A 576,716-nucleotide genomic window follows, 5' to 3' on the forward strand; every position below is an offset into this window, starting at 1 on the left:
GGAAGGTAGGAAAGTATAGATTTTTTTAATATAAGAGTTAGGTAATTTTCCTGGATACAAAGAAAACTGTTTCAGGCTTTTGGTATTTTTGTTTGTTTGTTTGTTTTTTCCCCAGCCTTGATTTAATTAAAATTCTCTATTGCACACAAAATTTTATAAGCATAATTAATGTTCTGTCCAAGGCACTCAGCACTGGGCTTACCTGTGTTCCCATGGGAACCAATGAACATTGCATTGACCAAGTGGAAATAAAATAATGTTGCAAACTTTACTGAGATGCAGCACCCAGATATCCATCTCGTAACATTTGTAAGACGAGTCCTACAATTAAACCTGCAAAATAGCAAATAAAAGGGGCCAACAGTCTTCAGCCATCCACTGGGAGTGAGACCAAGCAGACACTGCTATATACATTAACCTCAGTGACCTGAGCATGAGAACTGCTGGGGAACAAAAATGCAGATTTATATAAAATGATGTAATGCTCACCACGATGGCAGAGCCCTCAGACCAGAGTTACAGTTAGGTCCAAAAGCTTCCCTGTGCCACAGCAGGGAGGCCCTTCCAGGACATGAGACATTTGTGTCTCTAAGGCTCACCCCAGGTTGCACTGGGACCAGTTTTGAGGTTGAAAGCACAACCCTGCTGTCACCTCCTGGTGACAGGAAAACATTTGGCTGCAGAGGAGCACATGTGGTCCTGCAGTCCACCAGTACAAGCTATGTCTTAGAACCACTGCTTTCCCAGTCACCTCCACTTATCCCAGTCCTTCAGATGAAGAGTTGCACTGGCAAATTCTTTTACGTTATTTTTGCTGTGAAGATGGTACATCCACATTGAATCCTTTCACGCAGGTTCCCTTGGGTATGACTTTGTAGAAGAATGTGCATAAGTGTATATTTCTATATCTAGGGATTTTAAAAAAAAGTGTAGCTTTGCACTGAAATTAGAAGAAATTAGGAATTATATCTACAAAAGTAAATTTTAGTTAACCTTGACCAGACTACTCGCTCTGCGAACCTGGAGCTAGATTTTATGAGATCCAATCTGTAGTCTATAAAATCCTCAAGGTTGATCAGTTTAAGATTTGTTTTTGAATACTTGAACATACAAAGTGCAAAAATGGTCAGATCCTGCCCTGCTGTTCCCAATTTTTAACACAAAGTAAAACTGAATGAAGTAGAGAGGGAAAAAGGCACCTGAGGACAAGTAGATTCAAATTAATGTGAAATAAAATCTATCCTCAAGCTCTCTGCAGTGAAGTAGCCAAGCATCCTCTCCTTTTTCCAAGAGAAAAAATGCTGGACTTCCATGTGCAGAACAGAATCCAAGCACCGTTGCTATCACAGCACACCTGCAGCACTTGACAACAGCTGATCAGGGGTTACAGACCTGGCTGGCAGTTACAGTGAGGTACTGAAGAAAAAATAAAAAAAAAAAAGAAAAAATATTTTTCTAAAAGGGAGGGGAAAAAAAAGGAGAAAGAAGAAAGCTTAGCTGTTATTAAGATATTATCACCTTTTAGGATTTTGTCTGTCAACAGCTTTCTGGAGATGTTATCACAAAACCTGTGCTGTGTAACAACCGCCAGGAAGGCACAGATGTGATCAGTGACAGAGCCTATCAGACACACGTTAAATTCTAAGTGAACCTCCAATATTTCACTGTAGCTACTTTTGGGTACATAACAGATGCAGAATGAAGCCTTTTCTCTATTCAACTTGTTCCATAAAACTTTCTCTCCCTCCACCAATCTAATGTATTGCATTGGCTTCTCTGATTCTTGTTGGTTGTTGAACTAAGTTCACACGCTACAACACACCCAACAGGCCACTGGCAGTAATTAAGTTTGTTATTAAATGACTGACAGCCACTGCCACAGGGAGGCAAATAGAGATAGATGAGAGGAGAACAGACAGGCAGCGGCTGATGGACTCCTCAGCACAGATCGTCTTTGCATTGCGCTCAGCTTTCAAAATGTGAGGTCTGTATGTTCTGCTGGCCCCTTACAAAATGCTTTCGGTACCAGGAGTGCACAGAACCAGGCACAAGCAGGGGATTACTTAAGATAGCTAATAGGAATCACCAAGGATGGGGCTTAAATTTAAATCCCGCCCTTAATCATGGAATGAAAGCCTAGCTGCAGGCAACCAGCAGGCACTTTCCTCAGAAAATAATTCAGTGCCTGAATTCCTCTTCTGAAGATTACATGCCTGAATTTCTGATTTCAAGAGGGTTGCTTATCTTTTCAGCTGGGTTAAAGCAGGCTCACCACATGTGTCGGGCATCTTTATTCCCTCCATCTTCCTCTGACCTTGCCCTCCCGGGAGTTCATCTATCTGATTTCGTAAGGTTGCTCTCTCAGTAAGGTTGCTCTCTCAGACGATGCCCAAGCTGGATCCTTTTAACACAGTCTTTAGCGACAAACACTTCCTAGATTTACTACTCATGTCCATCCCGGTTTTACAGTCTCTTCCCTTGTTCCTGCCAACCTGCAGCACGAAGCCATGCCTCTCTCCTGTCAGAACTATCAGAACTGCTTCTCTGCAAATTCCTCAGTTGCTCATCACCACACCATGTCCCCAGTGCCTGCAATGCTGGGCTCCTCAAGCTTCTTACAGACATCTTCCTCCTCACTCTCTCATCATTCCTCTCTCCATCAGTTTTTAGGTATGTTGCTCTCAGTGCAGCACAGCTCTAAAAGGTGCCCAGTCCTCAGCTGTCAGGTGTTTACTCTCTTGTCTTTCAAAACCCTTCTTAGCAGTCCCTGTTTCTCCAGGACCTCACACACACTTGTCGTAGGTCGAGTTTCATTTAAACTCCACAGGCTGGGGGATAAATCAGTATAGTGACATCTCACAGACTTGTGCTCTCTTGAAGCCACTACTTACTAGTATAAATTTAAAGACACATAATAGCATTTGGAAAGATAAGGGTCTGGTTGTAAAAATACTTTTGAATAACTAGGCACTAGTAATTCATTAGGTTTTTTACATATGAATTAACAGATAAGATACAAGTTTATAAAACAGCAATTATTTTAACTTGACATTTAATAACTAAGAAACTTTTTCAAAATCTCTCTGTGCTTGAAAACATGCAGTTACTTTTGATCATCCACAATAAACCTCATTAAGTGATTAAGAGAAGCTGACCAGTTAAAGCACTGGCTTCAATACAAACAGATGACACCACTTGATGATATGTCTGACACAGTCTGCATTCCAGACAAAAGCAAGTTTTGTGTTCACATCAAAGCACATATTTTAGACATCAGTAAACATAATAGATCTGACTGGGGGGATGTACAACAGGGGAGAAGGCCAATGCTTTTGCTTACATGTCTACACTGAAGTTTCAGGATTTTTCTTCTTCCTTCAAAGAGTGCAGAGAGCAGACTTTCACCAACTGGAGCAGTTGCACTGAACTGTAAACAGGCGATGCTTGAAAGCCTGTCACTGAGTCTCCTGATCAGAAATGAACAAACAGCAAGCGCTGAAGGACAGGCACGTACACACACTTAGTGCACACACCTTTGTGTTGTTTGGATTATTCAGCTACTAACTCAGAGATGGTAAAAATTCACAGCTCTGAGAGCCACTCTGCAGAGTACTTAGCAAACTGCTTCCGAAAGTACTTCTTGGCTTTTCAATAGCATGAGAAAACAAAGCCCCCCTGAAACTCCTTCCATTCTGTGTGTACGATCAGGGTGGGCAAGTGTCCTCAGTGCACCCCATAACAGGCAGGCTTCAGCAGCAGCATCATTGAATTGTCCAATAGCTTCGTATAACAAGGCTTGAAACATTCTGTCTCTGGCGCTTGCAGTGCCTGCAGGCTGATAACCTTTGGCCTCAGAGCCATGGCCTTATGGATCCAAGATAGGGTCACAAAGAGCCAAAGAACATTTCACAGCACTTTCTCTGTGCGGGTGAAATAGCAGCTTACAAACCAACTGGCAATTCCACGGAAAACAACTGATTTTCTCTTTAAGTGGCATACAGGGAAAGCACTTCTCTCTCGACCTGTGATCAAGGGAAGTGGAAGATGAGGGAAGCAAAACAAAATCGGTTTCTTTTCTATCAGGCTATTTCTCCATATGCAGCTCTAAACTTTCAGGCCAAATAAAGGAAAATTTCAGGCTAGCCTAAGGAAGAACAAAAAAATCCTGCAAAAAGTCTCCCTTTGGAAAGAGGTGGTGCAATCTGAGAATAAACCAGCAGACAAAAATGCCTTTCTTGCTCACTGCAGAAAAAGGCATCATGATTTTGAACTATGCACCGTGTGATAAATGTTTCATTGCCCATTGCAAATTTTCATGCATATTTTGTGTGGTGCTGCGCAGACACATATTAAGCAAGACTGAGGCACCAAAACTGTAGTTTGTGCTGCAAGCTCATTACTGCAAGGAGCAACAAAAGGTTTCATGCAGTATTTGGTGAGAGCCTGTGGAACATCACTTTCAGAAGAGGCCACATGAAGAAAAGACTCTGCTTCAGCAATGTTAATCTTTCCTCTTGATCTTCTAGAAATAAAAAAAGAAACTTTTATAAAATTACTATCTTGTCTATGAAAATGAGTCATACTGCTTTTTGATAAGAGTATCAGGTTGCTAAGGGACCCTCTGCAAGGTTTTGAGTACCTTGAAAAAACCATGTTTTTAAAGGTTTTGTACTACTTAGAAAGGACATGAGGAAGCAGATGAAAACAGATGAAAACTTGACTTAGCTGACTCTAAGACTGTGTCACCCAGGGAAATGTGAAGGAAATTATATAGCACGACTTTAATGATATGAAATTCATTTAAGTCAGTTTTTTGTTGTTTTGCATCCCCTTGCAGTCCTGCCCCTTCCAAAACCCCCAACCTGGATTTGTGCATGATTTGACTTCAGTATGTACAGTTTATGCCAGAAAATTTTACACACAGGAATTTGAGAAGCAGCAATAAGCACCACAGCACAGAAGGCTCCGTCTCCAGCGTAAACTCATTAGATTACAGCAAATAATTCAAGCCATTTTCTGCATTCATACTGAAAACTGCACTCGTTTCCTCAGCTGACTGTCTCTTCTGGGTCCTGCTCTAGTGCTCAAAGTTACTGCCATGAAAGGGAACATTAATTTAACTCCCAAATGAAATTATTCACAAGCAGTGATTTTTAATTCATCACGGGCAGTAAGTAGCTAGGTGTCACTGCAATCAAAGAAAGTAAGAATGTACCTCAGGTCTTCAGCATTCAAACAGAAATGAGTCCATGGCTCATCAACCATTCACACAGGTGGGACCCCATATGTAACAGCCTATTGGAATGAGGGAAGTGAGACAGAGAGAACTAGGATGTTATGATGCTGCTGGAAATCTTCCTTGTGATGCCCACTCCAGTTGGCAAATTCACACTTACCACACACACACTTCTGTAAAACCAGGGGAGGACATGCAAGGAGGAGTGCACCGACAGAATGGCTGGGGACTGAGCCAGTGTCATATCACACGTCTTTCAGGGTACTGCATGAGGTAAGTCAGCAGGCTGCAATTATTTAGAGACTATCAGTCCTAATGTACCCCTTTCCTACCTGATACCATAACTTGGCTGTACATACTCCTCAGGAAGAGCTGCCATCTGTCTATCTGTTTTGCTGCCACACTTCAGGAACAGCAGAATTGCACCAACTGAAATGAATTCTTTTTCTGGTGTGATAGCATTAAGGCTACGTGCAATCAACTTAAACTCCTCCCCCAGAGGAATTCCTCTCCCTTCCTCCATGCTGTCTCCAAAACCAGTAAATACTCAAGACCAAGGTCAACATTTATGCATCATTTTACAGCTGCTAAATGTCCTTAAGCATGTTATATAAATAAATCATACTACGCTATGCTACATGCTAAGGTGTGCAACAGAGCAGGGCAATTTGCTGCAGGTGAGAGATGCTCATTAAAGGCAATTAATAAGCACTACCTGTGCACTGAAGGGCACAGGAGCTAATTATGAGAAGACATTGTATACAAGTAATGCTTACAGTTAGGAAACCAAGGCATTCCTCACATGAAATCTCAAGGAGATGGGGGAATGACATAAATCAGGAGAATGATCGAAGCCAAGTGATAGCTACAGACACAGCACTGCTAAAATTAATGAACCCCACCAACTGTCCTCACTGTGGTTATTGGAATTCTCTATTAGCCAGACTTTATGAGGCACCCTAGGATGGGGCCAGCAATTTCCTTTAAATAGTAAGTAGTTGGCATCACAGGAGAGCCCTGTGTGCAGGGCTGGCATCAGCCTGCCAGTGCAAAACCTCTGGCTGGGGGTGTTGGGCTCACAGCTGCTGGGCATCGCGGAGGCAGGTGGGTTACACGGGTCAGACCCCCTCACAGTTTACATCCTGTTCAGTTTTCTTCCAATCATAGAATCATTAAGGTTGGAAAAGACCTCTAAGATCATCAAAGTCCTCCAGGACTTCCAGAATTCCATAAGGAAACACTAAGGAAGGCAGAATTTTTACATGCAAACTCTAGTCATCCCTTCAGTTTACCGGAATAATATTTGTTAAATGCTAACAGAATAAAAGACATTTTTCCACATGAAGTGAAAATGGTAAACAAAAATGGTTATTGGTCTCATATAATGACAGAGCAATGGTACGTAAAAGTATTGTATCTGAAGAGAAATAAACTCTCCCTGTTTATCATCAATGACTGCAATTATGTTGTCAAGTGATAGACGAGTGTTTTGATTTCCTCTTCCTGCTGTCTTTTTACTTTCAACTTATATTGTAAGCTTGACACTGTTTATTCATGTACTACTACAGAACCACTGAGAGGGGTTATTATTGAAGAGAATTCATTTTTCAGAGCAGTCATGCCATAAAGCCACAGGTACAGCTAAAGCTTAACCCTACATCCTCCTCCAAAGGATCATGTTAGTGATGTTAAAACCACCCCGCTAACCTGAACAAACAGAACAGCCTAAGGAGGGCGTACCGAGCTCCTGGACATGCAGACCCCAGCTCAGCACCTCACCCACACCACAAGAAGGACACAGAACTCACTGCTAGAGCGAGTCCAGAGAAAAGCCATAAAGATGCTTAGAGGGCTGGAGCACCGTGAAGCACTATGGAGATGGGCTGAGAGAGCTGGGGTTGTTCAGCCTGAAGATGAGAAGTCTCTGGGGAGACCTCATGGCAGTCTTCACAAGTTGAGGTAATAGAGCTTGCCAACAATTACTTCCTCAGCCAGACTGCAACATAGGATGTTGTCCTACAGGATTCAGACTTCTGGTTACACGTTCAGGTCCTTCTTCTTTAATAATCTACAGGTAATATGGAATAAGAACTTATTTTTATTGTTGCTGTTCTTGCTTGCCTGACGGCTCTAAACTTTCATTACTCAAGACACAGCAACAAAACACACAGGTATCTACTTGCAACAGAGCCCTTAGTTTGCCTTTTCAGTAAAGTTAACACATCCTTTTGCATGAGAAACTGCTGACTTATCTGAGACATGAGGACCTGATATTTGCCTACTTTTGTCTGCTTTTATATGACTCTTAAAAGCACATCTGCTCGATTAGCCACAACCTTCAGCCACATTGAAGAAGAATACTCAGCTCCAGCACCTTTGATAATGTCTAAAAATAGTTCATCAAGCACCCTTTTCTAAGAACAAATTTGTAGATGGGCTTAAAGCATTTGGTACCATTACACTTCTGAACAGTTTTGCTCCTTGAAATAAATTCAGCCTGCCTTTCTCTGGCTCCAAGTCCCTTCGTTAGTCAGGAAAGCAGTAAACAGAGATGGGGAGTATAAGGAAAATTAAATACAAAACACCATAAGCCTTTCAGCGCCTGATGGAAGAACAGGTCTAATGGATGTTTATGTTCCAATCTATATTGCACTACTCTGAACTCACATTGACAGATCTTATCCATCTCACTGCATTTGCTCTACTGAAAATACTTACCTTTGGGACATCAGTCTTTACTTGAGCTATGACAGCTCTTGTCTTTGGTGTTCAAGCACTCTTGATAAACTAAGATGGAAAACGTTTCACTTGCACACCTCAACAAAAAAAGAGACCTGCATAAGCAGCATCTGAAAAAATCATATGGCTCACACCCATCATGCATTTCAAAAGTAAAACTGAAAAGACTACTCTGACAGTATCTACGTTTCAACAGAAATTTTAAAACTGAACAAAGGGAAGGCAACATTAAGTACAGAATTCCCTGAATGACTGCAGTCATCTCCTGGACAATGAATCTAAAAAGTAACGTGAACAGATCATTGGAATGTCACTGTTTATGCCAAAAAGGGAGAAGTTATTCTCTTACTAAAGAAACTGGAATTGAAGTAGGTTGTCAATTTTCCCCTCACACTGAAATAATACCTGATACAGAGCTCACCTTAATTTACTTTTATAAACCTGTGGCTCCCTTTGAGCTCACAACTGATTCTTTGGACTTTGCAAGGCATACGCTGAAAGCAAACCCAAAATACAATTAGTCACAGGAGAGGATCCCACATCCAGGATATTCTGGCTGAGAAACCAAATAGGAAAAGATATCTCTCTGTATGGTCATCTCTGTCATAGTCCAGGATCAATTACCAAGTAAAACAAAAAACCAACAACAAAGCTCCTCAAGGAAAGCATGTGTGTGTCAGAATTATCCCCTAAACCTGAGCAGAACAGTGGGCTACATATCTGGACACTCCCTGATTTACGTGTGTTCCACAACAAGCAAACTTGAAAAGCTGCAACTTTAAAAATCTATTTTGCAATCAGGAGATTGAAAACCAATCTCCTCCCCAGGAAACAGCAACTATCTGAAACAGGTGAGAGGTGTCACTCACTACTGGTATCACAGCCAAAACACAACACCCCACTTGGTATTTGCTACCTGCTTTTTGCATCAGGTGTGCTGTGTGTGTGTGTCTGCACTTGCAGAACTGGTGTGACTGATGGGAAGGGGAAGCATGAAGGGGCTGCTGTTTCTTCAGCATTCTGGTGCACTTATTTGAATCACATTTTATATTCAACTGAATTGAGCAAAGAGGATAGCCTACAATGCAGATACACCAGTTCATATTTCCATACTACAGTCTCAAATGATCACTCTCAGTCTACTACAAGTCAGCAGCTATACAGAGCTCTTATAAGATGGTATGTGGTTTCTTCAAGCAATCACAAAAAAAAAATAAAACATCTTCAGTGATTGGAAGTCACCACAAAGGTACGGATGTCACCTTTTAAATTGGGTAGTATTAGTAAGGTCTTGAGAAATCTCATTTACTTTAGGTATTTGATGTCTTGTGTTGAAGCACTGCCACAGTATTAATGGTAATTTGTATGTAAATTCTTGAACTACTGTAGGACTTGTAAGTGCTCAGATGGTACAGACAGGCAGGTACTTACTGCTGTAGGTGAGAGGATTTACAGTGTTCAAAAGATCAAACTTATAAATAGTAAATCACACAAGATGAAAAATAAAAGGAGTGTAATGACTCCAGCTACTACTGAAAGGTCAGGTAGAAGAAAAATGAGCACTATCATTAAGACAAATCCCTCACATTTTACCTGCTTTCTTAATAATAGCTCTCCTGTAACAGCTTAAGAATCCAATACAGAGACAATGGTAGGCGTGGAGATATTTCTCCAGAGAGCATTCAAGGGACCCTCTGCGAAGTTCAGAACAAGCTGTTAGCAAAGATGACAAACAGGTGGCCCCTGCAGTCTTAGTGCTGCTTTGTTACTGAACGTTTCCCATCCGAACACCCCCTCACCCTACACATGGCCAGCATCATCCTCCCTCTAGAAAATTTGTTGGGTATCTGCTACCATTAACTCAACACAATGTTAAAGCAAAAGAAGAAAAGGAGCTCTGGTGAAAAGAAGGAAGCAAAACAAGCTTGTGCTGCTGCAGAGCAATGTGTTTTCTTGTTTTATTTTGGATTATTCTTCACAGATCTCCCCCGCCTTCTCTCCCCACACATCTCCTCCCCTAGATGCTAAGGCAGATTTGGAACGTTTTTTTGATTGATCAGAGTTGCCCAGAATACTTTACATAAGAAAGAAACAGAGTTTGTTAGCATTTAGAAAATGAACTGGAACCATCTCAAAACAACAGTTTTTCAGAAATGAGTAAGTTTTCACAGCCTGAGGCAAAGGACAAAAGCTCACTGAAGACATGCTATTTGGTGTGCTCTACAACCTGTCCCTCAGATTCACCGGTTGCTTTAAGTACAGGTTTGAAACTGACGGTGGGAAATCCAATTACCTGACCAAAATGGCAATATCTGAAGTGTTTAAGTCAGTTGGCCAGACTGCAATTCATAGGTTTTCTTTCATACAGAATTGCAAAGTTCATGAAAATAACGAAACTGTGTGTTTTCAAAGATGTGAAGAACATTATGTATACGTGACAGATGGATCCGTGAACTGGAAGATTTCCTCATCAAAAAGGTCTTCTGGTAGTTTTTCATCTCCATCAGCAAAAAACGTAGGGAACGGAGGGTTTTTATTGTATTCCTTGCAAGTAGGCAATTTGCTATCTCTGACCTAAAAAGCAGGAAAGGGAAGGGTAGAGTTAATAAATCTTACAGAAGACTTTCAGACTGTGATACACTAGAAATTAAAGAACTCAGCTTGCATGCATAAGAAAAAACCCAGGAGCATTCGCATTGCACTTGTTTAAAGAATTCCACGTATAATCATCATCTATTTTAACACCAACCACAGCTATTGAATTTAACATTCTGTACCCATCCTTACGGAGTTTGTTAAAAAACCAACAAAACTAAATAAAAACAAAACAAAGAGAATTCGTTGTAACAGTGAGAGAATCAAAACCTACTCTCATGAATTCATTGGTCAATATTTTAAAATGTTATTAAAATAAAAATATGGCTTGTTTAAACTGTGCTTGTATCCCACAGTACTTTCCTACGTGACATACCAAGTTATATTTATGCAGTGTAATCACCTCTTCAACAACCAAGACACGCATTTGTATGTATGATGCAAACTAATTACGGTAACTAATTTTGCAAAGATATGTGCATGTGCTGTATTCAATTCCTCTGGCTACCACAGAGCTGAATTAAGCATCTAAAATTCTTCACCCGGGAATCAGTACCCAAGTTTGTCAAACACGAGCCTTTAAGACAGTTCATTTCCAAGAACTGTGGTGCCACGGAGAAATTACTTTCCTTTACTGACCTCTCTACATGTGGAAAGATTTAAAATCTAGCCCCTGAAACTCCAATCTCTGAAGAAAATTAGTAGCTAGAATTATCAGCAAAAAGCAGTTTGTCTGCAGTAGCAGATAGAAAGCTGGTATCTCTGAAGAAAAAAAAGAGCTACAAATTCTTGAGCAATGAAATTTTACTTAAAATTAAATTCTTCGTTTCTATATTGTTACAAATGATCTTCCTTGCAAGCTGTAATAATCCCTTTCAGCCACTGTACTCAAGTGGATTAAAAAAAAAAGTACAAATAGATTAGACAAAAATTTTACTAGTTTTTTAGTGGTTTTTTTTACTTAGTTTTTTAGTGGGTTTTTAAAAAACAGGAAGCTTGTTTTTACTTGGTTGGACAAAAACCTCACATAGGACAATTATGATTTATGCCAAAAATTAAATAAAACAATTTTATGCCCACTGGAAGCTCTGTTTTGACAACACTCTATTTCCCAGATTCATATCTGCTATTACTTGAGCCTTTCTCACAGTCCATGAGGATTCCTGCAAATGAAGTGTACAATAAATTCAATGTTCCAACAGTTTTCTAAGTGCAGGCTTGATAAACAAAAGAAAACTTTTTGCTAAGAATGAGGAGATGAAGGGCTCAACATGTTGTACTGGTTAGCATGGCTAAGTAACTTTTCAAATAGATCATTCCTCTTCTACCAGACACCTCCCTATAAAAGTATTCTCTATTCACTTGTAAACTGCCACACAGAACTACTTAAGTACCTCCAGTTCCCAATTTACATTACATAGCTAGATGGAATAAACTTTGAAGTCCAAGTCCAAAGACCTTTACTACAACAGTTCCAGCAGCAGTGAGTTCAGAAGAAACACAGACAGCTTCAACAACGCCATCTGAAGGATGGCATCTTCAGAGATATCATCCTTCCCTTTCAAAAGTTGTGCCTGTTTCTTTTACTATATGAAAACATGTTTTAGTAACTTCACCAGTTATTACCCTTGCCCCTTTCTCTTTTACTCTCTAATCCTATGACACACCATAAGCCTTCTCTATCAACAGCAAACCGCCCCATGGTCTCTATGTTAGTAAGTACTAAGAAGACTAGAATAAATGATTTTATTTATGTTAACTTATTAATTTCATATAGCTAATGTATTAAAATGTTTTTCATGTCTACTTTTTGTTACTTTTGATGATTTTCATCATGAAATAAAATGTGTTGTTACATACAGGCTATCTCATTACAGGCAGTTTTGGACACCTGGAAAACGAAAGGAACTGAAATGTTTGTTTTCCTCCTTGTTTTTCCTCCCTTTCTTAAAATAATTTTTTATGACAGGATTTCGAAGCAAGACATCTGCTCTCAACTGAAGGCAAATCCAACAGTCTAATTTTAGTCCTGCATTAGTTTACCTAAATAAATGTAAGATTTCTGTGCAGACTTAACATTATATTAATGGCATATTAATGTCAAGGGACATTTTAGAGATAGTCCCTCTTGTGTGATAAGGAGAATTCTTAAAATAGTTTTAATATTCTCATGAAGCATTTTCAACAAACCGTTGTTGCTTTCACAGGAGTACAATACTATTGCATTTTACCCCTTCCAAACTCCTCAGAAGCTTGACAGATCCCAGAAGCACAGGCCATATCTGATGTTAAAATGGTTTCCTTTTCATATGCTCTTTCTTTTGACTAGTATAATTGACACAGTATTTCTTTTGACTGGTGAAAACTACTGCTCTTTTTCCATCTTCTTCTACATTCATTGCTTTCAAATGAAATTTAAAGCAAAAAAGCACCACCTTAGAGCATCACTACCAAACTGAATGAACATCCCTCTTTCTCCCTTGTAAATTTCGAGAATTAGGTATTATCAGATATTACCATTATTATTCCTATTAAAAGGAACAACTCAATTTCATTTTACATCTGAAAGTACCGATTTGCAACTTAAAACACAGTAGGAATTACGTGTCTTCTCAAGAGATTTACCGAATGATTCCCTTTACATTTATTGAAGGGTGCAGCATACCAAAGGTTACCTGTATCTAACACCTCAGATTCCTGCACAATAACTTCACAATAGTATAAAGGGGCCCAATGGCATGCAGCAGCAAGAGCTACACTTGTTTGCATAAGCATGTACACAGTAAAGAAGTACAGGTGACCCAGCACAGCTCTTCCTGTTCTCCTTGTAACCTCCAGAGAACAGCCCTAATAAAGGATTAAGTTTCCATGCTCCGTGTTACTAAAATCCAGTGAATTTAGCTCTCACTCACAGAAGGAATCAGGCTGGTAGTCCAACTGGTTATTACAATCCATAAAAGCATTCACTGTATAATTCAATATACCATAAATGCTTGGCTTACTCAACTGCTGTATTAATAGTACTATTATATTAGAGTATATTATAGAACACTATACTACAGACAGATGATACATAGTGTATAGTCTTTTTATTAATAAAATATTAGAGAAAGTTGAAATTGGAGCTGGTTGGGCTTTTGTAACTAAATCTCTGAACAGTCATAAAGGGTTTTGCAGATAAAATTAACAGACTGCACATATGCATGTCCCCTATACTGACAGCATAATGGGTAGTATAAACAAACGCAAATTCAGAAATCTATGACCACAAAAGACTCCATATTGTCTTAAACAAGCACCAAAAGTCGATGCTTAAGTCACAACTCACAGCTGTAGTTCAACAGGGCTTCAGGCTGTGTAAGCAACCATAGCAAAGAATTTAAGTTGTTTGCGAAACAGAAAAATGTGCTTAAATATAAAAAAAGATTAGAAATATTCTCCTCAGCTTCTCTATTATTTTTGAACCTAGACAGAAAATTTAATGCAAGAACTGTATCCATTTCAGACCAGCCTTATTTTGTCTTAAAAAACCCCCAACCAAACAAAAAACCCTCAAACCTCCACACAACTCTATCATGGAACACAAGGTATAGAACGGGGAAGATGAAAGAACTGAAGGTATCACGCTATTTCTGCGTGTCCTCAACCTGATCAGAGTATACCCAACTCAGGCATGAACAGCTAGAAACACAACACAGTAATATTGGAAATTGTGATACAAAATAAGTAGGATGCGAATCACTACAGACTTTTCTTAAAAAAAAAAAAAAGCTGAATGAAAAAGCAGTCTCAAGACTTAAGTTATTAGCTCAAGCAGAACATTATAAAGCAACTGTATACTTCAATTTAACTCAGGTCTAGCATACAAAAAGGCCAGTTCAGTATCTAACTTGCTAAGCAACTCCTATGGGTTACAAGATTTGCCAGAATTTCGGCTTTCACTACAAGTGATATACTCAAAGTGGTCAACACTGAATGTCCTAAGAAAACCAGTTGCCTTAAAATTAGGACAGTTATAAAACATTATCAAAGATAAACTGTAACATCCTGAGTTATAATATACCATACCACTGTACGCTCTCCATTATAAGGCAAAAAAAAAACTACTTAAAAAGGGAATTAAATCTTGTGCTTCTCTCTTGAATGACAGAAGAGAGAATTTTTGGTACTATACCTGGGAAATAAATCCAGAGCCATAAACTTTGGAAAGAAAAAACTATTACAGATGGGAACTATAGGCCCTGTGATCTAAGAAGATACACCAGAAGGAAACCGGTGTTACCTGAGGTAGGCTATCTTGATAGGCAAACCACACTAACTTACAAATGCTTTCTCTGCAATGTTACTCCTGTAACAGAAAAATTCCATGCATTCTAGCACACTGCTAAAATTTCTTAATTTTATTAGACCTTGAAATTGAGAAAGAAATCCAAACTTTTTTTATTAGTTCTCCAGTTGGCTAGAAATATTACTTATGTCAGTTATTTACCTGCATGTTTCAATGTGCAATATCAAATGAAAACTGACTTCTCATTAAACCAGAAATCCATCAATCCTAGTATTCTGCTGAAAATGAAACTTGAAAAATTTAAGTGCTTCATCTCTGTCTGAATACAGTGCTGATGCACTAAGTTTCCAAAAATACAACATACAAAATAAATATATGCTTTAAAGGTGCACTGTGGTTTTAATGGTTACCAAGCAACACAGAGTGGTTACTGAACACAAATGTTTTCCTCTTAGAGGCACATAAAGAGAGAAGTGTTACGCAATATTTCACTTCTTGTGAAAGACAGGCGGATTCAATTTCCCTAGACATTAGTCCTACTTAATTACAGGCAGGTATTTAGTGGAATGAATAGTAATTACAAATGCTAATATCCCATAATTCCTCTCCCCAGCTACAGATCTAAACAAATATACAGCAACATATTGAAGTCAATGTCTATAAGACAAATAAGAAAACATTCTGGAAGAAGGGCATAAGACAAGCTAAAAACACCACAGATAAATGCAGCAAGATTAAATGGAGAAAGAAAAACCAGAAATTAAAGAACAGATGTCAAATAGTATTGCTTTGCCTGATTTTATAATTAAAGTTTTTTCTACTCTTCAGCAATGTGTTTGAAAATATAAGGAAAAAAATTAATTAATACATGTAACTCATATGGCTTATGCAAGAAAAAACCCACACAATGGATTCACCAGCTCAAGGAACTGGAATAAACTGTTTCTGACTACATACTGCCTCCAATCTCCAAATATGTGAGTGGAGAAAATTTTTAGAAATCTATTTCTTAATAGCAGTAATACCTACTGCTGTGCCTTTATCTCAAACAGTGTTATTTATTATTAAATATCATGAAAGTTTGAGTCTGGAGCATTTTGGTCAAGATCTTTCAAATATTTTATTATTTTAATCAAGGAGCTCTAAGGGAAGAAAAGCTTCATTCTTCCCATGGATCCTTAACCCTCATTAATGGAATTAGCTGCAACTCTGAAATGCATTTGCCAAAATGTATACTCGAAGATACCTGGACTTCTAAATTGTAGATAACTATGACTTGAAACGTTTTCTATACCGGTAACTTACAGATAAAATTAATACAGATTCTGATATTGTAGACATCCTGTATAAGGATTAGGAAAGCAGTCAGAAAAGTGCCTTGTGCCACACTTAGTTAATACTAATGGACTAAGTTTACCTGAAAAAAAACAAATGAGCCATTTTAACTTTTGGTCTTAGGATAAAGTTCCAATCATCATCTGTGGTGAGTGAACTGAACAGAAATGACTTCTGGACATGGCAGGCACTTAAATGGTATGCAGCAGACTGCTACAGCAGTCCAAGCCCATTATCCTCTTGACATTGCAGATGTCAACATGGTAGTTTTACCGCTTATACTCGGGTGGCTTGGCCCAGCAATCTCCTGTTAACAGGGCTGTTGACTGTGGCAGCGCTGTTGCCTCAAGGATTTTTGTAAGCTAACAGCAGGACTGCTTTCAGAACAAAACCAGTAAATCCAGGGTGTTAACGGGGATGCTTCCCAGCCTAGACAAGAGTAACAACTGAATAAAGAAAAAGAAAAGGTTGAAGAAAAAGGTGAAAGTGACCCAATCGTGAGAGAAAGCACCCATGCTCTTCTCCAAGAAGTGAGCGCAATATCTGATCAGCAAGGGGACATCGATTTGTTTAAATGAGATCTTCACGGAGTACATAAGAATATGTGGTATTAACACACACAGTTTTGCTATTAAAAATAGTTTATATTACAGGTGTTTAATAAATGTTTGCTTTCTTAACTCACTGAAAATCAGAAATAAAAAAATAAATTTACTGAGTGTAGTTAGAATAAAAGTTATGATCTAGAAGAACTAGGTGCTGTATTCAGAGTGTTAGTGGCTTCATAAAGTGTTGTATTCTTACAGATAAAAATCTGAGATATTTACGTGCATTTGCCACCAAGCAGGGCCACTGTAAATGTGGATTTTAACAGCATGACTAGGATAACAAGATGCACAATCTTTTGCAACAATTAGCTCTTGCTTAAGAGTACTATTAAGAATTAAGAATACAGTTTGGGCATCAAATGTTTCTCAGTTTTTCAGCTACATTATTTTGTTTGTATACTTATAATTTAAAACTAACATCCTGCAACCGATTCCCACTTATTTAAACCTCAGACTAACAGGGTTCATGTCTTAGGACTTGAAAAATGGGACACAGTTGGAGAAGAGGTCATTTGGTCCAATACAAGGATGAAAAGCCAGCCAAGCTACAGTCTTAATTCTATATAATTGACGTAGTGCCCAGTAATTTTGCAGTTGTCCTGAAAACTACTTCTCTCATGGCCATCTGTTAACCAATTTTCACTATCTTGGGAGGGAAAAGGCTTGGGCTGGACCTTACAAGCAAAGCAGTTTAGAAATACTGCACTCAGAAAAAAGGCCTTATTTTCAATGAGAGAAAGAAGACTAAACTTCATTTTTCTGGGGGAAAAACACCTATTTGAAAGCTAGGGTTGCTGTACCTAAAGCCGAGTAACTGCAGAGTTCTGATTCACAACTAGGAAACACGGAACAGAAACTGGATGTCCACAGTAAAATATGACAGGAAGATAATAAACTAATTGAAAACATCTGAACTTGATGAACTCTGTAGCTTTTCAAAAACTGAATAATTTAAATGGCAATAATACTTCTGAGGATTTAAAACTGTGTATCAGATATACAGGTATATGTACATCAGAATCTTTATAATCATTCATAGCAAAGATGTTTGATAGCCTGTATTCTATTCAGTCTGAAAGGAAGCAACTTTCTCCAAGTAATTTGTGCTTGCAGATGTGTAGAATATACCTAATTAGAAAGAAAAATCTATTTTGAAAACAACCCTCAGAAGCGCTTTTCTTGCTTTGATGTGGATTATTTACACTGTAAGAACACTTATTAGACTCTTCATTGTTTCAATTTTTCACAGACAATCTTGAAACAACCTCCATAGAATTCGAAATTAATTCTGCAGACTGACACAGAAAACAACACTGACATATTTATATTGATTGCAAAGGGAACTCAGATCTTTATTGTGAATTCCTGCTGTCTCCTTCTGTACCTCAACTGCTCCTTGGAAAGGTAATTGCTATTGCATATGGGAATGCTTGGAATAACCTCTAAAGCAGTGCTTGCTGTGTATTTCTGTTCACAAATACAGCCCTTAAATAATATTCTGGAAATTTCACCACCATGCTACTGGCTTGAGTTAGCATTCAAAGGGGATGGATGTAGGCTGGAGACACTTACCAAAGGGTTTCAGCAACTGTGCTGGTTTATCATAAGCTACATGGGTGCACAGCCCCAGGGCAAAGCTAAGAATGAGCCATTCAGAGTGAGTGTGACACACTGCCCCTACTAATCACTCTCTTTCACAGAGCTGATTCTACTGCCCTTTAATTCAACAGTACTAGATGGCACTGAAGAAATGAAGATTGCATTCAACCAGTGTTTTTCTTTTTGTAAGAAGAGATTTGTAAAGAGTTCAGGAGTCACTAATATCAGTAAGTTGAAACCAGCAAACATACCTTCACCAGACAATTTGTGTGACCTGGAACAGAGCCATTTACATAAATAATGTCATGTATTGTGTTGATCCTCCACACCTAGGAGACAGAAAAAAAACCCAGACATTGAACCCTGTTTAGACTATTCCCACTTTTACAAACAGTAGTCCAGTAAAGCACAAAGTAATTAATTGGAGGTGGTACTCTGGGAAAGAACATTCTACAAAGGCCTAAACTGTCACAAAATTCGCTCACATGCCACTCTGAGTGCCAAACTTTCTCATGCAGGAGTCTGTAACAGTTTTGAAGGGCGGGTGATCAGGCTATATTTGGTAAGGCAGCTCTTTGTTCAGCAAACACCAACCAGAGCTCCTAAGCCTCTTTTTCCTCTAACAGCAACAGCTGTTGAACATCACAGGTGACAAAATAAAACAAATATCCTCATGAAAATGTTACTGTGAGCATTTGTTAATTTCTTAATTCAATGAGCTGCTCAACTGAACACAACATTTTCTGCTACAAAAAATTAGTTTCAGTTAACAGAGAACAGCAGCAGCACACGTTTTTGCAAACTAGAGGTCAATTTGCAGAGGTTGCCTTTGGAGACAGAGAAAAGCATCTTTAATAGCCCAGGAGCTGCTGTACAAATGTACCAATCAGAATCTGGACAGAAACTATAATCTCTTTTTTGTAAATGAAAGTGAAGGGTCATGATCAAGTTAGGACTTCAAACAACATCAACACAAGGCTACATGGCTGAGTCCATTGCTTGGCAATGCAATCACCCTATACACATTCTAGTATACTCAGAACTCACCTTTAATCCAAAACATGTCCTGTAGACGTTACCCATTTTACCTGGCATTTTCTTTCCGCGATAAACTTTGGAAGCTTTCTAGATAAAAACAAGGCCAAAAAAAGATCATGTTAACTGCAAGAGAAGCACTGGAGAAAATATGTTGATATTTCCAATGTTGAAAATATAATATTGAAAAAATCTAACACTGATGAGCATTTTAAATACCTCCTGCTGGAGGTTAGGTATTACTCTACATGTTATCTGAAATACTTGACCTCAATCATAAAATTGCTACATATACTGTTATATGAACAAAGAGATTCTAGCTTTGCTTAATACTTAATGTATATAGATTCAGAATAAAATCTGTACTCATTCATACTTGCACTTTGTGAAAAATCAAGAAAAGTTTTTTTCCCAAGATTCCTGTCAACACAAGTCTCTCACCTACATCACAGACTGCAGCAACTGGAAACCTGCCTGAACTATTGCCTGAATTACTTGTGGATGCTAACACAGAGCTCCAGAGCAGTCCTGCCCTAGAAGGCTGCTGAAATGAAGATACACTGTAGCTTCCCTCCTCCCCCTAATCCATGATTTTCACACTGATGTAAAGCAGATCTGTTTTAATGCATGTATTTTTGAGAACGAAATGTTAATTTAATTCCATTCACTGCTATTGCTTAGTTTCTGTATCCCATTTGTGACAGGCTGGGTATAAACTGGACTAAAAAGGTGGAAAAAAAAGGCAGGAATAAGTGCTATAATTTTCAATTCTACATTGTTATCAAGGGATTTGTATCCTGCACCTCTCTGTTATTCATTAATAATGTTTGGGCATTTTTTTAATTCTTGTGAAAATCGTGATTTCAGGAATCAGCTGCAATGCAGTTCTAGGGAAAGGATTCTGTACTGAAAAATCCTGGATTACAAAAACGTCTGAGATGGTCAACACTAGATAGGAAAAAACTAACAAGGCACTGTTTTTCCCCTATTGCATCTTTTCATCTTGTTTCTTTTTCATCTACCCATTTCCAATACTATTTTCCACTCTATACACTTTATGAAATTACATCCAGCATTACTGCTTATGAAATTCTAATTTAAATAAAAGAGAGGTTATTTTGTAATGGTGAAGAGCATCTATTAAAACAGTGTTCTGTGTTCAAATATTTACATTCTTCAGTGAAAACAAGTGCCAGGTGTAGAATTTTTTTCCAGCTGAAACTTAAGGCTATAAATCAGTAATGCATGCTTTTACACTCTCAATTACTCTAACTTCATTGCCTATTGCCCTTTTGCTTTTACTATTCTCTGAGCATTATTAATACTTTTCTAAATTTTAATTTCTCTAAGAAAATTATAGACAGCTCAGGTTCAGTACCGTGACTCAGTTGATCTTAATTAGTTTGCAAAAATTCCTCTTAGTTTGGTCTAAATATTGTACAGCCTTAACAGGACAAAGTTTAAATGTAATATGCTCAAAGAGCTTTTATACCAATTTTATTAATAGCTTGAAACGCAAAAATATGACTCTGTACTCTGCTTAAAAATGCTTAGAAGCTTTCAAAATTTTGGGAATTATTCCCTATAAGATTATGGGAATCAGTTCATCAAGCAGCTACACAAGCCAGGCAAGGTGACAAAAGCGAGTAGGGTTCCAAAGAATGGTACAATATCTGCAGTGTAAAATAACGGGCAAATCTTTTCTAATCTATAAATGGTCTGATAAAAGCTTCTTAGATCTCTCTTTGAAGTATTAAGACTATTCCTCTCAGCTATGCTACAAAATATGACAATTTGCTCAGTTGAAATAATGCGTATTCATAAACTGAGGCATAAGAGAACAGCTATCTGCATTGCTCATTATACAGGTTTCTGAACTTCCTTTGAAACTACTGGGATTCTCTGCTACCACAGAGTACATGTAGCAGCTAGATATTGTGAAATTGTTCATTTTTAGTATGCAGTTATAAAAACACTGAGAATGTTTAAACAGGAAATAAGAATCCTCACATTAGTAGATATTGCTCCCGGTCTTCTGTGAGTTTTTGTCTGGCCGTGGCTCGCAGGCTGACCTTTAAATCCCCACCTTTTCATGACACCTTGAAATCCTTTACCAATTCTGAAAACAAAAATAATTAAGAAAGAAACCTGGGTTAGTCAGACTTAAGGTTGTTATTTTAGCAATAACCAATAATTTCGGTCAGGCTCATGATCTTCTTACCTTTAGCAAAGCTCAGTAGAGAGGGGAACACACTTAAAATGAAAATCTGTATTTTATATCATAAACATATTGTAGCACAATGCTTCAAGAATAAGAAGCACTAGAAGAGAGTCAAATAGGCAAAAAGACTAACACAAAATGCTTCTTGCTGTGACCATCCTCAAGAAATGTTACTGCAATGAAGCTTTCATCGAGTGGACACCAGAACAAACACCCTCCCAAAAAAACCAAACCAAAAAACCAAAACCAAAACCAAATAAAAAGCAACTGTATAATAGCATACACCAAAACTTAATGACAGGTCCTAAGCATCAAGAGAGGAAAGAGATGACTTCTTAGACTATGATAAAAATAAATGAAGAAACATTTTCCATACTACAGTAAACTCATCTCTTGAAAACAGTTTTGTGTATAGTGAAAACATAACTCCCTTGATACATACTCAGCTAACAAATAAGGTCTACAGCACAGTAACAAATAAAACACATTTTCAGAGTCCATGCCCTTAATCTTTGAGGCACATGATACTATTACTGGCTTTGGAGTTCTCTATTTATTGCAGGAACAGACTCAACAGGAAAACCCACCTTATCACTGCACAAAGGAAAAGCCGATTAAAGTGTGTCTTTAAACTGGCATTGTCTGTTTCCAAAAGGAAAAATCTGACCACAGGGTTTACGGCTGCACTGATTATTTAATTCATTTACAAAGATGATCCTTTTCCTCCAATTTACAGAAATCTTTTCTCTGCTAATACACTTTGCAATGTCACAGTCCTATTAGTTCAAGCATTAGAACCTTCCAGCCAAACACAGAAGAATAAACCCATGTATGAGCATGCGTAGAGCACATTCTACAGAGCGACTGCATTTTGCTGACTCCCCTGCTCAGCACTACCATTAAAAGCTAGAGAAAATATACAAACATGGAATACAACAACATTCGTGAAAACTAGATTCTTTCCTCTTACCACTTGAGTAATTCTCCTCTAATTGCTGCCCTAGATGCCTTGAGCACGTCAAGCTACGGCCAGAATCAGCCACAAAGACTCTCTAAAGCCACAGAATCATAAGGAAACAAGAGCTGCTTAGAACCTAAGGATCAATCCCACTTAAATTTGGCAAAGAAAGACGTGTAATTGTTTGAATCGAGATTTATTGCATAGAAGCTCCTCAATTTTTTTTGCTCCTTACCTACAACTACGGAAATGCTAAAATACAATTTAAGTGGTGCTATGTTCCTTTGGCTTGCCAGCTGGCCAGTCATGCAAGTGGTTGTCACCAGAAAGACAGTCCTTCCAGGCCAGCAGACAGTGCTGGAACCTGAGGGTATGAAGAGGGTCAGGGCCATGAGAGGAAGCTAAAGGAAGGCACCTCCACAAAGGAGGACCTGAATTACCAGGAAACAGGAACACAAGACAGAAATCTAAAGGATGCAAGGCTTTTTAACACCAGTTTCCCATAGAATCAGCTTATTTTAAAAGCTCACATTAGTAAACAGCAATAGTTGTAAAAAAAGGTTTGAAAAATACATTTTAAGAGAGGCTCAAAACTTGTCTTTTCTATGTCTGCATATTGCTAGGGGATCAATAACTTTGAAATACATACAGAAACTAAGCCATAGGAAAACTCGTATCTGTTCTGCCAAAATGTTATTTTTTTCTTTTAAACTATCTATTACTGGCCATGTTTTCCACGTAGACTACTTCTGGCATCTCTAGCTGGAAGATGAACTTAACAAAGCCTCCAAAACCAACTGCAAGCAGGTTGCATAACAACAGCTTGCAGTTACTAGAGCGAGCAGATCGAGGGCATGATTAATTCTTTAGCTGCAAAAATGTCCTTGCAATTGAGAGAAAACCACACAACCTTAGAAAGCCATCAATTCAAAAGTAAACAGTACTGTCAACTTGAATCAAGAAGCATGATGTCATGAAACCACTTCAATATTTCATTCAGATTGCTCATTTTTAAACAATTTGGAATATTATAAATTGTACTTTAAAAAAATAAAATAAATACCTAATACTTACAAGAGATGTATTTTGAAAAAAAATGCTTAATACATCAACGTTTTAAGATATCTTCAGAAAGAAGTGATTACATCACAAGATAGAGTTGCTAGTGTTTAATGATTTATGTGATGGACTATGTTCATCTGCTTCTTGGTCCTTCCAATTACACACATATTTTCTGTGAACAAAGCCTCAGACTTTACAGTACCGAAGCTTTAGGAAATTTATAGGAAGTGTAACCAGCCTAAAAAAGAGCACTCTGGTAAAGCTGAAAATTCTCTTGGATCTGTTGATCGATCTGGAATATGAAAACAAATCTCCAACCTCTGAAATATTCTGCCTAAAGTCAAGGAAAGATATCACAATTCTGAAATTAAGAGTACTTCAAAATGTACAACATTTTACTATCTACCAAGGCTCTTTCATCATACTAGTTCAATAATGTTTCAGATTAGTTTCATTATTTATTTGTGAAAAACTGATTGAAAATCACTGAATAACCTACAAATACACTTTACCTTATGACTTAATTTACTTGGTTTCACTGAATGAAACATATTTACCTGAGTCCCAGAAAGGAATTGCAGGCAGCAATGATGAGATGAAAGACTAAGACACATAAATGTTAAATGAAAGTAATCCTTGTGCAGAATTAGAGTTTAATTGCATACAGTTATTCTACTCTCACCTGCAGGAAAGCAGGTGTTTAGGTCAACCGCCTAATTTTGTAGAAAACCTCATTTTCCAGGTTTGATACAAGTAAAATGCCAGTACCTAACGAGATAACTTTCATTTAGAAAGCTACTGGAATAAAGTACTCTAATGAAGTTTGCTGCTAACTCTTCATAGTTCATTTAAAAGACCATTATTTAGATGCCGTAAAGGAAGAAGGATTCCATCTACTTAGTCCAATAATTTCGGACAAATGTAGAACATACTTTCAGGCTCAGATTACACTGTTAACCTAGCAAAGCTTAAATAAACCATAAACACTCCAGAATCATCACTTAATACTGGTACATTTCAAATAAAACTACTGTTGATTTTTAATTTGGAGTGACAAAATTTCTCACGTTCCCAAGTTTTCCTGAAATGTTCACAGAACGGGTCATGAAGTGGCAGAAAAGGAGGTAAGATACAACTCCATGTCCACACAGCATTGGGCTACCATGGCAGGCATGGTCCCACCCCTCCCTATCACCATGTTCTGGTCACCTGTGTACTAGTGCAGAAGCTCACTCGGGTGATGAGCAAGCTGGGGCACACAACTGATCCCTCTGAAAACTAACCCAGAGAAGAATACAGGTATCTCGCACTGATCTTTTCCTTCATGCAACTGAGGACACAAGTACCAGCGACAGAAGGTCAATGGGGACTCTGGGAGAGAGCACCACCTTCCCTTTGGGCAGCAGCCTATGCCCTATGTCAGCTTAAGGAAGTCACCATACAAGCATCATAGATTGGCCTGGGTTGGTAGGGACCTTAAAGATCATCTAGTTCCAACCCCCCTGCCAAGGAAGGAACACCTTCCAATAGACCAGGTTGTTCAGAGCCCCATTCAACCTGGCCTTGAGCACTTTCAGGGATGGGGCACCCACCACTTCTGTGGGCAATTTCTCCCAATGCTTCACCACCCTCACAGTAATGAATTTCTTCCTAATATCTAATCTAAACCTACTCTCAGTTTGAAGTGATTTCCCCTTGTTCTGTCACTCCAGGCCCTTGTAAATAGTTTCTCTCCAGCTTTCTTGTAGGCTCCCTTCAGGTACTGGAAGGCTGCAATTAGGTCACCCCGAAGCCTTCTCTTCTCCAGGCTGAACAATTCCAATTCTCTTAGCCCTTCCTCATAGGAGAGGTGTTCCATCCCTCTAATCCTCTTGGTGACCCTCCTCTGGACAAGAGGTCAATGCCCTTCCTGTTCTGGAGATCCCAGAGCTGGATGCAGCACTCCAGGTGGGGTCACAGAAGTGCAACCTGTGAGAGAAGTGCTTCTGGACAGTGGTACAAATCTTAGCTCAAAGCATACCAGGGCTAAACTTAAGAATTGAGCTTTTTAATAGCTGAAAATAAGTACTAAGGAAAATATTTCAGCACTATAGAAGACTGACAGCATACAGACACACTGCCTAATGACAGTGCTCTAAAAGCTACTCATATTGTGCTGAACAAATTATGAGACTTCAAATAAAAACTAACTGCATACATCTTTAACTGAACCTTCTTGTTTCTGTGAAAGTGTTTTTCTGTACAGAGCTATAAATGAATAAAAGACTTTGACAAAAATATTTGTAGGGAAGATTAAAAGAAGACAACTAAAAAAAAAATACCCTACACTTTCGTAACAAAATGAAGATGCTAACCAAGACTTCTGAAATGTAGTGCAAATCCTTCATTCAGGCTATGATAACTAAGAAAAGCTTGCTCATTTTTAAGGACCATATTTTTGATTTATTTTGGTAGAAGGAAGCATCCAGAAAGATATCTTGCTCATCTGGATAATTAAGAGTTGGCAAAAAATTAAAATATCCTTTATATTATATTCCCCTACATTATCTCCTCATTGAGGTGACATTTTTTCTTTCTTTTTTAAAGGAATAATTAGAATTAATCATGCTCTTACCAACAGCACCACCATTTTCATGTACATGATTTCAAACATTGCACACACTTCGGTGTTTCCTCCATTAAAACAAAATTACTGTCAATCTTAAAAATGTAAAGTACATGTTCATGTAATATACATTTCTAAAAACTTTGCTACCAGTGATAGCAAGTTTTTAGGAATTACTCTCTTTTAAATCCACAGTGGTTTGAATTAGGAAGAACCAGGTCCCTTCCCCAGGTTGGATGGGGCTTTGAGTAAGCTGGCCTAGCAGAAGTGTTCTTGCCCATGGCAGGGGGGTTGGAACTAGATGATCCTTAAGGTTCCTTTCAACCTAAACCATTCTATATTCTATAAGACAGAAGTGGGAGGAAGGAAAGGAAGTCAAACTATGCTCCCTACTGTAACTCAGTGTTATTTTCTTTAAGTACCTTTCCAAAATGCCCCTATAGCTTAGGATCTTCCAAGTGCTTACAGCACTGCTAAAACTGGGGCTTTACAGAGTAATGTACAAAGGCTCACTTCGGCCTGTGGACCAAACCTCCCAAGGCCTTTGTTCAGCAGGGAGAAGCTGGCTTCTCTTGAGGTGGGTTCAGAACACAAACCTAACATAAAGCATGTTGTCATTTTTTCCCCTCACAGTGCAGCCCAAATGCTATAGGTCAAGGCTATAACCACTCCCAAGGTAACTTTTTTTTCCCTTCACTGAAGCATTTCTTGGATATTTTTGTGACATTGTGGAATCTGTACTTCCCGGTACAGTAACTACGAATCATGAATACACAGTATTCTGAAAAGTAAAAAAACCATGAACCTCAGGAAAGTATGAGACTAAGTAACACTGGATGAAATTCCATGGAATAAAGTAAAAGACCCAAAGAAAAACTGAAATATAGTAAAATAAATTAATTCTTACCCAAGAGTTAAGGGAATATGATAAATGAAGCATTCCAGAAAAGTGGAAATTAAGAAGAAAGTAACTTTAAAAGCAGAAATCAAAATGTGAGTAAGCCGCAGAAAAAGGTTAAAAAAATTTTGATACAGGAAGACTGGAATGATTAGACAATCATGTTGACAGAAAACCCAACTGATCTTTCTCTTTAGCAGAAAAATTTTTTCTTCACCTGTACAGAAGGATTACAAGTAATGTGCTACCAAACCAGCACAAACAAACAGCTAATTTCTGAAATGGGATCATACAAATACCTGGAGAAAACAGGTCAGAAATACTGAATTACAATTTAAGATGGATTCACTGAACGTGACCAAGAACTCAGTCTATTTTTAGCTTGCTAATATTTTCAAATACCAAGATACAAATATTCTGTGGCTGTTTACCAGTATCTTCTACATGGCAAAAAAAAAAATCCCTTTACTAGTTCTTGAAATACTTTTAGAAAAACAGAGCTTTTCTGCATTAACAAACAGTGACACTTAATCTTCATTAAAAAACTGTATTCCTAATGATCCTCTGTTTTGTTTTGCAAACAGGCCATTGTCTCTTACAGGCTGTTCACAGAATGCAATTTAGAAACAGAATGAACAACATGCCAGATCTAAGTATTATATAAGGAAGTTTGACATAAAAAAAATACTAATTTCAGTCAACTCCTTGACTTCCTTTTCTCAATAGGGTACCCTCATAAATGCAGTCAGGTGCTTGGTTTCCCCATATATACAAGACCCTGTGAATGATATTACACATTTATAGGTCATACACACATGTGAGACTATTACAGTTGGGTGTTACCTCCATTACACCTAAAAAAACTCCACAAAATGTTATCTTTGTATCACAACACAACAAAAATAACAGTTCACTGAAACACACAGATAGGAGTTCTCAGTGCTCTTGGTCAGTGGAAATCACAGATGTACCACAAGAGCCATGACTAGTCTTTGCCACAAGATGCCAATTTTTCTTTTGACACCCTCTACCACTTGAGCTCTAATTTGGCATTCACAGTGGTCTGAAAGGAAATCATTCCTCCCACATTAAAGTAAAAGATCATTAGCCACTGCTGGCAAGGACATGAGCTGGAATATGAGAGAAAACAGAAAAAAAAAGGAATTTGACAGCTCTGTTGTCCTGCTAAATGTATTCAATATCTTTTTGCTTTTTTTTCAGTCCACATGATACATCTCTCTTCACATCTCTTCACCAAATCAAAATCAAGCAGCCTTTTTGAGAACTGATGCCTTTCAGCATTCATTCCCCACTTCTACATACCACAGATGCTGCATTATAGATCTCTTTGCCCATGCTAAGCTTGAACAACATTTTCTCAAGCTGTTTGTCTAGCCCTTCCATGTACAAGTGACATATACAGGCAGAACCATCGCCCTAATAGTATTAATTATTCATCTTGTTCATAATCAAAAGTAAAGAAAAATAATTTTATATTGCTGATCCAATGAGTGGACATGTATTTCCTGTCACTACTCTTGCAATTGTATTTCAGCTTTTGTGATCCACGGGTTCAAGACAAAGTAGAGGGAAGAAAAAGAGAACCAGTCTCTTTGACAGATGAACCGCACGCGTTAAATCATTAGAAACCTACGTTTTTGCAGTAACATCCACGAACTGCCCTGGGCGGAAGTGAGCAGCATACAAAGGAGTACCTTCAAAAGAAGAGGAGAGATCATGTTCAACTAAGTGCTGAAGTCCTTAAATCACTATCCAGTCATTATCATACAGGGTAGATTACAGTCACAGCAAAGGAAAGAAAACTTATTCACATATTATTTATTCTTCTTTATGAACCTCACGGAGTAAGAGAGATGCTTTGTATTTACTACTGAAGCACATTTCTCAGGTCCCAGACCAATTTCAGATGAATAGGAAGGAAGGGCCAGGGCTCTACTGAGGTATGTTGTACTTCATACACAAAGCCCCAAACGTCTAATTAGTTAAGATTCATAATAAACACACTTAGCAAGAAAACAGAACATGCTGTACTTAGAACTACCAGAACTTTACAAGGTGGAGAGTTCTTAGAAAAACAAAACAAAAAACAATCAAGCCACAAAGAAAACCCACTTACTATAAAAAATGTGGTTAATAATAATAATAAAAAAAAGACAGTTTCGCAATGCTTTCTCTTTATTAAGACATGGTGTTTCCAAAGTAAAGACTATGGCAGAAGTACAGCCTCATCCACTGGGGGATTACCTATACATTAACTTTCAGCAGAAGTAGTGCTAATGTAGGTCAGTGACACCACTCACCTCACTGTAATTACACTAATTCCTTAAATACTTGCAGTATCAAAATATTACTTTTAGATTTATTTTGTCTTCAGTGATTTTTTTATCCAAGTGCAATATTCTTTTATTAGCAGTTTAAAAAAAAAACCCACAACAAACCAAAATTAATAACTTAGTTCGTAATAAATCTATATAGATCTATATAGCTGCATATTTCACAGTTTCCAACCTGTTTTACATCCATTAAAAAAGTGAAATTTTAGTTGCTCATGTCCACATCCATTCTCATGCTTTTTCAAATCTGTACAAATGCAAACTGAAATGATGTAAACCTCTCATAAATCTCAAGCATAAAAATTCTCATATTATGTCATGTTATATTTATATAATTCATACACACCTGGAATAAGATGCCTGTCAACTGACACAAAATCATGCATATAAAGGATGTTATGTACAAAATACATGCACTGCAAAACCAGTTTATTGAAAACCTGCAATTCTGCTTTATCTCAAGTTTTTGCTTCCATTTAGCATGTCAGATTTGATTTTTATCAGTTACCACACTGTCTTAAAAAGATCTTACAAAAAGCTTCACTAATGGCAAGGAAATACACAATATATTAGAATTTCCAACCCTACATCATTCTTCAGAAAATACCTATAATCGTCAAAAGTGAAAGCAACTTAAGTGCACTACCTAATAAAACCTTAGAAACTTAAAACTTTTTGTTAGATCTCCAAACTCCTAATACTGATTTTTAGTGAGAACATTAGTTATAAACACATTTTAGTGTGCTTTACTTTGCAAGCTGTCAGAAAAAACATCCTAAATGACAGTCATCAGTCCTACTTTTGAATGCAGCAAGAAGAAAAAAACCTCAAACTGCTCTTTTAGGTTCCTGAGAAACATTACCACAAAATTCTGTGTCCCTCTCATAAGGATAAAAACAGAACTTCCCATAACTGCATTCATATTTATTCCCAGACAGTGAGTCAAGGTTACAGACTTACTTCTTAATTCAATGTTCATATTAGTAAATTGGATTAGACTAACTTTCTAATCAATCGAAACATAGTACCCCAGAAAAAGGAAAAATCCTACTTCTCATCAACTAAACAATAAATTTCTAATTTTCCCTAAGAAAAAAGTATGTTTGTACTTAATGACAAAGAATAATTCAGCAACTTCCATACAAAACAAAAATTAAATACACGTCATAACTTTGTTTAGGTCTACAAGTGGCAGATGTTAAATGATTATGCATGTAATAATCAGCAACTCAAAAAATTACCTGGCTTAATTATGGCATCATCTGTTACATTAAATGTTGCAACTTTCTGCTTTCGTGGTACTCCAGCTTCTTTAAAAATCTGATGTGCAGACTCTGGTTTCTGTAACAAAAAGCAGCCGTAAAAAAGAAGTGATCTTAAAATACCCAAGATCAACCTAGCACAGAAAATGATTACAGACTGTCAACACCACTCAGAGGAACAGATATATCATACTAAAATTTTATCCTGAGAGTAGCATTTTATCTCTATATAAAATTTATTTAAAACTCCTGTCTCTGCATTTTATTTTCTGCCAACTAGTTACCCTACAGCTACATTATATAAATAAGATACATATGAAGATTTCCAAGATCAGAATCCTTTACAATATAAATAAAAGATACTACTGTTTTTGTCATGGCTTACAAAGAGTTTTGTAATAATTTAAAAATATGGTCTCTTTTTCAAAGCTACTGATGACTTAGTTCCACACCACCATAAATACAATTTATTTGATTTAACTAAGAAAACAATAGAAACAAAGTCTCATCTTGCAGAAAATTCTCAAAAGGTTTAACTTTTCCACAGAACAGAATTTTGAGTCTCTGGACAAAAAAAAAGAAAAATTAAGAACAACAAGTTTATGATTCATGTATTTTTAAGATATACCAAGTACACTCAGTGTCAAACCACTGCTGACTTAATAAAGTAGGATCTTCTTTTCAGAGGATTCTGACAAATTTAAAAGTACTTAATATTATTCTCAGCTGTTTTAAACAAGACAGCTCACAGAACTGTTGACCGTGAGATGAAACCAAGCAACAGAAACAGTAATGCAGGTAAATTGTAGCCATAGGAAAAAAGGAATGCCACTTAAATTTTCTTCAAATGAATTCTCCTAGAAAGCAATTTAAGTATCTAACAATACTGTCACACTAGGATAGTCACATCTCTGAGGTTCACTTCTCAAAACTTCAGCACAGTTCTCTCTCTCAAAATTTTTTTCTATGTTTTAAGACAAGATAATTTGGATAACTTAAAAAGGGTAACATAGTTTATTTGAAAACGCAGTTTTGAAAATTTGCATGATGTCCTTTCTCTTGTTTTCAAAAATTTGTTAAAAAGTGTTAGAACAAGAGAGGAAGTTTTATGAAGAATGAGGAAGCAAGATGATGAGAATCTCTTAGAAAAAACCCAGCAATTTTAAGTATAAAAATCTGTCTTTGTTTGAGGAGAAAGTGTGGATAGAAAGTCTTTGAGAGTGAAAAGTTTTTTCCTAGTGATTTGTTAACTTGAGTTCACAGTACAAAACACTTCAAATACCTTTAAAAAAAAAATCAGCTACATACAAAATCTCCCTAAGACCATGAATATTTGAGGCACCAATGGAGGACAACTGTTTTAATCTGTAGAACCATATGTGAGAATTAAAAATAAAGATATGGCCTTTCTACTAAGTGCCTGTATATGAATCCTTTACTTCCACTGTTATGTGAAACTGCTGCCTAAAGCTACAGCAAGGGGAGCCCTGTGCTACCACAGCTGAAGAAAAGCACAGTGAAGCCAAAGGGTAAAATTCACTTATATCTCAAGTCCTACTCAAGGCTTTAGCCTTGCACTGTTCTACTGCAACAACAGTTGAGTCAGAGAGATGTACTTTTACAAACAAAACACTGCAGTCTTTACAAAGCCTTCCTAAAAAGCAATATTGAGTGAATTCTCAGATGTTCTAAACTTTTAAAAACACCAATGATATCTTCCAGTATTATAGGAAAATGATCAATATGCCCTCACTTATGGGAAGCATATAAAATATTTTTGACCAAAAAATGTTAGAACACTGTCAGAACTGTACATTTGAAAAGTTTGCATTAAAAATCATGAAAAATCTCTTCACTTGTAGCAGAGTGACATATATCAAGCTAAAAACGAAAAAAAAAAATCTTGCTAAAAGTGCAATATTCCTTATCAGCTTTTAAGCAATTTGACACGCAAAAGAAATATAGAAAATTCTTTGTTAGTAAAATTACTGAGGGAATCTTTTGTTTGAACTCATTAAAAATCAGAAACTGTGAGGAATCTGAGGAAGACAGATGTTCCTATGAGGAACTAACAGAAGATAAATTGCTTATGCTAATACAATACAGTATCATTTACCCTTCTTTTAATTCTCATTTTCGACATTCCAAAGAGAAAAGACACACATAAAAAGGCTGATAAACATAGCAGAGCAGTGATTCAAACTTGCAGCTAAACCACAGAAATACCTCATTTGTTAGTACCTCAACAAGCAAAATTGCTCAGAATCAGCATGTCAAATTCTTCCTTAGGAATTATCTAGTTTATACTATGACAATGATGATAACAACAACAATAATACAGAGCTCAGTATAATCATAATACACAGTTCAGTCTCAGGCCAGGTCTTCACCACAGATCGGTCTAAGGATATTTAATTAATTTTTTATTAAAATGAATCTAAGTTCAATCAAATTAATTGAAGCTAACTTGGGAAAAGTTATGCCCAGAGAGAGTCATTAACATAACTCACACTACTAAAAAGTCCTTGACTTGACCTTTTAGGTAGTTTATCTTTGAAGAAATTTTCTTAGTTCATAGGAGCTATTTAAACAGAAATTTTCTTTATACCTCCTTACTTCCCACATGTTATGACTCTGACAACAGACTGAATTACTGCTAACATCATCTACTTGAGAAGAAGATCAACTGTAAGGAGTCTAATGTGCAAAATACAACTTGAAAATTTTTATTCACATAGTTCTTGCATGTCTTAGACCAAAGTAACATGAAAGAAAAAACAGAGCTGTCATTTTTCCAGGAAAAATGTCACATTTGGAAAGTGGAAATGGACTAAAGTGACAGGACAGACACCTGAAACTATAAGCAGCGATGGTGAAACATGGCATAAACCCACTGAATACCAGAGAGGTACCTTAAAGTATCAGCCTGCTCAAAATCAGTAGAATATACTATAAAGGTCAACAACTTCAGCAAATTAAAAGGCTCCTTCTTCCCTCACCTCTGGTAAAGCAGAAACAAGTACACAGATTAATTTTGAGGCTCTGGGACAACTGTCAGTTTGAAAAAGTGAAATCCATGTCCTCAAAAAGCCACAATCAGCTGAGATAATCTGCTTAGTGGTCATGAGCCCTGGATATTTTTTACTTGACTAAATCAGACAAATAAGTGTCAGGACACTGCAAGAAGCAAAAAATGGCATTTTACAGAAATAACGGATCACAGAAATTGCAATCCTTTGACAGAAAGCTTTGTTCCTACCTTGATCTATAACTCAGTTTTCCTCCTTAGAAATGACAGCTCTGCTAGACAACCTTAACCACTGAAGGTATCTGGGAATTCCACACCAGGAAACTGGAGTGTCTAAATGAGTGGTTTGATACAGCTCTTGATGAGCTATTACCATGAAGCTATCTTTTTGAAAATTTAAGTCTTAAACTTACTCATCAGTAAAACTATAGGCAAATTAAACAATGTCAACAGACATGTGGAAAAATTACAACTACACCTAATAAAACAGTATGGAAGAATAAGCTAGAGAACAAAATCTTCTAAACATCCAAAGAAGTTGGGTAAGTTTACAACAGGCCATTAAAGTGTGCATCTCGCAGTTCTCATCTTAATTGCACCTCCACAGACATGGTGAACATATGTTTCTACACTACTAATAGTCCTTCAGACCCTTTCACCAGCATAGGACACTGCACATCAAAGCAACTTCCTAAACCCACAGCTTTCCTAGAGAATCAAGAGGCAAAAGTTTCAAAAATTCTTCTTGCTATTCCCTTAACCAAGAATTTACAGTAGCGTTAGGAAATAAGCAAGGTGAATGTGACAAAAGATCTGTTCCAAAGCACAGGTGTCTGTCAATCTTTCAGAGAAGTCTACCTATGCTACTTTCATATTGCAAGGACAACAGAAACAACTATTCTAACAGTAACACCCAGAGTGGTTCACTTACAGAAAAAGGAGATACGTTTTTGCCTCCAACAAGCAGCTTAGCTGTTTTTCCACCCGAATCTTCCTTTGAAACGTATCTTAAAACATGACAATCTTGCACCTTAAGAAAAGGAAAAGTGTTTATTTGAGTATAAGCAGATGTGTGTGCTTTAAGACGATAGTAAGAGATTATTAAAACAAGTGAAATTAAGTCAGTCTCTGTTTTCATAACAGAAGATACAGTTTACAAATAGTAAGCTGTAGTGTTTATTACTTTTTTACTGTAGACATTCTTTTACCAATCAACTAAAGACTGATTTTAGGAAAAAAATATTAGTAGAATGCAAACTATTTTCATAAATGCTCTAGAAATCAAATAATCTTTTATAGCCATCTTTTGCATGCAATATCTGCAAAATCCCTTCTGTAAGCTTGCAAAGCATACAGTAAGAGCTGACATTTCAGACTCCTGCTCTTTTGCCCTGCAAACCTGATGTCCTTCACGGCACTGGTTCAACATACGGCAGCAACATGTGAGCAAAAGGCTTCATGACAATAGCAGCTGCCAGAGAATATGAAGAAGCAGCTTCAGGGCTACAAAGGCTCAGAAAACAAGGTGAAACTAATCCCAAAGTACCTGCAGGTGGCAAAATAAAAAAAGTTACGTGAGGTAGTTAACCTCAGCTTTATGTTGCCTCACCTAGGTAACACTGCTCACAGCTCTGCAGCACCTGAATAGCCGAAGCAGAAGGCAGACTGCTCCCAGAAAGTTCGGGATATAAACAGAGTGGGCATGATGTACTACCCACGACCAAAATCCTTTCTTTTGGGACTTCCTACTCTGTACAAGTAATAACTTTCACTTTTGACTGAAATGTCTGGCTAACGATCTGAATACAGGACAGGAGATGAAATTCATTATGATTTATTTCACCTTAAGTAATGTGACAGCATGTTTTTTTCCTGACTTGGTCCATATTGGCATCATTCCCAGTTTTACTGCAACAACACCAACTCTGATGGAATCTGTAGATTAAAACAGAACAGGAATGCAACTCCATACTTAATCTTTGAAAGGGTTCATTTCATAACTTGCAAAATCCCATTCATTAACTCTGATCTTTCCTAAGGAGGTGAAGGAGAGAAAACTTCACTGACTCCCCGCGAGTAGGCTGAGAATAACCTGTTAATTGTTTTTAATCCCACTAGCAGTGAAGTTCTATCTGTTCCAGTTGTGTTTGATAGAACACGCAACCAGTTCCCCATTAAAAGAACCAATACTTCAGACTCCCTTTTTTTTTAAATACAACACCCATGTTTTAGAGTCAAGCTAACTATTGAAAAGTTTACTGTAAGAGGTTCCTCCCACCCAATCTTTGCAAATCTGTATAGCAAAGGCAACATGTCAAGTCTGCCACCCAAATGATGTGACCCTTTTGGAGGCTCAAAAACTTAATACTGTGTTCCAGACCATAAAACTTTGGAATCACAGAAGTGGGATGTATTATATACCACACTTTTTCTTCAGAGTCCAGCAGTTTTTACAAGAACCTTTTCAAGGTCATATGCTTTATATTCTAAGGAGTCTTTTTTGACAAATTTTTACTTTATTATCTTGTCATTGTACAGCAGTCAGATAGGCCAAGTGCTGATACAGACTAAAAACTAAGAGTTCTTAACACCATGTAATATTTTGAATGCTTTTTAGAGAACTGATGTATTACATTTACTTATTTACTAAATGTATTGAATGATTGATGTAAAAGCAAAAAGGAGAATACTTTACAAGGCACAATCCTGATGTTACTGAATGCAACAACACAACAACAGTAATAATTTCAGCACGAGTTTGGTATTTCAGAAGAGATACTTTCTCACCTGGTGTCCACTCATTCAGTGGCCAAGGCTCATCTTTCAGAGGGCAGAGCTTGCTGGCTGTCTGAGCTTTGTATTCCTCCGCAGTTATCTTCTTCAGGAACTCCACATTCTCTTCAGAAAGATGCTCGTGCCACCACGTTGCACTATTAGTGTGCCTGACTAGAAAGCCCAGCTGTCCCCTTTCCAGTGGTGGGAAAAAAGTTTTAAGTGTCTTATCAGTTCAAATAATGTCTTGTGACACGTATGTTTGCAATGTAATGAATAACACAAATCATTACATGACACAGCATACAGTCATAAAGACCAAAATCATACTACCAAGGTAGTCAACCACCATCACTCAAACTGGCCACTCATGACCAAAACCACCTAATTCTTTGTCATGTTCTCATCTAACTTTTGAAGTATTCTAAAGTGCACCAAAAGGAAGCAAGCAACAACAAAAAAACCAACCACTCCTTATGATAAAAAAAAGCTAAGATTCATGAATGAGAAGATAGCAGTGGGTGTCTTTAACTTTAGCAAGGCTTTCTAACACCATCTCCTGTGGCATCTTTCTATCCAAGCTGGGATATTATGGCATGGATGGGTGGACTATCAGATGGGCAAAAACCTGGCTGGATCAGCTGACTGAAGGAGCCATGGCTAGTGGTTTGGACTCTATTAGAAGGCCAGTTACAAACAGAGTTTCTCAAGTGTCTATTCAGGGATTTGTCCTATTTAATATCTTTATCAATGACCTGTAAGAGGGGATGAGTGCACCCTTCTTAAGTTTGAAGGGAGCAGTGGATGATGCTCAAGGGTGTCCCTCTGCCAGTCAGAGAGACCAGCCAACGAGGAATCCAATGAAATTCATAAAGGAGAAATGCACAGTCCCATCCACATCTGGGATGGAATAACCTCTTGTGAGAGTACAGGCTGTGACTTTAGCAGAGCTGCTCCCCAGTTAGGCCAAGGACCTGGAAGGTCCTGGGGGCAAAAAGGTAAACAGGGAGCCAGCAGGCTCCTCACAGCAATGAAGACTAACAGCAGCCTGGACTTTATCAACAGAATCACAGTCAGGAGATCAAGGCAAGCACTTACCCTTTCCTCAGCACTCCAAATAGACCACATCTGCACTACTAAATCCAGTTTCAGGTCCCCAGTACAAATGGGATGTTTACAAATGAGTGAATCCAGCTGTGGTATACAAAAATACCAGGGGCTGGAGCACCTGCCCTACCAGAAGCAGTGAGGTAACTGGGTTTGGTTTAGTCTGGAAAAGAGGTGGCCTAGGGTGGACCTGACAGCAGCTTTCCAATGCCTGTGAGAAAGTCACTGACAAGACAAAAGCAGGTGATATTTACTGAGGTGCATGCAGAAGAATGAGAGAAGGGGTACAAACTGAAAAGGGGATTCTGATTTGACGTACGGAAAAAGTGTTTTGCCTGAAGACAATCAAACAGAGAGGCTGTGCAGTCTCTGTCCTTAGAGGCTCTCAAGGCCCCAAACCAGAAAGCCCTGTGCAACACGGTCTAACCTCAGAGCTGGCCACACTGTGAGAAGGAAGCTAGACCTCAGCTTTGAACTGAGCTGCTCAGCTCCCTTCCAGCCCCAACAATCTCTGGTTCTACACTCATCGCTAAACAGCTCAGGGTCCTGCCTTAATTTCTGTGAGGGCTCAGAAAAGCCAGAATGCTCCTCAGTTCTCTGCAAGGACAATGAGGTGGAGTGTTTAACGACACAAGCAGTGACCGCACAGGGCCAGGCCAAGGCGACCCAAAACACAGCAGGTCAAGTCGCTCACTATGCAGCAAAGATGCTCTGGATGTAAACATGCCTGTCCTGCCAGAACCCCCACACAGGCTGGGGGCATTTCTAAGGCTGAAAGGCTCCAGCAATAACCCGGAGCACCACCACTCGCAAAGCAGTGCCGGCAGGCTGCACAAAGAGGCCTCTCCAAGGGGTGGCGACCCAAGACGCCACCGAGGGCAAAGGGCCGCCGAGGAGCCCCTCACCTCTGGGCTGCGATAGGGGCCGAGCCACGCTCAGCCCCCGCTCCTCCCGCCGCTCCCGCCCCGCGCCCCACCTCCGCAGGAGCCCCTTCCCCTCCCAGCCCTGCCGCTACCTGTGGCCGGGAACCCTCGGCGCCGCCGCGGCCGCCCAGAGCCGCCCGCCGAGCCTCGCCAGCCTCCCCCAGCCCGCCATGCCGACACCGGGGCGGGGCCGCCGTCGCCTTCCGCGTACGGCGCTGCAAACCTTCCGTGCTGCCCCGAACAGAAGGTTCCGGCCCGCGCAGGCGGGGAGCTCGAGAATTAACATAAAAACTCCCGAAACAGCCCAAAGTCGTAGTCGTGCGTCATTCTCTCCCCCACAGGGCTGGCCCCAGCGGCTTCCCATAAGGGATGCAGCACCCGTGGCGGATGGGGCTGTTCTGACCCGGGGGGAACAGGTCACCCAAGAGGGTGACGGATGAAGACGTGCAGAAATAGCCATAGGCACCCTTTGCCCCCCGCCCCAACCTTTCCATCCCTACCATTGCTCCTGTCCCTGAATTCCTTCAGCGAGCCAGTGAAATCCAGCAAATAAGTGTCAATAAGGGGAAAGTGCCCGCGGCAGGTGGAGTTTCACTGCTGGTGAGCACCACTTGGCCACACAAGGTTGCAGGAACACAGACTCAAAACCTTCCTGCATTACACAGGTGTTGAGCAGATGTTTGGGGGTGTCTGGGAAAAAGCGTCTCTGCTTTGTCAAATATCTATGAGGTGTGGAGCTTAGCAGATTCGTGTGTTTTCTCCCAGGTAACAAGTGACAGGACAAGACGAAACGGGCCTCAGGCTGTGCCAGGGGAAGTTAAGGTTGGATATTGGGAAAAATTTCTTCATGGAAAGGGTGGTTAAGCCTGCCTAGAGAAGTGGTGGAATCACTATCCCTGGAAGTGTTCAAAAACCATGTAGATGTGGCACTTAAGGACATGGTTTAGTGGTGGACCTGTCAGTGCTGGGTTAACTCAATGATGTTGGAGGTCTTTCCCAAACTTAATGATTCTATGACTCAGTGATTCTCTGTGCTCCGTGCGAGTGGAGGCCACATAAGGGGGAGGGCCACATTTACAGAAGTAAATTTAATATTGTAGCCAGTGAAAGGTACTGGTAAAGTGGGTGGCTCAGGCAGCAGGTTTCTGGGCAGCCAGGCACAGCGACGACATGCTGGCTGGTAGGATAGTGAAGGGATATGAACACAAGATTCCCTTTCAGTTTCAGTAGAAGTCTCTTTTTTTAAAGACACATGAGTGTTCAGTGTGGTCAGCTGATATCTATTATGGTTTCTCTTTATCCTGTTACCTCCTCTTCTCCCCCGCTGTGCTCTGTGTGTGTGTATGTGTGCGTGTGTGTATGTGTGTGTTGCACTTGAGGCTTGTGGCCAGCTAACCAGATCCGAGAGAGGCTGTATGCACCTCTCAGTGGTTAACTGAGCAGAATTTTGCAGTTCACACCCAAAAATGTGATCCAGAAAACTACCAGCAGCCTACATAAACATCCCTTGTCCCATTTTTACTTCTTGTCCTTTTAAGACATAAACACATAGTGTGTTTAGAAATGCATCTCCCAAGTTCACAGTTCAATGGATATTTCCTCTCTGAGGTTGTCATCTCCACTATCACAGTGATCACTGCATCTTTTCACTCTCTCCTTGGCATTAAGAACAGCAACAGAGATGTTGCTAAATTTAATGCAGATGTGTTTTCTAATGGGGTTCATCAGTAGCTTATCCTGCCTCTCTGTATTCGGGGGGAAGAATGAACCTAAAAATTATTAAGGTGTTAACTCCCAATTTGTAAGCACTGTGACAACCTACAACAGTCCTTACCCCACCAAAGTCCCCAGGAAGTAGCAAAATGCTATTTGCTTCCATTTTAAAGATGTGGAACCAAGGCACACAACAAGATTAAGTGATTTGCCAAGCCATGACAGATGTTCCCAGCCAGAGAAGAGGGCTCCCTTGATGCTCTCACCTGAAGCTAGCCTTGTTGCCACAGCATAATGCTTTTCTCATGTAGCGTGCTGCACAGCTGAGGTGACACAGGATTTCATGCACCAGTAAGCTGGAAAGCAATACTGGGCAAACATACATTTTGGAGAAATAAGTTTTAGTGCTGTAGTTTTCTCCTTTTTAATATTATGTAAAATCAATTTTTTTTTTTTTTTTTTTTTTTTTTTTTTTTTTTTTTTTGGTGCATGCAGCTTTTCATGATGTTAAAGAGGCATGAACTTTGTGTGTGTAGGGGGAGTGGGTGTAGCAAGATGACTGCAACTCTGAATGCAATCAGATGGCAAACTGCTTGCTCTAATCAGTGGAACAAGAATTTAAGTGTCTCCTGAACACAACAGCAAAAGACTTTCTGCAAAGCAGTTGAGATGACTAGCACGTTTTTGGAAGGAAAGAAGAGAATGAAACATTAGAAAATAACCTTCCCCCCCAGTCTGCTGCCTTGGGTAGTCCTCATAATGGCAGGAATGAGGAAATGGAAACACTTTTGGACTGGCAGCCTTCCCAGGAGAGAGGTCACCTAGGTTTCACCTGATCAGTTTGGAGGATCTCCCCAGCTCTGCAAGGAAATTGGAAAAAAGAGAAAAGAGGGGGTGGGCATGCAGCCCATTGATGGTTTGCAGTGAATGCTGCAAGAAAATGTGCAGCTGGGCTGACTATTATCACTCATATAGCTCCAATTGCTGAAATTGCCTCTGGTATAGTTCAATTCTTCAGCCCAGGACTGCACATACAAGTAAGACCTATGAGTGAAGGATGAATGGTGATATTAACTCTATATTCCTTGGGGCAAAATGGCACTTCCCATAAATAAAGGAAAAAAACCAACCTGAAAAGTGTAAACCTGTGCTAGGAATCATCTGGCTTATCCTTCCTATTAAAAAAAAAAAGTTAATGTAAATGTACCAATGCTTTGTGACTGAAATGTCCATGCTACTTAGGAGTAAAGGGAGTTTGTCTAGTAACTCCTTCATGCCGGAAAGACTGGACATACGTTTAGATTTACATAGGAGTTATGACTGAAAGACCCATAATCCCAGGTGAGGAATATCAATCTGAATAACGAGTTCTTTCTGGGAGTTAGCCATGACTTGTTTGAGCAGCCAGAGAGCCAGACTGAAGGAGGTAGCTCTGTTTAACTCACCATCAAAGAACTTAGTGCAATAATGAAGCTCACAAACCACACGCTGTTCTATCAGAATATCTGGTGTGTGGGTAAACCTGAGGGATGCAGTTGAATACTGCAGAACTGCAGGGCCTATGTCACACAAATCTGCACAGAACTGGAGCCTTTCACCTGTGTGTTTGTTGGAATATCACCTCTGCAACCTGCAGCAAGACTTGGCTTAGACCACTGTTCTCCACTGCCTGCTGCAGGTCTCTAACAGATCAAACTTTAAACCTTTTAGCTGTCATCACTTATGTACTTTTGATATTTGGAGACTGTTTAAAAGATGTTTTAAAACAATACTAGTATTATAATTTTGTTTTTCTTTCATACTTGTAGACTCTTTCATCAAATTCTGTAGAACACTGTATTGCTTATGATGGTAAGAACTTCACATGGATAGATTTTTCCTTAGGGTAATAAGCGCTTGGCAGTGTATAACTGCTTTTTAAAAATTGTTGTAGACTTAGTTTCCCCTAAAAACCAAAGATACTACTCAGTTCAGTATCTGGCTCAAGAATAATAGATGTTAATGTATTTTGGGATAATAGGGTTTATGAATATCTTTGGGTTTTCTGGGACTTCTGGATTTTGAATTGGGTTTGAGAGACAGTAAAAAAGAAGACAGGATTACAGTTGGCAGAGAAGATATTTTAGATCATCAATTATCTCAAAAGGACAAGATACAATTTATTTTAAAGGAGTTTTCAGAATTTAAAACAATCCATCAAAAGGCAGTAGAAGTTTAAGTTTGCACTAAAAAATCTGCAGGAGAAACTGATGGCAGTTCAGCCTAAAGGCAGAATCGCCTTGCCAAAACCCTAAGTAGATAATACAGGAGAAAAATATGCTGTTTCAGAGATATATTCATACACTTAATGATATTACCCTGCAAAAAGTCCATACTATTTTATTGCACAGAGTAGCTTGGAGCAATGAAAATAACATTCAAAGCCTCATTAGAAAGCTTTTACCATATGGCTAGTTTTGTCTTCTGTGCATCCTATACCAACTCACCACACTATTACATGATTGTTTGACATGCTGAGATCTGTACAGATTGAAGGAGATTTCTAATTGATTTTTCAATATTGTGGAGGTTTCTCTTCAAATACCTGGAGGGCTGCTATGGAATTGCTGACCTATGTTAACCACTGATAATGATTTGTTTTTAAGTAGACAACATTTATAATCAGGATTGTGTGAAGTAAACAGAAAGATCTGCAGCAACTGGGATTCTCTTGAGGCACTTATAGAGACCAACTACACACATGAAAATGACTGATGGTTTATACAGCTCAGCATACAATAACCTGTTGATCTCTGTGTTTTATGTGATGCTACATTATAGAAGCACCTTGTAACACCTCTGCTAATGAAGAGCTGTAACTGCCCAATTCTGTGTAACCATAAACACTTCAAAAATCAGTTTAGTCAAAGATCATATGTACCAGAAGAACAATTTATCTGATTCCTAATTTTTCCTTGCTGAAAGCTTTCGTTTACTTTCACAGCCTGGCAAATAATAAAAAAGAGGCTTAACCCTTCTGTGGCTGTACATTACATCCCTAAATGCACATCCCAGGGTAAAGTAATACTCTTTAGATGGTGAGAGCACCATCATGCCTCTGAGGATCTCAAATCACTTTTCAAATATTGAAGTCCCCCAGTATTATTGTGAGATATTTATGAATACATGGCAGTGACCTTCATTTTACAGATGAGGAATCTGAGGTGCAGAATAGTTAAACAACTTGGCCAAGATTACAAAGTAATATATTGGAGGAGCAAAGAACATGGAGTCATTGATTTGTCAGTCATGTGCTTTAACGGCTCAGAAATGGTCCTTCTGAGAATAGGGAAGGAAAGAGAAGAAAGGGGGAAATGGGAGTAAGAAACTCGAGATGTTGTAGACCAGAACTCAGATTTGTTGACAGAGTGGTATACGAGATATAAAGGAAGATCACAGTAGCTTCCAGATGAAATACATCCACAGAGGGAGGGTAAGCTCTCAAATGAAGTGCCAGCCGTTACATGGAAGTGTGGATTTGAGATCTATCAGTAGGGACATCTCCAAACAACTTATACCCATGACTAAGAAATACTGGCTGCTGTTCAATATCTGGTCAGCTGAAGGAATCTTTACTAGCAAGCATGAGTGATTACACTGCAGGATATAGATGGAGCAGAACGGAATGTGCTGGGGAGACAGCCCCATGTATCTTGGCTATCCCACTGCCTTCATTTCATAGTACAAAACCTTCAATCAAAGCTGATCCCATGGAAGTTACTTCTAGAGGAGAATCAGGGAGCTAGAGTTCTACATTACCAGCAAACTCATTTAAAAATACGTATTTCTAAAAGAAAATCCCTTGCTCACAGGGGAGGTTTTCCAAAATATTCGGCACTGGCCCAAAACAGCTTCTTCTGGGACTAGCAACAGAATGTTTTCAGTTTGGTAGGAGCATAACTTGTCCAAAGCCATGCTCTTTGGACAGACCCACACAAATTATTTTTTGTCAAATTTTATCCTTAGCTTTTAACAAGTCACATTCTTCACTACTGATTTTCAGCAAAAGAAGAAGCCAAAATTCAAACACTAAAAATAACACTTATGTAATTTCTTCATTTATATACAGAAATATTTCAATTAAAAGATCAATCCACTACCAATTTGTTCTTGTATGTCCTCTTTTTCTTTAAAAAAAAAATGGTGGCTTAAATATTCTTTTGGTACAAAACCAGTTTTTCTCTCAAACACAAGTGATCTGTGTGAGGATGAAGTTACAAATCACCAGTTGTCACAAAATCAGGCTGTGCAAAATTTCTTTTGGAAAACATGTCACACAAAGTTGTATACTGGATGTGAGATTAAAAAATACAAATGAAACAAAATAAGAATTCTCAAACATAAGACATTATAAAGTAGCCAAAATACAACCCATTTGAAAGCCAGCCAGATAGTTTGGATTAAGTAGGCATATTCTAAGACATGCAATGCTGATGGATCATGCCCTCCAAGCCTGTTTACTGCTGTGGTCCAAACCCTCCATAAGTGCTGGATGTGTCACGCTTTTGAAAAATTACTACTCAGGCTCCAGGCTGAGCGGGCATGTTTGGTGTCCATAGTATAAGCTGCTAACATCAGAAATGCCCATGCTTCAGGTCAGGTATCTCTTGAAACACTTTATTAGCCTGTCTTTGGAATATGGAAGTTGAAAGCAGGCAGCCTTGTGTCAGAGAGAGAAATAAAGACAACTGCAAAACTGTGTTGTTTTTATTTTAAACATGCAAAATACAGTTCATGCATCTGCCATTTTGAAAAATCTCTCAGTTCTTAGCAGATTAAACCAAAGACATTTTGTCTATGACTCTCAATAAATATTTCAAAATGCTTTACAGTGTAAAGATAAGAAATATAGCAAAATTTCAACAAACCTGTATAAAAACCAGATACAGATAACTTTTTATTTCAAGGCGACATGCTGTAATGTAAAGAGTTCACTTTTTTTTCGGGATTTTTTTTCTCATAAAAAGTTTTCAACAATACAACCGCTTAACAGATTTAAGCCTTTAGGCTACACATGCAAAAAAAAAAAGGAAAAGGTTATTTTAGTTAAAAATCACCAAAACGTGCTATTTTTTTGTTTTGTTTCATTTTTAAGTACAGGAGTTGTAGACAGTAGCATTTTTCTTTTTTAATTTTGTAAAAGAGTGCAGGCAGGTTCATGGAGCTAGTGTCCTGGAAGACTCGTACTCTGACATACATTTTGGTTTTATCCCTTTGCCATTGTAATAATCCACGACTTGGTTTGGAACTTCAGCCAAAACGCTTTTTGCTAGAGCAGCTGGGGATGCCTGCAGGAAATGGTAGAAAACACAAACATTAACGTGGCTCTCTGATAGAAGTGCCATGGGTTTTAGAGGCGTGGGTGCCATGAGATCAAGGATTATGGTACAGAAATGGAAGGCCAAAAAGACTCAAAGTGAAAGGCACTATTGCTTGAAACTCATTTTATGAGTCAATTTAGGTATGCAGCTATGGCTGCCTGAAAGTGCACTACAGCTAAAAGTTCTCTGCATGTTTTTCAGGTCTGTTTGGATTATTTTAAGTTCAGCGTAACAGAACTTCCCTGCACTCTGAGAGAGCACTATTCACAACAAAAAGGGCTGCAAAGACTTCATCAGTGTTCAATGAGGAAATATGCAGAGCTTGAAGCTGAACATGAATGGACATCACAGTGAAAGGGAGGCCTTCATCACCATTCTGCTCTTCAGAGTCTGGCATGGTGTTTTAATGGCTGGGGAAATTTTTTAATTCAATGAAAATACTTTGTCTTTATTGGAATTAAACCATGGTTACAAGAAAGCTTCAATCCTAGGCTTTGTGGAGGCTTTAAAGCTCTTACTGCAACATATAAATGGCAAGTGACAACCAGAATTTAAGAACTGATAACCCTGAAAATGTAGAGATGGATACAGAGACGACCACTGACTTTCACTCCAGGCAGGGAGGAGGGTTCCCCCTCAGTGCAGTGAGAAACCATGCCCTCCATCGACAACACAGACTTGCTGCCTCACACCCCAGCAAGGCTTCATTTTTAGCAGAGGGGTCTGTGGATGTTTTGTGGGCAACCATTACCTGCATGTGATGCAGGGATTTTCCTCAGCCCCTGAATTCAGCAGTGACAAAACTGGACTCCTGTTCTCCCATGCACCCACTTGCCCCAGATTTTGGATTTGCTTGTTTACAAATGTTTGGGTTGAGCTGGTTCCAAGTCCTCTGGAGCCAGTCTGCTCAGCCATGTCCCCTCTGAGCCCACCACAAAAATGCAGTAAAAATGCAAATACTTAAACACATTAATTTAAACCTCTCAAACTGACATCTATCTCCAGACAGAGCACAGACTGCAGCTCAGACGATGTATGGGAACTCAACTGGTGGCTGGATGACATTTCTTCTGCACACCAAGTACTTTTTTCCAAATTAATGTACACTTTCCTCCTCACTGTTTTGTTATATTGCCAGCCAGGTTTCAAAACTACCCTCTCACAAAGCAGTTGTATTTACTGTTTATTGACCTATTCTGTTGGCTGGGGTGGGATTCTTATCCTTCCAGAGTCTTAAATTGAATCTAAACTATTCATAGACACACTAATCCAGGGGTGCAGAAAGCCCCAGGGCTATTAGAAATTCCAGTATCAAATGTTACAATACTACAAATCAAACAAAGATACTGCTAGCAAAATCAGAAACAGAAGTTTGTAGCTTTTTTTTTTTTTTTTTTTTTTTTTTTTTTTTTTTTTTTTTTTTTTTTTTTTTTTTTTGTAATTTGACTCATGTATGGTATTAGTAACAAATAAAATGAACTGCTATTTCCCTACTGTGACATTGATACCAAAATATTTGTGCAGGCAAAACAGTCTGGAACATTTCTGCATGAACAAACTGGCAAAGCATAGAGCATACTTTGTGTGACAGTGCAGCTGCTGCTCTCAGGTGTAACACAGTAACAGAACCCATTTGTGTTAATCCTGAAAAGTGAAATACACGGTTTTCCAGAGTTTCCCTATTCTTGCTTAAACCTGCTTTACAGAATCATAGAATGGTTTGGGTTGGAAGGGACCTTAAAGGTCATCTAATTCCAACTAAAATCATCAGAAAATACCCTTTGTAATCAGGCAAATGGCTTATTTCTACATTGCTATTGAAAATTACTGGGTTTTAAATCTCCTTTCTGGTATGTCATACCTTAGCCTGCATCTGTGCTATTTTACCAAAGATACAACAATACATAAAGGCTGGAACAGGGAGTGAGGGAAGAGCCCTGGACTATCCCTGCACACATAGGCTGTAGCAATCAGGAAACTTCACTCTGCTCTGTCTTTAAAAATGCTTGGAAGAAGCACTTGCCTGCCATCAGCTTCTCTAGTTCATATGTAGGGCCAGAAGTGGCTGTTGTTATGGGCACTCCCCTCTTTGTATCCTCCTCCCTTCACCACTTCTCTCTTCTGACGTCATATCCATTCTTCCCGAACAAAGGGTCAGCCCTTCAGAATAGGCTCTGTCAGGGCTCAGATGCACAGCTGAATCACTGCCACTCGAGGAGTCCTCAAGTAAAAAGCCTTTCACTGAGGTTTAAGCTAAAACATTTACTGTGCCCACTGGCTCACAGGCAATGTGTGGCCCCACGCAGAGTTGCCCTGCTGGCTTGTCTCCGGGCTTCAGTCTGAATATGGACAAGTGTTGCTTTACTGAATTTCCTTGTGCCAGTGATGTCTGTTGGTCCTGGAGCTCTTTTTATCAGGGAGCATCCCAAAACCAGGGTTAGGGGTGATTTCTTGTCTGACAATTTGGACCATTTGTACCTTACGTACTTTTGTGGTGGTAAAGCACTCTTATTTCTAGACCAGATGGTACAAAAACAAGATTTGTATAAGTAAGTAGACTCAGTAACTTCTGAGCTAAAATCCAGATCCAGTTCATCTGTGCTGTGTAAGGATTACCTTTGCTGGCTTTTTAATACAGATGGAGCATAAATGTTTTACTGTAACATTTTGTCCACTATTAAACTGCTAGAAGAGCATCCTAGCAATAAGCATCTCAAGGTGAATAGTTCTCAACTGATAGCTAATACACAACAATCAGATCAGTCAGCAGCAAGAAAATAATCCCCATGAGTCTATTATTGGTGTGTATTACAAACACAGCTGACTGTTGGTTCATTTCTGTAGCTTCACTATGCTTAATCTTTAATTACAATGCATAGTGCAAAACACTGTTCCTTGCAGTGGCTGAGAGCTGGGCTGCCCACATGCCTCTGTGATAGAGGTGTTATTAAGTCAAAGTTGTTAGCCTTTATGATTAAATACAATGCAGAATGGAATACAATCTATCTGTGGCATCAGATTTGTGCACAGTCAATCTATCATGCGTTACAAAGGCAGAGAAGTTGAGCTCTTAAAATATGACTGTGAGTGGATTGAGATAGGTGATTTTCTTCAACTGCCTTTCAGTGACTGTGAGCATCAATGTTCTACAGTTTCAGGTGAAGGACACTCACATTACTGGGATGGTGATGATTATAGAGACAAAAGTATCACTTAGGTTAAGGGAAAATATGTTCCCTTTGTTTGTTATGTTCTCCTTTAGCAAATTGCATGTTACCCACTATACAATAGGACATATATTTAAGTGTTAATGGTTACCTTGATTTTTATCAAGCCTTTACAACTACAGGATTTGCCAAGAGTCACTACAATTGTTATTATTATTTTGATGGCTTTAGAGATATTCTTTAAAGAGAGAGAAAAAAGACTAGATACTTTACTAAAGTGCTTCTGATACACTACATCACATAGGGCATTAAACCCCTATAATAAAACCTTCTGTCTACACTGAGTCTTAAGCCAGTAAAACATTGAAGTGAGTATGAGTTTTTAGGTATGTAAATAACCCTAACTAATTGAAATGTGTTAAATGCTTGTATGAGTGCTGTGCAGGATAAGAACGTTCTCTGAAGTCAACATTTATTTTTATAAAATAAAAGGAATTCACTCTACAGGTTATTTTTACGACTTCCTTCTTACCCCTTTCCATTTTCTCACGGGGGCAGCTTTTCCATAGATTATTTTTGATCCCTTTGGATAGATACGAGATTTTGAGTTCCAAGCTGTCATGAGAATTGAAGTAATGAAAAAAAATATTGTTTGGATTGACTCCAAATGAATTTTGGTTTACTCTTGCAGCAAAACAAAAAATAAATGTTCACACATAACATTTTCTTCTCTCCTTCTGTCAGTAATAGAAATAATATGGATTTAGGCATAAATAAATACTTGATTTAGCAGAAAAACCTATAAACCTTACACAACTTGATTTGTAATCTTTCTAAAAAGATCCTGCAACATTTTTTTTCTACTTAATAAACTAAACACAAGGTACATTGACAAAAGGGATGTGATTTTTAACTAAATATATATTTTGCTGAAAGCTGTCAAATATAATATACTGATGTATGTTAATTCTTGTGTTTGATCAGAATGGATCTCCCAAATGTGTTAAATCTTCATTTTTCTGTGGGGGAAAATAAGTTTGAATCAAAATATCATGCTCATTTCTCCCATGACAAATTATTTCACTAGTTGATGCAAGATACATGGCCTTTTGTTTGTGCTAAGTAAGTAAGATATCTGTGAATGTCACTTTGTTCAGAGGGAGATATTATTCGGGCTATGATAATAAAGAAATTCAACAAGAAATGGCTATTGTTACAGGCACTCATTCATTACACTGACATTTATCGAGAAGCTGAAAGATCACAATAAACAGACTAATATCAGGTTGCATAAGATATATTGACTTTTCTGATAGAGCAAATACAAATCTATCTCTCTCTATATATTATCTTTGCTACTGAAAGAAAGAGGGAGAAAAATATCACTATTTAACAAGAAAAATACATTAAGATTGCTATACTCTCTCAGTACTGAGGAAGTTAAGCATATATTCTTTTTAGCTGATTTAGATTGTTGTTTGACCAATTCTAGCAATAAAAAAAAAATCACATAGATTCACTCACAAGTTAACACCAGGGGCACAATATATTCAGAACCCAGAACTGCAGCTGTCAGCATGAATCTATTCAATCAGAGATGACTTGAGCTTTAGTATAAAATACAAAGCGAAACTAAAAGTAAAAAATGCAGCTGGCTTTGCCAGTTCCTTGCAGAAACACGTTTTCAACTAATTAAAAGTAGGTCTACCTACTAGCCCATAAATAACTCTGCTGTGGACACTTCTACAGTAGACTACAGTGCAGCACTATGCACTTGTGATTATCTGCTGAAGGAGTCACAAGCTATGAGCTCGTCGTGCTCATATTTGTTTCAGCACATAGGTGACTGTGTGCCACTGGCAGCATAGAAATATGTGTATCTATGATTCAGTAGCCAATCTGCAGTTGTTTGGCACGGTGTCACCAAACTAATAGCACACGGTGAGTTTTGCCTCCTGTGGGGATCCATTGTTTACATAAAGGTAGAAGGAAAAGAGGAACAAGTTTGTTTCTCTTACTCCTTACTAGAGTTTATGAAAGTAAGAAGTGCATCTACATCTAAGACAAATACAGCAAAATTGTATTTTGGAGTGAGAAAAAAGAACAACTCTTCAGAAGAGAAAAATAAAATGAAGGTATTTTGGAAATAGCAAAGAGAAAAAAAAATCTCCAATGGCAACAAAAAGCCTAGAAAACCTAAAGAAATGTAAGAAGTGTAAAGCCATATGCAGAGCAAAACCAGCCCAGAGCTGAGAACTTCTGATTAACATATCCAGATCTAAGGATCACTAGTGTATGGGAGCAGATTGGAAGAATCAATCTCATGAGCAGAGTGAGTCAGTTACACTGTGAGAAAAGAAATTCTCAAGTCAAATACTAAGGATATTCTTCCTAGACAAAGGTGAACAAGAAAAAACAGTCTGGAGAACCATATAAATGTAATAGAAGAAGTGAGGGGAAGGAAGGGAGAGAAAAACGGAAAAATGAAGGGAAAGAGATGTGATCAGCGTTGCAGAGGAACATAATGCATGCCTCCATATGGAGGAAAAGGGCTCTGAAAAACCCATCTGTGTGTGGGAAAACCCCTTCTGTGGGTGAACACTATCTCTACCCTGCTGCTGAAAAGTCCCTGGGGCAGATGCTGCAATGTAGGGCAGGTAACTGAGAAGTACATGACCAATGCATTATTTTAGATTTGGCAATTTAATGCTGTTCCTGTTCCTTTCTTTCCTAAAGAGTGTCTTCTGCACCACACTGGGCTCAGTCAGGAACAGCTGGCTGAGGGCACAAGAAAGCTCCTAGTAATGCCACTTTCTTGGTTGTGTTCTTGTACAGAATGTGGGAAAGGGTTTGGAGGCAACCAGGATATTGTGGGTGGATAGTCCTGGATTTGAGAACTTAGGGAACTAAATTTTAATGAGGGAACAGCCTCGTGGGGAACACTGTGAGAACAAATTCACAGCCATTTCATCTGCCTGTGGAAATGAAGGGAGATGGAAAGCAGAACACAGTAGTCCTAATAGAACAGGTGCAAAGAGAATGGAAAAGAGACACCAGAAGGATAACCAAACTAAAACCTGGGAGAAAGTGGAAGCAAGGATTGGGACCACAAAAAGCACATGGATTCTGCCTCATGTCTTCCTTCCCCACCCTCACTAACTCACTAATGGAGTACATTTCATTCTGATTCCTTCTTTTTTCTCTATTTCTGATACAATAATACCATAGACTTACTAAACATTGCATGCACATGCAAAGTTAAGCCCAGCCCTGGGGAACATGCACTATGTGTTATATACATTCACCCTTCTGTGGAATGGATGGGAAAATCAGCTTACATGTTTGAAGTTCCTAAATGGCACAAACTGGACAATGTCTCGAAGCACAGGCTCGCCCTTGGGAGACCTCAAGATCCCATCATCACCGTCCAGCATCTGCATGTCACTAAAATCAGCGTTCCCCACCCCGACAATGATGACTGACATGGGAAGGTGGGAGGCATGGACAATGGCCTCTCTGGTGTCGGCCATGTCTGTGATGACACCATCCGTCAGAATCAGCAAGATGAAGTATTGCTGAAGTTGTTGGACAAGAAGAGAAAAATTTTATCGTTAGTTACTGTCCCAAAGCTGTTTAACCTTGTGCAGTATAAAAATGTTTATGTTAACTCACTCATGTACCTTTGTGAATAGAAAAGAGCCTTTATAGTGACTATATAGCTCTTCCTACCCCAGCCTCCTCAGCTGCTAATTTCTTCTCTTCTGGAGTTTAGCTCTGGTGCAGGTAACTTCCAGAAGCTGGAGGCAACCAAAGGATGCTCAGTGTAGAAAAGGTGGTTTATAGCTGCTAGGGCTGGGAGAGTCAGATCTTTGGCTGGGAAATCTGGAATAGTCCTGACATCTTCACTAGCCCTGTTTTCCATCTGCTGCACAATCACTTCTGCTGACAGTTTCCCATTACATTTTTTTCCCTTTGGGAACCAGTGGGAGGCAGGGAAGAATGGGGTATTGAAGCGTTACAGGCCTGTAGCAGAGCTGTCAGGAAGGTTGTGACAGCACTTTGCAGAGGAGCTTTGCTAACAGGCGAGAGGGATGGGTGCAGCCATCTAGCTGACCCACTGCTGCCTGTGGGAGAAGCACCACGCCGTGGCAGGCCTGCTGCATACTGCAGAGTAATGGGGTCCCTGAGGAGAGCAGGGTGGGAATATATCCATTTTCAACCACTTCATATAGAGTCCCGAGGAGAGGTGTTCTCATTCTCTAAAGGAGAGCAAGCAATTTTGTGACCTTGTAATTTCTTTCCCTAAACTCCAAAGCCCACTGAACTGGGATCATGGGCTGTGACATATCTTCACTTGGTAATGGGGAAGAGTGACTATCACTTGGATACTTTATGAATTGTTAAGCAGGTGGAGTCTTTCATCAAATGTGCATTAATAGGAAAAATGAACAGGTCATAGAATTTAGTCACTCTGCATGAGCAATACCAACACAATAAACATCATTAATGTTTATGTATACACAGCTATACTATCTCATATTGGCCTTTTTAGCCACCAACGCGCTTGCAACAAATGGGGGTAGAGCTCTTCCCAAATCTTCGTTTGCGAAGCCCAGCCATGATACACAGCTATATAAACTCAGACTGTTCTGTTCATCTCATCCTGTCATGAATAAAGCAAAACATGCAGGGAGAAAACTTAATCTTTAACATTCATGTTATAAATTGGTCTTTAGACAGAAAGGGAGGAAGCTTAGGTATAGAAGAATAAAGGAACTTATTCAATATAACATATTAGTTCAGAGCAGCACTGGGAATGGAGTCAGCCACCTCAGGATTAGGTGGGTATGGAAATTCAAATGTAGCAATTTCTCATTTTAGGACTGGAACCCTAAGCACCATTAAGATCCTAGAAACAACAGTGGAGTAACAATCATAGAATCATAGAATGGTTTGGGTTGAAAGGGACCTTAAAGACCATTTAGTTCCAGCCTCCTTGCCATGGGCAGGGACACCTTCCACTAGATCAGGTTGCTCAGAGCTCCATCCAACCTTCCAGGGATGGGGTATCCACAGTTTCTCTGCGCAACCTGTTCCAGTGCCTCACAATATATAATTTTTTCCTAATATCTATTCTAAACCTACCCTCTTTCAGTTTGAAGCCATTATCCCATTTCCTGTCCCTACATGCTCTTGTAAATGTCAGTCAAAAGCCCACACTCATGAACAGAAATATTTGGGAACTCCTGCCTTAATAGGACTTAAAAAAGGCTCAGCACATAAAAAAAATTTTGGAGAGAGCTTTAGCCCTGGTGATGAGATGTATGCCAATGCACAGCTCTATTCTGTTCCTAGACATAGGCACTTTTCTTGCTGCAGTATACAAGGTCTCTCTTATATCCTTTGCTTCCACAGCACTGTTTTTATAAATGTTTCACACCTATTCACTCACATATTCTCTCCAATCATCTCATTCTCCCTTTCTCCCATGCATTTCAAAGACGTACATTTAAAACATGGTCTATGCTGAGTCTTTTAGCCCAAGAAATCTGTCCTGGCTTTTGTATCAGATGCAGGCTAATAGACTTGTCTTCTGATTTCTAAAAGGCACAAGATGCTCCAGCAGTAATAGCAAGTTGAAAACTGTATCATTACAGTTTTTAAATGAATGGTTGGAAAAATCCCCTAGGTGAACAGAAAAGTTTTATTACACCCTCTGCAAGAGACTTGAAATTGGATAGTTTGTGTAGGGAATCATTTGAACTCATCTCTTTGTATGATCAAGACTTCTAGGGCTTCTAGCCTCTAAATTTTTGTAACCTTAGTGGTGCCATTTACATTTCCATAGTGAAGAACTGGGTGTGTTACAGTAAAACAGTTCTAAAAGCAGGAAATAGAACTGTGGGGAAAGTTGTGACTATTGAAGCTATAAAGGCTCCAGCTACAGGGACAAACTGCCTTCTATGAAAACAGTTAGTAAAAACTGTGAAGGCATGATCTGCATACATGAAAAGGCCTTGTTTTGATGGCCTATAGGAGATCTATCATAAGACAAGAAAAAAGGCAAACACAGCATTCTTTCCTTACCGAGGCCTCCTTGGTGTTGGTCTCCTCTGATGCTGATTTTGCCACTTTCTGGATGATGGGAGCAATGTTTGTTGGCCCATACAGCTGCAGCTTGGGAAGGCAGCTCTGATAAGCCTCCACAACACCTTGTATTCCTGGCATGAAAAGCCACACAAAACAAAAGTAAATTTGGAGCACATTGCCAACTTCATGCTTGTTTAAAATGCAAATGAAAGGCAGGTTCTTAATGAATAAATAAAAAGTATCACATGATTAGCAAGGACTAGCAACTTCAGATAATTTCCAAGAAGCTGTCTCTAGCTGTCTTGAATCTAGTTTGTATTATAGAGTTCATTATACCATGCTTCTCTTTCCCAGTAGTTTTTAATGTCTGTTTTCAAGGTATCACCTTACAATACCATAGCTTCCACTCATTTCAGTTCAAGATGTGAGTGATCATTTTCTGATCACCAGCAAAGATTCATGCTGAAAAGTAGACAAAAATTAAAAAAACACTTCAACACTTCTCTCTCCTCTTCAGATAAGTATTTTTGTTTATCGTGATAGTTGCCAACAAATTTGCCCCTTGTACTTACACCCTAAATCTGTTAAGGAATTCAGACATAATTTCAAATACCCGACTCCCCTGTGCTAAGAAAATTTTTCAGGGTACATTTGCATAATTGCTCAGGTTGAATTTGACTATGACCAAAAGCTGTGAAATCTTGGAGGACACAGCAGGATGCTTTGCAGTCTACAAAAAATGAGCTTTAGTTGAGAAGTTTTGATGGAAAACTAGCTATTTTTGCCTTTATCATTTCACAATATAGTCAGATCAGGGAGCACAGACTCCTGCTGACACACTTGACAGATCACAGAATGAAAATTGGTGTTTTCAATCATTTGAGAAGAAGGGTTTCTTCAAGTGATGCGCGTCAGCCTCCACACTCAGAACTCACAGTTTACCAGACCTAACGGATTAGAGGTTTAAAGTTGGAAAGAAAGTGATAGACTGAAGAGCTTCATTGAGAATGCTGAAAAATGAAATGACTTTACTAAGATGCTTAGATAGTTTCAGTTTGCACTGAGACTAGCTCACTCATGAGATTTTACTCAGCCATGTTTCCAGGATATATGGCTGCAGATTGCTTACTGAGAACAGGGAGTTGTAATTGTTTTACAGGGATACACTTAAACCTCCCATGAAAAAATGGTGGAGAACACAGTCTTATCACTCTGTAGATAGCTACAGACATATTTTTGCATTGCAGTGCCAACAGACAAAAGAACTTGCTCCAGTTATAGCTGTGATTGGTTAAAATGTAAAGTAATGTTACAAAATTTCCCTTGGCAATTCCACCGACTAAATTACATATTGGAAAACTGACCTTTTGTTAACTCTCAATTTTAAACTTGCCAAGGATTTCTTTACATATACTTACTGACCTTGCATGAAGGCCTCATAAATCTTCCCTAAGTTGATGACAAGATACACCGTAGTTTTTTTCTAACACATTAAAATAGTACAAGATAAGCCTTACTCCCCGCATTCGACACAGACTTAGCATCGTTCATGTCAGAAAGTTGCTCTCATCTTAGAAAGAAACATGTTCTAGAAGTATAATTTCTTATTTGCTATCTCCGATTAATACATTTTAGAACTATCTACTGTCCATCCAATCCCAACCAAACAGGTTATTTGAGTGGATTACTTTGCAGCTTACTCCTCTTGTAGTCCTTTATTTTAGACACAGACAATATGCACAATTTTTTCACAATTCAACCCTCTACATTTTTATTTGGAATCCACTTTCAATAGCTCCAATGTAATACAGTGTATGCATATAATGACCAGTTTTAGATGGATGTGTGGAAGCATTCATTCAGATTAGAGGTTGTCACCTAATTTCTTCCTCAGACAATAAAGAAAATATTAATTATAAGACTATAAAAATAATATGCTATAAATGTACTAAATTTAAAGCTATAAATACCAAAATTTTCAAGAATGGAAGTGTTAATGGAGGAGAAAAGGTGAAGGTATCCATATTTTATGAATTCCAGTGATTTTCATATCAATACACAGTCCTTGTATGCAGAATGATGCTTCACACTACCTTATGCCAGCAAAAGCTCTACTTACACAAACAAAGGGACTTCATTTCTCAAAGACAAAATAGACACATACTTTTTATATTGCATTCAACTGCTTTTCTTGGTGTAAAACAAGATACTCTTCAGCAATTTTCCTTTGTTTTCTGGCAAATATGCCAGAATATCACAAGGATAGTCACTAAGCACTTTATCTCCCTCTCACTCTTGCATCGTTTTTCACATGCCATGCTGGTGTTACTGCTCCCTGTGTCACCTAATACGGTGAGAGCATCTAGAAAGCATCACAGAACAATTGGTGGTTGGAACTAATCAAGCATCCAAAACAGGCAGATGAGCAAGCTGCAGCAGATGATTAAACAACATATTTTCTGGTCTGTCTCCTTTTCTTGCTTTCACCCAGATGGATATTATTTAAAAACGTATCATTTATGACAAAGAAGTGCTTTTTATATCTTGCAGATAAATGCTGCAAAATTTCTTCCCTGGCCTTCTGGTTGTGCTGCAACCGTCTTTTTATGTTTTCTTAGGCCTAGAACCCCTTTCAGTCAATGGGTTAACTTATAACAGAATCTTATGCAAAAAACTAAATAAAGTTTAAATGTATAACAAATATTAAGTGACATAAGCCAAGCCTCACAGAGCAGCTCCTCCCTTTTCTTTAAATCCCTTTAATTTCCACTGTTACATTTTATTTTGCATACAGTGTGGTTTGGATAGTAAATGCTTAACTTGCAGAGGGTTTGTCTGTCCAAACTGATCTGCTGGTGGCACTACATAGATGTGACAGCCTTTTCAATCAATAAAAATCATTACATGATTTTTGATATGATTAATGATATGATATCATTAATGCCAGCGTGGTAAAAGAATTAGCCTTGGACTCAAAAGAGGCAGCAAAGGAGGGATTAAAAAAGTCTTCTCTGCATGGACTGCTAGAGCTTTTATCTGAAGTATGCAGAGGGTCACAAATAGCCCGCATTTAGATTGGGAAACAAAGCTGTGTTTGAACACTACCTGCATAAATATGTTATCATCTAATGCTGACCACTGTTAACTGTTTTAATAACACATTATTAAATATGGTGGTCCAGACAAAATTCTGAGGTCTGTTTTGCTTTCCCCACCCCATCTCCACACCGTCAGTGTGACTAAAGTCTCAACGTCAAGCTGGCTCACAAGCTTACAGGCACTTCTAGATGCATATATGTAATCTGCTTCTTTGAACTCCTTAAAAGCACTGTAAGAAGCAGTGTAAACACATCAAGCAGCTGTAGGACTTATGCCCAATTACATTTCAAGCACATGAACTGCAGAGGCTGGGGCAGTCCGACAATCCAAGTGCAACAACAAAGCAGGAATGCCCACTGAACCAAAAACAGAGGTCTTGCATTTAAGATGCATGAACTCTGAATTCTTTTAATGTATCTTTCCCTTGAATTGCTTGTCCTCTCTTCCTCACTTCATTTCTTTGCATCTTAATTCTGATCCTGAACATGTTCTGCTGACCATGCCTGAAAGAAAGACACTAGTAAGCCTGAGAATTTGAAAAGCAAGAGCATTTTGAAAGACCCATTCAGTATTCAGGTGGAAGCAGAAGGATAAGGGAGAATAACAAACTGAATTTTAGACAGCAATGATCATCCGACCAAGACTCTCAACTGTTATTCTGTTTGGAGATTATTGGAGATTTTACAAAAACAGCATCAGTCACTGCAGACCTCACAAATACAAGGCATACAGCAGCATCTTCTCCATGAATCTGGCCTCCGACTACTGAGGATTAGCGATTGTTGCTAAAATGTACAAATATCTTACACTGTGTTAAAACAGCCTCCTGCTGCATTTGCAGTATTTTTCCTTCTACCACAGTAGTCCTCACCTACTTCCCTGACCCTTTGGTGTTGGACACTGCTGGGCTGACAAGCAGCAGGCTACTGTTGCTATGGGTCTGGCCAAAGAACTGGCTCTAAACCAAGGGAATCTTTGATCACAGAGGTTCACAGCCTGCTTTTTCATGTCTTGCTCTTCTTAGCTGCATAACCTATGATGTTGATGTAGCTGAAGATCTTGAATGAATTCAGAAGACATAGCTTTAGTTTTCAGAAATGCTAGTGATTTTGCGAAATACAAGTGCTGAATGTCCACCACGGTGTACTTTCAAAGGGACCTACTTTTCAGGAAATTATTGTATGGCACTTTCTAAGGTTTCTAAAGCTAAGCTCGAAGGCTTGGAGCCTGTCAGGTCTGAAATCCTAGCTACTTTCTTTAAAAGACCGCCTTGAATAATACTCAGGTGATACAACAAAAAACATAGTCACATTTTGCACACAGCAAAAATATAGCAATCTGTCCTAATTTGAGCTTTACCTGCACATTCTGGGTTGTCTTCATTGAAATTGATTGCAAAGTCATGAGAGACCTGCAGATATATGGAAAGAAGAGAAGGAGACTGTATTCAGAAAAATTATTGCGTGAAGACTTGTGGTTAAACACCCTTTACATCTTTTCTGTGTTAAACCTGAGATCTTTCAAGCTTTCAGCCATTAAGTGTGAAATACAGTCCCAGCTGGTACTCCCTGCAGAAACAAAGTAGCAAAACTGGAAACAAACATGTCAATAATAACGAAAAAACCCCAAGAAAAAATAGCACAAAGAAAAACTGCCCAAGTACATGATAAATCACATGGTGTCAGGATTGGACTATCAATGCCAGGCACAGAAGAGGCATCTATTGCTGAGGCAATTTAAATGCCAGCTTTCCCTAGCTCAGCATCTCAAACTGTAGGAGAGACAAAGCAGGTTGTGATACAGCACTGACAGCAGAAACCCAGCTCACTTCTGCGTTCTGTCCTCACAGGTGCAAAGAGTTCCTCATTTAAGGCCACAGGAGTACTGGGAAGGTAATTCTCCAGAGATATCAAGGAAATCACCTAGATCCATTGTGAAATGATAGCATAAGAAATGCAAGGAGTCTAAGCTGGCTAAGAAATTAGATTATTTTGGGGGAAAATAAGTAAGAAAAAACCCTGAAGTCTCGTTTTCCCTCAAATTTTGTGAATATTCCAATCTCTCTCTCTCTCACTATGTCTATAATAAAACACGACAGAGCTGTTTTCTAAAAGAAATGACTGTGAATAAAAAAATTGCTTATTTTCTAATAAAGCAATGCCTTGTTTCTTTAGTGCTCTGGGAAAATAATACAAGACTTCTGTATGTCTCAATAATGCAAAGCCCTATAAGTCTCAGGTTACAGACTTCCTCTGTCTATCAGAGATCTGCACTCACAGCACAAATCTTTTGAGGCTGAAACTTTCTTCAGATGCTCTTTTCTGGTTTTAAAGTTTATTTTTGCCTGCATTTTTTTTCCAGATTCCTTTTTGCTTCTTTCTTTGATCACTGAGAAGGTTTGATTCCTTTTAATCTCTTGGGCTCTCAAGCCCAGTCTCTTTTCTGGTTGTCTTAAATTTTCTTGAATGAAGAAACCCAAATTTTGTCTTGCAATGCACAAGGTGTGAATGTGTGTGTGTATATATATACACACATATATATATTTGGCTTCCAAAAAGTGGATATGGCTAGGAGTTTAGCAGACGATTTGAATAATTTAAAATTGAAGTTAGGCATATCACCCCAGATTTAAAGAAGGCATTTATATAGCTAACGGGAATTACACATATTTAAAGCTTTATAGGTCTCTGTAGGACCTTCAAAAGTGCCAACAATCCTAGTGATATGGAAAGCAATTTTACTCCCTGTACGATGGAACCTGGATTATTGGAAGAAAGAGATTTATTTCTTGGATGTTGATATTTTATTTGCTAGTTTACATGACTTGACAACACAGTTTGGAAAGTGATCTATGACTAAGAGGCCTAAAGATCAAATATGTAATTACAGAGAAACTTCTGTGAAACTGAAGTGGTATAAGTTGGCTAATTACTGCCTAAGAGAGTTTCTCACAGAGAAAATGAGTTTCCCCATCATATCCTGGCCTTGCTCACCACAGTGATGCCTACCATTATTGAGAGGTTAAATAAGGCAGTACGTCTACCAAGATGGGAAAGGACTGAAGCAAAAACTAAGAAGTCTGCAGCCACCTCAGCCCAGCCAGGAATTCAGTATGCCTACACCAAGCATCAGTTGACTCTTTGAAGAGGATTTTACATGGGCCATTCAGGCTATCCTATTTGGTCATGGAAGATGAAAGTCACTATTTATGTTCTTCACTGAGCAGGCACAGATGATCAGGGCTGCCAGATACGCTACAGAGGTGCTCCAGAACCCTTCTATCTGGCTGCTCTGGATATCTCCTGGTACACTTTGCCCAGCTGGTATCTGCCAGTCTCATGACCAGCTGCAGGCCAAAGGTAATTGTAGCTGTCAAGAATTGTTATGTGAGTTTTCACTCATTGATATTTTTTGATGTCCAGTAGTCTTTCTTCTTCCTTTAGGCTTTCTGTATTTTGTATTAACTGCATCTCAAAAGCAAGAAAGATGGCAATGCACGTATGCAGGCTGATTCTTCCAACACTGTGCCTCTTCAGTGATTTTATTTTTTTAGTCCAAATACATTTGAAATTATACCTAAAGGAGAATCACAATTCTTTTCCAAACCTATGAATACAGTATTTTAATCTCACATGCAAGCATGGTTTGTATGCTTTTGTTGCCATACCTCTTTCAGGATCACATAATGCAAACAATTTATCTGGTTCAGAGCTATAGCACCCAGGCTGTTATTTAAGAAAAATGTAGACAATGGTTCAGGCCAACAAAGAAAGCCCAAGTCTAGTCAGTGAGTGCAATGATCCAAAAAATAATACTGTCTGAGCAATGGCTGCTATTGTCCTAAAGCAAGTGGCCCTCATTCATTGTCATTCGGAATCACCAAGAACACTGTTAGAAGGTACCTTGAAGGCAGGACAGAAAACACAACAAATGTGCAGAAGCATTAGCTTGTTTCCTATGCTATCTGAGCAATATATCACAATTTAAACAAGATTTAAGTATAATGGAAAGGATAGAAGTTCTTTGAGCAGCTCAGTGATGGCTCACAAACAGGAAATGATCACCCGAGGCAAGCCAACAGCAGATATTTTTAAAACAGAGTTTCTCCAAATGCTTAGAACTCATTCCAACTCTGTTAAGTAAAACCAACTGCGCTTCAACCTTCCCCCATGCTATCTCTCCTGTCGTGGCCAGAATTCAAGGGGGTCTAAACCAGCACAGACTTCAGGCACGTGATGTACTGAAAGCCTCACTGAACTCAGACTGCTACCTGATAGGACTCCATGTAAAGCTCACCCATGTAAGAAGGTGGTTTCTTTTATTAATTTTTTTTAATTAAACATGCAAGGGCTATGTGACTGAAAGGCAAACCATGTTTATGACAGAGGACCAAAAGCTGGTATATACTAAATGGCATCTTTCTGATATTGAATTACACAGCCCTTAGGCACTCCCAGAGCTGATAAACTAATGGGAAAAAGGAGGCAAAAGTGCGAACACCTAAGACACTGAAGACTGGGAAATCCTCGTGGGGAACAAGAAGACACTTGGTTGTTTAGAAGCAGGCATGTTTATATAATTTACTAGGGGGGTTTGTATTATGGATCAATCTAACAGTCAGGAAATCCTGGAATATGTCAAGTCACACAGATACAGAATGACTGTTTTATATTAGTACCTGGCAAGAGAACTTTGCAAACAACTGCAGACCATGGTTTGTGGTAGAAGTCAGCCTCACGATAACGAATATCCTCACAAAACCCTGAGTGTGTCACAAACCCCGGACTAAGTTTCAAGTATGTAGCTCATGCTCTGCTCAGCCCTCCTCCCTTAACATCAATCCATAAAATTAATCCATAAAAGGGAAGGAGAGAGAAATTCTGATGTGCAGAGGTGATTACATGTGATCAGCCTGGTGTTACCTGAGCTGCTGCACAAAACAGCACTCAAAACCTCTAACTAAAGCCATTTACTTGCACTTTGCTACGTATTAATCTTTTCCCTCTGCAGCGCTCCAGATACATTACTTAGCAGGTACCATCATGGATGTGGGATTATTAAACCACAGCTGTCCAGGAACTTCCTGCACCAAGAGCATATTAATTTCCAGATAATTTCTTCAAGGTTTTTAACGAGGAAAATAAGTAGCTCTACCATACATCAAGATGGAGATTACAGTGACAGCATTTCTGAGGATATGACAACTAAATAAACAGTCTAAAATATTTTTGCTAAGGCAGATTATAGAATTGTTCTTTTGCCACTGTATGATGCCTCCATTGTCTGTACCGACAAGCACCTGCAGATTTCCGTCAATGTGATGGCACCCATGAGACTCTTGGAAGAATCATAACCATAGTTCCACAGGCTTATGACCATTTTAGTAAAAAAATCACCTTGATTTAATGTAGCAAGTAACTCATTTCCCTCATAGTGGGATGCAATGAAATACATCCTCATAGCATGGCCCTTGCTAAAAAGCTTTCTAATTAAAGCTGAAAGGAAAGAAGAATTTCCCAATTAATAAGAATTTTTGAAATTTCTTAAAAAAAAAGTCTTCTGGACTCATGTAGAAACCTCAAACTCAAACAAAAACCCTACCTTTGAATCTGACAAATAATACACCTCCAATAATTCATAATGCAAATTGCTGTCAAGCTTTTTGACTACGCAAAATCATTTTATTTAAGTTTTCTTGAAACTTGTTATTCTGTTTTGTCCTCCATATTTTTATAAACCCCTTTACTCTAACTGAATTTCCATTTTTTAAGTAAAAAGCTCATTTTTCATTTATTTTCCAAGTGCTGAATATGGATGCCTGAATTCTGAAAATTAGTAATCCTTTTTCTCCCTCTCTAGATTGCTGAATTCATTTAAATTAACCTCCCTGTCCCAAATATCTCCAGCTTTCCAGAAACCTCTATGGTGATGGTACTAGAACTACTTGACAAACAATCTGACAAATTCAGACGCATTTAGGAATGCTTTCTTAATAATTTAAATAGAGATTGTCAAAAATCCATGAACAATAGATGCACACAAACGTAAATGGCAAGATGCACAATGTTGAACAGTTTTCTGTGAATAAACTGGACACTATTAAGACACTGCCCGTCTGAAAATTAAATATGGAATGCTTGCATATTTTGCAAAAGCTTAAGACACTAACAAATTTAAAGAACTGTTGCTCAAAAGCTATTATTTTCAGAATGCTCATTAATCAAATAGTTTGGGAACTGGACAGCTTCTGTCTCTTGCTAAGATCACATTGTAGAAATTTCTGCTTGGCAAAGCCGAGCCATTTATTTTCCTTTGTAATTGATTTTTGAGCATGCTGCCTAATTTCCATGTCCAAATCCAAGTTATGTGGATAAGGTGACAAACTGTGGTTTCCCCCTTGGTCTGTTACACATCCTTCTATTGTTTCTTTTTTTTGCATACATTTTTGCCCTCAGGCTCCTGAAAAGTTCAGGAATCACAAAGGCCACAGCACTTTTCAAGTCCCTTATCTGTCCAGCAAACCAGACAGTGCAGTTTACAGTTGTGAAGATGCTGTACTGTGTCTGTAACTGTAGTGAGCTTCTCTCCACCACACATTCACAGCACAAGCAGTGAATGAAGCTTTCAGTAAAAATGCAGAAATAATGAGGACTATCTTAAAACAAACTGCAAATTGTTTAGTACTTACTCAGGTGTCAGTCTGCAATACATCTTTAAGAAAGAGGCCAATATGCCAATCAGGGGGCTGACACAATTGGAACTTTCTTTTCATTTTAACAATAAGTTTTGTGATGCTGAGTGGTTTTTCAGCTCTTTTGAGTTCTGCCTGCTAAGAAGTTAGTGTGTGTGGTTAGCTTTCTTTCCTCCTCTTCACTGTGACCTTTCACAGCAGTGTCTGAGTCCATATTATCTACCACCTCTTCACTTTACATCAGACTTCTCAGGCGCTTCTTCTCATTGCAAAAAAAAAAAAACCCAAAATGGGATAGGTTATAGGCACTGCTGTGGAATAACTGGCATGTTCTGCAAGTTTTGTATGATAGAAACTTAAGAGGGGAATATTTCTCTCATGGGTTTACTTAAATCAAGGAGTTGGGTGATGTGTTTGTCAGGCCTTGGGGGAAAAAGATCATATTGCTGAATATTAGACAAAAGATCTCTAGACTGATGAGGAATGATATATATGGCATGTCTGGCTTCCTTCACTCCCACAGATTCCTTATGCCACTAAGAAACTGCTGGTTTTCTTCTAACAGCTGAAGTGTATCATTTGGAGCTCAAATGAGGGAAAATGAAGCCAACATAACAAAGCAGTATGCTCTTGAAATGAAAATTCTGTAGGAAATATATAAAAAACACGGTTTAAAGGTGTACAACCTCAAGAGATTTATGGATAGCCTCTAGAGGTGAATATTGACATTATTCACGAAGAAGTTTTGTTGTTTAGGTTGTATGGAGGTTCTCGTGGTTACTTAGGAACCCGTGGCAGTGGAAATATGTTCTTCTGCAGCCCTAGCAATTTGTTGTCTACTAGAAGAAATAAAAGACCAGATGCTGGAATGCAGAGATAAATGTGCTATGAGCACTAGGGCTGGAGGCTTAAAAGCAGACACATGGTGGGGTCAGAACTTAGAAATTCACATAATGATTCAATCTAAATTTGAAGATGTAAATTATTACAGTAATAACACTGCTCTCCTTTAATGAAATAAAACCTGTAACTGAAAATAGGAAAAGAACATTTGAATAGCACGAGATCTGCAGTGTTGCTGTGGTGTCTATAGTGTTATCATATTTTTGCAACAGAAGAAGCTAAGGAAGAAACTTGTGAGCACTTTTTTCTACAGTCTTTGTTACTTGTAATTATATCAGTTTCTTCTCTGTTTCCTATGCATCTTTGTTGTCTTCCACATCAAACACTAATCATTGGTGACTTTGAATTAACTTTATAACAGTGTAGACTAAATTACTAAAGGATTTTCAGGTTTATTGGTCTTGACTTATTAATGCATCATGATGAGGCTGATTCTTCACTCTTAAGAGGGTGTATTTTTCACTTCAGAAGTGCAGTCAAAGACAAGCAGGGACTCAAAAGTGCTGATATAGTTTATTTTAAGAAACTAGAATTTTATAGACTTTTATGAACTGAGTAGAGTATCACAAGGAGGGACTGAAAAATAGCACAGATAACTGTTAATTCCTCATCCAGTTCCAGTTGAATGTGCCCATGATAGACACCAAGCTGATTATTTGTCCCCATCTGTTGCACAGAAGGGCTAGTCCCCTGCAATGTGGTTCTTATCTTCTTCAAAGTTTTATTACGTTGGTAAGCTGATGTAATGTCATTTTATCTTTGTCATTTTCTGTCACAAGTTTCCATAGCAGAGATTAAAGATGTTCTGGCCTTCATTTGCATCTCCATTTTCTGTGGGACTCATATATGTAAACCATAAGTAAGCAGCCCCATCTTCTGAAGTTTACCCTTACTTTTCCTGAACTTCTCAAAATCTGAAGGGCCTTAGTCATCCATTTTCTTGCTTTGAGAGGTTAGTAACACAGAGACTCTTTAGGACAGCTTGTGCTGTGGGGTAAGACTCTTCATTCAGATGTGGACTACTAAGTTCAGTGCAAGTCTCTGACTTTCGTAAGGGTAGTTGTCAGGAAATTCTGCAAGCACCAATTCTGCCAAAGCAGAAAATCATTTGATGTTGGTGATTGCATGAATATCTGGTTACAGAGACTCCTGAAGTTACTTTCTAGCAAGACATCTGTTTTCCAGCTAACACCTGAGATATGCTCTCACAGTCAGGTGAGGAAGCTGTTGCTGGGGTCTAACAAAACTGGTATATTGCCAATATGCTTGTGTGACCTGAGGCATCAATGCCACCAGCTGATTATTTTGGCTGAGAAGGGCAATTTTGTGCTGTGAACTTTACTATACTTCCATCACGAGCAAAGCAGTGAAAAGACTTCTGCTGGCACAGTAACATCTTCCTCCAAGCAGTCCTTAGATAAGAACGTCTCTCTACAGATGAAAGAATTGTAAGTTTTCCCCCATGCAATGATGGTCACATCGCAGAGGATGGAAAAACCAGCCCCTGGCACACCACCAGGCTGGTATCTTTGTTAAGGACAAACACAATAGTACATATGGCATTGTCAGAGGAGGCCAGTACTGGGCTGAAAGGGCTGTGATGTTGTGACGCACGGTCCAACTCAGTCAACTCTGCTATTCAATCACAGGGAGGGTTGCACATATTCATGGCAAAGGGATGGCAGCTTGAGAAGTAGCTACCGTGTTTCACTAATGTGTCTGGTGGCCTGATCAAGTGTATTCTCCAAAACATTCTCCCTTATATAGCAGAGATGGTTGTCAGCTGCTGCAGTTGGAACAGACATACAACAGACACAGATGTTCTGTGCACATATACCGCATTAAAATCTATTTCAAGGTTCTGGAAGCTGTCTCTGCCTGGTGTTACTTTTGAAGAACACAACAAGGCAAAAGACCTTGTCAGGCACAAACAAGCTTAGAAAGCAATGTTGTAAAGAGATACGTTAACTTACCTTAGACATCTGTTTGCAAGACGTATCAGATTTGCTGCACATCACTGCTGTACTTCTTCTGCAGGTATCAAACCTACAAGCTGTGAGTACTTTTTGGTGCATTTTGTTTCATCTGCTGATTCATGCTGAATGACACAGGATCCCTCTCTGCACAAAAATTCTCATCTGACCAGTGTTTCACCTGCCTGCTCCAGCCACAGCTGAGACACAACTTAGAGCAGGGCACATGGGGATACCGGATGAAGTCTGCATGATCAGAAGTCTAATGCTTTTCTTTTCTAGAGAGGATATGAGTTACAGAACCTCCACCTAGTTTTTGCTTACTTATCTATGCAGAGCTATTCTTCTGCCCAACTACTGCATGTGCAACACAGGATTTGAACTTCTACCTGTTTCTTCTTAGGTCTTTCTCTTTTGGATGCTCCTTCTTTTACTTCACTGTCTTCACTCCAGCCCTACCAGACTGTATATTTATGCTCACAATTGCACCGTCACTGTGGATCACTCTCATTTTGTTTTGTTTACAAATAACACTTCTGTCCAGCATGGATACATGCTCTTGTATTTCTCTTTCTGGCATTGATGACATCCACCGTGACACAGAAACGTGCCACACAGCAAAACTCTTCTAAAGTCTTTATTTTCAGGAAGATGTTAAATGTATTCCTTACAAAGCATGAACACTAGGCTGCTCACTGAATCACATCTTCCAAAAATGGGTTCTGTCAAACCAGGGCTCACAAAGCTTCAAAATATGTTTGACAAGGGTTGTTCAAAAAAGAAGTTCTCCTCTTACTAGACTAGCATTGCCAATACCATGAAATATTTTGGGTGTTAAACAACTATTTTGAGCCTTGCCTTGATTTCTGGTTTCAGCGAGGTATCAATGAGTGAGAAAGCCAGATGAAAGAAAAGGATAGGAGATGCTTCCCCTTGTCCCTATCTTGCACTGAGCCATTTCTCCCTTATTTTGTGCCTCATAAACCAAGGAAACTAGAAAATTACATTTTTGCACCTACTTTGTATTCTGGGGGTATTCTTGCTCCAAATCCAAAGGCTGGGAACATTTTGTCACTGGAAAAGAATAAAAAAAATAGGGTACCGACAGAGAAATGCATATTGTTACAATAATCATTTATTCCTCTGCAAGCATTCATCAGAAATGCAAGTAGCACAACAGTACATAAACAGTTTTTAAGTCAAGAGATGGCAGACTGGAAGGATAATGGATTAGAGAAGTAGGATTGCGTGCTGAACAGATGGGGGAGTTATTTGGGAGATTTTTCAGGTGAACCCCTAGTATTTTTGGGAAGTTAAAATCATTTCAAGAATACCGAGGGATCAAGATATTTTGCACTTCTCCCACAAATGCAATAACAGGTCTTTATAACCCACTCTTTTGTATTACCTGGCTGCAGCAAGAGAGTCTGTTGTTTGAACAGCCTGTAAAAACATTTATTTCATATTAATATGGATGCGCTCCCTCAGCTCAGAAAACGGGTCTAGTGAAGAGATGACTCTGATTAAAAGTGTTTGCAAATTTGGGTTCTTACAGTTGTCCAGTTGACAAAAGAGACGTCCTAAAATGTCTGAAAGGGGCAATTTCATGCTCCCAAACCTGCAGGCTTTCACTTGTCTCTTACTGTTCCACTAAAACATAAGATTATTTTACTTAGGCATAGATTGACTAATAACCTAGCAGAATGCTGTGGCATGATCAGTTTTCTTTCAGACAGTACAGTGAGGTTATTCTACCCCAGTCAGATCTGCAGAGACAAAAATACCTTATTCAGAGAACCTGGAAACTTCAAGGCTGTTGTTAATACCCTTTCAGCAATGCAATGTCTCACACAGCCCACGTGCTGCCTCTTCCCAGATGGCAAAGTGGAAAACAACAAGCTGCAAGGGATGTCTGGTCCCTGAGTCAGCAAAGCACTTGATCACATACTTGAGGTTAACAATTCAAACATATGCTTAAATCCAGACACATCCTGAAGTCCCACTGAAGTCACCGAACTGTACTCCAGTGCTCTGATGAATCAAGCCCCTCAGAGTTTTATCCCAGTCTGCTTACTGGGTTTCAGGGCCCTTGGAAAAGTTGAGTTCCAACTGCCATTATTAGCACTTCTGAAAATTCTCAAGAGAGGCTAGCAGCTTCATTTTCTTTGTGTAGTTCAAGACAAGGGCACTCCAAGTATCAACTGAACAATTCACATCCCAGACATACTCAAAAAAGATAATAGAATGCGTTAAATTTGCTCGGTTATTCTGTCTGGCATAGGCTGTTGAAGGTACCATGGTATTTCTGATATAAGCTAAAGAAAAATGGAAGGGTTCAAAAGAAAGCAGAACTCAGTGTGTGTGTCTCCCCACTGAAGTTAGAGTAACCATGAGATACAGAAATATTCACCATCTCATTGGGAAACAGTGATGACAGTTATCTGATGGTTTAGCTCTCAAAATTGTTGTTCTTGTTACAAAATGTAGTTGCTGCATAAATTTTGGGAGCACAGTTCTGTGTACCATATGTTACACAGTGTGACAATGGATCTTGCAAAGGAAGACTAACATCATTTGCATGGTAATGAAACATTTTTTTCCCAAGAGATGTCAGAAAAGAAGTAGCTGCTGACATTTGATGCTAACCACCTGCTGATAGCATTCTCTCTGATTAAACACTCCTGGAAGTGGGGAAGCCCTTATAAATAGATGTGGAGAATTCAGCCACACACTTAGAGGGAAAAAAATAAGAAGCCATTAGAAAAGAATCTAAGGGGAGAAAAAAAAATCTTGGTTTACATCAATGATTGAGCATGGTTGGATTAGAAAATCAAACCCTGTGGAGCTGCAGTTAATTGATTCGGGGCAAAAGTAAACAAAGACTAAAAAGGAATTTCACTTAGGTATTCAATAAAGCAATCCAAAAAGCTAATGTTGGCAACAGTTACACAACTGCTGTAGGGGAGATGCCTAAACCCATACACTGCCTGCATTTTTACTGCAATGTTTCTCAAGTGTAAACGTGTATAGGCACTTGTATCTGCGGCTCCATCTCCTGCTCTGCAGCAATTCAGAGACAGTGATAAATGATATCTCCAAGCAGCTGGGATTCTCCTTCTGGTGGCGAGACTCCCACATTCCCAGTGACACGGTGGCACAGCCCCACTGTTATTCTGCAGCCAGAATACCTTACCTCCACAGTCAGGACACTTTATGTTTGAACCTCCCATATCTCCTTTTTGAACAAGTGCTAGTTATTGCAACCACTGCCTTGTGAAACAGTAAAGCTTGATCCTGCACACCATCAAAATTGGGTTCCACATAGCTGCTTTTCAGAGGGAAGTGCATGAACTCTGGAGAGGAGGGGTATCCTTGGGTCTACTCCTGTGCTTAGTACTTTCTGTTGCCTCACTTAGAATAGCTCCATGTTCTCCTTAGGAAGCTCCTAAATTTCCTGAATTTAGGTACATACCTCTGGTAATCTGATTCAAGCTGCTGGGACCAAGGAATTAACTTTCATGTGTTCCCAGAGCTTGATCTTTAAGGCAAGAAGGGGACCTTTTGACACCCATGACACCGCTTGCATAAAAAAGATCATAATGTTATTCCTGGACCACACCTCAAAATTTGCAGCTTTCAGAGTAAGAATAAAATTTTAGTGTATGCAAAACTTTTCCTTCTATCACCCAGAACAAAGTGTTTAGCTAATATAAAGGTCTCACTCTTTAGCAATTTAACAGTTTAAGGCTTAGTGATATTTTACAAAATAACCCCCTCTTAATCTTCCCATCCACCCCTAACCTTATCATAACCCAGCAGATGAGCCTGCTGCCCTCATCCTGCTTGTCCTGCACTGCTGAGACACAGCAGGGAAAAAGTGACCCAGAAGAGCAGACAAGGGCTCTTTCACTTCTAGAACAGTCTTTTATTCTAGAGGTGTGACAGAGCTGCTCTAACAGACCTTAGGCTATCATGGCAGTGTGCAGCAGAAAGCAAAGTAGTTGCCCAGCTTCTGGAAGCTGTGTCAAGGGTTAGGCCATCCAAGGACTGAAACTACAGTCAGAAAATGAAGAGAAGTTTTCCTCCTGTCTCAAGGGTGAATTGCATGCATCAGAGACTCCTAGCCTGGCATTTCAGTAGGAAAGGGATCTGCTCTAATGACTTTTCTTCCTTTGTAATTTAAACTAATTCAAAAGAAAAGTGAGAACCAGTTTTCTTTTTCCTTTGTATTGCTTGCTCAGGCATTTGGGCTTCATTTATAGTAGGAAATAGGCCTGGGACCCTGGCTGAAGTACTGTGAGGGCCATAGACATGGTCTGCTAGCACTCTCCCTGGTGCAGTGCTGGCTTCTGCCAACCAGCAGCCCCAGAGACTTCCCAGGGACAGCACTGGGTCCAGCTGTGCTTGAGACTGCTCTCAAATGCAGTTTGGGCACCACCAGTTTGTGCTGAGGGACGAAAGATGAGATACAAGGACATGGGCAGTGTCATGTCCTCGGCCTTAGGCCACCTCAGGATATTTGACTTGTTTTGTTTAAAGTTAGCCAGAGAGTCCTTGGCCCATGAAAGGAAACTGCCTGCACTGTCCTGCTGGAGGCAGACTGCTAAAGAGACAGAACAGGAGTGAAACACAGAAGTGAAAAAACAAGCTGGTTCTATAGAAGCTGAAAGTCACAAATTCAAGAAAGAAAAAGAGGATTGTGACTTGGCAGAATCTTTACAAAAATATTCTGTTACATCTACTTCACATTTTATATTGTTCTTTGTTTTACATAAGTTCCCTTGAAAATTTAAACCTGGCATAATTTTCAAAAAGATGAAGTGCTTGACATGAAGATCAAAAAAGAAAAAGCATCCAACTCTGACTTTTATACCTGGTTATATAAGAGCCATGAGTAGTCATGCAAGCACAGATGTATATGGCTTCTGGTACTTCTTCCAGTCAGACAGGCATATATTCCTGAAAGATACTTAAGAGTGAGCAGATCTATGTTATACCCTAAAGGAAAAATCAGGGAGAGAGTTCAGGTTCAGTATTCATATTGATAAATGTGAATTAATGCACACAGAAATGAATTGTCAGGACTCCAAGACTGCAGTCTTCTGAACAGAAATACGACCTGTTCGAAAAAAGTCCCTCAGTAACCTCAACTATAACTTAGCACATAGCAGAAAATGATTTCTGAAAATATCCCATATTATCCTTTTGGGACATTGCTTAGTTTTAGTCACCCATCCCTCAAGCTACCTAGTGGAAACAGAGGAAGCACAATGACAAATCAATACACTAATAGGCGCAGAGACAAGAGAGATTTCAGTGAGCTGTACTGCACATACAGGAAAAAAGATGAATAGAGGAAATACTAAGGTTTTGTAAATTGGTAAAAGTGATACAGATAATGATACCATTTTCTGTTTCACTAGGAAGCACAGTGTCACTGGAAGGTAAGAAATATGTTTATAATAAAGATAAGAAGGCAAAATAAAGAACATTTCAAAATCTTGTCTCATTAACCACTGGTGCCCTCTGACATGTAGTATTATTGAAACCTGGATATTAGGTTTATTCTGAAAAGGATTTGCTATTGCTAGTAATGAGGAGGAACAAACTCTTCCACTGGGTCAAATAATTAGCCACTCGCTCATTAGAGACATTTTGGAACTTCCTGAGAAGCTGCAGGCGTAGATGATGCTTGAGATATTCACCAGCGTGGCAATACCTCTATTTAAAGAGGAAAACGAGGGCCGCCAGGACTCTATTCTGTGGAAATGAGTACCTTTTAAAAATTGAAATTGGGAATCTGAGTTCTTATTTTTATGGAGTAAATATAGGAGGGAAAAAGACCTAAGCCATTCTATATGCCATTAATTCATTCTGAAAGATAAACTTCTAGCTAGCTACTTACACAAGTTGTTTGGGACTATTTTCAACTGGTGCTCATGAAAGGCCTTTGGTATGTAATAGTTGTGCTTACCTTTATCCTCTTGAAGTCAATGCAGAAATTTGTATGGATGCTACTTAACTGACCTTGGAAACCATCAGCATGAAAACCTGCTCACTTTATGCTAGAACAACATAGTAACACTAGCAGTACTAATGATGCAATGAATGGGGGGAAAAGGGAAAAACTTGGAGTGGGGAGAAAGAAACACTAAGAATCCATTTTTAGTTGCAAATGTCTGAGCATCTTAAATTTACAGGTCTTTGAAATTCTTCCAAGGAAAATATCTGACTAGAATCCCTGGATGTTAAGCTGTCACTTGTAATTTTGGTTTTGGGTCAGATCAGAATTTTCAGGGAAATATTTTAAAAGTGCTATGCTGGATGCAGCAAAATCAATTATTATGCCTTTCATTTTCAATTCCAGTCTTAAAAGAATAAACTGTAGATCTGCTCTGCTCGACATACTTTTCCCATGATGAGATAATTTTCCTCTATTAGAAAGAAATTTCAAATTGACAAAATAAAAGAGAAGTATGTGTTACACATGTCATTGAAAAAAGTGTGAATGTAAGGAAGGGGAGAAGGAGGGGGAAGGGGCAGAGGAAAAGGAAGAGAGGGAGAACAAAGAGGAAAGGAAAAGAAAAAGGAGTAAACAGCAAATGCCACAAACAAAACCGAGTCCTCTCTAAACTCAGTTAAAATTGTAATCTTTCATGCTCAGAGAGTGAACTGGAAGAATATGAGCTGAATTAAGTGTTCCTTTTCTAAAGCATATGAATGAATAATGTTCCTGAGTGTATTATTTAGTACTTATCTGAGAAGGGCTTGATGCCAGCAAATTCTGAATCATAACAGCTTACAGGGATTAACAGCAGTTCCAAAGAAAATACAGAAATCATCTGAAATATTTAAACATTTTCAGTTCCTGCTTTGCAAGCAGAGCTAGGTAAATAACAGACATGATCTGTGTGATGGTAGGGGGATTGCAACTAGATGATCTTCAAGGTCCCCTGCCACACAGGCTATTCTATGATTCTATGATCAAATAGGGCTAAATAAAATCATTTCAGTGGAAGGGACCAGTGCCCATCCACTTCACCACTTGCAGTCTTGCATAGCCACTTGTGCTCCTCCAGGATGGGTTGGGGGCAGAGCCAGGCTGTGGTCCAACTCTCAGGCTGCTGCAGTCAGAGCCAGAAGGACCACAAGAGTTCAGCAGCAGCATTTGCACCTCCTAATGTGTATTCCTCCCTGAGGGATTGCGGATTGCTCTTCTGTCCCCACATATTCACTGTGTGGTTATGCCTGGTTCGATACAACCACATCTCTGGTTATAGCCAGGTTACTGCGTGTTTAATCAAACTCGCTCTGTACTTAACATGGTTTGGCATTCAGTTCATAATGCACAGTTATTTTTAAATGGAGCAGCAAGCAAGAGCTGATTATCATACATCTTATTCACAAAAGAGAGCTGGAAGCATGCAAATCAAGGGTAAATCACTGCAACACTTACATTGTTTGGTCTGTCACAGGGATGCTACATAATCGTGTGCAAAATCCTGACATTAAAATTCACTCACTATCTTTAATTACAGCCCTCAGGCGTCTTAGGGGAGCTGGAATCTGCTGAATACTGAGAAATAGATACTGTCATGTAATTGGGTTTCAAAAAAATGAGGGAATGCCTGTCTCACCAACCAGGGAAATAGTTAATGAAGCAAGGGAATACAAATTCCCTGAAGCTAACCACCAAAAGGCATCAACTCATGAAATAACTAACAAAGCCAAATCCAGGTAGAATGGGTTTAACCTTCCCTTTGTTAATATTAAAAGAATTGCAAAAGAAGCTCTGCAAGGTAAAAATACCAGTGAACTCAGAAATTACTAGGCTGGGAAAAAGTCAATAGCCACAGAAAAAAAAAGTCATCAGAGCTTGAGGGAGGAGTAGGTTAAGCAAAATGAAATGGCAGCAATATCTATCACTTGCCAGAAGGATAGCCTAATAAAATGACATATTCAGGAAGGTGAGACAAAATGTCAACCTTCCCTGCAAGATGACAAATAAATTGCAATGACCTGATTTATGCCTACATGAATGACCCAGTAAAATGCATCTTGAAAAAGAAATGAGACTTTATTACTGGGAATAAACTAGGGAAGGGGATGCTGCCAGAGGCTACAGTGATATATTTAACTTCTCAAACCAGGCAGTTTTCAGACAGTCTTCTGTATTTAAGGGGTTGCACATATGTCCCAGTACCTTCCAAAATTCCTAACTCTGTAGGGAATTGCTTATCCGTGGGATCATACATGGAAAATTGGGCCATCACTGAAAAGGTCATTCTCACACAAACTGCAATTTCAGATGTTTAAAACTTGACAGATCTTGAAGACAACACTGCAGGCAGCAGGCTGAATTCCATCACATAAGGTACAGATCGTGAAGAACTCCAAACTGAACAGTGATGGGGCCCTGCCCTCTTGAAAGACGAGTGTGGCTTACACTCAGCAACCACGAGAACAAAAGCTTTGCCATGTAGGCATATAATTTTGTTCTTTTTTACAAATTACATTGAAAAGGGTTGGTCAGAGACCTTCCTCTGCAACAATTTTCTATCAGAAAATATCTATTTATAAGGGGCGTGCTGGAAAGAGGGCAATACAGGACTGCGTTGGCATATGTATACAGAGAGTTGTGGGGAGAGGAATTTCTCATCAAATGCTCTCAACATACAAATGAGCTTCCTAGGATAAGCAGGACAAAACTGTTATAGAGATTATACTGTGATTTAATGTGATCAAATGAGCTGTTGATGAAATTTTATCAAAATCAGAATGACATTAAGTCAAAATGAATAACAATACCTACACAAGTTAAAGAAGTACCATAAGTGAAGTATACCGATGACTAAACATTCAACTAGGCATCACTGGATATGCAGGAGGAAATGGGCTACTATCCTCTATTCTGATAATTTGGAATCTCATATCAAGGTTAGTTTCACAATAATTTGGAGGGAATAGTAAGATAATAAACGGAATCTAATCTGCAAGAATAGCCTGGCTTTAACTGAGAGCAATTGGACTCACAAATATCCTGTTAAGGTCAACTCAGGAAAAAGGTGTTGGCTTTCTGTAAAGGAGAAAACTTGCATGAGAAGACTTAGAACATGGTGTTCATTTACCCCACAGATGGGTTTCCAAGTGTGAATAATTTGCTTCACAGCTCTATGTTAATATAATGGAGTGGGTGACTAGAATAGTTATATCCTTCATAATGCAAGGAGGAAACTCACGCTTCTGAAATTGTGGAAATGGTTGCATTGACTGAAGATGTACTAGATCAGTATCAAATGGTATCAGTGAAAATGACAAGAGAAATTGTTCGTTTATGCACATCTACTTATTATTTACAGATGTCTAGTCTTTACAGCAGTAGGTGGCATGAAATTTTTGCAGGGTATTATACTTCACATCATTTTCTTCAGAAAGGAATTTTGACAGAGAAATCCCAACAGTACCAGTCTGCACAGCTGTAGAAAAGTGTCAAGTACTGCACAGACCAATGCTCTTCCTCAGAGGAGATTTCAACATGAATTGAGAAATAGTAAAGACTGCATGGAAAAGCCATGTTCAGATTTTGATGTATCTGCCAGCTGACAGAATGCAGCAGAGGTCCCAGAAAAGCATTTGGAGGAAACTGCAGCTAAGCAGTTTCTTAGCAAAAGAAACTTGGGAGGGACTGCTTGTGACTGGTGCACTGGCATAAGAACTGAGTTCCTGGAAGAAGAGGCACCACAAAGAAGATGAAAAGATGAAAATTTCACAATGGAAAAGGTAGAGCTGTAAGAATTGACAGTATCTGCCCAGATAAAGGGCCTGCAGGTAAATACATACACACACACACTGTTACGAAGTCATCCCCCCAACATCGTTATGATTCTTGGTATAAAAAGTGGTGATTGTAGAAACCCCTGTGTGGCAGTAGTCTGCAAATACAGGTTTTGCATAGCCAAATACGGACTATGTTTTTGTATATATTATATAATTGTGCCAATCTAGGTCCTCAGTCATTAAATACAAGGATTTTCAATCCAGTTTGATGACTGAAAGTATTAGCAATTCCTTTTCACCAGTGAAGTTCTAGTCCTGGGTTATCCAAACACTTCAGAATATGTTTACCCACATCTGAGCTTATTGATAAACATAAGCCACAAGTTTTTCTGTACAGGTTACTGTTTTTCTATTTTTATTCTCTTGTATGTCTATGCAAATTTGGTCCTACTAAAGCACTAAATAAAAGGGTTCATGTCTTTTCCCTCAAGGTTTTTAAACTTGTTTAGATATGCTAATCAGCTTTTTTGCTTAACAGCCTCCAGAAAGGTTGTTTCTTTAATTAAAGTGATAAAGGCAGATATTAATAATTAAGCATATTTTTATTTATTGATCTGCATGAGTAGATAAAATTTTAACATCTCTACATTCTAACAGCTCTGTGTAGGGATTTCATGAAATATTTAATGTCACATATAGTGCCAGTTATTCCGTGCATCATTCTTTTGCCCCAGTTTTAATTAACTACTACTATACCACTATCTCAATCAAAGCAAGTTTCTGCTTTTCTCCTTGTGTCAGGAAAAACTGTCTCAAGGTATTTAATACAGATCCTTCCTGCCATGGTAACTTTCTGAGTCTTCATCCACAAACCCAGACATGGCTTCAGGATGAAATGACGTGTTAAGTAATTCTTGGGGATGAGGCTCTAATTACTAAAGCAAACAACAAGCTGTAAACTCTGGAATCTCTTTTGTAACCACAGTATTTAAGTATGGACTGATACTTGTATTTGGGACTGATGCACTGATTTATATATGACTTCCATAACATGTACTGCATTTCACACACCTTGTCCTATTTCTCCTCCCTAACTGCCCTCTGCTGGTACCTCAGAAAATGTGTTTGTGGGACAGCTGGACCTTTCACTGGACTTGCGTTTCATCACTTCTTGGATCTACACTGAAAGGGATGTGCTGGACTGGGAATCTTTGACTTTCTATTTTCTCCTTTCATTTTTTTCCCCTTCTAAATTTTCAAGTGCACTTTACTGCACGAGGGAAGGAAGGTCTCACATACAGTTTTCAATCACAGTGAACGTACTTGCTTAGGCCTAAAATATAAAGAAGAAATCCTACAGAGCAGTCTTTGCATCTACTCAGCAACTGCTGCAATTCATTGTTTGCAGAAGCTAATGTTGCAACTCAGACTGACTTCAGATTCTTCGTATCTTTCGTGGAATGTGGCCCAGTTTCTAAATTTTATATTCCGAAGTATTTTGTAGAGCTCTACACATAAATAATTTCTGCCCTTTGCAGGAATAATGTATTCTTTGCTCATTAGTGGCCTTTGCGGAGGTTGCTAGTCAAGTGTGTTTTACACAAGCAGTTTATTTGCTAACATATGATCTCAGTGTGAATGTCAGTTTCGAGGAGCTACTTGAGGATTTAGAGTTAAAGAGGTTATTTCCCTAAATGAAAAAAGTATCAGGAAACATAATTTATCTTCCATGTGTTTCAAGGGCCCTTTAACTGAAGAAAAATCTACAGTACCATCAAGAGTGAATAAAAAAAATAGGAATTTAAAATAATTAAAAACTAACTTTTGAAATAGATTTTGAATACAAGTAAGATGAAGACCAATTCTATTACATGATTTTACAAAACTATGTGGCCAAACATATGGAATCACGAGTTGAGTGCTTAGATCAGAATGGGCATGGCCTATCAAGAATGGAAAGTTCCACAAATAACTAATGCAGTAGATGCTTAAAAGTGTTTGATAAAATACACCTAACCTTTGTCTTTTTCAAGGTATGAGTATTTCTTTGACTACACAAAAGCTGATTCTCACATGTTTGTGAATGCTTTTTATTAATCCAATGAAGAACTCTAAATGTATGCACAAACATAAAACTATGTCTAAAAAAAATCATTAAAATCATCCAGGTAAATGGGAGGCACTGAGCATTTGGGTGTGAGGTGAACAATTAACAAAAAAGTTCAAATTCAGTAAAACTCTCAATTCCATCTCAGTGCCACCTGTATTTTGCATAATTCCTCAGTATTCGCTTGAGTCAGACTTTATTCAATGGGATTAGATAATAAGCTCTAGTGTCTTGATGAATCAGAAGTTTTAATACAAAGATAAATATTTAATGTAATATAATGAGATTCGTAATAAGCACAAGCAAAAGAAAAGCTACTAACTGCAGAAATCAGATTTCAAAGTCAGGAGCAGATTTGCAAGTCCTGCCATGGGCTTCTCCCACAATATCATAATTAAAACCTGTAATAATGTAAGATCATTTAGGAAGTATTTCAGCCTTTAGCATTGTGTACATGTAAAGCATTTATTCTTACAAACAAGCTATTTACAGTCCCACTCCAGACCTTTTTCCTTTGACGGAAACAGTAATCACTGCAGAATGAAAGATGAGCTACACTCATGGTTAGTTGCTTGTATTCCAGCAGTGGTAAAACAAATCATTAAGATCAAAGGACCAGCCATTTCAATAAACTGTACACTGTTGTTATTGTGACATATGGCTTTGTTCTGCCAGAGGGAAGGTATAAAACAGCACAAAAGAGAAATCAATTTTTTTTACTCAATGGCTCAGTGTTAACAACAAATATTATATAAGTATATATAATTCCTATATGTTATATGCATACCTATATATTAATACACAGTGGAACTCTAGTTGTATATACAAAGAGGGAGGTCAGGTCCTGACTTGCAGTTAGGACATGGCCAGACCTTATGCTGGGACACAGTGGAAAGTAAGTGCTCCCTGACTCCCCAGTTTATTCATAGGCTTCTCTGGCTTACAAAACGGTGTTGTTGTTCCATGCTGAGCAGGGGACCATTTTATGATTCAAATGAAAAGTATATGGGGAAGAGCTGCCATGGAGAATAGGACACATTCAAAATTATTATTATGTAACTTGGAGAGTTTCATGTCTTTTGTAAGCTTTTGGTCACAGTTCTTTTATTTCAGCTGATGAATGAGTTTGCTTTTCCTCATATCTGGGTATTCAACCAGTAAAGATGCATGTCATCTACCTTTTGAAAACAGCCTTCTCTTGAAGGGGCCTCCACCAGGCTCCAAAACAAATGGCCAAAACCATTGTTCAGAGTTGTTGAAGGTTAGAAGCTCCAAGCCAGCACAAAGAGTGAGATGTAACCTCATCTGCCTTAAGTACACTCGCTAACTCATTGTTCAAAACATGTAGAGTGAATATATGCATATTTAGTAGTGATCAACTGATTTTTCAGGATCCTGGCTAAGCTGATATTCCTGATCACCAGAAATCATTTGATTTGACTTCTGACCCAGAGAACTCAATACAGAAATTACCAAGGTAAAAAATAAATATGAAATGATCCTTTAAACATCAAACACTTCAGTGCCCTGTGATTTTCATAATTTTCACCTGTTTCTCTATGCTAGAAAACGGTGGAGTAGACTTGCACAGTTTGAAGGTAAAATTATACCAGTGATATAATTTTTAATATAAAAGAAAGCTTCTGAAAATGTTTAAATAGAAACATGTATTTTTCACTTATTGCTTCATGAGGTCATGTTTAAACATTCATGAGTCATTTATCTTAAAATAAATTCTTCTTCACGGACCTGTCTGATTATTTTACCAAATATTTTCAATAAGTTTTTAATGTGTTTTCCCCTTTCCAGTATTTCTAACTACATGTTAGAACCTAATTTCTTAAAACTAATGAATGTTCCTCCTTCCATTATGATCCCTTGCTGCTGTTGCTTAGCCACTGATTACATCACCTAGACACTTTATCTTCTCTTTTATGAAAACTGTTGTTATAGCCTGAAACAATTCCACCATATAGATAAAGCATTAAGTATTTTGTGCAGGTGAATAGCTCTTCCATTTCCCATACCATTATCAGATTGGCCTATTCCTATAGGACTGCAGCATTTCTACAGTCAGGATATAATCAACATCTCTTTCTCATTCTCTGAATATTGCTGATAAAAGAATGAATCTTATTCCTTCACGCTTAGCTAGGCAAAACGGTGCTATTTATTTAACTGTTTCAGGAATCTCTGAACCATACAGATAAACTGGCTTTGGATGAGCAGGGTTTATTCCACTGTATCCAGGGATGTGAGGCAGCACTTAATTTGGAGCATTAATTACTTAGATACATTATATTGTGCTGATATGTACAGAAACATAAATTATGAGAAGACTTGGCTTGATTGACAGAAATAACTAGATTATATATAAAGAAAAAATATGCATTTTGAGTACTGAGTCTTGAGTATTACTTGCCAATCTGATTCCTCCCAAAATACAAATAAATTGAATGTTTCCAATCAAAGAAGTACTTTAATTAATAACCACAGGCCCCTTTTTATTTTTTTTTTCAAATTTAAAAAAGCAGTCTGTTGGTATATAAGTAGCAAAAGTACTAAAGTACTTAACACTGTACAGCTGTGCTACTGGAATGCAAAAAGCATTACAAACAACAGATTTTACTTCATTCAACTATTCTTTCATTTGATTCAAATATATTAATCCTGAGACCCAGTGAAAACCACTCCATTTTCCTTGGTTTGGATTGAAATCAGCCAGTTCCACCTATCTGAGATATCTGATGGGTATAAAACTTCAGGTAAGAGCACTGCCATCTGTGTGGTCTTATATTTTAATCTTACTAAAGACATGCCACGCCATGCAACTGATTGCACTCTGGCTCTAAACAGCCCTTAGGTTAAGCAAGTCCTTCTTTTCACCTCTGGCTGATCTTAATCTGGAACAGAAATCCTGCTCCATTATTTGAAGCACAACTGGACTCACTGGAGCAGTTATGGATCTGTGCCACATTTCAGATTTTTACTGATATTTTTATACTTTTTTAATTGCATATATAAAAGATTTGTTTTGTAGGTCATATGTGTTCATACATCTTAAGGCTGCCAGTCAACACTATGAAGTCCAATACAGAACTTGTAGATCATTTTTGTGAAGGTCTGCTCCTCTTAATTTCTTTCCTTCTTTTGAAAAATTTTAAGTTCTCATTTCCAATTTGCTGGATTCAAAATGTGCAAGTATAAAGAAAAGGTCCTTACGTGAAGTTTTGATCAGAAAGCACTGACTATGTTGAATCAGCTTGTCCATGGGAATATATTTATAGTGTCACAACTTGAGAACTTGTACAGGTCAAATACATGCCAGAAAGGTGACATTTCCCAAGGGAAAGAACTTCTGACTTTTGTTCAGCCCTAGTCCATAGCTCATACAGCCTTAGTTGTGCTGATTAGCATCAATAGGCATTTTCTGCAGCACAATAGAACAGAATGATGCTGATGATTTCATTTAAAAAATAACTGACTATTATTTTTTTCTACTGATTGAAATATATTGAGAGAAGAATTCTGATTTGAGGTTAATATTTCTGTATAGGAAGGACCGTGCCACTTAACTATTAACTAAAAAATACACCTTAAGTGATAAAATAAAAAATTCTGTGTGAATAAACCAGCCCATTTTATTCCTTTCCCTTTTTTGAAGTATATTAATCTCTGAATTATTGCTAATAATTACTAAATTCCCACATAGTTACTGGGGAATTATCAGCTCGCAATAAAATATTGATTTTCTTGGACTTATTGACTAAGTTTGACCATCAAATTCTTACAGGAATTGTATCAGGATAACATTTTCCTTATTATTCTTTGAGAAGACATCTCATTACCATGCAAATGGAAGTGCCTTTGAGCAGACTAATTGGTATATGTGACATGTAAAAGACTGAAGTCACTCCACAATTTTTACAGAAAGTATAACTGAAATTTGACTGCAAATACCATTGTTTTCTTGAGATTTGGTATTTACACATAGCAAAGTGGGGGGTGGATATCTATTACATATGCAAAGATTAGAAAGAATAGTTGTGTAAGATACTATGTCTCACCACCAGAGAAAGAACATTTAAGGAAATGCATTTGGTAATTAGATAATTAATACGCAATTAATTTGATAGAAGCAGGCAGCCTATTTGAAAGCAACAGAAGTATATAATGTAATCAAAGCATATTTGGTCCAATTCCCTGCATTTGTTCATTTATTTAAAGGCATGTTTTGTACACACATTATCACTACCTTTTAATATTTATTTTAGAAGAGAGTGTAATAGTCAACAGGCCAGAACACTGAAAAAGACCATGTGTTTACTTCCAAGAATAGACATGGTCTGTAAGCAGTTTAGGCAGCTTCAAATTCAGTTTCGGACACAACTTCTCAGGAGCACTGTTCTGTAGGATGGGATACAAACAGACTACCAAGTGTATCAGAAAGGATGCTACCAGCATCTGTGACACAGTCTTCAAGTTGATAAACTTGAAGACATAGACACAGAAAAATCCACTCCAACATGTAGTTTTAGCATGTGAATACAAACGTGAACCTTAACGCACAAATCAGCCAAACTGCCAAGAACTGTGCCTTTCTTTATCATGAAGCTAATCTAAACTTACTGTCACTCTCAAAAGCAGGTTAAGCTAGACTAATCTTTCTGATGTGCAGTCATTCTTCTTAAGTGCCTAAACATGGAGCTTCTGCAGCCAGCCACAAGGCAGTCATTGATTTCACATTGTGAAAACACTTTCTAAAGACAACTCTGTAATCAAATGTGGTTATTTACCTGTCATAGTCTTGGCAAATCTCCCCAACAGCTACCAATGCTTTCAAATACTCATTGGGTTGATAGGGGTGGATGTAGTGCAGTGAGCAGCTGTTCCTAGGATCACCATTTGATGCAGTGAAATCTATAGCTACCTGGAAAAGAAGAAAAGTCAATGACTTGCACAGCTCTTCTGAGCATATCCACATCAACCACATATCTTCACCAGAAACAGTTTGCTGTAGAGTCTGCAGCCTTAAAGCAAAGGTCATTTTACAGTGTACTTAATCAAATTTGTAGTAGGATAGTACTGGTAAATATATTTAGAAGCAAATGAGAGTTTATAAAATAAGAGCTAATAAAACTAAAATGGCACAATCAGGAAAAAAATTGCCTGCATTGCTATTCTATGAGGGAAAACATTTTCTAATACAAATGAATCAAATTAACTATCTCTAGGTTCTCATACTTAATTAAATTATTCCAGTTAAGGTGATGTTCAGTACATAAAAGCTTAGCAGCAAAAACGTCCCTGGAGAGTTAAGGGTCCTACTAAAACTATAAATTAAAACTAAAATTAGGGGCATTTCTTAGCTTTTTAATCCTTACTGTGGCTGTAGTAGTAGATATTGCCTGTCTGGTATTTTTTTGTCTTCAAAATGTCTAAGTATTAAATAATTAACCCTCCCAATTTCACAGTTGATAGCAAGCTTAAATGTAAGCTGCAGTGTAAAAACAAAGCTTGAATCCTACACAGGTTTTTTTTGTTGTATGAAAAAGCTTAGAGAACATTGTGGGAAGCAGTCAATGCAAAAGCAAATATTAATGAATCCTCTTAAAATTAATTTCTCCCTTTTAAAATGTTCTTTATACTTCTCACTGAAGATGTACTCTGGCATGCATTTTCCTGTGATATGACCTTCATGGATCAGAAAGTCCTCTGCTGAATTTTTGATGTTGCTTTATAGGAATTCCTAAAAGGAGTTGTTTAGGAATTCCTAAACAAGAATCCTAAAGTGTTTCATAGAGGGAACAAATTTACAAAATTTCAAAATTTCCTTGTGATTTTTTCCAATAACCTATTCCTCTAAAAAACTCATTACGCCTGAATATTCAATAAACAAAGGCACAGAGTTCAGTTTTCAATTTTACAGTGTAGCTGAAAGGTAAGAAAGGGTCTTGCTGAAGCCTGCAAAAAGAACTCTGAAGGCCCAGCTTGCCTTTGCAAATGTGCAGCTTCCCCAGCTGCAACCTCTGCTTGGCACAGGGAACACTATTTTATGCAGCTCTAAAATAAAAATGAAATTATATTTTCATGCTGCCTCCAAAAAATTACACAGTCCTCCTGAAACTTATTTTTTGTAGCTAAAAAGTAAAAGGGAAATATCATAGTAGGTCAACAAAACATGGTTTTCCCTCACTGTTCCTGATATTCCACCTCTATCTTTGAAGAAACTGGCCTCTAGTTAGTTTGGAAATCCCTTTATTGCCTTGATCAACTATGAACTCCCAGCACCTCACCACATTCAGTCCGGAGAGATGAGCTTTTCGGCTTGCAAATAAAGTAATCCTTCACCACTGCTTCCTACTCACTATTCACTCACTGAGGCACTAAGTTTGTTTTCCATAGAGATTTTTTTCCAAAATTATAGCTGGATTTAACTTGAATAAATCAATGGGAAACCTCTCACACCTGCACTTGTGAGTGTACGTAACTAAGAAACACTACATGTACGTATCCGAGCAAGAAAGAGATACTATTGGTTCGTGAAACCTAAGGTAAATCCAGGGATGCTTGTATGGACTAGCTTAGTTTTGGGATACTTATTTGTTAAAAATCTTACTAAAGGTATGCACATTTCCTTAAAAATATGTATATTTTTTCTAATACTAATTCAACCTTAAATTTGATCATAGAAGGTGCAAAAATGTCACTGTATGATAGAGAAACAAAGGGTATTCCTGTAAAGTTGTTTAAAGTATGTGTTTTTACTGATAATCTCAAAAAGCTAAAACACATTAACAAGACTTGAGTGATACAGCAAACAAAACCGGACAAGTCTTCCTTCATGGCTGTTAGCCATGGCTAAATGCTTTGGAAATGAAAACAAGAGCACAGCGTAGGAATCAGGACTGGGTTTCATGAGCTTGGAAAAAAGCTTGTGGCTAGTGTTTGGGAAAGAAAAAACACTTCCTAGAACAAGCTTCCTTTTGGAAATGGTCATTGCAGTAGAGGTCTGCTGATAAGTAAAAAAAATTCCTAATTTCCTGTGATGAAGCATTTATGAATGTTTGTACATGGATGCAGTGTGTTTGAATTTGATCCAGCTCTCTGACTCCCAAGGGGAGGACTTATAAGAAAGATGAACGCTGCTGTAACTTGCCATAGTTCCAAAATAACAATGCAGAGCTCTGCTCTTTTAGCGTTATCCAACAGTACCAAGGTCTTGTGTAAATACGCAGGATAAGGATTTGTAAAAGTAAGTTAACATATCACAGAAGTTATGTTAATCTTACAACTGAATTTATCTTTTGGGCAGCAAAGTAGGAATCTTTCTTACCGTGCGTACATTTGATTTTTATCAGTGTATCTTTAATGTATCAGTTCCAATGTATCAGTCATCTTCCACAGCTAAATAAGAGCATAACTGGGGGTTTTTTCCCTTAGCCTTGTAAAAAGGTGATTTTCATTACACTGAAAACATCCCACATAGCTAGGACCTCCTGCTAGATCTGTCAGCAACAAATCAGCCTGCCCAGTACCTTGACCTGCCTGATAGAGCATCTGTCCAATCTATCTTTCTATTACAGTTCCTTTTATGCATGTTACACATCCTTTCTGCTGTATTTCCCAAAGTGATGAAAATGTCTTCTGACTACAGACCCATTTGCACTGCCAGCTTCTGAACACTTCTTCTGCAGCGGGGAACACTGTCTGATAAGAGATACAACGTTTGGCAATAACTAGGGCATAAAAATAGAGGACTGGAATCAGCACTATTGATCTCTATAGATAAAAGCTTCTTAATAACTGGTTTCAAAGCAAACGAAAAGTTTACTTTAGTTTTTCAGAGACATTCTTGCTAACTACAAACCATGTTCCTACAATAGATGTACAAAGTATCTGAAGAACAGCATAATGTTACCAAAGCTTTCATTATTGCCTTAAATTAGGAGGTACATCCTACTACAGCTTTTTATTATCAAATGTGTGCTTAGCATCCCAGTTTCCCTCCCTCAACAAGTGCCCTTTCAAATCACAGTTGTATCATACTGCCTGTACACAGCATGAGCTCAACAGAAATGTCATTAAGACAATGACAACAACAATACATGTACCAGGAGAGTTTCAAACAATCCCAGATGCATTCTTGTTAAAACAAAAAAATGGAAATCTGGGAAAGTAAAAGGAATAGGCCTCCTCTATTTCAGTGGTCTGAATTAATCAGATTAGGGCTATGTGAAAAGGAGATTATATGATGTGTGCAGAAAGCAAGGGAGCATGGAATATCTCCCCTGTAGGCTGCACCCTTTTTCTTCAGTGACCACGGGAGAGCCTCTGATACATTTCTGGAAACAGCAACAGATCTCATAACCAGTCATTTTTTACTGGTGCAATCATGCTGAGGAGGAAGGAAAATATGCAGAGAGTCAGCTTGTGATGATCTTTAGTTAGAACCACTTGGTTATGCATGTAGAGATCTGTAGGCACAGAGATGTCACAATGGCTTCCCCTGAGTCTGTATAAGTTGAAAATTGATAGCGGTGAGTTTACACAAGACAGTAGCTGGTGGATTTACCATTGAGGGCAACAGTAATTCAGGGATCTCTGTGGTTCACAGCATAATGAATCTTTCATGTTTCCTTTATGCCCTCACAGCCCACCTTTGCAGATGAGTTTACCTAAGCTTCCTATTACCAATTGTTTTGTTTCATTTCAGTAAAGTGAAATACAGTAAAATATAGTAGAAGCAATACTATCCACTTTAACCCATTTATGCCACCACTTTTAAACTCATGGTTCACAGCCTACTAATAGGAAACCTGTGAGAAGCAAATAAAAGGCAAGCAAATTGCCACAACCCTCCAGTGCACTGTGTAAGAACTTGCTCTTCCATTGGAAAACATTTAGAAGGAATCAAAAAGAGTTTGAAAAGCACAGCTGTAACTTAATATGTAAATCCCTAGACACTTTCTAATGGTTGAAGTGCTCCTGGCTTGAGCTAGAATTGTAGGAAATGCATATTATATCTTTGCATGTGCCTAAGTACATGTTCTGATTAGAAAAGGCTTTCAGATATTACTTGAAGACATAAATGTCTTTCTGCTAATGACCTTGAACGCATTTGATGATTGAGTTCTTCCAGTCATATTTTTAGGGAGGAAATGCCAGGAAAGATAAATTAAAGAGGTTTCCAGGGACTGGCAAGTTTCAGATTTGGAGGAGAAATGTGCATTGCAGGCATGTGGGGATAAAAGAAGAAGTCGCTGGGTAAGGCAGGGAGGTAATTACACAGGATGCTTTACTTGAAAGAAGACAACTAGAAAGATCTTTGAGCACTACAGTAGGTATTTCCTTCAAAACCAGAGACAAGGTCCTCAGTTCTGGGTGTTATTATCCAATGAGTCTCTGATATGTACAGGCAAAATGCATGTTTTACACCTCAAAAAGCTGACCTGTAAGCAAGAAGACAATCCACTACAATACCTGCTGCTGTTGCTGGAACTTTCTGTTGGGAAAAAATAAAAAAAAAATTCTTTTTTTTTTTCCAAATCTTTTTGGAAAATGAAGACTTGTCTGGAAAAAGTGAAGTAGAACAATTTAGGAGCATCCAATGTCTGATACTTGACATGTGGGAGCAAGTATCAGACAGATACTTGCAAGACAGAGTGCTACAGGAAAATGAAAGATCTCCGGAAGAAGAATATAACCTTGTTGCAATAGACTTTAGCCCTGTAGCTGATATGAATTAGAAGTCACATAAACCAGACTGCAACTCAGCCACAATCTGTATTCCTATGCTATGGGAAATACTGATATATAATATTAATTATATTTGTTATATTCAAAATTAAAAAGTAATTCAAAAATCAAACCACACAGTATTAAATGTTTCTCAAAATTATTAATTGGAAATGCAAAATATTGTATTTCTGTTTATGAAGAGCTCTGCAAAACATTTTATCCTGTTTCTTGAACTCAACAGCTTCTGATTTGCTTTAAATTACTACTGTGTCCCCCTGTAGTGCCATCTTACTGTTGGTAGCTATGGTTGAGGTATGAAGCACCAGGATTTACCCCAGGCTGACAGAGAGAGGACCCTGGCTGGACTGTCTCTCTGCGTTTATGGCATCATGTGAGGGAAAACAATTTGCTTTAATGGAGGACTAATTCTGAAAAGGAAGACTGACCCTTAACATATTCTGCAAGAAGACCTTAATAACTTACTAAGGACTCCGTGAAAGTAATGAAGTGGTATCTATGGGGATTCCGTTTCTTTAAAAGAAATTACAGAAGTAAGACACTTACTGTGAACTGTATTTGGCAGCCTCCCATGATATAATCTAAGAAAGAATGCATCTTGTGGATCTGCAGACAAGAAAGCAAGACATTCAACTTAGCTGTGTACTTATAAAACATCAGAGAGCTGCCTGAAAAAACAATAAATTGGAAGGATAAGGAAGAAATCATTAGAGACAGTTTGAGACAGAAACAAAAATATAAACAGAGAAAATATTAAAATTCTAAAAAAAGGAAAATTTACATAAAAAGTAGAACCAAGCTCTTCAGTAGGAATTCAGTGGAAATTCTGCTGTTGATTTAGAAGGAACAAGAGCAATTTTGTAGAAATGATAGAAGGACTAAAAGGGAAACACACAAAGTTGGCAAGTCTTTAGGGGTAAGAGTTTAGTACTGCCTTCTCCATTGTACAACAGCAGGTATAGGACGAGAAATAAAACAGGAGAGCTGGGAACAGTCAGCTTACTTTTGAGATTCAAGTCCTTGTTTTTACTTTTTGTAGAGGATCAGTTTCCATTGTTATCCTACAGGCATTTCCACTTTGTTTTCTTGTTTCCAACCACCATTAAAGTATATCATTGAGAGCTTAGTACAGAAACAGCCAAAGAGTAAAACATATATTTACCTTGCACTGGTTAAGAATGACAATGCCTGAGTTCTTGTAATTCTTCTTCTTTGCTTTGTACTTGGGGTTAATGCATTCCCATTGTACCTGTGAAAAATAGCAGTCACTCTTTGAAGGAAAATTTATGTACAAATTGAAGTAATTAACAAAAATTGCACTGTCTGATTTCCACAGTTGACTAAATCATAACAAATAATGGTACACAGAGAGGAAGAAATGAAAACTATTAACTATGCAGAGAATGATCTTAATAGAAAAATGCCCAGGGCAAATATCAGTCTTTGTGCATATACAGGTAGACGTCACTAAAAAAGATACACAGATTCATTTGTTGTCATCTTCCAGTCTTGTAGGTTCAGGTGTTACGTAAGCAAGATTGGCGATCTTTTGAGATCATTTAAGAGGAGAAAAAAAGAGGAAACTTAACACTTAAGTGAAAATACTAGAGGCAACAACCTAATGCATTGTATTAGCTACAAAACTGCTGGCACAGTAACACTGGGGTTTTGTGTTAAACTCAAGACTGGAGAAATTCGGATCAGTGGTTTGTCTCGCTTTCTCTTGCAAGAGAGCAACAGTTTCTTCTGTAAGTCTGACAGCAAAATAAAAAGTTAAGAAAACCACTAAAAATTGCACAAAGATGCAGATAACTAATTACTGATACGTTTGAAAATTATCCCTAAAAATACAATAAAATCCCTTTCTGAAAATTTTCTCATGGTTTTATTTACAAATAGTCAGTTTTACAGCAAAAGAGTCCTACCTTGTTACTGAATTACATTGTCTTGCTCTCATCATGACATCTCTCAGGTTCTTAATAATTTCCATTTCAAATGTTCTGCCTTCCTCTGGTTTCAGGTAGATTGATTAGGTTCAAGCTTTCAGACTCTCACCTCTAGTAGCTACAATATTATTCATGCCTCCTACTGCAGGAGTAAAATGTACATTTGCACATGCAAGTATCCACTGGCATTTGTACATACTAATTTTTATCTGTAAAGTGTTACTAAATATGGTTAATAGCATGACTATTTTTTTCAGAGAGGTGTTTTTAAGTGTGGGGAGAAAACGTGATGCTGGGTAACATAAAGAACAGAACTCCAAAAGGAACCAGAATGACCTACTGTCTAAAAATCCCTATTATGACATTTTGAAATGAAACATATATATGTCTTAAGTGTTACAATGTTTTTCCTATGGTGAAAACCTTCTTAAGTGTTACAATACCTTGTCTATAATGAAGTTCATGTGATATATCTTAGCAAAGTGCTTGAGCATGTAAAACTATTTTTACCTTATGAACAACCACAGCTATTTCACTGAGCTTCAAACCATTGCCTAACAGTAATTATTTGGATATCTCTGAAGTATTTCAGACTTAAGAGATTTTGTCAAACATCAAAAAAGGAAAGGCAAAATATATGGCTTTGGAGCAATATGAGACCATTTCTGCACAGGGGAGGAGTATTTTCGTCACTGTGAACTGGAGACAGGTGACAGAGTGAAGAATGGGAAAAGACAAAAAAACTGTTCCAACTGCAGGAAGCACATCTGCTTGCTCTCCCAGCTCAATTATTTGCTTTGTGAAACAAATTTTCCAACTGAGAAGACAGGCAGACACAGGGCCCCCATATTCAGGAAAAATCCTCCATAAATACTTCTCCTCTACTCAAGAGAAGCAGTCAGGCTTAAGAAATAAAAGCCCTTCTCTCCAAAGAAAGAGAGTACTCTGAGACACAGCACCAGAGTGCAATAAGCTCATATTTAGGAAAGCAATCTGACAGCAAGGCAGAAGCATTGCCCACTCTCATCTTGATATGTTGCTGTCTGGCAAAATGGTTTAACACACATTTGTCTTGCTGGAAGCATTCCTATAGAGAAATTGTGCTGTCTGTAAATTATAAATAAACTGTAATATATCAAATAGAAAATAAAAGCAGGAGATGGGATTTGTGTTCCTCCCTTTGACACTGAAATACACTGGAGAGATCTTGTTGCTTTCCCCCGAAGATCCAAGGTGCACCTCCTTAATTTTAGCATCCTCCAACATGAATACTTGTTTTAACGAGGCCTGACTTATATGAAGCCATATACTATGCACATAATTTCTCTCATTGGAAAAAGGATTATTTAAGCCTGAAAAACATTATGTTCATGGTATGGGTATATGGACAAAGTTTACAATACCTAAGGACTAAAGTGGCACAAAACATTACTTCAGGGGAGAAAAAATCTGTGCCTGCGTCCAGCCTCTCAGGTTCCCTTTGCTAACTGTAAAATGCAATTATGAATGTTCCCCTATCTTGCAATGCATTTTGAGACATATAGATAACAATTCTGAGCAACTATCTAAAGCTCATTAAAATATTCTATGTGCAAGTCACTAACATCATTGATTGATAATAAAGCAAAGGGAAGAACACATTGGAAAATTTCTAGAAAGTAGGAAAACAGAAAGAAAGAACAATTTTGCATCTATTAAATCTGTTGATGATCGTAAAAAGAAGGGAAAATAATAGGAGAGGAGGGAGAAGACATTTCCCCGTTCATAGGCCTAAGAAAGCCAATAAGACTGTATTACATAAAACTCAATCCTCACTTACCCACCAAGATCCAATTCTGACCTTGGTAATTCCCACAGTTCAAGCTAAAGATGTCACAAGCATCATATGAAGGAAATTCCCTATACAGGTCTTATTATATCTCCAGTTTTCCTAATGAGAACAGAGTTCAGAATACAGCTCTAAGCAGGTAAGTAATATCGAGAAACAATTCTCAAATGTTTTGCTTGCACTGTGGGGCCAACCTCAATTTCCAGTCTGTTCCTACATTCCCAGTATTGATTTGGTATCTGACATTGTTTTTTACTGATTCATTTTTGCTCTTAAATTAAGTTTTCAGTTGAGAGGAAACTAATGCAAGAGTCTGCAATCTGACACTAATGGTAAACATTGTGAAGTTTGGATTCGTCATTCTAAAAGTCACTTAGCATTTCCTCCAAATGCCTGACAGCTCTAGGCTATGCAAGCTCTTTCCCTGTCAAACACAGTGAATCTGAAACAGAAAGCAACCTGGTTTTGACCTATTTCTTGTTAATTAAAGTAATGGTGCAAATGTTGGTAATGAAATCCCAAGACTATACTGTGTTGGTGTTTCTTTTATACCCTGAAAGTTAAACCACTATGGGGAGAATTTCTGAATATAAAACAAACTCCATTCAGCTATTCTTCAGAGTCAGTAAACTAATGCCGATACCTGGAAGGTCCTAATCCTCTTGTGGCTGTGATGATGAGACACAGATCCCTCAGTGGGAGATGTTACTCTCTGCAGTGAAGGATGCTGCCTTTCTAAACATCCTTACTCCTTCTCTTACCAAACATTCAGAAGAGAAAGAAAAGCAAACAGTGCAAGCACCCATGCCACACACCAGCAAAGGGAAGTGGAGGTGACTAAATGAAGGCAAAAAAACCCCCAAAATTTGGCCACTATGTGTCCATCAATAGCACAAACTATTCAGAGAAAGAATTGAGAGTGTCAGGAGAATTTCACAGACCCTAAGGCAAGAAAAATGACAGAGAACAGTTGCTTTTTCTGGGACACTGTGCTTGTACTGCACACTTGGACACTGGGTAGTCAGTCCTATGAGGAAAGGGCTAGAAAGCTGTGGCAAAGCTTGGGTTAGCATTGGCATGCTCTCTTTGCTTCCCTGCAATTCTTTTGTTTCTCTCTTATTCCTTCCTGTATAGCTGCTGCAACAAATTGCATAGTTTGTAAATGACAAAGAAGGAATCACAGTCTAATGGACAGGGCAAAAAACCCCAATCGATGGCAGGCAGCATTATATTTCTTTCTGATGCCTCAAGAAAAACAAGTCACTTTTAAGTGAACTGCATCACTTCCTGCCTGAAAGGCTAGTTCATTCCTGCCATCCCTCTAGGCAAGAGGAAAGGGTGGGTTTTCTTCCCTCTTTCTGTCCCAGAAATACATCCACCATGGGACAAGAGCTGCTTTCAATCACTATCAGAGGTCTCCTCTGGAAACTTGCCTCTGGAGAATCAAGTGCAACCATTGGTTGCCTCATCACAGGGATTTGGCAGATGCCTGACATGGCTGCACCCTTCACTGACGCCTCTGCTGCCCTGTCTGGGGCCAGCAGCAGCTGCTGATATTGCAGACAGCCCTGGGTGAACTCGGCTGTCTCCTGATAAAACTAGGCATGGAATTGTCTGTTGGTGTCAATAAACTCCTTGACCCATTACCAAAGGCTTAAAGGTCTCACAGTTCTCTGAAGAGCTACCTGATGCAAAGGCCCTGAGTGAGGGTCATAGACAGTTACCTGGGAAAAGGGGGGAATCCAGTCCAGATCCCTTTGAGACACCATCCAATCTTGTGCACTTCAGCAGCTCTCCTCACCTCCCTAATAACACCCTGAACTTGTGGGAACGTCAAGTAAGTACAGCAAATTTCTTCCTCCTCTTTCCTTCCGTGTGTGTGCATATGGACACGCGTCCATTTTTTATGTAATGCAGGAACAGATTTTTCATTTAAAAAATGTCACAGATAGGGATGGACTTACTCTTACTGGGCTTTCTTGTGTTAAGATTGTGGTGAAGGAGTAAATAATGAATTTTGGAATGGTGGAAAGTGTAAACAGAAGGTTTAGAAATCATAGAATCATCAGGGTTGGAAAAGACCAGCACCACTAAGTTCACCACTAAACCCTCGTTTATGCAATGACTACTTCAGATGTACCCTTGAACAAAAGGATGTCTGGCCAATTGTTATGGTAGTCAGTATGAAAATAGGCTAGGTGTCAGAATGTAACAGTCTGTGACCAAAAGGTAATTTTTATGGAAGAGAAACACACACCAAGTTATTATCCTGAGCTTGTCCATGATCAGGAACTCTTCTTAAAACAATGTGAACGGATTTCACCTGTCCCACCAATGAAAGACCAGCAAGGTTTCCCAGAATTCAGGCCTTTCAGTCATGGAGAAGCAACTGACACTATGAAGGACTCATAATTCAAGATTTGTGAATCTTATCCAAACCCTGCCATATTTAGAAAAGAAGTTCATAAACTACTTATGCCAGCCCTGATCAAAAGAAGTGATCAATCATCCAGATAAGGACACACAGTCCTTCCTGCTCCCAGCACACACTATGGTACTCCCACTCTTACTGCTTAACACATTTATGACAACTTGTGGTGCTGATACCAGCCAGTACAGACGCTGCTGATGGGCAGAGAGGGAGAGCTGTGTCATTGGTGTAACCTCCTTTAACACTGCACAGATTTACAGCTGATGCTTAAGGAAAGTTCCTGGATCCCCTGTCAGTGATGAATGTTCTATTCTCTCCAGTTGCCTGGGAAAGTGAAAAACCCTAGTTGGCAATGACTAGGGTGTTCTGAATATCTTTTGATTATCTTTTAACAGAACTACAGCAATGTACTCTAGCTGGCTGTAAAGTCTACTGTATAAAAGAAAATATAACCAGAAGAAGTTTCACTGTGTCTCCTTAGCAACTCAAACAGCGACATCTGGCCTGGGGTCTGCTCTTTACACTGGCTTCCACAGCATCTGAGATGAAATTTCACATTTTGGTCCTCATCTTTGACACTCACTGTTGTGATGCTATGTGAAAGAGTGCTTAATGCCAGGGGCTGAAGGATGTAGCTGGCAGTTTTATTCCTCTGACTGAAAGGAGTACTACCCAAAAAGCAATATTTTCTGGTCTCAGGCTATGAAAAGGTCTCTTCTAGGAACAAAGAACTATGTCTAACCTACCAATTTCCTCACCCATGTATAATTACAACTCTCTTATGTGGCCTTCCTTATCAGAAATACCTAGCAACACATCCACTTGAAGGTAAAAGACCTTCCTTCTCCTCTGTCATTCCCTCAAGGTTTACTATAACCCCTTTATTCAAAGCAAACACTCCATTGCACATGCTTTTTCTTTATGGAGACTAAAACTAAAGAAAAGAACTGACAAATGCTAATCACATTACTTAATGTTGCAGTAAGGTTGTTGACATAAACTATGTATGAAGATGTTTTTATGGGGTGCACAGATAATGGCATATATTGCCTTTAGCAGCAATAGTTCTTTCTGTAGAACAGAGAAAAATGAGATAGGATGAGGGAGGGACAGAGAGATAGAGAAAGGGACAGGGAAATTTTTTTCTGGATCCAACCAAGTAACATGGCTTCCAACATGAATGACCTCTCCTGTAAAACACATGATCACTATATTTTTTCGGTAACATGTCATTTTCACCAGAATCTCCTCAAATTTCCTACTGCTAGTTCTTGCCTATCGTGCTATTAGTGCTCATCAAAGTCTGCTTTCATCAAGTGCAAGAGCCATCTAGCATGGGCATGTATATTTTTGGGCCACTATTTATCAGCCACTTAAATGACTAATACTTACTATCTTATCCACTAAATCTTGGTTTTATCTAGAATAGTCTATAAAACAAGGATTAGAAAAGAAAAGAAGGGAAACTGATGCTCACATTGGTGGCAATTGTGTCCCATGAGAACTAGCTATAACAACAGCATCAGGTTTTGCAGGTGCAAGAGCACAGAATAACTGCACAGTAACAACAGAATGAGAGGAACAAGGGAGAAATAATGGCACACCACCTTAGATGTGTGGAGGAAGACTGCAGTGTTGCAGGTGAAAGGCAACCTGCCAAATGGCAAATGGCAGGCCCTTAGCAAGACAAAGGTTCAAGAACTTAAAGCATAGTGTAACATTAAAACATTCCTGGGTAGCACTGCAGTGTCAACCTAGAACAAGAATTGACAAATGGCTGTACTAACTTCTTAGGCCTCGGAAAGAGTAATCATCCTTTTTGCTATCTAGTGATGAAAAAAACCCACTTTCTCCATCATATTAAAGAATATATAGTTCATCCTTTGGAGCCAGTGCTGGTACTCTGGACTACAAGTCCTTTGTCTTGGCCAATAAGTTGTCTCTTTGGGAAGGACCATTATGGTTTTTTGAAGACATTTACATTGAAAATACACACCCTTTACCACTCTCACACAGTCCCTTCCTCAGCCATCGGTATTTCTATACAAAATCAGAGTGTTGTCACATCACTGGCGTTGTTAATGTTATTCATTCTGGGATCTGTTTACCTCTTTATCTCCATTCAAATTCTCTTCGGTTAAAGTTTTGATCCTCTGACTTAATTTGAGAGAGCAAAACAGAGTTTCATTTGCACTCAGGTTCTGTTCAGAAGTTATTTATAATGGAATAATATATTACTTGTATGTATCAACAGTATTTTACACACATGAGCAACATTTGCCAAACTTAAGCGTGTTTTAAGAACTTCAAAAGAAAACATTGAAAAGAATGTTTCTTGACATTTCTTCCCAATAAAAGTTTATTGACCTATGGCATAGCCTGACTGCTTAGCATTTATCAAACACCTTTTGACTCTGTGTTAGGTTTCTATTAACACATAAACAGAACCTTAATATAAAGCCCAAATAAAGCTTATTAGGCATTTGTGTCAGGTTTTGAGATCACTATGGAACAGTGAATACAAATTATCAGCAGATTCAATGTTTATAACTCCCCCTCAGAGAATTTATCAAAACTAACACCTTTAGAAGTAAGTAATAATAGAAAGTGACAATTTCTGAAATTAGATATGCCAAATCATTTATCATATTCAATAATTACTATCAACTTCAGTTTCAAAAGATCAAGTTGACATAAAGAAGTGAAATTATTAATAAGCTAACAATTTCATTTTCCCTTAGGACTGTAAATCATGAAATATTTAGGAAACCAATTAGTTTCAACATGATGGGTTTAAGTTAAAGCTAGCAGAAATGAAGGCAGTACATGAGAAATGGAGAAAGATGGAGCATGATCCTCATCCAATAAAGGCCTTTGGGCCAGTAGAGAAATTCTTCGACTATCCAGACTGTTTTACCACAGCAGCACAGCCCCTCATAGAAACAATGTGCTTGGGCTCAAAGGAAATAAATCTTAGTGGAAAGAAATGCCTATAGAATGGAGACTAGAAAAAGATCCTAAGTATTTCAGGTATGGAAATAAATACAGGAAAGACTGCTTTTTTGCATTTTCAGATTATCCAGGTAACAGTAAAACCTATGGGAGAGATCAACACAAAAATTAACTTTTGAGAGATGATTGAGGCAGTGTCTCCTGCATTCTTACAGGACTGTCTGAGGAACACTGCTCTACAGAACTTACATATTGAGACTGCCTGAGTGGTTTCCACTTACCTGTCTTCCTTCCATAGCTCCTCGCATTTCCTTGAAAGTTGAGCTAAATTCTCCAATGAAGTCATGCTTTCCATTGGAATCCCAGTCCCAAACTATGCACTGGGAAAACAAATAGCAAAAGAACAAAAAAGTACGTTTTTCTTCAGACAGAAAAGAGGTTTTATTGAAAAATACTACAGGAGAAATTACGATATACACTGGGTGAAGTGTTTTATCTATAGGGAAATCACAAGACATATTAAAACCATATTCTTGTCCTGATCAAAATAAAATGACAAGTGGAATCTCAACACAGATTGCTGTTGACAGTTATGTGTTATGGAGCTGGCCTAATGAAAGCAAGTTCATGTATTTTAGAAAGAAAGGATTTCTTGTCTAGATCTTTTTGCTAGGTGTAAAAATACAGGATTATGTATATTTGCATGTTCATTGTCAAATGGTGTCCTGACTTACCTCATTGATGTACTTTACAAATATAAATTATTATAAAAAACCCTACTTGCTTTGGGCAAACAGTACTGTTCTCATTTTTAGTCAGTGAAGGTGAGACGAGTTACAGAGATCATTTTCTGAAATGGCTTTGAAATTATACAAATTAGTGTTTGGTGCCCATATCTTGGCTGTTTTCCAGGGTTGTTCAACAGTGACTATACAAACCAAATATCACTGATACTCTCTCCTAAATTCATGCATAAAGATGAATATCTCAATGAGTTTGAGCTACGAGAATTTTATTTTACAGATTTTGCTAAATACAATTAACCTAGCAAAGACTGAAGCAAATAGCAATAACTACAGGCTTTGTTAAATTATAATTTTAAAACTGGTCCAAAGACAACAAAGGGGCTCAGAACAAAATCCCAAATTCAGCCTCATGTTCTCTCTAGATAAAGGTCACATAAGTTGCCTGAGTCAGGAGGCCTTTACTGAAAACATCCTACTACAAAATCTCTCTCTCTTTTTTTCTTTTTTTTAATAGAAATGCCTCAAAGCCATCTGCACTGTCACATAAGGAGTGCACTGACATCTAGCTATCAGATAGCTTTGAGGGTAACTTTGACTACCTTATGTGGGCCTGAGTCTTACAGATCTATGAGTGGGTGTGAGGTGAGAACTTGACTGATAGGAGTAGTAGAGGAGCTCCCTGCTGAGAAAGGCAGGAAATAAACAAAACTGGAGGTGGTGGGGCAGCAACAGTGGGATACTAGGCTTAAAACCAGTGGGTTTTACCAGACTGCTTTGTCTCAACGAGTCTCAGAGCTTTTGACCCAGCACTGGTGGTCAGACAACACAAGAGGAAGAGCAAGATTTGCTCCTCAGACTCCTCAAGCCATTTGAAGTTTGCTTGGTCCAAAGGGGCCAAGGAAGGAAACTGAAATCATCAGATCTCAACTGGATTTTGAGTTTTAAATATTTCAAAAAAAGGAATTTATTGAAACAGACTTCTCTGTCCACCACCTGTGCTTTCTAACTAGCCCAAATAATCCTGTCAAAGCTGGTATGTGAGCACTATGGCCAATCCCTTTTGAGTGCAGGGGGAAAGACTCCCTAGAAAGTTTGAGACAGACAAAATGACTGAATTCTTTCAGTGAGAACAAATGGACAAAAAGTGTTTCAAGAGAAAGACCATCTAAACCAACCTAACATCCTCCCACCACAGCCATAAGTTAATAACTAGCCTCTTCCACATAAATGTTTGTCCATGTGAAGCCATTGACTTGAAGTATAGGTTGGAAGGTATTTGATCTCCACATCTAAGGCGATTACCTGAACTTATTACTCTGTTATGTGCCCAGACACCTTACTTGTCTTTGTAGAAGTAAATAAGGTGGTGATTTCACTAAATTCACACCCACCATCCATGTTATTATTTAGGTTCCTTCTGTTTTGTAATGACTCTAGCTTTCCTTTGAACTTTCAACACTGTTCCGTTTAGCCCCAGGAAGAGATTTCGTTCCACACAAAGAAAGTGTGTAGTAAAGGTACAAAGGACTGTCTTAAGGAAAGAGTACCAGCATAACTCTTATTTCTGCAGACATTAATCACTTGAAACAATTCATGGGTCAGGCAAAGACCTGGCTCTTGAGCCCTCTGTTACTTTTCCATCCTGCCACCTGCAATTTTACTTGCTTTTTTCTTTATAGAGGGATCCCACACTAAAGAAAGTCTCCAGATTGAAATGTGAAAATATTTTGCTCTAAGACTTGGAGGTACTTTTCAGCAGCTTTGACACGGAAGGGGTGGGTGGAGGGTAGAGGGAAAACAGGGGCAGTTCTCATGCGTGTTTACTTATAGGCTAAATTTTACAGAAGAGTAATAAAATAAGAGTAGGTTTCTGGTTCTGATAGTGGTAATCCTTTCTGGAAAAAAACTAGACAGTAGTTTCAATGCTAACAGCCCTGGAGTATTCTTTATGATGAAATCTTCACTAATAATCACTCTATGCTTATTATCAACTGCAATTTTTAGATGAGCTGGTAACAACAAAAAAAAAATCCAAGAAAAAGTAATTTGATTTATGAAAAAATCCCTGAAACTGTTTTTGTTTCACAGAGGTTGAAGCAGCTGCATTTTATTTTTCCGTGAAATTTCTTGCTAATATAAATTGGTCATCTTTTATTGAAATTACTTATAAATATTTCATGGAAAAATGGATTTCACAGATGAAGCATGACTTAAAATGACTTTTTTTTCTGTAACGGTTACAAAAATTATTTAAGACCTAAAAGTAATACTACGTAAAAAGATTTGTCAAAATGTCATAGTAAAATTGTTATAAATTTGCAGAAATTATAGTTTTAGTAATGCTTGCAACTTTTGAAAAAATGTTTTTGAAAAAATGACTATTTCACAAACAAAAAGAAAGATAACCCTTATTATGAAATTTTCCAACCAGATTTACTTTTCAGGTTTGGCCTTTAAACTCAACTGGAGCATAAATACAAGAGCAGACCCAAGGTTAACAGAGACCTCCAGGAAAAGGTACTTTGAAAAATTTCTATTAGAGACCCAACTCTTACAAAGAGGGAAAAGCTCTGAGTGCTCATTTGTGGTTAGAATTTTAAGTGGAGATGAGCAAAGTTAAATTACATATAAAATGTCCACTCAACAGGGATCCAACTGCTTTCTCTTTCAAGCTAGAGGTTTTCTAACTTTAGGTTTCAGAAAGCCAGATGGTACTCTAATCTTCATATTGGCTTCATGGAAAAGGCTAACAATTACAGTATTATCTTAGTGCCATTTGCTCAATTACAGCTAAGGGAGAAAAGGGATTTCTGCAAGTACATCCATTATGACTTCTTTTTTTTTCCCAGAGTTTCACATCTGGCCATAGAAATTAATTATTACTGTCTGAAAAACATTAGGTACAGAGTAATGATTCTGCTTTTCAAAGGTATATGAAAAGTATTTCTAAAACATAAATACTGGGGTCCAGACATTTTTATAAAACCACACTAAGACAGACAAAATAAGCAGGGAAGGATCTTTGCAAATAATCCAGAACCAGATAAAGACCAGAGGTGATCACCAAAGTATTATGGTTTTGTTTGTTTGTTTGGTTTTGTCTTTTTTTTTTTTTTTTTTTTTTTTTTTTTTTTTGGAAGGCCCCATTTACTCTTTAAATCAAATCCTCCATAATGTAAACCATCCTTTATCTTTAAGCAAACCTTAATGTGTTCTTTAGGTCTGTACTCTTAGAGTACAGACAGATGATTAACAGTATACCTACACTCTATTAAAAGTCTCATTAATTTAAGGAGGCTTTCCATACATGTAATTTTAAATACTGGTAAATCAGTGTTCAGATAACTGGTGAAAGAATTCAGACTCCTACTTATTGGTTACGAGCTCAAATACAGGCAACAAAAACTGCTACTAATGCTGCATGGTGATGGAATAGCACTGACTGGAACGATGAAGAATATCTTTCACCCCTGCATGATTCTACCTTCCTCCCCAAAATTCCTGCTGACTGCAGGGAGAGGGAGTACTCCTTCAGGCCCTCTCAAGGAAAGGCGCTATGCCTGACAGAGTTAACCAGCAGATCCAGTTAAGATGCCATCAGAGAATCACTTCTGAGTATCCACATCATCATTCCTTCAGCTTTTCTTGTAAATACCACAAAATGAAAGATTTCCTTCCTGGCTGAAAGCAAACCTTTCACTGGAAAAAGGAGGGAGAAAGGTCCAGTTTAAAAACAAAAAGATATTTCAGGTGGATGCAGGTGGAAATTTTCCTGATTTTATTTCAATTTTTTCACCAAGATTAGATTTTGCCAGTACTCTCACCACAAAGGGCACCCAAGAAAAATTGCACAGGCACTAGAGCTATAACAGCACAGGCTTCTCTGGTTGATTTTCGTAATGCTTCCCAGAAGATGACAGATTAATCTAGCTACCTACGAGTGAGCAAAAAACTCACTTGCGCAATTTCTGATTTTAGTTATATTTCACAAAAATATAACCTGAACCACACTCCAGTTCCAGCCAATCCTGATTGATCATCTGTTCAGTGATGTGATGATGCCTAGATAAGAAATAAACCAATTTCTCTATCCAGTATCTCTCATGGACTGAGGCAGTTTTCCTGTTTGATAATTCAACAGCAAAAAAAGTATTGCTACCTATCATATGATCCAAACTTAACTATATCTTTTTCAAATTTTTATTTCTGTGAGAAATTAAAAGATGTGGAGACTAGAAATTGGTGTGCCAAGTCTCAATATAGGAGCCAGCAAAATTCTAGCACAACTGTCATAAAATAATTTTTCCCATAGTCACTATCCTATCTAGCTTTAACCACCAAGAGAACTAAGTAATATAAAAGACTGGCTACTTTAAGTATGCATTTTTGTGTTAGTGTCTGCAGGTTATTTTCCCTATATACCTTCAGAGAAATACTTCAAGTGATTTGTCCCCATTAGGTTTTCACAATGAGAGAACTATTCTGTGCAGCACCTTTGGGCATAGGTAATAGCGAAACCTGGAACTTAACCTTGCAATTTATGAGCCAGCCCAAAACATGCTCTGAAGGTTAGTTTTTAAAAGACAGTCTTTGACTAAATCGTGTCAGGAGACAGCTGACAGCCAGACCATGGAAATGTACTTCTTGAAAACAATCCATTTAAGTTTGTCTCAGCTGACCAGACACTGCAGATTATTGCATGCACAAAGCCAGTAAAAAAATAGAAATTTCACAGTCTTGCCAGCCTGAGTTTCTCCAGCTCTGTGTTTGCTCAAAGTACAATTATGAAATGTTAGTATGGCATGTGCTGGTACTACCTTGCCACCTATTTGGAGAGAGAGAGTGCTGGATAGCTCTCCTGACAATCTAAGAGCTTCATTAACTTAAAACGTCTCACTAACTTGTGACCAAAAGATACTGGCTTGGTTGGGAGAGAAAACCAAATCCATGGTCCACTCTCCAGCTGCTCCATGCTAGCAAAAGTGCCAAAACACCAGAAAGGCAGCAGCCTTGAGCAGCCAGAGTCAAATCCCTTGAATAGGAGGCTCCCTACTCTGATCTGGGTGAGATCCTAGTTCATATGTTGCATTAAAAAGGAGATTTTACTCTGTGTTGCTCAGCATGAATCCCCTGACACTCAATAAGGAGCGGAAGGGGTACCTTTCAAGGAAGAGAACTATCTTTGTCCATTAATTACCTGTAGTCCCTAGGTAGGTGTTGGGGAGGAGTACTGACCACGGGTGGCTTAAATTCTGAGCAGAAACTGTCTTGGATGGTTTTTCCTTGCATTTTCTTGACTAAGATACCTTGTGGCAAGGCAAGAAGGAGCACACTCGTTGTTGGACTTAAATGTATTACATTACAGCTCACTCAGTCATAAAATTCTTACCAATTAACTCTGAACAATAATAACATCACAATAATTTTTATAGGTAGAGTTTATATGACACTTACTATCTCTCTAAGAAACGAAGTCTTGAGGCAAATGTTGGTGACCTGCTCTACTTCTAGTATCACTCTGAGCTGCAGCTGGTATGAGGTGGCAAAAGGTCAAAACCAGAAATCCTTCTTTGATTCATCCTCCAGGATCAGTGAAAACTTAAAAAAAACAAAAAAAGAAAAAAACCAAACCACCCCATAACAGAAAACCACACCAAATTAAAAAAAAACAGAGGAGGTGAAAAAAAAATCCCAGAAAAGAAATTTACTTTATCATTAAAGTGATTTTTCTGGAACAGTCTGTCTCTCATCAGGGTAATTATTACTTGATAATGAAGAAAATATCCCACTGTACCTCCCTAAAGTATATGTACCCTAGTTGAAATACTTCAAAGAATGTCTTTTTATAGGAAAGCCTTTATCCACTACTTACCCATTCTCTCCACTTGGGTATCAAGAAAAGTATGCAAAACCTTCACTATAAAAGATAAATACTTCAAGTTATCATGTTTCTGTAATCATGATGTTCCAAAGCCAAATTCTACTTTATAAACATCACAGTACAGAAACTTGGTCTTTTCTGATGTGTATGAAATTCTTCACTCTTTTTTCATCCAGTTGGTTATCAGAGTTTTCTGCTTTCAGTAGTTGTTCTTCTCCAAAAAGTGAAAATAAACTTTTTATGTCTCGTTGCAGATTTTCTCTGAAGTTGGCCTCCAGTGAGAATAGAGTGAAGCAGCTGAAATGAACCAATGTTTCTTGCAAGGCTCTCACTGGTTGAAGTAAATCCTTCTTCAGAGCACTGTAGATAACATATTTGAACTTTTTCTTCTCAGAGAGATTAACTCAGTTCTCCAAACTAGACTACTCAAAACCCCCTGAACTAATGGAGGAGAAACAGCTCATACCCTACGCTATTAGGCTATGTGCAGCTTCTGTGAAGCCAAAGTAGAAGCAACTTTCAAAGTTTTTTTCTTGACTGCAGAGAGACATTCTTTTTGAAAACCACATCTGTTCTGCTGAATTGGAATAGACTGACACCAGTTCAGCAGCACAGATGAGTTTGCTCCTTAAACATTAGGTGAAACACAGGCTCCGTTGCAGGCAAGGAGACTTTTCATGTGAACTTCAACAAGTGCCAGGATTTCACTCATAGCTTTGTACCTCCTGTACATAGATGGTGGCAATTGATATGTTAAAAGTTGATAGGATTGTCTTGGCCTCAGATCCTCTGCCTGTTGAAGGAGACTCAAGACAGATATGCATTGATAGCTTCCTCTTGAGTAATGGCAAGTGATTCAGCATTCCTTTCGACATGCTGCAGTAATTATAGTAGCCAAGACAGTCAAAACACAAAGAAAATAATCTGCCTGTGAATCTAAACACAAGGGAAATTTGATTTTAAAATTATCTGCCTGGAGAGAAGAGTGAAAGGAAGGAGAATTCTTATTTTTTTCCAAAAAGGGGCGGGTCCTCTAATTCAAGATCAAAATGAGTGAGTAACTTTTATTGACAGCTCTGATTTGACGCCAGCCTCAGACTGTTTCAGTTCTTGACACGTGACAACAGGGACCATTTACAGAACCACTTTCACCAAACCAGTCTCTCTACACCACTGATGGAGATGCCACTGATGCTGCTACACCAGCAGTGGCTCAGCAATGACGAGAATCCTCACAGTTGGGTGTTGCCCCTTCTTGACAGCTCACAGCTTGCAAGAATCATCAGGGTCATTTCAAAATCAATTACTTAAAACCACAGCTTGTTGATTACCCTTATTTGTATTACAAGGGTGCCTAGAAGCCTCAAACACAGATCTTTCAGTGCTGACAAGTGAAGCCCATATATATTCCTCTGAAACAGAGAAACACGCTATAATAAGTTACATCATGTGAGGGAAAACTTATAACTGGATTTTCAACGACTCTCTAGGTTTTTCATGGCAAAAACATAAATAAACTTCTACTTTACAGTCACAGTCAGGTTTAGGCAACAACATCCTCAGTTTATATACAGGCAATAATTACTAATCAGGTTCAGCATGGATGTGAATGCAGACTTCAATTGCTGCACTGGCCTAAAATAGCAGCCTTTGTAGTTGTAATGCATGCCTATAAATTTAATATAAACTACACTTTCTTTATGTTTAAAGAATAAAACATAATGGCATTTTTTTTGTCTTTCTCATTCAAAACACCCCTACTAACTTAATATGCAACACAGAAATGGGCCAAGTTTTTAATGTACTGCTTGTGGTCATAGAGATTTGGTTGTCCAACAAATGAGAGAGCAGGCTGGAGCATTTTTTAAGTATATATAAAATGGTGAATTTGCATCTCAATCAATGAGATCGAAGTTTTTGAGAATGTCTTTGGTTTCACAGTCCATAACATAATGCACAGCTTTTTTTTCACATATGATATGACAAACCAATAGCAAAATATAGTAACAGCAAAAACTTCTGCAAAGACTACCTTAAGGCTCCTGTTGTGAGGTTATCAATATGTCTGCTAGTTTTCTCCATGAGTATACCTCCTTTTAGTTCACAGTATGTTGTCTCTATGCAATAAAATATGTCTTCCAAAACTTTTGCAAGAGGCGATAAACTAGCGTACTGACCCAGTAGTGTCTCCTCTCATTAGATGTATCTGAGATTTCTGCTCATCTAAGTAACTAACAATTCCCTTCGTAGCAAAAAAAAGGCATTGCTCATTGGCAGGCCTCTCTGGTGTAACTATTCGAGAAGCTGCAAGCACAGCAGTGAAATTTAGCATAACTCATGGGTGTGTATCAAAAAGCTCTCAGACAGAACAAGACTCTATCCAGTTCCCACTATCTACTTTCAGTTCCTAAAAAAAGCTCAGGTTAGCTTTATCTTGCACTCTGAAACTCAGCAGATAAAAATCAGCCATTGCCTTGTCTGTCAGTCAGGAAAGGAAGATGATGATACTTGGCAGAAAGAGTACAGAACGCTCTTCCTTACCAGAGCAGCATGAATCTGTCCCCAAACACCAGTTGTAATAATGATGAGTGTTTATACAAAGTAGCTGATTACACTATTCTTTCTGTTGTCAATCAGTGGGGGAGTTAATTATACGTCTCTTGGATATCATTTCAAAAGAATGACCTGGCAACCAGCACCAGGTTTAATGGCCCTGAACTGGTCACTCTATTCAGTGGATGGTAACACAGCACAAAAAGCAGTGAAGATGGATCTTCCCAGTTATGGATAATTTCTAAAACTAATATCAGCAGAGGTTTCAAACATAAAAAGTTTTTAGTATCAAGCAGACAAGAAATCAATTAAGAAACACGAAGCAATTGTAAATGTTTATTAAAATAATATTCTAAACCACATTTCCTATGGAAAATGAAGAAATATAAGTAGAGACAGCGCATAGGCCATTATAACAGAAATGGCTAAACTAACGTAGGAGGTCAATGCTAAAGGTTAAACCTAAGTTTAATTTAAGGGTAAAGGTCTGTAAATAAAGGTCACAGTTCCTTATCTCATAATCACATATTCAATTTTTTAAATCCTTGTGAAATTTCTACTGAATACTTTGCACTTGTTATAGCAGTCATTGCTGAGTGAAAAAGGCCTCATTTCTGGGGTGTGTTGTTTGTCTGTTTTCCTATATTCTGAGCTTCAGTTAGTGTTTTTACTGTTGCTTCAGGGTGAACCCTCCATATATCTCCTCTCAATTAGTGCACAGATTACATACATAGAAACAAAACCTCCAGCTTTTTTCATCACTGCTTTTAGTTTTCTGGACAGAGTTTTATTTTATCTCCTGTATTGTGTTTAGTGTCGAATTCATCTCCCGTATGGACACTGAAAACATTTCCATGAAGGATCTAAAACCTTGCACTGCCACAAGCTCCCGTGCCAACATATCATTGAAGATTTCCAATAGAGAGTTAAATTCAGATCATGACATGGTTTCTGGATATTTCAAAAAATATGACATATCAGCTAAACGGAAGATATTTTCCTGTTTCTTGGGAGCTCCCAAACCTGCTAAAACTATGAAACAGTAACACTGTTGAGAGATGCCATATTTTTTATGCAACTGCTCAAATCTTTATGGGTTTTTTTGCATGTGTACGGTAACCTAGTTTCTGGTTTTTGTTCTGGTACTGAGTAGAAAATAAAACTTTCACAGAATACCTTAACTACCTGTCTAAATCTATACAGAATTCTTTTCCTATTTGTACTCCCATTATATCCATTCAAGTGTTTAATAAACGTTTAATAAACCCAGAATGATGAGTTCTTAGTAACTGCTGTATATTTTCCGGGTTTATCTCATTCTGTAACAATGGATGTGGCACTTTGTATAAGCAAGAATGTTGTATGGTGGGGTGGAAACCTGAGGGTGAGCTCACTGGGAAAGCTGGCACATGAACAGTGAGCTCTTGCATTTGCCAATCAGGCTTGTGTCCAACATCTCAGGAAGAAACAGACTGGAAACCCAAGGTGCTCAGCATCCCAGATACCCTAGATGACTAGCAAACCTGAATGAATGTATGGGGATATATGAACACAGCAGTCTCTTCTGAAGGAATGATCAGGAACATAAAGATAGCAGCATGGAAAGAAAGGAGAAAAACTTGCAAAAAATTTGCTGTGGAAAATACAACCACTGAGGTTACCACATGGGTGAAATGATCTAGAAACCAGATGAAAGCTCAACTACCTAATGAGGTAGTTGAGTGCTTTGCTGTAGCACCTAGGGAGAACAACTGTAGCATATTATAACTCTATATTAGTGAAACAATACAGAATTGATTTATAAAATATAGAATGCATAGTATACACATATTATATAATATATAATACATTCTCACAATTAAAATAGTATCTTAATTTTGCTTTATATGAATCATTCCCTGCTTCTTTAGTAAGGAAACATGATGTTGTGTAAACATTGACTCATAAGGGAACTCAGCTGCATATACTGGAACTAAAAGAAGGAATCTGACAGCTTTCTGTGAGTGTAACAATAGGAGACAAATAGTCTGCTGCACACAGAAAAGTAGTTGCCTTAAATCACTATTATGATTTTATTTTGCCAAATACGCAAAGTAAAGCATGTGCAAGCAGTAATGTATTTCATTAATTTTGTCTCCTTCTCTCCTCTAAACCATTTAAAAAATGTTGTTTTTCTGAAATGATATACTTATTCTGAAGAGCTGCTGTGCTTATCCTGTTCCTCGCTTGAGAGCAATGTATTGTGACTTAAGTGAAGGTTCGAAGTTTGGTACTGAGCAACCTCAACAAAATTCTGACATATGCCCAACACATCAAAATTAAGAGCCAAAATGCCCAGAATCAGTGGTGAGAAGACCAACATTAAGATTTTCAGAAAAGAAATTCCTATTAAATTCTGGTTTTTGGCATGTTTTCCAGCAACAATAAGAGGTAATGTTATTTAATATCAAGTTGATCTTTGGGATTTCTCTGGTTCCATTGAATGATCCAATTTCTACGACATACTTGGCAGTTTTGAAAACAATACTGGATCCGACCACCTTTCTTTCCTCCAAAATAAGCAAATAAAGGGTAATGTCAAAAAAAGACACTGACACATGGCTATCATTAGTGGCATATGAATGAAGTGTCACAGATACACCTTCACCCTAGCCCAAAGAGACAAGATTTTAGCAGAAGATACTAGTGAAGGCAGACACTCTGAGCTGGACTGTGGCTGGCACTGACTTTATTTGAGTGAATCCTTAGGTGACAGGGTTACAGGGTGGGTTTTTCAGTACAGGGATGATCCTCTACATTCAGGATGGGATCGAAGCTCGCTGCAGAAATTTTCCGCTGCAACTCCAAGTGCTGCTGCTGCATCTGTGATGTGCCAGAATACTTCTTCAAAGGACAAGAGAGCTGACCCTGTTTACTGGCCTGATTCCAGCACAAGCAATTAAATTTCTACCATCTCAACAACCCCTGCAGTTCAGACTGGCACAGTGTTATTTGCTGCTTCCTGCCCTGAAGTGTCGCAGAGCATTTATGCCTGCTCTTGAAGAGTTGCCACAGTTCGCCTCCAGGGTTGGCTGCCTAACAGCAGTGAGTGAAGCCTTGCTCACATGCAAGACTTTGCAATTACAGTGTTGAAGGCAATTAAGAGCTAAGACCTTCATTGCTTATCGTTCCACCATAAGCTCTCATCAGCTGAAAGAAACCTAGGTCCAGCTCCTTTTTGTTTTTGAAGATGACTAAGATGTGAAGAGCAACTTAAAATACTTACACTTCCATGGCATAACAGCATAAAAGGATAAAATGAAAATATTTTTACATATCTGCCCTTTTTATGTTTCCTTCTCTGCACTTCAAATCAGTTTTCAGGGTGTACAGGAGCAATGTGAATAAATGGAAGAAAATGGCCAATTGCATGAGAAATTTCTGTAAAAATAAACCCCATATATTTCAGTATGCCTGCTCTCAAGTTACAACTACCCACTGACACACCTCAGACCAAAGAATACAAGAGAAATAGTATGGTTACCATACTGGAGTATTTTATAGCATATAAACCTAGCGAACAGTTTTGGAAAGAAGCATCAATGCCTGTTACCACTGGGTTTAGCAGAGGGCTCATGTGTTCTGAGAATGAAAACAAATGCAGCATTTTGGAAAAATGAGAACTTCCAAAAAGAGTAGAGTTATCACTCTAAAACCAGACTTTCAATAGCTCATCTGTGTTTGTACTCCAAATAAATGGTAGGAAGTAACAGTACTCAGGTATTTAAGCATCTTCTCTGAATATGCAATCAGGTGCCTTAGACTGCATAAATGACCAAAATTATGCCAAAAATAACTGAAGGTGAATAAAAAGAGGTCTGCCTAAACTGAGCTGATAATTCATTCCCTAATGTTAACATTTTGTCAGATTAATGTGCAATTTCCTTTGCGTTCAGGAAAATCATGTAGGTGCGGACATTCTTTCACTACTCTGCTAGGTGAATTACGAAGCTGTCATTAAAATAATTACCGATGGAAGAAGAAGGAGAATCAAACGTTCAATTTAATGTAATTATAAACCCTATTTCCTATTAATGTGGGTGATTTATCTCACTTCTATTAAAGGAAGTAGAGTAAAACACGTGCGTGTATCAATATGCCAGCTATTAAACAATGATAACCTACCAGCAGAAAAGAGACCCTACACAGAGAAGCATATTCAAGCAGAAGAAACTGGCTATTCTGCCTGGTCAGTAGATATTTTCTGAAGACTACTCACGAAGAAAAGTAATTGAAAAAAGATCCAAGACTTTGGATCTGTATTTCATCATGTTCCCTTTCCCAGGTTCCCAAACCACATGATATGTTTGCACATTGACTCTGTACAGGTCGCCACTTTTTATAAATATATTTTCATGCATTTATGTAAAGCACAAATGTATCTATCTTTAAGAACTGTGAAAAGGAGGTGGAAGAAAAAGCTCTGAAAAAACATGTCAAAATCCACATTTTAAAAATAATAATAATAAAGAATTCATAGCAGAATATTTGGGAGTTGAACATCCTTCAGCACAATGAAACAGGTTTCCCTATAAAAGAGTAGAGAGAAAACCCCATCAGACAGATAAGAAAGACATAAGAAAACTACATTAATCAGTTAATCATTGTGATTTTACTGTGCTAATAAAAAGAAAAATATCTCTCAGGTTCAAACACATTTTACAGCATATGAACTTTCTTTATTTGTGCTATGTACACAGGGACTGACATTCGTGATGAAGTGTCTTAGAAGGTTCCAGAGCACTTGGTATCATAAAGAGTTACAGTGAATAATGTGTCTGAGCTTTATTGGATACTCCTGATAAGTCGCCAGGGCAAAGATTTTTGTTACAATGACGTCATTTTCAAGGAAAATAGTGAGAAATTTAAGGTCTTATTACAGCAACTAAAACAAAGTATCTCTTCTTAAAACGTAGTGACTTTTACAAAGAACCGATTATTGTTATTATTCCCATTTCTGTGTTCAGTGTTTTATTACTGTGAACCACATTATCTGAAGCCACTTGTATAAGGCTTTGGACTGCAGGTGGCACCATTATGTCATTATGAAATGAAACAACATTATTCCTGAGACAAGTAGGCAGAACAGAGGAGTCTAACCTACTTAATGAAGTACTCTATGAATATAAAGTATGCAATCTAATACTAGTCACATATATATAGGAAAAACAATTCTCTCTCAGGCAAAGATTAGGAGGTATTATGTGATGCAAACTGTCAACATTAGCTGAAGTAAATGCATCTGTATAATTTGCACCAATGTCCCATTGACCTTCAATGGTCTTTGGATGGGGCTCTCAGAAGAACACCTGAGGGAAAAAAACCCCTGCATTCACAATAGTGTGAGAACTCTAACTTTAAAGAAGCTGGTCAGGAGTAAAGCAATGCTGTTAATTCTGCTATGCTTTGGGATGAAATGAAGAGCAGATATAATGGTGAAAAAATCAAGCTGTGATATTTTCAGGAGTGTTACTGAAATGACAACATTGCTTACATGCTACTGAAGAAATTGTATAAATACTATATTCACAAATACTCCTTTACAAAAGCAGTAAGCAGTGTACCAGGAACCCACCTCCCACACAACTCCCATCCTCCTAAGAGCTGACTATCCTATGTACAGATAACAAGAAGTTTGTGGTGGATCTGGCAGGAACAGGAGGCTGGCTTCACAGAGCTACTTGGAAAGTGAGGGAACTTGTAACAACCATTTACCTTATTTTGTGCTATGATCTATGTGAAAAATACATTGCACCTGCGTCTAAATCAAAATCACCCAGTTTTTCTCTGCCTTTCACAGGCATACACAGAAATATTTCCAATTTGTGATGACTCTGCTGTGTACGGAAACATTGATTCCCGGGAGAGTTCTGTGGAGCACTCAAAAGAGGTACCTCTTGCCAGCAAGGAGACATGCAAGGTGTATAGCCCACAAAAGCATTCACTTCTACTAGATGTGCACCATCATGTCAGCAACCAGCTTCATTGTCCTTCAGGTTTCTGCAGTACCATCAGGAAGAGTCAATCTCCCTATAAGCTAGTCCCCACCTACCAGTTTCATTAATTATTCCAAAGCCACATAAACTGTCCCTGGGAGACCTCCTTTGGATGCAGGAAAAATATTTTTGCTTAGCAAAAATAGTTAATAGTCAAGACACTAAGGTGAGGCTGAGTAGTCAGTGGGGATTCACAAGTGGAAAGATGAAATCCAGGGTAAAATCTCTCAGGAAATAAAGACAAATAGGTAAATAACAACTTATATGAAAAGGCCTGAGAGTACTCAAGGCTCAGAGAAATCTGTATTCCAGACAATTTAATCATATAGGATAGAATTTTCTTCACTATTTGTCATACACTTTGCTTTCTGACTGCCCACAGAGTAGTGTTAGGCTTAATTCCAGTAGTGTATAAAGAGCTGGCATGGTCCTTAATGGAGATTCAAATCACTGAAAATGGACCTCAGACTTGAAAATGGATTTGCTCATTTTGAAGTCATAATTTCATTTTAGTATTGCACCATGCAAGTGTGAACTGAAATAAACTATGGCATTTGCAGAAAGACGTAAACTTGTTACACATCATTAAATTCTCTCAATTGTACTACTGCATTCAGTTGGAAAATACATGTACAAAATGCTTCATATTCTGAAAATGACCTGTATGTACCTAAGCACAACATTCAGGGTCTGAAACTCCTAGAAAAATTTTGGGCCAGGAGGTAACTTTGGTGGATTATTTTTTCACTCATCTGTTAAAAGGAGGTAACAATAATCAGGCTAACTACTTTTTCCATTTTTCTATTTTCCATTTTCTATTTTTTTTAATGAAGAGGTCGCCAAGCAGGAGATGTTGCTCCTCTTAAAGGGATTAATTTTTATTAAGCCTTCTTGGCTCCTCATACTATATTTCAACTCCTATCCTTAGTGAACAGCCTGGCTATCCTGCATATCTCCAAGATCCTTCTGGATAGACCTGTCCTGGATAGTATTTGTAAATAAGAAATCTTTTACTAATGAGAGCATGAGAAAAATGTTTTCCTCTCCCCAGAGATTTTTCAGGATTTCGTAAGACTCCCTTCTGTATCAGAACAAATCTGAGACTGTTCATATTTCTCTTAGGGACTGAAGAAAGGAATAGAAAATAGTGTTCCTGCCCTGTGGATAAGGGCCTTTTTCGTTTTGACTTCTTGCTCCATCATTCTCCCCACTTTTCAGGGATGGGCTTTATCCACTTACACTGATACTGGAGCTATTCTAGGCTTCTGCTTGGTGCTTCTCTCTTGTTCTTCTCTGTTGAAGCTGCTTTGCTTTGCATAATTCTTTAAATATTTATTAAGGCAAGGTTTTGAACCTGAGTTTCCCACATCAAAGGGGAGCATTTAAATATCGGATGATAGCATCAGCCTTTCTCTTGTTCACTCCCCCCACTTTAATTATACAATGTTTATCTGCTTCAGTAGAAAAGACTGGGAAAGTCAGCTTGCAATTAGTAAACAAGTGAATTCCTCGTATTCAAATGGCTACTCCACGTCAGCCAGCTGTTCTGGGCCAGGGGCTCTTGCAGTGCTAACTGCTCACTCTCTTTCTTCCTCTCTGTAATTCTAACCAGAATTTCCCATCCTACTTAAAATATCTCATGAGGAAAATTTATGTCAAAACAGGTGCTTTTCCATGAACTTTCAGATGCAGTCAAATCAATTTCTTCTGGTAAAATTCTCTTAATCTATGGAAAACCTCTATTGATACTTTGCAGCCATCTTAGAGCAATGTTGAGTGTAAGGAACAAGTGGCAGTGTGACTTGGTTCTAACACCAATGACTGATGTGATCTCAATCAAATTATTTCTGTACACATTAGCACTCTTCCCATGCACTGACTCCAGGAAAAATATGAGCTTAAGGTGTCTACATTGCCTGTGTGATGGTGTCCCTGCATTAAACCAAAAGTGGGATGCAAGTTGTCCCAAGTATCGTAACATTTTTAAGCTTGACCTCCTGGAGTCCCACGACTATATCTAGACTTACATACAAAAACAAGTGAGTCTTTGTATATATAAAACAATTTCAAAACCTGAACAGAAGATAAGGAATAGTATTTAAAAATGCTATGCTTTTGTTTTAGTTCTGTAACTTGCTGGAATCTGATTCATTATTTTGAACAATGGTGCTTTGCAGTATTATCTGAGGTAATGGCAGGGTCTAGGTTTTACTTTCTCTGTTTCTCTCCAGGGTAGATGTATTGTTATTAACCAGTTTCATGACACAAGTATATAAAAAAATTAATTGTAAAGTATTTCAAAATCATTGAAGGAAATGCTCTGAATAAATGCCAAATATTAAATCTATTAAGGAAATGTGTTAAGAAAAGATACATTAGTTCCACGCATTGAAACTGTGAAATAAAGAAATGTATTTAATGAATGCACAAGAAAGCAGGAAAGAAAAGGAACAGTTTCTTTCGAAGGTTATAACTATAATCTTTTATTCACTTACATAAAAATGGTTCTTTATTACCATAACATACTAGCTGAGGTTACAAAATCAAATGCAGTTAGCAAAACTGTCTTTTAGTGATGTGCTCTTCACTGTTTTAGAAGATCCTGTCTTTCTGAAGAACTGTAAAATACCGGAGGAATTCATCAAATATGACAATTAACTGGCCCCTACTAGGAAAAATGATTCCTATCTCTGTTTTGTAAAATTTAACATGTCAGTCAATTTAACAGACAGTTTAGTTCAGAGGGGGTCTAGATGCATATCTAGGCAAATAATAAAGATGAGATACAGAAATAACTTCAAACCCCAAAATTTTTCATTGGAGACTTGTGATTTTGACTCCTTTGAGCTTAAGACTCTTCAAGAGATTTTTCAGAGAAAAGTGCTGAGAACATACCCCTTTGAAAAGTCAAATCTTCCTAGACTGCCTCAGGTTAGATGCAAAAAAATAATTGATAATTTTTTCAAATGCTAGCCAAAAATCTCCAGTGTATTTCAGTTAAAAGCACTTGAATCAGTCTTATGTCACGTGGTTTCAGTTTACTTCCAGTTTAGGGACAGGGCTTGAAGTTAAAAACTTCTTTCATATTTATTCTCTAGTTCTACATATTCATCTAAGAGAAATGCTGTTAACAAGGTCTTTTGAATTCCAAATATGAAGGTCCCTTCCAGGCTAAATTATTCTACAATTTTGTATCCATCTATGGGTACCTAGATCCAAAACACTAGCAGAATACTGTGTAATTGCTCTCATTTTTTCCAGGGGAAGACTCCTGAAACTTAGGGAGGTCTATTATCCAATGACTCAGTACAAACCCAGGCCTGAAGAACACCTGCAATCTCACTCCAGCTCAGAAAGCCTTCCTACAGTGTAAGTCACTACAGTGATATGCTTTATTTCTGCTATTAATATAGTGGATATAGTAAAATATATAAAGCCTTATGAGGGGGCTTTGGAAGTAAATGTAACATTAATAAAATCCATAGGAAAAAAAACAACAAAACTTTAGAAGTTCAGGTATTACTTTGCCTAACCATGATATCAGAACTGGAAAAGAAATGGCTAGAAGGAAGTTAACTTACCATTCCTGAATGTTACAATATATTATCCTTTTTGGATATGTGATTGTTCTTCTTCAGTTATCAGTGGAGAGAAAAAATAGAACAGGAGTAATGCTCTGATATGTATTTGCTTTAAAGCAGGTTCGATACAAAATTCAAAGTAATGTAGGAAAAGGTCAGATATAGACATTAAAATCAAATACTTCTTTACAGATTAGGATCCACTTGTCTGTCGTTAACTGAGATGTAACAGCCATTGTCAACAACTGAGAAATGTATGAAACAATTAACCCCTTTATGGAAAACACTAAGGAGGAATAGAAACTCCAAAGAAAAAGGAGATCATATAACCTCTCAAAAAAAACTCACAAAAAACTCAAAAAAAGGAGTCTCACTCAAATGTCTATTTCTGTCTCTCTGTGAGTTAAGTACAGATAGCAGAGGGGAAGGTGGGCTAAAAAGCACTAGAAAATCAAAAACAAAGCAGTAAAATAGTTTTGGTTTAGCAGAAAATAACTTGAAAGTATGAGCAAGGAAACTGCCTGCTGCGTTCAGTGTCAGGACTTTACACATTTTCTTGTTTAAAACACCCAAAAGCAAGGCTTAATCAGAAACACTACTGAGTTCTGAAATAAGTGTCCATCTCTAAGATGTTTAAGTATAGCATGGGTCAATGAGAACTACTTTTCATTAATTGCAATGCACTGGAGATGGGTCATAAGCTAGAAAGAAAGAAGAAAGAAAGCTAGTGTCCATTTTAATTCAGAGGAATTTTTTAATCAGGACAGAGAGGAAGGAGAGAAAATAAGTTGCTGGTTTGTTGGTTTGGGTTTTTTGTTTGTTTGGTTGTGTTGTGTTGTTGGGGCTTTTCCGGGTTTTTTTTACAGCTACTACTACCTCTTTCTTATAGATAAAATCACTCGGGTCTGGAACAGGAAAAGGAATTAAGGAATTATTACTAGCACTGCAATACTACATGAAAAATTGATTTTCAAGGAGGGGAAGCTTTAGGCAGCTTGTTTAGCCTTTACAAAAATCAAAGTTAAAAGAGCATAAGAGAAGTAATTTATTAAGCTGTTCTTATAATCTCCAAGCACAATTAATTTCAATATACCAGTCTGTTCATGTTCATTAAATAAAAGCATTCATACTCAAATATGGTTATATTTCCCAGTTGTAAGAAAAGAAGGTAAATGGAACGTGCAGTTGCTTCTTGCAGTGCTGTAACACTCATTTGAGTAATAACGTCTCCCGTAGATGAAAACAGTATTTTATCACAAAGCCAATGGCAGTTTAACATCTCAAGCAATATTGTAAATTTACAAGGTAATTTAAGATTCCCAGAATATACTCAAGATACTTCATTTACAAAATATATCAGGTAGAACATTACAATGACTACTCAGCAGTCCCTTTTCATACATGACAGCTGAGGAATGCAGATCTTATTTATATGAAATGTATTCCTCCAAAATATGGTTGAGACCATATTGACTCAAGACCACGAGGGGGCTTGAATCAAGCACCTGAACAGCAAAGATGCTGACTTCATACTGTCTGGTCCCCAGGAGCATCACCTTGAGCTCAACACTCTCCAGTCTCCTGGCACAGGAACAGAACTACCTGAAATGTTGTCTTTACTGGAGGTTGCAAAATATATTTCACAAAAATTCCCTGTTTGATCCAAAGTGATTAAAAAAAAGAAAAAATAAAATAATAATTAAAAAAAAGAGTCATTGGGGTTTAATTCCTAGTTTTAAAGTTTCAAGTAAGGAAAATTTATCTATGAAAGGCTATCTTGAGATGGAAAAATTAAATACTTTTATTTTTAGGGGGATTTCTTTTGATGTTTCAGTCTGGTAAAACTGTTATAGATTCAAATTATTTTATCTGAACCCCAAAAGCAGGAGGTTTTGGGGAAAAAAACTGAGATGAAAATCCTGAAAAACTTTGTCCCTTTGTATTTATGTTGGGTTTGCAAGACATATCTTAAGCATTAAGATGGTATGAACAGAGGGATGGGTGAACATGCCACTGTCCTGAGGCTCTCCTTCAGTACAACATCGTGTTGGCATAAATAGGCTATTCACTAAGTGCTCTTGTGGGATTGCAATTGTAGGACTCTTATTGCAGACTTGTACAGATATTTCTCTCTCTCCAGAATAGGAAGTGGAAGCACACAACAAAAATCACAAAAGGATCCTGGAATAGCTGGATTTTGTGCAAACTTTCCTAAAAGCTGCAGGACAATGTTTTTGAAAAATTATCAATAATTCTGATTGTTTCTGACAAGTAAAGCTTGTGCAAAACTGAGATATTGTAGTAATGGATATCCCGTGAGCAGCATAAATTAATAAAATACGGAAGGTTAAGGAAGCAGGTCTTTCTTGGCAACTATTAACAGAATAGTGCTTACAATAAAACCGTCTTTTCATTTTTCTCAGTCCTGGCAAACAAATAAGGGAAGCTTTCAGTATCTAAAATATGCCTATGTTTTGCAGAATTCACTGGAATCTGTCGTGTTTGGGGTTGTGAAGGATCACTGCATCTGCAATTGGGGGACATATATCCTACATCCAAAATACCACAAACAGAACTGATTCCAGTTTTGCCCTCTGCTAATGCTGTACTCCATGAAACACAAATATTAAAAACAAACAAACAAAAACCAAAAAACCAAACCACAGGCAAACTTCTGCATGCCTTTTAAGATGAAAGGGTGCTTAAAAGTAATATCCTGCATAGAAAACACTTGGTTTTAAAAAAAAACTCAGCTGTTTGCCTATAAAGAAATGTTCACCTATACAAAACTAAACAAATTAGTATCTTTCTTTGACTTATTCCTTTTCTCCAAACTTCACCTTTACCTCCTAAGCTCCTCTGAATATCAATCCTACAACTAATCTTGATCTTAAATTTGGTGACAAGTCTATCCCTGGGCAGAAAGTGCCCAGTTACGAAGTGGTGATCAGAATGATGTCTTGCTTTCTGTAGAAAGGAAGGAAATTACCAGTCAAAGAAATCAGCACCAGAAGCTGCTGGTGCTAGAAGACAGATCAGGCTCTTATTTCTGTATCATTAAAGACTGAAGGAAAGAACTCAAATGTCAACAACTTTACAAGTACATGCTTAATGCTCTGAACAGCCAGGAAAATGGGAGCAAGTCAGAGTAGGAGAGCAGGCAGTGAACATTACATTACCAGGATTACTTGTATTTTACTTTTACAAGTCACCTTAAAGCTGTGTAGTGTTGAGGATTCAGAGCTCTTAAGGAGATTAAAGGTTCAGGTGCTATGAACAAACAAATTTAGGCTACTAAAATCACAATTCTAAATTTTAAAATGTGCATGAGATTATTATGAGTATGAGTTAGTGATTTTTAATTATTTTGTGTAAGTTTTACATATTCATAAGTCTGCTTGGAGCAGCACACACTGCATTTTGATGAGGAATGCCATTTTTTTCAGTCTTAACACAGCTTCAGTATAGCACCAGACAAAGTTTCAGGGACACTGCAGCAGACTCAGTTTAAAATGTCCATAGTGACATTGGGGGCTGATACTAGCACAGCCTCAATTCTAATGTGGCACCTCCTGTTGCCCAGCTCTGGCCCATCCACTCTGCATGAATTCCTCATACCCAGAATGGCATGTGGAATGGCTAGAGCCAAGCCATGCTTCTTCTTCCCCCACCTCAGCCAGCCTCTGCCAAGTGTCAGAGCTGGAGCATGCAAGACTCCCAGAAGAGGAGCAAGGGATGGAGTATGAACTGCAGCAAAGGGATCCCCCACTCAGAAGAAAGTGGGAAGGCATACAGGCTTTCTTACCATACCCAAGACAACCACAAGTCCCCCAAAGCCTGATCCTGACTGTTCCCAGATAGCTCAGACTGGTAGGGAACAGACACCTGGGGAGGAAGGAGACACCCTTCTCACAGGTGTCTCTGTCAGATAATCTGGTTGTGTCCTGTTACCTTTCTTTCTTAGTAACAGTGTCATGAAACATTTAAGTGATAACTTTTAGCACTGCTTGTGCAACGTAACTCATTTATTAATAACATTTATCACCAGTCTGTAGCAATATTCATACACCACCTCCCCCTCGGTTCCCGTTTACTAATGAATGGTTGCTTGTGGTATTATGAAGAAACTACCCTTGGAATCTCACAATAGGCAAACTTTTTACTACCATATTTTAGCCGGGTCATGAGTCAAAGAGTAGTTTTTGGCACAACTCTAAGTATTTTTTCAATATTTTGAAGTGCAAGAGTCTGAAACACTGCTGTCTAAGAGAATCGTGACTCCCTAATGTGAGTAACCTACTTCTTAATTAGCCCGTAAAAATAAACCTGCCTTTCCAAACATCTAGTCATCAGATTTTAAGATGTTTTTCTTGCAATTAGAAATGGATTCATTAAAAAAACTCTAGAAATAGCTGATATCAAACAGGGATTCTGTTGAAGGGCAGTATTTTTATGAAAAATGTATAAGCTGATCTATACAAGAAAGAAAGGCAGCAGAGGGCTGTGCATGTATAACCAGGGTCAGGATGAGTATTTGAAGGCATACGCAGAATTCCCTATGCTCTACTGCAGCTGCCACAGAATAGTAAAGGACTAGACTGGCTTATCTATGTGTTTATACACAGCAAACTAGATACACTTCAGCTGTAAATAATCTATTTACCTTTCATCTTTTCATCAAATTTTACTGGAGCAGAAGAAACATTGCAGCATGACCCACCAGATGTATATCAACTTGGTATGAATATGCACAATTTCTCAGATAATGAAGCCCTAACCAATTAGAGCTTTTTCAAATGAAAATCAACACTTAAATTTCATTTTGAAAGCTACCAGCATTGACCACAAGAAAATATTAAAAGTACGTGGCATCAGTATCATCTTTCTGTCAGATTCTAGCAAATACCTAGAGAAAGACAAGGAAAGGTACATTTATCTTTACCATATTCTCCCAGTTACTAGCAGTCAACAACTTTATAAACTCTTGAAGCTGGAGAGAGCATCTGCTATATGCTGTTAAAAGCCAGCCAAAATGCAATAACCATTCATGAATTTGTCTGGTCACACTTTTACCATATTGACAGATTTTGGCCTTCCAACAATCTTTGACAACATATCTCTATTCCATCACTGAACTGTATTGTATAGAAAGAGAACTTCCTTTGTGCCTGGCCACAGTGATTTTCAAGTTCTGAGGATACCATTCCCTTGTAATTTCCCCCAAGTTATTAAGTTATTCAGAGCTACTGCTTTAAGGTTATCTTTTCCTAGCATAGAAAAGAAATTACTATCAGTAAATTCTGGACTGTCTCAGAAATAAAATAAATAAGGAAATTCAATAGGAACTCAGACTAGTAATATAATGGTCAATAATGTAAGAGGTGATTAGTGGATCTGAACAAACCTTAGGCATTTGAAATGTAAAGAGTTGTCTAAGAGATCAATTGCTGATGCTGTTGCTATTCCAATATTGTAACTTCAGACCAGGGCAATTTAGAGTATACACAGCAGGCAAGCCATAGCCTTTTTTAACATCTCTTCTAAAAGCAGACTAAGAGACTTTACAGTCTGTAATAGTGGTACTGTTGAAAAATGATTTCTAACATTACTTGCCTTCTCTTTCACTTAAGGATGTATGAACAATCCATGCGCTTTTCAGAAGGGGAAGGATTAGTATGTTTGTAAAGGAAACACCATCACTTCTAATCTCAGGCAAAGCAGACACAATGGCTGTCATGCTCAGGACACGAATCATCTCTAAAGTCACACAGAAGTCTTACCCTCAAAACAACTTGCACATCCTTTGAGGTGTTCAGTGGCAGCAATGAACTGAATACACTAAGCTTTGAACAATTCTGTTGAACAAAACTGTGAATAGTATGGTGGAAATAGCCACACAGAAAGGGGAAAGGATTACTGCACCACAGCTGGCTGGTCAGTGAAGAGCCCTGAAGAGCACAAGAGCTGGGGCTGCCATAGTGGCAACTCAGAGCAGAAGGGGGACAAGAGAACACCTTTCTCCCAGGCTTCCTGAAAAACACACTAGTGGCATTGCTCTTGGTGAGAAAGCCGTTAAAATAACTCCACTCCAACCCTAGTGAACAAACAGCTTTTGATTTCTCCATGTCTGAGGGAGACTGGGATAAAGTTGTCACAAGTTTTATCTTAGGCAAATCCCACTCAAGGGTCTGAGCTAGTGGTAGCAAACACTATGGCAAAGCTTCCCCAACACGCTTTAGCAGCTGTGACACACAAACAGAACAACAACTATCCGCAAACACACTGAAGTCTCTGATCCCAAGAGCCTTGATTTCTTCTAGTATTACCTCAAGGAGGTCGGTGATCAGCTAATGCTTTTTTTATGGAATCCTGTAGAGCATAGCTATCAAACATTTTCAAAATTATTTAGAGAACCATCGTGCATGACAAGCATGCTTAATTTAGATTTGGTAAGGTAGATAAAACATTTTTATTACAAAACACAACTCCATTATGTAAGATGCATATACACTGTATACATGTACTTACATCTTACAAAATGTGTGTTTTATCCAGCTGAGAGGAAACACGTTTGTGGCAAATGAAAAATGCAGATCTAAATTTTAACAGAATGTGATTAGGTGAGATCACTGTGTAAGCGAGGACTAAATACATATTTTCAGTGTGAGACAAAGTTCACACTTTCTAAGTGACCACTATGTACTGAGACATCTTCTAAAATATTTAAGTTTAGATGCACTTAATAGCTATTTCTGCCCTAATGCTGCCTAGAATATCACAAACATTAATTTATAATTAGGTCCCTGAAGATACTTACTGTAATTTTTTTTAAACAAATGTATTATTTTGCCTTAAATTTGATTCTGCTATGTTCCCTGAGAATACTACAATCTAAAATACACATATTTTATTATCTGCAGCATGTAGTCATTTTTGCATGGCAGTATGTTAGCATGTAAACTACAAAATACAATTCATGAGTAGAATTTTAAGGTAATCTTTCTGTTTAAGTATATAGTTCATAGCAAAGGATACATTTATCAAAAGATTTAACAGCAAGAGAAGGATTTCCATGAGTGTGTAATTTTTGATTTATACAGTAAAAAAGATATCTGAAAAGAAACCAAAAGCCTTTATAAGTTGGTTATATGTCACCAATGTAAGGCTTTGCTACTTTATGAGAGACTGAAATGAGATTGTCTGGAAATTGCCTTCCCTATTCTTTCCAGTCTCAACAAAAAGAAATGAAAAAAGAATATGAAAAACTGGTTAGACTTTCATTTTTTTTCTCATTTTTAATATCATGAGATATTGTAAGTCACACAGCAAAATGTCCTGTAGACAAAAAGGCATGAAACTGATGGATTTTCTTTAAGATATGCAACACTTAAAATTCTCTCACTACAGTATTCAGCTGGTTTACAAGGTTACAGCTAAGCCTAATCCTGATCTGCTTTAGTGAAAGCAGAGCTTCATTCAATTATTTTAATTCAAAACTGGTTTCTAGACTTCTACAGTAAGCAGCTCTGCAGCTAATACTGGGGTCTGTAAGGGTGTTCAGTGCACTATCAACACAGGGATATGAAAATCAGGAAGAATGTAGAGGTCATTTAATTAATTGGCATCCTGTATGCCCACCCTCCAGTGGGGAACTGACCCTCATTACCAGGGCTGTGCTTTGTTTCTTTTTAAATGGTCCTCAGAATGGGATTTAGTATCTTATCAACTATTGCCCTGTGAAGGAACCAGACATTTCTGATTTGGATTACAGTGAGCAGCACTTGTAGGAACCTCTGTTTCATTTCAGGGGATTAAAACTCGATTTCAAAACAGCTCAAGAGAGGGGGAGAGAGCCTTTCAAAACATTTCTTATACTGATGACTTGCATACCAAAGCTGTGGAAGGCTGTATTTATTTGTCTTGAGATGGAACCATGGAGGCAGTAAGCAACTGAAGGAAGCTCACAATAAATGCAGTGCACAAATTATTTGGAAGAAATTCTCACTTATTTGCAAAAGAGAAACAGAGTGAACACTCCTCAGATCCCCTAAACCAGACAAAATATTCACACATAACATTTTTGCTTGGTTTTGTCCTCTGTTTCAGACTATGAATGTTTCTTGCAATGTCATAGGGAAATTTCTTCATTTCTGCCCAAGAGCTCATGGAACTGGAGGTTCTGGTAAGGAATGGGAAGCAAAAATCTCCTTTTACAGGATGAACTCTTTAAACTTGGTCTGTCAGAGTCATTCAACGGATGGGAGAAAGACTCCTGTCTCTCACTAGCCTGCCACTTTCAGTCTCTTCTGTCTTCAGTCTTCCACCACCATCTTTATCAGCAGCCCGAGCCCTTGGAGATGTGAATATCATCTCTTTTCTTTTTAACCACTGTATATCAAATGATCTCTCCTTGTGCAATCCACTTGGACCCTTAATTGTTGTGACAACACTTGTCATTTAGACAGCTCTTTCATCTTCAAAGCACTTCATAAACATCAATTAACCCAAATCTAGATTAATTAATCTGACAATTAATTTGCTATATATCCAACAGTTACCACAATGGAGAACAAACTAGTGCCTATTAAAGTCATTAGAATGAGCTCACTTGCTTTAACAAATATAGGATCAAGCTAATTTCTTGAGTCTATTTCTCTCTCCTAAATCTTAACTGCAATCTGGTACTTTTTTCCACAGCATCTTCAACTGTTTTAGCAAGAATACAGCAAAAAAAAGGCAACATAGAAAATGGAATCTGTAAACTGAGATCAGACACACATGGAGTTAATCAGTTTTGTTTTAAGGGTGGTCTTAAATCTTGCACCCTACCTGCACAGAGTTTATGAAGATTGATCAGGTCGGTCCTTGAAATGCTCAGATAAATCAGGGTTCTAAACACACTGCTGCAATTAGTGAATTCAGGAGGCACTCATATTATAAACCAATTGCTAAATTACAGATTAACCCAAACTGACAAAGCAGGGTGATTGGTTGCAGCAAATTCCCCACAGTCACTGTAGACCTTACAAAGTAGACAACTTGAGGTTTTAATAATCAGTGTAGCACCTGCTACCACAGGCAAATAGAGAGAACAAGGGGAATATGAGAGAGAAAGGACAAGAAACATTTACTAGAAAAGTAGGTCCAATGGTATTTGTGCAAGGAGGTCTCAGAAACTGGCTTTTACAGTTTTTCCTCAAAATAATGTATCACTCTTTCAGAAGACTGTATTAAAACTCCTATGCTAATTAAGCAGTATGCACTTATACAAGTGTTTCTCTTCATTTATTAAATATACACCTCAGCATGATATTTAAGCCTCTTTTTTTTCTTTTGACCATCAAGAAGGAACTTTTTATTATCTAAAATTATCAGCTGCACAGTTAGCTTTAGAAGAACTTCGCTAAAAATTCACAACATGGTAAAATCCTTAAAATGGCTAATAAATATTATTCAGACTATAAATAAAGATTTGCACTCTCAAAGAGTGAGGCAATTATTCTATAGGTTCCAGGAAAATGCCCTGACCTAACGAAAAAGAAATAACTTACTGAAAAAGTAATTTGAAAGCATCTTTTGATTCATATTGAAGACATGTAAAGGTTGAGGCCCCTTTTCTTGCTTTTGAAGACTTTCTACAAGAAGGACTCCATATGCAAATTCAGGGTAAGCGAGCCAGGAATGATTGGCTCCGATGGTATTAATTTGGTGAGTAAATTGAAGGGAAAATGTAGAACTGCTTAGTTAATTAGGTATGACTGAAATCACCCAATCAAGTAAATAACCAGGAGGTCTAGCCTATGCTGTAATTTGTTCTTGGTGCCAGACTCTTTCTACCTGGAATTAAAAGTGCAAAGAAAACAGTAACAATAAATGAGTCTTCTCTTATGGAACAGTGCGAAATCCTTCAGTTCATGCCTTTCTAATCATCATTTGACACTGCTTGAATTGCCTTTCGTGCCACATGCTTTTTAAAATCCTGCACAAATTATTGCTGTTGACCATAAACTATATCTTTCCACATTAGTGCTTCAAACACTCTGACAGCTAAACTGTGAAAGAATAAAAGCACTAATGGATTTGTCTAAACTTATTACTTATTCCTTGTATCTTAAGCTTTACTTGGCCGTCTTCACAGGTTCTGCTTGGTTACTTTAACTAGCAGCTTTCAGAGATACTGAGGGTTTATTGAAGGATAACAGTTCATAATATACCAGTTTATAATATAAGCAGAGCTGTAGTCAAGTATTAAAGGTCACTGAAAGCTTATTGATCTAGAGAACACTGCAGTAATAACTTAGAGAATATAAAAATAACCAGTACTATTTGCTTTTCTTTAATTCAGAATGGAGAAAACAATACATTTACAGACCTATAAGAAACATTTTTTTCCCTTAATGATCCAACATTCTGCATGAAAGAATCAACATTTTAAGAAATCAGATGGAAACAGAAGGTTACAACTATCTGAAGAAGACCCAGTGTTCCATCCCCAAAAATGCCATAACAGGCACTGTTAAGATTGTTATCTTAATAACATGATTTTAATTAATAAAATTAAAATGAAGTGATCGGCCATTTCCTCCCAGAATAATGTCAAAATCTTTCTTGTAGGCTGTGGAGCTTCTTCTATTAATATTGTAAGCAAGGATCACATTATATAATAGTGTATTGGGTCTGGCTGAGCTGGAGTTCATTTCCCCATGGTAGCCAAGGTCAACCCACCACAAAAAAATATCAACAAGGAAGAGGCACTGTATAGACTGTTAATTAAAGCAAAGTGTAGTTCTATCAAGAAGACTTTGTTAGAAATGACCTACCAAAAAAAGTAGAAAATTCATGGTCTATGAAAATTCACATTGGAATGGGCCATGTAGTGCTATTTATCAAGTCTTAGGGTTGAAATTAATTGAAAATCACATGACCTTCTGAATGCATCTCACTAGCCCTAAAAGTATCATAGATATACTGGGGCTGACAAGCATTTGCAAATAGAACCCTCAGCAGAAAACCAAACATAGAATTCACATGCTAAGACAGCTACTCCAATAGATCGTACGGGCAGAGCCAAGGAAGTCAACCGGACATAAGAGAGAATGGAGAAGAATGGCAGAATCAGGTTTTAACCTCCTTAGAAGTACACAGGAAGAGGCAACTTTCCCATGGTTACCCAAAAGTAAGCAACAGTACTGTCTCAGGGCTTCATGCTGCAAAGAGCTGTTCACACACTCCAAGGCCTTATAACCTGATGTATGCAGCGACCCTGGTAACCGTGGCCGTGGGTCCCATTCATAACTGTGCATGCACAAATTTCATTTGGATCATCATCTGTAATCCGGGTTGGGTGGGGATGAAACAATAAAAAACTCACAGGAGTGATACAGTTGTAACCTACAGATTTTTGCAAGGTAGAAAAGTATCTAATGGACATTTTTCTTCTGAAGATTTCCCCTAAGTGGGTGGAAGATAGAAAGGACTTTCTATACAGATATGACATGTACGTCCCCCTCGCCTTGCAGCTTATCACTTCACCTCAACTATGTTTATATTCTAGGAGTTTTCTTCCTCTTTTCCTTATGAACAGAATTTCTTTTGGTGATGTTTTCCATACAACCTCAGCAGAAGATATAAGTACTCTACGCCATGTGCCCTGTTTGGCCTGTGCATAACAAGCACCTTGTTATGTGTTTATTTCCCAAGTATTACAGTATCTAATATCAAACCAAAAAGAGATTATTTTTCTGTGTACATTACCAGGACTCCTCTAGAAAAACAGGAACCCTGCAACTATTAGAATGAGTGGATAGTAGATGATTCCTACCAGAAAATACAATAAAAGCCTATATTTCAGATAATCTTTGGCAGCAACACACCTCACATTCTGAAACCAAACTTGAATGCCAAAGTTCCACAATTTACAGGACCTTCAGCCCAGCAGATTAGGATAAAAACTGCCCTGAGGAGGATTATAATCATCAGTCAGATTTGTCAGTAATTACTGTTGTGAATTGAAGCTCTTTAGACGTTAGAAAAGCAATGCACTACTTTTGGATTGAAGAGGTATTTTGCAATACATACACAAATTGTCTGTCCTGTTAGCACTAAAAGAAGGTATGAACGGCACTGAAGTGTGACCAGACTTCTCAGATGGTTTCAATGTCTGGGAAAAAAAGCTCAGTAGGTTCATAAATCTAATATCTCCTTTTTATAATAAAACCTAGAGCAGCAATAATTGCAATAAAGTTTTACAAGGCATCCTGAGAGGAATAAAATACTCATTGTTCTCTGTACCACAGATAAATAAAGCAAAATTAGGGTTTTTTTAAAAGTCCATAAGGAATTTGAATTAACAGACTTTGTAAAGGATGCTAGCAAAAGACTTCTGAGACAGACCCTAATTACTGGCTGCTTTGATTTTAGTGACCTTCTTTATCTTATCTTTCTAAACAGATATTTAAACCAGAAAGTTTCAAATGCCCAGACAGTGTAAAGACTGCTTTGGGTACAAGACTAATGAAGATCAAACTTCTGTAAATTGATCTGTATTGTTTTAGTGTACTTCTTCCATTAATCCCCATTCCTCATAACACAAATTTGCCCCCTAATCTCCATGCCCATGTGATTTCAGTGGTAGAGATGAAAGGCCAAGACTTCAGTGCTACATATAGCCTATAGAGGGAAGCCAAAGGTAGTGACAGTTGTAGTGTGCCTGCAGTTGTTAAGAAGTCTTGCAGAATTTCCACAAGTTGATATTTCTCTCCAAGCATTGCTGATGCCTCTTTAAGCCTTAATTTAGATTATGCTTTCCAGAGCGCGTGAAAAAATAACAGCAGGTAGAGATACAAAACTACCCAGCCTTATGCAATTACTGCTCACAGTGATCAAGCAATCTTGGCAAGAAGCTGATGCTCAGCGAGGCAGCTGGAATACACTAAATCTCCCCCACGTTAAATATGACACAGGGAATTCTTCCAACACTTAGCAGAAACATATTGCTATATACTTTATGAAGTGAAACAAAGCAACTAAAGTCAAATGTTCCAAAATATGGTCGTGTGAAGAGTGGACTGCTAAGTCAGTGTAAATTAAAATATAAATATTCATACCGTGCTATACCAGTCACAGACACTTCAACTCTCTAATTCTTATAATTTCTACTCTTCTGTCCTCACTGCCATCAAACTCCTAGGTTATAGACCATACAGAAAGGAAGCAAATAATCATCTGACAAGTGCTATATGTTATCTGTGAAATACAAGTGATTTTGGGGGCTGCTCTACCATAACAGACTTATCTTACACCCACTAAAAGTTATAAAGGGCCTGAATTTGAAATAAGTGTCATGACTTTTTCTTATTTTACAGCCATAATTAACATTAAAATATTCCTGCACTCATGAATGATCTGGTGCAAATCTTAGTACTTCTAGCTTTTCTGCAAATGACTGAACTGCAGCCTCAGGCAAATACTCAAATATCAGGGCCTGCAAACATTTGCATACACAAATAAAACGTGTATTCTCTCAAAAAGAAAAAAAACTATATTGAAAATTGTGATTATGTTCATAAGATCCATCTTGCCCTGGTTTTCTTCTTTAGCCATACTTTCATTGACTTTCCCCTCATCTTGTCTACAGGCAGTCCTAAAGGACTATTCTTGTTCCTCTTCACTTCTCCCTTTTCAACCTCTCTTTTGAAGTATCATCTGCGAAAAATTTTGATTACTATCACTCTGCTCATAGCTCAAAGACCACCTTTATTCCCAGATCCATCTTCTTCTATCCAAGCTGAAATCTCAGCCTTTCTCATACCTTCTCACCTCAGCTTCAAAGAGATTAAAGCATGTCTCTCACTGCAGAACCACATTCCTCTACCCTTATGGACTTGCCACTTACTTATATCCCAAACTTCACACTTTGTTTGCTTCTCTTCCTAGATTTTCTCATCTAAGTGATTTAAAGGCCACATGTACACAGTGTGGTGAAGGCAGTGCTTAGCTAATTCTGCTTTTCATTTTAGTGGCAGAATTCTGACCCAATTCTTTTCTCAAACCTATATAGTCACATTACTACGGGATGCTACTCATTTAAATTTAAGCTACCTCAAGAAGTACATCCTGTAAGGCCGGGCACAATTGACTGCTCCAAGTGACTGTCAGATATAAGCTGGACTAGGTGATTTGGGACCTTGTGACAAGGAAGAGACAGGTTACAACCTTCTGCATCTGGTTGTGTAAGATGCACCCTCAGAGTGGCTGCATAACACAGGTAATCTGTCACATTACATCTCTTCTTCAGACTCTCAGCATTTCATATTTTGAATATACCATGTCCTTTAGCATTGCCCCCTACACCTCCCTTTCACCTTTCAGAATGCTGCAGCAGCTACAGCACTCCCACAAGCTTTAACCATGTTGCCTCTGCCTGTATGTCCCACCTGCCTATATGGCCTGCCCTTCTCTCATACATCAAAGAACTGCTCACCCTCCCTTTCCAAGCCTTTCATAGCTCACTCCATTCAAACACAAAACCTCAGCTCTCAGCCCTGCCTGAGCTGTGATGTGAATACTTTGTCCAAATATGTACCATCTCTGCTTTTTCCAGTGCTTCCATTTTGTCACGAAGTAGCAGCCCAGGCATCAGAGGTGCCAATAGAGGTGCCAGCCATGGTAGTGTTCCTTGGCCTTCACTGTCCTTTGAGTCAGTCATACTACTACCCCTGGATGGTAGCTGCTCTTTTTCACCCTCTTTTCCTTTCCTGGAGGTCTATATTGCTTACACAACACCGAGTTATGCGCTTATCTTCTGTGTTTCAGGCAACTAATATATACCTATTTAATCTACCCAGGAAATTTATAAAATTGCAACCTCCCAAGATAACAAAGTCCTTATCCTAACACTTCACATAACTGTCATCCTACACATACTACAATAAATAACTCCTCTACATTTCTTCATTGGCATTAGAAATCCTCTTCAGCCAATATTGTTAATTTTGCTTACCTTTTAAAATGGAGGTTGTTCTTTCTGTACAGCTTATTCTCTATTTCATCTCCTACAACTCTATTCCAATCCCACTGAACATGCCAAACACAACTGGTTTTGACCATTTACCAGCTAAGGGGTAGATGGGAAGATCTTTCACAACTGCTTTCCTGTGCCACCTGAGATGTTGAGCTTCCTTCACACATCTCAGGTACGTGTCACAAACATATTGTCCTGGCCTCCTAAGTATCCTGTATTTCATCTGCTTCATCCTTCACTTCTCCTTGCGGCATCTTTCATTGTCTTCTCAAGCTTCCTCACTCTTTTGGTACTTCTTTTTCCCTTGAACCCATCTTGTTTGCCCAACAGTGCCACAGGGCAACAGGGAACACAAACAATTTATAGTTAAACATTTATATCTGTGTCTTCCTTGTGCATCCCCAATACCATACAAACATATACATACAAGCACTGTGTCAATACCACTGTTGTTCCATAATAACAGGGCTAATTTTGTGAAGTTATAAATCACAATTCAAGCATTCATAAGATTCCTTTTATCCTTTCCACCGATCTGTGGCATGCATTTTAACATATCCACACCAGCATTTTATTTTTGTCTAGCTGCAAAGAGTATAATCTGTTGATTACAGTGGATTACCACTTCTCTGCATCCTTAATTTGATTATGGTAATCATAATGTGGTAATCAGCTGTGTGATCATCTCTTCCTTCAAGGAAGAAGGAAGTGCAGAATAGCAATCTACACCTGAAAAAGGGAGACAAACTTTCATTTTCTATGAGTAAAACTATTAAAAAGGTAGGAATGACTTCTGACCTTCAGCCTGCGGTCCTGGTCTCCACTGCACAGAGAATTTACAGACACTTTGAAGGTCTTCCATGCTGGATTTAAGTTATTCATCACAACCTGTGAGTGAAAATAAAAAAGGGACACATTAACATTTCTACATCTCCAAAATGAATGCTAACAAGAGCCACAATTTTCAATACAATACGTTAACCAGAAAGAGAAAGAAAGCAGAGCTCAGCTGGAGTTTTCAGAACAACATGCATGGAATATGTGTCCATGAGCAACCCGCAGTTTGAAACACTCCTCTGGAAAGCCCCCAAAAGGAGCACAGGTAGGAAGTAGACTCATATTTCCCTGCATATATCATGTGTAGATCATGCTGAAGAAATTGCTCCAGCACTGCCATGCCTCAGCAGGAGTGTAACTCACAAGGGACAGGTTGTAGAACTGAACTGGAAGCCATGGAAGAGATGCAGGAGTAGGCAATAGGAATGGGCAACATCAATTTACAGGCACATTGGTTTGCCTGGCTAGAAAGATTTTATGGAATCCATAACAGGCTTATAAACCCAAATACCCACCACAGCTCCATCCTGTACACATAAATGCTGCTTTTTAAGATAATGCCAGTCATTAGCAGGGAAGCAGTAATGTCACTGGGACACAAGAAACAAATGTAAAGCACTCAGATTACAAATGTCTTTAGCACCAGCACTCTGGGAGGAGGTGGAGAAGATGCAACATAGCATTAGTGGGAAAATATGATACTATCTGTAGCATGGTTTTGGCTAAATATCATATCTGTAACTATGGACCTTCAAACAGAGTATCTGCCAATTTAGTTAAATTTGGACCTTTGGTTTCAGTATCTTCTGCCTTTACTGTAAGATACATAAATCAAGACCTAATACCCACTAGTTAATAATTACACTAGAGTGTAACACTAGGAAGTGTTTTTAAACATGAGTGTTTGCAATAACATTTGCGATATGGGAGGCATAAACTATTCCTCCTGACAGCCCATCTATGTCCTTGGTGAGTAAATCCAACTCTATCCCTTACCTCAGTTCTATGAACAAGTTGCTGGGTTGCATCATCATTCACGCGAAAAATCTCCAGGAAAGGATCAGATTTGCTGAAAAAATCCTAAAATAAAATATAGGACAGGTTACTCTCGAGGATTCTTTTTCTTTGAATTTTGCAGGCACAACGCACTGGTGCTTCCCTGACTGCTAACGACAGAGGAGAGCCAGCATAGTTTTAGAGAGACCTCTTGGTGTCTCTCAGTAATGTTTCATTCTTGTCTTTGTCCACAAGGATTTCCGTGGCACCGTTGTTGTACCCAGTTTGACTATTTAATCATACCATGCAGAACGGTAAAATGTCCTTTTCCCTTCTTACACCTAGTCCAGATTCCTGAGCTTTAGCCCCTTCATTCAGGTAGCTTGTTTCTTTCTGTCTCCATACCTGTTTGGTCTTTTAACATCAGTTTTATGATGTATTGAACTTCGAAGCTTATTCTACAGCGGGGTTGAATTTCACACTATTCACCCACCCTCTCAAAACATAAGTTAATTGGCCAAGACATTGTGTGCTACCAACTGTCAAGACGGATAGAGGTGGTTAGAGAAGCAAGACCTCTTTAGGATGTGATACCATGGTCTGTGCTAAGATGACAAACAGAGAGGGGGAATGCAGAAAATAACTTGATATCTCTAAGTACAAGCAAATCTGTGACAGAAAACTGAGGTTCATATTCATATACCCACTGCACTGCAGAACACCTTCCCCTAGTCTTGCATTCAGCTAACAATCCTGAACTGTCTTACTCAAACCTAAATTAAGTTGCTTTCTATAGCGCTGCTGCAGTTTGGCCAGAGACACTTTTGTTTCAACATCTCATTTATTCTGGACATGCTGGTTGCAGAGGCAGAAGAGTGGTTGGGTGTTAACCCTCCACAGCTGGAGGGGGAAGCTTCAAATTTCTAACTGTGCGATGCTGAAAGAGCAGGATTTAAATGGACTAAGCCTTATTTCCTGTAGTTTCAAGTCCTTTCTTCATTTTTCTCTTCAAAAGAGCACATGATTAACTTGTGCATAAGAATATCATTCTTCTCTGTAGGCCATATCCAAAACCACAGACCTCCATGTCAACTTGGGGAAATGAGAAATTCTGTTTGCTCTCCAAGTGTTTCTAGAATAGTGGTAGTGTAAAAATTATTGTAATACATACAGTTCTACAAATTTCTCATCATAAATGTCCACCACACTTATTTTTTACTGGCTGGATAGCCATTGGGATGGGAAGAGCTTTGGATAAGATGCTAGTCAAAGTCTGGGCACACCACTTTGGTCAAATTTATCTTTAGGGCATTTTCACAATTCTGCAACTACAAAACAAACAAACAAATCAGAGCTTTGAAAAGAGATGCCTGAATTTGAATGTCTGGAGAAAGAAGTAAGTCCCTAGGGACCAGGAAGCCTTGGGCAAGGCTCAAACAACCTAAAGTCTTGTCATGTCCTAAAAATGACATCACGTGTTCAGAGTGCTGTTCTGTCAATGGTCTGTTTCTTTACCTCCTAAAGAAAAGTTAACAGCATGTTCAGGAACTGATGCAAAGCACATGAATATGCATTTGTTAAATCTTATCATGGGGAGCACAAAACAACAAAGCTGTATTTTTACCTATTTGTTCCAATTACATGGTAAACAGGACATTTTATTTTAAAGTGTGTAAAACCAGTGCAAAATCCAACAAAGTCTGTAACTCCAAGGTTTGCCTCAAGGCCCTGATATACATTTAGTATCTGGACTCCACTCAGCACTTGAAACTGCTAGTATATACAGGATTTACTGCCAGATTACCAGTGCATAGCAAAGAGAACAAGCAGAGAGTGAGGATGCTGGTTGAATCACAGTGACACTAAAATCTACAGTCCACAGGGTTAAAAAAGATTGAGCTGCCTCTTCTCACACATAGGTATACTGACTGAAGCTGAGTAAAAGCTTAATATTAGCAGCTTTTTTATCAAACATGAATTTGATAAGTTTTTTGAAAGAAAACACCTGAAAATGATACATCCAAAGATTGCACCCTGGAGTGCAAAAGAATTCAGAAAGGAAACCAAGATTTCATATAAGACTCAAAATATAGTATCTTTCCCAGCTGAGTATCATAAAGCTGTAACAGTATCAGCACAAGGGAAGTAATTTTTAATATCTGGTTTTAACTATCAAGGTAATGCCACATAAATGGAAAGATTTTAATGCTGGATGATGGCTTATATCATTCCCCCTTTAATGCAAAAACAAGGCCTAATTCCTTTCAGAATTAAGGTACAAATAAAAAATCCTTGTATATTGAAGAAGCTTTGTGGTAAGTAAAAAATGACAAGCTGAAGAAACATTTGCTTTCATAGCTATTAACATTTTCAAAGCTTTTTGATTATTATGCTGCATCTAACAGCTTTGCTTTATCTCAAAAGAATATCCTCTGAAATGAGAATAGCTGCAATATAATGTTGTGCTATTTTAATAATATATAAATGATCAATATAATTAATTTGCTAGTGGTATAATGCACGTTGTTCTTTCAGTATGTGCAGCAGTAACACAGTAATAACACATGTACATAGCTTAACCTTTAAAATTTTATCTACTTCTGCTTCTAAGCACCTAGTTTGATACATCTTTTAGAGATTAATTTTCAGAGCATGACATTTTTTAGAATTCAGGTTTGGGGATTAAGGCAATGGTCCCTCAAAAAAGGGCTGAAATAGCCAAAAGACTAAAATTTTGAAAATTCTTCAGCAGCAAGACAGGGCATTTGAGGACTTTTTTGAGAGAGTAGTTTAATACTGGGGAACTATATAAAAAAGCAATATTAGCTTGTATTTTGCAGACATTTGCTGGGGAATCTTTCCCAAACAATAACCGTCTCTCACAGACTAGGAAAAGCAGTTTGCCTGCCTCAGTGCTCATAATTTATTATAGCTATCATAAAAAACATAGCTGCTTGTTATGGAAATTGTGACACAGCTATTAATGCAATAGAACCTTCCCAAAAGTTATTGTTCCACTGTGAAGTGTTCTCAATGGAAATCTTGAAACAAAGATGTGCCATCTGAGCTGACAGGGCTTCAATAAAACATGAAAATGCAGTAATATCTTCCAAACAAGCACTGCAATAAAAAATATAACCTTTATCTCTGCAAAGTCAGTTAACTAAAGGAAAGTTTCATACCTGTCACTTTCCAATAATTTTTCACTGAATGTTTTAGCCATCTCTCCAGGAAAAAATGAGCAGGCTTTACTTGTTTTGTAGCTTCTCTAAGATTCTTGCAGTTTTAAGTGGAGAGAGTAAAAGACCCTTAACAAACATATCCTGCCTGTTAAATTATACCAACGAATTTTGTTAAATCTTAAAAAAACCAACAATTGTTCACATATTTTTCCTTAGTGGAGGAAATGTATACATTTAAGGACCACAATCTAGATCCTCTTTCAAGGAGCTCTCCTTTAAAGGATGAAGGAAGGAATTTCCTGTCCATTCAATATACCACTGATGGTGACGGATAGAAAGAATTTATTTTTTTTTTATCCTGAAAGCACATACACGACATCTCCCCAACCCTTCCTTTATCCACAAGTTGTAGGATGTTAGGATTCTACTTGTCTTCTGCCACTCCCATAGCTACCAGTGCAGGAACCCCACAGCTTACAAAAGTGACCTTGTAGCAGAGCATGAATGACTTCCAGAGGCATCCTCTGTCATTCGGGAGAATCCAAGGCCATTTCCAGCCCTCAGGCTGTTTCTCTGACATTACATTTCTACTCAGGTGTTCACTTCTATGAGTAGGGAGAAGCATGCAAAACCATGCTTAGTATTTTATAAAATGGGCTCTTCTCAATTCTTTGATTTTTGTTTTGGTTTGGGGTTTTTTTACCTTTATGTGACATCAGAGCACTCATTCTTTTTCAACAGTGGCTGAACTATGCAATTTAAGCAATTTCAAACCTTAATAACAATAATTACTAATAGTGTCTTGCATCTACTGATTTCAAAGTTCATTAGAAGCCATACCAAAAGCTTTCTTATAGAAGAGGTGAGCCAATGTTCAGCAAGGTTTAGAGCTACATCTGTAGCTGGAGCAAATTGAAGACTTTCAACTGCAATAGGCTTCCAGTGATTTTCATCAGTTGAAGACAAGAGTTCTGATTCAGATAATACACAATGTGTCATTGCTTGAGTTGTACATTGCAACATCTGGGAATTGCTATTGGATGAAGCCCACCTTTACTGGACATGTTAAAATTGCAAGAACAACAATATCATTGCAATATTGATCCTTCTCAACTTATCCCCATAAAGTGTTTTAACCACTCCCTAAAGCTGTTGCTCAAACAACACTGACCTGGCTCAGAACTGCATTTTAGCAGTATACTTTTAATTTATACCAACAAGACCCATAAGCAATCATAACATTTACAGCAGATTACATTTTACATTTGTGGAAAAGCAATGGCCAAGTGGAATCTTATGTTGTGTATGTCCTCTCCTTTTTTCAGACGTGGCAACATGTGGAACAGTAAGAAACTTGAGTACAAGTTTGGAAATCACCTCTAAAGATGTCTGTCTAAAGAGAGGTTGTTAAATCTATATTTCGACACCTAAATAAACCACGCAGTTCAAACCCAGTAAGACTCCAGCAAGTTTGAAAGAAGAAGGTAATTCTTCTTTCAGACGAGAAGCAAAATCAGGTCCTGATCATTTATGATTGCTAATGATCCTGAACACAGTAAAGTTATTTACCTGTATGTTCTAAATAAATTTCAGTACTATCAACCTTTCTGTGTACCTTCTGCTTGCCTGAGATTTTCCAGTACTATAAACCAAAAACATTTTTCATAAGTTACAACTTCATCTTGAAAACCTGATTTATGTATCCAAAAGTAGTCTCACTGATTTGATTTTAAGGTACTCACATGTCAAAGGTTTACAAGCACACTCTTGGAGCATCACAATCCTAAACCTTTGTACAGTGTTACCATATGCTTCCAATTAGAAGCACCTTCATATATAAGAAGGGACTACATACCTCAAATAATTGTATGTCTGCTATTACACTGAAATAACAGAGGGTAGCTTACAAGGAGTCATCTGGATTTCTTGGGCTGTAAGTTGCTTGAGACGCTTATTATTAATAAATTGCTAAACAACAAAAGAAATTTTCAGAAAGAGGTACTCATTATAATCCTGAGTCATAACTGAGTCAGTGGAGAGTTTTCTTAGTAAAGAGGGACAAATTTTTTAACAGATACGCAAGAATCTATTTCTCATATTCAAGCTACATTTTGTTGAACAAAATGTCTATCATGACACTGCTGTTATGAAGTCTTCTAGCTTTATTTTAGAACACTTCAATGATATCATCTTAGACTACTAACAGAAAGTTCACTTCTCTAAGCACTTCTGATCTGTGGCATTTTACATAATTAAATTGTCTTGGTTGTAGTGTAATTAACTTGTCTTGGTTTTAATTAGATTCTCTTGAGTTTTTTTTTTTAATTACTTTGCAACTTGAGGAAAGCCTTATTGTGAACATTCATCTGAAAACCCTGATGTGTTTAATAACATAAGGCCAAGAATATCTGTCTGGGAAAATCTCATCAAATTGTATTTGCAGGCATTCTTATTTCTTTTGGTAAGGTTAATATCAAGCAGCTTACCTTGTCATCCAATTTCCGTGCGCTGAATGAAAGTTCAACGTAGTCATCATTGCCAGACAATTCCTCAGCGATCACCTAAATGGAAAGCTACATTTGAGCTTTGCATGGTGTAATGAAAGGGGAGAATGATGTCATTTTTCAGTGTGAAGACTGTAGACCCCATTTAGGAAACTGAACTGTGGTACAAGTTAATATGATTCTCTTTGTCATCAGGAAGGGCTGAGGGCATTCAGCGAATCCCACCCTCAGCTGACGGATGTCACCTTGTTAAGCCCACAAACCTGAATCACTTTGTGTCATGCAACTATGCCTTGTCAATCACCTGTCAATGGAGAGACATGAAAATCTATCAGGGATCCCTTTTCTCTGACCAAGTACTTCTCAGATTGGACAATGGAGAATTCTACAGTCTCACAGTGTCCAAGGGGACAAAAATGCTATACAAGACTTGTATTATATGGGTCTAAAGCCCACTTATTTTTATGGTGCTTCAGCATCATTTGGCAAGCTAAATGGGAAAAGGAGTGAAGTCACTTGTCCTTAGTTGCCATGAAAGCCACATCTACAGTAGGAGAGTTCTGGTATAGTTTTTCCGCAATAACTACATTGGCGAAACCATTTACTGTAGAGTGAGTCAGAAGAAAGTAATACTAAAATATTATAGTGTGATTCTTTCAGATGGTGTAAGTATGCTGATAATGATGTCAGCCACTGTGCTGTGCAACATTAAAAACCAAACCAAAGCAAAACATAACCAACCAAAACAGCCTTCCTGAGTAAGACATTAAAATGCTTCAGGGGAGAGAATGTATTAAGCAAACCTGGGATACTTCACTGAAAAATGTTCTTCGAAACAGACCATATTATATTCTATTTGACAGCTATAAAACCTTTTCCCTATTGTGAATATTCTCCCCAGAGATTAAATCTCCAAAAAAAACAGTTTTCTCGGTGTTTCATGTCCATGGCCACACACCTGGCAGCCATGTCAGGTCCCCAGCCAGGCTCTGACTGTCTCCACTGCAAGGACTCAAGGTCCTTGGGGAACCACTGGGACACCCCAACTATTCTTCAAACCAGCTTGGCAGCTGGCAGCAGCTATTAACTGCACCCCAAAACAGAGGGTTTTGGGGTCCCAAATATGGGGTCCTCATCAGAGATGCACATATTTCAGGAAGGGCAGCAGCTGCCAGAAGCAAAAGACACAAAGGAAAAGAGAGGTAGGAGGTGTCAGAGGCCACCCTAAAGAAGATCCAGGAGGAGGCATGGAGAAGAGGACGCTGTTGGGAACACAGCTGGAGATTCAGTCTCGGAAGGATGAGCTCCATTCTGGAGGAGGCACCTCTGAGAGTGGACTCCCACAGGTAAGCCTACACCGGAGCAGACGTCCTTGAAGGGATTGTGGCACGTGTGTAAGCTCAGAGCAGAGCTGAGAAAATGAGTGAAAAACAAAGAGCAGCAAAAAAAAAAAATCACTGTTTTCTGATCCTGACCTGTGCCACCTGTCACCTCACCAAAGGGATTGAGCACAACGTGCAATGAAGGCAAAGGGAATGGAGACTATGAGGAGGCAGGAGAGGTGTCTGAAGTTGATCACAAGGAAGGGGAAGGAAACTTATTTTCTCTAAGAGGTTTTTTTTTTCTTATTTGTTTCTCAGTACCCGAATCAGTAGAAGCTTACGCTGATTGGCAAAAAATTAAATTAAGTAAAATTCCCTGAGTTGAGACTATTCTGGCTGGGACACCTCACAGCAGTGAGCTGTGGTGCTTCTCCGTGCAAAATATTTACATGCAGCCTCTTCCAGGCAAACGTGAGCTTGCTGGAAATTTGGCCTGTAGAGTTTGACACATTTCTCTTCCATGTAGTCTGGTGGTTTAAAAGATATCGTTAAGCTGTATAGGACCAACAGTGCTGTGGGATTTGTACACCAAGTTTCACAAATACTTTTAACTGAAAATAATGAACCTGCTCTTAAGAAGTTTTACATACTTCTAACTGCAGAAGCTGAACTATGTTCTTTTGCACCAACAGCCGTATTATAAAATTGTGTGGATGAGACATTACACAGTCAAAGGGCTAATAAAATTTCAGTAAAATATGCCAAGACAGGACCTTTCAAAATCCTATGAAAAACTCACAATTCAGTACACCGAACAAGTTAGGAAATTAGTATGTGTAACTTCCATGCTTGACAGTATGTCCCCAGGTCTAGAAATAATGATAAATAATCTGGTTTTACTTATTCTGTTGAGACACCAAAGTTTTCACACAATATTTTTTGTCTGTGTTCAGTTTCTCCCATTTGAGTAAAGTCAACTTGCTCTTTAGTACTGCTGGTGAGAAGCCAAGGTCCCGTATTTCATGGTTATCATCCAGTGTTAGGCCAGCAGGGACTATTTTCTCTCATCTTCTGTTTATTACAGTGATTTAATTTTTGCCAGAACACTCCACTAACAAGCCTAATGATTTAGTTGTACTAGAGGATTTGTGTTTGCACAAGATTAAACTTCTTTTTGTTCCTTAAAGAACAGGAGCGGAGTCCAGATCACCACAGGGATGGATGAGATTAAGTATGCCCAGATACGACCCAGTAGCCAAACCACACCAAGTTATTTAGGGAGCAAAACTCTCTCCTGGTTCTATTCAGCCAGAGGAGTGGGGAATTCCTTTCCAACCTCAGATCAAAAATGAATTTACTGTATGCATTTAAGCAAATTCATTTGCAGCCAAGCACCAAGGAAGATATCTAAGAAATAAAACCTCCTGGGCCATCTGAAAGCATTATTTCTCACAGTCTTCTGTCTCTTCTGTGGTCCAAGGTAGAAAAAAAATCCAAGCAATTAAGCCAAAGGAAACCCATCTGGCTTACTGCACATCAAGGAAAAAAATACTTCTCAACCCCGAGAGGCAACAGAGCAGAGATCCCCAAAGCAGAATATTTTATTATAGCTTTTGTCTTAATGCAGAGCTGCAAATGTCACAAGCATGCAAGGTTCAGTGCAGACAAGATTGATCTCCCAAACAAACTAGCACAGAGAAGGATGAAATAGAGGTAATACACTGATTTGCAGATTTCAAGATACACATGGAGGTATAACAATACAGCCCATAATTGCATTACCACACAGCTAAAACTAGTCTCATCAAACTTTGGAAGTTGCTGGGTGTATGTGTGTACTTTTTAAGTTTGGGGTTTTTTTATTTTTTTCCCACCCTTTTTTTTCCTAAGAACCTGGAAAAAATACAAGTGAAAATAAACATTAAGCTCCTTCATGTGTCAAAGCAGGTCAAATGAATTTCTGAATGTTCTAGTTCTTCAACTACAAGTATTCAAGCGGCACAAGTTTCTTGCTGTCATCCAATTACCTTAAAAGTGGTGGTAGTAGTAGTAAATATTGTGGCTTTTGTACAAATCATACATTATTTGTTGCCATTTCCTTACATCAAACGTTTAGCAGAAACAGTACAAGTAATCAAATAAACAACTGAAATACATTTCTCAATCAAGGGCTGTTCTGGTGACTTAGCAGGATGCTTTTAGGGAAGAATTAGTCACATTAGATGTTTCTAAATAACAGGAAAACAAGAGTGTATTTAAGATTGACTTACTGTTATAGATGACTTTCCTGCTGTGTTGCCGTGTTTGAGTAAGGACTTGGAGAGTTTCCTCTGAGAAACAATCTGCACAAAAATAAAAACAAAGGGGAAAATAATTAGAATCTCTAGTAAATACATGCTTTATTGTGATTTCATTGTTTGCTTTTGTATCGAGCGCGTTTCTCAACTCACAATCAGCACAGTAAGACCGTGACTGAGAAGAAAAGTTTCCCCGGAAGCCTGCAGACAGGATGCAATGGAAGATAAAAACAAACGGTTGGGATCAAGCAGAATGAGGAGGACACAATTCACAGAGTTGAACAGAACAGTGAAAAAGACATTATAGATTTTCCTCAAGTATTGCAGTGACGGTGACAGAGCACAGAAGTAAGGTTTAAACATACTTAAAAGACAATAAGAAGGGAGAATCTACAGAGATACCTCCAAACTAACTTATTTTTATAGGAAACTGAAATCTGTTTACAAAGAGAAGGCATTTATTTTATTTCAAAATATCAACAGCTCTAAATTCAGGACAGAAGCAAGCAATCTGCCCCACAGTTCTAGTTCCAAAATTGTCTTCTTTGCTTTACCAGGTACCGGACCTCCCGTAGAACTCAGCATTACAAATGAACTTGTTCATTAACAAAATTATAAATGAACTTCAAATAAATGTTATCAGAGTGATACTGACAAAGATGTTATTTGCCATATCAGTAATAACTAAAATTCCCTTATAATTTTGAAACATTTAAAACTAGATAAATAAAAATATAATAGCACAATTGCTAGGCTACAGTGATGTTCCAGCATATTAAGTCCCTCTTCTTTGTAAACTTAATGCTGTATCAATTTATTTTTAATTGGAAAACTTCAAAATGTAGACAGATGTTAAAGTAGCTCAAAACACAGTTTAGAAATCACAATATTATTTTTAATGTGACAAAACTGTAGTAGGATTGTGCTGTGCAGATACTGAGAAAAGATTGCTGTGTCCTAGGAGAAACCCTAGCCTCTTGAAAGTTGTTTTTATGCTAGAAATAGTCCTTTCCACATCCAACATTACTTGAACAACTTCATAGGATAAACATGTTTGGCAAAACATGCCTGGGTATCATACACATTTCAGCAATAAAGCACATCGGTAGGTAATGGCCAGAGCTGGAGGAGTGAGTAATGCAAAGTTGCAGCCAGGCAAAAAAAAGGGCTGTGAGACAAGCGTGAATAGGATGATTTTAGCCTGACATCACCACACGGAAACATGTTTGTCCTGCCCATCAGTTTGCTGAATTGAACAGAAAAGCAAAGGCAGCACCTCAGATTACCCTCAGCTACTATTTTGATGGAAGTAGCAAGACAGAAGCAAGTTTTAAACAGGCTTTAAATATGAGATAGGAGAACCATCACAGGCCTGGACAGCACATCCAGAATCACTGTGTCCAGCTTCTCATTTCTACTGCAGCTATACCTGGCAGATGTGTGTCTAATTAGAGGCAGAGGGAAATACCCTCTTCTGTAAATTTATTACTCTATTCATTATCCTTACTGTAAATATATTTTCCTAACAGCTAATCCAATTCTCTGCAGTTTAAGTCCATTATTTCCACCTAACGCACCATGAATAAGCAAAATAATCTTTTCCCCTTTGTCCTTCAGGCAATCTTTATATCTGAAGACTCTCCATAGTCTTCTTTACTACAGAACCTGAGTTTGTCCTATCTTTCCTTTTTGACCAAATTTTGTAGCCCTCAAACCATTCTCTCGATTCTCTGATGAGCCTTCATGGACTGGTCCATAGACACTCTTACAATAATGCTCAAAATTGTGTATAATAGCCCTGGTCCTTCCTATGCAAGAAGAGCTTCTCATTTCAAGGCTGACACACTTCAGAATTGCATTTGACTTACTTAAAGAACACTACGATACTGTTAACTAAGGATTATTTTTTGACCATTTTGCATTGCCAGCTGTTTCTTACCCTGCATTTTTACACCTGGCTATTACTTAAGTGAATAATTTAACACTCCTTTTTTGATTGCCTTCCATAAAGCAGTTTGCTGCCATCATCTCACTCAGTTTTCCAAATTAACTTTTGGATTTCAACACTAGTGTTGATCAGTGGTACCAACAGACAGAAGCACAAGTAAGGTTACAAGTACTGCCAGGATTCAGAAGTCCTTTTTCTTCCCTAGCATCTTGGAAATACTTTTTGCTGTGACCACTTAATTTGCCCATACATAAGTTGTACATTCAAGTGCAAATCATTGTACTCTGGTGAACAATGAGGTGCAATTTAAAAAACTTTGTTTGAGATTCTCAGATGGCAGGTAATACAGAAATGTGACAGACTATTCTTAATATATTATTAAACTATGGGTTGTGTACCAACTAGACAATGAATTATGGCAGCTGGGGAGCAGAGTCCATTCATCTCTATGATCTCTCCTCCTTTCCCCAGATGCACAGACAACTTTGTAAAATACATGAAGTTTTTCCACTGAAAGCTGTGGGTATTTCTACCAGAAGCTTCTTCAGATATCTTATATATATATAGCCATGGCATGAGATAGACCTTGGATGGGAACCTGCCCTTCAGCTAGCCTCCTTTAGAGATAGCAGGACTTTCCCTCCCCTAAACTACCCAAATATTTACAGCTCCCTTTGCAGCTTTCAAAAGGGTCACAGCTTTCAAGAGACAGAGGCTGAAGCTCAGGAGCTCCTATGCAGGTGGCAGATAGATGGCTTGCAGTTCCAGAGAAGATAATTTATTCTGACATTCTCATTAGTAGACCGCATTAATAACACTCACTCTCTAAGCCATTAGCATCACTGTGACACAGTAAGCACTCTGCACATGTAAATATGTGTATTTGGGTGCAATCGTTTACCAGTTTTTAATTAAGTGGCCAATAAAATGAATCCTCCATCTGGCAACAATGTGCCAACATTGTTGCCTCAAACTGTCATTGCAAAAACTGTCAAGGAAGCAGTAGCAGTAGCAGTAAATTGCTGTTTTTGTTCATGCACTGTACAGACCAGGTCTCCTTATTAAAAGAACCATTTTTATGGAAGCCATCAATTATCTATCCTATTATTTGTTAACGTATCAATGTAAAACTTCTTCTGAACATTGTCATAAAAAGCATTTTCTGACCTGATTGGCAGAGAGCAAGTACTAAACAACGATAACTTGAGGGCTAGGAAGCATTAATCTAAGTTCAGAGTTACAGTGATGGCTGAACTGGCAAGATGTCTTACAAGAATTTAATTTACTACAGGTCTTTCATTTGTCAGGAGTCTTTGGTTTGACTCCGATTTCAAAAACTCGCAAATTAAAACTTCAGCTTCAGAGAAAAAAGGGTTTTGTCCAAAAGTGAAGTGTAGAAGTTCTTTCTAAAACACAAATGGTAGAATCCAACCACAAATGGTTCAGCCCTAGTAAACCGCATTACACTTCCGGAACATGTATTTTCATGAACATTTTATTAGAAACATGACCAATCAGTGAACAAATGGATGTAGAAACCTGTCCTAGTTGAGGCTGGAATAGAGTTACTTTTCTCCTTAGTATCTGGTATAGCACTGTGTTTTGGATTCAGCAGTCCTTTTTGGTGCTCAGTGTGGGGCTCTTAAAATAAGACCTCAGAGATTTCAGAGGTGAGACTAGGAGAAGTGAAGTTTATTTGCAGCTACAGACACATACAAACTACTACCCAGTTCTGGTCTAAGAGTGCCACATGTCCAATAAAACATATCATACTGAATATGTTTGAAAGGTGTGGAAATAGAACAGAATGTAAAAGCCACTGCTCTGTTTCTGAGAAGGATGTGCACATTAAGTTATTCCTATTTACCAATACGCAATCATTGCAACAGAACATCATCTTGATTAGTTTTCTGATCTCTGGTGCTAAGGGCTATCAGCTCTGTGGTAAGATGGGGGTGGGAAATTCCCTTAAAGATGACCTTAATTTGCCTTATTACAGGCAAGCCTACATAGGTTAAGGACAGGTCTGGACAGATGCTCAATATTGCTGTAATGAAATCTGGATTCACATCACCATTTGATCTTATTTCCAATTTAAAATATATAAAAGATGCTTTGCTTTTTTATTATTATTTTAAAAGTATAAACAGACGCAAGACTCTCGACAAAAGTACCAAGGCGCTGACACCAGCTGTGTACCATGCACTGCTCAGCAGTGACTCAGAGACAAGGACTCTGATGAAGGTTTGCTCTCTCCTATGCCTGAGTCGTGACTAATCAGCACTGTGTAAGATGAGCTGTGAAATGTAATGACCCATTTTACCTGGCTTGTTTAAGAAACTTTTAAAATATATTTCTCTATGTGGTCCTTTCTTAACCAAATATAGGGATGAGTTTCAGTAATATCATACAGAATTCCCAATGTTCATAAATCAAGCTAATGAGAAGATTTCAATTTAGCTTTTTAACCAAATTATTTGAAAAGCATTGATTCGGCTTTGCAAGGTGACAGAAGTCAAGTGTCTCAAATTCTTTATTGGGACTGGCCTCTTCTGCATATTGGACTTTCTTACAGGAACCCCAAATTTGGCTATTTAGACAGTCAGATTAAGCACAAATTTCCCTCCACAGTACACAACTTGAAGAATTCTTTGTATCTCTTCCTTGCCAGCTGGGATTGCCAGACAAGTAGCTTTCATTTCCTAGCACTTCTATGTTAATTTCTCTCCCATATGCATTATTCCTGTTATATGGACTTGCACAGTTGCTTAACTTCCTTCTAGCCTTCTAGACAACCTAACTCTCTCCAGGACTGCAAAGAGTACCAAGTTACATTTTAGTAGCATTTTTCCCTTGATCCAAATGCCTTTTACAAAGATTGAATCTTCATGATAAGATGCATTCAAGTGCCTGGAGAAGCAATCTCCCACCAGACAGTATGCCCTAGAGCCACACTGATATATTAAGGAAAGAAAAATAGCAATCATACTCTTTCAAAAAAAAAAGTCTCTCTTGAAACTTTCACCAAGCCTTAAGTTGTGGTTGAACCCCAGCCAGCAGCTAAGCCTCACACAGTCACTCGTTTACTCCATCGCAGTGAGACGGGGGAGAGAATCAGAAGAGTAAAAGTGAAAAAAACTCCTGGGTTAAGACAAAGACAGTTTAGTAGGTAAAGCAGTCAGGAGTTCAGTCACCTGCAGGAAAGCAGGGCTCCATCACATGTAACAGTTACTTGGGAAGACAAAACACCATCATTCCGAACCTCGTCCCTTCCTTTTTCTTCCACCGGTTTTATAAGCTCAACATGACACTATATGTGGTATGGGATATCCCTTTGGTCAGTGGGGGTCAGCTGTCTCAGTTGTGTCCCCTCACAAATTCTTGTGCACCCCAAGCCCACTCCCTGGTGGCAGGGGATGAGAGGTGGAAAATGCCTTGACTCTGTGTAAATGCTGCTCAGCAATAACAAAAACATCCCTGTATTATCAACATTCTTCTCAGCACGAATCCAAAACAGAGCCCCATTCAAGCTACTACTAAAAAAATTAACTCTATCCCAGTCAAAACCCAGTTAAAACCAGCACACTTTCCAAAAATCTCCAAATTCTTCACCAGACATCTAAGTGTGCTCCAGTGGATGTTGAACCCTGATTAGCTCTGTGGCTTAATATGGTTTCTAACTCAACAAGCATTGTAGGGATTTCCAATATGGGAAAACAGCAAGAAATGGACATTGTTACCATGGTGGGAAGGAAGCCACGGGAAAAGTAAGGAGGAGCAGTTCCCTAGGGCAGAAAGAGGAACTTGAACAAAGGACAAAAGGAACTAATGTTGCTAATAGGTAAAAATAATATAATACTGTAGGTAGCAGCAAGGACTCACAACCTAAATGAACAATTGCAGCCTATTGTGTAAAAGGTATAAAAAGCCTGCTGAAATAATTAATAAATGTCTTTGCTTTCAGCATCATGCGAAGTCCGTGTCCCTAATTGCCACGAAGCATTACCTTCCCCTCCTACCCTGGGCACTACTTCAATTTATATCTTTCCAAACTGCAGTTGAACTGCCTCTCTAGATGTATAATGACCACTGCAAGCTCTCAGGCTTGTCCATGGTTTTGGCATCATGTTAGCTCATGCACCAGTGCTCAGCTTAAACATCATGAACACTCCAGTTGCTTTTGGACTGCTAATCCACGCATCTTTAGCTGTGATACTAACTATGATCATCTACTGAACCTCTCTGAGCTAATTTTCTTATCTCTTTTTTTTGCTCACACTCTACATGTGCTTCCCAAGTGGCATATTTCACTCAGCTATCAGCATCTTTTTTTAAACATGGCGCTACTTTGTTTACAGCAGTGTGTACACATCCCTGTGCTGGCATTTGTCAGGCCAGCTTGGAAGGACATTCTACCCAAACTGCATTTCTCTGTGATATAATGACTTACAGTTCACAGTACCACAGATCTGCTTCCTCCTCTCTCCTTAAACCTCAAGCAAGGGCTAACTCTGTGCCCTGAAGCTGTCTTTTCCAAGCATTTGGTCTCAATTTTTAATTATGATTTAGTGTCTTAAGATGGGCTCAGTTAATACCCCAAACTGACAAGACTGGGTCTTCAACCTTACATCAGCCTTCCATATTTTCATTTTATTTTTCTCAGTTTAGAAAAATGAACAAACATTAGGGATTCTTCAAATTCCTCTAATACAGTGTCAGTTGTCCTTCTCCAGTTAAATTAACTAATAGCTGTTGAAACAGTAAAGACTTCAAACCAACTTTAAAAGATGTCTGTCTCTACCTTACCGTCATCCTCTTTGCACCCCGCTGCTTGCAGAGAGAGAATGAATGCTATTCAAGCCTTCTTTGGGAGGAACTACTGTATTGGGTCTTTCAATCTCTTAGGTTGTGGTATTTTTGCTTGTACCGTGTTGTGCATTCCTTGGATTCAAAAAGTGAGACAAGTACTTGTGAAACTTCAGCCTCCAATTTCAGACTGCTCAGCATTGTACAGCAACCTGCCTTTCTAAAGCAATAGTTGGCTCGAGTAAGATTTCCAGAGCCTCCTGAAGTTACAGCTTATTTAATTGTTTGCTACTAAAGGTGCTTAAAATGCACAGTTGGCCTAACCTAAAACATGTTTTATCTGAGTTCTGTTCCTTTCTTGACAAGCATTTGCTATCTGGCCAAGCTGGGGCAGAGATTTTAAAATATACAATTAAAATGACTTGACTGTGCTCAGAAAAATCATTTTTATCCTTGATGCATAGGAAGACAAGGATTCTGTGGCATCTAAAACTCAGGACATAACCATATCAAATGTATTTACCAGTTATGCTATGTACTCTCTTAAGGTCTCCCCTTTTAACATAGAAGTAAGTACAACCCTTAAAGCACCTTTTTCACAGCTATGAGGTCTCCCAAATGAAGGACTGCAATACTTTCATGATATTGCTCTAAGTAGAATGATACAATCAGAGTGACTAGACAAATGATTGGAGAGTTAATGTTTATCAAAAGAATCTTGGAGCTTTGTAAATTAAAATATTAGTGCACTCTTACTATAATACGTCAAATACTGTAAGCTTCTAAACACTCACAGATAAAATATTAGACCTTAATGACATTTCACCCATGTAGGTAAATAACAAAAGACCAATTTAAGCGTAGGCAGCAGAACTGAAGTAGCTCTGGCTCACAGTGTAAAAACTCTCTCTCGTTCTTCACGCATTCGTCCTTAGCCTGTTTTTTGAAAAAGCAAGATTTGTACAACTCTGATGTGCTCATGTTTGTCTTGCTATCTATCCCCCAGCTGCTTTTGAACCCACCTAATATTTTTCATGAATGGTGGCAGTTAGTCACAGATGCATCAAGCATGGTACACTTCAACATAAAGAGAGACCAGATAGTACGTAAATGCCAGTGACCTTACTTCACTCTCGTGGAAAAAAGGTTTGGGGGATGAGTCACAGATACCAAGAAATCCCTTCAAGAGAACTAGTTCAGATGTACAGGTCAATAGGAATTTTCATTCTAACTGTTCACAGAATTCCTGTTTCTTGGTAGAGCCAGTTTTAGTGTTATAATCATCCTCTCTGTACATATGATTCTTTATGTACCGCACACCCTTCTCCAAGATTTCTTTTGTTCACAACACTACTGTTAAGCTCACAGTCTATTTACAGCTGAATTATACCTCTCCCTGTCTTTGTGAAACCTGAACCTGAAAATAGTCAATTGAAACAGAAGACTGAGAAAAAAAGATATCTCTATTACAAGAGGCTTAATGTTATTACAGGAAATAGCTTATCAATAGCATAAAAAGTCATTGAATTTAATTAGTATGCAGAGTAGCAGCCCCTTTAGAATTAGTCATAATAATAACTCATTATAATAGCAAACTAAATTTTAAATTATTTTTCTAAAGACGGCTACAGTAATTCATACAAAAAGATAAAGCATGTAAAAACAAAGCAGTACAAACTGTACAAGTAATTCCATTAACTTTGGTAAAATTCATCTAGAACTGAAAATCTTACAGCTTCAAAGAGGTTGCAGTGGTAAACCACGAGTTTTCTGGGGATAACTGAGGTGTTGAAAGGGTTTGGTAAGGTTAGGGAGAGTGCTGCATTCATGAGTTGCTTGTGCTCTGAGTCAGCCCTGGTAGAAAATGACATTCACATCTGATAAAGTACACTATTCATCCCACTAATGAATAGAGCAACTTCATTTGGAGGAGACCAAAGGCCAAGTATTTAAAGGTACCCAGATGCCTAAGGAGGCATACAGACACCTAATGAGATTTAGGAATTCATATACTTCGAAAAAAACTGGTCCTATGTCTTTTGCACAGAAGCAGTTGACAGTCTATTAAACAAATATTCTCATACAGACTACTTCAGTTTAATTAATTCAGGTGCAATCATGGATCTTTTAGCCTTTCTCTAATTCAAGAGCAAGGAGATTTGCAGTTGCTGAAACTGAACTAATAATCAGTCAGCATTTTCAAGTGCATAATCTGCTAATGGCATATATTATCAAAAGCACACAAGAAACAATTATACTCATTACTGAGAAGGAAGATTTCCAATCTAATTTGTACACAAGTGTGTGTATGGGTAATATTAAATCTCAAAATAATACTTGAAAAGGTTCTTGACAGGAAAAAATTTACAACTCTGCCGTTTTCTTCTGCTACTAGTTGAGCAAGTAAGGGAGTAATGACATTTTAACACATCTGTAAATTAAAAGAAACTAAATAAGGAATAGAATCCCAAATCCGAAAATGGCAAAGATTAGCTGCAGTAAGTACTGAAAGAAAAGCCACAAAGGCTACACCGACAAAATATGTCACAGAGAATAACCCAGCCCACAAAGCTGGGGTGATTCACAGCATTTAAGAAATAACAACTTTACTGGTTCCCATAATTTAATGACATGGCAGGCACAGCTGAGCAGTAATCAAGAATGTCTTGGCAACATGAGTTTGTTTAGTTCTCATCAGAAAATGTTTATTCATTGAAATAATTTTTGTGAGTTCTTAAAGAATAGATTAAAACTTCAGGGTGAAACTTCAGAGGAAAAAGTCTTTCTAAGCCATCCTCCTGACACGTCATTCCTGTGTGGTTAAGTAGTTAACTTTGGCTATTAGAAAGTTTGCACCCTTACTGTACTAAATGATGCAATTTTAATGTTCTGTAAATTTTATGGAATATGAAACCAAACAATTCCAATAAGAGAGCTTTAGAATCTCAGAACATATTAAGGCACTAACACATTAGATGGTCTTTAAGGCCGCTTCCAACCAAGACTTTTCCAGGATTCTAAGAATCTAATTTCACAAATATGCTTCCAATTAAGAATAATCTTTGTGAGGTTACAAGAACAACACAGTATAATTTCCTTGCTTAAATAGCTACCATATGATTGTACAACTTAATTGCTAAAACCAGTATTATTAGATATTAGTTTTATGCAGTTACTCAGAAATTAACTCTAGGATGGAAAATAATAACATTTTTTTAAATGTACAGGTTTTAGTTATGCACTTTAGCCTACCTTTTAACAACGTCACTTTACTTAAGCAGTACAGCACGGTCAGCTTAATTGCTTGGAGTATGGTACATTTCTTGATGTAAAGTTCCTTAAGAAACTTCATTTTATAAACAACTTATAATTGCAGACCATTATTTTAAGATTTTACTACTAACTGAGGAAAATTTGTCTGCACTTTCAACTTTACTACCTTCTGTAATATTTTAGGGTTTTTTTGATCTGGCTGTCATTCCAACTATACAGAACATATTTGTTAACATTCTGCCAATCTGCACATTACCAGGAAACTCAAGAAGCTGGAAAACTGGAATGTAGAAAGAGCATTTCTGAGTGGAAGGAACAGACTTTTAGTACTTAAAAACACACAAAAATGTTTCCCCCAAACACCTCACACCAAACCTCTTCCAGTCAAACCCTTCAAGAGATAATCTCCTATTATTTTATTTGAAAAGGTAACTTTTGAACATGATGGACAAGATAAATCACTTCAAGGAAATGTCTCTATTTAGGACACTAACGTTTTCCTAATTATACCCAGCAGGTATCTATCCACAACCATTTATTCTACTGTGTTTAAATGCTGTGGCACAGGAAATGCCTGTCGATGCATTTACTCTTTGCATCCAGGTATAACTGACTGCATGCCAGGATGCTTTTAACCACAGTATTTACGAGTAGAGGCACAGAATTGAATTGCCATGGCAAGAGTAATAGAACTAAATCTTGCTGCACATGTAGTGGGATGTCATCAGAGTGTATTGGTTCAGGGTCTAACAAGTCACTGCTCGCTATCACACAGATTTATTTGAGTATTTGGGAGGAGATTACTGACACCTTCCAAATTAATGCATTTCTCCATTGTTTGCATCCAAGATCCCAAATTTCCAACACACTTGTACCCATCTGGTAGGGTACATGCAAGACTGAGATCAGAAGAAAGAAAACTCACTCCACTCTGTCCGCTTACTTTATAACTACGCTATTGCCTTTCCCAGCATTTATTATTCCTATTAATTTTGTTTTAGGTAAGAGTATTACATGATTTGGGCAAACATGTAGGTTTACTTCATACCTAAGTGATGATCTATAAACAGGTACAGGTAGCAGTGAATCTCTTATAGATCAATTATTACCTAGAAGAGAGCATAGAAGTTGGCACTTACGGAGAGGTGGGAGGGGAGTCAGTTTTTCAGACTATGCCCAAAAATCGACAGCCTTCCTTGATGTCTCAGATAAGGTCTACTTGAACTGGGAAAGTGAATTTAGAGACATTTTGACATAAAATCCTGTTTTATTCAGGCATTAGAGTGATGTAGAACAACAAATTTATGTCAAATTTATCTCAAGAAAAGCCATGGCTCTATTATCATAATGAAAAAAATATGCTGTAATTACACCAAACAGCTAACCATGAGCGTAAGCTCTGTATGTACAGACTATCTTGCAGGATTTTCAATGCTGGCTTTACTTGAATGACAATTCCAGTGTTACTATTTTTATATCAGTTGAGGAATCATATAAAGGTAATAAACTAGAAAAGGAGGGGAAGGAACACCACAAAAAAGATTTAATATGAGATCAGAGTCCTCCAGGCTACATTACTGTGAATAGAATTCACACTGTTATTATTTTTGCTTGGTTACCATTAAAATTACACTGCAACCAACCCAGCTGTGTGCTATTTATAGAGATCAAATCATTATAAAGACATTTATGCTACAGGCAGCAGCAACGACATTTTTCCCTCCCTTCATTTTCAAGCCAATTAAGAGAGAAGAACATTATAATAACATTTTTCTTTGTTTCCCATTCTCTTTGGTCTTATAGGATAGCTTATTTTCATTAAGACACAAGAATTCTGTCAAAAGGAACAGACTTTACAGAGCACTGTAAATACCCTAAATACCAACATCTTCATATTGAGATTTCAATTTAGTAAATGCATACATTTCATACTATTTCACTCACTGGGAGAGCTTTTCCTCATTCAGCATTTGCCCAATAGCTCTGGGGAAAAAAATCAGTGATTCATGTGCGGTGAGGCTGAGGTAGGAACAACAAGAGGTGAGAAAACAGGAAACAAAAGCTTTGCAGCATTTTCCATGACAAACTACTATGTTCAGAATACAAACTTCTGTGGAAGCACTGCAAAGCGTAATCTAAACAAAAGCACTGCCTGCTCTCATCACACAAGGTGGAGATTGCGTGATGGAGGGCGCGGAGAGCAAATTTACACTCAGTTCAGTGAAACTGAGACCATCCTTGGCATTGAGATTATGGACAAAGCAGAAATCTGTGTTATGAAACGCTGCATGACAAAAATGCTGCCAGTTAGAAATAAACTGTGATACCTGGGACACTGTAGTGTGCCACCAGTCAGCAGTATGGGAACTCACTACAGATCTGGCTCTGATGACCTCTAAATATCAATACTGTGAGTAGGACTTCTGACCTTCAAACTTAGCAATTTAAAAAGTTAGCTATCTATCCTAAACCAGCTGTCTAGACTCTCCCGACAACTGATGAGGAAAGACAGGTATCTCCTGAAGACAATTTATCCTAATCTGTGATGGCTCTCTCAGGTAGAACAAATCAGCTGTTGGAACTGTCTGTTTCTCTCCACTGAACTAAAGATGGAAATCAGAAGAGTAACTTAGTCTAGACACCTAACTTCAGGATGACTGAGAGTCAGAGAAATGAATCCAACCCTATTTCTCTATTTGCCACATCACCAGGCACTACCCTCTGTGAATAAATGGTATTTTTAAGTGTTCCTTGGACTTGGAACTTGCTAAATCCCATATAATGTTAGGAACAGTGACTTTCTCCAAGATCAGTCTATTTTCCAACACCAGTCTAATGAGCATGGGCTTTTACTGTCCAGAGCCAACCAGTGATGCTCTGTTTCCTATAAGCACTGGCTCACTTGAAGCTGTACTACAGCAGTAAATCAAACCACCAGAAGTTCTTAATTATCCTGTTCAAAGCACCAGTTAAGAACTTTGTCACGAATGACAAACCTCACCCATCAGTCATTTACCAAAGCAATATATTTAACATATATACAAAAGAAGAGGGTCAAGGGCAGAAAATGGCAGCGATACCTACTTGTCCAAGAGTGCACTCCATGCCACCAAGAAAATCCGCTTCCTTCAGCCCATTGTGGTTGCTGCTAATGTCATGCACTTCAAACCGCAGTCGCTGCACTTCTTCAAAATAGAAGTCCACTGTGAACAGCTTGGAGAAGACAGGATTTATACAGGTCCGAATCACTTCTGTCCTGTCAACCTGCCAAATCAAAAAGAGGTCATATGAGTGGTTTCTCAGTGACGGACGACCGGGAGCTTCTCAAATACACTTTCTGCGTTTATCAAGACTGACAGCTGTGACTACGGCCACAGATACTACTGTTTGCATTGTCAGCAGCAGTTGCCATTTCTGTGCAGGGCTGGCCACCAACACCAGGTAAGGCCAATTTCCCTTGCCTCGCCCTTCCAGCAAGCCTTTGGCAGATACTGGTAGGAACATGGGGCACAGTGAGCAGCCTCCTTTGCAGGGTGAGCAACAATTGCCCCACCAATTGGGCACATACTGGATCAGTCTGGTGGCAAGTCAGGAGCTGTGCATAGGCAAAATGACTGTCCTGTGCTAGACTAATAACTGGGAAATAAGCTGTAGAATAACTATAAATTTAACATCTCCAGCAGTACCCATCCATCAGTACAAAACAGCAGCAGAGCGACAGTTTTACCGAACTAAATGGAAAAGCAAGCAAAGCCCCCAGTAATTACTCATTTTGGACAACTTGCATGATTAAGGAGTGCAGAACAGGATCCACAGCAACAACTTTTCTTATAGAATACATCAATTTTTTCATCCCCCTAAGTTGCATCACAAGAATCTGATGGATTATATACTGCTTTTACCTATCTCTAAGCCTTAAAACTGCTAAAGAAACACCATCAATTCTATATTGTTATTTCTTAAAAAAAAAGTGCTCATAGAGTACTTTCTAGTTCTCTTAAAATGTAGTACTTGGGTTTCCTATTTTTGAAGTAGGCCTTTGCTACCTTTCATTATGATGCATCATTGGTGACACCGTAAGCAATGAAGCAATTTCCTTTTTTCCGTTCTCTTTGCCCTGGCACAGAAAAAAACTTAATAATTCTGTAAGATTAAAGGAACTGATCCTGAAATGAAAGAGGTGGCTGGTGCACCATGGCACAGGCAAATTAAATTGCTCAGAGGAGGAGTGATGAGATCTTTTGTCTGATTCCTGATCAGGAACATCTGTTGTGCAAAAAATGACAGCTGCTTTCTTCACTTTTCAGAGTTTATAATGCATTAGCCTTGCTAGTAGTTATCGGCAAGGACACAAAGAGTCAAGCAAATCAAAAGCATGGGAAAAAATGAACAGTTCCTGGTAGCATAGACTGATTTTAGTGCTCATCAAAGGTGTCAGATTGACAGCTCTGACAGCTGAAATTCTTTAGCTAATCATCAAACAGATGCTACCAGTCACTAAATAGATGCAAACCAGTGCTACCATTGCTGTCTTCTCACATAACTGTGTCAATGTGCTCTGACTATGCCAAGGTGAGACCACTACAAAAATTAAAACAGCCTTACTTACAAATTCAATTCTTAATCTCTTCACTTAGACTAGCTAAATATGATGGTTTTGATAGCAGTGATGCAAAGCATAATAAGAACATAAGATAAGGTGAGAAAAGATATCAGCTACCTTCATTCAGATGCTGGTCTACCTCAAAAAATTTTTGTTATCTCCACTTGCAATCAGTATGACTTCAAATCACTATTACTGCTACAACATGAATTTTTTCTTATGTCAAGAGGACTAACCAGTTCAATGGGATGTCCCTGAGATCTCTTCTAAGTGGAAAGTGATTTGATTCGCTTGCAGAAGAGTGGTCATCTCATGAACTAGTGCATCAGCAGACCCAATAATCCAAACATTTAGACAATCAATTTTAAATCTTTCTTCATAGCCACAGCAGTCTCCTAAACTCATTCCTTGTAATTGTATATACAGTTATGGCACCATTTTAATTGTTTCATTGGTACAGCAGATCTCCTCAGGTAGTAACTGAAGTTTCTGTTATTGTTTCACCTCAGCTCTTCCTTGCTGCTGGAATATGGGGAAAGGGTTCTCCATTGTGAAATACTGCATGATTTACCCTTGTGCCCAACTCAGATTAAATACGTGACTGTTCAGGGGAGTGAAGCACCTGAAAATGGAGGCACAGGTCTGCACAAAGGGACATTAAGAATTTCAGTCTCACATAGCGATAAGACATTGCTTGCTTTTTCCAGCCTGTGATTGACTGATATCTTTCCTTTGACAGACACCGTACTAAAATATAGCCATTTCACTGAATTTCCTCAGTTTTTCCACATTATTGAGATGATACATCAAGCATGTCACAGCATGGGATTATGTGAGAAAAATGTATATCGAAAGAAGCAATGCCAACAGCTCCACAAGCAATATAAAATTCTCAGCTGTCAGCACCACGCAATAGCATTAACTCTATTAGTCTACCTTGTCTCCAGTCTGCTTTGTCAGTGTATTTCATAGTTACCCTACTTGGCTAGAAAGTCTGGAAGGCTTCCTCAGCATGGGAAGCCTGGCTCCATTTCCCCTCTTTGATTACTGTGCAGCAGGGCTAAGCACTGATAACCAGCTAGAGTGACTCATGATGAAGAAGCTGTGGTGAATGGAATAGTTCAATAAATTCCCTAACTGTCATGGAACACTCTAGGTTAGAAGATGCTATATAAATGTAAGGTACAATCTCCGTTTTACTTCGGTCACATATTAGAGGCTGTTCTTTCTTGAGTATTACTGCTCTCATACTCAACTGTAAAGCCTTAACATTCTCTTTAGAAATGCTGGATGAGCATGAAACAATGAAAACTGGTGAGAATACTATTGCTATGTGCAGTTCATGCTGATAAAGATCAAAGAGGTCATGATCTACAGTGCTGCAGACACTTAAAAAGAAAACCAACAAAAAAACCTGACTTGCTTTTGACCACAACAACTTATCCCAATATCTGCAGGGCCTGTTTAATTTCCATGTTCCATGCTAACCTGAAGGAGAGGTTCACAGCAGTCTGACAAGACGTCAGCCTCAAGTCATATGCCCTTAATCCTGTTGTCACCCAAAATCAGTAACAGCACTTCCACGTGCATGGATGATGAAAATACAGTTCAGCTTTGCCCAGCCTCATTAAACTGAACATTCAGGAAGTTAGAATTTCTCAGCATTAATGCTCTCCAAAACACAACAAGGAACACCAGCAACCACAGTAAATCCTCAATACCTTTGCAGAAGACAGCTTTTAAGTCAAACAACAGTATGTTAGAAGCAGGTGAAATTTACACTATTGGTCTTGCAGAAAACACCAAACTCTTGGGCAATCTAATCCTGCAGACAGGTAGATTTTTCAACAGGACATGGACAGGGGTCATGCCAATAACTTTAGGATTTGCTGATGCCTGATATATAAACCATCTGTTATTTCTGGACTTAACTAGAACAAGGAATCTCTCCAATTTATTAAAGCAGAACAAATTTTCAGAAGAAACAATTGACAGTTACACGCACCTTTGGGCAGTGTCAAGAGGTAAAACTGACCTTAAAAAGTGCAGTGGTCATCTGACACCACCATCTGAACATCTGTTTCATGATGCAGCTTCACCTGCACTTTCCCTTCAAGGACAATTTATACAGAGAAAAGGACTTGCATCTTCACCTCCTGGGATGGACTCACGCTGCTTTCCCTCTTCATCTCTTTAGGTCCTTGTCACTTCACAGAAGGTGGCACCCTGCTGAGCAGCCAGGATTACTTGGCAGGCCCATCTGGAAGCAGCCACCCTTTGAGCTTCCCCTTGGGGAACTATGAATGACACACAGACACCAAAGCTGGCATCCACAGAGTAAAGCTCCATCTCAACAGCAGGAATTAAAATACAGAAAAGAAAAGGGCTTCTTGCTTTGGGCCTTCTGAATCCTCTTGTCAAACCTGTAGGAAGTTGGAAGCTGGGTCTGAAAGTTGTTTTCTCCCTGTACTCCTCACATGGATGGACAGTTAGCAAAAATGTTTGCCTGTTTCCCTGTTTGCCCACCATCACTGTTGAAGAACTGCAAAACTATCTTTTCAGTCAGATAGCATCAAATTAACGAAAGATGTCTCAAAAGACAGATGAACAAATGCTAAAATTCAGGCTTCTTATGGTGTTTATATCTTTTGTCTGTGAGCTGCTGAAAAGTAGTAAGCTTAGTAGAACTCTGATAAACACAGTAATTTCAGTGAGGAAACAGTTCTTCAACCTAGAAAAAAATTTACTGGCAAAGAAGTAATTCAAGGGTTGAAGTACAGGCTGAGGATCTCCTCTCCATCTTCCACCATTAGTTGAAAAGTGAAGCTTATGGAAAAGAACCAGTCTGAGAGGGATTTTTTTTCTTCTTTCAAAATCAGATGAATGTATAAGCTACTGCATATACAAGCATAAACAAGGATTTTGTAGGTTACTGTCACCTGGTATCTGAGGCTTTCCAGTGACCTCAAAAACAACTTTCTCATCATGCCCTTGGGAACAAGGAAAATGGGGAAATATCTACAGGACCTGATGTTCTGCACCTCAAGGCCATGCTTCAGTATTTAGCACAGATCAGTTGTGTGGAGAACTGCATGCCCCCGCCCCCCCCCCGGACAACTGGTACTTATCTGCTCTCCATTGTACTTCCAGCAAACATGCAACTAGCACAAAAGCAACACATTTTCAGTGGTTTTTACTTGGTATCTTTGAAGTGAAGAGCAGTCAAGGGGCGTGTCTTCTAACCGAAAGGACAATTTTGGGGGGGGAATTTTAATCAGAATCATGAAACAGCAAGGCAGTGCTACGGCCAATAATTATATAGTTGCCTCACGAACTAAGGTAAATCTTTGTTCTACAGAATGACGGTCTGAAAATCTATACTGGTGCTGCAGTCTCTAAAGTGTTTTTAAAAACCTAGTTGAAGAGCCATAAAAATGCAAATATCATTAAATAGAGAGGGTGTGTTCCACTATTCAGACCAAAGTCTGCTTTTGGTGGCTGCTACATTTTTAGTAAGTTCTTAGTCCAATAAATTAATCCACTGTTCCCTATATATTTAACAGGCTATCAAGGAAAAAACAACAGGCTGTGTTTTCAATAGAAGTCATTATAAAATGCTGATTAAACTGAGAAGAATCATATTTTTCAGCTGAGATGACAAAAAGTACAGAGGTGAAGGGGTAGCATTAATTTTAGGTGATCTGAATTTTAACAAGACTGAAAATTTCCATGATACAGTACCTTACATGAAAATTTGATACTAAGCAGAAAGCAATTTACACTTTCTTGGTGGTTCCTGAGGAAATTATTAATTTTTTTTTATTATTGACACTGCTTTCACACCATCACATTTCTATTTCACAAATGAAAAGTCATTGCAAAGGTCACCATAATTTATAGCCCTTGTTTTTCAGTTTAATTGATGATTGAAAACAGTGGAAAGAAACCAGTAGGTCTTTAATTCTTTTTGGGTTGTAGAGCTCAAAGCTGAGCACAGTCTTCTCAATATCAGCAGAAAACTTTTGCTTTTGGCTTGAAGAGAAGCATTTAACGTGAATGGTCTGAAAATTATTTGCAATTAGTTTCTTTTATTTGTGTTTCTATATAAATATTAGATAGCTTGTAAGTCAAAACCATGAAGACCTGCTTTCTAGCAATGGAAAATTAATATATAGAAACAGCCCAGGCCCCAAGGGGCTTCAGTCGGAACAACTGAAATTAGAGTAAAACAAGCATTCTAATTTCTTAGTTGGACAATTCTTCATTAATAAAGCCCCTTTCTCTGTTCAGAGCCACTGACTGGCCTCTGCTTAACTACTTTTACTTTTTCAGTTACTTTTCATTGCTCATTAAGCTGAATGTTGGCAAACAGCTAAAAAACGCTTCTTGTAGTTCCTGAGATTGGTGCTAATAACGCTAAGGTCATGGGTTTGATCACCGTAGGGGCCAGTCACTAAAGAGCTGGACTCGACGATCCTTGTGGGTCCCTTCCAACTCAAAATATTCTGTGAAATATATATCCATCTGTGAAATGTAGTAAAAGCTCTCTACACAAATTGCAACAGATAAATTATTATATCTACTATGTATAAATACTTTGAGAAGTTCCCGGGTGGAGTTGATATGCTCATAACTTTTAAAAGGAGAGAGAAATGTGATTGTTGATAGGCATTTGCATATAGTTTATCTTATTAACTCAGAAACAAAATATAATATAGCTATAACAGTCACTGCACAGACAGTCACTCAGTATCTGCACTTGAGGACCTGTACTGAAGCTTGGCAGACTCCAAGCAGTTTCGGAGTACACGTTTCAGAGTCTCATCTGAGCAACTCCAAGCTCTCACAGTTAGAAAAAAAAAAAACAAACAACCCTGTGGGTGCAATACAGGCTACTAGTGCCAGGCAAATCGTGATAACATTGAATGGGGACATAGTTTCATGGGATGGGAAAAGACACTCAATCCCCAGTATGATGAAAGCAGGACCTAAACTGGTTGGGAGCCCATGGGAATTGCCAGTTTTCTGGAACAAAAATCCTCTGACAAAGCTACAACACTACCCTTTAGCTTTCAGACCATGTGCGGTTGTCACTGATGTCCTTGGTAAGTCTGGGTTTTTTAGGCTGCATAAAGATACTGGAAAGTGCAAAGGTATCCCTCTCACTCACTGTCCTTTAGGAAAGCTCAAATACAAGAGAAAAAAAACAAGTGCTCAACTAATGCATTAATACACAGTCACACTTCTGAATGCAGTAGCTACCAGATTTTAGTTTACTATCCTCTGGAAAGAAAGATCTTCATTTCATTCAAATAATTCTTGGAACTAGTGGACACCAGTTCTTCTCAGCCTAATGTCACGAAACCCAAATATTTTGGGCTGGAAGGATAATTTTTAGTCACGGCAATGAAAGCAAACAGATTAAAATTGTTATCTTGTTTGGAGACTTTCATGTAATTCCCTTGGTCTCTAACAGTTTTCCAGTTGCATTTGTCAGTTCTGGGAGACCTCTTCTGTGTCACTGTTGGATGACACTGATGCACTTTGGGTAGATTATGACCCATTCTTTCCTACTAACAATATTTTAAAAACATCCTTCTATCAAAAAAAAACACAAAAGAGAAGGCAAAACATTTAATACAACATATAATAAAGAATGTTTTAAAAAATGAAAATAAAAATATTAAATATTAACATGCTATTATTAATGTTAATTAATTTATAAAATCTATAATGGTAAAATATTCAAATTATTAAAAACTAAATTACCCTTAAAATCTTTTTTACTTTTTTTTAATAACAGACTAAAAGGCTAATTTGGCCTAGTGATAAACTGCAAAGCATCAAATATATACTCATACAGTAAAAAAATAGACATAGAACGTGTGGTTGTATCACAGGGAATGAGTCATACCTGTTGTGTCCCTAAAGTACCGAGATGATCAGACATTTTACAGGGAAAGAGTGTGCCACTGGAACATGAACTTTGGTTAAACAAGAAGTCAGCCAAAGAGGTTTGATGAAACTTTTGCCTGGAAGGGTTTGAAAATAAGACAGCTGCTCCTCCTGGACATCAGACTAAGGGCTCAGCTCTATCTGATTTAGACCAGAATCACCAGCTTTGGTTCCTCACACCACTGGGGATGATCTGATGGCTATTCAAATGGCTCCCTCTACATTCTATTTTCTATATATTATGACATACTTATTTTCCCAGAGAAACATACTGCAACCATGTCCCACCACATGACCTTACCTTTCCTGACCATAAGAAATGCCTTAAAATGCCACATACAGCCTTCAGTTTGCTTGACACACGAATGCAGTGCCATAGCACTGGTTCCATGGGAATGCCAGCTGACCCCCAACACCACTGCCAGTCCCATCATGGGGTACATATGGCCAAGAAAGGACACCAGGACACTGGCACAGCAGTGCCTCTGGGTCATTTGCTGGTGTACCAGTGAGCCCCAATTGGCAATTGCACACACACATCACTGGCTGATCCCCGACCTGTCCTGGCCTCTTGGGTTAGTCACTGTCTCAGCTCAGCTGCCGGCACTGCTTTGGCTCTTAGGGGGAAGCACTGATGGGTAGAGGGGTTGGTGAACTGCTGAACTGAGACCAGCTCCCTGAGGAAGCTTCTCATATGGAAAAGAGGAAATCTCAGAATGTGTCATCTGCAAAGGCTTTCACTTACAAAGCGCTTTCACTTACATCCTGGCCAGTCCAGGCTCAGGGATGCTGAGGGAAACAATTTTAATTTTCTTCCTGTGAGTTTAGATTTGACATAAAGCATGGAACAGCAAAGAACTCTTAAATTTTAACTGATAGCAAAACGTAAATGCTGCACCTTCTCTGAGGCTAATTGTGGAATTTCTTCCATATGTAAAAACTGTAAAACACGAAGCTTTTTCTGATCTATTGACCTTAGGTTATAAAGGATGATACTTCTCGCACCAGCTGCTGCACTGTGAATATTGAAGCCAGTTTTGAAGAGCCAGTTGCAGAACATTTCAGTGAATCTGAAAAGCACCACATCTCTTTCGAGCACATTATCAATGCAGCATAAATTAAGGTCTTTCCAATGAACAACGATTAACTGGACTGAACAGGGAAGACCATGATAAGGTAGTGAGATAGCACTGTCTTTTGCAGAAGATATTTTAAATTATTTTACATTTAACATGGGAACACTTGTAATTCTGAACTTTTGTGTGCACTATTTAAAGTCCTGCTAGAGATCACTAGGACAAGTCCGAAGAGAAAATACCAAATCAGGTACTCATAACAGACTTGGGAAACTTCTTCACAAGCAGTGGAAATTCCTGCAAAGCAGCACAAGCATTTAATCTCACCTGGAGCATCCAGGTTAGGCTCCTCCAAGTGTTCAGGGATCTCTTTTGGCCCCCACTAGCACTGCCTGGGGCAGCACTCATGCCTCAGTGGAGAGGTTTGTGAAAGCCCTTTTGTCTGTATCCCTGCCTAAGCCATGAAGTTGTCCCCATAATTAGCTATGAACTATCACTCAGGGGTGACCTAACACAATACCCTCTTGGGCACCCAAAAATTTAGGCTCACTTTTCCAAATAACTAGTTGCTTCAGGGCTTTGACTTTTATAACAATGTTTATTATTTTAACTAACCTGAGGTAGGCACAGTACTTTGGATTGTACTATCCGTCTGTGAGAAAAGAGCCAGCACTCCCCAGCAGGAGGTACCCCTAACTGTAAATACTATGCCAGACCTTTGATGCTCTTTATCAGCTGAGGTGGGTGTATGGCTCCATCTTCTTATAGGACCCTCTGTGCTGATGACATGCTGTGATCATAGTGTCATTGACAGGAGATTTTCCAAAGGCACCTGAGGACCCCTCCCTTTTTATCTCCCATATCTATCTGCTCCCCTCCCAGAAGTGTTTCAAGTAGATTTCTGTTCAACGTGAATTGCCACCTGTCCCTCTGATTTTACTGCCAGCTGCCATATACAGCAAATTACAACAGCTCAAGAGCTACTTCTCTGTATTAACACCTGACTGAAAACCATGAGCACTGAGTTAAAGTTTAAAAAAGATTGAGCAGCCACACATACGCTCTCCTAGTGAGGAACCCCAGCAAACTCCTCAAGACTCCCTCTGCACAAGGTCAGATACTGCAGGAGCTGATATTCTGAAGGCCACTCCTTCCAGAGTGACCATGGCCATGCACTGAGTTGTGTTTTGGAGCAGAGAGCAATAACAGTGCCGTGCTCTCCTGTGCACCAGCTTACCTCCTGCAGAGTCATTAAATAGAGACAAGCAATGATTATGCTACTCCTGTTAAGAGTGTTCAGACAGCAAATGAAATTACTCATGTCAAGCCCTTTATCTTATTCTGGACCTTCACTGCCTTAACAACCACACAAAATAGGCAGCTATAGAATTTCTAGTATTAAAGAGTGCATCTTCTGAGGTCACACATCCTGACCCAGTCATAAGTAACACAGAAGGACCTCATAGAAATCACCCAGTGGCAGGAGATATCCACATGCTGTGCTCACTGCGTATTTGACAAGGGCTCAGCAAATATTAACACAAGTGGATAATGACCCACATCAACTCACAGGATAAGGTGCTGTAACTCAGATCTGATTACACTGGCATAAGAAAAAGCAGAATTAACTGTTTCACTGAAGACTTTTGAATGCTACCTCCAAGCTGAGCCCTGAAGCCTGGATTCTACATCTTTCTCTAATTTATATCCGAAATACAGCCCAGATGTTCAAAGACTGTGGCAATTGCCATTTACTATTCCCCAACCTCCATTTGATGTTGAGAGCTTCAATCAAATATTCTTAAAGTACGTGCCCCTGAGGAACAGGCTTTCTGTAGAGGACAAAACCAGTCCTTCGAAGTGGTAACAAAAATATTCACATATTATACCATTTAGCTCCACTTTCAACTTGCCACAAATTGCTAGCAAGCAGTGCAGTGCCTGGCAGCCATCTGAAAGTCAGAGCACTATGCAGCCGTTTGAAACCTCTTCGGCCATATGTTCTCCACACAGTTTCCCTCACAGGTTAGAAAGTGAGTCTTGGGAGTAGTCTTCACTGATGGGGTTTCAATTTCATTGTTGTTTGGTTGCTCATTTTTAGTCTCTTGTAGAGGGAAACACGGCTTTGTTGGTTATTTCTGTGCAAGAAGGGTGAGTTTTTTATTAACATATGCATCAAACACTTGGCTGCTTTTCCCCATACACATGATATTTTAATGTCTCCTGATCAGCTAAATTTTAAGTTCTTTACTTTAAAAGGAAATTTTGTTTTGAATGCTCTTTTGATTCACAATGCAATACATGACCTTGCCCGCATGAGAGCAACAAAAAAATGCTACAAGAGAATATGATTTAAAATGTGCCAAGTACGTGATTTTTGGGGTTTTCTCAAATGCCATTGCTAGGGAATCCTCAGTTCACTAACAGAATATTGTACTCACACAACTAGATTCTGCTGCAGCATTTGGCTATAAAAAAATTAATTTGAACTTATTCTAATCAGGATTCAAAGTTACTATTTGCTAATTCCACATTTCATTACTCCAGAATTAATATTTGGTATTGTCGCCTTCAAGTAATCTCACATCCTGGGCACTGTGCTTCCACAGCATTTACAGATATGTTTCTTCTTTTCCTGATGTCCTGGAAGGCCAAAGATTTAGAAGATTGACAAATGTGTTGTTGTGCCAGCCCATTCAAACAGAAGAGCAGATGTTAGGTGCAGTTGAGCAGTACTTAAGGCTGCAAAGAGACCTTTAGAAGTGTGCAGGGTGGCACAGGATTGATCAGGAGACAAATCTGTCATCATACAGTTTCTCAGGAACGGGATGATCCTTTGCTCACTGAGTATCAATATGGCTACACTATACTAAGAAAGAAATCTACACTGCTTCGGTAATTTGCTCTTTAATTAACTGACTATAAATAGTATTTTGGTAATTTATTTATACTGAGAAAAAAATTCCTGTCTCAAACACTCAGGTAAGTTAAGCATAACTAATATAGATTCTCAGATGGGTTAGTGAATTATGTCAATTGATACAGGCCTAGTCAAGTTGTTAGTTTAAGAAATTAATTTTCTAATGAAGCGTGCATAATTAAAGATTTAATAATTTATTTTTACTGTTGTAATTCAACTGCTAAATCAATTATATCATGGAGGCATTAGCAGCAGGAAGGCGATGTACTATTACATAAGATACACACTGTTTTACTAGGGTTTTCTGAATTCCTATAGCAGAACTAACAATTTACAAGGCCAATTTAAACCAGCTTGGGTCTTCCCACACAAATGGGGAATTTGGACCATGTGTTCAAATGACTGCCCAGAAAAATAACAGATTTGTTGTGACTCAAATCCATTATAAACTACTCTCACTGCTTTTTTCCTTTTACACATGCATCTTATGAAGCTTATCAATGGGGTTCCTGTTTGCTGAAACCACAGCAGCCCAACAGCTCGATCCACTACCCAGGAACAGCAGTGGAAGTCTTTCTGTGAACTACTACAAAATCCAGGAAAATAGGGTATGACCTTATTTGTTTTTCAGCCCAATTACACTCCCAAGCACACATTCTGGCATTGAATAGTACACAACTGATTAGAAGTACAGAGTAATTTTAGCTGAGCTGTATTACAGTTTTGCAGATAGCATCCTATCAAATTCCTGACTTGGGATCTGTTTGGTTTGTACTGCAAGGATCTCAGTGAGTTATGGTTCCTCTATTTATCTGGTAATATCTAATCCAAAAAGATTTCTGGGAAACAAGATCCTTGTAATCAAGCCTGATGTGCATGCTAGCCAAAGATATATAAACTCAACCTGAAATGATCACAATTTTCCCTCCCCTGAGAATGACTGCAGCCAGGGGTATGCTACACACAGGGACCTCCTTTACTACATCTCACTTGCCTACATAATCACCTCAGGCAATAAGCAGCCCAAAGCTGCTTCCTATAATGGCTTCAGGCTCTCCTGGAAAGTGTTATGACTTTCAGCTGCTTGTAAAGAATATGTCCACATACATCAGGTATGTACAGTACAACATACACATTAGTCTATGACTGATACATACACATTCACTATGACTTATAAAATTGGTTGGTATATGCAGAGCTGTGAAGAGGTTCAGTTGTGCAGAGCATACCAAATCCACCCCAGTACACCTCTTGGCAACAGCAGAGGTGCTAAATCTTGATTTTTTTTCAACTAGTGAGTCAAAGATTTGATCACAAAAGACAAGTGTTAGTCTTGTGGTACTTCCATTAGTGTAAGTAGTCCATGAATCTACTCCTGTTTCCTACTATTACGTTCTACATGTCATAAATAAAGGCTCATTGTTGTAAATTATACATGCTTCACAATGATTCAGTATTTGTATATCCCACCACAATATATTTCAGCCCTGGAATTCAGGGGTTTTAACTTAGGACAAAACAGCTGACAGACTAGAGCACAATATCTTGTGGAAGACACTGCCCATTAGGAGAGAAGTCAATACAGCTGTACAAAAACCTAGGCCAAAAGTATCACAGAAAAGCTAGATCTGAGCAACCTTCAGATAAACCCCATGGAACTCACAGTAGGCCCCATGAACTCACAGACACTAATGGCCACAACCAATAAGCAGAGCCAGCAGGATTTGGTCTTCCTGGCAGACTGTAAAATTTACCTATGACTGGAGCTATGAAGAAGCAGCTTTTAGCAGAGCAAATTTTGATGGGAGATTTGTCCATGTGTAGTTCACGGCCTCCCTTCTGACGGTCATACTAAGGCTGGCTTTAGGCACAGATACTCAGGCATGAAAAAACAGCTTTAAAATGAAAACACTACTCAGGCTGCTCTGACTTTGAAAGTAGAAGCGAAACACTCAGCACACCCAAGCAGTTCAGCGTGCTCAGACCATGTAGCAGTATCCCAGTTCCTACACAATTTGCATGCACAGTCAAACTGGGGTTACAACCTGATGGCTCAGAAGGAGTCAGTCCTGCCCAAGGCTATTCACAGCCCTCATAGTTTCCCACCTCTAACTCCTGGGGGACCATTGCAGTAGAAGGTGCTTAATTAGTTACTAAATAATTCATAAACCACTTGGTCTTTATAGACAGGGTCCAAAAATTTAATTTTGCTAACACTGCTGAGCTGCTTCAGGGATGAAAGGCATCGTCAAGAGCCATTTTGGCTAAAATCTCATGAATTTTATCCTCTTTAAAAAAGAAAAAAAGAAAAAAATTAATGCAACTAAATATGATCATATACTTTCTTGTCCCAGTAGGCTGCTATGCTTGACCTACACAGAAGTACCACATTTGGCAGTGAGGCTCTCCTGTTTCCCGCTTTCAGGTCCTGTAAAACTGTTATACACCAAAGAAAGATAAGAGTGGATTTCAGTTCTCTCTCTGTGTATCTGAGGTCTTTGCCTGATACCAGTAATGTTGAATTCAACAAAACTCAAATATGTATTTTCATGTCTTGCTAAAAAATGGAAATGGAGAACAATGGAAACCAGTACCATTATGTATCTGCACCATGAAATGTGTTTATTTTATTATTTTATTTTATTTGCATAAAAGGGGTGACATTTTATAAACTGGCCTTTCAGCATAGTAATATGTTAATATATTCCGGGAATGCATTTTTTCCAAATGGTATGTTTGGAAAGTTTATCCAATGCTTCCATAAAAAAAAAATAATACGTGCTCTCCACATATCTCCTCTAAAATTCCTTTTGACAAGAATTTTTTTCAATACCTTCTCTGTGTATCATGGCATTTTCTATTAACAAACTGATATGGAAATGAGAAATGTACATAATGCTTGATGAAGTTTGTCTTTAGATCTGCAACACTGCAGAAAATTTTTCCTGTTGTACAGGTTTGGGTAGAAGAGAAAACACATTCTTGCATTCTGTTCCAAATTAAGAGACTTACAGCAATGCACTTACTCTTCTCTACCAACAGTCCAACCCCAAAAATGGTGAAGATTGGACTGAAGGACACTCTTGGTAGCGGTTTCAGCTCAGAGCCTTGTGCTGCCCACAGACTGGGCTCATTAGGGCTAAATTAAAACAAAGAAGGAGTGGGTACAGGCACATTGCATGTACCCTCCGTGAGGTGTACCTTCGTGAAAGCTTCCATCAGGCTGCCACATACCTCAGCCAACCCTGGCATTAGGTACACTCTGAGACAGTGCAGCAAATCCTTTAGCACCTTCCAGAGACTGACAAAGTCAAAAGAAAACTATCCCTGTAGTGACCAAGTACAAGAGGGATTTTGGATGAACCATGCAGTGGAAACCAGAAGCAGCATGTCAGGGTGCAATTTGCATTGATCCTATTACTGTAAGAGGATCATCTGCACATAGATATCACTGATACAGCCCTTAGGTCATCTGATCACTGATGGGACACGGGTAGGTTGCAAGCTGCACATGTAAGAATTCCAGCCTATAATCCATTTTCTATCAATCTGCTGGGTGCTTGGAGCCCCAGTTGCCAGCCCTGAAACATGCATAAACATCCTGCACTAAATGACTCAGCCCAACACGGTGCTTCAGCCCCAAACATGGAGCCCATTCTTCTTGCACCCTGAGAAAAAAAACCAGGACTTGGTTTCTGCCAGGTGGAGGCGGTGGCATTAGTGATCTAGCAGAGTGACGTACTGTGCAACGGGGAGAACAGGTGAATAGCTACCATGGCTAGATGAGAAGAAAGGCTAGGGAAAAGGGACAGCAGCGGGATGAAGTTCCCATAATATAACCACAAGTGGTTCATTGTTCATCCACTATCTTATTGCATTCCTGCAGAATAAAAAGATAGTGGTATGAAATAATAATTATCACAGACACACTGCTCTCTTCAGCTTCAAATGGAGAACCAACTGCTGTAGATACCAACCACAAAAAAGCATGTCAATATCCAGACACAATGGAGACATAAGTGGTCTTCAAACTGCATCTCCAGAAGGCCAACTTGCTTTAAATTAAGAGCTACCCCTTCTAGTAAATTCCTGCTGTTTTTTTGACAGAAGAATCCTTTTATTTAATTAGAAGAAAGCAGCTTGAGGAGAAAGCCTTTCTTCATAGAGACGTTGAAAAACAGGAAGAAAATTGTACAATTAATTAATTATTCATTGAGATTGAGTCCTACAGTCTTTAATCCTCTTTGTGTACTTCAGTCTTCTACCTTTGCATTTATTTTATCAATAGTAAAGAATGGCTTCATATTTCCACCCGTTAGCAGATTTTATTTTGTCTCTAACATCATTTCCTACATTTGCACAAAACAAATCTCGTAGGATTAAATGTATTCAGCAGTGGCCTTTCATTTTAGGCATCTATGTTTCAGCATCTATCCATCAAGATATGTGCAGTCTGATTTCTAAGTCTTCTGTGCTCCTAGCATTCCAACTGATTCCAGCAAGGACTGTAAGCAGTCAGCACTTTTGAAGGTCACATAAAAAGTGGTGAGTAGCAGGACAGGCACAATTCAGCCTGGAGGTTTCCCACAAGAGAATATAGGCTCCTCCAAGGCACTGGGGAGCACAGATGACAGAAAAGCAAAGAGGATTTGCATGAAGTTTGTCCCAGGAGATGCACAAAGTTGTGCTGGGATGCTGCTGAGAGTGATGGGAGGAAGACAGGCCAGGGAACTGATAAACTCATTGAAAACTTATTCACAATAGCCTTCTCCATCCTTTACAGTGTTTCCAATTGTCTTGATTTTGTTGCAAGAAGCATGAATTTTAGCATCTCTTGTGAAGATCCCCAATGAAGAAACACCAGTTTTCTCAACTAAAGTTCTTAATGTTTCTAGGAAAAGTTCTGAAATATAAGGAGAATTGTCTAGTATTTTGAAAATTGGATGATAGCTAAAATCTAAAATGGATGATGTAACATTGATTTTTCTTAACCCCTTTCTTTTTTAATGATCTCACACGCTAGGAAAGTTGATGCAATGCCCTGAAATGTGTGAATTCGTTTTTTTTTTGTCAATCTTTGTAATCCGTTCTGTAATGATGTGATTGGTTGGGTCACATGCAGGGAATAGGTCCAGCATTTCATTCTTTTAGATTTTGGTATCCCAGGTTTGAATCTCTGGCATAAACTGCCACAGTGTAGAATCCCACTTGTTCCTGTGAGTTACAATATCTTGGGTGAGCACGAAACCATTAGCGTAAGCTTAAATACAGAGCTGGCAGTCATTATAGCTAGAGTCCTGCTAATAAATGTTTATATATTAGGGCCTCCCCATTATAATTCAAATTGATTTAATGCAAGCTACCAACAAATCTGCTGGAAGTTGCATGCAATCATTGGGATGCCATTAGTGATCTAATCTACAGTAGTTTGATGGTTAATGAGCCTTTTGGAACATAAATCACTTATCTCAGTTTCAGAATCAGACTTGATGCAGGGAGGGGCAATCTTCTGCTTATCCAGCTCAGCACTAGAAAAAGTTTTTTCCATGACTTATGTAATAATATTGCAGAAAAATCTAGATGTTAATATCATATGTGGAAATATGGCTGTACAGGCTGTTGCTACAAAATTTTTAAGGTACAGGTGTACCAAAACTCAGAAGATAACATTTCAGTCATGACCACATTAGGGATAATGAGCTGTGATCCTTATGGAGGAAATGGTTTTGATGAATCAGATACAGAGGTTTCACAACTTTGCAGAATGAATATTGGTATATGTACTGCTTATGAAAAAAACCCAACAAAATCAACCCACCTCGAAGTGAAAAGTATAAAACAAGACACATGAATGGTAAACTCAATCTGCTTCTTCATTTCTCCCCATCCTCCTGGGCTTTATTTTGTCTTCCGAACTGTAGACTATTCAAGGCAAGAACTAGCTCTTCCAAAATGTGGTGGGTATGTTCCTATAATCTAATTCAGCAGCAGACTATTTCATCACAGGGGTGGGAAGATTTAAGAAGGAAATCTATGCAGTTGCAGCCTTGTCAGCAGATATGGAAGTGCAGATCACAGACTACAGTGATAATGTGGCCGAAACTGTTTAATATTGCTTCCATGCCAGTAAATCAGTGCTTTATTTATCAATGTTCAGAACCTATGTAAATCTACAGTGCAGAAAGGTGTTTTTCAATCATTTTTAAGCTTTCCAGTGTTTCTATAAATACTAAAAGAGCAGATTTGCTGTCATGTCTTCTTCCCAAAAATGTCCTTTTTTTATTCACAGGTTGCTCTATTTTATTGTGGGAAAATTGTTTTAGTGTATATATGAAATCCTCCAGACTTTGCAAGGCTTGTCAGAAACTAAATTTTCATGGAATAGTATGTAGTGCTGCTAGTTTAACCCTGACTCAATAGTGCATTTATGCAGCATCTCCTTTCATGTAGGCAAAGAATTATCCCCTTTTAATGGATGAGCAGACTGCAAAAAGGTAATGAAGCACCCAAGTGTTTTGTGAATTGGAGCACTCCATAATACTTTAATTATGTAGCAATGTAACTCTTAAAAGCCATCTCTTCTAATAGTTATGATATTGCTGTTTAAATTCCATGCAGGTCCCGTTTTAGTTAGTCATTGCTAGGTGGAATATTAAAAACCTCTCTGAAACTACAAAGACCCAACAATTATCTCAATAGTTCAAATTAAGCTTATTTTTGCTTGCTACAGCTATAATAGGGCCTTCAGTTAGTAATGCTACACACAGCAGTAGAAGTATTTTCCTAAATGTTCAAGTACTGGTCAGTCTAACAGGAAAACTTTGCTGTTGCTTATTTTCAGACACACGTCACTTGGGGTGAGAACTACTGCAGCGAGGCAGGGTGTATAAACCCTGGCTTCAGCACTCCAACTAGCATATTCCATGAAGCAGAGAAACTCAAAATGACCTCGGAACCCCCAGCAGGTAGCAGGCCTGCCTTTTATGGCATTTTTTTGAAGGACTGCCATTAACACATTCACTTAAACAAGAAAAAAACCCCCACAAATAAACCATGCCAGATTTTGTCAGCAGTATAAAGTTCTTGATGTCTGCTCCTATGCCATATGGGGGCAACAAGATTTTTAATCTAATTTTTAACCTTTAAAAATCTCTCACCTGTATTCTAGCAATACTGTAACACACTCTGTGGAATTGTCATCAGGCAAAATATCTTTTAGCATCTGTCTTAATCATGACACTCACCTTAATTAAAAGGAGAAATAATTTCATTTGCTTATATTCTGTAGGGAACACTTGTATTTTTATACGTGGTTTCTTAACTGTAATGTGGCATGGAATTACCATTAAGGCAAAGACAAAAAAACCTCTCCTAATTACAAATTCCTCAGAGCTTTATATTAGATTTTTCCCCCCGCAATATAAACCCACCACACTGTACACCCAAACGCTTAATATATCAGTGATCTTTTCACAATGTGACATTGCTATGTAAACAGCTAATCTAAGAAAATGAATCTGTAAGGTTGGGGTCAGGTTACTTTTTATAAGGTAACTTATGTAAAAAGCTCCAAATGAAGTGCACAGTTTTCCACAGCTGAAAGACCAATCACAGATGAAAAAGAAAGGAAAAAGAGCCAACATCTCTAGAAATATCAGCAAGTTTTTAGAGTAGGTGTTTTTCTCATGCTACTCAAATGCTGAGATGTTTCTGGGTTAAAGATTGAAATCTAAACTTGCGCTTGGATGAAGCTTTGGATTCGTTAGAGACAACTGCACAGACTCTGTCCACTGCACTTTTCAAAATTAAGTTAAACTGTGATTGAACTCCAATTTTTCTGGTGATTGTTATCGTAAATCATACAGAAACTTGAGACTCAGAGAAAAGGGACCACTTTGATGTTACAGGCAGAGACATATTCCCTAGAGTCACAACAAAAATGAGAAACTAATACAGTGCTCATGTTAGATACCGCATAATCTCTTTTGAGACTTTTTTGCTTCTGTAGTTAACTATGGAGGCAGCAGTACCAAAAATATGGCAAGGAAAAAAGTGCCAGCAGATCTAAGGGGCCAAAAAGACTAGAAGGTATTGTTGGCTTGTGATGGTGACAGACTATCTACTGTCTACTGTGAAACCCAAAAATTTAAATCTTTCTGGAAAGGCACTGTGCATCTCATGAGATGAGAATCTCATCTTTAGACATGAGAAGGTCTAAAGCCTTTGCAGAATATTCTGAACGGCAAAATATTCCCACATGACACATTTTGTTAAAAGAAGTAGGAGTTATTTCAAGGTGGTACAAAGTGCCGTGGAAAGCTTATCAGGTGGCATATGGAAAATTTAAGCAGCATGCCCGGGAGTGCACATATGGTTGGGAAGCTCTCAGAAGCACTAGGAGAAGTGGCCAACAAGTGGCAAGGTGATATCTCTGACACTGCACTAACAGTTACAAGAAAAGACTGGTTGAACTGGTTTAGGTGCAGCTTGTGACAAACAGCAAACCAAACCATCAGGGCCATACAGATGTACAGATGTACATTACAACAGGGGTAGCTCAGCGAACATATATTCAGTCCAGCTCTCCTGCACATACAAACCTTCTTGGATGAAGGGTAGAAGGTGCTTTTCAAACCTGGACTGTTTTTGACAGTGTTTCATAAAACCCCTGAAGAGCTGGGGGGGTTGATCACTCTCCTTCTGAGTACTAAACATCTACCCACACCTTCTGTCAAGTACATCTGTTATTACCAACCATATCATCAACACCTCTATTTACAACTTAACACATTTTTAATTCACATCAATTCCAAACTGTGTGCACACACACTACTATCCCCACCTGCTTCCCCAAAACTCAACAATACACAACTAATGGAAGAGGGTTTTTTTGAAACAGAGAACGAGAGTCTTGGGCAGCCTGTGATGGAGGTCACAGAGACCTGGACACTTTCACTGAGTTCCCAGCTGGGTAGCTGAAACACAGTTCTCATCAAGAAATCCAGCCTCTACCTTAAGAGTCCTACAAGTCTCTAACAGACAGATACTGAGAAGCTATACAAAGGAAAGCATTAGCCAATTCTTGCCATGTTTCTAGTACCTTTCTCCATTACTGACCATTACTGGTCATGGTAGGAGACAAAGAGTTGAACTACACAAATCTTTGGTCATACACTGGTCATTTTTTGTAGGATCTGTTATTGGCATAAAGCTGTGGTATCCAACCATAACCTCTCTTTGGAAAAGGGAAGGCGAAATCCGAGCAGGTCCTACCAAATCCTGACTGGCCCAGAGGGCTACTGGTAGCCCAGAGACAAAAGGGTGTGCACTGACATTAGGGAGGAAAGTGTTCACCCCATAGTTCTAAGCTGCAGGCCTATGCTGAGCACACTTACACCACAGGCTTTACTTCTCTCAAAGAAATAACAGCAAGAGGAAGTCAGGAGAGACAGAATAGCTGCTGTAAATCCATATGCACATGGAAGCATATTTAGATGTGTCTCTAGATTTTCACATATGTAGAATCTGCTCTGAAATCTGTTTTCCAGAGTGTGAATCTGCTCTGAAATCTGTTTTGCTGAACAACTGCTAACAGAAGTGATATTAGCCATCCAATGTAACACTTGCTAATTATACACACTGTTTACCAACATTGCATCTAAACACTGAAATTTTCTTCCCATTTTTTCTTTATGGTTGGAGCATCCTATTGCCTTCATACACATGAACTTCAGTAAGTCCACATAATATGAAGGATTTATAGGAGGGAAAGAGTGGCATTGTAAGATACTGAAACAAAACCACATCACCGTTTGGTAACATGCTCAAGAGCAGATGATGACTGTCCTGTGGCAGTAAACCATAAAGCAACCTCCTTAGTGTTTAGTGGATGTCTGGCCCACTTGCACTAAAACCAAGACCATTCAGTTTGGTTTATTTTTTAAATGTCTATCTCTGTATTGACATTGCAAACAAAAGGACCTTTCTGTTCAATCTTGTGTTTAGATTCCCTTTTCTGCTTTAAGAGTAATGTCTTGTCTCACAGGGACAAGAGGAAAATAAACCCATCATGCACATATTAAGCATGCAATAATAAAGTTCAAGTTAACAAATTACAAAATATTGCTCTTTGCTTTCATTAATCTTCCAGGAAGATGATAAAAAAATATTTGCAGTAGTCACGTAGCCACAATGATCTACTCTGGTGCATATCATCAGTTAGGTAATGAAATGGACCTAAATCTAGATGCAAACTCCATGAGCATCGTGGGCATCAAGAGACAGCACCAGGATTAAATGGGTGTTTAATTTTGGATGGAGTAATTAAAACAAAAGCCAGAATTGCTCTAGGGTTATGAAACACTCCTGGAAAATCCACACTTCAGGAAATGTGGGGTGTAGCTTCTGTGCATTTCTGATTCCTGTGCAACAGAGCCATCCCATTCAACATGAAGAATTTTGCCTCCAGAAACATACATGAGTACATTGTGAAATAATAGGCAAGTGTCATTAGAACTATAGAGTATCTCTGAGGGAATCTGTCCCTACTTTACCTTCCTCCTGATTCCAAATACTATTCCTCCAAGAATTTTTTCCTATGGACTGTTCCTCGTAAACAAGAAGAAATACAAATAAAAAACCTCGATCTCTCATGAAGCTTTAAATAGAACATGGAATACAAGGTTGTTTTAAGAAAAATGACAACAGCCTCAGTATAACTCAGGTTTACATAGTTATTGGGCTAGGGAGCTACTGAAAGTGGTATTATAAAGTCTGTATTTATCAAATAATAACTGAAAGGTGGTTTGTTGTTTTTTTACACATCTTAAAAATATGTGTACATATATTATATACATATGCTTTTAGAAATAGATACTTTAGTCATATTTACAAAGGACTTGAGCATTTCAATCAAAAGAGAAGTTTCCAGCAGCTCTGAACAAAAACATGCTCATAGTTTATTTTTCCTTTCTTTAATGTTTCTAGTCAAATCTACATTCTTGCTTATAAAGATAAACCTCACTGTTGTGCCCTTATACAGAGCAGGTTATCAGCTCTTCATAGGTTCAATTCACCCAACATATTTGCACTTCAGTCAGAAATGGATCTGAGATGCCAACAGAGCTCCAGATACTGGTCTTTGTAGTTCAAATATGCTACCATCCCTCCTTGAAAGATTTCCAGGAATTTTCAAATTCATTCAGAGAAACATTCATGAGGTTAAACTATAATTAAGAAGTAACCAAAACACAGAGGGGGCAAAGCAAGTCTCTCTCAGAGTTGTCAGAACCTTTCACCTATTGTTTTTCATGCAAATATTCATTTCTCAGAGCTATTCCCATCTTACTCATCCCACTCTGAGGGAGGAGAAATACACAGAAATCACAAGCTGCCCGGTTCACCATCATCACCCATGTGGGCACATTCATGTCTGAAGCGAGACTTTGGCTCCACAGGATTCTGCTCTCCTCCCACCTCATCATATCCAAATGCAAAGGACAGTAAGGTACAAAAAGATAAATAAATGTTTTTAGTGTCAAGGAATCAAAGGTAGGGTGCCATGGAGAGGAAGAGAGAGGTATTCTTCCTCACGCTTCCAATCTAGTAAAGGTACTACCTGACTCCCACACTGTTTTCACCAGCTGTCAAACATATCTCACATATCTGACAGTTATAAGAGATATTAAATATCAATGTGTTACAAAACTTCTAAGTACTGATTACCGATTTTTCTGTAACAGTAACAGGGGTTTAATGAAAAAGAAATGTTCTTGGTATTTAGTTTCTATGTAAGCTAGTGATACATTTGTTACTGCAGATTTCAAGAGGATTTTGTGCCCAAGACACAAGATTTCCCAGTTCTGTAAATGTGAATGACCAAAAGAAACTAAAACAGGAAATTTAATTAAAAGTTTTGCAAATAAAACTGCTTTTCAGTGAGCACTAAAGGGAGAAATACTATTCCTTTTCCTTCCGTACCCCTCCCATTGCAGGAGGAAATTGATTTAACCTCATTTACTGCTCTCTAGGAAGAAATCATTCAGCCATAAGCCTCCCAGGGAGCTTCCCTTGGCTGTACAAAAGCTTAAAATGTCACTGCATTTACAAATGAACAGAGCCTCTTACTCAAAAGGCTTCAGTGGAGTCACCAGGAAGAACAGTGGTCTGCAGGTTTCTTCCTTTCAGGGTGAATACTTCACTGGCAGGATAATGTGCACATTTCCTTCAGCAAGAAGTGCCATGGGCTTGGCAGACAGAATAGTTCCCGGCCTATGTTCAAACATATTTATAGCCAGGTGTGGCCTTTCATTTCTACCTGTGTGAGCTGGTTCAAGGAGCACTCTAATAAGCATTATGTGCACAATGTGTCCATGAGGTTATGTAAAATAAATGTACTTGGTCTCCATTTTGTTGGAGATATTTCCAATTGTTTGAGCCTTTTCCTAAAACTGTGGAATACTTTATTCTCAGGCCCCTGCAGTAATGGTGTGGTGGGACCAGGTCACCCAAGAAATCAGGACACGAAATGTTGCTGAGCATCCCAATCTTCCCATGGCTTTCCAAATCTGTTCCACTATCTCTATTATGGTGTTACCCACCAATAGATTTGACAAGAATGGGTTACCTTGTCTCACAGACCCACCCCATGCACACATCTCTTTCACATCTACTGCTTCCAGACACATTTGGACTTTAGTATCTTTAGTCCCATACAAATTCTTGATTGTAAGCAATCTCAGTTACCGCTAGCCCTCTTTTTCGCCACTCAGCATTTCTGCCCTTGTTTTATCACTGCTTTCACCATGCATGCTGTTTTTTCTTGACAATGGAGGAGCACATATAATGCTGTCACTAAGTACAACCACTGGATGCTGCTGGTAGTTCTTTCCATTTTGGTCTAGACTCCTATATAGCTGTTTACTTTGTTAGGGGAACAAGGATGTTGGTGTACATTGATTGAGACATACTTACAGAGCTGCTCAAACCTTTCTGGGAAAAAAAATGAATATGCCTTTCCGGAAATTTTGGTTCTTATCTCAGACTTTCCTCCCTTGATCCTTTGGTGACAGGTCTCTGCCCTGATCTTTTTCTCATTTAGCCATATCAGATGTGACTCCGAAGTGACACAGATGTATCACCAAGTCCCACCAAATAAAGTTCTAACAACAACTGTTCTTTGCCAGTAAGTTATTTGGGATGTTGCTTGGGTTTGCACAGGCTTTGCCAGCCAAGGGGTAACATTACTTGTACCCCTCAGAAGCTGTTTAATGGTATAGCTACTCAGGAAAAACACTGGCTACTTGGATCTGACTTGTGTTTGTTCTCTACTGACATTGCTTTGCCTTGAAATGGTTTCACTGAGGATGAAGAGCAAACATATGTTACAGCAATATCACTTGCAGTGCTACACAGGTGGCTAAATCCACCATCATATGGCATCCACTGCAGGCAAACTAGTTGAGAAAAGGCACAATGCCAGCCAAATCAGACATGAATAGACAGAATGAAAAAAACCTGCAAGTTTAATCCAAGACCATGAAATACACAATTCATGAACAGTATATTTATAGTATATGAATTCAAGGAAGCAACTGAAGGAGGAGGGGCAGGGAGCAGGGACATATAATTCAGAAGGTTGCTTTTCACCACTCCCCATTACAAACTCACACTGCACAAAAATAAATAAACTGCTTAAATTGTGTGTATTTCTTGCTGCTTCTTTTTTTTTTTTTTAGCATTATATGTACAGATGCTGCATGAGCATAAAGTGCATAGACAGATGGCCATTTAGAATTGAAACACTTGCCAATCTAACCGTGAATTCTCCCCAGTTGTGCAGGTACATACATTTATAGTATGTGCATACTTATGAAGAATTCACATTTTGGTTACCTGTGTCTGAAATCTAGAAAGTAATTTGCATCTGGTGTTGGGCTGAAAGTAAGTGTGACTGCTGAAGGGAAATGGTTCACATAAAATACAATGGAAAAGGTAGGAAAAACTGCTTACCACAGTCAAACAAATTATCACATGACAGCACTCCCTAGGTCTCTTTCAGGAGAATAAACAGAAGATTAAAAATTTAAAAGAAACACAATAGAAAACAAAACGAGGCTTTGTAGCCTCCTCTGTCAAGTGATTTCTCAGTTGGCTGGGATATATACATAAACCCTCTCTTTACACATTCTTCTCCATCAAGTTCCTCTGCACCTGCACAATGCCATTTTAAAAAAGGCACAGTCTCATTTCTTACCAAAAAAAGATTAGTACAGCTGAAGCACACACCTAAGAGGCACTCCCCACCAAACTGAGAGACTTGCTGAAAACCTTCAGAATAGTGTTGGGCATGAAGAGAAATGCAAAATGGTTACACCTTCTTTTGTACATGATCTAGTTTAGCAAGAGAACATTTCTAAATTTCCTGCTTTCTTACTTATATGCCCTACTCATAGAAACTTTAGTATATTGACAAGGATACTCAAAACATCTAAACTAGCTGATCCTATAATTTGTATTCTTCAATTTCTGAGCCAGATCTCTGTATGAGCTAACTCTATTAGGTTTATTGTATCACGAAAATTAAACTGCAGTTTTATTTACTTCAATAGACCCCAAATCCACTACAAAACTTAGGCACACACCACAGTAGATAATTTGATTAATAAAATGGTATAGCATTGTAGCAAGTAGACTTTATTCAAACAAGTTCAGTCTCAAGCACACTCTTAAGTCTATCTTGATTCTGTACAGCATATACTCAAGCCCAACTGATACACAGGAGGTTTAAATACATATTTAAATTCTTTATGAAAAGAAGTTGAGGGTAAAAGCAGTATTTAATTCTAAAATTATTCTTCAGTTCAACAGTGCGTTCCCAGGAATTTGGTTATGAGAGTTGTCAATTCCATGTTGAAAAAATCACACTACTTTTTAATCCCAAAACCCCCTTCTAGGTATATTCAAGGAAGAACCATTGTCACCTTGGTACACAGTAAGAGAAGGTGTACACACTCCATCAGAAAAACAGCTTAGGTAGGCCTGCTTCACATCTCTGCTAAGGGGTTGTGCTCTCAAAGATCTGCTTCTTTAATTGTAGAGTACGGGTTCCATAGGAGTAAGTAGACAAAGCTCAGCATTTCACTTGGACTTAGCAAAAAGAAAGGGATAGATGTATGTGATAACTCCTGAAGAAATTCTGGTCACTGCTGGAAAAAATAAATCCACATAGATAAAGAGAAAAAATCAGCCCCATTCAAACTACATAATGAAAATCTGGATTACTGCTTTATAAAGGAAGACAGAATTGAGCATCTTCTCTCTCAAAGCACCACTGAGTACAAACGAGATCAAACTATAAAAGGTTCAGTCAAGTCACATTTTGAATTTCAATTGATCTTATTTGGTTGGCTTTAGTAATAATTGTCTCTGAGTTATCCTGGAAAGATATTACCTGAAAGATTTCATGTGCATTTCCCTTATGATTTTACTTTCCTGGCTTTCTTAAAGGAAACTCACTTGCAAAATTTATGCTGTATAACCTGTTTTCTAGGCTTTCACAGTGTGCACTTCCCATTAGCCTTCAAAAACTTGAATCAAAGGTAGTGTAAAAATGGGCAAATAACTGTAGCTTTCGGTTCCTTAGATTTTAAGACTGTAGCCTGAAATAAAAGAAGAAACCACTCTGAAAACCCATATAAATATAAATCAGCTTCTGCTTAAGCCCCAGTTAAACCAGGCTTCTAAGTTGTGTTTTAGTGATTTTTCTCAGCAATGTGGTCAGACACACACTCAATAGTATAGTTAAGTTCCACTAATAATATACCTAAGTCCAAACAAAATAATAGTCAAGTCCAAATGAAATCAGTGTGGCTTAAAAACCAGCAGTTAAAATTTAGTGCATATTGCAGCATTTTACTAAATATATAGCTGATTAGCTGAAACAGATTTCTCTTCTAAATAAATACAATTAAGCATATATGTTATTTACAGGCAGCTTACAAAAGCTCTTTACAAGTTTTTTTCCTTCAAACAACCTCTAATCTAAGATAAAACTATCCTTGCAGAGATTCCATAAATCAAATGCTGCAGACAGTGAGAGCAGGGATGTATCAAGAAACGTATGCACTGAAAGATATCCCTGATCTCAAAACAAAAACCTCTGAAATATTTCCAGAGTGTGAGTTCTGCCCAGACGTGCAGAACAGGTGCTCACAGTTTTGTCTGAGCTCCTCTCCTCTCAAAAGCCAAATCAAACCAATCACAAAAGTCTTATTTGGAATCACAGATTTGATTTGGGCATGGCTGAGCACCTGCCAGAACCCTGTTACAAATGACATTATTTTTTAATAAATAGAAGATGAAATATTTATTTCACCTTTTCCTAGAGCTGTCAGTTGCACTGAATACCTTCTGGATGACCTGAGATGGTGACATCGTATTCTCAGACCTGAAGGAAAAAAGTGGCAGGGAGGTGGAGCTGCAGAAATTGTAGCCATGCCACAGAAAAGCCTGGACATTTCCAAGAAAATGGACTATAGGCATTATTCTGGCATGGCACCTGCTGTTCCACCAAAGTCTAATAAAGCTGTTTCAGAGTTGTTTCTGTCTCATGTCACAGAGCGTCTCTGACCTGGTACATTTTTGTACTCAATAATTTAAACGCTTCATTAGCACATTCAGTGAATGATACCCGATTGGTTAGAAAGTCACAGTGATCTGTGACTTTAAGACAACATATCCCCAAGATGGGGAAGGATTCACAAGCCCGTACATGAGCAAACATAGCTCACCTCAAGAGACAAACTTCTTATCTTCAGCTTTCAAAGACTACTTTGATTTAAAGGACTCAATGCCAGGCCCTGGTCAGGAGTCCTTCTAGAACACATTAGCTGCAGCACTGAGTGTTCATGCCTGCAATGGTCACGTAAGGTTCATTACCTTTAAAGAGTATCCAAGTGCCCAAAGACACAGAGAAGCTATGGAAAAGAATAGACTGTGTAGGGGACAGATTTCCACAATTTTTCACAGCATGGGATCCTACCAGTTCCTTTTCCTCTCCCTTTCAGGTCACAGAGCTCTGCAAGCCGAGGTGGGTGGGTGAGAGTGAGTTATCTCTCTGAGAGGATGAGAGTACAGATCTGACTGCAATGGAGAGACCTGTACCTGCAGCCACAGCCAGCACAACGGAGAAGAGATTCAAGAACTGCTCTGAGTTGTTAGTGCATGCTGAAGTCCCAGTCATTCCTTGCAGATTAAAGCTATTGCTGCTAAACCAGAAAAGCTGTCAGGGAGAGCAGGATTGAAAAATGAGTCTCATTTACACTGGAAAATGAGTGCAGTACAGAAACCCAACACTCTACCCCTCAGCCCAGTGGATACCAAATCTGAGATGTGTATGGATACAACAGCTCAGATCTGAAATCTATAGTGTTATTCTGCTGCAGTGGGGCTCATTGTCTTGGGTGGGTACATTGTTTCTTAATCCTGTTTTAAACCTGTATGTGTCCATATATAATGTCCATATTATAGGTTAGTTGAAGAGAACTGGCAGCCATGTACCAGAAGACAGGAAAAAGGAGCAAAGTACCCCAGCTCTTACAGTTGGCTAGTGGCAAAATGAGAAGAGAAGCCAAAGCCCACTGGAGGGCCTCTCCCTGAGCTGTACTCTCTTCAAGGTAGCATTTAAGTCAACCTGGCATGGTTCTTACAAAAAGAAATGTTTATTCTGCAACTCCTATTAGGAATGGAAGAGTTATTAAATAAACTGGTAAGCAGATACTATCACACTCGTAGTAAGTGGAGCTAAAGAGCATCAGAAGACCTTTGGAGAGTTCAGAAAAAGCAAAAAAGTTTCTCTTAAAGAATGTCTGATTACAGCAATATTTGGGAACAGTGAAAACAGTAAGTAAGCAATCCACCAAAGGCTGGAGGATCCTTTGGGCAGCTAAAGTGAGGACATCTCTGAATTTCACAGTACAATCCAAGCAGAGTGAGGAAAGGTCCAGCATGGTGAAAACTGAATGGCACTGAGAGTTTCCATATTAATTTCACTCTGAACATCACTAAAACCGAAAGCAAACCAGAAAAGTTCTATCCTGAAATTGCTTTAAAAACTAAGCATGCTGCCAGCTACGGTACTTTGGAGCTGAAGGCCTCCAAGTGGAGACCTACCACCCAAGCTCAGAGCCCCAAAGAAGCCTGGGATTTCCAGAGTCCAAAGCTCATGGCAAATCTCATCTGAGGAAAACGTCAATCTGAATCATAGCTTTTTAACGTGAATCATACTGCAATCACTTCGAGAGAAGCAAAATGCTTCTCTGAAACAAGACTGCAATTCTGAGCCTAATTCCAGGCAGATCCAAAGGCTGTGTTATCCCAAATACTATGCTCTTCTGCCAAAATTTATATGATGCTTGGAGCATTGCACTTCATAATAAAATCCCCCCACAAAGCCATGTGATCCCCTTAAGAAAGAGATTGTTTATTATCTGCAGTGTCTTTTTTAATCAGGGACTTCAAGGTTGTTTATTATCTGCAGTGTCTTTTTCAATCAGTAGTAATACGTCCAGTTGACTTAACACTAGGATAGGAGAGAAAAGTAGGCAAAAAGAAAAATTGCACGGGGTAGCACAACCCATTGTTGTTGCATAACTTTGCCCTACCGCAATATTTTTCACAGAGATTTCCCTTTACAAACATTAATCATCAGGATTTGCTCTTGCTTTTAAGTGTACAGAACTGGAAGGAAATTAGTAGAATGTGATGTAATTTTAATTGCATTAATATGCAATAAAAGTATGTCCTTGACAGAAAATGTTATTCCTATACTACTTACTGGTTTAAATATTATATACAACTCTCTTCTTCAGAGCTCCTCTTCTAATTACACTTTTTCTTTTCTAACATACATTTGTCTTCCTAAAAGCATTTTGGAAACTAATGACAACTTTCAGGTTGGCTGGATTCCATTCTTTTTAATACAGCCAAGTGAGATTTAATATGAAATCTGAACATCACCTTAAAATATTAATAAGATCAGGGTAGTTTTATAGCATATATTCATCTCGATGATTGAAAGGAACTTGATAAAGTTGGTGCAGGCTTTAGGCACACCCTAAAGAGTGAAAAAATTATGTGCGAGAAATGTATCAATATGCAGATGAATCTAAATCCACAGAGAAACAAGAATAACACAGATCAAACTGAGCAACTAAAGCACAGATTTCATTGCCAATTATCATCAAAGCCAGAAACTCCTTGAAATCTGCACAAAGGGAGAGAGGTGCTGGAACTTCCTATGAGAAAGAAAGGATGCTCTGTCCTCCCATAGGGATGTTGTGCCATACCATCCAACTACTCGAGCAGCTCCACACACAGCTACTGCCAATGTCACACTTTCAATGTCAGCTCCCTCACTGACAAAAATTAGAGCTGGCCAAGGCCAGTCTTGTTACATCTGTGGTTCATAATCACTTCAACTGTTAGCAACTCTCTTCCTAGGGAAACAGTGACATTTCCAACCCACCCTCGTATTTAAATTGCTCCATTTTCATTCAGCTTCACTTCAGTTGCTTGGACCATGGCGGACCAGCAATTGAGAAAACATTTTTAAAGTTGTGGCACAATAAACTGTTGAATCTTAGATGTTAAGCTCCTTTTTAGAACCATACAAGTCTGAACAATAAGAGCCACGACACTAAAGCAGAGCCTGCGTGCAGGTGCGGCAACATGAGGGTAGAAGGAACTTCTCTAAATGGCTAAAAGAAAAGGTAGAAAATGGGCTTTACTTTGGTTGAATCATGTATGTTAATACTTACTACTAGAAAACAACACTGAAGCCCAGAAAGGGCATAAAGCCTTGGAAATCCATGGAAACACTTACATATCATGTCCTCAGGAGGGAAGAGGAGCTGAAACACATTTTTTTTCCTAGAATGCCAACACAGAGAGAACTGAGTTTTGGAATCTGAAAGAAGGAAAATGCCTGCAGTGTTATAGTTCCTAGTGTGACTCATGAAAGCAAACTTGGCATACATTTTTTTCACAGAAATACAGCCAGACCAAAAATGTAAACCTGACAGATTTATTCTTTCCAGAATATCAGATACCAGCAACGTACAACTTAGAACTGCAATAGCGACAGAAAGCACAATGCACTCAGTGCAAGACAAGAAGGATGGCAATGGCAAGTGATGAGAAATCCTCAGACTGGCAGGGTCAAACCCCAGTTCTATATTTATTATTTTAATCATGTACTGTGCTGATCCAAACCATCTTTGGAGATAATGGTGCTGCTTAGTGGTTACAAAGCAGTATAAAAGTTGTGGTTTGGATAGATAATCAAAGACTAGTAGGGGACTGTAGAGTCTTCCCTCAGTTTCTGGAGGATGGATACAGCTTTTTTGCCTGAACAAAATAAAATACTGTGTTTCTCAGGAGCTCAACAGTTATCAGTAAAACTGCACTAGTGCACCTCATCATGTTTAATTTCAATATCATAAGCAATAGTACTGAAGTTTCAGCTCACCAGTCCTACACTCCTTGCAACAAGAGGATGAAACATACTCCGAACTAACTCACAAAAGGAAAACCATAATACCTTCCATTTTACATGTCCTGCTCCTAAAAGAACCTTCATAATGGAGCACTCCATTGTAATCGCTTCTATTGTCTCTTGTTATTATTATTCTGACTCTGCCTCATCTTTGTCACTCAAACATCAGACAGCATGTGAAAAAGACTAAAGAAAGTATAGCACGGTGCCCATTACTGCCACTGAAAACTGCTAAGGGTGCAACAGTTCTAAAGGGAAATTATTTTAAATGTCAGATTAACAAGAAAGCAATCAAATCCAGACTCTGGGCTAGCTGAAAGTTACAAGTACTGTCACATGCAGTGATGACACAAAGGATCAGAAATTCCAATATAAAAGCAGAAAGCATATTATGCAGTCAACAGAAGAAGATTAGCAAATGCCATTCAATCTAGAATTTATTTTTTTTTAATGGGAAGCCATGGGGAAAAATAAAATGGCTAGTTGCCAACTGTCGACAATTGCTATTTCAAACACCCGAATATTGTAACTACTTTAAAGGCACTAATTGTCTAATTTATTACACGTTTATTCATTTCTTTCCTCTTGAAAAAATTCTGAGAGGAAATATTCATGTAAATGTAAGCATCCTTCAAAGTTTTCCATGTATCACTACTTCATTCTTGACACTTTAACCCACATTATTTTCAACATTTTTTGCCTGTCAGAAAAAGGGAAAAGGAAACAAGTCTTGGTATATTAAAATCCTTCAGTGGTACCCAATCCTTCTCTGCACTAGTAAAATCAACCCAAAATCACTCTTAACTGCCCAAAGAAAGTAAACCCACTTAGACCACACTAGTTTTCCCTTGCACCTGTTTAAGTTCATACATAGTCTGTTGCCTTACCATTTGATAATGCAGCTACCTGACTTACTGATTTAAAAGTGGGAAAGTAAAGGTATTTTGTCTTAGGAAAATTCCTTCTATAAGCACGCTATTGCCACTGGATGTGTAAGGAAAGATCTCATTAATTTCAATTAGACATACACCAATGGACAGAATATGTTCGAAAGAGTGAGGCTATGCAGAAAAAAAAGACCATTACTCATGCAACCTCCACTTTTACAAGTTTTTGCACTAAAAAAAAGCACAGCTCAAATGATCACTCTTAAAAAAGCAGACTATACTAGAAACGGCTAAGAGAACACTAGTGATTTAACACCTCAGTCTTTCTGTTCTGTTAACAACATTAATACTTAATTGATGTTATTTGTTCAGTTTTCACAAAAGCTTTCTACTGATGTTTATCAGACAGAAGCAGATAATTCATTTATTTTATCTAGGATGATTTTTAGTTTAGCCCACCAAAGCCAGAGATCCATCCTAAAATATGACTTACTATCTAAAAGTAACGAATCTACCTCTATGCATCAGATTATTTTCTATGGAGAACTTGAAAAGTCTAAATTAGCTGAAATAAAGACAGCAAGGATTCTCACCATTCCCTCCACCTTCAGTTGCCATTTACATGACTTTTTAGTGAAGATAAATGCCACTACATACACTAAGAAGATAACAGGTTCAGCATTGAATGCCTCCTTTGAAATATGTGATTTGGTACCGAGTACACAAGATCAGTTTATAGAAGCATGAGACAGTTTTGTGCAAAACTGGACGATCCCCAGAAAATGTACTTCAAACACTACTTAAGCTTAGGTTTGTGCTTTATAATAAAAATTGCTGCTAGTCACAACCAACTATTTTAATTGTATCATAAAAGATAAAAGATAGGACCCTGTCAAGACTGTCAAAGGTGCTCAGGAATGCAATGGTATCTCTCAAAGAGCCATGAAACTGTCCATGTAGGCCAAAGCTTCTCCAATAGCTTGTCTGCTATTGGTCTATGCCCAACGCCACCAATTTTGGTTCCCATCAGTGGACTATCACTCAGGACCGAAGATTGTGCTCAGCAGAAAGAGATCTCTGTGAGCACAGATGCCCTCCTGAACAAAGATCCAAAGCCACACACACAGGTAGGAGCCAAAGTGCCACTGAAATTAAGATCTAGTTTGTGATTATTTATGATCTTCTTGTTTGTGAAGCTACTGTGAAGCTAGAGAGAGCCAAGTGCAAGAGCTCTGCGAGGCTAGAAGCACACACCACTCTTATTGCAGACATCCCAGACCCACATCTGCAATCAGTATTCATTAATTTAGATGCTCTGACGATAACAGAGCGAGGACTGTTGAACATCGATGCCAAAGAGCTGTTTAAGTAGTTCTGTTTTGCCTGAGAAAAAAAAAACAGTGTATGTTGTTCTATGTATTCATTAATCTATATGTCCACTTAAACTTTTCCGTACTTTAAAGGTAAATGTCTGTACTTGTTGAATGTTCATAATACAAGGAAATAATGTAAAGACAATATTTAAAACTGAAATTTTTTTAGACTACGAAACAATTAAAAACTCTGGGAAAAAGTTCTGTAAGATTATGCCTTTACCAGACCCCATCTGGTTCCAAAAGTACGTATATTCAGTATTAAAAAATATATTTTCTCCCTCAGGAATGCCAAACACCGTTCTTCATGAATATGTATAATTAGATGTTCTCTGTGAGTGAGAAGTAGTAATTAATTCAGTGCTAAACATTACAACCTATTACTTGAACTCCATGGCAACCAACATTGCCAAAAGAGAAAATGAAACTTCAAAGCCTATTTTTAAGTTATTACAGTTACACATTTCCCAAAATTTCAAAGTAAGCTTGTACTATTTTTAGATACAGACAATTTAAGTTAACTTCTCTAATTGAAGAGACAACTAATGATTTTTGCTTTTATTTTTAAAAAGGCTTGATGGCTCTGAATTACTGTTTCCCTGATGCTCAGGGCTTTGAAGGTACGGAAGAGGAATGGTAGCCAATATTCACAGCACAGGGATGTAATCCCAGTGGTTTTCACAGTTTCAGACACACTGAACTCCCTGACTGCTCTGAATGACCAGGCCCTCACGTGGGGGTTTTAGGTTATGACCTTAATGCTGGAACCAGTGATTTTTACCCTTGAACACACTAAAGATGAAGGCAGGCTAAGGAAAGCCACAGAGAATCAGCATACCTCAAAAATCCAAATGGCCTGGCTTAAATGTGGATGTTTGTACCTTTGTTTTCTTCTTTACACAAACGAAGCTGTAAGGAACTACAATAAAAATCAAAACTTTGGCTTAGGAAGATGGGAACAGCAAAATAAAAATCAATGACATTCAGGAAGGCAAGTTCCAGCACACAGAGAGATGTGACTACAGATCCCTAGGAATGTTGATCTAAAGGAAAAGGGTAGCAAAGAGTGACATTTCCTTAGAGAAAACGTAGTAGTGGCAGAAATGCAAATCATCCTCTGGGCTGAGGTAAGACAGCATATGTAGCTAGAGGACTGATTTGACTATGCCTTGAACACATCCTGTACCTTAAATTCGGGTGTTTTAAAAGCACCAAGTCAGTCTGTTAAGGACAGGTAAATAGCACGGTATGAGTTGATACTTTTCAAGGTCAGGCAAGACAAGGCCATAGTCAGATGCAATTAACAAAGCATCAAGAATAACAAGAAACTGTCATATAAGTATTTTAATAGAAGAAGAAAGTCAACAAAAGTGTCTGTCTAATACTTAGTGAAACTGGGACCTTGCTTAGGGATGTCACCTAGAAAGCTCAAATTTAGAATGCCTTTTTTTGCATCATCATTTTATTCAATATCAATTAGCTCTCAATACCAGCAACAGATGGTGAGAAATAAACCCTGAATCAGGAAATAAAAAGATTTGAGAATACCTTGGTAAATCAGACATTTTTAGTATGGTTTGGTTTTTCTTGACGAGCTGCTGGATGAGCTGCTGGAATTTATCTTGGAGGTCCTCTGGGATACACTGAAGACTGCAAATGGCAAAAAATAAAAAGGAAGAGCCACAGACTTATAAATCCAACATCGTAGCTTCAACTGAAGAACTATATCAGAATAAATTGTCGAACTGCTTGTCAATTCCTAAAAAAAACCCCAAATCCAAGAAGATGAATAACAGACAGTGTGGATTTGTCAGGAAGAAGCCCCATCAAACCAGTCTAATTTCCTTCTATGACAGGATAATGCCCTTTGGGGAATAGAGAAAAACAGTAGATGTCATATTGCTTTACTTAAGTAGCTTTGACTTTGATTTCATGTGAAATTCTCTAAACCAAGGTGGAAATATTAGAATACTCTAGAAATGGTTGGAAAAGGCTATGGAGAAAGAAACCATATATGGCTCATCATAAGTAAAGAAAGATGCATGTATTCAGTGATATTCCACAGGGAAGTGTCCTAAGTGTGGCATTACTGAATATTTGTCTTAATGAACTGAAGGATGGCGGAAAAAAAAGTCTGTTAAATAGCACTCATTTGGGAGGGACTTTAAGTATATTGGAAAGCAGGACTTCAAAACTTCTCGGCAAACGGGAGAATAGGCTGAAAATACTCATTGCATGTGATGCTTGTAAGCAATATAATGCTCTATACCTCTGCAGAAATAATTAGGTATATCACTACAAGTGAGGAAACACGTTGCTACAGGGAAGGCAATCTGTAGATCAGAAATGTACACACGACAAGTGTTTCATCGTACCGCTGGGAAGACTAAAATCATTTTACGGCAGTGTACAAGGAGAGGTACAGCTTGTGAGATCCATGAAGTAAATCTTTCCACTCAAGAAGGTGCTAGAGCAACAGCTCAGTTTGGTGCATTGCATTTCAAAATGGGAATGACCACCCGAAGCAAGCTCGCAGGCAGAATAGTGAAGATTGATCATAGTTTTGGAAAACATGACTTAGGAGGAAAGACTGAACAAACTGGGCTTACTGTCTTGAAAAGACTGACAAAAATTTAAAAGCAGCAGCTGCTTCAAAAGAGAAAGAAACAGTCTGTTCTTCATCCTCAGAGGATTTAAGTGCTGAAATGGCATGAAAAAACCCCTAAGGTTAGATGCAACAATGAAAAGTATAATGAAATGAACTTAAAGATCAACAGTGCTAGAATAGGATGCCTGGGGAGGCTCTGGTGTCTCCGTTCATTGGAGGTCTTGAGGAACAGGCAAGAGATACATCTGCTTTTAGAAAATAGACACGGTCCTAGGGCCTTTCAGATTCCATGAAGGACAGAAAAAGGATCTTTTGCAAGGGAGAATAACAGGTAGAGGTAACCAGAAAAAAAAAAAATCTGGCAAATCTTTGAAACTACTCAGTATTAGGCATGCTTCTGTCTTTACCAGGATATGGAAGGAACAGGCACAACAGCACTGCATAGAGAAGTGCTTTCTTTAACACACAACCAGGCAGTGCTGGGCGCCTTGGTGATGCCTACTGCTGCAGTCAAAGCACGTTTTGTGTGTCAGAGATTGCCAGATTAGGTTTCACTTAAGAATCAGACACAGCCAGAGAGAGAAATTTCATTAGACACAGGCAACAGATGAGTATCTGAATGAATAAAATGCTCAGTTACCAGGGAGCTCACACCATCTGCTGGATCGCCAATTCTGCTTCCTGAGCAAGTCGGCACTGCCTAATAGTGGCAACAAGCTTCTGCCTGCAGTGATCTGAAGGTATTAGCAAACCACTTCCAGCTCAAAAAGGCATCTCTTAGGTCAAGTTCCCATCGCACTTCTGTTCTTTCAAAAATATTTCTCCAGAAAGTTTAAATGACAATTTTCCTTTTCAAGTTACAAGATCCATTTTATCAGAGAAGAAAAGGCATTTGACAGCAAATGGACAAGAGTCTAAGTTCCAACATCAGGCTACTGGATGAGAGGAGAAATCATGGAGCTAGGCAAAACTTCTGCTGATTTCCCTCTCGAGCAGACCTATGAATAACAAGTTGCAGTAATTAGTCAGGTATTTGCATTCTGCTCAAAAGCAACACTTCACCAATAAATCTTACCAACTGAGGTTTAAAAGAATGATCAGCATTCTCTCCTTCTTCTGAGATGAAGCTATTTAGGGAACCTGGAGTTGAAAGTAATTACATTACGGATGCACTTCATATACTAGTGAAACTACAAAGCATACTAGTCTGTAACTTGCTGATAGTCCAAGGCTGCTCCTCAGCTGATGGCAAATGGCCTGACTCTGCTCACTGCAGGGAAGCTATGCAAGTTTAAACCGCTGATGATGTGCATTTACATTTTCATTAGACTACTGAGGAATCTCCAAAGTATGGGAGTAATCAGTCAAGGAGCACACCTGCTGAAAACACTAGGACACTGCAGTGGTTGATACTGTAATGAAAAGGAGTGAATGAAACAGTCACCCGAGTATGTCATTTGTGCTATGAGCAGCATTTTTTATGCTTTTGTATGTAATGTTCTCACAGAGTTTATAAAGTAGGCATCACCTCCAAAGTGGTTAAACCCTTGACAGTTAATCCCATTGAAAATATTTTCATACAAATGTAATGCACTGCATTCATTGGGAGATATCACTAAAATTTACCACCCAAAATTTCAGTTATTCTTACTCACTGAGGCATCCTGGGGAAAGATAAATAATATCACTGTCATCAAAGTGTTGGGGAAAAAAAATCCACCCCAAAAAAAAATCAGGATAAGCAAATGGAAAACGCTGCAGTGCAGAGTCTAGCACTCTGGTGGCAGTGCTGGGGAGAGACAAGTATGGCAGTGTGAGACACCATCAGGTGAAATGAGACGAAACCAGTGGGACAAGTCATGAAGGTTTTAACACCACTGCTTCTGATGCTGATCTTTACATGCATGTGACCAGCTAAATAACAGTGACCAAACTTACTTTCCCAAAGCATGAAGATGAAAGCCTGAAGTACATAATTGGGTTATAAGCACTGTATACAATAAACACGCCAGTTTGAGAGTGACACTAGAATCTCTGAGCTGTGATATTTCTGACCAAAGAGCAGTGCACTCTCAGTGAGAGGCTACCACTTCTGTGACAAAAACCACTGCTTTCACAAGTAGATCCTAGCTTTCAGTCATCTACTGCTACATGAGGATGTAATTGGTATGACTCAAGTTAGTTAATTTTAAGAAAAGATCTTATAGCATCAATAAGATGTCTTGTAATAAAATGCCATTAATTAAAAAACATAATCAGAAACACTGCGTGTTTTGCAGTCACATCCCTGGCCCTCAAGAATTCTTTCCCCTAAATGCTACAACTCTTCTTGCTCATTATTTTCTCTCATCTGGACAGTTCAGATGTTTAGGAAGCCTGTGCTGTGCTGTATGAGTAGTCGAGTTTTTAAATTAAAAAAAAGGCCACTACATGCACCATAAAGGCAGTCAGATCATGCAGCTGAAAGGGTAAGATCCTGCTCTTTCTAGTCACAAAATTCATTCTGTGTCTACCATTCTTTCTCTTACCATGCTAAAGAAATAACTCGAAATAATTAGAACAAAAAGAGTTTGCAAAAATTGTACACATGAAGGATACAGTTAAAAACTCAGGAAATGTAGATTTAAAAGTCTTACTAAAAATCTGATCTCTCGAAATACTATTTTTCTCTACTAAAACACAAGGGCTCTGCATTTTAATGCATGTCTCTCAAATAGTTCCTGATTTCCTAAATCAGTTTGAGGGCTATTTTAAGGTTAATTTGATATTCTACCACTACTTGTGCAGGAGTGGCTAAAGCAATAAAGACATTTATGAAGTCAGGAAAAATTAAAAAAAAAAAATAAAAAATTCGGCTAGGCGTTCAAGAATGCTCATCAGAAGAAAGACAAAAAATATATCAAGTTTCTGTTTTCTCCCTGAAACTAAAGGATGTTTGTTGATGGTGTGAGGTACATAATAAAAAGACATCCATTAACATATCACACATTCTTCTGATTCTTTTTTTGTGTGTGTTTTCTCAAATACCATGCTACAAGGTGTAGAATTAAGTGACATTTACTTAACAAGAAATACCTTTTCCTGAAGAAAATACTGAGAATATAACAGATGGGGGAAAATATACCAATTTAAACCTGTTTGGAAAGTAATTTTTCAGTCCTCAGTTATAAAGATGATGGGCACAGAAGCCACAGAAGGCAGAAATCCTGTGTCTGCAGGGGTGGGATTTATTATTGAAGATAGTTCAGTTAACTGTCCATGTGCAAGATTGATATCTAACCATCCCCTCTGGAAAGGCCAGAGAGCCATCTGCCAAACAGCTACTGGGTATCTCTCCTTTAGGATGAGGTAGCTCTGTGTCTCCTTGCTTCCAGGTCTGGAGAAGGTAAGGGAGGAAAAGAGTTAAACAGTCAGGAAAAAACAAACCTCAACAACACAGGAACCCCACAGCCATTCAAAACCTGCTGCTGTCACAGCCTTGTCCCTTTCTGCAAGTGCCTCTTGATCAGCTTTAGAGGACTTTGGTAAGCTTTATCCAAGTTCGAAAGAGGAAGAGAAGCCTCCAAGACAAGCAACTTCCTATAAGTATGATGAAGATGAAAGGCTTGAATTAGCACACTGAAACTGCAGAGCAGTAGGGACATAACTATTCAGTTTTCCTTTTGTTGGTATTTCCATTTGATATGATGCAGAATTAATGTTTGCCCTCACATAAAAGGAAAAATTTAAGATAGGAGGACACCAGGCAAAATGCTCAGCATTTTACGATGTGCAACAGTGTTATTGCATATTAACTTTTTTAATGTAACACTGTTACACAGTTTAAATAGACATACACACCCCTTGAATTAGGAAAGCATTACTAAAGCTACTACATGAGCTTCTCTGCTTCTCAGGGTTGCCTGTAAAACCTTAATTTTGGCCCTTTCATCCACATGCTTTATAACAGTCCTTAACTACATGTTCACATCCTCCTTTTTTAACCTAACCTTTGCATCATTCAGCACACAGAACAGATGAGGCTCACTTAATGAGCAGCTATCTATCTTCTTCCTTTCTTCTCCCTGTTCACTGTGTGACCCCCTTATCTCATTCACTGTAGATTATTCAAACTGGGCTCTCAAAGCAGGGGCAACAATTTCATAGGGTTTTGTGAGATATGTTATATTTAAGTTCTCTACAATTGGTGACAAGATTATCTACTAAAATCTAATAAATCTTGATCAAACATAAGCTTACAGTTTAAAACATGCTCATTAGTTTGCTAAATATCGGTAGATTTGCCCAAAGACAGGAACAGGCATCCCTTTCACCAAACTGCTGGTGGGAGGCACTGTCTCTACCCAAAAAAGTGAATGCACCTTTGAAGACAGGCAGGACAACGTACTGCATTATTAATTCTTCCTGACAGAAGGCTTGATGACAGTCAAGATGCAGGTAAAGTCACTGTGTTGGGGCTGGTGCAGCTTACATCTTGGGTGTGCAGCTCAGGTTTGATTCTGAATGCTGAACTTGTAACAGTATACTTTGCCCTAGTCTAGTCATTAAATGACTGAGGGGGTTCTGTCCAAAATTCCATACGAAATAACTCCCCAGGAGGTGTATACCTGTCTTGTAGCATGCCAACTCAAACAGAAGAGGTTTTGCAAAATTGTAAGCAACTGAAAACAAGTTTTTAGCATGGAAGCATGAAAGGGTGTTTATAGTCCTAGTGGTGATTTTGTTAATAGTGGAGTGTGCTGCTAGCAGCTCACGGTGGGCTGATTACAGTATAAAGCACTGTGGTGAATTGAACTGTGAAACCTTCTTGGCACAGAAGCACCGATATCTAACTCAGGTAATGTTCATCTTGTCAAATAGAAATTGAATAGCTGCCATTGAGGACAGCAAAAGCAAAGGGAAAAGCAAACTACAGGAAAATGTAACATTCAGAGAGCTGAGAATGAAAAGGCAAAGCTAAAGTCAATTCAGGGTAAAGATGCCAGCTATTGCTACATCTTGCTTGATCAGAACACCAGACAAGTAGGAGCTGAAATTTGCTCATCCTTTGCCTCACTAAGATGAAGTCTGTCAAGAATTGCAAGTCAGTCCTCGGAGTCTGAAACAGTAATGCTGGCTTCAGAAATCACAAGTTGTTGATTTTGTTGTTGTTTTAAAGCAGGTACATATTCAACAGCTCAAAATTTACATTATCTTGTGACCTTACAGATGTACTCTTTCCTGCTTTCTCCACATAAAGGGAAGAAAAGAAAAAAATTTTAAAATGGGGAATCATTATGTCAGGAAACTAATGCCTGGCATTAAGAAAAGCAACATATTTTATGATTTTTTTCTGTGGGACATAACGCATCCTTTTTCCTAGTTAGTTGCCCTTTGTTATTAAGTTGGTTTTTGCCATTCCATACAGCTAAATATGGCAGTGATGAGGCTGAAGAAACCTACTGAAAGAAGATTTAGTAGCCCATTTCTGCTGGCCTTTGGCCCTTTTTCATAAAACCCTAAACTACGTGTGTCACAAAGGAACTTGGAATAGAAGCACAGCCATTACACTTTCGAGACTGAAGTGGATGCATTCATCTAGAAACATGGATGTATTTGAATCTATGCCATTAAAACTCTGCCCACAGCAGGAATCTCCTGCAGCAGGGAGCCTTATCTAGGAGAACTATATTTCACATTTACTTAGATTCCAGTAGTTACAACATTGTACAATGAATTGGCTGATTTCCAAAGAATACATCCAGGGAAACTATTCAGGAAGGGATGATAAATAGATCAGTGAACTTATATTTCCATGTCAGTAGGAGGAAGACAAGCGAGAAATTGGTCTGACAGTGTTGCTGGAGTGATAAAAGCATATTTAATAGCAACCAAGTATAAAACCCAAATTAAGGATTTGAAAGCCAAACAGGAGTCAATTTGACAAATACCAATATAGCACCATAAGTGTAAATCATCCATTACTCTCATTTGCTAGGGGAGTGAGAGTTTATCTGATTTATGCATCCTCTTGGTAAGAGACTGTGCCAAACAGCAGTTAGGATTTCTAAAGAGCCAAAGCTACGCACTGTGTGACTAATGGCAACAAGGCACTGGACCAGCAGCCTTAAAGTTTGCCACCCACATTGCTGAAGCCTGCTGGTTAAATCAACTCTCAGACTGGAAGGCCAGAGAAGCACTGCATCCTTGTAACGCACAAGCAGACAACTTTACACCATACAGATTATAAATGTTTGACAAACTGTGATTTCTCAAGCTCTTTCAGCACAAAAGATGCAGCTGTAATGCTCTGGATATGCACTGAAGTCGGCAACTGCTCCCCTCTCTCCTTTCCTGTCTCTCCTCCCAGCATCTCCAGTCTGTGAGCAGTGTCTGTGGTAACCCAAAGGTTTTAAATAATGCAAGTGTTGAAGAAAAGGTTGTGTGCCTGGGAAAGATGGAAGTCCAACAAAGATGAGAGTGATGTGAAAGGAAGAGCTATTTGGAGGGAACAGAAAAAATTACCTTATTGCACTACTTGCTTCCCCCACAAAATCACATATTTTCATAGAATCATCAAATAGTTTGGTTGGAAGAGACCTTTACAGGTCATCTAGTCCAACCCTCCTGCAATGAGCAGGGACATCCTCAACTAGATCAGGTTGCTCAGAACCCCATCCAACCTGACCTTGAATGTTCCCAGTGATTGGGCATCCACCATGTCTCTGAGTAACCTGTTCCAGTCTTTTACAATCCTCATTGTAAAAGACTTCCTTTTATCTAATCTAAACCAACTGTCCTTCAATTTAAAACCTTTACACCTTGTCCTATTGCTACAGATCCTACTAACAAGTTTGTCCCAATTTTTCTTATAAGCACCCTTTAAATACTGAAAGGCTGCAATAAGGTCTCCTAAGAGCCTTTTCTTCTCCAGGATGAACAATCCCAAGTCTCCCAGTTTTTCTTCAGAGAAGAGGTATTCTCTATAACTTGGTTTTGGGGCCCTTCTCTGAACCTGCTTAAACAGTACTAAGGACTCCAGAGCTGGACACAGTGCTGCAGGTGGGGGTCTCACCAGAGCAGCATAGAGGGGCAGAATCACCTCCCTCAACCTGCTGGCCACACTTCTTTTGATGCAGCCCAGAATATGGTTGGCCTTTCTTGGCTGCAAGCGCACACTGACAGCTCATGTCCAGCCTCTCATGCACCAGAACCCCGAAGTTCTTCTCTACAGGGCTACTCTTAATCCCTTCATACCCTAACCTGTATTTATACCATGTGTTGCCCAGACCCAGGTGCAGGACCTCGCACTTGGCCTTGTTGAACCTCACAAACCCTCACATGGATGCACTTCTTGAGCTTGTACACTTTCCCTCGTATTAGTTTAAATGGGTATTTATTTGCAAAACAACCCCTGACATTGTATCAGGCTACAGAATTACCTGAATTCCAATTGACAGGTGTGAAACCATGGCAGCATACATACAGCACAATAAAAGGGCAGGAAGCCCAAGTTTTCTGCCATCATCTTCTCCAGTCAACTGCTTAAATGACTAGTTCTTGATTTTCCTTTCCTTTAAATTCCAAACACCAGGCTGCTTTACTCATTCCATATATTATCTGTACACTTATTAGCTCCCAGCTGTAGAGAGGCTTCAGTAGAGTGGATGCCACCAGGTGACCACTACAACATTTTTACCTGCTGACCAGCTTACCTCCAGACAGTGCTGATATGCCAAAGATACACTCTCAATAGAGCCAGATGGTTACTTTTCTATAGGGAATGCCCTTGCAGCAGGAAGAAAGGTTGTTACTTGGCACAGGTCATATTTCATAGCCTCTGTTCACCAGTTAGCTGGCCTTGAAGATCCTCCCTGGCCTCAGGACCTACAACCACCATGTGCCACTGTTCAGAGTCACAAGACACCCCAGCAACAGAAGAGCCTGACCACCACTGCATGCCAGCCTATCCTGCAAAGGGCAAGCTAGCTGGCACTTCAGCAACTCCCAACTCTCTCACACTGACAGGCAAGTATAAAGCTTTCCAAAATGACAATGGCAGAGCAGTAGGAAAGCACTCTCCTCCTAAACCAAACACCACTCTGCATTGCAATTATTTCCAGAACAGAATCTACCAAATTCAGATCCTGCCCTGGCCTTCTTGCAAAGCATCTGACTTGCCTTCTTGCAAAGCATCCAGTCCCTCTCTGCTCAGTTGGCACCAAGAATCAGAACTTGATGTTTGATGACTTTTCCTCTTCAGTCAAGGGAGGTAGCCAGAGAACAAGAGCTTTTGTATCTATCCAGAATACATTTTTATCTATTCAAATGGGTGATCAGGAAACTTGAATAGTACAAAACCTTAAAATGGAGAAAACCCAGAAAGTCAGCACCCACACACAAACCAATTTTAATTCTTTTTTTTTTTTAAGATAAAGTTCCAGTAAGTATTCATGCATGCTGTATTTTTTCAGAAAAACTGATAAAAGGTATTCAAGAGACAAGTAGTATTTCATTGCTCAGAAATCCATTCCATAATCCAGAAGAATAAATTTTACTCTTTTCCATATTTATTTAACAGCCTTCAGGAGACAAGTTCCTAGGTACATATTTGGAGAGAAGCAATTCTTTGCTGCTTGTTTTGCTCTCTTTTGAGAAGGTATTATGGAGTGAGAGGGGAAAAATCACTGCTAATTATTTCCCTTTCTGTTTGTTTAGTGATTCCCAACTGGGAATTGCATCTACAACACACTGCTCTAAAGATGCATGTCTTTACATAAGCAGCATGGAAATGGAAATGGAAATGTGTGGAGCAATAGGCAACTTGGTTTCCTTGATAAGTTGAATCATAAAATGGTTCATGTCACTGCAGAAAGCTTTATAGGCATCATAAGAGACTTATTTTTGAGAAGAATTGTCTTTCATCATTAAGGCTTATGCCTGAGAAGGAGGCAAACCTTATACATTGCTTATGTCTGGGTCTCCTTCTGCTATCTAGTTTGGGGAGTGGGAACACTACCTCCAAAGATTCCCCACCCCTGCGAGATAGGATATTAACATTTTTAATGAAATTCACTAAAGAGAGCTGGATTTTGAAAAACTTTTCTCGTATGGGAAGAAAATTGCAACAAAATAAAACTCCCCCTCTAATATTTACTCAGACTACATGCGGCTGAACTGCCTCCGAAAAGTAATGGGATTTTTTTTCCTCCCTGGGATTCAGCCTAGGACCGAGAGGTAGCATGGATGGGTGAAGTAGGTGTTTGGGAGCACTGTCTTTCTCCCTCTTCATACTGTATAAAGAGGGGACAAAACTACAGGGAACATGCCTTAAGATACTGCATCAGACAACTGGCATACACCTGAGGTAAAATGAAGGCCTGCACCAGTCAGGACTGCAATGCCACAGAAAATCCTCTGTCAAGGTTTCATTTGGTGGCAGAAGAATGGTCCACTGAAGCACAATCCTTGAACTGCTACCTTCAAGTAAAAAACTCTTTTGTTCAGTTATATCCATATCACAACAAGCTTGAGGCATTGCTATTAGTTTTAGTGGCCCAATTAGACTTTTGAATTCTGCAACTTGCCTGAAATACTCATGTCTAAGGGAAAAAAAAAAAGGAAATTTTATAGTAGTTATAGCTGAGCACATGTTTAAAACAAAGTAAAAAATAAGATAATGAGCCCACAAACTCTAGCAGAATTTGTATCCAAAATAACATTCAAACTTTATGGGTTTGTGTCACTGTAGAATCCATTTTCAACCCAGGTCAGAAGCAGCTTCTGAAATGCTGGGCTGGGTTTGGTGAGCTCATGGAGAGGCTTCTTTGGTTATTGGAAACCAGTCTGCAAACTGTGAGTCTGCTTACAAAGCCCACAAAGAGAGGCAAGATTCTCCAGAGTACACAACAAAGGAGTGTAGGTCCAGGGAGCCAGCACAGCAGTGCACGGTTATCCACTCGTGTAAGCACTGGTGTCTCCATAAAAACAAGATGCAGCTTGAGCTTTTCCATGCAGAAACCTCATCTGTCCTGCGTATATTTTTGGTGCCACCCCTCTGAATCACTCTGCCATTTTTGTCTCTTTCTTTTCTTCTTGATTAAAAGGCACAAGTCCCTATGGTATTTTGGGACTGGATTTGATATCCCATGAAGTCTTTCACTGATTGTGAAGCTTTCCTAAATGACAACTCATAGTATCTTTTCCACTTTCTACCTATTTACATTCATTTTAGTTCTTGTATGCAGAAGGATATGCACAGGTACAGAATCCATACCAAAAGCCTTGGAAGCAACTCGACATTTCGTCTTCTTGTGGCACATGCTTTCATTGTAGAAAGGTGTTTATTTAGGTCTAACTTTCCAGGGTGAGAATCATCTGTTCCTTTGGGCCTAAGCAGGCTACACTTAGCCAGCTATTCCCAGTCATGACTTTAACTACAATGTCAAAATGAACCTATTTCACAAGATCAGTTCCTGGAATGACAGGAACAAACACCAGTGATTATAAAAAAATATTCTGAAAGTATGCCACCACCATTGCAAAGGCAAACAGTTATGGATATTTGGGTACCTCAGCATACTAATATTAGTTTGTGCCCTCAGCTTAGACAATTTACAGGCCAGAGAGAAAAAAAATCTATCCTAAAATAATTTGTATTTCACACTTGTGGCTGTGATAAAAACATCACGTGAAACACATCTTCTTGCTCATACTGTATATTTGATGTATCTACCCAAAGTGACACGTCTGTTTTCACCTTGCAAAGAAACAATAAACTTCAGTATCAATCTAAACCACTGCAGGATGCTCATTCTAGAAAGTGAACTTCATCTGAGAAATCTTACCTTTAAGGCTACTAAATGACTATTATTTGTAAGACAATGGTTGGCATGAAGCCACAGGATTTGCAATTAAAATATGCAAAATCAGAGTGGAATAGTGCTGTGTGTGTAAATTATGCATGTTTCTTATTAAATCAAATCCTTTTACCTCCTCTTCTCCTCCCCTCCTCCGGTTATTACACAACTTGTCATCTCTTATTTACATGCCATATGATACACAACCCAAATAGAGAGGGCAAACATCCACAATATGTGCAGCAAAGGGAGATATTTGCATTTAGGACATGAATATGCATTAGGAGGCAACACATTCCAGATACATATTTTAAAAGTGAGACTGTTTATTTTGACAAGCTTATTGCTAGAAATGCCACTACGTGCTCCCCCATGCCTCCCTGCATGAGTTGGTGCTCTGACTGAATACACAACATCCATCCTAGAAAGAGCTAAGATCCTGCTAAGCCAGTTTTGAAGCCATGGACTAATATGGAAGTCACAACACTGGCAGGTGGAAGCAGAAAATTCTTAGGGACAGAGGGAGAATCCATTCATAGCATTCTCTCTTTTCTCCTCCTTTATTTTTCTTTCTCCTCTGCTCGATGTAACTCATTTTCTGTGAAATCAGAGAATTTCTCTGAAAAACTGTCATCTGCTAGAAAAAAAAGTACCACTTATGAAATTAGCATTGAAAAAAGATGGCTTTTTTTCTGAAATCAAAATGGGAAATCAGCCTTCAAGGGAAAGAAGATAATCCCTATTTTCCTTTCTTTCTTTTTTCCCCCTCTGTTTCTGTCTCTGGCTTTCTCTCAAGCAAATGGGTAAGGCCTAAAAAGTTAAGGTTATTACATGAGATTTAAGTAAATTTTACTCAGTCCCTTTTATTTGACAGATACTTGTATAACCTTGGACGCTCACTTGAATCACCTGTTCTTGGAGCCTACATCTATATAAAGAGCACAACAGTACCTGTCAGCCTCAAAAGCTGGTACAAGGATAAATGAACTGATAAACAAATGTTACATGAAGAAGTACATAAGTTAGACAGATAAACAGAAAGACAAGCCTTCTGAGTCAAGGCACTGAACTCTAGAATCCAGGCTCTGCCACAGACCAGTTTTAATTCTCAATTCTATATAATTCTCAGTTCTGCATCCACTGGTACAAAGAAGCGATGCTTACCCTCCTCTCTAAAATGCCTGAAGGAATTAGACAGTTTGGGACATAGCTGGACAGAGCTTAGATAGGAGATGGTTTGCCCTTTTTTTTTAAAAGGGAAACGTCAATTTTCTCATTACATTTTTCAAACATTTATACAAAATTATAAAAACACTCAAACACATATTTCTCTTTCAGCCAAAATGTTACAACATATGGCTGCTTGCAAAGCACTCAGTAGTTCTCAAACATACAAAGAGAAGTGTTTTCCTCTCAAATATTTTAAGATTGCAGCTTTCTCATAAACCTCTGCCTCCCCTTGTTCAGGGATTTTGCTAACACTTTGTGAAATGCATGAAAAAAGAAATATTCTGTTTTCTACTCATCTGCTTTGTTTTTCTTTCACTTTGAGTTGATATAAACTTAGAGCTCCTACTCCTCTCTACATATCTATATGAGGTTTTTTTGCAGCTTTGTCCAGAGTTTCTGAGCAGCTGTCTAGAAGCAACAGTTAACACGGTCAAATATGGAAGGCTTTGAGCAATGGGACATGTAGCATTCACCAGAATGAAGGAACTGAAGAGGTGTGCAGCAATTTCTCTTGTGAGAACCTAGAGAAATTGTCAGGTGTACCAGATTATAAGGGCTTTAGTTTGGTTTTGTGTTTTGGGGTTTTTTTTTGTTTGTTTTTTGACCACATAAAACATCACAGACATCCATGGTGTTTTATGGAAACAAACCGACAATCTACTGCGTGAGGTTCACGATACAAGGTTTTTGGTTGGTTGATTTTATTTTATGCAAGATGAGATTTAGAGAAGGACTGCTATTGGAAAGACATGGTTTGCATAGGAATGCAACTGAACCGTTATTTGACACACAGTGACATTATATTCACAGGCTTTAAAAATATAAATTCTGAAAGGCTGATTGCCTGATCAGAATTCAATAGACTACACAGAAGTTCAGATAAACTTATGGAATCATAGAGTCATTTAGGTTAGAAAAGACCTCTAAGATCACCAAGTCCAACTGTTAACCCAGCACCGTCAAGTCCACCATTAAACCTTTCACTAAGCACCACCTCTACAGGTCTCTTAAATACCTTCAGGGATGGTGACTCCACCAGTTCCCTGGCCCTCCTGTTACAATGCTCAATAACCATTTTGGTGAAGAAATTTTCCATAATATCCAGTTTAAACCTCCCCTCGTGCAACTTGAGGCCATTTCCTCTTGTCCTATAAATTGTTACTTGGGAGAAAAGCACTAATTTGAGCTATTTAAACTTTCTGGCCACCAAGAGAGAAATGTTGTACTATCATGGGTTGAGCATCCTTAAGAGAATAGCTGAACTTCAGAAAATTTGGATCATGACACTGATTTCATACATACCTTGTTGTGTCTTTTGTTGTTCCACTTAAGGAGTTTGAAACTATGTCTGATACTAGTTTTAATCCATCTGAAATTCACTGATATTTGCTTTCTTGATCCAGAACAAACAGTATAAAATGCAGCCAATACCAGGGACTTTCGAATATATCAAGACACAAGAGCCAAAACTACCAAACCAGAAGACAACGTAACAACTCAGGAACATCTTCTCTCTGTAAGTTATGAATTCACAATTAACAGTAAAAATGTTTGTCTTAGTTTGCTAAGGAGGGTGGGTTAGGAAAAAAAAAAGGAACTAAACCCCTCCAGGTTATTATAACTTTGAAATTAAGAGGCTTCACGTGAAAAGGTGTGGAAAAGGAAAATAGCAGCTCTTTATTAACACACACACATATATATATAACATGATGTATACAATGTAGCTTCACAGGTTTTCTAGTGCACAGAAAATACTCAGGGGAACACCACAATTAATTTTGTGAACCAATAAGAAAGGCCACAGGGTGACACAATCCTATCTTGCAGATACACAATATTCCATTCTTTTTTATTTCAGTCCTTTTTGCAGTACCTGCAGTTCTGTACACCACAGTAACAGAAATCCTTCCACAGCTTTTGCTGAATCACATATTTTATATTATACCCTGTACCACATGCCAAAAAAGAGAAATGGAATTACCTGAAGTACCATAAAAATAGTTAAGGAAGTCCATAAGCTTTCAATTCTTCTTTCTGGTCAAAGATAATGAAAACTGCAAGCTTTCTTACAAATCTGATGTACAGAATCTACTGCTACAGTCAATTAGACTATCAAATTAGACCAAAACACATAAGTGTATCCTACAAGGAGAAAATCTTATGCATATAGCAGGGCTGCCTGTTACATAATCTCAGGGTAAGAAATAATTTTGACATAAGAGACAAATAAGGTAAGGAGAACAAATCTGTTAATGTTACAAGTCTCTTACTGTTACTTTCTCAGAAAAGAGAGGATCAAGTGGTAGCACTTGTCAATATCTGCAATAATTGTTCAATTTTTTCAAGTTTTTCTGCAGGGAAAAACTAAACTACCTAAACCCAGACAAGCCTAACCCACCCCAGGCCCATTCTTCCACACAGCACCAGCAATTTCCCATCCTCACTTCTCACAAGCTTCAAAAGGCTTGTGCACAGCCACAAGCCAAACCTGATCCAGGAAACGATCTGGCATAGTCCACAAGAAATCAAGAACACGTTCTTCCACATGGTTACTGAAATTGGGTCACTTCCCCACAGCAGGAGACAAGAGTGATGCTTCTCACAGAGAGGAGCAACCCTTTAGAGACCAAGATGCAAACCAAGCCCAAGAGGACGTGCCACCACTTGGTCATTCAAAGTTACTGCTCTGCAAGAACTAGTAATTGTTTAAGGGTGAAAGCAGTCCCTCACTGAAGGAATCCCTAAAGTAGTGGACTTGCCACAAATCACATGGTCACAGAGAAATGCTGCCCATTGATGAAGCTCAATTTGAGAAAGCCCCTTAGCTAAAGGAGAACTTCCTTTCCACAGTCAATGGGATACCACTTGAGTCATGCACACTGAGCTAAGAGCGTGCAGAAATGTTTGCAGGATCAGTATCAAACAACCACATTCCTCTTCAAAAGCTCTCTATATAAACTGCAGCAAGATTCACACCAATTATATATTTCATGACTAATTATTCTAATTAAACTGACTGGTAGCACATTAGTGATTCAGACAGAAAACAAAATATTCAGACTTTACGTTCTCCTCCTCCACACTCCAGTGAAATCTCTAATGTATCTTATGATGTTTTATTTATCTCAACTCAAAGGCAAAAATACACTGAGCTTTTTGGAAAAAAAAAATTATCAGCTTCCTCCAGTCTCTTATGAGAAATCCAGCCAGTATAGTCTCCCTATATATGGTGATGCTGTTTAACATCATGCTCACTGTTTCACAGTTCCAGTTTATAAAATCTCTCTATATTGTTGTACGCTTCCCTGCACCATCTCTCAGATCCACCACAAGTAGTTGCAACCTGTTACCATGAGTTGCCTGTTTGCAGCTTCTTATTGTATTTCAACTACCATATTATAAAGGTTCTCGCTGGTGGTTCACATCCCAGGGAATTTCCAGTGACTCAATGACTCACTGCTAGAGCCCCAGCTGCTCACAGTCCCGCCTGTGTAGGTCCATAAGGGACTGAGTACTCTATGGAGAGCTGGAACGAAAATCTCTAATCCCTGTACTTTGGACACCTACTATGTCATGTTGAGAATGGATATTGCCATGTTTTTGTCATTTTGAAAATAAAGTTAACAAAGAATATGGCTGTCTTGTGTCACTTTGTATGAGTAAAGCATCATTACATCCCTCTCTTTGCATAGGGCTTTCCAAAATATCCAGAAAGTCTTCATTACAGCGAAGACTTGTGGTTCAAAGCCAAGTGCTCAGGGTAGTACTTTCCAGAATGGAGACTACCTGTGCAGCCACAGTGTCTCTTTTCGCCTGTGAATAATGATAAGCCTTTGTTACATGATGATTCCCTCCTTCCCTTCACCTCATTCCCACAGGTCTGCCGTCTCACATGGGGCACAGGGCAGACCATGCTCCCAGATGGAGTACTGAATATAACTAAAGGTTTTTTTCTTCCCTCCACACCCTTTTACCCTGGATAAACCAATACACATAATTTACTTCAGTGCTTATGAATGTTTTACTGATGAAAATACTTTCTTCAAATGCTGAACAGATATGGTACAACTGGCAACTTTATGTCTGTATTTATTTTTCTTTTGAAACTTTTAAATGTCTTCCCATTGACCTAAGGAACTTCTTCTATGCATAAACGGAAGAGAAAAAATACAGGAAATCAAATGTCTGATAAATCAAAACAGTCTAGATTCATTTCTTTGTCTGGTTGGTATTCTTAAGATCCCTGGCTTTTCAGGACCAAGAGAAGATCACGATCTGCAGCTAAATGTGACTGGGAATTGGAAGTACTTCAAAATCTGAAGAGCTCAGCACCGCGCTGTTCAAATCAATTCCTCACCAAGTACTCAAACAAAATAATAAAAAAGAAGAATTTAAATTACCCTACAAGGTGCTGGCCCAGAGTTCCAATTGCTTCTAAAATAAGATCCAGGTGCTCTTAAAAGTCTAAAGCAGCCTTTTAATTTTAAATTGCTCTTCACTGCATGTGCCACGAATGATGATCTTTAAAAAGCTTGTCTAAATCAAAACACTCCATATTGCAGGATAATTGGTTTTTTAAAAAAAAAGCTGCATGAAGATAGCCCCAGCCAAGTTAAGTAACAAGCCATGTTTAATATTTTCTCTAAGCAAAAGATAACAAAAAATAACTAAGTATGCTTTGCTCTCTCTGTACTTCAAATAAAAACTTTCACTCCAAGGTAAGCTACTAGATAATTTCAACTGTGTCAGACTTACTACTACTCAGAGACCTATCATTATGATTATTTTATTGCAATGGCACCTAGAGACCTAGGTAAGGTTCTTACTACTCTTTGCAAATAAAACAGAAGATGTATTTCCTGCCCCTAAGAGCTCATAGCTAAGTAGTTTATAAACACACACAACAGCATGGCAAGCAATTGGGAAAAAAATTCACCAGAGCAAAAAGACTACCTTAGGTCTGAGTTTGCATACATATATTTTTAGAATAAAACTGCAATTTGTGAGATTGGATATAAGGTCCCTGAAAGGGTTTAAGAGACCACCTTTAAATGTGATGGTGAAGAATACGTCCATCCCACCTAAACCTACTGAAATCTGCCACATGAAACATCACTGCGACACATCATGATCTATTACTATCATAGGGAGGTATTGTAACTTCAGCCAAAAAGGCAGGAGTATCAACATGGAGAGCATCCATCTGTGTACAAACATCAGTGAAATACAATCCCACCTGAACTATGTGCCAAGATTTGGGTCCTATAAGATTATTGCACTGAGAATGAAAACAGGAGAGAAGCATAGAACCCTTTAGGCTGGAAAACATCTAAGATCATTGAGTCCAACCAGTGACCTAACACTGCCAACTCTACCACTAAGCCATGTCTGAAGGACTTTTAAATACCTCCAGGAATGGTGACTCAACCACTTCTCTGGGCAGCCTGTTCCAATGCTCAATAACTGTTTTGGTGAAGATCCTTTTCCTAATAGCCAACCTAAACCTCCCCTGGTGTAACATGAAGCTATTTCTTCTTGTTACCTGTAAGAAGAGACTGACACTGAACTGACTACCAACTCCTTTCAGATAGTTGTAGAGAACAATAAAAGTATCTCAGCCTCCTTCTTTCCAGGCTAAGCAAAACCAGTCCCCTCAGCTGCTCCTCACATGACCTGTTCTCTACAACAGGGTAGCATTCTAGAGTTCTCTAAAGTCAGGAAGCTTTGATGCAGCTATTTTAAAATATTCACAAAGAAGTCAAATGAACAAAATTTTCCTTCCTCACAGCCATAGATGTTCTTCAAACTAATCTCAGATCCAAAAGCCTATTTTCTAGGCTTCTCTAAGGACCACACTCTGCTGCTCTCCAGGCTGTATTAAAGTTTCCATGCTATCAGGTTTTAGATACAATCTCATTTAGTGTCATTAATGTCTGTTGCATCTTATCTTGCTCTCCCTCTTTCTCACATTCAAACATACACACCATTCCCAAATAAAACTAAATTGAGCCCTTGCAGCCAGATCATTCAGGACTTTCAGTAACTCCATGTTGGGGCAGAATGAGGTTTCCCAGAGCTTTGCTGGTCACAAAGTAAGGCATAGTCTGGGATTTTGGATACTGTCTGAAGGCAATATGGAGCTGCAGGGAAATAAACAATAATGTTATGAAAAAGCTCAACCAACTGCTTTCAGAATAAACAAATCCATCATATACATTTCTCTTCAGTACTGTGTGACACAGACCAGCTCTCTTTTGGATTTCATGTCGTAACACCAGCTTCTGGCACAAAGCAGATTTCTGAATGACAAACACAGTATGTAACTTGGTCAGCAACCAACTTCTGCACACATATGACCACCTCCTTTTCAGCTTTTCCTCTCCACATTTGTAATGAAAGGGAAAGGAAAAGGCAGGCAGATGGTCAGTAAATTATGTATTCTCACCGCAAAGATCCCCAGGAGTAGCCAAATTATACAACAGTTCACAAGAGACATTGAGATAAAAGTGTAGGCTCTTTAAATAGACCGACCTCCAACTCCAGCTGAAATCAGCAGAAAAAGCAGAGTGATACAATGAAAAGGAGGAAAAAATAATTAGCCCACATCAGCTGTGCTCCAGTCAAATGGATAAGAGCACATGGCTGCTTTGAAAGTGGATACCCAGACGGAAAGACACATACTATGACAATGACAATGTAAACTCTGTGAACTTTATCATTATGTCAGAATCTTATTTAAAAATATTCCCAACTGACACAATTAAAGTGCATTCAAAAAGAGTGACTTCCTTGGTTTCAAAATTAACTTAAGATGTTCCCTTGAGGTTCTTAGTATTACTCTTCTAAAAATAACACAAACACAAATTGCTGATGGCCAGCTTAGAAGAGTATATGTACAGCTCTTCTAAATTAGAAAGAAAAATTTCAGGGCTTTGAATGGTTCCTTAAAGTGCAATAATGATTTCTTTCATTCTTGAACTCAGACTATGTGAATTGGAAAAGTTTCCACCATAAAACAAAAGCTCAGAGGTAAAAATATTATCCAGTTGAAAGAGTTATACTAAGTGTGTTATTTTTCATTAAAGATAGGACTTGCAACCACCTTCTTTCCCACAGAATGCAGGGGCACCTGAAGGTCAGGACACGGCCACTTTAAATCATGACACCATCAGATTAATCCTGAAAAGCAAAGTCTAAAAAATAAATTAAGAAAACAGGCACTTTATTTTTGGTGCCAATGCTGCAATTTAGTGCTCAACAGCAAATTCAAAATGACTCAGAATCTGGGTAAAAATCTCTAGAAGTTAAAAAACAGCATCACATACAAGTTGAATTAAAAAATAACAGTTTTGGGTGGAATCAGAGTTGCATATAGAATTTTAACTTTTGTTAAAGATAAGTCTCACTCTCTAGTTATGATCAACAGTTTCCAATATTATTAGATAATCTCAATAAATTCCCAGTGAAAAATACAAGTTATATATATTAAAAAAAGAAAATTTGGCTGTAAAATTTTGGATGTGACTTCATTATGGAGCTATTAGGCTAAATATGGGAGATCAAGTAAGTCCCACCATACTAAGGAAGAAAGAATGAACACTCCTTCCCAAATGGCATGAAGCTGTGTCAGGGGACGTTTAGGTTGCATATTGGAAATAGCTTTTTCATCCAGAGCATGGTTGGGCACTGGAACAGGCTCCCCAGGGTATTGGTCACAGCACCAAGTCCATCAGAGTTCAAGAAACTTCTGGACAATGCACACAGTGTGATTCTTGGAGCTGTCCTGTGCAAGGCCAGGAGTTGGACTTTGATGATCCCTGTGGGTCCTATCCACTTCAGGGTATTCTATGACAGTTTTTTTATTAAGAGAAGGAATAACACTAACACAAGGATCCACTTTGGGATTCATAATAAAGAACCAAGGAAGCACAAAGGCAAGCACAGGGCCTTCAGTAAAATTAAGTACACACTGGACTGTAAACAGAGTACTGAAACATCAGATGACAACTAACAACATAAAGTCAATAACTTCAAAGAGAGAAACAAAGGCATGGGAATTTATAATGTATATTCCTGTGCAGAACAGGACAGACACAAGCATGGTAGCTGACATTTCAGGCAGTGAGGTGGTCTGCAGACTGTGAGCTGATGGGCAAAAAGCACCTTTTTTTGTCATGTAAGATTCAAAGGAGAAACCTACTTTTCATGAAGCTGTCACTGCTTTTATAAAGAGAAATCAGGTCGGAAGGGAGTAATTTACCTAGAAATACACTCTGCATTCTGCTTTGTGTATGCTCTGAGCACCCACTAGCATCACATACAAGAGGAACATCACAAACTGTGCAAGAAGTCCCAATGCAGGCATATGCAGATAGTTGATGCAATGTGGATCTGCTTGGATTTTTTGTTTTTATATGCAAAATTGTAAAGTTCTCAATGGGAGAAAGAAAAATAAAAGTCAATTCATTCAATTTTTGAAAAAAAAAGGAAAGAAATCAGGCAAAATCTCAAAAAATATCTGTTGAGATGAGGTCAGTACATCTGTATGGAAATGTAGTTTGGACACTTCAATTCTCAGTTAAATTTCATGGAGTCTGTATTCTGGCCTGATTATTACAACACAGCTAGTGCAGTATATTTTAAAGCTACTACCAAACATGAGGGAAGATGAAAAACAGCAGTTCCAGTGAAAATGCTTTTACTTTTCCTTTGCATAAACTTGAACTCCATCAATTCATACCAATAGCACATTACTTTGTTACGTACTGGTTTTAAACCAAATCAGCTTAAGGAACTTGGTATCCATGGTCAATCAATATTTGAATGTAAGACTTTGCAAACATCCCCAGTAATTCAGACTGTTTTTCTAAATCGCTTGTTCTCAGAGTTTCATAACTGCTCTTTCCCTTCAGCAAAAGATTTGTATTAGGCCCTAAAACCCCTCACAGTAAAAGCAGAAGAGGCTCAAGATGCTCACAATCTCTCGGTTTCATTCTGATGCTGTAAGTTAAGAATCGGTGTACCAAATCAATCAAGTGAATTATCTTACAAAGAAGTTCCAAAGATTCCTGTTTACTGTAGGTTTATCACAATCTGTCAGACTACTAAAGTCAAGTCAGGCTTAAAATCTGTCCTGGAGATGTGTGAAGTTTGTGTATCTGTAATAAATAGCTCATGAGAGGCAGGCATATCACTGAGGTAATCTGAAATGTGCATCTGCCTGCCCGTGATAAAAGCAGTCTTAGACTCTTCATCCAAGTTTAAAATATTAGGTATCTATGGATAGATAATTAAACTGTAGGGAAAGAGAGCAAAAGAATTTTTTTTTATTTTATTTTTTTTAATGTTGGGCTGCTGGTGGCAGTGTAGCAACTCCTCTCATACAGAACCAGTATTCAATATATGCTTAATGATAAATGTAGTGATAATGCATTCCCCCTACTTCACAGATTTGGGCTATATTTCCATAATGCCCTACCTAAGGTTGTTCAGCCACATGATCTACTGGTATTCTGTGCTACTGCTTCATCAGGAACCAAAACTTTTTTTTTTTTTTAAGTAGCAGTAGAATTTCTCTAATTGTTTCACATATTTTTATCATCTCTATGGTTTCCTTTAGTTAGTGAATGCCTCTGAAAAAGCCCCTCTGAGGATCTATATCTGCAAAAACCTAGTACAGTATTGCATGAGAAAACACACCCCAGCTTTTATTTTACAATCTTCCTGAGTGAAAGGGTGAGATGTAGAGAACTCAAGCTCTTTCTTCAACTCATCCTTCATGGCCATCAATTCTTTTATCTTGACCTGCAAGGGAGCCACAGCTAAAGGATTTCCACCATATTCATACATCCATATTCAGTCTTACAGACTGTGACAGACAACTTCTTGTCTATTCTATAAACATATAAATTGTGACAGATTAACAAGTCAGTTATTCAGGGTTAAGAAGGAGTGAGAGCACTGTAAAGCCTTCCTTGTCCTGATATCCTCCTTAGGTAAGTTCGAAAACATTTTTAATGGTCTCTTCTTTCTTCTTTTTTTTATCTTACCCTACTCATACAACAAAACTACACGGCTTGACCTGGTTAAAAAAGTAAATATTACAGAAATCTTATTTAATTGTACATATACATACAGACTGTGTGTGTATATACATGACTGAGAACACTGTTAAAGAGTCATGGATTTCATAGAAAGTAATCCAGAGAAAAAGTTGTGAAAAGTTAATGAAGCGTGAATTGAGAACTATCAAATAAACAGTATGGCTAAGGGTCGTATTTGCAAGAATGTCTTAGGATGATTAGAAATACTGATGAAAGTGAAATAACAACAAAGAAATATCTAGAACTAGATATTTGGGGGGCGGGGAGGAATTAATACAGCTGGCCTGTTTCTGAGGGAAAAAAAAAAAAGGTTTTATTGTTAAAAAGTAAAATATTTTATCAGCAATAGTATTTTGACCAAATGTCATAAATAAAAGAATAGACAAAAACTCCTCCCAGTTGTTTCTCAGTATTTCATGTCTGCAATCAAATTATTCAACAGTTAAGACAGGCAAAGTTTTCAGGTAGCTGTAAATCATTCAAGATGTTTCTACCAGCAACACTACAAAATGTTTGCAAAGCCAGAGAGAAATTTGACAACTGAGCACCCATCCCAGTCCCCTCCTTCACAGGTACAAATGGTGTATAGTGCTACTTGCAAACACAGACATGCACTAATCGAAGATGGCTGATGGAGTATGGTTGTACAGAAATTGTTCACAGGAAAGGAACAGAGTTCCTCAATCATTTCCACAATCCCTGATCCACTGGACACTGAAATATGATGTAAACAGGTATAGGTCATTCAGATTTTCATCTAAGCTAATACAGTATTGAACTAATTTTTAAGCATTTTTCCTAACATAGAAAAATGACTATGTGATCCCACAAATCTTTTGATTCCTTCATTTCCATGGCTCTGCCAGTGGTTGATTTACCAGGCAGAAGGCTCCTGGAAGCTGGCCCCAACAGTAGATCTTCCTGTTCCAGGTCACAGGATCAGGAAGAGACCATGTAGCTTTGACCACCTCTCACATCTAAGTGCTCCCTCCTGACTTCCCAGGAGTACACTCGGTTTTATTCATTTACGTAAACTATGAGAAAAAAACTTCTTCACTCTCCCATGACTTGAAGACAACGGATCTGAAGAGATTTAGTTGGACAGATAGAGAAGTCGGCCTCCAGCTCTGATAGAGAGAAAGCAGTCAGCCCAAATATCACCACTCTCAGTAAGAAAACAGATTTCTACTTTCTTTCCTTTGCATGTGCATTACGTTTCACTAACTGCACTACAGAGGCAGAAAATGGTGTTTGAACTAGTGGAATAATATGATATTTCATATATATTGACTCAGCATGACAGTATTTGTCTTCAGTTGAGACAATCTGTCTCATTCAAATGAGTTCAAGTTTAAAGATTGCTGATTTAAAAAGACAGAAAACAAAGCGCTGTGGCTATCTTTAAATGCTGAGACAAGAAGGAGGCTCAAAAAACCCCAGCCATGATGGATAAGAGAAAAGCAAGAAAGAGTTATCATAAAATGAATTTAAAATAAATTATTACTAATACCTGGGGTGTACAAAGAAAAATCTCATCAAAACCTAATGATGTTCATATTTCTGAACTAGGCACAGGAGGAAGAAGTTCCTAGTATCAGCTTCTAATCAAATATTTGCCAACACAAAAAATTTACAGCCCTTAGTTTTCAGATTTCTGACTTTGAATAAGTAGTTGGAAAAGACCTGGGAAAGGAAGAGAGCTCTCTTTCTTTTTAACAAGAAGGTTAATATAAAATGTAATTCCAGATTTTGAGTTTATGCATATATATTTGTAAAAATGTACTCAGTGTATTAGGGGCTGGACAGAATACTAGGAAAGATGCTCTGTAGGATACAGAGAAAAACTTCATAGGAGATTCCCTTCATGTGGAGAACTTTTCTTTTTCCTGAAAGAGTTGATGACAGAAGGTCTTCAACAGACAAACCCTTGGAAGCTGCCTCCAAAATATTAACTCTTGGAAAGTAAGATATCCAATTATATGAATTCAGGCCAAGAACAGACCAAGATAAAATATTCAATTAGCCTGCAGCCTGACCCCACAGATTTCCAATGGTGCTTGAAAAACATGAGTTCTCTTTGACAGTTACACCACACAGAAATACTTCAAGGAAATGTACCGGGAAGAGAAAGCAGAAAAGCAAATCTTGGCAGCAACAGAGGTTACCAAGTAAGCAAAGAAACACTCATTAGCATCAATCTAGACTTGATGAAAAAGGAGAAAGAAAAATACTATATTGTATTATGAGGATGAAATAAACCATAAAGGCATATACACAGGCACATTGCTGTGGTGTAAACATAATCACAGCTTTCAGTTTGATGCAAGGGTCTAATGGCACCTGAAAAGCTCTCAGACATCATATTTTAGGAATATTACTTGGGAAATGATTCAGCAGGAATGCTCCCATTTCTTCTTAGGTCCAAAGGTCAGTAATCAACGCCTGCACTAACAGATCATCACCTGCAAGGTGTACAGGGCATAGATCTGGGTACAGGACCAAGTGCTCTGAAGACTTGAGTGATCTGGGCAGTAGGGGACAATCAACTCAACTGCCAGCTCTGAGTCAGCAAAGGTAGGACCTTGGCCACATTGTGGCTTAATTAGAAAGAATTCTGTTACCTTTCTTTTCCGATGAAGGTCTTGATTTCAATTATAGATTCAATTCTTCCCCATTGCCTTTCATCAACCACAACCTGCATGAATCCAAAGGTATTTACGCTAACTCTAGTGTTTCATTAAAGACTTTGACCTAAGCTTTGGCCAGAGAACATGCAGGCAGCATTTCCAGTTATCAGCCCCCTTCTACATCCAGAAGAGAAAAACTCCCAAATTTGCAAATGAATCAGAAGCTTTTCACAACAAGAACTAATTTCATAACCTCTATTGAGTGAAAGCACTCCCTTGCCACCAAATTGTGCATAATCTAATATAAAACATCTCATCAGAAATTTTTAATTTTCTTTCTTTGTCAGAGAAAGATCTTCCTAAGATGGTATGTTCATCTTACTGTTACATCATTACTTACAATTAATTGTATACAAGATGCTTGTTCACCAAATTGAAATCTTAGAGTGAAATCAGAAAAATAGTATCTAGAATCTGCTCTAGTATTAACTAGAGTATTATTTTTTAAAAATTCTTAATTTTACTAATTTTAAAAAAATAAAATCCAAACCCCACCAAACACTCAATAAACCAGTCCACTGTAAAGCCTTGCAGTTCTTTAAAGCAGAAAACAAATCCCAAATCACTATCTAAAAATCTCTATGGAAGTGCAACAATAGCATCTGGCACTGCATCTCTAAAATACTCTGAAATAAAGATGGGTCAAATAACAATCCAAACCAATCCATGTTCCTTGATGGCTTAGATATGCTGCTAGGACATAGTTGTTGCCTTTTTATACATAGACAGAAAAATCAGAAGAATAAAATCCCAAATGGCATTGAGAAAATGAACAAGGATTTTCACATGAACATGTCTCCTCTAACACATGAACAAGAAACTTGAAATTAATCAGCAAGTGGCAAGTTCGAGAAATACAAATAATATTACTTTATTCAACCACCACTTAAGCTGCAGAACCCTTATGTCCCAGGATAGCCTGAAAGTTATTTTTTAAATACAAAAACTTCTAAAGTTTTTTGAACTAAGTTACAGAAGTTATTCTACCAACAATTTTTTAAATTACAAAGGCACAAATTTGTGTTTAAGAACTCCCTGAGCTGCAGATCACTGAGGGATGGCAGAGCAAGCTGGAAAGACCCTTTTATATTTCTCTGATCTCACATTTCTTCATTGCCACCAGCCAGCAACCAGATGCAAGACGGGGTTAGTCAGGCCTCAAACCTCATTCTCTATGGCTGCTGATGGTAGTTCTTGTTTCTGATCATTAAAACTTCCAGTTCTATCCAAATGTTTCATCTATTACTCTGTTCATCTCCATGAACTAAAAAGGATGTATTTATTTGCATTTATTTATATATAGGTTGTTTTGCTTTCCCCCTCTTCACAGTATTTTTGTAGTTATTTTGGGACAGTTTGGTAGAGTCATGGAATATATCATCCCACAGACTCCCCTATTTCATGGCTTATTGGCTTCTGCAGTGGGCTGTAACAGCCACAGATGGATAACATGAAAGATACTTCTGGGTATCTATGGAAACAAGTAGCTGAAGTCTGCCTCAAGGTCTCATCTTCAGATCCTTCCCTCATGCTAGGAAGGGGCAGGGAATCTCCTCCACTATCCAATATGGAGAGGAGCAAAGCGAGGCAGCAGGTGCTGGGAATGGAAATGGGGACCTGAGGCAGGTGAAGAGGCAGAGAAAGGAAGGATGATGGAATTCAGAAATTAAACAGAAGAGAGAGCAGGATTAAGTGGAAAAGCAAAGACAGATGAAGAGCAACACTATGTCCTTCCTATACCTTGATTCCTATGTAGCCTGTTTATTAGGCTCTGCTGCTATTCTATACTTTACTTGTTCAATGCATTTCCAAGCTCTCTGGTCTCTACCATCTGTTTGCGTGAGGGTCTGTGTGGATGCAGGTTAATACTCAAAGAAAAAAAAAAAAAAGAAAAAACAAGCTGGAAAATTCAGTTTTGTTAGTTTAATCTTGCCAAGCTAATCCTTGAAATGTCATGCTAAACAATAAGTGAATAACTTTTATTTTAAAAATATCAAAATTAAAAGTAATGATTTTGCCCTACACATTTTTATCAAAGCTCATTGAGTTCAACGAAATTTGTGACTTCAGACAACATTTTAACAAAAAACTCATTTCAGTGAACAAACTTATCCATCCAAACAATTCCACCCAATTTCATCAATATGAATTTTAGCAAGTGCATGTTGTCTTTGGGCGCTGCTTTATTTGCTCTGCAGTTACTTCAAGTTTAATAAAAACTTAGGAAAAATAAATAAAAAGCAAGAACTCCAGCTGGCTGTTCAAATCCACAAGGCAGCAGATACTCTATGTCCTCAAATTTTCCTGCTAAAAGCCAAAAGAGTACAAATACAGGAAGCCCTCCCAGATTTCCAAACCTGGCTACTTCGCTTTTCATAGCTACAGACATCATGTTCCATCTGCTACGTGAGGCTATATGACACCTCCCAATTTCTTGTAAATCTTGTATGATCAGACACAGCTCAGCAACTTACTCAGCTTTCAAAATAACATGTATTACAGGTAATTGCCATATGCAGATAACAACCTGTGCACAGGTCCAAGCTACTTTCTTAGGAATAAGGAGTTAATGAGAATGTCAGTGCTAGCACATCTTGGCTGAAGACTCCAATGCTATACACAATTAATATTTATTACACATGGACATCCACGCTGCAGGTGGGTAAAATAATAATTGGAGCAAAGGAATTTATCATCACGTACCTCAGTCATTCACCATTTGAAGCTTATTACGGTAATTAAACTCCTTGAATACATTCAAATCAATATGAAAAAACAGCCATTGAATTATTATCTTAAACAGTTTAAGTACAACATTTGGCCTCTCTGCAAGTGTGTACCTGCCTAAAATTAAGGCCAGAAGAGCTAAAATTCAGCCCTGGGTAGTAATACAGATAGCATAATCTTAAATTGTTCTGTATCACACCCTGTCACATCAGGCTAAAAATACAAACTTCATGCGAGAGAAAGAGTAAACTGCTGATTTTCCTGGGAGACACAATATATTATTTACATTCTAGATTGGTGGAGATAGTGCTTTTCAGACGGCATCAACATTCATATACAGAGAAATGTGGCGGGAAGGTATGTGTGCACGTTTGTGCATGTGCAGGTTTGTTTGTGGGGAAACATTTACCCAGACAGGAAGAGAAAAACAAAAAGCATATCTGTCTCAGAACTGGGGACAACCCCCAGGATTCTCTGAGTACTTGTCCATGTCCTGCTCGTGTTCCTAGTGGTTTCACATCTGAGGAATAATGTGTCAATCGTCAGTTCATCCAGGGAACTACAGGTATGTCAATCTCACCTTGATTCCTAGGAAGTTGATACAGCAATTAATCCTGGAAACCATTTCCAGGCACATTAAGGATAAGAAAATCATCATGAGTAGTCAGCATGGACTTCTATGATGAAGTGACTGGCCTGGTAAATGAGGGAAGGGCAGTGGATATTGTCTACCTGGACTCCAGTAAGGCCTCTGACACTGCCTCCCATAAGATCTTCATGGAGGAACTGCTGATGTAGGGGAGGGATGAGCAGACAGTGAGGTGGACTGAAAACCAGCTGAACGGTTGGGCCCAGAGGCTGGTTATAGAGATGTAAAGTCGAGTTGGACAAGAGGTGGACCACAGGGATCAATACTGGATCCAGTCCTGTTTAACACCTTCATTAGTGAGCTGGGTGATGGGGCAGACTGTGCCTTCAGCAAGTTTGTAGATGACACACCTGGAGCACTCAGGGGCATCTTACCAACGTACGTAATACCTGAAGGGAGGGTCTAAAGACGACAGAGCCAGGCTTCTTTTCACTGGTGGCTAGTGACAGAACCAGAGGCAATGGCCTCTAACTGAAACATAGGAACATTAGGAACTTGTGACAACAACCAAGCACTGGCACAGGGTGCCCAGGGATTATGCAGAGTCTCCCTCCTCAGATATATTCAAAAACTGTCTGACAATGTCCTGGGCAACTGGATGTAGGTGTCCCCACTTAAGCAGCAGGGGATGGACTATGTGACCTCTTGAGGTCCCTTCTAACCTCACCAATTCTGTGTCTGAAAGAAGAAAAAATAAAACAAACCAAACAAAAAAAGCCCAAAACTAAACAAAACAGAAAAAACACAATTAAAAAACAAATAATTATATGACATTTCCAATCTCTGGAAACTGCATCTACCCACTCTACAAGAGCATCAACACATTTTCATTCTATATTTACATGTGCAGGTGGCACAATTTACACAAACATACACATATGCATACACAGTACTGCAGAACTGAAAAAGAAATCTCCTCAGCAACGGGATGACATGTTTTATCAAAATCTTCCAAGAGATAAATGTGCAAAAATTCCTCACTTTCGAGGATTATCTGTGTCTGTAGAGTAAATCCCTCACATCCTAGTGTCTCTAATTGCACACACAATGCAATTCCATCAGCCCAACACCACAAGCTTCAGATGCATCTGGCCTAATAGCAGCTGTGCAGCCTGTCTTCAGTACTTTTCAGAGATTTCAAAAGCACTTATATGCAAGACCATAACCTGTATTTCAGACACCTTCAACCCAGCTACTCCATGTTGATAAAACCTCCTAACAACTAGAGCATGTGATCAATATGCATGTTTCAGTAATACTGTATCTTGCTACAGTCTGTTTGGAGATGTCCAACCTACAAGGGGTTTAGGGTGTCTGGAAATTCAAGACAATTTCATGAAGGCATTAAATCCATATATACAAAACTCCTCAGGTCTGTTCCTGTTTGGGTTGCCATTTAGTGATTTCTATATTGAATATACTCACTTCACTGGTAACTAGATTTATTCTTTTTTAATTATTAATTTTTCTGCCTTCTCAGGTCTTACTGGATCATTGATTCCCATCAGCAGAAGATTCTTCCAACCAAATTATATCTTCATCTATACCTGAGTGACTCTGCTCAATTTAGCTCAGCGATTGCAACTTAATTAAAAATTCTGTTGAGAATGTGCTGGCCAGAAAAGACTCATTATGTCAGAGCTGTATTCACTCCACAGCACTGATAGGAACATGAACTAATAAAAACTTTTTATTCATACTAAAATGAATGCCCTGGACTCCCATTAGACAGTAAGAGAAACTGACATAAGATGAGAATCATATCAGTGGGCAGATCTGTTCTGCAAGAATTACTCAATTCAGAGAATAATTTTCCAAATTAAAACCACATCAAATAAAGGGAATCTCTGTTACAACATCAGAATATATAATTTAATCTACTTACCCCACTTATAACTGGCCAGAGACAAACTGTATGTGAAATGCACTCAGTTATTCAGAGAACTGAAATACTGGAAAAGTTTTCATTCTACCCTTTCCAAACAGGACATTTCACTTATTTTGACCTTTAATACACTGCTTGGTTCTAGTACTTATGTGATTACTCAAAGTGCAGCTATATGCTTCTTTCTACGTAGCTAGCTAAAATTACTTTCTTCAGGCTATTGTATCACCTTAAATTTTAATTAAATGGACACACTGATTTTGTAGCACTAAGACAATTGTGAGAGTTTTATATCTACTTCTAATCTGGTTTTCTACCAGGGACATTTTTAATGGTTCCACAAGAGAAAACTATGAAAAGAAGAAGAATACCATCAAAAAAACCTTAATTTTGCTATGCTGGTGCTGACTGGTCTGGAAAAATTTCAGAGGTCCATAGGTCAAAACCAGACAATTGGAATAAACGGAACAAAATCCCCAAAGTCTGACAAATTTGGCTGAAAATGCTAAATTAAAAGACCCTTGAATTTAGGATTTTGCTTTCTGCCTATGCTCAGAGTTATTATTTTTATCTTTTCATATATAATGCAATCTTATGCTGAATGCTGAAACTCTTGAAAGGAGACAGATGAATATGCACGCAAAATTAACTGGATTTAATACATTCCTAATTTTCTCTTATGTACTTCTATTTTCTTTTTAAAGTCACCTTTCAGCTTGTTAAACCACAAACACTCAAGTATAAGTTTGAAATAAAATAACCAACACAATGTCATTAAAATATTACATTTCATTCTAATGTTCTTTATTTACAATTTGAACTTCCCTAAGACATCCTATTTCCAGCTATCAATGAAATGATTTCCAAGATTAGGTAAAGTAACATGAAGCAGGATTTTAATCAAACATGCAAACTGCAATACAAGGCAAATTGATCCAGCAAACACATTAGTTTTACTAACTTCAACTATGAATCCAATTATAATGCTTAAAATTTGCAAATCAAGCTGCTCTTTCACCAGATTCCTTGCCAACTAGTAATGAATATTCCTCTCTTCTATGGCATTTTTCTTCTTGCTGTTGTAATGCCTGATAGTCATTATCCCTGTTATTATATAGCTTTTAGGAAACATGAGGCCTAAAGGGGAAAGTTTTATGGTGTTTCACTCTTTAATCATCTTGATTTTTAATCTAGACTCCAAAGAGAAGTTCAAAGTTTTTGATTCAAAGTGTGTCAGGGTTAATGGAAAATCTCCCTTCACTCTTACAAGATTATGCCACAGGCTTCAAACTACTTTTTCTCTTCATTGTTCTTGCTGTTTGAAATTTGCCTCAGTTTGTCTATGCCATCATAAAGTGTCAGAAGAATAATTTTTATTCTATTAAACACTCACCTCAAACCACTGGCCGTGCGACTGCATTTTAAGGATGACACAAGGATCTGGTTTTGAGAGGGCATCCCTGTCTGATATGCCTTTGCATGCAACTCGCAATTCCACTTTAGTCAGGCATGGGCTGTTAAAAATTCCCAGGGTATTGGCTGCTGATTCATAGATGTTGCTCATTTTCTTCATTCCTTGTTCTGAAAGAGAGAAAAGGTCTATTGAGAACGGTGCACACACAGTACAGCCCTTCCCTCCCTTCCAGAGGCCAACGCAAAGTTCTGCTAGACAATAACTGTGAATGAGATCCAGAGCAAGAGGGGAAAAAAATAAAATCAAAATAATAACTATAGAAAAAATAAATAATCGTCTCATACATTTATAAATAAATCAAGTTCAAAACTGTGATCTTGACTTCCAGCTCTGTTCCTGGTTACAGAGCTGCGCTTCCCCAGGCCAAGGGATAGATAGACAGGATGGTAATTCCAAATTTCTCCTGATAACACCTTAAGAGGGCTAAATTAAATTTGTTCAGCGCTCCCTCAATCTGCTTTTATTTATCAGTATTCCATCCAAAATGTATGTACTTCTTACAGAAACTTTTGGTGTAAATGCCATAGAAGGCTCCTTTCATATCAATCTTAAATTCCAAAATATATTTTACTATTTTCAAGCTTACTGCAGAAGCTTACCTCCCTCCATTCCTAGGCAAGTAGTCAAGATTGATGTTCTAAGCATAAGGGTAGGATATTTGCGCTGGCAAATCTTGTTGTTATACAGTGTCTGCTCTTTTGGGTCAGGAATCACAGTTACATGAACACAGGCAGCTGGAATGGTGGGGACCTCTGGCCCTTACGTCATTATGAACACCACCAACTACCTTATAGCTCAAGCTTTTGCTCTCAACAGAAGTAACAAAAACATTTGAATGTAAAGCGTAGCAAAAATCACTATATGATTATTATTGCATCAATAAAGAAGAATATGGGAACGCTATAATTCGCTAATTTGTTTGGAACTTCACAGCCTGACCCCCAAAAATTTTTCTCCAAATACAAGGATTATTGCCTTCACCACCTTACCCTGTACGTAAGAGCTGCGAAAAATTAATCTCACACTTCTAGAGGGCAGATTTGTCTTGCCAGTTCATAAACAAGATAATTTTGTGGTCTGTTTCAAATCTTTTCACTATCTCTTCCACAACGTTCTGTTCTCAGATGCTAATGATTTTTGAGAACTGTTTCGACAAAAGTTAAATCTTGGAGATATGGAAATGAAAGTGAAGTTTTCTTTTCCTATCACCATGAAACTAAAAATAAACCCACAAACCCACACCTATACAGTTTTCCTGTGAATTATAAAGGCAATTCAGAATAAGAGAAGTTGGCAATACAGTGTGGACCTCTAATACACACAGATAAACTTCAGGAATATAAGTCTGATGATGAGGCAGATGATCTCCTCCCCTTGTAGATGAGAAAAAAGTTCATTAACAATTTACAATTCTTCCAATTCAAATCTACACAACAGCTTATTGTAGGACCATGTATCTCCTGTGAATATCCCAGCCTGCTGGGTTTGGTATGTTTGTAAGTGAAGTGAGTGTGGATGGACTCTAACCCCCCTCTTGAGTTCAGGCCCTATGTGCATATTTCCTTATGGTAAAACAGGCTTGAAATGTGAACCACGCCACAACCATAGTGCCTGTCATCCTAAGATCAACAAATAGTCTCCTTCAGCTCTTCCCAATTACTTGGAAATATTATCACCTGAACTACTGTACCTTGGATTCAGTGTTAGGAAAGAAACATGACTAAGAAAAAAGGCAAAACTAAACAAAATATAGAAAAGGTAATGATATTATGCTACATTATAAAGACCTAGGAGCAATCTCAAGTTCTACATGATGTATTCTTATAGAGTAGTTTGGTTTATCTTCTATTTTTAGATGAGAGTCCTGACACTGAAGATAAACCAGCATGGGTCAAATCTCAAAGTCTTTTATAGAGTAGGGAACAACATTTTGTGCTGGGTCAATTCACGACAGTGATGGCAAGATCGTAGCTCTAGCTTGAGAGCAAGAGCAAGCAGAGGGAATTGAGCTCTAGCTTAATTGGAACTACTCTGATACAATCACAAATCGAGAAGCAATGACCTGCATTCAAAGAGGGACCTGAAATCTGATACCTCAAAGAAGTGATTGGAAAAAGTGTTACCAAAAGTGATGATTCAAAACTATGTTTGGAAGACTGGTTTGCTTCTTTTTGTTGCCTTTTTTTTTTCAAAAAAAAGAACACATTAAGGTGGTGATACTGTGACAAATCCACTGAAGGTTACTATTTAGCTAAAAATTACAGAGAAGATTATATGTATTTATATATATGTATGTATTTATATGTATCTTGCTAGCAATCATCACAATCTTTTTTTTTTCATTCTACTCCTAATATATCCCAGATATATGATGTCAGGAGCCTAAGTTTCCATCAACTAGGATTACAAAAACACTGCTAGGAACTGAGGTGGGGGGGAAGACTGTTGTCTAATTATTCATCATTTTATAATCCCATCTCCTTCAGAAAGCTGCTCAACAAGATCATCCCACATATTTACAAGACATTTTTACATGTTGCCCTTTCCAAATTGAAATCCATTTGAAAATTGGGTTAATTCTGTCTAATGCACATCATACATCATTAATAAAATGTCATCCTTTGTGCAAAAATAGGTTGGTGATTTAATTAAACTGAATGATTTCAACACTGAAGAGAAGAGGAAAAAGTAGCAGAGTGAGGGGGAGAGGTGTATTTTTCTTCCTCCTACAATAATTATACACTGTGTTTTAGAACAGTGAGCAAGTATAAAATTATATTTCTTTTTATCACTACAACTATTACTTCAGCTTTTACAAGTTCTAAATTTATCAATGGAAAAGATCAAGCCACATCTTCTGTCTCATTATATTCTTCTTTTAATATAATCACCAGCTTGGGCTGTTGTATTGATGTCATGTTACCAGGGAGCTAGGGGCCTGGAAAATAGATTTTGAGCCTACCAAAAATAGCTAAAAAAGGTATTATTTTGTACAAACATAGAGAAGTTAGATTGCGTAAGAAGTTTTTTGTCAATTAACTACGTACATTGTTGATGGAGGAAAAAAATGCTAATTTTTCTTTGCTACAAACTTTTCCTTTTTCAGTTCATTAGAACCTTATTATTCCTTCAACATCCACAAGGCTTCAATATTCACTGAAAAAGAGCTGTATCTGTGAGAGGAAAGCCAAAGCATATGTAGAAAAGTAAGTGAACTGGTCATACACTACTAAAATTTTCAGTTTGTTGCTGCACATGTTCTTTCATTTCCTCTGGAAAAGAGGAAAACAGGGCTTCCCACACAACTTACTAGACAGCGGTAGACTGGATGGAACGGGGAAGCAAAACCAGGCCTTCTGGTTTCACCTCCCCATGGTGAAACAGCAAGGAAGAAGGCAGTACTAACTGGAAAAAAAAGTCTTGAAGTGCACCGTGCTGAAAGCAAACCATGTACAAGGTTATTTTTAAAGAGATTCATTGTTCATTGATGTGAAATTCCTGATGAGGTGGGAAATAAAGAATATATAGCCAAATTCTTCTCCATGATGTCCAGTGACAGGACAAGAAGCAATCGGCACAAACTAAAATACAGGAAATTCTGATTAAGGAAAAGAAAACTTTTTACTGTAAGGCTGGTTGAACACCAACAAGCTTCTCACAGAACTTGTGGAGTATCCATACTTAAAAATATCCAAAACTTGTCTGGACATGGCCCTGAGCAACCTCCTTTAAGCAGAGGCTTAGAACAGATGATCTGCAGAGGTCCTTTTCAACCCCTGCTACTCTGTGATTAAGCAGAAAACAATCAAAGTATAATCTTCTAGTGTATAGATTGTGATATGTTGCTGAGTACTATTCAGTGATTTCAATCTCTTGGCTCCAAAATCATGCAGAAAATTGCAAGACAGAGATGAGCTCAACAATTCTTGTACAAAGTCTACAAAAGTCTCCCATATGTAGGTATCTCATTAAAAGCAACGGCACACAAATCCAGAAGATCATGCCTGCCTATATGATTGGGTTACACTGAAAATCAGTATTACACATTTGACAGGCGGATTTCCCATTCAGGGGGACTGAATGGCTTAAAATGTTCAGTCATGTAGTGACTACAAAAGTAAGGATCTCCATGATGCGAAGTACAAACAGTACACGCCTCTCTCCAAGATCTAAAAGACTTGAATTCAGCTTACACAATCAAATCCACCTTGTTACAAAATGGTGATCCACACAGGGCTTTAAAGAACCTCACAGCAAACTAATAACCAGGCTCCTTAGATTCACCATGAAATACATCTAAGATGCTACCTGAATTCAGATTTCAAGTTTTCTCCTCTGCCTACCCTGTAATTTTGCTCTCCTACAAACGCAGTGTCCAAAAAGCTTTTCTGCAAGATGCCTGGGTGAAGAATGAAGACATTGCTTCTCTACAGCACCTTGCTAAGAGTCAGGGAAACATGCACACTCAGCCTCACCTTCAGTTTAGGTAGTAAGTGAGCAGCAAATGAGAAAGATGCTGAGATTAAAAGCAGTAACCAGTGTGCTCTGCATTTAGGAAAAGGCCTTGTTATTTAGAAACCAGAACTCCAGGCCAAAGTACAAGCAAATGAATTCTGGGTTAGAAGCTTTCCCATCGCCGTATATTGAGAGCTGCATCTGAATCATTTGTTTTACTGGCACGCTGGTCATGAAATGAAAATGAGCCAATAGCATCTGCCTGCTTCTGCAAAAGTAAACAGCAAGAGTCTGCTCCTGGAAAAGTAAATTATGTTCATAGTATGTATATGCAGTGGGAAATACTAATGTAGGATTACATGAAATAAGAGCTGTGAATAAGTGCCTCCAAAAGAGGGCAGGCCTAAAAGCACTGGATGTTGTGGCTCTAGCTGCTCCCTACTTATTTATACCTATGAATTATATATGGGATAGACATTTAGCGTTAAAAACACATGAGCAGCACAACTCTCTAGACAGAAAGTTTTGTACCAACAGTTTCTTCAAGGTTTAAAGTCTAATAAAAGTAAATACAAAACCCAAATCTACAGTTAGCACCTTAAAATTCATAAACCTCAGACTACCAGCTTCTGCTGGAAAACAATTAGTGCTCCACTGCTTAAAAGAGATGGAAAACTACTTTTCTACATTATTAAGAATTGTGATCCTTGTAGCCCTAGGAAAATGGCTTCCTCTAGTTCTGTTCTACATTCTTGATTTAAGTTACAACTCAAAATCAAAATCTAAATAGTCATGTTCATTTTTACGTGAAATCACTAGCTTTAAGTGACAAACAGAATCTGATTAAATAACAGAACATTTTGAAAGCATACTGAAGTTTTTATAGGGTCTGATCTGAGATCCACAGAAGTCAGTGAGAAAATAACCCATTGATTTCAAGAAAGTAGGCAGCTGAGTAATATAGTGCCCCAAGCAATCCTGTTTTGTCCCATTGTATTTCATCATTTGGCAACACAATAATGAAAAAGAATCATCAGGCACAGAGGATTCAAGTGCCTTAGAACTGCCTTTTGGGGCCTGACCCAAACTCCACTAACCTTATTAATTGGCTTCAAATGTGCATTTCTCAGGTCCTGAAGATTTTATATGCTTCTATTCTGTCTCCCATTATGATACAAGATGAAGTTATGAAAAATACAGTAAGAGTGAGATTTATAGAAAAGGCTGAAATTATGTTGGGTGTTCAGGTAAAAGAGTTTTAAAACGTTCCTCTGTTTAATTACTTTTTTGGCTCCAGCAGAATGTAGGCCATGGACCCCTTCAAAGAATGATACTAAATGAGGTGAGCAATTATTTTACTTTAAGAAACTTTATGTGATTGGTAATTCCCAGTCTCAAGGAATTACTCTATCAATTTTTGGCATCAAGGCTTCCTTGGTTGTGAAAAGCAAGCCCATTCCTTCTCATTCAGCTGTGTGGCTGGCAAATAAGCTTTCTGCAAATGAGGAAATGGGAATTCATCAGGAGGTCCTGATACAGCAAGTTCATTAAATTAATATTCCAGGTGCTTAACTGGGAGCTCACTAAGATACATGGCTTGCCAAGGTCCGAACAGAGAGCCCAGAGTGATAGCAGATAGCCCAGACAGAAAGCAGACCTATCTTTATTAAAAAATGTAGGTCAGTGATTGGAAACCAGTGATCGGTCACAGAAGATATTGTTTATTGCCCTCATTTCCTCTGTGAAGCAACATCTTTTTCACGGTAACATTTTCATAGCAAAGGGTCTTCTGTAACCTCTGTTACATTGTTTGATCGACCTCACCATGAACTGTTTTTTTCCTTATTTTGTCTAATCTTTCTTGCTGCTGTGGCCATTGCCTTGGCCTGTCTCTGTGCATCTCTGGAAACTTACTTCTCATGAACAATAAGTTCAATCTTAAAACGTAGTCATTCGATTGCTTATCTTTGACCACACTCCCAGACTCCTGATTATCAGCCATATCACTGCACAAGACTCTTCTTCTATTGGCATTAAAAATTATTCTGGTCAACATTCACTGTATTATAAAGAAGTTTAAATGATCATAGACAATACAGACAAAACACCAGTTGCCAAAATTAATTTGAATATGAATTATTGTGTAAGGAGAAGTCAACAGGTTAGCCAGACCACTCCACAGGACACTTTGTGCAATTAAAAATACAATTTTTCCTTCTTCCCTTTGATTCTCTGACTCATACAAAAATTAACGAGGATTTATTTAAAGTTACACCTACCAAAGTTTGACAAAGGCCTTTGCGAAATGAGCAACAAACTCAGTACGGAAGGAGGATCTGGAGAATCCACAGCAGCGCTATTGTGAACAATAAGACAGATCAGATAATGCAAGTAATCTATTTGGACAGAAGGGGAGAAGGTTCAGAACAAAGTGCCAGCAGTGTAAATGGAAATATACACACACTGACAGCTCAAAGGGACTCATTACCATAGAACCAGCTGTTTCAATTATAAGGGGAGAAGGGAAAGTCACTAGAAAGAAATTGAGACACCTAATGTATGACAAAACACTGTAAAAAGTGTGTTATCCCTATATAAATAACCCCATTCCAGTTAAGAGAGGGGAAACCCCCACGATAACTGGAGCAGTGGCCAGTTCTGGATGCTCTGAGTGGACCCCACTGAAGTCAGACTCAATGCAATGCAAAGCACCTGTAAGAGTCAGTCACTAAAATACACATATTCTATTATCCTCTACTAGAAGTGCAAATCTAAGATTCTCCCTTGCTCCTTTAGTATGTAGCTAATGCCATTAGTCACCTCTTACTTCGCAGAGTTTCCAGTGTCTTCCTGCTTACAACGCTGTAATATACAGGAGAAAGACAGGAGGCCGAACAAACACAAGATCACAATAACCTTCCTAGAGATAAATGCAGACAACTCCCCTACTAGAAAACAGTATCAACATTTACTACTGGAAAAGCAGCAGAGATTTTTTTCCCCCAGAATTAACCAAAGTCTGTTTTATTTGCATTCAGTGGATTTGTACCAGTCACAAGGAGTCTGCCTCTCCCACAACAAGGTTGGCTTACAGGCTGGTTACAGAGGGTGTGTATTTTGTCCTGTTTATAAAATGACATCTTCTAAGACATTGTGGTGTCTTAATAACAGAATGTATTTTATTTGGAACAGTGTAGAGGTCAGAAAGAAAACAGATTGATGCATCTATGTGCTGACACACAGTAACAGCTAGCCCCACAATTGTCTTATTACCCACAGTTTTATTTCCTTAAATATTCCTATCTAAATCCTTCACTTGCAGCTCAATAATGTCAAGCAAAAGCATTAAACAGTCCCAGTGTTGCTCATAAAAATGACATATTTTAACTCAGAAAACATTAATGAAAGTAGCTTCATTCTTAATCTCATTTTGATTTGCAAAGCCATTAGAACTGATGTTCCACAGCCCTTTCTCACCATTATAGAAGTCAAAAATGTATTTAAAAAGCAAGAGAAAGAAATGCCAACAAAGTTCAAACTGTCCTATAACTTGAGTCCCTGAGCCGATTATTTATGAGCGGGACTGAATAATATGAAGCCCCAGTAAAATTCAGGCTGCCAAATAAGCAAATGATTTGCCTACTGGTTTTGCTATTGGGTTTCAGGAGTCTGGCATACTACAGCGGAGATAATACCTGAAGCACAGGCAGCTGTAAGCACAGGGATTAGGCATCGATACATGAAAAAGCTCAGGACCATTGAATCCACTGCAAACATCACATTGAGGAGTTTCACACACACAAAAACCCAAACCTATTATATGCAAGCATGCATGGTTTGTGAATATAAGTGACGTGTAAGCCTAGTAAATCACAGAAATTCAACTGAATCTCTCTAATCAAAAACTTCAAAGCTACTAGCATGTGATATTTATTTGACTACTTATCACTAAAAGCCATTACAATTTCCTTAGGTTTGCCATTTTCGTTTGCTGCTTGTACTAAGCGATATATCAAATGAAACACAGGAACAGAAGTTTATTCACTCCAAGGATATGTGTTTGCTGCTTTTCTTAAATCAACTCTCACAGTTAGGTATTAGAGGGAAAATAAAGGTGTCATAACAAGAACTGAAGCTTAATAATACAGTTACTTATCCAAGAATCTTAAATAATTGGATATTTCGCTATACTTCAGAGAAAGATAAGCCTGGAACAAAATCAAATAATCCCAGCACTCCAAGGTGTAGCAGTCACAGTTCTGCTATCAGCTGAGAGCCTTCAGTGAGGTGAAACAATTCTTGAAATAATAAGCCAATTCTGAACAACAAGAAAGATTTATAGTCTACTATGTTAATCCTTGCATTATCACCTACACACACATAAAATACATTTGAAATTACAATTACCTTTTACCCACCTTGGAAAAACCCACTGGCTATCAGCTAGAAGAGAATCATAGAATTGTTTAGGTTGAAAAGACCCCTAAGATCATGAGTCCAGCCACTAACCCAGCACTGCCAAGTCTACCACTAAACCATGTCTCTAAGCACCACATCTACACATCTTTTAAATACCTCCAGGGATGCTGAATCAACCACTTCCCTGGGAAGACTGTTCCAGTGCTTCACAACCATTTCAGTGAAGAATTTTTTCCTAATGTCTGATCTAACCCTCCTTTAGTGCAACTTGAGGCCATTTCCTCGGGTCCTATTGCTTGTTACTTGGTAATGAAGCAGCAAGCTGTATTCCTCAGTTACACTCAATTACACCAAAGTATGTATATAAACACATGTCATGCTTGAAAGAGTTTATCCATTTACAGATGTAACATATTGCAAACTGCTAATTTTCCTCAACAGATGGCTATAATAGTTTTTCCTGCAGCATAAAAATGATTCTACAAGAGAAGCTGCTTCCTGCTGCTAATCCAAAGATAGGCACATCAAGAACAGCAGTGAAGAAGAACTTACCATTTACTGTTTAGTTCTTGCACTTGCAACATAACCAGAAGGTATACTTACTATAAGTTGGCTCAGGGCTTCTTAGCAGTGTGAGAAAGCCTAAATTTACCTACTACACAGGGGCCACAATGAGCCCAAAACTGGAACTGAGCTTTAAAGTCAAGTTGCTCTGTCAGGTAGTACAGGAGCAGAAGAAAGGGAGCGACAGACAGTGCCGCAAGCAGTTGCTCTCTCACTTTATAGTCTCTTGCCAAACATGCTTGACCTCTCTCTCAGTAACAACCAGAACTCCTATGGCCTCCTGGGACTCTGACACACAAGGGACAGTCTGCCCACCCTCAGGGGGCTGCTGGGGAATGAACACCTTTGCCAGCCAGTCCTGAGTTCACTTCCTTTGCAACAGAGGTTCAGGGACAACAGATTGGGTTTGTACCACTAGTTTAAGTTAGAGCATGAGCCTTTCTTGTCTCCTTGTCATTTACTTACTTTCTATTTCCTTTTCAAGATCCTTGATCAAATGTTTGAAGTGTCACCCAGGAGACTTAGGCCAAGCACACGCTGAAACTGTCTCAGCTAAATTGGCAAGGGATACGATCACATTGCAGCTCCAACTGTAGGCACCAGAAAATCCTAAAGGATATGCAGCTCTGCCAGCCAAATTATACTTATATAGAGTGTTAATTTCTTTCCTAGATTCATTTCTACTAGCTCAGTCTGACTTTTCAGCCATATCCTACTCCCTGTCTGGAGTGTTTTGCAATCAAAGTAGCCCCGTACCATGATAGTCTCCAAAGAAGCTAGTAGCTATTTTTGGTATCAAACTGACTCATAAAAGAATTGCAGCATGCTGTCAGCAAAAGGTCCTACCAGTGCCAAATGTACTGCTGGTGCCAGTGTCGTGCCATTCCTCTGCTGGTGTGTCCATGCTCCACAGGATCTGTGCTCTACTGAGCTACTAAAGATGGGTCCTAATGCGTCAGGACACAGCGCAGCCTCATATAGATCCTAACCTGGGCCCTGGAAGCAACAGAGCTTTGTCAGCAATGTTATAGCAGAGCTACTTCCTTCTGACACAGTGCCAAGGCTTTGGCTAAATATTACTTTTGAAAACAAGCTCTAGAAACCCAAACCACCAAGAGTTTTCAAGCTTTTCTCTTCCTTGGGAATTCTTGGGATATGAGAAATATCTGTCAACAACTAACACAGATGAGAAGCAAGATACTTGGAATGTCTTTTATAAAACTTTGTCTGACACAAGGTTGTCTCTTAAACACTTCTAAAAGGAACCTATGAGTATACACAAGAGTTACATCTTCCTTGTGAAATCTGCAAGTCCCCATCAGTCTTTGTTAGCATGTACTGACAACAAAAGGGTAAAACAAACAATTTAGCTCTGTTAGTTATTATAGAGTTTGGAGGCAGAAGGAAGGGGGTCTCTGTTCCTAAAATAATGCACATAAAAAAAATGGACTGACACCATCACTATTGATGGAAGTCCTACTGCCAACTGCCACACACAAAAAACATCATAACATCTGCTGATCTTGACATCACTGCCTGGTAGGAGAATATTTTGTGAAGTTCACACTACGTAAGCAGTACTCTTGGATTTGGGCACATATTGCACAGGGCTTCACCTACATCTGTCTTTACAGGACAAAGTGCTATAAAGTCCATGAACCACCCACTGACAGACAGAAAGCAGTGCCAATAAGCCGGCAGTGACAGCCCTCAAGGGAGAAGAGACACAAGAGGTTGGTATTAAAGTTCCAGCCAGATTGTTCTACTTCATAAATGCAATTACTCTGATCAGATTATCTAAGATATAGTTCTGTATGGCTGGGCTTCGCGAACGAAGATTTTGGAAGGCTCTATCCACATTTGTTACAGGCACGTTGGTGACTTAGGAGGCCAATACGAGACAGACATATCCGATTGCAAAAGGCACAGCAGAAAGACTCTTTGGATGGTATATTCTGCAAAACACGGTTCTTTCTGCGTTGCCTTTTCTCCTTGAGAGTGATCCTGCGTGTGTTCTCAAAGGAGACAGCTGCGTTATAGATGGTGTGTCTCCAGGCCTCCCGATTTGAGGCCAGAGTAGACCAGTCATGGTGATCAATATGGCCAAGGCTGAGATGTTGTTTCAGGGAGATATAGTTCTGTATGAATTGACAGTTTAAAGGCATTCCCAGGCTTTCCCTCCAAACCTGTGAAACTGTTAATTCACTTCCTCACCTGCCTTCTGCTGAATATGATTGCTCTCCGAACAGAAATTTATCAACTCTCCTACACTGCTTACCAAGAGACAATTGCAAAGCATCAGGGAGATAAGGAATGACAAAGCAGAGTCACAATGATGTAATAGTCTGCTTTACATGGTGGTGGAAGACCTCAGAAGATGACAATCTTTGCTCTAAGGATAAATAGCAGCAGCCTAAGTGAAACTCAGGAAGAGAGAAAACAAGCATTTCATTGAGCCTAGCTCAGGTAGATGTCTAAGTCGCCAGCATGTTTGAAATACCAACACAGTTGAAAGCTTTATAAGCCTAAATAAAACAGCTGTCAGTGCTTCACTCAAAAGTGATGCTGAAGAGTTTTGGTAAAAATAAAAGTGTGAAGTCAAACTGCAACATCTGGTTGTGCCTGACTTTTCCTCCACAAAAGCTACATGCCCTGCACTTGACTGACAAGAACTTGTACTGTCGTGTTCTTGGCCTCACCATCAAGAGACAGAAACATCAAACAAGCCTGGTAAAACTCCTCATGCTTGTGGAAAGATTAATATTTCCTAAGACACAGAAGAGTAGAAGCCTCAGTAGATATCCCATGATGCTAAAAAGGGGTGGTGATAACTAAACTAGATTCCAAGTATTCTGTGAGAGCTGCCAAGAACTAAAGAAAACGTAAAATTTAGAATATGCTAAAACCTGATAGTTGCTCAGAGCACAAAGCAACGTCTTCCTTGTTCAAGTATTTATATCTGGTTTTAACTCTAAGAGGACAGCCATCAGACTCCTGTACACCTACATATTTTTAGAATTAGGAATAACATGTTGACAATAACCAAAACACAACTGTAACAACAGATGATACTCAAATTGGTCTTCGAATACTTCAACCACACAAGGCATTTAATATTTACTGTGTGTTTATCTCTGTCTTATTCTGGATCCAGGGCAAATAGATCCAATAGTCATAGACATTTTTTGTAACTTAAAAAAAGATAAGATTATAATTTCATATAACTAATGGTCTAATGCATCAACATGTTTCAATGTACACAAGTGTAAGGTAACTCCAGAATTAAGAGTTTTGAAAGGCCTTCACGAGTATGGAATCCAAGATCTTCATTTTTGTTCCTCTTAATAGAGAGAAGTGGAACACTTGTTTTTCATTTCCTTCTCTAGGGTCAGCAGCCCTGATAGGTGCTGGGAGAGTAAAAGAAAAAACAAAAAACTCCATACAAATTAATAATAGAGAACATGGGTTATAGTAAATGCGTGCCCTCACAGATCTGTCCATTCAATTCATGTCTATCAAAATTCAGAGACAGATCTTTAAATACTTCTTTATAACTGTGGTATCAAATCCAGCCTTGAATACCTATAGAAAAGATGAACTAAAATGTTCTAAAATATCAGAAAAGATATGCCTTTTTAAAAGCATTCTGCTGTTTCAGTCATAAGCACTCTCTACCAGTTACAAATATTACAGCAATTGAGATCTGACCCAGTGAATGATGGATGACACTCTTTATACTCCTGAGCCAAACCTCAAATTTTACCTATAATTTCTGCCCTCTACAATAACGAGGTCCTTGACTGCTGTTGCATTAAGTCTGTAATGAGATGGAATGCACAGTCATACCTTTTAGTGTTCTAAATTGCTTCAACTTTGGTGTAAATACATCAACAAAAACCATGTTGGGATATTAAGTACAGAGAAATACATTTGAGTAAGATGTTCACTTGCTGATGTTATATGAAAATTATTTCTATATTTCACTGAAGAATTCTTCAAATGATTCACTTGAGTAATATGTTATTAAATGAAGCACATAAAAAGAGACATCTTGAGCATTAACTTAATTGAAGGTAGAAATAACACTGACAAATATTTAATACTTACTGGAGGAACACTCCAATTCTTCTCATGAGATTTTTACCATAAACTAGAAAGCCTGACATGAAAGTACATTTCCTACCTGTGTTGGCTCTTACTTTTACCTTTTACAGGAAAGTGAGCATTTTGCAACATGTTAAGGAAACTGTTTCAATCAATTGATTACTGTAGCATTTCTTATTTAGCTACTACTTCAAGTATGAAGTTTCAGTTTGCTTTTTCCATTCCTCCTCTTTTTCAGCCTCTGAATAGCCATGTTCTTTCCATCTATGGTAAGTAACCTATGACCATCTTTTCTATTTTAGATCTCTGCCAAGATTATGCTTCCAAATTAGACAGATTGCTCAAGAAAAATCTCAGAGCAGTTTGAACATACCTACATCCTGTTGTCAATGATACCACAAAGGAGCTCTTTAATTCTCAGTCACTGACACTTCAACATCTGACAAGATACTGTGTTGCTAGAGTCAAATTGCACTGGGTCTCCAATAACGTTAATGCAGGTAAATTGTGTGATAAGAGTAATTTAGGTTGAAAGGGACCTCTGGGGGTCTCTATTTCCAAACCCTAGCTCAAAGCAGGTCTAGTTCAGGTAAGTACTGACAGTCTCCAAGGAAGAAGATCCCACAGCCTCTCTGGGCCCCTATTCCAGTGCCTGACCACCATCTCTTTGAGTATTTTGTTGCCTGTTTCCTTGCTGCAGCTTATGCCTGCTGCCATACATCCTACCACTGTTCCTCCAAGAAGACCCTGGCTCCATCTTCTCTGATGACAGCACTAAGACCACATTCCCTTGGCCTTCCCCTCTTAACACTGAACAAAGCTCAAATCCTTCTAGGATTCCCTTTGACTTCACTGACTTACTTAGCTGGTGTGTGTCAGAAGGTCTGGTTAACTCAGTTAAAACAATTTAGGACTAAAAAAGAAAAATATTGCTGCCATTTCCTGCATGTTATGGGGAGAAGACAGGCTTTAGAATATCATAGTTACCTTAAACAAACAGCATATTCCAACCAGGAGCTGCATCCATAAATGACTTTACTATTTGCAAAGCATGAACACTTTGGCAGGTCAAACCCCATGAACAAAACTGCAAGATCTTGAATAACTCATTTACACACTGCCTACGGAGTAACTATTAATACAGAGACAAACATCTTTTATGGGGGTGTAGTACTTCCCATGCATCCCTTTAAGGGACACTCAAGAAAGGTAAAACAAATTATTGCAGGTTTAGTCTGGTGGCTGTAATGATGTGTCTGACTAGCAAGATGGTTAGTAGAATGCAATGATAAATCAAGAGAACTATATAAAGCTTATCTTTCACTATTTGGTATTTTTAATTCCTGGATAACTCCTTTCAGTCAGTGACCCATTTGAACTCAGACAAATGGTATTTGAAGTTTTTTCCCTCAGAACGTTGCTCAAACAAAGATTGCACTGAGAAAATCAAATATTTAGTGCTACTTTTACCTACAGATTGTTCAAAATGGGTTATAATTTCTCTTTGCTGTATTTTAAAATTAAAACTTGAATTAAAATGGTTGTGAAATTTTAAGGGTATTAATCTTTTCTCTTTCCTCAGCTTATCTATGCACTGCCCTGTGCACTTAGTATTTCTTATAACATGAAACTTAGGTAGAAAAATCTCTGTCTAATACTTCAAATCTGCCTAGACATAAAATTGTCTATGCAAGTCAAAAGAAGTTTGGAAACAAACTTATTGAAACAGACTCTAATAAAGGCTCTTAGTTGGTATTAATATCATGGGTTTCTAATTTGCCACATAGGTTGCAATTTCTAACTTTGCTGGAACTTACATTTCTGTTTGCCATCCTTGCCTTTCTTCAGTAGTTATAGCAATAAGCAAAGAGTCAGCTCAGAGAAGAAGGAGTATTTTCTACTGCCTTATTTCCAGTATTCTCATCTTCAATTTCTTATGTTTAAAAATTGGTCTCTGTTTTGTACTTTTAAAAACAACAGCCTCAAACTCCCCCAACAGCAAGATAAAAGCTCAAAGATATCAAAACATAATTTTGTTGTCCCCATCTACAAACAGGGAATACTTGAATCAGACAGAGGTTCACATAGAAGTTTTCTGTCAAAAAAAAAAAAAATAAAGAAGTAGAAAATGCTTCCTCAAAAACAGCTTTAAGTAAAAAAAAAAAATTGTATTTCTGATTACATTAAGTTTAGTCTAGCAAAGGTTAAAAGGCCACAAAATCATCTTTTCAATCTGTCTGTAAGAAAACTCAAAATATTTTGTTCAGTTTTGCTCAAATATCACTCAATTTCTTACCCACTATTTACGCATTTCAGTTTTTGCCATGTATAAAATAATTTTATTTAAGCCATGCCATTTGCAGTGGTATATTTCAGGAAATGCTAATCCTTCATTTATAAAGACTTAAAGGCAAGAAATCTTTGATATTGCCCCTCAAGCAGCCACAGGCTGAAAACTCCCAAGCTGACACACCAGAGATCCCAAGTAGGAGGAACTCATCCCTATTCTGTTGGCCCAATGTCTTCTTCATTTATAACACAAATACACAAGAGTGCACACAAATACCAAACTGTGTAAAACTGCATTACTTACCTAACAGCCAGCAGTCAGTTAGCTTACATGAGAACAAATCCAAGTCTTTACAGGAAAGAAGAAACCATTTCAATCTAGCCTGGTTTAGCCAGTTGTCTAACCTGATTTTACCCTATACTGGTAAATACTTATTACCACCGCATCAGCAGAATCAGGACCTGCCATCAAGAGAAACTGAGCACTTAAACTTTGCATTTATGTAAAACAATGTGTTTTGTTCTAGGAGGCTGAAAGAGGCTACCCAAAGTGTAAGCTGATTCAAACTACCCCAAAGTAGAATGCCAAATTGTACCTCAGTTTCTCAATCACATGCATGCCCAAGAACCTGATATTCCCCAGCAGCAAATAAAGACCAAACTGTTTCTCACCTTCCCCGTCTATTAATGAGGATGGAGCGGTCCTGCTTCTGTCCTGGTCTGGTGCTGTTGGAAGATTAGGCTGGAGAAACCACTGATGCATTCTTCACTGTTACAATTTTTTATATCATTCTAGTCTCTGCCCATTCTAGTTGTAAGCTTTTTGCTTTATTTTCCTTTACCGCTCATCTCCATAAGAATGTCACAACTGTCATTCAAGGTCAAACCACACAGAGGCAGGTGAATCCCTTAAATAATTAAGTTTGGCTTGATATAGCACAATGAATATCAGAACTCAAACATCTGGGCAATAAAATTTATGGTGGAAAGTGTGTGGAAAATAAGAGATACATATTAGTTGGTAACCTGTTGCACTTTAAAACTATTAGCACTTACCTGTGCCTGTCCAGTTCATTCCTACCACTGCTCAAATAAGCAAGATCACAAATGCCTATATACCTCGGTCTGCTTACAAAACACCTGTGAGTATGGTGTTTACCAGTGATCCAGAGGGAGAAAGCAGCACCTCTAGCCAGCTGTCTCCCTACTGAAGGAGTCAAGACAGGCATCTGTTCTACAAACCACATTTTAAAATGAGAGAAAATATCTTCATTTGGAAGGAAAATTCCACATTGCCTTTCATACAGTCTGCATACCCAAACAACCTTTAGGATTTCCTATACTACTCCACCTTAGATCAGTAAATTTTTAGGTACAAACTAGTGCACTGGATCCTACTTCATTAATTCAAATCAAAACATAGTCTCCACACCAAGCAATGAAGCTCATTTACCTACCGGTTGCCTAGGGAACTAAGAGATGACCTCCAAGTAATCACCAAAATAAACAATGACCCTGCCTATTCAAAAACAGAGGGACAGTCATTACAAATGACAAAAGGTAAAACTGAAGTCCTTCTCCCCTTTTTGCCTCAAAAAAAAAGTCCAAACCAAAACCACAGACAACTCTTGTCTTCTGAGACAGGTCTAAATACACAATTGCTGTGACTGGCCAAGCTCCAGTGAAGTTGGAGAGGACCTACTCTTTTCCCAGTAGCCAATGTTCTATCCCAAGGCTAATATTTGGAATACTAATTTTATCCTCTACCGCCAATGCAGTAGGTGTACCCACATGTTCTTAAGTTAGAAAAGAGATATATGGCACAACTGAAAATCTTGACAATAATCAAAATGGACCATTTGCTTCCCTTTTGGACTTTTGCATGGTCAAAGCCATGACAGGTAAGAAAAGCACATAGACCAATAGAGATTAGTTATGAACACAGCAAGGTGTTCCTGCCCTAAACATCCCCTTAGTGGGAGTTCAGACATGTAACATGCTGCAGGATTGAGACTCTTGAGAAGACAGAAACCAGGGTTCCCCTCAAACAAACACAGTAAGCAACGTTTCTCATTAAACCCTTTTAGAAACTGTCACCATGTGACTTTCCTTTTCTATTTATTTCTCTTTGCCAAACTTATCAGAGTCCTTCTGTCCCATCTCCACCGTGGCCAGCTTCCCAACTTTTTTGGCAGCACTGCAATGTCACACCTATTGCCAGCTACAGACAGCTGAGTCTGCTGCTCTAGAATGAGATCTAATAGAAGAGAGGTGGAATGCAGAGGACACACACAGTGTGGTACTAACGTTCTTTGTCTCTAACACAGATAGATGCTTTTTGAGTAGGGATAGGATTCTTTCAGCTGGCAAGAGAAATAAGAAAGTAGATCAGGACTGCTGAGTCAAATGTATCCAGTAAATTTCCTTGCACAAAGTCTGCAGCTGCTCCAAAAAACAGTGATGATTACTACAGGAGACCATAATTATACCAGGCCCACCTATCTTCACTCAAAAAAGGGAAGAAATGTCTCCACATTTTCCTTCCAGAGCAACAAGGGACAAAACTTTAATGAAAAAAGTATTTCCTATGCCAAAGAGAAAACCCTCTTTCCATGAGCTTTTGGCCATATAAATCAAATCAGAAAGAATAAATAACACCCACTGGCTGGTCACAAGTATGCAATAAAAATGGAAATCAATGTTCATGGAAGAATGTTGTTTGCTACTTAAATTATATTGAACAGCAAATACACTAACACATTACAACCTTCTTCATGGACATTCTGCAAACACAGGGAGAGACAGTACATAAAGTATCTATTCAAAACTATTTGCTCAGTTAAAATAATTTTATGCCTACTGAGTAGTATTTCTTCAGTGTTTCTGCAGGATTCTTGTGGCTCTCCAATCCGGAGCATTCTATCATACCTCAAGGTGTTCTAGTGATTTATGAGGAGAGTCTTATCCCCAGTAGATGTGCTGTGCTGTTTTGGGTTGGAATAAAGCTAATTTTCTTCGCAGTGGCTAGTATGGGGTTGTGTTTTGTTTTGCAAAAACAAGTGTTGATAATAAGAGGGAAGTTTTTGTTATTGCTGAGCAGGGCTTACACAGAATCAAGAGCTTTTCTGCTCCTCATGCCACCTGACCAGTCAGTAGGCTGGAGTGCACACTGAGCTGGGAGGGGACAGAGTCAGAAGGTGACCCCAACTGACCAAAGATTCCCTTACAGTAAGTTTGCAATGTACATATGGAAGTAGTAAGTGTATATCAGAGGCAAGGCTCTCTTGCAGTAACTGATTTTTCAACAGATCAAAATACCCTTATGTTTCTTTTTACACAAATATTCTTTAATTAAAAGATAAGCAATACAGCTATGAAGATTTCAAAAACATTTAACATTTTCTCAAGTGATATCCTAAGCCTTAAGTATTGTGAATCTTCCATCACAATTACACACAGCTTACATTATTAAATGCTCTGTTCTTTGCAGTTCTCTTGATTATAGAAGGATTGATTTTTTACCTAATTTTAGATTCTTTACAACACTTTAAATTGCATTACTAGATTGGAACATAAATCTTTACTGTTTGGGATGCTTTTTTCACCTAAGGAGAAGTCTAATGAATTGCATCACGGATCCCACTTGAACAATGAAGCATCGAGACAAATATTTAAAAAACAGAAAAAAAACCCCAAACCACTTTGCTTCATATTATTTAATGTCTGGAAAAAAAAAAAAACAAACACCCAACCCCAAACAAAAAACAAACAAAACAAAACAACAACAACAAAAAAAAACCCAACACAAACAAAAGAGGTTCTAAACCTAAGGAAGCTGTACTGAAGTCATTCTTCTATATGTCTTCCTATCAATGAAGTCATTGGAAAAAGAAAAAGTTCAAGTCCAAATTTTGTCTGAATTTGAAGCCCATTCTGAACTCTACTGAAGACAATGTAAAGATGTCATTTACATCAAAGGGCTGTGGAGTCCCTGTATTCACTTGCTTTTTGCAGCATTTGATCTTTGCTGCAGAAAAGTTATGGAGTGAGTAATTTACAAACCCATTGCTCTCAAAAAGAGTGGTAAAATTGCCACCTAAGATGGCAAAGGCTCTCTTGTTGCAGGACTGTCACAGAAAAACAGGCATACGATCCCTTCATAAAAGACAGTGTCATAACACACACACAAACTAAAAGGCTCAATTAAGTCCACATGGCATATTTTGTTCTGGCATTTCCTGACCCTCAAGTGTTTGGCTTTGCTTTTCACAGCGGGAAGCTACACGAGAGTTATTCAGAAAGCAAATCATAAGCGGGCATTCCATTCCAACACACACATGGCGGTACAAAACACAGGCATTAACAAGACAGAAGAGTTTTTATTGCATAGGTATCTGCTGCTCAAGATGAAGTGGAACCTCACAGTGGCAGTAGACATTCCTGTCTACTATAGGCCATATCAAAGTAAAGGTTGTGACACAATACAGTCCCTGGCAGTGGGCTCTGTACAAAGGAATGTTGCTCATCCACTCTCAGTTCATGTCACACGGGAGACCAATTACTCCTGGATGACAGTTTCTGTCACAGGCATATAACACTTGGACCTTTGTAGCAAGTACACTAAGAAGGAAGGGGGCAACAGTCTCTCCCCTGTTCTCATCTCCTCATCTGAGCTCTTTCCAAATCCAACCAAAGTGTTGCCTAGCCCTTCCAGATCCTCCTGGCAGCTATGCTAAGGCACATGGAGGACAGGGAGGTGACTGAAGACAGTCAGCACAGCTTCACCAAGGGCAAGTCCTGTCTGACCAGCCCAATGGCCTTCTGTGATGGAGTGACTATTCAGTGGACAAGGGAAAGAGTTATGGATGTCAACTATCTGGACTATCTGGGTCCCTCCCAACATCCTTCTGGATGACTGGAGAGATACAGATTTGAGATTTAACAAGGCAACAGTCCTGCAACTGGATCAGGGCAACCCGCAGTAGCAAAGCAGGCTGGGGAATGAAGGGATTAAAAACAGCCCTTCTGAGAAGGGCTTGGGAGTGCTGGCGGATGAGAGACTGGACACAGGCTGGCACTGTGCACTTGCAGCCCAGAAAGCCAACTGTGTTCTGGGTTGCATCAAAAGGATTGTGGCCAGCAGGTTGAGGAGGTGATTTTCCCCACCCTACTCTGGTCTCATGAGATCACACTTGGAACATTGCCCAGAGGAGGGCCAAAAAAAAAAGGATCAGAGGAATGGAACACCTCTCCTCTGAGGAAAGACTGAGGAAAGTCCCTCTACAACACAGAGGACCTAGGTTTGTTCAAAGACAAGACCACCATAGTTTTATTTTAAAAGTATGAAAATGTCACTTTCTTGGAACCTTACTTAAGGGATGTTTTGGCTTTCCTTTGCAGTTAGAAACAAATTTGAATATAAAATTCTTTTAAAGTCAGTAAGCACTTCAAAATGGTGTAGTATAGTTGAAGTGTTAGAACACCTTAATAATAACTTCTCTTTAGTGCAAAACAGCATCCCAGCTTCATTAAGATCATAAGTACTGAAGACAAAGTGTTGCTGAAACCTGCAGCAAGAAAAGCATAAATTTTGAAGAATTAAGTTTTAGGTTATCATCAGATTATGCCTGTATTAAGAGATGCATTTGTCTCTCCTAGAGACATATCAGAAGATAACCAATCCCATGGAGTTTATCAGTGCTTTTGTTCTTTAAAATAACATTTATACTTGCTTTCAGCATCCACAAAGATGAACTTCTGCTGGCATTAGTACCTGAAATAATTTCATGTGACTCTTCAATTTGCACAGGACACCATAAAGGCTCTCCACATTCTGAAGAAATTAAGTGCTTAATTCAATCCACGTGTCTTTCTCTGGGTTTTCTTAATTATTCATTTATCCATAAGAACAGAAGGTTGCAGGTCTGGAGTTATATATAGATGTAGAAGCAGAGAACACTTGCCCATGTTTTTTTATTTTGCTGGGGAAACTTAACATCTGCATGAACTGAGAAAGCTGTTAAGATAATAACTCTTTTTCCCCTTCCCTAATTTAAAAAAAAAATCCCAAGCAAACAAAAAATAGAAAACAAACAAAAAAAGAACAAGAGTTCACCAAACCAACCAAAAAAAAATAACTACCTACTCAGCCAAGCAATCACATTATAATCACAGTATATAAATGCACAGGATCACCTAATGCTGGAATTGTCACAAGTTTCTGTAATGGCACCTGGCAGCTCAATCAGTACCTCTCAGTACAGTTCACACACTTATCTACTGATAAGCACCAAGTGATCAATCAGTCCCAGTGGGGCACATATCCGATCCAATGAAGGTGACAGAAGCTATCTAAACCCTTCACAGTCATGGCATAACTCGATAAATCTTTTTAGTGTTAAGGTATTTGACAGTTTGGCTTCTTTACGAAGGCAAAAAGGAGCAGCTCATCCAAACAGTTTCATCATGGAGCTTTGGCCCTGGCAACATCCTCCCTGTTAAAAAGCTGGCCAGGGGAACTGACATCTTAATCATTCACAAATATTCAACGAGCTGTAATATTAGTTCTGAAAGATATATTGCAGCATCCTTCAAAGAGACCATGACAAGAGGAGATTTAAAAGAAAACCATAATTTGTTTGTTACATGCTGTGTTATTTTTTTCTCCTTTATATTACATTTCTGCCATTGCATTCATCAATAAACTTAGCAGGACTCTGCCTGACATTTTTAAAAATGCAATCAATTATGAAAAGTCATGCTGTTTGAGAAAAATTTATCCCACATTGAAAATATGAATTCAGTGACTCTCCAAGCTTTTAAGCTAATCTTATTATCCACATAATAATGTCCAGGGGCATAATAGTCTCCAGAGGCACCAGTCCATTGTGTCGGCCACAGTGGAGTAAGTCTGTAGAAAAAAAATAATTGCCTTGACCTTATCTAAAGTTTTCTAATGGAAACATCTGAAATCCAGTCTTTCAGCCATGAGTGTTTGTTTGCACTCTCCTTTTACAGTCGCTGAAGGACAAAAGGAATTCTGGCCTCTGCTTGCAAGTCCACTCCCACCAAAAATGCCAACCCACAGAGCTTAGGCTACCACAGGCCTTTCTTCTCACACAAATCAAAGCAAGCATATTCTTGGATGATCTGGATCCCCTTCCTAACAGCTAGGACTATTACACTAAAAGAGTATTATTTCTTTTTTAACTGTGCATAAAAAACAGACCATGCAGTGAAAGAAATCATGGAATCATGGTTAAAAGTGTAGCCCTGCACCCACGTGCACCCATACTTGCTGTATCTTATTTCAAAAGATCAGCTGTTTTATACCTGAAAGTGTTAGCAACTCCTTTCACCTGAAGTGAAAGGAGCCTTATCAGCACAACTGTGGCCAGGTTTAAACCTTTAGGCAAACAACTCTTGCTTAGAAGAATCTAATTCCAATCTCTTTATTGCTCACCTATGGCATTTGTTGCACTTGATAGGCTGTGAAGAAGGACAGCCAGATTGATCCCAAGATTATAGGATTGAAACTAATGGGAACTATTACAAAATTTTAATATATGGCATCTTTCAGACAAAAGTAGACTCCAGGGAGAGCTGACCTTTGAGTGCAGAAACCTTAATAACATGTTAACAGTGGGGTTACATTTTCAGTACAAAAAGGAATGACAAAATTAGGGAGACTGCACTACAGCTGTACCGTCTAGAAATAAGACGAGGTTTTTACTAGGCTTAAGTGAATTTATAGCTTATATAAAAGACTGAAAAAACAGAGAGACACAAAAAATGCTGATACAGTTGCCATTGATTTCTAGCAAATCTGTGCCAAAAAACAGTTCATAGCTGATGCAAGCATTATCTCATTTTAACTTCTGATTACACGCCCACAATATTGACACTCTTTTTAGCAGCCAAGTCCTCCTTCAGTTTGTACCTTTCCATTCACAATCATTATTAAGGGGGAGAAAAAGGCAACAGTCCGCTCAAAATAAGCAGTATATTCTTCACAAACAGAATTTCATAAAATTAAATTTAACATCTGGAAATTAACATTTAACATCTGGAAGTCATCTAGTCAAACTCAAAGGAAGGAATATTTAAAAAAGTCTAAAAGCCTAATTTTAAAATTTCAGAATCATTTTGCCGGTGAAACAGTCCATGAATGATGTGAAGTTTGTTTTTTCAAATTTGCCTTTAAAAACATGCATAGAAAGTTGGTCCTTTTAAACTGATCCTGTCCTGTTTTATCCCAATTGCTCTGTTCAGGAAATATTTGGCAACATCATTCATCATTTCCCATCATCTCTTGATTACAGGGCTCTACCCAGATTTATATCCCCAATGGCTTAATTCTTTTCACAAAAAATTTCAATCCTCTCATACATGTAACAACAGGAATGGCATGAAAAAAAAATCAAACCAAACCCCAAAAAAACCCCAAACAAAACCCAAACAAATGCCAAGATCTCAAAAAATGTCCTTCAAAATGAAATTCAGAGCCTTCAGAGGAACGGCATTCAAGAAATGGATAAGTTTCAGAATGATCAATAGTTCATTTCACATTAAGAATATTTCTTATCTAGCTGCTCTACAGAATATGTTCCACAGCATTGTGCAGTACTCCCAATGGCTTTTATTAAAAATTCAGAATATAATGCGGCAAATTTATTGATTCTTTTTCTGGATTTTAAATTTCCTATGACTGTAAGTGTCTGGCACCCACCAAGGAGGAGAGAACAACTGGCCTGCGGTAACAAGGGAATTACACAAGCATATATAAAGCATAGGCTGTCACCCATAACCACCATACATTTAAGTTAATACTGACCTGGAAAATAATTAATGCATTGGACCTACTAATAACAGTAACTGGAATACTCAGCCCTTTGCTACAAAGCCACATCAAGAAAACAGTACTGAAAAAAGTACTTTTACCTTAGTCATTCTTAGAAACATTCCTGAAAAAGCACTGGAAAGAAAAGGTGTGTGTTTATACACAGCTTTGGAGTAAAGCCATGCACTTACCTGTTTTTACCAGCTTTGCACTGGTTGTCATGAAATGACGATGATCCTACACTGTACAGCAGATATTTCTGTCTTTGCACTGTGTGAAACCATTTGCTGAGGTTTCCTGTTTACTTTCCAGATCAATTATTCAGCCACATGTGTCTGCACAATATGAGAGTTTTTAAAGCACACAAGGCCTAATTATTGTTCTAGGTTAAATAATTAAACTAGGATTGCCAGAATGTTTATCCTGGCATTTGCATTCAAGAAAGGCTCCTGGAACACAAGTAAGACACAAATATTCTCCAAATAAAAGCATCTTCAGGAAAGGAGGTGGTATTAAGTTTGAGGAACCAATATTCTTTCTGTTCTGCCAGCTCTCTCCTGCCAGACCTCAGAGTCACAGTGAAAATTGAGAAAATCATTAAAAAGTCCTTGTCACACAACAGGCAGCTGGAAGATCACTTCTGTCAGCTCTATTTAAGGCACTCTAGAGAGGGATGCGACATTTGCTGCTCACCCTTAGAATGAGCAAGAACCAGGGCTTAGATGGGCTTAAATAGAAATATTAATATAGATGCTTTGTTCATTAAATTCTTAAAAAGTTACTTTAACTGACTGATCAATCAAGACCACAGAGCTGAGGCTGAAGACTCCATAGCTTAACCTGCTATGGCGTAGAGCTCCTTCATGTTTTATGTTCATTTGCTGAGAGGTTTCTAAAGGGATTTTTGTATTCAACAACTCAACACAATCTCCTGGCATAATTAATTTCATTTGTCCTTTCTGAAAGTTCTAGACCATTTTAAGCCTTCCAGCATGCTAGAACCAGTACAGTCCTCCAAAAGAATGGTAAAGATGAAGCAATTCTAAGAAGCCCATAGAAACAAGCTGCATATTGTTTGCAATTGTTCACATTCTTCTTTTAAATTAAGCAAGAAATAAATTCCATAAATTCTATAAATAATTACAGCTAAGCTACTTTGCTCCTATACCCAGCCCTTATGGTCACAGCACAAGGTGCAACGGTGCATACTTCAGTGCTGGTCCAGGTAGAACTTCAATCTAATTAGCTTCAGGTCACTGCTAATTTTATTCCTTTAATTAAAGACAACACCAAATATAGAGTTAGGGACAGCCCCACACTATTTGGTGCCTAGTTTCTCACTAATTGCTGGTGGGGTTTTTTTTGTTTTTCTCCACTCTGTGTGCTATGCTGTGATTGCAGGATTATGGCAGTCAAACTGCAGTTCACAGTTCAAAATGTAGATTATATTTTATTTTCTGGTGGTTGTTTTCTCACAGGACACTTTTGCCATCCATCTTTCTTTATAAAATACTCAAATTGAACCCTAGGAGCCCTATTTTCCCAGACAAAAGTGGCATTTAATGTACTTAATGCCACATTGGAGTGTAGCTGTAAATGGTTTTTCCTTTTTTTTTTTTTTCCTTCTTCATCTTCCCCTTTGTAAAGCACTGCAAGAATACTGTAAGGTAGCAACAATTTAAAGGTATCTCCAAATAATTTCTAAAATTCCTAATTATTTCATATTTTCATTTTTCTATACATGAAATATGTTATTTAGAAAGTTAATTTACAGCAAGGAGTAGCAGATTTCTTGACAAAGCAATCTCAGATTCCTATTATACCCAAACAAGGAAAACATTGAACTAATGTTGTAAACCAATTATGAACAGCTGAGCACAAGCCAGGGTCTTACTGTAAGGTGTTTGCTTTAATAGGAAAAGTATTTAACCTTTGGAAGTACTTACTATGGATGTATTGAACTCACTATTATTTTAAGACGTTTTCATAGTTTCTGTCTTTTTAAATGTTCTTCCATTCATTCAATGATAAATCATAGACTTTTAAATTTAAATGAAACATTCACTTTCTGATGCAGAATATCAAACTTTTTATTTGATCACTTTAAAAGATCACACAGTGATCTTTTCTGTCCTTACGGTAAGGGCTGGTTGTTGAATGAGAACTTCAAGTTGCTGTCTTTGTCGAGGGTGGGTAGTCTATTTGGGTTGTATTTTACATTTTTTATTCTGTACTCCCCTAGTTGAATCATATCTGGATTTTAGTCTTGGTTCTCCAGGGTAAAACGCTCTTGCAGCTCTTGGGAGAAAATGAACTTGAGGAATAAGAAACTCAGTACATTGCACTGATTAGATGTTAGACTAAGGAAGATTTGATGATGTAGAAACAATGATATAAGAAACTAGATATACAATGATTCATTTTCTCATCTCTGGCAGCCATAGAAAAAGATCATAGAGCCTATATTTCTAATTGCTACTCTGTTACTCTACTAAAAATTGGATAAGATGATGGGAAAACAGGTCTCCCCTGAACACTGCTAGCTTGTAAATGGTAACAGACTTGTGGATATACAGAAACATACATACCTACGTATCTTGTTCTGAAGCTTTATTTCAGAAGGGTTTCTGCTACTCTGTTCTCCACTCCTTGTGCTTTACTGGTTACAGTAAAGTCAAGCGAGACTATCTCACAGTCAGCATTTTGTTTATGGGTCTGTGTCACACAGGGTTATGGGGAAGATAAAAGCACCAAAGGAATCTCCTTGTATGTTGCCAGCAAAAGTTTCAGAAGCATCCTGAAAACAAACATGTTTAAATAGGTCTTTTTGAGAGTGTGTTGGGGTAGAGGGGATGGGTAGGGGGAGAGCACTATTTGTTCACATGGTAATAGTGTTATACATGGCAACAGTGTCCCATTTTAGACTCACCCTGACCTGAATCTGTCACCTGCAAGAAAAGGCAGTTTGAAAGAGCATGGAGTCCTAAAAATGTTTTTCCCAGCCTCTCATGTACATCATTTAATTCTCCTTTATGTTAATGGATGTAAGCTAAATGCAAACCGTAGTAGCTGAATTAATGTTATGAATGGTGGATGTTTAAAAAGAAAAAGCAGTTTTAAGAAAGGCTGTTTTTAATTTGTGAGGTTACAGTTTGCCAGTTTCAGTGAGTTTCATAGACCTGTCAGATGTTGTTCTTGAATCAGAAAAGGAGATGGGAGAGGTGCTGAAAGGCCTAATTCTAAAAGACAGAATACATGCATGATGAATTTTAAATGATGAGGTAGAGCTCTGCTTCAGGTCACTGGTGCTTATACGAAGGCTCATCAGCATTGTGCACTGGAGGGAATTTGCTGGTGCCAGGAGCTCCTTGTGCATTTGTGTAACAGGCTGCAGAAGGGATTATCAGTCAGCAGGCTGCTGCCAAGCCTGCCCTTGGAGCTTTCCGCTGAGGGATATGTGGGCTACAGCTAGTGGCTCACAGTGAGCCTGCTGCAAGGTGTGGCATGTAAAAATCCTGCGATTCAGTGATCCTTGAATGAAACACAGGAACTTGTGGAAATGGAGGGTTTTGCTGTTTATTTAAAAAAACCCAGACTGATCAAATAAAAAAATCCCCACCTCTCCCAAGCCTGAAAAACGTCTGTGTTTCCTCAGAATTGTTTCTATCTCCCTTCCTCCCTGGTTCTTGCTTTGGCCTATACTGCCATATCCCTTGTTCAGCAGAAGAAGTGGGTGCAAAAGACCAGAGGTTGCCCTCGATGACCCGGTCATCACGGCACATGAATGCCCCCTGTGTGTCAAAAAGCACCTTCTGAGCTCTGTGCAGTATTTGAATGGCACTCTCTGAACGCCTCAAGTGCTGGTACCACATCTCTTCTCGATCAAAACATGTCTTGATAACAATGATGGAATATTATGTGACTGTTACAGTAAATGTACTAATGCACTATTCCTAATACTATTGAATTGCGTTGCCTCTAGAATAACAATGGGAGGAATTGCTTCTAATTCACACAGTAATATGATTCGCAATGTGGTCATGCCTGAACTGACCTTTTTTTGGCTCTGGCAATGCACTGATTGCTTTGCAGCCCTTTTATCAGGGTATCCTGATTAGAAGCTGGAAATGTAAAGCGGGGGATTTGGAAACACTGGTGTGAATATTTAAAAGAGGAATATTTTTTAAAAGCAGAAGGAAATTCCCAGAAAGTCCTAGATTTGACCGTATTTCTCTCCAGAAGAGTGCCAGTGTATCTCTGAAGTGCTCATATGGTGGGCATCCCAGCATGTACTGTCCTTTTAAAGGAGAACAAGTATATGATTATCATCCTTTCTATTCAGTCTGTGTGCATGCTTTCTCAGTTCAAGTTCAGCCACCTCTAACTCACTCATGTAAGTCCTTTTGATTAGTTAATTTATTGCCCTTATTGAATGTCATCCCGAAATTAAAAGGCTGGCGCGTGAAAGCTTCAACACAGGACCTTTGCTGGGTCTATTTGTTGAGCAGCCCAGTCCTTTTAATCAAGTTACTGAATTGCCCTGTTCCATCAGGCATGGTCTGGTCTCCTGAGCCTCAAGAAACTTGGATGCAGGAAGAGGAAAATATTAAACCTATTCTAATTTAATAATCTATATTCAGAAAAGGGTAAAATTGCTATTTAGGTAAGTAGATAATAAGAAACCAATTTTTAAAGGAATTACTAAGTCTGGAAATATGCTTTAGCAATTTTTCATGGCAAATTGAAGTATTAAGGTAATGCAGTTCTCAAGGTTTTGACTTATAAGGCTGATTTCACAACTCTACATTACTCTGTAGAATGAGGCAAAGTGCTGTGCAAAAGTCATCCTGGGAAGTTTGTTGCAGTTTTTGAGACAGCACTCTCAGCCCAATAGACTGCAATACTGTGCACCCTTCTGGGGAAGAAGGGACCGTATTGTCTGGTGCTATGAAGATGGAAAAAATTCTTGCTGAAACTCCTAGATTAGATGTAGAGTGGACGTGTAGGATAAAAAAAAGGAAAAAAAAATACATCCATGAATATAAACCACACAAAAGACACTGCAAAACACTATAAGGTCTCTGAGTCATAGCCTGTGTTAACACCCTTTCACACATGCATACTGAAAACTGACTGGATAATTGCTCCCTGTGGCTAAAGTTATTGCTGTGATACAATATTGGGTGGGAAATACCACATTACTGAGAGGTCAAGTGGTAAATTCATATGTGGCCTCCAAAATAGAAGATCCAAAATTAAGAACCATCTTTTCAGCATGTCAGTTGAAGAATGTATCTCTTTCCTTACCAAAAGTAGGATAGAGTGTTTACTAAAGCTCTGTTGAGAAGTTACCTGAGTTACCTGAGTCCTGTTCCACTGACCTATCATTCTCACTTCTTGCTGTAAATCAACTTTTTTTAGACATATTTCATGTACAGAAAAATGAAAATATGAATTAGGATTTTTAAGAAATTACTTGAAAATACCTTCCAAATTGCTGCTACTTTACAATGTGTTTGCAGTGCTTTATAAAAGGGAAGATGAAGGAGGAAAAAAAAAAAAAAAAGAAAAACTTTTTACAGCTACACTCCAATGTGGCATTAAATACCGTGCCACTGAATAGGGCTCCTAGAGTTCCATTTCAGTATTTTATAAAGAAAGACAGTTGGCAAAAGTGTCCTGTGAGAAAACAACAGCTAGAAAATGAAATAAAATCTGCATTTTTGAACTGTGAGCTGCAGTTTGACTGCCATAATCCTGCAACCACAGTATAGTATACCGAGTAGAGGGGAAAAAAAACGAATAAAAAAAAAGCCATCAGAAATTAGCATCTTCTCAAGCCAGGGTCCCAAAATGGCTTGGCTGGGCTTGTCAGATGTTCACAGGGATAAATCTTTCTTACATAGATCTGCATGCTTGAAAATAGCTTTAAACTTGTTCAGCTGGACTGGCTAATGCTTCATTACTTGATGGGGGAGATTTTTATTAAGCAGAGATTTTTAAAATAATCAAAGCTAGATGAAGTGGAGGAATCAACATAATGCTTTTGTCTACACTGAAAAGAATTTGCTGGGACACTGAATTTAAGAACTCCTCTACCATGGTCTTAAGAGGTATCAATCTAACCGGACTTGCTAGCATTATTTGGACCACCCTGAGCACTTTTAAACACTTTAACCTCTTCAGCCTGTAGTGATACAAGGTAGGGTTTGAACACATGGTAACACCCAAACAGCACAGTAAAGCTTAATTCTAAGAGTGACAAGAGTATCAGGGTAAGGCTAGGAGACCATAGACTCTCTCCATCCACCAACCAACCCAGAATATGAGCTCAATCCCTCCAGTTTCCTAAAGGCCCCCACCTTTAGGCAGGTCTTACCTGCTTATCTCCTTCCTACCCTCTTTCAGCTCAGCAAGCTCTGCTGGTTGGCAGCACTTTTTTTCTTACCTCCCACCCAAAGCAGCTGCTTGTCAAATCAAACAGTAATCAAAGGTAATGCTAAGTCTCAAACATCATCCACTGCTGCAGGCACAAGGTATTAAAAATACCATACAGTATTTGAAGTAATGGATGGGCTGTGTATTGCAACATGATTTAAGTCACTGTCTTCACTATTGTTCCACACACCCATCTGGCTGCCAGGCTGGAAAATGCCAAAGGACTAAAGTTCTAAAGGTTATTAGACTATCGCTTATGACAATGGGAGTGTGAGAGTTGCAGTCATGATAACATAGACAACTGCAAAGAGAAGAAAACAGAAGACATGATTTAAAAAAAAAAAAAGGGCACTTATACACAAAAGCTCTGACTGTCCCTTTATGCGGCTGACAAAGGAGCTTTCTTCTCTCCTTCCCTACTACCTCATAAAAAAAAATTAATCTCAAAATACAATAAAGACTGAGAGGAACAGAAAAAATAATGTAATGGATTTTTTTCTACATGCATTATACAAAGCAATTTTTAGCCTAGAAAGAGGTACTACAGTTTACCTAAATTGACTCTTGAGGGTATTTCACTTAGAATGAATGTTTAATAGATGTTAGCTCAGTTGAAGAAGTAAATAGCTCATGGAAGAGAAATAGCTCTAAATCTCTTCAAAAATAGTAATTTTTCCAGAAGGGCTTCTACATGGGCTAAAAGCATACCTGTACTACTGATATATCACAAGCAACTATTTCTGCCTGTCACTTCGTTTGTTTGAATAGAAATTAATCAGAATTTTGAGATAAAGCTTTCTGCTCTTTTTCTCCAATATGCACAGAACATTGCACAAATACTTTTTTAGGAGCAATGCATATAATTATGTGCTGGACTGGAAGTTCAGACAACCTTTTTCTGGTGCCTCACTGCCACAGATCCCTTATATGATTGCAGACAAATCACATAACCCTGCTGCCCCTCAGTTCCCAGTCAGCAGAGCTGGAGTAGCATTACTTCCCCTCTTTACACAGGATTTGAAAAAGCACAGAAGCAATATTTGTGACTCATTCACCATGGCACAGAGGAGCAACACTTATACAACATTTGTAAGAATTCATAGTCTGGTTCAAAGTGTGACTTCAAAGGCAGTTTTTCTTTTCAGTCTTCCCTTCCTTTTCTTCCTGCTTCAACCTTTCATATTGCCTCTTCCTTCCCACAGGGCTAAAACCTGCTCCCAAATACACACCTCACATAAGTGAGACTGTGACGGGGAGTGAAGGCAGATCTGTCACCTGGTATTGCTGCCCAGCCATCCCTCACACCTGAGCCCACTTTCCCCAGAACATCTCAGATTCTCCCTACAGGAACAAGAGCAAAGAAAGCTGAGAGTCACCACTTCCTCTTAACAACTGGTAATACCCTGTGCAATAGCAACAGCATTTGGAGTTTCCAATCAAGTTGAATAGGATGGGGGGGGGAGTCACCGAAAATGATTATTCAAATAAACAACTCCAACCCACAGAGTTTCAGTCTCTGTCACACCAATTTATTCATGATTTCCACTACTTTGCTAAGTGCTTTCAACTAGAAATTGAATGACAACTTTGTTCCCAATAGTAGCGCAATTAATCCAGTTACCTGATGCTGCCTCAGTCTCTCCTACAGAGGGCATGCCCCACAAGTGATGTACTCCAATTCTACACGAAACCAGGCTGAAGCCAAAAAGACACTGCACCTCCTTTCCCTACCACAGCTAGCTGAGCAGGGAAACCAGAAGGTTCTCTTATCCTCTGGCCCAGCTTTGAGCACAAATATTTTACAGAAAAAGGAAAGTTTCAATTTACCCACAGAAAGTTCTCTGGCCACTGGCCTGTGCACCTAAATACTGGTAATCCTTGCTGTTGATTTGTAAGGCCACCTGTGTACCCTGCTGCCATGAAAGCTACTTCAGATGAAAACAAAATTTGGTTTTCAGGAAAGGAATATTTCATTTAACCCTCCCAAATATTTAAGAAAATATTTTCATTTTTCTTTCATAATGAATAACAAGTTAGATGAAGATTTCTATCAGAACAAAGCAAATGAGCATTTGTGATTATTTAGTTCAGTGGCCAAATAAAAAGAAATAATATACTTTATTCACCTGACTCTGAATGCAAAGATAAATGTTTCCTGACAAACGAACACCAGAAAGCACATCTGCTTCAATCCAGGTCAATGGTTTAAAAGTACAGTTTGGGCTTCCCATATCTCTGAAGTCACTGAATATTTAGGTAGGGCCTGGGGTAGCAAAGTCCCCTCCTCTGTAAGCAAAGAACAGGTTCAGGACCACTTGATGAAACTGAATAGCCACAAGTCTGATGACACGCATCCCAGGCTCCTGAAGAAACTGGCTGATGTTGTTGCCAAGCCACTCTCCAAAATATTTGAAAAGTCATGGCAGTCAGGTAGAAGTTCCCAGTGACTAGAAGAAGGGAAATGACTCCTGTTTTTAAAAAGGGAAGAAAGGAAGATCCAAGAAACTACCAGTGAGCCTCACCTCTGTGCCTGGGAAGATCATGGAGCAGAGCCTCATGGTAGCAATGTTAAGGCCCATACAAGACAAAGAGGTGATCTAAGACAGCCAGCAATGGCTTTACTGAGGTCAAATCGTGTCTGACCAATTGGGTGGCCTTCTATGATGGAGTAATGGCAGCAGACAACAAGGGAAGACCAATTATTTTCATCTACCTGGACTTCTGTAAAGCTTTCGACTCAGTCCCATGACATCCTTATCTCTAAATGGAGAAAACAGGTTTTAAGACTGGATTAATTATTGGATAAGGAACTGGATGGACAGATGCAGCCAGAGAGTTGTGGTCAATGGCTCTATGGCCAACTGGAGGCCAATGGCACATGGTGTTCCTCAGGGCTCTGTCTTGAGATTGGTGCCCTTTCATGTCTTTATCAATGATATAAAAAAGTGAGATCGAGTGCACTCTCAAAGTTTGTAGATGGCACGAAGCTGAGTGGTGCAGTGGACAAAATAGAAGAATGGGATGCCATGCAGAGGCAAGCTTGAGAAGTTCACCCATGAGAACCTCATAAAGTTCGACAAATCAAAGGCAAGGTGCTGCAGCTGGGTCAGGGCAATGCCAGACATAAGCATAGACTGGGACATTAAGTCATTGAGAGTAGCCCTGTGGAGAAGGACTTGAGAACATGGGTGGATGAAAAGCTAAACATGACCCAGCAATGTGTGCTCACAGCCCAGAAAGCCAAGCATATGCTGAACTGCATAAAAAGCAGCATGGCCAGCATGTCAAGGGAGGTGATTTTCCCACTCTATTCTGGAGTGCTGTGTCCAGCTCTGGGGTCCCCAGCACAAGAAAGACATGGACCTATTAGAGTGGGTCCGGAGGAGGGCCACAGAAATGATCAGAGGGTTGGAGCATTTCTCCTGTGAGGACAGGCTGAGAGAGTTGGAGTTGTTCAGCCCGGAGAAGAGAAGGCTCCAGGGAGACCTCACTGTGGCCTTCCAGTACTTAAAGGGAGCTTACAAAGAAGAGGGAGAGCAATTTTGACATGGGCAGACAGTGATAGGACATGGAATGATTTTAAACAAACCCAAATCTCTGATCTTTTAGATGTTAGGGAGAAGTTCTTTATTGTGAGGGTGGTGAGGCACTGGAACAGGTTGCCCAGAGAGGCTGTGGATGCCCTGTTGCTGGAAGTGTTCAAGGCCAGGTTGAAGGGGGCCCTGAACACTGTGACCTACTGGAAGGTGCTCCTGCCCATGGAGGAGGGCTTGGAACTAGGTGATCTTTAAGGTTACTTCCAACCCCAGCCTTTCTATAGTAATTTTAGAATTAGAAAAATAAGAGTTATTTATTATACAAATCTGAAGTAATTAAGGGCCCTTTCAGGAATCCACCGTCTATATAAGCCAAAGTGTACAGGCAAGTAGATATTAAGACAATTCAGATAGGACTTCCTGCAAAGAGCTCAGCAGTTCCATCCATCTCCACCCCTACTGACACCTTTCAGCCACTCTGCTCCAGAGTTTCTACTACTCACACACGGTTCATTCTGCAGAGGAATCCTGGCAACCCACTCTCCACGGTGGATTACAAACAAAGCAAACCAAACGTAACTACCTCTCTCTTTACAAGGCTCATAAGACATTTTACACTGACAGCTAATGCATTACCTTTTCCACAGAGGTCAGCTCCTGTGTTTTCCTCAGCACATGGCTACTAAGAACATTTAACACAATTGTTTACTTATGAATAAGATTTTGGCTGCATACTAATTTTTCCTCCATTTCAATACAAGAGACATGAACTTTTACCTTATTTTCCAACTGCAATTCTACTGGGTGGCTCCCATCTGCTTAATTATCCATATTCAGTTTAAAAAAAACAAAACCCACCACAAAATCCACACTTCTAAAATTCTTTGCCATCAGAGCCAGAGAAAGGTCACATCAGAATCAGTTTAGAGAAACTGAATTTGTGGTCTAATGTATATCATCACTAAGCCAAGCAAACCACAATCAATAACAGATCATGTTCAACTGAAGTTTCTTGGCAACAGATGCATGAAAAATGTTAGGGCTACTCTCTCCTTTGTTTTCCCATATCTTTCAGAAACCACCGGGCATTGCCACTTCTGCAGAACTTGTGCATTCTGCTGGAAACCTACACAGCAGTAATTGGTGAAATTCTCTGGAGTGCAGCTCATACTTTGTCAGTGAATTTAAGGAGATCAGTTACACTGCAAGTTGCTGCATTCATCTTCCTTGATTCTCTTGAACTGCAGGATAAATGGACCATTTCTAATTGATCAAACCCTCACCATTCTTTCTTTGCTACTTCATTCAACTCCAGTTTAGCCTCCGGTCACAAGTAAAAAAGCTGCATTCTCCAAAAAAATTAGTATCTGACAATAGATGACGACTGAGAAAGGAGTGCAACAACATGAAAGAATTATTCACCTGCTAAATGGGTTGTTAAACATAACTGCTTCCACAATAAAACACCACCGAGATCTAAGTGCAAAAAAGAAAATTAACTCTCGGTACTCGCTCAATGATTATACAGTAACTGTTTGCCCACAGTGAAAGGAATTGTAGGAGGTAAGGTAGTAAAATTCAAGTCATGCAAAACTATGCTTTATGCAAATTATGATCCTAAATTCCTACAGAATATATTTGGCTTCATCGTTGTCACGTATAAAACTTACACTTACTCAGTATAAACCAGGTTTAGACTTTCTTAATGCTATATAGGTAGTATTTATGTAAGAAAACTGTCAGGATCAGATTTATTTCAGTAAAAGAAGGATTCATATAGCTTAATAGGACAAGAAAGCAAATCAATACATTAACATCACAAGTACCAGTGTGAAGAAATTAAATATTTGGCTTAAGGCGGGAAACAAATATCTCCACTGTGAAACTACTTTTTATGAACACCGGTAAAACTTTGGTTAAACTGGTTAAACTTCGGTTCAAAGCAAATCCATTTCCACAGAAGATCAGAATAGCTAATTTTTAAATCTACCCCAGTCAACCCTACTGAGAATCACTTCTTGCCTTCAAGTACACCTCTTTGAGCAGTTAACTCCAAAAGGTTTCAAGCGTGGTTCTTCAAAAAAGGTTTTACTGAAATTCAAGACTGGTATCTGATATTCTTGACTTTTTTTTTAAACAAAAAAAACCAAATCCATTCACTTAGGCGACAAATTCAACCCATAATTAGGTAAACACCTGGAAAAAACCAATCCTATAAGAAATTTCAACTGGATACAAGAACAATTGCAATTTTTTGTTTTGCTACAGCAGAAAGTAAAGATCACAGAAGATCATTCCTCTGCATCATATCCTAATAAAGGTGAGGATTTTAGGCAGCGTACAGTCTTGTCATCCACTGAGTTGACTGAAAAATGAAACTAGCAGAAATCATCCTATAAAGACTGCTGTGATGCTCTCAAGCTGAATACTTCACAAAAAGCTGAACCAACTCACAACCAAAACCCACACACACCACACGCAACCACCACCACTCCAGTGCATGAAATAATCCTTAACGAAGCAATTCCTTACATTTTACTGCAGAAGTAGAGGATGACTGATGTGCCAGTCACTTCGATAACACCTGATGAATGCTTATGCCACTATGTCTGAAGCTTTAAGTGGCATCTCTTCGATGAAGGTACCACAGCCTCTGTCCCTATTCATAAGGAACAGTGGGAAGTCATTCACATCACATTTTACACATCTCTAGCAGCAAGAGGGATGGCACTTTTCAAAGACATCAGACTAGTACTTGACTAGCAAGGCACAGGGGCCACTTTTGTTGGTCAAAATAAATATCTAAATTACAATAGCAAAGAGATCAAAGAGCATTAATAAATAGCCAGTTTACAAAATAGTACCACTACCAGCTGCACACTATCAGAAATCTTAGCTCAACAAAACCCCACAAAATAAAAACCACTCCCAAACAAACGACATTATTTGCACAGTTTGTTATCTTTTGTTAACTCATGAGATTTTATGTCAGAAATATGTTGACCTCCTTCATGTGCTGCATAGATATCAACAATTTAAGAAAGCTTTGTCTCCTGCGTAGAAAGGATCAAACATACCTGAAAGCCTACTCTCTGGATAATTTTATAAAATCACAAAGGGTGTGGCTGAAATATCATTTGCCCCCAAAACTGAATTAACTGTATCTGAAAACTTCATGGTAGACATTCTCTGATCTTCAAACCTCCAGATGACTGCAATCTCAATTATTTCAGAGTTTTTTTTCAGTTGCACCACTGTTCCAATTAGAAAGTCTTTCCCGGCGCTTGACTTGATTTTCCACTGCAAGTAACAAGTGTTCCAGGTCTGTAAATTTACAAATACAATAAAACGGTTTCGTTCCTTTCGGTTTCTTTCCTATTCAAGACAGGAATAATCCCGCAACAGTGAAGGCATTGTAAGTTTTGCTTTGCATTTCACAGAGTCAGAACTTTACCAGCTGGTTTTTATTAAAACCCACTTGTAATTTTTGATCCTTCTTTCCATCAGGAAATAATAAAAGTATATTCTTCTCTCATTGTAAAACCTGTTCTTATTTTCCCTTCTCTCTAATTTTACCTACTGTACCACCCTTTCCTAACTATGAAATAGCTTATAACATAGAAGGTCAGCGTATTGATTCTCACCCTCAGTCCATTTCTCCTTCACAACTCTTGTCAACATCTTGAAGTTCACCTTCCACTCTTTCCTCTTTCTCTTTTGATAGCTTTTGTGCTAGTTTTTAAAAATTATAGAAATACTTAGGTTGAAAAAGACCTTTTAAGTTATCAAGTCCAACAGTTAACCTAACACTGTCAGGCCCACCACTAAACCATGTCCTTAAGTGCCACGCCTATAAATCTTTTAAATACCTCCAGGAACAGTGACTCAACCACTTCCCTGGGCTTCCAGAGCTTGACAAACGTTTTGGTGAAGAAATTTTTCCTGATATGAAATCTAAACCTTCCCTGGCACAAAAAAAACGCCCAAAGTTTTCCTGATCATAGCCAATCCACATCAGGGTGAGTTGTCACCTTCCAAGATCAGGCAAAGAGCCAATTTTAAACTATATCAGTGTCACAAATACGTAAAAAAACACACTAACAGGTAAAAGTCCAGCGCAGAGAAGGTTCAAGTTACAAGGCTTCTCCTGCAGACATGCAGTTATTTTGAAAGTAGTTCAAATAATCTTGCAGCGAGTATTCACTGTGTGTCCTTCTAAGGGAATCGGCACAGTATAGCTCATACTGATTTCACACCTCAGCTTTGTGTGAATCCTCCTCCTAGGGGTTCAGCTATCTGTGATCCAAGGCCTAGTTTTGACACAGCAGAACTGCGTAACCTTGAATGGAACTTCTAAAGAAACTGCCAGCTTGCAAGAAAGCTGTGTGGCAGTACTTAGGCTAGAGCCATGACAGGAGTGGTAGTTTGCAGCTAGACATAAAATCCTTAAAACACAGATTGTTAACAGCTCAAGGACTCCAGAAAAAAATCCACAGAAACCAAACAAACAAAACAACCCAAACAAAATAAAACAAAACAAAACAAAAAATCAGTCCTTCCAAGAGGAACCAGAAATCAACCTTTCCCAATACTGATGACTGCCAGGCCAGCAATGGTACCAGAATGGGTGTGGCTACACATGGAGATCTGGGTTCCCCAGCGAAAGAGCAACATGGACATACTGGAGAGAGACTAGCAAAGGATCACAAAGATAATGTAGGGATGGGAGCATAAGTTCCTCACACAGGAGAAAAGGTTGAGAGAGCTGGGACTGAGTCTGGAGAAGAGAAGGATCAGAGAGGAACTTACAAATATATACATATACTTGAAGGGAGGATGCACGGAGGATGAAGCCAGGTAGTTTCCACTGGTGCCCAATGGCAGGACCAGAGGTGACTGGCACAAACTGAAACACTGGTGGTTCCTTCTGAAGATCAGGAAACACTTTTTCACTGTGAGGGTAACCAAGCGCTGGCACAGGTTGCCCTGAGAAGTTACAGTTTTCCTCACTGGAGAAATTAGAAACCATCTAGACATAGTTCTGGGTAACTGGCTCTAGGTGGCCCTGCTTGAACACGAGGATTGGACCAAATGACCTCCAGAGGTCCCTTCCAACCTCAGCTATTCTGTGAAGCACGTCTTACCTAGAGGTAGTATGTCAATGCTTTGCCTGATTGCTCATCAACCCTAGTTATCTGTCACACATCTCAGTCAATAAATAACTGGTTATGTATATCTTGCTTTCATAGTCTCTTTGCGTACAGTAAAGGATGAACAAAGAGATCAAGAGGATTACAGCTAACTGCATTAGCTTTTCCCCATGGAAGTAGTTAGCAGGACGTCCATCTAAGAGGATCTATGCTGCTGATCAAGTACACAGAATAGACGGAATAGTTCTTAAAATTCTATTGTTATGAATGCCCTGATGAAATCAGAAAGTTCATAACATACAAAAGTTCATACGAACTAGATGTTTTAGCTTTCACTGCAAAAACTGGAATGCCATCTCCCTTACCAGTCAATGGAAAACATTTAAGAATTAATCACCTAAAGACTACTTTTCCAACTAAATTCTCCTTGCAATTTATTTTATTTAATGTTGCAGTTGTTCTTATATACTGTTTTGAGTTGATAGGGAAGCATTGCTTCACCTTATTCAGATATCTCTTCCTTTGGTCCACAGTAGAACATAGTCCATAAACAGGACTATTAAAATTACACACACAAAAAAAAATATTTTCTTGTGTAATCACTTTCATCTAATTACATCTAATTTCATCTAATTACAGAAGCAAGACAATATTTAATTCAATACGAAGGGATAATCTCATAAAAATATTTGTTTAAACATTTTCAACCTTTTCATATATACTTTATTTTACAATCAGCCATTCATTACAAATCCATGCTCAGAGATGAAGTTTTAGTCTCCTATTTCTAATTATAAGCTGCATCTGACATTTCAAACTGCAGTTACAACCTCCATATAATAAAAACATTTATTCTGCTTAATCTCCTAGCCCTCGATAGAGAGATACAAAGTATCTGAGCTTGTGAAGAAAAAGAGACTTACAAATACATTTCACCAGCTTCCTCATTTCTGACTACTCTTCAGTCCTGTGGCATAATTCTTTCTTAATGAGGAAGATAAGAAACTAACAGAAATATGTACTTGGAATCCCTATTGAAGTTAATACAACTGCTTTTGTCACAAAGAGAAGCAAAATTAAAATTACAGTTAGTCAGGCAGCAGTTAATCCAGATGAAGAGAAAAAAAGACTTTTCCTAAATGCAGAGAAAATTATATGTGCCTTAAAAGTTTCTGCTTGATCTTTCTTTGTTTGAATGTGGCCACCTCCAGCATATACTGTCAGCCCCAAAATAAAGGGCTGACACTGGATTTTATACATCTGCAAAATAATGAAGAAAAAAAAAAATCAAACTGTGGCAGAGCAAACCTCCCTCTCTTTTTTCCACACAAGTGAAGCTGAGCCTCAGTCCAGGTCTTCAACACAAGCTTAAGACTGAAAGCCTTTCTTGAAGTTCAAAAAGAATATCCTCAAGAAGTTACAAGCTGCCTGCAATCCATCACAGAGGACTGGACCCTACTTAAAACACTCTGACAGCTTATTTCAATCTCCTGTTTCCCTTTCCCTCACTCTTCTCTCCTTCTTCGTCTACATACTAATTCCATACAACTAATTTCATAAATTTTTATAGATTTTTTTTTCTTCCTCCTTTCTTTGATCACTGTGCAAAGATGAGCCTCTCTGGCCAAATATCTGGCAAGATCTCAAAGTCATTTTCAGTCTTTCTGAATGGATCTTAATGATCCCATAAAACTTTCACCATAAATTAAAAGCCAAGTAAAAACATCTGCTTTTATCAACACATGAAGTATCAGGGCAACATTTGCACCGAGATCATACAGATGATGCGCAACTCCATCAACTCACGAATGCAACAGTAACAGCAGCAGCAATTAGCATAAAACCAAATAAGAAACAGCTGTCTACAGTACTTAGCACACTGTTAGCTGCGGGTTATCCATTTGTCCACATTTCCGAGGATTTCACTGGCAGTGACTTCAAAGTGCCAGTCACAGCCTTTACATTACAGTACACATATTATCTTACTGCAGATATTTTACAAGATATTCTTAATTCGATAAGCAAGTTCTGCATTTTTCACAGTATCCAGCTGATTATTGACAGAGTCCTTATAGATGGCAACTAACACTAACAATCCTAGTCCTTCACATTATTCTGAGCCACAGTGACAAGCAGTCACAGTGACTAAAGACAACAATCTCGCCTGAAGGCTCTAGACAACATAATGCAGGAGGAGAAACTCCCTCAAGTAAACTGTCAAAAAAGAGTTAGAAATTAATTCCAAATACTGCCCATGTCCAAGCTGCACCCCATAGCCTAATGACTGGCTTTTGCCACCTTGCCTTGCCCTCTACAGACGTACAGTGAATGTCTGTCTTGCCACCTGATTACTGACAATCCATATAACATTTAGCAATCAATTCGCAGCAAATAATTCACGGGAGGAAATTAGAGAAGGCAGTAGATTAGAAAAGCATGGATTAACTGGGACAGTTGTCATGCCCAAGCAGTTCGACAGCTCATAGTCTTTTACACCAAGAAAACTTCTCTTGCTTAGGGCACACTTGCTTTCCATTTGTCCACTGTTCAACTAAAGGGAATCTCACTCCACACTACCCTACCTATAACAGTTCCAGACCTTGCTGATCTATGAACCACAGTCATTAGTACATGAAATGCTGTAAGTACTCCCCTTATGTCAATTACAAATTTATTGACAATAAATGAGGAATCAAAGTCACATGGGTGGCTACAGCCAGGAATCACTGTTCTAGCTATAAAAGGTTGGTCTGGCCAAGGGTCCTCTTACCACCCCATCCTGAAGTGCTTCTTGCACTCCTTTCAATCAGGCTACCAAAGAAACTGACAGCCATTTTACTTCCAGCTTTGGAGGGCCTGGATGGGCAAAGCAGGAAAGGTTAGTGGTAAGAGTGGGGTGGGGGAGAGTAACGAGCTAAGTTAGGAAAGGAATCTCCTTCTGGTCAGACCAGCTTCTATTCATAACCAGGCGCACGATGAAAGGACTTTGCTGTCGAAGGACACCGCAAAAAGACCGACGTAAACCAGCCCCTCGCTGCGAACGGGAGGGTGCGCAGGATGTGCCCTACCGGAGGAACGGATCGGGCAAGTCGGGATGAGCATCCCCGCCCCGCACTCCCGGCGGGATCCCCGCGCGGAGTGGAGAGAGCCGCCGCCGCCGCGCTCCGCCGATCCTCGGGCTCCCTCCGGCGGGGACAGGGACAGCCCGGGCGCGGCTTTCGGCGTGGCGAGAGCCGTCAGCCTCGCTCCCCGCCCGCGACACCGCTGCCCTCGGAGGTCTCGGGTACAGTAATCCAAGGAAGAAGGAGTCGGGACTTACATACTTAGCGCTAGTCCCGCTTATCGAATCGGTTCCAAGGGACTGACACAAAAACGTCATTGTTGGGCAAATCACACCGTTTCTGCAGGCCACGGGTAGAACTCCCAAGGCAGTTTACTTGGACACACCCTTTGTATAATCATTTTCTAAAGGAAATCAATGGGAATTGGGTCATTTACTGCATCAGGTTTCACTCTGTATTTGAGTACTGGAGAGAAAGAGAGAAGTCCTGCTAAAATTTCCAGTAAAGCCACTTGCAATGTTATGTTTCCATTCCTGTCTGTAGTATGTACGATCCCACTCCTAGTTCATTTTTGGTGTTCGGATGGTCTCTGAACACCTGCCCTGAAATCCATTCCGAGCACTGTACTCAGCTGCAGCAGACCCTGTAGGTACAGTGTTTCTGCACACTCACAGCTGTGATTCAGCAAAGCATTCAAGCTTATTCACCAAAACACTTGGGCATGTGCTAGTTTTTAAGCATGCATGTAGCTCCTCTTATCTCTGTGCAGCTTTTTCTAGGCCACAAATGCCACTTACCTGTCTTTGAGAATCAAAGCTGTTTGAGGACATGCACACCACTTGGAAGAAGAATACGTTCCTGAATCAGAGCTAGATGGGAACTTCACAGCTGTGTAGTGCTTGCAGCACAAAAGCATAAGCAGAAGCAAATCAACACAACTTCGTTTTCTTAAAGACAGAAACTACAAATGGCTGATTAGTGGGAGAAAACACGAGGGTCTTCGGCCACAGAAAACTGAATCTACACTGAATAAACCCCTGTCCCTGACATCAATTAGCATTGGTGGCACATTCAACTGCACCAGCAAAGGATGCTTCAGTTCCAAGGGCAGACAAAAGCAGAGCTCCTCAGAGCAGCGTGCCTTACTAATGCAGGTTTTGCTGTCAGGCATCTTGTAAAAAACCTGAAAACATTTAGCTGCTCTTCAAAGTTGCAAGTTGTGGTTTTTAAGAGCAAAAGTGGACTTAAAATTTGAGTCACAAATGCTTAAACCCCAAACCTACCATTTTCACAGCAACCTCAGCATAGCTCTTTGTAGGCATGTATCCTTCATCATCAAGTTAGAACTTCTTGCTTGCTTAAAGTCACCTTTCCAACAAGATACATTAAATTTTAGGTTGGCTATTTATGCAAAGTGTTGCTGACTAATGGTTGCATCAGGAACCATAATGCTGACCACTGGCTATCTCGCATTCAAATTCCACCACTCTAACAGTCCATTAACAGAGTGTTTTCGCATGGAGTCTACTACATGATTTTAAAACATTAAAATAATAAACCTAGGAAAAGGGAAGCTATGACAGCATAATAAAATACCAACGCCTACCAAACACCATGTGCATACAAAGACATAGAAAGGCATATAATAGAAAAACATTTTTTAAACTTTGAATGTTGTCAGCCAACCACTGAATGCAATATCTAGAAATAGCTGTATTTTATAACATAATTTAAACAATCTCTAGCAAAAAAGGCAGACAACCCAAGATAAGACTGCCAGTCATTTGATTGCCTTTTTCCACCTGGCTTCAACATCTTGGTCTTTCAAACTTCCCAAGCAACTCGGCAAGGCACTTAGTCTGTCCACATCCACAGTACTTTCCTAACCCACCCCATGAAGACAAATCAGCAATTGTGATATATGAGTGATAGCTGCCATAAAAATGTCTCCTATAAACCAGCACTGAACATGTAACACCACCATGTATACTCCATTAACTTCTCTGCATATGGAGAGCTCCAAGCTTTGGCATGCTGCTAAGAAGGTAATTTTTCAGTCCAAGGTGCAAATGTCCAATCTCTTGAGCAGAATTACTTACAGTAATTCACCTTAGTTCAGTGTTTCAAACTGGGGTACGTTTAAGCACCCTATTTTAGAAAAATCTCCCCCCAAAGATTAGAAGATGGACAGTTAAACATGACAGCTCAGCTACAGAGTGGCTGCTGAGCTACACAAACTGATAATGCTTTTCACATGTATATTAAGAACCTCCTTTTGAATGTTATTAACAGCTTTCTTGAATACTTTTAACTTTAGTGATACACAATTTGTTTCCTATTGTCCTAACTCAGGAAAGCTGTCCAGCACATGCCTGAGTTCCTGCTCACAAAGGATTACTTTAAGGCTGTCTGTAGCTTTCCAGTAATGTGCATTTGAACTCCACAGACCACACCACAATGTTTTTTCCTTGCTTGAATAGCTAGATTGATCAGACTTTCGCCACCTGAAATTTCAAGGACCCAAGAACAAACTTGTGAAATGCCATCCCAAAGGAGGTTTTCTTACCTGAAAATAGTTACAGCACAAAGAAAAGCATTGGGTTTTGTTTGTTCCACCCTCACCAAGTCTGATCCTGTGTTGCTGCCACTTAAAATGCAAGGAAGTTTCCATTTTATTTTACTTACTTTCATGCCTTAAAAAAGAACCCAAACAATTTGACAGAACTCTTGCAGCTGCAACAACAACAAAAGTTCCACAAACAACTGACTAGATTCTGTAAACTGCTTACTGTCAGGTATTTTAGCAGCACAGAAAAAAAACAGAACAGCAGTAACTGAATAGTCAGCTCGCAAGTGTGGAAATTGCAACCTCCAAGCTTTTTGAGGAGCAATGCTCTGTTTTCTGTAACATTTCTGCATAACCACACCAGAAAGCATGCTTTTTGGTGAGAGACTGTGATTACATGCATGCCTGTACATCTTCTATTACAGCTGAGTCCCTGGTCCTTGACTAGAGCTTCTGAGGCTCAACAGCAACACAAGCAAGATAAAACACTTCCAGGATGAAAACAGTTGACCTAGCACTGCCAGCAAAACACACGGAGCATTTCTAAATTGCAATCGCTATCTCCAATGAGTGTCACCTGCTTCTCTTTTTAACCCACAAGTTTACTCTTCTTTGAAGCAGGTAAAAAAATCCTTCCGCTCCCCCGGACCCGTCGAGCGGAGAGGGCTTAAAGAGGAGCACTGAACCTAATTTGACTTGAAAGTACTTCAGCTGGACCAGTGAAAACAAGACCCAGATGCAAAGTTACCTAACTGAGCCCGTACTGCACAACTACAGCCAGTTGTGTAACAAACCTCAGGAAAATTTTGCAGCTCTTAATCAGGCAAAACTCCCTGCTGATTTCCACGAGGGAGCTCTCATCAATCAAAAACTGCGAAAACTGAATTCAGTTTTCTCCCTTTTAATGAAAAGGTTTATTTTGAGCTATGAGAACATAAGATTATATGAACTCGGCAAACCCATAACGCTCACTTTAACGGCACGGAATTAGTCCTGTGTTTAATCTACTAACCACAGAAAATAATCTCATCAGCACTCTGTATTTGGTAGTGTACAGGAAAAAAAGAAACAAGACCTAAACTGACATAAAATAATTTCACAAATAACGGACCTGTTCTCCTGACAGCTAAAAGATGGAACGGGCAGGGGAAGATCCACAGCTCTTTAATTAAACTCCATTCCCTTTGGGCGAACGGGGAAGACCGGCGTCCCCGCCCGGGTTCCTCCCCGAAGTCGCGCAGCTCCCCGCGGCACCCGGGAAGAGAATCCACCCGCGATGCGTCCACAAGTGACCGGCGGGGGTCCCGCGACCACGACGAAGCCGCGGCGGGAAGATCCCGGTGAAGCGCGGGCGCCGAAGGAGGGAGGAGGGCGGGATGAGAGGCTCCCGCTCCACGTGCGCCCCGCTCCGCTCCGCGACCGGCACCGGCGGCCGGGGCACCACAGCCCGTCCCGCCCGTCCCGCCGCCGCCCGACTTCCCTCGGGGAGCGCCGCCCGCCCCTACCTGCCCGCCGGTGGCGGCGAGACCCCTCCGCCCGCGCCCGGTCCCTCTCAGCGGTCGGCGGGAGGGCAGGAGTGCTGTCCCGCCCGCAGGGCGAGCCCCATGTGAAGAAAAGCGAGGGAGCCCGGCAGCTCCACCGCCGCCGCCGAGGGGAGGGGACAGAGGGAGGAGGCAGGAGGGCGGGACGCGCCGGGCGCTCCCCCGCTCGGAGCCGCCCCGGCCCCGCGGTGCCGGAGCCGCGGAGCCCGCGGAGCCCGCGGAGCCCGCGGCAGCGCCCCCTGCGGGGGGCGGCGGGCACGGAGGGGGCGCCGGGGATGCTCCGGGCTTCCCGTGCACGTCTCTGCCCTCCGAGCTGCGAGCACCGAGCTTTTCTCTGGTGCCATTTCAGCACACCTGGGGAGGAGAAGCGATTTCCTTGCACTGCTGAGCGGCCGCCAGTATGGGGTTAACTAAGTCCGACCAGTATTTCCGATGAGCCGAATGGTTCAAGCTGAGCATTAGGTTAAATTCGGGCTGTAACACGCACATGCCGGCAGAAGCACAAATGCCCACAAGCCGGGGAGGCAGCAGTGCCAGCCTGCGAGAGTGAAACAGGCTTGAGTGGTTGCTGAGGGGCCACTCTCCCCCTGGCATCGGGGTTCTTGCTGACTCTGCAGTGCCTCGCTAGATGTCCTAACAGGGAGAACGGATAGGATGGCCCCAACTAAGCGAAAAGAGAGTTCTTACAGTCAAAAAACAGCTCAAGGACTTGGGATATCAGGATTCACTGTTTGACTTTGCCTACCTATGGCAGCCACTCAGTTCTTGATCAACTGAGCAACTGTGTCAATGCCGAAGTGTGTTCTTGTGAAAAATCTGGCCGGCTTCCCAGAAATCCTCAGATTACGCAGGGAATTGGATTTACACTTGTCAGTTAAACAAATCCCCAAATATTTGTGGAATATAGCATCTTTGTGCCATAGCTCCTCACCTGTATAATCTAATTTCCTCTCCCTACCTCACAAGAATCTGATGAAGATAAAAATTCATAGATCTATCTGAGACACACCAATTTAAAAATGATAGAGCTCCCAGAGCATGTCCACTGAGATACAGATGCTGCAGTCATCCCCCAAACAGGCATAAAGATATAAACACAAACCATTTTGAAAAAAGGGTACCTCCAGTGATGAAAATTTTTCAGGAAAGGGAAGGAGTGCAAGACAGAAACAAGTTAGTCTTATGTTATGAACTTGATGCCAGGTGTTTTCTGAGCTGGCAAATCCTGGACTACTGCTCCTGAGCAGTGTGAGGCGTCAAACAGAGAACAGGCAGGCAAACACATTTGCTAGCCCAAACCAGGAACACTCATCACACGTCTTCCAAATTAAAAATGGTAAGAGTCACCTCTTGAGATGTAGCTGAACTCTTCTGTCAGAACCCCCTGATTCTCTGATTAGCGACTTCAATATGATACTGCTGCAAATGTTAGAATTATACATTGTAAACCTGATTTTTTTTTCAAACTGCTGATAACGTGCAACAAAACACAGCATTTTACAGAGCATATTATGCAAAAGATCCTGCTGATTAGGAATTTGTTCACAGCATTAAAATCAAAGATTAGCCTTTCTATCTATACATTCACAGAAATAAACATAAATTACTTTTATAGTACAGTAAGAATTACAAAAAACTCATCTAAACACAACAAACAGTATAATTTCCCTTGTCTTTTCTGCTTACCTCTTCTCTGTTACTGTTTTTGTAAAGCTGTGATTTTTTTTTCCCTTATGCACCCAGTACATAATAGCATAACCACTAAGCTAATGAAGTTCTCCAGGAAGTCAAGATTTCCCTTAGTTTTATTTGGATCTCACAAGTCTTATAGCTTAATAACAGCAGAATCATATTGCACAGAAATGCATGGGTGAAGCCTCCAGGAAAAAACTGTGTATTAATACAAAGCCAGGTTTGCTGTCCCAGAATAACTGCTGGGCAAGGCTGCTTGACTCCTAGATTCTGCATGCTGTGTCATGGCTGGGAGCTGTGACAGCTCACTGGAGCTGCTTCCTGCTAACAGCCTCTTGCACACCAGGATGCTTCATGTTTAGCTCGGCTCTCTAGAAAACAGCAAGAAACACAGGATGCCCTGCAGGAATAAGGGAGACCTCATGAATCTGTGACTTTGGCAAGACTTCCACAAAATGTATTTGTGGTCTAGCTGTAGGCTGGAACTTACCAGTGGGATAACCTGCAGTAGGGGACTGTGAGAAGGAGCAGGATCTAACCTCCATCTGTGTTTAGCTGAGTCCAGATGAAGTGTGAGCTCTCTGTTCTTTATCTTACACTCCAACACTTAAATAATACTTCTCATTCTGTGGCACGGATCCTATAAGGGCTCGAATCTCACCCTGTAGTTATGTGCCCACACAGCTACATGTCTTAGCGTTTCCTCTGCTTGCTAATATTACCTGCTAGTATTGCTAAAGCACTCTTAATAGGGCAGAGAGATGCTGTAAGTACCTGCGTCCTCCTGCGGGTGGCATCAGAATATCTTCAGTGGACCAAGGCATGCCTAGGAAAGAGATAGGAGAAGGATGATATTCCTGCTTGCCAACAGCCAGCCTCAGTACACTGCGAGGGCAGCTAAGCAGATCACATAAACCAGTAGATCTTTAAATTAAACGAATGATTTAAAGTCTTAAGAATTAACTTGTGTGTTAACTAAGTGTAAGTGCAAGCCAGGATATCAAAGGTTACAGATTTAAGCTGTCCACCCACTTGTAACAAGAGCAGGGTGGTTCCGTGGTTTTAACTATTGTGTTACAATTGTCATGCTTGGTTTTGGTGCCTGTATAGATCAGGAAAGACTTTATCACAATGAGACAAGTTAGTGCATAGTCCCAAGCCATTATGCACTTTGAAAACACTCAAGTGCTATTTAAGTTCTAATGTCCAAAGCCTTACGGGTATAACTACTGAGCAAATGAATGCTTTACCTGCAGAGTATCTGTGCTCATTTTAGAATACTTTTTTCAGAATTTGTTCATGCCTTGTACTGTTCAGTTGCCCATATGACTAAATTCTGCTGCCTGAGACGATAACCACAATAAAGCTTAGTCAGCTTATACCCACCAACCATCAACAGTTGTAAATGGAGGAAAGCATGACCTTCAAAAACACAACAGGAAAAATGTTTCTTTCTTTTTTTTTTTACCTTCCTCTCCTTTAAAAGCATTTTAAATGTTAAAAGTTGGTGTTTGCTGCCCTTGCAAGCATGGATCTGCTCACCTGACATTTACATCTGACTTTTCTAACAGACTTGTCCTAGGTTTTGCTTAGGAACTTCATTGACACGCTTGCTTGCAAAAGACCTGGATTAATTGTATTAGAGACCAAATACATGATTTCTACAGTAACTAGTGTTTTAAAGCTTAGGTGTATGAAAGAAAGCTGAGGTTCAAATCACCTGCCTTCTGAAAAACTGGGTTCTTTCAGGGTGTTTCCAGGAAAAGAAATCACACATACTGCCCTAGATCTCATCTCTGATCTATGCTGATAGAGTATTAATTACAGTTTTCCATTTCCTTCAGTGAATTTATTCTTAACAAAGTTATTATCCAAAACCAGCAAGATTTGTTTTCCTGAGATTTAGAGTTATGAATCTGTGTGTACAATAGTCATCATGAGTAGGTGGCACAGAGTCTGGTTTTTTCCTGTCAGCAGTGATGCTATTCTTAGTCTTGTATGTGGTCCTTACGTGTATCAAAACAGGCACAATAGATACATATTGGCAGCTTTGATTGTATTCAGAGATGAGCTGATCTCCCAGTCCAGGAAATGATCCTAAAGCTCTCATCGTGTTGGCAGCAGAATTTTAACCAATGGTTCCCAAGAGCCTCTGCCAGCACATTGTTGCCTTTAGAGGACTCAGAGCTACTAGACATATTAGAGAAAATGAAAATGACATAGGAATTATACATTAAGAAAACAAAACCCACAAAAAAAAATCTACTGTGACTACAGCTATAGCTTTGGATCCAAATGGTTTTAGAAATCAATCAGGCAGTCTTGTGATGTGTGGCATTATCTGAACCCTTATACTCTTGGCTTCGATTCTTAATCACTCTGGAGTCCCTTAGCACAGCTTTGTAGCACCAAATATCCATAAAGCTGACACCATTGCTGACTGTAGGATGTGGTATTGAGTACTGTGACAAGAGAAGGTACACAACTGCCTGAAGGCAGGCACTGTGCTTTCTAGCAAAAGAAAACTAAGCAATATAATCTCTTGCTGCCACTGCTGAGTCACAGTCATTCATGCCATGGCATGACTGTAAGGAGTCTGAGTAGTGGCCAGCATCTTCCATGAGACAAGACTTATCCCAAGCAAGACAATCATAAGCAATAGCTGATGTAGAAATTGATGCCACTGACTTGGTAAGATTGTATTATTTTCAGTGCCACCTGCTGAGCTATCTTGACATGTCTGGGAATTGACGCCAAGTGAAAGAATGGGGAAAAGGCAAATATATCCTTATTTCTCTAAACCGTTCCTTTCTTGACAAAAAATATTTCAAAAGGAAGATAACCAAAGAAAGTGATAAGGTTTGAAGATTCTGAGGTACCTAGAGTCACCTCACCTTTGCCTATTCAGCTAGCTAAGAGGTCCTTATGCCATTTTGCCATGGGTGGCACTGTTACCCTTCTCCAGTGTGTACCACCCTGTTGTGCAATCTCACAAAGCCAGCCCTGCTTAGTGATATCAAGCTAATCAACAGAGAAGACTATAAAAATAATCCTACCTCTGAATAAAAACATTTGTCACTGCCCAAAACTTAACAGAGGAAAACTGAATCCTTTCTTAACCTCCTCCAAAAAGTCTCAGGGGGTTTCTTGTGGCTACCGTGACAGTGGCCACCAGTGATGCCAGAGAGCCTCTCCCGTCTTGTAGCAATGCAACTGTCAGTGGACTGCAATGTGGAGTTCATGGCAACTCTGCTTCCACCTGTGGAGTTCAGGCCTTCAGTTCTACTGATTGCAGTACCCGTCTGTATGGCTCTGGCCTGAACGCTTTACTTAATTTTTGAAGAACCATGTAGCTCAGCAGAGATCAGAGTAAGCAGGCAACCACGCACTTGGCACAGTTTGCAGAACTTGTGGCCATGCTCAGAATTTAGTACTGCCTAAAACAAAGGAGTCCATTAGAGAAGGGGACCTGTAGCTTCTCTATAGGCTCTGTAACTGCATTCAAAAGACACTCAGCTATAGCTAGTGTATAACATAGATATACATTTCACAATATTGAGGACTTGCCTTACTGCAAGTCCCATAGTGCCACATTCCCTATTTTTCATGAGTCTTCATGTTATCAGACAAGTAGTTAGGAGAGGTTATTTGTCTCTCCTACTACACTATCAATATTTTGGCTCCACTTACCCCTGTGTGGATCTTCAAGCTCAGTACAGGCAGCCAATATGGTCTTTCACTGGTCAATGGACTGGTGATGCAAGACCTGTCCAACACATAGGATGCTGTTGTGGCATCTGGCAGTATTGCAAACAGGCATTGGTCAGGGTGTCACAACCAAACTGCCTTCCACATCTCTTGTGGCAAGAGATGAAGGACACAAGTTCACAGTGGAAGGAAGCTGTTTGCAAGTTTTTTTGTCATACTTGAATTTAACGTGGGTGAATTTAAAAGTCAGTTAAAAATGTAAACTAGCTAGATAAAGACCATGGAAAAGTGAAGACAAATCACAGTATCTAGACAGACAGATTATGTTTTAAAGTGGTACTGTGTTATTGAATAAAGTTTTCCTTACTGAAATGGTAGAACTGGGAGGAATTATACTGGGCACCTATACCACCTAACACATTTTGGTGGTAATTTGGCAAGTATATGTTAATATACCAACACTTTTTCCTCTTACCAGTCTCTTCTGTTTTTTGGCAGCCCATAATACTTTTTCTGTGCCCCTTCCACTGCCCTCAGAGCAAAACTGAGAATGAGAAAGGGTTCCAACCTAAACCAAGCTCATAATAATTGGTCCATCATAACCTTTTTCTGTATGAAACATGATATTTCACCCAGAAATAAAGATGCAGTTTAGTGTGGGTTTTTTGGTCCATTAGTTAATAAAGGGTAAAGATTACACTTTGGCCATGCTGTTGCCAATGTGTGCTTGGTCATTTGCCATGGTAGTTGCTTCTCGACAGATTTTTAGCTATTGCGTAGCATGTGCATTTCTATCACTCTGTGAAACAGCAATTGATTATGCCAGCCTCAAGCTATTTTACTTGGAATGAAAAACTCTAAAGCTTGTTTAACAGTAAGAGTCCGTTGCTTTCTCTCAACAATTGTCTGAGAAAGAAAAAGCATCTTTTGTTAGAAATAATGGTTTGCTTAAAAACATTCAGGTCCTTTTGTGCTGAAGGTTCACACACAGCAAGAGACGATCTGTGTTTCGGTAATAAAAAGTCTCTACCGTCAGGGTCAGAGGTATTTCTTTGCAAGGTACCATGGTTCCTGGCAACACTTAGAGCCCTGATATCCTAGAAGATATTTAATAACCCATATGTCACATATCCATATGTCACATATCCTACAGATGGTGATTTTTATTGTTTTTTATGAGAATATGAATAAGGAGGTACTGTACCAAATGGGATTTTACTAATAAAAGTACATCCAGAACCCTTAAATTACTTGTTCTTTTCACCATTTAAAGACATAATTAAGCCTGTTCTCTATAATAAGGTAACAGTCTATGAAGGTAAAAATCAGTTTTTCACAATCACAACAGAAAAATTCCTCTTCACATATCCTCTAAGCAAGAAATAGAGGAAAAGCTTTATTTCAGTATCTTCTGATGCAAAGCTAAGCTATTGCTCTGCATAGTGTTTAATAGAAAAAGAGGACACCTTCATGCAGTTGATGAATTCCAGTTTTATTTATAAGATTCTTTAGTATTTCACTGCAGAAAAATGTTAACTTTTCTAATTTGTTCCTACGTTCTCTTACTATTGTTTTATTTTAAACATCAGAAGCAGCTTTCCTAGGCCAAAATTACCTCTAGTGCAACTCTCTTGTAGTCATGCCATTAGTTAATGCCTTCTTTTTAGCAATAATGATTATGGAAACCATTTCTTCCATCTCCTTACCCTTTGCCGTGGAAAGCCAGTTGTGATGTCCAGGGCAAACAAAGAGAGGCCACGACAGTGGTGTTCTGAAAAGGAGAAGGTTGGCTTCATGACTGGAGAAGAAAGAACATCCTGGAGTATTTTTTTCTTTTTCATTGGTAGACCCAGAAAGCCTTTGAGATTTCCTGCAAAACAGCTGGGAATTAATGCGGAGACGAACATAATTTTACCACCAACCCTTGCAAAGCAATTAAAGAGTCAGAAGTAAATTCACCAATGTCTGGCAGTGATCATTCGCAGACTAGTCACAACAACATGATTTCCTGCTTCTTTCAATAGCTGACCTGGAAGCAGCCACAGCCTGGCTTTTATTTCTGTATTGTGCAATGGTGTCAGTATGTTCACCTGAAATGTTATTATTGCACATGGCTGTTTTGGCTCTTCACCTCCCACTCTTTAAAGAGACTGCAAGTGTCCTGGAACAGTTAAGAGAAGGCAGATTTCCTGTCAAGTAGCCACTGAATGGACAGATCCGGAAGTTCATAAATGCATTAACAGGAATTATGTGAGAAATTCAAGACTGCTGAACAATTAATTTTCTATGTCTTAGGATATCAGATTTAGTTCTGCTAAACTTGAAATTCAATTTTTATAAGTTCAATTTTTATTATTGCAGAAGCTGGCCTGGACACCAGCTTGACTTCTGTGAAGCATAAACTGGGGACATTAATTGCTGAAACTAGTATCACAATAGGAGCCAGGGATCCCAGCTGAAACTGAAGCCCCCTGGGTTGGGACTTCACAGGAAAAAAATAAGCAGCCAGTCCCTGTGCCAAAGCAGATGACTAGATACGGTGGATGTGACAAGGTAAACAGTGGCACAGATTAAAAGTGTGATTTATTGAAAGAATTTGTTAAAGAGCCAACAGAAAACCCATAACTTCCAATAACACCCTTCCCACTTCAGCACCTGGTGTGCAAAACTCCCAAGAACAACCAAACAGTCTCAACTCACCTACAGGTTTTGAGCATAGGGAAGTACTTACTATTAAGCAACTGATTCTTATTCAAGAAAAGGGTAAACTTTATAGTTGGAAGTGTATAGTGAACCCAGTGAAAACTTCAGGCAATCTGAGCAATCTGGATTGGGACAAATCCCAGATTTTCAGAAGAAAGGCATAGAATTACCCCGCAAATGTGTGTGCACACAGCATATTTTCCACAACTGGTTAGCAAAAACTGTAGCAAGGACGGGGTGAGGAGGTGTCAGATGTAAACAAAGAGGCCTTGAGCCATTCTGCCAGCTGCTGTGGATAGTGCTAAGAGAAAGATCTACCACAGTGGCAAGAGTGGTGGAGGCCTTCAGAGGTGATGAAAATATACACAGAAAGCATTTACACAAAAGGATGCTTGAAAAGTGTTATTTGCAGTTATTTTTACTAGTAACATGTGAAGCAGGATGCTGATCATTTTTTCTCTTGTTGTTTCTGCTCTCCTAGCAACAGAAGAAGTGTTTTTAACAGGTGTGAGCAACAGAAATTCAAAAAGAAGATAAAATACGCCAAGTGAAACAAGAATAAGGTGATTCTCTACAAGGAGATTCTTGCCCTGTCAGATTACAAGGGTGCTCTGAAGAATTTCGTGGGGAACAGTCACAGCAAATCACATGACAAAACAAGGGCTTGAGAAAAACCCACCTGTTATATTTGTAACTGCACTTTTCAGAACTTATGACTATGTAGAAATTTACTTGTTTAGGAGTGCAGCTTTTCATAATGCACAGCAAATCCCAACCCCTCACTGACAAGATTAGGAAGAAATTTTGCCAATGCACAGGTTATTCTCCATCAATTACCTGTCCACTGGGGCAATGTTAGAATTCACAAAGATAATGTGTCAGAATAAGATGAAGCATTGGTCTGATTCAGCATGAAAAGTTCTTACATGCTGTTGCTTAAGGTTTTCCCCAAAGTGCTGACTTTTATTCTCCCTGACTTTAGCTTATACACAAGTGTATTAAACGAAAAAAGAAAGATTGTCATCCTCCTTTCTTTAGACAGCTGTGCGTGCATGTATTTTTTTCAGCCTATAACTGGGCTTTCAAAAATGGGGTCTGTGATGTTTCAATGTTTCAGCCGTTTTGCGTCATAAATAAAAGGATTGAGGAATCCTTAGATTTCCTACAGAAAGGCTTTCTTTTGTACTGTGGGTAACACTGCTGAGCTGATATTTTTCTGCATAGTTGCTGAAGATGGAGGCTAAAGGTAACGAGAAGAACTTCAAGGGCACTGTGATTTATACCTAAGTTTTAATGAGGAAGAGTTATCTCCTGATGTGTCCCTTTTCAACTTTTTTTTTTCAACTTAACAAAATATTTCCAAGAGTCTACCCTGATTGACCCGAACCTGTGAAGAAGACATTCAAACATCTGCTAAAAGCATTTTTATATAGCACCTTGCTTAAACCAAAAATGTTAGCTGAAGTTCTAATTCATAACCAAAGGAAAAGGGGACATGTGCACATCTGTGCCTCAGAACAGTTCTGATGCTCCATGCAGGTAGCCTATGGAAAAAATCAGAAATCTGTGGGTTTATCCTTTCTAGGTTCCTTTTTTATCTTATCTGTATGTGTCCTGCATCTCTTCAAGGACCTTACATCTGGCATGTCATCTGGGCTTCCATTTTTATTTTCTGTCTCCTTCCTCACCCCCCATCTACTAAGTTTTCCAGCTCTCTTTCACTCACCATAGGTTTGGGTTTATTTTCCTTTCCAAACAATATTCAGGACTATCAACATTATCATTAATGACATATTTTATCATTTAATTAACAATCTTTCATTATGCACCTGCTGTATTGCTAAAGCCAATTAGGATAATAATTACCTTCCTGTACCTGAGCAGCAAATTGGCTTAGCTCCAGAAAAAGGTGTTCCACAGGAAGGTTTCCCACTAAAAAGTAACTTACAACATGCAGTAGCCTCAATGCTATTGACCCTATTTACCGTGTCCTATCTAGCCACAATGTTTATTTCCCACAGCAAATTCATCAATGATGAATCAGTGGGTTCAGCAGCTCCTGTCAAAAGATTTGCACTTGCTTACTGGAGGGAAGCCTGCATCATCTGTTATCCACAGACTGCTCTCAAGGGTCATCATTAGCTAAGAAAGCCTGCTATTTCTCATATGCCATTCTCTAGCCACACACAAATCAGCTGCTGAAGTCTTTCTGGGTTCTTGGAGGCCATCCACTGTAACAGTCAAGCCTTGAGGGCATGACCGGCCTTGGTTGTCTCTGCCCAGCCTCCGGGGGCTTTTCTCAACCCTGACCAATGTCCAGCATGCCCAGGACCATCAGACCCTGCCCCATCAGTGATGCACCAGGGCCAGTCTCCAGCATCCTGAAGCCTTGCCTGGCCCCAGACCCCACTGATTTGGGTCCACATCCCATCCCATCCCATCCCATCCCATGCCATCCCTGTGCCCATGAAGATATCTGATGCCCAGGGCTGGCCTCACTTCTGGGATGGTGGCATGGGCCCTGATTTGTGAGGTCCTCTCCTGCTGCCCTGGGAAGTACCCTTGGATCCTTGTCCTTTAGGGAGTAGCTGGCGTATGCTGCACCCTGAAAATAACCACTCTAAAATCTTTTTATGCAGGACTCATTGGAAGAGTTGGTAACAGGGATACTGAGGGGCTAAACAAAAAATACTATTTATGAGTGTTAAGATTTTCCTTCCAGAGAGAAGTTAGTAAGTGAGGTATTTTTCCTAGCTATGGACAGAAACAAATATGGATCACCAGGAAGAAATAAAAGGGACCAGTTGAATAGGATAACATCAGCATGAAGTTACTGCAGCCATCACCTCTTCTCCTGCTCCTGTTTGGGTCAGTTTTTATTCTGGACTGCACCTTGGCCTCCCTCCCAGCACTTTAAAGTTCACACTTCCTAGCTACAAAGGCAACGGGACATGGAGGTCTCTGTAAGAGCCCTGATAAGTTATACAGAATCAAATGAGCCACCATTCAGTGTCTATACAATTGCAAGTATTCAAACACTGTTTGCTACATCTGTTCCATTGCCCAGGCCACTGTCTGTCTTGATTCATCCATGCCTTTGATCATCAGCTGGAACATGCCCTCTGTCCATGACAGGGGAAGAGCACATCTTCCACATCAGTCACCTCTCAGATACAGCCCCAACCTTGGCCAGCCATCTCCAACCCTGGTACCAAGGGCCCTCACGATTCCAGAGTTTGACCAACAAGTAACAGGAGTGGTTTGCACAGGATGTCCTAGGCTCTGCTCACAGCTGTGTGAAATCAGAAGGTAACACATTCCTACCTCGGCTGGAGCTCTCCCCAGGCCATTCACCTTCTATTTTCTTTTCTGTGACTCTTCCCAAGACAGTGGAGTTGCACGGTCTTTCATCTCCACTGTGCTGCCCATCGGTCACACTCCCAGATGTGCTTTTTGATCTTCTTTCCAGCCTGCCGCTCTGCTAACAGAAGTGGTTTTCTGTCAGCATTACACAGCATACTGTGAAAGGTAAGCCTTTCATATTCCTGCTGGGGCCACCCCACACAGACTTCCATCAAAGTGGGCTCTCCTCTCTCTACAGCCCTACCATGCTTGGAGAGTGCCCATCAATTCAGATGGCAGCAGGCAACACCTCTGAATCAAACACTTCTTAGCTGTTGCTTTCAAGTTTTATTAATGTTTGTTAATTCCTGCTGATATCTTGCCAAAAGCACTTTTTGAAAAGTGGTAAAACAGTTAGAAAGTATCCACACTTTTTTTCCCCCCTTCCTGGATGCTGCACAAACTGATTATTAGAGAAAGCCTAATTCATTATCCACAAATAGTTCATAGCCCAAATACACTGCCACCAGAACATATTTATTTTCAGTTGAAGTATTCTGTTCTGTTGAAGTATTCTTCTTCATAAAGTCCTTCACTTCTGAAGCATGACAATAAAAAAATTGCTGTGGAAATCTGAGGGCAGAGGATGACTAACCCTTTACTCCAGCACTTGGAAAGGTGACAAGTTGCATTTATTTTCTTACCAGCTACAGCACAGCAAGGGAAGAGTTTACTCCCCTCAGTCTGGAGTTTTCACCATAACAGTAATAGCAGCAGCACTTGGACAATTATCTGCATTTCTAAAGAATTTTAAGCATTAATACTTTGAGCCTCACACCTTCTCAAACAAGGATAACATGAGAAAGAGAACTGAAGTAACTTGTCATTGAGAAATCGCCCAAACCACAATTATCCTTCAGGAGCTCCAAATGTATTCACACTTTTGTCTTTACAGTCTGCCAGTTGCTCAGATAACACTGCATTTATTGTGTTTTTCCTTCTCCATATCGATAGGCACATCATCTGTAAGTAAAAAAGATACTTGCATTCTAACAAAGAATCTGGAAAAACATTCCTCAAGAAACAAAGATGCAGCCAAGTACTAATGTAAGAAAAAACACAATATAAAACACAAGGAACAAAGCTGAGATTATGCCCCACAGTCTGTCTGTAGTTGTCAAAATGTCCAGGTGTTTACTACCCTCTCATAGACATTTTAAACATGCATTCTGCAGATGGGCAGATGGAATATAGATCCCAAGGTTGACTGTGAAATATCCTTACTTTTATATTTCTGTTTCACCGCTAAACAAAGGTATTTACCTATTCATAAAACACAGACCCCAGCGTACAAAACATTTCCCATTCTTAGTGCTACAGAAATCTAAATAGGAAACTCTCGTGACTTAATTTTAACTCTAAAAGAAGATGCTGTAAGAGGACTCAGCTCACAGACAAATATCTGGTGAAAATAACAAGTCTTCCATCTCCTCACATGACATTAATGACCTGCTAGTTCTTCCTGGCTGGATTTACACACTGATAGTGTCACAGCCATAGATCTATCCTCATTGCACATTATTATTGTCCCAGGGCATGCCAAACTGGTGAAACTGAGTGGCAGAGGGACAGCTATTTCAGACTGATGATCTCTGCATACAGTACACTGCAGAGTACATGTAACCTTTTTCCAAACCATTATGTCTCTCCTATGGGGAAAGAGGTATTCTGAAACACTACAACTTTTATTCTGTCAGAGAATTCTCACAGAGAAGCCTTCCAATAGTACTATAAAGGAATAATTTATGCCACTTCTGTTGGTTAAGTCTTAAGCCTCCTGTAAATTCATCACACATTTCTGCGAACAGAAAGAAAACTGAAGATACTGCCAGTGAGTAGAACACCTTTCACATCAGCTCTTTCGCACAAAAGCAACACTTTTTGGGGCTGTACAGAAAACACATCCAGAGACACGAAGCAGTGGTAGAGCATGACCAGGTTATGCTATTTTACTGTTCACCATTAAACCTTTTCATGCTGACAGTAAAACTCCACTGCATCCATAGATGCTTATTACCATTCCAGGAAGGAGCTATGCAGCTCGTGTGGCTTTCCTATATTCTGTAATTCATACAGGCTAAATTCTATTTATTTCAGTTCCATAGACTTAGCAATTCCAAAAATGAGCAAACAAGCAAAAACACCTCTTGACGTTACTTGCAACTGTGTGCAATATTTGCCTCTGTGTTCCAGAGGTTTCAGAGACACATAGACAAGGAGTGTCTGGGAAGGTAAACTGAGGCAATGTAAGGGGAATGTCTTTTATTCAAGGTCTCACAGTAAGTCAAAAGCATCATCAAAAATACCAGGCTTTCCCAATTCACAGTGCAGGACCTACCTGGATTTTAGAGACTACAGTGACTACAAAATAGAAGTTTATTGTTATGAGCCCTGAAAAACCTCTACTATTCTATACTGTGCAACTACAGGATGACCACAAAATCACTCTGCATATGTTATGTGCCTGCTGGCAAACACAGGGTCAGCAAGAGATTTTTTTAACAGAGATAAAACTAGGGAAAATCCAGATAAAATGGTAATCTTAAGGGAGATTAAAGCTCAAAAGAATGAAAGGTCTGAATTTCTTACTCCATGACACATGCTGATAAAGAATTTCAGTCTTCTGAGCAATGAAGATCAGATGGACACCCTCAGAAGACCCCTGATGTCAAATCCTCAGTGAGGGACACTTTAGACATCCATGGACCTGGCAGTCAAACTTCATTTAGAGCCCACAGGGATGTGCCCCTGCCCTGTAAGGCATACCAGACTGCAGGTGACCTCTTGTCACCAACCCGTCAGACCAAAATGAGAATGACCACTTGCAAAGTAAGGATATGCAGAAAATGAATGCAGTAACATTAAGATTTTTCAAAAGAAAGCATTTTACTTGCACAGAAGTGCTTAAATTGACCTCTTTCCAGGACTAAAGTTCACTCTGGATCTTCTTGTTGATCAAAAGATAATAATTGAGGTGTTGCCCCCTACAGTGACCTGCAGACATTCTTGTAGTGTCAGGTAATACTTCAGATGGAAAGAGTATTAGTGTGGTTGATGAAAAGGTGCAGCACATTTTCATACTTCACAGCTTGATCAGCTTCTCTGAAGGGCAAATAGAGTAAGAAAAAGCAACATTAAATTCCTTACTCCCATCCTACCACCTGAAATATCTGTAGATGCTGCACTTCCTACTAGCTCCAAAATCCAGGCAAGTTTGAGGAAAGCAAAATCTACCCTCAAGATATGCTACAGCTTTCACAATTAATTTCTGCACAAATGCGAAATATCTATTCTGGAGTAGAGGAAAGCACTTCAGGATGATGCTGGGGTACAGAATTATATCCCATGGTTTGTATGGTTTCCCTTCAGCACTGATTTTTGCTTAGTGTTACAGTCTGATCTTGAATCATTAATGGAATTTTTAAGCTTATATAAGAACTGGGTAATATTCTCTAGGGGTTGGAGTGAGTACCTAGTGTATTGATTCACGTAATTTCTCTGTGGGCATTTCCCAAACCTATATCCTCAGAGGATCTAAGTAGTCCGATGTATCTTTCTGTTCTATTGTTCAAAATGACTAAAAATGCTTGGTAACTTCATAATAAGTTTCTGCTAAGGAGGATCTGGTTTTTTTATGTAAAATGATAATATGTCAATACTTCATAACTGAGATATGTTGGAGAGGTTTTCTTCCTTTAGCCAGCTATTTAAAATAGCTAGTGATGTGTGATGTATATTTTTAGACGCTGTCAGGAAATGCTATTTTTGATGATACAATATGTCTGTTTTTCCTTACCACAGAGGAAGACAGTGATGGCGGACTGAACATGTTTCCCCCCCCCAAAATGGCATATCTTTGGGGAAACATCAAGAGAAGTGACAACACATACACAAGAAAAAGAGCATAATTTAACAGTCGCTGTTAAATTAAATAGATCCACTATTTAATTGAAAGAAAGAAAATCTTTCCTGGTTGATTTTTTCCAAGGAAATTAGTGTCTTATCAACCTTAAACCTACTCCTGCCCTCCCTGCAATCAGTAGTAGACTTGACTGCTTTCAGTCAGACCTTGGGCAATTCACTTATTACTCTTGCTGTTACTGGATTAGAGAGAAGAGTCTGCTAATAAGTTAGCACTCTAATACCAGTATCAGCCTCACAAAGTAGCAGACAGAGGCTGTAATTTGTGAGCTGGTTTGTGGTGAGATAGCTGTAGGTGTGTGCAGTAGGAGTATAATACAGGCATCAGGACTGTGTTGTGATTCATGTTACAGATCTTAATATAAACTAAGAAGGAAAACACATTTATTAAGAACTAGAGTGTGCCCATTCCTTGCAGGGACACACAGAAGCAGAGGAGGAGTGTGGTCTCTATACCCAGTGGTCTCATTATCAGCAACTAATGCTATGCCAAAGCGCTCGCTTTGCTCTTTAAGACCAGAGACAACAGACTGCTAAGTTCATCTTTGGCCTTTGCACACACAAGTGTAATTGATCTGTAATTAAAAAAAAAAAAAACCAAAACCAAACCAAAAGCAACCCAGCCCAACCAAGTAAAATCAAGCCAAACAAAACAAACAACCAAAAAACAACCATAAAATTGGAAAGACTTCTAGTAAAATGAAACAAAATCCCAGAAGGACATCACTACAGGGTGGACGATAATATGTGTGGGAACAGTAACTGGCACAGGCCAAAGACCTCTCAGTTTCTTCAGTAAAAGGAAAGAGCAGAATCTGTTCATGACATGAAAGCCCTTCAGTGTAACAGTGTTGGTTCAAACACAGCATAACCTGTGATGGCATACAGGGAGGAGATAGGTGCTTCTGACCTGATCAGCTCCTACAGGACTGAGCGTTTGCAGCACAAACCGGTCTGCTTTCCAATTGCTGCCTTCCAATCTCATCCTTAAGGACTGGACAAAAAAACTGGTTAGAAGACTGTTCTGACAGATAAAGAATGAGCCTCAGGAGCAACATGACGCATAGCAAAGTACCCTGATTCTGACTGTAAGTTTATATATTGCTCCTAACTAATCCCAACTGAACCTCCACTATCTTCCCTGGAGCTAAAATACAAATGAGTTTTGCCCATTTTATCCAAAACCAATAGCAAAATCCAGAAGTCAGATGAGAAGTTGCCTCAGGTTGGTGGCAAGTAACAAATCCAGGCTCCTCCCATAAGAAGCATCCGTAGTTACATACCTTCTGAAACACCAACATGGCTGTTTCCTGGCATAGCAATCTGCTTCTGAACAGTGGATTTTCAGGCAATGAACTGCAAAATAAATCATAGGGATGTTCCAGAATCTGTATATGCATAATATCAGGAGTCAAAACATTATAAACTCATCACTATTCCACTGTAGCTATAAAAACATAAGATACTGGAGTCCTAAAGCTGATTCTTATCCCACAGAAGCTGGACCACATGTGATGCCATTTTGGATAAGAATATGTCCTATGGATGACAGGACAACCAAGTATGGCCAACAGCTGCAAGAGACTCTTCTCTTTCCTCTAAATTTCTTGATCTTCAGAGTTACAGGTTTTCATCCAGTTGGTGGGTCAACGGAGCCTAGGGCAGAGGTCTGGCCTCAAAGGTATGAGCTGTAGGACTGTCTCCTGGTCCAGCAAATGAACTATCTTCCACCTGCCCAGTGTCATTAGTCTACCTATGTACAGTCAGGGACCTTATTGTTATATACAAATCAAAGTTCCTGTGCGCTGGACACTTCAAAAATAGTGAAAGACCTTGCCCAAAGGACCTTGAAGCCCAATAAAAGAAACTAGCAATATTTCAGTGACATTTTCACAATCAGTGAAGTCAGATACTCTGTTACAGATGACTGTAACTACAACATGCTTGCCAAATTGATTTTAAGTGAGAATTAGGTGATAGGTTTTCATTCTGTCAGTGTTCCTCACTAAAGGTGTGGCCTAAACTGAGTTTTTTATGAGATAAAGGCTCTAATATTTTGCCCAGGTCTCCACACAACTCAGAAAAGGAAGCTACTTACTGCATCATTTTCCCTTGAAAGAGCAAGAACACTTGGTCCAGATGTCCACGGAACATAGGACCAAAGAGCTGCAGGTTTGTGGAAGGGATGTAAAAGTTGCAATGCACCCCTGCATCTGCAGGTGACTGCAGATGCATACTTCCTTGCAAAATTTCCAGTCTCCCCCAGCAACAGAAAATTCCACTTGCTACTAGTAAGTTGCCAAGTTCATAATACCTTAAGGTAGTTTGGTACAGACAGTCTTACAACACTAGCTCAACTTTATTCCAGGGAAACAACTCTCTAACTTTTTAAAAACAGCTGGTAAGCCTTGACCCCTGATATATCTTGCAGAGCTGCAGTATGGGAAACTGCCAGCTGCTATGCTAGAGAGCATCATCATGCTGCTGTCAAAGCAGAAGGTGCAGAAGCTGCAGTGAAAACAATCTGAAGTTTTTATTTAATTCCTTTTTTTTTGGTTTCTGCACTGGCTTGGAACAGCATTAGGGATTCAGAGGGTCTGAGACAAGTAGGAGAGATGAGCTGGAGAAGGCAGGGAGGCTCAATTCCTGGAGCAAGGAGAAAGTGCTGGGATGCTTTTATTTCAGAGAAAGAGGGAGGATTGTTGAAAGTTTAGTGAAAAAGTGGGATATTTGGCAGCAAATATTTCCAGGCTGGCATAGATATATTCAGTCAGTTCTATAGCTTGCAAAGTATCTTCCATATGTAGCTTTTCCCCCAGAAGGGTGAAAAAATTTCACTGTGTGTAACAGAGTTATAGTGAAACAATTTAATAACTGACACAATAACCAGCTTCTGCAATTCTACGTGTACCTTTTCTTTCCTTCTATAAATGTAGAGCTTATACTTGTGTGTATGTGGTAGTAATGTTCTGCAAGCTTCCTTGGATAGTGAGAAAGTATCTCAGATGTATTTGCACTTATAAATGATTCTACATTCAAAATTTCTGAATGATGTGCTGCATAAAACCACCTTCCCAGGCCACTTTCTGTCAGTGTGGTTACTAGAAGGAGCAGACCCAAGAAACTCAGAAATCAAAGGTGCAGGCAGTACAGTAAACATAGTTTATACTTCAAAAATTTGCTCACAAAATCTTATTCTCCAATAGGCAACTTTCCATTTTAGCTATTTTATTTTATTATTCCTTCATAAATGACCTTTCTTCTCTATTTTCAGTGAGCTTTCATTATTAATTTCTATAGAAGAGTTAGCTGACTGCAGTTATGTTGTCTTATTAGATCATCCATTCAACCCACTGCATCTTACAGGATTAGTCAGGAAACAGGAGAGCACAAACTATTGAATTTTGGGCTTTGAATCTCTCTTGTGTAGTTCAGATCACTAAAAGGGCCACTGCAATTTAATTACTCACTAAAATCAAGAAGACAAGTGCTGAGCAGTGATGAACTGTATTTTTTCCCAAAGTCCTCACCAGCAGTCAGCATTTATTCAGAAGTGCTTTACTGGTTCTCTTTCTGGCAGGGAATAAGCTGCATCACATCATTTTAAGGGCCAAAGTACTTCTGCTTGACACTCTCAAATCCCTTATCATTTTAAAGCAAGTGCAAACTTAATTTGTCTCGATAATCTAGCATCAAATTCCCACAGCCATCTGCGACCTTCCTTCTATATCCCACCATAAGTACTTTTACACATATAAAGCATTTCTTTTTAGTTGTACTAAAATAAAATGTCTGTGACAGAAGCATTTGTTTTACGCAAGATATCTGATGGAACTGTAGCTTTGGAAATTTCTAGCAGCCATTCTTAGACATCTGGACAGTTCTGTAATAAATTGTTTCTAGGACAATGAAATAACCAAACTTATACCTCATATGCCCAGTTGTCTCATTGGAATCATATAAAAGATGATGCTCCCTTTTCCCCATTATCAGTCCCATGGAAAAGCTTAGAGGAGGAAAGAAGGTACAAGTTCATTGCCACATCTTAGAGCATAGGACAAAGTTAGCATAATAGGTGGTATTTCCATCCATGTCACTCACAGAAGATCCATGTAAACTGGTTGTTTTGCCAGTACCTTCTTTCAAACACAAATCCTTTCTGTGCACAGAACTAATATGAGCAGTGACCACCACAATGGGGATACAACACTGTATCTGGAGCTTTTCTTGACAGTGAACTCGATAATAGAAAAATGTTGGGCTCTCAGAATAGACAGCTGAGGTAAGGCTGTTGCCTCTGACCTCATATTTCTTCTAACCTACATTTCTATTTCCAGATGTTTGTTTTAAAAATTAAGTTTCTGCTCTTCAAAATGTGACAAACTGACTGTATGGAAGTAAAATTTTCTGTCTAGAGAAGGCTTACCTGTCGAGGCTTATCATCACAAAAGTAGAGAAGATATATCCATGCTGTTGATTAATTGCAGTGCAAAATCTCAGGGGTAAAACATTTCAGCCCCCACAATTCCTTCAGATATGAGTGTTTGTTTTTTTTCAGGAAATCCTCAAAATGTTTAGGTTGGTATTCTCATATCAGGATCTAGACTTTCGTTTCTATCTTACAGCTGCTCAAATAGTTCAGCCATATCTGTCTGACAGCTTGTGAAAGGGATTTATAACCACCTGAATGCAATACAAGGCTCTTGGTAGAAATAAAGTGTTGGAACCATTATCCTGTTGTTTTGAATCAAGAGGATCCATTTGAACTACATGATCATATTCCAAGTTTGGGGGGAACATCCTGCAGGACCTTTTTAATACATACAATACTTGCATAAGAGTCATCATCATACAAATCAAAGTTTCAGTAGGATTTTTCTTTTATATAATCATGTCAGGAAAACTCCCTCTCTTTTTTAATTATTCACCAGTCAGTCAAGTCCAGACACAGAGTAATATTTCAGAAAGAACAACTTGGTCTGTGGGCACAAAATCTTTCATGACCTTTACAAACCCTTGCATGGACTGTCTTGTGGATAGAGATGTTGCTGCCAGAGTCCATTTTTTCACCTTTGTTCACTTAAGACTGGTAGAGATTTTTTTGCAAAATCAAAATCTGCTAACTAGACAAATATATTTATTTGCTTCTTTCCCCAAGGACACAGTATTTCAGTGAACAACCTCATAAACTTTTCAAGAAAACTCAGTGTGGATGGAGCTTCCACTGCATCACTGTATGTCATAATGCAGATTCTCAGATGAACAGTAACATTTACTGCTTTGAGACTATAAGCAGACTTTTCTGGTCCTCATTATTTCACACTCAGTCATGTGCCAGGAATGTGCAGTTTTCCATAAAATAGCAAAAAAAACAAAAGCAAAAAATGAACCAAACAAAAACAAACCAACTCCCCCCAACAACAAAATACTGAGAAGGGGATGAGAAGTGACAAGATGACCTATTAGGTTATACTTAAGCCTTAACAATAATAAAAGACATTTCTACACAGAATAGAATATGGTGACAAATATGTCTTCAGGTAGTTGTGAGAAACAGCTGCTATCTATTAAGTACCTTCATTAGAAGGATGGATTTCAATCTTCAAAGCTCATTTGGGAAGGAGCCAAAGAGTGGTTTTAAGAAGCACAGGTGTCCACATTCAGGTCCTTTCTATTTCTTCCAGTGAGTCACTCAGTGATGATGGGAAGTCACTTTGGCTCTGAAAGATTAGGAAAGAGATTAGTGGAGGGTTCCTGAGGAGGCACATTGAAGTTAGAAGACCTGCAACCATTAATAGCAATTGAGATTCTGAGATTTCCTCACAGTTTTCAGAGTCTACCTTTTTTCTCCTTTTTAATCATGCAATTTCTTACTGGAAAGAAGAAAGAATTAACATATCTACCAAAGACAAACAAAAGACCTAACTAAACAGTCCACAAAAGCAGAGAAAGAAACACTTCACAAGATAAAATGAGAGAACAGTTTTCCTCCTTGTCACATTGCCCTCACCAAGTTTCCCTTTAATTGAGGTTAGAAGTCAGCTCTATAATTCTAATTGTACTGTAATTGTCTGCTGTGTATGTTTAACACCTGCCTGTGCCAAAACAATCAATACCAGTTAACTTTGTTTTGCCTTTTCTCCCTTACGTGGTAAGTAGGGAGAAGCAAGTAGCTTGTGTCACAGTTCATATTATCTTTGTTGACAACACAATTTGCAAGGGAGTCCCCTCTTCACTATTATGTTAATCATTTCAGAAGGTAAACACACAGTGTTAACCCCTAAAAACCAGGCAAATGGAACACCACTGGGTACCTGGCTGTAGCCTTAAAATTGAAATGACACAGCTATTTTGTCTGAGTGCAATGGCACTGATCTCTTTCTTTCCGTAAAATTATGCAACCATACATCAAACCAGTGGTTCCATCATCTGAGTGTCTAGCAAACAAAACTGGACATGTTATCCTGGACCCTGAATTTCTGTTATATGGACAGCTGTACTAAATATTTGGTTGCTGACAGACCATCTGCAAGACATGTCACTATAAATTGATTTATGGGGGATGGAAGGTAAAATTCTCTGAAGATAGAGAGTTAGACTTGCAATTTCAGAAGATTTTCCTCCTTAACTACTGCAGTTAGACTGAAGATTGGCAAGAAAAAACAAACACAGATGTTCCCCACTTTCGACTAGTGCTTGGTGATAGGCAGAATACAAATGTCCCAAATCTTCCTTTGGTAAAAGGCCATGAGAACGCTGGGTCCTTGTCCAAGTTTTTGCATATGATTCCAAAAATCCTCCACTCTAATGAAGTCTTCTCTGAGCTTGTTCTTACATGGAGAAATAAGCTGAAACATTGAAAGAACAAACACAAAGGGATTGGTATCATTTTTATCCATTTTTATGTTTGAATGAAGCAGTGACAATCCCCAAATTTTTATCTAGGAAACATAGCATTTAGAATGTCTTTAAAAATTTCCCATGAAGAATATAGGTTGCATAAATTAGTATTTACCAGTGAAACCAAAAGTTTTGCTCCAAACTTAACAGTGAACTAATATTATATATCATATTTAGGTATGCCTGTTTTTCACAGGATAAAAGTATTGAAAGTCTCTCCTCAAGATAGTCCTTGCTGAACAAAACCCAAGAAGTTTATCAAGATATATTTTCAGTCAATGGAGTTGGAAAAAGTTTAAGACAAGGCACCTAGGTTCCTAAATATTTATTTGAGTCAAAGCTCTGAGCCATGACAGGTAAAAGCATTCAAAATATAAAAGATATTTAAAAAGCCCACAAAGCCAGTGGGTAAAACATAAGGGCTATGTGACATCCTGCAGTTATCTATGACAGCTTAATAGCATTTCAGGGATATAATAAATACAGCAAAAATTTCTCCAGAACATTAATTCTTGGCCATATTAGATCAAAAATAAAATGAATTATTTGATATTGATACCTACAGAAAAACTCGGAGTCTTTTCCTCCCCTGTTATAAACATTACATATCTTCCTTACAGGAATATCCTTAACAGCCTCATACTCTCTAGTACCACTTTAGAAAAAAAATGGCCATAAAGCTGCAATATAGCCTGTGGCATCCATCCATACAACAACTCCTGCTTCTGACATTAATGTTCATGGGAACTAGCAAAAGAGCACAGTATTAGAAGACCTTGAATATGAGAACATATAACAGATTTTTTTTCTGTTCTGTCTTTTTGAACCCTTTGTCGTTTGAATTTTTGTGAATATGCTTTTTCCTATGTTAGGAGAATGAGATGACAATTCCTTCAATGTATTTCTTAATCCTCACTCAAAACTAGCTTGACAGGTTAGCTAACTTAACAAAAGATAAAAACGGAAAAGATGAGGAGGAAAACTTTTCCCTAAATAGTTGAGCTCATAATAAAGTCTTCAACAGCTCTTCTCTACAGTGAAATGTGCACATTCATAATTTTTTGAACCTCCCCATTAAACACTAAGCTAGAAACACACACCAACAAAACCATAGTGGTTCTCCCATACTTATATGTTGTTATATATACACTACAACTAAAACATAAAGAATTCTAAAGGGAAAGTATCAAAGTATTTACATTCATTACACTCATGGCTGCCAGAAACTGCAATTTCAAAATTTTTAAATATAATTTAGTAAGAGAAACAAAACCACATACAGCCAATTCAGAAATGAGCACGCACTATAACTGCCTTTTTCAACTACTAAGTCATAAACCCTCAGAAATAAAATATAATTGCACAGATAATACCACATAGGAAAGCTATCTATGAGAGGGTGCAGGAAGAAAAAAAATCCTCGTAGAAAAACACTGCAGAGGTAAAGGCAGCACTGTAAATACAGCCAGGCTTAATTAAACACATCAAGGGATAAAACATTTTGAGGATGAGCTTAGTGTTAAATGCATGATTCTTGTGAGAAGCTGCGGGTGACAAAATTCAACATGGCAGCAAATTGTTACTCTAAGAGGAAAGAGACTTTAATCATTTTGATCATTACCACTGTTACTATTTTTTGTAATAAGCAGCATCTTTAAAAGTGAGCAATATTAAGCTGAGATATGTGCACAGTAGACCACTGCCCCTGCATCCCTAGGAGCACATCCCTTTCCAGGTTTTGAGATAGACATGGTCCGAAACAGCTGGTCTCTTGTGCAGTGTGCTAAGCCAGCAGGACTGACTTCCATTTAGGTCAGACTTTTAGAGATGGTCAGAACTCCTAAGAAGGTTAAAGATTTATTTCAGGCTACTTATATCAATTGGCTTCCTTGGGAAGAAACCTGCTGGAGGGTTTCTTCCAAAGTGCTTCCCTCAGAACCAGTCTCTCTGGAGGTTGTTGCCCAGATTCAGAATTCACCCAGAAAAGCCCCATGGATGACTCCTGAGGAGCTTTTTGGCTTCAGCTTTGTGCCAGGCCTGCTGTTGTAACCACCAACTCCCAGTATTCCTAGCCCTACTCCTGACCAATCAAAATTTGTAATTTCAAGTACTAAACTTATAATCTTAGTGTTACAAAATTGCTTCAGAGAGAGTTGTCACCAACTCAAAGGGAGGTAAGCAAGGGCAGAGAGTCATCCTAGCCCACAGACTTCTCCAGGAGGATATGGGCTGTGCAGTTAATTCATCACACAGAAAGCAAGGGGGTAGTTATAATATCTCACCTATAAAGAGCAGTTGAGAACATTAAGATTTGGTCCTGGCTATGACTCCTTATCTGTGTCCTGACACACCAATGTTATTATCTGTCCTGTCATCACTTTTACCAAATGCTAAAACCTCCCAGCCTTTTCTTTGCTGATAATTGATCATTACTAATCGTTACTGGCAACTGGCCACGAGGTTAAAAATATCCAGTGGTAGTTCTCCATGCTGTCTTCACAAAAAAAACCTCCTTAAAAAATAATATGTAAAATTTCTTCTTTTATGTATTTGACACTTCAGAGTCAGAGGCATAGTTAGATGGTACAGGGACCATCACAGACATTCATACATATACTGCACTAAAACATCTAAAGATCATCAATTACTGCAATATTTAAAATGTCATTTTTACTATAAAGACATAAGGAGTTCATTGATCCCTCCCATTCCTGTTTGAATCCCCATAACTGTTTTCCTTGAATTATTAAAGGAATTAACAGTTCATCCAAATTACTGCAAATCTCTGTAGCTCACCTCTGAGATATTTGGGAATTTTTATTTGTAAATGGAGATCTCACTTCTCCAGTGAAAAAGAGTCTTCTATATCCACTCTTTAATGTTGGGCAGTTAAGTACTGTATTCAGAGCCTACCTGATAGCAGCATAACTCCTAAGAATGAATTGTTGGAAGTGTACTGATTAATTAATTAACAGAATTAAATGTAGAAACTAATGATGTGATGTCACCAAGAGATTTTTGTCCGGTACTTTACACATAGCTGTCAGTAAAGCATAGGTCTTATCAGGAAAATACCATATGATCTCATACACTTCTCCCTTAAGAGAGAAGATCACTTCTCTAAAGACACAATGATTGAAATAAGCCAAGAAAGAACACTAAAATCTCTGTTCTCTAGTCAATACATTGGGCATTTGTAGAGAGGAGCAATGGAGACTAGAAGGAGGAACTTATTGTCTGCTAGGGAAGAAAGTACTGACAAAGCAATACCTTCCCAAATACTCAGCACTAAATAAGTTTCACTGGAAAAAGAACAAAGAAACCAACTTCACATCAGAGTCAATGACAGAATACTGAGAGTTAAAAACCATTTTGTGAAAAGGGTTGTATAGAACTATGAGTTTATTTAAAGTGCAGTTGTCATCTGGGCTGCTCCTCCCATGGGTATGAAAACAGCAGAGATGGTCCAGGGTGGAAAGTCACCTCTCAGGTATAGGGACAGAGTACATCTATGCCCTGGAGACAATGGCAAGAATTTCCCAAGGCAAGACTTTCACCCGGGGTGCTTAGAGAAAGGCATCACCATGGTGTTTAAAGGAACCTTTTCTCTAAGCCACCTATTTTTTAAATTTCATTTTCCTCAAAATTGCTTTCTCTATCCCAATTTAAGCAGTTTGGTTTGTTTTTCCAATTGTTTGTAAAAAATATTATTCAAGTGGTTATCATACTTTCAAATTAGTATCTCTTTCCCAAGCAAGAACTTTTATTTATGCTAAATAAAAGTACATGGCTGCATCATCTTAAGAGCCTTTAGCTGAAAAAAGGCCAGTCATAAAACAACTTCATTTCTCACAGAAAGGCAAGGAAACTTACAAAAGAGAAGATAGAAAAGAAGATACAAAGAACAGGAAATGTCTCAGACAAGGATAATCAGCAACTAAACCCATGCCTTTCTGGAATGAAAAATCCTCAGAGATGATAGGACAGATAACAGAAGCCAGGCAATTCTATGTCATCTCATGCTAATCCATGGCTACCACCAGAATACAGAGAATAAGGATGATAAGTTTGACTCTAGGATACATACTACCACTTCACAGTACCTCCACACATTACCACATTACTGCATTGTATGGATTACTGTATATACATGCACATGTATTTACAACTTGCAGATCCAGATCTGGACACAAAAATTACAACCCTTCAATGAAGGGCAAGAAGAAGAAAATCTTTCTTCCAAATGCTGAAAGTCATTTACTTGAATCTTTAATTTCTTTTTTTATAAATCAGCATTTTGAGAATAGGGCACAAAATATGTCTTGATTTTGAAGGGCTTACTCATCACTGATGTGGTCTTTCATATGGAAATCAGACAGTATTTCTTCCCTTGAACAAACCCCATGTTTGGTTTATACAAAAATCTAGATTTACATGCCCTGAAGAAATGTAATATGCCATTCATTTCCAAGCTCATTTTGAAGTACAACGCAAACTCTGGTGATTAAGAGACTGACCCACTACCACTTACCATCTGTCCAAATATACCCAACTTTGGCAAACCCTCTTTGCCTGCTCTTCCAGGATTTCTGTGTGTTGTTTAAACAGAAGTTCACTCAAAATGGTTGCTACAAATCAGCAGTGCACAGCTGGTGTTTTTTGTGCATTTGTTACACAAAATCTGGAATTCCCAAAGATTTTTGGCTTTCCACATATTGTGAAGATACAATGCTGATTTAACAGCCCAGAATTGCCCAAACCATTTACTTCTGTGAGAAGAATGAATAATCAGTACCACATCAGAACAAACTAGTATCATCTAGCTGCCAGTTTAAATGAGGCATTAATAGGTGTGGATGGAGATCCCAGGTGAGGTTGCTCAGAGCCAAAGAAGTTTGTTAGTGCTCTGAAGGCCCTGACAAAAACTGGACGTCTCTTTGTTTAAGGACCCTTCCCTCTAGCAATCATCCACATGCCAGAAGATGAGCTGCATCTTGTTTTAGGAATACCCTCATAGATCATCTGTTTTCTTACATGTTACATACAGACAATAGCAACTAGACCCTATTGTGATCAATAAAAGCATTTGCCATTTTCTTCAGTGAAGTCAGGATTTTACTTAATATGTAGTCAGTGCACTGACTCATGTTTGGAGACATGAGCCAAAGCAGAGCTTTAAAAATGAGGATGTGCAAAAGCTTTGATTTTGTAGAGCTGCATGTGAGTTAAAACAGTCAGTTCTACCCATATGAATTGACTTTGCATGGTAAGGTTTCTGTAGGGTTCTTGGGTAGGGGGAAGGGGAGGCTATGGGGGGGGTTACATGAGAAACTGCTAGAAGTTTCCTCCATGTTTGATAAAGCCAATGCCGGATGGCTCCAAGATGGAGGAAAGGGGAAAAAACCCCAAAAGTTACAGAACAGGAGTAGAGAGGCGAATATGTGAGAGAAACAGCTTTGCAGCCACCAAGATCAGTGGAGAAGGAGGGGAAGGAGGTGGCTCAGGTACAAGAGCAGAGATTCCCCTGCAGCCTGTGGTGAAGACCATGGTGAGGCAGGCTGTCTCACTTCAGCCTATGTAGGGGATCCACCACAGAAGCTTATGATTAAAAGCAACATTTGTGTGCTATCATCAAAACTTGTGTGCTGTGAGGTATATACATTCATCTTCTGTGATGGTATAGATCTCAGAGAACCAAATATTCATATGTAGTGGCTTTAGCTTCTAGTGTTAATGTTGGATCTCTTGATTTCCACTTTCTTTTATTTGTCCATACGATCAGCATTACACTGACTAAAGGTATACACATGAGGACTCCATGTGGACTGCACTTGATCATTCATTGTACGATAAAGATAAAAGCCACCCTTTTCCCTGTATTTCATTTGCGTCTAACAGTTGCAGAGTTGAAGGACAATAAAAATGTTGCAGAGTTAAATTATTGCTGAGTTTGAAATTTTGATGTTTGATCCTGTGAAATAGAAATTAATTCTGAAACATTGGCATGAAGGACATGCTACATGAAAAAGCTCCAGTTCAAGCCACCCTTTGGTAGCCCTTCAGAAATGTCTCAAACATTAAGATCAGCTTTCTGATCTTAATGAATGAATGTTTAATTCTAGACACACTACATTCAACCACAAAATTCTAGCTGCTTTCTTCAGTACTGAAGGGAAATAGCTTGAAGTAAATGGAAACTTTCTACTTACTCCAAAGTAGCATTCTAACACAATAGCTAGCAGAGACTATTCATGTAAGTTTCTCACCTTTAGGCTCACTTTTTGAAACAAAGACTGCTAGTGCATCTTTAGCATCATTTAATTATAACCTAGAACAGGGGAGTCCTGCGCTAGACTGACAGAGGTGGGATGGACATCTGACAGGAGCCTGATTGGTCCAGCCTTAAGAAGAGAACACTTTGTGGAGTCCTTGTCTACAGCTGCCAGATGGGAGGAAGTAGAGAAGATGGCCAGACTCCACAGTTACACAGTGGTAGAGGAGAGGCAATAGCCGCAAGCTGGAACCTAGGAAACTTCCATTGGAAAAAAGAAATTATTGTCAGAGTGGTCAAAACACGGACCCAAGAAGGTTGTGGGATTAAACATGTTTTGAGCAGGACCAGAAACCTCCAGAAGTTACTTCCAGCCCTGGTGATTCTCTGCAGCTTCACCAACATGACCCCCCACCCCCCGAGAGCCAGAAACACTTTCATTCTTGTCAAATAGGGATCGGCTCATTTGCCCAGAAAAAAGAAGCCTGAAGGAAGATGTAAGGAAAAGAAAAATGCCTGAAGTGAGAGGAGCATTTTCTCAGACCAAGAAGGTGAAGTAAGAAAAACTATGCAGGGTTCTTTATACATGCAGGATGAGCTTCTGACTTCACATCTCACCACCAATTAACTACATGTGCCACTGTCTCCAGGAAACTTACTCCAGTTTATGTTGATGCAGGTCGAAGCTGCATCCAGTCTAGAGAATTTTCCAAAATTTTTCATAAAACATCACCCCCAGAGCATGCCAGTGGCACTTTGCCTCGGCAGTGTTCATCACTTCAGGTCTCACTGTAAAAGTTTATACATGCTATAATTTTGATGTCTATATTTGTAATTCTGCTCTGGGTAACACTTAGAAGGCACTGCTACACTCAGAAAATGTTTTTTTTAATACGCTATATATGTACAAGGACATCTGAAGTTTTACAAGCTACTTATTCTTTCAGAAGTGTCTGATCCTTTCACTCATTCCCTACCTGAAATCATCACAAGGTGCATAATCATTCCCACAGCAACCAATTGATTTCACATATTATTCTTTCAGCTGAGAAATAAGCAGATGATGAAACCTGCAGGGGAAAAAAAGTATCCTTGAAAATTTTCCCTCATTCCAAGCTAAAAAAACCAGAACAGCAGATAAATGATACATGTAACAATTTCCAAATGTTTTTCTTGAGAAACAAGTAGACAAATGATAGTCCTAATTCAGCAACGTAATAAAGTATTTGGACAATCTAGGAATCGTGAGTGTTAGCTAACCAGATGCCCTACTGAACTTAAGTCAGTGTTGAGCTACACTATGTCCTCTCCTTTTCTTATTTTTGTTGACCAAGTCTCCTTCCTATGTGGCAGGTGTTCCAGAAGAGCTAAGGAGGCTTCACAGGTACCACCAACTGATGTGTGACATTCACAAGTGGAATGTTAGCATACTTCTATGTAGCACTGCCATTCCCCATAGCAGCCAAGTTAGGCCAGCCCTAAAATGTCCAGAATGCCATTTAATCCAACACCCTATGGGAATAAAGTTGGATTTTAGGCCCCTCTACACATTTGCATCAGGTAATGGAGACACCTGAGGTAGAGCCTCTTCAAGTGTTACCTCCCTTCTCTAGGTCTTCTGCTTCCCAGAGTGAGATATCGCACTCTCTTATCAGATAAAAAATTCTGCTCACTGTACTGACTGAATCAGAAATACAAAGAGCAGGTGCTTTGTAGTGACAGCTAAACACAGCGGCTCTGAATCTGCTATGTGCCACTTTCACACAAGGTCAATTGCACCTATAATTAATTTACACAAGCTGAACCCTCAGCTGCAGCCTTACACAGCCTTGCAAATGCACAGGCTGCACAAAACTGTATTGGTAATTAATTTGTCAAGCAAATGCTAGGGAAGAACAACACTGGTAATTTATACCATAGATATTCAAATGAAACATCTTGCCTGAGTAATTTAATGTCAGAAAGTAGAAGAGTAGCAAAGCAGAACAAAGAACAGGAGTCTTCCACCAGCTATTTCTTGAAGGGACATTACTGTAATGTATTATGAGCCAATTTCAGATGCAGTAAAAACACATGATTCTTCACTGAACTCTTCTGGACAGATTTGGGCATTAAAAATGGTTGTGAAATTATAGATGCACCTCCTATGTACAGAGACTGGGATGACAGAGGATGATAGAACTCAACCAGGAAAGACCTGTATGGAAAACACCGTGTGTTACTCTGAGAAGGAAAATATAGATCAGCTATTGAAAATATATGTTGCATTCTAGCCCCTTGTAAAAAAAAAACCAAAACAAAACAAAACAAAAAACCAAACAACAAAACCAACCAAACAAAAAAACCCCAGGACTGACCCCACAACCTTCTATCTTTCTCCTTAATCTGCCACTCTTAGTACTGTCTGAGGCATTGGGATCCTTATCATTTGTTGGCAGCAGTCCACTCCACGATAACACTAGTTGGTTGTTGTTGTTGATCTTACTTTTTGTGTGTGTATGAAATAGAACTTCACTTAAAAAAAAAAAAAAAGAGAAACGAAAAAAAAACAAAACTGCTTGGGTGCTACTGCAGTGTTTTGCCAGGATATCCTGCATTCAAGTGTGATTCCCTGGCTTTGTGACTATGCATTGGACTTCATAGTCACCAAACTGGGACATACCCCAAGATGCAATTAAATTTCTATTCACATGTGTATGAGGGGAAGGAACAACCTGGTATTTGTTCAATGAAAATTTTATTTACTTACCATCCAGATTAATTATTACTCCTCTCAAGAGATAAAGTTCAAGTTAGTAGCTATTGGAAAGCTTGAAAATTGTATCAGTGACCATAAAACTGAGCTACATGTCCATTAAACGTCGTCTGAAGAGAAATGCAGTATAGGGACTACCAAATCACGAGCTGACTAATGCTTCAAATGCAAGGACAAATAGCATATTACAACTCAGTAGGAAAGGAGACCATTTCTAAAGCATAGTAATCTCCACATAGTAACTGTTTGATGGTTTTCAGATGGAAAAATATGCTAATAGGATCAATGAACAAAGAGAAAAAAGACTTTGAAACAAAGATGAATACAGATAAAATAGCCCAGTGCAACGGAGATATTTCCACATGGTAGCAAACCATGAGCTAGGAAGCATTGCATTGTCTTTTCTGAAAGCAAAGAAATAAGCAAGTGCCAGCAACCGACCTTAAAGCTGTACTTAAACAGGGAGAAAAACTCAGTATTAGTTAGGGGCAAGGATTGCAAGGTTGAAGCAATCTGTACCACCTCATCTCATTTACTGTTATTTACTTTTTTTTTTTTTTTTTTTGACACTTTGCCCAGAAGTGTTGACTGTCCTGCTATACTTTTAAAAAAGACTGTGGTCTGTGATGGTGGTCATCTTTTCTGGGTGTTGTATTTCATCATTTGTCTGGATACCTTCATTTCACACCTTTTGCTAAGATATGAAAAAAATTTCTCAGGATCTGTCATTATTCTGGCCAAGTTTCCCTGAGTGATTCTGTCCCTACTTAGAGATTAACAGTAAAAACTCCCTTAGCTCTCTCTGGGTCCTTATCAAATGTTGCCTGAAAATCCCAAACGCCATGCATCCATTCTTTCTGCTCTCACGTTGTCAGCCAATACGGCTGACCAGATATATCCCCATAGATGACATGATATGAGAGTTTATATTCCAAGGCTGAGAAAGAGTGAAGACACAACGTGTGTTGTGGCTCAGGGTAGTGGTTGAATATTGGTTAACTTCATCTCATGTGAAAACCTGGCCATCAGCTGTGAAACTGAAGGCAAAAATCAGAAACGTCATTCCATTGGATTGCAAAACACAGGGCATGCCAAGAGGAGGAGGACAGAAGAAGAGAGGACCTGCTCCTTAATTTTTTTATGATCTTTTTTTCACCAGAAAATCAAAGACTGGCCAGGCAATGTCACTGAGTTGTACTAAAGAAACATCATGATCCATTCTCATCACACCACACTGACTTGCAGAGTTACTGTACAGACAGCTACATCTTTTGGAATATGTAATGGAAAGTTAGCAACACAAGAGCTGCAGAGGTGGGTCACATTTTATTCAGTGGATTTTAAAAGAGGGATGGTTCAAGGAATAATGGCTTGGATGCTTTACCTAGTGTTGTGTTAGTTTAGTTACACAAACATAGGTTTGTTGCTTCAAGTCACAAATCAGAGCTGATGTGAAAAGTGCGTAGGTCTTGGTGTGGATAAAAGGCCCATGTAAGTGTCTAGCAGACAACCAATGATGTTATTTTCTTTACCTTCCTGAAACTGCACATTCTTTTCTGAAAAGTAATCACAGGCTGAGCTGGTGTTTTGAGATGTGCATTGTACTAACACAAAATAGGCTACAAATAGTTGAAAATTACTGCAGAGCTTCCGTGAGCAAGATGAGATTACGAGATGAGTCCCATTCGATACAGGGAAAAGGGGTCACATACTATGTGGAATCACAAAGGTTTCAATTGTAAGGAATTCAGAAATGGGCAGCACTTCAGTCCCTTCTCATTCTCTCATTCTTGGGGTATTTTTTCCTTTTTTTTTTTTCTTTTCTGTGAAAAGAAAGAGGGTTGAGTAGTTTGCCATATGGAAGGCCTCTCTTGCTTCAGCCCACAACAGCAACGTCTGTGGTGTTAGGACCTGTCAGATGCTCTGCCATGATCAGGAAGGATGCTATCCTTGAAAAGAAAAAAGTTAGTAGAGAAACAGTTGTTCAATTATAGCACCAACATAAAGCAGTTTCAAAAAATATTATTGACACATGGACTTTTAAATCTGGCATGCAGCAGAAGATAAAAAATAGGTCATCCTAGTAATAGTCTTCCACCCAACTACTGCACTAAAATGTGATTCTTTACTTCCTCATTGTTTGTCTCATACTAGTAATTTTTGTTTCTTTCACTGTAACACAGTTGTTATGCTGCAGCTCCACGGAAGTACAAAACTATTCAATCACATCATCACTATTATGTATAATACTTCAAGTATTTGATTCTGCTGTCCTTTTCAAGTTTACTCTACACATACTTCTATTTTAGGCTGGGAAGCTCAAAGGAAGAATGTCTCCCAGGGTAACCCTCATAATTTATATGCAGCACAAATTATGAACAAAACTGAAACCCTAATGTTTGCCTCTAAAAATCATGAAAAGAAGAAGACTGCTTGCATCAAATATTAGTACAATATATAATTTATCCAAATTACTTAAATCACTGAGGCCCACATGTAATCTTTTAGAAACCAGTACAGAGTATTTCACACAATTGGAACACTAACAGGAAATCTATGCTTGCTTGCCTTTCTTCTCATTACTTAAATGTTCACCCTGAGAAACAATTCTGAAAACATGAACAGTTTGTTGACTATACAACATTCTTCTTGTATTATTGCAAAGAGGTGACAACTACAAGTTGAATGCTGTAGCACATAAAAGACCGAAAAGGGAAAGTCAGGTGAATCGAACTAGATCTTTCTGTTAACAGGTTGCTTTTGTTTGCTCCCTAGGACAGGAAATACACCTGCTTTCACGATTGTATTTCCCTGTGAAGATATTATAGGCCTAAATGTACTCTACGGCACTACATCAAAAAACATATGTTTTTCAGAGCTTGAAAATTAACTCACTGAATTATGCATTGGCTAATTATTTTGCGAGTCTTACAAACAACATAAGTTGAATATTAATTTTTGTATTGCACATGGTGATCATCAGAAAGAGAGAGAAGATTCATGTTTGGTATTCCACTGCCTCACTTTCACCCAAGTTTAAGAACAGCACAAATCTGACCTGGCTCTGTTTACCCAGCAAAAAGACATTAAAGGCAGTCTGATGTTCCCTGAGTGACAAACACAGTGAAAAGAAACATGTTTTACAGATCAGAGATGGTGGAGTCCGAAGCAACCAAGCATCAGATGTTTCTACACAACATAGCAAAAACAATTTACAATTTCTTGCAAGGCAGGTCACTGGGACTTTTGGAGACTGGTAGTTTGGATGCATGTGTATGTGTGGGCAAGCATGGCATGTGTATATACGCATTACAGCTGAATCACAGATGCGATTTAAAACAAACACGGAGACAGAGACCCAGTACAACAAATGCAATGTTTGCCTACAACAAATATTATTCTTCCTCAATTCCATGCTGTATTAATTATCCAAAGAAGGCCCTAATGTTCTCCAGGAAAGACTGCTGTCACAGACACCAAACTAGCCAACACCAGTGCCTCATTTTACTTTTACTACCAATAGTAAATAGAAGACACTTTTAGACTAGTTTTGCCAGATGCATCTAACATTACTTTTAAATTAGTGAAAAAAATAATAACAGTGATTAGACAAACTGTAAGACAGAACAATTGATTATGAGTTACCCTCTCATCTAGCTTTTGTTAACAAGTCCTTAACTAATATAAAGAGGAAGATCTCAAGCACTGCACAAACTCCCTGTGTGCAGCAATTTTATAGCACAAAAATTTCACCTGCTCTGTTTGGCCTTCCAACTCTACTTTATAGCTGCCTTCACAGATAAATTGATAGTTTATAGATATCCATACTTCAAGGGTTCTGATTTTTTGCCATTTAACTGGAGTTCTTCCTGTGGAAATGGAGCTACAGTAACTTGCTACTTCGTTAAACAGGTGATATGATTTCCATTTTATTGAGCCAGTCCAACCAATACACACTCTCAGCCATTCATCTGGCCAGAGTGTTATAAGGCCAAGATTTTGAAATGACCTTTCCTTTGCTCAAGTCCTTGGCTATTATAACAGCCATTTCTTTAACTATTTTTCTCTCCTGAGTAGATGTTACAGTTTCCCCCACAGCTTCACAGCTGGAGATGTCACAGTTTCCAATCTACTTTCACACTGTCGATGTGACTGACATTTCTTCATGCAGCAGGACTGGGTTCACAGGAAGCAAATTTTTTGGTCCTCAGGATCAAAAAACTTCCTTTTTCTTTTCAGGAATCAACATACTTATTAGCAACAAAGATTTGGGCAAAGGTCAAAACTTCATCTTTTAATCAACAGCAATGAACATAAAGGGTGAAAGTTTATCCAAATCTCTGACTATGTGAAGAAACAAACCAGCATAAGCTTCTGGCACAAAGAGTGCTGAGAAACAGCTACATATTTGTTCTACTTCCCACAGTGAAGTGTGTGATCCTAAGGGAGGAGCTGTTCCTTCTTTCCGAACCATACCCAGAGCTCTTAAGTCTCTGAAATATGCATCTTCTGGCTTTTTGCCATAGGAAAATATCAGTGGCTCACAGAGACTAGAAGTTTGGCCATCTCCTCTCTTATGGAACAAAAGTTTTTAAGTGTTGCTTTGCAGGCAGCACTACTTGTGCTGGGTCTTTGGGTTTTTTTTTCTGGTTGGTTGGTTGGGTTTGGTTATAAGTACAGTTGAAGCATCCTACTTTTCTTAATAAGATTGGGTCTGTGCTTAAGATCTTTATACTAATTCAAATTTAAATTTTCTGAATAAGTATTGTAGGGACTTTAAATACGATGCTTCATTCAAACTAATTCAATGGCTGTTATAACAATGCTGTCTTATACATGGTACTGATAAAAGTGTTACCCACGTAAGCAGAAGCAGAAATCATTCTCCCAGGAGAAATAATCCTTCTCCAGCATCCATGTGCATCAATTCAGGGCTTCCTGTTCACTAGAGAGATTGACTGATAGCCAACAGCTAAGACAGGAGGAAAAAAAAGAAACAAAAAAATTCTTTTCATGGATTATGGGAGCAGAAATTATTGGTCTTTAGAAAAGTAGCAATATTATCTGCCAACAGCTTACCAAAAAGGGAAGGAAAATTCAGTTATCCAATGGGATAGCCAAGTGAAATACATCACAATACTTGTATCATCCCTAGGCAGTGTTCCACCAATGTAACTCCATAGTAGTGTCACTTACTTTACAGAATAAATCTGGAGCCAGAATAGAACACAGACCAGTCCCAGAACATTATGCCCATCCCGTGGGTTTAGAGATGGATGGTAACTCAAGTAGAAATGCATAAAGATATCTGCCAGTGGTATCTCTCCTTTTCCCATTTTCTTAAAGGGAAATAATTCATATAATTTCCCAAATTTTACTTGTAATTTTTCCCAAGTGTCTGACTGCCTATGTTATTATTAAAACTACAATCACTTCAATAAAATATAGATTTCCAAGAGAACATTACTAACAGTTTAGAAATAGAACAAAGCCATACTAAGCCTTCCAATAATTTACAAAATGTTGTTTCCAGGAAACTAAAATTTAAACAGCAGGGTGTAGACCTAGATATTCTTTGCTTCACAAGGTGATAATGGTGGGGAAAACAAAGAAACATCTTGTAAGTAATCTTCTTAGACCATTACTGACAGAAGGTATTGAAAGTACTATGAAATTTGCCAGAAATGACCAACCTACCAATCAACTAAATGTTAGTTACTGGAAAAAGAGTAAGTAAGGATCAGAACTATGCACCAAAAGATAAAGACAAGAAAACATAATATGGTACTGTATGGGGAAAAAAATTCCATTGCAGACATGATTTTCTGACAACAAAATATTACCTGAAACAAAACCAGCTCCTTAAACTGGTTTAGTAACAGATAGTAAGCACAAGAGATGCTGATAAGTTGACTTGGACAATTCTGTTCAAATGCAAGTATAGAAACTATACCTGCTATTCTTAAATATGTTCACAGAGCTAAGAATGCTTCTTATGCTTCTTCATTGCTCATTCTCAGGATGAAAAGAAACAAGATGTATTAGCAGTACAATAGCTAAGTTATACATACATACATAGGAAATAAATAAAACTCTGTATTTCCTTTTACCTTTACAAGGTCAGCAGATAATGAGATACACAGTAAACTTCTCCCTTTTCCTTTTCCTTGCCTACCTAACAGCTTTTGACAAATGGTTTCATGAAAATGTCTTTTTTTTTTTTAACATAAGTCATACAGATAGGAAATTACAGCTTCAATATCTGAAGTAAAGCCAAGTTTTATGTAACTATAAAGCAGGATGTCATAGAGGTAAAAGCCCTTTCCAAAAGGAAGTGTTTCCAGCCAGCTGATAAAACTCTAAACTCCAGTTCGCTATCTGGAAGTCATTGCTATGAACCAAGTGAGTCCAAAGTTATGAGAAAACATGGAAAGAGAGATGTGAAAGTTATGTCATCTCTGAATACCATAAAAAATAAATTATACAGAATTTCCGTTTTTTACATTAAATAAAACTCAGAACTGAGGGGCATAGAGCAGAGAAAAAAAAGTAACTGTGAAAAGTGGAAGAGAAGAAACTAGAGTACCCCAGCTTATCTCTGTGACCCCTCAAACTGTCTCATTTTGTAAAATTAATCTAAGTGCCTTTCTCTCTTTCTGAACTCCTACCACAACATAAATGAAAATATGTGAAGAGAAAATTATTTAAGAGTTAATAATACAAGTATATAAAAATTACTGTATTGTTTTTTCACCACTTCTCATAATGCTGAAAGAAGAACTGGACACTGACTTAAACAATCTCTTAACTTCTGCAGGGTACACTTATATTGCCAGTAACCCTTAATAGAGGAGTGAAAATTATTGAACTCAATTTTTACTTAAATTTGGAAATGTGGCCTTGTGTTCTTGATGTCTGATTGCACTCATGCATTTCTCAATAGATTATGGGATTTCCAATGATTCTCACAGAAGTGTGTGTCAGGAATCTACTGCAGCTACAGTAACCCAAAACACAATGAACAGAAGAGAGTTTAACACTAGATGGCAATATGCTTTTGTGAAATATTTATCTGAGGTGCCTACAGATATAGCTAAATATTTTTCCAACTATTGTACTACCTCCTAGTTCTTGTGTAGTTTTAGATGATGTCTAATGATGCTGAGGGAAAAAAATTCCAGAGCAGTCAATTGAGAGTGAGATAAGGAAAGGGTTTAATTTGTGCCTAGGCATAGATGTTACAAGATGCACGCAGGCCGTGCCTGAGATGTTACATTTTATAATACTGCCAGACCAATCCAAGTTTTGTCCATCCTGTAGCTTTTGCCCTGGTACACCCCCTTGTCCACCCCCTGGGAATTGGATCTGGGGGCTTTTGGGACCACTTCTTCATCATCTTCATCATCTTCAGAGTACAGAGGGTACATGGTCACCCAGTTCTTGACTGTGTTCTGTTGTTCAGGCCAAGATATGAGTGTTCTCTAAACAGCATAGGCCTTGCCTTGACGAAAGACTAAACATTTTCTACTGCATTCAGGGGTAGAATTGATATGGGGAGCATGAAATGGGGTGAGAGGGTTGACGAATGTGTAAACTAAAGGGTGCTAAAGGATGAGGAATAAGGGCTGCTGCTTCTAAAACCTACTTCTACTTCTTATAAAATTTATAAAGCTTATAAAATTAGGAAAATAAGAAAAAACCAGATGGACCTTACGGCATCAAGACATATAGTTTTTGTTTGGTTTGCACTAAAATAAACTCTTATTTCGTGCTATTGCATGTTTCTCATTGTCTGCTTTAAAATAAGTTTGGACAATACTCCGATCCAATTAGAAGAGATTCACAGTTTAACCGAAAGTACGTTATGAATTATTCAATGTGTGTGTAAAACGTGAAGAATCACACGAGGAATGTTGACCAATTCTATCCTGCTTAGCGAAATATAATTTTGTGGGCTACCACCTTGCTTCTACTGATTTAAATAAGAACATGAACCTAATGATGCATTTTTCAAACTCAGGATTCCCCTGGGTAGCATTTTTTTTCCTTTACCTGAAGCATTGATCTTGCTTATCCATTTTTTGCTCTCGGCTAATCATGTAGCTTCTACCAAAGTCCAAGTCAGTTACTCAGGTAGAATAGCCTGGATTGTACTACAGTTATCCAAGGTACTTTGGTTGGGTTAAAAAATCAAAGTATACTGTACTAATTAGTGCAGTGCTTTTCCCAATTTCTTGGAAAGCCCAACATGTTATAAATCAAACGTATAAACCTACACTTTGTAAAACTAAACCCACACTATAATTATCAACTAAGCTTCTAATTAATGGGTTGCTCAATTGTTTCCAAGAATGAACAGTATTTGAAGGTAACATTAATAGTTTCAGCAGTGGCAGCAGCTCAGAAAGGCCTTGGCCAATTCCCTGCATGATTTTAAGTGTATCTTCCTTTTACTGGCATTTCTTTTTCTACAAAAATGGGTTCTTGAAGCTATTACCACTCCCACACACGACTTATTCTCCCTCCCACCAACTCAGTTAGTAACAGATCCCAAAACAAAACAACAGGGTGATTGCCAGTACCATTTTGTCTGTTCATCATTTTAGCTATGGCCCTCTGGATAGTTCATCCCACATTTCTGCAAAAGGCACTTTTATACCTTTTGTATCTGTGAAGACAAACATGGACAACACAGGATTATAGTAGGTAAGAAAGTGGGACATCTCTTTGAAGTACTTTGTAAAGGCAGATCAAAATAGCTCAGAGAGATAGCTCAATGTCACTTCTAAATTAAGTGAAAATTAGAAAATTTCAATCATCCTGATAAGGAATATTTAGTTTGATTTAATGCGAGAGAAATTAATGGATATATGAACTAAAGGAAATGTACAGAGTTTGCTTCTAACAACCATATGAACAGTCAATGCAAATTTCCCTGATAAAAGTCACATTGGAAATGCCAAGTACAGCTTTGAAGTAACACCACCACCAGGTTTAGTTAGTATTAATAAACACAGTGTAGTGACATAAAAGCACAGTGGTCCATTGTAACAGTTGTGACATTTTCATTCAGAAATTGTTTGTGGCAATCACCAGCCTCTCAAGAAGAAGACATCTGATTGAAAAAGATTTGAAAGGTGCCATGAAAGTATGCCTATGTCCTAGCACAAAATGCTTCCCCGATTAAAATGAAGAAGAGCAAATAAAACCAAAAACTCCAATAATCAAAGAGCCTAAAGGATGATAAAAGCACAGGAACAGAATGAAAGGGGGGAAGGGGAGGAAACAGCTCTGAATCAAACAGCCAATTTACCAATTCTTCACTACTAATTCAAGATTTAAGTACCAAAAAGTAAACCATCCAAACGGGTAGATGACACTGATTACCAGCAAGGTCCAATATTTATGAGAAATCACTGGCATATATTTTACCTCAGTTGGGTTTTTTATAGAGGATTTTTTATTTTTTATTCCAATAGAAATAAAAAAGTGTTGAAAGAACATTTCTTCCCTCACATATACCTGCATTTCAAATCTTGCAGCATTGTGCTAGGTATGATCAGAAGTCATTCCAGCTGAGAAGAACAATTGCTTTAATCATAGTTATTGTAGCCTACCTCAAATATAATTATTAAAATTTAAAGAAAGCAGCAATCCAAACCCCTCAGGTATTCTAAGGTGCACAAGGACAATAGCTTGATGCTTGATTACACACAGGGAGGTTGTTGTTTGGACTGATGTCAGCACCTGCAGGAAACACTTCTGCTTTATGCCCAAGCTAGACAGCTGTGGTGATAACTGGCTGGAAGAAAATGTTCTTTCCTTCAGTATGAGAATATTTCATCTCCCACTGTCAGAACAACATACAACTCATTAGTAAGTATAAATGACCAGATAGTGTCACTGGTCTAAAGACCTTTGTCTCCTAGCCATTTCCTACAAACCTTACCTCTTTCCTGCAGTGGCAGTCCGGTTACGGGATACAGCCATCCATCACACCCAAGCAAAGTTACTTGAATTTCATGGAATTTGGGGGAAAAAAAGAATGGTGGACTTTTACCCTGCACAAAATTCAGGTTTGTGACTCACTGATGGCCTAAGAACAAAATATGTACTACTGCTTTGTGGAATAATGCCAGCTAAATCCCTTTGATCTGATATTATAGTCATCATGGCTGGGCTTTGCAAACAAAGATTTGGGAAGGGCTCTACCCACATTTGTCAAAAGCGCGCTGGTGGCTAAAAAGGCCAGTACGAGATAGACACGTCCAGTTGCAAAAGGCACAGCAGAAAGACTCCTTAGGTGGTATATTCTGCAAGGCACGATTCTTTCTGCGTTGTCTTTTCTCCTCGAGAGTGATCCTGCATGCTTTCTCAAAAGCATCAGCAGCGTTACAGATAGTGCGTTGATATTATAGTAATCATGTGTTAAAACATAACTATCAAACTGCATCTTAATCTGCAACTCCTCCATGTCAGTCTTGCTTCTTGAGTTGTTTGTTTTATGATCACAAAGATGATGAATCACATGGAACTGAAGAGAAAGTGCTCATATTTGAGAGAAGGGAGTTTTATAGTCCAGCAAAACTCAAGATGAAAGTTAGATCTAGAACTTGATCTCTTTTTGCATTAACACAGAGATCCAGTTTTATAATAATTTTTCTTCATCAGAACCAATGGGGGAAATGGAATTTAGCATTTTCCTGTGTTTTGAAGTCCCTGTAAGCCAATGCAACTCTATAAAAGTTAAAGAGTTAGTCTAGCTCATACCAAAAGAGGATCTGGAGCAGCAGATGCACATATCCCAAACACAGTCACAAAATGCAGATCAGAATGTGCTGAGACCATAATCAGTGGAAGAATGTGCAAACCTTAAAGGAAAATATATTTGGAATAAGTTCATCAAATTCCAAACAGTTACTCTATATTTGCATCAGTGTAATGGAGAAGAAGCTGGCCACTGGGTAAAAGAAGTACTTTATCTCAGACTGGCATCAAGAGTGCAGCTTTGAACCCAAACAGAAGGCAATTGCCTAGAACACCGAATGGCCTAAGAATGACCACAGCCCTATTCCTCACAAGGCCCAACACCAACTGCTGTCTCTTGTTTCCTGTTGTCATTTAAGGAAGAAACAGAGAATATGGGGCGGTAAGCGATGTCTTCTTCCAGCAGCTTCAAGACCATCATGTACAGCTCATAAGGGCCCCAACTACCAGTGAATATTACCCTATTAGCAGGGCAAAGATGCTCCATTTTGTTCATACTTCTGACAAGTCTTGACCCAGCTCCTCAGGGCAGCTGAACGTGCCTTTAGCTCAGTCTTAAAATGAGCTGAAAGAGTATTGCTGCATGTTAGCACTGAAATCATTAACAGAAAATGTGTATCTGATTGGGGCAGAATTCTGTCTGAGGTGGGGGTAATGTGTCCCTGAGACACAGGCATGGTGACATGACATGAAAGGCCTTTGTTTTCCTAGCATAAAGGGCCAAAGAAATCTGTGTTAAGCATTAGCCAAATAAAGGTAACTGATACCTATCTATTTAGATACTAAGCAAGTGGATTGGAGTAGGAATTTTTTTGTTCTGGCTGTTAGTTTATTGCAGCTGAATGAATGATACCCTCACTTTTCTTTATCGTTTCATTAAAGAGTGTAAGCAGGAGACAAAGAAGTACACCGTAAACCAGAGTAAACATGGAACTCTATTGACAGATACAGCCCTGATTTTACTGGGGCTGAGGAAAGATCATGAGGAAAAGTCATGGAAGTGGACATGGACATCAAAACTGCAGAAGCCACAGAGTCATGACTTCAACACCAGAGGCTGGAATAAGTATCCCACTATGGGGTCATTTCAAGGAGGTAGAAGGAGGGGAGGCAGAGTGAGAAGGTTGAAGTCCCTCCTCCACCTGCCTCCTTCTCCACCACCAATAAAGAAGTAGCATCTCAAGCTGCAAGTCCAATCCTACATTATGGTTACATACCAAGCAGATTTAACCCTACACTTAAAAGCTGGGGGAGTGGGTAAGCACCATAGCCTGGAAAGGATTCTTCATATTATAATTTGGGGGTAGAGGGCCAAATTTTGTCCTTTGGATTAATAAGCTTTCAAATACAATATTGGCACTTAAACCATGAACCTATTTTAAAGCATTGAAGCATTGTTAATGAACATTTACATTCCCTCAACAGCATCAGAGATCCAGCAGCATCTCTTAACTACCTTCAGATATCACAATACAGGACACAACACAAAGCTGTACCTTTACTTGCTTAAAAATATTATGTTTATCATGATCCCATAAATATTTCATCAAGTTTATTGGTAAGATAAAGGCATGTGATCTACACCTCATATATTGTCTTTTGTCCTCCCAAGGCAGTGAGAGAGATTAATTTATTACCTTTATCATTATCTTCTCTTCTTCCACCTCAGCTGTTGTTTTAACACAGACTGCAAGCATATTAAAGAAGAATTGCCTTGACTTTGAAATGGCTGTAGTTACCACACCTCTCACAACCTACAACAAGGAATTTCTTTCTCAGGTAAGAGCTGCCAAGAAAGCTCCATATCCTGCTCTCTGGAGTTTCAGTCTCAGGCACAGAGCACCATTTCATTCTCCCTCTGTGACCTTGAACAGGAACAGAATTAACCAACATGGTGTACTTTAAAATAACTCTAGCCCTTTATGTGTTTTTCCCCACAGAATTAGAGGCACCATGATCAGATCAAAGGAAGCAAGTATCAGTTTTTGCACTAATATTTTTACACATTTTACAAATATTTGTACACCAATATTGACACTAATATTTTGTCATCCCCAAAGTAAGAGTAATTTTACCTCCCTTATTACAGAAATCTCAAAGTGTGAGGCAATGGATGCTTGAAAAGAATGCTCCTGTTGTAGATCTGCTGTCCCTGCTAGACATACCTACAGTATCTGAAAAACCTGAATGGAGCCTTGCAATTGTGAGAACTTGCCTATTTTTTCTCAGTTGGTCTAATTAAAAACCTTGTCTGGCAGAGCAATGTATTTTAGGAGTATTGTGTGATGTCATGTCCTCTAGAAACAGCAAAACACAGACCCTTCAGAGAGATTTTTTGAGGTTTGACAGCCAGTGGAGGCAAGAAAATGTACAGGGTGTAAGCAGCTTTAATCAGTTGACCCATATCTCCCCCAGGTTCCCTCAAAAGAAAAAAAAAAAAAAGGAAAAGAAAGAAAGAAAGAAAGAAAGGAATTTTCTTTCTCAATGAATGTGGGCAACTCCCCACACTTTTCTCTTTCTGCATGACTGTGTTAAACTTGTCAGGCAAAAAGCAGAAATGGAAGTCTGACCTCTGAATGTTTCATAGAGGAATCTATGATGTGAAAGATACAAAATTGTTACCTCAGGAAGGAGAACAGATCCCTCTAGACAAGTCTATACCTAATAATTTCAAAGCAAAGTTTTGTTATATGTGTTTTGTTATATACTAGCTCGAGATTATATAATTTTTTTGGGTAGCAACATGACAATTTTTTTCATTAATTTCTTTTAAATACTTACATACTGAGAGCTTTTGATGACTAAGAAATCACCCTCAATTTTAACATATTAAAAGGACTTCCATTAACACTGAATGTAGACCAATAATTTGCAAGATCCATCCTGTCTCTTGCCCAGGTATCTGAGCTAGATATTTTTTATTTTTTATTATTTTGGTTTTTAATAAAATTTTATTTTGTATTTAATGACAGAAACAATTCTTGATTTATGCACACTGTAATAATGAGAGGGTTTGCAGCAAGAGAAATTTGAAAATAAAAAATTAACTAGCTGTACAAAATTCTGGGGGATAGTTCTAGAAAACAGTGGCACAGGCTTTAAAACTAGAGACAGAGTCAATCTACTGAAGAGATTAAAATTTCTTTTTTTTTTTTTTTTTGTGTGTGTTTTTTTTGTTTTTGTTTTTTTTGTTTTGTTTTGGTTTGGTTTGGTTTGGTTTTTTTGTTTGTTTGGTTTTTTGTTTTTGTTTTTGTTTTTGTTTTTTTGTTTTGTTTTTTGTTTTTGCGATGAACTTAGGTTTATTCCTGGTCCTATGCAACAAAACCTTCTGCTGTTTATTCCTCCTGCAAACCACAGTCAAATCCAGGGAAGAATCCAGAGATTCATTATGAAAGAACATTTGTCAGCACTGCTCCTTCTAGCCTTCTAGTACAAAGTGTTCAGAGAAAATTGTGTGAGCATTAGGAATGCAGATGGTTTACTAGCTCTTTTGCATACAGTAAGATATCTGCAGCACTTTCACTTTTGGGAAAGCTGACTGACCCATTCTAAATCCTAGTTTAAATAATAGAAGGCAACTTCTCATTTTTCACCTTCACCTGCCTTGCAAGTGCCAGGGCAGGAATTAGAGGACTCAGAAATTCCACTCCATGTTATACATGGGACACAGGAATTGAGTACAAATGAAAAATCTACTTTTCATTTTATAGTTTCCCTAAAAAACACTAACCCTAGAAGGGAAAAAAGGCAGGAGGAGGCAAGTTCACAGTCCACTTTCAGACTTCACTAAGCACAGCTGACTCCACCCCTCTTAGCCATATATCTACCATATCACCACATCCAGCTAGGGAACTTGGTGTGTAAAACAGCTGAAAGCTACCCTCAGGATGAGAGCAAGGCAGCTGGTCTGTGGAATCTGGAGTCTGTGTTTCATGTTCTGCCTTTTCTGCATCTTTCTTCACCAAACGACAGCTAAAAGAAAACTGAAGTTTGTGTCCATAGTAAGTAGATAGTTCATGGGCAAATGGAATTTCTTCAAAACCTGTCACTTACTGCTCTTCTACTCTAGGGTAGGGAGGAGGGAGTACTTTTTGAATATTAAAGTGTTTCCTGCATATTCAAAATTCGTTATTGCATTGTCCCAATTTTAAATAAGATTTTAAAATGTTATCTCCTTTGTACATTCCTCGATGAACTTTACTTTCTGGATGGATATAGAATGCTTACTTTATAGCACTAAGAAACAATAATGCAGGATTCTGTTTTAAAATGTAAAAGAGGATTACATAACTAAATACCAACTATGCAAAACCCTCTTTACTATGGAAGAGTTTCCACTTTTCCAGTGGTTTCAATGGATTAACATGCAAAACAAATTTCAGTATGTGAAACTCAAACAAGTGTACCATGACACTGAACAAGAAACACAGAACCAGTACTGTGAAACAAATGCTGTTTCCAATGATTATGACATACCATTTGTTTGCAGGAAGCCTGAATCTTGTTCCGAACATTACACATACTTGTAAATCACTTACATAATTATTGTGCTGCAGTTTTTGATCTTATTTCTCCCTGCTTGAAATAAGAAACAAAAAAAAAAATCTGGTGTTAAAATTTTAGAATTATATGGCACATATCCACAGGAATTGTGTTGGACAAGGAAAGAAGTCATTGTAGGAATGAAAAATTCTGATGTATCTTTATAAATATATCTTTTATCTGAAGTGAAATTCCAGATCAGGTTCAATGTTTTCAGAGTAACAGTTTAGTCTGTATTTAGATATCAGATAACACTTTTATCGCCCCTTGTAATGAAAAAGTCAACATATGGCTTTTTAAGGCTAATTTCTGCCAAGACAGAGCACTTCAGAGCAGTCAGCCTGTTATCTTGAGCAATAGTTTGGGTTTTTTCCTTATGAATTCCAGCTTGGTCATAGCAAAATATTAATGTTCAAGTATTTTTGCAAAATTACTTACATGCTTCTATTTGTTTTCTGTTTATTTAATATTGTGGTCTATACCTCCTAAAACACATAAAACCTCTTCAATATCTTACAATATATTGTAGTTTTTGTAACTTGCAAAAATTTATTTGAGCTAATTACTTCTCAAATGCCAGGAAAAAAAACAGTTATATTTGCCTAAATAAATCAAACAGGAAATGTAGCTATCTAGACTTAAAGAAAGCACTATTCATATGTTTAGCATCTGTCACATACAGCACTCACTCTCATTGCATATTTCTTGCGACTATACTAATAAGTTATATTTACCACAAAAATACCAGTAACACAAAGGGAATTTCACCTATTTTATCAGGTATTTCGCCATGGTGATCACACCCCAGAGGAGTTTTTTCCAACTGATATGCACAAAGAAATTGTAAGACAGCAAGGATATGGACAGCTTACTAAGGTGAGTTTGCTTACCTGTGGCAATATACTGAAATATTGGAAGATAGTGTATTGATATTTTGGGGTTTGAAACTTTGCTTCCACTTGGAAAAAGCCCTTATCAAGTTGCCATATACAGATCTCCAGAAAGACAGCCAAAGAACTTACTAGAAAACTACAGCAACAGCACTCACTAACTTTAAATGACACTGAGTCAGCCTGTTGTGGTCAATAGCAGCACGTTGAGTTGTTTGATTGCAGACTAGGGTCTCCTGGGAACAGTCAGGCATTGGTGACCACCTCAGTTTACATAAAGCTTTATCTGACAGTAGCATAAGGTGGTGGAAGTACTCACAGACCCCTCCCTGAATCTCTGCTGAATAGGAATGTTTCCTAGCTCATGAACTACTAAGGTCAGCACTAGTACAAACTCCTCTCATGCTATGTCCAGGAAAGTAGATTTAAAGGTCACTCTGATGACCAGTGACAATCCTTGAGGAAATGGCATGAAGCTGAGTCAGGGGAGGTTTAAGCAAATATCAGGAAAAGGTTTTTCACCCAGAGGGCTATTGAGCAGTGGAACAGGGTCCCCAGGGAAGTGGTCACAGCACCAAGCCTGTCAGAGTTCAAGAAGCATTTGGACAAACCCTCTCAGGCACATGGTGGGATTCTTGGGGTGTCCTTTGCAGGGCTAGGAGCTGGACTCGATGATCCTGATAGGTCCCTTCCAACTTAGGATATTCTATGATTCTATGATGCTATTTTAATGCAGGCATTGGTGGAATACAGCAGAACTGAGCTTGCACATAATTATCAGCTATCACAGCAGCTGAGGCAACTGCAGAAACTATGTCTGCATTGACTGTAACTTCCATTAGCTGCCACCTCTTATGAATGGAGCCAAGGGTGAACTCCTGCGCTATCAGACTGTAAGGCAATATGTGGGCATTAGGTGTTTTTAACCCTACTTCTGCTCCACTCCCACCAGCAGTACCCACAGTGTCTGTGTACCTGTGTTTCATTCCTTTTTTTCCCAAGATAAGTTGTCTGGATGGAAAAATCCACTAGTTATTTTCACAGCACTCTGGGAACCAGGTAGCTTCACTGAAGTAGTTTAGGTGTGCCAGAATTCTGGTTGTCCCAGATAAATGGCTACTGTGCATGTGGAGGCAGACTGTGAGGTGTGTCTCTCTGTTAGGCACACACCCCCCCCTTATGTCCAGTGGGTCTCTTTCCTGGGCAAGTTAGTCACTTGCCAGGTCTCCGTCAAAATCAGAATAGAACAAACTGCCTGAGGGGTTCCTCTTCCCCACCATTCTTAGGGGGCCAGGCTGATCTCCAATGCAAAATCAAGCCTGTTTCTTCCCATGTCACCTCCCTTGAAGAAACAGGAGTAACAGACCGGCTTACTATGCTTTAACTCAGCTGTGACTCAATCATTCCATATAAACACTACTCAAGCTCAGCTCTCCATGCCAGCTTGCTCCAGGGCACGGAACGCTTCAAGACTCAGGTGTCAGGATTTCACAACATACGCACTAGGCAAGCTGGGGCAGAAGCCTAAGCCACACATATACCCTAGGAAACTGTATGCACAATTTCAGCAACAAAAAGAGGTGATCACATACACACACAGTGGGCCCTGAGTGACTTGGTCTGACCTCATAGCTGACTCTGCTTTGAGCAGGAGGTTGGACTAGAGACTTACTGAGGTCCCTTTCAGTCTGAATTATCCTCTGATCCTATAAAATTACTTTAGGAAGCAATGAGTAACCCCAGTGAACAGTAATGTTTACATGAGCAAAGTGGAATATATTTAAATTTAGGCCAGGTAACACCAGGTGCAAGTAAAAAGATGAAAATGTTGAAACTATTACAGGGACATTGCACCTGATTGTGGTGAAGTCACCATCCCTGGAGGTGTTTAAGGAAAGACTGGATGCGGCACTTAGTGGTGTTAGGTCATAGGTTGGACTCGATGATCTCAGAGGTCTTTTCCAACCTAATTGATTCTGTGATTCATCTGTCATGTGTTCACAAAATTGTGTAGGTAAGTTGGAAAATCTTCAGCAAAGAGCTCCTAAAATGTTGAGACTGGAAAACCCTTTTTGCTGCAAGGGAGAATTGTCATCAGTCTAATTTAACACAGAGATTAACTGACTTGATTTCATTTTATGGATTATTGTTTAACTCTGAATAAGATCTGTGATGGTGAATGGTATTCAAAAGCATAACAAGATCCAGTGACTGAAAGCTGGGAACATAGTCAGGCAAGAACCAAGAATCAAATGTTTCAGACTGTTAATAATAATTAAGCATTGCAGCACAATACCTGAAGCCTTGGATGACTTTTACTTCAAGTCTTCTATTCTTAAAAATTAGGTCTTGCCCAAGCTAAAACATAGCCTCCATATGGAGTCACTCGTGATACTCTATGGGATTCATATCCTGTACGTGTCTTCATGGGCAGGTGGCTGCTCTGTCTGCACTCTCAGTTAATCATCTCAGACAGAAATAGAGCTGAAACTAGACAAATGGTATTGGGACATCTCTATGGCTGCTTGAAGTCACCCTGCCCCTCAGCCAGTCTCACTAGCTCAGATAAACATACACATATCTTTCCATAGAGCAAAATACAAAACTGTATCCACCAGGATATCATATCTAACATTATCCAGTATTAGATACACAGCAACTTTACTGCTTTTTTCCCATGTCTTCTTTCATTCTTCACTTGTGAAAGGAAAAATGTCTTTATGAAAATAATATGAAATATTTTTGGGTTTTTGTTGTCATTGTAGGAATGAATGCCTAGCACATTTCTTTAGCCTCTTACTCTGTTCTGTTACCTCTACAGCTTGGCATACAACAACAGTATGAGCTTGGCCAGTACACACGGAGGAGATACTCTCATTTCCTGAGTGTTGTATACAAGCAGAGTGAGGTAAGTGCTGGATCTGGGCGGGAGGATATTTGTCATGGATGTTAATGGGACTTCCTGGATGCATGAGTGTCTAAACCTGGTGTGGTTGGAGAAAACTAATAGTGATTGAATTCAATGTAATTTCATATTATCTGTGAAACTGTGGTTCAGCTTTTATTCAGACTGATAGTCAACTGAAAAAGAGGCTGTACACCAGGTTCAGATCTGTCACTACTGTATGGGAGAGTATCTATGTCAAATATCTCCAATGCCACTTTGAGATGGAGTTGAAGATACAGTTTAGTTTTCATTTAGGTTCCAGTTTTTCAATGCACATATGACATCCCAAATACTAAATGGTCAAATAGAGTGAGTCTGATGCTTTCCACTACCATTCTGAAGGGAAATGCTATCATGTTGCAGCTCACTTGTTCAATGAATTTTTATTGCAGCTTCACTCTTTGTTCATCCTCCTTCTTCATGCCACCCTATTTTAATGACAACTTCCCCAGCACAGTACCATCCCCCTTCTTTCCCACCAAGAGGAAAGAAAAACAAATCTAATGGGAAAAATGACATTCAGAACTTTTTCTTTTTTTTTCTTCAGATTTATGTTCAAAGCACTGACTGTGATCACACGCTTATGAGTGCTCAGGCAAGTCTTGCTGGACTGTACCCACTGACACAGGAGCAGATTTGGAACCCCAGAATCCTTTGGCAACCAATTCCAGTTCACACAGTGCCACTGTCACATGATAATGTGAGTATAAACTAGAGGCATTTGCTTTCCCTTAATGATTAGTAAAGTACATAGAATATGAGATGAAGATGCAGCAAAAGGTGCATGGTAAAGCCAATGGAGAATTGTCCAGAAAGGCCTAATAAGCTGAATAGAAATATTGACAGGAGTTTCCATAGGAATGGACTTACGTATCAGAGACCTGGTCTTAACAAAATAGGAAAAAAACCAGAAGTCTTAGGTACAGAGAAAAATATTTAAACTGTAATGTGAGTAAATCACTATAGAAGTAGATCAATCCTAATCTTATCACAAACACGACTTTCTTTTTGTGAGAAGAGGAAACACACCTAATATCACTAGAGCTTCAACATTTCTCAGTCAGCAGCCTGAGACAAAAGAATCGTTCTGGGACTTACATTACAGTGAGAATTGAGTCACAGGATTTTTTTCCATGCACCTTGCAAGTAAGTGCATAGACTTTGAGGAGGGGTGAAAAAAGCAAAAGGGAAAAGGAAGGAGGACTCGGAGCTTTAAGCACAGGTGTTCATAGGGTAATTCATTTATTTATCTCCCTTCCTCAACTCCTCACCTTGGAGCTGTAAGGAAGCATGTGGATAGCAGCTCTGTAGCCTGTACATACACCTCCTAGAGGACAAGGCTGGGCACCTGAGTGGAGCTGGAGTTTCCTGTGTATGGAAAACCTATCGTAAAAAGTTAGAAAAGATTAGATGTGTGCAGTATGAGTCCCAGTTTGAAAGAGAAGGTTTGCAAATGTGATGCAAGATAAATTGTGTGGGCTTATAAGTCTAATTAACACAGCTTGTGATGATGGGGGAATCAGGTTAGATAGGTTCTCACCTTGGGGTGATGAGAGTATGAAGAGAGAAGATATGGAAAAATGTGTCTTCCTGTTCGCACACACAGCCTGGCATAGAGTCAGGAGCTGCTTCTGACACTGTCACACATGGTGGTATCCCAGCAGACAGTCAGGAATACCTGCCCAGTATCAACACAACTAGCAAACTCAGCAAGCAGGTGCTGCACCTCATTCACATCTAGGGGAGAAAGTAACTTTATTAAAAAAATCAAAAAAGTCATGAACACATGCACATTTTTCATACTTTTTCCAACTATTTAACTTCATTCATCTTTACTACATATACAGGCTGAACTTGAGACAACATGTATCCTACCACCCAAAACAAAACCCTATCATTTATTAGTGAAGTCATGCCTGTTCATGAACCTATGGCTATAATTCAGAAATATTTTCCTATCTTCTAGAATGGATAGATTGTATTTCTAAAAAGATCAAGGAACTGCTCTGAAGATTTCCAAGCTCATTATCCCTTCAAAACTCTCAAGTTCTTTTAAAAGTTATTTTAATGTAGGGACTATATAGATGGATCTTCATTGCTAGAAAAAGGAAAAAAGCACATTGGAGAAAGCACTAAGAATATCTCAATGTCAAATTTTAACTTTTGTTTAAAATTTAACACAAAAAAACTTCAAACAAGAATAAACTCAGTTTAGCTTAAATAAATGAATGAAATTAAAAGTTCTTAAATTATTCCAGTCACATGTAACCTTTAACCTTCATATGTCTTAGATTAATGAAAGACAAAACTGAGTTAAAGAAACATCACAAGTTTCTACAATTTAGGCTGAACTAAATGAAGCTGTGGTAAGTCCACTCAATACAGCTGCGTATGGACAAAGATTCCTATTGCAGTCCAGCTGTTGCTTGGCAATGAGTGAAATCATTCCTGGAGAAGCCAAGAACAAAGGAGTTCATGAGGTCTTGTGTTAGTCTTCTGTCAAAGGACAAATTTCATCTTGTGTGAATGAATCCTTTAACTTTGAATTACTGCAGCTATTACTCCTCTAAACATTTAAAGATTATTTTCTAAGTAGTCATCAGTATGACTCTGAGAGTCCTAAAGATGAATATCCTTGAAAACTACATTCCCAAATTATTTTTCAGCTTGTCTTAACTAGTGCTGCCAATCAGAACAACAATCCTGCAAGGGCATATTGAAATTGCAGAACAAGATGCACCTTGCCTAACTAGTGTTTTGCAATTTTCTTTTCAGTTGCTATATTTACCTTTCTCACACTGCCCAAAATACAACGAACTTCTGAGAGAAACCTTCACAACAAGGGATTTCCAAAGGCAGCTCAAGCACTACAAGGTAAAGTATTTTCAGTTCTGGAAATCTAATTAAAATGTACCACTTCTTCAATATTATATAACAGGTAGGTTTAAAATATAGCAATCAATATGCTTCTTCCAGATCTCTAATCTTTACAGTGGGTGTAGACGACATACAAAAAAAACAATTACAACATTACAGATCCAGCTGGACTGGGCTGTTCCTATCAACTGAAAATTGCAAGTCATAGAAAAGATAAATTATTGACTTCCTTACAAAACCTTAGCTTCTATGAGGCCAGACAAAACAAAATTCAGATAAAATCAGTGCCAATGCCTCTTAAATTACTCCAATACTTCTCTCTGTTTACTCCTATGTAAAGCAAGACCTCTGACATCTCTCTCTGTATAACTCTCTACTAGTTCAGATTCCTCTTCCTCCACAGAACACTCACAGCTCAATTCCCCAGAATTTCTATAACAGCCTCAGTGCTTTCCCTAAGTACTTGTTCATGCTTCACACTGAAAGTCTTCATTCAGGTGCTCACTTACGTTTCTCATCTCTATATGGTATCCTTTCCTGTCTTTCTCCACCATCAAAAACTTTGCATGAATATGTAATCACATGTCTATCCTGCTGCAACCTTCTTCTTCACAGGTGTAGACACTATGAAACTCACCTTACTTTCTATTATCTGTAGCCACCAACCTCAGCCACCTATCTGTGGCTCTGCATCTGGGTGTTATATGCAAGTAAACAACAATTCCCAGCTTTATCAAATTTGTATCATACCTTCCTTCTCCTGAGTACCAATATCATCATAATTCTGTTTATCCCACTTCTTTTAAGCACTTTTTGGATTTCTGCCAGAGTTCTTCATGTATTTGTGTCCCCTTTGCCTCCTTTTGAACATTTCCACCAAGCATAAACAACCATCATACTTCAAGTCTGAACTCATATCCCCAACTTTGTCTAGATGAATAGGCCAAATTCTCTTACATCTAAGCAGTGGTTCATTGCTTAAGTGCAAAGACTCTCTTCTTTCTAACAATTCCTATGTACTAGTATGGCAGCATGCAGAAATTATGTAAAAAGGCCCTGTATACCACAAATTTGCTATTCTTGTATTCCAGCCATTTCTGAAGTTTTTAGCCACTAATACAGGATACTCACTGAAGAAGTTGAACACTGAAAGAATTTGGAAGCTCTTGGACACTTTACAATATGAGGTAAATACAATCACAGAATCATTTTGGTTGCAAAAGACCTTTAGGATCATCAAGTCCAATAGAAGTTCCAATACTTTCTTAAAACTAGTTTTACCTCTTATTGCGTGTAAGACATCAAAAGACAGCAGGTCTGTCCTTCAAAATTTTTTGCACCATAGACTACTCTTCCCCAAAAACCTTCACCTAAAATCAAACTTACAACTGAAAATCCTATAAACATCCTGTGACTGTGTCAGACTGCTGTGGGTCATCCATCGCTATAATGAACACAAACCAGTGGCCCATCAAATTCAAGATCCTGTCAGTGACCGCATATGGAGAATTAGACAAAAGCAGATCTTTAGATAAAATTGTTGTTACTCCTCCAAACACCATCATGAAGATACACATGAATAAAATATGTCGCCAGCAAAGAAATATAAGCATCCTTCAACAAAGAGTTTATGCAAATTGTATAAGCAAGAGAAGTTATTTGCACAGGAACAGTAGTGGTCAGAGTATTTTCAGGAATTAAGAAGCCATTGGAATAACACAAATGTATATTTGTTCAAGTCTGGGAGCTTGTTCTAAATAAGGAACCAGGGGTATCACAACAAAAGCATGGATTTTATATCAAAAGGGATATTGTGGTGCCAAACTGTCATGGGCATCTGGGTCCCACAGTCTGGTAACTCTGTGATTCAAAAAAAGCCTGGCTGCCCTTAATTTAGCAATAAGTCCCTCTTCATATAACTTCAAAGTCTAGACTTATCTTGGCTGACACAAGTGAAAATTGCAGAGTCTTGTGTTAAATAGTTGTTGAAGGCAGCTTTTGCTACAAATACTTTCATGTGTAACTATTTATAAACTCAAATATTAATGATAAATAGGTCATTCATTCATTCATATGGATATTCATATCCATTCATTGGATATTCCCAAGAAAACTGAGGCAGTTTTAAGTCAGATTTCACAAGTTACATGTAATATTTGTGTGTGATGCTAATGAGTTTAACTTCTGTCCTGTAGCTTCTGCAGAGGTCCAACTTTGGTCAAAGCAATCTTGAATGGAATGTTAAGCAGGGCCCTTGAGCTAAAAGAAGTGTTAAAATGTTGGGATATCTCACTGTAATTTCAGTGAGGTCACCCTTTCACATTTTCCGATGCAGGATAGTTCAGGACTGCAACTTTTTATTTCAATTTTTATATTATACTTAGAAAGCTGTGTCACCAGAGAAATGTGCAAAATCAAAAGCTCCCATGAGGGATCTAGCTAAACTCTGGAAGACAAAAAAGTTAATTGGGTTTTTCCTTCTGGTGTTAGATTTGATGAGCTTTTGTCTTTCATACTACTCACTGAAGACTCTATGGGTATCAGCTAAGACATCTGCCATAGAAGTCACCATCACCCTTTCAAGGATACAGAGAGACTGTCCTTACATAGTTTTTTAAATACAGTTCATTAAACTACAGTAGCTTGCATCTCTCTGCGTTTGTTACTTTTGGCTGTCACCTGACTTTCAGGTAACTTGGAGACTGATGTGCTCGCTTGCCTACAGCACTGTCTTAAACAGCATGCTACTAGCCAATTCTTTCCTCAAGACACAAATCACATTTGTTAAAAGAGAAATGGATAACATTGTGATCTGAGCTGGTTTAACCCAACAGTTCTATTGTTTCTCTTGTTTAAACAAATCCTTTAAGCAGTTGACATTTTCCTTTGAGCTCACTTGTTACAAGAACACTCCTTTTAGTGAGCTCAGTCCAAAGGTTACATTGCTCCAAAGTTACAAACATTGATTAAACAGGAATTCAGGGTAGTGCAAACCGGAAGTGTTGTGCATATCTTCCCTTCTCGCAGTTGTGATCATCAGTATACCTTGGACTGCATCCCCAAGGAAAGACTAATTCATTCCAGTTTAGCTTAAGGACTGTGTCAGTATCCAATAGACCTGGTGTAAGCAGATATGAATTTCATCTATATATATATCTCATCCCTGTACATCTACCTCATACTCAGGTACATCCATATTACAGCTGTACATATTTCCACTTGATCTCTGTATCCCACTTATATCTCAGAGTTACCAGCCCTTAAAATCTTGATGTTTATATAGGATTTGTTCCAGTAAAGATCTCCAGATATATCCGAGTAGACGACTGAAAAAGTCATGCAGTGATTTTTTTCATCTGACAACATAAATAATGCCAGTTGCTTTTTGCATAATTTTTAGTATTATATTTCCTCTTCTTGTTGAACACTGCCCTTCAAGTTTCTTTCAAGTGGTATGATGCCATAAATAGGAATGTTACAGCTGTCTAAATGCAAAATACAGTCATCATTTTATTACAAAGAGAAAATGTTACTTAAGTGAAACATTCCAAATTTGTTCTGACAAGCATTTTGTGCCAGAACAAACAACAGTTAGCAGTAGGAATCGGTAAGAAAATCACCATGTTTTCTTTCTTCACTGTAGGATATTAACAATTACACTTTACCTGTTTGGGCTACTCGTGGTGTCAGGACCAAGCTGATAAAGCTCTCAGAATTCTTATTGCAGGCGGAATTTGGGTTCCACAAACAAATACAAAAATCACGTTTGCAGGGAGGTAAGCCAAATTCTTACCCCAATTAAAAACAAAAGTAGGATGGGAAAGAAGAAAGGGATATAACAAACCTTGCTACAGATTCCATAGTAGACGTATGAAAGATGCCGTCATATGTGGATATTGGTGGTCAGCACTGAAAGATTTTGATTAATAGGAAGGGAGGTGGTGAGGACATGAATCATGAACATCCTAATCTAACATTAAAATGGAGGTATCGTTTAGATTACACTGTATAAGAAATTCAAAGTGATATACAGATTCTAACTGAACTGAATCAGTCTGAATTTAATGTAAGCCACCAAGTGTAACTTACTTTAAAAAGTATTATTTGTAATAATGTCTAGAATGGTGAGTTTGTAGCCTTACAGTCTTCGTACTCCACTACCAAGAGTCCTAAAATGAGATTATAAACTGCTTCTAAACTTTATTCTGCTCAGAAAATAGTAGCTGAAATTTAAAAATATTTTATATATTTTTAGTCACTCATTCTCCTCCATTCATCCACTGCCACCTTTTGAGCTTCCTTTCATTTTACATGGACAGGGTTTCAGTCAGGATCTATGAGCTACAAAGACAAATAAACATGTAAGCATGAATCAGTTTGTCGCATTTCTGAAGCTCCAACTTACAAAACTTAGCACAAAGTTCAAACATCTGTCCTTGCTAACAATTGCTATTAAAAATGTGCCAGTAGCTGAAGCCTATTCTGTCTAATTCTGCTTGTCTGTACAGTTCTCCTTTTAGGATTTTTATTTGTTGAGATGCCAACCTTACATTAACATACTAGCACAGCCATTGATTTAATTCAAGTAGTTTGTCTTACAACTTTTCAGCAGTTAACATTAATGAAATACAGACAACTATACAGTTTATGAAGGCCCTGAGTCTGGAGGATATGCTCTTCCTTTTTTCTCTGAAAATCAAGAAATCAGTGGAGTTACACACACAGCAGGGTAGTATTCATTACTGTGCTCTTCTTGCACTGGTCTGCTGGCACAAAGTAGCTGTGAATGCACTGTTTGAAGATGCTGAGGCTATTAGAGATCCCCAAAACGTTTTACACAGAAGTAAAATAGGTCCACTGTTCATATAAAAGATAGTGTCAGAATTAATCAGGGCACTCTGCACAAATTACCAATAAAGTCAATTGAATAAATCTGGTGCATTTAAAACTGATTGTTAAAATGGCAACGATCAATGCAGATGTTAACATCTCTTTCATTGTCACTGCTTCCCCATTTTGTTTCAGGTATTCTTTTAAAAACCATTCTAAAGCGTATCTCAAATGCTAGAAACCCTTCACACCGGCAAAAAATGGTTATGTATTCTGCGGTGAGTGATTTCTGTTTCTTTTATGCTTCCTTTCTGCAGTTATTAAATGCAGTGAAAGTCATGAAATTTTATTTCCACCATGAAATATAGCTACAAGCATTTTTATTTGGTTAATCTTAAATATCTTTTGATTATTTTCATTCTTTAATGAACAGATACTGCTTTGAAACCTGCAGCTTTCCATTTTCCACCTGATGTCATGGCTTTTTTCTTTGTAATATTGTTTTGATTGAGTAGAGAACTGGAAAAACCATGCCTCATGTTTTACTAAGCCTGTATCATGAAGATAATTCAGAAAGAAATCTTCTGCTTTCTGCATCTTTTTACAGGAGCAAAATAAAAAATAAATAAAAAAAGAAAAATGAATTTACAGTTACTTGAGAAGGTCTTATGATGGCAAGTACTCAATTGTGACTTTGTATTTTGGTTTAGAATGTGCAAACGCTGTCATTGGAGGAGGAAATTTTTGTATTGCTCTCAGTAAAAAGCTCCTGTTTCTAAACTGCCATTAGAGTATGACCTAACGGGTATATATCAGCTAAAGAGCTTACTGATCTGATCTCTAATACTGTTTATTTAATGGAAAAAAACCACTAGTTCCTTTTGAAAGAGCTTTTAAAACTCCTGTTAATTTTGGTAAAAACTGCAAGTGACTAAGGCTTCTTACATATTTACATATGTGTATATTTTATACATGCAGCACCTCAGTTTATATAGCCATAAAAGGACACTATTTGCTCAGTGTTACAGAGGGCAACTATTAATGAGGCCACACAATAATGTTAATGTTGAGTGGAGAGATAATGTGCTGGACTTATTGTTAAATAATAGGTTCATGCAATCATTTTCAGCAGACCTTTAATTACAGGTTTCTTCTGTTCACAGCATGCAGCCACCATTGCTGCCTTGCAGACAGCACTCAATGTCTTCAATGGGAAATTGCCTCCTTACAGTGCCTGTCATTTTTTTGAACTTTACCAGGAAAAAAATGGGCAAGTACCTTCAAGCTGTACTTCAAACATGTACTTTTTCTAAAAAGCAATTTACTAATTTAAAATTTATTTATTTCTAAAAAAGCAATTTACCCCAGACTAATTAAACTGGATACACGAGGTTCACCGTGCAGGAAAATACTATAGGTTGATTTTAATTATTATAATTGGACTCAGTTTAGTAGACGGTAGCAGAGTAAACCTGAAAACCTTCTATATATTGATTCATTACAGTTATGAGAGGTTTTACTCCCTCCTTTTAATCTATTTAACTTCTTGACAAAGATGACATACTACATGCAAACTGGCGTTGACCCCCTATTGTTTAAAAGGACTTTTTCAGAGTACTAATGATATTAATAAAACATAAACACATTAACAACCAGAAAAATAAGCTGGCTGAAAGTATGTCCCAAAGTACAATCTCTACAACATGGAAAGACTGTGTGGTTTTGCATGGCTAACTTTATTTCGACCCTTCTGTATTTCGAAACAGGCAATACACCATAGAAATGTACTATCGGAATAATTCCTTGAGAGATCCTCACCCTCTCACTCTCCCTGGCTGCAAATTTCGCTGTCCACTGGAGAGATTTACTCAGTTGGTCTCTCCGGTCCTCGTACACTACTGGACAAAAGAATGTAAGATGTAGGACATCAAAAGAGGTAAGTTAGGTGCTTTGGGCACATGTACCCAAAGTAAAGTCATGATTAGATCTTCTGCCAACAGCTCATTTAACAGTAACAACCATTTTCACAAGGGTCTGGTCTAAAAAGAAAAATATGCAGATCCAGTAAGACAGAATTGTACCCATGGCCATAATTTCTACTCCATTGATGCATTTACCCATTCCAGATCAGCTTTCTGATGAAACGAAGTCAAGGCTGATCATGTGATATTTTTTTTGTTTTGTTTAGTTTTAGTACAGTCAAAAAGACCTTCAATTACTGAGCAAGCACATACAAATGCACTGACTTAAAACAGTCACCTTATCTTCTGTAACTGTTCAAGCTGATTAGCAACATTATGCATTCCCTTGATTTTAGGAGGTATTTGGAGATTAAAAGAGATGAATATTGAATAGTAATACCAGACCGGTACTTACCAGAATGTCAAAGATATACAGACACACATTGGCATACTAACACATTCCCTAGTAGGTTGTCTGTATCTCCATATTAAGATGTTTAAATGTCTGTTTTGACCATTGATATATCTACTTTCGCAGAAAGAGGGAACAGGAAGGCAGAAAATGACATTGTCTGTCTTTTATCTAGTTCTGTATTCCTTAAGGGAAATGAAAAGCAAACAGACCCCACTTTTTTGATGATCAAATATTGCATCTAACATTAAAAAAAATCTTTTTGAATCACTGATCTCAAGGAGAATTTGAAATGTCAGAGATTATAAGAATGCAGACCAGTCAACTCATCTGGGTGAAAATAATTTCCTCTTAAATATCTTGAACCCATTAACAGAGATAGTTTAGCCAGAATGAATGAAAAATTAGCAACTAATGATTCACTAAATAAATTTCTTCACTATAGTCATTGCTCACAAGTTCTCAGGAAACATATCAGGAAATTACCACATTTAATTGCAAAAGGTTATTTGGCAGAGGGAGAGAGAAGTTGTTTTTGATGAGGGTTTTTTTTGGCCAAGCTATTAATGCAGTCATGGAAAATAGTGATAAATACTTCATGTTTATATTGTGGGGCTTAATAATCTAAGTTTTGTGGAAATTAGTTCCCCTCCTTCACAAAGCAAACTGTGTGACTAAGTAAAGAAACAAAAAAAAAGTCCATCAAAATTTGACAATAATAAACCCACAAATCTTTAGCCTTCAAGTTCAACACAGAGGCTGCACATTGTTTCAATTCTCAAATTTTGATGAAGTAGAAGTTAGATGGTGTTCAGGCATTTTACACCAAATCCAGCATCACTGCTTTCATCAGCAATCCTGAGTGTTGAAAACACATATGGACCACAAAAGAGGTTACAATCAAACCTGATGCTCCAATCAAAACATTTTCAATATTGTCATATCAAAATTTGACACTTTCCCCTATTTTATCCTGGTTCAGAGTGTACCTGTTGGGGCCAGATCCTAATTTATTTTTGCTAATTTAGGAAAAGCCAATTTTGCTTTTCCTGCAGGCAGTTTTAACGATCTGCTGTGCACTTGGGAAAATGCCAAGGCCACTGCTCCCAAGCCTGCACAGTGCAGCACTCTGACAGACAGACTGCACTGTGCTAAACCACTTTGCTCTACCAGTTCACAGTGAAAGCAGATAGGCTGAAACAGATGATTTTTAACACTAGGAAGCTAAATTAAGCTGAAAAGTGATGCAAAGAGTTTACAGGTCACACTTACACCTAACATGCACAGCTGCAACATCACTGATTTCAGCTGTTTTCAGATTTGTCAAAAATAATGTCAAATTTAATTCTTTGCTAATGCGTATGTTAATACTTTGATTATACATGCATTACAGCATTTGATGAATAGAAGTCCACAAATGCCATTTTCTTAATGAAATCCAGGAGTGACTAAGCTCAAAAAATTAACTTAAATAGCTATTCTACAGGGAGACACCAGTTCCCAAACATAAAGATGTTTCTGGAAAATATTTAATTTAAGTTTCATGGAAATAACTTATGTCCCCACTACAGGGAAATAAAGGGCTTATGCAAGTATTATTATTACAGATCACACAATACAGTAGCAGTATTTGAGGGTGGTACAAATCAGAGTCAAGTTCTTCCACATCATGATGACCATACTGTGGAACACAAGAAAAAAATTAGCTCAGCATATTTGGGAAGGAGATAAAACTATGCTCTCTCTGCACTCTTTTTGCTACTCAGGAAGATTTCAGTGTGAATTAACTCAAAATTTCATAAGACTTTTTCTAATTCCACCACAATGAGAGCAAATTTGTTAAGTCTTCCACACTTAGTCTCAGCTACCCTCTTGTTGAGGCACTATGAACAGGTTTGCCATGTTTTTGGAGGAAGCCACATGCTAAGAATGATTCTCTCTTTTTGTCTTCTCTTTAGGTGTTCCCCCCATGATCTTCAGTGTGATTAGCTTTATGAAACAACTCCTTCCACACTGTGGTGTGACTACAGTCTAACATTTCTCCTTAAATTCCATCAGCGTGAAGTCTCCTGATCTTTATCAAAAGAAAACATTCCTCAGCAAAACAACCCAAAATTATTGAAAGCAGGGACTTATCCTTCATGTATACTTGCTTTACTTTATCAGGTGGTAAGATCCAAGTGCAGTACAAAACCAGAGTAATTTTCAAGGCCTATTAATTCCAAAGGGATTTTGTGAGAACTAATTCACGAATGTAATTGTAGTTACAGTGTTTTAAAAGGCTATCGCCTAAATTTACAGCAAGATTAGAAAACACCTCTGAAGAAGTGTTGTCCTCTTTTGAAGAATGAGGAAAGAACTCCCAGAATTGGTGAAAGAAGCAGTGCTTCAAAAGACCCCAGAAGGAGGAGTCATTCCAGTGTCCTTAGACTGTATTTGATTCAAGAAGTAATGAAATACAAACAGATCCCAAAAGCCGCAAAAATTAGGATAACGTCAGTTTACTGGCAAAGAGATATATTTCTTTTTCATTTTTCTGTCTTAGACATGCACAAATATCCCACCGCTATGTAGAAGGAAGGTGAGACATGGAAAAAATGGACCATGAATCTAGACATAAGAGAAGCTTACAACAGCCAGGCTAGCTACCATGAAGACCTAGCATACAATTTGCTGATCCAACGAGGCTTTCAAATATTCTTTCCAAAAGATAACAAGGCCAAATGTTAATTTTGAAAGAAGAATAATTTATGGTTTCAAATAGCTTTTCAAACACCTTTCTTTCATTATGTTACCTTGGTTGTATACTCTGATCTGATCATATGAATTTTGTGCCTCAGGGAAGTCTGTAAGTTCACACTGCTCTTGACATTAATAACAAAAAGTACTTGCTACAGAATAAAAAAATCCAGAGCCACGTGCTCACTAAAGCATGCAGAACATGTTGGGCAACCCTCACTTGTTACATTTTCTAATATTGCTATTGCAAAACCAGTTTGTGTTCTTACTACAAAAGCTGCATCAGAACAATCAGATGTAAATAACTTCTGAAAACAGTGAGCACTTCTTTGCTTTTTTATTTTTTATTTTCTCACAGTGGATAGGACCTCTGTCACCAGTCCCATTTCCTGCAGGTAATTTTAAAGAGAACCAGACTAATAGATGAGATATAGAAAATTTTGCCATTCTAGCTTCCATTCCTTGGACCAGGCTTTTAAAATAGATGCTAAGCCTATGAAAAGTATATTAGTTTTTAGAATTACCTCATAAGCAGATAGCTGCTACTCCCTAAGCTAAAAATGAATCAAAATAATAGAAGGATCCCTTTCCCCTCTAACAAGAATCTGAGATTCAGAATTCTCATTGTAAACACCTATTCTCTTCTCAGCAGGTCCCAGGTAACAAATCCCATGCTTTTAAAGCCATGGTTAATCTAGAAGCATTGTAGTTAGATGTCGCAGCAAACATAGAGATAAAAATAAATTATTCCCTCTAGTCAAAAAATGGAACCCCTTTACTATAACATCCAAATAAGGGTAAAAATCTTTCCCGACAACATGAGAAAACCAGTTCTAGCTACTTCTTAACAAAAGGAGAACAAGCTGGTTTATTCTGTATTACCTTAACGTCCCACAATAGACACCAGCCAAAAGCCTTCCTAGGCCTTGCAGCCCTCACAGGAAAGCTAGTGCAAGCTAACATTTCAAAACCACATTTTTCATGACACCTCCCTTAATAAGAAGTAATTAAAAAAAACCTGCTAGAAGAAAGGAAATAGAAAGGAAAAGCTAAGGTTCCACCTTTATTGGTATCAGACTTCTAACAGATCATAGCTTTGGCTGTCAAAACCAAATTTCTAGGCATTTTTTTATTTCTTCTGAACTTGTTCCTCATTCTTCTTTTTCTGAACTTCTGCCAACTTGTGCTGCTTGAGTTGCTTTTAATGGTTTTTTTGCCAAATGTTTAGAAGTGGAATTTCAAAAGCTGTAAAGGGGGTTTCGCGCTTCTCCCATCAAAGGCAAGGGCAACTTTTCTGTTGGTTTCCCAGATTGCACAAGGCTTACATAGAAAATGCAAGAGCTGAGACATTCTTCATGATTCTCTTTAGTCTCCAGTTCCCAGTTCCTCCCCTCCTTCGTCACCCAAATCCATCTCTCAAAAATTTTCAGAACTGCATGATGACCCTTTGTCTGTCCCACAGATTTCTCTGGGATGGGGGATTACGGACCTGGATGGACCCTGGTCTCAGCACTTCAGTTCAGCTATGGAAGTGCATCCTAGCTGAGGTCACTGCTCACAGTACACCAATGTAAGGTCCCCCTTTCCCATCACATGATCAGACCACGATTTCTTCCATGCTACATGCCCAGTGAATGTACCTTGAACATTCTGATTGCTGCTGAGCAAAAATAAATTTCAAATTTAATTCACAAATTAAGGTATTTCTAAATTATTTTATTCCCTTCATCCTTATTCAGCAGAAACCCCATCACACACATTCTTTGTGATGATTTTTGTTCTTAGGACTATCACTGAAGAAACACAGAAAGGAAGATTTCCTTTTTACCTTGCTTACTCCAAGGAAAAATAAACATCAGTGTTTATAAAGGCTGAAACCAAGCCCAGATCTTATTGTAGGAATATAAAATTTGGGATAACAGTGAACGAATAATAAACTGCTCTAAACTATGTTTTTCTACAACTTCACCAGCTGACTGATTGAGAAAATCAGTCCTGTAGTCTTTTGCAGGTATGAAACCATAAACAGGTTCATTTCAGTTCCTCTTAAAGAAGAAATGAGTAAAAATGATGAAAAAAAATATTACAGTTCGGCTTTGGAAATATTTAGACTATTATTTAAACTATTTAATTTTAAATATGTTGAAAAAGTGGGATCACCTGAAAATGCAACTCCCTCTCTTCTTTCCCAAACAACACGTAGACAGACCAGTTATATTTTAAAGAAGACTTGCTAATGATACAATGATACCTAAATAGCCATAGATGCTGTAATATAAGTGGATACACCTTGTGATGTTCAGTAATTTTCCTGTCATATGCTGAAGCAGTGCCAACAAGATGGGGAATGAACAACAGAAAAGCAACAGTAATTTTGTGCTGCCTGGGAAATGTGGCAGTGGACAGCCTGGACTATCGTTTTTGTTCATTTCATAACTTCCTTTTCTCTTTGGGTTATTTACTGTGCTGACTGACTACCAAAAATGAAAGAAAGAAAAAAAAGAAAAACGACCCAAACCTTGCATAACGCACAAATATGGATCAAATTAATTGACTAATTTTGATTTGTTTCATGGTAGTGGTAGAAGTAGTTTTTCCTTCTTTTTACTTAGTGCTTATGGTACTCATCTGAGATGTGGCTGACAGAAGTTAAAATCCTTCCTTTACCAGAAGGATCTGACTCTACCTCTTCCAGAAACCAAAATCACCACCAGACTGCAGAGTTTCAGAGGGGAAAGTGAAGATGAATAGTGCTTTCTGTCTCTTTCTTATTTGCTTTTCACTTTGTTTACATATTTCCTAGAAATATGTAAACCTGCAAAAACCTACAAATTAGGCTTCTGTGTCTCAGGCAAACATCTTAATCTCATAAGACCAAAGAGAAATTCTCTCTGTGCCTTCTAACCAAGTGCATATTATAAACTTGGGACAAACTAGGAATTTACTAAGACATAGTGAGTAGACACTTTCTTCCCCCTGCTTGCCTTAGAGAAGTAACTTTGGGCTTAGGGCATTTTTTCCTATAGTGCAAGATATAGATTCATATTCTGTCACCAGCATAAGTAAGTTAATTTTTTTTGTGTCACAAATTAATTCCTTTGTCCCTTCCCACTTTCCACAGTTTCGTGAAAATACCCCAACACAGGACTGCAGGATAGTCTTTTGTTTTTCTCAGACATGCTTCAAAATGGTGCCTGAAAAATGTGTCACTTTGTTTACTGAAACCTGGTCCATGAGTGCTTTACTTCATGCCTGTCTGCCTTGACTGCAATGACTTCCACCCTTTCTGTGTGTAGGTTGAGCTCCACCAACAGTGGTTACCTCAGGTAACCCTTGAGTACATTAAAGCATGGGTTCTTTTGCAACCAGTCCACTTCAAAGCCAATCAAACTATGCTTCAGCAAGCCTTTAAGATAGATACATGCACTTAAAATGGATAATTGTGTTTAAGTTATGCCATAATTTGATAATTAAAATATATGACAATGAGCCAAATTAACATAAACAAGACTCAAATTGTTTAGGTCCACTTGCATTATAATGCTTGGACAACCGTAAATAGATTGAGTTAAGAAGGATTTTTAAATTATTATTATTATTATATTATTATTACAAATAATTTTTATATATATTTATTATATATAATTTTATTATTATTATCTTTTTCTGAAAAGATCCAGGATTTAGTTGTTGTAGAATATGACAAGTTTATAGCTGCCAAATGCCCAGTAGAAATGCAGACAATTCAAGAAAAGCAAGGAAATTTCCAAACAAAATACATGCTACCAACATACCTACAGATTGCATATGGGATTCCTACAGGATCCTGTCTTAACCACCATGGCACATGAATGGGATATTCTTTCATTTTGTAATGTGCAGACATTTATTTAATGTCTACATTAAATAAAGCAAGCATAAAATAATCTCACTAGCAAAGTTATGTACCAAAGGGAAAAGTGAAACCACAAAAAGCAGAACTACTTGTCATATGCTTGATCTTGGGTTAAAATATAATTTTAAAGAGATGTTAGCAAAGATTTTCTATAAAATGGGGTTGTTATATATTTTCAAATATTTCTGAATGGTGCCATCCAGAATTACCAAAAAATTGAGATCATGTCTAAGGTGAAGTCACTATAAGGGTTCCATAATAATGACACTTCAGTAGTCTTAGTCACTCATCGACAAAACACAACAAACCAGCAACTCTTATAAAAAAACTAATCACTTATACATTTCATGGTAAGGGCTTAGAAAGGAAAAGAAAAAATTACGAGAGCTAACAAGAAGTCCTTGATCAAAGACCTTAGGAACCACCCATCTAGAAAACTATATAGATTTAAAAAGTAGGAATTCCATCCCGGATTTTTGAGGCATATTGAAGTATTCTAAAGAAAGTATATTTTATGATCTGTACTCTTTAAATAGTAGAGGAACATCATCATCTCGCGTTTCTTTTCAGAAAGGCATAGTATTATGTAGTTATGAAGCATGGATTTCTCTCTTACATCTTCTGCATAGGCAAAAATATCAGAAGAGATCAAAAAGAAGGGTGGGGACATAGCAGTGGAGAAAGAAAGAAGTCTAAGTGCTGAAAACTTGTAATGGACTGAGAAGACAGACGGGAAAGTCTGGGAGCTGTGGTACTCCTCCCTTCCAGACTCATCCATCAGGCAAAGTGGATACATAAGGACATTCACACAACTCAGAGGAGAGAACACCTGAAGCTTAGTGGGCTTTAGGGCCCTAAAGATAAAATTTGAGGTAAATGGTAAAAACCTTCTGTAGAGAATACTGTTGCAGAAAGCTCAACAGGAAACCCTGAGACAGGTTTGAGTATGACAGGAGTGGAATGACAATACACTAAGGACCTAAAGTTTTAACATTTAAAGAATTCTATTTATAGGTCTCTGTAAACTAATCAATTTACTCAGAAAATCCTTATGAAATCAAGTCTACAAGCATCGTTATTCTTATTTTATAGAGAGGAAGTCAGCAGAGGCAAGCTGAGCAATCTTCTCAAAGGCAGTGAGCTACTGTCAGAAAGAGTGTTCTTAATCAGTAATAATAAAAATGTGAGCTCCAGGGCTTCTTCACAAGAAACGTCTTAGAAATCTGAGGCTGAAAAAGTCTTGATATAAGCAGTTACAAAAGGGGAAGTACAGAAATAGTCCAAGGGAAAAGCAACATACACAAATTGAAGAGCAAATAACTGCCCAGCAAGGAGCTTAAAGAGCATACTTGTTGCAAGATTTCAACTATTTTATCTAAGATACTGGCAATTTTAACCTACATGAAACGCTGTCTGAAATAATTATTCTGATTTCACAGTAATAATATAGAAGAGGGAAGAAAAAAGAAGGGGAGGGAAGCCAAAAAGTGAACTAGCTGAGCAGGAAAGAGAAAAGAGTATTGCCTGGCTCTTGGTTCTGAGTTCATCCTCGTGACCACACTGTAGTTTGGAAAAATTCCAAACCCTGAGAAGTGGAATCAGAACAGGTAGGTTGAAACATTAGGAATGCTTAGCAACTCCTTTGTATTTTAACCTCGTCCTTACACTCCAAAAGAGAAAAATATCAGAGAAAGAAAGGAACTGAATTATGATTTAAGAAGAATGTAAACAGTAATTTGAAAACAAAGGGCAATGCAATTTGTTGCGTAGTCACACAACATTCCTCTTGCATTTGAAATGCACCAGCGGCAGTTCCACCCCTTTTGAAAGTACAGCCTGACATCTCAGCTGTTCAGCCTGAGCAGCTGCTGGAGCTACAAAGCCTTTTTTCCTCCTCTGCCAGGATGGGTGTGATGATACAGGTTCCCAACCTGTCCAGGATCCTGTGTTTTTCTTTTCATCTTATCCTCATTCTGCTTCAACAGACTACTGCAGAACGAGAATTGAAGTTTGTGGTTGTAGTAAGTAGTTTTGTTCTCTATTTTGTTGTGGGGAATACAGGGAATTTTACATGTCTGTCGAATCAGACAAGGTGGGTAGCTGCTATGCCTATCTTCTAACTTAAAAATAACTACTACTGCCCTTTTGCTTACTGAGTTTAAAGACCTTAACTAAAGATGGATAAAAATGCCTCTAGTTATAAAAATTTTCATCTCCTAACCTCCAGTTATTATTTCAAGATATCTGAACAAGTTAGCTTTGTGGTAGATGCCTAGTGAATAGGAGTTAAGAGATGCAAAGTCTATGTTTGCCTACTCTTCCTTAATTTAGCTAACATTCCAATTCATAATCCAAGAGCTGGTGATTATGGCCTACCTATTCTGTGCTTGGAAGCTGAACCTTATGATGTTATAGAAATTACCATTAAAAAAAAGTATTTTCCATTTCACAACAACTGAATTGTCACAGCAGTATACTGAGAAACAGAAATAGGCATTTTTATGTAGAGATTCGAGACACATGTTGCATTAACTGCAATTAGGCTGAAAACTGACTGTAATAATTTTTTTGCTGGGCCATTTCTTATTTTAAAGTAACTAGACAATACTTCAATGTCCCTTTCCCCAATACCTCAGGAAGAAGAGAGATTAATACAATGTAATACTTTGGATTATGAAGGTTGAACCATAGTCCTTTTCATAGTTTTTTCTTTTTTTCTTTTTTTTTTTTTTTAATAAGAGGTACATTGAAAAAGAATAGTTATATAGAATAGTCTAAAGTGATATTTTCTATACAAAGTTGAGGGGATTGGAATTTGCATTTATAAATAGGAAATTGAAGATCTTCTCCTTCCACCTTTCTCTATTTGAGACATTATGTGTACGTACAGGTAACAGGCAGAAGTGCTGTGTCCAAAACATATCATCTGGCTCTAGATAAAGTATTTCATGTCTTGTTATCTATTGGCTGCACTGTAGATGCATAACTTGGAGGGAGGCCAGAGTGCACAGGAAAAACCAGTCCTACTCCTGCTGACACAGAAGGGACTCAACGTTAATTCCAGTAACATTCTGTATATAGCAATATATTTAAATGTTGTTTCAATGATAACAAGGAGAACTGGACACACAGATGAAAACAGGCAGACAGTAAGCCTTGGAGAATTAACTTCTTGAAGGGAAAGAGACTTCTATTGAATTGCAGCTGTTACTGTGTTCTAACGAGGAATGGTTTTGCAGAAAAACTTACAGGAAATGTTCACCATTATGGAGATAGAGGCTTCCTTTCCAAGATCATCTGCTTACCATAACTATGAAGCCACTTACCAAAACACCTATTTATTTCTAGGGTAGCTTATCACAATTAATAATAAAATAGTAGGTAAATTTCATTTAAACTGTCTTCCTTTTATCCCTGATACATTTGCTTAGGCTGACCAATCACCTAAAAAGTTACAATAGGCTGAATCTTATCACAAAGTGCATCTTTTTTCTCAAAGCATGGCTTATGTGTGCTCAATTGAATTTTGCCTTCTGAACTCACTGAATTTTCATGGGAGCAGAATTGCTAGCATAAATAAATAGGATAGGAATTGGCCCAGAACATATCGCTTGTATAATGGGATATAACGAGGGTATGGCTACCGTCAAGGTAAGTCTAAAAGGCATCTTTCTGAGATAATTCAATAGCCATTCTCCAGCTGTACTCTGTGAGTCACTATGTTTTCACCAGACAGTATTACTGCACTGTGAAAATCGTCATAATGACTTTTTAAAACTTTCTTAGGAGAGCTGTACAATATAAAATACATCTGCATGGGAGAAAAAAAACAGATAAATGTGCCTTTTTGCTCACTTGTAGAATTGAGCTGTGCCTGGGAGGATGTCTCACTCTCTCCTCACAATTTCCAACTTTATGCTGATTCTGTGCATTTTGTTTATTGGCCACAAGTCCTTTTGTCTGAAAAGCTCTAATTCAAGCCAATTTATCAAAATGCTTTTTAAATTTTCTTTCTCACATGTAATCATTAGCCTTCACCATAATTCTTGTGAACTGAATTTAAACCAGACAGAAGAAAATAGGAAATATGTAGGACAATCAAGTACCCAAGTAGAAACAAAATACTGTTTTATTGCCTCTGCATAAAGAAGTCCTGACTTGTAACTTCTGTCTCCACACACGCACTCATTTCACCTGTCATGCATGCAAAGAGGTGTGGCTTCTGAGGTACTGTGATTTCATCTTTCTTCTTGTAAGTCAGGATAGAAAGTGTTTACTGAGCATCTTATCTCTGAGCATGATTTGTCTAATCAAGCCAAGCCATTTGAAACCTTGACTAAACATGCTCAGTAGTTCTGCATCTACCATTTCCCTGAACTGACAGCATGATATTTCCACTCTCGTTTCTTCATTCCTACTGCTGGCTTCAAAGTAAGAAATCTTTTTGTTTGAAGCTGAGTCTGTCAATAAAATTGTCTGTAAGAAGCTCACTATTACTCAGAGACAGACAATTCACTGCAATTCATGGCATTTCTGAATGAATATGTTATGTATACTATACATGCCATATTCTCAGCTCACCCTCTCCTCTGCAACAGTTTTTCTCCAACATGATTTTTCACCTGGCAACAATGGAAGCAAATGCTGGCCAAAGTCTCAGTCATGTGACCATTTTGATCTGATGTGATCACCCTCCTAAAGTTGCAAAGACTGACTGGGTGAACCCAGACACCAAATCAGGTTCAAGCAGTATCAGAGTTGAAAGAGAGGTATTGGATAACTGTGCACCTATTGCTTTTGAGAACTGAGGTAAAGTGCTTCAGAAAGGACTGCTGAAATGAATATCCCAAACAGGTCTGCTTGTGTATTTTCTCCTTGTGTATATTCTTGTGCATATTTTTGTGTATATTCTCCTTGCCCTCCCTTCCTTCTTGATTTCTAATGTCTTTTCACCTTTTATGATGCCTCCTTTCTCCTTTTCCCTCATTCTGCCATGTTCTGTGCCTTCTGAAAGGTCAGGAATGTAATCTGGAGGCTGGGAGTAATAAATGCTGCAGCACACCTATTTTTAGATTAATTTAAAGCATCAACTCCTTTTTAACAAAGCTGAAATTGTAAGTGTTGAGAAGTACATATTGATGAGCAAGACAAGATTTGTAGGGATGCACTTTTTTTTCCTAACACTATCAGGTCTTCTAATGAAAAACATAAACTTCCAATATACAAGCTCCTATTAGAGTTTTAAATTTAAAAAAAAAAGTCTCCTAAAAGGTAGCAATGAGTGAACAAGTTAGTCTTTTAGGTTAAGTGTTTGTTCATAAGGTCATTGTCTCATTTGCAACTGCAGCTGAAGCAAGGTCATTTTCAAAAGTAGCAAGCAAGAAGGAGGTTTGAGCACAAAAAAAAATCAGTAGCCTGAGAAGTTTCATCCTTCAATTCCTAAAAAACAGGCTTTTGCTCTTAGAAGTATTTGTTTCTCCCTTGATACTTCCAACTCAGTGTTCATGTCATATTCATATGTCACTGTGAAATTAAGGTGAAGAAATATAAACAAAGAACTGAACTCATTCCTATTTTATGTGAACTAAAAGAAGCTGTGCTGCTTTTTGGAAGAGCGGACCCTCCACTGCTTCAATTTCCTAAGGTTACAAAGAAAGAAAATAATTTTCATTACATCTCCTGCTCCCCAATATATTTGAATATCTTTTGATCTTGATCCCTTTTGCATGCTAGTCTCTGTTCAGGTAAAATGCTTCTCTGTTCTGGCTTATTGAAAGTTTTTAGGGGTTGACTGTTGTGAAGTAAAATACACGCTGAGGGTTATGTCACACATGAAGTATAAATATCACAAAGCAGTATTTAAAATCTAACACATTTTCAGTAACTTTTCACTAGTAAAAAGGGCATATTTATTGGCCAAGTGTTGATCCATTTTTAAATATTGCCTAAAAAAATAGTCATTTAACATGTCAGTCAGTTTGAGCAACTGTCAGTTACCTCTAAAAATACTTTTCCGTGAAGTTGGATAATTTAACAAGAGGATGCAGCTACATTGAAATTCGGAATTTAACCTTCATTCCTCACAGAGGCACCAGCTTGTCCAGAGAAACTAATGAATCCTATCTTACACCAATGTATATCAGCATGTCAAAACACCAAGGAAATAATCAGGACAAAAGTCTTTCTCACTTGTTTTTCTTGCATGTAATTGAATCAGTCACCAGACAATGTAGTTCTTCACTTATTCTCCTCTTCAATAGAGGTGCACCGAGAAATGGTTATAACCAATCAATTGAGATTCCAAATTAGTAAGAAGAGAGATATATAGAGAATTTAAAATTGCATGGAGAAGAAAACAAACAAACAAACAAAAAAAAAACAACCAAAAAGAAAAAAAATATTTTATGGACTATTTTCCTGTTCTTGAACTCAGAAAAAAAAAGGCGTGAGGCTTTTTACCTGAAACTATGCAATTTCATGTTGACCAACATGTTGTTGATGATAATGAAAAACACTGCTTGGTTTGCTGCAAAATATTCATTTCAGGTTCAGCAAACTTTGCTGTCTACTGTAGAAAACGAACAGAGGGAGAAATCCTATTATATTTGCCTTTAATGGACAGTATTTTCCATCTTTGAAGTACCTGCTCTGGCACAGGTTTGTGCGCTTCAGTACAGAAGGCTGACGGAAAGGGGGTATGCTGTAATTAAAACATTAAGCCACACTGCTGGTGTTTACTTTGAAAAATATAAACATGAAACACCTCCCAGTGGGAGTGGCAAACTAACTAGCCCATACAACCGTCTCTGATGTTTGGGCAAGAATGATGTGGCTTAATGAGGCAGCGGAGAGTAATAATTATGAAAAAGTTATATACCACTGAGGTACTAGGGAATAAATGTCCTTTTGTGAACAAATATATCATGATTCTACATTGTCATTTTATTCTGCTAAGTCGGGAATGAGTTTGGTTATGGGAACATTGACAAGCAAAGGTAACTTTTGCAATAGTTGGGTCAGCATTCTGGAAGGTTGTCTGGAGCCCTATGAATGTGTATTCCAGCATTTCCTTTCAGATTTCCTGTCTAGATACCTAGCTATGAATGTAATCCCAGCACTAACATCTTTGGTGATTAATTTTATGTTCTAGGAGGAAGAATCATCGGGTTTATGCCCACTTAATTTCTATATAATTATACATATTTTTGAATGTAAAGAACGTACTCCAATCCTACTTGACTAGGTTTCTGCAGACTCCCTAATATTTTCATTTGAAAAACGGTACTGGAAGTATAATATATGCTTGACTTCTAGTTAGATAAGAAAGGAATGTTAATAGCATTAAACTAAGGGTTTTTTTATTGGTAATACTGTTAGGTTTTCCGACATGGTGACCGAACACCAATTGTAAACTTTCCAACTGATCTACACAAAGAAAGCGAATGGCCCCAGGGATTTGGACAACTCACCAAGGTATGTCGGCTTTCTTAGAAGAATTTATATATGCTAATAAAATAGGAAGTGGGAAGATTTTTTTTATGTGTGTCTCAAAAACATTAGCAAATCCCAAGTGCTGATAGTTGGTATTAGCGATACCCCATAATTCATAAACATTTTTGCAATGTTATTCATCCAGCTACTGTTAAACTGAAATCTTGTTCATCATAGCTTTACAACTACCTTCCTAAAAGCAAGAGCTTTTTGACAGTGTGCCTGCATTCAAGTTAATGACAAGTTTAACTGCCATTTAATGTTGTACTCTCAACACTGATGAAGTTCTAGTGACCATTAAGCACCAGGTCCTATGAGAGGGTAAGAGAATGACACCAGCGCACCAGGTCAAGTGATGAGTCCACATCTCAGCATTGGACTGAAAACCACCATCTCACAAAATAAGGGAAGACTTGTAGGACCTAAGGTTGCTTCTGGGGACAGTATATCTTCTAACAAGGCTTCTTGCAGTCCAGAGTTTCACTAGGATGCACTGAACCTACTTCTTGCTCTGGCATTTCAACATCAAGCCTTAGCTCTTTAACTGTACTTGACATATGAAGTTCTGGAGCAAAGAGAGGCCAATGCATTTCCTAATAACACTTTGTCATGATGCAGAAGCATGAAACAGAGACAGGTCAGCATTTAATGTTTGAAGGCAGACTTGAAAGATTTGTAAAATTAAGACACTCAGCACATTACTATCCTCAGGTACATAGCTTATGTAGTAAGAGGAAATAAGTTTCTGCTTGGCATAGACTTTTTTCAGAGATTTTTGGTATTTTATTTCCTTTTTATTAACAGTAGAAAGAATGTACTTCTCTGACAGCTAAAAATTAAAAAGTTCATCTCAGGTTTTAGAAATGAATAACAGAAAAGACAGTGTGCAATCTAAGACAACTGCAGGCACACCAAGATAAAGAAGGAAGAACGTTCCTTCAAGCATGAAGTGTAAGCCACAAATTTATCAGGTTGATCAAACATCAGAGCAATGACAATGATGAATACTAGGTTGTCAGTCATCCTCTCTCAGCTGTCACTAAGTGACACACATTATCACTCAGCATCTACAGACTTACAGCACTGTGGAAATTGTATTTGTATAGAATCAGGAGCAGCACCTTTCTGTAGCAGATGCTGCAGTCTTAGCAGTTCAGAACACATAATTTTTTCACAGATATAAATGAGTATTTCTGTTAAAAATGCTAGATCATCTACAACATACACAGTTGTGCTGGTTTTGCCTGAAGAGAGTTAATTTTCCTCACAGTAGCTAGTATGGGGCTCTGTTTCGGATTTGTGCTGAAAACAGTGCTGATAACACAGGGATGTTTTTGTTAGTGCTGAGCAGGGCTTACACAGAGTGAAAGCCTTTTCTGCTTGTACCACCCTGACAGTGAGTTTGGCTGGGGGTGCACAAGAAGTTGGGAGGGTACAGAGACAGGACAGCTGCCCCCCCTGACCAAAGGGATATTCCGTACCATATGGTGCCATGCTCAGCATATAAAGCTGGGGGAAGAAGAAGGAGTAAACATTCAGTCTTATGGTGTTTGTCTTCCCAAGTCACTTTCCTGGAGGCTGAAGAGCTGTCTGTCCACGGCAAGTGGTCAATAAATTCCTTGTTTTGCTTTGCTTGCATGTGTGGCTTTTGCTTTGCATGTAAAACATCTTTACTTCAACCCTTGTGTTTTCTTACTTTTACTCACCTGATTCTCTCCCTTATTTCACCACGGGGGAGTGAATGAGCAGCTGACTGGTGCTTAGTTGCCAGCTGGGGTTAAACCACAGCAACCGTACATTATACATTTAATGATTACTTAAAAACTGAAGGCGTACACACACATAAAAAAGAAAACAGAAAAGAAACTTCTACATTAAGATTCTCCAGTCACCTTAATCTAATAGTCACCTGTATGCTTGCCTCGCAGACTGGAATGCAGCAGCTGTTTGAACTTGGACAGTACATGCGGAAACGATATTCCACCTTCTTGAACAGCACATACAACCGGCAAGAGGTATATAGCAGAACTGTCTGGAGCACATTTCTCTGGCATAGCAGAACTATGGATTTATAAAAGCACATCATCATACTCATTTTATTAATGGAAAAATTAAGGTAATAGAAGAACATTTTTGGAAGTCAGACTTTTATGTCAAGGTTTAAACACAGACTAAAATCTAACTTTCAGCTCCTACATTTAGTTTGGGTCTCTCACAGCCAAATTTTCCTGAACTGAACAGCTCCACACCACCAAACGAACTGGGAATTTATACAGTGACTCCAAATTGTTCTACCCTGTTGAAAAATGAATGCCTATTCAGTCATGCAATGGGCCATGCTCACATACTTCATCCTGTAAAACAGAGGTCTAACAGTTCTTTGGATGTGCCTATCATACAGTACAGATCCATTGCGGGGAAGATACCACTACCATTTTGGTCTATATATAAGGGAAGCATTGATGGGAAGGTATGAAAGACTATAACTTTGCCAAGCTTCCAAGAGAAGTTTATGATTTTAAGTGCCTTAACATTCCTGAGGTATAGCTGATAGATTATAGAATCACTTAGGTGGGAAAAGACCTTTATGATTATCAAGTCCAATTGTTAACCTAACACTGCTAAGTTCACCACTAAACTATGTCCCTGAGCACCATGTCCATATGTATCAATGTTCTTCTGAATATCAAAAGATGGAGAGCTTCCTTCTTTTAAATCATGCTTTCTTATTCTCTCAGTTCAATCTGAGGGTTAGATTCCAAATTAAAAGATGCCTTGGTGATTCCATTTATGAAACTGAAGTAAGGCTCCAGAAAGCTGAGTTATGGTTTCACTGTTTTGACTGTATGCAAAAACATAACACTGAAAACAAGAAGCCAGGATTCATGAGTTGGGTAAAATTTCCCTATTATTTTTATAGCTTCTATTTTATCTTTAACTCTTTGCCATTCTATCTTCAGTTTTACATCCAAAGTACAGATTATGATCGCACCATTATGAGTGCCCAGTCGTACCTTTCTGGCCTCTTTCCACCAACTAGCAGCCAAATTTGGAACCCTGAGCTTCTCTGGCAACCCATTCCAGTTCATATTTTTCAAAAATCAACAGAGCGGGTGAGTACTGGCTAGATGCTTCCTATAATGTCTTAAACTTTCACAGAAGCAAAAAAGAGAAAAAATGGAAATAGCAAAAAATATTTTCTATGCTTTTTCAGTTCAATCTAGTAGAAAATATCAAATGCAGCTACTGGCTGACAAGTATATCATAGGTCAATTGTAATAGCTACATGAAAATCCTCCTTCTGTAGTTGCAGAATACCTCAATTATCATACACACTACCATTTTCTTCAAAGCACATTTCTCTTGACCAGAACACTTTCGGACAGTATGCTAGGGAAGATGCCCTAAACCTTTCCAGGAAACAAATGCTTTTCTAAGCACCGATCCTCTCTTTGGCAAGTTTGTTTCATAGTTTATTCAAGGAATTGAATTTTATCCAGCCACTGTAATGACCTCACAATTATACCTTCCTATTCTAGCAGCACTTAGGCACTCTAATTAAAGAGAAGGGTCCTTTTATGCTCAGTACTATAGAAACGTTTAATGAAATCCTAGCACTTCTTTTGCATATCATAAGAGCAGATCCACCTGAATAATAGGTCCTATAGAAGTTTTACTTTACATAGCTCTCTCTGGCTGACTCATGTTTACATTTTAATTTCACTTGTTCTTGTGACAAGGACTGTGTAAGGAACAGTGTGTCCAACAAGGATGAAAAGCTATTGAACGTAATGACAGAAAGCCTAATTTTCTTCTGCCTTTGAGGACAGAATTTGACTTTAAGGAAATTTATACAAATCCCCTATTAAATAACTGCCTGTCACCAACATCAGAGAATAGACTCTGTCATCAGGAGGTGGCCACACCTGACTCCCTTTGGTATTCTTCCATTCTTTGAGACCATGCTTGAAAGCAGGTGCAGAGTGAAAGGGTTTCCACAAACTGGATTAGGCACAATGTGATTCAGCTAGAAATTTAGCCCTGTTCCTCAACAGAAAAGAATGCTGTCACTGCCATTTAAATGCGGGACACCAGTGGAAGTTCTTTCACCAGAAGACCAGAAAAGCATCAAAGTGGTCAGGGCTTTGCCCAAACAACACCTCAAAGCCCTTAGGGGAATCACAATGCAATGTAATGACCCGTTTGAAGAAGGCAAGCTCATTTGTAGGAGTCTAGTACCTCATTGTTTGTTCAGCTCCTCCAAGTGGGTATTGATGTTTCACTGAATCACACCTCTGCAGCAACTCAAAATTCCTGTTATATATGCAAATCACCTGGAAAAAACATTGTTCCCTTGTTAAACCAAGCAGATGTTTGAAGGCATTTTCAAGCCCCAAGCAACACAAAGTGGGAAATTGAGGCCAAGTACAGTCTTGTAAAAAAAGGTAATCACAGTTTATTTTTAACCCACTGAGATCTATCAAGACTTGACAGGCAACAGTACTGAGTAATGCTTAATGAAGTCAAAGGGAGTGGCTTAATTAATAACACCTAGAGAGGGATAATTAAGCCATGCCGCAAGAGAAACATTTGTTATTGTGTAATTAAACAACATTCCCCAGATTCATATTGCAACTTTGAGCCTTCATCCTCTAGTGTGCTGGTGTTACAGAAAAATTGTACTCTTGGAAATATGCCCAAGTGAAAATGGGCTAGAGTCGGTGGCTACTGCAAACTTCACGTTGATTAACCAAAGAGAAAAGAGATGTGCAGTCTGTTAATGTTCACCCCAAGACAGAGTAAACACTCTTGCACATACATAAGCCATAGATATAGAAGTTATTTTCTCCACTGTATATTAAGTCAGTTCCTTGACATGATTTGTATGGTTATAGGCTAATATTAGTGCTGGGTCAAAAATGCTCTAATGATGTGACAAGAATGCAAGTATTTACACATGGTTCAAATCAAATATGTACTATTAGGTAACCCTGTAATGCATACACTTGGAGTTATTAAAAGTGAACCGTATCCCTAAATAAGAATAGAGCCATTAGGCTCATAGCTTTTTGAGATTTCAGGAGTACAATTTATTTGCCACCCTTGTTTGGAGTTCTGTCCACTAAGTGGTACTTAAAATGCTTACCATGATCCACTTATCTCCAGAGATGAGAGCAGATGTGTAGATGCAAAAGCAGTTCAGGTTCCAGGACCAGGTGGAGTCAAGTTGCATCTGGGGGGATTCAGAAATTAAGGAGGAAATGGTAGCCTAATCATGCACCCTGATCCAATCTCTTGCTAGACACACATAATTGCTTTTTGCCAAAATAAGCTCAACTGACGGAAATCAAGCTATCCAAAGAAGTAGCCACTGAAAAGCCAAACTACCACAGTCCATTGCCTATGTTAACCAACTTCATGAATAAGGTAGCCAAGCAAACAATTAAGGAGTAACTGTTGCACAGCCATGGATCTGTCTAACAAATATTACATCACCAATCTCAGCAACAGAAAAAAAACAGAGGGGTGTTGATAATTTTAGAACTATTCTAACTTTTACTTTTCTGGTTTCAGAGGCTGAACTTTCCTCTGCCTGACTGTCCCCTTTTTGATAAACTTCAGAATGAAACACAAACATCCAGTGAATTTCAAAATAGAATACAACCATACATGGTAAGACAAAATAAAAAGAAAATAAGAAGGAAATAAAAAGTAAATGAGAAGAAGGAAAGTAAATAAGATTCAGAAATTATGGAATTGCATTGTTTCCTTTTGCTAAAATGCAAAAATATATTAAAAAAAATTAAAATCCCGAGGACTCTTACAATCAGAAATTTAGGCCAATAGGATCAAAAAGTATGTTTGATACGTTATATATTTCTCCCACTTTTCTACATTAATCTTTTAAAATGTGAATTTAATATTAATTTTCTGAGACTACTTAGAATTCAATTATCTGTAAGGAAGAGAAATTTCTGGATGCAGCAATTTCTAATTTTACAGGGTAGCACAAAACTAATTCTAAAACATCTGAGAAATCTGAAACTTGGAAAGGTTTATGCTTTCCTGCTCTGACTTTCTGAAGTTGGCACTACAGCAGAGAACTAAAGCAAGCCTAACCAGGAGAACACTCTGACTTATGTAAATTTCTCTGCATGCATTTTGGATCCATCGCAAAAGATTCTTCTGTTTTGGCCCTGACACAAATCTTCACAGTCAGGGATTCAAAGTTTTCCATTCCAGTGCTGCAGCAGGATATAGGTACATGGATGGTATACTTGCCTCAAGCAACCATGTTCATGTGGATAATAATTGCTCTAGATCGTGGTTACTGCTGCTCCCTTGTTTGCCTACCATTGCACTTTCTAATGGTATGACTGCACAAAGAAAGCAGGGGTCTCAGGTCTTCATACCCTGACTACACTCGAAGTCACTTCAGGCTTACTGCTTGGGCTAAACCCAGTATTTTTCTTTATTTGGTTTATTTCTAACTTTCCCCTAGCTCAGCTACTCTGGTCAGCCTTGCTCATCTACTCTGGTCAGCCTCACTCACCTGCAATGGGTGGTGAACTATGACTTCATAACTATCCTCTATCTCAGCTAACAGTATGAACGGGTAACATGGGAATAAGGGATATTAAGGTATCCCTTTATTCTTCTGTGGTAGCACACAAAAAGAATCCCTATGGGAATTGTTGTCGATATTCAGAACTATTAGATATTCAACTCCCCTTCAATGGCAGAATTAAAACCTACTTTCCTTTCCAGTTTCTTTTTGTATCTCTTCATTTTTGTATTTTCTCCTCATCTTTTTTCTCATGTTCCTTTTCCCTTAGTACCTTCCTCTTCCTTATATCTGAAGGCTTGAGGTGACTGAGGTAGCTTCTTGGAGCAGTCAGAAGAGGGAGAGAAGAGTGTGACAGAGTGGAGGGAAGAGTGTGACACCAAACTTATCCATAGCAGAGACAAGAAAAACAGCGTCTGAAACAGAGACCAGTACCTTGAGAAGTTACAAAATGAAAATTGTAACCAGAATCTTCTGCTACAGGGGTTTCACTTGTGAAAAACTAAATATTATTGTGATGCCAGGCGTTAATGGATCTATATGCATATATGTTCCATATGTATTGAATATTTGTTGTATACTCTTCATTCTTCCCCCCAGGATTTTATACAAACAATGGCTGTTAACACAGGACTTGAACTAAACAATCTTAAAATACTGGACAATTTCCAGCTCTGGAATACATATGATACTCTACATTGTGAGGTAATAATAAGTCAATAAATGCTGGGGAAGAATATAACTTTAATGTTGGGTTTTAATTACACTATGACAAAGTGTTTTCACAGGAATGAGTTGCCTTCTCTTCTGGATCTGCTTTTTTGTTTTTGTTTTTATATATATATTTGAATATAAGCTATAATTTAGTACTTTGGTATCAGATAACCCAAAAACATGGTTTACAGCTTGGGAAACTGTTCTTTCCATTTCATGTTTTATCCTGAAGAACAGATACCAAAATTCATTCCCATTATTCCCTTTTTTCCTTCCCAATATCATGCAAGAGAATTATTTGAGCATGCTGCCTATGATATATTTGTGATTTTTAACAGAGAAATGAAATTATCACCCTTAACCTATCAACAGGAAAACATAAAAAACTTAGATTTTGAACATGAGAGATAAGATCAAGATCTATCAGTTGAAAATTTTTGAGGTGATGATTGCTACCAGTGAAAAAAATCAGACTGATCATAAGAATGGATTCCATTCAGCCCCAGTCATTACCAGCAGCACATGAAGCCTTTTGAACACATCCTCCACACATTGAGGCTATTAAACGAAATAAGACACTGTCACTCTTACCTGACTGAAGAGTGACACTTGTCTGTAATTGGTCAGTGACAGAACTGGTATCTGGACAACTGTATGGAAAGGCAGAAAAAATTAGAGATGTATAACCTGAAGACCCAGAGGAAAGGAAGAGGACAAGATATACGCCCGCGATATTTCCCACCAAAAACATATATCTCTGTAGCAAGAAGACATTATACCTACAAAGAATATCCTTCACACAGGTGCTTCTGTTTTTCCTATACACCCACTTCAGGTTGATCTCCATCCCCACAAAGTGCGTTTCAGCGCATGCTGGGGAGTAAAACCACACTGGGCAAAGAATTGCAGGACAGCCTCAGAGAGTCTAAACTTAGCAGTGTGAGCCTAGGCAACAGGATGATGGAAACCAGTGAATTATAAACATTATTTTGTTTTCCTTTATCACTAGGGTATTCACAATTACACTCTCCCTGTATGGGCCACCAAAGATGTAATTGACAAGATGGAAAAACTGGCAGAATTGTCCTTATTATCACTATTTGGGCTTTATAAAACAGAAGAGAAATCACGACTACAAGGAGGTAAATAAAAAAATGCATAGTTCTCAGAAAGGAGGAGACAATGCTTATAATAAAAGGCAACATCCTGTCACTCATGCAAAATTATTCACACAGAACCTTCATTTGAAACTATGGAGATTGGATGCCATATTAAGCATTAAAATATGTGCTGAACACTGGCACTTACATGGATGAGATATTGCAACAAGTTGTAAAAACTTCTCTCTTTTGTTATTCCAGATTTTTTAAGGGATTAGAATCTTAAGAAATACTATAGAAATATAAAGGAAAAAAATCAGGCCCTCATGGGTAAAACCATTAGTCATCTTATAGTAGGTTAGATTAAGTTCTGCTTCTCCAACATTTATTCTAATTGTTTCCAGTTCTTTGTTTTTTCCTTTGATGTGCTGGTTATATATTGTGCCAAAACCTTGGCAACACATTGGTAGCCCTCTGAGTGACTGATATAAAGCTGCTCCAAAACAGTCTGATCAGCAGAGAAGATGAGAGATACCAGTTATGTCTATAATGCAAGAACTGCGACAACTGCATAGCTCCAAAATAGGGGTGCATAGGCTATGCATATTCTGACACTGCTTCAGGAAACAATTCAGGAATTTGTCACATGATCCCCAGGTGTCCATGAGCAGGAAATGCAAACAACAGAGCTTGAATATCTGCAGGCTGGAACATTTGGGGCTAGGCTTTCTAATACATGTACTGTGCAGTCTAGCTCTAGGTAAAGAATTATTAGCAGACTCATTGTCCAGGCATATATAGATCTCTGGGTCCAGCCATACAGTAATTACAGGCTCGAACTGGCACTAAAGCCCACTGGCAGATGACCATATAATCTGATCAGGACTATTTATCTAGTATTCACATGTATGCCAGTTATGTCCACTTTCCTTAGAATGATATAAATTGTGCTACAGGGAATTTCTGCTGCCCTTATCTCTTTGGCTTTAGAATGTCTCTGGTCCGGAGAGGGGCTACAAAAGAGCTTTGGAAAAAAATGAGAATTGATACTGTGTAACTTGTTGGAAATAAATAGTTAAAATATTTCTTCAGAATGTAGAGAGGAAGAGACTAGCACAGTTCTCATTATTGCAACACTAGAAACAGATAAAAAAGGATGGAGAGGAGATCTCAGCATAACAGAACTGGAAGTGTCATTAGCCCCAGTTCTTAGGATAGTTCTAGATGATTTTCTGTGAATCCTGTCTCTTCCCTTGACCTCGATGAAGAATCATCTATTTTACCTCTGTAATACCTTCTCTCTAGTTATGAAATTGTAGTAAGCTAAACAAATAAGTATGGGGCCTGAGTAGATGTCATATTTGAACCTCATACCCTTCCACTTTTTTTGTTTCTAAGCAAATGTTATACCTTCATTTTCCTCTTCCTATCTTTTTAAGGTGTCCTTGTGAATATTATTTTAAATAGTATTAAACAAGCTGCCAATTCTTCAAAACCAAGAAAAATGGAGGTCTACTCTGCAGTGAGTATTTTCATCTTTAATAAATCTTGCTTTGATTTTACCAGTAAAAGACCCTTAAAGAGAATAATCAGTGTTTCCCTGTAAGTTAAGTGAAAGAATAATATAATACAGTTTAATTCAGCTAATAAGCTGAACACCACTCAGTACAAGAACACAGCATAAGCACGGCTCTCATCTCAGTTTAAGTCAAACTATACTTGGCAAAGAAAACCATGCATTTTATCATTCAGTTTTCCTACGACTTAATGGTTCATTTTTCCTTAAGTGCTCTAGAGGTAGTGGCATATTGCAGAACTTCAGCTGTACCTCCAAACCTCTCCTCTGTGTTTTGTTGGGTTTTTTTTGTTTTTTTGGTTTTTTTTTTTTAAATTGTTATTATTTTATTTATTTTAGAGGGTTAAAAGAGCCACTTGGGTCAGAGCAAGATCCACTTAGCTCATTCATTACTCTGTCTTTAACAAGGGCCAAAGGCACGGATGAATGTGAAAATAATGCCAGCACAGAGTGATAAAAGGTTCCAGGCAATCTGTGGCTTAGGGACTGCCTGAGGTAGAATCTGTGTCTCTGTGTTTAATAGCTCTTGACAGACTTTCTTCTATCAACTTATATTATCACTTTTTAAATGCATTTATACTCTTGGCCTCTGCAACATCCTGTGACAATGACTTGTGTGTTAAAGTAAAAAAGTACTGATTTAGGTCCTTCCTAGCATTTATATGTTGAGAAACAAGAAAAACTCAATCTTTATTCACTTTTTCTGGGTCACTCATGAATTTAATATTTTCTGTCACACCTCTCCCATTTTTCCTTTTCTGAGACGGAGTCTTACCCTATTTAATCTTTCCTCATATAGAAACCATTTGATACCTTAAATCTTTCTTGCTGTCCTTTCTACATGATTTCTAGCAATACTACACTCTTTTTGAAAAGGAAAAAGAAATGTATCCAGATTTTGCACTTCTGCTTTAATATCTTGAGTACAAGTAGACTGTTATTTTTGAAATTGATCATTCTAAAAAGTTCCAGAACCTGAAAAATAATTAAAACATAGATGCTAGACCATAATATAAATAGGCCTAGCAGATATGTATATAAAGATGCTTACAACATTTATGCATCAAAGTGTTGGGACTTCCTTGCTTCAGCTCCTGCTCCTGCTATCCCTGCAAGAGGAGGGATAATGGGGAGAGGAAGAGACTACAGGTGGATGGCTAATTGGCTCATAAAACTAGAAGCCAACTGAGATTTTATTGTATGAATCCAAACAGAAGGAATAACAACTAAAAAAATTCTGAAGTGGAAGCAAGAACAATTTGCATGCAACTATTTGTCTGGTGCACTATCTAAAGAAAAGAACTTGTATCTTTACTTGAAATGCTGTAGAATATATTACTTTACACTGATTTCATCTGACATGGGAGCAAAAAACTCTACTGGAGGAAGGAGTAGCAAAATGCACTGAAAAATTGGATTTATTACTGAGACCACATCTTGCTTTCCCTCAGTATCTGTCTCCAAAATACTGCCAGATGGTGTAAGACACATACTGCAGTAACTCTTTGGAAATGTCTCCTGCTGTCTGTAGAACCCATGTTTTTCCCAAAGGTGAATATACTGAATACAGTTTTATGGTCAAATTTATACAGTGTTTCTTTTATCTTGATTTCCACTCCCTTTCTATTCTTGTCTAATTACTCTGCATAAATACTAGTTGACTTAACTGGCTTTCAAGGATGGATTTTTTTTCCCCCCAATAGCATGACACCACAGTTGGGGCTCTCCAGATTGCTCTCAATATTTTCAATGGAAAACTGCCACCATATGCTGCTTGCCAGTTTTTTGAACTCTACCAAGAAAGCAACGGGCAAGTATCTTCTTATCTATGCAAGAACAAGAAGTGTTTGGAATTTGTTTCCCCCTTTCCCAAAATCGTTTTCCTCTCAAATATTGTGAGGAGATACAATTTTGATTTAAACGGATACTTCAGTGAGCAGTCCATAGGCACAAAGTTATACTAAAACTAAGAAAAAACACATTTGCTGGATGTGCATGTATGTGTGTGCTTTGAAAAACAGGAAGAAGAGGAAAACAAGCCTTATCAGATAGAAGTAAATGATAAAATAAATTTTCCTGATTCTTCAAATGATAGCAAGAACATTTCCAAGACTTTTAATAAATCCCAAGGCAAACCAATTGGCTTAGAAGAACCTGGTGCTGTTGCCATTCAAGGAGCCTTCTGAAGGACATTTTCAGCTGGCTGGTGATCTGTGCAGCAATATAACCAGCTTCAGCAAAGTGGGCTTTGCAGATGTCTTTCACAAAGCCTCCATTCTTGAAGAATAGGTTCTAGAGTAGGATGTTAGAGCCTATTTCCAACATGCTGTCTCCAAATAGGAAATCTTCTATTTAAGAACATTTTTTAAAAAACTTTTCAATGTTGTTAATCAGGCGATATAGCATCGAAATGCATTATAGGAATGACACTTCAAAGGATCCTTACCTGCTCACTTTGCCAGGATGCACCTCTTCTTGTCCACTTGAGAAGTTTGCTGAACTAGTTTCTCCTGTGATAACAGAAAATTGGTCAAAAGAATGTGGGAAGAAAGACAATGTGAAAGGTAGTGTAACAGTTCTGTATTTTCCACATAAGACATGGAGGCAGAAATTGTATCAACGGTTTCAAACTTTGTACCTTTCACACAATAGACAGATTTCCCTTTAACAAATGAGGGCCAGATTCACTATGGACAAGGAAGGTCAACAGAAATTAAATTTCTCTAAAAATGTGAAGAGTAGACTTGTCCACCAGTGTGAAGGCAGTGCTATTTTGAACATACTCATGTAAGGAGCTGCCTAAAGGCCACGGTCAAAACTAGAGCTCTGCTTGTTGAAAATGTCCAAGAGAATTAGGGGTGTGGGTGTTATGTAAGGGTCCCATGTATCTTGGATGCATCAGACCTTCTATAGATGCAAAGCAAATGCACAGAGTGGTGCATCTGTATTTCTGGCACACGTACTATGCATTGAGGATAAATTAACCTCAGCTGTATGGAGTGCAGCTAATCCATGTAAATATAGTGGCTATTTGCCTCAGCCAACAGCTGAGAGCTGATAATCTCTTCCCACCCAAAAATTATTGCCTGGAAGAATGAGAAGACTTTTCCATAGTCCCAGTATTTCCTCCTTCCTCTGTATATTCATTATTTTGCTGATCCCTGATGAAATTCTTTTTTTTTTCCCTCTTACCCTGTGGAAACCTAGAATTAAGATTTGCCCATGCGCAGGAAGCTATCTATGTATTTCTAGGATTGAAGTACATGTTGCATGCGTCAGAAAATGTGATGTTGCCAGAAATACGAACAAAACATACTATATTTCCATTGTACATATTTGTAATTAGACTGTTATGTCCGCATCTAAAATGATATACATATATGTCTTTCATTAACTCACTTTTCCTTTGTTGTTTGTCCTTCACAGATGTTTTTATCGGATTTGATGTTGCTGTTGGCTTGTTGTCCATTTTTAACCTTGTACTCCTTTACCTCCTTTATCATTATGGACGCTGCAGGCGCAGAAGCAATTATCAAGACATTTAAAGGGGAGGTGAAGAAACAAAAGAGAGAGCAGCTAGACACTGAACAATACTTGAAGTTGCTGATATCCATCAGTTTGCTCTGGTCCAATTAATCTCCAAAGCATATTCAATAAATTTGAAGAGCTGAGGTATCTGTGGCCTAGCTCCTAAAATTCTAAACAACTTCAGTGAGAAATACTGTAGTAATATGTAAATGTTAAGAATTACTGGATGGATGGAATCACTTTAATTTATATCTTTAGGTTTTCTACTACTATTAGTCAATCTTATATCAATGGGTAAGGTGAAGGGATGCTATTGCCTATACTTTTTTTTTTAATATTGTCTATTACCACTTAGCCCTTCGCTGCTTAACAAGTCTTTCTTCAAAATCACAGTCTGTAATATTTTCTTTACTTCTTATAAATGAATATTTTGTTGATACACAGGAAAATGTTTTTAGTGAGCAGAAGCTGCAATCACTGTATGAAAAAGATTCATACCATCACATGGACATACTATTTCTGCATTTATTCACGCAAATCTATTAATGAGATTTGACCTTGGCCTTCGGCTAATAAAAGTCTTCAGCCTGCTTTTTAAAGGAGTTACACTACTATAGCTCTCACTGAAATAAGTAGAAACTGGAATAATCTCTGTCACACATCCAGGCATCAAGTAAAAAGCTTAGTGCAACAGCATCTTGGTCAGCGTCCACAACTTCAGTAGTACAGATAAGTAAATACATTAAAATCTATTTTCTGCCATTACACTGATTTCCTATTTTTCTGAGCTCTAAGTCATTAATGATCCTTTGCCCTGCAACTTTTCTACAATGTCTCTGTTCTCTGTCCTGCTTCAGGTCCTGTCCATAATTTTATTCTTTTGAGCCACTCTTACAATAACTCCTCAAGCTATCACACTTGTCATCATCTTTAATTTTAATCTACAATAATTTGTTTAACTCCCTGTTCTTTTTGAAATCCTGTATGTTAGCAAGACATGCACTGAAGTAAGAAAACAATGATTCTGCTTTTTGTATTCTGCGCAATATATTTTGTTTAGATTATAAGCTCCTAATGGCAGGGAATGCCATAACTGCTCTCTAGTATCATAAACTAGTATAATAAGCACTAATATTGCTGTATAAAATCCTGCTTATCATCATATGTTTCAAGGGTTGAATCAAGACTTTTATATCCTGTAGTCCTGAAGATGATACTGTGAATTCCATTACCACAGAGAAGTCTTTTTAAAAGTCAAGGCAACTATACAAACAGGTGCCAACAGCAGGTTCAGCCCAACAGATACAAGTTCAAGCTAATGTGCCCAAGCTTATGTGTCCTGTTGAGATGCACAAGTCTAGAGAAAGCTGACAGATGGAGCTGTTTGGCTCAGGCAAAGCATCACAGCAATGTGAATACATTGCATCTGGACTGACGTTCACTCACATTCTGTGGGTTGTAACTTGGAGCCCTGAAGCCTGGGTTAGCTACCACTGATCTAGAGATCAGCCCTCAATATTACAGCTGTAGACATGTCTAAAATGTGAAGTAGTTATATGTAGTGATATTAAATAGCATAAATCAGACAGAATAACAAAGGCTTGTGGGAACGTAGCACTTCCCAAACATTGCACTTTCCTGTGGTAACTTTGGCTACTGAAACACTATTTCCCACTCAGTAAAAAGCTTTTAGTAGTATCCATGACATTTCTATTTTATTTATTTTAGGAAATACCATAATCAACTGATGGATTTGATTCTTACATGGTCAGGATGTATAACAATCTGGGGCAAAGCTGTGAAAAAGATGAAAGGCTGTCCCTAAATCAGATGGTTTAGATGTACAAGCTTCAACTTATAACTAGTAGTTCTGATTCTCATGCAAAAACTTAAAGGACTGTCCATACTGCAGTCAAAAGTATTACAGGTGCTCTAGGAAACATGCCCAAGCTAGCTTCATTACTATTAGCACTGTACTCACAGTGGGGAAAAGTTTGGAACAAACTGCAAAACCCATCCTGGCTCCTGAATATATGTGTGTGTGTGTGTGTGTGTGTGTCTGTGCGTGTGTCTGTGTGTGGTTACCTGGTGCTGAGCTCTGTATTACCATGGTCACAATGCTGCTGGTACCCAGTTGAGGATAGATTATGTCTTTTATTAGAGGCAGTCAGATGCTTGAAGAGTGAAGATGTACCATTGACTGATAACAGGCAGTAAGAACTGGTTTTGAGATATCAGAAACTCAGTCAATTGCACTCCACAAGAATCAGAATGAGGATGTTTTTTCCAAGATTACTTCTTACAAAAAGAAGTACATTCAGACAGAAAGTAAAATGTGAAGTGTCTGAAACACCTTTTGTGGTTTATATTACTCAAGCCTGAGCTGTAACACAGAGTTTCAGAAGATGAGGCAATTCTAGCTGCTCAGGAGCTGTCATGAAGGAATTTTGTTGTAGGGACACCTTTTTGATAACAGATACTCATACTTGAAAATGTCCATGCACTTTTAGATAGGATTCAGTGAACACAAGTTACACCAAATGTAATGGACAGGTTTAGATGATGTAACTTCAGAATAAATGAAGATACATTAAAGAAGTAATACATTAGTAAAGTAGGCCCTGAATCTCACTTATAGTAAAGGTATTTTGTCTTGCTGTGATTAAATAAAGTAAAATTTCTCCAGTGGAGTAAAAGGTTGTATATGCCAAACAAGTTTCTTGCTTTTCTAATTTTTCAGCCATATTTACCATTTGCTTAGTATAATCTGCAGACTGGTTGGGATTAGAAAATATCTTGTGTCCAAGCAACTCGTAGCACTGCAATAAAGTACATTAAAGAAATGATTCAACATTTGCAATTGTATTTGACTAAAAAACAATGGAGCTTTCAGTATATCTAGAGTTTCCAAACAAAAGTGAATGTTCAGGTTTGTTGCTTCTGTAAGAACAGATTTTTAAAGCACTGTTGTTTTGACATGAATAATGCTAACTTTGATGACATCAAGCTCTTCAGTTTGCCCTCTAGCAGTGACATCATCCATCCCTACAATAATTACAGTAACAACTAGAAGCTCTGCAGCAGGGTTTTCTGGTGCATACGGTAGATGGTAGTGCATATGGAGCACTTTTCAGCTCAGTCAGCAACTACCTCCTCTTACTGAGTTGATTTTGTTCTGGAACTTATTTATTCACAGGCCTGAATATTGCACACATTGGGTTAGCACAGTATAGCCATCTGACTTCCAGAATAACACTGGCCACCCTGGAGCACTTATAGTCATTTGTACCTGTAATGTAATTTGATCCAAATGATAATATTTCTTCTCATTTAAATACATTTTCTTAGATGTGGTAAGATACAGAAAGCAGAATAACATATGCACTGTATTTGGGGAAAAAAAAAAGGAAAATCTATTTAGTTCAAAAATTCTTAAGTTTGGATTAAACTCCAAAAGACAACAGTTACATTTCTAAATTTTTCTCCACAAATAAAAAATGCTAAAACTTCTACTCTACGAAGAGTAATAATGATTTACCATGCTGGAATTTGAAATGGATGAGTAGAGGCTGGCCCATACAAATCCATGATGAGGTGCTGTCAGCAATATTGCTTAGGATTGTATAGCATTTCTTACAAAGATGGGGATAAAAGATGGAAATTTACTTATTAACGGCTAACTTTATTAATTTAGATAATGCTTGTTCATCAGAAGTTGCCAAGTATTAAAACTCAAATAAATAAACATGAGTTGCTATTGAAATAACAACACATCACTTGAACTATTACATTACGTGGTCTCTTCTATGACTAGGCAACTTCACCTCCAAAAGCATTATAGCACTGGCAAGACCTGCAATACCACGTCTAGGAGATCAGGTGCAATTGGAAAGACAGTTAAAAAGACCAAGTCCTGTTGTGCTAATTTCTGTAATTTCTCTTAGTAGAATGACACTACTTCCTCTCCTGAGACTAACAGTACATTTTCAAATTTTTCCATCCGGCAGACCGACTTTCCAGTACCTTTTAAAATATCTGTAGAGAGATGAAAGATACAATTTATCAGTTCAAGTAGATACAGGCAAACCAAAATTGTCCTGGCTCCATCTCTCTATATATTTAGCTGGAGTCATGTCCATGTCAAAAAAGGTAATTTCTCTGCGCTTTGTTTACAGCAGCTAAATCTCTTGCTCTGTTCCTATAGGGAGCCCTTGATTTCAGAGGAGATAGAAATTCTGCCAGCTCATCTACCCTATAAACTGTGGAAAGAAAAGTTGCAAAATGCAGAATGATCATAAAGTTTTATCCTTAGGAAGATGAGAATAAAAATGATATATGAACTGAAAAACCTGTAACTCAAGGCCAAAATAGGTAAGCATATGTCCTGCATTCTCTAAAATACGAGTCATGACAGCATTTGGATAAATAATTACAGGAAGACTAGCAAAATTCTGTAATCCCCACAACTACTGAGCTGTCTGAGGTAATTTCCAGTAATTCTTGGAAGTGGAGCTCCTTCATTCTCTCCACTCCAAGGTATTCTCAAAGTATCTCCTGTCTGCTCTTCAGAAAGCAGCAAGAGCTGAAGCAGATCTGAAGGTAGATTCTTGTTCAGAATCTTTGAACCACAAGCACTCAAGATTAAAATGGACGTGATTAGTAAATTACTGCTTGTTGTACACCAGTTTCTTCACTTGTTTAATTAGAATACATATAGAGAAATACTTTTACAGAATGGGCCACCTCCTCCAGGGCAGTCAAATGAACAATTCAGACATAGCATGTTACACTTGTATATAGATGAGACCATTTGCCACTGGTATAAGCAGCCTTTCATGAGAATCTTGTGTATCCTCTGTAATATTCTGGTGGAAGAGAGCCTTATCAATCCAGTTATGCACAACAGACTCTTCTTTTCTTAGTAAAGGAAGATGTGGATTAAAAAACACTGTAATCTCAAAGACTCTTCAAATAAGCACACGGAAATCTCCTTTTAACAAATGCAGGCCTAACTTTCAATTCACACAGTTCACTTGAATCTTTGGAAAGAAGTTGGCACAGAAGGGTAATATTAAGCCATATCATGTGTAGTTAGCCTATCTCCAGCGTAGTTATTGAGTTGTCTTCTCTTGTATTTGCTCTCACCTCTAAAGTACTGGTAGGATGGAGGTGAAGGACAACAAAGATACTAAACTACAGTGAGTGGTATAAGCTTACTTTTACATATTTTAACCACCGAAGATATTTGGCTGTAGATGTGAACAAAATGAGTCTTTAATCCCCTCAACTCTTCATTTTAATCACCATACTCAACTTCAGTGTTCAAAGTAAATTCTAAGAAAACCGGAAATGCTATAGGAATGGTCATAGAATAGTATGGTTTGGGGAGGTTTCTAATAATAAAATCTAACAATTTTGAAAATGAGCTCTTCTGTCAAGAAATGGTTGAGATGGTCCTAAAGCTGTTCTTTCTCTTCTTCTTGGAGATGCTTTTGTCTCCCACCATGTGCTTACATGTTCATTGAGCCCTAGTAAATGTTACTGTGACAGGACCGCTCATGATTTTCCCTAAGTCTGAATGAGTGTATATGAGGGAGGAAGGAGGGGAACTGTGCATAGCTGGGCAATATCCCATTCTCAAAGCAATTCTCAAAGCAGTCTTTCATTTATATGCTAAGCAGTTGATGTAAAACTGACAGCAAGTTAACACGGCAAACGGAAAAGACACTCTGAGATCCAGTCTTTTGACAAAGCCTTTATTTTTCTTTTTTTTTCTTGAGAAAGGACAATCTATATGTTTCATCGTGTGTAATTTGTAAAGTAATTCCATCACATTTTAAGGAAGATAGAAGCAAGAGAAAGCATCTTGAAGACTGATGGCATAATGTTAGTCTAACCAAAGCATGCAGTAGAAATGTTAAATAGCCTGAGTAGGAAAGAAAAACCAAAAGAACTATGCTTCTGCATACTCATGTGATGTCCCACTAACCACTAGCAGAGCCTAAAGGATCAGTCTCAAAAGTTATCTTAAATACAGAAGCAGTTAAAATAAGCATAATCTTAATAAAAATGTAAATTCCATAATATTTGGTTATTTGGTACTTTTATGACACTTTTCCTATCATGAAAATCTATGTTTATAGATTCTTTTGCTTTTAAATCTTCTCTGGTGACAAAACCAGGTTTAGATAATCTGGTGAATGCTAAGCATATCATTCCATAAATCAAATCCAATATTTTTGCATAGTGGATGGGCAGCTCCACCAAGTGTTTACAAACCATTGTGTTGTGTGTTTTTTTGATACAAGAACCTAGTCCTAGGCGAGAAGGAAATGTCTTGGCACACACTAGATAGAGTATTTGGCAGCAAAATAGTGGCATGAGAAACAAGCACGATGCGAAAAACAGTTTATGTAAGCACCACAAGCTTCTCTTGCAATGAAACATAAGAGACAAAAGCTAAGGGACAAAGTATTTCCTTACGTGCATTAATTATTAGTAGCAGGGCATTGGGGAAACTCCTCAAGATGAATTTAAATTTGAAATACAATCTGCTATAAAGACAGAAGTAGATTTCTTCCAAGTTAGCATCATCTAGGGAAAGCAAGCACCAAAACAAAAAAAGAAAAAAGAAAAGAAAAAAAAACCAAAAAGGCTTTTTCAAAAGACTGGACAGCTTTTTGGGTACTGTAGAGAAGCTATTTTGTGTATGCAAAGATCATTGGAGGCCTTGGTGTATCTATAGACATCCTCAGACATATAATTCCACGTGCTAAACTCTATTTTGGTTAAAAAATGTCTTGAGGTATCTGGAGTTAAGAGGGATTTCTGAGTAGCGACAAACCTACAAGCATAATGATTTGTGGAGATGCCAAAGCCATAAGAGTGCTAACTCAGTATCAACAGTGGCAAATCTTTCAAAACAAGACCAAGGTCACCCAGCTGCTGCAGGGCAGGGTAAACTGCCACAGTTATTTTAGGAACTGATAATACAGGGCGTGTAGAAGCAACATCCCCTCTCCTGGCAACTGCTGACCAGAGAATCCCCGGTATGTTCTATGAAAGCAGGTAGACTTCTTGAACCCTAGGAATCTCTCCATCTTTACATCTCTCTCTTCACATCACCTTAAGCTACAGCCCGGTCGGCACTAAGAAAGGCTGAGTCACAACCTCCTGCAGATTACTGGGAGCAGTCTGCCACCTACTGCCTAGACAAGCTCTCCGTGTTTGCAGCTTCCCACCTAAATCACAAGAAAACTTGTTTTAAATGAGATCCACCCCGCTTTGATGCTTCCGAATCTGGAGCCAAATTCATCTTGGATGTTAAGAGGCCAGTTCTGCCCTTCCAGAACTAACTTCTTTTTTAAAGGAGTAGAAAAGATATTATTAACAATTTTCTTCTAGATAACGTGCAGGAAGTTGATAGGTAAGTTAGTGTCAAAAGAAGAGATCTTGCTGCCTCAGAAAATAGCAGACTTCACTACACTTGGCTCAGGGATTAATCAGTGATTTTTTTTCACAGACAAGAACCTCAGTCATGTTCAATGGCAAAACTTCAGAGGATGATTATGTTTTTCTGACCTCCTCTTAACCTGTGTTCATTTTAATCTGTGCTTAACTCCTGTAGTCAGCTAGTACAACAGAACCCACAAATGGAAAAACAGAGAAAAACATCTTTGATCAGTGTAGCTGTTGATTCCAAGCTTATCTGTGCTATATTAAATTTCCATGCTGACTAGACTTTCCACCAGCATTTTCTCACTTCTTGGTGATTACAATGACTGATCTAACCCATCATATCTGACCACTCAGTCTGGCTGCACGAATTTCAGCTGGGGATTTTTCAACGTTTTGTCATCCGAAGTCAGATGCTGTTGCCACACACAGATACAAGCTTTCCATCAGAAATCAATGAAGAACATACTTATTCTAGAAACAGCTGTTTCAGGCCCAGCAAGCTTGAAACTTTGTAGTTTTCTAATTTTGGGAAAATCTAGAACATAAAAATTCTAAACCCTCAAGCTGTTAATGGATATGACTGTAGTAACTTGAGAAATGACTCATGGCAAGGAAATTCCCACCTCCAAATTCTCCTTCGAGATCTTGTACTAGTGTAACTGCTGAAAATTATGATACAATAAAAGCCAGTTTATTATTGCAATAAATTTATACTGCTTTTAATAGTAGTAATCACACTAAAAAAAGGCACTTCTTGAGGTAGCTGAAGTTAATGATCAGAAACTGGTTACTGACTTTGTGTTGCCTTCTGTAGTACAGAGCAATGCTGCTTGAAGTACACTCAACACATGAAGAACAGACAAAAAAAGTACATACAAGATCAAAAATAGTGAAGAGAATGTGAAGATATGCAATATACTTGCAGCCACCTCCTGGAAATCCTCACCTGTGTGCTTACTCATCACACATGCAGAGTTCCACTGACTGATCACTCACACCAAGAGCACTTGAATAAGCAAAGGCTTGCAGAGGTAGGTCTGCCTGGATAGTAAGGACATGAGCAGTGAAACAAGGAACAACATAGTAAGCTGCAAATATCTCAAATTTTGGGCAGGGCTATTAAGTCTCTCTAGGACCTCGAGAGGAAGAAATAAATCCTCCTGGAGGAAAAAAAACTAAAACCAAACCACAATGAAACAGTAATATATATTTTTATATATATATATATATATGCATAAGGATGCCTGAAGCCAGTAGCTATCTCAGGACCTGAAAATAAAAGGAAACAGAATCCTATGTGATAAGCTTGTTACAATTTGCAACAGTGTCAAACACAGTTTTAGGGTTTTTTTAGTTTTTCTTTTAATCAGCAAAGTCCATGCTGTGCCTTTGTTTACTGGTTGAACTAAAATAAATTTAGGGCCAAACTGAACAGTTTGTCTTTTATCTGCCATGTGCTGAGTCATCACTTTGTGCTTCTGTCAAAAGCTATATTAGTGTTCTTAAAAAACTGAGTGCACCAGATCTCTAAGCACTGGTCACAGAGAAAAATGAGTTTTATTCAAAGACATTATTGCTAGCCACTTTTACATAAGAAAAGAACAGAAGATAAATAAATAAAATACTACATTTTCTCTCAAGGACTACCAAAATCCTTAGTTTATTCAAATAAAATGAACTAACAATTCAGTTTTAGGCTATTTCTATATAAAATATGCTGTATACCTTATTGACTTCAATCTTATTTCTGCATAGAAACATTTTCTTCTAAGGGTCAGGTCACTTCAGATCATAAGATGCACATTGAAGTAATTAATCAGCATATCTGGTGTTATGCAAATAATTACCTCTTCATAAAAGATTCAGTTTGAACATGTTCAGTTCAAAAAAGGCTTAGTGCCTTTTTTGCTAACAAATCACTTGTTTTTTCAGATTGTGAGGGGAAAGTATTGGTGAAAAGCTTGAACAATTACGAAATTGATTTATATATGCATGAATTCTATTCTTGACACTCTAATGGTGGGAGATATTCCTCTTTTCAAAATGGAATTTGGACTAAAAGCAGAAACAAAAGAATTCTGAGCTTGTAGGATAGAGAATATAGTCCTTTTCATTGCCGCTATAACATCACCTCAATTGAGGGACACTTCAAGCATTTTTAAACTTAGTATACCCTCCTCTCAAGAGGATAGCACTTACTTGCTAACCCACTAATTAAATAAGCACACTAGCTAATTTCAGTTCATTCACTGTTAAGTAATTTCTCAAACAACTGATTAATTCATATAATCCAAAATGTTTTATTAGTATAATACAATAATAATTTCTTATTTTCCATAAATTAAGAGGTGTAAATAAGGATATATTCAAGTTTCTTTTCTTACATGCCTCTCTGCCATACACTAAAAATGGGACAGCAGAGGTTCAGGGAAATTTGGCCAAAAAACAAACTAGCACTAAATATGGTTACATAAGTATCCATATGCTTATGCTTAAAAACTACAGCATATGCCTCATATACCATTTGATGGTCACGATCTATGTCAAAGCAAAGCAAAAAGTGTGGGAAGATAATATGGATAATATACTGCCTGAAATGGATGTTAGAAGGAGTGTTAACTTGCTGCATGTATTTTTGCCTTGCTTCTTGTGCTTGCTCAGATTCATCTACTTCTGTTTTCCATTAATTCAGCCAAATGACCCAGTGATCTGGATATTAAAGACGAAATACTCTTTCATCACTGGAAGCTGAAATACCAGTATCTCTGCAATACTGAGAAATAGGTAAGGGAATCCTTGATTCCGTCATATTGAGAAAAACGAAACCAGTAACAGCACGAGAAAAATGAAGGTGAAACTGTAAAGACCTAAGAAAAAATATCTACCAGCTCAAAAGAAAACAGAAATTTCCAAATCACTGCTTCTGCTTATTACAGGAAACAGGAAAGAGCCTGAAAATCATGCTGACCGATGCTCTTTTTATGACTCACTATGTCCAGAATTCTTACTCTGTAGATGTCATTCAATAACAAGGGAAAGCAAACTATTAGCTTCTCTATGTCCCATGTTTGCAATGCTGTTCAGCATTATTGCAGTATAATGCTACATTCTCCTTCTGTTGTTAACATGGATGTAATCTGATTACCACTGTAAATAACTCATCACCCCAGCTTCATAAGCATCTGTGCCCATCTCTTCAAAGCCTTCTTCCAAAGAGAGGGTGTGTTGCCTAGTAATATGCCCCACCCTCATTCAGACCAGCACTAGTGATCACTAGTATTGCACAGAGAATTTAATACATTTCTCACATAAATGACCAAACTTCTTGCCTGTGAACAATGAGGGTGAGAATATGCCTATAGGGAATACCAGTGAGCCCACTTACATGGGTTCAATCATTTTATTTTTCTCCATGGGCTTTGCCATGTCATTATTTGCAGGTGCACCAACAATGATTCACGTGCCAAAGACAGTGTCTTAATCTGCTGCCTTTTCCTGCCAAGATGAATGATCAGGTCCAAGGTTCAGCAAAAAGCCTCCTCAGTGCACTCCCCAAATGTCAGCAGCCACTCACCTCTGTTTGTCTGGATCCTGCTTGCTCCGGGTCTCCTTGGTGCCACAGGGACAAGGAGGTCAGTGACTTGTGTGCCAGCTGGAGCTTGTTGGCCCTGAAGTACCAAGGAGACTTGGTGGCTGCCTGCCCTGACCTACAGGTTCTGATCCGTCCAACAGTCTGAGATGGCAGGAGGCTTTAATGTTTTAATACCAGAATTACTTATTTGTAGATATTTGACATTACACTGGAAACTTATTTAGAAGAGTGATGCAGCATTATGCTGAAATCAGAACACAAACAAGACACAATGATTGTCAAGGACTCTAGTATTTCACTGAAATCAAGTCCTGAAAGTTGTCAGAGGGAAAAGGAGAGCCTGAATTATGTTGGTTGCTATTTGGAGATTCAGAGTCAAGGACTGGGTAGGGTAATTGTCCATGACCTTTCAGATCTGAGATCTGTCTGCATCGAGGGGAGGCACAGCTCCCAGGATCAAGGCTTTTTCTGTCTCTATCAGGAGTTTCAGGTTTAAATACCAATTAAATCAGATGCACCTTCTGCCATCAGTGTGTGACATGCCAGCTCTGCCATGCAGGGACAACCAGAGCTTTGTGTGCCACTCTTTGCAGTAGGAAGTTACACCAAGATGTAAAGCTACGCATAGGAATATAGTCTAAAATACCATTGCTGATGATTTTTAGGCATTCTGACTGAAGTGAGGTGAAAGCAAAATCACTACAGTTAATTTTCAGTTTTCCATGGCAAAAAGGGACAGGGGTAGGGAGAGAGCAGCTTAAGTTAAGCTGTGTATACTACAAACCACATACACACAAGGCTATACTAACCTTTGAAATAGTTGTAAACAGTTTCTGCGAAGAGCAGGGGTAGATATTAAGCAGCAGCATCCAAAATGTGCAAAGCAGCAGGTGTTGGGCAGCCCATTTTCTGTGCCATGGTGCTGGAGCCAGGGGTGTCTGGTGAAATCTCATAACGAAACAACTGAAAGTTTTGAGAAGTTGAACACAGTTCAGCAAAATAGCTCTTGAACTGATGTGGACTTCCTGACTGCCAGTAAATAGATAATTACATTCTTTGTTTTATTATTAAATTATGTTGTTTAATTGAACTTTTATAAAACCAAAATACATTTTTTTAAAATCCATCATGAAAATGTGTTCTGCTTGTGGATCCTGCATATAGGGAATTAAGCTGTTGTTGGTAGTGAGGGTCTCTCACCAGTACACAGATAATGCTTGAGATTAAATTGTTATAAAAACAATACAACTTCCACATATTACAAAAATTTGATCTTTCAGCCAGAAGCCTTTTCATTGCTGCTGCTGTTATTAGTAGTGATCTATTCACAGAAGAATTAGAGTTGGGGAATATTATTAGGCCACAAAATGTTCTTTTTGCTTTTGCAAAACCACCTTGCAGATGTATCATTCATAAATGGTTAGTCTGCATTTCTCAGCTACCAGAGTCATTCTAAATGGTAAAAAGCATACCACTGGACTATGGGAAGGTTTTTAAAATAAAAAAAAAAGAAAAATGAAAGAAAGAATCCTTCTGATTCACATTCTTTCTCACATGGCTATGATTTCAAAGGCTTGGCCTTCAAGTTATGTCATTATAATCTCCTCTGTTCTTCTCTGTGTTTCATGGACAATTTTTGATGGTAGAAAGACCGGATATTCTCAAGAACATTCTTACTCTCTGAAAATAGTAAGACTTTTCTGACTCTCTGAGGCACTGTGGGCAAGATAAAGAATTCCTTTGTTGCTTTGTCCACAATTATTTCTGTTGGGCATTGCAATCTCACTCATTTCTAATTCTGGGATTTGTCCCCAGGCTAGGGAATCAGAGAATTTATACTTACTTTTCCTCTACATGCTGTACAGGTTGCAATGGGGAGTCAAGAATATATAAGTGACTTCATAACTCTTGCTGATGAAAACTGTATTGCATAAGGAGAGAACCTGTTGTTTGGTTTTCAGAGGTCCTTTTGATTTAGATGACCAAACTTAAATACCTGGAAGGCACTGCAGCTATAGATACATTCAAGGAATAACACTGTGATTCTGAGTAGTTCTACCAAAACACTCCTATGACTGAATTTTCCTACTGTCCCACTAATTCACTCTGCTCCTGAAATATTTCAGTGTTCAGAATTACTTTTTTTGGATTTTTTTTTTCTTTTTTGTTACACTGATTGCTGAACATAAATCTTGGCCACTCTGTCAATGTCCAGTTTCTCAAATTAGTAGCATTCCTAGTCCTGAGCTAGCATTTGAATATAACTTAGCCCTTTCAATAAGCATCAAACTGCAACAAATAAATTGACAAAGAAGTTGACAATTCCACGTCTTAAGTATGGGAATTTCATAAGATTGGAGCAGTTCTTAAATATGTAAGACATGTAAAGGATGGCATGACACACTGTCACATAGATCAAGAAGTTGAAGAAGCCTGCAAGGTACCCTGTCTTCTGTTTTGGTTCTGTCCATAAAAAGAGACAGGGAGAGATCAATTTTGCTGCCTTTTTTTTTAGAGGAGAAGTGTGTTTTTGTTAAAAAAATGCATATTTTTAAAGGTTGTGCTGGGATATTTGGACATTATACACAAGACTATACAGAAAAAGAAACATTAAGGTACTTTCAACTAGTCAAATATTAGAAGCAGAAGGATGTTGTGAAAATAAATTAATTCATGCTCCTAGAGCACTCAGTGTACTGAAGAATGCCACAGAAATGTCAATATGGAAATGAGTAAATCTGAGGCCTGAATAATAGAGTTGGTATAGTATACACTAAATAAATCTTGGGCCAGCAAAATGAACAATGTGAATAGAAGACAGTATAGCATGCATGTGTATTCAATGAGTCCTTTCATATTCTGGAGAAGATAAGGCAAAGTTCCCATGGAAAAATATAGTACATAAGCAAGCAACTGTTTGCAAAGGTAATCCTAATCTTCTGGAATTTTTTAACTCTTAAATACTTTTGGTTTTACAATGACAATATTGCATAGTTGTATAATTCTCTGGGTTTATTTTAAGACTCTACATAATTATGATGTGGGATTATATCATATATCATATCTAGATCTGCAACACAGATCTCTGACAAGAATATTAACAGTAACTAAAACCAGAATTAAGTTGGCATCCACTAAAGGGATATTAAATACCTATGAGCAATAGTTTTCTCAGCCTGAGTTATCCTGCAGAAATTGTGGGTCCTAGTTTAGCTGACTATTGTGTGCTGCCTCTTTTGTCCCGTCTTTTTCAGCCTGCTGCTCTGTTAAACCCTTTCTCCTGCCCCTTTCTTCTACATTTGATTCTTCCTAGCACCCTATGTTGATTCAGCTTCTATTCCTCAGTTCAGTCCCTGTTTCCTTCTCTAGACATTCCCAGTCCTTCTTCTCAGTTACTTGTATCATTAACAGTGTTTCCCTATGCCAGGTATTTCAAGGTATTTCCTTACTCTTCTCCTTTTGCTTTCCCTCTTCTGTCAGTTGTCTGTATCAGTCTTCTGGAGAAGAAGTCCTCTTCTCCCTACAAAGGCACTTGTTCTGTTAATAGTAAAATTTTCCAAAATCATAGCCTCACAGTGCTTCCTATTGTCCCAGTTCTCAGGTCTAACCTGTCAAAGCTGACTGATCACCACTTTTCTCTCTCAGCTGTTCAAGATCTTTGTCCATCCCATGATTCCCAAATGCAAAACCCACTCCTACCACATCAGCCTCAGCTAGCACCTGCTCTCCAGTTCTGGCCCTCTTTTCCTACGTTCCAACTTTTATTTTGCCTTGGTCCCTTGTCTTTCTCACAGTCTACTCCTTCTTGAATGCCTCTGTGTGTTTCAGACCATGCCACTGCATGGGCTATGGGTCAACAGTGGAAAGAAATATTGACTGGGACATCTGCAGTACCTTCTGTCACAAAACAGTCCCCAAGAGCCAGATATTTCAAAGAGCAGTTTACCTTAAGCAGGCTTAGGTAAGTTTACCTAAGCTGAAGCGTCCCCATGATGAACCAAGTATATGGAAATTTTCACTGTCGTATTTTATCAAGGTTTCCACTGAAAATATGTGTACAGAGTTTTTTCAGATGCATACAACCTGGCTAAATGCAATGAAAAAGAAGGCAGTTAAAGATTTGCTCTATGAAATAGTTGCTGTTTTCTTTCACATGCAACAAACAATACATTTCTCCTTTACTTTTTCCTTTGAAAAAATATAACCACACTTTTTAAATATATTATCATTCTCTTAGTAGCTGTTACATCATTGTGAATTGTTATTTAGTTCCATGAAAAGACTCATTTTACTATGAATGACATCTGAGATATTAAGTAAATCTGTTATATTCACTTTTCTTACACCAGATGCACCCACATAAACTACTAACACTGGGTTGCAACTAATATTGGAACCTACCTATTGGAAGGCAAAAGAGTTAAAAGATAATCTGTAGGTTATCTTTCAAACCCACACCAAAAAGACCAGGTTACACAGGCCTATAGGTGGATGAAGAGATCAAAAGTTGTTATGGGAGTATTTACTGATCATATGTTCATGCCAAAATTAAAGCATTATCCAAACAAGAGTTATTGTAGTCAAAAGGAAAGCTATGAATATGAATACAGATTGGCATGAATCACTTTATTGAGGGTTATTATTAGTAATTCAACAAAATTTATCATGAAGCTAATTAGCTTAGGCTACGGGTACTATCAAGCTATTAGTGGAGATAACGAGTTATCATTAGATGAGTCTACCAGGAAATTTAGAATTATTAAAAGCAAGCATCCAGAAGTTACCTTTTAATTAATGGCACAGAGAAGATAAATTAGCAATACTATCTGCATGTATTTTTAGACAAAATATGTCAAGATACATAAAAATTTGATGTGAGCTTTGACCTGCTGGCAAATTGTCAGCATAGTCTTAATGCATCTTTGGGATAACAAAGAGTAGAAGACTGATGCAGTAATGTGGGTCTGATTTTCCCGAAGGCCCTCTGTGTAACCTGCATTTTGGCATCTGCAACAAATTAGGAGTAAAAGTGACGAGATTCAGGACAGAGGTTTTCAAAGGCATGTTATTTAATTAGTTTCAGGTGGGACTTGTACATTTCCCTCCCCCTTGTCCCTTTCAAAATCTTTCTGTTACCCTCTCTCAGTCAAGTCCTATGATTTAGTCATCAAAGGATATCATTATTGTTATTTGGTCATCTAAAAATTACAATTAGTAAGTATATTTCCTCTTAATTATCCTAAATTTATACTAAGCTGTGGTGTACCACTTAGATCCACTCTCTAAGAAGGCTGGACAGATCCTCATTACTTCATGGTGGAAAAACAGTAGTCGATCTCAGAGTGGATGGTCCTGCACTCTCCAAATATACTGTGAATAAAAAGGTGATGTAACTATTCCCAGTTCTAATGGGAACTTATTTTCTTGTAAGACAAGGAAGGGTGGAAGAATCTCTCCTTTCTCCAAACAGATGACACAAAATGCTGCCCCATCATTCGAGACAGTATTAGGAAAGGAAGTTAATTTGTCCTTTGCTTGCTGCTTGCAGGCTAGGCAGAAACTTGTTCTTTGTTATTGCTGTAAACCACATTATATCTGCTTTAAAAATATCAGGATCTCTGCTATTATAGGTTGTATTTACAATCATTGTATTTACTGTTGCTGCAGAGAATCCTAGCACTGGCTCTCTCCTGTATCCGTACTGTAGTGTGCTTGAAGAATTCAGCCATCCTAAACCAGTCTGGCAGAACAGGTGCTGATCACCAAAATAGCTGGTGGAGTATTCATTATTTAGTAGTGGACCAGAACTCTTCCTTCCTTCCAGATTTCAATAATAGGATGGTAAAGAGAGACCTTGCTCTCCAGATTGGAGATGGCCTGAACTCTTTTGGAAATTAAAGTATTCGAACAGACAAGGTCAGATTGACATTTGCAGTACTTCAGATGAAAGATTTAGAAGAAAGAAATATGGATTTGCTTCTCCAAAGCAATTTAACATTTTATCTTTCAAGAAGGCATCAAAACTGTGTTTTGTTATTCTTATTTTAATAATGATAATTGCTCTAATATGATTCCTGACTCTGTAAGTGACTGGGAAAACCAAGGGCGAAACACTACCTGTGTCATACACAGCTAATAATAAATCTACCATTGGCATTAATGGAGTGAGGATTTTGTTCACTTTCTTTTTTATAGCTTTTTAAAATAAAATCGTAAACTTTTGTATTGGAAGAAGGTGTTAAACCCACAACTTTTGTATTCCAGATTTCCACAAACCTTAAGTTAAACAGAAAAATGAGACCCTATCTCTAAAAATATAAAGTAGTATCATATCCTAAGAAAAAAACAAGCAAACTAGAATGCTGTTGTCTGCTTATAGTGTAATTTCACACATACCTTACAATTAAACAGTTATGAAATCCTCGTCTACTTTAATCTCTGAAAAATATTGTACCATGTTGTACAATATAATTTCCATTACTGCCTGTCTGAACTGCTAAACACAAATTTCTTGTTTTATTTTTCTCTGAATAATAGTTTCAAAATTATTATTTCACTTTCTTCCATATTTTCTCAATCTTAATCTGTGTCCTCCTTTCCTTTTATCAGTCATTCACATTACAAAGTTAACATCACTACTTACACAAAAGCATGTCCAAAAATAGAGGAAAACACATAGTTACTGAAATACTAGCTTGAGCTGAATATATACTAAAATATAATCTGTGCTGTCTGATTAAAATCTATAAAAAAATATTGATTACTACTTTGTTACACAGTTATGCAAATGTTATTCTTTGTTCTCAAGTAATAAAAATCTAACAAGCCGCTGCTTTACTTGATGTGTTTTACCTACCTATATTAAAAACACACAAAAAAGTATTAAGGCAAAATATAATCCCCCTGAACAAAAAAATACTCTGAGCCAACTAATCAACAAAACCATAAATCGCTCCAAGCCTGTCCAAAAACTTTTCCATGTACTCAGCCAAAGAAACTCTTCTGAGTCATACGACCTCCCTCTGAAGTTAGATTTCTGCAATTCCTAGTATATTAATAAAACATTAAATCTTTTTTTCCCTTTTAGGTCCGTAAGCAAAAGCAATTTATCAGCTTCCCAAAAGTAATGTTATTTTCCCATTAGCGTTATTTTACCATGGTGTCCCAGATTCAGAGAACTAGAGTTATCAAAAGAATGACTTACTAGTATTTAAATGTCTTACATAAAATATAAGACACAAAGGATAGTTTATATGATGATGAAAAGGATATTAAAAAGTAGCAATTAACTGTGATTTTGATCTTTTTTTCTCCAAGATAATTAGTTCCAGTTACAATTTGTTCCTCATTTCTCCCTTCATCTGTAGACTTTAAATGACACTATCTTAAAGGAAAGGCTTTTTTTAAAGGTAAGATCATATCTTCCAATGAGAGTCATATTTCAGAAGGTTCAAATATTCAAAATATTCACACCCATCATTAGGAATTTTAAGGAGATGTTACAATGCTGCCACAGATTTGCAAAATGTTGGGGAAATCTTACATGTGGTACAGACCGTGGGGAAGTTGACGGGGAGCCCAAGAGTCCCGTAAGAACTCTCCAGGATGGTTAGCTAACTGCATAAATCAGTGATTCAGCTTCAGCAACGTTAACGTGGCATTTAACACTACTTTTAAAACCGCACAAATAATAAGGATAATAATTAAAAAGCATGTTTTTGATTGTTCGACGTGCCTTTCGCAGCTTGACGCCGCACACGCTCGGCCGCCACACCGAGGGTCAGCGACACTCCTCAGGCGACGAGCGAGGGCAGCGAGGGCGGAATTTGCACCCGGCGCCTCGGCGCGTGCGCAGGGAACCGCCCCGCTTCCCGGCAGAACAGGGCAGGGCAGGGCAGGGGGCGAGGGTGGGAAGGAAGGCAGGCAGGCAGGCAGGAGGGCGGGCGGGCGAGCGAGGCAGCGGGAAGGGGAAGGCAGAGGCAGAGCCCGTCAGGTGACCGCGTCCCGTGACGGCCCCGGGCGGGACGGCGGCTGCGCCGAGGGGGCGGTGTCGCTGCCCGAGCTAAGATGGCGGCCTCCAGCGCCAGGCTCTGAGACAGCGGGAGCGGTGTAGCGGCTGCTGCCCGCCCGGCCGGCTGGGGGCTGAGGGGCGACGGCTCCGCTCAGCGCCCCTTCGCCCTGATCGCTGGGAAAGCGCAGTGCTGGTGGGGGCGGGTCCGGGCAGCGCGGGCTCCCCGGCCAGGTAAATCCCATCGGCGGGGGAGGTGAGGGGGCGGCGGCGGCCCCCGCCTCCTTGCACAGCTCCGGGCACTGCTCGGGGCCGGGTGGCCGGGCGGGGCGGTGTGGGGAATGTGGGCAGGGCTGGAGGCAGCGCTCGCTCTGGCCATGGGGGCTGATGCTGCCCCGGCGCAGCCCTGGTCCCTGCCCCAGCCGTGAGGGGCCGGGGCCGTGAGCGGGCGTCCCTCGTCCCCAGCACAGTGGTACCTGTGTTATCACAAGCCGCTCTCAAGCCCTTCGCTTCCTGTATCCGAGCACAGGAGCGCGCTGGCGTTTTTTCCAGCCTCAGCCTGCCCGGTCCTTCCCTCGGAGTGCCCTGCACCTGATGCGGCTTCTGTAGCCGCCGGGCAGAATTTGTCCTCTTTCTTGGATGAATACTGGCGTGTCCATTTAGAAAATATACGTTATTTACCTCCTCCTGGCCTCAGATGAAAATATACCCATGATGACATGCTTTGGGAAATAATTTATGAAGGGCGAGTGAGATGTGGAGGAGATTTGTGCTCACAGAGATGAGATTTTATTTCTTTTTTGAGTGCTAACAGTATTCATCATGAGCATGAGCAGAACTAAATGCATCTTTCAGAAAATCTGCCCTTAATGCGCTTATTTTTCCCAGAGTGTTTGAATTTCTCCCGTGGATGTTTTTCACTTGCTTTTTGTTTTCTGGAAGTCTAAAGAAGTAGGCATGCTGAATGGTTTTCTGTGTGCAGTGAGCTGCCAGCAGTGTTTCGGACAGGTTGGGTGGAATGGAGCTTGCACCTTGATAGATGTGTCTCTGCTGAGAGCCAAGCTCTGGACCGTAAAAAATGTTGTCTTAGCACTTCAGTTTGGATGGGAGGGTTTTTTTCCTCTTTTCAGCTTGGTGCTCTGAAGCTGATGGAATGTTTGAGCATTCTGCTTGAAGGGAAAAATAGGCGTATAAGCTTATTTTGGGACTTCCTATTAATGCACCTAATCTCTGCTATATGGCTGCTTTTGAAGTTAATGTAATCTGAAATGTATTTTCCCTTTTTCTCCTCTGCTCTTTCACAAATACATCCATGATGGTCTGAGAAGACGAAGTTGAGTAGATAACTGCTTTGTTTCCTGTTACTTGGCGCTGATTAAATAATAGTGGATTTCAGAAAATATTCCGTGTTTGAGAACTTAAGTTCTTTGAAGTCTTTTCTTGATTATTATACAATTGTCTATATAGGCAACTTGCATGTTGTGAGAAAAGGAGGGAAGCTGTTGAAGGGACTGCTACTGACTGAAGTTTCATTTTAGGATTGCATTAGGAAGATGGTCTTCAAACAGTCTGCCATGAATAAGCTCTAAATAACAGGGCCATTATTATAGGTGTAAAAACTATGCTTGGCTCCAGCCTGCTTCAGTTCATAGATATGCAGCTTTGTTTAATTCCTGCCTGCTGTGGGCAGCCAAGTGGCAGAACACTGAACTAGAAACTACTGTCTCCTTTCCATTTTAACTGATGGTTTTTTCCACTTGCAACAACTATCTGAGTGTTTGGAGACTCGGAGCTGCGTTTCTGTCCCTGTGTGGTATAGACTTTCCAGGAACTTTACCCTTGAATTTTAACTTTGTTGGAATACATTTCTAAAAAGATTTATTTCATATGTATTGCTCGATCCTCTGTGTGTCATGTGGCATTTTTCATAGTTTCCAAATACATATTTGTCCTGAGGGACTGAATCACTGTGTGTTTCTAGATTTTAAGTGTTATGCTGGGGATTGGTCTTGAGGCCCAGATCTGTGTTTCAGACTGAGGAGGTGACTTTGCTTTTAACTTCGTTTTGAAGCTCAGCAAGTTAAACTTACTGACTTAATAATTCTTCAGCTGGCATTCAACCGTATCTTGAGGTGTTAACTTTCAACTGTTCAGCTTCTTGATTTGCTTCCAAAAATCTATTCTGTCAAAAAAATTAACAACTGTCTTGCCTCACTAATAAAACAGAACAATATTCTGAAGAAATATGACAAGATGGCTAAACTATGACTGAAAGGAGCACTTTTCTTACTTGCCCCCATTAGTGACTAGACCCTTTTATTCTGATACTCACCTGTCTAGCTGGTGAATCAGATGGGTTCACGGATCCAGCAGAATGCTAATGTAGATGGAAAAGAAAAGCAGAATCTTTCACACTTGTTTTTGTCCTTAACGTGGGTTCTCGGTGAGGAAATGGGAGCAGTCAGCTGGAGGAGGGACACTGATATTGTCACCGTCATTTTGGGTAGTATTAAGATTAAAATTCTCAGCCTGTTTATGTCTTGGATCACGGGAGGTGGGATTGCTGCTATCACTGAGGCAGGCTGCACTTAGCCTCTTCTAAGGATCCTGTGGGCCTTATCTCTTTCTCCTCTTACAAAAAGGACTGAGAGTTCCTGCACAACAGATTAAGAAATGTGAGTTTTCACAGCTAATTAGACTGTAGTACTTTAAGAGAAGAGTACTGTTCTGGGAAGTAAAAAAAGTTTACTGCTTGTTAAAAAACATCTGTGTGAAGATAAAACTCTGCAAGTCAGTGCACACAGCAGTGAAAGAGGCAGATGAAACCTAGACAACTAAAACATTTTAGTGCAGAAAAACTCATTTATTTCAATAATGCCTTTAAAGCTACAGAGGTGTAGATGACTGGAAATCAGGCTCCAGACCTCTAAGGTAGATATGTAGATCCACAGATTAACAGAACCTTGGGAATTTTTTTTCAGTGTTTTGTTCTCATTTTTTTCCTAGTTGATCCCTTATTTTATGCTCATAGTACATCTCTCTCTCAGAAAAGTCACACTTGAACTTGCTATGGGTATCTGTCCCTGTGTAGTCAAGACTTTCCAGGAATTCTAACTTGTATTTAGTCATGCTGGAATAATTTTTTGAAAAAAAATCTCAGTTTCTTATCTGCATTTCTCTTCCTCTTTCCCCCAAGAAATCTCAGTTTCTTATCAGCATTTCTTTCTCCTCCCCCCAGTGGAACAGAATAATAGTCATGTCTGAGGCTCTGAATCCTACCTTAGCATTGGTTAAACCTTAATTTAAGAAAGATCTGCAAGTTTTGTAATAGTAGAGGAATAATTTGATCAGGAAAAGAGTCAGTCTCAATTCTGCACTAAACTTTGGACCTGTGTTCGAACTTCTGACTTTATTTAAACTGAAGGACACGTATGTATAATTACAGCCGTGCCTGTTGCTTTGATGCCTGCAAGGTCACAGCTTTGTTTCTAACTCTACAAGTGCTACTTGGAGACTAACTTTTCTCCATTTCCTGAAATAGATTGTTTTCCCAGATGATAGTTTTGCCTGAAGAATGGGAAATCCTGGAGAAGTGGAAAGTGCATGCAAGTTTAACACAGCTTGTGTAACATACCTACTCGTGTAAAAGGTCCCTTTGAACTAAAACTATTCTATGTTTCTATATAGCTTGAACTCTGAGGCAGGGGGAGTCCTGGAAGCAGTTCAGGCCCCTTAGTTCAAGGGGTTACTATTTCTGGTACAAGAGGCATGCAAAAATGTGGTTTCAGCTCTTCCCCCAAAGCTGTTTCACTGCTATTTACAGTACTAAAAGGACCAAATAGGAAAGTATTGCTGAACTTTTGTTCTGTGAAAAAGCTGATTAAAATGTCCAGGGCATGTTTAGGGGAAGTGCTTTAGTTAGGCTTCTAAAAGAAGTTCCAAGTCATAGACAATATTTTGCACACAGGAACCTCAGATTATCTGACCAGACTGCATTCAGCATGGCTGAACTCTCTCAACCAAACAAAACGTGTTTATAAAACGTTATATACTTTCAAAATACTCGTTGCCTCTGCTCCAGTGGAAATGGAACAACTGAACTAGGTGTTTCTCTGGTTTCAAACCTTTGAGAATCATGAGTGTGGGATATGGAATGACTGTGCTGCAAAGTGTTCAAAATAACCTTTGAAGTTTTGAGTTTTTCGACTACTGGATACCAAAGGACACTTAAGATGATTATTGAAATTGGGGCCTTATTGTCATGGATGTTTTTATGAGTGAAATAACAAATTTAACTCAATTTTTGTGTTGTCAGTCAGCTTTTTGAAGGTCTCTTGAATACAGGAAGAAGAGGTAAAGGTAACAAGAACGTTATCTTATTTTAGGAAATTAATGTGATAAATCTAAGCAGGCCACTGTAATTTACACTGGCAATATGGCTAAACTTGATTAATGATAAATCCTGATGTGTTCTGCAAAGTGAATGCTTATATCGTCTTAGGTGCTCAAATTACATTGTATCACATTGTTGATAGCAAGAATGATGCCACACTGGTTCTGTCAGAACGAGTGAAGGAAGAAAACTTGGTTTCTTCTAAAATGCCTGTCTTTGGCATGAACTGTTTTTTTATCTTTTTGCTTATCTATTTTTGCTCTTCCTGTGGAACTAAAGACAACTGAAAAATGATTGCCGGACTTCAACGTAGCAGCTCAGAACAGTAGGCTATTGTTAGCCTTTCTCTCTGTTAAATTGCTGGAAAATGTGTGCAAGAAATAATTGTTACTAGATTTTGGCATATATTGCCTCTGTAGTAGTCTTCTCAGTGGGAGGGATAGTGACAATCACTGTCCAGAAGCACAGTGAGTAAAGCATCAAAGCTTAATGAATTTTAGTAGCTTTGATCTAAAAAAAAAAAGGCTAGTGAATTTGTCACTTCCCCTTCACGTACAATACTTCATGTATCAGTATCCTGAATCCAGTTAGATGTTAAAATTACTGGAAGCTGCTGGTAGTTCATAAAGGAGTGTTTCTCAGTTCTGTATTATTAAGAGTAGATGTTTGCAACAGGAGAACATCTTGCTTTAAATACCCTAAAGCAAGTGATGTTCAGGTTTGGGAGACTTAATAGAGCTGGTCAGAGGAGTCTGGTATTGGTGAAACTGGAATTACAGATAAATAGATCTTTTAATCCCATACTTAGTGAAGCTAGTCTTGTTATAAGCCTCTTATTTTATTTTTACTAATACATTAGTCAATGTCAAGAAAATGGCTTTGAAAGAAGGGTATAAAGATCGAGTGTCTGGCACTTTGTTCTGAAAGATAACTTTAAAACACAAAATTATCAGACCCAAAGTGTGCTACTGTACAGTAAGCAGTTTGGATAGAGTGTACTGTGTTTATTCCAATCCATGGCAATAATAATACAATATAGTTCTCAAACCAGGTGAAAAAAAGAATTTGAGGAATAATCATAGAATGCTTTGGGTTGGAAGGGACCTCAAAGAACATCTCATTCCAACCCCCCTGCCGTGGTTGGGGACACCTTCCAGTAGACTAAGTTGTTCAAAGCTGAATCCAGCCCGGCCTTGAGCAATTTCAGGGATGGGCCAGTGGGGCATCCAGAGCTTCTGTGGGTAACCAGCCGAGTGTCCACTGTCTACGTCACTGACAAAGATGTTAAAACAGTGCCAGTCTGAATACTGACGTCTGAGGAATGCCACTTGTCACTGTTATCCACTTGGACATTGGGCTGTTGACTGCAACTCCTTGAGTGCAACCGTCCAGCCAATTCCCTATCCACTGAGTGGTCCATCTGGCAAATCCATGTCTCTTCAGTTTAGAGGCAAGAATGTCATGTGGGACAGTGTCAAATGCTTTACCCAAGTCCAGGTAGGTGTAAGCAATCAGTAGTAATAATGCTGTTGAATATCTTGCCCCTCATGAAACTTTGTTTCCAAAAACTAGATTTAGAGAATTTAACTTGCCACTGGTCATTGGAGTATTAACTCTGAAAATTCGACTCAAAGATTGAAATATGTAAATACTGCTTTTCTCTCTTTCCAGAGGCAGTACCTCAAGTTCTCTTCAGTAGGTAGTGATGATTGTGCTGCTTCTTCACCTGAGGGAAGGAATTCTCAAGTTCATTTCAATCAGGCTATCCATTCTTCATGTTTATGACTCCATAACTGCTGCAGTCTTTGCTCAGAAAGAAAATAGCCTGGAGTTGTAGAGGGTAGAAATTAGCGATGAGGTAATGTTACAGGTCATCCATCTCAAAGTAAGAAATCTTCCTTTGCCAAATCAAGTAGAGTTAGCTGAATGTAAAAAGATAACTGGGGTTGTAATGTAACTTTGAGTCAGTGGGGTAGTGACTGGGATTGGGTTGCCTTAGAGTTGCTTTGGGCAACCTGAGTTCTGAGTTCTTGCAGACTAGCATAAGTGCCTGGTGTTTTTGGGGATACCACCATGCCTGGTGTTTTTGGGGATGCCATGGTGTGAACCTCAGAGTAGTACCAGTCATTAATCAGTAACAGGGAAGCCTGTTTTGACACATTTGAAAATAAAACTAATGCTGTAGATAAAACTGAGAGTGACAGCTTCACTTCTGTACTTAAGCAGACATTCCCTGATTAAGTGCCTTGCCTATGGCATTGTGAAGTAAAAAGGAAGTTAATTTCCTAAGTACTGAACATGCATCTGTTTCAGTCATGGAAGATAGTGTTCAGAAGCATTCCTTAGAACTTAGCAGCTCCTAAAGCAGTGATCCACTCAAGCAGTTGTGGACAAGTTTAACTAAATCCTGAGTGTGTGTTTGGGGAATAGATATTCTTATGTGAAATAAGTGTCGGGATGTTAGTGGTGAGATTGCTTAAACTTTTACAGCACAGGAGGGGTACTTAGCTCTTTAAACACAATGCTTAGCTAATAAGTTTCTCAGCTTCAGATTCTGTTCCAGACTGGAAAACAAGCTGATATCCAGATATCTCCTTACTGTTTATTTCAGAATTGCAATAGGAGTTTGGCTTAGCTGGAGTTACGGTTATAGGGTTCTCAAATAATTTTGATACTAAACACTTTTCAGAAGTAAAGCATTCTGGAGGTGATATAAAATACACTTGAATGTGAATCTGCAAAGGTGCAGTGAAAGTAGAGTGATTGTAATAGGGCAAACAAGACATAAATTGCTGGAACCTGATACTGTTAAAGAGTAGCTAGTGTAACAAATTCAGTGGAGAAACTAATAATTCATGTGCAGCTCCGTGTGCAACTTAGTCCATGCACTGTTTGATAAACTTAAGTATTCCTAATTTTTTTGTGTGTGTGGAATTGACAAAACAGTGACTCGAATGTTTAAAACCCCAGTCTTTTTGTTTTGAAGCGTATTGATGATTAGTGAACTTTGGTTTTAAATAAAAATCCTTAGTACTAACAGGATGTCTCCTTTGTTTTCAGGTCTTGGCACAGAATGAATATAATTAGAGAAAACAGAGATCTTGCTTGTTTCTACACAACAAAACATTCATGGAGGGGAAAGTAAGTAGTTTGAAGTTTGTTAATTTTGGAGGGGGGTTTTAATGTTTTGTGTGACACTTCTCCCTGTTACTGGATTTAAGTGCATCCAACTGATGGGTGAAAACTGAACTACAGGTTCCTGCTGCTCAGTCTCTGAACTGACTGTATTTTCACTAGAATCAGTTTGAATTTTAAATATTGCATTATAGCCTTCCTCTGCACATGTTCCCATGCTTCAGTGTAGCTATGAAATGGACCACCTGACTTACTCGGTTTCTGAGTCTCTTGAACTTACTATGTAAAGTACTAATTTGAAAGTGGAAATGCTTCTTAGAACAGGTTTGGAGAGGAGTAATGTCTTATGTACTTTAATAGATGAGGGTCACTAGTCCACACATGTACTTAACATGTTGTGTAATAGATTATCTATTAAACTACTAACTGAGATCATTTGAAGAATTCTGTTAATAGAAATAAACATCATCCCTTTGATCTAAAAATGAATTTCAGTGATGCTGCAAAAGCTAGGGAACCTCTAATAAAAGTATCTATTAAATTATCATAACTGGTATCTGTTATGCTGTGTCTGAAGTCAGCTGTTTATGTATACTTTTTGAAGTGTCATAGGACTTTCTTTGGTATCCTTACCCATTGTTGCTTTTCACATACATTGTGGAACTGGTGGTTTTCCTTGCTATCAACAACATGACAAAGAGGGTGGGTTATCTGCACCCTGGAAGCGTGAGTACTGCTTGATTCCAATGGTCGTACAAAGAGGTCATTTCTGAATCTGTTCATTGACCAGTAAGTTGAAACTGGGTATTTTTGGCTGTCTGCCAAATTCATCCTATCAAAGATTGGGAATACTGGGAAGGAAAGGAGGATGGGATATAAGGAGCAGCAGCCACAGGTCTTTCAATTGTGGTTTGAAGAACCATGGGTTGGGCTTCAGTGTCTAATGTAAAAAGCTCCCTGCCTTTTTGTCGGCAAAAATTAAAGCCCTGGGTAGTTCAGAGTCCAGACTAGACTGAGCAGTGTTCTGAGGACAGAATCTTTCCCCTGCTAGGACAGATTCTTGATTGACTTGAAATAAATAGTTTAATATTTCAATTTACTTTGACAGAATTCTATCCAATACTTGTGTAAATTGGGTCTTACCTAAGTTATGATCCATGCATTTGGAATTGTGTGGGCATGGAGGAATAAACTGTTTCCTCTAGTAATAATAAGATACTGTGTTGGGGTAGAACATCAGAACAGTTTGTCCCTCCTAATCTTTCTGTTGCCCAGCAGAAAATGTCTGATTTCTCCCTCAGAATTTTCTGTGGCATATGTGCAAATTTATTGTGTGAGATTTGAGCCACTTGTTTAAAACTAAATACATTAAACTCAGATTTCTTCTTTTGTCAAATACATTTCATTAAAGAGCCTGATGCAAGCTGTTGAACTTAAGAGTAGAATGATCTTGAACTTTGATGGTAGCATTCTGATAAACTAAGAAACCTTATAGAACTTCAGGCTAAGTCTAAAGTCTAAAACAGGTTTAGTTTAAAAGTTCAGTGGTGTGTTACTTCTCTCGCAATGAAGGGGAAAGGAGCATTTAGTGAGTAATTACCTCTTGTTACATTGCAGCAGAAGCTGATATGGCTTTTAGTAGTTTTATATTTGAATTCTTAAGTTTACTCATAGTGGACTTTATACTTATGCATTCTCAGTATAATCTATGTATAATATTAAAGGAAGCAATGTGTGGTGCTAAATGAGCCTGAACCATTTTGACTATTCCTAGGATTTGTCACTTTGAGTATGGGCTATGTGTGTGTCAGTTAAAGTATTTTCTAGTAGTACAGATGATGATGCTCCAGTGTTAATCTGTAGTTCTCTAAAACTAGTGAACACTTTCTATTGAGTGTGGTGCTATACAATTTGTCTACCAGGTTCATCCTGGTTGAAAAAAGACTTCTACGGTGCTTTGAAGAAACTAGTGAATAGGCAATAGCCTTTTTACTGAGAAGAGGATACTTGCTTCAGCTTTTCTCAAAACATCCTGGCATTAGATATACTGCAGAGTAGTTTGAGAGATAATTAATAGTAAACTCTTAAACGCATACAAGTATAAATACCTTCCTTGCATATTTAAAGGTGAAGTTCTGGACAAGAGTATGTTTAGGCTACATGTAAGAACTGACTTCTAAATCTCCTCTGTTCATGCAGCAAGACTTGGGTCTCCTGAATTTACGTAGGGAGAGGAGACAAAGGAAATGGTAACTCAGCAAATCTGCTGTTTTGTCTTATGTTCCTTGTCACATCACATATTTAGAATGCTGGATAATAAATATGCTTCCTAGATATTGAAATGCAGGCTTGAGCGTGAGGGCAGAAAAGGAAGGGACTGTAATGTTTGAAAGCTGGTCTTCAGTTATGTGTGATCATTGCAGATCCTTATTCTGCCACAAAGCACTGTGAAGCTCTTTTTACATTAAGTGAGTAACAAAACCTTGAGCAAATAATAAACAGCTTTATTGCTTGTGATGTGCTGTTCTAAAGAACTTAAACAAACCTTATTTATAAGACACATAAAAGACAGAATACCTACCTAAACTGTGAAACAAGAGGAGAGGGAACAGTTGGTGTATTCAAGGGATTTTCTTATGAACTAAGCACTGGAGCATTCTTTGACAGACTGAATATAGTGGAATTATCAGCAGCTAGAGTAGCTTTAAATGTTCTGCTTCATTAGAACAACTTCTCTTGACCTGCATCTAAAATAAGGAAAAGTCAACTATGTGGAGAAACAAATAGGCTTTTCAAGTAGATTAAACATCTTTAAGGTGGCAGATTGCTTCAATACAGATTTTTCTAAGCTTTGAAGAAAATAAGCACTTGCTTTAATTCCTAGAGATAAACTCCTCTGGGTCAGTAATGGATTCAACTTGCAGCAGTTTGTTTGAATAATAGGGGAAAATGGAAGGGTATGAATTTTGTGAGATTGACTGTCAGATACTCTTGACCTTCTTATTATGGGAGAAGGGATATGAGGGAGCTGCTCTGAATATATCTGAACCCATGCAAAGTTTGACCTTATACAGAAATGATGGCTTGTGCTGCAGACCTGTCAAGTGAGAGAGAGGAAAGGACTGCAGCACAAGAATGCAGAAAGGGATGGAAGAAACGACTTGCTGTTTCTTGATGCAGTGTCTAATATGGCACAGATTCAGATTAGTTAGTCAGTCATCTTGTTGATTGTATCTTTCTGAAGCAAACCTACCGTTTACTCAGAGCTGGAACTTAAATTCCTACATGGATTCAGTTTTAATACGGACAACTAGCCAAAGTATTTTTATTTGGTTCAAGAAAGGCATCTGTGTTCAGATCCTGTTACTTTAGTCAGAGAATACTTCCTAATACTGGCTCTGGTTCAGGCTTCCAGATAGACGACTTCCAGACAGAAGTACCCCATAACGTGAACAAGTAATAAGGTACTATTAAGAATCTACTATTTAAAACTCTGATTAGTTTTGTTGCAAAACTTTCAGATTGAGAAATATGTAAGAGTGTCTATTGGTTCAGGGTATATTTGGAAGATTGTCTGGGAAATGAAACCATAGTAAGGCTGCCACTTTCCACTTAATGCAACTAAATTTCTTAGCTTTAGCTCATTGCTGCTTGTTTCTGATACTTCTGAAACACAGGCAACCAGCTGTGCTGCAGGTGTTCTTTAAGCACTGGGGCAGTTAACATACTTGTGATACAGTGACTAGCTGCATAGAGAACTATAGCTCCAGTGGTCTGAGACTTGAGTTCACTAGCCTTGGTTTTCCTCAAGGTGAAGAAAATTAGGCTTGGCCATAGTGACACTTGGACTTGTTATAGTACTGTGACCAGGTGTGTAAACTGGATTATTTCATGTTACAAGTCTTGTCTGAGACAGCTTCAGACAGGTGCTTTAGACTATTGCAGGAATGTTTTCTTTTTTTTCCCCCTATATATATGGTCTTTTTCGAATTTACTCTGTTCTGGTACTCCCTTTCAGTGCAAGTTCTGAGAGTCTTTGATCCTGACTTAGCCATTAACTTAGGAAAACATATGTATAAGTAAATATATTTAATAGTATTTAACTTGTATTTATTAGGGTAAACTGCAAACCATCAACAAAGAAAATACCATATGCATTTCCTAACAATGACTTGTATATAGCTTCTTAACAATTTTTGCAGTTCAGGAGGGGTTTTTCTGTGACTTCTGGAGAAAGTTAATATTCTTTTGTATTCCAGGTATAAGCGTGTCTTTTCAGTTGGAACCCATGCCATCACCACATACAACCCCAACACACTAGAAATTACTAATCAGGTAAATACGATTTTTTAAGTTGATTTCTGACTCATGTTCATTACCCAGAGGAAATAGTGGCATTCAGGCTTTAGAAACTGTCCAGTCTCACAAGATCTCAGAAAAAACAGGAGATATCGTAGATGCTACAAAAGCACACCTAACAGAAATCCAGTGTCACCTTCACTAACTCCACAAATACCCAGTAGGTTTTGTACTTTTAGGCAGTTTGTCTTAATTGGCCAACAGTAGTAGTTTGCCTTTGGGTGTGCTGTTCCAAAGGAACTGGGATAAGTTTGATTACTGTAAAGCTAGGTCCCTGAAGGGAGTCAGGACACTTACTCACTTTGCACAGTATCAGAGGAAGCTCAGGCTCATGCTGTCACGTAACATGCTAGCTGTCATCTTATTACAGCCAGTCCCTTGTTATAGGCGCCAAGGGGTTTTGAATGGAGGAGATGTAGCTTTAAAATTACTAACAGTATAATTTAATTACTTTCAATTGTCTAGTGGCCTTATGGAGATATCTGCAGTATTTCTCCTGTTGGAAAAGGACAAGGAACAGAATTTAGTCTCACTTTTCGCAAAGGGAGTGGAAGAAAGTCTGAGACACTTAAGTTTTCCACAGAGCACAGAACAGAACTCCTTACAGAGGCACTGGTAAGATTTTAATTTTTTTTTTTTTCAAGTAAGCAGTAAGTACTTGGTTACCATTACCATTTGAGATAGCTTACTATGCTTTCTTTCCTTGCATAAAATGTAGGAAAGCAAGTTTTTGAGGTGTTAACGTTAATGAATTTGATCTAGTGTCAGTTGCAGCAACTACTGCATGATTTGTAAACAGTCAGTAAAGCGACAAATACTGAATATGTTAAACTGCAATGGAATGGTGAGCCTTTTGAGGAGGCTTAGTATGAGTCCCATAAAATAGCTTAAATGTAGACTTTCTGGATAGATTGGCTCTCATATTTGCATTCATTCATGGTTAACTTTTTTAAAAACAGAGATTCAGGACAGACTTCTCGGAAGGAAAAATCACAGGACGGGTAAGTATCTGGCTTGTCTGGATCATGTGCAGTAAAGACTTAAACTTCTACTTTGTTAATGTATATTATGCTTGTGCTATGTGCAGTACCTAAAATAGCTTATGTAAATTTGGATCTGAAGTCTTTGAGAAGATTAAGAGTTTGTTCAAAAGCAGAAGGAACCTTTTTAACAGTAGAATATTTGAGCTCTCTTCACTTGGCGTGAGCCTTATGGTGGTGCGTGGACTCTGACTGTTGCTGCCAGAATACAGAGGTGTGCCATATGGAGCTCTTACTTGGAGAGAAAGGAGAAGAAAAACATAAGCTTCTATTCATTAGTCAATGTTTAGTACTTATAGCACTTCACTTTCTAACTCTAAATATTTTTCTGCATAACATCCTGAACACTCGATGTAGGAATGTTGTTTCCTTGGTGGATTTCTATAAGTCAGATTACAGGCAGGAATGGTGTTTACTGAATCTTGGTAGTACAGTAATAAACCAGACAGTATACAGAGCTGGACTTTATATTTTTCTTCTGGTCATAGAAGTGCTTAAAGTTGCTTTAAATAACTTAAAATATTGCGTAGAAAAATCCTCAGTCATGAACATAGTAACACTGCTGGATTATGGGGGTCTCCTTTGTCTTACTGGAGTTTAGAGCAGACCTCTAACTTTTGCTGTTTTAAGCAAGTCTGTGTTTGTAAGGGAGTGTGACTGCAGGAGATGAAAAATTTGCACTACAGTGATAAGCTTACCTTAATTTGACTAGCTGAATAACAGCATGTGGTGCAAAAGCTATTTCCTTGTCAAATCATAGTGATCATGGTCTGTGAATAGACCACCTTCTGTAATAAGAGAAGCTTATGCCCTTCTGGAGTGGCTGTTTTGGGGTTGCTGTTCTTTCTTCACAAAGCATTGTTTAAGCTTGACATCCTTGTCAGTTGACAGCTATCTTCCTTTGATTCATAGTGTTCTTGATATAGATAAGAGCATTAAGGGAAATTGTATAATTTTTTGAACTTGCTAGATAGGAAGAGAACTGTTACTGTATAGTAAAGAAGTGTGTGTAGAGGTCTAAAAGTAGCTCTCTCTGCAGAGGTATAACTGCTATAAACATCACTGGAGTGATACGAGGAAACCTGTGATTCTGGAAGTGACTCCTGGAGGTGTTGACCAAATTGATCCTGCAACAAATAAAGTCCTGTGCTCCTATGACTACAGAAACATTGAAGGCTTTGTTGATATTACTGGCTATCAGGGAGGCTTCTGTATCCTCTATGGAGGATTTAGTAGATTGGTGAGTATTAAAACAAAATACTTTGGTATGGTTCTTAGGATGTTTATAGCTGCATGTTTAATAATGAAGGTTCAACATAGTTTGAGCGTACAAGTGCATCTTTGGGACCCTGCTGGGGAGCCTCAAGGCTTATGGACAGATTTCAAAAGGCAATTAGTTAAAATATTTGAAAACCATGTGTGAGTTGGGTTTTGTTGGGTTTTTTTGTTTTGTTTGTTTAAGAACTGCAGAGCATAAAATATCTAGTTTTTTAGGGTAATGAATATGTATGTAATGTGGACATTGGAGTTTCCTGTCATTTCTCAAAGTTACAGAAGTGACAGGCAGTGTGTCACTAATCTACCTAACCGATGGAGGGATTCTATTCAGAAATAGATTAATCAGTGGTGCTGTTGCCTCTTTGGACTTGTGATCTGATAATCAGAGCTTTATTTGGGAAATACTGCAGTGTAATGTTGGTTTTAAAATCTTTAAAGGGTTTCTGTGTACTGTACTGCAAGCAGCTGAAAAGGATCTTTACATTAGTAACCGTGAATTATTTCCTAAATATAGCTACCTCAGTCACTACTAACAAAATCGGACTGCTGTCTAGATCAGGGTTTCCATGTCTTTTGTACTACGGCATGCTTTTCTCATGCATAAAACTAGCAATATATACTTGATCCTCTAGAGCTGCTCTAAGCTTGCCTAGCAAGGGTGGATAGCAGTCCTTGCAAATAGCAGCTGGGGCTACCACTGTGGTTCTCCTGCTCCTCTTGCCAGACTGTCAGGGTCTATTGCCAAGGGTGGACAGGTGGGTCATGCCAACTTTCACTGTAATGGTATGCTAATGTGTAGCAGGGTATCCTTTAGGAATAGCTGCTATAGATTTTTTTCCTTAAAGGCAAATGTAAACTTAATAATGGATCTTCTGTGTAATAAATACCTCTATGCACTTAGCAAAGGCAAGCCAAGCTGCTGTGAACATTCTCCACTGTTAGATATATAGTGGAGAATTATTTACAGAACTCTGATTTCTTTAGCTGTGCTGTATTTGTCACTTTTTTTTTCTTGTCGAAATTTGCAGCACCTGTTTGCATCTGAGCAGAGGGAGGAAATTATCAAGAGTGCAATAGAGCATGCTGGCAACTTCATAGGTATCTCTCTGCGAATAAGGAAAGAATCCCTAGAATTTGAGCAGTACTTGAATCTTCGCTTTGGAAAATACAGCAATGATGAATCTATAACATCTTTAGCAGAGTTTGTTGTTCAAAAAATAACACCTAGACACTCGGTAAGAGCATCAGACTTGAACGTATTTGGTTTCTCTAAGATGCTAAGTATTCTCTTTCCTAACATGCCTCTCTTGTTTTCTAAGGAACCTGTGAAAAGGGTGCTAGCTCTTACGGAAGCTTGCTTAGTTGAGCGGGATCCAGCTACCTATAACATTGCGACTTTGAAACCTTTAGGCGAGGTAAGAGGAATCCTTTTGCAATACCACTTCTTCAGATAGAAGCACTAAAAGATAAGCATTTGTTAGTATATGTAAGACAGACTTAATTTGTAGACTAGCTAAATAACAATGCTTCATGAATGTGATCCTTGTCCCTTATTTTCAGGTATTTGCAATAGTATGTGACTGTGAAAACCCACAGCTTTTCACCATTGAATTTATCAAAGGACAAATTCGGAAGTACTCTTCAACAGAAAGGTAACTGGAGCTCCTGTGGGTTATAAATTCAAATGGAAGTTGCCACTGTAGTGCTTCTAGTTTCTCAGCTTCCATGAACTCTGACCCTTGGAGGTGTTAACTCAAAGCCTTCCTATTTTAGCAGTCTGCCACTTACAAATGAAGATTTGAACTAAATCTCTCCCATTTACCTTCCTTCCAACTTTGAGCAAATCTGTCCAGAAGTTTTCTGATAAACATGGAAGGGTATTGGACGGTTAGATACAACCTGTTTCTCCTAAGCAATATTGTTCTGTGTATGCTGTACTCAGATAAGGAGTATGTCTGAGACAAGGAAAGAAATCACAGTTCAAGTGATACAGAAATGTGAAGGCTGTGAACCCTTTGAGTTCTCTGTTTGAGACAGTCTTAGTTGATTCTATTTAAAACAACCAACAGCATAGTCCCTGAATGCACTTGCAGTTGTAATGCAGTCTAATCCTGCTAAGTGAGGTTTTGCAGAAAGCACAGGGATGAATTGGCTCGCAACATGTGTAACTCATTAACAGATGATCTAGAATTGATCCCATTAGTGAAAGGCTGCAGCTGGCTATACTGGATGTAAGTCAGCTCTCTTCTTACAGTGAATAAAGGAACACTTGAAAGTTAGTGGCTTCTTCCACAGGTGTAGCTGTTGGCACTAGTGTTAGTAAGAGATTCCAAGTATTGCTGCCTTTCATTCTATGTTTGAATATTTTTTTTCCCATTTTTCTTATAACTTGGTTCTTTGGCATCATTTCTCTGATATAAATTGTATTTGTGTGTCTTTGTCCCAACCCAGAGATTCTCTCCTGGCTAGCTTGTTGGATGGAGTGAGAGCTTCTGGTAATAGAGATGTCTGTGTGAAAATGACCTCCACACACAAAGGCCAGCGTTGGGGATTACTCAGTATGCCTGTAGATGAAGAGGTAGAAAGCCTTCATCTGAGGTTTTTGGCTACTCCTCCAAGTAAGCTAATGCTTCTTATATGAGTTTATAGTGCTCTTTAGAGCATCCAGATATTTAGTCAGGTACTGTGCACTTAACTGTTGTTATGTCTTCTTACAGATGGTAACTTTGCAGATGCTGTGTTCAGATTCAATGCTAACATTTCCTACAGTGGGGTACTACATGCAGTTACACAAGATGTAAGAATAAATCCTCTACTCATCATTTTAAGATGTTTTTAATGCATAAAGAAATAAATGATTGTTATTTTTTTAACCAGGGTCTGTTCTCAGAAAACAAGGAGAAACTCATTAATAATGCCATAACAGCATTGCTCTCCCAAGAGGGAGATATTGCAGCATCTAATGCAGAGCTTGAAAGCCAATTCCAAGCAGTAAGACGACTAGTGGCTTCAAAAGCAGGCTTCCTTGCCTTTACTCAGCTTCCAAAGTAAGTGATAAGTCTCTTCAAGCTTGGAAGTAGTAGGTGAAAAGTTCTTGAGCTTTTGTTAATAAATTATCTCTAAAACTGAGAAATGGAGTTAGGACTCACTTCTGAAAAAGACTGGAAGACTCTGTACACAATTGCATTCAGTAGTACGAGTCTGTCACCAGGCTTTAATGCAAATTGAGAATCCCAAGTAATCATTGGCAAGTAAAGCTGATTCTTCCTTTGATGAATACTCTGTCTTGAGTCAAATATGGTTTAATGTTTTTCCGAGTGGTAAAACTTCTAAAATGTACCTTCATCTGTCCTTGAAATAGGCAGTTCTTAGTTCTTGAAGTCTGTTGATGTTATTGCTATCCTCGGTTCAACACAAGCTAAGACAGTGTTAGGAAGCTGTTTACTTCTGCAGTAAGTACAGGCTGCTTGGAGCTTGTGTCTTAATTAAATAGCATAAGAAAGCAGAAAAACTGTCTGTTCTGAAAATGAAAAATTCTTGGAAATATTTCTGACTAGGGACTATGGAACAACTGAATGATGTGAAGAGTACAAAAGCACTTAGTGTGCGACCTTTATTAAGTTCTGTTTCTCTGTAAATAGTATCCTGTAACTACAGAAATATGTCTCTATTTTGGTGAAAGTGCTTGGCATATTGTTAATACTGTAGTAACTACTAAAGTTTTCCTACCAAGGAATCTCAAATTTATGAAAATACAAAGGTACTGACTTGCTAAATGCAATGGGAATAGGCCCCTTTTGGTCACCGACTACACTTTTTATCTAAAATTAAGATTGCTATTTCCTTTCTAATCTTGGTGGTTTTTCTTTTCTCTCAAAAGATTTCGAGAACGATTAGGAGTGAAGGTTGTGAAAGCCCTCAAAAGGAACAATGATGGTGTAACCCACGCTGCTATTGACATGCTTTGTGCTCTTATGTGTGTAAGTATTAAATTTCAGATTCTTTCACTTCAGGCTACTGAAAGATGTAGAAATAGGGACTGCCCTTCAACCTGCAGTGTGTTCAGACACGAAATAACTTGTTGTACAGTGATTTCCTGCTGAACTTGAAGTAGGATGTGCTTTTTATGTTCAGAGGGTGGCTTTTGGATTACAGCTGTTAAAAACTGAGGGTTGAAATGTGACTGCATATAAGTAATTTTTTTTTATAGCCCATGCATGATGACTATGACTTGAGGCAGGAGCAGTTGAACAAAGCTTCCCTTCTTTCTTCAAAGAAGTTCCTAGAAAATCTACTAGAGAAATTCAATTCCCATGTGGTAAGTCAAATATTGAAAACAGGTAGCTTCTTTAAGTGCTTTTTTTAATTACTATGAAAATGTTGTCATACTTGGATGTATCTTTGAATGCATTTGCACCTGCAGAAAATACAGATGTGTCTGACTCTGAAGTTTATCTAATTATGTTTGGATCTTGACAGGTTAGAATGTAGCTGTCTGTGCTGCAGAACTTTAATGTCCTGCAACAAATGTTTGCATGTTTAGTATGGAAGCTGGTTGTTTCTTTTAACTAAAAGGATAGTGTAAACTCGGATTTGTGGGATTCAACTAGAAAAAGTAGTTTGTAGCACACAATTATACGAGTCATGAGTGTCTGATATGCTTTAGCCAATACTTTACCAGGGTATTGCCATACTCAGAGTAATGGCATATTCTAAACTTGTAGTCTTTGTTTGCAGCCTATTTCATAGTATGACAGGGAAGAGCATCTTCAGCATCATGAATACTCTTGGACAGGGGAGAAATGCTGCGTCTGTATTACATATCTGTCTTCCTAATTTCAGGATCATGGGACAGGTGCCCTAGTAATTAGTTCACTTCTGGACTTCCTGACATTTGCCCTATGTGCTCCATATAGTGAGACTACTGAGGGGCAGCAGTTTGACATGTTGTTGGAAATGGTGGCATCTAATGGAAGAACACTATTTAAGCTCTTTCAGGTAAGACTTTTTTACTATTATTATAGACTTTAGGTAGTCAGTGAACACGAAGTTTTTCTTGTTCTCCCAAAAGACGGATTTGTTTACTGTTCAGCTGGTTAATGTCCCTAAACCTTTTCTACCTTGGCAAATTTCTTAATGATGTATTGCTGCCTTCAGATATCAGATTATTTTATAGTAAATGATATGCCAAATCATTGTAGAATAGACTGTCTAAGGCTGGTTTCTAAAAACACTTAAAAATACCGGTTAAACATTAAGCTAATTCAGCAGATGCACAGATCTTCCTCTCTTTGGAGTATCTTCTGCCATTTTGTTTTTCTCTCAGTAAATGAGTTAAGAGTTAAAAAACAAGAGTAACATCCTATTCAGTAGTAAACCTGTAAGAATTCTAGGATTATTAGCTAAAATGTCATGCCTTTTTGCTGTAAAAACAGTATGCTCCTCTGCTTTTTGGTTAGTGTCAGCTTGTGTCAGACAGTTTCCTCAGTGTTATTGCAGCTTCTGTGATATATACTACTGTTCAGTTCTGCAAAATCTGTCTGGGAGTTGCATGAGAGATTCTTGTTTAAAGGTTTAGGGTAGGAGCTCTTCTTGAGGCAGGCTTTTACAAAACTGAAAAACTAACTTATCCAGAATTGGAGGTAGACCAGCCATGTAGATGAGTGAAGGAAACTGAATCACAGATGATCTAATCTTCCGTTTTTGCGCTTGAATAATTATTTTGTCAACATTCTGTTTTAGCACCCTTCCATGGCAATTGTGAAAGGAGCAGGTTTGGTAATGAAGGCAATAATAGAGGTGAGATTTTATCAATGTTAGCTGGGATAGCATGCTAAATATGTATTGTCTATTTTGGAAGTGCAATTGCTTACCAGTAAAAGTTGGTTATATTAGCTTCTCAAGATAGGGAGTGGGGAGGGGGAAGTGGGAAAGCAAGGAACAGAACACCTGTTTAATTGTGAGTGGTTTAATATAGCAACTTGCTTTATCTTACGTTTGGGGTTTGGAAAGCATGTGAGTTGGGACATAAGGTGTAGTGCCTTGCATGTTTTCATACTGCAGTCGAGATTTGGCTGTTAATGTTGTATTAGCTCACATACCTCAGAGCCACTAGACTTGTCCTGCATGTTAGAGGGTGTCTCCAGGAGGAGAGGCCACATTTTCTGGGATGCATTGCCAGATGGAATGAGACTGGGATTAGCAGGCAGTAGTGTCCCAGAGCAGACTAGTGGTGTCAGCCTCTGTTCTTGCTTTGGCTTTGTTAATTTCCATACCACGTAGTGTATGGACCCAGTCCATACTTCTGAAGGGCTGCTCGTGATTGTTGCAGGGTGACCTTGCTAACTGACTCTTGACACTTCCTGTGTTGAAATTCAGGGCTTAAGTTAGTGCCTCATTGTATCACAATGGCTTGTGCATCTGAAATCCATCTAATACTTTCTTGGAATGGAAGTGAATGAACACTTGACATAGAGGTATTATAAATCTGCAAGTTTCCATTGATATGCCTGACAACGATAGCTAAAAGTTGCTATGCTGTTTATTGAAAGTCCTATCACTTGAATTATAGTGGGACTTGGACAAATAAAAATGCAGCAAAAGGGTTTTTCGTATTCATTGCAACTAATGTATCTTGACTGAGTGACAGTCTTATCCATGTGGCTGTCTAAACTGAACAGCACCCATTAATCTTAAATGGTTACTGTTGACAAGAGTCAAGCAACAAGCAATTATATGTGGCTCTTAGTTTCTGTTTAACCCTAATTTACTATTGCAGTGTGGAAATGTTACTTGTACTACCAACCTCCTGATCTATGGTGGGAAACATGCATCTTACCCTTTTCAGTGACTGTTCTCATAGATGTATCTATCAATTATCTGGTCCATGGCTTTACTACAGCTTTGAGCAGTTGCTATGGAGAATTTCCACTTAAAAAAATCATACTCTAGCTTCTTTTTTTTTAATATTAGTTGGTATAATTGATGGTCAAGAAGGCCTTGGAACTGTAGACTAGGATAAAAGCAGCTTAACAAAGATTCTTTCTTTAGTAATCATCTTGCCCTGTTTCCAAAGGAAGGAGACAAAGAGATTGCTACCAAAATGCAAGATCTTGCCCTCAGTGAAGGTGCCTTACCTCGTCACTTGCACACTGCTATGTTTACAATAAGCACAGATCAGAGGATGCTTACAAATAGGTATGTCTGTCTCACTTGATATATCATGTTTAAAAAAAACTAAGTAATGGCCTAGCTAACATTAGAAGCACTGGGAGGCGAGGGAAGAAAACTTGCAGGTTTTTAGGAGAGTATTTTCCTCAGAATCTGGTTATGTTTAGAGCAAGCTTCAGCTGAGACTGCAGCTACTTAATAAACCCTTGATTATTTTTTGGCCAAAGTGGACTTGGGTTGGTTACTCGTTAAAGGTTCAAGTTTTGATTTATTTTTTACTTTTTTTAAATGAAGAGATTCAGGGAAAGAAAAGACAAGTAGAATGTTTGGAACTTCTAAAAAGTTTCAGCTGTATAAAAGCTGGTGTGCACATCTCAGACATCTTGCATGCAGGTAGGGTTACCCATCCTATCTGGGAGAGAAGTCTCCTCAGGGAAATCATTCCCTGAACAAAACAGTCAGTAGAACTTGTGAGCATGAGCTCTGAGAGTATGCTGGGGAGGATGAGTGATGATTTAATTGTTTCCACCCAAATACAAGATTATTGAAGCTTTAGCTGTGCATTCCTGACATGCTTAGAGTTGCTAGGGAACGTAGGGACAAGTGGAACTTAATGCCACTGTATGTCAGGCAGGAAAGAGTGTGAAACCATCTGTCTTACTAGTCCTGTTTGGTGCAACTGCTTACGGTTTGCTTATAAGCAATGCTTTGGTTCAGTGCAGTAGAACCCTAGTGACAAATGTTGGCAGAAAGTGCCATTTGGCATAGAAGGCAGGCTCCCAGAAAGGCTCTTCTAGCCAATAACTGGTATTAAGAACTTTAGGTAGAGCAAGTAGTGGTTCTTGATGGTTTCTAGACTCTTAACTTTAGCTGTAACTTAAGGTTGGCTGGATAAATTTACACTTGATTATTAGATGTTTCTGCTCTATTGCTCAAGTGTTCTTTGAGGTCTAGATCAGAAAGCATGTGCTGCTACTGTTCCACTAACTTCACTGAAACTTCTAAAGGCCACACTTCAAAAGCATGCCAAGCATATACTTGAACAATATAATGCTTTGTGCTCTTACTCACTCAAGAGCACGAAGCTCTTCCTCATCTTCATTTCATCAGCATGGTAAGGGTGACAGTTTAGTGGTTTAAAAATCTATTAAAATACTAACTTGCAGTTTATTAATTTCAATGGCTTTTTCAGGCAGTTAAGTAGACATTTGGTTGGCCTCTGGACAGCTGAGAACAAAACTGCTATGAACTTGTTGAAACGTATTTTGGTGAGTAAAAATGGAATATGGAGTAACGAAAGAATAAAATCTGAGAGCCAGTGGTATCAAAAAACTTTGGGCAGTCTATATAGTAAGCAGATCCCCTTTCCCCTTCAAGGGGGTAGTCTTACTGGGGAGACCAGCAGTCTGGCATCTGATATGTAAAGGATATTGATGTCTAGTTCAAAGCATATCGGACTCTAAAAGTCTTCTGTTACTTTCTTGCTGCTTTTTGAAATAGTGTATGACACAAAACTTAAAAATAAGGTGTCTGACTTCTTTTTCTTTATTAAAAGTACAAAAATGTGGGAGACGTTGTAAACATATCTCTAATGCATATAGTGTTAATAATAAATTAAGGCAAGAGTTTTGTTTATGCTTTCGTGCCTGTCCAACTTTGTTTGCTTGTAACATGGATAAATTTGTTTTCTGGTAGTTATGTTCTTAAACCTTTACAGCCTCCTAAAAGGTTCTTGCTAAAGTTACTTCAGTAAGTACTTAAGTTACTTCTGCCTCTTACTACTCTTCGTCTTAGGCTAGAAATGGGTTCCAGGGAGAACATAAAGTATGCAAAGTGAAGTTAGTTCAAAGAATAGTGTTGTAATCTGGGAAATTACTAACTTTTAGTTTCAAAATAGCAGTTCCTTCATTTTTGGCAGTCCTGTTCTTGGTTACTCTCTTAGGGAAAGGTTAGTCAAATAGGGCTGTCTCATCTCTAATGTTACATGTAACATTTAGTCCATATTAGAGGATATGGATGGATTCTAGTGTTATTCATTCCCCTCAGTATTGCTGTGGGATCAGTTCTTCTTCCTGCATTCTTTAGCTGCATTTAATGCTGCTTTAAGAAACAGGATGTAGGCCTCTGTTGAATGATTCTGTTGAGGATGGTGGCATTTTACTAATAAGAGCAAAAAAATGCTGTAGATTTACATACTTGCTTCAGAGTAGTATATAAATTCTGTTTTGAAATCTTTAATTTAAAGAAATAATCTTGTTGCCTAATGTGATGATTGCTGTTCATTAGCCACATGTGTGTTTACACTGTTTTTAAATGTTTTTAGCCACCAGGTTTGCTGGCGTACCTTGACAGCGCTGATCCTGTTCCTGAAAAAGATGCTGATAGGATGCATGTTAGAGATAACTTAAAAATTGCAACTGTAAGTAAATGTATATGTCTCACCTATTCCATATGTAGATGTACAGTCTTAGTGACTTTAATACAGACACTTTGACTGTTGCATTGACCTGCATCAAAGATGTTGATAAACCCACAACTGTAAGTAATTAATTGGCTTTATTCTGCAGGATCAGTATGGCAAGTTTAATAAAGTGCCAGAGTGGCAGAGACTGGCTGGAAAAGCTGCAAAGGAAGTTGAAAAATTTGCCAAAGAGAAAGTGGATCTAGTCTTGATGCACTGGAGAGATCGAATGGGCATAGCTCAGAAAGAGGTAAAAGTATTTGAAACTATTTGTTACAGTAACTTGATTGAGTGTGGAGAGGAACACACACTCAGCTGGTGAACAAAACTCTCTACCTCTTATTGCTCTTCATCTTAGGTTAGAAATGGGTTCCAGGGAGAACATAAAGCATGCAAATTTATTCCTTCAGGATATGTATTAAGCTTTAGCTAACCTTATCAAACTAAAATGCAGCCTATGTGCATTTCTTCTAAGTTAACTATACAGAAGAGGAAATTCCTTGAAACGTGGCAAAGTTGTACATTTAAAAGAAACTGAATATTCTTTGCATTCAAAATTATGTACTTTGTTACTGATATTTTAATTATGGAACCTGCTTAAAGAATCATAAACTCATAGAATGGCCTGGCTTGGAAGAGACCTTAAGAATTGTCTAGTTCCAACCCTCCTCCTGTGGACAGGGACACCAGGTTAGGATTCCCTTGACTATAGGTATCACAGTGCTTAAATGGCAACACAAGACTGTACGTAAAGTCACAGTTAAGACAGAAGTGATAAGTAACTGTTTTGATCTGATATTATAAGAGGAGAGCTTATAACTGCTTGAGTTCTTACTGTTGGTCTTCTTTTTCCTTGACTTTTATTGCTGTGTTCTGTATGACAAACTCTTTGAATTATGAGGTATTTCCCTTAACTTTCTTTATTATCTTGATTAAAGTTGTTTTTATGCATTCTGGAAATGAAATAATCTATTGTATATGCAAGGAAGGACGAAAAGCACAATGCCTGTCTTTTGTATATAATCTGATGTAACAATAAGCTTTAATTTAGGGAAACCTTAACTTGGTAAAATCTAGCTGAAGTTTGATGCAGACTGTGGTGCACAGTTTTGACAGGTAATATTTATGGAATAATGCTGAACTAGGAGAAATGGAGAAATGTGAAAAACAGTGGTGAAAGATCAAATTGCACTTTGAACATCTTGTCTAGATACTGAGTTTAAACAATCATTTTTCTATGTGTAGTTCTGAGTTGTATCATTTCACAGTAGATGTGTGCAAGTGTAGCTTGGAAAAGGTAGCAGCAAGTTTGATGTTACCAGTTTAAATTACTTTAGTGGCTGTGGCTTGTTAAATGTACTTTTTCTTTTTCTTCCAACTTCTCATCACAATCAGGACAGAAACAATATGGTGAGTCTGTATGTCTCTGCCACTTGTGTGGATTCTGTTGCTCGGACCTTCTACTTGCATGTGGTACCTCATGTAGAGTATAATATTGATTTCATGCTTCATTAAGATAGGGAACCTTTCAGTGACCAAGTCAGGTTTGCATTTTATTTCTGTGACTTGCTCTAGTTACTTCCTTTCAAGGGCAAAACATTCTTCTTGTGAGTTTTCCTCTCAATCAGCTTTGGAGCTGATGAATGCTTATGGTGATGAGAACTAAGCTTTTCTCAGGGATAACTTGCTTCTAAACAAATGATTTGTTAAACAGCTGAAAGTTTCTCTGGCATGATTTAACCTGTTGTAAATAACACTTGTGAAAGTCTGTTGCTACTAGTTACTAGAAAAGGAGACATTATTAATGAGGGTTAACTTAGTGTGGCTTTTCAAGGAGTGTAAAAAACCCAGCTTTCTATTTTAAAAGAGGAAAATGTGGAGTATGTGCTTCTACTAACTTGTTAAATTTGGTTCTTTTGCAGAACATGATTCAAAAGCCAGTGATATTAAGGAAACGACGCCAGAGAATAAAAATAGAGGCAAACTGGGATCTCTTCTATTACAGGTGAAAATACTAAAGTTAATATGATGGTCTCAGGTACAAGTTATTAGGTGGCTGGATATTTTTGTTAGTATCTTCTGAGTTGCTGTGACTTTCCCAATATCTGCCTTCCTTGAAGCAGTGCAAGTGTTTTGTAACAGCTACTTATTAAAAAAAAAAATCCTAAGCTATGCTTAAGGATTTAGCTTCTGTTTAGGAAAGAGAGGAATTTAGAAAGCTTTTCAAATGTTATCAAACTTCATAATTTTTTCCCTTGAGCCAAAAGGTAGAGTAAATAACAAACTGCAGGTGTGGATCTGAATGGTGTTGAAAGCCAAGCAAAATAGCACTGGAAAGCATTGTAGTTTTTTGGTGCTTCAACCTGTAAGCTACTCAAGATGTTTTAACTTTAATTGAAACAAACATGAGTTTAAGACAGGGAAAGAGAAAGCAGCACATGGATACTGAATTTCAAATAGTGCCACAGGTCCTAAATGCAGCTTGCTTACCTGTGAGCTCTTACAGCTGTCAGAGTTTACAAGGGAGGGGCTTCCATCTGAAAAGATATATCACTTTGGCTAGGGATGTTGTGTTTTTTAAGTGTGCTAATAAATCTTGACTGTTCAACAAACTATGAAAGCAAACTATGAAAGCAAACTTAACTACTCCATTCAGTGAATGATGTTTCTAAATGTCAAATATAGTGTTGCATGAAAGAACTTGGGTATTAAGTTCTCCTAAACCTTGGGTATTAAAGTGCTATTCTCAGTCAGTCTCTGGATCCAAAAGCTGTTCTGTAACTGCTACTGTCTACTGATTGTCTTGTGACACTTGAGGCATTGACTTCTATTTGCTTATATGAACTACTTGGTTTTTGTTGGTTTAAAATGCAATTGGTATGTGCATCTCTGCTGCCCTGTTCACTTGTAGCCCTTACTGACAGATATGGTCGATAGCTGACATATCTCCTGGTCAGCAACTATATGCAGATAACAAACTGAGCCCAAAGAGATGACACAGGTGTGCTTCAGTCTAGGCTGGCCTATGTGACTATGAAAACATGCTACAAGTGAGCAACCATAATTACTGTAACAAACCTGAGACCACTGCTCTGTGCCTTGTAATTGCTAGTGATCTTTCCTGCCTTGCTGGCTGAGTCTTTTCTGCCTTTCAGATGATGTTTTTAGGGGTTTAAACTATGTAACTTCTTTTTTAGATTTCTTCAGGATCATGCTAGATCAAACTTGATTTGGAACTTCAAAACACGGGAAGAACTGAGAGATACTCTTGAGTCTGAGATGAGAGCATTTAATATTGACAGAGAACTTGGTAGTGCTAATGTTATCTCATGGAACCATCAGGAGTTTGAGGTATATGATCTACTGTAGGACAAACTGCATATGTAAAATATGTCTACTTAAAATGTCACTTCTCTATCTAATTACATGAGTGAATCTTGTATTGATGATCCCTGACTGCAAACTAGGATTCTTTTGGGGTTATGGAATAAACTGCTAAGTCTTGAGTCTGTGAACAGGTACTGTTGTCCAGTACACTCTGCAAAACTGAAACCTCTTCAGACTGACAAGTGATACTGTAGAGATGAAACATTGATCAGAAACCTCAATGTAGTCCTGCATTAAGAGAAGAGTTGGTGTTACACTGTTGTCCAGATAAGTCATACTTGGTTTTGAATGTGCTCCATCAGACTTGTTTTGGGTAGTTTCAGAAATCACTTCTTCCTGATGGCAAGTTTCTTGTCTATATTTCCTTCATGTCTCAGTGAACTGAAGTCTGTTAAATACTGTGTTGCCAAATCAAGAATGGGTTATGGGACTAAAACCATGCTGCACTGTAAATTATAGATTAAGGGTACTCTGCTCACATTCTAGGAACAGCAGTATCTGAAGTCAAAATAGAAAATAGTTCTATCACACAACTACAGGTTCCTTCTTACCTTGATGCAGTAAATAGCAAAGTATGGGTTTGGATTGGTATTTCATGCACTGGCTTTTATCTTTTAAAGTTTCCATCAGGTATAGGTCAGGCACAGGACTTCTGGGTGTCACAGTGTTTGCTGTCCCAAATCTTTAGCAGTGTTAACTGGGGCAGAGTCGAAAGTACAGATTTAAAACTTAGTAATACAGACTTCCCACCTGCACTCGGCACTCCTGTGTGGCTTATGCTACTGGAATGTATCACTAGCATTCTTGCAACTACAGCCCAGGACACTTTGGTGTTGGATTTAAGGGGCTTCTGTAACATGATCTTTGAACAGCTGCTGTCTCAGAGATTTGCTTTTAGATGTTTTAAATGAATACTTTATTGGGCTATGCTGTAAGTATTTGAACTGCATAGTGGTGAAAAAGGGTTCCCTATCAACTGTGGAACCTGTCACTTTGCCAAGGGGGGATGGTGGCTTGAGACTGCTCTGAAAGTGTACTAGTTAGCAGGATATCTTTATATCACATGCTGTGGTCAAATCTGTAGACAACTTTGTGGCCTCATGACAGTAGCCTGCAAACTATAGATAAGAAAAACTGCTGTAGAGAGTGGCTTTCGTGGCATGTTAGAGGTACCTCTAATTGAAGTGCTTACCAAATGCTTTAAACCACTGAGCATTGAGGCATATGATTAAATTTAATGTAGTTGCTCTGAAGTTAGTGATGGCTCTGATTGTGCAATTTTACTTCAGCTTCTTGATGTGTGTTCTGATGCCTCTAGGCTTTTATTAGCCAGCACAATAGCAAGTATAACTAATAATTAGGTCATGCTTGTGTTTCATACTTGTAGTAACATGGAGTGAAATACCTTGCAATGGAATAACTACTTATTAAAACTTGAGTCACTGAAATGTATCGTGTATTATCCAAGTTTAGTTAATAAAGCCAGCTGATACTAGAAGCAAGTTACTTAGAGGCTGGAAACTGGGATTTCAGTAAGATGAGAAACTTCATTTGTTCTGGGGAGCAGCATATTTGATAGGTGGCTTATATTTCATAGGTGTGTGTTTAACAGCAAACTAGCAGATTTCAGTTTTCCTCAGACTTAGGAGGGGTTGCTAACCTTGTTGAGTTTTTGGATGCAATCAAGTACAGTGTTGTTATGCAAGAAAAGCTTAATGAAGGAGAAACAATATGTATGGTTAAGTAATGTGTTCTGTGTTTACAGGTAAAATATGAGTGCCTTTCTGAGGAAATAAAAATAGGGGATTATTATTTAAGATTGCTACTGGAAGAAGATGAAACTGAAGAGAGTGGAGCAATCAAAAAATCGTGAGACATTATTAAAATCTTATTTCATTTCCAAGTTCTGTTTGTTTTCGTTACTAAAACCTCATCTCTTCTTTAGATACGAATTTTTCAATGAACTCTACCATCGCTTCTTGCTTACCCCGAAAGTGAATATGAAATGCTTATGCCTGCAAGCATTGGCCATTGTCTATGGAAGATGTCATGAAGAAATAGGACCATTTTCTGATACTAAGTACATTGTTGGGATGTTAGAAAGGGTAAGAGTTATTTTAAATTACTGGATACAGTAGTTAACACACAGCTAGTCCAACATATGTTCAGATCCTTCAAGTTACTGTGAAACCCAAGTTTTGGGTTTACAGAATGTGAAACTGAGGCATGAATACTTTTTTCCATCCTGTCACCAGCTGTTCCTAGTATCTCCCCTTGTTTCAGTTGAAGTTTCACTAAAAAACCTGCTGATCGTAGAGGTATTTCTAACTAGTCTCTTTAGGGCCAATAAAATGCAGATATAACTTTGGCTTGCTTTTGAAAAATGCAGAAGCTTTTTAAGAGGAGAACATTGTTCCATATCACGTTATTTCAAAGTACTGACTTTGAGTAGTAGCAACAGCCCCAGACCTAATGAAACTGTAGCCTTAGATAGGCACACATGATGGCTTAGATTTTTAGTCTACTTTGCCTCTTAAATGTTTCTTATGTCTGACCACTGATTTGGCTTGCAAAATATATTTCCATGCAGTCTGCAGGAGTTCTTTGCTAGCATCAGTATGGGTTTTGGATATGGCTGTTGCAAGTGAAACTGAACTCTTGCTATTTTGCCTTGAGCCTTGATAACCTCACCAGGGATGTAATATCAAAGACCATTTCTGTCTGCTGGCTGAAAGCATTCTCTTTTTCTTATTTTTGTTTTAACTGGCTCACTGGGAATCCAAACACTGCCCGTTAGAACGCTTAGGTTTAACAGAATAGTGGGTTTGATCCAGAGCAACAACAGGGTTGGAGGGCAAGAAGGCCTTTGCTCCTCAGTGGCAGAAAGCTACATTTATTAGCTGTGCATGAAACTGGGCACTTTAAAGTCGGCAGTTTCATTCCAGGCATAAAAAAGAAATGTGGCTGTGCAGGTGCAACTGTGTTTGCTTTTCTAGTTTGTTGTATGAAATACTGAATTGTTTTCTTCTGCCGCAACAGTGCACTGACAAGCTTGAGCGGGACAGACTGATACTGTTTCTCAACAAGCTGATCCTCAATAAGGTGAGGTGGACATGTACACTTAACAGTAGTTTGTTGGTCTGTCAGCTGTATCAAGTGGTCTGAACTAGTCTTTCGGGGTTAACTTGAACAAAAATTCAAGTATCGAGGAAGCTTTAAAACAATTTTTATACAGCTTTCTGGGATGTGATAGTTGTTATTTACTGGTGAGAAAGCCAAAGGAAATGTGTAGATATTGTGGTAATTGTGCCATTCTGGTCACTTTAGAGAATGATTTGAACTTTTCTCATGTTCACTTCTTACTTGAATAAAACTGTTCAGTACTTATAACAACTCTTATGTAGAAAATGCTTGTGGTAACTCAGTTCATTCATTAACAGAAAAATGTGAAGGACCTTATGGATTCAAATGGAATCAGAATCCTTGTGGATCTGCTTACTCTGGCACATCTTCATACAAGCAGAGCTACAGTCCCTTTGCAGGTATGTGGCCTTTGTTTCTTACTACTCATACGCTACTCTACTAAAAGGACAATTCTTAAAAAAATAATGGTACTTCTCACATTTACTGTAGAAATGTGATATTTACACTGTCAAGCTAATGCTATTCTTTTAAATTTCAACTTTTAGAGCAATGTGATTGAGGCAGCACCCGATGCAAAGAGGGAGAGCGAGAAAGAATGGTACTTCGGCAATGCTGACAAGGAAAGGAGTGGGCCTTACAGCTTTCAAGAGGTACCTGCCAGCTTCAAACTCTCAACCTGACAAATTATTTCCATCCTGATGACTGGGTGTGTGTTTCAAACAGTGAGAGGGAGAACCATAAACAATCCTAAAGAAAATTCTCCAAGTAACTCTTTGAGTAAGGATTGAAGCTAGATAAAAGGCTTGATATTCTGCCAAGAATCACAGCCTGTTTGGTAAGGCTGCCTACGCTTCCATGCCTCAGTAATGTTGCAACTAATCTGACAACTTTTACTTCATGATTCCATGACAGAGTTATAAACTCACTGGAATTTCATGCAACCACAGTAGCCTGCCATACAGCAGCTGAAAGCTTGCCTTGAGTGTGGGTGTCTAGGAGCAAAGGTACCTCTGAATGCTGAATCAACTGAATTCATCTCTAATCTTGCAATAGATGCAGGAACTATGGAACAATGGAAAGCTGACTTCAAAAACACGGTGCTGGGCTCAAGGTATGGATGGCTGGCGACCATTACAGGTCATCCCTCAACTGAAGTGGTGCTTGCTTGCCAGTGGCCAGCCTGTGTTGAATGAGACTGACCTTGCCACACTTGTCCTCAACATGCTAATCACCATGTGTGGATATTTTCCCAGCAGGTAAACAGTAATTTTCAGCAGAAGTGGTTAACTTTATCTGGCAGATGTATGAATTCATAAATTTTATCTTTAAGCTTTTCTTAGAAAGTAGTACATTAAGGAACTGTATTAAAGAGCCTTTTACATAGTAGTGATTCTGTAGGCAAATAGGGAGTAAGTAAGTGAGACAGTATTAATATTGTGAAAGGGACTGCAAGAATGAATACAGAAGCTATGTGTATTTCTAATGCTCAGTGATGTAGTCTTACAGACAAGCTCTCTTTTAACCTAAATGCATCTGCTTCGATGCAGGACACTAAACTTACCAAGTCTAACAACAGACTTTGAAGTTAACAATAAAAGACAATGAGTATGGTCTCAACAGCCTAATACTTATTCTTAATAAAATTGTTCATTCTTGAGAGAGAAAAGGCACATGTCTGCTTACTGCTGTACTACTTGATTTTTTTTTAGGGATCAAGACAATGCTATCATAAGACCTCTGCCTAGAGTGAAAAGGCTGTTGTCAGATAGTACTTGCCTTCCTCATATCACTCAGGTAAGTAACTCTTCAGAAGTGTCCCTAAATGATCTAAAGTTTTACTTATGCTACCATCTTTGCTGTGTGAATACTGTAAGTGGGGCAAACACATTAAGTCATGTCCTGCAGATCTCTGAAGAAGCAGCTGATTTCACAGGGTTTTGTTAGAAATTTCATGCCATTTCAGCCAATGTTTCATTAGGAAATATTTTCATCCTTGGAGATACTCAAAAGCCACCTAGACCTGGTCTTTGTCAACAAGCAACAGATGACCATGCTTTTGAGCAGAGGGGTTTGACAAGATGACCTCTAGAGGTCCCTCCCAACTTTAAATATTCTTTAATTCAAACTTCTTATTTTTAGGCTGAAGTATTCTTTAACTGAAATTCCTGCAGGTGGGTTGTCCCAGTACTGAATTAGTTAAAATTTCAGTTTTGGCTAAGTAACTTGCACTAGTTGCAGCTAATGTAAATGCTTGTGTTTTGATTTCAGCTATTACTGACTTTTGATCCTATCCTTGTGGAAAAAGTTGCTGTATTGTTGTTTCATGTCATGCAAGATAACCCTCAGTTACCTCGTTTTTATCTGAGTGGAGTGTTCTTCTTCATAATGATGTACACGGGTTCCAATGTACTTCCTATTGCAAGGTGAGGAAAAAGCATAACCAAAAGTACTTCTTGACCAGTTATGCTCAGAAGGACTGCTGCTCTACATCTCTGTATGCTCAGGGGAGTGTGGCTTGCTAGAACCAACATGAAATTCTTCTTCTAGAAGAATTGCCTCCCCATGATCTAGTCACTCCCTAGAAAAGTGATTTGCTTATGAACCTTCTGAGGAGGGAATGAGAACAGGTCTGATCATACAGTTCCAGCAGTACAACTGGCCATGGCGTATTGTAGAAGAATAATTCATTGCAAGCACTAAAGAGCAGTGACACAGCCTATCTATATGCAAATGTAGCTTTTGGCAGTAGGCTGCTATTGAAAGTGGTGGGAAATCTAAAAGCCTGTTTCAGTATTGAAGCTTAAGCAGTTAAATCAGTCTGTACTGCCTGACAGATGCACTGCACATGCAGGTGGCTGTTGCAGTTCATTCCACTACTCTTCCTCTAAATGCAGTAGTTCATATAAAGCTGTCGTACAATTCCAGTGAAGTCTCTTGTACGGCAAAATGCATTGGGAAATCATTGCATGCTTCCATGATGAGTCTCATGAGATAGGACTGTCAGCAGTCAGTCTAACATCACCCTCTTTCATTGCTGCAATGATGATCTTAACAGTGCGGGGAGAGGGTTGGAGGGAAAGGTTGTCGGTGTCTCTGTCAGCATCTTTTTTGTTTGTCTGGGGAGAAAACAAGCTTTCGGGAACAAGACTTTCAAACTGAAATGATAAACATAAGGCAACACTTATAACATGGGGGTGCTTAGCTTTGTGGAGTTCCCAAACATTTAATGGACTTCCTACAGAAATTCATACAACTGTTGCTGTTACTCTTTTATCTCAAAGTAAGTGTATGAGATTTGCCAGCTGGACTATGGTGGTCTGCTTATTATTCAAGGGTACTTTAAGTATCAAACAGAAAATAACTGCTGTTTCTCTTCTAGGTTTTTGAAATACACACATACAAAACAAGCTTTCAAGTCTGAAGAAGTGAGTAGATTGCAAAAGTAACTACCTTTGTTTCCAAATAGTTTTGCAGACCACCTGTAGTTGTTTTAACTGAAATTTAAGAACTATAAGGGAAAAGGGGAAGAGTTTTTTAGATATCAAGTTAGTTAGCAACACTGAATTTAATTACCTTTGAGATAACCATGTGATCTCTTCTGCAGCCAAAAGGTCAAGATATAGTTCAAAGAAGTATACTCGGACATATTCTTCCTGAAGCAATGGTGTGTTATTTAGAAAACTATGAACCAGAAAAATTTTCTGAGATATTCCTTGGAGAATTTGACACTCCAGAAGCAATTTGGAGCAATGAAATGAGGTAACTGTTTTCTGTCAGATGGACAAATAATTCTGAACTACAGCTTATGTCGAAGAGGTCCTGTTTTTCAGAAAAGCTGAAAATACCTGGATTGCATTGTTTCTTTACTTCCTCTGTTTGCCTTCTGCCAGAGCAATGTCCTGCATTGCCCTTTTCTCCAATCAAAGATAACGAGGGTAAGGGGGAGCAGAATTGGCAGCAGGAAGAGAAATATTTCCCTGAACATCTGACAAACATGTTTTACATCTTGATTAAGTTCCTTTTGTAAGTGGAGACTTCACTGTGGGTGTGGAGTGCTTTATACTTACTCATTTATAAGTACTTTTTTATTACCAGCACCTATTTCTGAGATGTACCTCTTATATTCCAATACATTGGAATATTAGGGTCTTCCAGAAAGTAAAGAGGTATTGAGGAGGGCAAACTGTCACTTTACATTGTTTTTAATAAACTAATTTTCATGGCATTTCAGTAGCTTTGTAATAGAATAGGACAGAATCCTATTCTGAAACTACTAAGGAAAATCTTTCCAGAAGAAATCATAGAACACACCTGTACAGTGAGTGAGGACTGAGGATTGCTTGGTGTTAAACTGAACTTTGTAACTTTTAGGCGTCTTATGATAGAGAAGATTGCTGCTCATCTTGCTGACTTCACCCCTCGTCTTCAGAGCAATACAAGAGCACTCTACCAATACTGTCCCATCCCAGTTATCAACTATCCACAACTGGAAAATGAGCTGTTCTGTAATATTTATTACCTCAAGCATCTTTGTGATACACTCAGATTTCCAGACTGGCCAATTAAAGATCCAGTAAGTAAGAAGTGTTTTAGGGTTCATTTAGTTCTTGATCCTTCAGAGTCCTAAAAGTGGGATTTGTAACAAATGTTAAGGAAATCAAATGCTAGGGTTTTTGCAAGTAACTGCTTTATCCTCAATTTTGGTCCGGAAGCAAACACATGAAACACTACTTTATCTTGAAGCAGCATAGTATTCTTTCCATATAACAACAGTATAAATATATCGTTCTTGTGGTGGATACTTCAAAGGCAAAATAAAGCATTCAAAAACACTTCAGATAGTGTTTCAGTGAACCTCAACTGATTGGGGGGCGGGGAGGAAATATCACTTTTGGGTTCTTATTTGCCCATGCTGCAGAAGAAACTGAGCTAACATGGGATCAGTGCATTAACTGAATTGATGAGATCTTTTTGGTACAAGTCTGTGGACTAGATCTGTCTAAGGACCTTTATTCATGCAGCTTTGTTGCAGTTTTTTATGGTATCAAGATACGAACTGCATGTTATTTAAGTGATTCTCCACCTTCTAATGTGACTCTTACATAGTCATTTTCATCTTAACATACTTTTATCTTGAATAAAATTTAGGATTTATTAATAAAGTAGCATTTTATTAAAAATTATATACTGGTGTCAGCATAAATGAAACACTACTAAATTTTAATTATTTAGATTAAACTGCTGAAAGATACACTAGAAGCTTGGAAGAAGGAGGTAGAGAAGAAGCCACCTACCATGTCAATAGATGATGCTTATGAAGTTCTTAACCTACCCAAAGGACAAAGCCAGTAAGTTGTTTTCAGTATTTAAAGTTGTATAACTACTTTTATATAAGCTCTATGCCCTGAACAAACTGAAGTTTCTTATCTGGGTACTTGGAACCGTTAGGGGTACCAGTTTAGTTACATGTAGCACTTACTTTCACAGCAGAAGATGGCTTTGCTAAAAAGAAGCAAAGCTTGGAAATACAGTTCCAGTGTTTGAGAGAATAATTTTAAAAGTGTTTAGATGAACTGAAACTAGGGAAAAAAGTACTTTGAGCTCTGCTGTTTTAAAGGACAAGCATTTGACTCAACTATAGTGAGCAAAAAATATGGCAGAACTTGAATATGTTGAAAGCGGAACTTATTTCTCTAATCATCCTTTTCCCTCCGATGTATTGTCCTTTTTCATGGTGGTTATATTCTTAGAATTTTTTACCTCCTGTCTTGCCATTGATTTCTGACTTCAGGCCTTTAGAAGAGAACCAATAACACTTTTTGTATTTATCCTTCAAGAACAGTGCACTTACTATAAATCATGGAATACTAACTTTGATCACTTGCAGCTCATTTAGATTCTTCATTTAAAATACTCAGGGACTTTCAGCACCTTCTGGTTAGTATAGTAGGTACAAGAGGTATTTTAAAATACTTTGTTTCAAAAATTTCGTTCTATTCTGTGGTCACATGATGACCCCTCATTCAGTGTAAGCTGGTAAAGCAGGGTTTTCACATGGAAATAAGAGTTTTGTAATTTTCACTCAACTGCAGTTACTGTTAGTTACTGTTAGTACTGTTGTCAGAATCCAGGCTGGTTTTGCTGTGGTTGGCTTTTTTTTGTGTTACTCAATGTAATGGATGGAACTTGTTTTCTTGTAGAAATGATGAAAGCAAGATCAGGAAAGCTTATTTCAGGTTGGCTCAAAAATATCACCCAGACAAGAATCCAGAAGGCAGGGTATGTACAGCACAAATTTCTGGTGTTAATAAAATGGGGACAAATTTGACTGTTAGGTGTATTAAGAATTCTGAAATGCACACTTGAATTTTTTTTCTTCCTTTTAAAAGCTATGCCCTAGATGAAGACTAAAATACAGATTAGTGCAACTAATGAGTAATTTAACTTATGTCATTCAAAGAATATTCGGATTTCTACAGTAAACTGATTTAGTCTGATCAGACCCACATATCAGAAAGCATCTTTAGAGAGTTACACCGGACCTAAATAAGATATTTGCTCCCTTTCAAAGGTGGATTGTATCCTCTACCCATTCTCACTATCAAGCTTTCATCGTAGTATGATTGATTAAGTGTCTTGCCTATGGCAGAGTTTAGGAGACAAAAGAAAACTGATATGTGAACTAGTGTTTGGAGTATTTTCTGAAGTGTAGTGAAGCAATAAAACTAGTGTTGTGGCTTATAATCCTAAATGCTTTATTTTACCTGTGTCTAAACTGATGCTTCAGTAATCTAGAGGGTTCTTTATACCTCTTATGACTATTCCTCTTTATTTGCAGGATATGTTTGAAAAAGTTAATAAAGCATATGAGTTTCTATGCACAAAATCTGCCAAGGTGATAGATGGACCAGATCCAGAAAACATAATTTTGATCTTGAAAACTCAAAGCATCCTCTTCAACAGGCATAAGGAAGGTAAGCATGCTGTCTCAGAAGAGGGTTTTGTCTTCATTTCTTTAGTGGTCATTTCAGTAAGTTTTAATCTCCTCTGTTCCTGAGACTGCTTTGTTGGTCTGGTTTCTGACTTGCCACAGCATTATGTAGCTACGGTAAAGGGCTTCAAAATAGGACATTTTCTTTCATGAAGTCAATTCATCTGCAGTAAAACTTAATTCAAAAAAGCATGAATAGCTCTTTGAAGTTCTCTGCTCCAGTGCTAATTGGTTTTAATATTCCTTCGTACTTAGAATTCTGTCAAGGCAGAAAAGTCCTCACTAGTACTGAGTCACCCAGATGGCAGATTCTGGTTATGAGGTAGTCTTATATTTAATACCCAGATGACTGTATTCTTGCAGGAATTCTGACCAGTGTTAGAGTCCTCTGGTGAGCTGTGCTACAACATTACGTCTTTCACTGCCCGATTGGGAAAGAGGGTTAGTTAGCTAGAATACCCTTACACTTAACTCTAGCTACAGTCCCAGGCTGGGAGCTACTGGCATGTCCAAGTCTTGCAGAGTCAATAGTGTTTTGCTGTGTAAGTGTTGCATTATAATGGTAAATGAAGAACCTCATATGCAATCATAACTCTGTCAGTTGTGTGGAGGTAGTGACAGCATTGGTATAGACTTACATGGGTTGGCTTGCAGTTGGATCCATATGCAAAATGAAATTGTTCTTTAGCATGACTGAACCCCAAAGCAATGAAAAATATAATTATTTAAAATATATGATTGTTGTGCCTAACTGGGTAAGGTCCTTATAGGGTTATTGTCAGTCAATCCTGGCCTAAGACAGACAGACAAAGCTATACTTCTGTTTCTCTGGAGACAGACAAGTGTCATTGGGAAGGCTCTTGAGTTTGGGGGCTTAATGAGCTGAAGGTAAGTCTTTTTGGTCTTAAATGAGTTCTTTCTATGAAGCTCTGTCAGCTTCTAGTATGAACAGTTTTATATTACGAGGAGTCAGGTTGTGTGAGCTGCTCAGTGTTGCTCCACTTTTCCCAGATGTTGGCTTTTTTTCACTCCTAGTCCTTACATATCTGATATGTCTTCAACTGATAATTTTGTGGTGGTTTAAATTGCTTAGGCTGTGCCTACATGGAAGCTTTGACTTTTTTTTGTCTTTCAGATTTGAAACCTTACAAGTATGCAGGCTATCCTATGCTGATAAAAACTATTACCATTGAAACATCAGATGACCTTTTATTTTCCAAAGAATCTCCTCTGTTGCCTGCTGCTACAGAACTTGCTTACCATACTGTCAGTTGTTCAGCATTAAATGCAGAAGAACTGAGGAGAGAAAATGGAATTGAGGTAAATGCAAAGAAACATGTTGAAATGCTTTTTTTTTCTCTTTAGTTTAACTTTTCCACAGCTAAAAATCCTAGATCCTCAATGCATAGGACATCAGTTGCAATTGAGAATCACTTCTGGTCTTGAGACCTTTGTTCATTCTTATTATCTCTATTCTGGATCCAATAGGAGAAGCATCTAGCAGAATATACCCCTTTCTCAACCTAGGCTTGTCTGTTGAACTGTGGATAAGCAAGCTACATATGATGTTTCTCTATACCTTTACAAAACGCTACTGAGAGCTGCTGCATTCTGTATGTGAAAGAATTGATAAATGTGAGCAAGTCACTCAAGCAGAAGGGCTTTTCATTGCACATATTACAGTATTAGAACCATTTAGGTTGGAAAAGACCTTTAAGATAATTGAGTCCAACTGTTAGTCCCAACACTGCCAGGTCCCACTAAATCATGTTGCTAAGTGCCATGTCTACAGGTTTATTTAAATACCTTCAGGGATGGTGACTCGCTCACTTCCCTGTGCAGCCTGTTCCAATGCTTGACAACCCTTTTGGTGAAGAAATTTTTCCTAACAGCTAAGCTAAACCTCCCCTGGTGCAACTGGAGGCCATTTCCTCTTGTCCTATCTCTTGTTACTTGGGAAAAGAGACCAGCCCCTACCCCTTGCTACAACCTTCTTTCAGGTACTTGTAGAGAGTGATAAGGTCCCCCTGAACCTCGTTTTCTTCAAGCTAAACAAACCCAACTCCTCTTTATCAGACTTGTGCTCCAGACCCTTCACCAGCTTCGTTGCCCTTCTCTGGGCGTGCTTCAATGCCCTTCTTCTGTGACGGGCCCAGAACTGGACACAATACTTGAGGTGCAGCGTCACCAGTGCCAAGTACAGGGTGGTAATCACTTCTAGTCTTGCTGCCAACTCTGTTTTTTGATACAGGCCAGGATGCCATTGGCCTTCTTGGCCGCCGGGGCATACTGCTGTCTCACATTCAGCCAGCTGTTGACCAGCACCCCCAGGTCCTTTTCTACCAGGCTGCTTTTCAGCCAGTCTTCCCCAAGGCTGTAGCATTGAATGGGGTGGTGGTGACCCAAGTGCAGGACCCGGTACTTGACCTTGTTGAACTGCATACTATTGACCTTGGCCCATTGATCCAGCCTGTCCAGATCCCTCTGTAGAGCCTTTTTACCCTCCAGCAGATCAACAGTCCCACACAACTTAGTATCATCTGCAAACTGACTGAGGTATTACTCCCATGTGAGAAGGCTGTCAACACTTTCCCAGCACTTGCAAGGAATTTTGCCCCTACAAACCATTTGAGCAAGCAGCAGATTTTTGTCAAATGTTTCCCTTCAGCCATTAAAAATGAGTTTACTAACTAATGTTTTATTTCTGCCAGCTTTTATCTCCTTTTTTTTGTGACTCAACTTATGCATCATCCAATCCTCACAGGTATTGCAAGAAGCATTTAATCGTTGTGTAGCAGTCTTGACACGGTCTAGTAAACCAGATGATATGTCTGTACAGGTAAGTTGCAGCAGTTGTAACTGATTATATAGTCTTCTGAGAAGCTGATACATTATAGTATATGTATAAAATGATAATAAATATAAGTGTGTATATATATACATAATATAAAATATTGGTATAGTAGTATATATATTGACAATAGGATTGTAAACTTGCATTTTCCTCTACTTGTAACCAATAAAATGCTGCTTTTTGTAGGTATGTGGATACATTAGTAAGTGTTACAGTGTAGCAGCTCAGTTTGAGGACTGCAGAGAGAAGATTACAGAAATGCCTAACATAATTAAGGACCTCTGTAGACTACTGTATTATGGCAAGGTAAGCACTCCTTTCTTTTGCCTAAATGGGTGTTGAACTGTCAAATGTTTAGGGGAATATTCTGCTTTTAAAGGAGATAAGACAATCATAGAATGGCCTGAGTTCTAAGGGACCTTAAAGATCATGTAATTCCATCCCCGCTGCCATGGGCAGGGACACTTTTCACTAGACTAGGTTGTTCAGAGCTCTATCCAGCCTGGCCTTGAACAGGGATGGGGCATCCACAGCTTCTCAGGGAAACCTGTCCCAGTGCCTCACCACCCTCACAGTAAAGAATTTCTTCCTAGTATCTAATGTAAACCTATTCTTTTTCGGTTTGAATCCATTCCCCCTTGTCCTGTCACTACATGCCCTTGTAAATAGTCTCTCCATCTTTCTTCATAGGCTCTGCTCAGGTACTGGGAGGCTGCAATTCGGTCACCCCAAAGCCTTCTCCTTTCCAGGCCGAACAAACCCAGTTCTCTCAGCCTTTCCTCGTAGTTGCACTGACCAATCAACCCTTCTGTAAGATCCCAGCCAATCATGAGGAGATACAGAACTCCACTGCCTTGTTCTCAGCGCTTGCATTGGAATCTATTTAGTGGGCTTAAAATGCAATCACTGTAAAGATTCAGCCTTTTAACTGACACATCTAGCTGCTTGGTTTACTGTGCTAAATCAGGAGATAATGCTCATTTCTAATTATGTGAAATAACTATTTGAGTACTCTTCACTTGGAAAGATGCTGACTAATTAGCCATGTTGATGGTTACCAGACACTTCAACTGCAGATGTTACCTGTACTTCAGTTTTCTTCTCTCTGCTGCCTAGATAGTACTCTAGGATCAGCTAGTTTTGGCTTTAAATCTTTGGTAAGGGAACCAGTTGGCACTCTTTGGTTACAAGTACTAAGGCAAACTTCTTTTTTCTCCCTCAGACAATACCACGAGTAGCTGCTTTAGGAGTAGAGTGCGTTAGCTCCTTTGCCTTAGATTACTGGCTACAAACACACTTATTTCAAGCTGGTGTTCTCTGGTACTTACTGGGTTACCTCTTCAACTATGACTATACACTGGAAGAGAGTGGGATTCAGAAAAGTGAAGATTCAAACCACCAGGTAATGTTCCCAAGATGCATGCTATCAGACACCAATGGTTGTTGCTTGCCAACTCTTACAAATAGACTTAAGTGTATTCAAATACTTATTAGGATCATTGAATTGCATGAACAGCAATGGTAACAAAGCAGTTTGGGAAAGGGATTTTTGTGTAGCGGTGTAAATACTTCTTGGGTGTTGTTTTTTGGGGGTTTTGGGTTTTTTTTAAAGAGTTCAAATATTAAAGCTGCCAAAGCCTGCGGTTTCTAATGGACTTAGTGCAAGAGATTTTTTACCAATAGCTAACAGTAGAAATGTACATTTTTGTTATCAGTCTTTTGAGGCTCAGCTGAAAGGGTTGTCTAGTGATACTGAGAACTTATGGAAAATATCTGCTTTTTCCTCAAATGGTGACCCTCTAAGTATGACATTTCTTCCTCAGCTACTGGATGAGATGAGCTTTGAACACTCTATTGTAGCTATAAAGTCTTGTATCACTCTCATAAAAGATTTGTTATGCTGATATTTGACTGGGTGAGCAGGAATTGTTGTCTGGTCAGAAACCAATACATTAAATAGCTTCTGTAGCTTTCAGCTCATCTTCCTGCCCCAGGTTTTCCTGCTTATCAGTGCTTATTGTCTTACTGCACTTATTAAGCCAAGATAAATAGAGAATATCAGTGCTGTTCATTCTGGTGCAGAAGTGTTGAACAACCCTTTTGGTTATTCTGATAATTCTTCAATAAGCTCTAGGTTTTCTCTAACTGTCTGTCTTTTTCAGGAGGTAGCAAATAGCCTTGCTAAGCTCAGTCTCCTGGCCTTGAGTCGCCTTGGAGGGTATCTTTCTGATGATCAAGCTACCCCTGAAAACCCAACAATCAGGAAAAGCTTGGCTGGAATGTTGACACCCTATATTGCCAGAAAACTCGCTGTGGTCAGTCCTACTGAGGTAAGTGTCTGTTGGCCAAAACTTTCTCTAGTGATTTATGGAAGGAGTACCTGGTTCCTTCTAAAACACTGAACTCTCTTAGACCAACTGGATACTGAGAACAGCAGTGTGATTTTTCTTTGCAGTTGGAGTAACTGCAGGGAAAAGAAACTGCTTTGACCTCGAACACTATAGACAGGAGCAGTGCTCTATAGAATAGTATTTGCAAAACAAATATAGGGACAAAGAAGTTGAGTTAATTGTTGAAGGCTTAGATGATGGAGAGTAAAGGCTAAACTTATCTCTTTAAAGTGGTACCAAGGAAGTCATCTATAAAGAGATACTGCAGATAGTTGCTGTTCACTACCAAAAATAGATGGAGAATCTGAAGTAAATGTGGCTCAAAGCACAATAAAAAAACCCTGTAATATAGATTGTACTAGACCAAATAACTTGTACATACTGTTTTTCTAGTATGCTTTTCCAGTATGGGAAACTTCATACTTTCAATTTGGTTCTGTAATTGGTCTCATTGCTAATGAGATTGGATTAATTAACATTGTGAAACATGCTGATTACTATGCATAACGATTGAAAACTGTTGTAAATGTTACATCATGTAAATTCCTTATTTCTTAGACTCTGAAGATGCTTAACAGTAACACAGAGAACCCCTACTTGATCTGGAACAATGGGACAAGAGCTGAACTACTTGAGTTTTTGGAATCTCAACAAGAAAGCATGATTAAGAGAGTAAGATACTTCTTACTTTAAATCCTGCTACTGTTTTTTTTAAACTGTTTTGTGTTTTGGTACATCCCTCTATGATGCAGTGTTATAGTTTATACAAATTTCTATTGTTGACTACTCCTAAGTCACTTTCTTCATTCAGTAGTTTTTAAAAGAAAACAAAAAACCCTAAGAGTTTGCTTGTTTATTTCTTGTTATGTTTCAATCTGAGCTTCTGACTTTTGCTGAAGCATTAAGTTTTCTGCTCAAGTATTGCCTATTTCATTATCAGTTTATAGCTTTACACTTTCTACAAGATGATTTTCTGTCTGAGCTTTTGCTGCTTATCTCTGCTTAAAGGGTGATTGTGACAAGAGCTATGGATCTGACTTTGTCTTCAGTGACCATGCAAAGGAACTTATTGTGGGAGAGATTTTTGTTAGAGTCTACAATGAGGTCCCTACCTTCCAACTAGAGGTGAGATGTAGCTAAAACCTTCCTGTTGAAACTAGTGTTTGGAATGCTGCTAATTCCTGTTTATCTGCCAGTACAGAATGGAGAAAATACAAAATCTGATGGAAATTTTCTTCAAGACCAGTATGTTATGAGACATGCCTTTACTGGAGCAGAGGAAATTAAAAGAACTAGTCTGCACTAAGATGTGCTGCTTCAGATGTCTTAATGACTTTTCTCTATAAGCTTGTTCTGCAGACACTTGAGTTGCTTCAGTAGTTCCAGGCAATGGTGATTCTGCCTAGTGGCTTTGCAGTCCATCTATATCTATGGGCAAACATATACCTGTTGAAGTAGTGGCAGCCTCTTAAGGGTATGTTTAGATAGAAATAGGATTAATGTCTTGCAGATGTTGTAGTGATTAAAGAGAAGTGTTTTCTGTCTGCCTGTCTAGAGAAAGGGAATATGTGAATTGTAGGACAAGTTATTTGGATACATTTTCTTCTACTGGGAATACTGTTGCATCACAGAGCTAAAAATGCTCTCATCTCTACTTTAAAGCTTCCTAAAGCGTTTGCTGCGAGCCTTTTGGATTACGTAGGCTCACAAGCACAGTACCTTCATACGCTAATGGCAATAACACAGACTGGGAAAGTAGAGTCCAATCAACATGGAGATCGGTTACGGAGAGTTGAAATGGCCCTGGAGGCTCTGAGAAACGTGATAAAACACAACCCAGGTAGGCTTAAAATGGAACTTACTTCATATACTCTTTTGTGGACAACCTTAAAAATTGTGGACCTCGGTAGTCTTTATCTTCCGCTGAGAAGGAAGCTTGTTTTGCTGGTTAACAGACTTTAACACTGTTGATAAGCCATAAAGGCTTGCTTATTTTTTCCTCACCTGGAGAACATAATCAGTAGATGTGTTAAAGTTTTGTGTGAAATTCAAGCCTTATCTATTTTCATCTCTGAATCACTAGATTTTAACTCTAATTTGAGCCTGCTGTTGCCAGGAGCACTTAAGCCTCCTGGATGAAACTTCCTGTAATCCTTCGAAGAATCTTTAACTGATTTTTTTTAAACTTTCTTGCATCAAAAAGAACTTCTTTGAACAGAGTACTGCATGTTAGTAAACACCTAAATGTCATTAGTGTTGAGGCCTTAGTAAAGCAGGAGGAGAAGATGCTTTTGAGAGTGGGCAGCTAATATCAGCAAAAGTTAATGAGCACATACCAACATACGGACTGGAAAAGCCTAAAACAAATGATTAGGACACTCTCCAGTTCTAAAAGGAAATCATGCTGCTATTGTAGCTTCTAATAATAGGTGCTTAAATTATTCTCAGACTGGATATTCTGTGTTTACAGTTATAACCCTGAAGGCAGCTGTTACTGCTGCATATAGCAACCCTGCTCTGAGCTGGGACATTCTGAAAGGGCAAGTGAATTTGATGACAAGTACTGATGATCAAGGATAAATAAAATGATGCAATTTATTACTTGCATTCTTACAAGAACTAGCTCAGTTACTTACTTCAGAGGGAGGAAGTATCCTCTGCTTTTGGAATATCGTTGATCTGAGACTCTGTGGAAGGTAGATTAATAGAGAAGAGTTTAAAATTTTCTAACTCTTTAGCAGATGCTGTCCTGTAAGAGCTGTTACAACTATTGTGGCAGACTGTATAAAGCCATGTAGTCTTTAACACCTCTCTGTAGACCAAAATGTGGGCTTAGGATGGCCTTCAGTGAGTGCTTTGGCTAACATGAAGAGTAACTTATTTTGTATCTTACAGGTTCTGAATGTGAATGCATAGGTCACTTTAAGTTGATATTCTCCCTTCTGCGTGTTCATGGAGCTGGCCTGGTGCAGCAGTTGGCTCTGGAGGTAAAAACTAAACCAACCAACCAACAAAAAACAAATAAAACAACAACAAAACCAAAAGTACCCTGAACCACTAAACCTGTCTAGATGTTCTACACAATAACCATAAACAAACCTGATGGTGTAACTGTTAGAGTAGCATCTAAAAAATATCAAGATTGGAGTTCTAAGGTGTCAGTTACTCCTCGGAGAAACAGGTGATAGCTTCTTGCCTGAGTCTTTGCTCCTTTTTTCCCTGAGGAGACAAGACAATTTGGTGGCAGGAATAAATGTAAATATCAACTCTATTTGCCAGTGAAGTGACTGACTTCACCACACACTGCATTTTCTTGACAGTGTCTTAAAAGCTGGAATATAATCAAGTGTTGTTTCTGATCTTTTACAGGTAGTGAACATAGTAACAAGTAACCAAGAATGTGTTAACAACATTGCTGAGTCAATGGTTCTCTCTAACCTACTGGCACTCCTGCATTCCTTACCTTCAAGTATGTATTCTATGATTCTTAAGTCTTGCAAGGTAAAGGGTTTCCAACTCAGAAATGAATTAGAATGCAGCTGGTTGAGCTTACCACTTGGGTTTTAGGTTAAAACCCTAATCCTCTTTCAGGGAGGATGGTTTAAAAAAATGTTCTGCGTAACTGATTTCTTGTCCTAAATGTGTGAGCTGAAACATCAGGTATTGTGATTGGGTTTGAATTGCGTAGTGTTCCACTGACTAATTATTATAGGGAATTTAGGTAGTAAACATCTACTTATGAAGCTATGCTGTACTGGAATGTATGATTGATTTTTAACATTCCTTAACTAATTGGGTTTAGCCAAAGTAAGCTTGCAATTGTCATAAGCTTTGTTGTTTTGATACAGCTTTCTGTTAAGATCAGTTATGTTCATCTTTTATTAGTTCATAATCTATATGACACAAAGTTTTTAATGCTTTCTATTTTGACAGGTCGGCAGCTTGTCCTTGAAACTTTGTATGCTTTGACATCTAGCACAAAAATAATTAAAGAGGCCATGGCAAAAGGTACAGTACTACACTGAAAGCAAATGTTTCTGCAGCACTGGATGTAAAGTAGATACTCTTTCTTCCTACTACTTGTGAGTAGAAAAAAAATTGAATGATTTTCTAACTCTTTGTTACAGGTGCTTTAATCTATTTACTAGATATGTTTTGCAACTCCACACATCCGCAGGTCCGAGCTCAGACAGCAGAGCTCTTTGCCAAAATGACTGCAGATAAGCTGGTGGGTCCAAAGGTAAGGATAGTAACAGCTCATATTGGAACTCTCTTTAAAGACAAGCAAAAAACCACTCTTCTGTCTAAAATGTTCATGTGAAGAGCAATCTGGCTTTTTCAAATAGTTAACCCTTAATCTGTGAGCAGACTTCTAGACGTTGTTGTATTTACTGTAAGCAGGTTGGTTTCCATTTGTATTGACTTCAGCATTAGAGACCTAGATTTCAGACCTGTCATTGGTTATTGCTATTTGAAATGATGGCACTATTTTATTTTGTAGTGTTCTGTTCTAGCAGTTGGCAATTATAGTACTACAGATAACTGGACTTCCTGGAGTTCTCTGTGTTTCTGTCAGTTAGTTTGTCCTGTCATTTAGTTTGTCTTATGATATACTAAATGTCATATGATATACTAAATGTCAATTCTGTTTATCCTTTCTAGGTTAGAATTACACTAATGAAATTTTTACCTGGAGTTTTCATGGATGCCATGAGAGACAACCCTGAAGCTGCTGTTCATATCTTTGAGGGAACTCATGAAAATCCAGAATTAATTTGGAATGACAGCTCCAGGGAGAGAGTATCAACAACAGTTCGAGAAATGATGCTTGAGTATGTGAAGACCTACTGACACAGTATATCCTTAACTGAAACATTCTTAGTGGCAATAAACCAGAGTTGCTGTAGAACTGTCAGACAAAACTGCCTGTAAAAAGCAGAATCATTACAAGCCAGGCTTCAGTGAAAAGAAACTTGTTCACTGTTTGTGTATTGTACCTGTAACTCAGTGATGCAAGAGCAGTCTGTGCATAATCCAGGTATTTGCTCACTGCTGTAAGAATTGGAGGGGGTTGCAATGGGAAGAAAATGGGGTTTAGAAGCTGGGATGGCTTCACAATGATGGAGGGAAACTGAGGTGTCAAGTAGGGAAGACAACTGCTTCTTTTACTGCTTGTTAAAACTTACTTTCTCTTTAAAGGCACTTTAAACTTCAGAGGGACAACCCTGACACCAACTGGAAGGTAAAAGGATACTGTTTCTGCTTTGAGTCTGTCCAGGGAGACTATAAGCCAGCTGATAATAGATGCATGCCAGGCTCTCCTGTTTAAGTACCAACAGGAATTCACTGCTGTGCTATGAACGTAACCGTTCGTAACTGAAAACATAGCTGGTTTGATGTTTTCATTACTAGTTGTACCTTGAAATTAGACACTTACTGGCAAAACCACTGCCAACATACTCTGAATTTTCAGATCATTCAAATCATTCTAAAATGCATCAAAAGTCAACAACAAAGAATACCGGTTTGCTGGAAAAAGTCCTGTCACTACATAGCTGTAGAAAACTTGCTCTTCGTAAATGTTCATAACTTTAAGTCACCAAGTCTCAAAATATATTGTCCTTTGCATCAGGTCAATAAGTGAGGTGTTTCAGTTTGTAGTATTTCCCAATAACTGTGAAAGGCCAGACATGACTTCCTCCCAGCGGTGCTCTAGTTCAACATTAAACCAATTTCTAAACACATGCAGGGTAGCTATTTTGATCCAGGTGAGAACTGGAAACTTCCCTAGGGTGATGGTGAGAAACCTCCCCCTGAAGTGGGCGAGAAAGGAAGGAAAGGGCTGTTGTATCATCAGCTGTTGGCACTTTTCTTGAACTAGGGTTTACCACTGATGCAGTTGTAGGTTCAGTTACATTTTTTGAAAGAAAAGTACTGCCTGAACTGTTCCTTCTAATGTCATTTCTTACCTCATGTTCCTTCAAAATGAAGTGTTTATTGGTCTTGCCCAGCTCTGTTTCAGAAAATACAGTTAGTTAGTGACCCTGACCATGTAGAGAAACAGTTGCTGCTCTCACAAATACTCTCGCCAATAACTCCTTGTACTTTGCAATTCAACAGCTGCCTGAAGACTTTGCTGTGGTGTATGGTGAGGCAGAAGGTGAACTTTCAGTGGGGGGAGTCTTCCTAAGGATTTTTATTGCCCAGCCGGCCTGGGTTTTACGGAAACCAAGAGAATTTCTCATTGCACTGTTGGAAAAGTTTACTGAACTACTGGAGAAAAATAACCCCCATGTAAGATGATTTTTCTGATTCTACTCTTTGAATTTGTTTAACAGTTTTAATCTACCAGTCTTTTAGCGTCTCACACTTTGAGATTCTCACACTTTCTTCCCAACATGAATGGGTTTTTTCGTCTGCTTTCTGATTCTTTATAAAAGCACATTGTTGATATACTGAGGCTACTTTTGAACATGAGTCAGTGCTTTTAAAGTCCCTGAAGCCCCAGAATTAGCTTAAGTTATGTCTTAGAGGCTTATTTTGCACTAGAGATGAGGCTTAACAAATTAAGTATCTTTTAATTATTTCATGACTGGCTGACTTAAGAAAATGGCACTTGTTCTACAATGTCTAAAAATTTTCAGCTCTTGACACTTCTGTTGTCCTTCTGGAAAACTGACTTCCCACTCTAGTGTAACTTACGTGACCTACAGAAGGCTGCCACCTAACAATTAGTGTAATGGGTAGAGCAAATGTGTTACAGTTTGAATGAGAACAACGTTTAAAATTCAGTTTTTAGTCATATCATTAACTTGTCATTACTTGAACAACCTTCAGACAGATTTTTGGTGAGGCTTGCAGGGCAGAAATTAACTTGCATGTTGAATAAAACGGACATCCTTATTGCAAAAATGTGATAGCTGTTTGTAGGGGCATGTGGAATACACCCAAGTGTGGTGAGTGCTGCTGCACAGGCTGCAGATGTTCAGGTGGTCAGCCTGAACATCCATGCTATCATACTTCCACCAGGCAAGTTAGCACATGGATGCATGCAAAGGCTGCAGCCAGACATTGGATTCTCTAGATGCTGGAAATACTGCTTAGGAATTCCCATGTGGTCTGTGTTCATGGAACTAATGAATGTCTGCCACTACTGGAGCTGATAATCATGTTCTTAACTTCTTGTTTTAATAGTTTGAGAGCCAAGTGACATAAAAGCATTAGGGGAAAAATCTACAATGCACAGTAAGTGAGAAATGTTGTTATTATGATGATGATACATAAGGCTTTACTGAGCTATCCTTTGTGTTGATTTTTGATTTTCTGCAGGGGGAAACTTTAGAAACCATTACCACAGCAACTGTGTGCCTGTTCAGTGCCCAGCCTCAGCTAGCTGATCAAGTTCCTCCACTTGGTCATCTTCACAAGATAATCCAGGCTATGAATCACAAGAACAATGCCATTCCCAAAAGTGCCATTCGTGTCATGCACATACTGTCTGACAATGAGGTACTGAATCGTTTAAGTGCTTGAGGGGAGAAAAAGCAAACCTGGAGTTATTTGTATTGTTGAAAAGGCATTATTCTAACTATAAATATTGTGTAACAGATGAGCAGGGACTTATAACTAATTAATGGGGAATTGATAGATTAAAGACAGAGAAATTCATGGTCTTGGCTGACCATATTTGCAGTAACCATTAATCTTGGCACAAAATAAAGTATTCTGGATGTTTCTGTCTCTCTATAGCTTTGTGTTCGAGCAATGGCATCACTAGAGACCATCAGCCCTCTCATGAATGGAATGAAAAAGAGATCGGATATAGTTGGCGTAGCCTGTGAAACACTGAATCGAATGTTTCAGAAGGAACAAACTGACTTAGTAGCCCAAGTAAGTAGTGTATTCTGAGACTGTAAAAATGTGGTATTTTTACATTTAGATACATCTAAACTGTTCAGAAGAACAGAGGTACTGTTCAATTTAGATAGCATCTGGGAAGCCTCCTAGAACTTAACTAATGTGCTTTTCTTGTTGGAGAAGTCAGTTCTTTATCTAAAATGCGGACCTATTTGAGGATGTTACCTGAGTATTGAAGCTTAATGCGTAGGGTAGTGCCGACTGGTGTCTGCTGAGAAAGTGTAGTGTAGGAATGCCAGCTAACTCAACTCTGTTTACACCTGGACAGAGCAGAATTGCTGGACAGGATCTTTGCTTTCTCTTTTATTCGTATTCAATACATACTCATGTATTCATACAGCTCAGGAAAAATGGATGAGCCTTGGCTTTAGCATATTAGTGATAGCTGTTGCCACTTCTCATTCACGCTAATGCTAGTAATGTAAACATCTATATGGAACTTCCTAGTCCATGTTAAGACAACTCATTTGGGTATGTTTGCAGGCTTTGAAAGCAGATTTGGTCCCTTATCTTCTAAAGCTGCTTGAAGGTGTTGGTCTTGAGAACCTGGAAAGTCCATCTGCAACAAAAGCTCAGATTGTTAAAGCTCTGAAATCCATGTCTCGCAGCCTGCAGTATGGGGAACAGGTAGGTACTGATAAGTCTTCATCTGGGCTTTGACACTTGAAGATCAAACTCTGAACATCACTTGTTTAATTTTTTGCCTGTCACGTGCATCATTCCACCTAAAATGTTCACATCCTTTAACTACAAAATCATTACATCATCATCTATTTATTAGAAGTCATTGGTTCAATGCATGTGAAGAGCACTAACAAGACAAATCCCAAGTACAGAAATGTTCTATAAGCTAGCTGGCTTCTACTGACAACTCTTCAGAACTTGTTATAAATGTAAATTGCTTTTTTGTTTCCCAAATAAATAGACAACTGCAGCAGCTTTATGGGTGTATATTCAAGCTGGTAAAATCGGCCCCAGTAACTGTGCAAGTCCTTGGTGCCTTTCACTTACCCTTGTGTTGAAAGCTTTCTGAAACAGAGGGAAACTGGGGATAGGTCCTTCTTCCAAGTTGTCCCTATCTTGCTACAGTACAGGAGAAGTCCTATTCTGCCTCAGCTGTAGGTGCGTGGCAAGTGGCTGCTTGCACGGTTGCTTTTCATTGTCACTTAACTGGGGAATGAGAGACAAAGTCAAGCTACTAAATGACTTTTTTTGAGCATTATGTGTTCAGCTGCACAGTTAACATGGAAAAGCAAGTCTCCTTGGAAATGTGTGTGAATTCCATATCACAGCCTGAACTACTGCCATGCTCTTTGGTAATCCCTTTGGAATGGTTTGGTTTTAGAAAATGAGTTTATTCGCCTAGAACATGACAAATGTCACTTGCTCACTGTGTTAATCTTTTCAATTACTGTAGGTAAATGAAATTCTGTCTCGTTCTTCTGTGTGGAGTGCCTTCAAGGATCAGAAACACGACTTGTTCATTTCTGATACGCAAACAGCAGGATACCTCACAGGTTAGCAACTCTTTCCTGTTTATGCTGAGTCATACTGAACAGTTATTTAATTGTCAGACTGGACTCTGGAAATACTGTTTATCCCCAGGATCTAGTGCCATCCCATGGTCTGAACATTCAATGCTGTAAAAATACAGTAAGTTTTTAAAACATTCATCAAAAGCCAAACTTCTTGTCGATTGAGAATGTATTTCTCTGGGTAGTCTTTGCTGTACCTGCTTCTAAAATATCAGAGCAATGGAATCTGGACACTGGCAAGACTTGAAAGTACTCTGTGGCAATAAAGCAGAGATGTAATTGGAACTAATGAATGTGACAGTAGCTTTCTTGCTTTCTCAGGATCAGTCTTTTTCAGTTCTAGAACACATTGTTTTCCAAGGTTGGAGGGAGGAACAAACTGTCTTCAAAATCAGTTAGACTGCCTGTATTAATTGGCCATGTGAATTACACGGCTTAGTGTTAGGCAGGTAGTTGTAGTATTGGAAAAGTTGGAATGTTAATAGCTTGGAGTTTGAGGCTGTATTCCAGGCAGACTCAGTGCACTGGCAAGATGGCCTCGTGCTTGTGTATGTGGAGCTGGTGGCATACACCTGACTGCAGCAGTGGTGCACCCTGGGTGAGTCCCCTGCTGGTGCCACCAAGATCAAAATGGCACCCCAGAGGTGCTGCCTCAGTGCCACTGGCAGTGTAGAAGAGCATTTTAGCTGTGTGTGCTGCACACACAAAGGATAGCAACTGATGAGAACCTTGTTGCTGTTAATGGCATGGTGCAGACACAATCCTAGAACAGTTACATCACAGCAGGTTCTTCCTTCACTCCTGTGCAGCACTTGATAGACACAGTATCACAGTCCAAAACTTCCTATCACATATTTTCAGATACAGCAAGTAATGACATTGTAGCAAACTTTAGATAAAGCAACACATGATGTAAACTTCTGACTCCTCAGTAGCCATCAGCTGAACAATCATTTGGTTTTAAGAGCTTTGCCTCCCAGGTGATGTTTTAAGGCCCTTTGTGACAAGCCAGTGTGAACACATCCATGTGCCACATGGAACTTTCTCACCTAACCCACTATAGGAGTCTTGGTAAAGCTTTTGAGCATAACTGAACTAGTGAGGTATAAATCAGATGACCAAAGTTTTTCTTGCAAGATACTAACATGTATTTTAAGAAAATGAAGCAAGAGCCTTTCAGGTCCAGAATTACATGGTCTAGAAGCAGATGCTTAGAGTTTGAGAGTAGGTATATTACAACACTTGATGCATTTTTCCACACAGGAAAGACTCTGTGCTTTAGCTCTGAACAGGAGTTTTCTGTTTATTGTACTATTTAATGCCACTTTGACAAAGAATACCTGAACACCTGATTCAGTTGGTACTGAATTTCCTTGGTATTTCATAAATACCGTAAATATAGAAATATGAAGAAAATGCTGGGTGATTACTGGCCAAGAATTGCCACTATACCAGATATGGTCAGGCTTGAGACTGGGGACAATATAGCTTTCCAATTGCCTTAAGGCCTGTGCTGCTTTTAAATTGCCTAATGTTTAAGTGCTTGCCAATGTAGAATGAAGATGCTGTACAAAGTGTAGATGGAAATCAAACTAAAAGCTTTATTTTTAACCTCTCTTATCTTGTATTCTGCCTTATGTCTTGCTTCAAATTGCTTTGCTATTTGCACTTCCCTTGAAACTTCCCTTGCTTGTTTCTCTTCCCTCAGGTGTCTCTTCTCCTTCCCTTCTAACTGGCAGCAGTCCCCTTCACCTGAGAAGTGGGCTTTAGATCTGCTCTGTCAGGCAGCTTGCTAACTTCTGTGTAGCTCTCTAAAGCAGGTAGATACCATCTCATAGAACGCACACTGCACTTGCTGCATTCCAAGCAACAGATGCATGTCATAGAGCTGTGACAAATGTGTGGTCCCAAAGTGCCAAACACTGATAAACTTGCCTTCTTCGAGCACACAGGAGCACAACACTGATAACTGCAGTGGCTGGTACTTGCTGGTACTACACAGGAACTGAACTTCTGAACTATGTTAGGAATCCTCCATAGTGGAAAAGTTTGAGGCACAAGATAACTATGGGGAATTTTTGCACTAGTAACAGTGGGTGTGGCTTTTGGCAGGTGCCACCGGTGAGCTGGCAAAGAGAGGTCCCCTCCTGAAGGCAGAGCGCTTTTAAATACCAAAGGCACTGCTTGCTTTGCTCTCTTCCTCACAGTAGTAGCGTAGGACTGTTCACAAGGAGACAAACCACGCTCTGATGTTCTGGCTCTGGGGTGTAGGTGAGGAGGAGGGTGGGACAGGAAGGGATAGTAAATTTGTGAGAACTCAGTGAGGATGATTTAAGTGGGGAGAGTACAGGACCCAACAGAATTCACCATGTTGAATGTTGGCAGTGTAGGCTGGAGGTCTAATACCAAGTTGATCACTGTATCAGTGCAGGAACATGCTGTGGATGGGGAGTATTCTACAGTCATTAGTTACTGTTGAAACACCTCTTGCTGCAATGTGAGTTTTTATTGCATTTGTTGAAAGTTTCTATATGACTACATTTTTAATTCCAAGCTTTTAGGGAGAGGGGCTTTGCCTGCAGTGCAAAACTAACTGCCCTGTAGTAATCAAAATGGATATTTACTAATTTTAAGGAGCTCTGCATCTCCAGTATGTAGTTTGTGTATTCAAAGAATGCTGTTACCTTTTCCTAACTGAAGGCACAAAATGCTGCCTAGACAAGCTTTAGGCAGTTCTGCTCCTTCATGGGGCAGCCCACTGAGCTTCCTTGGAATATGCAGCTGGAAAAAACCTCTACAACCCTGAAAGCATACATGAGGAGCCCAGTAGTGGAACGCATGCCTGAACTTACTTCACTTCCATGGCAGGGCCTTTCCTTAGCAAAGGAAGGCCACCCCCTCTTTACTGCTGCTTCCGTGGCAGAAGGTGAGATGGGTACTGCTAGTGGTTGGGGTTCTTTTGTAACTTATTTGGCACATCAGAACAAAAAACACTAGCAAGTCCAAGAATGGCCTCCACAAGCTACTCCACTTAGTGGACTAATAAGCCTTAGTTCCTAGTGTTCCTAGATTTCAAAGAATCTTAACAAAAACTCCTAAATGTTCTTGTGTAAGGTGTCTGGTTGACTTAGATGATGTGTTACCAGAGGGAATAAAGCTGTTCAATCAGCCCGTAGAATGAAAACTAATCGCCAGTATTTGTTTCCTTCCCGAAAGGCCCTGGAGTTGCTGGTTACCTTACTGCAGGGACAACGTCATCTGTAATGCCCAACGTACCACCCCCAGTAGACAACGACGTGGGAGATGTCAGTTAAGGACTGGAAATCCTTGTGAAAGAGACTAAGGCAGACTGGCCAGTGATGAGGAACTGCACTTTCCTCCAGTACATTGAAGTGAACTTACTGCCTTTCTGGGTGTTTATGACAGTGTTATTCCTTTTTTCTATGACTTTTTTTTTCTAGGAAAAAGTCAGTGATTCTAACTACCACACTGTAACACAAGAAAGCACTCTGTGGATCAGCTGAAATGGGTACACAAGAATTTTTTCTTGTTGTACATAAGCACATTTTGTTCCTTTATATTTGTTTACAAGACTGTGAATCAAACTTTCCTAGTTTTTATATTTTATGAATTAGCATGACTGGAGTTGAGCTACAGTCTAGAGGAATTGGGCTAAAATAACTTTGACCTCACCGACCCCCACTAAATGGGCATCCCTTCTTTTCTCAGTCTGATGTGATCACTCCCATTGAACATGACCTGCAAAGGGTTTTGTCTCTGCACCAGTTCACTCGTGTCCTAATCATTAACATTATTATCTTCTTCCTCAGATCAAACAGCATTAGACATTCGTATGTATAACTGGCTTGACCAAATTGACAAAGCTTCAGCAAAAAAACCTTAAAGTTGACATGTTATGTAAGAAATTAGTGTAATTGTGAAATGTTCTATACATTATCCAGTATATAAAAACTTTCTATATTGAGTGTACATTATACAGATCATTCATATGTACATAAAATTTTAAAATAAAGGGAATTAAGAGCCTTGTTAATGAGATAAAGGTGTTGTTCTTGTGTAGCTGTTCTTTGAAGGTGTAGGAAATGAGGGTGGTCAGAAATCCTAATTGGAACATGGCTAAATATGGTCCCTGGACATTCTTCATTGGAAAAACACATTGTGCAGGTTTTGACAGCCTGGAGCACAACTCCTGAACCACATACAGTGCATTTCAGCCACTGACTTAGTAACACTCTCAGCTTCCTAGGAAACTTGCTTCCTGCCAAGAATGAGGAAAGTAAGGTGGATGGAAACGTAAACAAGAATTACTGTTTTCCCAAAAGACATTATAATCTTGTTTTTAAGTATAATGAATCAATATGAGGTAAGAAGCTTTGTGGAATGCCTCCAGCTCCAGGTCCTCTGTATGTGTACCACCCTGTCTGACTACCACAGCTATAGCTGGACATCCGTCAGGCTCCAGGCTCAAGGACAGAAGTGGCTGCAGCCTCGCCCCAAAGACTGAGCCAAGCAGAGTGTGTTCTCTCCAAGCTCCAGCAGGGGGGAACTTGGAGGGGGGGCTTGTTTGTTCGCACAAACAGTAAACACTTGTACCCTTAAGTTAAATGTTGATCAGTCCTGTATAAGTTGAAAAGTGATTATCCTAACTTTACAGGAAGTAGGGCTACCAACAGCACAATATTCCGGGATCTGCCTGGTTCTGTTCCTGCAGGGGCAAGTTCTCTTGTAAGTAACTAATGTCAAAGAGGATTATTACAGGAGCAGAGCTGAGGAACTATGACCTTTGAGAACTTCATAAAGGTGTACTGGGCATAAATGGCAGAGCCTGTTTCGGTAGCAGAGGAGGTCATAAACTGCCCCATGTCCGTCACTGCTGGTGCCAGCCAAAGCTTCAGCTCCTTGGAGAGGGAAGGTGCCACCTGTGCTTAGACATATTTAAGGGTGGGAGTAGCTTGGACCAGGAGACAGGAGGAGGCTTGTGAGGGTGCACAAAAGGAGACAGAAGTAAAGATGCAAGGGAAGACAAAAGGTACACCAATAAGAAAAGGTGTGAGGAGATCCATTTGGAGAAACGCAGCAAAGGAGTAAGAAGCAAGGAGTAGCAGACAAACTGACCTAGCTACACGCTGACCCCAGTCTCCTGTGCTGCCCTGAGCTTCACTTGAGGGGGAGCTGGGGGAAGGATTGAATGTAGCCTTAGGACTAGAAGAGCAGCTGAGAGCAGGAACTGAGGAGGAGAAAGGGTTGGAGTACAGCTGAACTTTGGAAAAAGGAAAGAAAGGCATTACCTTCAATGTTTGTCATTTAATCAAAAACTAAAAGTTCAGCCTAGCTTGCAGTAAACGAAACTGTGTGAGACTTCTGACTCAGAACTGCTTTGCCTACAATGAAAGGATAAAGGGCTTTGGCTCAGAACAAAGAAAGCAGTTTAGGCCTATTAGAAAACAGATTTTATTTAGTGTTACAAAGAACCCAGATAAGTTGTTATTTAGATACCATTCTGCTAATTCTTAAAAGCAAGCCCATGATTCTAAAGTGTAATGATTGTAAGTAAAGAGTGAGAGAAGAATTGCTTCGAGTTTTTGTATTCATTCAATTTTACCTTAAACAACTGGAAAAAACCCCTTTCCTAAATTTTCCATTCCATTTGAGAAGGCTCTATGCTGCCATTAGATTTTTGCAGTGAGCTTCTTCGACTGGTCAAGCAGTTCCCACCTTGCAATTGTTGAGAGATGAACTTCATCAGGCCCATCTGCCAGGCGCAAGGTCCGGATATAAGCAAACCTGTGTTGGGAGAGCTGAATTAGGGGCAGGTTTCTGACCCTGCCACAGCAGCCAGAGAGTCTGACAGTGGGAGCTTTCAGCACTGGTTTTACTACAAAATCCTTCTGACACTGGTTTCTTGGAAAAGCGCTATCACACAGGAGATACTGCAACAAAATCTTCCTGGCAAGATTGAGATGGGTGGGCTGGGAATTCAGAAGTTTTGCTTCTCGCAAAGGCCATAAGGGATAAGATTAATCTTTAAACGCAGATCCTCTTTGCTGCTGATAAGAACTATTTTAGATCAAGTGCCAGGTTCTGGGGTTTTCTGGTAAGGGTAATTGCACTACAATTAAACTCTAAAAACAATTGGTTGAAGTTTATAGCTTAAAGGCATATGGACTATTATTTCAAGCTACCTGAGGTGAAACAGCATGTACTGGTGTTATAAAATGATCTTAGAGGGAATACTTAGAATCTACAGATAAGTCTCCTTTTACTCACATAAAGGCCAAAGGAAAATCCTGAGAAACTCCAGCTCCACCACACACTTGAACTGCACAGTCAATCACTTTAAGCACAGCTCGTGGAACAACCACTTTGGTCATGGCTACCTGTAATTAGAAGAGAACTCACAATATCAGTAGTACTTTCATAAGCAAGTGAGAATATTTACCTTACAGCTCTACTGAAGATTAGTATCTCACAGTACATTCCTTCCTCTCAGGCTTGGATGAGGGCTCTGCTGTTTCTATTCCCTGGGTATAGTAAAACTGTTTCCAGTCACCCCAAACTATCCTACTGTGTTGAAACAAGCAAGCAGTGCTTGAACAGATTCATCTTGAAGTTTCTGAGCTCACTCCCCAATCCTCTGACAATTAAAAGCATATCTTAAGGCTCTCTGTTTTCAACATGAAGTCATACTCTACAATTAGAATAATAATGTTTAACAATATGTTTTAGTTTGTGTTTCAACCAGTTGAATGCACAGATTTTGCATCTCCCATGTACTAGCTGCAAAAAAAAAAGAAGAAATTCACCTCTTTTCTTGCTTTTCTGTTGCCCAACATGTCAATCTTCCTGGCTGTTTTCAGTGTGAGCAGACGAGCCTGTTCTATGTTGAGGCGGCATTCGGCAATCCAGTGGGCAACAACTTCCTGCAGAAACCAAAGCCAGCAAGGGGAACGTCAGTTAATACCTCTGAGCACACCCTAAAGTGCATCTGCTGCTCAGCAGGTGCACGCTCTGTCAACTTAGAGACACTCATGTGCAAATTAAAGGTAGTTTGATGCATGTCATCTAATATGAAAAATAATAAAGAAAACACTAAAAAATACTCAAGATAGAGCAATTCTTTTCCTGGCAGGAAAGAATTAAAAGGGAAAACCTGCAGATTCTGGCACACTTTTGAAGTCCTGGTCAGACACACTGCATGCTGGCCATTTTCCTGAAGTCCTTCAAAGCCTGGTTTTTACTCTCTGCTTTCCTTTACCCACTAACTGCACTCACAGCCCTCTCGCCCTGTAACAAGCCCCAGTATAAAACAGTGGGGAGAAAGGGGAGAGGAATTCCTTCTACTTTGCTTAAACTGCTGGTGGTGGTGTGTGACAGACAGAGCCAGAACACCTGCAGGGCGGTGCCTGCTGCATCTGCCTGATGATAAATTAGAAGCTCTCTTGATCCAATATGAAGTTAACAGTCTTGGCAGCCCTTCCCGGCTCCTCTTGGCTAATTTCCCCCTGCAGCTAACATACCACTGTAGAAAAAATGTGTGATGCTTGTCAGTGCAAAAGCTGTTTGGAGCCTAAGCCAGCCTCAGGGACACACTTCTCCTGGGGCTCTGTATTTGTAGGCTTGGCAGGCACAGGACATACAAGCAAATGTACAGCACTTGCTTCAGTGCGAAGTCTGGAGGCTCAGCTTAGCTTGTGCCAACAAAGATGGTCAGAACCAGGGTGGGCGTGTTCACACATGCTCTTCTGCCTGCAGCTCCCAGGGTCTGACTGCCCCATGGGCGGTGGTGACAGGCAGCCTGTTACTCAGAGCAGCTGCCAACCTCACCTTTTCCTTAGTTATCCTCAAGCTGTGCAGAACCTACTCTGGCTCTGCAGCTGCCTCCACATCATGCCTGTGGCTTCATCAAACATGGTTGTAAATGTAACAAACTTCTGAGAAAACAGAATGTGCCTCATGCAGCTCTGAATAATTCTAGGTTATGCTGGTGAATGGAAGTTTGGCAAGGACGTGACTGGAAAACAGATACATAAGGTTGTTCCTTCTGGATCTGTACAAACAATTTGCTACACTCTGTGCCAGATATTAATACAGTTTCCTTTTTCCATTGCTTTTACTTGTTTTTTCCAATAAAGTCATCCCAGCTGCTGGGAAAACTGAGGAACACTTGAAATGTGAGAGGCCAACTACCAAATGCTGATGGTTCCTCCTACGGAAGGCAGATTGTCACATTTTTATTATTTTAGCAAGCAGTTGCTCATGAAACAGTATTTCAATTCCAGAGCAAAATAAGAGCAAAAATCGCAACATGCCCTTAGTTTGGCCTTTACTTTCATAAGTAACTACAAATAATTGATTGAAGAAATAAAATTTTCAGTCAGATTTAGACCCCTGAGTGTTTCCAGTGATTGCGAATGGAGACATTCAGGTGACAAACTGTATACATAAAAATGGTGAATTTATACTGTAACTATAGAAACATAAGCTGTATACCTGAAAAAATACCTGTCCAAATAGATCAGTGAAAGCAGAGAAAAACATGCAGTGACAAAATCTGTATTCAAATCCAGGAAAGGATATCCAATTCATTTGCAAAGGAAAAAAAGAAGAAAAGATCCCATAGGTTATAGCCAAAAATGGCAGCCTTGCGATGTGATTTTTTCCTTTGCCATCCGAAGCCTTATGAGTAGGAATTCAAGGTTAGGGAACATCTACTTCTGTGTCCCTTATCAGAATCACAAGGTTGTGTGTGGGCAAAACAAAGGTCACTGCCTGGAGCATGTGAACTGAGACAGGGAACATGCTTACGTGCTGATACAGCTTCCTCCCGAAAGTCTCCCTCTGTGCAGAGCGCTGGCACATTATCTCTAAAGCAGTTTCAGCTGCACCGAGGGACCTCATGCAGTGGTGAATCCGGCCTGGCCCGAGCCGACCTTGAGCTATCTCAAACCCCCTGCCCTCACCTGGTTGGAAAGAAAAACAGGCATATGAAGACTCCATGACTCTCTCTTGAAATGATCCATGGCTCCAAGCAGAACTGTGCTCATAGCACCAGAGGTAAAGGCGAGCTGCTTCAAAGTTTATTTTGTAGAACTCTTGCTTGTTTACTCCAACCAGATCTATATTGACACACTATTAATAATACTTACATCACAAAGCACACTCCAAGATGGTTTTTGAGAAGGTTTGATTTAGCTGATTGAAATTAAATTTTGTTAATCTTCCATGGAAAAATACATCTATAAGATTTGGAATGAGTATCTGAGGGAAGACTTTGAGGTTTCCAGGTCCTAGGGCTACTCAAGAGAGAAAGCTCTTTGAGCAAAATAAAAGAAGCAGAGAGGAAATAGAAGAAATCAGGATTTATATTAAGTAAGAGAAGTAGAACAGAGTTCTCCCTGCAAAGGGTCACGGTGCTGCTTATTCTTTCTTTTTTTCACTACTGCTAAGAACTGGCCATAGAGTACAGCAGGACATTCTTTCAAAAAGTCTGTGAAGTCTATGAGAACTGGTTTTGGGGAAAGAATGCCACTGACAGATTTTGCTTTGCTCTACTTTAGGGCAGTGGTATTTGAATGACAGCCACAGTTGCCATGCTTCCTTCTGCTCTAAACAAGGTACGTCCAAGCAGCGGATAGGCTGCTAAAGGAATATTGGGCTCCCTCTTACACGTGTTTGAGACCCTGGCTCAACTGACCACAGCTGTTTACAATTACTTCTGATGATTCATTAAATAAACCACTGTTTCATAAAGCTTGGTTCATTGCTATATGTATTAGAAATGAATAAGTGCTGAAACTCACCCAGGATTATGTTGGAGACAGGCACTCGCACATCATTGAAGTGTATCTCAAAATGTCCTCCGTGGATCTCATCTACAGGGACAGAAAACACAACAGCAGAGTAAAACAAAGGAGGATAAAACATAGCCTTCAATTCCTTCCAACCCTTTTTCTATATATGCATTTTACTGATTTATTTCATATACAATATTTATTAACATTACAGCAGCTTCTGAGACTGCTAACAAATTAACACACATACACATCTGATAAATATGATCACCTACCCAGATAGCCAAACACCGAGAGGGGTCTTATCAGCTTCAGCCCTGGAGTGTCCATGGGAACAATAATCATACTGTGCTGCTTGTACCTGATCAAGACAAAATGCACCTGTTACATTTAACTCTGAGTCTGCCTTCTGTCCCCTTCCTCTGATTTTTTTATCTTCTATCCTCAGTTTAGCACTCGCACAAAGCCAGTGCTGAGGTTTACCTGTAGCATCTGCACCATCCTGCCCACACACAGTGGGGCTTCAACACTCCTTGAACCACCAGTCAACAAGTGAAAATATATTACTGGCACATAATGCACCAAACTCCTACTGCTGGACCTTCTGTGCACGTACTTCTGTATCACCCAGTCAATTCTCCTAGCCCTGCCTTTCTGTTTTGTCCTCAAAACAACATTATCAGAATCATCATCTTGGCTTGCCTATAGTTTAGGGGGAAAAATCCCCATGTTTACATTCCTTACGAATATTTAAGGTCAGTTATTAGTCACACAGAACTGGAGGTGATGCCCTAGGTCCCTGAATTCAGCCTCCAGTTCTAGCAAGTGGAGTGTCACGTTATCCCCTCCAAGAACTTCTCTTCAGCTTCCAAGAGCTCAACAGATGCCACCATCTGTACAGCCGCCGGGCAAACCATCCTGTGTGCTGTAGGCAACTTACTGTTTGCTTCTCAATGGAACCTAGCCAAAGCCAAAAACTTCAGATAATCCATGGGATCTGGGCTAAAATCCAACTTAGAGATATAAATGTTCCAATTCTTTTGCATTAAACGCCATGTGATTTTAATAGAACCAAACATGGAGCATTTAATTCATCACTTGCGTAAGTTTTTGCAAAAGGCAATTTTAGTTTGGTAATAAGTTGAACAACGTGTTTATTTTAAAGAAAAAGAGGTAAGTATTATGTTTACACATACAAGAGTGGAATGAGTAAGTCTGATTAAAGATCTGCAATGCTCTCTGCTTACACAGCTTCACAGAACCAACATCTCATGGTACAAACTTAACTTTCTATACCTACAGATTACTTTGTGAAAAACTTAGTAGATAAATTCAGGTCTCTGGTGTGCCACTTATAACCATTCTGTTCAAGGAAGCTCTGAAAAGTTTTGGATTTATTATTTAAACAAGCAATTCTACCTTATGTTAACTGCTTTATATACTACACTTACAAAATAAATTGTAAGCCAGAGATAGCTGTTGGTTAAACAACCGATGCAGACTAAAAGTTATGTGACCAAGATAAAGTTAGTTGAACCCCCCTCAAAATTTCCTATCCAATTCATCACACAGCTGCACAAACACTAGAGCTGGTGCAATGGATGGGGGTGGAAAGCATGCCAATGCAAGATGATAACGGTAGAAAGGTTGGGAGGTTTCAGTCATCACCAGCTGATGGCAAAACAGGAGCTTGGGCAGCAACAGACACATGCAGAGGTTTAAACTCCTCTCTAATTCACGAGCACATCCAACTGATCAAGGCAATTAATGGCATTTCACTCAATAAAGTTTTCTCAAGCAGTGACTCCTCCAGGGAACAAGTTTTAGGTAACTCCTTGAATCTCTTAGGAATCCTTACCTGGATGCTGAGGAGGTTTTGGTTTTGCCCATTACAATTGCAACTTTGCAATTTGGGTTTCCAGCACCTTAAAGAAAGTGAAAAATACAAAATTAGTTTTCAATTTAAAAATCTCAGTGTAGAATCAAATGAAGCTTCATAACAAGAAATCTTACTGCCTTCCTTTCCTGATACAGGAGATACAATCTACTGCTGTGTTTACACTGAGTAATCAGGCTGAAACAAAATACATCTTACTAACTCAACATGTAAAAGGGAGTTGACCTGTGGGAAGGGGAACATGAAAATCCAAACATCCAAACCCTCTAGGATCCAGCTCCATTATCTATTCTGATGAAAAGGGAACAAGAAGATACTTGAAATGGAATCTAATTACTTCTGTCTCCATTACAGTTGAGCAAGTAAGTGTGATGCAAAAACACATCTCTCAAAGTGAGATGCTGCTATTTCAAAAGGAAAACTTCTTTAAAAACATCTTTAAACTATAAAGACTGGAGGGTCTATGTGGGAATGGAATGCCAATGGGATTATAACTAACTAACACAAATAAGACTATCAAAGGGTTACCCTGATGACTTTTCTACTACGTCAGCATAACTTCCCTGGAATGCAGGTTTTTTCCACCTTTACAAAAATGATTTTAGATTGCACTTCAAAGAAGGCTCTAAGTGGAAATTTTTACCTGAAAATAGTCTGCTAGCATTTCAAACCATTGATAACATTATTTGAAATGTTTGTTATACAGACATATTTATTATACCTTTGTAGCACAAAGCCAGCATTTTAATTTACAAGTCCTAAAGAAGACTCTACCATTGATTAAAATTTCTATGAACTTTAATCCTTACTGTCTTTTTCTTTTAAGATTTCTTGGTACCAAAGCATGCTCTCATTCCTTTCAAAGCCTCACAAAGGTAGGGAAAATACCTGATGGATGTAACAATCAGTAACTTTTTTATTGCATCTCAATGCAGATGACAAGCTTTGCAGAGATTTAATTCAAGGTTGGATCTATACCAACTCGGTTTGTTCTGAGGTCAGAAACAAAGATGACTTTTTATCTTTGGCAGCTGTTAGAACAAGGTTTGGGAGCCTGTGGTCTAGACAATACAACCACCTGGCTTTGAGCTGAGCTATTTCCTCCTACAAACAGCCACTGTGATGGCCAGGAAGCAGGAGAGAGATTTACTTCATTCTGATAAACACTGCCTGTTTTGAGGGCCAGGCCGCCGGCTGTTTACTTTCCTCTCTTGTAATATGATATTCATCCATTGTTTCCAGAGTGGGGTTATTTTTGTGGCCCATGAGCTGTACAATGCTAACGAGCTAAAAATCTGAGTGAAAAGCTTCGGCAGGGAGGATAAATCAGCTTGGTAAAAAAAAAAAAGAAAAAGGTAGATCCCAAACTACCCTGCACAGAGAAATGCTGCCTCTCTGTGTAAGGGGCATTTGATTCTTCTCCTTTTCCACAGAAGGTAAAGAATTGCCTGAGATCCATTTTCTAAACCAGATCTACCTTGAAGTAAGGTTTAAAACAAAATATATTTTGACTTTCTGGAATCTCTTTAAAAACTGTTTTGTAAATACTCCTCAAGTCACATCCCTGCTACAAAAAAAAGGCAAATTTCACCATGTTGCATGAAAAAGAACCCAACCAGAGAAAGCTTTCATCTTGAACTCAATGAGAAGTTCACTGAGAGCTAAACATCTGGTTAGATTCCCTAAATAATTTGTACAAATTTCTGGAAGGCAAACGAATACCTCCATTTTATCTGTTCTTATTCCTATCTGAGCACAGCAAAAGAAGGCAGATTCCTGGCTTTTCCACTCCTTAGAGTCTGAAGTCCGGGAAACCTAAAACAAATTTTATGTGACTTTGACCTATAAAAGCCAGAAAGAAGTTCTGAACTAATGCAAGACACTGAAAGACTTCAGTGGTTTGGAAGGAATGCTGACAGCCTGGATGGAATAAATCTCTCATTTATAAATGGCATTTTTACATTACTTACAGAATTCAAAGAAGCTGCTGAAGGATGAGGGGAAGAGTCACAGAAGCCTGTTATGTGGTAGGAGTTAGAAGTAATTTTGCAAGAAACTCACAATTGAACAAATAGATATTTTAGAAGGTCAGTTTTAACCATATTTTCATATTGATAAGCTTTTCAGTAAAGTTTTCCATATATGACTCTACAATCTGTACAAAACTTTTAAACAACAATGCTGCTACACTGGGAAACATCTTAAGTTTAACTAACTTGTTATACTTTCTAACTCTTCGTGGCACTCAGATAGGCAAAGATAACGGTATTTTAAAATGTGCTTAGAGGGTTGGCCACAATCCCACTAGAAGCCTAGTCTTTGTTATCTGGAGCATAACATGCTTAAGATTACTGATCTTCACACAATCAATTTATATTTCTGGTAGAAAGGGTACTAAATGTGGCACAGACACAGAAGAAGCTGCCATATAGCCTGCTTTCAGAAGCCACTAGCACTTTAATTCTTGTAATCTAGTTACCTATTTTTCAGCATTCGGTCTTCAATTTTTTTGAGTCTAAGATGACTCAGGCAGGATAAACTACTACCTGAATGCCCATAATACCTATGATTCTTGCCATGTTGGCTGCTGCATTGTCAGCTCAGTGGGTTACTTCTCTCTGCTAAAGATAAGGGGGCTGTGATGACATTACACACTTGTCAGATTCCTAGACGGGTACTGATAAACACATTCTGCACCCTCCTACAAGAAGAAACTGGACCAAGTAGGGTGGATGGCACTGTGGTACTGATCAAGATGTGGGGATCTCCTAATGAAGAAAAGGGACACCCCACACAACCTTCCCAAGAGCCTGCAGTAATTCCTATTCACTATTCTACAGTTTTATCTCATCTTCTCCAGATAACCCTGCAGGCATCTGACTCATGTATGGTAAATATTATAATGTAGCTGCAATCAAACAGTAAAGACAGAGGCAATGTTGGGGTTCTGCAGCTGCAAGGGCTATGCAAGTCCTGCCACTGCATGTGGCTGCTGGTCATTCCCAGCTGGAGCTCACAGGCTCAGATGGTGCCAGTGAGAGCAGCTGCTGAGCTTAGGAACATTTTTTCCCCTCAACCTTCATGCCACTTCATGCCACTTTTCCACAGTCACAAGTGCTTTTAGTTAAATAAGATCATTCACTCTTACTTATTAAAAATTTTTTGTTATTTTTGAGCCCACAGAGTCCTCCTGAAACACACACATGACAGTATTATTTCTGTACTCTGACTAGAAGGTTCTGTTCTCCCTGCACTCTTCAAAGTTACAAGGAGCTTAGGCACTGGAATATACAGTGCAGGAATTACACAAGCTGCCTTCCTACAGTCTGCACAAAGAACCTCTTGGGGACTTCTGCAGGCAATACACAATTCCCTGGGAGCATTCTCAGTTCTAGAATGATTATTCTACCTTGTTGGGGACCATATTGAGACCAAGCCTATTTAGAACTGAGAGGTTCATTTATTTTAAAGAGATATAGCTCAGGGCTCTAAGCCATGACATGACTTGCAAGGACATAAGCTGGAAGCAACCCAAATGTCTTATCTGCCCCTGTGAAGAATAACACTGAAGTACTGTGATAAATCAAGATGAAAAAATTGCAGAAATATGCACAAATATTGTGGTACTCTTTCTCCAGACTCCAATTCTTCTCCCAACCCATTTTACCTTCTCGTTCTGAATGAAAATGAAGTATTTGGAAAACATCCGCCCATTACATTCTTAACTGACCATTTATAAGAACCTTTCCTTTCACATATTTCAAAATAACTGAAGCACACACAGATGGCTAACCCAGCTGTGGCAGGTGCATCAGAGTGCCAGAAAAACCAAAATCTGACCTCTGCTCTGCTCAACATCTCTCTCTGTTGTTTGGCTTCAATACTGCATTTACTGAAACTCACTAGACTGCTACAGGATAACTCAAACAAAGCTGGATTTCACAGACTTCACAGAATATTCTTAGTTGGAAGGGACACACAAGGATCATCCAGGCCAGCTCTTAAGTGAATGGCCCGTGTGGGGATCAAACCCACAGCCTCAGTGTTATCAGCACCATTCTCTAACCAAACAGATCACAGAAGGTTCCTGACACTCTGCACAAGGTACTCTTGCACAAGACAACAATTTGAAACTGTAGAGACTGTGTAAATTTAAGCAAAATCAATCATTTTAGGAATTCTTAGCAGAGGTAAGTCCACACCTCAGTGTAGAAATAGTAATATCTGCATGTAAAGTGCAGGTTGTCTCCATCTACCCTTTCCTATAAAAGTTTTGACTCTCTATAATGTAGACAGCACACTGCAAGTGGAAGAAACCTCACGGATGTAATAGCATCTTTCTAGTTTTCTTCTACAGTATCTGTCTGGCTTGCAGTTTCTGTAGAAATGTTACCAAACTAATTTGATTCCAGGTCTGACTGGCAACATTAAGTCCCTGAACTCTCCCACAGGATGCAGGATTATCTGCTTTATAGTCTGGTTGACAATTTACAACTTGCCTTCACATATTTTTCTTACCATCTTTCTGGTTTCACATACTGAAGGAACCACCTCCCCCTTCTCAGAAAAACCAAACTCATTTTTTTATTGTACCCCCTAAAAAGTTACTTAAAGGAGTGGATACAAGGATCCTTTAAAACCTTACGTAGGCAGCCATCAAAAGCAAAGTAGTGCCCCGAGGAAGGAAAACAGTGACTCCCTATGGACTCTGGGGCAGTAACTCAGCTCCAGATGGACCTACCACACTCTTTCTCTCCTTTTTACCTTTTAAATGTGTGGTTTGCTAAAAGCCTTTTGATGATGTAAAAAAAAACTTTGGACTTGCAGAATAAAACAACCAACAGCACAGTGAAATAGTAAGAGAGTCCTGACCTTCCAAAGAACACTCACATTCAGTTGGAAGAGGGAGGAACGTAGGAAGTGTACGTGTTCAACACGAGAAGAGTTTCCAGGAAAGCATAATTTTTTAAATTGTTTTTTTTTTAACTGGCAAGTCATAATGAAAGTGCAACTGACTTCCAGATGAGGGTGTGGTGCTTGAAGACAAAATGCAATGTGTCAGACCAATTCAGACCACTCCACTGAAGCACATCTCAATTGCAGTACCTGCTACTCATCTGCTGACAAAATAAGGTTAGTTTTGTTTTAATATTTACTGCTCTGTATATTGTGTGATATACTTAGCTTATTTACATACATTTACTCTTAGTTAAGTTGGCTTTACAGAGAGACATCATTTCACTAGGGCACACGCTCATTTCCAGTATCAAAATTAGATTTGTTGAGTAAGGACAGAATTTTGCTTAAGTCATTAGAGAAAAAAAATCTTTCTGTTTAAACTGGGGATATTAACTTCATTCAACATGCACTCATACAATCCCATGTCAAGTTTAAACACACTGAATTTGTATTTGACTGGAAGGCTGGAATAATTCTGCAAGAAAACATGCAGTTGCAGAGTTAATATATCTATGAATATACCTCCTAGAAAACAGTATTTGAAAACTCAGCAGAGCTTCTGAGCTATTTGGGTTCTTGTGGGCAGTTTGTACATGATAAGATTCCTTTCCGTCATAACATCCTGAGAAACCTCCAGCTGCAAGATGCAGTGTACCCGTAGCAATCTGCTTCTGTAAGAGATTCCACGTGGGCATGGCTCTCTGTGTGGGATGGAGACTAAACTAAACTTGTTCCACCAGGTGTTCAACACCCAACTCAGAAGGGGCTAATCTGCTTTTTGTGGCGGGCACATATACGTGTGCCTGAGAAACAACAGCAACAGGAATCACAAATACGAATAGGTATGTTAGCCAAAACAGAAATGTGTTTTTAAGGGACAAATATTAACTGCTGCATTTTAGGTAACTTTGTTTCTGTCAAAAGCTCAGGTCAGGCAAAAGCCCATCAGGCAGCGAAGCACAGAGTGACAGCCAAAGTGCTTTGTCATAGAGACTTCTTGCAGTTTGCGCTGAAATGTTTACGGCTTTGCTTTCAAGCAAATTCACTAGTGATCCAATTTGATTAAGCATTCCCAGCTGGATTCTGTAATTAAGTGCTTTAAGACCACAACTAAATCTTTTCAGTCTAACTTCTAATTTTCTTCAAATCTCAGCTAAGTGGATTAAACCCTCTTTGCAGCAGTTTTTCTTCTACTAAAAAAGATTCACTTGCTGCTGATAACTAAATCCCTCCTCAAAGTACCATAAAGCTGCAAAAGATTACTGCTGCTGGAGAATCCTGCTAACAGAGCTTGTTAGGCATAGAACATCCCTTGCCAAAGTACTAAATAGAATGATTGTACTTTTCCATTCTGCATATCTCATTTAGGCAACAGTAAATGGCAGATTACAAGACTTAAAATAAGAGTGATCACTGTTTAAAGTTTAATGGGGAACGTTTTGAAATGTTAACAGAATAATCCAACAAAGTCACTAAGGATGAAGCCAAATCAAACAGTTAATTTCAAACTAATACACTTCCTAAATATTTGGCTATCAGAATCACTGAAAAAAACCCAAACAAACACAGAAATTATTAATTTCTCTCTATTTAGTTGGTCTGCGTCCCTTATTATGAGATCAATCAGTAACTTATTTTTTCCTGGTAGACAAAACACATTAAAAAAATTTAAAGAGATACTGTTTATAATAAAGATTTGGCAACCTTTCATTTCAACCATTGTCTAAAAACCAGAAATTATATTTGGGGTTTTTTGCAAGCTTGAAAAAGCTGAATTGTAGCTCTGGGGCAGAAAATCAGATAACAATCTGCTCTCAGCAACACTGACCTCATATTCTGAAACACTGCAGATGATGAGAAAGGGGGCAAATGTTTTTCGTTCTCAGGTAGTTTTTGCTACTGCAGTTAAGAAACCTTAATCCCATTTATTTCAAGAAAACAGGGCACTGCAGGACTGTAGTTTACAATAGAAAGAATTTCAGCACATTAGTCAATGAACACAATTATAAGAAAAGAAGAGAATACTGTAGGACACAACTTGCTTAAGATACAATCTGAAGACAGGAACTTCAGCCCTAAGCTGGCAGTGAAAACACAGCCTTAGTGTTTACGGAGTAAATTTGTCATGAGATTGTACTGGAAAAAACAGCAGAGCTTCTGAGCTGTTTGGGTACTTGTGGGCAGTTTGTATGCGATAAAATTCCTTTCTCTCATAACATCTTGAGAAGCCTCCAGCTGTGTACCCGCAGCTATCTGCTTTCTGTAAGAAATTCCATGTGGGCAAAGCTGGCTTTGGGGGATAGAGACTAAACTAAGTTTGTCCTACTGCTGGTTCAGCAACAGACTCCACTGCTGTACTTTATGCAGTGTGCCTGAGAAACAGAAACACTCTCCTTATATTATCCTCTTATCTGAAATGTGTCAGAATTTATGACAGCAGGCACTAAATACTACTGTTTGTCTCTCAATTTTAATCTGCTCCTGTTATGCATTCGATTGTAACAGCATTCACAGCCTTCAACTGGTACTCCTTGCTTTGCAGAGGCTGTAGAGAGAAAAGTGTAATTCCAACCCTATAAAGGTACAGACAAAGTTATGTTGCAATGGAACGCTGTCAAACATAACTGAGACAGAGCAGCTAAAGCAATGATGGCTCCTTGACTGAAATGTGGAAATCAGTGAGGGGCACTCCAAGCATCTTGCAATCTCAAATGCCAACGTTAATGAAAGCATTTCTGTTGAATCCATTTAACATTGTATTGCACACATAGATGTTGTCAGTTACTCTATTCCATGTGAGAATTTGAGACGGTCTGTTATGCCTCCATTACCATTTAGCTCTACTTTGATTATTCACAAATGTATTCTCAATATCCAAATTCTTTAAATTTGAGACGTATAAGCAACCCTTAAGGAGGGGTTTATTTGCAACAGGAATTTTACAGCTTAAACTCAGTATCCCCTTTGGTATCCCCTTCTTCCCCTTTTTTTGTGTCTTGTAGCTTTGCCACAGGCTGAGATATGAATAACTCAACTGATTACTGGACTGGGGACGAGGAGGATGATCTCAACCATGTTATAGATTACACTTCATATGAACTTCTCTGTGAAAAAAGCGATGTGAGAAATTTCACCAAACTATTCCTTCCTGCGTTCTATGCACTGGCTTTCACCGTGGGAGTCGCTGGAAATTCATTAGTGGTTGCAATTTACGCCTATTGCAAGAAATCGAAGACTAAGACAGATGTGTACATCATGCATCTCGCCATTGCCGATTTGCTCCTGCTCTTCACACTCCCTTTTTGGGCTGCAAATGCAGTGCAGGGATGGGAACTTGGAAACTCACTGTGCAAGCTCACTTCTTCTCTGTACACCATGAATTTCAGCTCCAGCATGCTGTTCCTGGCCTGCATCAGTGTTGATAGATATAGGGCCACTTCTGAATCCCGGGGCCATAGAAGAATTGGTAAACACTGCAGTGTTACCTGCATCTGTGTCTGGCTGTCTGCCATTTTCCTCAGTATCCCTGAACTAGTATTTAATCAAGTCAAAAAACACAATGACAGGAATGAATGCCTTCCTGTATTTCCAATGAACATGGAAACACTCTTAAAATCAACCATTCAAATCCTGGAAATTATCCTAGAATTTCTGCTTCCTTTCCTAGTAATGCTGATCTGCTATTCTGCTACTGCTCGGGCAATCTTTAGATCTGCAAATGTTAAAAAGTCTAGACCTTTCATGGTTCTGCTGGCAGTAGTGGCTACTTTCATAATCACTCAGCTACCTTACAACATTGTGAAGTTCTGGCGAGCCATAGATATCATCTATATGTTGATCACTGACTGCGATGCAAGTAAAACCATAGATGTTGCACTCCAGGTCACCAAGAGCATAGCTTTGTTTCACACCTGCCTGAACCCTATTCTCTATGCCTTTCTGGGTGCTTCTTTCAAAATGCATATTATGAAAATTGCAAAAAATTATGGGTACTGGAGAAGACAACAGCAGAATGGAAGACCTGAAGAAATTTCTATGAATTACGACGATCAGACAGAAGAAACAATTAGTTTCACTATATAGACTCTCCATTACTTTCATCATCTTATATAACCAAGGGAATTGTTCACTAATTCTAGGGGGGTATTGTTTCAGCAGCTGTTTCTCTGCAGGTTAACTTTCAGATGAATTTTTGAACCTGTACACTAGCCAATACACTACAGAGCAGTTCAAAGTGGAACATGTTTATCAGAATGAAGCATCATGCAAGAACTAGACACTGAAATTTTGAGAAACAATAGAGATATTTACTACACAACAACAAAAACTCAAACAAACCCCACTACAGCACAACCCAAACACCTAAAAAAGCCAAGACTGAAATTTTAACGTGTACTAGGCAATTAAATAGCTGTGTAATGAACAATCTGTACAAGTCTAAACATCTAATTAAAACAGAGAAAGAAACTATCATCAATGAAACAGCAGTACAGGAACTTTTGTACCAAAAGTTAATACTCTTGTGTTTCTCCAACTATTTTGTAAAACTTTAGAACATCTGCCTAATAACTGAGTTCCATTTTTCAACTCAGCTATCATTGCATATCATTCCTTGCAGCTTGAAATGATATGTAAGTTTGTGGCTGAGAGTTGAGAGGGACAGAGGGGGAGAAAAAGCCATTCTATATGTGTTTCCACATATGTATAGCAACAACAACAGCCTCTGGAAAAAGCAGCAAGTCCTTCTCCATAACTACGGAGACCTTTCACCTCTCCTTTTCTGCTTACCCTAAACTTCAACAATGCCAGTCCTCTATGGGAGGCAGGTTCTAGATCTCTGTAAATGTAAGACAAAGTTAAGTTAATCTCCAGATACAGGGCTTGGAATTTCTATTCAGAATTTTTAAAATTCATCAAGCACTGCAATAACTGTATCTGCTAAAATATATGGAGATTCAATAAAGTCAAAGAACAAAAAAATGCACTTGCTTTTGTTTATTCATACTTTATGTTTGGTTTGTTTTGTTTTAGTAGGTACTGACATCTCTCATCATCATAGGCATTTACCAACCAGCAAAGTGTAGAGGCCTTGCTTGACAAATCAGAGAGGCTCTGTCTCTATACTGAGCTCATGGATTTACAGTTTTTACACAGAGAGGTACCAAAGCTGTCTCCTGCCACAGCGTTGGCAGGAATTCCAGGAAAACAGCAGTTTTCTGTGAGTCACTGGAAGCATTTCAAATATGCTGACATATTAGCTTAGCTTTCAAAATGAAAATGGGGTGTTACAGCAAATTGGCCTTGTCTTCAAACGTCCCGTGGGCTCTCACAAAATGCCTGATCTACGCCTTATGAAAGCCAACAAGAATCATTTTTAGACACTGTTCCAAGTTACACAACTATGGACTGGAAGAAAAAGCTCCTAAACGACAGACAACAGGAGCACAAACAAGACATGAGCTGCTTCTCCCTGTTTGGATGACAAAAGCTCGCAGAATTTCTGCCCATCGTTTTGAGAAATACTAGGGCGTGAACGGGTAAGTCAGAAGTGCTTGACAGAAGGTCTACAAATACACCATAAATCTGACATATTTAAGCCATACTGGATTTACTGTACACAAGCAGAACACCCATGCAGAGTATGGAAAGAAACTCCAGTTCTTCCACAAAGTAACTGTCTCCTTGCATGTGTGATTCACGGCTTGTCTTCACAAATACAGAGCGGCTGCTCACAGAGTGACGTTCTGACCAGGCTGTCAGGCTTCTGGAATTTCCAAACATCCAATGTCCTAATGTCCCGCTCAGAGTAAAAAGGAAAAAAAAAACCAAACAACCAAAAACAAAAGAACCCAAACAAATGAAACAAAAATCTCCAAAACAAACAAAAAAATCCCAACCAGGCAGAAAGGGAGACTCTGACTAAGACAAAGTCAAATGAACATTGTTTCTCAAACTTCTTGAAATTGCAGAGCCTTTTATGCCTCTATCTTTATGCAAATCTGACTGTCCTAATTGTTTTTATCAGAATTAAAACAAACCAAATCATGCTTACTTTATGTTAACTCTCCCTTTTATAATTCACATAACTAATTTTATGAGTATTATTTTGCACGCATGACCTCCTACAAACTTTCCCATTACTTCCTCAGGGACTGCAGTGCACAGCTGGGAAACACTGACCCAAAGCAAAGGTAGCAGCCAGCAGTTAACTGACACTCTTGGGTCAGGGGACAAGATACCGTGCCTCCTGTTTTACAGGAGAAGAAAGGAGAGAGAGATCTATCTTCTGGTGAGTCTCGGTATTGCACAAGCATGTATCAGTAGGTAGCTGACACATTCCTGTACGTGAATGAAACATTCAAGTTTAACAACTCGGTTTATTTACTTGGCTTCCAAACTCCCACAGAACGATGACTTTCAAGTTGCTGTCACACATGTTTTGGCAAAAATGTAACAGTACTACAATATCAGGGACATTTACCACTTATAGTACAATCCACTGATTTTACCGGAAATTATCATAAAAGCAAATGTCCTGAAATACTCAGCCCAAGAGCATCACAGGCTACTTTAAAAAACAGCCACATTTTACTGTAACTACACAGTATACTCAAACCTCACACCCAAACTGCTGAAGACAGCTTCATAAAAACAAAGTTTAAAGGGTATGAACATAAATGTGTGAGTTACCTGACAGAAAGAGGTAACCATAGAGAACAATAGTGGCATACATTCTGTGAACAAAATTCAGAGGTTCCAAAAAGCATCCAAGCCTTCAAATTGAATTTGAGTCTTGGACTTTGATTCATAGAACAAAAGCTCAATTCAGCTCTTTCTGTTGTTTTAAATTCTATTGCCTTTACTCAAGAAAAGACAAATTTCCATCTCAGAAATGAAGCATAAATATTTTTGTTTTAAGAGTTGTTGGAAAAAAATTTAGGCTTAGCCATTCTTATTTAGGGTTTCCACACTTACCACTGCTCCACCACTTCTTGCCATTGATCACATAACTGTTTCCATCTCGCTCAATGCTGCATTGCATATTGGTGGCATCACTTGAAGCCACATCAGGTTCTGTGTTAAAGGTAAAAACAAAACCAAACCACTGGGTTAAATGAAGAGGTAGTACTACCTCCACAAATACAGGGCTGTAGATATACTGTAATAATAACACAGTTTCGCTCCCAGTAGAAAAGTTGTTTTCAGAACCTCACTGCTGGTGGTCGAAAGACTTTCTATCTTCCAACAACCTGTTATTCATAGCCAGTTTAAATGGACTTGTTCTTGGGCTCAGATTATCCATTACGATCAACAGCCTTCTTCCTTTCCTGATCTTTTCAAATCTTTTATCCTTCCAGTGTACTTAGAGAAAACAGTCATGTCTCTCCTCAGACTTTTTCTTCCCCTGGGCTCTTCTCAAGTGAAAATGAAGAGATTGAAACTAATTTTATGATAGTACGTGAAATAGACTATACAAAGCTGTCAGCAAAATGTCATCAATGATTATTTGGAACAGGAAAGATTCTTCCTCTCTCCTTTCACCATTACTTTTTTTTTAATAGGCAAATGCTTTTGCTTTAAAGTAAAAGCATCTCTTTCCTCTTGGGGAACACAGTGAAACAGAATTTGCAAAATAAGGGTTCAGCTCTACCAGGCTGAGTTCTCTTGACTCCTTCTGACATGGGAAGATCAAGATTTTGACATCAGATGTTCCAAAGCTACCTTCCTACAGCAAGAGCCAGACTTTCCAAAGATGTTGAATGCCACAAGCTTTCAAGACCAAAAATTATTACAATGCTGAGCTATGGACATAAAGCAAGTTACCTCCAGGTTCTATCTTAAAACCTCTACCTATGACGTACTGCAAAACTACACAACTTAATCACAGTAATCATATTTGTACCTAATTGTATGTTTCTAAAGAACCCCAAAGCATATTATAAAAAAGGGCGAGCTCTATTGTAAATCTGTTTGGTACTATAAAATGTATTTTACCAGTACTAAAAATAAACTGAAGATATATAGAAAGCAAATAGTATTGTAACCATGAAAAATGGTAACTACTGGGGAAGGGCAGCAAGGGTGCTTCACTCTGCATTCACATCTCACAGATTTTATATTCAAACACATTCACAGATACAATGGAAATTTTTATATTAATTCATTAACACACAATTTGACGTTTTCTACTTTTTGCATATACCATTTAAAGTTTTTGCCAATTGTCTCTAACTTTCTTCTGGAGAAAAATTTACCCGTCATGCAGAAGCAAGAACTAATCTTCCCTTCCAGGAGAGGCTCCAGCCACTCTTTCTTTTGCTCTTCAGTCCCATACATGTGGAGGACCTCCATGTTTCCAGTGTCTGTAAGAAATCAGAAGTCATGTTTACTTCTTGAGACACACAACTCTTAAGGTGCAAGATGACTGACTTTTAAATGTTCTCAGTGCTGTAGTTATGGGACAGGGCTGCTAACCTGGTGCATGACAGTTAAAAACCTCAGGAGCAATGAGGCATTTCCCCGTCTCCTCAGCTATTAGGGCGTAGTCAAGCTGGCTGAGACCACTGACATCTGGAAGAAAAAGGTTCCACAGACCTTCTGCTTTTGCCATTTCCTGTTGCAAGAATCAACAGAGAAAAATACCATATAATAATACCAAAAATACCAATAAATCTTAAAAAACAGAAAAATAAATTCTGGCTTGCTAGACACTTCCTTCCTTCCTGCTGTCTAATACATCTCATGCCTTTTTTCAATAGCTATTTTGAAATAATAGGTACAATCTTTGATTGAAAATTCAGACACATCCCTCACAGAACTCACTTTGTTTTACTCCTCTCTCATTTCTCTCACCTTTTGCACACTTCTCTCTTCCTTTCCTTCCACTATTCCTCACACTGTTTCTTTCCATACAGAGTAACTTCTCCAGCATGATATGCCAAACACTCTTCTGCTCTATATCTGTGCTCTTTTACTGCTAGAATGCTAAGAATATTTACTGTCCCATACCTTCAGTTTCTCAAGAAGTGGTGGTTTCTTCCATTTTTCCTCAGTATTTCCACGTTCAGTATAGTATTTTATTATTTCCTTAGAGAAACAATTGAAAAGATACTGTTTAAATGAAGAACACATGTAACACAGAAGTAATAATATGATGTCTTTTCCAGTCCTGTGCACCAAGAAACCAATTAAAGAAATATTCATCATAGGTTTTCATTATATAGTGAGTTGTATTAAAAAATTAAATATATAATTGAAAACCGAACTGCAACCTATTCGTTTTGCAAGACTTGAAATGCATCACAGAGATGACCCCAATCAGTACCTTATTTCATACAATTATTTGGGTTCGTTTAAAGTATGTGGTGATGATGCTAGAAGGTCAGTATTTTCTGATGATAAAAGTACCTGTTACCAACAGTACACAGAAGAGGCATGAAACCAAAAGTAAAAGCACAAATGAACGCCTGACATAACGACACTAAAGATTCAGGTTTCCTGTCACAACATTCAAATATATAAGCCAGTTAATCTTTTGTTAACAGAGAAAAACCCCACAAAGAATACATTTTCTCTTCCTGTCAAAATAATTCCTTAACAGATTATGTCAGTAGTCATTCTGAGCATCAGTGATTATTAGTAAAACTATATATTCAGTAATCCTAGTATTTCCACAAGTATGTTTTAGTGAGGTACAGCACTTCAAACCTCACCAAGAACTAGTTAAAGAATGAATAAAAGTAGTTCCCTCTTCTGAAAATGACACGATAAGACAAATGCCCAAGTAAAATTTAGAAGTCCTGATGCACAATTCTTGTTATCAGAAACAACTTACAAGCACAACACTACTCATCTGCAAAAACTGTGGTCCATTTATTTTTAAAGCAAGTACTTTGATTATTGCAAGGCTTCCTTGGACAGTCCTAAACTACAATCCAAAACCAGTCACAGACAGACTTCTAAAAAACTTTGCATATCAAGAGTTACTGCCCTTAACCCCTCCTTGTGATAGGCAGATGCATTCATAAATCTTTTAGATTAATATGTTCTCTGCATTTCTGCCTGACTGCCAAAACCAACCAACCAACCAACCAAACAACAACAAAAAAGCCCAAAACAGAAAGCCAAAGAAATCAGTTCTGCAACAGAAGTCATCTGTGTTTCCATAAGGCTAAAAGCTGAACCAACTTTCTACGTGGAAAATTTCTAATCTCTCTAGGATAAGAAGTAAAATGGTTCGTCTCATTTTCCCTTCCACTGATTATTGACTTCTGTGGGTATTTCATTATCTGATTTCAAATCTTCACTGGTATTAAATATATTCAGGAATGAGGCTACATTGCTACATTACGTGATCCCATTTTTTGTCAGAAAAGTCACAGCTTAAAGAGAAAGCAAGAAACAGATACACTCAGCTTCATATGGTTTAAACCAGCAATTTCCATTTTTAAATTAGCATCTTTCCATTTATTACATAAGAGTTCTAGGTTTTTGTTAAAGTATTTTAGCAAATTCCTTTAGAAAGTAACTCTTACTAAAAAGAGAAATTTTTACACTTCAAAAAGTTTAAAAAGTAACTCAGCTTTCATTAACAATGCATACAACATCTTAATCCTGGAAAAAAAAATAGACAATAATGATTTCTGCTAATATTTCTCAATGCCATAAATATCACTACATGAAAATAAGGCTGTTTCAGAAAAAAACCCAAAACAAGAAGATATGACTTCTATACATAGTTTTACATTTTTATAAAGTCTAGTCTGAAAATGTTCCCTTAAAAATAGGTTAACTAAAAGCTTTTACCTTCTCAGCTGGATAAATGTGCTGCTTCATGAACTGCTTGACCTTCAGCAAAACCTCTTGGCCTTTCCTACTTTGATGGAAGAGCTCTCCAGAAATGTGCTGTGTGCTGCTGAAAGATGACCTAGGGAAGAACACTCAATGGAATAACAAGTAAGATTTTCCCTCACAATAATATAAGCTGCCTTACACAGGCATTCAAATAAATGAAGATGTTGCAAAAGCTTTGCCTTACTGTTGACCAGTAGTTTAGATCACTCTTACCTTTTTGAGAGCTCTAACCCTCTCTCTGCCAAAGGCTTCACAATCTTAGCAAATTCATGACTATTCTCTGCAGAAGCATTTCCAATGAGATATCTAGCATATACACCCTAAAACCAAAAGAGAGGCATATATGGTATAATTATGCATTTAAAATTGTCTCTTTAACACACCGGTGATTTCTTCAACTATGAAAGTAACACTTAAATGCACATACTCTTAAAATGAAAAACTTACCACCCGGACAATTTTACTGGGATATGCTAATATTGGTTTTGGTCCATCTCTGATATAATGGAGACACTTGCTGCACAAGAGTTAAAAAAATACCCCAGCTAAACCAACCTAAAAGCAAACCCCAAAAAATAGTAGATGAAAACAAAAAATAAAAAAGATAAATGTCTGCACATGATACTGCAAGCAAACCCAGCCTGTCCCTCAAGCCAACTGACAACAGTATAGATATATGATAGTTATGACTAAATTAACTACCCATATCCACACAAAAATATGTGATATTTCAGCAAATGTGAGTGTATTACCTGGGCTATTGCTGCCATTTTAAAATATGACAAAGCAAGAAAAAAGTTGAAGTTGGATAAAGTAGTGTTAATACGCCGGCAGCGGCAGTAAATGGAAACCAGTTCTTCAAATGAAGGAGTTTCTAAAAAAAAAAACAACAATTTTTTAGAATACTCAACGTTTTCTATGATTTTTTTTCCAGCTTATTCTTCAACACTTGTTCATCTTTATGAGATATTTCATTTACATAGTAAACACCATGATTTATAATTTCTCATGCTGTAACTGTGATATGGGAAACAAAAGGAAAAAGGATTTGCCAGAATTTCAAGTAACTGTGACAATTCCTACCACCCTTCACCTCCACTCCAGTCAGGAAACTGATTTCAGCAAGGGGGTAGGATTTTTTTTTTAAATAAAAGTTATATTTACATTTAAATTTCTGTTCTCTTTCATTATCTCTAAGAAAGGTTCAAACTAAACTTTTTCCAAAGTAGCATATTGTAGCTGAGACATAGCTTGTTAAAACAGAACTACCTAAAACCTCTCTATCAGCATGCTTCCGACAATGAAGGAAACATGGAAGAGTTATTTTCAAGTGCAAAACTATATGTTTGTAGATTTACCATTTAATTCCTGTTTATAAGGGTAACATTTCAAATAAAAATCAACCCTAGAATTTGTTTCAACAAAAAGATTACATTTTCATACCTATGGTGCCTTTGAAACCCAAGACAGATCCTTGACCTAAGGCCTTAATAGATGTAGGCCAAAAGTAGAATTGAGTGGCATATGCTAAATCTGCTAAAGGATGACCAGCAGTAGAAAGTTCCCAGTCCAGCACTGCCAAAACACGAGCCTTAAATAAAAATAAAAACCTCGAGTGAGTGCTAGAAGACAAATCCTCTCCATCCACAGATGCACCACCCACTTAATATCCACGAGTTTTATTTGATTACTATATATTTAAAATTAAAAACATGCACTGTAGCTGTCTACAACAAAAAGAGTTCCTTTTGGCCCTATCTAAGGATCTGTAGAAAATTAAAATTCCCATAAGGGCAGAAAGCTAGGCATTTTTCCACAGAAAATCCAATTTAAATCTACATTTTTGAGTAGTGTTCTTCCTGTCAGAAACTTGTAAATTCTTCGAGTCAAAATATGGTTGAATTAAAATATCCTAAAGAACAGTAGTACTGACAGTTGCTGACAAGACAGTACTGACAAGACAACCAGTCTTGTTGCATGGTCCTTTAGCACAGAAACTCAGACCATGCATCAAACCCCCTAATTTATCACAATATTATGTATAGATTAACACTTACATAGGGAACTGAATTTCTTAAACAGGAAGTCAATCATTGCCCGGACTGTGACACAAGCTTCTGCTGCAAGCATCCTTGCAATGGTGTCTTCAGCTGGGTGTGCTGAGACTCCCCAGTCTGTCATTCTGATAAATTCTTATAATCCGGCTTGTCTGTCAATCTGAACGATTGCTCCAGCCTACTCATGATCCCTGGCTACTTGAACTATGTGCAAAAGTCTTTCCTACGTGGTCACTCCTGCCTATACAGGAGAAGTTTCTAAAGATTACTTGAAATTACCTATGTACAGCTCGATCAATTCCTTCAACTGCATCAGGAACATCATCTCGGGAGAGTTCCCGAGACTGCCAAATCTCAGTCAAATCTTGGGGTCAAATCAGTACATTTAAGCCTACAACTAATGTGTCTATCAACTAATCCATGCACAACAATGGGACCTGTTGCTTTGCTGTGAAGTAGGCATTGCAGAGTCTTGGTCACAAATCCCAGGCATATCTTCTGGTCACAACACAGCAAATAGCATGGAAAAAAATAATGAAAACGCAACTATGTCGATAGATAGTTAACACGTATTTATTTCCAAAAACAGAAAAAAAATCTCTTTCTTTTCCCTTTCAGGGTCTCTGTGATCTATGTGTACTCCATAACTAAGAAGATTTTTCTTTGCTTCCACTAGTATCATGTATCATGCATTCAGATCCTATTCCAAAAGCCATTGTTAACTGAAGCCATATCACAGTCAAACGGGCTTTGGATCAAATGCTTATGTAGTTTAATGAAGTGAGACTTGAGTTGCACTGAATTCAACAGGATTTATGCATACACAATGTTTTGTACCTGGACTTTGAAGTAGGGACTAGAACTAATGAATAAATTGAGTATCTTTCAAGGTCAGGTCAGATGGGGCCCCTGAGCAACCTCGTCTAGGGAAATGTGATGAAACTAGATGATTTTAAGGTCTCTTCCAACCCAAATCATTCTGTGATTCTATCAATTCTGTCTAGCTCCTGCAATGAAAACCAGGACTGTATTAGGTACCTAAATACCATACACAGTATAGAGAAGAGTTAATTTCTCTCCTATTGTTTTCAAAGACGTATCACGCACTAAAATAATCCACAGAAGTGTTCCATTACATGGAAGTGTTTCAAATACCTCTGTTGGATGGAAGATGATGTTATCTATCCTCATGTCCCCATGAATCAGGCTTTCTTCATTATCATCAGGTGGCAAGTTGTTGGCTAACCAGTCAGCCAGTTTGTTCATGGCAGGAATATCTGTATGAGCAGCTGCATCATACTGTTTTTTCCAAGTTGACACCTAAAGAAATACAAACACTCCAACAGATTTTCCAACTGATTCCCAAGTTTTTAAAGAGCACAAAATTCTGAAGCATGTGCTTCTGTTTTTTCACTATTATCATGTTACAGAATTCAGTAAAACCCAGTACCTCTGCATTTGCAAATGTGAACTATGAGATCAAAAGATGCAATGAGGACTACCTCTAATTTCTATTTCAATCCTATTTACACAGCCCAAATCTAATATTATTCCAAAAGCAAATTAGTATCATTCCCTGAGCATAGCACTATAGAATCAGTCTGAATGTAGCAGTGGCCTTACACGGTGCACAAAATAATTGAACTAGGTGAAGGTGTTTAATAGCTAATATATGATGGTTACTTTTACAAGTTTTTAATAACTAATAATTTAGCTTGCAAATCAAATAAATATTCAAAGACCTGACAAGACAAGAGAATTTTTTGAAGAGTTTTACCTGTCTTTTGCAGTATCCTGGTCCTCTACCATATCCTTGGAGGCCCAATGACTGTAAATCAAAGGAGTGCAACAGGGCCAAAGTTTCTATCATTGCAACATACAAAGCAGAACGCTCTGCTGGGCCCGCTTCAGGCAATGAGATGTCTCGGAAAATGCGACCCTAAAAACACCATAAATCAGATATTTGGTGGGATGTACACACCAGATGAAAAGAAGTAAAGCTATACATTTAATGACCAAAACCAAATGTAGTGAATCAACACCTCTATGCAAACAAAAATTCCTTCCTCATTTATTTTATTCCTCGCTCAGGGCAAATGAAGGGATTCACAGTAATCTCAGATCATTAGTATATGGAAGGCAATTAAAATAACAGATATATTCAGTAGATGAAAGTCTGAATTAGAGCACTCAGTCCAGATATCATGAAGCTTGAAAGCACCAGGAAAAATAATGTTGCTGCATTGCCTCTAACAACTAACTTGCAGAAAAAATATCAATGAAGACCTGAGGGAGATGGGGGGGCACAGACAGGGAGAGAAGAGAAACAGGTAGGTTGCACATCCTGAGGCAAACAACCCAAAGGAATTCACTTGTGTTCTCCTTAAAGGCAGTTTAATATATCTAAAAGATGGGTGTGTTTTTCCATTTTATCCTTTAATTTTGACGCTTCCAGTAACAGATTGGAAGAGAAAAAACAGATTCCTATCTCCTCTGAGCTCCTCAATTTCACTGTTTTGCATGATGGCTTCAATATATTCACACAGATAAAGTAGCAAGAGAATTTTTTTTACTAAAAGGTTCTGCATAACAAATCTCAAAATCAGGTTCTGTACTGTGCAATAGTTTATTCAACAGAATAAATATATGGTTGTTTTCTAAATATACAATGTATTTGTTAAAAACAGTGAGTGTTGTCCATCTTAGAATGGATAGACTGTACATTTACATAGTTAGAAATGCAGCAAGGTTTCTTCTTAAGTAATCACTTTCTTGTAGCCAAAACTAGAAAAATTCTCCATCTTTAATGTAAGAAATCCGTTTTAAATTTTTCAGAGTTCTTACATTTTATTACTCTTGATTCATGGGTTTTGTAGGAAAGTTAACTTAATCTCCAGAAACTGGCCCACAAACTCTTATATTTCTAATTTCCCAGTTAACCTGATGACAGAGTAGGACGCAATGAAAGGAAAGAGGCCTGAATTCAAATCCTCCTCCAGCAGGAAAAAAACCACATGATACAGCATACTTACACTCAAAAATCACCAAAATCTAACAGAAGCACTATCAACTCAGCTACAGTACCCCCAGATGGGATGGACCACAGACAGAACTATGCTGTATTCTTTAGGAAACTATTCTTTCTGTTTGAATTGAAATCCTGCTTGGTTTTCAAGAAAAGGTGATTGTATGTCAATTCCTATCTTCAGTACTAAACAGGCTGCAGGATGTCCAAAGATTCAGTATAACTTTATCAACTGACTGTTTTCCCTCTGACTTGGTTATGCTTTTCACAGAAGAAATATTGCCTTATTGCAAGACATCCTTCAAGACATCTGAGAACTCAAAACAAGAACAAGAGGTCAAATACTGAGCTGAATATTTCAACAAAGTGGGAAATAAGTCTTGGAGAAGCTGAAATCTGTGAAAATCACTGATAGGTAGCATTTCTTAAAATTATCAGATTATTTATGTTCATATCAGAAAACTTAGTGACTGCTGAGTAAGGCTCTAACAGAAAGGCAATTTAAAAGCATCTTGTAGTAGGGAGAAGGAAAGAATCTCTCACATTGGAGGACCAACCTGCACATGCTGCATTACATAAAACTCTGTTCCAATGACAGAAACATCACTGCAATACAACAGGGGCTCAGGCACCGGAAAACCAGCCGAAAATAAGGCTTTCTGCACATGATATTCTCTATCGACCTGAAGACGATACAGAAATTTAGGTTCAATTAAAACCTCCCAAACATAAATGAGCACAGTAAATGACAACGTTTAGTTCACAGAACACAGTTCACTGATCCAGCAGTTCACTGCATTTCTGGACACACTCAACAATGTGCCGGACCATCATGTACGGGACTTAGTCACTTGCAATACAAAGTGTTTGGAGCTTGATGAGGAACGTTACTTACCTTGTGTGCTCTGGGTAAAAGGGGGCCATGGGGCTTCTTCCTGAGCACATAAGCCTGACCACCCTTCTGAAGGTAAAAGGTCGGATTTGACTGGCCAGAGCTACAAAGAGAGAGATTAAAAGTACAAATTCAAGTACTTACAAATTTGTAAACTTTTAACAGAAATTATGCAAAATGCACTTCAATTTGGCCTGAACAAAATGGCAGGACAGAGGAAAGAGTTCTTCTCAGGAGTTGTTTTGGGTTGTGGGTTTTTCTTCAAATCTAGTCTTACAAGGAAGCAAGTGATAGCCTACAGAATCAAAAGTCAGAGGTTCTATTCCTACTTATAAGAAAGATGCCTTCTTTCACTGTGGACAGATCACAGCCAAATTGTTCTCCTGTAGCATTTACTTCTCCTCCATAAAGAGATATCATTAACTTATTCAAGGCATGCAGTAGATACTAACTTCAAAGCTGATTTGGAGGAATTAAAGAGAGCAGAATTCTCACTAGCTCATAATTGTATTTGTCCTTTGGTGAGCTGTATTTTGAACAATATAAGCACAAGGAAAGCTCTCCAAATTGGAGGGGAACTTTTTACAAGAGCATGTAGTGACAGGACAACGGGGAATGGATTCAAAGTGAAAGAGAGTAGGTTTAGATTAGATATTAGAAAAAAAGTCTTTACTGTGAGAGCGGTGAGGCCCTGGAATGGGTTGCCCAGAGAAATTGTGGATGCCCCATCCCTGGAAGTGTTCAAGGCCGGGCTGGATGGGGCTCTGAACAATATGGCCTAGAGAAAGGTGTCCCTGCCTGTGGCAAGGAGTTGGAAATAGATGATCTTTAAGGTCTCTCCCAACCCAACCCATTCTATGATTCTACTCTATGACTAAATTACTGATGATTCTAGTACAAAGCTCCACTGTATGCCAGCCTGATCATGATATCCATATGCTATGCTTAAGGGACAGCCTATAGGAAAATTTTAAAGAATGAATGTTGAAGTGACAAAGAAAATAAGACATTTCAATCACATACATGTGTAAAAGAAAAGGGTAACCTAGTTAAACCCTTCATAACACCTTTTCCATCATTTCCCAACCAAGACCATTGACCTTTATTTTCCTCAAGGCTCTGTGCTAACCTGCATGCCTTTCTCTCCTCATTCTGGATAATTTTTAAGATGCATTTTGACTTAGTCCAATAAAAGACTGGACAACTAATGGAAAATAAAAATCAAGCGAACTTTTGCCCTCACGCTTCCCATTACATTTCCATTCTCCCTGAAGCAGTTAGGGCATAGTTTGTAACACAATTTAACAAGTATACTGCACTGACAAACGCTCTGCCTAGCAGGAAAGAAATTTACACCAGCTGAAGCCTTGAACTGCAACTACAAGACAAGCAAACTAGTAAAAGCATAAATACTGACAGTATTTTAGCAGATTTTACTATTAGCTACTCTCCTAAGGTCCTTCCTAAGGTCTCCTCAATCGAGGTACATACGAGGATTAAGGTACAGCTGAGGATTCAATCGATGTTTTATATTTGCAACAAAAGTCAATGAAATATTGTTTACTGTTTCTTAGTGGTCTGCAGATAAAGTAGTCTAGGTCATGTTTACAGAGGAACTAATACCTATTTTTAGAATACCTTCTAATAATTAGCTCCCGATGTGAAGTCACGCAGCCACAACACTAATTTGTTGAATGCAAATGAAACCCACCGTTCTATGGGATAGTGGCTTTGGAGCCTGGGTGTGGCACCCCACTGGCGCATGGTATTGCTCTCAGGGCGTTAATGGGAATTTCAACACATCCTTGCCCTGTTCTCATGGATTTGCTTAACCGGCCATAGCCTAACGCTTCTACAAATGAATTCTTAAGCCGTGTATGTGCTTCTGAACATTACTATTTGCTGTGTAATCAAAGATGGAGCAGATAAATTGAGAGGCAATAAAACAATCATGCCAGTACTCTGAGGACAGCGGGAAGCCCACCCAACACACAGCCCGCCCGTAGACGGCTGGCTGCGGCCACACAGTGTCCGTGACAAAGGTCACCTTCGCCGCCACTGCAAACTTTGACTTCTCCAGCCGGCCAAGGGATGAGCTGTTCCCTCGGTGGCTGCTGTCCGCCATCCCCAGGACATCTCTACCGCTGGCCACCTTCCCTGCCAGGCAGCAGCGAGCAGAGCGGCCCCTCTTCTCGCCTCACAGTGCGGGCTCACAGCCCATGTCCGGGCCACGGAGGCGGCTCTGGCCCCTCCCGGGAGCGCTGGAGCAGAAGAGCGGCGGCTCCCCCGTCACCTGTGTCACCCATGTCACCTGTGCCGCCAGTTACCTGTACTGCCTGACAGCCAGCGCGCCCGCGGGCTCCCGAGGGAAGCCGCGCAGGTGGCTGCTCAGGTACCGCTCCAAGCTGCCCTGGTCGAAGCGGTGCTGCCGCCGCACCTCACTGGTGCCCGGCTCCGCCGCCATCCCGGGAGACTCTGCCACTGCTCGCCTCGCCCCGCCCCGCCCCGCCCCGCCCCGTCCTGTCCTGTCCTGTCCTGTCCCGTCCCACCCCGTCCCGTTCGCCGCCGCTCGGAGGCGCCTCGGTCCGCCAAGGAAAGCGCTGCCCGCCCCCGGGGCTGCCGAGGCTGGTTGGCTTCTCCTGGGAGACAGCAATCCCGGGAGACAGGTACCGCCTCGGTGCACACCCGCCCCCAGCCGCAGCCGGATCCCGCCCGCTCCCGCTGCCGGGTGTCGGGAGGCGGCCCCGGGATGGGAACGCCCCGGCGCTTCCCGGAAGCTCCCGCGGCCGGGCAGACGTGTCACTGCCATGGCGGATCCCGATCGGCTGGAGCGGCTGGAGCGGCGGGTGCGGGAGCTGGAGGAGGAGCTGGCCCGGGAGCGGGGCGGGCGGCGGCCGGCGCGGACCCGCATCGACACCATGAGCCCGGAGGTGACGGACTCCAACCCCTACAGGTGCGGCCGGGGCCAGGAGCCGTCCGGGAAGCGGAGGATTCCGTCGGGATAAAGAGGATGGGCAGGAGGGAGGGCCGTAGGTTGGAACTGCGGGTCTGGGGGAAGGGGATGTGGAGGGGGGCTCGGGCGGGTGCGGGTCTAAGGGCTGGGCCTGGGTGTGCCGAGGAGGGTGTCAGGACAAGGCTGAAGGCAGGTGCTCTGTGGGCAGCAGGGGAGGGATGCTCTCGGATTTCCCACCTGCCTGGGCTGACAGGGGTGTATGTCAGAGCTACGTTGTATTATCTTGTTTTACAGTACGAGAGAAAGAGAGGAAAACTTGTGAGTTTTTCAGCTAGGTTGCTAATAAATGGACAGGTGTTGGTATAACACGAGGTCTTATTCCTCATAACTTACCTATTTTAGAGTTTGATTTATAGAATTACTGAGCACCAGGGACCCCTTCTCTTCTGGAAATCTGATGCCTTTTTTTTTTCCTTAATACAAGTCGATATCTGTACTTTCGTTGATACTTTCAATGTAAAAATGCAATAACAGGATAAAATGTTACTTTAAAATCCTTTCACTTATCCTTAAAACCTGATAGTGTCAATTTTTTATTTTTTTTAATGTTATGTTGGAGTTAATATAATCAAATTGATCAGAAGACAGTGCAAGTCTTCACTAGTTTGCTGCCATATGGTTCATTACCGAAAAATGTGTCATCTTTCATTCTGTAAATCTGGGATTAATTTACAAAAGTAGCTATGTGTCCTCCTGATTTCATTGACATTACTCATACCAGCTGAATAAGAAAATGAGTTTCTGCGGGGTTAGTACTCTGTTGCTAATAGGAAAGCATCTACTCTCTCATTCAGACTGTACCTAGCTGGCAATCACAACTGCAATGAAAGCAGCAAGCTTGAGTTTGGTGCTTGGAGGGGTTATTTTTAAAGCAAAAGTGATTTTAAATACCTGAAAAGCAAAATTGCTATTAGAAACATAGAGAGCATTTTCTGTGTAATGTTGCTTTTTTTTTATTCGTAGTCGCTTGATGGCATTAAAAAGAATGGGAATTGTCAAAGACTATGAGGTAGGATTCTATCTGTAATGAAATGTTACTTGCATTCTTTCCCTGGGAGGACCACTTTTGATATCCTTGTCTCTATTTTATTTCTTTCTACAGAAAATCCGTACCTTTACAGTTGCAGTAGTAGGTGTAGGTGGAGTTGGCAGTGTGACTGCTGAAATGTTGACAAGGTGTGGCATTGGTAAGGTAATGAGATTTTTTTTTTTCTTCTACTTCTTTACAGTAGGTGGACCAGTCCTCTTTATGAAGTTTGATTTGATTTCATTCAGTTGATTTTACCCAAATAAAAAAGCTGTTGTGAAGAAAGCACTTGTATAAACATTGCACTGAAGAGTCTGTATTTTTCTTAACACTAGTAAAATTGATTTACTTTGGGCTAAATCTTGTATGATGTGGATGATCCTTGTTTGGATTCTGGTCATCTCCGTACTCCTATACGAGCCCATCTGTCTAACCTTCATACTGGATTATTGCAAAAGGAGAACAAAACAAAGAAAAAGGAGGGGATAGCTTGCATAGAAGATTAAGTCTTATAATAAGAAGTTTATATTCATGAATTTGAAACGTGGTGGATATCAAACAGATATTTTTATCACAAATGGTAGTTTGTCATGTGGCAGACTTAGAGCTAAAAATTTAGCAGCAGTTAAAAATAATTTGGTGTGTGTGTAGCGTGTATAGAATTTTTCTCTAAAGGAGGAATTCGGAGAATGGCTCAAATGTTTGTATTTCCAGATAAAGCCTGACTATTTACTCTTAAAACTCTGGAAAGTTTTTAAATATAGAAGTGATGCAATTTTTTATTGCGAAGTTTATTCTTCTGAAGGAGCATTTCCAGAAGACTGGCATCTTAGGCATAGCAAAGAACATCAGTTGATTCAGAATTTATAATAAACAACATGTCCATGTACTATGCAGGTATTTTAAGAGAATTGTTTTTGAAGAACTGCATCCCAAGACAAGTGAAATAAATCACACATTTTTAGTTAATGACATAATAGCAAGTAGGAATGTGATAATAGAGATGATAGTGTTCATGTAGATTAATCTGCTGAATAATCTTTGTTTAGATCAAATGAACAGATTACTTATTATTAAGAGTAGTTTTCAGGACTTAACAAATTGGTTCCTCCTGAATGGCAGTTAGAATTCAGTCTTTCACGCACTTACAAAATTGGCACCTTTTATATGTGAATTGAATGACACTGCAGGTGTGGCTTGGGGTGGCCTTTTGTTGGGTTTTTTTTTAGAATTAGTTTTGTTGTTTAAAATACCTTGCCATAGGACTCTAGTTGCTGTGTCTTTGGAGATTCACACATGTTAATACAATCTTTATTGTAGCTGCTTCTGTTTGACTATGACAAAGTGGAACTGGCAAACATGAACAGACTCTTCTTCCAACCTCATCAAGCTGGATTAAGTAAAGTGCAAGCAGCAGAGCATACTTTGAGGTATAGCTTAGAGAAGTGGGTATTAAAATGTATTTGCCTAGGATGTTGCTCCAGAAAACCAATGTTTCGCTCTTAATTACTTGCAAAGGAGCATGATCTAATTGGGGAATTTGAGTATAAAATATTTGTGGGAATGATTGATGCTTTAAAGACATATTGGCCAAAACCTTTATGTGAGTCTACTTTTTAAGTAAAGCTAGTTTTGCTCAGAAGTTTGGTATAAACTATGCCAATTCAATATATTGTGGGGTTTTTTTCTCATCTAATTTGTGAATTTTGGAGAAATATGGGTGTATTCTTGAGTTCAGGCTGGAAACTTAAGACTATAGTAACACTTGCGAAGTTAGGGAGTAGAATGCAAATTATCATTGCATTCATGACTATTGACTCATATTATTTCCTCCATAAGGGATATTAATCCTGATGTTCAGTTTGAAGTACATAACTACAACATCACAACACTGGACAACTTTGAACACTTCATGGACAGAATAAGGTAAAATCTCTCAAGAAAAGCATGTTGCCAACTTCTGCTGATGTGCGGTTCTATACAGCCTCACATTTTTATTGTTGAGGGATTTTTTCAATTTAATAACTTAAACCACTGCAAAATATTTGTATATGAAGACATTCCTGCCTAGATGTTTTCTCTAGAGTTGGCATTTACTTATGCTGTTACACAGTTATGTTTTATATTGATGCATCTTTAGATTTCCAGCCAAAGCTGTAGGACTTAGAGACTTTTCCCATTATAGCAAACAGATCAGATCATATTTTCACTGCTCTAAAGTGGTTTCAGTTATGCCTTATAGAACGAAGAAAGAAAATAGTTATTAGTGGATTTCACAGAGGAGGTCTGAAATAACGTTTGCCATTTGCAGTTCTGTTGTACCAAGGTACAATTCTCCAATACTTTGTACTGTGAGTGTTTTCTATATAAAACTTCTTTGAGTCTAAAATGCCCATATATTAAATCCCAGCTTCAGCTGTTGTTTCTTCTGTAGATCAGAGATGCTGTTTGTACGCTATTCTGCATTTGCACAAGTTTTGTTACAAATTCACTTCCCCTGGGCTTCTGTACTCTAGAAGCAGGCATGTTGCTTGCCATGTTGCTATTTTGTTCTGCCAGCAATTTCATGCAAACTTTGTGATGCTTATTTCAGTAATGGTGCACTGGAGGAAGGGAAACCTGTTGACCTTGTTCTAAGCTGTGTAGACAACTTTGAAGCTCGCATGGCGATTAACACGGTAAGGCCATCGAAGGCGTGAGCTTGTGGAAGTCTGTTTTCTCCTATAACCAATGTTAGGAACTGTGGGGACTGCAGAAAAGACAGGAATTTAAAAAGAATCTTCTAAGAAATGTTTCCTTGGTTTAAGGAAACTGAATCTGAGCTTTTACCCAGTTCTTATAAAACCCAAATATAACTGTAGACTTTTAAGTTACTAGCAGCTAATGGTTCGTAAAAGAGTTAAGTGTCATAAACTCTCTCTGTCTTTCCAGATTATCTTGTTTATGTAAAGGTATTTTTAAAGGCTGGTATGTTAAATCTTACAAACTTTTTAAAGACTGTCTATAGCTAATTGTATACTACATATGACTTTCTGTATACTAAAAATGACTTAATTCTGTGTACCTAATCAAATTGTTTTTCTTTATAGTAGCAGCCAACGTAGGGTACATGCCAAATGTATGTTTTCTGTTATCCTCCATGTATGTTTTCTGTTATCCTCCAGCTGACTGGATCCATAAATTCCAGGCAGGGAAGGTACACAGATATACTGTATCCAAGCCTGTAAAAGTAGATTGTACAATTAGATTCTGTAGTGTGCTGTAACTGGATCACTAATGTCTGTATTCGTTAAAAAATCTCAGGTCCTCAGGAAAGCACAATGGGCTAGCTTTCTGAGGTCAACTTCAATTTGCCTTTTGATTTGTCCTTTGACTCTGATAAATAATTTCTATCTCTTCATGCCCCTTTTTCTGATCATAGCCTTTTTGTCTTAAAGCAGGGAGATGGATGTGTTTAATCACACTCAATTTACCGCATTGTTTGGGTTTCTTTTCTTTTCATTAAACTTTTGCAGTGCTGATGTGTGTGTTTCTGTGTTTCTAAGGCCTGCAATGAACTTGGTCAAATCTGGATGGAATCTGGAGTCAGTGAAAATGCAGTGTCGGGACACATACAGCTGATCATACCTGGTGAATCCGCTTGTTTCGCGGTATGCAGCGCTCTGCTGAATTGCTCATTTGCTTTTTAAAGCAGGACTGGGAATATGGAGGTTAGCTGGCTAGTGAGAGTGATCCTGGCACAGCTGATTCAGTAGCTTAAGATTTTGTGTGATCTGTGGGATTTCTTTAAAACTTCTTTTAAACTCAGTTTCTTTATTTCCCTTCAGTGCGCTCCTCCACTTGTAGTTGCTGCAAATATTGATGAGAAGACATTGAAACGAGAGGGAGTTTGTGCAGCCAGTCTTCCTACAACTATGGGTGTTGTGGCAGGAATGCTGGTACAAAATGTTCTGAAGTAAGTGACTGAGTTGTTGCTATTCGATTTACAGCCCAATAAGAGAAGAAAAACCTGAAAGAACTTTTCATAATGACGGGTCTGGTTCTTTTTAAATGTCTTTGGCCTGTTTCCTGATGGTATTGGTTGGACAGTGCTGAAGTATACACTGCTTGAAACATTGCTGTGTTTGCTTTGGAACTGCTACTTTAAATAGCAGTAGGGTAAGAAACAGCTTCAGGGTTTTCAGAAGAATTTCTTTTACTGCATACACAGATACACATTTTTTTCTTACTTCTGCATTTAAACATGCTCTGATTTGACATCATTAAGTTATACACAAAAAATGCTACAGTGCCGACTTGTCTTTGAAATTTTGTACATGGACAAAGAATAAATTATTTCCCTTACAGTGTTTGTAAAAATCTGTTATAAAACAATATGACTTACTTTAGTATTTTCAAAAAGTAATGTCGCATGACTCCAACTGCTAAAAGAATTGCATGTATCAGCAAGGAAAATATTTGAAGAACTTTGTGATCATTTTCAAAATGACATGGAGTGTTTTACAAGCATCTTTGAGAATAAGATTGTATTTAGCCTGCTTTTAGCCTTAGCTTGGTTTTGTCCATTACCCAAAAATTTCTAGTTACAAGGAATAAAAGTACTGTTTGCAAGTGTGCCTATAAACAACAAAGCTCCATTTTCAATTGTCCAGAGAGATGTTTTTCTTGAATGAAGAATGCAAACATTGCAGCTTAATTTGAATCTTTATTTTGATTGCAAATTGGACCCTACAATAAAGATTATTAAACTGGTTCTGATCAGGTGTTTAAAATTTCCACATTGTAATACAGGGAACCTCAGTGTTTCAAGCAATGGTTTAAGGCACAGGAGGAAACTGCTTACATGCTACTCTAAACATACTTCTGAGTGTAGCTGATGTGTTCTCACACACTTAGACCAGAAGAGAATTGGATTCTATATTGATCCAATTATGCTGTTGTTAGGTGACTACAGCTTATGTAATACAATTACAGTAACTCTTTACAACTGCAGTAGTGTGAGTATATTCTAAAATTTCTATGAGGGAAAATTATTCCTTGAGCAACTGAAGTTTTAGGTTTGCATAAATATAATATAAATTGATGTATGTAAGCTCCTTCTTTCTCTGTGTTTCTAGATACCTGTTAAATTTTGGTACTGTGAGTTATTATCTTGGTTACAATGCAATGCAGGATTTCTTCCCAACTATGTCTATGAAGCCAAACCCACAATGTAGCGACCACAATTGCAGAAAACAGCAAGAAAATTATAAGGTAAAAATGATTTGGTTTTTTTTTTTTTTTCCCTTTCTTAAAATCTTAAGAACAGTGCAAGATACAAATCTGTAGTAAAACAAAACATTAATTGCTACTCCAGTTTTCAGCAGCCTTGTCCTGAGATGGTTGCACATGTTTCTAAATATACAGTATGTAGAGTTATCTTAAAGCAAAGGGTAGGAAGAAGGGCTTGCATTCAGTTAAGTAATATTTTCTTGGACATAATTGCTCAACCTTTCTGGCAGTCCTGTGTTTCTGAGTGTTAATGGGTTTAGCTTTTTTTTAAGCAGCAGGTATTCTGCCTTTTTTATGGCTAACAAAGTTCTAAACTGTGGCTGCTTATCTTAAATATTGAAAGAAACATGAATATTAGATTTGATCTTCTTTGCTGTTGTTGGAAATTTGACTATTACATTTTGCTTATTATGGTTTTTATCTTTTTGTGGTTTTCCTTCAGAAAAAAGAAGCTGCACAACCAAAACAAGAAGTAATTGAAAAGGAAGATGAAATAGTACACGAAGACAATGACTGGGGTAAGTCATCAACTGGAGACTAAATGATGTTCCCAGTACCAAGATTCAATTTGGGTGAACATACTGTAGGGTACATAGAATTCTTACAGTTCTTATTTTTTGTAACTTATACTGTGCAATTACTGCTGGCTTTTCACAGGTTTTGACAATAATTTTACCACAACCTGATGATGTGTTTTTGATGCAGTGTGCAGGTTTTAGGCTCAAAATGTAACTGCTGCTTGAGTAAAAGACTTTCTTAAAAGATGGTCTGAAGATGAGAGAGATGTGTGAGAAAATGTATTAATTGTGTGTTCCTTTTAAATATACTGAAGAGCATTTTTCATTTCCATAACCACTGTGCTGAGGCATCCCATGGAATTTTATATTCCTTTGAGGGCTTTAAATTAGAAGGAATTGTCTTAAGGAATGGTAAATGTGTTTTATATAACTGTTTCAAGAACAGGGGTATACATTCTGTTTATTATATGATCTAAAAAATAATCTTATGTTACCATTGGCAGAGGTGTCCACATAGTAAGATTTAAATAGTAAGGACAAAGAAGAGGTGCCATTCTTGTCCATAAGTTACATATATAGAACTGTTTCACGTATTGTAAAGGGAAGATATTTTGTAGTGATAGTGGAAGGAAGAGGTTGGAATCAAAGGTCTTTCTGCTTTTAATTTTTCTCTGTTTTGGAAAAGAAGCTGCAGCTTACCTCTTACCTACTGTGATAGCTTGGTTATTAAAGAACTTTTTCTTCTACCTTTTAATGGAGTTCTTGTTTGCTTTTAATGCAAAGGCATCGAATTAGTATCAGAAACTTCAGTAGATGAGCTGAAGGCTGCATCTGGCCCGGTACCCGACCTTCCTGAGGGAATTACTGTAGCATATACTATCCCAGAAAAGTGTAATATATATTCCTTTGAGGGCTTTAAATTAGAAGGAATTGTCTTAAGGAATGGTAAATGTGTTTGAACTGTTTCAAGAACAGGGGTATACATTCTGTTTATTATATGATCTAAAAAATAATCTTATGTTACCATTGGCAGAGGTGTCCACATAGTAAGATTTAAATAGTAAGGACAAAGAAGAGGTGCCATTCTTGTCCATAAGTTACATATATAGAACTGTTGTATTGTAAAGCAAAGGTCTTTCTGCTTTTAATTTTTCTCTGTTTTGGAAAAGAAGCTGCAGCTTACCTCTTACCTACTGTGATAGCTTGGTTATTAAAGAACTTTTTCTTCTACCTTTTAATGGAGTTCTTGTTTGCTTTTAATGCAAAGGCATCGAATTAGTATCAGAAACTTCAGTAGATGAGCTGAAGGCTGCATCTGGCCCGGTACCCGACCTTCCTGAGGGAATTACTGTAGCATATACTATCCCAGAAAAGGTAATATATTTGTTCTTAATGAATTTTTGAAATACATGTTGTAGATTAACTTTATACTACCAGCTAGTTTGGTAGCCTTTAAACCTAAAATAAAATTCCATCTTGAACAGTTGCAGTGAAACTGGACCTCAGTACATCTGATTAGTGCAGATGATTTTGTGTTTCTATGAAATATATTTCTTTAAGTACGGAAGCTGGTGTGAATGTAGTTTTGAGGTGATAAGAATAAATGCTTTTCGGGGCTGGTAGAAGGAAAACAAATGTGAATTTCTCAGTTGCTTTTTGGTGACTAATTAATTTTTACCATATTTATCTTTTAAAACTGTATGTAGTCAAAGAGCAATTAGTATACCTGGGAAACATAGAATCTGTATGTCTTGTGGCCAGAACATTCTAACTGCAAAGCGAAATAGTTTACAGTTTAAGCGTATAATCACTTAGGCCTAATCTTGCAATCAAGTGCCTGGTTCTAGGAAAACGGTGTGGTGTAAAGGCAGTAAAGCTAATTTGTGTGGGGATTGTTGTTTGCTATTTTTTTGCCAACTTTTTCTTCCTGTTCCTAATAGGAAGAGAATTTGATAACGAAGGAAACGGTAGCAGAGTCTGAAGAAAGCCTGGAAGAACTCATGGCCAAAATGAGAAACATGTAGAAAAATAAATATTAAGTACAACTTCAGATCAACATGGATTTTGAGAAGACCAGTCTTCTTCCTTTTTTTCTTTTTTTACCTCCAGTGAAGCTTACCTTTACCTTTCTAAAGAAGTGGAACTGTTACAGGGGCAGGAAGGACACAGATTTACATTGTTCATATTCCGTTGTCTAGTCACTCTTTACCATACAGAGTTGTGCTACTGTAAATTTTAGTTTCTCAGCGTTGCTAGTGTCCAGATATTCAGTAGAAAATAAAAGGACATGATTTTCATGGCTGGGCTTCGCGAATGAAGATTTGGAGAAGGCTCTACCCACATTTGTCACAAGCACGCTGGTGGCTAAAAAGGCCAATACGAGACAGGCACGTCCGGTTGCAAAAGGCACAGCAGAAAGACTCCTTAGGTGGTATATTCTGCAAGGCACTATTCTTTCTGCGTTGCCTTTTCTCCTCAAGGGTGATCCTGCGTGCTTTCTCAAAGGCATCAGCAGCGTTATAGATGGTGTGTCTCCAGACCTCCCGATTGGAGGCCAGAGTAGACCAGTTATGTTGATCAGTATGGCCAAGGCTGAGATGAACAAACTAACAAAAGCAGGCATAGGACATTATATGCCCTATCATGTGATGAGAATAGTACCTAGTATAGGACAAGGGAAAGATGAAATCTGCTGGAGTGGACTGAGAAGGTGTAGGGCAGATGATAGTGCCTCACTCATGTTGCTGCTCCTGATTTTCCTGGCACTTGTCCTTGGTTGTTCACTGGTCTAAGTTCTTTGCATGAATCGTGCTGTGGCTTCTTTTTCTGAGTAATCAGAACGTTTAAGCCTTTTCATCTGCCTTAAATATCTCTGGGATGGTATTTTTTTTAAACTTTCTTACTTTTATCAATGTCTTACTACTGCTTGTCCTCAAATAGCTCCTATAGGATAATGTTTTGAGTATATTGTAAGAAGGTGAAGTCTTTTTGTTAGTATTATATTAGCAGACTGTATATTAGCATGCCACTATTTCAGCTGGCAGATGCTTTTCATAAACAAAAGTACGGGCAACATTGGAAAGAACAGATTTTGTCTCTCTCTTCTAAAATCTAAATATTATATTTTTGTTGGTTATTGAAAGTTTAGCTGTAATTCTGATCCCTTCCCATCATATGGGCTATATGAAGGAATTACCACATGTTAAACTACATCTTATAGTGCCAGTACCCTGCAGAACTGGAAGGATCAATTTAAAATATTTTAACTACTGTGGCCGTCTGATCCAGAACCTGATCATTATTTCAGTTTGGCTTAGAAGGTAAATTTCAGAAATTACCTTAGAAGGTAATTCTCAGTGTAATACAGGTATTTCTAAGTTGGGCTCTTCAAAAAACTTTTCCACAGCATGATGCAGCCAACACAGAACCAGCTAGCGATGGTAGTAGCAGTATCGGAGCAACATGTTAAGAGAGCGCAATATTGTGGCGGTGCTTCTGCTGCTTAGGGCAGCTGAATGAATACTTAGTGAAAAAATGTTTCACTTCTTTAGCAATGGTTACAGACTTCAAAATCTGTTTCCTCCACAGCTGACATCAGGTTATATTATACACATAAAAATCATCTCCGAAGGTAGTGAGGGAGGTTTTAGGTGGGTTTTGAGTGGGTTGCATTATACTGTAAAATGGAACTGGGTTTTCTGTTTGTTTGGTTTGGTTTTTTTAATTGAGTTCAGTTTTGGAGAAACCAGATCTTAGAATGAACTGTAAAGAGGGATGGGAAATAGAAAAATGAGACCATTAGAAAGGTTCATACTTGAATCTGTGTTACCAAGTCTGTGTTAGCTTCATACAAGTGTCATTTTAAGCGTTATTTACATTTCTGTGTGACTTCACCTTTTTGTTGGGAACAATAACAGTGAGGCACGCGCCTGGCTCTGGAGATCCTGAGGCAAATGGCTGAACTCATTTCTACAACAGCTCAGCTCATCTGGAGTCTTAACTGTTTGGCTGACATGACTGCTATCACATGATTGACAGCTTTACAAGAGGCAACTTCACATACACTTTTATGAGCAAATTAATATACTTTTGTATGTCCAATTACAGAGTAAACAAAATGGTTCTCATGTTACTTTCAGACTTTCAACTTGTATATACACAAAAAATTTGAAATAATCAGAAAATACATTAAGATGATTGTATGTGCCAATGGTTAAGTTATTTAAAAATAAACAGCATCAAAAAAACCCAAATTTTAAGGATTCTTTTTTTAATTAAAAAGACATTTACAAGTATAATCTACTCCAACTGTAAAATATAATAGAAAATTTATTACTTCTTTTGTTACGAGCTAACAAATTAAAGCACATTGCCATGGTTAAGTCCAGCTTTATTTGGCAGTCTTATAAAAGAAGTTTTCAGTTTTTACAGTGTCGCATGAATGTTGATGAATAAAATCTTGATATTCTGCCTGTGTAATTAAATCTCCCTTGAAGCTGGTGACCCTCAGTTTTGAGGAGGAATTATCCTACACAGAATTATTACCTGGCATACATCATATATATAAATTACTTTTCCTTACTGTCCATGAGGTGCAACTACAGGGACAGCTGTCTTGTGAGCACACAGTGGCTACAGCTGACACGTGGCCATAGGATTCTTAGTCCTACGTGATCCTGCTTTACTTTCTGTAGTCAAGTCTAATGTAACACTGAAGATCTAGAAAGTTGCTTCTTATTTAAATCAGAAACATTAAGGAAAACTATTCAGGAGAGCAAGATACATCATTTTACATGTTAAAATCAGAACAGAGGTGACAGACGAGATATCTGGTAATTCTTTAGAGAAGGGATTTACCAGATCTAGGAACAGCAGGCAAGGAACTAAGTAGGTTGAGGGTTTTTGGTTGGTGTTTGTTTTCCCTTTTGCCCCTCTCGTTAATTGGTAACAATCCTGCAAAGAAACTTTCCCATTTTCAAAACTCTTCAAGGTGGCTGGAATACAGTGGTCAAATTCCTGCTTTGATTAAAAACCCACTTTCTGAATAAGAGGAAAATATCCAGAGAGCTATTAGGAAGTGCCAACTCTTGTTGCTGTATCATAATATCTTCAAGAGCTATTTTTGATTTTTTTTTTCAAACTAAATCTTCATGTTAAAAATCAAATTTGAGCTGTATATTTGTGCTGTCAGTTTCAGATACTGTTTCTTTTGCCAAGTTAGAGCCTTATTCAAATATTAAAATCCTCCTAACTAGAATAAGGGCTGAAATGGGTTATATTTAATTCTGCTCCAAAAGAGGGAAAACACAGGGTGCAAGGTAAGTACCCCTTGGAGCTGAAGACCATTTGCATTTTTCAAACTGGATCAAATAAGTCTTTACATTAGTTGCCTCTGAAACATTATAGTGAGGTTTCAATTAATTTTCCACTTATATTCATTTTTTAATAAAAAGTATGTATTTAAATTGATTCATGGATTTGTGCACTGTATGAGAACAGACTTCAAACTGATTTCTTCCACATGACTATGGTGTTAAGAAATACAAGAGGCAGGTAGATTGGTTTATCATCTCTTTATCTGATGGCAAACTATTTTGAATCACTAGGTTTTCCCAGCAAATACACTGTTGTATTTTAAGGGATTCAGTGAGATTAAATAGTGAGAGTATCACTAAAGGTTTAACAACAGGGAATTGGGTCATAATCATTCCAATTCCTCACTGGAAATATTTTTACTGAACAGAGTGGAATCTGACAACGGCTTTAACTGTAGATGATGATATATTTAGATACGTTAGCTTCCCAAGGAAAGCAATTAATTTTGCACAAGTCCCTTGAATGCAAGTTTGCTTAAAGCTGAAATAACCCTGCAGGCAAAACTTTTGGTGGAACTGTATTTTCAAAAATTTTTCAAAATTACCATCTCTTCAGAAACAACTTTAAAGGTTTCTGAAAAGGGAGAAAGGATTGATGAAGCAAAAATACACAAATCCTCTAAGCCATGCTATTACAGCACAGAAATAAGAACTACCCCATAGAGTTTATACAAGGGGTTCAGCTTAACTTGTTATAATCCTGGCACTTAGGCTAAGAGGTATCAAGTCCATGTTCTTGGTATTACCTATAACTTGAGCTAGCAACTAATATGTGCACCTATATACAATGAAAGCAGCTCACTTCGTACCATACAGCCTGCAAAGTTGGAGGATTTCAAGCTGAAACATTTGTTTTCCTGTCATTCGTGAAGACAGGTGTCAGTACCAAAATAGTATGTAATCCTTGGAAAAATGGATTTGTCTTGCAAATTTTCTGTCTGCTTTAAAATACCAATAGACACTGCATTTTCTTGGAGCAGGTTCATATCACCTTTGTCCGTGTTCCAGGAAAATATTTGGTGATAATGCACTTTTTAAGCTGAATGTGTCTCCACTCGATGAGTGTCGAGAAGTTGCTTTACCACCTATCAACAAAGTCTCTGCTTCTTTTATTTCCATAGCTCTCTTGTAAAGTTCAGCTGCCTTCTCAAAGTCTCCCCTTTCGTAGCTTTGGAAAAGAGTAAAACACAGTTGAAGAAAAAGTCTCTCAAATCATTTAAATTGAAATACACACCATAGAGTACTTAAGGCTCTCTACTTTCCTAGCAAGTACACAAGCCCAGGATGTTTTGTTTCATGCAGTAATTTGCTTTTATAGGGTTGAAGCGTATAATCTTACCTTAGCACTGCCAAGTTTTTCAGTGTTTCCCCTACGCGAGGATGCATGTGGCCAAAGCTGTCTTCATAAATCTTTAATGCACGTTCATAAAGAGGCAAAGCTTCAATCTGCTTTTTCTTTGGGTAGTAGAAAGTTTTTTTTGTTACAGATGTGTATTACATTTGCTTTTCTTTTTTTGCCAACATAGTATCAAAGCATTCTAGATGCAATGTCATGCATATTTAACCAGCAAGGTGTTTTGAGTTCTCAATACTATTGACACATGCGGATGATCATTGAGATTGTCAAAGCAATTGGCTTGCACTTGCAAATGCAATTCCCACTAATTCTAATTAGGGTTTGGACTTCCCGTGCAGTTCTGAAAATCTCAGTCCTGAAAGATTTACCAGATGCTCTTTGATTTTACCTAAGGCAGCTTTAATCCCTGTTTAAAAATCAGATATGCAGATTGCAGAAATCCAGGAAACAAGAAAACAAACTCCCTCCTATTGATGCTAAGGAATTCGACAAGTGGATTGCATCTCCATTGAATCTCATATTAGTTGCAGGCTAGAAAGTCTGCAGCCTTCTCAGGCTTTTAGTTATGCAAGTCTTATAAGGAATTTCCCTTTTAAACGCAATCAAGTTTCTTTGGTTTCATTTAGGGACAAATCATAAAAAAGTCTAGGACAGGAAAAATAAACATGTTAGGCATGAAAAACTTACCATCTGACAATAAAGGACAGCCAGATTTACCAGTGCAGTTGCTACACTAGGGTGTTTTGGGCCAAATGACTTCTGTCGAATTTCAACTGCTAGCTCATACAGAGGAACAGCCTTGTCAAGTTTTCCCTAGAAATAACAGGGAAAAAAATTATTCATTTCTCTTGTATCAAGATAGTAACAGTAAAACCTATTTTAAACAAAAGCCTTAGAGAAGATGTAACTGTTTCTAGAATAAGGGGTTAACTTTGGTTAATTAATAGTTATATTTTGCACAGATTGTTTATCACGAATATTTATTATGACCTAATTTTCCAAAATACTGAGCATATTCAACTCCCAGTTAACATGCTTCTTATCTATGTCTATTTCTTCCTTTCTTAATTTAATTTTTCCCCACAAGTGTCTCATTGAGAAAGCTCTTTAAAAGAATTTTCAGTTGTACTTTAATCAAAATAATTTTCTCCACTGGATTTTAATTTGTGCTTCTTCAAACTGGCAAAGAGTTTTTTGATGCAAATATTGAGTGTTTTCGCAGTTTCTAGCAGCAGGAAATTTAGAAGCTGAAGCGAGCAGAGAATATGTGACCCCAAACCATTTAATGCACAGAATAGCAGATAATAATTATTTAGCAAAAACACAGGCACATTTGATCCAAGGGATTATCTTCAAGGGTTTTTTTCTCTTTGAAGAACAGTAAAATAATAAAATGTTTGTCATCCACTGAACTTGATCTTGGTTCAAGAGTTGGAAATTGTATATCACTACTACACTGATAATATCAAATAGTTAGAACAACCATCTACAAACACAAATATTCATAAAACATTTTAAAATTATGAAATGCAGTTTGTACTGCATTAACACGTGTTATTCCCCACGGTGCATTTTACAGGGGAGTAACCCTCATCTTTCAGTAGGTCAACATAAGCTAAAGATGGCTCAGCCAGACAGTTTATCTGTAAAGTAGCATCTCCCTCATAAGCCTTCAAGTTACCCTCAATTGGACTGTAATGTTCAAGGTCATTGTGTAAAAAGAACTATCTGTATACCCTTAAACATGATTTTTCCATTAGGGCATAATTGACCAAACTCTTGTATGTGGATGTCACATAGCAGACAGTGGAGAACTCAGATACAGCTAGGAAGAGCTTCCCTCACTTGCAGCTAAAACATTCACTACACTAAACCAGAAATTCTTCGTGGTGAATACTGAGCATGCAGGACATTGAGGACATTAATCAGAAATAGCTTTTCTTTAAATAAGGTGTGTTTTGAAAGTGCTACTGGGTTCTTTGGAAGCATACTGAGGCCATTTTACTACATATTTTATGCATGTATTTAGAACACCAATAGCTGACAGAATTCCCATGCTCCACTCTTTGGATTGAAGATGGTAACAATGGAAGGCATTACAGTTCATTCACACGCTAAGAAAAGGTAACAGGCTTGTGCTCACCATCTTTTTGTACAGCACCGCCAGGTGTTTCACAGTGTAAGCCAAGGAGGGATGATCTGGAGCCAATGCTCTCCTCCTGATGTCCAAAGCTTTCTCATAGAGTTCCTCAGCCTTGTCATAGTGCTTCTTCTCATTGTACAAGGCTGCCAGATTGTTCAAAGACTGTGCACAGTCTGGATGGTCGGATCCCAGGACTCTCTCTCTCATTTCCAAGGAGCGCTTCAGGAAAAGCTCCGCTGTCCTACAGTACATATTTGTTCAGCAATATTTTAACATTATTGTAATATCATCCTGAGTGCAATCACACAGCACCTTCAGGATGGACAAGGGATTAGACCCAGCCAGCACGGGTTTAGGAGGGGCAGGTCCTGTCTGACCAACCTGATCTCTTTTTACGATCAGGTGACCCACCTGGTGGATGAGGGGAAGGCTGTGGATGTGGTCTATCTAGACTTCAGCAAGGCCTTTGACACTGTCTCCCATCATATACTCCTGGAAAAGCTGGTAGCCCATGGCTTGGACAAGTGTACCCTCTCCTGGATTAGGAGCTGGCTGGAGGGTCGGGCCCAGAGAGTGCTGGTGAATGGAGCTGCATCCAGCTGGCAGCCGGTCACCAGTGGTGTTCCCCAGGGGTCTGTGTTGGGTCCAGTCCTGTTTAATATCTTTATTGATGATTTAGATGCGGGGATTGAGTCCATCATCAGCAAATTTGCTGATGACACCAAATTGGGAGGGAGTGTCGACCTGCTGGAAGGCAGGAGGGCTCTGCAGAGGGATCTGGATAGACTGGAGAGAGGGGCTGATTCCAATGGGATGAAGTTCAATAAAGCCAAGTGCCGGGTCCTGCACTTTGGCCACAACAACCCCCTGCAGCGCTACAGGCTGGGCACAGAGTGGCTGGAAAGCAGCCAGGCAGAAAGGGACCTGGGGGTACTAATTGACCGGAAGCTCAACATGAGCCAACAGTGTGCCCAGGTGGCCAAGAAGGCCAATGGGATCTTGTCCTGTATCAAAAATAGCGTGGCCAGCAGGAGCAGGGAAGTGATCCTTCCCCTGTACTCTGCATTGGTGAGGCCACACCTTGAGTATTGTGTTCAGTTCTGGGCCCCTCAGTTCAGAAAGGATATTGAGGTGCTGGAGCGGGTCCAGAGAAGAGCAACAAGGCTGGTGAAGGGACTGGAGCATAAATCCTATGGGGAGAGGCTGAGGGAGCTGGGGTTGTTTAGCCTGGAGAAGAGGAGGCTCAGAGGTGACCTCATCACCGTCTATAACTACCTGAAGGGAAGTTCTAGCCAGGTGGGGGTTGGTCTCTTCTCTCGGGCACTCAGCAACAGGACAAGGGGGCACGGGCTTAAGCTCCGCCAGGGGAAATTTAAGTTGGATATCAGGAGAAAATTCTTTACAGAGAGAGTAATCAGGCATTGGAATGGGCTGCCCAGAGAGGTGGTGGATTCACCATCCCTGGAGATTTTTTAAACGCAGATTGGACGTGGCACTGAGTGCCATGATCTAGTAAATGGACTGGATTTGGACCAAGGGTTGGACTCGATGATCTCGGAGGTCTTTTCCAACCCAATCGATTCTATGATTCTATTCTATGATCTCTACAGGCTGAAGTTTGAAACAGAACAAACTCAAGCTTGGAAGCTTCACAGGTGCTGCCAGCTGGTAATGGACTTTCCTTGAAATAAGCAAATGCCAAATCAGCAATTATTTTATGCAGTGTGGAACTATACATCCTGCTAGGATGGATGTAGACAGATAGTTAATGTATTTCTGTGCAAACACGGATCCCCCCCATTAAGGACTGAAAAGCCCATCTAACAGATTATACACCCCCATAGCTATTCTCTTCTTTAATTCAACCTCCGTCTTCAAAACATTCTTCAGACTTCTGGGCAACTCCTCATAGTAATCAAGTACTTCCAGGGATAAAGCAATCGTGACATATGAGGTGAAGGTTTAGGACACACAACACATTTCACAAGTAACTTTAAAGGCTGTAAAACATGTTAAAGTGTTCAACAGACAGCTTTCATGCCAATGGGGGAGAGATTGGAATGGATTTTATATATGTCACGAGCTAGATTCTCACAGCAGAATCTGTGAGAACTGTCAAAGTAGAAAAGACTGCGTAATGTAGCAAAGGGCATATTTTATCTCACAACTGCAGTTGTGTATTACTATTCCATTACAGGATTACAGCAGCTCCTCTGTCAAAACAATGGGTGATTCCCCCATAAGACTGACAGCATCCATTATAACTAGGCAGTTCCTCCTCCTGATATTTAACGCTAGTTCTCCATGCTTTGTCTCCATTTAGACCTCTGAGACCACTCAGTGGAGGTGTCACAATTACTACAACTTACTCAAGATTATTCTGCAGGTAGTAGAGGACTCCAAGCTCATTAAGGGTTCGAGCATTATCTGGTGTATCCTTGCCCAATGTGAGCTCTTCCAATTGCAGGGCTCTTTGACGCAGGAGAGCAAAGCCACACTACGCGAAGAACAAAGCAATGTAAGCCAATCACCATTACTTTTAAAGTTTAATAACACTCAAGACAGAAAATCAAAAGAAGCACAGTAATCCTACTTAAGTTCTTTTTTCAAGCTACATGGCACATGCTTATTTATAATGTAACTAAAATGTGAAAGTTTGGTGAAAATTCCTAGGCAATTCAAGTTACTGTGCTGTCACATGAACCGTTTTCCCTGCATCAAACATGCTAATTTGCATAAACTTCACAGTTCAAACAACAAATTCAGATCAAATTCTTAGGTTTATAAGCTCAAAACTTCAAATCAATATAATCTCCAACACCAAACACCATATACAAATGCTTTTACAGTATTACTCAAGGCATCACATGGATCTTTGTAAAATGGGCTGCCAAGTTAATGCTTACATGTAAAATGAATCACAAGTAAAAAGTGTGGCCGTTGTTACGCACTCTGCCTATTTTTGATCTTTGCAGTCTTAATAAAAATATTTGTGCAGCAGAACTCATTACAGAAATGGACCAAATCTTTATGAACCAAATTCATTTGTATTTAAGCACTGTGGAAATAGCAATATTTTTATGGCTTTTTACTACTTTCATTAGAGCTACAACTAGAGCTCTGGAGTTATTAGCTGAACTCTTACAGTACAGGCATTACATGACAAACCCTTAGCTCAAGAATGACAAGAGGAACCCTGGAGCTGGAAAACAACACAGAAACAAAAAACAGATAAAAACTCAGTATGTTACCTAATATCATTAGTGGGATTTTCCATTGCAGTAAGCACTGTATTCACTGGTAGGATAAATGCCTCAGCTATTCTGGAGAACACCTTTTTCCCTTGCCACTTTGACAGACAATGGTATCAGCAGTAATTCTGCACCCCTGAAACATATATATCCACTTCTTTCTTTTCCATCTCTCTCAACTCTATTCCAGTCGTACTGATACATCTCCACTTCCAGCAGAGTTGAAAGGGCAGCTACCAAAGCTGCTGCTAAGCTACTTCACTACCTATGCCCACAATTATCAAAAGCCCTCGAGCTTTGTCAGCTCTGCAGACAAATTTCATCATCTCTTTAGCAGAGTCGCAACATGCCCTGCACTTCTTTTTAAATATCACACATTTCCTTACCAAACTGCCTTTCTGCCTTGCTGCTTTTTGGCGTATTTTGAAGGACTTTTTCCTCAGTTGCTCAGCTTGTTCATATCTGAAAATAGTTATTTGTAGTGTTAGAAGGATGTCAAATGTAGCATCAATGAGTATGCTGGAAAGCTTCTAAGTTACTTGAGGGTACAGATTTGAGAATTTAGGAATCTTGAACACAATCACACTTTTTGTCACAGATAAAAACACCCAAACTGCCAAGGGCCAGACAATACTACTCCTTTATCTCTACAAGTTTTTTGTTTAACTAAACACAAAAGTAGGCCCCTCCTAGGTGGCCTGCTACAAGAAGAGAGAGGGGATGCTCATGTTTGCATTAGAACACATTAACTCAAAAAAAGAACCAAAGAAAAGTTCTGGCTTCAGGAAGAAAATACTTCCTGTTACTTTTCTTGTACTATCTCCACATAAAAGAAAAACAGCAGTGTATTTAAGCTTACTTGTTCTGCTTTTGGTACAAGGTCGCAAGTGCATCAAGTTCACGGGCTACCCGAGGGTGTTCAGCTCCATATGCATTTTCAGAGATTTCCAGTGCCTGTTTATACAACTGCTCAGCATTTCCAAACTTCTTCCACTGAACATACACTCCTGCTAGCTGGTGAAGTGACTGTGCCACCCTTGGGTGGTCTGGATCCAGCGCAGTCTCTCGAATCTCCAGAGACCGCTGCAGAGGAGCTACAGCCTGTAACAACCAAGTTCAGAGTATGATGGCAGCAGGCAGCATCATATATGCTACAATAATTTATCAACTGCAATAGAAAGTACACACTGAGCTCTGCTTAATTTGCCTTTTTGCTGTTACAACAATCTCTAAACGTACTTACCTGACTGAGAAGACCTAGGTCCTTAAGAAACCGTCCCAGGGTCTCATAAAGATCAGCCAGGCAGATCATACTTTCCTCTCCCTCACAGTTTTTTTCATATTCTTTCAGAGAGTCAAAATACTCAGCTGCCATAGAGCTCTTATCTTTCCCAACCAGCTGCCAGTAACTCAGCAATTCTGCAAAATGTCCCCTGTTTTAACAAGGAAATAAGAATCTCATCTTATCTTTGATAACCCTCTATTCAGACTGACACTAGCTTCGAAAAAAAAGGGCCATATGCACAAACATTGTCTTTATGCTACAGCATCTACAGAGACAATTCATGGAGACTAGTGCTATTCAACAGCAATATTATCCCTTTACCAACCCCCAGGTGTAACAGAATAGAAAAAATAGATTATTTACATGAAAACAGCATTTAGCACTTCAGCCTCTGTTACTTAGGTACTTTTAATCTGCATCTGTCACTTTTTGATTTATACTGACAAAAAATTACTTTGAAATGTTTATAATCCCCAAAGCAGTGGCTACCTTTGTACCTTTTGTAAAGGTTTTGGGATACAAAGAGATTCAAAAGACACTTGTGTAGCTTTTGCTTATCACTCTGCTGTTGGAAGAGCCAGGGAAGTTCATCTGCGCTTCTCCAAGTCACCCGGTCTCGACTATTGAAAGAATAACAAATTAAAATTAAAACCCCAAGAGGCCTAAAAGAACTTGTCAATTTGACATGAAAACTAGGCAAGCATACAATTGCCATACATGAATGTCTAAACAGACAGATTACTATAAGACCTAGGTACTCAATTTTCTTACATATTCATTTTAATTTCACCTCAGAAGGCATTGGAACCCCTAGGCACTCCACAGGAAGCTGCTTCTCCATCCCATATGGGCTATTGTGTGCCTGCCAGCAGGACTGCAGCCCTCCAGCAGCCCAATGCCCCTTTGTGCCCCCTCTGTCTGCCATGCTGTGGCTCTCCTGGCTTTCTACTACCCAACAGTGGATGCTCAGAGGAGCAGTAAGCAGCAGCCCACAGCTAGGACACACTAACCCAGGATGTAAATGCAAAGCAGTTTGCAAGCTGGACATGAACTTCAAGTTCCAAGCAACCTCAAATTTCCTAGCATTCACTGGGAGTTAAAAATCCACACGGGGTCAGGTACAAAATACCTGATATGGTATAAATTCATGCCCTATGTTTTCACCTGATAACTCTATCGTTATCATAGCCCATTCCCCTTCACAGTCCTCATTCTATTCCAAGATTAAAAAGCAACATATCAATAAAACTTCTAAACTGACAACTAGGGTTTTGCAGAGTTATTTTGCCATAACAATTTATTAAACTCAGCCAAAGAAGGAATATGAAGAAAAAAAAATATCTATGAGGCAATTTAGCACTTCTTGAGGAATTCTGACCTACCTTAACTGCATGGTGAAATACTCCACTAGTTTTTGTCTATAGGCAGAAATAACATTTTCACCTTCTTCCATATACTCTAGTTTCACCATCTCCCAAGCCTGAAAGTAAGGATAATTAAAAAAAAGGGAATGCATTTAATTTGCTTAAGTGCCGATGATACAGAGTGTTATGCAAGATGAAACACATTTTATTTTATAGAATGAAAATCTCTCAATGACACAGGCACTGCAAACAGATTGTATTATATTAGACCAAAGCTCTGGTTATTTAGGCAATATTCCCTTCTCCTTCAGTTCTTCTTGGTTTTTTTTGTGGAACCAGTTTTTTCTAGGACACAAAGAGTTAATAACTAATAGATCAGAAATTTATGAAGATCTGAAAGATCAGATTTTCAACAATATTGGTATCACAGCTCTAGTAGTTTTCAACGTGATTCTAAATCAAATCAGAGGTTAAGGAGAATGGATGAGCAAACATCAAGGCCTACCTAGTTAACAACAGAACTTATCTAAAAACAGAGGTTGGCACTGGCGGGGGGTGAGGAGTTTCACTTGCACATGTTCAGAATTACCTGGAGGTGTTGGAACTTCAGCAAACCACAGCCATATGTCAGCAAACACATTTTGTGCAGGCTGTGAAGGAGTGAGGCTAAGACTGCAGAAGTCAGCTCAGGATAAAGCTCCATCAGCTCTGACTCACTCATGCCGTTGTGGCTGACACCAATGACACACAGTATCTACAGAGAGCAGAAATCACATCTTATGGTTAGCAATATTTGCTGCAGAGCTTAGTTACACTGAAATGTCAAGAAAAATACAGTTTATTGCTGTGATAACTTTATAGCCAAAGGAAAAAATATCCTGCCTACACAAGCCTTTTCCCTCTTCTCTTCTCAAAGAAGAGACCTCAGTGCTAACGGACTAATATTCTAATAGATGAAGCACCAAATGGGACACTGGGATAAACAAATGGCTCCTTAGACTTTCCTCTAAAACACTGGGGAAAAATAACTTATCATGAGGAACTTCCATCTAAGTAAAATATGATGAAGGTTGTTATGCTGCTATTACCAAAGAAGTAGCAATTACTGAGTATCTTGTCTTAATAAGAAAAAATGTTTCACACAAGAGGGAAATTCTGTAAAGGTAGGAAGAGAAGTCAAAAATGTAATAAGCAGTGCCCTGTATTCACAAGATACTATGTTTTGACTGCATTTACTATGCTCAATGTAGTTAATCACCAGATCAGGGTAGTGATCAGCAAGGAAGTGCTAACTCTGTATCACATCATACTGAAAAAACTCTGCTTTATTTTGTGAGACAACAGCTCAGTCTATATTTAACACAAAGCAGTCATATGTTCTATAGTTATGGAACAGAAATAATTAGATTAATGAAATTGTCCCTTCTATGCTAATAATACACACTAATCTCTGAATCATACATATGAACCAATATAGACTTACATTTAGTTTTAAGTTAAGAAAAATTCTTTACAGGAAAGACTAGACATTACCTGTAGAAATAGCGGTGCATTCTCTGCTTACCTCTCTCAAAAGACCTTTCTCTTTTTCACTTTGCAATGATTCTTGAATTGATCTCAGAACAAGCCTGTACAGTGACACTGTGTCTTGACATTGGCAACACTGTTGAAGGATTTCGTCAATATTTCCTGTATTTCCAACACTGAGCAGGAGGACAAAAAGGGCGAGGTTTAGCATATTAAATTTGGCTGAGTAAGCTGGAATTGAAACTACTGAAGAGCTCTATCTCTGGATTCCTACTGGGTTCAAAAGGTGCACAGCACCTGATGAGATTAAACACAGAAGAGGTGAGTTCCAGAACCCACTTTCTGTCATATTGTCTGATTTTTCTAAATAGCCGCAACATTTTATTGTACAAAAAAGTAAATTGCAGTGTTCTTTCCTCCAGCAGGAGTATAAAATAAGAACATCAGGTTGGATAAAGATAAAATCATACGCTGCTGTTTCAGTTAATGCATTTACAAAGTATGTTTTCAGGAGCAATTAAGCCTTCTAGAACATAAAACAGAAACAAAAATAATGAAAATCAGTCACCCGGAGTAAATTATCAATTAGTGTATCATCTTCTGGGAGTCTCTTAACTAAAAATGCATCTTTCTCAACAAGATGAAGTCTAGGTTAATAATAAGCCAATGCACTTATTAAGTATTCTCTTGCACAAGAGGGAAGATTAATTTTCTCCACAGCAGGAATTATAAGGCTAAGTACCATATGCAGGATGTTAAACTAAACAGTTGTTGAACTTCCTTTTAGCCTTAAAAATCTATGAGGCAAGCTATCTGGTAAATCAACAAACACAGCACACCTGAATTTAACTGTTTAACAAAACAATTATCAACACTCTCCAAACACCTTTAAAAAGCACTGGAGCAACTGACATACCCAGGAAGAAGAACAACATTAAAAAAAATATATAAAGAGAAGAGCTGAAAAAAGATACAACTATTTGGATTCACTTATTATCAAAATGGTGACTGTATGCTCTCTGATTTCTCTTCCTATTGCATTCGCAGTCAGTGAATGGCGAAAATTTTGCATACTTCTCCACTGTGTTTCCTTAACAAGATTCATTCCAGGGTAAATGAAAGTATTTCAAAAGGCTAACAAACCCACTTAAAGTCTTCTAATCTAGTGATGAGCATAATAAGTTCCAGAACATCTCAACTTACCAAGCAATGGTTTTGCCCAAGAGAGTGACGTACAAAGCATTGCAAGTTGTGGCAGAACGACAATGTCTCTCAAGCTTCTTCTCCTACAACATTTTAAATAAAATCTGTGAACCGATGAAATTTACCAAACAAATAAAACATTCACTGTTTGACAAGAAAATAAAAGTTCTAGATATTCTTCTATCTGTAACATCTGAACACTAAGACATGGTAACTACTGCACAAAACACTGCATATTTTTCTAGCTATAGGAGCATATGAGTGAAAGTTTCCTTTTGAATTTAAGATGAAGAGTAAGGATCTAACATTATATCCCAACATGAGGCTTATCTTACAGAATCAGTCTCCATGACAAAGGTAAAATACTGTTTTCCCCATTCAGCCAATCATTGCTACATTATTATGCAATAATTAATTAAAAATAACTAAACCTTCTAGTGTGCTAAAATAAAATAACACATTTACAGCAACATGTGCAACTGCACTGTTTATGTGTTAAAAATTTATGCTGCTCCATATGCGTTTCAGTGCTAGGAGCCATTGCTATCTTGAGCAATAGTATTTAGTTAGCTAAATATAATACTTTCTCTTGGCAGCTGGGCTTATGTCATTTTTCCATGTTTTCATTAAAAGTTATAGCAAAGTAAGGTACTTTAGAAAAACTACAACAGACATACCTGCTCTTTAGTCAATTTAACATTTGCAGAGCTACATTCTGCATTAATGAGAGATTTAACATCTTTGAAATTCAGTGGATCAAGATGAAGAGTGGGCCATAACCTTTGGTAAGAGAGAACAAAGTCATATTCGAACCTTATTAAATAGCACACAAAAGGAAAAAAAAGGCATCACAGCTCTAGAGCTTTTTAAAGATTTATATCAAAGCAGTAATTGAAGCTGTTCCCTGCTACTACGAAATTCTAGTTCTCTCAAGTCAAATTTCCACTTTTAACCTTATCCTGAATCTACATCCTGGTACTGCGGTTCTTGATGCGCATCTGACTGCATTTAATGTCATCTTTCATACAGTCGTGTGGATAGATCCATCACAGTAAAGCAGAAATCTGATTGTCCAACAGCTAAAATCTGTCATTGTGACTACAATAGAGAAGGTCTCATTTGTCTCACAGGTTGCAAAATCATACCCTATTAAATCTCCACATCTCCACATCTTGTCTGCTCTTCAATGAGTAACTGTAATTTAAAATAATAATTCTAACCCAGGCTACTTTGAAACATCTCAGAAATATAACATACCTCCAAGCCTGTGGACACGTTTCTACATTCACTGACACAATCACTCTCACGTTCACTGGCAGTGGATCTATCAACCACTTCATATGCTTCTCAGCTTGCTTAAAAACAAATTGCGGTTGCTTAATATAAAGATTGTTCAAAACAATGCCAGAAATTAATACATTTCATTAACTGCACAACTCAATGCAAGGAGTCTTAAATTCTCCAGTGTCCTTAAAAATTATTCATGGTCTAGTTCTTGAGACGGTACTAAATGACCCAATTATAAGTATCAGCACGACTATATACTACATAAAGCAGATAGAACACTATTGCTGAAATGCTCACCTCCTAAAAACAAGGCTATTTACAAGCCCCATAAGTCAGCTCACAGCCTTGAATCTTTCGATAAGTAATGTAACCAAACTGCTCAAAAATTAAAGTGTTAAGATAAATTTAGAAAGAAAAAACCCAAACAACCCAACATAAAATTTATCTACAAAAATAACTCCACTGCACTTTTTACAAAACTATTTTCTATATGTTCTCTTTAGAGCAAAACAAACACTAATACTTCTGTTACATAGCTATGGCTGAACCTATTACAGTAGTCAAGATTTCCTTTAGATGGACAAATGGCAAATACTTTGAAGACATACCTGTATTTGGTCAATAGAATCAATAATTATAATAATGCTGCCATGATGGCGTGCAGAAAGTTTTTCCAGCCAACGGGGAAATTCTTCCAGAAGTTTAGCTGGATCAAAAGTCAGAGGTGACACTAACCAAGAGTGTTGCATAAGCTGCAGAATTATAAACAGATACAAGAAATTCTACCTTAAAAATCACGTAGGATAGTTGAAAGAAGTCCTAAGAGGAGAAAAAACAACAAGAACAAACAAACAAAAAAACCCATCTGATTTTGGGGCAATTTCTCTAGTCAAGTTCACATACAAATCTTTCCTTTCAGTATATGCAGAACAAAGAATAATTATTCAACTCAGCATGTAAATTCTACAGAGATTACCTGAGTTTACACAATAGACAAGAAATTTGGAGACTTAAAAGACTTAAAGTTGCACAGGTTAAATAGGCAAACTTCTAAAATACATGAGAAAATTGCAAAGATAGCACAACTGATCTCATTTTTCTAAAGGTTTTAGTCCTGTAAGGTCCTTAGTGCCACCCTGTGATGGAAAAAGAAAGCTTAGACCCTGGCACAAAAAGACTCCTCACTTATTCCCCACGTATTTATTACACAATTAAAAATAAATTAACATAGGAGAGAGACTAGTCTAGGAAAAATGTGGTGCCAACTGGTCCAATACAGCCTCAGGTTCCTAAACACATAGACAGAAGAGGTACCACCTGCCTCTCCCATTGGCCAGATGGCAAGGAATTTTGGAAGGAGCTTATATGGCTTTATAAGTCATCAATATAGGTCACTGGAAAGGAAACTGCTGATGTCAATCTATTATGAATATCCCAGAGATGCTATTTAATTTATCTATGTTCAGCCTATGGGATCAGATTCCCCCCATTTTGTAACGCCTTACATTTCATAGACTCACAGAACAGTTTGGATTGGAAGGGAACTTTAAAGATCACCTAGTCCAAAACCCTTCAATAAGCAAGGACATCTTCAATTAGATCAGGTTGCTCAGAGCCCTGTCCAATCTGAATTCGAATGCTTTTCTATTACATTTGTATTACTTTTCACTGATGTAGAAAAATCTGTAGAAAATTTTATCTTTTGACAAGCAGTGGCACTTTCCAAAGCAAGAAGCGATGCAGGGTATGTAACACATCATACCTTCAAAGTAAGGCGTTTAATTATCAATGCAGATTCTGAACTAGTAGACATGGGCCTCCCAACAAAGTGATAAAGAATTAACGTGTTTGGTGAATGCTTCTGTTGTAATTGAATCCTAATGACAGAAGAGAAGGAAAAAAACAGACTCAACAGAGTGTAATTTTGCAAATACATCCCAAACAAAAACCATCAGTTTTGCCAAAGGAGATACAGTATCTTAGCTAGAGGTGTTCCATGTTTATCTTACAAAATAGGATAGATATTTCCTGAACTATAATTAAATTTTTAATATCAGATTCCATTTTTGCTCTCCCCGGTACCGACAGCAATTAACAAATGCCCTTCCTTGCACTGGATAGTAACTTTTAAGATGCAATGACATCATCGATGTATTTTCATGCCAGCAAATTTTGTCATAGCTTACAAGTGACCAAAAAATACATTTCTATGGTAAATTATTTGGATTTTTCCTTTATTTCGGTTAAAAAGACTCCAGAGAACTCCTCCTGTGTATCAGAAAAGGGCAACATTATTGAGCTACCAAAACCACACAGCAATGCTGTGCAAAGACAGTTGTAAGGTGTTGCAGCTGGAGTCAGGTAGATGTTAAAGGCAGTCCAGATGGAATTTGCTACTCAAATATCACAAATCTTTCCAGGATGTTTCAGTAACTACAGTGCATTGTAAATGCCCTGGTTTTACCTCTAATTAGACTGATATAATATTTGAAATGTAATGCTTTTTTCTTACATTTCATTCATATAAAAAAAAAAAATTACCATTTTGACAGAAGGAGAGATTTCCCAGAGCCTGGTCCTCCTGATACAAGCAGCGGTGGAATTGGTGCTGGTGCTGCTACTAGGTCATTTAGACGTTCAAAATACTATGAAAAAGAAACAATCATTATAAATATTCCACTGTTTAAGGCAGAAATACAGTATCTGGGATTGTGAACCATGTAGATTCAAAATGTACTGATTTATTAAGGTAAAGGAATAACTACTGAAATGTAATACAAATGAAATACAAATGGAGAAAATGTTGTCAGGAAGCACTTAAACCACAAAATTTACTACCATTTTTTTTAAAAGTGTAAAATAAATAAAATAAATAAATCTCATTTAAAATGGAACCATCAGTGCTAATAAACGGGGTTAGTGTTACTATAGTAAAGCAACAGGGTACAATGTTTGTTCAGGCTTCCCTACCCCCTGTTTCCCCAAACTACTCCACTGTACTGGATATGATTGCCAGGACAAAGCCTTCGAAGTTGGCATCTGCCATAAATGATATTTTGAGACACTAAGCACACAAAAGAAGGTCTTCCTTCACCACTCACTTGGACTCACTTGGATGTCCAAGAATGTTGTAACAGGTGACGAAAAAAACCCAAACCACACCCATCATCTGCTTGGGAGAAATATTTTGTCTTCAAAATTGAGATATAGATTGGCATTTTTCCCTTAATGTTCTAATATTTTATTGCTCTAGAATGTAGTAAAGATGGTACAGTCCTCCAAACCATCACCAGTATAAGAGTAGTGAAGTAAAAGAATATATTTTGCTAGTAAATAGGGGCACTAAGAATTTAAATACAATAATACAGAAACTGCAAGCTTATGTTACATTATAACATCAAGGAAAGTTGCCCAAATAAGCTGTTGCACCACATTCTGTGACAACATTAATGTTTATCTTCCTACATTCATTATACCTTCCCTGTTCCTGACGCTCACAACTTGAAATGTTTTAAAAACTTGATTTCCAGAAATGAGTAAGTACCGAGCTATTCAGCAGCCTTCTATTTTAAAGTTTCCTGTGTTCTTCTTACATGGCTGCAAGATGAGATGAAATCTTTTCATAAGTCATCTCCTAAAAACCTAAATCCAGGTGTCAAGATAGAGATGGGATTTTCTTGGAGAAAAAGAAAATAAAAGAAGAGAAAAAATAAAAAAAAAAAAAGAAGAAAGACATTCAGTCTTTTCTTTTGACAAGCAAAGTCCTGAAGTCTAGGAGGACAAAGTGCCTTTGGCACACCATTATAGCACTTTTCCCCAGTGCAGGAACAACAACTACTTCTTCATCAATGCCATTCAACAACACACAAACTGGCATCTCTCCCAGAAAAGAAATGTGCCATCTATATAAGAAATAGGGTTTCCTTTAGCATAAGGAGTAATAGCCTCAAGGATGCTTTCAGACACAGATTCTTCTATAGAAGTGCATCCTGCCTAGCAAGGGATGGAAATGAATGATAACTTTTTCTTCATGAATATACCTTTCCAATGTACTTACTTTTTCAAATCCCAGTTCACATGTTGAATTAGAGGCCTGCTGAAAAGCTTCCATCTGCTCTTGTTCATCGTGTGCATCCCACAACACATCACCAAAAACTTCTTCTTCAGGAGCAGTGGAGTCTTCCTTGTTATCTAAATCCTTGCCTTCTAGTTCTGTCATTTCACACCCCAATATATCCTAAGTAAAAAGAAAATTACATGGAGAAAACTACAATTACAATTCTTAACAGTGCAGGCATTTTTGCTGTTAGTCTCAGTATGAGTGCAACTCTACTAACACCAAGATGCTCATTTCCTTTTAGGGTAGAAGAGAACATAAATAAATAAGCAACTAGATTAAACCAAGTTAACTCTGAATGTACAGGTCTCAAGACATTGATTTTAGTCACCTCATAGAGGGAGCAACTTACCACAAGGAAGAATAAGGACAGAATGGACTACGCAGTCTTTCCTTATTCTATGATGTGGATAAAGAGAAAATAAAAGCTAATTTAGGCTATGAATAGATCCCTTTCCCCTGGTGTTTCTTCTTCTGTCCATAAAACCACTGCTCAGTTTGGGGTTTTATTTTCCACTTGCACATTTCTTTGCTTGCCAGATATTAATGATAAAATACAAAAAGATACTTTGAATTACATCTAAGTAGTATATAGTAATCACACTGACTTAATTTAAGATCACAAATCAGAGTAGGAACAGAAAAAGCTAAAATGCATCATATACTCTACCTGTTTAATTATTTTTTCCACACAACTATAGATTTCATATGCTCCTTCCTCCACACCTCCAACATGGTCAATAATCTGAAAAAGTAAATGGCAAAGCATGATGCAAATCTGAATCCAATTGAGAACAGTATTTAGGAGTTCATACAAAAACATTCTGGAACACATTTAAATTCCATTCTGTTGCTTCCCTTATGTAAGATTCATTTTGCCTAAGATCTTTAAAGTTGGGCATCTAGTTTCAACTGTTGTCAACAGTTCTCCCTGTAGAGGAAAAAAAATGGCAACTGATCTATTTTCAGACAGGAGGAATCTCTCTGGAGGTACACGTCTTTCTCTTCAGTGGCTGCAGAGGCACTCAGATAAATAACTCTGCCATTTAAGTGCCTAAACACAGGTAAGAAATTCTATCCTTATAACATAGATTTTTTTTTTTTAGTGAAAAAAGAAGTTGCTTTTTTTCTCCTCTGCTAATGAAAATTTTGTAACATTCATAAATTACAGCTTCATCGATCTGCTTACATTAGAGCATCCAGAGTAATGAGCGTAATGCCATTTCTCCTAAAATCTGGGCCTACTAGCACTCAGTGTTGTTTAAAACAATTTTTAAATGCCATACCTTTGCTTTGTTCACGTAAGAAATTTGCTCAATTAACTGTTGCACCGAGACTGAACTGACTCTGTCATCCTCCTTTCTGTGGTAAATTAACCGGGGTTTTTCTTCTGGATTTCTCAAGAAGGCTTCTTCACAGTCCTCCAGCAAACAACTAGATTGGAAATCAGCATTCTTGTGCTATATTACACTGCTGTAGTAAACAGTTCAATCAACACAAGCTCCAAAGATGGGTTTCACTACAAAATCTATTTACAGCAAAAGGCAAGCAAATACTTCAAAAGAGAATTTAAGAAAAACTCCAAAGCAAGGAAAAGCTAAGGGAAAATTTATGCTACTTGTACCAAAACCATTAAAACCATTTATTCATTTTTATGATTATTGATTTGTAAATTAAAAGCTGATATTCCTGTCATACCAATTTGCAGAGTGAAAGGTAATTGCCTTGTATGGAAAGAATATGGTTTCATATCTGATTAATGAGCATCCTATACATGCTCTGTCATCAGTTTTCTGAAGGCTCTGTTGTATTCCTTGATCTTTATAGGAAAAGTCCTTTAGTATTTGTCAGATACAGGACAGTCTTTCAATTTACAGCAGTTAAAGAGGAGAACTACACATGTCCAAACTCAAAAGCATTTTGTATTCACATTCTTGTTCTACAGAAGGAACTATATGACTTAGGGTTGCTGACAATAGCAAATGGGATCTCTCAAATATTTAGTTCCATATACAAGCACTACAATTTTCATCAGTTTCTCTAAGAGAAATTCTCTAAATTAATACTATTGGCAGGAACAATCTTTCACTTGTTTTTTTTCCTTGCCTATTTTCTCCTTAAACACTTGTGCCCCACATACATAAAACTGGGTTATTTGGCAACAGCAACCCCTCAGAGCCAACATATCCTCAGCAGCCAACGCTGCCTTCCTAAGAGTATAAATGTATGGCAGCTCTAGTCCAGTTCCTCTATAAAAACAAATTACCATCATCCATGGCACTTGGTTGTTTCCTAAAGCACTCTATTGTTGTAAATCTTAGCTACTAGTGTCTTAAACTAGCCTTTATTTCTCTGTGGACCAATTTTTTTATTTACAGAAACAGGTGGTCTAGTTAACACAAGAGCTCTAACAACATAACAGTATTTGAAATCCCTAGAGTTCAAAACCTACCTCTAAAATTAAATTTAATGCATACTGGTATCTTCAGATTTTTGCATTCACACAGATGTTTTGGAATGATCACTCTGTGATTCTTAATATTATCTTTTCTAATCTTTTCTTTTTCTCTTCTTCAGCAAAAGGACACCCCTCTCTCCCGCACACATCAAAACTATGCTCCACCCAAAATTTTCAAATGGATAACAAATACTTCTAACACAATACTGAAAGTACCCCTAGGTTGGTGTTTTTCATTTAGTAAATCAGGTTTCTTCTTCTAGAAGGTTAGGAAATTACTCACTGAGCAAACAGAACACATTGCATCACTATTTGTCATAAAACATCATGACTTCAGTAAATCAAACTGTCAAAAGCTGGCATAAGGTAACAAACAGGAGTGCCATGAAATTAATCCAAAAGACAGCAAAAAGCAGAAACTAATATGTGATAGAATAAACCCAAAATACTACAGACAGGTGTAAGGCTAGATAAGCAAATGAAAACCACTGAGGATATTTGCACCAGCCATCTTGAATTCCTAAGACACAGTTGTATGGACAACAGAGAGCTGCTCTTGGAAAGCAAAACATTTCTGTATTATGAAGACATCTTTCAAGCTGTATTTTAAGAGAATCTGTAGCTATAAGAAAAAGGAAATGCTACAAAGCTGATACATCCTTTCAAGTGTCTGCACTAGCAAACCTAAAGTTTGAAGGAGTATCACTTTGAAGATATTAGCTTAGGAAATGTACTGAGCAAAACATCATATACATTTTAATAAGCTATGTGCTCTGCATAAATTACCAGTTTCCATTTGTTTTACCAGTCTGGAAAATCCTCACCTTGGCAAAGTTAAATGCAGGAGCAAAATGACTAATGAACTTTTTTCAATTTCCCATTTTCTTACATCCTGAAGAGGCCTTTCATTTTCTGATGAAAAATTAACAACTTGAAAGAAGTACCCCATTGTTTCACAGACTCTTTGAAGTTTTGGAGAGTAGTTCTGTAAGCAAATTCGAATAACAGTGCTTTATTATTAAACGTGCATAGTACTAAAGACCTACTCACCAAATCTGTTTCTTTTCTCTAGGCAGTTTCTCTCCCTGAAGTCCTTGAAAATATTTCACTGTTTTTTTTGAAATCAGACTACATCTACTAAAACTTTTAAGAAATATTAGACCAATTTCTGAATCAGTATCACATTGGAAACAAAATAGCATAAAAGTGAGCATAAGTTTGTGAGGTACTTACTCTAATTAGGATGTTCATTTCTGGTTGAGTCTCATCAGTACTAATAATATAACATCTTACTGTGTTACTCCACAGAGAATGGGAAAACAGAGGAGTGACCTGTAATAAACTGGCAACAGCAGCATCCCAATCATCTGCCAATGAAAAAAAAACCAAAATGAAGTCTAGAGATCTTCACATCTCATTGCGCTGCATAAAACACAAGTCATCACCTGTTGATATTAAGAATAATACATCTTATCTAAAATAGTAGTATACTAGAATACAAACAGAAAATAGAACACCAGCAGATACTGAAAGAAAGGTCACCATCTTCCATCGTCAATTTAAGTAACAAAATGGTATTTGGTTTACTCACAACAAAGCACCAGTCACTGATGTTTGCTAAAATCACTGCTGCACATGCCATAATCACCACATATATTAAACTTAGTGCCTACAGCTACATTTCCTTTTATTTTTACAAAGAAAAATTCCAAACAACCCTTTAGTCAAATTTCCCAAGAACGGACACAAAAGCAGCTAAGAAAGAACAGACAGATATGGATAAGAATGGATAGAAAAATTACACAGACAACTATAATCCCAGCAAAACAAACTACCATTACTTACCTCTGTTTATATTTGCAAATGGTCCCTCGACATCTATGGAGCTATGAGCAAATTCAGGCCCTCTGAAAGACTGCTGAAGTTGCATCATACTACCCATGGATGGCTCACTTCCCAACGCTCCTCCGTTCCAGTATTCAGATTGTGCCCCAGTAGCTAAAAATTGGAAAACAAAAAAACCCTCTTCATTGCCACTAAACAAGGTTAATTATCAGTCCTTAATAGTCCAGCTGAAACTTACAGCCACATGCCACTGACCAATTTTTCTCTCCTTCAGCAGATTTGCTCACACCTTTATGTGCTGTAGTTCTAAATGGGCGCTTGTTCAAAAATAATGCAAATCCATGATGTTAAGGATGAGGTTATTTGCTAATATTTGCTATTACACAGATTGCTCACATCTGTTAGTTCAAATACTGACTTGCATTACAAATCAGGAAAACAGTTCACATTATTGCTACAGTCATTTGTGCCCACCACAAAACTGACAACTTTTGTTCAGGAATTGCTCCAGCACTGAAAAAGCATAGAGGGGCTGTAGGTCAGGATTGAAATCTGGGCTGTTTGAGACAGCTTTGACAGCATCTCTTCATAATATGTTTGGATTACACTTCTGCCCACCAATATACAACATTCAAGACACTAAATAAACCTTCCATGGAGAAAATCAGGAAACTGAAAAAGACTTAGAATGAGATAAGAAGGGAAGTATGAATTGAAAAGTTAATTTAATACAAAAGGAGAAAGAAAAAATATATAAAGGAAAACTACTTTCTATACCACTAAAGTTCATCAAATCATAGAATCACAGAATGGGTTACGTTGGAAGGGACCTTAAAGATCACCTCGTTCCAACCCCCCTGCCATGGGCAGGGACACCTTTCACCAGGTTGCTCAATACCAGACCCAGTCTGTCCTTGAAAACTTCCAGGGATGTGGCATCCGCAGCTTCTTTGGGCAACCTGTTCCAGTGCTTCACCAACCTTACAGTAGAGAATTTCTTCCTAATATCTAATCTAAACCTACTCTCTTTCAGTTTGATGCCTTTCTACCTTGTCCTGTCACTAGATGTTCTTGTAAATAGTCTCTCTCCATTTCTCTTGGAGGCTCACTTCAGGTACTGGAAGGCTGCCATTAGGTCACCTCAAAGCCTGCTCTTCTTCAGGCTCAACAAACCCAGTTCTCTCAGCCTTTCCTCCTAGGAGAGGTGCTCCACCTCTCTGATCACCTTGGCAGCCCCCTCTGGACTTGCTCCAACAGGTCCATGTCTTCCCTGTGCTGGAGATCCCAGAGCTGGACGCAGCACTCCAGGTGGGGTCTCACCAGAGTGAATAGAGGAGCAGAATCGCCCCCCTCGACCTGCTGCCACACTGCTTTTGATGCAGCCCAAGATACTGCACAGTTACTATGCAAAAAAAAATCAGTGTATTTTGAAACACTTCCACTTCTAAATACTCCTGCCAAGATGTGATGGTTGACATACCTCAATAAGCAAAACAAAGGTTAAGCAACAGCATTTGCACACAGCTTTTCCTCAGTAACCCCTTATAGTGCAAGCATTCATGGTCATCCTGAGGAGTGTTAAGTCTGCTATAATTACTGCTCTATTCTGAATCAGATACGAAGTCAGTGGACTGATCACACACCCATCTGAACACTTCCTATGATATCAAATACTTCATACAGCATAAACAAGATTTTGTATATACTTCACCTTTGTAAATGTCTAACTGCTACTCTGAAAAGTGCAGCAGCTGAGACTGGTATATGTCATCATCCAAAGTGTCTAAGATTGCCTCTAGTTTCAGGTGTGATTTTTGGATCCTTTGGAGCATGATCTCTCAGATCTAGGATCAGAAAACTCAGAAAAGACTAGAAAACTCAGAATTGTTCATGGAACAATTTTCAAAAAACATTCAAGTCACTGTGTCTAGACAGTACTTGGTCTTCATCATCTATTTATGTGTAAGACTAGAAATGTGGGGTTCTCACAATCTAAAACAAGTTTGCAAAGTCCATTGCTTTTATCTCTTAAACCACTTTAAGCTGCTTTTCATCTGGATTAATAAAACTCTTTTTCACAAGAACATAAATATCTGTCTTGTGCTTTACTGAGACTTCAGTCATGCTCCAACATAAAATATTGGGGATAAAATTCTCACCTGTAACATCCGTACAATTATCATCAGAATCAGACTCTTCAGGATCAAACACTTGGATTCCTTGGGCCTGGAGTCTCTGGAGTTTTGCTTCTAGCTCTCGTTTGGCCCTCAGTAAGTCCTGAATTTCATTTTCTTTAGTTTCTCTAAAAATCTACGAGCAGGTAATAATTAAAAAAATTTAAAATTCAGTATCAGTTCCTGAACTCATGTTATCTACTTTCAATTTGAAAAATAAGCTTCTAGCATTCATTCAGCAGGCAAAAGCATGAAAATGTGAACACAAAGCCATCAGTAGTCTAAAAATGAGCAGGAAAACATAATTTAAAATTATCTATTTTTAAAATGTTACCATTTTAAACCTTAGTATACCATTCTGAAAGTTAGAAGCCTGCATTAGTATGTTCATTAAAAATGGCAAATGACTCTCTTCACTTTTTAAAGTTTATTGTCTTCTAAAATCACTACATGCAATATTTTTTTCAAAGGTTCCCTTTTATTCTTCTATGTAATTTTTTTACAATCACATATAATCTTGTATTTACTTATTATTGTTGCAGAAATTTAAATTTCCTATGATAGAAAGTGATCAAGCATCTCCAGATGTCCTGTTTGTAAAATATTACTGTCATGTGGGGAAAAAAACACAAACCTAGATTTAAATTTAAAAAAATGAAATATTTCTCAAGTTTCGTTTTCTTAAGTAAGGTCAAAACCAATCCTCTTTTTATATATCTGCCAAACATTAACACCAGTTACAATTAAGGATAAGAAGAATCCTGAAAACAGTACAAAACAAGGACCTGTTTTGGGTGGTAGAAGTGTCATCTGCAGCAAAGGAACAGCAGAAGTATCGGCCCTTTCAAGTCATTCCTCCAGAAAGTGCAAATTGTCTTTAACTGGCTATCATATTTTGGCAGTCAAAAGAGATGCACCAGTACACATTTTTCTTTAATGTAAGCTAGAGGTGTTAAACCTTACAATGCAATATATAAAATTTATTCAGAAACAATGGAACTCTGTGTTTATACATTCTTTCAGCACATGTCAGTTTGCAGCCCATGTTTTCTTGTCACTCTCAAAAATTAATATACTCCCATGTTCGAATAACATTCGAATTTAGTTTAATGTGCCTCACTGCATATTCTTCTTTTAATATTTAAAAATTTATTTTCTATTTTTTTTCCTCATAGTTTCACAGAGAGGTTTTGGCAGGATTATCTTAACGGAAATAGGCTATGACACTTCAAGGTTTTTTTAAGAAGGAGAGGTCTTCATGAAAGATATTGGAGAAGCATTTAGGGAACATGAACAAGTGACATCCATCTTTTTTTTCTTTTTGGTCATTTTCCCACAAAAAGAAAAGTCAAGACATACCTTGAATTGCCTTTTGACCTTGTCTCGATCATGTTCAAAGGTAGCAGCTCTCTCCATTGCTTGGTATTTAGCTTCTAAGGCACTTTCTTTCTCCCTAAGTATTTTCTGGTAAGTTTTCTGAAGTGCCTGAAAACATTTAATATAGCATTTTTTTCTGAGTTTTATCACCGATAAAAGGGTTTAGATTACTTTTCAGGTCTGTCTACGATGTTATCCCAGCACCCTACATCTCTCCTTACTGCAGGGCAGATAGAATCACAGAATATTCTGAGTTGGAAAGGACCCACAAGGATCCCACAAGAATAGAGTCCATCTCCTGGCCCTGCACAGGTCACCGCAAGAATCGCACCACGTGCCTGAGAGCATCGTCCAAACGCTTCTTGAACTCTTGTCAGGCTTGGCGCTATGACTACTTCCCTGGACAGCCTGTTCCACTACCCAACCACTCTCTGGGGGAAGAATCTTTTCCTAATATCCAACCTAAACCTCCCCTGACACAACTTCAGGCCATTCCCACGGGTTCTATCACTGGTCACCACAGTGACCGCACGGCGCGGTCCCCATTCCCAGACGCACACCTTGAAGGCATCCCTGTGGCTCACCAGGATAGCACCGGGGCACGCACCATTCCCTCAGTACCTTGCCTTCCCTCGCACCCGCCGCCTCCCTGTCAGCTTTCCCAGGGAAGCGGGACTAGTCCTTCGCAGCCCCAGCTTTGCTGCTCAGTCCCCTCACCCGAGGGGCAGCGGGCGCTACCTGTAGCTCGGCGCGCAGCCGCTTATTCTCCCTGTCCAGCTTGGCCTCCTTCTTCACCATGGAGGCCACCTCGTTGTTCTTGCTGACGCGGAAGATCTCGTACTCCTTCCTCAGGCGCTCGTACTCGGCCACGCACTCCAGCTCCTGCACCGAGGCCGTGGACTTGAAGCTGGCGCCGATGAGCCCGCCGGGCCGGGAGCCGCCGACGCGCCGCAGGGACCCGCGCAGCAGCCGCGCCTTGGGCTTCACCTCCACCGGGATCTCGCAGGCCTCGCCGCCGCCGCCGCCGTACGTGTCCTCGATCACCTCCCCGACCACGCCCGCCGGGCTCACCAGGGACGACGCCGTCCCCATGGCCCCGCTCCCGCCGCCGGGCGCGGCTCTAACCCCGGGCCATGCGGCCGGAGCCTCCGGCGGGACCTGGCGGCGAGGACGTGCCCGGGGCGGAGCGTTGCCGGCTGCGGCTGCGGGACATGGTCCGCTCCATGCGCCGGCCGGACGGGGAAGGGAGAGCGGGAGGAAGCTGCCCCGCGGGCCGCCTCTCTCCCTCCTTCCCTTCCTCTCCCGCTCCCGCCCCGTCCCACGGCGGCTCCCTGCTTGGGAACGCTGCTGGAGCAGCCCGGGAGGGGGAGCGCGAGCCGTCCCTCCAGGCTGGGGAAAGGCGGAGGGAATCTGCTCCTTTCAGGAAAAGTGACGAGGGTTTAAGTTTTTGCTGTTGAAAACGAGCAAATGTGAGGTCCCGGCAAACTTTCCCGCTGGCACCATCTCAGGCTCGCCGGCGAACCCTCAGCCCCGCCGGTCAGCGCCAGCAAAAAAAACCCAAAAAAAACAAAAAACGCAACCACACACACACACGAAAAAAACCCACACGCACACACAAAAAACCCCAAAGTGTCCGTTTTCTTCTTGCCGTTTCCATTTCTCCTCTCTCGGTAACCCGCCCCGGAGCCGTCAGGCTGCGGCGCACCGTGGGCTGGTCTACACGCTCACATCGCCCAGTTCTCGACCGAACAGGGAGGTGCACGCAGGTTGTGCCACAAGCTTTTGCGTTGTAGAGACCTTGAGGGTGAATTATCTCTCACCACCAAGAAATTGTGACTTTCAGAGCAGCTGGCACTCACCAAGGAAGATCTGAGTGAGCAGATAGTGGGTCCACCAAAAGGCGAGTGTTGGGTACGTCACAACCAAGTTCAGTGCCGGCACCTCGCCCTGCCTCTGGGCCTCACGTAAAACTCGTGAATTCTCTGAACATCTTCCCTTTCAGGAATAAGGCAATTGTGGATTAGCTGCCCCTTAAATTATCCTAATGTCATTTTCCCTCTCTATCTCTCCAAAAACCCTGTTTGGTTCCTTCACCCAGCCTAGGGATTTCAGCAGAACAGATCCCCGTGCCTGAGGAGAACGTCCATTTGTTCCCAAGTCTCAGAACCTGGCCTACCTTTGGCATAAATAACAAAAATGTCACTACCTTAAAATAGATTTTGCCTCACTTATTACCAGGGGAATAATTTCCTCTTAACAAAGAAAAAAAATCTTAGAAATGTCTCTCCGATGAGACATCTCTGAGTTTCAAAATCTATTGGAAGGGGAAATTACTTTTGTATACAGTAGGAGAAATAAAAAATGTTGGTTTACTTCCCTGAGTAAAAACTTGGGTTTGGGGAATATGTGCTGTTTGCCCTGATTTTCCCCCTTTGTTTTCATGTAGAAAAAATAATTTCTTGAATGAATATCATTTATTGATAACTCATATCTGTGATCTAGTCCACTTAAACCCTGCTTCTGTGAGAAAGACAGATACAGAATATGTGACAATTGTGGGAAGAGGAAGGGTGCCACTATGTTTTCTCTAATATTGACACTAGCATAGCCTCTTCAGTATTAGATGATTCAGCAAATAAGCCTGTAATTCTGTAACAAAGCAAAGGCTCTTGGTTTCTTCATTTGCATTTTGATACCAGGCTGTTTCTCCACTTCACTCCTGTTTGAGCTCTGGGAATAATTAAAATACGTTCGTGCTGGTGCTTGGACTGATTTATTCTTATATTCTGAGTTCACGAATGTCAAAATCTCCAAATTTTAAACCTCAAATGAAAACTGTAGTATTTTAAGAGCTCCTGAATTCCTTCTAATAATCCACTTGACATTAACAAATAGATCGGAAGAACTATAAATGCTGTTTCTCTAATGATGCTTCTGGGTGCATTATGAAATTTTTATGGTTAGTGAAAACCATATTAGCACAATCCTTTCCAAACAGGAAAATTACACTGCTTTCCTGTTGCTTCATGGATTGGTTTTTCCTAATGTTTAGAGATTAGAATAGCTTGTTTCAATATGTAATTTGCAAACTAACAAAGATTGCTTTAGATCACCGATTAGGTCAATTCAGAAAGGAATCCAACTGTTCATTGCACAAATGTCGGAAACAATGTCTCAGAATGTCTGAGGATAAGCTTAAAGAGAGAAAGTCTTAACTTTCAGAAATTAATTGACCTAGAAAATCATTCACTGAAGAAAACACCATAGCAAGTTCTTTAAAAATTTCTTTGTATTGTTATGTTATTTTTTTAAGCTTCAATTAGAGCATCCCAATCCTTAGTCATTTGAAGACATTGACACTGGGTGACTGTGCCAAGTAGTTCTTTACCAGTCAGTGAAGATATCTGAGATACTTGAGCAGCTTCATGTTTACCATTTCTATTATTTACTTAATTTAGACAGTTTATTAAAATATTCCATGTATGAGATATGCTGGGTGCAACTGAGCACACACCACTCACTCATTTACTACTCCAACCTAGTGGGATGGGGAAGAGAATTAGAGGAGCAAAAGTAAGAAAAACTTTTGGGTCAAGATAAAGACAATTACTGGAGGAAAGAGAGAGAGAGAAAAAAAAAGAAAGCGAAACAACCAACCAAGTGATTCAGAGGTGGTCACTCACCACCTCTCACCAGCAGACCAATGTCCAGCCAGTCTCTAGGGAACAGCTTCTTTGGAAAGGTGAGCTCCAAGCTTTATTACTGAGCATCATGTTATATGGCATGGAATATGCCTTTGCCTAGTCTGGGTCAGCTGTTCTGGCTATGTCCCCTCCCAACCTTTTTCACACCCTCAGTCTTCACACTGGTGGGCAGAGTGAGTAGCAGAGAGGGACTTGATGCTCTCCACTTCTTGTTAGGACAGTTCTGCAACAGCTAAAAGATCAGTGTGTTATCAACACTGTTTTAGTCACAAATCTAAAAGACAGCACCTTGTGGCTGCAGGCTGCTATGAGGAAAACCAGATCTATCTCAGCCAGACGTGGTACAGAGGTATCTGTCAGATGAGCACTTGTACTTTGTAATGCTGCTTCATTACTTCAGCTGTAACAGAAGCAGTCTGCTTTCCATCCCTTAATCCACATAATGAGAAATACAGTACATTGGCTGATCCTCTGACAAATTTACTCTTCTATCTACCCCTTCAGCATCAGTATGTAATCAGTACTCCTGATCCACAATGGAACACCTGCTCTGCCGATGCTCTCCCCCTACTGAGACTATGGTTGGGTTTTTTTTTTAAAGTGTGCATTACTTAGAAGCCCATAGACTTTCATGCTTCATGTCATAAGCAATTTTGTGCAAACATTCTAAATATTTTATTTGATGTTAATTAAAATCTGCTGGGCTACTGTTTAAAAATATTTATATGGAGTCTGCAGGGGTATTGCTTTTATTGCTACATGATGTATCATTGAAGTTTCTTACTCTTTATTTCATTTTAGGAGTCATTGGTGACTGTTAACAAACAAAATCTATAGATATAAGGGTCTGTCCCATAGAGAAAAGTACAACTGCAAGAATTAGACCTGTGAAAGAAGATTGGTTTTTTTACATGTATTATTAAGTTCAGCTGCAAGTTATCAGATACTCATTTTATAAAATAATATCTCTGATATGTTATTACTTACCCATTCGAGTAAAATTTAATGTACAAGGTCAGGATACAGCAAGATAAGAGGAAGCTCATGAAGATTTGAAGATGATAGTTTGCCACAGATTGACTACCCAGTAAAAATAAAAGTTGCTATGATTAGAATGAATGTTGATAATGACCTGAAAGCAGAAGATGCTTTAAATGAAAGGCAAGTGACCAAACTTCTGCACAACATCCTTTTTGTTAATTCAGATGCTGGAGTGACCTTTAAGGCTATATACCACAAGCATAAGCAAAGTGTGTTAGAAATCCTTCATAAATCCCTGTTAAAATGTTTGTACCTACACTGAATGAAGTTGATAGTATTTTATTATTTCACTCTTTATTAAAAAATATCTGTGTCTGATGGAACATGATTAAGAGATTTCTGTTGAGGACACAGTGAAAAGATATAGAATGGTAATTTGTGAAATATTGCTTTTGTCCTGAATTATACAGACTTTTTGCAAGGGCATGTGGTGATAGCACAAAGGGAAATGACTTTAAGTTTAAAGAGGGTAGATTTAGATTAGCTATTGGGAAAAAATATTGTGAGGGTGGTGAGGCACTGGAACAATTTGCTCAGAGAAGCTGTGGGTGTCCCATCCCTGGAAATGTTCCATGCCATGCTGGATGGAGCTTTGAGCAACCTGGTCTAGTGGAAGATCTCCTGGCCCATGGCCCATGGCACTAGATGATTTTTAAGGTCACTTCTAACCCAAGCCCTTCTATGAGTCTATGATTCTGTGTTATAAGGTTCTATTTTAGTGATGATAAAGACCTCTCTCTAAAAGGATGCTTGCTATTGGGCTATTCTTTATTAACTTGTTGACTTTCCCCAGTACTCTACATTATGCACAAAGTGCAAGTCTGAATAAGCCAAATTACTGATCTACTTACTCAGCTTTGCATCTAGTAAACTACTTGTTCCATAAAGGCCTGAAACTGCCATGTCTTAGCCCTGAGCATGAGAATTACTTTGTCCTCTCTGCCCTGGTGTGAAACCTGCATTTTGTTCATCTGCATGGAAGACATCTGCCTCTGCCCTCCTCTGAGACCTTCCTGCTAAGTAAGCGTCAGCAGCTCCGTGATCCACCAGACACAGTGACTGGTGTGTAGGGTTCTGTGACTGGTATGTGGGGTGTCTGTGGATGAAGTGATGACTGCTAGATGATGGAGAGGTAGATGTCTTCTTCCCTTTTCCATGTGAGCCAGCATGGCTTTGGCTATATCCATCATTATGACTGGCTTACACCTTGCACACACATGTGACCTGACATGAAATTGAGGTGTTGTGAGTGTAGGTGACAGAGTAACTAAGAAGCTGATTACAGTTCATCATTAGCTCAACAAGTTAGAAATTTACATTCATAAGCAAGACTTAGTCATAAATTTAAATTTTAGATGTAGGAATGTAAAATTGAAGTCTGAAGAAATGTGCTGAAAATCCCATAAAAAGTCTTGATATAATTTATTTCTGCTTTTTCTTTTCAAACTAGAATTATTACAACATACTGGTGGTTAATTGTAAACTGCCTAACAAATTCAACCTTGGGGCATAGTTCTGAGTTCAGACAGCTGCTGAACTTGCTGTGTTTCACTCAGTAACTTTATTACAGGGTGTCAAGTTGAAATCATCAGCTTCTTTCAAGAATCCATTTGCTGAGAGACTTGAAAATTACCTGGAGCAGAGATGATGAAAATCATAATGAAGGGGAGGACATCTGCTTTCAAATCCTCCTCTAACTTTATATGGCCCTTTGCCACTAGAGGACAGCAAGACCTCAGGAAAATGGGGTTGTGCGAGGAGGTGGGAAAAAAGGAGAGAAATTGCTTACACAAGAATTAAGAAAGCATTAGGTCAGAAGTTATATGCTTCTAGCTATAATCAAGCTTCTTAAAGAATTGAGTCAGTTTGGGAAGATGTTTCAGGACAAAATACAGAGGAGGTACTTAGATAAATAAAAGCTGAAGTTTTAATGTAGTGCTTTGTCTATCATTCATAGATAATGTTATTTGAAAAGTACAATACTAATTAGCTTTGAGAGCTGTATGCTATTTCCATTAAATTTTGTATTGATTTCAGTCAAAATAGGGCTTTGCTTTGCAATCTTATGTAACTGGTAGGTGTTCTGATTTTTGATAAAGGACTAGATACCCTTATGTAGGAAGGTTGTTACAGTCGGTTATTTAGAATAGAAACAATAGGCTGAAAACACTGAAAAGGAATCTGCTGCCTCCAAACCTCTCTATTACTTTAACCATATTTATGTTTGTAACTTCTAATGCAAGGACTCATTAAATGTTTCAACATAACCTATAGGAAGTGTATTCAGAACAGTGCAATTCATAATGGCTTCAGGATGACAGACAAGAAAAACTTATTTAATCTTCATGGCAAGTCACTTGGTGATATTTCTCCACTAAAAGTTCAAAAGAAGCTTTGAAGTGACCTTAGTTTGTCATAAATCTGAATTGAGTGTTAACAGAAAATTGCGCAGTGCGTTATAATCCTAACAAGAAGAGAGCTCTTGAACATCTATTTTATCATCACTGAATCATCACTGAACTGAGAAGGACATCTCAGATTTTGCAGTCTCATGGTCATTTTATTCCAGACCAATTGGATTAATGTGTGTGGTCACACTTCCGAGGAACACTAATCTTATTCACCAGAAAACTGGGGTGAAAGTGAAGGAAATGTCCAAATAAACAGCAAAACAGAGTTATATTAATGACAAGCAACTGCTGTTGCCATGCCCTTTATTGCTTCTGCATAGAGTCAGAAAATTACAATTGTGCTTAGCAGGGGATGAATACAGAAGAAATATGCTGAAGATTGCACCTAATAATTTTGAAGTTCATTTAAGAGTGGTCTTTACAAAACCTTCTTGTGCTAGTGGGAATATGAAATTCAATAGGACCCAAGTAAAATTTCACAAGTACTTTCATGCTGCATTGTTCATCCCCAGAACATATGCCTTTTTGGTAGAGGCAAGTGTCCTGTTCCAGATTTACAAATCTTATCCTGTTCCAGATTTACAAATTAGGCATCCTAAATCTGAACAAAATTTTCTTCAAAAACATGTGGAAATGGTACTGCCACCCAATAGGAAGGGTTGGTACCTGAGTGAGTTCACTGGCTTCTTTAGCCGGCAGCAATTAGGTCTCGCATCTTTTGTTTCCCAGAAGGGTGCCCTGACCAAGGGGCTGTAGAGAATTCTGGGCTCAGACCTTCTGCAGCTCTCTGGGGAGAATTAATATGTCATACATCAGAAAGTGCATGTTTTATGGGACCAAAAAGAACTATAAGAATCATGATTCTCTAATTCAGTGATTAGGATTACTCCACTCTTTCAGCAAGCTAAAAAAAACATGTGTTCTGTCTCCAGATGTACTCAGTGATACCCAAATGAGGTTGAAATGAACTCCTACTTCATTCTAGGTGTCTTAATTCTGGGAAGAACCTGAGATCTCAAGAGTGATCAGGTATAAACCATAGTCATTCTTCATCATTCCTTCAGGTAACTATTGTCTCTGCCATTCAGTATTCTGTCTGTGATCAAGTGTCTGGGCCCCTCAGTTCAGAAAGGATATTGAGGTGCTGGAGCGGGTCCAGAGAAGAGCAACAAGGCTGGTGAAGGGACTGGAGCATAAGTCCTATGGGGAGAGGCTGAGGGAGCTGGGGTTGTTTAGCCTGGAGAAGAGGAGGCTCAGAGGTGACCTCATCACCGTCTATAACTACCTGAAGGGCAGTTCTAGCCAGGTGGGGGTTGGTCTCTTCTCTCAGGCACTCAGCAATAGGACAAGGGGGCACGGGCTTAAGCTCCGCCAGGGGAAATTTAAGTTGGATATCAGGAGAAAATTCTTTACAGAGAGAGTAATCAGGCATTGGAATGGGCTGCCCAGAGAGGTGGTGCATTCACCATCCCTGGAGATTTTTAAACGCAGATTGGACGTGGCACTGAGTGCCATGATCTAGTAAATGGACTGGATTTGGACCAAGGGTTGGACTCGATGATCTCGGAGGTCTTTTCCAACCCAATCGATTCTATGATTCTATGATTCTATGATTCTAAGTGTGGTTCACCCCCTGTAGCATCTAGAGAAGTCAGACATTTAAAGTCACAAGCTGCACTGTCAGGGCAAGAGGCTTAAGATTTTGGTGTGACAGGACTAGCAGATGCCATACCTAAGTGTCTTTCTAGAGCAGTCTTTATTTAATGATGCAAATAGTAGCAGTTCACTAAGGTACCAGTTTAGCAATGTCCTTAATCATGCCTAATCTGTAATCATGTCAGTATTTACTTCGAAATCCAAGGGGCTAATTCCTTCCTGCCATTTTTTTCTTGCAGTTGATGACACCCTAATCTTCAAGCACAAGTAATTTTGGTTTTAGGTGTTATAAGTCAGTCATATGGATTTTTTTTTCTGATTTGATCAAATGCAGAAGAACTTATGTTGAAATCCCATGAGAATAAGTTTGTTCCAAAATCCCCACATTGGTAGATTAGTGGTAGAAGTGCCAAGAGAGGCATAACATGTGGGATATTGAATCCCAGCTTTAAGAATATAAATACTAGAAAGCTTCCCAGAAGTTCTTAGCCTGTACATTTGAAACTCTGATTTCAGCTCTGAATGGGTCCTATCAAAGGATTAGATGCCCTGAACCCCTGACTTTTCTAGCTGAAAATTAAATATTAAGTTCCTTTAGTTTTTTCATTGATCCTCCTGTTTTAATTGTGTAGCTTGAAGTGCTCATTGTTGAGGGGTGCTGCTATATTTTATTATTTGTACTGCTGAATAGGATATAATTTCAAGGAATTAATCTGGACAGTGTGGAAATTGCTGAAATGAATGAAGACGCAGGTACTTGGAGTTCATGTTATTAGATAGAGAACATAGTTACTTGTGTGCTACATTAGTTCTGCATATATGAGCTGAAACTGATAACCAAATGATGTAGAATTTTATCTCTAAACCATTATGTGGCATATTTTTGAGTCAGTATATGCAGTTTCCTAATAAATTTCTTGTGCTATTGGGCTAGCAGGTTTTTTTAGCACTTCATTGTCTGTTGTGTTTAAATTCTATATATGAGACATGTATTGAAACCAAATTATGTTTCTCTTTTTATAACTGTAGCAGATTCTGAATATCCTGAGGCTATCACTAACTGGCACACTGAAAGATTAGATAACCATTGCATTGTAGGAATGGCTGGGGAACGGTGGAGCTGCATATACTCTTTTAAACCTCTTTTAAAAAAATGTGACTCAAATGAAGAAAGGCTCTGGGGTCACATATATTTTAAATTAAGTTACAGGTTATTTAAACACCCTGAACCTGTGTTGTAGCTGTGCTGAAATTAGACCAATCAGCTATAATATGACAAATTGTTTAGTTAATTTTTCTCTGAAACTTGATTCATGACATTCCAGTAACTCTTCTGGGAGTACTTTAGATTGAAGGTGTAAAGCTCTGTGATTACATTCCAGGTTCATGCCACAAGTCACATTATTTCAGGAGTTTTGTACCAATGTGACCTGAGAGAATGGAAAGAAGGAAAAAAAAGACTTATCTGTAGTGAATACTGTAGAAATGTACACTTGTGGAGACTTTTGTGGTATATTAATTGGTATATTAATTGGCCTGCACATTTGGAGTGGCTTTATTTTATAAGTTGTGAATATCTGTATGTATCTTGAAGCAGAGTATATTCATTATTGGATAGGAAATGCTGTGGTGATCTTGTGAACTTCTGGAAGTCTGGGATCAAGGAGTATCTCCACAGTGTCAAGTGGTACAAGTTCTTGTCAGGTGGGTCGGATTGGTTGTTTTATAGTGAGACATGCTGAAGATTGCGCACTGTGGACATGCTGATCAGCTCTACTGTGCCTGTGCACTAATTTTGATGTAGGAAAGGTCAACTCAATGTACTTACGTTGTACAGATTATCTGTTTTGGGCCCCTCACTACAAGAGAGACATTGCGGTGCTGCAGTGTGTCCAAAGAGCAACGAAGCAGGTGAAGGGTCTAGAGCAAAAGTCTTATGAGGAGCAGCTGAGACAGCTGGAGTTGTTTAGTCTGGAGGAAAGGAGGCTCAGGGTAGACCTTATTGCTCTCTACAACTACCTAAAAGGAGGCTGTAGTGAGGTGGGTGTTGGCCTCTTCTCCCAAGAAACAAGTCATAGGGCAAGAGGAAATGGCTTCAAGTTATGTCGGAGAGCTTTGGATTAGACTTTAGGGAAAGTTTCTTCACTGAAAGGGTTGTCAAGCATTGGAACAGACTGTCCAGGGAAGCAGTTGAGTCACCATCCCTGGATGTGTAGACGTGGTGCTTAAGGACATGGTTTAGTGGTGGACTTGGCAGTGTTAGGTTTACAGTTGGACTAAAGGATTTTAAGGGTCTTTTCCAAACTAAATGATTCTATAATTCTGTGTGGTCAAGTGCAGTAGATCCGATCCATATTTGATACACTGGATTTACAGAGCATGCTCTACAAACTGTGCGTCCATAGTACTTGTATCTGGGAAACAGATCAACTCCATTTTTACACAGCAATTTTATTTGTATGTGCTCTGTACTTGGACCCACAGGTTCTCTGCAACACACACAGAAGCATTTCACAACTGCTTAAGATATAAATGTTTTGAAGTCTTCAAAAGAAGGGTCATACTGCGTAACTGTTACCTAATTTCTGAAAAACTGTTTGCCCTGTTGTACTTTTCCTTCCACAAACTCATTTTTTCTCTCTCCCAGCCTTCATTCCCATCCCACGTCACCTTTCACCATCTTTCAGTACATGCCAAAGGAATAGCAAGACAACCAGATAGCCGCTACCAGGGCCTCTTCACTCCTGCCACTCAAGTACGAGTGTTGCGACAGCTAGAATTTTCTCTGCATTTTTTTAGGTATTGCTCCATGCCATAAGTCTGGCTGCTGTCTGTGCTTCATCCCCTCAGCTCCTATTTTAATCTTCTGTCTCTTTTTTTAAAAAAAAAACCAAAAAACAAACCAACAAATGTGCTGTCTGAAGAGATGTCACATGTGATAAAGGAAGGGGAAAAAGACAAGAGATCTCTTTTTGGCTTGGGGTCAGCATAGATGAAAGTATCTTCTGGCAACTGGAAGACTGCAGTCTCTCATTAACTTCTCTGTGATAGGAAGCAGAGCCCAGGTGTTTCAAATCATGGGGAAAAGACAATGTGCTTGGTGTGAGGTACAATCTTTAATACCTGCTGGTTTCTCAAGTACATTAGAAAACTGTCTTTGCAGTCACGAGGGCTAAACTTCTTTTAGAAAGCTTCCGCTCTGCACAAAGGAAATGCACAAAGTGGCAATGAGAAGAGAGACCTAACTCCCCAGAGCAGTGTCTAAGAAAAAACAAAGTCTTTTCTGCATTTTTCTGCTTCTGTTTTAAAGACCTTTTGTAATGACTTCAACAGGAAACTAGGCTATAAAACATTTTTCGATGTAGTAATAAACAGAAAATTATCACTTTAGTCTTAAACAAAGTTAATAAAGCCACGAAATGCATAGCTCAGACCTGTCAAAAACATACTGCCTTTGAATCAAAAGAAATATTTCACACTACATCTTCAAAACAGTTTTAGAATTCTGTCTGGCAATGAGAATAGTCTTCAAAACAGTAACCCTACCTAGCTTTAAATTGTTAAATGTCAGAGCTGGGCTTATGTTCACAATGGAACTAAATGATGAACAGCACCAATTGAATGACCTTTATTGAGTAAACAATTTGTTGCAGTCTCTGGTGAAGCCTTTCCATTGACATGACTTTAGATTAGATACGTTAGAATAAACACTACTGATATCTAACAGTAAAGGAAACATAAAAAATATTACTTTATTTCCCCATCCTCCCTAAAGCCTGTCACTTCATTCTTATGCATCTGCTAAAGAAATGCCCAAGGCTACTTGAAACATTCAGAGGTTTCTTTGAAAATTAATCTGCATGGAAGAGAAATCGAGAACATACTACACTTACTTTGTGTACACAAGTGATGGAAGAAAATAACTGTAGTTTCTGGGTCAAGGGGCAGCTTGTATCAGGAAGTCAGGTAGCAATGAGCTTGTCTTTCCCCTCGCCCAATACCTGAATAGCTTGCAAACAAACTGGGCAGAAGTGAAGTACCTTTGCTTTGGGGTATATGACAGTGCTTCCTCAGTGTATCAGGAGCACTGAGGTGGATATTCATATCTAGTAAACAGCAAACTCATGTGCTTAGTTTAAGAAACAAATGTCTGAAACTCCTATTGGCAATGTGGCAACACCTTTTTGGAATTGCATTCCAGGGTCCATTTGCTGCAGAATGTGCTAAAGAAATGAGGCTGTGTCTCTGTCCTCTTCTTGTTGCGGCTTAGGGCATGGCATTAACAGAGTAACTTGCTACCCTAGAGAGGATACTGCAGTGTTTGGATATATCTTTTCGAAGGCCAACCTGCCTTCATATTTTCAGCCTGCAAAATAGAATGGTTTTTAAATGGTAGGGTTTGTTTCTCTGAGCATAGGAGATTGTATGTTCCATATGAAGTGTCTCCTTAGGCACTTTCAGAAGGGTGTGAAAGCAGAATAGCAGCCTAAGAATGCAGCTCACAGACAAATGTTGAGAGTACAGATGGATTGCAGTGGCTGAAGCCCACAGGGAATGAGCAATAGAATTGAGCATGCATTTTCTTTGTTGATGGTTGGGTAGAAACTCTGTTTGGTAGTGAGTTCTGATTTTGTATTTCAGTGCAGTCATGAATTTTCATGAGTTTTGAGGAGCTACCCATTTAGTTAGTCACACCTTAGGGAAATTTTCATATGCTAAATGTTTGAGTGTCTTGCTTTCTTATAGCATGTTTCAATTGTGATTGAGAGAGAAAAATTGGAGTCTTCTTTTGTCAGTTATTTAAAACAAACTGGTGAAAACCAAGTGTAGTAAGCAATCAATGTGTGCTAAAAAGTTCTCCTCTCCAATTCCATGCTAATGAATGAGAATTTACTTATATCCATGACAAGTTCAGCTGAGAAAGTAATCAGCCATTCTGTGTGGTACATAAATTCTTTGTCAACTTGGAACCTATCAAGTTTATCAGGTAAAGTTTATCAGGTAAAGATAATTGGTTTAGACATGTTCATGCTTGTGATATTAGTCCAGCTGTTTAACTCCTTTTATAGGTTTTCTCCTCATTAGTTGTCATAATTTATGATCTAGTTTTTCAAACCATACAATTTTGCACATTGTGCCCCATCTACCTTCCTTTAAAGCTTTGCTACAGAAAACTTTAAAACTAAGAGGATCAAATCACACTGAGTGAGTGAAAAAAGGAGTATATATCCCCTGCAAACTTATAATCTCTTTGCGGGATTCCAGCTGTATGGAAAGGACATGAAATAGTTAAATTTTTCCAGTAAGTGGTGCATGTACATTTGGTTACCTGAGATATCTGATGTTCATCTAAAACAAGCTGTGCAAGATTTGGTATGTTTGGTAGGATGCTTGTCAGTGTTCAAGGTCAGGTGGCTGGGTGACCTGCAGGAGCTCTCGGACAGCTGGGGTATCACAAGAGGACCAAAGGATGGTGAAAGTAGGAGGCTGCAGGGGAGCAAAGGTGAAAGTAGGAACCTGCCCTGGGGCAACACGTTTGGATGTCAGTGAGGAGGTGAGAAATGGATATTAACAGAGCTTCATGCAGCTACACTTCCATATGGTTGAACAGCTGTGTGCTTGCTCCTCTCGAAAACATGTTTTCCTGTTATAGCTTGGAGCTGATTCATTAAGAGATGCATTCCAGGCCATAGCATAATGAAGCAGAGCCTTGCTTTCTATTTGGGTTATGATATTTTAATTAAGCACCAGGTAAAATATTAAAAAAGTGCTAGGTGACCTATAACTCTAACTTACTGTTTCATCAGATTTCTTAGAACAATATTGAATTGGTTTTAAACTCTATTTGAACTAGTGTAAAAATGGGGCCTAAATACCTGTATCTAATATGTAGCCACAATTATTTATTTTAAACAATCTTTGTGTTTGTCAGGAAAGATAGAAAATGAGAGATATTATTGCTACACTCTTTGTTAAATCACTCAAGTTGGCTTGTGAAGATGAAGACTAAGCAGTAGTATTGGCAGAAGAGAATAGGAATTCCACTAAAAGTGTAAAGGAGAAACCAAAGGTGAAAGATATTGAGTGCCCTGAAGAATTATTTCTCTTAATACATGATTCTTTCCTAGACCCATAACACCAATGAGCAGATTATTCTATTCTTCATTTTTGTATCTTAAAAGTCTACATGATAATTTGTGCTACTCAGATTGCAGAACCTTACCTTTTAAATCTTCACTAATGTCTGTTGTAAATATTGTGTTCGTGTTGACGAAAGAAATAATTTTTGGGGGAGTTAATCTTTCTCTTTAGTCCTTCTTGCTTAACTTTGCTATAGTCTTTTAGATAAACATTTTAAAATAATACATATTAAAGAGATTTGAAATTGAAATATGGAATAAATTTGGAAGATTTTAGGAAGATAGCAAAATCTTAAATGTGGTTAAGAGATGTTTGCTGACATACGTTTATTGGGTGACAAAATATACTGGACAACAAATTTACAAAGAAGGATGAGGTTACATAATATTTGGATTTGAGTTGCTCTTCTGGGCTTTTGGTCCTGAGATAAAATACATCCACTTCAGATGTAGTTTCAACAGCTCTTCTTTTTCTCCATTTGTATCTAGTGCTGAACAGTACTGAAGCATCTGTGTACAGACTTAGGTAAGAGTCATTCATCCATGTCTTTTCTGCAAAGCTGGTACAGTTAACAGTGCTGGCAATCCACAGCCTTCATTCATTAGGCCTTCCTTCTTCATGTGGAAGTTATTCCTGCAGATCTGAATTAGCCTGAAGACAGAACTGAACCCAAACAGTTCTAGAAATGACATCTCACCTTGATATGTGGCTGTGACAGGAAAAGACTTTCTACTGTTTATGTTTCTACTTTCACAGGGAAAAGCTCAGCCTGGATGCAAATAACTCCTCTACATATTCTGGAGGAGGGATGTATATTGTAGTATAGTATCACACATGGCACGATTTTCATCACATTTCAGAATTCTGTAGAAAACCACCCACTTCATTTATCCACTTCTTTCAAGAAAAACTGTGTTAAAATACTTAAATTATGATAAAAGCAGAGCTCAATGTCCATTTTGCTTGCTCATATTTTGACTGAAAAAACCTGAACTTTGTGGAAAAATGCGTACTGCATACTATTTTTAAATCCACTATTCATACACTGTATGGATTATAACCAAAAGGAGTCTTAAAGAAGTGACTCCTAAATGTTCCACTAAGATACACACTCACTTTGCAACAAAATGTGTGTTTCATATCAAGGTAGATTAAAAAAATAAAAGTACTTGTGAAGAATTAGAATCTTTTGCAAAACTATAGAGAACCACTAGCAACATCACTGAATATAATAAAAGATGTAAACAGGGAACTGCTTTACTTTGAAAACACAAGTAAAAAATTCTCTCCTATAAAAATACTAAAAAAGAAAAAGTAGGATTATTTCAATTACGCAATTCACAAATTTTCTAGAAAAAGTGTAATCCTGTGTTAATGCAGCTTCTTTAACTTGACTGTACAAGGTTTGGTTTGAACCTAAAAACCTCTTTTGGAGTTTTAATGTGTCTCTGAATAAACTCTGGAAAAAAAAAGGCAAGATTTTTCAAAGGAGACTTTGCACCAGTTATTTTAAGCCTTCCAAAAGGAGATTTTGCAAGTTTCATAAGTCAGGGGTTTTTGTGTTTGCAGAAGCCTAGACTTGTGAGTATATTTTTCTTTTTTTCACCACTTTGAGCACATATGCTTATAAATATCTTTTAGTGACTAATGATAAACTTGGACCCTATTCCTGTAAACAGGAATATAAATACATCAGAACTCTATTTTCTAGGATGGCAAACTCTGCGTCACTCAAAATTTTTCAATCAGCATTAGATTTCTTTTAATCACTGCATTTCTTTCAACCACAATGTTGGACTAGATTCAAGGACTGCTCTGTAATACCTAGGAGAATTCTTTTAATCTTAGTGTCAAGTTACATGATTTTTAGTTCTTTTCAGATCTTGAAATGTTTCATTGTTCTCTTCATGGATACTGGATCTTGAAAAAGGGGGAGGGGATCGGGGAGGCGAAGTGGGCATGGAAGTTAAAACCCACTAATGAAGGCAGAATGGCATGAAAGGAGTAAAATTTAAAATAAATGAGATAAAGGAGGACATGGATGAGCATGCAGTTTCAGAAAGCCAGAGTAATGTATCTGACAGACCACAATAGCACGTGCAAGGGGCAGAATTGATAGAAAAATAATTTGCTACATTGCATGTCTTTACCAGAACCAAGCTCTGCGCTTAGTTGCACAAGCCTTCAACTTCTCAGGTATACTGGTTCCATCAAATGTAGCTGGATTGATCCCATCTTTCTTTTGCCTGGTACCAATCAGAAGACAAGAAAATGAAGAAATTTCTAGAGACCAGCAAACTATGAAATGCATTTTGAATAATGCAGCTATTTCTACAATACCAAATGAAATTTATCAGCTTAGTTACTGTGCCAAGGAGCTATAAATAGATCTTGTCATTAGATAACATACAGCTATATATTTGATATGATTTATTTTGCTTCTTCTGATGGCAAACTGCTACATCTCAGTGCCAGATTGATTTTTATAAGGGGATTTCTGGCTGATATAAAATGTCTTTATTCCACTGACTTAAAACCAGACAAGTTTCAGTTTAAGTTGGGTGTTCAGCAAGTGTTTGGTAGCTGGTGCCAAGAAGAGTAACAGTAATGCAGTAAAAAAAAGAGTGAGTGATGAGTGATCTTCATTTTACAAAACACTCACCTGATTTCTGGGTGAAAAAGTTATGAAATGATAGGTGCAAGCTCCCATCTTATTGAGAAGCTCATTTTCTTTTATGTATGCTGACCACTGAGTCCTGTAAAGATAACATATGACTGCATACCTTAATTCTACTGAGGGAAAAATCTTTCACTCTTTTGTTTTGCTTTATGTCAAGGAATGGCAATGAATTTAATTGTCCGGTGAATGAGAACAACAATCTGCTGCCTTGTTTTGTAGTATTGATAACTTCACAATGACAACAAAATATTTCAATTCCTCTTTCCCAGCCTATATTGATAGAGTTGTATTAATTTGAGATACATTATTTGAACTTATGATTTTGAATCCATATCAATTCCTGTTTTTTCCCAAAGTTTCCAGCAAACTGGAATTTGACATTTGCATGATTTCTAGATAGTATTGAAAAGCTATTTGATACTATGTGTAGCACTTAGGTATGAATTTCTACTTATGAATTTCTCCAGATATTTCTGTGTTTTGAATCAAATCCGTCTGGGATAGGACCTATGAACAATCACTGATTATTCAAGAAATAACAGCCTGCAATGAGTTAAAGTTGTATCAGCCCTAGAATGAGTACCCAAAGATGAAGAGAGCTTCATAAAATTATTCCTTAAAGACTGGCAAGAAAGAAAGAGAAGCTGCTATGCTGCTGCTTCTTTAAGGGGCAGATAAACCAGCCCACGAACTCTTTCTCAGGTGACTAAGGAGTAAGTTTCTCATCTGTATACCTGTCCTACTAATTTCTAGGGAGTCAAGGACTGGGAGTCATGTGAGGATATAGACCATCATTCCAATCCAGATAAGACCATGTCAGCAGCCCCACTCTTGTGCAATAATTTCTATCAGTGTTCACTACAGAGTAAGCAGCTTAACTTAACTGCATGGGATAATTGACACCAAATAACTGGTTAATACATTGGTTAAGAAGAATGGCTACAGGTCCTAAAATTGCTTGACTACTGAGAGCTTTTCTTTGTTGATGAAGTAGATAAAAATGAAGTTTCCAGATTTGTGTTGACTTTAAAAATTAATGATAGTCCTACAGACCCAAGCACCAGCATAAAGAAAAAATCACAGATTTTAGCATCTTCTTTTTCTTATTTTTAAATAAAAGATTGATTGTATTTGACCACAAGCAGGGACAGTGTGATTTTCAAACTTTTGTAGTTTTACTTTCAGAAATATTGAAGTACTTCCATATATTCTTCAGTACACACAGCACAGGAGAGAGAAACAAAACCCTTTTCAGTGCCCTTCCAGTAAGGCAAGTGCTGTTAATGCGAAGTTTGTTCAGCATCCCTGTGGAATTACAACAGTGAGACCTCGACCCTTGACTGGTATATGATAGCTCAGAACTCTGTATCCATGAAGAATCCTTTTTAAGTCACACCTAAGTGCTTTTCTCTCACAGTTTATCATCTGGTCCACTTGTTTTAGAAGATCACAAGTATCTAACTGAATAAAACTTGTCTTAATGCAATTCAGAAAAATAGGGCAGGCCGAAGAAAAGGTTGATATCACAGAAACAACCCTTTTAACAAAATAAAGTCAGTGTGAAACAGAGTTTTTAATCTTGTTTCAAGCAATAATGAAATGAAAACAATGCTGTGCTTGATTTCAGGTTCACCATTCATACACTGCTTTTTCTCCTCGCAGAGAGAGAGAAGTGATCATTCTTATAACATTCTCTCTTCATCATGTTAACTAGGCAATTGCACCTGCAGGCAGATGAGATCTACCATCTGTAACTAAGATCAGAATTGCACCTCTCCTCTTTGAAGAAAGACATATTGAGCACTTTGCCATATGCCTACAAAAATGGTTTATTTTGGCTTTACTGTGTTCCAGCAGCTCAGCCACATAGTAGTGTTATTTATCTACCCTTGTCTTTCATGTCCTTATGAAAAAGGTCTTCAAATAGCATAAGTAAAATGTACTCAGCAGTAAGTTACAACACCTAAGCTTAGAGAAACACTGAATTACCTTTGTTTAAAACCATAGCTTGTACAGAAGAGTGTAATTATTTGCAAGGGGGAGATGGAGAGTCAGCAGCTTATCCATTTACAAAGGAGCATTTAGGAAATCATTGGTCTTATGTTTGTTATGTTACATTAAACGCTAAGAAAATGAACTATAGCTTTTTCAGATCCACATCCTCAAACATATATATATATATATATATATATATATATATATATGTTTGAGAAGCCAGGGACTAATAGCAAGAATGTTTTTATACCATGGGTCCCATTTTGTTAAGAACTGTGCACACAGAAAAAAAAAAGTGCTTTTATCCTACAAATTTAATCTTAAATACAAGTCCATGTATTGAAAAATGGATATAAATGAAGACCAAAGAGGGACAACAAGGATTCAGTAGGCTGAGTCTGGTCAATCTGATAGTCTTTTGTGCTAACACACCAGCACTTTAACCAGCCTTGCAATTCTCTGAATGGTGCCTAAGCAAAGATAGATGTAAGGAGAATAATGAGGCAGCTATGCAGATGTTAAAGTTGACATATGCCCAAAGTATAAGGAACAAGAGGAAAGGAAGCACAAATTATGTTACAATTTGCTTGCTTGCCTATTCATTTAGTAAGCCTAAAATGAGTACAGCACTGGCAGATCACCATGTCAGTAAGTATTGTTTGATAGGGTAGAGATACATGTGCACATTCTGAAAATGAATACCACTCTTTTCTGATTTATTATAGTAGGAGAGGCAGAGAGTGGAAGGGTACAAAGAGACAGCTGTTGCAATATGAACTTGAAAAATTACTTTTTCGGCAGCTTTCTGGATATGTATGAGCAGACCCAGCTTGCACTGATCAGGACCAATAGAAAGGAGGTTACAGTATTGTGAGGTAATGAGATCCAGACCCTGTGGTTAGATAGCATGCACACAGCCTTTGAGGCAGAGTGGAACTTTCTAACTTGATTGTGATTTAGGTGTAATGTGAATGTGAAGATTTTAGAGGGAAGTCAAACGCAAAAGTAGTGATCAGCTGCTGTATATGAATACTGATGAGAGAGATTTGGTGATGGGTAAAGGAAACAGAAGGGATCAAAAGAAAATCTATTATCTTAATTTTAGTCATACTGATGAATCTATGAGGTGGAAGGAGACAGATGAGTCACTCGGTTTAACTTCTATTAGTGAATATTACTGGGTGAGTACATGGTTGTCCAATGTATTCTTTAACAGTTTTCAATGTTGGAGCTTCTGCAACTTATCTACTTGTCATTTTTTATTGATTCACTCTCTTTATCTTTAAAATATTGTTTCTAATGCCTAACCTGAATTGGTTTTGCTGCAGCTTGAGTTGTCTCCTTCAATGTTTTTCTTTTAAATATTGGTGCCATATTAGCTTCCTTTCAATCTTCTCATGAAAAAATAATATAGTCACTTCAGTTAACAGTTCAATCACTGATGGAGGTAGGATTTTGAGCTAGGTATACGTTGGTTTGGTTCTTAAGTTACTGAGGTTCAGTTTCAGTGTATATTCACATTTCTTTCTCCTTTCCTTTCTGAAGACTGAGAACACTGCCATTTCATAAGGGATCATAGAATCCAGGAAGTGCTAAAGCTTGGATGGAACTTTTGGATGGTCCCCTGGTTCAAACCCCAGTTCAAAGTAATGTAAACCTAGATTAAGTTGCTAACAGCCTTATCCAGTCATTACTATCTCCAAGAAGGGAGATGTTGCAACCTCTTTGAGCAACCTCTTTTAGTATTTGACTGCCTTCATGGGGACAACTTTTTTCTCTATATCCTCCTATGAAGTTATTGAAGACCAGAGTACTTTCTACTTTAGTCACCTCCAGCTGCTGCTTCCTATTATTAGAAACAAATATCAAGGGATATTTATTCATAGTTCTTTTTGACCAATGCATTTTAAGAACTGACTTATACAAAACATGTTCCTTCCCCAAGAACAAAAGATCCCTCATTCCCACCACTCAGTTCGTTTTAAATGATTTTGCAAAAGGCCTGCAGCAATCTTGATTTATCTGGTTTTAATGATTTGGTTTCATGGGTAACCTTTCCAGAAGAGTTCCCCCCTTCTTTTTTCCCCTTTTCATTCTTATACTTTCAATAGGTTCATCCATGTTCCAGGCTTCAGAGCAAATCCTTTATGTGCAAACTAACATCACTTTCTGTCTTATCTCTCTTCTGTCTTTCTGGAACAAACTAAATTAAATGAGGGGCAACTAAATGAATTATACAATTAGATCTCTTATTTTACAGCCCTGATCACATGCTGATTTCTACCACATCTTGGTTTTTTCCTTAGTATGCAGACATCTAAGTTGATCAGTGATTTGCAACATTTTCTCCTTTTGTCCTTCTCATTTCATCTACAGCCATTTGCTCTGACAGTATTTCTTCTGCCCATAATGTTGGATAACTCTTAGTAAAACTGGATTGCCATACAATTTTTAAAATATCAAGTTATGAAACAAAGAAACACATTTCTCACAATAATGTGTAGAAAACAAACTGTTTCCATGGAGTGGGTTTTATTCTGAAGTGACCTGTAAGCATTGCAAATGCTAAGTCTGTAATGTAAAGAAAGACTACAAAGGAAGTTAAGTGTAAGTGCACTGAAAGTTATGGTGAGAATTGGTATCTCATGCTCTGAAAGAATGATCATAAAGAATACAGTGCTTTTGAGCATTTATTACTCTATAATCTACACCCTGAATTTTAAATGAAGGGCTATAATCCTGTGATATTGCAACATACAGGATGGATAAATTGAATTTATATAATAGTTATTTCCAAACATAACATAAGCAATAAAACAGCTAACATGTACCATGCAATAAGAATTGCACTAGCATTTTTATTACATAGTAAAGGGAAAAACATGTCAAAGGAAGGAAAATATCATAATTCTTAAGTTTAAAATTATGTCTATCAGTAGGGGAAGTAGTTTAAAATAAAAAATACTTCAGAAAGTATTTTTGTCTGTGAATGCTAAATGTGAAGGTCAACTGATTCGGTGGCCTCAACTTTTGTTTAGTAGGGTAGTGTGTGTATTGTTGGCTCTGATACACAAGGTTCGTGTGATCAGAAAACATAATTATAGAAAAACAGTATTTGAGCATTGAAGGTTAATGACCTTAGTGTATTCAATTCCTTGCTATCCACAAGACAATTACATTGAGTTTGTCATAAGGCTATTTTTAATATCTGCTGGATATTTTCCATTTGAGAGAGCACTTCCAGTAATTACAGAGCATGAGAAGCCTAAACAGCTTAAAGAAATTTAACCCATTTTATCCAATCTAAGTGTTGTCTGGGTTCATTGCTGATGAAATCATCTAACTCCTAGTTGTCAAAGTTAGGTGATCACAGTGCACAGGGTGCTGAGCTGTCTCTCCTCTGACTGAAGTCCAGTAGGAGCAGAAAGACTGGACAATTTGGTAAGTCTACTTCAGGCTTTGTTCTTGACTAAGGCACTCTGGACAAAGTATTTAGTGACTATTTTTAGGTTATTACAGTACAAGGTGTCTGCTTTCTCACTCACCTTTGCTTCTGAAAGTACTCTCCGGAAAAGAATTCATATTAACCTTCATTTTCTCTTCAATTCAAAACTAATAACAGTATTATAGATAAACAACGTCCCTGTAGCTAATGTTATTGAGTATATTACATCTTCATCTAGGAACCTTGATGTAGACTAATTGGATGGCTCAAGGCAACTGTCTAATAACTGACAAGGATAACTCCATCCTTGTCACTCCCCTTGACCTTCACATTCTGAACGCTTTCTTCTGAATGGTCTTCTACTGAATTTGACTATCCTATATTCCTGTACAAAATAACTTATATATAGGTTATATATATACCTAATTAGGCTTCAAAGGGGAAACCATTTTCTTCTAGTAATAGTTTAAGTAAGAAAGAAAATTTATTCTGCTTTGATTGCAGAAGTAGTCCCTTTACTTCTAGCTTCTTATTTGACTTTCTAGAAATATTTTAGTAGCTGTTGTAGAGTAATCAATAATCTTTCTTTTAGGTACCAATACCCATTAATCACAGATATATGAATCTTCTGATTTAGATGTGAAAAGGCTGTTGTAGTCTGATGTCTAGCTGTTCAGAATGTCTTGTAAAGAGCATATCTCCCTTACAATCAGTCCTTCGGGCTCTCTGATGTTGTTTCTTCCCACAAGCTTAGGGATGAACAGAGATCTGCATCAGCAGATAAGCATTTTTGGAAGAATTCAGTGGCTTACTAGAATCAAATCTTAATGTAATCCTACAATATTTCTTATAAGGAAGCTTTCCATGTCTTTCAATGTCTTCAACATATGCCAAATATTCTTTTTGTCATATCTTACATACCGTCTGTTTTGATCTGACATCCTGATTGCTTGTTTATACTTTAACTGACAGTAAATTTTAGCAGATACAAAAAAATTGAGTTCTATACTTGGTATGGCATTACCTTGTTTGTGTGCAGTAAATCTCCTTTTACTTACTTATTACATATTTTTTCCTCTGTGTATTTACAGATATGGAGATGTAGTTCAAAAGTTTTAGAGAAAAAGCAAATGGATTAAAAATTTGCTGTGATGTACCTGTGCTATAAAAGGATAAGTTTATTAACTTTTGAAAAGCATTTACTTGTTTTTTTGTCATTCCAGTATATTCTTAGGTATTAACTGATGGAATAAGGGAAATATCAACTTTGTATCATTGCTTGAATTTTTGGACTGTTTTATTTTTCAACCTCACTTTCATTCTCCCTCTTCCCCACTCTGCTTTCCAGTTAGGGGAACTATTTTGTCCTTGTGACCTAAGACAGTATATTATTTGAAAGATTTTATCTATAAGGCAGTAGCTTGGAAGGATTCAGTTCCTCACATAACTATCCATCTCTCATACATATGTTAACACATGGTCATGCCTTTATATTTCCTGTGAGCAAGGGAACGAACTGCTCTGCTCCTAGTTGCAAAATTATATTGGTGGGAGACGGGAGAGTTTTTCCTGTTCCTGTAAACTGTCAGGAAATAATTTGTGCAGTCATTTCAGTTTTACTACAAAATGAGTCATTCGATATAAAATGCTTCACTCTTCTTGTAAATTACTATAATTGGATATAAGTAAGAGACTGTAACTGTGTTGACTTGGGAAGTTGCATTGCCAGTGACACTGACCCCATTCTGACAGTGATCCATAACTGCGGTGTGCTGAATTATTTACAGCAAATTTTCTTTGTAAGGTCAATTGTTACATTTAGTCCTCAGTTTAATGCTAGTCCTTACAAGGGTCATTTTTAAAATGTCACTGACTGTTTACAGACTGAATCCTGTGTTCTAGTTTCTGGTAGAACTATAGACTTGCTTTAATTGTCTAATGGAATGGCAGTTTTCACTTACACACTAACAGTTTTGGCAGTTTGAAGTTTTGCAAATGCGGTGGATGTAAGGCTTCATTTTTCAGGGAGTGTGACAAATCATCATCAGATTTTAACTTAATGATGAGTGGTACCATCAACATCTTAGCTGCTTTGCTAGTTGCCAGTCTGCAACAACAATGTAGTGGCAGAATTCAGAGCTTAATGGCAACAGTTAAATTAAAACAGATAATTAATTAAAATAGAAGAAACCCTCAACTTTGTTAATTTTTATTGTGGGGTGAAGTGGTCAATACCGCTTTGAAGTTATTAGACTTCTTACTAGCATGGAAAAATGAATCCTCTATGTCACTTTGGTTTATATGCTATATTTCTAGGCTGACTGCTATATACCCCTTAAGATATTGTAAGTGTGAACCCATTATTGCTTTGTTTCTGCAACTATGTTCATCACCATTTTGGTTTTTGGAAGGAAGAAGATGCAAAAGTAATTTTCTAGACTCTTGTGACTTTAGCACTTCGAGATTTGAAACTCAAATCTCTCACAAGGAAAACAGAAAAGGAAAATTTCTTTGATACTTTCCCATGATAAGTGCTCTAAAAGAGACTTCATTATTGAGAACTAAACCCGAAATTGTCTGGTTGTAGGCTGAATAAATAAGCTATTCTTTTAAGCGAGACCATATTTTGGAAGACAGTGCAACTTTCAAGTCAATGGAGACAAATTCGGTAAAACAAATTCTGAGCATCTGTCCTTGGCAGGTGAGATGAGAAAAATGACCATATATGTTTCACAAGTGACCTTAGTAATATAGTTGTCTGCGTATGGACTTTAGCTATGGCTCAAGTATTACATTACAAAATTTAAGACATTAACATGAACTAAAACTTAAATTCAGAATTTGTCCTTCATTCATAATATACTTTATAGCTGCAACAATTCGTTTACAGTATAAATTAAACTTATAATTTTTCTGATGATCTTTAGATAAGTCTTTGCAATTCTCCCAGTTTATGGAAATAAATCACTTCTGACAAACCATGGGATGAAATGTAAAATGCTTTTTGTCTTCTCATCTCTATGTAGATGTTAGGCAAGGCAGCAACAGGTAATAATAACCTTATTTTCAGCAGTATTTTGGCTTGTCTAGTTTTTGATAAGTGAGTTAAAAGCCTTAGCTGTGTATGGATCTAAGGAGCAATTATTTCTTACCTACATTGATTCAGTATTAACTGTAAGATTCTTCTTTACTTGAAGAAATGCTTAATGCAAAAGAAACTGTCATGAGTAAAATTAAATGGCATAATGGAGCATTTATTTTGGTATTTTCAAATCAATTGGGACACGTAGAGGCTTCCACAATACAAATAATGGTGAATGTAGAAATTATTACTTCCACTTGCCTTTAACTGAGAAAATTATTAGATTTGCATTTAGAAATGTTTTTGCAATATTTTTATAAAGTATTGGCTGTTAAAAAGAACTGAGACTTAAAAGTGTGAGATAAATCTAGTCACCATGTAATTACTTCACAATTAGATTAGCAATAAAGACTTCATTAAAATGTTTGTAGCATAAACCCACACAAAATATTTAGATATTTAAAAGCTCAGTCACTAAGACTATCTAGATCTCAATTATAAGATTAGAGCCTTCAGTTTCTCTTTCTTGACAGTTAAACTCTTCTTCAGTCTATGTGAAATAAATCCCAGTGAGATGGCAATCTTGAAATTATTCTGTGTTGGAACTTGCTTGAATGCCATTCAAATATATGGAGGATAATTTTCTTTTTATCCCACTCACTTGTACCAGTAACTGTAATTTTAAATTGTGATTCCACTCTGTCTCCTAGTACGGACATCTCTTTATGTGAAACATTATCTTGCATACTTATTCTGTTTATTCTGTATACTTAGTGTTGATACAGGAAACAGTGTTAACACAGGAAATTAGTGTGTATTAGCTATTGAATTTCAAATTCACCTCTTAACTTCCTGATCTAAACAAGGCTATAGATGAACAAAACACGCACATTCACACATTCAGGTGCATTTTAAAATAGAATTTTAAAGTCAAAAGAGTCTTGCATCTCCTTCCTGTCACTCCATTAATTTTCACGGAAATAAAGGCAAGAATGGATACTCTAATTTAACTCGTCTATTCATGCAAATGCCATAATTATAAAAACTCTGACCATTTTCACATACATTACATACCATATGTACCAACACCATATTTATAGGGCATGCAAATATGCATCTATATACTTTTTTATATGTACCTAAGATATTATCTATATCAAGAAAATATAATTTAAATTTTAAACATGTTTCCTTCTGAATCTCAAGATGTTAAAAGAACTTCTGCCTTTTCATTAGAATGAAATTAATTTTGATGTACATGCATACATACCAGTTACCAAATTTTAGCCATGTTTTTATTTCAAAATTAGCTCCAGCTTTCTTCATTCTCTCACAAAGGCAGTTAGAAGAACAGTCTGGTCTAAACTACCCAAGTCTGGCTGTTTGAAAATCCAGTAGAATCATACATCTCCAATCTAATATCGATTCTAGTGTGATCTGGGCTAGAGTTTTTAGTAATCCAGAATAAATTATTCCCCAGGAATGTTTATTCGTTTGATAGGAGACAAATTGGAAGTCTCTCATAAACATGTGGCTCTCCTGTACTCACTTGAAATTGTTACTGGAAGAATTTTGTATTTTAAAGAAAAAGCTGTGGGTTTTATGGTCTTTTTTACTAACGTACTGAATATCTAGGGCATAAAAATGACAATCTATGTTATGTATATTCTATATAATATACAAGCTATTTTTTCCCCTTGCAACTCTATGCTTTTTATTTCTGTTACAAAAACGATCAACAGTGATATAACATGAAATGGTTATATGTGAATATAGTATGAAATGGTATAAAACAGTTGCAGTCCGTTCATCACTGTTACGGGTTTGGTTCTGATAATTCAAATACTCTTTCAGAAAGGACAAAAAGCAAGAATAAAACTTTTTGCTTTGTCTGCTTTTAGGGAAGAGAATGTTTGTATCTGTTTGCAACAAAGACAAAGAAAGGAGGATTGGTTATTGCTTGCAGCTTCTGCAGCTGCTTCAGGTTGGGGTGCCGGGGGGCTTGCAGAGAATAATGATGGTGACATGAAGTTTAGTGGGGATTTGGATTACTGTTTCAGAGGGGAAGCAGTAGCCCACACTGAGAGTGCGTGCCATGTGCACTCACGAACATCAGAAATAAACTGCAGGGGTATGTGACATTCTCTTAAGGCTGTAACTCCTTCTATTCATCCAGCCCATTATTTTAATTTGTAAAACTGTCCTAGGAGCAATGTCAGGAGTTAATAAATGCAGCTCTGTTCAGAAAACAAAATGCAGTTTTTAGCTGTATTTACCTGAGCACAATGGCAGATCACAAGTATATTTTAGGAAGATCTATGAAAGAAATAGTTGTTTGTATACCAAATTAAGCAGGTCACAGCATACCAAGCTGCTTTGTTTCAAAGCAGGACAATAAAAGATCTACCTGTATTCATGTTGTCCTTATGTACGTTGCCACTTAGCTATTTATCATTCATTTCCCTAGTTCAGAGGTAGTATTAAAATATAAAAGGACAGCATAGAAAAGGAGAATATGTTCTAAACATAGTTATAACAGGAGGAAGCCTGGCACATAAACTCCCTTCCAGTAATTAATTGAAAATAAATAGTAAATGCCTTAGGCAAGGAGAGACCCTGAATTTCTCCTGGAAAAGAAGGAAATTATGTTATTCTGTTTTATTCCAGTCCTCTGAAACCTATATAGAACTTGAGAGATCTCCTGAAAATAAAATGCACCATTTGGAGTCTAAATGATTCAATATTAAACTTGAGAACCATGAATTTATGTGGTCCTTAGTGAATACCAATAGGTACAGATACAATTAGAAAATAACATATTCAATGCATATGAAAGGCACAATATGTAATATATAACTCAGCAACCTTTAAGGAAATTGTAAGCATGGAATTAGCAGTGTGATTTAAGCTCTTAGCTGGATTCTCTTTATTCAAACAAAAGGAAATCTTGGAAGCTTGGGAGGAGGGTGAGATACACCTCTTTCCATGTGTCTGTGGAAACCATGTACAAATTTGATGCATGAGTCACTAGTACTAATCTCTGTGCTTCTGAGTTCCTTGAGGGATATCTTCCTTTCAGTCACACCCTTAGTCCTGTGGCTTCATGGAATCTTCACCACTTATTTGCACTGGACTTGCAGCTACATGAGAAAAGGACCTGGATGGAAGAACTGTGCTTATTATACTGAAAATAGACATCATCATAGCTATAGCTGTAAAAGAGCACATGACCATCCTTAAGGGCCTGGACTCTGGGGAAAATGTGAAAGGGTGGTACCATGGTCAGTATCTCTAGCAGAGACATTCTAGAGTCATGGTTATTGCCACCTGCTCTTCAAAATTGGCAGAGCATTTACATGTTCTGATGTTATGCTAGAAGGAATGTGTTAGACATGTTTTCTGGGGCAGCTAAGCTAGTATATTAAAAATAGAAGTTACAAACTTGACATGATGTCAACTGTTCAGAATTTCCTTAATGGGTATCAAAGTATTTAAAAGGGATGGCTAATTTTATATCGAGATTTTAGACAAAATGACAACCAAAGCACAAAAAAATTACTTTGGAATTGGATAGAAAATTATATTGTCAAATAGGAGTTTTGACCCAGGAAGAATTGTGATTCCGTGCCCAAGCAGTTAAATAAATAGTTTTTTCTTTATTTCCTTCAGTTCTGAAATTTTAACACACAGAGAAGGCCAGTGTAATGCTTTTGAAAGTAACTGTACTTCAGACCAGAAGTATTTTTGCTGTGGTCTTCTTCTCTGAAAAACTGAAAAGCTGAGGATTAAAATAATTTAACTGAGAACAACCTAGGCCTTGTGATGGGTGACGAGTAGGGGGAGAATATTTTGCAGATTTCTTCCTTGCCTGGAATGATGAGGGGCTGGTAAACATGGTATTGAAGAGGGAATGATAGAAGGAAGTACCAAAGGTTATAATATAACAGGCCTGAGTGGAAAAACAAAATTTAGGAGTGTGAAGTGATTCTGTTAGAGATGTTTTGTTCATTTTTGAAAGACAGAGAATAAGAGGGGTTGCAGGGCAGATGGGGAGATTGTGTGTGATCCATGCACCCAGAACTCTTAAAAAATGGAGCAATTCAAAATAGAAGCAATTAAAAAATCCTACCTAAAAAATAAGTAATCTGCATTGAGTATAATCTGTTTAGTGGGGTATGAATCCATGACCCTCAGGGAATATAATAAATCTGAATGGTGTCCATGAAACCTGATGTTGCATCTAAATCCCAGTCTAACTGACAGATATGTAAAATCTCACGAAGACAGACAGCTCCCCACTGGCTCCGCATCTGAGGAAGGTTCCTGTGCAATGTTTTAATTAAGGTTATTTATTTCTTTATTATGATGATTGCATTTTAATTGCTCATGAAGCACCCCAGGGGTGGAGGTGGAGGTGCCTTATAAATATTATATGACAGCAAGTAAAGGGAGAATGTTGCCATTTTGGAAAATAAACTAGCAGCTCTATATTTCTGATGCAATCTAAGAATAAAAGCAGAAATGCTTCTTTAAACTCTCTCACAGCCTTTGAAGTAAATAACGTTGTGTTATCAGTCTTTTCCATTTAACACAGGTGACTGGCAGTGTAACTCATAGTCCACGTCACAGCCACATGAAAGCTTCTGATGTGCATCACCACTTACAGAACTCAGTGGGGCCTTCTGTATAGGGTCAGGGTAGGCATTTCCACTTCTAGTGGAAGCACTGCCTGAATAAATCTCTGCTAGGGGAGTAGGGTGGGGAAAATAGCAAAACAAGGAAAAGAATCCTGCCTTATGACAAATAATCCCTCTGTTGCTTCTTTTTCAGGTGTTGCTCAGGTCCGTGTTCTGTAAGTGGACAAGGTATAGATAGCTGGAGGTTAAATCCACATTGTAAAAAGGTATGCTCAGTTTGTATGGCTTTATAGAAGTCTTAGGCTTTCTGTTTCTCATTTGAGGAATGGTTTTGAGACCAGCAAGAGCAACTGCTTGTTTATATTTCTATATCCCTCTCTTCACATGCACAGATTCTTGCAGTTACAAATTCTTGTTTGTGGCAGAAACTTGTGTTATGATACATTGCAAGTATTGGCACCCAGGTAAAGAGGTACTCTAGAAGTTAGGTGTTGTTTTTTTTAAATAGCCATTTTTGTGATTTAAATCTTGAATCATAAAAGGTTCTTGTACACAGAACTATTTCTTTTCTTTCTCCCTCAGCTTAATTTTCATCACTTAATTTATTAATTTAGAAAGTGATTTTTTTCATGATGCTTTTAATTTGGCCAAATTGAGCTTTTTGGTTTGCTTGCAACACAGAAAATTTTTCCCTACAGAAAAAAAAAAACCAAACCCGAACCATTTCAGCAATCTTGAATAATTTGATATTATACAATAGTTAGAAATTTATTTGAGAATTTCATGTTTAAATCTGCCTTTTAATTAGGAAGAGATTTCACTTTTTTTCACACAAAGACTTAAAGAGATATCTCATTGGGTTTAAAAATTTCAGTACTGTCTATCAGGGGATACTTTTATTCAGCAGTAAACATAAGACTGTATGTCTAGCTCTCATTTTCTCCATCCCATACAATAAGGCACTGGGGCCTGATTTACAAATTGCAGTTTGTGTACTGTGGCAATAGAGCCTGGAGAGTACTGGTGCTTGTTACACCCCATCAGCCACCCAGAAAGTTCATTTAAGCAGTGGTATGGTCAGGAATTAGGTAGTTTTGCATCATCTTGTGGTGGCATAGTTCCATGTAGTTTCTGTACGGATCGATATACTTTGGATTGATATTAATCCCCTTAGAAACTGTCTGCTTTATAGCTTTTTCTTTTTTCAGAGCTACTTTCTTTCTCTCAGATAATATAGAATTCTGCATGAGAAAAAGTCCAGTTGGATCCTTGCTACTAAAATAGTATCACTATTCATATGGCCACAGCTTGCTGTACATACATGGGTGGTCTTCATGTGCACAAATTGAAACTACGGCTTCCAAAACATTCTTTATACCTACTCTGTTTTTATTTTATCTGCCTCTGCTTTATTTTGCTGGCAGTGCATCAGAAAGGATGTTCTACTCACCCTTTGAGAGTAAGGAATCTTCTCAGCCTCTAAAGAAAGTAAAAATACAGCGGTGAGGTATATTTTATTTGCTCTTTGTTGCACCTATGTGCCAAAAATCCATGCTAATTATTCAGTTGCCAGAAGTGCATACACTGATGTCTTTTCCTTGGCCACTCACTGTTACATGAAGTTGTAGAGCCAGCTCTTCACCACTGGAAGTTCCTTTCTGTGTAGGTTCTGTACTTTGAAGGTTATAGGCTCAGGGTAGCAGAGACTTTGTAAATAATTTTTCTGTAACGCTGTGGCTATTCAGTCACTGCACATAAATAATTGTGGTATGAATTCTGACAAAAATTGTTCAGTTGTTCCCCCTTTGCTTTCTTTGATATCTCTTATCTGCTTCCCTTTTTGTCTTTATAGCTCCTCCGTTTCTTTCTGCCTCTTCCTCTGGTCTCTCTCCATCTTCCATTTCCTCCTACCAGTTCCATTTCCATCCCAAGCCAGTGATGTCCTATGCAGTGCCTGCAGTACTCAGCACATAAAGACATATATGAGCTAGCTTCACACTAGCTCATTTTGGCAGGGTTTCTATTTTTGTCTAAAAGCCTAAATAGGTACCCAGCTCCTCACCAAATACTGCACAGGCAGTCGCTGTGCTACTGTTGGTGTCTGAGCCTGTTCCTGGATGTGCAGGCGCATTCACTGCATTTTAGATCCACCTCGAGTGCAAGGCAGCAAAGGTTTAATATGTTTACTGCCTTACTTTTCAGATGCTTAGTTATTGCTTACAGTAAAAAAGGCAGCCAACTTATAAAGGAGCCAGTGGCTTTAATCAGTTACTTAGATGCAGGACCTGTTTACTCTGCAGGAAGCTCATCTTAAACTCTGCAGGAATCATGGCATCTGCAAGGAAGGCCCTGACTATGTTTTTCTCAGTTTTCTCAGTAGTTAAAGTGTGTTGGAAGCATTGAAAGGGTATAACTAGAGAAAAATTTTAGGTATTTAAGTTTTTTATTGATTGATAATTTATGGAAATGGTTTCTGAGCTTGAAAAAAATTAATTCACTAATTATTTTATATTTATGAGAGATTTAATTTTTTTCATCATCACCTCCCTTGCATCTCAAACTGAGCTTGATATTAAAGCATCTTTATTCGATTTATTGGTTTGTGTGCCTGCATCATCAAAAGTTTCAACATCTCTTTGAGAAGAGTGTTCACTGGCATTCAGTCTGCTGAATAGACAAGGAGAAGACATTGCTTAGCAGTGGTCAAATCTACAGCAGACTGCATTAGTTTTAGTGGGAGTGGATGATGTGAGTGAAAAAGTCAACTAGTTAACCACTTTACTAATCTGAAATAAACTGACTCAAAGCAGTCAAGTACAGAGGTGATGCTTAAATGAATTTGTGCAATTAGTTTAGGTAGTGGTGGCATCAACATAGTATCCAGAGCACTGGCTTTACTCCTGACTCTAGATGAAGAGTGCAAGATGCTCAGGGAAAAAAACCTCAGTATTTTGGTAGGTCAGGACATTTCCCTTTATTCATGTTTACCCTTTTGCAGCAGTACACTGCATATACAGCAGTATGACATTCCCTTGCTTATTAGCAAATTAGCAACCAAGGATGGCTTAGTTATGTTGAGAAACACATTTATTTCCCTTCCTGATCTTCCTGTTTTTACAGTATTGGAATAACTTAGGAATTTGGAGCAGGCGGGGGATATGGCAGCATAACAAATATATTGATTGCTGAGTAACTGATAGTTTTTTTCCCAGGGAGACAGTTTTCCCAAGGAGGCAGTTTTTCCCAAGGAAGATTAGGTTTGTGTGATCTTAAGCTCTGTAGCAGACTGGGACACTGCCAAGTTCCCTAACACTGGTACCATTCGTTTGCTAGATGTGCCTGTCTCTGCTTTGATGGAAGTACTCTCTCTCTTTTGCCTTAGCCACTGTCCCGCTCAGGTTTTTCTGCAGCAAAGTCAGGATATTATACAACTATATTTTTGTTAATTGCTGTAATGATTTCATTACACTGGCAGTAGATCTATTTCATATTGGAATTCAAGTAAAATGTCTTGTAATGTAGTAGAAATGCCATGGTAAATTTTATACGCTCCAAGTGCATTTAGCAAATGATGATACCATCTGACTTTAATTAGAAAGACCTTGAAGGGTCAGGTGCATAAGACATATATATATGCTCAAGGTGGAAATTCTTTTAAAAAACAAATTTAACTCACTTTAACAGCAGGTCAGCTCAGAAGGAATAGAAAAGGCATATTCTGTATGTAGAATGAGTGTAGAACATATCTGATTCTTTGTTCTTCTTTGAGATTTTTTAAAATCCATCTGCAGCCATCCACTGAGTGCTCTGAGCACTCTATGTGATGGATTAAGAATTACAATATATGCTTTGACAAAACTTATTATAAATGTGTCTCCATTTTCAGACAACTTTGTGGAAAGCTACAGAAAACAAGGAGAAAAATACAGCTGGGAGAAAATTGGTCCATTTAGTGTCTAGGAAGTAACTAACTCCTCAGAGCTACCATGATCCTGTTGAAATAGGGATTATAACTGAAATACTCATGAAGTAAGGTCAAGGCCTGTGTATGTTTTGAGGGAAAAGGATTGTTGCAAACAATTTAAATAGAAAAAATTCAGAAAATGCTCAGTATAATTTGGTGTCTGTCTGGTAGACTTTTTTTTAAAGATCATCTGCGGCCTGATAGACTATTAAGTTTAAGCTTTTTCCATAAGTTACACTGAATTACCTACTTCATGTGTACCTACTACACTTTCAAGTGTATCTTTAAGCTGAGAAATCTTTGTTCTTGATTTTCGATCATAATACTTGAAACATTAAGAAATACTTTAAATCTTTATAGATACAAATACCTAGTCTTCAGCTTTCACACTTCAAACATAGGATGACTGTTAATAGAAACAAATTTTGCAAGTGCCAGAACAGCTTTATGTCTTGGACACACATTTCACTTCCTTCAATTAAGTGCTACATTTAAATCCTCTAAAGTCCATTTTCTTTCATCCATTTTCGTAGCATGCGAACATGATTTTTTTAAAAAATAAACAGAATCTATTTTAGTTCAATACATCAAGGTTATTTTGGGCTAACCTTCCTTTTGTCTAGTTTTTCTTTGTGTGTGCTTGCCATTGTCCTATTTTTGTAATGTCTCTACAAAAGACACTATTCTGTTTATACAGTCTTTCAAGTCTGCACTCATATAACTGATATAAGTCTTCTCTTACTTAGATTCTAGCTCCCAAAGCTACAAGTTTTTCATTCTCTGTATCTATTGTGCTGAAAATTCAGCCATATATATGATACACATATTAAAGAGAGATAGGGGGAAGGAAGAGTTTGTACTCATTAATAATGGTACTTGATGATCTGAAACGTCTTTTCCAGCCTAAATTATTCTATGATTCTACTCAGAAGTTTTTATACCAGGGTTCATGGAGATCTATTTGCTAATCAAGGATTGTTTATGACACAATTCATATTACACAAAAATCGTACGAGTCTGCCAGGATCCAGATGTGTTCATTTCTAAACATTTGATAAGTAGATGCCACGCATACCCAAGTCATAATGAAGTAATGCCAATCGGTGGGATTAACAGTGACTGAAGAATGCCAGCTACTCATTAACTCTCAAGCATTCTGTAGAAAACCAGACATGAATATGTTTCCATAACAGTGTTCATTTCTTCACACTGTGCTGTTTCTCCAAGTAGAAAAACATTTCTTGGCTGGAAAAATGAGATAATTTTGAGTTTTCCCATTCTTCGTTCCAGAGAAGTCAAATACTTAAAATATCTTGTGCATCATCTTGTCATCTATATTTTCATAAACCTGAATGTATAATTTTATTTCCAGATGAATTTGGCTGTAATTCTCTTTCAGTGTTTCACAAGTATTTTATTTAGCAGGCTTTGCTGAAAAACACTGTCAGTGAAAAAAAACCTGCGTATCTTTATTTAGCCTTTTTTTAGGTGAGGTCACATTCCACCAATTAAACTAAAGACTGCCAACTGAAGATCTAGTTGAGATTTCTTGAAAGGTATGACAGTGAAGCTTGTTTGAGGTCTTGTCTTTTCCAGCACTCCTTGCTTCTGCATTGCAATTTCCTTTGGGGAAACCAGATTTCTTTGAGACAGATGGGTTGTTTTTTCTTATTGTGCAGTTGGCTTGGGGGTATTTTCAGTTTCTGTCTGTAAACCCAGCTGTGTGAGACTGTCATTTTCATTTTCTGATGTTGGACTAATCTGGAGGAGTTTTGCTTATTATGATTTGTGTTGAATCCTCCCAGTATCTGTGTTCTAAAAATAAAATTTCTGAAAGTAAACTTATGGTTACTATATACTTACACCTGCTATAACAGACTGTGGAAGTTCTTTACTTGATTTCTACTGTTCTCACTTGCTTTCAAATAGAGATTTCATCTAAAACACTGAAAAGTAAAGTAACTGTTGTAATTGAGATATATTGTCTTTCTGAGACATGATAAAGTGGTAGAAATATACTTAAAGTTACTGATTTATATTAGCCATCACAGAATTGATATTTAATAACAAAACTGTATCTCCTTGAATGCTGAAAACATTAGCTATATTTTTAATTGTGAAACAATAGTTCAATATTTGCCTGCTTTTTGAATTCAATGTAACTTGGCCACATGGTTATATATTCTTCCAAAAAACAAAGATACAGCTATAGATACATGTCTTCATGGAAGTTTAGAAATGTAACCACATGTTATGGCACACTAAATGTTAACAATTTTTTTAAATTTCTATAAGCAGCCCTGAAGATTTAGGCCTATATTTTCTGTAATATTTATTAGGGTCACTATTTTAAAAGTAATATATGACTATATTCAGAACACAGTCTTTTTCTACCTTTGTAATGAGAAAAGTACAATCTCTGTATCTGAAATAACAGCAGCTTTGCCTCCCATAACTATGGGTAAGAAGATGACATTGAAGATTGTAATAATTTTGGCAGAAGCTATTCTGTTGAGCAACATCACAGTGTATGGAAATGCTACATGCTGTTATGTGGTGGTGTTAATTGGCATATAACAGTGAATGCATTATAAACCTCTTACATTCTTTTTAAGTACAGTCATGCTATGTGTTTAGTGGTGGATGTATTCAGAAGTTTAAATAGACAAGCTTTGACGAAGTTCAAAGTGGTTTTGGTTTGAACCACATCTAACAGTGATGTGTAATTTACCTGAATTAAATTAGCAACGAAGAAAATAGCTTTTTATCCTGCCTTCATTGAAAATCCTATTAGAATTATTTTTGTAGCATTTGTACAGGGTTGTTTTGGGAGAAAGAGAGAAGCATGCTAACTAGCGAAGATGATTATTTTGTTGTTCACTTCTACATATTGCTTTTTGGAGTCATATTGGTGTTGATCCTTTTCATTCTTTGTGGCTCTTCTGCCACGTAGGGTTGGTCTTCATATTGTGCCGAATGGATCATAGTGTGACTTCATACTTGTATGTTGCTCTGTAGATTGATTTTTCATAACTCTGCTTTTTATTACAGAAAAATATTGTTAGTAGAAGCCATGTGTCCTGCATAGCTTTACTTTATTGTTATACAGCATGCTAATGCTAGAAGCAAGGCCTTGATGGAATTACTATAAATAAGACCTTATGCTTATACAAGCATTTCTGAAGCTCCAACGGTGGGGACTGCTTAATTCCATCAGTCATCAATCAGTTTCAAAATCTCTTATGTGCAAAATATATGTAATGAAGGATTCTAAAAAAAAAAACTTTACAGGAAGTCTGTGTGTGTGTAAAGAAATAATTCTTGTTACAGTTTGTTGTATAAAGCAGTTCTCCTTCCATTCAGTGTAAATGAAGGAGCAGTTAATTCTGTTTTGTTCAGCCGTAGCAAAAATAGTAGAAGCTGAACACAGGCCTGTGTAAGAATGAGCAGAAACCATTTAGGAAAAAGCCTTTTCTTGGGAAATGATAAAACATATGAAGGAACTAGGGCTGACTGGAGAGAGAATGAAAAAGAAATGCAGAGGAAGCAAAAACAAGGAAGCCAAAGTCACAATGGCCTTTGAAAAATTAAGGGAGAGGCAGTCCTTGGTTGAGTACTGACTGCAGTAAGGCAGGGAATTACTAGGGTTCAGGGAAACAGGAGTTTGTACTCCTGTTGTATATAAATGAGGTTAACACTAAAGGCACTTGTGCTTCCATTATCAGGTTTTCCTCTCCAAGGAACTAATTTCAAATCTGCCAATTGCTGGTGACCAGGTAGGTATTCCAAGACAGTCTTCTACTAGTAGATCAGCTGATCTGATCATAAAGAATAGTAAGGTATAAGAAGGCATTCAAAAATTACATGCAAAAATATATCGGAAATATGTGTAATTACTTGGCTTGCTTCCAGGAGTTGCTGCTTAGACTGGGGAGTCAAAAGGATCATTTGGATGATCTAACTGTTCCTACTGCAGAGCTCAGATAATAAATCTGCAATTAGTAATTCACTCACTAAGTCCATTTAGGAGACCAGCTATTTTGTAGTTGAAACTTGTAATGGCAGGTAATTTTCCATACTCTCTAGGCTTCTCTTCACCTAATCAGTAAGCGAGGAGTGGGGAAAACAACCCAGTCTTTATTTTCTAACCTCATTTTTCAGCTGTCAGAACAAGCTACAGTTTTCTCTTATAAACTGAAAAATGCTGACAGTATAAATGGATGGATCAGATTTGCTACTCTTGTAAATGCAAGCAATTCCATTGAAATTAATACAGCGCCATCAAAATTGCCTGGAAGTATCATTACAGACCTAAGGTTTTGGTATGCAATTTGGAAATATGATATTACCATTGGGTTCATGTAGATGATCAATTTTATTTGCAACTCTTCCAACTCTTTGCCACCTCATTCCTGTAATTGCAACTGAATATGTCTATAAAATATTTATATGGTTAAGAAGGTAATTTACCAGCTTGTGGAAAGCTTATTGTAGGAAAACTAGCTAGTCAACATTCAGAATTATAATAACTCAAAAAGTAATGATACTAGAAGAAGTCTGAGACAATCTATGATTGATAGTAAAAACATGGTTACAGTAGTATCAGTTTCTCACAGAAACATACTGAAAATATGTTCCAGCTTAGCCTTTCAAGTCAGCTTTCCTGTCATCCACACAGATAACTTGACTGTTTTCCTTCTGAGCTCATCCTGACATTTTTTTCCCCAGCAAACAAAGTAGTAAAGCTACTGAAAGTTCTCTTTGGCCTCATACAGATCAAATTTACTCTGTAAGTTTTAACATAATAGAAGTTCAGGAGACCATTCTTTTCCAGTGTTATACTAGCCTAGAGGAAAGCACAAACACTTTGGCTAGCCAGGTTGCTAGCTAAGTAAATCTTAGCTAGCCTCTTGGGAAATCTTAAAGCTGTAATATCGAAGACGAAGAGGCTGACTTGTCAAAATAAATGGGACATATAAATCAAATAATGAAGATATAAACCAAAATTCAAACTGTACTTTAGTAATGTGTTTTCACTTCTCCCCAAACTACTACTTTACTTTTTCGCCTCTTCAAGTTACCATTTCAGAAATACTTGAGATAAAATAATTTGACAAAAGATGCCCAGAAGCAAATGCTTGTAAAGAAGAAAGAAATCAACAGGTATTGCTTATGTGGCATCCACGACTTTCAGAGGCAGCTTCCCGTAGATGCTGTTTCTGCCCTAACAATAGAATAAGGACAGTTTCATCACAGTGACTACTGTCTTTGTTTACAGTCTCTTTTGTTCATATGAACTTCAGTTCTTATGTTTACTATTTTGTTCATATTTGCTCCAGTGAAGTAAATCCTTTTGATTAGCGTAGAAGTGATTAGAGCCCTCAGCTGTAAATTGTCAGAAATCCATAATTGCAACAGATGAGACTTTGTGCATAATCTGTCCAACAAACTTTTCTTATTGTAATTTTTATGTTTGGGGATTTTTAAAATCCAATATTGATAAAATTAGCATGAGTCTGACAATTGTTGCTTATTTTTCCTCATAAAACAGATCAACTACCCATATGTCTACATAAGAGAGAAATATTGTATGAACCGTGAGCCTGTATCCAGACAGGAAAATAAGCATTTATTTTCATCTTCAGTGTGTGCAAACATGTCTGGAGTTGAAACAGACACAGAAGAAAAGAGACAGTGACTAAGTAATTCCTGTCTTTCTGTTGTTACGATTTAGACAGCTTGGTCAGCAGTCAAGACAAATTCCGGAAGGGAATTACAATCAAGACACTCATGTTCTCCCATTCTGCCCAAAACAACATGAAACACTTACTTCCAAGATATATGTCCAGAAATTATGGGTAATAGGAAACAAGAACCTTAGTTAAAAAGTCGACATGAGAATAACTAGCCGCGTCAACTTTTATTTTCAAAAGTTAATTTTATTTAAGGACTGCACTGGTTGTGATCTGATGCAATTCAGTTGTTTTCTTTGGAAGGAATTTTTTTACAGCTTTCTTTAGGTGATATGAAAATATTTCATGAGAGAAAATGACCTATTTTTAGTTAACTTAGTCTTCTGAGGCTTTACTCTCTGGTGGTGTAGTTTCTTAAGGGTACCTCAAAAAGTGACTAAAGGAAATTTCACACTTGGGTGGAAGTTTCTTACTGACTTAGAAACATGCTACAGTGCACAGTGAAACATGTTTTATTTCCTATAATGTGTTGCTGTGCCTAGAAAAAAGATGCCAATTGCATGAGAAGTGGCTTGTGGGACAGGATGTGCTGACCAAGGTCATACAGAAGTTGCAGTTCCTGATTATTTACTGGCTAAACATGGTTAGTTTTTAAAGTTTTGCCAGACTATGCTTTTATAATATCTTGTAGCACTCATTAGTTTTGTGTGTATATAAATAAAGTATTTAAAATATTGGTAAGTGCATGCTACTTGCTCTGACATTGTGGGGCATACTAACTGAGCCTTTTTTTGAACACTTGATAACTTAATATACTGCTTTTGGAAGAATTATGTCTGAGTGTCATGGTTTTTGACTATCCAAACGGGTGACCTTACCCAAATATCCAAAGGTGTTAGATTCTGCAGAACTAGGAGCGAGCATGAAATAAAGACTTTCATTCTAAGGTCTGAGGAATGGACTCCATATTTTTTGATGTCTAGGGCCTGAGAGATAACCTGGAAGATCTGATGAAATTCCTTCTTGTCTTCTTTTCTGTTTTTCTGGCATAGACTTTTATTTTTCTCTACCTCTATTTTTATTTTCTATTGAGGTTCTTATTGTTAAAAAAGGTTCTAGGACAGTCTCTACCTGTCGCCGAGGCATAGTCATATTTTTTCTTTATTCTATTTCTACTGCATTGTTTTTTGGGGGGGATGAAATTATACACTTATGTGTAATATTGAAAGTGCCGATGCACTAGTGATATAGATATTAATGTTATAGCTTTAATAGTATTCTGTATTTCCTTCTTAATGCAACTTATATGTTATCATGATTTTTAGGTACTGGCTGAATATTGAGCTAATGTTTTTATTCAGTTCTCCTTGATGACTCCTTCGGTTTTTTTTCTTTTTCCACTGGGATCTTATAACTAATTCAGAAGTTATCAGTGCATATGAGTAGTTTAAATTGTTCTTTTCAATGTGCACTACCTTGCACTTTTCTGCATTCAATTTAATATGATCGTCATAACATCCAATTGCTCTGTTATAATAGGTCCTTGTGGGGCTCTTCAGAATCACTATCTCAAAGGTTCCTGGGCATTTTATCCTGCTGCCTGTTCTGTCAATAGAGTAAAATGCAACACTTTAACACGAGTTAGGAGATCAATATGCAACCCCAACGGGAAAGTCTTATGCAAGCTAATAGAAATAAAATCAGTTGGTCTCCACATACATTATTATTATGAAAAGAACATTTCTCTTATTAAAAGATGACCTTTTTTCCTATGGGTTTTTAAATTATGCCTAATATAACCCTTTATTTTTAGATGAAATTTAGTTGACAATTCAGAAGGCTAAGACACTATGGAAAATTGATATTTTTCTAAATGACATTGCAAAAATCTCTTCCATAAGAGTATAATCACAATCAGCACTAGAATATAATGATGTATTTGAATAACAATATGTACTCTCAAGGAGAAAATAAATGAGAAAATGTTCACGAATTTTAGAAAGAGCCTTTTAATAGGCCCTATAAATAGAAACAGATACAAAATATTTGTAGAATATGATAGTATTTAATGATTTCTGGCTTGATGGATGCCATTTCAATCTTGATTCATTTGGATGATATGTGTACCCCTGCATTTGAAACATCTTTAGTACAATATCAAACATCTTATTGCTCTGGGCATTTGAAGGTTTTCTAACTATAGTTAGAAAAGATGACCTTTTAAAATTTTACTTACTTGCACTTATTTGGCAATGTTTCTGCTCTCGCTAAGCTTTTAATTAATGATACAAAAATACTCTGTTTTGAATTAAACAATTTTCCAAGGTGTTTGGGTTTTTTCCCCCAGGCAGATGTTTGGTTTCCATTCTAAATTGAATCTGTTCTCTTTTTGTTTCCTTTTTTTGTTCTTGCTTATCCCACGTTCCAATCTGTTTGTTGATTGATTCAGGAGAATCTTGAAAACTTTTTAAACAATTCCTTTATGAAATACCAGTTTTAAGCTAAGATTCCAGTCCATTTACTTCTTCCCATGCAAGGCTATCTATAGTTTAATAAGTCATCGTCAGTAAACCACTTGGCATTAATGGACTTGGGGTCACAGGGAGCTACATGTGTCAGCAAGGCTGTTGGTACTCTTTCCCTACTTGTGCATCCAGGATTAGATTAGTAATTAATTTTTATACTTGAATTTAGTAATATTTTCATGACTTAATTATACATAAAATCAAATCTCAAAGGTTTTTTGTCTATGGAGTCATGAACCTCCCATCACATCCATATTTATCACTTGCACAAGAAGATTAGGTTCAAATGCTTGTGTGGTACGTGTCGCATATGTAAAAAGGAATAGGAGAAGCTAGAAATTAAATCAAAATGGTGTTAATTGCTAATAAATGCAGGATGCACAGCTGGAATAAAATTTTGTCGTTGTAGGTAGAGCCAAGATTCATGGGTTTTAGATGTTTAAGAGTATCTGCAAATTCGGTTGCCTTTATATATTCTTTCTAATGTCAGTGTTTCAAAATGTGGAGTAAGAAAAGAAATTCAGATTGATGCCCTATCCTCCCTACCCTCACTCTGGAGACAGCAATAACATGAAGCTATTGCAGAATACGGCATTAGACAGAATCTTGCAGTTCATATAAGCTATTCATTTGCTTCAAATATATGTGAGGAATTTTACTCGGAAAGATTCTTTCTTACTCCAAATGCTGGCTATTCCCTTACAAATAATATCAAGATGTAGACTGAGAACAATATCACATTTCAGGATCTCAGAAATACGAGGATTTCACAGAGCACAAATACACTCTCTCTCAAAAATCCATGCAAGATGCTAGTCACTTCTTTCAGTAAAATAACTGTCTGCTTTCCCATTGTAAACAAAGCACCAAGCCGTATTTCACAAGTGCAAAATAGATGGAAATATTTTTCTTTACTATTTTAAATAAAAGCCCCGTGAGAGCTCCATTCTGTCTTTCATGATTAAAACATTTCTACAGAGGGAGTTAGAGATTGAAATCTATTCATTATGGAAACTATTTTCATGTTGTTGGAGCTTTTATGAAAGATTCCAAGTTTCCACACCATTTATTAGGCAATAACCTCACAAGAGAGAAACCCCAGGAATATTTTAGATTAGAGGAAATCTAATAAGGACTTTCAGAACCAGGGTGAACAGAGTTTGAAAATATTTTTTAAAAATCTAATCATGGCTTTAGAAACAGGAAATAATCCCCCTGCTCCACCCTCTCATACTATCCACTGGGACAAAAGTCGTATCTTTGCAATTAAATACAAATTATTATGAGTCATATGGTGCCTTTCCATTTGGTAACAGCAAACAACAAGGATGTTGGAGCAATAGTCATTAAAAGGATTCACTGAACTGGAAAATGCGGTTTTGACTATAAACTCCAAATCATTTAAAACCTATGGAGATATGATGATGGGCTTTGCTGGCTTTTTATGGAGAGACATCTAAAACTGTCATCTGTTTAGCAGTAGTTTTGCTGGAAAATACAGCAACTGAGCAATGTAAAAACATCCAAGGGAAAAGGAGATAAAAGTGTGGCTTATTTTGCATTTAATTGCTCTGTAAAAAGGTCAAATGTAGACCTGTGACCCACTGGGCGAGAAGCCCACCTCCTTTTCCAGGGGAAAGGGGTGAATTTTTCTTTCTGTTGCTAGCATACCAAAATCCAGAAAGGTAGCTGTGCTTTTCTTTTTCATTTTGTCAAGAAGTTTCTCACTCATTTTTGGGGGGTTTGGAGAGACAGTTGGGGGCTTATTTGTTTGTTTGCTTGTTTGAGGTTTTTTGTTGTGGGTTTCTGGCTTTTGGTTTTTTTATATACTGTGATTTTAAATCTTAGAGAAGAAAAGAACTGGAAACCTTTTGTGGCCAGAACCAATGCAGGATAGGACTACTATTTTGACCATTATAATGCCCTTTAGTCCAAGTCCTAGTATGCTTGTGAAACCTGTCACCTGTAAGTGATTTTCTGAGGATAGACAGCTGTCTAGGTGAAGCTAGGAAAAGACAATGTAATTCCCTGAAATTGTTCAAGGTACTGAAGAGGGCAAAACCCTTAATACATAGTTAATACACCATCCTCAGCTGTGTTAGTATAGCTGCATTATGCAAGCAGGCACTACATTTCTTTCTTAATTTTATGTGTTCTGTTTACTCTATTTTTCTAAAATATCACAATTTCCTTTAGCTCAGCAGTGGTTTTCTGAGAGAGCAACCACCAGTAATTCTTAAATAGAATGCAAATCATACACACAGCACAGAAAAAATTGGCTCGAGTCTATGTCCCACATAGTTGTTTTAGTTTTTATTTCATTTTATTACTTTATTTTATTCTAATAGGATCATAGAATATTCTGAATTGGAATGGATCCACAAAGATCATCATAGTCCAACTCCTAGCCCTGCACAGAACAGCTCCAAGATTCACACCATGTGCCTGAGAGCATTGTCTAAACACTTCTTGAACTCTGTCAGGCTTGGTGCTGTGACCACTTCCAAGGGGAGACTGTTCCAGTGCCCTAACACCCTCTGGGAGAAGAACCTTTCTCTAATATACAACCTAAACCTCCCCTGACACAACTTCAGGCCATTCGCCCAGGTCCTGTCACTGGTTACCAGACAGAAGAGATCAGTGCCTGCTTCTCTGCTTACCCTTGTGAGGATGTTGTAACTGCAATGAGGTCTCCCCTGAGTCTCCTCTTCTCCAGGCTGAACAGACCAAGTGATCTCAGCCACTCCTCATATGGCTTCCCCTCCAGACCTTTCACCATCTTTGTAGCCATCCTTTAGATGTTTTTTATTACTATTTTATTTTATTTTATTTTAATGTTATTTGAGACAGTTACTGTTTAAAGGTTTACTATTTTCAAGTACTCGATAAGAAAGCTCAAGCACTTTTTGAATCTGTTGCTGTTGGCTTTACCTCTTGGAGTTGCTAAGCTATATTCATTTGCCTTTATTTTTAGCATGTGGTCAGAAAAATCTCTGAAAAATAGTTTTGAAAAGGTTAATGTGTACGTGTGAGAGTGTATATGTGTTTGTGTGCGTGTGAGTATATGATGGATTATTATTAATCATACATTACAATTTCACTTCTGTGATATTTTTCAAAGCCTTTGCAGGCAGGAGCTTCTTTTCTGTTAGTATTCACCTGCTCTGGATGCTTTTATCCTTATTACAGTTTCCCATAAGCAATATATTTCAGAGTCATCTGAAAAATTTAATGTGTTGTAAAAAGGTTCAGCATTTGCTGAGGCTTAGCTCCATGGCCAGAAGGCTGCAGCCACCCAGCATAAAGCAGCACCGTGCAGGGAGATCAAATACTAGAAATTATATAGCTGTGCTCACCTAAAGGAAGAGCTGTGCTAATTGCCATTGCTGAGACAACATCTACAGCATAAGATCAATAAAAATGTCGATTGAAACTCCTGGAAAATTAATCCAATCAGGAGCATGCCATTAGCAGCCAGAGTCCCCCTTCTACTGTAACCGGTACGTCCCTGGAACTGATCAGTTATTAGGCAAATTGGCAATCTGTTTCTTCATAAGGCATAACAGTGCAAGGCAGACTGAAAGACACTAAAGAAAGCTATTCTTTCACTGTGTATCAATGGGTGCCATAAAAATCATACTTCTTACCTCAGTATTTCCTAGCACTATATTTTATAGCATTGTTTACTTGCCTCTCACCATGCTTTTTTTTCTTTCCCATTGCAAAAGCCTCAGACCTGTAGTAAAATTACTTACGCTTTGTTTTGAAAAATAATATAAATAATACTTCAGAAAAGGAGAATAATTTACTTTGAGGACTTTTTGATATTAATCAGGGGTGTATCAGCTAGTTTGCCCCTTTCCAGACACAATTCCTTATCATATATAATGGCTGCAACTGGTGTTGCAATCATTTGAATTATATATTGCTTTTATTTTTTCCCTGGAAAAACTATACTCCATGCTCTGGGAGAGTCCATGAACTGAAAGTATGTTCACTGCAGGGGACAGACATAGCTGGATGCACAACAGGATGGTCATTAATTTAAAGTATCAAATTAAGATTTTTGAAAGTATGATTTTGACTTGAATCTAGACCAATGTAAGTTCACTGAACTGAATGGAGTTACTAGATATTCATGACAATGAAGAAGAGAAAAAAAAAAAACAGGAAAAGAAAGGGAAGAGAGAATGAACAGAGGGAGGATGAAAAAATAATTAAAAAAAAGAGAGTAAGGGAGGACTGGAAGACTTTTAAAACAGATTTTGAAATTGTTAATAGGGCGTAGGTAGAGACCATGCATAGACAAATTATAAGGAGGAGGTCATTAAACACAATGGACTTCTAGGAATTTGTAAATGCAGAAATAAAAACCAAGCTAAATTGTAGAATGTATAACAAGTTTCACAGTGCTCCTTACTGTCAAATCTTTTGAGCCCAGGATACGACTCAGCTGCTCAATTACTCAAATTACTCAAAATATTACTCAAAAGTTGGTAATATTACTCAATATTACTCAAAAGTTGGTAACAAGACTGAGAAAATGTAGTCACAAATAAATGGAAAGAAAAGCCTGAGCTTAAAAAGGTTTTGTTACAAAACCCTTTCATTCTGAAAGCTGTCAGGTGAGCTGGAAATAGCTCAAAATAATAAAAATTATGCTCTTCATAATTAAGAATTAAAACTTTGCAGCTTCTTCTTCAAGGAACACATAGAATGGTTCTAAATAGGTAATTTGTTTCACATTAAGTCAGCAAGCACCCTTCTGACTAGCGTTTTCCCCCTTGGCAACAGTGGGTGTAAAAATGAGGAACCCTGATTGCAATTCCTTTGTAGATCCTGAGCTGCTTCCATGGTAAGTTTCCCTGAATGTTCTAAGTCGGAGACTGCTTCTTTCCTGAAGCCCTGATTCTGCTCTTGCTCTTCCCAGTGGGGTATACAGAGATTTTTGTCAAGTCACTATGAATTTTCTAACTGGAACTGGATTCATAGCACACAGTGCAGTGCTTAAAAGGATGGAATATTTGATTCTTAGAATGGTGTGTTATTGAACAATTGCATTACTTGGGAACATCAATACTACACTTTTAAAGTCTCTAGTTTCCTAAGTCCTTCTGAAATGGGAACGATCTGTTTATAAGACATGGGCTTCATCAAGAGAAATGACTCTTTGTGAAGTTGTTTCCTAGATATCAGCATCTTCCCTGTGGCAGCTTAATTACAGAATAGCATTCTTAGTTACAACTAATTTCTTATTTAAGAATGAGGACACAGAATAAAGTCACAACAAAGTAAAGACATCTGGCTCATTTTGTTCTCAAGGGACAAAAATTCACAGCTTAACTAATAAACTTTATTAGAATTTTCTATTCTCTTGCTAGAAAGAAGAAAGAACTGCAAATAATGAATTGGAAAGTAGTGTGTGTGCTGGTGAGTTGTCTCCATAGAACACATCACATTTAAATACATGGTCTTTCAGCAAGATGTGCTCTCACTATGAGCTGCATTATAATGCCTTACGTGGTAAGTGGACAGAAAAGCCAGAAGTTAAGTTAGAGTTTTCTCATGGAAGAGAAGAATTTGAAAATGTGCTCAGTGCCCTCATCCTCTAAACTCAAAACAGGTGAATACGTTCATGTCTTCCTGGAGATCTAGTCTGCACTCTGAGCTATGAATTCAGTTCCAGTTGGAAAACTGATAGCAACTTCTGAAAAATCTTTGTGTGCTCCACTGAGAAGAGGAAGAGCAGAATTAGTGGTTCAAGATGGAAGCAGTCTCTGACCTAGAACATTCAGGGAAAATTACCATGGAAGCAGCTAAGGATCTACAAAGGGATTGCATTCAGGGCTCCTGGCTTTTACAGTATGTCCATCCCATGGTTAGTTACCTCTCTTTGGTAGGGTTCATCAGAGTCAGTTGTAATTTTCCATTGACATCTCTGAGTCTTCTCAGACACTTCAATTAATAGACTTTGTCCTCGTGATCATAATGGCCTTAAAGCCAGGTCCTCTGTTTTTCTGAATTTATGTTTTCAAGCAGGAGCCAGAGAGGCAGATCTGTCATCATTAATCTGCATTAGATGGATAACTTTCTGTGTTCTATGAAGAACTTTTTCCTTCCTCTTTGGATACCTTGTAATCATGGGTGATGCAGATCTCAGAATACTGGGTTATGGTAATTGATGTTTTAAGTCCTAGTTGCAAAGTAGACACTAAAGAGGAATGATACCTAAGTAAAATTGGGCCAAAAATCCCAATAGAAAATAAGTGTACAGTAAAGGTTTCAAATGGATTGCTTGAGATTAGATATATAGGTTTTCTTCCATTTAATTATATAATTCTGAAATCCAAATATGTCCAAATGAACTCCAGACATATACTTTCAGGTACTGTAATTTAGGAATTCTGTATCTGAATTCTTCAGCAGAGCCCATTTCTAGAACTGAGCGTGATCACCTCTCTGTTGCCTTTCTGAGTGCTTAGAAACTTACCCTCCAGGCATTAATTGTTGATATTCTGAAGGTTTTTTATGCACCACTGTATCTAGTGGCACCACATATAATGGTATGCTATTTTCTGTCAGAACTTGGGTGGTCTTAAAATAGTAGAATCATATAATATTTTTTGTTAAAAGGGCTCTGGGAGGGCACCTGGTCCAATATGTCCCACGCCAACAGTTTTCTTAAAGAGAGGGATGACTTACTACCAGAAAGGGTCTTGTGTGGAAAACAGTTTATATACACAATTTGGGTACAGTCCTCAAGAAAAGAAGGTGCACAATATTTTATAACAGTAGATTTAGAATTGTTACAGAAAATGAAATTTATTTCAAGTGAACATGTTCACAGTGTCCTGAGAAAAGTGACTTTCTACTCCCATTCAAAATTTCATTGGTTTTTATCAATGTATGATACTGGATTTCAAGTGTTATAAAAATAACTTGTAAGTCTGGCAGACAAACCCATCTTGTGAGTATATATGAAAGAGATCCCTAATTTCAGTACTGTTTTGCAGATCTAAAGATCACCTGGGGATATTGCATTTTATTCTAGGCGGGTTATGAGGTTTTTACCTTTCTATCCTGCCTGTCTAAATTACATATTAGGATAAGAAAGAAATGATCTCTTCCTTTTCTCCTCAGTAAAACCTATCACAAAATGAGTTTTGCATGTATGAAATGTTCTCACATGAATATTTTAAGCCTAAGAAAATTACTGTAAAACACTGGTTAAGCAACAGAGATTCAAAACGTGTTTGACTGTAATTTGTAATGATTGATTCATAAAAAAATTGACAAACATTTCTGAAAATTCCAGAGTTGCCCTTACATTGATAATTTTTCTGTCTGAATTTGCAAAGTGTAATTCCTTTTAGAGTCTTTTCATGAAGAGGGGGAAGTGATTTCTGATATAATTTTAGGGGAATGATATCAGAAAGTCATTAACTAGCATTTAGAGCCTATGATTCAGACTACAACTCTATAATCTCAAAATTTAATATGGTTTTAATTAAGGTTTTTATTTCAGAACACACATAATTTCTTCTTGCAAATTATCCATTATTAGTGAATCATTCTTTAAATGGTATGCATTATAAATCCTGATTTTTGAGAACAGGTGATCTTGACTTTCTGGCTGCAAGCTTTTCACCCTCCATCATATTTGCTTATTCCTGTGGGATGCTGAGAACACTCAGCTCCCTCTATCTTTCAGACAGCTGAGCTCTGTGTGTACTTAGGTTCTTTGATTAAAAGTTTGTTCCTTCGTTTGCTTTGTGCTCCCAAAGGCTTTTCTTCCAGGCAGCTCACATTCATTAAAGACTCTGTGGAAAACACAAGGGACAAACTTAATTGAGCAGTGCCAGTCCAGAATAGCAATGCACATTCAGTGAGAACAGGGTGCAAGACAGGAGGCATCTTGGGAATTGTAAACCATCACCAGGGCCCTCAGAGGCAGTTGCATTTGCTGGAGATAGCAGAGCCTATCAGGGGATATTGCATCTCTCTTTGTAGAAACAGTGATTTTAAAGGTTACTGTGTATCTTTCCCATTACAAAATATCACACTACTCTTGAACTCTATACAGTATACAGTGTAGTCTTCACTCCATTACTTATTTTAGATAGTTTGGGGGTTTTTCTGTTATAACCGAGATGGGCTTTGGTCCTGTTTCTACCGAGGTATACCAAGTTCTGCCATCCACTTTGGCAAAGGGAAAATTGGATTAAAAAATCCTTAACTGTGTACTGTGTACTCAATACATATACTGTATTGGGTAGTATATGTACTATCTAGTGCAATAAATACCTCATTGATAACTAGCAAGTATCTTTACATGTAAATTAGAAATGAAGTATAATGCAATTATTCATCTCTGATCTAAAATATTTACACTCTTAATTGAAATAGAACTACAAATGTGATTTGCAAAAACCTATCATAAATACTACTTAATTAAAAAAAGAAACCAAACACAAAAATAAGAAGATAAGCAGATATCCTTATAAGGTGATTCAGCAAAGAATGTTTGATCGTGGTGAAACAAATTCTGCATCTATTGCCCACATGACTTTAAGGAACTACAGAATTAGGATATTTAGTTCTAAATGTAACTTTTATTAAAGTTCTCTATTTTTCCTTAAGGGCTGGAATTCTTCTCTGTGGAAAAAGCCATTGAATATGACATATATTATAAAAATACTTGTTCTAAGTAATTACAGTAGAAACTGCAAAGCTGTTTTTAATCAACATAAAAATATCTTTAAAATAGGCACGGTATACATAAAATAGGAAATTAGACATCTATGCGTAGAAGCACCAGTTTTTGGTGCAGTTTTTCCATTTTTGCAGGGAAAGAGATTATTGCAGCTTGTACAGGAGGCCAGACTCGTGAGGTAGCAAGTAGAACCCCAACTCAAAAAAAAGTTTGAAGACTCCTGAATGCAAAAAACTCAATCTGATAACTACCAGTGCTGCTGGGGATGCAATCAGGTCACTGTTTTGTTTCATAGATTTTTTTTTTTTACCTGTTTTCTGAAGAAAGATGGATTGAGACTGCTTTCTTCTTCCCATAGAAAGGAGAGATGATGGAAAAGGTTGTTTTAAGCCATTTTTGAAAGAGAAGGAATTGGAATTTGGTGTGTTTTAGAATCAGAATGGATGAAGTATAAAGCTGAGACTCTTAGGGAGTCAAAAAGATCTTGTTTAATTTTTCATTTTATGATATGTGTCTAACATTTTAAAAAAATTCCTTTAATGGCACATCCCCAAATACATAAGCTGATCTCTGGAACTTCCAGAATCTACACTACAATGAAAATTTCAAATTAAGAGCCCAAATATCATATTATTTCTACTTTAGAAAGTTTTTCAATATCTATAGAAGCCATTTCTGCTCCCTATATTATTGAAGCAACCACTGATGTTTGGTGGGTTAGGCATATGCTAATGCCTCTGTCCTGCAGCCTTACTTGTAAAACTAGGAGTTGTTTCGAAGTCTATTCAATTTTTAACTGAATTTCAGAGACATTAAAGCATTTTTTTTATTTTTAATTGGAAGACTTATCACTGCTCTGGTGAGTTTAAGAACAGAAATAGCAAAAGCTTGGTTGAGTGGCAGTGTTTTTGAAGGATCCCAAACCAATCTGTTGTGAAGGCAGTGCTGGCTGAGTTTGATTACAGGTAATATTGACAAAGGCTGAATATACTGTTGAGCTTTCCACTTCTAACTCCTTATTTTACTACCAGAAGCCCAAAACCTCATAGGATTCGGTCACAGAAACTTTTTTATATGTTGTTAGTTAGAACTGCAACCAGCACTGTCTTGCAGGGATGATTGATATGGCCAGTTAAATCACAGCATGTTAAATGCAGTTGACATTTTTGAAATATTTCTCCACAGTCTCACATTTGTCCTGTTCTCAAGAACAAACTTTTAACTCTCGTGCTCTTGGACATGATATAAATAAAAGGTGAGAGTGAGATTCTAGGGAGAGTTGAAAATAAACTGAATAAGTTTGCAAAGAATCCCGCATGGAAAAATTGTACAGAGTTCAAGACAGGTGAAGACAATACTATTCTTAGTATTTAACTGTTTCATTCATTTTTGAGTGGTGAATGACAGCCTTTGAATAAATGACAAGTGAACTTTTTTCTCAGATACCAAGGTAAGAGTGTGATTTTTCATGAGTGAAACCCAAGAATCTTCAGACTTTACAGTTTCTTCAATCAATTTGTGTACAATTTAAGATTATATTTTCATCAAAAGTACTCTTAGTGGCAAGGCAGAATAAGACTTAAGTACCATATAGCTCGAATATTTAATTGCCTCCTCAGAGCTGTTATTGAAGAAAGTATGCAAGGACTCCTAACAGGCTTTTTTTTTTTTTTAAGTCATTGTTTTCTGTAGTTTATTTCATTCCTTTCAGAAATTACACATGGTTTTGCCACTCAATTATGTTCGATGATGTGAATTTACTGTGTTCTAAGGGCATAACTTGCCTAAGCTCAAGGTCCTGTTTCCATGCCAAGAAGATGATTTTTATTCATAGAATCACAGAATGCTTTGGGTTGAAAGAGACCTTAAAGATCATCTCTGATTTTGCTAAGCTACAATGTCATGATATATTAGAGGTCAGTAGACCTCTAGCAGAAATCTCCTGATGCTGAGTAAAGCTTATAAAAGCAATGCTAAGAAATGTTTCTTTCTGCAGCAGAAGTGTGCTGTTGGGTATTTCAATGACTGTGTCTAAGATTCATTCCGTTGAAAGTTTCAAAATGCAGTTAGGTTGTAACATCTACATTTGCTATTTTTTCATTTCTTTCAGCATCTTGTCTGGTAGAAAAGCACTGTCTTCTCCAAAAGCATTGACTTCAGTCTCCCATGGCTGGTCATTTGATGAAACAGGTTTATTATGTAGGCTCTGAGTAAGAAACCAAAACAGTAACAAAAAGAAAGCAGATTGGCAGTTGCTATGGCAATGCCATCCTTTGTTAGGGCTTGATATAAGTCTTAGGAGCTAAGGGAAATGCTTGGAAATGGTAATTATTTTTTTTGAAGGGAATGTAATTTTCCATTGCGAACGGAGATTATGAAGTCAGCAATTTAACTGATGCAACTGGAATCTAAATTTTATGTTATCCATTTCTTAAGGGGGGGACATATTTTCTGTAAAATAGTTGTATTGTTATCTGCAAATCCAATTATGTAGTGTCAAATTTTATTTCAGATTATTGACTTCCCAAGTGTATATTGGTGACAATTATTAATAATATTATCTGAGCAAACACAAACCCAATAAAGTGTGTAATTTGTTGCAAGAGGTCCATTAATTTCAATATAAACCATGGTGCTAAAATAACTTAACTTTTCCAAGAACCTGAGAGGAAATCATTAAGTGAGTTTTGGGACACAGCTTCGAGGCATGATCTCTGGGCATGTTCCTGAACATGAGATGAAGTTGCAACAATGTGGTATTTATCCATACTGGACATTCAGTAGATAGTCAAGGACTTCCAGACTAGAAGTTTGATACCAAGCCATTTTTTTCTGCAGAAGAAGATTCTGGTGACAATGTGCATACTACTGCTGCTAAGCTTTCGAAACAAGGGTCTTGAGTAGACTAATGGAGTATGTGAGAATACTCTTCCCCATTTATTGTTCCAATTACACTGGCTACAGCACAGACATCTAAAGACTCATTTATATATTGCTTTCTTACTCTGAGACTCTCCTCATATTAGAACTTATTAAGCATTTTCCAATGAAGGATTTTTTTATATTTCTATGAATGGATATTGAATAGATTTTGGGGTTATTTGGGAAGTGTAATACTCAAAATTCTCTGTAGAAACTGCAGTACAACCACAGCACATCCGTTGTGTATCACTTGATATTTGCTTCCAGTAAAGTTGAATTTGTAGGAGATAATATTTGTTTTCATGAAGAACAGTAGATTCCTACCTTCTCTCTTAAAATCAGCACATTTATAAGAAAATTTAAATTTTTACCATTTGGGAATTGTTGCATTCAATACCCTGTATTTTCTAACACAGATGTAACATTGAGGAAGATACAATGAAATGGCCTCACTGCTGTGGCTGTAAAGACAAAGGAAACATTCTAGGAAAATAAAATAAGAGTGGAGAAGACAGACATTTAAAAAAATACCAACAGAAAAAAAGACATGGGGTTTAGCTAACAGCTGAGTTACTGGACAGCCTGAAATGAGCCTGCAAATTCAACCCAATAATTATCTGGCTTTCTTGTTTCTTCAGGTTCTCTGCAAGTAGATTTTACTTGAAAGTACATTGAAGAGGTAAGCTAATAGTAATTTTTAGAACCTCATTTTAATTAAAATATCTTTCCACTTTAGAAGGCATTTTTTTAAAATAAAAAAACCCATCAAATTTTGAATTGTGCTTTTGTTTCATGCCAGAGTAGTATTCTAAATGGACCTTCAAAGAAGAAGGATACTATAAACCACTATCTTCTTATCTTGATCCAAGAGATTATGATTCACAAAAAAACCAAACACAAACACAAAAGGGAAGAAATTAATTAATTGCAAGAAGGAACACTTCAAAGGCTGAACATGATGTCTTTCTCTCATGTTAATACTAGTTCATTCTGATTCACACAATGAGACAAAAAGCAGCATTCTTGTGTGCTTCAGTTCTGAGGTACATAGGAGTATTGGATACCTGTGTGGAGAGAAGGCTCTTCATGCATGTGGATGCATTCTTCCTCTGAGGAGGTCTGTCTCCTCATTGTCACCGAATGTCTAAGAAACCTCAGCCCTTTAGCTAGATGGTTAAAAAAAGTGTAAATAACCTCCAGGTGCTTCATAGAGTCATATTTCTGAAATTAGGGGTTATTATCCTAAAATCCCCATATACTTGCAGTATACTGGGAGGTTTCCAGGGCCGACTAAACAGCACTCTTGGAACAACTAATACCCACTTTTTGTTTGTTATGGGGTATTAATTAACCTCAGAGATGACCCAAAGATGTGCATAACCTGCTTGCACAAGTTTTTATACCCTGGTCTGCTCTGTAGGGAATGCCCAGGCCTGACTGCGGGCTGCACTTGCCCAGTAAGTGACCCCAAATGTAAAAGATCAGATGAGTCCCTGCCTGGGGACTGTGAGCTGGCAGCAACAGAGGTGTTAATAGCACTTTGCAGCTCTGAGAATCCATTAGGAGACCTCACAAAGAATATTTCTCTGAAAGAGATCATCTGACCGGGAGCCTGCAGCAGAGCTCTTAGAGCTCCCAGGGAATTACGTTGCATGATGATGTTTGTAGACTTTTTGAATAATTCGTGTTGTAGAGACGCACCTCCAAAATGAGTCTAGAGGAGTACTTTCTTAAGGGTCTGAGGAGGAAAAGATCTATTCAATTGTGTTGATTAGCATTTTATAAAGTTTTTGTTGTATTATCATCCAGGCAGTAATTTTTTATTGGTTATTTGCCATAATCCATTGAAACATCTTAGTACAGTGAAGCACACAAGTGCCAGTGTTGGTGGGAGCACTTCGTCCTCTGGCTGCGTTACAGGTTCCTCACAAACTGGAAAATATATACAAGAATGCAGATTTTTCTTTCCCTGTCATGGTCACAAACTTGAATATGCTGAACAGACAAGTTTGAAAGGGACTGCGATATTCAAGCCAGACACTGAAGGGCACCTTTAAGTCTATACAATTTTACCAGTTTTCTTTGCCATCTGTCTCACCTGAAGGTGCAGAGGTGAAGGAGGCCAGACAATTCTAACAAGGAGACTATAAAAGTAACTGTAACACTGGAGAGTGAGGTTTCACCTCTGCAGTTCTACATAGGGGTGACCCTGTGCACTAATCCAGAGTAAGACCTGGTACTGAAGACTAGTCTAAACCTCTAAGAGACTGTGCTCTGCAGCAGTACTCAAGGTAGGGCTTTAAGGCTTATTTGAGTCTTCTCAGTCAAATGCAATTGGCTGCAGTGTGCAACAATTATTCCTATCGCAAACACGACACACACATTGTCATTTTTCCTAGCATCCTAAAATCTGGCAAAGCAATACTCACGTTCATTGAGGGTGACCCTATGTGCCACGACAAGGGATGGAAACATTCTGAGCTGTAGCCTGCATAAGCAAGGAGGCTCAAATCCTTCTGGCATCATCTGTAATGGAAAAAGAGAAGAAAAAGTAAGGATGGAGCAAGTGAAAGAGCCAATGAGTGGAAGAAAACAAAGCAGTGTGAGGTGTTTTGGAGCATCTAAATGTCTTGATGCAAGAGCACCAGCTCCATGACATTATCTTCCCTGCCTTGGATAGTGTAGGTTGCCAAAGTGAGACACGGATTCTAGCAGCTTTGAGAGAAAGAAAGCAGGAATAGGCAGGATTTCCCCGCAGACAGATACTTTCTGAGAAATTAAACCTCTTTAGTTCTGTAGGTTTTTCTGTGATAATGTAATTCTGATACAGTTTTACAGTGTGATAAGCTTGGAGAGAGCAGGGATTTCACAGTAAATGGAGGTACAGTGAAAGTGCCTTGTAAGGTTCACAACCCATATATCAATGTATTTAAAAACCCAAGTAATTTTGGATGATATCTTACATTTTAATGTATTAGTTAAAATATGGTTCATGGTCTAAAATTAAACAGCCTAGAGTGATCATATGGCAGAGGATAAAATATTCATCTCATTTTAATTACAGACCTTAAACATAAAAGATTTATACCTAGTATTGTTGCATTCTGAAAAAATATTGTACTGTAATTCTGGAGGGCTATGTGAGTAACATCCACTCTAGGATTTAAAAATATTATTTCCTAGCCTTCACAAATGCATTTTGTGTTGTATTCAACTTTTTCTTTCCTATGTAAAACAAGCAAACTAACAGTACACTTCTCACTGAGTGGTACAGAGAATCATGGTACAGAGAATTTCCATATTAAAATGTACATTTGCAACAATACTACATAAGTAATGGAAGACAATGCTTCCCTCCCTGCAAAGCACATACACACAGTAGAAAACCCCCTTGAAGTCTACACAAGGAAAATGTGAAAAATAGCCTAGAGAAGAGTAATCAGAGGTAAGGTCATACCAGTTTTCAAACAAGCAAAAGGTTTTTTAAGAAGAGGCATTCTGGGTCCATCCACTCTGTTATTCTAAATGTAACACCCTCAGAGGACATAAAAAAGCCTGTAATTTGTACCAAGCAACATCAATCCACCTTCGTTATGTACTCCCTGCTCTGTTTATTGGACATCTTAGATACAGCAGTTCTAAATTATGGTGAGACTACATTGGCTGGGAGCTATCATGGAAAAAACATTGTTATGAGAGAACTAGAAAACCTGCTTAACTTGAAACAAGGACAGCTCCCACCCTACCTATGATTTACTATTAACTGCAATGACATCAAGGTTTCCTGACTCAATAGCTTTTGAAGCACAAGTTTCTGGCCTCTCAATGGCCATAAAAAGCCATAATAATATTATAATAGGATTTTAGATTAGAGAAAGGAATATAGTAAGCAAGTTCAAATACCACTGGGCAGGTTCATCATAAGAGAATATATGGCTGTAGAAAAAAATATCAAGAAATTAAAATATGTGTAAACATAAACTTAATGCTTGTAAAGGATAGGATGCAGTCAGATAAGCATAAAGAAAGCTATTGCCAAACACCTCAGCCTTTTGCTACCTCTTTTTAAAGTCCAGAAGTGATGATTTAAGCATCAGGCCTAGCAGACAAATGAAAATGTTAAGGGGTGTTAGATGTAGATCCTTTTCCTCATTTTATCTTTTCATTATTGCAGACAGATGTTATTCATCTTGAGCATGCTTGTTTAATTTTGTTGCACTTATGGTGCTTCCTTTACATTTTTTTTGTCATGTGAGTAGCTTCTTTGTAATAGCATCAGCTTCTGGGTCTGTTTTATGCTCAATTTATATTCAATTCTGAACCTTTACAAAAGCTAAAATATGTTGGTTTCAACTGGCACTGAGTATTAGGTTCTGGTTCTGCAAAATTATGATGTTATATTATTCATACTTTAAATAAACCTGCAGAAAGTAATACACGAATATTACTTTTTCGTAAAAGCAATGTAAACCAGAGTTCTGACTTGCTTTCTAATATGGGGAAGAGGAGAAGGGTACACTTTTGCTGGTTTTTTTTAGTATTTGATCTTGACTGTCAATCAGATTGTTACCATGACCATCTTTCCTTCAGTCTTGTCATCAAAGCAGATGGCATTCTACTTTTCATTGTTTCTCTAGTTTTCTGTTCAAAATGCTATAAATTAAATGAAATTGAATGTATTTCTTTTATCAAGACTCTTTTTTTTGGGGGGGAGGGGGTGTTAATTAGCTATTTGATAAGCCTCCAGCCACTTTGATTCTATTCTCCTTCCTCTCCTTGTAAAAATCAGCAAAATCAAATGGAAACCTACATTTGTGTCACAGGCTGGCATTGAAGGTCCTAAGTTGTGCTTTTCTGGTGTCATGAAGAACAGAAGAGTTTGAGCAACCCTTTCCCTCCTACAGGAAATAAGAATTTCTCTAGCAATAGATTGCTTGCTAGGCAAGGATAAGTGAGTGTTCTGACCTGACTACCAGTTCATTTCATGCAACCCTTTGAACTACTTGCATTTTTGGAGTGAGGAAAATGTATTAGTTGTGCACACCCCAGGTGACAGAACAACTTGTGTGCAATGGACTTCTGGAGCAGATGTGCATGTGGCAGCATTCCTGCTCCCCTGCCTTCTCTGAAGCAGTTGAGGTAAAACTTGATCTTGCATCCAGTTAAACACATCCAGCTGTTAATAATCAAAAAATGGCAGTTCTACGGGCTGCACCCAAAGCTATAGTTGCAACCACTACAACAAGAGGGGAAAGACTGCACAATCTCTGTTTATAGACAGTCCTTTGGCTTTTCCCCATTCGCATACCAAACCAAGTAAACTGCTCTTAATCTTAACATCATCAATCTGAACTGGAAATTAGACCTCGTCCATTATTTATGAGGATGGGTGGAAAGTAAATAATCTTTTTTAGCATTAAATTCCAAATTTGGAGAGAGATATGCTGGTTTTGGATGATATGGCACAGAGAAATAAATCTTACTGCTCTCCCAATTTAACACGTCGGATTCTGAAGACACAAAAGTGGTTTTATTTTCTGCAACCCATTTGATTACTTCTGTCTTTTGGTCTTACTTGTTAATGCATTTAGGCTCTGTTGTTTTGCAAGAGACCAAAGTAAAGCTTGAGTATACTATCAAGATGGAATAAGGAAACTATAAGCCCTAAGCCTCCTTTCAATTATACCAATGTAAAAGAAAAATTAAGTGAAATTACATTTCCCTGGTGTGAGACCTGCTGACAGCAATATGCCTTTGACTAAAAATCTAGTAAAGTTAAAGATAGTTGGTGGATTTGTTGTTCACTGTGGGCAATGGCAGCACCTGCTTTTCCATTGCCAATACCTAGCCATTAGGCCACTATAAAATCTGCTGCTAGTTAGTCTGTCATTGCAAGTCTGGTGCTTTGATATAAAGGAGAAAACAAAATGGGCCAATAAAGTGGTTGTTTGCTAGGCAAGTTTTAGGGAGTTCTTATTTAACAAGAAGAGACATTCTTTCTCCAGTCCTTCATGGTGTTTTTGTTCCCTCTTTCACCCAGTGTCACTTTTAAAGTCTTGTTTCCCGAGTGACAATGGAAAGATTTATCCTCTTGTAAAGAAATAAGGACAACTTCCCTTAACTGAGCTCCAGGCTGCTTTCCTTGTTGCCATCACCCTGCAACCACTTTGTATGAAATGGTCCATATTTACAATCCAGTATGATGTGTTTGAAGCTATTGACCCTAGAAAAATAAGCTAGCATTTCCATTTAACCACTACCCTTGAGGATTCCACTTTGCATCTTATGGTTCATTGTCCACACAGAAAATTGAGCTTAAAAAAAAACATACAAAAGGGCTGGATACAGAAGTGTAGAGCAAAAGACTTTCTTGCATATCTCAGCATATCTCAAAGTGCTTTCTGGGGATGCTGACGTAAATTCAAACAGAAAGTCATTTTCTAAATGTCAGTGATGTAGCACAGTCCCAACTATGCCTTCAATTTTTCTAAGTAATGCTGGTTTTCTTCTCTCTCCACCGCCCCCTTCCCACTGCCACCTCTCCTCCTCCCTTTCCATTCTGCCATGTTTAGTTTTGATCCATCAGTTTGTTCTCCCTTTTTGCTTTCCTCAGGGAAGCTACAGTCAGGAGTGTAGCCTGGAGTCATTTAGTTCCTTTTTGCAAGATGTTACCTGTAAGAGTATATCAGTATCAGAAAGATATTTTTCTACTCCATTGTGTGGTTTTCCCCACGCACTACTTCCATTATGGAAGAATTCATTAGCTGACTGACTCCTATCTCTTTCCTCACAGAGGCTGGTAATGTTATCTATCAGCATTCAGTTTAAATCCCAGTCCTACTCAATGTTGTATGGCCATGAAAGAGCAGGCTAAGGCTATGTCTGTACTGAAGGATAGTGAGATCAAGCAGGAGGAAATTGGGTCTTTGTTCAGGAACTATGAATTCCTTATGTCCAGCTCTATGTGCTTTTGAGAGAAGAAGTTAATAGTTTCCTCACACACAGTAGGGCTTATCTTCTGGTAATGAAAGTGAATGTTGATTCATTGACATCACTGGAGCCATTTGGATCAAAACCAATTGAGGATCTGGCCCTGTAACTCTGCTTTTCCTTGCCTTTTCTCATGGAGAGGCTTCCAGTCAGAATACACTGGCAGCAGAGATGGTTTGTCATCACTGTTCAAAAAACAGAGATGTTGGTGAGAAGCACTGCAGAGCAGGGCATACCTGAGTTGCAGAGACCATCAATATGGGCTTGAAAACCCTTGCTGCAGATGTCCACCAGCTTAAACACAGCTCAGAGCCATATTGTGCCAATGTATGTTCTCAGAAGCCAATGGCTATCTCCACATGTGACTGGAGCATATGGAACTGTCATCTCAGTTAGAGCTGTTTTGGGAAGTGGTAAGGGTTACTTGGCTGAGATCTACCCTGCTGCTATCTAGCACTTACTGTGATGTAAGATTATGTATCAAGGAGGGAGTTATCTTTGCTGGTGTCATCGTACTGCTGCTCTGAAGCAGCAATGAAAACTGCTAAGAGGTTTGCTTAGGCAAACTGCATATACACTTCCCCAAAAATACAAAAGAATGGTGATTTCATTAGTCCTTCTAAGAGGTGAGAGTCAAAGGACTGACTAAAGAAAATGCATGCAGATTGCTTAGGGCTAAGCTTTTTCTTTGTAGTGTTCCGGTCTCTAAAGACGACTACGATTGCCATACAGAAGGGTAGAAAAGGTGCAGCCCAGCAGGAAGGTTTGACTCCATTCTAGTGGGTTTTTTGCCCTGTGGCTTGAGGCTCTTCGCCAATAAAATCACTTAAGTTCCAGAAACATAATCAGCAGATTCATCTTTTATCCATTCTTTCAGGATCAATAAACCATTTGCATTTGAAATGTTAGTAAATTCTTAGTCCATCTGCTTAATTTTAGACTGGCTGCAAGGTTATCAACTGCAACCTTTGGTATGCACATGGGCTTAAAACCTATGCTGTCAGGGCCATTCCTTCTCCAGATGTATGCAAGTTACTTTACTTCACTAGTTCCATCAATTTAATAATAAAAAACATGTTATGTGTGACTATTGTAGATTTTCAGCTGATGATATTGAGGGTATTAGCTGAACTCTTGCTTCTATTTACTACTTAGCAAATATATTTTGCTGTATATTGGAAATGTCCTTCTCTTGATGCCACCAGCACAGATATAGGCTGATAAACAAAGATGCTAAAAGGTCTTGAAATAAATTTGGAACCTGTATAAAATTATGTCATAACTATCACATATAAGGTGCCATATATACATTATTTACACAACTAGTTTATGTTTCATACTTCCGAAGTCCTTTAGCTAAAAGTTTTGAAAGTGAGATCCTATAATCTGGCGTTTACAGCTGTAATCAGACACATAAATAAAAGTGTGTGACTAAATAAATAAAGGTAAATAGCTTGCTATTTATTTTAGATTCACAGCTTTCATGATGACTGCTGATTTTGCAAATAACATTTCTTACACAGAACAGCTACAGCAGGTCAGACAAGAAGGCGACCTTCCCTGCTATCTTTGGCAATGTCTAATAGGAGATGCTTTAGAGAGAATATTAAACAATGACAAGCATACACTGGCACTACTATCAGTACATCCTCCCAACTTCTGTCTGTTTAACACATTAGAGGCACCTCTTAGATTGGAGTTTGCATCTGTGTTAATATTTGATAGCCATTTAAGGATTTTTCTTACATGAACTTATCTAGTAGTGCTTTGAATCTCTCCACAAATGTGTTCTTCTGTGGCCATGAGTTCCACTGCTGAATTATTTATTGTGTTAAATTGTTCTTCTCTTTTGTTTCTTACTTAAGTCTCTACCTTTAAAAAAAGTAGTGTGGCAAGCTTGATCCCTCCTGTTCTCTAATTATTGCTTCAATATTTTAAGAATCATTTAAGAGTGCAATTTTCACTTGGGAAAAAACATGGGTCTCTTGTTTCTAGCATTCTCTAGTGTTCACTAAGCTAAGTTTCCTCTCATGTACTGTCTACTAGCTTCCAGAAGGCAGACAATGACGGTACCATATGTCAGTTTGTAATGTTCCCAGGTGGTAGGTAAGTGATTTCCAAACACAGGAACAGATTGGTGATGTTTTAGACTCCTTGCTCTCTAAAGAAAACCACTTCCAATAGAGCTCACTGTTGTAAAAGCAAGATAATTTCTTCAAATATTCTTAAAAAGCTGGTTCTCAAAATGCTAGAATTAGGACACCTGCAAGCATTTCGGATAAATCAGAATAAAGAAATAAATCCTCAGTAGGAGAATGTGTTGTGGAACATCATAGATCTCTTCCCTTTCTAACTTCTGTTATATTGTCATTCACGGTTTTTAAAATTTATGTTTCTGACAAATAGGAACCCTCTGGAACCTATTAGAGAGATGTAAGCAGCCTCTTAAAATGAGAGTGTTGTTTGCTAATGGTACACCAGTACCTTTGAAAGTTTGCAAGGATTACCTGTCCAATCTGCACAGCAAATTTTGTCATTAGATGAGAAATACATTTGCTGCTGGCCTTAGGGTGCCAAACCTACTATTTATTTCTCTTTAATGCATTTCCTACAAATTTGTGTACTATTTCAAATTGCTTGTTAAGGAAAAGATTATTATGGCACAAGTTTGTCTTCAAATTCTGTCTTTTTGAGGAAGAAAGAGTAAAATAGAAATGTGCCGATTTTGATGGGAAAATATTAGGAGTTTTTTAGATTCAGGATATAGACTTCTGCAAAAGGGTCAATGAGAAGAAGAAAAATCCCACAGCAACTAACAGCCACTAACCAAGACACTCATTTGGGTTAAAAACAGGTCTGGTTAAAACATCAGTATGTTGAATATGGAGCAAGGGCTCAAGCAAGTGCTGTCACATCTGATGAGTACCTTACACTGACATTCTTGGCTTTTCCAAGATGAATATCTCTCAGCCTCTCTGGATTCAGTTACTGTGCTTTACGTAAGAACTCCACCTCTCTTGGCACCAGAGAAATGAGTTCTTGTGATGGATGGTTAGATTTCTCTCCTGTCTGGAATATGGGAGACTCAAGTTGCTCCTTAACTCAGGATTGGTAGGACAGTGGAACTCTGTGTCTCACACGTAAGGTTTTCCTTAGTTTAATAATCTGTATTCAGCATGTCTGTCATTATTCCTGAGAAAATATTCTTTTTAGAAAGAACTGTCAAAGACTGACTGAAAACTCAGAATTTTTCATGCATTTTGGTTTTCTGACCAGCTGTACAAAAGCATTCATTAAAGGGTCTAAATTACCTCTTCTTTTGTAAGGGCAAGAGATTTTAGTTACACAGTACTTTCAAGAATATGAAAAATGCTCCAGTTTGTAGGAGAACAAGACTGAGCATTGTCCTTATAGTTACTGTTGCATCTAGATAGAAATGCTTTGCTCCTCAAAAAAGTTTCTAAACAATGCAATGAATGTACAAAAATATTTTCTGTAATTTACGTGGCATATGCAATATGAAGCATGGCATAGATGTTCAAGCTGTTCAACATGGGGTGATACTCATGACTACAGCACTCCAGAGTAACTAATGCATTTCACTAAGATTTTTTTAATCTTTTTCTTCAATCTCCTTTAAACAAAATATAAACTCAATACAGTTAGTCACATTTTCAGTCTATTTTATCATTGGATAACAATTGTTCAGCACATATTCTGCTCCTTTCTCCATAACTTAAATTAATCCTTAAGGGAGATCCAGAGTGAACTTGTATCTTCAGCAGAATGCCAGTCATGTCTGCAGAATGATACAACAAGGAATTTAAAACAATGATACATAATCCTCTTGGCATTGCTCAGAATTAGCTGCTGACTGTTCAGATCTTATAATTTTTAGTGCGTACAGTAGTGGAGGTCATTGCATTTTTCATTAGTCTCTTCATGACCATGAGATGAGAGAAGTGTGATTTGGCATCATTTAATGAGAAAGATGTCTGTTCTGGTTTACAGCTATTAATTCTGACCCGTGATACATTTTTTGAGCTTCAAAGTAATCAGATTTCACTTACTGTGTAGACTAAGGTAAAACTGGCAACCTATAGGCAGTGCATGGAACACTGAGAAAGAAGGAAAAATCAATTCTTTTTTTTCACTGTTAGTCTGCAGATGGAACATTTATTTTTTGAAGCATTTCTGTGTAATAAAATTCTGACATTCTATTTGCTTCTTTATATTTGTTATTTTACTCATAATGCATGTGGGACTTGGTCTGTTTAGATAGTTAAAATAGAGAGGTAAATGAAATGAACTTTTTACCAGCCATACTCTGTGATTTGGGCTGAGTTGAAAAATCTGAATCTGGTTTCACATTCAACTCTCCTGATCAGAATCAAGGACATATGATGGCATTGGAACAGCAAACTCTGTAAATAAAAGACAAGTATGAATATGGAGGAAAAATATCAAATTTAGTTTCAGAATTTGGATCTGATAAGGTTAAACTTCCTTCATCTCTTTCAGCTTTCTGTTCAAAAAGGTAGGTATTGATAACTCTGTTGTTAGATTCCCAGAAACTAGGCAGTTCCTGCTAGCTGCATTCCACTTTTTCATGCTGTGCTTCCCATCATCATTTTCAATAAATCTGCTATACAAACTAACCTTGATATTTAATGTAGGGATAAACTTGTCTATTGCTACTGAGATATTGAATTTAAAGCATGGGAAATTGCATATTCTCACTTCAGTGCCTTTTGCCATTGATGGTATCTCTCAGTTTACTCCTTAAATATTGGTGGTTGCTAAAAGATGGATCAGAACTTGAAGTCACTTCACATTTTTCACCCTTACTTAGGCAACCTTCTCTGGAAATCAAATTGATTAAAACAAACAGGAACTTAAGCAGTACTTAATAATTAGGTCTGTTGAAAAAAGGAGTAATGTGTGGTATCAAAGGGCAGTACTGGTTTGTATTTCTCTTATCTGATCCTGGCAAAACTTCTCCAAGAGATCACATATCTCTGTTAGTCCCATTCTTGTGTAAAGTCAGTAAAGATGCTATATGTCGGATAAAGCCGTGAAGATAAAGATGAAAATAGAACTGTGAAATAAAGCAGTAGACCAGGTGCTAAGGAAATAGTCTGGGTTTACTCCATTTGTAGATAAAGCTGTGATTGACTTTAATAATTTCACTTGTACTAGGAATTAATTAGGACCTTAAGGTTTGACCAATACTGAATAATCACTCTAATAATCTAACGTGCAACCTAAATACGTCATGGAAGAGGCAGTAGTAATTACAAGTTATAAATAAGTTGGTAAACAAACCATGAAGACATAGACCTCTCATTGTGTTTTTATATGAAATCGGTACCTTCTGATCTTTTTTCCCTTTGATTTCTTATTGAAGAAAAGATAATAATCTCACATTAATATATACCACTTTTCACCTCAAAGGACATCAAAAGTATACACACATTGTAGCATGTGTCTGTAATGTCTATGAGCTTGTCTCTTACATAAATATGAGGTGTTTTATTTAATAGGAAGTAGCAAGGAGATAGAAGCTTAGAGGACGAAGTGGGAAAAAAACCCAGATAACCATTTTAAATGTGTTGGGCATTTAAGTCCCTGGAATAGAATTATCCACGTTGGACTGGTTCAGAGAAAGGCACTTCCAAACTTTTTATGCCATGCAGCATTCAGCATTTCAGGTTTATCAATGCAAAGTTACCATCTTCATGACAATATGTCTGCACGGTTTGGGCACAAATAACTTACTGTGACCTCCATGGTACTGGAAGCAATTTCATCAGAGTGATTGGGATTTTCAGTGATCTGCAAAGGCCAAAAGGATCAGTTTTCTTTCATCATCTGGATGACAATCACACCCATTGCCATGGTGGTGAGGAACTCTGTAGGTGCTGATTTGGTGAAGTAACTGTTCCCGGCCCTGTGGCTTTGGGCTGGTGCTCCCACTGTCAAGCACGGTGCTGGCCTGATCCTCCTGAGCTGGTGGAAACCAAAGCCATAGCCCCAGGTCTTCTATAGGAGAGTAAGCTAGAGAATGAAGGAGCAGTAGTCCCTCCCTAGAGTTGGTTGCTGTGTGGCAGAGGACATAGCATTTAGGAATGTTTTTGTCATTCCTTACCTGCAATAAGCACTACATGGGGCAACCAAAGTAAAGGTGCATCAGACAGCTCAGAAAGAATGGTCTGAGAGACATGGGTTAATGGACAGAAAAAACTAGCAGTTGTGTTCCTCACAGTCAGAATAGAAGTAACAGTGTATAATTACTCCAATAAACACACCAGAATATGGAAACTTTGTCATATGTATTAGGTTTCCTTCCTAATTTTCTTTGTATATTAGAAATAAACAGAAAGGAGGATGCTGTGTGGAAAGGTTGCCAATGCATAGAGTTAGCAAATAAGTTTAGTAATGGAAAATCATAGGATCATAGAATCATAGATTGGTTTGGGTTGGGGGGTTGTGTTGGGAAGGGACATTAAAGATCATCTAGTTCCAAACCCCTACCATGGACTGGCACTTCCATTAGATCAGGCTGCTCAGGGCCTAATCCACACTGGCATTGAGCATTTTCAGGAATGGGTCATTCACAACTTCTCTGGGCAACTTGTTTAAGTGCCTCACCACTCACAGTAAAGAATTTCTTCCTAATATCTAATCTAAACCTGCCCTCTTTCAGTTTAAAGCCATTCCCCCTCGTCCTATCACTACACGTCCTTTTAAAAAGTCCCTCTTCACCTCTCTTATAGGCCTCTTTAGGTACTGAAAGGATGCAATGAGGTCACCCTGGAGCTTTCTCTTCTTCAGGCTGAACAACCCCAACTCTCTCACTCATTCCTCATAGGAGAGGTGTTCCATCCCTCTAATGATCTTTGTGGTCCTCATAACATAGTAGAATCTTAGGCAGAAGGAGGAAGGCAGAGACTGAGTATGCTTGGGGAAGAAGGGAAGAAACACCTCTCAGGCTGTGCTGAGAGCCTTGCAGGAGTGAAAGGCTCACTGAAAGCAACACTAATGTGCATGGGAACATAGGGAGGGAGTTTACATTTTGATGAAATCTGTCCAAACTTTTCTTCCTCCTCTGGACTTCAAAGAAAATGTAATGTGTTACTCCAATGAGTAGTGGGGCTAGAAAGGTAAGCAGTAAATGGCATTTTCTATTGTCCCATCAAATAAATTATGTTTTACGTATCCTTTTAATCTTGGCTATGTCCACTGCATTATAGTGGTACGGTATAAACCCTGCCAATGTTAACCTTGGTTACAAAAAGCAATAATTTTCTCAGATGAGCCATTTCCTTTTGGAACAGCAGTAGCTGGGACAGACTGGCTTCCCCAGGGCCCAGAGGGACTGTTATCTTTGAACTACTTTTTCCACTTGATAATTTGGCCTGATCCTATGATCACAATAAACAAGTTGTTTGGTGGTTTTGGTTGGTTTGGGGGAGGGGGTTTGTTTGCTTGTTAGTTTGGTTGGGTTTTTTTCCATTGCCAGCAAGAATACCTCCCTCTTTTCTATAATATCATCAATGTGGGACCTACTCTGGAATAACCAGTTCAGTGGTCCAGCAACCTAGTGGTCCATCATAGTCTTTTGCATACCAAGCATCTTCTTTTGGTAGAACCTCTGCTTTAATCCGCATGTTGAACATAAGATTGATATTGGACACACTCTGTCTCAAATTGACATAAAAAACCCCTTCACTCTCTTGTCACCTACTTGGACAAGAAGTTCTTGATTTTACCAAGAAAAAACATTATCAAAAGCAATGGGCCTTCAGCAGTGACAACTTCTGTGATGACTGTCAGGGTAAGGAAAAAAAAAAAGAAAAATTTATTGAATTTTATGTAGTCAGACTAAGAAATAAGGTGTATTTTGAGTTGGAGTTTGTAAAAAACTGTTTTAAATCTTACCTCTTGATGACAAAATGGCAGATGAGGGAGAACTTAGGAATTGTTATACATGAGGATCCAGATCCTAGTCAGGGCAAAAAACTGTGGGGAAATGTTGGCAGAGGGCATCTGTAGAGCTTATTTTTGTGATGTATCCTGAATACTTTACTTGTGTGACTTCATTCAGATGCAATAAGCTGCATTGAATTTTGTCTTTGCATAGTTCTATGCCTCTCTGTTTGGTGGTTGTTTGTGCTGGGTTTGTTTGTTTGTTTGTTTTTGGTTGGGTGTTTTTGTTCTGTCTTGCTTGGTTTTGGGTGGGGTATTTTGTGCATTACTCATTATTCAAATGTTGGCCCTTATCATTTGTCTACAGAATGACTTACCCCTGGATCTACTCTTTAAAGCTGTAAAAACCATTCTGAGTACAATAATCAGATAGTCTTCCTACTGGCATTTCTACTTTTTTTTCTAGCTATGAGTACAGCATTTTTAGAGCAAGAAGTTGTAAAATAGGCCAGTGTCTATCATGGAATTAGATGTCCATCTCCTGCCTGCCTTGTTATCTCCGATATTTAGGAAATGCTTATTTCTTGGCTTGATTTCTCCAGTGTATCACTTTTCTTTGTCAGAAAGAACCTTGGTTTTTGTCCTCTCTTCACAGGTGTTTCCTTTTTCCAGACTAGTTCCTTAGCATTTCCAAAATTTCCCTTGTATTTCTCCCCAGCTGTCACACCATACCAATAAATTCATGTAGTAAACATCTCAAAAACAGAATAACCTGAGTGAATGTAAATCAGCACAGAGCAGTTCAAAATCTGTCATAATCCAAATTTATGAAGCCCAGAGGTCTATAGATTGGAACCTCAATCACAGTCATCTCACAAAGAAATTTGCAGCCAGTTGTGTGTACCAGTACCTACTCTATAATAATTTTCACAAGTAACAAACTCTACTCTTCAGTTTCAGGAAAATTCAGTGTTCTCTCTTTTTTCTTACCTAGTACCCCCCTTCCCCTCCTTTTCCCTGACAAAACCTGGAAATGCCTTGCCAATAAACCCTCATTTGAAATTAATATGCAAGACTCAAACAAGTACTTTGTGTGCATATGTGTGTGTGTGTGTCTGACAGAGAGACAAAGCTTATGAAGAATGGTATTAAACCAGCTAATACAGTTGGGACAAACGATTAGGCTCCAGATGATTGTGCCTGGAAACTTGTCCATTTTTCCTAACTGTATAATTTGACCTAGTAAAAGGATGTGTCCATCCTACAGACCTTGCTTTATCAGAACTATAACAATACTTTTTTATGCATTGTCATTTCCTCAACTCATTACTTGCTAGCAAAGCAAACTCATACACAGTAATTAATCTGGCACTGCAATCCTGTCAGCTCAGGGTAAATTTGAATGACATGAAGGAGTGCATGTGAGAGACTGAACTCCGAAACATCCAAATGATTCACTGAAAACTAAATGAAGATTTAAGAATACACCTGTTCATCAACCCTGAGACAGCAGTGAATAAATGTGTTTCAGTAATGATCCAAAGAAACAACAAGACAGTCCTCTATTACTAGGACTGACAGGAATAAGAGCATAGGAAAAAAATGCAGTGAATTGCTTGCTGCCTGTGTTGGATTAACAAGTGAGTTCTCCAAACAAAGACGGAGAATATAAAGTGAACCGATATTTCTTTCTATGCCCAGTGGGGCAAAACCTACGTGCTTGACTTATGCTGAGCACAATCTATTTATAACCATGCTCCTGCAGCCATAGCGGAATTTTTCCTGTAATCAGATGTCCATTGTAGCACCAATGAACCTTCAGTCAGGACCATGACACAGAAATAAGCTCAGTTGTTCAGAGCATGG

At 38.4% G+C, this 576,716-nt stretch overlaps 9 protein-coding genes and 2 long non-coding RNA genes across 17 annotated transcripts; 6 read left to right on the forward strand and 5 right to left on the reverse strand.

Moving 5' to 3' along the window:
- Positions 1–6,582: 6,582 nt before the first annotated feature.
- MRPL3 (mitochondrial ribosomal protein L3) lies at positions 6,583–38,823 on the reverse strand. Its single transcript, XM_027748559.2, has 10 exons — positions 38,718–38,823; positions 36,611–36,789; positions 35,667–35,758; positions 34,755–34,853; positions 30,775–30,874; positions 28,834–28,894; positions 21,446–21,554; positions 19,448–19,525; positions 18,652–18,729; positions 6,583–10,549 (listed from the first exon to the last, which is right to left on the reverse strand). Exons 1-10 carry the CDS (start codon positions 38,795–38,797, stop codon positions 10,400–10,402), a joined length of 1,026 nt encoding a protein of 341 aa, XP_027604360.1. The 5' UTR covers positions 38,798–38,823; the 3' UTR covers positions 6,583–10,399.
- Positions 38,824–39,112: 289 nt separating this feature from the next.
- LOC114002543 lies at positions 39,113–46,183 on the forward strand. The gene is made up of 2 exons (XR_003545904.2): positions 39,113–39,225; positions 45,900–46,183. It is a non-coding gene; the product is annotated as an uncharacterized LOC114002543 (long non-coding RNA).
- CPNE4 (copine 4) lies at positions 44,425–272,035 on the reverse strand. 3 transcript variants are annotated; one of them, XM_027748558.2, is made up of 16 exons: positions 271,901–272,035; positions 224,893–225,080; positions 156,489–156,668; positions 143,351–143,422; positions 139,741–139,815; positions 134,073–134,156; positions 133,038–133,127; positions 98,703–98,801; positions 90,427–90,513; positions 89,811–89,870; positions 84,302–84,435; positions 68,641–68,695; positions 59,414–59,465; positions 54,953–55,086; positions 52,204–52,440; positions 44,425–45,665 (listed from the first exon to the last, which is right to left on the reverse strand). In XM_027748558.2, the coding sequence occupies exons 2-16, from the start codon at positions 225,070–225,072 to the stop codon at positions 45,534–45,536; spliced, it is 1,671 nt and encodes a 556-aa protein (XP_027604359.1). In that variant the 5' UTR covers positions 225,073–225,080; positions 271,901–272,035; the 3' UTR covers positions 44,425–45,533. The 3 variants fall into 3 exon arrangements, with proteins under 3 accessions (XP_027604359.1, XP_027604358.1, XP_027604357.1); XM_027748557.2 differs by lacking the exon at positions 271,901–272,035 and adding an exon at positions 271,507–271,688; XM_027748556.2 differs by lacking the exon at positions 271,901–272,035 and adding an exon at positions 235,258–235,346.
- Positions 272,036–317,935: 45,900 nt separating this feature from the next.
- LOC114002566 (prostatic acid phosphatase-like) lies at positions 317,936–332,064 on the forward strand. The gene is made up of 10 exons (XM_027748605.2): positions 317,936–318,056; positions 319,378–319,473; positions 322,309–322,395; positions 322,982–323,134; positions 325,210–325,308; positions 326,403–326,498; positions 328,955–329,087; positions 330,337–330,419; positions 331,305–331,411; positions 331,908–332,064. Exons 1-10 carry the CDS (start codon positions 317,943–317,945, stop codon positions 332,062–332,064), a joined length of 1,125 nt encoding a protein of 374 aa, XP_027604406.1. The 5' UTR covers positions 317,936–317,942.
- Positions 332,065–341,052: 8,988 nt separating this feature from the next.
- On the forward strand, positions 341,053–361,492 carry LOC114002564 (prostatic acid phosphatase-like). Its single transcript, XM_027748603.2, has 11 exons — positions 341,053–341,169; positions 346,526–346,621; positions 348,568–348,654; positions 349,600–349,752; positions 352,214–352,312; positions 353,805–353,909; positions 354,928–355,060; positions 356,458–356,540; positions 358,298–358,404; positions 358,989–359,158; positions 360,021–361,492. Exons 1-11 carry the CDS (start codon positions 341,053–341,055, stop codon positions 360,137–360,139), a joined length of 1,269 nt encoding a protein of 422 aa, XP_027604404.1. The 3' UTR covers positions 360,140–361,492.
- LOC114002567 lies at positions 351,784–375,255 on the reverse strand. The gene is made up of 5 exons (XR_003545909.2): positions 375,119–375,255; positions 371,982–372,135; positions 359,041–359,104; positions 354,510–354,568; positions 351,784–351,872 (listed from the first exon to the last, which is right to left on the reverse strand). It is a non-coding gene; the product is annotated as an uncharacterized LOC114002567 (long non-coding RNA).
- Positions 375,256–379,251: 3,996 nt separating this feature from the next.
- DNAJC13 (DnaJ heat shock protein family (Hsp40) member C13) lies at positions 379,252–435,291 on the forward strand. Of its 4 annotated transcripts, XR_005563636.1 has the most exons (59): positions 379,336–379,414; positions 385,245–385,431; positions 386,634–386,714; positions 390,968–391,043; positions 391,533–391,682; positions 392,027–392,068; positions 393,147–393,347; positions 394,414–394,620; positions 394,705–394,800; positions 394,946–395,037; positions 395,837–396,003; positions 396,103–396,182; positions 396,263–396,432; positions 397,266–397,365; positions 397,596–397,703; positions 398,228–398,383; positions 399,128–399,184; positions 400,461–400,582; positions 401,748–401,823; positions 402,879–402,974; positions 403,123–403,266; positions 404,412–404,426; positions 404,939–405,021; positions 406,214–406,367; positions 408,169–408,272; positions 408,349–408,508; positions 409,443–409,505; positions 409,844–409,945; positions 410,093–410,197; positions 410,601–410,803; positions 411,257–411,341; positions 411,816–411,970; positions 412,927–412,972; positions 413,152–413,306; positions 413,919–414,120; positions 414,780–414,895; positions 415,748–415,826; positions 416,386–416,521; positions 417,674–417,858; positions 419,303–419,377; positions 419,579–419,698; positions 420,615–420,794; positions 421,555–421,722; positions 422,341–422,454; positions 422,791–422,907; positions 423,445–423,622; positions 424,678–424,769; positions 425,152–425,251; positions 425,716–425,790; positions 425,910–426,022; positions 426,445–426,614; positions 426,982–427,024; positions 427,903–428,076; positions 429,112–429,291; positions 429,532–429,672; positions 430,183–430,326; positions 431,117–431,216; positions 432,943–433,054; positions 434,451–435,291. XR_005563636.1 is itself a non-coding variant. In XM_027748550.2 (58 exons), exons 2-58 carry the CDS (start codon positions 385,427–385,429, stop codon positions 434,546–434,548), a joined length of 6,756 nt encoding a protein of 2,251 aa, XP_027604351.2. In that variant the 5' UTR covers positions 379,336–379,414; positions 385,245–385,426; the 3' UTR covers positions 434,549–435,291. The 4 variants fall into 4 exon arrangements, 3 of the variants coding, with proteins under 3 accessions (XP_027604353.2, XP_027604351.2, XP_027604352.2); XM_027748550.2 differs by lacking the exon at positions 432,943–433,054; XM_027748552.2 differs by lacking the exons at positions 385,245–385,431; positions 432,943–433,054 and having other exon boundaries at positions 379,252–379,414; positions 434,451–434,548.
- A 1,391-nt stretch (positions 435,292–436,682) lies between these two features.
- Positions 436,683–467,210, reverse strand: ACAD11 (acyl-CoA dehydrogenase family member 11). 2 transcript variants are annotated; one of them, XM_027748554.2, is made up of 20 exons: positions 467,058–467,210; positions 464,734–464,833; positions 464,396–464,521; positions 462,591–462,752; positions 461,969–462,133; positions 460,200–460,347; positions 459,509–459,630; positions 458,970–459,076; positions 458,709–458,829; positions 456,912–456,989; positions 456,378–456,516; positions 456,158–456,265; positions 454,878–454,976; positions 442,905–442,971; positions 441,322–441,407; positions 441,056–441,127; positions 440,061–440,215; positions 438,059–438,175; positions 437,523–437,632; positions 436,683–437,039 (listed from the first exon to the last, which is right to left on the reverse strand). In XM_027748554.2, exons 1-20 carry the CDS (start codon positions 467,192–467,194, stop codon positions 436,925–436,927), a joined length of 2,334 nt encoding a protein of 777 aa, XP_027604355.2. In that variant the 5' UTR covers positions 467,195–467,210; the 3' UTR covers positions 436,683–436,924. The 2 variants fall into 2 exon arrangements, with proteins under 2 accessions (XP_027604355.2, XP_039237501.1); XM_039381567.1 differs by lacking the exon at positions 467,058–467,210 and adding an exon at positions 466,442–467,045.
- On the forward strand, positions 447,949–452,775 carry ACKR4 (atypical chemokine receptor 4). Its single transcript, XM_027748555.2, is given in 2 exon segments — positions 447,949–448,076; positions 450,905–452,775. Coding segments are annotated over 2 exon segments (1,161 nt in total). The 5' UTR covers positions 447,949–447,996; the 3' UTR covers positions 451,986–452,775.
- A 303-nt stretch (positions 467,211–467,513) lies between the features above and the next one.
- On the forward strand, positions 467,514–476,858 carry UBA5 (ubiquitin like modifier activating enzyme 5). Its single transcript, XM_027748595.2, has 12 exons — positions 467,514–467,683; positions 468,707–468,752; positions 468,846–468,935; positions 470,091–470,200; positions 470,610–470,696; positions 471,364–471,448; positions 472,316–472,420; positions 472,598–472,725; positions 473,888–474,023; positions 474,484–474,559; positions 475,827–475,933; positions 476,500–476,858. Exons 1-12 carry the CDS (start codon positions 467,538–467,540, stop codon positions 476,581–476,583), a joined length of 1,200 nt encoding a protein of 399 aa, XP_027604396.1. The 5' UTR covers positions 467,514–467,537; the 3' UTR covers positions 476,584–476,858.
- A 1,999-nt stretch (positions 476,859–478,857) lies between these two features.
- Positions 478,858–506,604, reverse strand: NPHP3 (nephrocystin 3). Its single transcript, XM_027748577.2, has 27 exons — positions 506,061–506,604; positions 505,305–505,430; positions 503,931–504,081; positions 501,772–501,924; positions 501,160–501,293; positions 500,751–500,911; positions 498,755–498,902; positions 498,139–498,213; positions 497,409–497,588; positions 495,893–495,996; positions 495,114–495,228; positions 493,960–494,103; positions 493,322–493,419; positions 492,742–492,844; positions 492,065–492,147; positions 490,899–491,037; positions 489,924–490,088; positions 489,353–489,450; positions 488,468–488,590; positions 487,929–488,118; positions 487,545–487,786; positions 487,072–487,147; positions 485,804–485,931; positions 483,435–483,675; positions 481,979–482,104; positions 481,274–481,389; positions 478,858–481,102 (listed from the first exon to the last, which is right to left on the reverse strand). The coding sequence occupies exons 1-27, from the start codon at positions 506,412–506,414 to the stop codon at positions 480,922–480,924; spliced, it is 3,954 nt and encodes a 1,317-aa protein (XP_027604378.1). The 5' UTR covers positions 506,415–506,604; the 3' UTR covers positions 478,858–480,921.
- Between the last annotated feature and the right edge of the window lie 70,112 nt (positions 506,605–576,716).

Source organism: Pipra filicauda, unplaced genomic scaffold (assembly GCF_003945595.2).
Source record: "Pipra filicauda isolate LSUMZ 115617 unplaced genomic scaffold, ASM394559v2 scaffold231_size1239837_pilon, whole genome shotgun sequence".
NCBI classification, from domain to species: Eukaryota; Metazoa; Chordata; class Aves; order Passeriformes; family Pipridae; genus Pipra; species Pipra filicauda.

What these genes read in the sequence shown, in the direction of transcription:
- MRPL3 (XM_027748559.2), bottom strand. Translation starts at nt 38,797, where the DNA reads ATGGCGGGCTGGGGGAGGCTGGCGAGGCTCGGCGGGCGGCTCTGGGCG. An exon ending in ACTGAATGAGTGGACACCAG is followed by an intron (nt 35,759 to 36,610) that starts GTGAGAAAGTAT and finishes TTTAATCTACAG; the next exon opens with ATTCCATCAGAGTTGGTGTT. An exon ending in AAAACGTATCTCCTTTTTCT is followed by an intron (nt 30,875 to 34,754) that starts GTAAGTGAACCA and finishes TTTTTGTTACAG; the next exon opens with AAACCAGAGTCTGCACATCA.
- CPNE4 (XM_027748556.2), bottom strand. Translation starts at nt 235,315, where the DNA reads ATGGACACACCAGCAGAGGAATGGCACGACACTGGCACCAGCAGTACA. An exon ending in CAGGAAAGTCATCTATAACA is followed by an intron (nt 139,816 to 143,350) that starts GTAAGTCAATCT and finishes CTTTCCATTTAG; the next exon opens with GTGATCGCTGAGGAATTGTC. An exon ending in ATTTGCCAAGACTATGACAG is followed by an intron (nt 68,696 to 84,301) that starts GTAAATAACCAC and finishes ATTCTTTTCCAG; the next exon opens with TGACAAAATGTTCCCAGCCT.
- LOC114002566 (XM_027748605.2), top strand. Translation starts at nt 317,943, where the DNA reads ATGAGAGCAAGGCAGCTGGTCTGTGGAATCTGGAGTCTGTGTTTCATG. An exon ending in TTGTATACAAGCAGAGTGAG is followed by an intron (nt 322,396 to 322,981) that starts GTAAGTGCTGGA and finishes TTTTTTCTTCAG; the next exon opens with ATTTATGTTCAAAGCACTGA. An exon ending in AAAATCACGTTTGCAGGGAG is followed by an intron (nt 329,088 to 330,336) that starts GTAAGCCAAATT and finishes ATTTTGTTTCAG; the next exon opens with GTATTCTTTTAAAAACCATT.
- LOC114002564 (XM_027748603.2), top strand. Translation starts at nt 341,053, where the DNA reads ATGGGTGTGATGATACAGGTTCCCAACCTGTCCAGGATCCTGTGTTTT. An exon ending in GATTTGGACAACTCACCAAG is followed by an intron (nt 346,622 to 348,567) that starts GTATGTCGGCTT and finishes CTTGCCTCGCAG; the next exon opens with ACTGGAATGCAGCAGCTGTT. An exon ending in ATAGAATACAACCATACATG is followed by an intron (nt 352,313 to 353,804) that starts GTAAGACAAAAT and finishes TCTTCCCCCCAG; the next exon opens with GATTTTATACAAACAATGGC.
- DNAJC13 (XM_027748550.2), top strand. An exon ending in GAGCTACAGTCCCTTTGCAG is followed by an intron (nt 409,946 to 410,092) that starts GTATGTGGCCTT and finishes TTCAACTTTTAG; the next exon opens with AGCAATGTGATTGAGGCAGC. An exon ending in ATAAGCTGGTGGGTCCAAAG is followed by an intron (nt 426,023 to 426,444) that starts GTAAGGATAGTA and finishes TATCCTTTCTAG; the next exon opens with GTTAGAATTACACTAATGAA.
- ACAD11 (XM_027748554.2), bottom strand. Translation starts at nt 467,194, where the DNA reads ATGGCGGCGGAGCCGGGCACCAGTGAGGTGCGGCGGCAGCACCGCTTC. An exon ending in CTGGCTGTCAGGCAGTACAG is followed by an intron (nt 464,834 to 467,057) that starts GTAACTGGCGGC and finishes CTCTCTTTGTAG; the next exon opens with CTCTGGCCAGTCAAATCCGA. An exon ending in CAGGATACTGCAAAAGACAG is followed by an intron (nt 462,134 to 462,590) that starts GTAAAACTCTTC and finishes GTATTTCTTTAG; the next exon opens with GTGTCAACTTGGAAAAAACA.
- UBA5 (XM_027748595.2), top strand. Translation starts at nt 467,538, where the DNA reads ATGGCGGATCCCGATCGGCTGGAGCGGCTGGAGCGGCGGGTGCGGGAG. An exon ending in CTCGCATGGCGATTAACACG is followed by an intron (nt 471,449 to 472,315) that starts GTAAGGCCATCG and finishes TGTGTTTCTAAG; the next exon opens with GCCTGCAATGAACTTGGTCA. An exon ending in GTGAATCCGCTTGTTTCGCG is followed by an intron (nt 472,421 to 472,597) that starts GTATGCAGCGCT and finishes ATTTCCCTTCAG; the next exon opens with TGCGCTCCTCCACTTGTAGT.
- NPHP3 (XM_027748577.2), bottom strand. Translation starts at nt 506,414, where the DNA reads ATGGGGACGGCGTCGTCCCTGGTGAGCCCGGCGGGCGTGGTCGGGGAG. An exon ending in TTAAATTGACTAAAGAGCAG is followed by an intron (nt 492,148 to 492,741) that starts GTATGTCTGTTG and finishes AAAATGTTGTAG; the next exon opens with GAGAAGAAGCTTGAGAGACA. An exon ending in AAAAACTTGGCAGTGCTAAG is followed by an intron (nt 481,103 to 481,273) that starts GTAAGATTATAC and finishes TCTTTTCCAAAG; the next exon opens with CTACGAAAGGGGAGACTTTG.